Genomic DNA, 576,716 nt, shown 5'->3' on the forward strand with positions numbered 1-576,716 from the left:
AACTCAGAATACAATTTAGGGAATTTACGGCTCATTTGTGCTGCCGGGTCACAATTAATCCTGCAGTGGCATAGATTTCTTTTTGACATGGTGGGGGGGGATAGGGTTGGAAAAAATTCTTGAAGTATAGTAAATCCAGCACCTTTTGGCGACAGAATAAGTTTATGGTACAAATGTGCACGAAGCATGAAATATGGTGCAAAAATGGAATTAATGCACAAAAAGCGCTCGAAAATTTGCACTTTGGGGGCTAAAATGGGCAAATATATTTAGGCGTCAACATTGGGGGGATGATTGTATGGACCATCCCCCCGGCAAAATATTGGGGGGATTTATCCCCCATCCCCGAGGATCAGTACGCCTATCCTGTTACATCACAACTTCTACGTCAAATATGATGAGATCTTTACAAGCAGAAAATTGTGCATATTTGAACGTTTCTATAGTGTTTTCCTAAGCCTTTTTTGAGCATAATTATCACTGTGCCCAGTAAATGTATAAAAAAAACACTAACCTTATCCCTAACCCTAATCTTAACCAAAAATGCCCTAAACTGTACTTTTAACCATTACCGGACTAATCAACCTTCGGACTAATGAGTTGTTCTGGAATTGTATGTAAAAAAATTGATTAGTCAAAATTGAAAATAATTTTAACTGGGTAAAAAATTCACAAATTGACAAAAAGAACGACAACAAATGCCACAAAAAACACCATTATCACACACCAATAAAAACCAGATCTTTCTTTATTTACATAATCTTTTTCAGTAAAAAAAATAGTACAAAAATATATGTATTTTCTTTAATTAGCATACAAAAATAAATTTTGCTGGAGTTTTGAACTGTTTACATGCATTGAACATTTGAATGGACATTGGACAAACTTAGTTGTATTTATGCGGCTTTCAACTGTAACTTCAATTTTAAGCTCACTAACATTTATGATTGAGAAATGGTTGAGTTCAAATCAGTCGCAATTGTGGAAACCGTGGTACACTCTTTAAAAAGTGTGCGATTAGGACTTAAGTTCATCCAATTCTAGCTTAATTTGATCTGATAAGTATGACTCATATCGACTTCTCAGTGCCAGAAGTGGGTAAGTGCAATAGCTGCCCTGTGTGGATGAGTACTATATACTGTGTGTAAATTGCCCAATCTTCACAGGGCAGCTAAAATATTGCACTTGCCCACTTCTTGCACTGAGCAGTGAACATTTTTCAATATTCCCGTTCAATTTAGTATAGGGTGATCTAATTTAAATTTATTCTTTTTCTTTTCTCCCTTTTTTTTCTCAGTTTTGATCCGATCCTTATAAGCTAATTTCTATGTATAGTATAGTAATATCATGTACATTTGCAACTTCTCTACCATCGTCTACTGCATACTGCTATTGGAGTTCACCAAAGTTGGGTTTATCAAAATATTACTATTTGCTGATGCCCATAAAATTATGTTGGCTATCTGCTAAAAAGATAATCACTTTCCAAACCGCATTTTATTCCAAGTTATGCCAACTTTATACCAGGTACTCAGCACTCGGTCAGTCCTGGAAATGTAGACCTTGATTATTTGCATAGTTGATAGGATCAAATTTTGGTACAATAGAACATCCCGTCATGAACACCGCATACGGACGAACCCCACACAACTAAAGACGGCCCTCTATCAGACCTTATATTAAGTATGCCTGGACCAGGAGCTAAAATGAGCTCCTGGTCCTATAGATGGCTTCTGGTCCTATTGTAAAATATTGGACATAAGCCAAAACTTGGCAACCATGGGTAAAAGAAGCCCGAGTGCCTGTTTAATATAGGCCTTGCCCTCTTCAGTCACCGACCTAGGCAAAATGCCTTGCACTTTTTGTAAAGAAATCAGTACCATCGCCTTAGCTTTGTAGTGAGAATAATATAACGAAATGTGTACACGGAAGGCTTATTTATATATAGTTGTCTGCTTTTCATCCGTATGCAGTAAATTATGTCTAAAATCCATACACCCCCTATGTAAGACATGACATTAATCTTCCACACAAGGAGTGTAGATTTCAAATGGAGTTACACATGATGGTAACCCATTTAAAATGCACACTCCTGTGTCTCCTTGGGAGTGTATGAATTTGAACTGCAGCCCAATAGCATGGGCAACTTAAAAATATTAATATTTAGTCCATTTATTTGTATAGCTTTAAGTAAGTGAGGAGTTTCCTTATTATATTTCAGAACCCTAGACTAGAGTGGCAAGTTTTCCGTATCACAGCAAAACATTCACGGAAAAAGAATAGAACACAGAAAACATGGAAAAATGCATTTTTGCTACTAAAAATAAATAGATAAATAAAATACAACTGAAAAATAATTAAAAAAAGTTTAAAAGGGAACTTTTGATTTTTATCATGATGGAGACAAGTTGTTGATTCATACGAATGATATCGTGTACAAAAGTAACTTTTTTTCAGCTGTTTCATGGCTTTGAAAGACAATGGAAAGCTGCAAATTTTCATCACGGAAAAACACGGAATTTGCCGTTTTAGAAAACAGAAAACTTGCCACGTTACCCTAAACTACGCTATGTACATGCATATTCATTGATTCTTCTAACTAAAGATTTAAATACACTAGGATCCACAACATGCTCATCTATCAGGGGCACAGTTATTTAACCCCAATACATGTGTACATTCATTGAATGACCTTTACAATTTTGAGTACAAAACTCATATTCTGCAACTTGAGGTCAAATTTTTGCACTATGATTGTTTATTTGAGGTTATTGGACTATGCCATTGGGATGAGGCTATTGTGGTCCATAGTGATATCTGTATGTCTCTAACAACCATTATGTGATATGGCACGACCATATGAGCAGAATATCGCAGTTGACAGTTTCAAGAAGACTGCCCAATGCTGGTTTGTGTGCTTTGTTAGAGCCAACTGCATGGGGCACACCTTGGTCTGGGGCGGACATCTTAAAAATGAATTTAGAAGAGCAGCAATGACATCACTTGCATTACATTCCAGATGTTAAATCTACATCATATGCAAAATTTGAGGAAATTCGCACGAGTCCGTTTTATTTTAGGGCCATTTGTCTATAACTGGTCTTTACACGTAGCCCTACGGGAATAGTGCCCGTTTAGGGCGCTATAACCTCCATTTTAGGATCAAAAATGTGGTTTAAAAAAAACGGACTTGTGCAAATTTTCAGAGTATGTAGTATGAACATGTAGAAATATAATCAAGTAGTTGCCCTACCTGCTCTTCTCCGAAAAAATAAAAAGTCCTATACCTCAATAATAATGAAACCTAGGTGGGCAATCTGTATTTATATCCTTTGTGAATGAGTGCTGGTAGGAATACAGAAAACCACATTGTCCATCTTTGTCTATTGTGCACATTCCATTGCTTTCAGTTGGTTCCATACAGGTTATACTGGCTGGGTCTCGAAACTGCCAAATGCCATTTTATATTCATTTTGTTGTGTCAGGTCACATTATGTGACCTGATCCTAATTTGTCATTCGCAGACAAAGAAAAATCAAGCCTTTCGTAAATATGTTGCTGATTTTCTCGCTTTTGGTTGGCAAAATTTACACATTTTCTTTTATTTTCAGCCCATATTTGGTGTTTTTACCCTGATTTCATGCTGTTTTTCAGCATTTTTAGTAATTTCCCTCTTTTTTGGTCTGTGACCTCTCACACCCTGTTAAATAGTGTCAACAATTCTGTCACTACCATTCAGGTGCTAGTGGTTCTAAAAGTAATGAAGTAAGCCCTACCCAGCAAACACACAAATGTTTTTAAAACGTTATAAACATGTTAGGCCAAAAAAAAAAAAAAAAAAAGTTTGTCTCAAAGCTTGCGCGCACGTTTGTAAAATCGCATGATTTGACAAGAAAGAAATTTTTTTTTTTTTTCCAGAAAAAATTTTTTTATTCCCGACTTTTTTCTCAAAATACCATGAAAAAAGTCAGGAATAAAAAATTTTAAAAAATCGCATTTTGCATTTGTTTTTAAATTTCTCTTGAGCTTTGAGACAAACCTTTTTTTTTGCCTTATAAACGCATTATGGTTTGGATCAAAACGTTATGGTTTGGATCAAAACGTTTTAATCACATTTAAAAGTCAGGTTATATAAAGGTCATGAAAACGTTTTATATGAAAAAAACATTTAAAAACTGTTGAAAATGACATTGTAAAATATTTTTGGGCAAACATTTTTGAAATATATTTAGTCAACACTTAATAACATTATGTTACAATGTTTTACATTAAGTTTTCAAAAATGTTTTCAGATTATTATTAAAATGTTTTATACCCTTTATATAACACATTTTCTGTAAAACGTTTTGTTTGCTGGGTACGCATATCGATGACAAAACCTAAATAAAAAAATCAAACTAATATAATTGTAAACTTCATAATATAATTATGTATAAATGAGGTAATAGATATTAATTTGACTTTAGTACTGTTATCAAGAAAACATATTTACAGATAAATATTATACATCTATTGTTTACAAATTTCAGAGATGCCAGTTTCCCAAATTTATCCCAAATTTTTATCAATTTCAATTTTTTTTTTTTGATTTGGAGATGTCCTGGACCTAGAGCTATGTGCAACAATCAACTTCTGGTTGATTTCAAAAAAATCGAGGAAAAAAAAATTACCAAAAAATTACAATTTTGTATCTAAAAGGGACCCCAGCTGTGAGTCCCTACACTCCCTGTGGCTCGCAATGGTCTGTATTATTTTTAGAAGTCGCTGGCATCTCTGAAACTTCCGTTTATCGCCATTACAAAAAAAAACACCCTTAGGCTAACTTAAATAAATCTTGTCACAAAGCTCTTCAGTTTCTGAAAACCTAATACAGAATGCATTTTGATTTTTTTTTAAAGTTTTTTTTTTTTTATAATAGAAAAAAAAAATTTAAACATGACTTTATATTAACCTAATGCGCAGGATTTTACTTTTAAAATATAACAAAACAGGAGCTTTGAGACAAACGATTTTTTAATATAGCCGTATCAATGGGCCAACATTGTCAGCAGAAGACCCAAATAGCTTGTATAGCGTTAATTGGGCTATTGCAGTTGAAATCCAAACGCTCCATACATCAGATAACCCCATTTGTAATTCACACTCCCTGTGTGGGAGATTAAGGTCATGTCTTCCATTGGGGGTGTATGGATTTCAACTAGAATAGCACATTACAAAACACTTGTGCTATAATATTTCGGTATAACTATAACGCCAGTTGCGGTGTGTTATAGCAGTCAAGTTAGCTGAATCGATAAGGCGTTCGACTATGGTGTGAGAGGTTGCGAGTTCGAACCCTGGTGGTGCCTAGTACGCTCTCATGGAAAAATTGAGTTAGCTTGAAATTCCCCTGGACAAGGAACTCACTGCTAATTTGTCTCGTTGTAACCCGTACGAAACTCGGGGAGCTGATCCTGGTTGCGAAAAAATTTGTGGAATGTCTAGGGTGTGCGCTCTTGAAGCAGCAAAGTCCCAGATTTGTTGTTTAATGGTTTATGGAATGATGTGGGGCCGTAGTGGTCAGCGACAACCTATAAAGTGTGCTGAGGCTTGTGGATCAACGTCTAGGCGTTGTGCCTGTGCGTAGTGCACTATAAATCACTGCGCTTTTCTTTATGCGCTTAATTTTACCAAAATATTACAGCAGTCAAATTTACATATCCACAAACTCTTTCAGACCATAATGGTCTATCTTTTACACTTACTACATAAACATGGCAAGACTAAATATATATTGAAAATTTATGTTTCTAATTTTTTCTTAGAGAAACTGTACATGTAGCTAAAAAGTTACCATAAGGCGATGAAAAAAGAAACTGCTCTATATACAGGTGGGCAGACCTTTCAAGTATGCGGCCCTGATTTGGTAAAACGATCTAACTTGAAATTAGGACATTTTGAGATAAATCCATATCATGGGTAATGTGAGGGCGCTCTTTCCATTGGTGACATCCTAAAATCACCACCATGCCACCAAATAATGAGATTTTTATATTTTCTAAGACATTGGATTTATTCAAAAAGAAAAATGTCAAGTGTTCAAACTTTAAAGCTCTTTTTCTTGAAACAGCGATTTTAATTTCAAGTTGGATCATTTTACCAAATCAGGGCCGAATGGTCGCTGGATGATACTTTTTGGGGGGGTTAGCAAATTACTCAAACAATCACCAAAATCTGTATATAATTTTATTTTTTTTGGCATATTTTTTTCTTGTTTTGCAGTTGATTTTGTCAGCATCTACTTTTTGCCAAAAACAGCTGATTTTACATGCATACACAATTTCCGTCAAACTCGGTTCACTTTTGGACAAAAAACAGCTGATTTTACATACAGCAAATTTAAACATACAAATCTCCTAACCGGAAAGTATGTGTACCACACCCAAACAACAGGGGTTCATTTTTTTATCACCTATAATACACAATGTATTATTACTAAATAAACTGTACACTTGTGATTCCCCTTTGCTAAATAATTCAGTAAATCAGAAGAATACATATGCACTACAGAGAATACATAATAACACAGGGCTGTCAACTCTTACACATTCAGCGCAGGTCTCATACACTTGGCTGCTTTATCACGCCACTACGGTACCACTACCACCCCACCACGCTAGATTTTTGAGCACATTGGCGAAAAACATTAGGGGTCAAAACTTAACAGTTTTAGTCAGCAAATACTAGTTCCATCCTGGTACACCCCAGCTACGTTCTGTTGACAGCCCTGTAATAGTAACCATAACCACTAATCGCAAAGAGAATGCTTCAAAAAAAGAAATCAACTGCAAGCACTTTTCAACACTACCAACATGTTAAAAATCAACTGATAACATTTTTGTAACATTTATACATGTTAAACATGTATATTTTGTAAGTGAGAGGATAGTATCTAATTATTAACTTTTTTTCTTTCTTTTATCAAAACTATCCTTTCACCTGTGAATACAACAGTCAAAGTTTAAGAAAAATTAACACTTCAGCATGCCATTGTTACAAAAGTTAACACTTTGTGCAACATCAAATGTATAGATTAACACACTAAAGTGTTAAAAAAGTGTTATCCATTTATATACGCGCATTGTTCTTTTCAATAGCGTTAATAAAACAGATTGAAAAAAAAAATAAAATGAAATGACATTTTATAATACACTATCTACATTCAATTAAAAGGGCATTTCGTGATCCACAGCCTCATCCCCCCACTCATAAAAAGTTAAGATTTTTATATCACTGGAAACCTCTACATAATGTTTAGGCACAAAAATATCTTGCAGATTAATTTGTTTAGTAAAGATATCATGAAATTTGAATTTCAACACATTTTCTATGGAGCAGTGTAATACACATAATCATGCATAACTCGCAAACGCAAAATCAGAATCAAATGAAATTTTGGGAATATGCTTTTTCGTGGATATCTACTGAAAAATGTCATAAAAAGAGGATGCTAGGATCACGAAATACTCCTTTAAGTCATAAATCATAATGACTTGAATTTACAGGTAATTTTGATATAGTGATTTACTTGAAGCTGAAAGCCACATCATGTTTTGATTGGTAGCCCGCTTACTAGTCTTTTATTTTCTTATTACAAGTAGAGCGGGCATCCACCAATGCTGTATCGATTCTCGGAACCCAAGTGCATTAAAACATCAAAATCACCTGTTAATTCCAGTTAAGGCCTAAAAAAAGTGTTTGATTGGCGTAACAAAAAAAAAAAAATTAGGGCAATTTTTTTTTTACACACATTTTAAGTGGTAAATTGCATATGATAAAGACCTTCGAACTTTTTTGTTCCTTTTTTTTAAATTTATATTTATTTATTTTTTTGCAAAAAAAAACAAACAAAAAGTCTAGGGTCGGACCTATCTTTAGGGTCGGTCGGGTTACGCCAATCAAACAATATTTTTTATGGCTAAGTGGCACTATACCAGCAATTCCTAAACTCATAAAATACAAAAAATCATCCTAAAATCAGTCCTTTGTTGTTATTCTATTTTTGCACTACGGATAGGTGTGCCAACATACCCTGCATGTGGTAAGATCAAAAGTGACCTAATATTATTTTGTACAATATGCCTTTAAAATTTGCAATGCATTGTGGGACAGTTTTTATAGTTTGGGGATATCTTGCACTTTGACCTATCAGAAAAATTCTTTATTGTTGTACAAAATTTAAAGTAATGAAAAAATAAATAAAAATTTCATCAATTATATAAAATATTTTTAATGATAACATCAATAAATGAATGAATAACAATTACAGTAATTTAAGATCAGAGTTAAAAATATCCCGAAAAATGCAAACAAATTTGTAATGCCAATGTCGCTTATTGTGTTGAAATTGGTTTTCTCTCTGTCCCGTATGGACACTTACAGTTAGCAACACATGTTTGAAGGCACCTCACATCATTCATTACGTTTTGTTACCTGGAGAGATTTGATCATGTCTCACCTCCTTTTTCAACCAAATCGATGGTAATAACTCTTGTAGTGAGGGATCAACATTAACCACAAACTGCCTCAGGCAAAACTCAATTCCTGGGAACTAAATACATGTACCACACAAGGTCATTTTTATGTAACTCATTGACCCATTTGTGTTATATACTGCCTCTAGCTATGACATCCTTGTGATCTAGTCAACTCATTGACAGATACGAACCTCAGGAGGGAATTCAATTTTTGATCAATTCTCTCCAGGTAGTGAAACGTAATATTCAGTGCTGGTTTTTCTTTTTGAAAGAGAATTTGATAGAACATCATTCATTTTCAAAGCTATTTAGATACAAATTTGTTGTGGCTTTAAAACAGAAATGGTGCAAAACAAAGTATTCTAATCGTTAAGTGGTATGTGCATGGTAAAAGTTTAAGAATGACACCAAACCATACTCAAGTTATATGTGTATATACATGTAACTGCAGCTGCCAATGATATTTCAATTATGCTGCTTTTAATGTTCCAAGTCTAAACTTAATACAAACATGGAATATTGGCAATATACAAATTTTAAAGGCAACCCAAATATGATTTAGAACTATAATTTAATAAAATTTGTCCAATTTATCAATATAATATGTTAAAATAAAGAAAAAAAAGACACTAGATCTAGACTTCATATGCCAAACCCGCAAACTTAATGTGGCAACAAACATTGGTTCGGGTATGTATTCTTACTTGTAAGCATTGGTTAGTCCATGCTAAAAAAAATAAAAATCAGTTCTTATTCTGGGAGTTCATCCACTCACTCCAATGGAATTAGAATGAAAAACTATTATTTGATAAAATATGACACATTAACATTTAGATCTATTTTTACTGGCGATATATTTGCTGTCGCCGCTCCATTATTCAGTGGCGTAGTCATGGCTGTTGGGTCATGTAAGGCCGTCGGTGAGACGGAAGGCGTTAGTGAAAAAAAAATTGGGTTAACAATAGACTATTTTTTACCTAGGGTGACAGAAAAAAGGGGAGAATTGTAAAAAAATTATGAAAAATTGTGAATTATACATAAAAATTGTGTGTGTTTTTTGTTGGTACCGCCTATTATCCTTCTTTTTTTTTTGCTCTTCACTTTTTCAAACCAAAAATTTGGGTCAACAAATCAAAACTTCCGTCGGCAAAAAAATATTTCCGTCTGTACATTTACAAGTTGTGCCCCTCCGGTTCCAAAATCCTGGCTACGCCATTGCCGTTATTTCTTGAGCTAGTACACCATCATGTTACCAAATTGATTATTGTTCCCTGTTGTTGAGCCTTCATAATTCAGCTGTAAGTTCGCCAAATCCAAAACCTGTAAAATAAGCAAGGAATAAGAATGTTACCACCGAAGTTAAAGATCCGTAACCCGATCGACAACATCATCCCTGTTAATGAGTTTTTGGTATCACACAACAGATCGTATTTTTCTCATTACTATCCTGAAATTTGACGCTCCAAGTCAATGTATTTCCGGAAAAATCAGAGAAATCATGAAAAAAAAAGCTTCCTGGTGGCTACCGCTTTTGGATTTCTGGGCAGGCTTATCGCAGATAATTATAGTCTCCTCAACAGCTAGTTTGGTTGTGACGAAAATTTGAGGTATGTTTTAATTTTGTGTTGAGATCATGACTTTAAACAATCAATTATGAAGTTTACCAACATATATGAACTTTCATGTTAGTAATAAACTGACTAAGAATGTGAATAAAAGATAGGCATTGTAGTTTTTATGTGACCATTCCAGCATGCACATAAGAATATTGCCAGCAGATCGACTCTTGGAACAGTGTATGATGTGGAGCATTTTCTATAGACACTATATCCCAATGGCACTTATGGTACTTGTTGAATCCAAGATTTGAAGAAATGCAGAAAAATACAGCACTAAATTTTTAGAATCAATAAAATATTATCTATAGCTAAATCCTAATCCTTCAGTAAGTTCTAACTGGCAATAAAAGTCAAATTTTACTATTTGGCCAATTTATGGAAATAAGGGCCAAAAACATATGTTTTTAGAGCATTGTTTTGTATGCTGTGACAATCAAGTCCAAAGACTTATACAAAGACTAATTTCAAGTTATGCATATATGCATTCTAGATTTTGGAAACCACAATTTCTAAACTTTTATGAGTCTATCCTCAAGATTTTGAATGTTTAGACTTGTTCCAAGTCTATAATTTTGTAACTACAATTGCTAGAAAACATGCAAAATTGCATGTTTTTGGTCCTTTTCCCCTCAAATTGCCACATTTTAGAATTAACTAAAAGGATTAGGATTTAGCTATATTTCATTTGGCAAAACTGGACAATATTTTTTTAATCCAAAAAAAATTATTGCTGTATTTTTCTGGAATGGGGATTAGTCTTAAGCTTACTTACCCCATTAGGCATTTGCATTTGTTGAGGAAACATGCCTACTTCCTGTGTGTGTTAATAAGAGTGAAAGAGAGAAGCAATGACAATGAATTAGTATACAACGGTGATCTCAAAACCATGACTATGCCCCGATTATGCCCCAGGCATAGCCGAGGGGCATAGTCATGGTTTGAGATCACCTTGGGCCTATAATTTTAACCATGCCCCTAATAAAAAGCAGTCAATATTTGTTTTATATACCAAATCTTAGGATTCTTGTCATCTGTTTGGTTAAAAGCATCGATTTGGGGAAGCGAAATTAATAGTTTCAATGCGAACGGCACAGATTACAATCTGCGATTTCCACATAATTCTAGCGGGCGAATATATTAACATGTGCGTAATATCATTTTACGCTGGGAATAAAGCACACGCAGAACTACGTCCAGAGAATAGTTACTTTTGCGGGCATAGTCCTAAATTATGCCCACGATTTTAACCAATCAGATAGCAGGAATCTTTAGATGAGGTATATAACACAGAATGCTACCACTTAAAGCTTTAACCCGGTGGTCCAAGTTAAAGCCATATTATAACATTTCTTTAAAAATAGATTAGTATTTATTTTCCATAAAATGTTAGCTTTTACGGTCAGATATGTCCGCTTTTAATTTTGAGCCGAACAAGCGAGGTAAAGCATAGAAAATTGGAATTTACTACTAGCGCCTATGCATGTTATTCCCGCAGTTATAATACGGTACAATCCTCTGGGTGGGTGTGTATGTGTATCCCGCACGCCGTGTACGTACTGTGCATACGTGTTCGACTATTATTTGCATCGTAATAATAAAACGCCGGTTCCATCGTTTTATTCAAAATCTTGGATTTTGACAAAACTACAGCACTAAAGTCTTGATTTTTGCAGAGTATTAAAAAAATTTTGAGGGTGTTCTCCTCAGCAAATGTTATAATATGGCTTTAACATTGAGTATGTGTATGCATAAAATATAGGGTAAATAAATCCAAGTGAGGTAAATCATCCACAGTAAAGTGCTCAACCAAGAAGGGAGCTGGAATACATTTAAACAGTCCTGTATTCACTATTTATAAATAGCAATATATAAATTCTTGATAGAGAGAAATGGAGGTTGCCATTTTGGCTGGGCGCCAGTATGTCTGGAGAGTTGACCTCTAGCACAGTAGGTGGTCTTCCTGTACTTTTCAATGGTAAGTCGGTTGACTTCAGCAACTAGTCGCTCAAAATTTGGGGTGTTTTACCAATAAAAACCATTATAAAATGAATGGCGCTCGGTAAATTTTAAAACGCTTTCGGTAAATTTTCTCTAAAACCAGTTTCTCATAACATATGTAAGTTACAGAATCCCACAATCTTCAGATTTTTGGCCCATATCATTTTTGTGAAAATTCATGAATACCGACATCTTGTTTTCCTATTCATTTGTATGGAGTGAATGCTTATCTAGATACTCTTTGGTGATACGATGTTGTGTAATGGCTGCGCCCATGTACCCCATGGTGATATATAAATAGCTATTTATAAATAGTGAATACAGGACTGTTAAAGGGCAATTCCAAGCAACATCATTCCGCAACGTGAAGTTTGCACATTAATTCTTTTTAATGCAGCAGCCAATTTGGTAGGTGAAGAGTATAATGGAAACTATTTTGGGTAAGTGAAAGATTAAGGTGGGAGAAACTTTTCCAAACGACCCTGATTTGCATATGCAAACTTCACGTTGCGGAATGATGCTTGGAATTGCCCTAAAATAGACTTGGTGATTTATTAAAGCATTATTTACAATATTGTTTCATGCAAGCCAGCCGAAGCAGACCTACACTCGTCAGAATATGCTAATCACTGGAAACTGATTATGATGCCCCGATTTCTAGCGCGGAGTGCTCACGCCGCGAAGTGGTGGCGGCGACGGCTAGCGCATTCACCGAGCGTATAGCGCGCAGAGCTAGTACTAGATATTTATACAGTTTAATTGGCATAAATTTACAGTCAAAAATGGTTACGTAACATAATATAAGCAATTCAAGTTCATGAAGGCAGTCAATACTTGATATATTGATCAGTTGTAGTTGATCAAGAGATGCTTCTTCCTGTGTCTACAAGTGTTTATTAGTTCATTCCTTTGTTCAGTGAGGAGAGATGAGGCTTAAATATGATGAAGTATTTTTCCTCTGGACAAAGTCTGCATAGTTTGTTGGTAGTTGAATAGGCCTTAGCCCGACTAATTAATTTCCATTCAGTTGAATATTTGACTGTAAATTTATGCCAATTAAACTGTATAAATATCTAGTACTAGCTCTGCGCGCTTTACGCTCGGTGAACGCGCTCGCCGCCGCCACTTCGCGGCGTGAGCACTCCGCGCTAGAAATCGGGGCATCATAATCAGTTTCCAGTGATTATAGCATATTCTGACGAGTGTAGGTCGGCTTCGGCTGGCTTGCATGAAACAATATTGTAAATAATGCTTTAATAAATCACCAAGTCTATTTTAAATGTAAAATATAGGGTATATATCCAGTAATCTATGAACACATCCTTTTATTTATAACATTCGGCCAAAGCCAGTCAAAGCCCAATAGTACTCAGAGGCTACAAAATTCAAGGGATGCCAACCGGACATGATGGCACAGGGATATGGGAAGAGGTTCGATTTTAGATACAGGAGGAAAACCGGAGCACCCGGAAGAAAAACCTGCGAGGACGAGCATGGATCGGCAACCAAACACACATATGGCACCGCAGGGATTTGAACCCCAGTCGCAGTGGTGAGAAGTGAGTGAGAAGACCACTACTATACTAACCCATCCTCCATCTGTATAGTAAAATCCCTTTTTCACAATTTCCCCAGGTTTGGGGGATTTTGTAAGCAATAATGTGCTATTTTTGCTCATGTCTGGGACTTGTGCATTCATCACAGGAAATTTCAGTAAGCTGCCTGCCAAAGTCATTTTAAATCATGTTCTTGAAATGCTAAATTCTTAAAAGTGTTCTCGAAATTGTGGAAATAGGGGCAAAGATGCCAACATTAACATCCAGAAAATAGGAAGGATTCAAACAAAAAATAAGGTTTTCAAAATTACATGCAACTTCAATGGCACATAACTTGCCACAAATAGGGAGGTTGCCAAATTTGGGTGTCAAAATGGACAAAAATGTTTCCAAAAATAGGGAACCTTCGTCTAAAATAGGGAGGATTGGCATCTCTGTAGGGGTAGTTTTTCAACCCAAATTCCCATTAAACTATATCTGTTTTAGTACAAAATAGGGGTAAAAATTGCTCTAAATGTTCTTGAAATTTCGCCCAATTGGCAGTCATTTTGAATTTTCAGAATAATCATGTGTTACGCCATCGAATATGGACTTGGACCAGCGGGTAGCTTAGACAGATCATTACAAATTTGAGCGCAAGTCAACAGTTTGCATTTTGATAAATAGGTATCTGAATCTTTAGCTTTAAGGCTCGTTTTGAGAAAGCTTTAATAGAATCGGGGGCTTGCGCAAATGGGGTGGGGGGCAGGGAAAAGTTTTGAACAGTCTGGGGAATTGACACTGTGCACCCCCAACACACATATACTTTTGAAAACCTGCGCACGCCACTGGATAGAATATCAGCATGTTTTGCAAAATTTGAGCAAAAGAAAAACATAGTTTGTTTTGTATTTGAATGCGCTATGATGTATGAGTTATTCCAGTTGAAATCCATACACCCCTGTAGAAGACATGAGCTTAATCTCCTACAAAGGGAGTGTACATTTCAAATGGAGTCACCCAATCCAGATAACCCCATTTGACATTCACACTCTCTGTGTGGAAGACTAAGGTCATGTCTTCCATATATAAGGTGTATGGATTTCAACTGGAAAAATCTTTGCCCCCTCTTTTTGCCATCCCAAAAAATCTTTGTTCCCCCTTTTGATGTACCAATAAAAAACCTTTACCCCCTTAATGGCCATCCAAAAACCTTTGCAACCCCTAAAATTCACCACCCCTGGGGGACACATAATTATTGCACCACCCCTTAGGCATGAGGACAACAGAGGCAGACAGTAATTGCAAGATTACGCCCATATAGGAAAGGAACGGAAAATTATATAGAACCAAATGGAATTTTAAATGGAATAGCCCATTATACCTACCGTCGTTCGGTCTGGGTTTTTCCCACGGCTGGGCAGTCTTCGGGAGATGAAAAAGCAGCATAGACATATCAGGAAGAGACTAAGTACAGCAACCAGGCCTGCCACTGCGATTGCTGCTATTACCCCTGTAGAAAGGGTCCCATCTGAAAAGAAGCAAGCAAAATCCATAATTATGTGATGCAATCAAGCTGGTGTTGATCAAAATCAAGATTTAGTTTTCAATTGAATATATGAATACAAAACCCACCCAAGTCCATACGTTGGCTAAATTGAGTTAAGCATGGGAAATTGTTGCTGTACATAGGCCAGTCATATGCATGAAAGAACAACTCAAATTCATCCTCTGTGTCTATTGAGCATGTGAAAAATAGCATGTATGAAAGAACCACCCAATTCCATGATTTGAGTCTTGTAACACATTGATTGAAATCCAGTATGTATAAAAGTCCACTTGTAACACATTCATTGTTAGAGAGTGACTTTTGAAAAAAAAAATGGGTTTAATAAAGGAAAGTGTGTGGTTTATATTACATAGCACAATGCTTATAAACATTATACATACCGTGTGTGCTTATTTTGTATTATCTTACTAGTGGTAATCTCATTCTAACATTGTTGTCTTTGTATATGATTCCAAAAACCACCCAAGTCCAAGATTTAAAATGAACCCCACGAAGTCCCTGAAATGCTAATCGTCATACCTAATACAGGTTAATCCACTCATTTGCATGTAAAACTTACCATATTGACCAGGTAAATCTAACTGAAGGAATTAAAATGATACACAGGTTTTTCTCTCAAAATCACTTCCCATGGACTTGGGTGGGTTTTGTATTCATGTATTCAATTTCATTACATGAGCCATTCTCAGAGCTTTATTTTGCTATAAATAAAACCCCATCATAATTAGACTTACAGTTGCTCATAACAATAAAATACAAAGGAAGTTGAATACTACAGGTAAAAAGTATTTCTTGGTCAAGCTGGAACATGCGTGTTGCATCCATGTAGCGCACTAAGCGTGTAATGAAATAAGGCGCGTGTATGCATTCTTCTGTACCACGCCATCTGCGTGTGTGTTTATCATGAGCCACTAGCGTTCATAATGTTCGAGATTGGCCAAGAATTACTCAATTTACCTGTAGTACTGGCTATATCTGAAAATCAATATTCCCGACATCCGACTCATTTTGCTTGATCAAATCCCATATACTCTATTGGTTAATGGTCAAAATGAAACTTCAAGGTAATACCCTCGTATTTGGCAAAACATACACGCTATAATAGATGTATCATAGATGTGACACAATCTGGTCCATCAAGGCCAAAGGCAGCAAATTTTAAATTTTAAATAAAGGCAAAAATATGTAGTAAGAAAACAAAAAATACATAAGAAAATAGATACCACAAAACTTCAGAACATAATTAGACCCAAGTATGCTAGACCTTGGGGTCCGTATGCACAAAAGAGTTAGACCGGGTCTAAAGTCAGAGCTGGTTTAAGTGGAATTTAGTCTCAGGAGAAAGGACATTTTCCTTTACATTTGCTTGAGTTATTTTGTATTATTTTTGAACTTTGCATTAAAATCCTAGAATTTGCTAGCTGCTATTGGGAGGAAATAATAGAAAAGGACCATTCCTGATGGAACTAAATTCCACTTAGACCAGGTCTAACTGTAGACCTGGTCTATAACTCGTTTGTGCATACGGTCCTTTGTGTTTTCAGTTTATAATGGCCTAAATGTTTGCATAAGGTAATAATTATAATAACTCAATTTTCAAAAATGCCTCCTTTGACCAGATCGTGTCACATATTATATACCTCAATCACTGATATCTACTTAACCCTAACAGGACTGTATACTACAAAATACTACTTGATATATGCGCTGTTCGTGCATGCATCCCACGTGGCGTGATGATGCAATCGCCTAAGTGATATATAGGCACGGTTTCGCTGGCCAGCGGCCCAAGACCCGTGGCAAAGTGTCGCCGACCCAGTGCCTGGCATGCGAGGGGTCTCGGGTTCGAATCCCAACCAGAGCAAACAACTTCTTTCTTTGTTTTCTCTCTTTATTCTTTCCCTTCCCGTCGCCAAAAAGCCTTTAGGCGGTTAGGGTTAGGTTAACACTATCGAAACTCAATATAGGCTTCCTTAACCCTAACAGGACTGTATACTACAAAATACTACTTGATATATGTGCTGTTCGTGCATGCATCCCACATGGCGTGATGATGCAATCGCCCTAAGTGATATATAGGCACGGTTTCGCTGGCCAGCGAAGGTTCTAATCCCAACCAGAGCAAACAACTTCTTTCTTTGTTTTCTCTCTGTATTCCTTCCTTCTTTCCCTTCCCGTCGCCAAAAAGCCTTCAGGCGGTTAGGGTTAGGTTACCACTATCGAAACTCAATATAGGCTTCCTTAACCCTAACAGGACTGTATACTACAAAATACTACTTGATATATGCGCTGTTCGTGCGTGCATCCTATGTGGCGTGATGATGCAATCGCTCTAAGTGATATATAGGCACGGTTTCGCTGGCCAGTGAAGCCCAAGACCAGTGGCAGTGCCTGGCATGCGAGGGGTCTCGGGTTCAAATCCCACCCAGAGCAAACAACTTCTTTCTTTGTTTTCTCTCTTTATTCCTTCCTTCTTTCCCTTCCCGTCGCCAAAAAGCCTTAAAACGGTTAGGGTTAATTACTTTCTTTATTTTCCTCTACACTTTATATATTGTGAAGATTCAGGGTGCTAATTATTTTCATCAAAATTAAGTTAGTTATACATTTTTATTTGTATTATGATTTAGCCCATCATATATTCTTATTTTTATTGCCCCACTTTTCTAAAAAAAAGTTGTGATTTTGTTGTGACATGTTTATGTATAAAAAATTAATTTGTTTTACAAAAATATTGCCAAAGGGTCTATAGAGTAGAGTAGTGGTTTATAGAGCAGTGTAATACACATAATCATGCATATCCCACAAACGCAAAATCAGAATCAACTGAAATTGTGCGAATAAGTTTTTTTCTTGGCTATCTACTGAAAAATGTCATAAAAAGAGGATGCTACAATCACAAAATATTAATCGCAAGTATAATTATACAAGTATTTGCTGCTTAAAAATATGCTAAACTTATAAATAAATAATTAGCACCCTCAATGTTAATGTTTAAAATTCTTCATGGACCCAATGGGATATTCTATTTAAAATCCACACTACCCCTGTGGAAGATTTATCTTAAGTCTTCCACAGAGGGCATATGAGTTTTGAATAAAGTAGAAAATTGGGTAACTTCCATTTGAAATACTCACTCCAGTTGTAGAAGATATACAGGGTGTCCCAGAAAAAATTACCGGGCGAACAAATTTGAACGTAAGTCGAGAAATAGACATCAGAATCCAAAAATCTAAACATCAGCTTGTAGCCCATCTTATTCTGCATATCATACGTCAATTTCGCTGGAATCGGTTGACTGATCGCGAAGAAATGAGCGATTACATAACGCATGTGTCAATTCACTTCATTCCAAGTTTGAAAGAAAGATCATTCAACATAATGCACACTAGTTGTTAACTGTCAATGGGCTTCATATTTTCTTCTGTGAAATCCTCGTTCTTTTTAAACAATCTGTTTCTTGCAAAACATTTAATTAGGTTTTAAAATTTGAAAACCTGCACGATATTGAAAATGAAAGCTTGCATGTAAGATGATGCTCGGTACTTGTAAATATATAGTTTTCGTTAATGTTGCATAAAGAATTATTGCATAAAGAATTCCAGCTGGCTTAAAATTTCTCACACACATTAATGTTTTTGGAATATTTCCAAGAAATTGTAATGCAAAGTTTAAATCTTATAAAACTTTAACAGTAATGATGTTGCATGGTATCAAAAATCACACGTAAAGCTGTAAGCACTTGACCATTGTTATTCTTGTCTCAAATGTTCTTTGGAAAGTTAAAATATAACATATTTGCACAACATGAAGAATTGAAGTTGGAGAGCTTCCAATTGCAGAAATCAAAGTTTTACGGACAAACTTTTATTCATCTTCAGTGAAAGCATGAATGACATAACACCGTCCGATTATAAAATAGATAATATGGACTAAATTTAATGAGATATGCACAGTTTAGGCAGCGGTGAGCGAGTATGAAAAAAGCGTCTGTTGATCAAACTTGGAATGAACTGAATTGATGCACACTTTATGTAATCGTTCATTTCTTCAAGAACCAGTCAACCGAATCAAATAAAATTTTCAGTATGTGATGCACAACAAAATAAGCTATGCGCTACATTTTGAATTTTTTGATTCTGATGTCTATTTCTCGACTTACGTTCAATTTTATTTGCTCGGTAATTTTTTCTGGGACACCCTGTAGGTAAAGCAATAATACGGGGGAGTATGGGTTTCAAAATGATTAACCCTGACCAACTACAATTGAAAAACATACTCCCCCTGTGGAGGATATTTCCAAAATCTTCCACAGGGGTAGTGAGGATATCAAGTAGAATAGCCCAACTTACCATCTCTATCTGGATTGTCATACACGTCACAAGTCTGACCAGAGTAACCGACAGCACATCTGAAAGATTAACATAATCATTAATCAGTCATTAAAGCCATATTATAACATTTGCTGAGGGGAGCGCCCTCAAAAAAAATTCTGGTTTTTACATGATTGTAATGTACTTTAGTCAATAAAGATACTCTGCAAAAATCAAGACTTTAGGTGCTGTAGTTTTGTCTAAATCCGAGATTTTGAATAAAACGCTGGAACCGGCATTTTATTATTACAATGGAAATATTATAGTCAAACACATATGCACCGTACGTACATGGCGTGCGGGATACACATACACACACACCCAGAAGATCGTACCATATTACAACCGCGGGAGTAACATGCATGGACGCTAGTAGTAAATTCTAATTTTCTATGCTTTACCTCACTTGTTCGGCTCAAAATTAAAAGGGGGCATATCTGACAGTAAAAGCTAACATTTTATGGAAAATAAATACTAATCTATTTTTACAGAAATGTTATAATATGGCTTTAATCCTTGCACCTGGTTTACTTTCAATGACACATGGATGTAATAAAGCCATAAGTACTGTAAAAGTCAATATTTTTTGCCTTGCCCCTATAATATACATATCTTATTTGTCATCAATGCTCTATCATTTTTGAGAAAAATGCAAAAATAGGCACAAAATTGGGCAGGGGTGTAGTACCCCCTTAAGTCATGACTTAAAATCCATGTCCGTAACCAAGATGTTGTGTTTTATAGCTAATCTGAACCAGAGACAATGTCTGATTTTGGAAGAAATTCCAGACGTTAAATTGTGAAACTGTTCAAATTTCGGTTTAACAAACAAAAGCGAGACAAAATGTTAATTTAATTTTTTATTTCTTGCGTGGTCTGCGCTCAAGTGTGTTGTGCGCTAAGAGTACATGAGCATAAACACAGAAGTGATAAACAATCAAGCTGACTAGATGATCAACGGTCTTGACAACAAGATGGTTGACATATTGGCCGTCAGCGTGTAGTAGGAGAGGAGACCTCTTGCCTTCTACTCTACATGATCGCTGATTAACAGTGTGTAGTTGGACCACAAACTACTACAAAATTCCGTTAACCCTATTTTAAACATCTCAAAAAAAGTAACTGACCCCCCTTAAATATTGACCATTATTCAAAAACTGGTAATTGTATTACAAATCTCTAAAATGCGTTGGCAGCAGAATTTATTTCTGCACATTTTGACACCTCATTTGAAACAATTGACTAAATATTGACGTCACAGCGTACATTTAAATCAATGTAGCCCAAGATTTGAAAGTTGCAGTAAATTCTATTGATTTTGCATTCAGTGTAATGGAAGGAAATCTGTGTAATGATATCTGAGTGTTTTTGTATTGTAATAATTTGTATGTAAGTGCAACTTTCAAATCTGGACATCACTACATAAAATTGACGGGTGTTTTGTTTTCTGAGCTACCGTATCAAATGAGCTGTTAAAATGCGCAGAAATAAATTCTGCTTCCAACGCATTTTAGAGATTTGCAATACAATAGCCCCTTTTTGAATAATGGGCATTATTTAAGGGGGGTTAGTTACTTTTTTTGAGATGTTTATTACCCATCGATTTAGTGCCATATGGCACGAAATGGCTTAATATGTGTGTAAAAAAATATTTACACAAATAATGTCTTATCTTTTGAACAGTTTTGATAATTTATCACTTCTCTATCAACAAAAACCCTTTTTCCCTAACTACCATTTACACATCATAAAATGGTTTAAAATGTTGGAAACTTCCAAATTTTAACCATTTTTAGGCCAAATTTTGCCCTTTAAACTTTTTAAATATAGTCCGACAAATTAACTCGGATTTCTTTTTATTATTATGTAGAAACATGGCAGTGTATTTAAAACTGCATGAAAATGCCACATTGATGTACTCATACACTTCAAAAATGTAAATCAAAATATATTTTTCATCATATTTGGCTATGAGCTAATTAATTATTCATGAGCTAATTTGCATGAAATTTACAAAATTGATTATTGAACTTGTTTTTCTAAAAGTCCAAGCTTGCCAATGGTATGTCATATGCACTTATTGTTTTTTACCCAACCGATAACACTGCAACGCAGTAGTTAGTATGATACCTCCACACCACTCAAATATACCACTTTTGTGGGGGTAATAGAATAGGGTAAAAGGGAGTCTCCGGCAATCCTAACATTATGCCTTATATGTTAGAAAAATAATTATCAACCACGAATCATATGATTTCATTTAAAATAAACTCATAATGACCATAAAAACTAATCAAAACAGTTGACTCTCAACACGCGATATTCAAAATTCCCGTGTAGAAATTGTCTAAGTGCAATGACGTAATACTTAGTTGTGCTCAATTGTCGTCAGCCTTCATTGTATTACTGGGACGTCATTGCGCTCGACAATTGCGGCACTCGAAAATTTTTAATATCACGTGTTGAGAGACTGATGTTTTTATTCGTTTTTATGGTCACTATGAGTTTATTTTAAATGAAACCATGTGATTTGTGCTTGATAATTATTTTTCTCACATATAAGGTACAATGTTGTGATTGCCAGAGACCACCTTGAAACAAAATGCAGGCCTACAAGGGGTATCAAAAAGTTTTAGAAATCGCCCAGAAGTGAAAGAGCTATATCAATGAAATTTTGTCAGTGCAATCACTGGTCCTTATGTACACTATGGTGCAAAAATGGTCTCATAAGAATGTTTACTTTTTTTGCAGGCGCTAGATGTCAGTACCTGCCTATGTAAACGCACAACCAGCAAAATGGAGAAAATTGAGGCATGTAGCATGATTAAGTTCCATTTTAAGGGTTACAGTGCCCAAAAAATCTGTGATGAAATAAAAAGTCATTTTCCAAACAGCAACAGTGACAATATCACAATCAACACCGAAGATAACTTTCATTTCATCATCGATTTTCTAGGCACTGCAACCCTTCAAATGCAGGATCTTAATAACGCTGCTTGCCTCAATTTTCTCAATCTTGCAGTTTATGCGCAGTAACTGGGGCAGCAGGTTATTAGCATCTAGCGTCGCCTGTAAAAAAAGTAAACATACTTATGAGACCATTTTTGCACTATAGTGTACATAAGGACCAGTGATTGCACTGACAAAATTTCATTGATATAGCTCTTTCGCTTCTGGGCGATTTCTAAAACTTCTTGATACCCCCTTGTATACTTACAAGCAGGAATATCCATAGGTTGATGAAGCAACACAGACACCGCCATTGAGACAATAACCAAGAGGACACCCATCATAATCATAGCCATCACCTGTTAGAAATGGTTAAAAAATCATTATTACGATATAGATGAGTTGACTTCTACGTCAATGCCTGACAGTATGCGCACGCATCATCACAATTTCCATTGTTCATATTTTGTTCAGGGCTCGTGTTTTTAGAACTCCCATCACATCACAATAAAGCTTTTGAACAGTGTAGTGGTTCAGGGTAGACTAATTCCAATCAGCCATCTACACTTCGCATGTACTGTGTATGCTTCGTAGTGACGACTGATTATCTTACAGCCAATATCATGACGGACTTCTGAAAACTATTCAATGCGACTTCAGTTGTGCGCCAGTGGCGCGATTGACTAGCGGCGCTTGCATCATGCGTCAGCTGTACCAAGGCCGCTGTGACAAGATCGCGCTCTGAACTTCTAAAATTACAAACTCGGTCAAAAGGTCAATTTGGACACAACTGCAAGATGCTCTATGCCACAGGAATCCTGTTGCAAAATCCGTCACTTTTTTTCCACGTAGTTTTCTCAGTCGTCAATCCAGACGGTTGACGACTGAGGGCAGCAGTCTAGGTTCAGGGACCGTGTATGAAGGGACTAGAAACGGCTTCCACCCATTGTACCATGCGAGTTGCTGGTTTACAAATTATCCTCAGTTGAGCAAGCATAAATAATATGTTGATCGATAGACCCTGGTACGAATCCAAGCACAGTTACAATACAGCGTGTGGCTTGTCTTGTACATTGCGAAATGAGCCTACACGTTTGCCTATAATGATATACTCTAACAACATAATTCATAAGAACATTATTTTCAGAATTAGTTCAGTATTCAAATCAGTAGGAACAGACAGCGTACGGTGTACACATTCAAGAAAAATGTAAATTTGTTTGTTCTAGCATTCTGTATCTCCACAAAATTATCACATTTTATTTCCAAAATCCTATGTAAATGATTCTCAACGCTACACAGAAATTATGTTCAACAAAGGATAGACATTTTACACAATTTGACATAACTTTAGAAAATAGTGGAATATTTTGATGTGTTTTTGATATATTGTAGCGCAACATGAGTAAATAATAAGAAATCAAATATCGCGCCCTCGGCGCAACTCGCATGGTATCGAAGGTCGCAAAAGATAATCAATATCAATAACAATGGCTTGACAATAGATATCAATAATCCGTTTCGAATCCCTTCATACACGGTCCCTGACTGGTTGCATGGGGTTCACTCAAGCATATCGATATACCAGTCCCTTGCTATTGTTGTTAAACATTGAGGTCAACTGATCTATAGTACTTTAAACATGTTAAGGGCTCTGTAACCCACCTTTGCAGAGTATTTTTAGCTCTTGATCAGAGCCCTCGCAGTACCTTAGAAGATCCAGAGATCCCCAAGTAAAATAAACCCAAGCAAGTGACTAGTATTAGTAAAGAAAATGTATATAGGCCAATCCATTCTGTAAAAAATTAATACCACTCCCATGCATCACCCAGCAGTACATGTATTTGTACAGAGCTTGCCGAAGGCAAGCTTCACTATAGGCAAGTCACCAACAAGTAAAGTAGGACCACTTATAGATCACTGTCTACCTGAGATATTGGTCTACGTACCCCACACACCAACCCCGAAAGTCCAGTGACCGACGCCACCTACAGCCGGTCTTTACTATAGTGTCAGAGGGCATATGGCATGGTTTTTTCATTTTTTCTTTCAATTGGATGGAAAATAGGTTGGCTTTGGAGCAAAGCTAAGTATTTTTTGTGGGACTTGAGAGCACCTCAGACACACCAAAATGCATTCTGAATACGAGGAATGTTCTTCTGATGTCATATAATTTTGATTTTTTTTTAAATTTGCCATATAGTACAAATTTTATGGCAAATTATTAAAAAATGACATTTTTGACATTTTAAACTTCATAAATTCTAATAGTAGTGTATGCAAGTGTATGGGAAACTTCATGTATATCTTCAATACAAAATGTCAAAATTTTCATATGATGGTCTTCTTATTTACTTTGAGGATTGACAATGACAATGTTTAATAAGTTGCCATAAAATTTGTATAATATCGGGAATTTCAAAAAATCATAAATACAATTGGGTGTGTCTGATGTGTACCCTTGTTCAACAAAGAATACTGTGCAAAGGTAGGTAACAGAGCTGTCAGAGCAGACCGACTTAATCAACATATATATCTCGGCCAGTGACATACAATGTACCTGTAAGAGAATGGCGCCCTCTTCTACGTTTTGTTCGTCTCCCCGAAATCCTTCCACAAAGTCATCCAAATGAATTACTTTTAGGCAATATATTTAGATCCAAATTATTAGGCCAAAAAAATAAAGGTTTGTCTCAAAGCTCATAAGTGGTTCGAAAACAAAATTAATGCGAAATGCAATTTTTTTTTTTTATTCCCGACTTGGTATGTTTATGGTATTTTGAGAAAAAATCTGATTTTCGCCGAATTTTTTCAGAAAAAAAAAAAAAAAATTTGAAATAAAAAAAATGTCTGCATTTTTTTTTTTTCAAATCGCGCAATTTTACAAATGCGCGCACAAGCTTTGAGAGCTTTTTTTTGGGCCCTTTTACATCATGTGCACGTTGATATTAATTGAAACGGCTGCCACGTGCATCGTTTTGATATGGATGCACACACATATACTATTAGTTACCCCCTGTTTGTTAACAAAATATGGGAAACTATCTACGGTCTGGTGCCGTATTCCATGAAGCGAAGGCTGAATGGAATACTGACACTAGACCAAGATATTTTTCCGTATTTCGTGAGAACAAACAGGGGTAATAATTTTATCCTTTAGAGAACATGAAATTTATTATCTTCCGACTTGTTCGTAAACTTTGCTGAAGGAATAATCTTACTAAAAAGTAGGCCAGTTTCTTCCTTGCTTTTTTAACAGTGCAGCCATGCCGCGCATGAAGTATGTGCGCGAGTCTTATATTGCGCGAGTCATATGTAACGCAAACGCGCTAGTATTATGACTATGCAGGTAATATGGGAAATAATATCTGCCTGTATATTAATGAGTACGCAGGTAATACAGTTTTTTATCCAAGTGGTGTTTGACCAATGAGATTGCAGAATTCTTATCAACTAAAGGATAAAAATGACATTGTCACTGTTAGCTTTCTACAGTACATCCCATTTCTAATTGTGCAATTTTTTTTGTCTTTTTTGGGGGGACCCTCATTCCTTAACCTACCTTCAAAATAGATGGAACTTGGTGCAAGTTTCAAAGTCGATGATGCCACAAAGTAGTCACCACTAATCTGACTGTAGAATCTCTGCGACACTTGCTGTGGGGACACTGCTGTATTCGCAACTGCTACCTGAAAGTTGACTCCGATACTTCCGTCATAAAATGACAGCACTGTAACAATTCCTAAACCAGCAAACACATCTTGAAGCTGTTAAAAGGATTCAAACAAAGAAAAATGAATGACCTTCACTATGAACCACAATAGCTGGCCCCCAAAAAGTTGTTTGTTTGTCCATGTCCGACCGACCGTGTACCCTGGTCCCGACCGTGTCTTCTTTTTTTTTTTTTTTTTTGAATTTTTTTTGAATTTTTTTTTTTTTTTTTTTTGGCATCGATGGGACATCGTATAAAACAGTGGTTAGTACAAATTTAAAGAAAGAAAAAGTAAAGAAAACGAACAGTATAACATGCAGAACCATCTCAAGAGTTAAACCAGTGAAGTGCTGTGTGTTTTGACTTATTTACCAGTCTTCAAATTGTCAGTTTCAAGTGCAATATCTGTAAAAAAAAAAAATAAAAACTCCGACCTACCGACCCAACTATTTCATAAGCCTCTATGGACAAACAAACAATTTTTTTTTGGCCTAGCCTCATCCCAATGGCATAGTCCAAATAACCTCAATTACATAATCATAGTGCAGAGTTTGAGTTTTTGTACCCAAAAATCTTCAAGGGGTCATTCAATGAATGTACAAATGTATTGGGGTTTAAGAACTGTGCCCCTGATAGATGAGCATGTTGCGGATCCTAGTGTTTAAAGTTTCTTCAACATCAGGCAAAGTTTTGTTCCATATGTAACAACTTCACACTTACAATTTTGACCAACTACAGACTGTTCACCCCTACCCCATGCCCCTACCATAAAATATAATAGACGGGGCGCTAAATCATTCTTTTACTCAATCTCTGAAGCTACAAAAATAATGTTCCTATTTTAAAGGGCATATATATTGCTTGGACAACATCATATCATTGGCAAGCTAATATTATGATGACAATAAAAATGACTCCTATTTTTGAGAAAATAAGTCATTTAAAATTGATATTTCACAAAAACCAACTGTAAGCGGTGAGTTCCTTCTGAAAGATTTGACCTAGAAACTACAGTGATGTCATGATACGACTATTGCCAGCTTTGAGAGAATGGACTGTCAACACTCTCAATGCACAGAGCGTATACTGTTTTTGTTATCAGAAAAAAACTCTGAGCATTTTACCAACACAATTTCTCTTTTTCCAGGAGAAATGCGAATAAAAAACTTGCAACGAGTGTGAATGTAGTAATTATTCTCTTCGAATATGGAGTTAAACTTGTTTTTTGCAATAGATATATGTCCTTTAAGAATTAAAAGTAACTTTTGGGTAAATACCGTATCTCCAGTATTTAAAATTACAAGTTTACAACTTTATAAAGGTTTGCTCATGCATAGCTTAACACTATATTTTGGCACATCGCATTACACGCATAATGCAAATACATGTACATTGTACAACCATGCACTTTGAATCAAAGTTTGCCGAATGCATAATAATCCGGGGTACAATATTGTAAATAATTATACCATCTTTTATGACTGGATTTGATTTCAATGAGCTTTTATGAGCACTACCTGCCAATCTAACATTGCCTCTGATAGGTCCATTACATGATACCTTCACTTTAATCACCAATCAGAATGAAGCTTTGCAAATAATTCACCCCATTTCTTTTGCGTGGTGAAATTATTCTAACAATGTTGCCGATTGGTGAAATTGACAATTAAAACTTCTTTTTGGCCAATCAGCAGGTAATTCTCATGGGGTTAATTACAGTTCGCAGTCACTATGTACTATATTATTATAATAGGTTTGGCGCAATTTAAATCAACCGATTTAAATCACAATTTTAATCAAATGATTTTTTTTAATTTAGTGATTTTTTTTTCAGTTTTTACCATTTTTGATAAATTTAAGTTAATTTCTTTCTATAATTGACTGTTTTACTTCATTAATAATGCTTCTACACCTTCTGGATATAATTAAATACCTCTATGATGTCATTTTATCTATTGCTAAAAATATCATTATCCAAGGTGCAGAATTCAACAGGTTTTTTTCCCCATGATTTTACCAAATTTTTTCTTTGAAATTTTCACATCCGAAAACGTGTTTTGATTTTTTGTAAATACTTGATAGGATTGTACGTTTGTGAAGGTTGTCATTCATCCAGGTTTTATAAATATCAAATTGAACATGAAACTTATCGACTGGACTCACATTTATTTGAGAGGCTACAGTATCGCACCTTATCGATCATCAGACGGCCTGAAGATGCACCTTGGATAAGGTGCGATACTGTAGCCTCTCAAATAAATGCGAGTCTAGTTGATCAGTTTTATGTTCAATTTAATATTGATAGGTTTGTGCATATGTGACATGATCAAGGGGAATGAGTCACATGTCGACCCTGGTCGAAAATGAGTTGTACATATGTTTCTAAAGAGGACATTTAGAGCTTTCTGAAACTGAAAACCCCATGTTGATACGACTTTTCTTTGCAAAGTTACATCAATTAATCAATCGCTGAAAACAATATAAAACAAAAGAATTTTAACACTTTCTTTACCAATAACTCAAAATCAATATCAGCAACGACTCATTTCCCTTGATCGTGTCACATATGTCTAATATTCCACTGGTCACTTTTGACTTTATCATGGGTTGTAGCAGTTCTTTGAATAAAAAAAGTTGATGTATATTTTTAAAAAAATCCAATTTAAAGGAGTATTTCGTGATCCTAGCATCCTCTATTTATGTCATTTTTCATTAGATATCCACGAAAAAAACCTATTCCCAAAATTTCAGTTGATTCTGATTTTGCGTTCGCGAGTTATGCATGATTATGTGTATTACACTGCTCCATAGACAATGCGTTGTAATTTCGCGATATTTTTCGTTCTGGTGCACCAGAACGAAATTCAAATTTCACGATATCTTTGCTAAACGAATTAATCTGCAAGAAATATTTTGTACATAAACATTATGTAGCCAGAGGTTTCCAGTGATATAAAAATCTCAACTTTTTTTTTGAGAAAAGTGGGGGATGAGGCTGTGGATCACGAAATGCCCTTTTAAACCAAATAAAATCGATTTTTTTTTAAAAAAAAAAAACTCACCAACCCTGATACTTACTACATCTTGTATAATGGTTCTCCATTGCACAAAGGCTGCAGATGTTGGGTCAAGCAGTTCAGGAGTGAATACGACTGCTACTCCTTGGAATTCAACAATGGCAAATCGACCTCTATATAGTCCTGAAAATCCTGAAAATCCTGGAGCTGCATAGATGATAATAATAATAATGGTCAGTGGCGTAACTAGGGGAGGCGGGGGGCAACAAATTAGGGTTAGGGTTAGTTTAGGGTTAGGATTATGGTTAGGATTAGGGTTAGGACTATGATTAGGATTAGACTTAGGGTTAGGATTAGGGTTAGGATTAGAATTAGATTACACGAAAATAATTACATGATGGATCGACCAAACATTTTAAAACCGATATTCAACTTCTAGTAACCAAAATTAATTAGTGGTAGGCCTTGTTTGTCCAAAATTTCACACACTACGCATGGAATTGTTTCAAGAATTAGGGGAGGGGGCATTATTTACCCTTAGCCCTGGGCGCCAGAACCCCTAGCTACGCCACTGCCTGCGTCTAAGATATTCTCGGGTGAGGGGTAGGGGCACCAATTTTGTTTCTTGCCCCGGGCACTACCAACCCTAGTTACGCCACTGTGGATGGTTCTTAGTACATGTAGGTGCACAATCTTCAAAAGAACTCAAGGCGCACAAACAATAAAGACAAACAAGTTACATCTATGAATCCGGAAAAGCATGAAGAAAAAAAATGAGTTTTAAGTTGCTTTTTAAACGAAGTAAGTGAATGTGTGTTACAGACGCTGTTAGGAAGCGAATTCCAAACAGCCGGAGCAGCAAAATGAAAGGAGCATTCCGCAGCCAATTTAAGGTTAACACGGGGAGATTTCAATAATCTTTCAGTAGAAGATCAAAGTGAATGAGCTGGTTTGTACGTGCAGAGCAAGCAGACAGTAGTCGGTAACGTATCTTCAAAGTGCCGAAAAGCAAGAACAACTAACTTATACTGAATCTGAAATTCTAAAGGCAGCTAGTGAAACTCATATATGACGGGTGTGATATGCTCATACTTCCTTTTCTTCATGATTAAACGGGCCGCACAATTTTGTATTCTTTGAAGTCTGTTAAGTTGGTCAGTGGTGATGCCAGTCAAGGATGAGTTACAGAAGTCAAGGTGTGATGTTATTTAGGGATTCAATGTTTCACCGTTGTTTATCACTTTATTGAATTTATTTTTAAGTATCAAAATAAACATGTTGGTGCCATTTCAAAACCAGTCGTTAGTGTAATCAATTTCCTCATGTTTGCCGGTGGTACAGAACAACAAATTGCGTAACTTAATCAATTGCGCCTGCTTTGGTCTCTCCGCGCGCTTATGTAAACAGCGTAACACGCTACGAGTTTCGCGCGACAACGCAAATGTGTGCACCCATTCAGTATCAAAATATCTTGCACGGTATTACTGTGCAGTATTGAAAATTTGTGGTATAGCTAAAAGCTTCATATTATATAATAATTATTGGTTCCCAGTGCTGCACAGTGGCTGGGTGACCATGTTATGGCTATGTAATTACCAGTTGCTCGGGCGTAATATAAGTTGGAAGATGAGTTAGTAAAATAGTAATATTGCATAGTAACTCCTTATAAAAATTTAAAAGACGTACGCCTAGTTTTGAGAAGCTGAAGAGTATAAGGTAAAATCTGAATGCGAAGCTGAAGATATACGATAGAGCTAATTGTGTTAAATCGTGTGCAGCTTTTTGGGTCCCTATACATGCTCTGTGTGTTGCTGTGTGAGTGGGCCGAACGTGGCTTAGGCAATTAGTGGAAGATGTCTGCATAGCTTTAGTTTTCTTATTGTGGTTTGCATAGGAGCCATAGGCCTACTATGGTAATTTAAACAACCATATAACAGCTGCAAGATGCCTTGGATGCCTTTTATCTATGCAGCTGATATACCCATAATTCCTTTGCAAATGAACCAGTATTGATGTGTATTTTGATATTACGACCAATTCAAAAGTGACGATCAGCGTGTTATTTGCAGCCCGTAGTCTTGGTTTCTAGGCTAAGGAACAACAACAAAACGAGAACACCTACCGTTACAAGCACCACCAGCTCCCGGATTTATGCATTCGCAGTAGTAACCTCCGAAGGTATTTCTGCAAGTAAGTAGTGGGCTCAGGCAAATATTCGCATTAGGAAGGAGGCATTCACAACATCTAACAGATAATAAAAGTGATTAAAAAGGAGATAATTAAAGAGTAATCAGTGACTATAAGAGCTTCATACTGAAAATAAAGTAATAAAGTATAGGAACGGCCTTGCAATGGGCTATTACAGTTAAAATCCATACACCCCCTATGAAAGACAAGACCTTAATCATCCACGCAGGGAATACAAATTTCAAATGGGGTCGCCCATTCAGGCACTCCACTGCAAATAACCTGTGCACTTGACGCAGATGAGTTAACCCCTCGCTATTATTTAAACTGGCCTCAAAAAGAAACTTATAATTTTTCACAAGGTCATATCTTAAAATCCTCTCCATAAAAATGAACAAAAATTGCACACAGGATTACTTCAATACTCTACTCTAAAAACATGTCAGTAACCAAGCAGTTGTCTAACTGACACAACAGCAAAATGCACTGACATGGAACAGCTTCTGGGACCACATTCACAGGCGAATAGGTGGAACCCAACAAAGAAATCTGTTGGGCTGTGAAGTAGAGTATTGAAGTAATCCTGTGTGCAATTTGTGTTCATTTTTATGGAGAGGATTTTAAGATATGACCTTGGGAAAAATTATAAGTTTCTTTTTGAGGCCAGTTTAGCTATTAGAAAGTGATCTTTGCCTGAGGCACTGGGTGGTCACATGTTGACTATCTCCATATAATTGGAGTGACTAAATGGGCTATTCCAGTTGAAATCCATACACCCCATTTGACACGCATGGCCAAAGGGTGCAGATTTCAAATGCGGTCACTCATTTTTGAAATTCATACTCCCTCTGTGGAAAATTAATGTCCTGTCTTCCATAGGAGGTGTATGGATTTCAACTGAATAGCCCATTTTGTCATGAGAAGTGGACCAAAATGACATTGGTAGTATCTGTGACATGATCTGGTCCATGGGCACCAAAGGAGGCATTTTTGAAAATTGAGTTACTATAATTAGGCCAAAAAAAATAATGGTTTGTCTCAAAGCTCACGAGTGGTTTGAAAACAAATGCGAAATGCGATTTTTTTTTTTATTCCCGACTTTTTTCATGGTATTTTGAGAAAAAAATCTGATTTTTGCCGAATTTTTCAAGAAAAACTATAAAAAAATAAAATTTTGAAATAAAAAAAATTCCGCATTTCTTTTTTTCCAAATCTCACGAATTTACAAATGCGCGCGCGAGCTTTGAGACAAACCTTTTTTTTTTGGCCTTATTACCTTACACAAACATTAGGCTTTCATTTTCTGAAAACACCAAAAGTCTAGCATACTTGGTTCTGAAATTATGAAGTTATGTTGTCTATTTGCTTATTTTATTGTTTTTTACTCCATATTTATCTTTATCTCAATTTCAAGTTTGCCGCCTTTGGCCCCCGGAAATGGACCAGATCGTGTCACATTTATAGTTTGATCAGCTCGGCGGGAATTGTTAGGCTTTTACCACTATGCAGAAAAGTAGACCCACGTTAAGAGTGATATAGTTTGTCTATCTGATCCATTTTGTGTGTGTTAAATAAAGTAGATGAGTACCTGGGGATGAGTATAGGACTTTGAATTAATAAAATGGGATACTTCTGGCAAGATGTCACAAGACAACTCTCAAAATAAAATATATTGATATCAATCCGCGATGCTATAAGGCCCGCCGATTACGAGCTGATCAAACTATAGCCTATATCATATTTTACACAGGGAATGTATGGATTTCAAATGGAATATCCCAATGTCAAATTATTATCATCGATTTGGTTGAAATAGGCATCGGTGATGAAATATGTGACCGTACACGGCGAATGAGCCGTAAATTCCTCCCCCGTCAATTTTGTTTTATTTCATGTTTAGAAAATATACATCATAAGCTTTAAAATGGTATATTGACTTCAAACGATCCAGAAGTGGGGTTATGGTTTGTTGAACTTTGCTCCTTCAACAAAATGGTAGTTTTTTTCGTTTCTACATGTGTCTCTTTTCCCACATTGTTGGCAATAAATATCAAACAGTCATAATTGGCGGTCATTTCAAATCATTCCCAAGTCAACGAGGTTCAAGAAAGTTCTCTCATCGTTAATTGTTGGTTATACATACCTTTACAAAATACAATGCCTGGTAACCCACCACTTGAACAGGATTTAGCCAAAGCAAACAAAGACCAGCGCTAATTAAAATTCTATAGCCATCTATAAGCTAGAAGCTTATTACCCTCTTCAACAATAGGATTTTTGATTGGTGTTTGACTATCAAAATGAGATAGATGTCGCGCCAGCTAGAGGGACTGATGAATACGACCTTCATACACATTTTACACTGTAACTCTGAATACAATTTAGGGAATTTACGGCTCATTTGTGCTGTACGGTCACATATTATGAATATGAATGTTCTTTTTAACAAGGGGGGTTGGATGGCATTGGAAAAAATTTTCTTCAAAATAGTGAAGTGGTGACATGATGGAGGTTATCCGTGTTCTATAAGCTGCATATCCTATCAGCGACTACTATACCTTGTTTAAGTACCTGCATGTGCAACCATAACTGTTTCAAAATAGCCTGCCAAAGTCATGCAGGTAACTCCGAGGTCATGCATTGAATTGGTTTGAATGAGGAATACTACGGGAATCAGCGCCTTTCATTAGAAGTCACACATGAGTACAGTGGATAACCTCTATAAGGTTATGGTACAAAAAATGGTAAAGAAATATAAATGTTCTTTTTAACAAAGGGGAGGGTGGTGTTGGAAAAAAATTCTTAAAGTATAGTGAATTGGTGACAGAATAAGGTTATGGTACAAAAAATGGTGAAATATATGTGCAACAGTGGAACAAATTTGTGCGAAGCGAAGAGCGCAACATTTTGCACTTAGTTTAAAATGGTCAAATATGAGATTAATTTAGTCAGAAACCCACATATAGGCATCAATATTGGTGGATCATCCCACTTACCAAAATATGGAGTAGGTTATCCCCAGATTTATGAAAAAAAATCTGTGACAGAAAACTTTGCGAAGTGAAAACGCCCATTTTATTTAAGGCGGATGTAACGTAATGGGCTCTTCTTGAAATCTATACACCCCCAATGTTAGACATGACCTAAATCCACCACAGAGGGTCTAGATTTCAAATGGAGTCACCCATTCAGGTAATATAACCCATTTGAAATTCACACTCTCTGTGTGGAAGATTAAGGTCGATGGATTTCAACCGGAATACCTCAATATGAATACTTTATTAGAGCAGTAAACCATGTTAATATCTTACCATCCTGACACAAGGAACCAGTGAACTGCTCTGGGCATGAACACTCATCAGTATTAACACATATCCCACCGTTCTCGCATGGTCTGTCACATTGAGCTGTAAAGGAACATTATAATGACATGAATTATGTAAAAGATTTTTAAAAAAACCCATGACCGGGTATGGCTTGATATGCATCAACATTATTTAAGGTTGGTCTTAACCCAGGAATTATGGAAACTTTCGGGCTTCATAAAGTCGCTGGTCTAAAGTATATAAAAGTATATATATATTTAGAATGACAATGACTTGATAAATTCATCTGTGAGGTCAAACTACGTCCTGTTGTCAGTTAACCCCCTGAGCACTACCCGCCGATCTAACATTGCCTCTGATTGGTCAATTACATGATATCTTCACTTTAATCACCAATCAGAATGGAGCTTTGCAAATAATTCACCCCAATTTTTTTGCGTGGTGAAATTATTCTAACAACGTTGCTGATTGGTCCAATTGATAATGAAAACTTCTTTTTGTTCAATCGGCAGGTAGTTCTCATGGGGTTAGCTTCGTCATAACATGCCGAATCATATCTGTAAAGATAACATGGAGCTTATTGTTGTTGCTTGAAATCAAAAGTTTGTATCACATAATTTATCATAAATCTTACCAGAAACTGAAAAACAAGTATAAATCAGGGATTATGAATTTGTACCTTACCCTAACAGACCACCGTATCTTGCTTTTATTTCTTTCTTTCCCTCTCTCCCTCCTTTCTTTCCTTTTCTATTTTCTTTCTTCTGTCGTTTCATTTCCTCCTATCTTTCTTATTTTCTTTCTTATTTTTTTTTCTTTCTTTCTTTATTACTTTCTTGTTTCTTTCTTTCTTTATTACGTTCTTGTTTCCTTCTTCCTTTCTTGTTAAGTTAGGCGGGCAGCCTAACTTATTTCTTTCTTGCCATTTCTTTCTTCTTTCTTCTTTCTTTCTTTCTTTCTTCTCACAATTTGCTACTACTTCCACATCCTTGATCGGATTTCGACCAAACTCAGTCACAAGCAGTATTGTGTAGCTGGCTACAAAAGTTATGGGTTGTTTAACGTCGGAGGTCATCCAAGGGGTCACAGGGGTCAAAAAGGTCATGTTAACCGAAAATACTCCAATTGAGCTGAAATTTATATGCAATGATCCTTATGACATTCTAAACATGCTTAAAATATTTTAATATTCATTAAATGTCATTAAGGGTCATAAAGGGGTCAAAGGTCAAGTTTTTGAAAATGCTCCAATTGAGCTGGAATTTAAATGCAATGATCCTTATGACATTCTTAACATGTTAAAAATATTTAAAAATTCATTTAAGATCATTAAGGGGCAACAAAGGGGTCAAAGGTCAAATTTTCAAAATGCTTCAATTGAGCTGAAATTTAAATGCAATGATCCTTATGACATTTTTTACATGTTTTAAATATTTCAAAATTCATTTCTGGTCATTAGGGGTTATACAGAGGTCAAAGGTCAAGTTTTCAAAATGCCAGCTTTCCACGATGAATGTACATTAAAACGGCAATTTATGAAACAGTCTTATTAAAATTAATACTATCCAGCACCCAGCACAGTATTGCTTGATCAAATCGTCACAATCATCCGCCTAACTTACCTCGTGCCCTTGCAAAGGCACAGTTGCTCTAGTTTCTTTTTCTTTCTTTCTTACTTTCTTGTTTCTTTCTTCCTTTCTGGTTTCTTTTTCTTTCTTTCGTCCTCTCCTTTCCTCCTATCTTTCTTTCTTACTTTCTTCCTTCCCCTCTCTCAGAAACACAACAAAACATGTCACTTACCATCATCACTGATGATCGTGACAACGCCAAGCTCGAACAGAAAGTTCTTCCACAACTGAACTTGCCAAAAATACATTGAACCGTTCAGTTATTTCATAGTTCCCGTCATCAGTAATGGTGATATCCACCACCACTTCGCATTCGTCAATTCCGAAGGACACAGTGAGTGATCCGATACCTGTGTAGTCGTCACCGGAGAGGGCAGTATCATCTTGTGTTTCAAGCTCTGAAAAGTGGAAGGTCATTTTGGTTTGTGATTGATAGAAAATACTGTAAAAGTGACAATTTTCGCAGTACATTAATTTTCGCGCTCAATGCAGCCACCGCGAAAATAAAAACTCACAAATATGTTCTTTTTATGTATAGGTGTATGTAAGAAAACTCAAAATAGTGAATTTAAAAAAAAGTGAAATGGTAAAAAATCGACAAAGAGTGAAAATTTACACACACAAAAATAACCACTTTTACAGTAACCAATTTGCAGGTTTGACACCTCGGTTTCATTATCATTGAGGTATAGGACTTTTTATTTTTTCGGAGGAGAGCAGGTAGGGCAACTACTTGATTATATTTCTACCTGTTCAAACTACATACTCTGAAAATTGTAGACAATTCGCACGAGTCCGTTTTTTTTAAATCACATTTTTGTTCCTAAAATGGGGGTTATAGCGCCCTCAACAGGCACTCTCTCCATAGGGCTACATGTAAAGACCAGTTATAGACAAATGGCCCTAAAATAAAACGGACTCGTGCGAATTTCCTCAAATTTTGCATATGATGAAGATTTAACATCTGGAATGTAATGCAAGTGATGTCATTGCTGCTCTTCTAAATTCATTTTTAAAATGTTCGCCCCAGACCAAGGTGTAGAGGAAGCAGCTCGTCTCTCTTCCATATCGCATTTTTTTCGCATTCTTTCATTATGCTGATACTTATACAACGCCTTTCACGTGTATCAAAGCACTTTACATTTATTCTGCTGTCGTTAGAATATACCAGCTGCCATACAACGACCGACGCATGTTAAAAAAAATATTTTAAAAAGCGCAGTGATTTATAGTGCGCTACGCACAGGCAAAACGCCTAGACGTTGATCCACAAGCCTCAGCACACTTTACAGGTCGCTGACCACTACGGCCCACATCATTCCACAAACCATTAAATGGTTCATACCTTTTGGTGGTGCTCAATGGACAATATTCCTAACAGCTCCCCATAACCAGGAACCTTTTAAAGGCCATTAAGCCTATTCACGTGGTGTCAAATGCAGACGACAAGTTTTAAATTATTTTAATTCAAAAATTTTAGAATTGTAAATTTTGATGACCATTTTTGGAATCAGCATGCAAAATGCATTAAAATGAGTACAAACAAGCTCAAGTGATAGCTCTCAATATTTTGAGAAAATATTTCAAAACTGGTAATCTTCACAAACATATTTTCAAACCTTGGGACTTTTTATATTGAAGGCTATGGCTAGCGCGCAGAGCATTAAAGGATAAGTATAGAGGTAATCGATGTGATGTCACATGTCACCATCTTGTATAATGACACGACTTTTTGGTGTAGATGCTTCATAAAATATTCCCCAATATGCAAATAAGGGTTACCTTATTTGCATATTGGGAAATACTGAATGAAGCAACTACTTTGGGGGGAGGCACCTTCAGCATTGGATCCTACACGTACAACTGCAAAATACAGCACCAAACGCACAATATCAATTGCATAATGGGCTGCACTCGGCACATACTGGCCGATGCATATACACACGCAATTCGAATTGTACCCAAAATATTGCAAAAGAAACAACCTCTTTACCCTGTAACATGTTAAATATTGCCAATTTGGGTTTTAGCCTTTTGGATGCAACACCTTAATGCTGTGCATGCTAGCCATAGGCTTCAACATAAGAAGTCACAAGTTTGGAGATTTTTTTCTCAAAATATCAAGAGCTATATCAAGAACCACTGAACCAATACTATGCTTGTTTGTACTCATTTTAATGCATTTTTCATGCTGATTCCAAATATGATCATGAAAATTCACATTTCTGACATTTTTGACAAAATTGAAACTTGTCGTCTGCAGTCGACACACACGCGTGAAGAGAGTTAATTATCAGAACGCAAAATTGGTTAAAGAAAGGAAGCTTCTTCAATCAATATAATTGCTTGGACTGTTCGTTAATTGACTTTGTTTATTTGGATGTGTATTTATGTTCAGAATTGCTATTTTTCAATGAACGTAGGGCAAATTGTACCGTATCCTGCACCAAAACATTGATATTATTTTAAAGCTGTTTTCTAACCAATTACAAATATCACATCATCACAAAAAGTAACATTTTCAAATGGTTCATGTTTTGTGGAATGGTCAACATAATACTTGATGTTCCTTACATTTATGACCTGTAATTATACAACATGATTAGTCTCAGATAAGCTGTCGCTTACATCCGAAAAAATTACAGTATTCGTAGGGAAATCAGCCTTACCTATGGAAGTGGGCTTGCCTTTGAAGCCCTTCCGTATCACCGTAATTGTAACCACTCTTTCATTTTCAACGACTGTGTACGCAGACTCGGCAAAACAGTATGTAACTATAATGAAGAAGAAAACTAAATGTGTAAATTTATATTATTGCAATAAAATGAAGAACGTTTTTGTTGTTAAATATTCTTAAATAATTAAAATTATTAAATAAATAATTATGTAAATAAATAAATAAACAAATTGCAAAAATAGCAAACAAGTAAATACAAGGTGTCCCATAAAAAGGTTACATATAGAAAATGAACCGCATTTTGTGATGGTACAACAAAACAATGTCGTTTTTTCAGATATTACTTATAATTAATCCTTCTTGTAACTGTTTGCTAAGTTTCAATTCCGTATCTTAAAAGCAACTTAACATATGAGCGCAAGATGACAGGGATGTCAAGAGTGGCCAACCATCAAAATATCGCACAACGAAAGTTTAACACAGGCACTTTATTCTATGTCTTTGTTACTTTTCATGTTTCTCTTATTTTTCATTGTTGAACTTATTAAACAAAAGAAAAATATTTAAAAAAAATAATATTGCACACTGAAAATAAATCAGTTTTAGAGCTTCTTGGTGATAACAAATAAAGGAAGATGTCATTGGAAGAACACATTTTTGGTAAGCAGTTCTGCACGCTGTATCTCCTATCATCAACATGGTGAAATGAATAACAATCTTTTGCATTTAGGCCTTTGTTGACTTGAAATCGCTGCTGTTGTTTTTTACATTTCTAACTGAACTCTTGAAATAAAACCAAACAAGTTTTATTCTTTGTTTATCAGAATAAAATACTGCATCTGCAATAATATGGCTGGGCCTACTCAAGTGCCCCGCCAAATGCACGGTGGCTGTGACGGTGGTATAATGAACATTGTGTTGCATTATGGTCAGGAATGCCTGGAATGCGGGCTAAGAACGTAGGTTGTGAACTTGACATTCACAGGAGTACTAGTAGAGGGTACATAGATTATGTCATGAAAAGGATATTTATATTTATTAACGTTAACTTAGATTATTTTCAAAAATCTACATGTAACCTTTTTTGGGACACCCTGTATATAGTTCAAAAGGTCTCCTTCTTATGTTACAAAAACAAGGAAAAGACTTGAATATCTCAAAGATATACCACCAACAATCTTAAAGCCATATTAGAACATTTGTTGAGGAGGACACCCTCAATATTTTTCAAAATTCTGTTTTTTACAAGATTATATTGTACTTTATCAAACTAACATCCCCTGCAGAAATCAAGACTTTACGTGGTGTACTTTTGTCAAAATCTGAGATTTGGAATAAAATGCAGGAACTGTTATTTAATTAATACAAAGGACGTATTAGTCAAAACGTATACGTGATGCTCATAACACAGTTCGTTCATGTACAGGGTTTACTTTAACGCACAAAACACGCATATTTACGCATTCACGCACTTTGCAGACCCCTTCAAATCTAAAAGTTCAAAGTCCAACGCGTACAAAATCTTGAAAACATACACTTTCAAATGTTACAAGATTTGAATAAAAACACCCAATATTGTTAAAAACGTTTTCCAAAAATATCTCTTGGCCAAAGTTTTGGACCCCTTCAGCAGAAAAATATCACAATTGAAAGGGTCCAACAAATTTGAAAATACCCCTTCAGCAAAATGCATAAGGAAAATTGTGTTCATGGACGATCATACACACATCAAAGGCCCTTGCTGTGGCATGACCAACAGAATGACACACATTGGGGACATCTGCACTGGTAGTAAATTACAATTTTCTTTGCTTTAATTCAGTTCTGCTCAAAATTAAAAGGGGGCAATTTTATATATGACAGTAAAACATTTTATGGAAAAGAAATATCCAGAGGAGGCTTAAAGGCATTCCTACAATGCACTATGATTGGGAAATTTGATCAATATAACCTAATTTTAAAGGCAAAGTCCCCATTGCCACACACACAAAATGGTCATTTTAAAACTGCAGCCAACGAGCTAATAGTTGAGACTTAGGACTGATATTTGATTTTCTTACAGGAAACATTCATATTGTCCCACTGCATTAATTTTATTCCTAAGTCTCGATGTTATGAATGTTAAATAATAGGATTAAAACACCAGATATTTGCACACAATTCCAATGCAAGGCATGATCAACTGTACCATATGTGTACAAAAGCCAGACATACAAGGTCAGAAACCCCATTGGGTTGTGGGAATGTCTTTAAACATCCTCTGAGAAATATCAATCTATTTTTATGGAAATGTTACAATAGGCTATCCCACTTGAAATCCACACTACCCCGTGGAAATTTTGGAAATATACTCCACAGAGGGAGTAGGTTTTTCATATATAATTGGTTAGGATTAATCATTTTGAAACCTACACTCCCCCTGTATAATATTATGGCTTTATCTTTTGTCTATTCTATTTGAAACTCATACTCCTTCTGTGGAAGAGTTTAGCTAAATCTTTCACAGGGGTAGTGTGGATTTTAAATGGAATAGCCCAAAATGGTTTTAACTTAACGGCCAATGGGATGAGAGGACCACTTTTTTACAAAATGTAGCCATTTAATTAAAAACCACATATATTTCATAGCTCTGGTGGTTCTTATAGGCCAATAATGGGTTATTCCATTTGAAATTCATACTACCTCTGTGGAAGAATTTGGAAATATGTTGTTCCACAGAGGGAGTATGAATTTCAAATAGAATTAGCACATTAGATAGCACCATTTGAAACTCACCCTCCCTCTGTGGAAGATTAAGTACCACCGCTTATATCAAGCATTGAAATCTTCTATCGTTGGCAGAGTGCAACACTATCGTAAGTGCAGTAGAATGCAATAGCTGCCATTTGCAACATTTCAATAAATGTGTTTACTTTTAACCAATAACACTAGAAAAAACACCCAACTACATGTAAAGGGTTAGCTTAGTGTCCATCAGGAAAGTATACAGAACATTAACACTTTACAATAAGCATGGTGAGAGGATTTTGCTGGGTGTTTTACAAAAGGCAGCTATTACATTCTACTGCACTTACGATAGTGTTGCACTCTGCCGACGCTATATAAAACCTGTACCACTGACCTTGTACGTTGATAAGCTTTATTTACCAGTATTATCTGAGCCCATACTACCAGGGCCGTAACACTCTTCACTTTACGGCAGTTTAATTGACACGTCAGCAGTTTGAGTGACAGTTGCTAGGCATTTTCAGTACATATATAGTAACGTTTTGAGCTACTTAGCCTAAAATTTACGTATATATGCACTACAAACGTTTATGCGTACTGCTTCAATAGTGAAACAGACTTATACCCCATATTTAATTGACAATCCCGTATTTGATTGACAGTTGCTGGGCATTTTCAGCACACCAAATTTATCCAAGATGGCGGATGTCGATCGAGTGCTATTTTACGTACCCTTTCCAGCAAAATTACAGCTGATTTAGCCAAGTCAACATGTTATAATATTTTCCTAGCATATTGAGTTAGACACCTCAGCTACTTGTTTTTTCACAATATAGTAGTAATGGAAAGAAACGGCCAAGTGTTCGTCATTCATTCGTCGGTAAAAATTTTTACAGAACGAAAATAAACATGCATCAACTCTTCCACAGGTCAATCTCTTACACAGCGCATGCCATCACATGTATGATCGCGCATTGAGTGTGTGACTGACTTCATTACACAAAAAAGTGGATTATCCTATAGTATATTAGTACTCAAGCATAGTATGTATGATCGCACATTGAGTACATGACTGACTTCATTTGCGCAAACATGTGGCTTATCCCTATAGTATATTAGTACTCGAGAATCCTTGATACTACCCTCTGAGCCGGTTTGTAAGTAAAACTCACCGTCATCATTCTCAAGCAACACAAGAGCCGTGGCAGGAAACCCTATCTGAGGATCACCAACACTGTTTAAGAACCTGATTTCAAAGCTCTCTGTTTGTTCTACGATCTTGTCAGCATGAATAGCGACTTCAAAAGTGGCTTCGGTATCTCCAGTACTAAAGACAATATTATGTATATTGACGTCAACGAATGCTACATCTTCTTCGGCACTCAGCCCTTCGTCGTCATTCAGTCCTACTGTTGTAACCTCTGTTGACAAAACCAGTAAGGCAGTATTAAATTTCTGGGTTCTCATCCCCTCCCGCCTCAATTTCTAGGATCAGACAGATTTGCATTCAAAACATTTAACCCCATGAGACCTACCTGCCTATTGGTCAAAAAAGAAGTTTTCATTATCAATTGGACCAATCGGCAACAAAAAAATTGGGGTGAATTATTTGCAAAGCTTCATTCTGATTGGTGATTAAAGTGAAGATATCATGTAATTGACCAATCAGAGGCAATGTTAGATTGGCAGGTAGTGCTCAGGGGGTTAAGTCTTCTGGAATGCTATACCTAATTTTACATTGAAAAAGAAGAAGACAAAAACACATCCCTCCCTCATGACAATCCTTCGGATGAGAACCAAAAACAAACTTTTATGTGCCTAAGGATGGTGGGTAAATCTAAAGCCAAGAATTTTCTGCTTTACAAATGCTAAATTCCGCTTTTCTCCGCTTTGTAATTTTAGCACATTTCGGACATAATAAACTTTCACAAGAATCTTGTGACGATCATTGCGATTTGCAAAGTTGGGATGGGTGATTGGGTATCATGGCTGCAATGGGAGGTAGGACAGGCGTTGTACGGTAAATCTGTGACGGATTTTACTTTATTTTGATGAATTTTGAAGACCCATGTCATTTTTTTTCATTTTCTAGGTCATTTTGCTGATATTTTTATTTTTTCTCAGAAATGCGTTTTCGCTTTACCTCAATTCGCGATTTTTCATGGAATTTCCTGCAACGCGAAAAATTCTTAACTTTAGGTAAATCACTCAGGAAACATGAAACATATGAAAGTTCAAAATGTTGGATTATAGCAAGGGTAAAAAAGCGCAGCGATTTATAGTGTGCTACGCACAGGCATAACGCCTAGACGTTGATCCACAAGCCTCAGCACACTTAACAGGTTGTCGCTGACCACTACGGCTCATAACATCATTCCATAAACCATTTAACAATACAGGGACTTTGCAGCTTCAAGAGCGCACACCCTAGAGTATAGGGATTCCATAAATGACCATCGCAACCAGGATCAGCTCCCCGAGTTTCGTACAGGTTACAACGAGACAACTAGCAGCAAGTTCCTTGTCCAGGGGAATTACAAACGAACTCAATTTTTCCACGAGAGCATACTAGCCACCACCAGGGTTCGAACCCGCAACCTATCGCACCATAGTCGAATGCCTTATCGATTGAGCTAGCTTGACTGCTATGATGTGTTTGTATGTGTGTGTGTTGGGGTGGGGAGAGTGCGATAAAAGGGAATAAAACATTTTAATAACATTCAGTTTCTTTTTTGATTAAAGAGTTTAACTTCAACACTACACTATTTTTCGCTCACCTGGAACGTTTTCACTAGTTCGACTAGCGTCTTCAGCAGATGGTGATGCTGTGATGTTATCTTGTCTATGATCGGGATAACCTTCACTGATGACGTCATATGATTGACAGAATGACGTCATAGGATGTTACGATGTAGCGGCGCCCCCCCTGGGCATCAGTAGGTTGTCCCAAATTGGGTCTATTTCGAGTCCTTTGTCACGATTCAGTCTCGGTTTCTGAGTTCTTATGTGTATAGCTTCCAGAACTCTGCGGGAATATTCTTTTTGTTCCCGTTCAAGCACTTTCACATTTTCCCAGTCAATCTGGTGTCCTTTTGATCTGACCTCTGATTTGGAACTGCCGGCAGTGGATTTGTGTTCACTAATCCTTTTCTCTAACTTCCTGGCAGATTCACCGATGTAACTTGCATCACAATCAGCGCAGGTGATTTCATACACAATTCCAGATTGCTTAATGGGTTCTGTCTTGTCTTTAGGGGCTACTAAAGCACTCCTGAGTGTATTCTGTGGTTTGAAATTGGTAGACACTCCCGCAGTCCTAAACGCTCTACATAACTTCTCAGAAAGGCCTTCTATGTAAGGCAGAGTGACAAAACCTTTGTTGGCCGTCTCCGAGTCCGGGTTCTGAGAAGCGCGGTCTTTCTCCTTGGGCTGGCCACGGAAGAAAGTCCAGTCTTTATAACCACAGTTCCTTAGGGCGTTTTTAACATGAGCGATTTCCTCCTCCTTATCTGTTTGATCTGTCACAACAGTTTCCGCGCGATGAAGCAGGGTTCAAGTATTGCCCTGTATGTGTGGGTTTTCTGTACACCTTCACTTTGAGAGTTCCGTCTTGTTGGCGACAAATTAAGGTGTCGAGGAATGGAAGTTTACCGTCTTCTTCTTCCTCCCGCGTAAACTTTATATTTGGATCAATGTTATTAATGTGATCAGTGAATTCTTCGATGTGCGTAGACTTTATCACCACGAAGGTATCATCCACATATCTTTTCCAAATACGCGGCGGGTGGGGGGCAGATGTTAATGCCTGACTTTCGAATGCATGACTATGACGTCATTCTGTCAATCATATGACGTCATCAGTGAAGGTTATCCCGATCGTTGACAAGATACCATCACAGCATCACCATCTGCTGAAGACGCTAGTCAAACTAGTGAAAACGTTCCAGGTGAGCGAAAAATAGTTTAGTGTTGAAGTTAAACTCTTTAATCATTTTATCTAACACTACGTATGAATATCCACTCGTATAGTTTCTTTTTTGAAAGATTGCTTTAAAACATTCTAACAGTAACATCTTAAACTGCCCTTAATGTTTTTGATAAGGCCTAAAAAAAATTACAGAACCCGACCGACCCTAAAAATAGGCTCGACCCTAGACTTTTTTTTCTTATTTTTGCAAAAAATTTTTCAATTAAAAAAAAAAATTTTTAAAAAAAGGAGAAAAAAAAAAGTTCCAAAGCATTTATCATACGCGATTTATATACAGCTTAAAATGTGTGTGAAAAAAAGGGGAAAAAATTGCCGCCCGACCTACCCTATTTTTTTAAATGTTACGCCAATCAAACAAATTTTTAACATATCATGCATCTATTTTTGGCTTCAAAATTAATGTAGTAAATGTAACAGACTACTACAGCCTATTCGCAACCAGTCCCTGTACATGTGTTTTGATTGCTGTGAATTCTCACATATTCATGAGGGCCGTTTGTTCGATCGTGTGTGTCTAACGATCACGGCAGCATTGCGTGTATACGCGATAGAGCTTTGCTTGTCTTTGTGTTTACGCGAAAGACCATAAAAATATGCGGTACGGCGTAGCAGTTTCGCCTGTCGCATTTCATGGAACTATCGGCCCTCATTATCGGGTGATGTTGAGACTTTGACTGTTTTGAGTTTGTATGTTATCTCTTTCGTTCATGGTAAATGTATTGTTAGTAAGCAAGACAGTCATGATTCATGAAGAAAAACAACTAAGTGACATCTTTACAATACTTACGAATTTCTTCGTGTTTTCCAACGTAGGCTTCCCTTATGATAGTTATGAAGGCAGGGCCATTATCTTCAAGCAGAGTATAAACCTCATCTCCAAAAGATATCAAAGCTGCAAAGAATTCATACTCTGTTTTAGATAAGCATTAATTAGGCCTACAACTACATGGCACATCTATGTTATGTGTCCTTTGTTTTAACATTTGGGGCCCTTGGGCCCATACTATTCAACATATGTGTACATTCATATCAAAAGGATGCACTTGTCGGCTGCTACATGTGTCCTGAGACGATTCGTCTCAGATGTGTCTCATTTCACATAATAACTGGGAATAAATGCCAGACTCATTTCAAGTGGAGGTCACTTCAAATCATCCCCAAGTCACATGGCTTGTTAATACAGAGAACATTCCTTATAAACCATGTCATTTGGGGATGATTTGAAGTGACTTCCACTTGAGATGAGTCAGGTATGTGAAATGAGGCACATGTAGTAGCCGACAAGTGCATCGTTTTGATATGGATGTACACAATGGCGCTCATTGTACCCATGTCAATGTATAATGCTGAAGTGATTAGTCTGCCAACTCCAGACTGGTCAAATCTGCTTTGTTTGCTGAGAAATGGCTGACTCTTCATTTTAACATTTTGACTGCTAAGTGCCAGAAGTGGGTAAGTGCAAATGCTGCCATGGGGACATGGGGCCGATAATCTATGGGACTCATGTACCCATACATTAAAATGAACAATGCCAAGTTGTGCCAACCCTAAAACCTCACAAATAGGGACAAAAAATCTGAAAATAGGGACATTCATGAATTTCCTATACATTTCTAAATAATTAAATTTAATACTTAATATATAATATAATATAATATAATATAATATGATATAATAATATAATATAATATAATATAATATAATATAATATAATATAATATAATATAATATAATATAATATAATATTTTAATACATTACATTATTACATTACATTACATTACATTATTAACCTTTCAACATTAGTCTTATGAAATCTATTGTTTAGACTTCAGTAGACATGAATAACGACATATCATTGGTTAATACCCAAATCATATAATTCTGTATTATTCAGTTTTCATAAAATTTGTCACTCGGCAACGGCCTCATGTGACATGACCTCAAAATAGTGATATTTTTTGTATTGCATGAACAAACAAGGGATAACTATACTAATACAAGTGAATCATTACATCATTCCACCTAGAGTCCGAAGTTTAAAACGGGGAAAAAATACAACACAGAAAATTACATTTTTGTATGTGACAAAATTGTAAAAGGATAAGAGAAATAAATGTTAAAAACAATCATGAGTTGTGTGTGTCAATTTTTATGATCAAAATACTGTTTAATAATACCAAAATAAAGGTATATTTCCAAGGCTTGAACCCCCTATATCCCTCCAAACATCGTAACAGTCGGCCTATTATCGTGAGAATATTCCAATCAGAGCATATTGATCGCGATATTGAACACTTTTTGTGACATTAATATCATTGTTTATACATTTTAAGCTTTATTCATGAAACACAGATTTATAAATTTTACAACACGGATTACAACACGGAAAATTGATTTTAGAAAACGGTAAACTTCGGACTCTAACTCCGCCCCTTCCCATTATTATTCAAATTCTCTGATACCAACTTACAATCATCGTCCTTAATATTAACACTGGCACATCTTATAACACCCAACTCTCCTTGTGTAGGACTACTGAGACTGAACTGAAACCACTCGTCATCCTCCACGACGTTGCCATTTGCCACATCATCCAGTATGCCGAGAGTAACTGGTTGAGACTCATCACCAGCGTCGAATGAAACCAATGTGTTTGTCTCTGCTGTGTAGTCTCTACCACTAACTGCACAGATATCACTGGTACTCAGCACTGTAAGAACATAATATAAAAAATATATCTTAATTATTTAGGCCCTTATATCAGGCATAAGAATGGCTTTTTTGAAAACTGCCTGAAAAAGCTTGTGAATTTGGCCTTAAAAGGCCCAAAACAGGCTGAAAAAAAATAATAATAAAAATGCGCAAATTTGGACTACAAAACAGGCATGAGAATTTTCAGGCTTTTGCCTGAAAAGTCTCATGCCTGTTATATTCTTTATTGATATATATAATACCAGGGATATGATTCAAAGTTTGTGAAATATCAAGATAATAGTAAAAAATCCAGAAAAACAGTGTGAAATCAGGCAAAAATACCCTAAAACAGGCTCAAAATCAATAAAATTGTCTAAATTTTGGCCACAAAAAATCCGGAAACTCTGGCAAAATCCAGACAAATCACACCCCTCTTACAGGGGCGGATTTAGGGGCGCGGCAGCGCGCCCTCTATTTTTTGACTAGCAAAGGGCGCCGGTAACTTAAAAATACAAAAATTGTAAGAAATTAAAAAAAAAGGAACAAATTTGGCCATGAACAGCAAACAATGGACCAAAACCGTTGAGTTTTCGAGGGGGTAACCCCCTTTAACACATTTTTTTCGTCGTCGACCAAAAGGCGCCCCCTTTATCAAAAATTCCTGGATCCAACCCTGTCTTAGTATGCTAATTAACACTATTGTAGCTTCTCGGTCGGAATGCAGCCTCGGACCCACAGGCACGGATCCACAGTTAGGTCTGATTGAGTATCATCTGTGATATAAATCACACCCCTCTTAGTATGCTAACACTATTGTAGCTTCTCGGTCGGAATGCAGCCTCGGACCCACAGGCACGGATCCACAGTTAGGTCTGATTGAGTATCATCTCTGTCCATTTCCGTCAAATTTGTATTTTGTTATTTATTACCAAAATGATGATCCACTTTCATCATTATCAAGGGTAAAAATAAGAAATTGTGAAGCAGGGGCTCTTTTTTACACAAAATGGCCCCTGGTGCACTTCATTCAACATGGAACCAGAGGCCTAATCAACAAGGGGCCAATATCTGTTCTGGATATAAGTTCATCATGCATAATGGGGCTATGGAATTGAATTTTTGGGTATAGTGACCAGGGGCCAGTTTCTTTTTTATATTTGCAAAGGCTGTCCGGTTGCCAACTTTATTTTATATGAACTTCTAATAAATTAACAATCCATATACAGAAACCTTATATTTTTTGACATAATGAGAAAATATAGATACAGCAAAATAAAATATAACATACATATGACACTTTGAGAAACGATACACGAGGGATCATATGAACACAACTTTCCTCAAATACCACTCTTACACCCCTTATGCACATGTAACCAAAGTATCTCACACTCGCACACTTCCTACACTCATGCACTCACATACATCCGCACACATTCACAGGCCTGGGAATGTATATAACAGGGAGGTATTACATGTTAACTGGGTGGGCAAATGCCAGTTTCTGAAGAAAATTGTCCGCTGGTCAGCTTAAATTTAGATGGGACCAGGGGCCATTTCAGGGTTTTGGGGGGCTAAACGGCTTCCGTCTCCCACTTATTTTCACCCTTGATCATTATACTGGCTATCTTAGCCATTTAATGTGGAGCTCTAGAGGCATTTAAGGGAACTGGAATGAGCGTTTCGACAGCATTTTTTGTGGGACATGAGAGCACATCAGACCTATCGAATTGCATTCTGAATGTCTTTCTGATATCAAGTAATTTTCATTTTATGAAATTCACGATATAATACAAATTTTATGACAAATTATTAAAATTTGATATTTTTCACATTTTGGAGATATAACAGTCCTCAAAGTAAATTTTATAAATTTAATGATATAGTCTTAAAGTGTATGTAGCTGGGAGGAAAAGCCGACGATTAATTGAAAATTTTGACCTTTCATATTGAAGATATGGATTTTTTTTCCCAAAAAGACCTAATTTTTTTTTTTTGGTGTTTTGGGAAAAAATCCATATCTTCAATACTGAAAGGTCAAAATTTTCAATTGATCGTCGGCTTTTCATCCCACCTACATAATACACTTTAGGTAGAAATCATCAGATTTATAAAGTTTACTTCGAGTACTGTTAAATATCAAAAATATCAATTTTTAATGATTTGCCATAAAGTGTGTATTACATTGCGAATTTCAAAAAATCAAAATTATTTGATATCAGAAGGCCATTATTCGTATTTAGAATGCAATTCGATATGTCTGATGTGCTCTAATGTCCCACAATAAATACTGTCCAAACGTTCATACCCCTTCCCTTAATGTAGTGATTACAACATTAATTCACATTGCTCTGTTGTCCTACAAACCCTTATTTCCACTGAATCAAGTGCAAGTTTGGTGACAACTCTCTAGTCCGAAGGTTCCCTTGCCTGAAGGTTAGTCCGAAGACGTAATTTACCATTCGCTAGTCCGAATTATGAAAAAGGTTCGCTAGTCCGAATAATAAATAAGGTTCTCTAGTCCGAATATAGAATAAGGTTTGCTAACCCTAACCCTAACCCAACCCTAACACTAACAATAACCCTAACCCTTATTCTATATTCGGACTAGAGAATCTTCGGCTTAGCGAACTTAATTTAGTTTTCGGACTAGCGACCCTTCAGACTAGTAAACCTTTGGACTAGCGACCCTTCAGACTTGAGAGAAGTCACAGCAAGTTTGACATGTGTAAACACAACAAATATGCCAAAAATTCAGGATTGAAAAAAATTCAACAATTTTATTTTAAAAGATCGTACATTATGGCTTTAAAAACAAGTCTTTGTTGAATACTTACGAACAGTTCCAGCTCGGCCAGTATATCCAAAACGAATTATGTTGATGGTGAGAGTCAGAGCCGATTCTATGACATGATAAGTTGCCTTCTCTATCGAATAATATGCTGTAAAAATATGATGAAGTACATTGTAGTAGAAAATTCACCCTATAAATTTTCAGAAAAATTCATCTACTTAAACGTGGTGGTAGTGAACTTGCTTTCATAGAATAAAGACACAGCTTATTTTGCTCTGAGCCTGTTGTCTTGTTTGCAACTGAGTTATATTTGAACTTGCCTTTAGTTTTTGACTTGAATTATTTTGGGGTTTTTTAACTACAGCATGTAGTTTTCGCTGTTTGATTTAATATTTTGTTGTCTCAGTTGCTGACGAAGAGCAGTATGCTCGAAACATCAGGTTTTTTTTAATCTGTTTGGTTTTGTTTGTCAGCTATGTGATTTTCATCACTACCAGTGTAGTTTATATCACATTCTTATTCAATGGGTGCGTCTTGTAAAGAATTCATGTAATTTGATTGGTTTTCTGGTGTATAATATATCACAATAGTTGATAGTGATATTAGTCAGGGCGCTACGCCACGCAACGGCGGCACGCTTGTTGCTCCTCAATGATCGTAGCGATAATGCATTCGCGTAATACACGGCGAGAACTAAGAACGCGATTTGGCGGCTTAGATGTTCGTTATGGTTTCGTTCATTTAAAACAACGGGGATGTCCTCACAAAAGTAACTTTATTTTTTTCTGAAAAAAGGCAGTTTTTCTCGCAAAAATTACATTAAAAGTGAATAAGAATGAGAATAAAAGATAGCAGTTTGTCTTTTGCCTATCCAAGATCGTGTCATGATGGATGGGCTGGCCAATATTTTTATCGTAGTGGATACCGGTTGCGCCGGCATCCACGACGATAAATATTGGCCAGCCCATCCATTATGACACGATATTGGATAGGCAATTAAAAGACAAAATCCTATCACTTATTCTCTAATAGTACACAAGGCAGCATTTCAAGATGCGACAGTATATGACGCAGATGATAGGAGTGAGAACCCCTGGGTTGGATATTACTTCCCTTACTGTATTTGACCAGTGGCGGCGCTATGCCTCCCCCAAAAAATATTTTTCTTGCCCCAGTTTCCCCCACTTTTGAGGCAAAAACCCCAAAATTACGTAAATTACCACTTTTTGGGGCAATTTTGCACAAAATTAGTTGATTTTGCCCCCCCTTCAAATTGATTCCCCCCCCCACCAATAAAAAATTCCTGGTGCCGCCACTGTATTTGATGTGATTTGAATAACGGTATCCACACACATACAGTCCTATACTCACCATCATCGTCAAAAATCCTAACAGTTGCTTTATAGAGAACTCCAAGTGCTTCACCCGTATCAGGACTACTGAGTGTCACAGTCAAAACCTCTTGTGTCTCCACAGAATCATCTGGCAGGATAGTCAGGGGCACGTTCACCATCTCCACTCCAGCGCCAAAGGCCACAGTCATAGTGGCGAGAGCTGTGTAATCATCACCCGCTGTGGTGGTGCCATCTTGAGTTGAGATTACTGAAGGTAATTGCAAAGTTCTGATGTGTTAATAAAAGTTGTCCTCCACCCCCATCAATAATGGATACTGTTCTACTGAAGAGTTTAACTTCAACACTACACTATTTTTCGCTCACCTGGAACGTTTTCACTAGTTTGACTAGCGTCTTCAGCAGATGGTGATGCTGTGATGTTATCTTGTCTACGATCGGGATAACCTTCACTGATGACGTCATATGATTGACAGAATGACGTCATAGGATGTTACGATGTAACGGCACCCCGGCATCAGTAGGTTGTCCCAAATTGGGTCTATTTCGAGTCCTTTGTCACAATTCAGTCTCGGTTTCTGAGTTCTTATGTGTATAGCTTCCAGAACTCGGCGGGATCGTAGACAAGATAACATCACAGCATCACCATCTGCTGAAGACACTAGTGGAACTAGTGAAAACGTTCCAGGTGAGCGAAAAATAGTGTAGTGTTGAAGTTAAACTCTTTAATCATTTTATCTACCACTACGTATGAATATCCACTTGTACTGATATTACACTAATATTGCTCTGACTGGGTTTGGAGTAAGGCACAACATCTTTTTGATCCTATAGGGCTATCGGTGCCCGAAAAGGTACCAATGGCATTTTTTATTGTACCCTGAACATTTGTACAGTGCATTTGTTGTTTGATTTCAATGAAAAACAATAACACTATGCAACTATTTATTTTATGCTTGATACAATTTATTACATCTCCAGGGACTGTTGTTAAGACTCATCGGCACCTACCCAGGTATAGTTCTATAGGACCAAATTTGATGTGTTGCCCAAGTGGGATCTGAAGTGGGAAGGAGTTAGATTGCAATTTATATAAAAATACTATTAAATACTAATCATTTTAAGCTACATCCAACTTTCAGTTCAATACATGAAATCTGGGATCTGTCATTGAAAAAACAAAACATTAAAAAAAAAAACATGCCTTAATTCAATTTTTAAAAACTTCCTAAAACATCTTATCTGGTTGAAGCATGCGAGGCAAGGCTAAAGCCACGATTTCTCTGTGATACGGAAAAACAGAAAAATTCACGGAATTCGGGGTTTGCTCACGGAAATTTGAAAATGCCACAAAATAGTGAAAAACTGTGTAAAATGTCTAACTTTTGTGTTGATTTGCAAAAGAAAACAAAGAAAAGTGATAATTTAGCAGTAATCAACCATTAAACAATCCATTCTAGCATTTATTCTAGGCCTACGATGCAAGGATCTGGCCGATACAGCTATCGGAAGTACACACAAGACAATTGATGATGCTTAATTTTAATGGGGATGTTGAGGGGAGACTACAGTAAAAGGGTACATATAATAAGACAAATTAGACTTTTAAAAACATGCTTGTATTCACTTTTCAGTGCTTTATAATGTAAAACGGAAAATCACGGAATCGTCCAATTTGTAACACAGAATTTGAATTTTGTAACACGGAAAAATCGTGGGCGTGGCTTTAGGCAAGGCACCATAATTGCACCTGTACACCTCAGCGCTTTGGGGATTCGAACCCACAACCTTGAGCTTTACCTCGCAATTATGATTCAAATTGATAACAGGAACATTGGGCTATTACAGTTGAAATCCATACACCCCCTATGGAATACATGACCTTAATCTTCCACACAGGGAGTGTAAATTTCAAATGGGGTTGACTGAATCGGTGACTCTATCTGAAATATACACCATGTGTGGGAGATTAAGCTCATGTCTTCTATAAGGGGTGTATGGTTTATAACTGGAAAAGCCCGTTAAAAAAATTGTTTTGCTATCTTTACCCACGCTTCCTGCCAGTGTAACGTCGCCAAACCGCCGTATAGGGATATTGATACTTGTTGCGTCCTCCCATGCGGTATATTCTGCACAGTCAAAGTTGTACCAGGTAGCTACATAAAGATATAAAGAAACAAGTGAAAACACAGAGACTGCCTATTGAGGAGAGCAAGAGCAATCGCTCTCTAGTGCTCTCCTTAAATCAGATACAGGAGAGTGATTGTTAGCTCTCCTTAGTTGACCATTTTCTCCTTACATTCTATTGTAAATGCTTTAAACAGGTCACCTTGAAGGCTCCAGAAGAGCTATTTAATGCCGGGATGGTCAACAACCCTGAAAGTTACTGACCCTATAACAAACTTTATCGGCCCTCCATTTGTTAGTAGCCAAATGGACAGGTACTTTTGCAAATTTAAGTTTTCCCATCCAATGCATGATATTATTATATAATACGAAGCTTTTAGCTATACCACAAATTTTTAATACTCTACGGTAACACCGTGCAAGATAATTTTGATACTGAACGGGCGCGCACATTTTGCTTATCGCTCGCAACTTTTAGCGCGTTACGCGGCATACCTCGCGTGCTTGGAGAGACCAAAGCAGGCGTAATAGATTGAGTTACGCAGTTTGTTGTTTTGCACTGCCGGCAAACATGATGAAAATGATTCACTAAACAACTGGATTCCAAATGGCACCAGCATGTTTAGTTTGATACTTTGGTACTCAAAACGCATAGAAAAAGCTTTATATTATATAATAATAATAATATTGGATGGCTTTATTTCGGGTTGTATGAGAATATACTGCACTTGCATGAATGATATTCAACTCGCCGTACCGGCTCATTGAATATCATTCATGGCGCGTGCAGGATGTTCTCATACACCCCTCAATGCCATCCAATATTATATAAATACCCACCACTTGTGCTAACCCTATTAATATAAAGATCCGGTGATTACTATTTGTTTGTAGCCAAATGGACAGGTACTTTTGCAAGTTTAAATTGTCCCATCCAATACATGACGATACCCGCCACTTGTGCTAACCCTATTAATGTAAAGATCCGGTGATTACTATATCCGACAATCTAAGAGCTCAAAATTTGTAATAAATTTTATGCAACATGATCATTACTGGTTTTATTTACTTGTTGTCAATATTCTCCTAGCAATGAAAATGAAAAGGTAGTTTTATTATAGTGATAAAGTATAGTTGTAACTAAAAAATGCAATTCATAACACTTGTTATTTTGCTTCATTTTGAGATCAAATAAAACCAGGCCTGTCCCCCCCATGCAAGTCCATTTTTTTTTCAAAATTAGGCCCCCCCCCCCCAAAAAAAAAAATCCTGGTTACGGGCCTGAACAAAACTATAATATAAAATTATGACTTACGATCACGAATAATAACGGTAGAGACACTTGGAGAGTACAGTATTCCAGTAGTATCATCGTCAACGTCTATAGCAAAATCGAAATCTTCAGAGTGTTCGATAATGTTATCATAATGAATCGTAAATTGTTTCATCGATGTAACCTCTAATGCATTGAATGTAACTGTAGTACTGGCAGGGGGATCGAAGTCGTCGGCGTCTGTTGCTCGACCATCGGTTATAGGGGTGATGGCTGTGAATAATAGAAATAAAGATCGTTTAATATTGTTGTGATTTCCACCTACCGATATTCGAATATACCTGATTACTACATGTATAGGGTGGTGCGTTCAAAGATGGCCTGCCATATTTTATATTGTAGATTGTAAATAATAATAAACAATAATAACCATCAAAACACAATAATTTCATTAAGATTTTATTAACCTGCTTATAAACTTATCACAATTCACTAAAATTGCTGGAAAATCTGGAAAACTTCGCCAATTTTCAAGATTCAACTTGCACTGTGGAGGCTGCCATGTTAAAAATCTTGATTTTTTTTTCTGGCGTTTAAGTTTTCCAATGTCGCTTCGCCCAAATGTTCTTTACCCATAATGTTGAACGATATCTAGCTTTTAGCCACATCAGCTTCAGATGATTGTTTACCTCTTTTTTGCAGGCCAATGTTTACATAAAATCCCATCCCTTTAAATCCTCCAACATGCAGTAGTTACTTCAGGTATCACAATTCACTAAAATCACTGTAAAATCTGAAAAACTTCACCAATTTTCATGATTCAACTTGCACTGTGGAGGCTATCATCTTGTCTATGCACAAAGTAATTGCCCCTAGTCTGCTGCCTTCACGTATTATGCTAGAATATAAACATGATGGGAGCCAGGCCATGTTTAAACGCACCACCCTATATTTATAATGAGCCATCATATTAGAGTGCACACCTGCAAATAGGAATCTCCTATACCATTTCGAGGAAAAATCAGTGTTTCGAAAAGTGATTAATTAGAGGTTAACGATTGCGCATCAGTTGTTTTGAGGGTATTGAGAAATATCTAAACATTGTGCTTTGGAACCGAGGAATATCCCGAGGTCCAAAGCACAGTGTTTAGCTATTTCACAATACCTGAAAAATAAATGCTGCAAAGTCATTAACCTCATTTATAACTGTTACTTTTCACTTTTTCAATTAAATTTTCACATTTTCTTCTTTTAAATTTGAAAACGGAACACAATTTTAGCTGTATCTTTCGTTTTCATAGGCAAAATCGAATAGCCTATGAAGGAAATACCGCTAGCGACTTATCACACTAGCACGCAATGTCCATATACGGCGGTTGTTTCATCCATTCAAGGGCCAAAAGTACATGCAGGAAGCACCTCATATTTGTATGGCCCTTGAAAATGGATAAAGCCTTGAAGGTGTAGACTTTATTTGAAGCGGTTGCTTCATCCATGTTCAAGGGCAAAAAGTACATGTAGGAAACACTTCATATTTCCTTCTGACAATGGATAAAGCCTTGTAAGTGTAGACTTTATATTGAATGGTTTGCTTCATCCATATTCAAGGACAAAGAGTACATACAAGGTTTTTCCCGCCCAGTGGGTAATATAAGGCAAAAAAAATTGTTTGTTTGTTCTCCACAGCTTTGAAAGAGGACGTCGTGCGGGCGGGCGGGCTGATTTTTTTTCTTTCGGATTTGGCGTATTCGTGGACCTTGCTAGAGCTAAATGCTACAATCATTCATGGTGACTTAAAGAAACCAACATTTTGTTTCTTTAATATGCAGTTAAAGTAATAATTTGTGTTCATGTCATAGTCTTTTAATGATTTCAAATCCAATGTATTTTGAAGTCACTAAAAATAATAGACTATGACGTGAACATAACTTTGCAATTGAAGACACAAAATGGTTTTGGGGGGCTTTTTTTATTTTCAACCATGAAAGATCTTAGCATTTAGCTCTAGCTAGGTCCAGAGATACTCCAAATCTGAAAAAAAAAATTGAATTTTACTTATTTTTATAAAAAATATTGGTCAGGCCTTAATCTGAGGAGCGGGCGGTGGAGGACAAACAAACAACTTTTTTTTGGCCTAAAGGGTAGTTCAGGAGATATCAATCTGACTTACTAATTGTGTCTACACGTCCAAGAAAACCGTCTCGGTGGAAGACAACGTCAAGAACTTTGCCTTCGGGAATACAATACTGCCTCTCTTCAATCCAGAAGTAAGCTGTTCAAAAATTAAATTAAAAAAAAAACTTTGTTTAAAGCCTTAATGTACGATTTCCATCAAATTTAATTTTTTTTATTCTTCATTCAAAATGTTGCAATAATATTAGTAATAACTACCAGGAAGGGTTGCTGTCCATTTTAAGTGATAACAAGGTAAAGTGAAAGAAACCCCAATGGTTATTTTGGCCATTTGACATGCAGTTCTATGGGAGGACATATTATCATAATTTTTAAATTATGATAATATGTCGAACTTTGCTCTGTTGACCTACAAAGACAACAAATTTGGCCGATTACATTTAGGTGTAAGTTGGGACATGTGTAAACATTACAAATATGCAAAAAAATCAGGTTTGAAAAAAATTAACCAATTTCATAAGATCGTATATTATGGCTTTAATGTCAAAAGAAGCATTCCGATCATTAGTGCTCTGCCATAGGCTTCAACAAAGAGTCAAGTTTTTTGATATTTTCTAAAACTATCAAGAGCTATCTTAAGACCCGGCGAACCAATACTAGGCCTGTTTGTACTCATGTTAATGCATTTTGCATAGATTCCAAATATGGTCATGAACATTTATAATTCTGAATTCACCGGCAGCCTGTAAAGTGTGCTGATTCTTATTTCTTTTTGGTATTTTGGGGAAAAATCTTCAATCTGAAGGTCATAATTTTCAATTGATCGTCGGCTTTCATCCCAGCTACATACACTTTAAGTACATACAGGCCTTGCCGTTTAGATTTGAAAGGCGAGTGGTTAATCATTCGCTAGCATGATTCTAGGCAAGTGGTCGAATTTTTCCAAATATCACTTATTTAGGTAATAATCAAGTAGAGCTTCTGTCTTAAAATGCTATTTATGTTGAAATGCGCGCGAAGCTTTCTACGCTTGGAGGGGTACAGAATAGATTAAATACTGAAATGGCTGATTCAATGGCTGATTTTGGGAGATTCGCATCGATTGATATTTATTGTCTATGGCAAGTGGAAAATCACTCACTAAAAATCGAGTTTGGGTGAGCCATGGCGAGCGAGAGCGATCGCTCGCCTCAAACGGCAAGGCCTGACATATCATTAGATTTAGAAAGTTTACTTTGAGGACTGTTAAATATCAAAAATTTTAAAAATATCAAATTTTAATAATTCATCATAAAATTTATATAATATCGCAAATTTTAAAAAAAAAATCAAAATTATTTGATATGACACTCCTCGTATTCAGAATTCAATTCGATATGTCTATTGTGCTCTCATGTCCCACAAAAATACTGTAGAAACGTTCATACCAGAGCCCTTAAGAAATATAATGAAAATGTTGTATACAAAACCTAAATCCCTCCGCAGCCGCTTTGCTCATGTTTTCAAAAAACATCTATCCATTGTAACATTATAAACACAGCCAAATTAAAAAGTCTCCAGTAGTTCCATCCCCATTTAATCAGAGTCTGATAAGTTTATGGCAAAATAATTTATATAATAATTTTCTATACACTTTCCTTGAAGGTTGATACCAAATTTGATATCAAAAGTTTAATCATCGTGAGCATAGGAGCCGTTGTTTGGAAATTCGTGCAATTTCAAAAATGACAAATTACGAATTGACCACGCAATATAGTCAATGCATGGTATCAGCTTATTATGTGGCCTAAAGCATCCCGTACAGGAATCGTTGTACACTTGCCTGCGCGCAATTGAAAGAGCGGGGTATTTGATTTGCATTTTGACATGCATGGGTAAACCTTTAACCTGCCGGCCTATTCAGGCGACGTAATTCTTGGCACACATGCTTGACTTTTACGTGATACAATTCCCTATGTCATTTTTAAAATTGCACGAATTTCCAAACAAAAGTTCCTATGCTCACGATGATAAAACTTTCGATATCAAATTTGGTATCAACCTTCGAAGGAAAGTCTATAGAAAATTATTATATGAATTATTTTGCCACAAACTCATCAGACTCTGACTAAATGAGGATGGAACTAATGGAGACTTTTTAATTTGGCTGTGTTTATATTACACCATTTCTGATTGGCTGTATTAACATGAACCAGTTAGGTCCGGGAACTATTCCTGTAAACGTTTGAGTTCGATGAAATTTGATATACAATCACAACTCATGGTCATTACGTAGTCGATTAGCGTATACAGATTTGTGTCCGTCCATATCAAAACAATGCACTTGTCGGCTGCTACATGTGTTTCATTTCACATAATAGCTAGAAATAAATACCAGACTCATCTCAAGTGGAGGTCACTTCAAATCACAAGAAGTCACAAGAATACAGCGAACATTTGAAAGCATTGTTTCAAGTTGTGTTTGATGACCAGGGGCGTAGCAAGCGGGTGGACAGGGTGGACAAAGTCTATGGGCCCCAAGGGGTCAGGGGCCCCGAGCAAAAGTGAAAATGACTTCGGACTATATGGCTTAGGAATATGTCTGATAAAGGAGCTGTTATAAGGGCCACACACTGCTCTTTGTCCATGGGCCCCCGAGGCTCTTCGTACACCCCTAGTTGATGACGTATGTGGTTGATATGGCCAGGGGTAAAAATTTAACTAATTAAAAGGGGCTTGTGATGTTATCATTGCGAGACGGATGGAGAACGAGCCGAATCAAACTGGTGGCAGAGGAGACTAAACAAAATCTTGATTTAACCCCATGAGAACTACCTGCCGATTGGCCAAAAAGAAGTTTTCATTATCAATTGGACCAATCAGCAACATTGTTAGAATCATTTCACCACACAAAAATATTGGGGTGAATTATTTGCAAAGCTCCATTGATTCTGATTGGTGATTAAAGTGAAGATATTATGTAACTAACCAATCAGTGGCAATATTAGATCAGCAGTAAATAAAAGTAATGAAGAGACTGACCTGTGCGATCAAATATAAATACAGTAGCTGGGTCTGGATCTATTACCACACCACACGTCAAAGTGGCCCCAGTCAGGGTTAGACTTAATGTAAAGTCCTCAATATCTTCTATATCAGCATCCGCCTTAATTGTAATAGGATCGAAGTCCATGGAAGTAGCTAACGCGGCAAAGGTTAAGGTCGGGTCGACTGGTAAATCGTAATCAGCAGGATCAGTTGCGGGGGCTAAGTTAGCTGTAACACCATCTGTAGCAGTTAAGGCTAGCAAAACAGAAAATAAAGATTATTAATACAAACATGATAAATGCGCTTAACAGTAGGCCTATATGCGTCCACCCAACACAGGAATTACAAACAAACAAACAAAACAAATTCACTCATTTTTCGAGCTAAAACCATTTTTTTTGCACAAACCCCCATGCACCACCACACACACACCTGTCTGTGTTTGCCTCCAAACGTGGATATTGTGTTTTGCTATCTAACCGAGGACGTGTGTATGATGTTTTCATCGCCTAACCGTGGACTAAAATGGCGGATTTTTTTTGTGTATAATACAAAGCGGAATTTTAGCCATCACCCTCGCGGACACGTGTGGTCCTCGGTTTCAGGCAAATAGCGTTTAAAGCATCTAGCATGCATTTGAGGTCTTTTGCAGCAGTTTGAGACCGAGGACAGTCCTCGGTTGGAAGTAGGTCCACAGTTTAGGGTGAAAAATCTTGTGTGTGTCCTCGTTTGTCGGCCAACACGTACGCACCCCACTTTGCAACATATACACACTAACTTACAAACAAATTCCCTCATTTTTTGAGCTAAAACAATTCTTGGGCAAACAAACCCCCATTCACCACCACACACACACCGCTGTGCGACACATACACACTAACTTACGAAAATAAATTTCAATCAAATGCACTAATTTTCGAGCTAAAACAATTCTTGTATAAACAAACACATCCCCATGCACCACCACCACCCCTGTACCACACACACCACTAACTCACCCCACACTCACCCCTACCCTTCTACATGGCACCACATAAACACACACTTCGTGCTAAAGCTTAAGAACCATTAAACCAATACTAGGCTTGTTTGTACTCATTTTAATGCATTTTTCATGCTGATTCCAAATATTGTTACGAAAATGTACAATTTCAAAATTTTTAAATTTTTGAACAAAATTGAAACTTGTCGTCTGCAGTCGACACCCGCGTGGAGAGAATTACTTACTGAGAGTATCTGCTGCATTGATATATCCCTTCCTATGGGCAGTAACAACCAAATCAATCCCCTCATGAGCTATGTAGTGGGCTTCTAACCAGAAGATGGCTGTAAAGAAATAAAGAAAATCATTTTAATACAATGCACAATATCCCTCAACCATGTCACATACTTCAAGTACTTGGGTTCCAAGATGGACTCTAGTGTTGGAGACCTAAAAAGAAGAAAAGCACTCGCCTGGGCAGCTTTCTGGAAACTGGAACGCCTTTGGAGTAGGCATGGTCACGATAATGTTATTATCGTCTATCGCGATAAATTTTCAGGCCACAATATTTTGATGGTAAAATATATCTTCAATTTAAAACCGAAAAGCAGGCAGATGACACAGAATATACCAAAAGTGACCAACCATAGCACCAATGACAATACCACTAGCAATAGCACCACCAGATACAGATTAACAATATTTTCATGTTTTTCCGAAACAGAAACTTGGTCAAATAAAATGTTTTTTAAACTTCCCTCATTATCGCCATTATCGATCCTAGGATTTGGCACAAAATTGAACAGACTAACTCGGCGGCGTGCCTGGAACCCAAGATGCTGGCCCACGACGATGCAACTATGCCAAGAAATATATATACTACTGCTATGCAAAAATAAAAAATGTGTCTGCCGATAAAAAGTCATGTGCAGTTACCCGTTCATCGGCCCGACTCCTGCATTTCACGCAACCAGCTGTAACACTTAACAACAATACCCTAACAAATCAGTGTCCTTGAGTGTGTTGATGAATATATGATCGATATACATTCTTTGCCGGATTATATTGACTAATCCACAAATTGCTGAAGCTAATTAAACTCAAATAAGTAACCACAGCCAAATTAAAAAGTCTCCACTAGTTCCATCCCCATTTAATCAGAGTCTAATGAGCAAAATACATTTTCCTTCGAAGGTTGATACCAAATTTGATATCAAAAGTTTAATCATTGTGAGCCTTTTTATAGGCCTACAGGTTAAAGATTTACCCATGCATGTCAAAAGGCAAATCAAATACAGGGTTGCCAAAAGATTTCAGCCCGAATCGCGGGATCAAATAATCGAAAAGTCGCCCAATTTTTCTCTTTACCATTGGTTTCTATGGGGCAGGAAACTATCGAAAGTCGCGGGAGCCAAAGTTGAAAAGTCGCCCAATTTTTTTCTTAAGCATTGGTTTCTATGGGACAGGAAATTGTCAAAAGTCGTAGGAAAAATCTTCAAAAGTCGCCCAATTGGGCTACCAAATCGCAGGTTTGGCAACCCTGATCAAATACCCAGCTCTTTCAATTGTGCAAAGGCAAGTGTACAATGATTCCTGTACGGGTTGCTTCAGGCCACATAATAAGCTGATACCATGCATTGCATTGGCTTTTGCGTGGTCAATTCATAATTTGTCATTTTAAAAATTGCACAAATTTCCAAACAACGGCTCCTATGCTCACAATGATTAAACTTTTGATATCAAATTTGGTATAACAGTTTCAGACAATGAATGACGAGAGCAATTAAGATATTGTCACGGAGGTATAAGTGTGTTAGTGTTACCTGACGGGATGTCCTCTTTTGGTCTATTTATACACTAGCGCGCACGACTCTTAATCCCAGGGTCATGGGTTCGAGTCCTGGCAGGACCGGAAGTGGCTCGAGGAGGCACAGGATACTTCCGTGAGCGGTTTGTGACAAAAATGGAGGCAGCGGTGGTCCCTGGTGTTTCTTAACACCAGGCGGATCCATCCATCGGAAAGGGTTAGGCGTTCATATAGTGGCTGGCAGTGAGTCCAAGAAGTAAGGCACAGGGACACACATTATGTAGACTACTCTGTAGTCTACTTGCCCATTGTGCATACTCTGGATATTGTATTTAACCTTAAAACTCTGATTTAATTGATGTGTGCACAATTGATAGATTTTCACGACTGATCTTTTCATTCACCGTACTCCCTCTGTTTGTTAGCTTCCCAAGTGGACTACTGACTTTGGATTGCGGTTAGTATTTTTAACACGGGACTCTATGGAGAGTTAGGCCAATTTCTGGCCTAACTAAAATTGTCATGATGTAATGCATCTTTAAATGAATCTGGCTTGTGATTGGTCGCCCAGATCTCGTTATTGTTTAAATCCTCCCGACACGTACCATTACCATTAACTATACATGGTACACAACTACCTATGGAATGCGGCGCTTTTGTGCTGGCGTGAAGGTTGGTGGATGAACGTATGCATCTAGTGCGTATTGTACCACCATACTTAGTCTTGTGGTTAGATTTTATGATAAACAAGTATGATTGACAGTGTGTTTAAGAGAACGAAGTCCCAGGGTAAAGTTCTGCTTAAAAGTGAAAGTCTATAGTCGATTAAAATGGCATAGTCTACGCCTTACGAGGAGGGGGAGAATTGTCACGGAGGTATAAGTGCGCTAGTGTTATAGACCTGATGGGGAAGTCCGCTTTTGGTCTATTTATACACTAGCGCGCTCGCCTCTTAATCCCAGGGTTGTGGGTTTGAGTCCTGGCAGGACCGGAAGTGGCTCGAGGAGGCACAGGATACTTCCGTGAGCGGTTTGTGACAATATCACTCTTTAACAACTCACGTATGGCGCGTCTGCGTGGTTTACTTCGCTCGGGCAGCTTCAGCCAATAATTCTTACCAGGGTTATATAGTTAGACCAAGTTAAGTGCCAGCTAATTTTACTATCCAATTAGTAATTTTTTTTTGTTTTTTACTCTTTTTATGATGAATAAATCATTTAATTGTGGGAAAAAAAAGAATTTTTTTTTTTTTTAGTGCCGGTCAGCGCCGGTCCGTGCCATCTACCCCTGACCAGCGCCGACCGGCATGGCTATAACCCTGATTCTTACCGGTCTCGTCCACAATAAACACGGTTGATACGCTTGGATCGCAGATGACTCCTCCCCCTACTGTGACTGAGTCTAGAGTTACAGTAAAGAACTCCAAGTCTTCAGGGACCGTATCCTTTGTGATGTCAAAATCAACATCAACGCATTTATCCCCAGGAGTGAAGACAACATCAAAGGCAACTGGGTCTGTCTTCTCATAGTCATCACCAGCAGCGTTGCCTTCATCCGCTGTGTCCATACCAGCATCATCTAAGGCTATAACTGAAAACACAAAACATATTAATTAAAAAAATGTCTACATGATTGTGCAGCTAGACCTGTATCAAAAAGTTCCCAAAAACGATAAAGCGATAACAGTTAGGCCTACTACTAAAGAAGAATTATGCGGTTCCAAATTCAGGTGCCCCCCCCCCACACACAAAGATGTAAAAATAACAAAGGTATATTTGCAGTATGCAAATAAGCTCATTAAAAGCCATAAATATGCAAATAACATGGCACAAAACTATACAGCACACCATGCCACCATATAAGATAAAATAAGCAAATCACCTCATTAATATTCATAAATATGCAAATAACATGACACAAAACTAAACAGCAACTCAGGCCATCTTATCATACCAAGTTTGAAGTTGGTCAGTTCTTGTGTTTAAGCTGCAGAGTGGATTAATGAAAATGTAGGCAAATATGCAAATACATGTAAGGTCTATAATATTCATAAATATGCAAATAACATGACACAAAACTATACAGCACATCAGACCGCCATATCTTATCACCATTCCCAGTACGAAGTTAATCGGTTATTGTGTTTGAGCTGCACAGTGGATTAATGAATTTGCTTCCACCGGACAACCAGGCAGCCAAACAGACAGCCATCCAAACAGACAGACGACCATTTGGATGATAACATAAGCCCCACATATGTGTGGGGCCAAAAATAAAAACCAGCAAGTGTGTCACTCTATTCAGCACATAATGGTATATATTTTTGATAAAATTAAATATTTTTAAAAAATAGAGAAAACATTCCCTAGATTTTGATGTGCTCTAAAACATAGTGCAAAAGGTTTACCTTTTGCTTTCATAATTTTTGAGTTATCTTGTCACAAAAATTGAGCAATGTTGTCAAAAGTGAACTCTGAGAAATCGATGTTTCAGTAAAAAATTATGCACAAAACATTCTTATATTTTAAAATGGTAAGACTTTCACTCTTGCGAAATCTGTATCTGGTACAAGGTCTTAATTTGCATCCTTTTGCACCGACGATCCAAAATGCCTGCTTTTAGTGCGCTAAAATTCAAAATAATTAAAAATCTGAGTGGCATTACGACTGCAAATCTTTGTTTTGTTTGCTGGTGTTAACAACATACCAAATGTGACTTAAATGTGTTGGACATACACACATTTTTGCGCCGCATCATGTGATGCAAATCGCTCGCGTAATCACAATATTTCGCATTAGCGCATTCCTGACTAATATTTCTCACCAATTTACTTCAACTGTCTTGAGCCATGTGACTTTTTCGAGTTGGAAAGAGTGAAATACCAATTTTTAAATCAAGAAAAAAATATGAGAAAATATTAAAAAGTTGTATTTTATCAGTTTAAAGTGAAAGAATACATCTTGGTGTTCATAAATATTAAGAAATCTCAAACTCAGGCGTGGACGAATATGTCTTCCCTTATTCTGCTCTTAAACAAAAAACATCTGGGGCGTTGAATTTCACTGGGATAATGAAAAAAATATGTGACGTGTCATGTCAAAAGGAGACACTTTTGGGCAGGTTATGAATTTTGAGTTTTTTACATATCTTAAATATAGAGATATTTTGCTCCACAACGCCGTTTTCTCCAATGAAATTGGACATTCCTAAGCGAAGATATTGAGTTCGGAAGTTACGGTATTATAAAATTGGAAATTGAGATATCGGCCTTTAAAAATATCATTGACAATGTTGAGAGTATGAATTAACTTGAAAAATGTCTCAAAAACTACAAGATGCCAGTTATATTCCGGTCTGAAACTATCAGACAATATTTTCAGCATTAATAACATCACAAATTTGCAACAAACCCAAATTGTGAAAAAATCACCCACCGACAGATTTTTGGTTATTTCTCCATTTACGATCCTGCCCAAAAGTGTCTCCTTTTGACATGACACGTCACATATGAGCTTTCTTCTGATACCAAAATTTCAATTTTGTTGAAGAACAATGCGGGATGAGATTGGCAAAAGAATAAAATAATTAATCTTTTTGATTGAATACCCCATTGGAAAATATAAAGGAGTTCCCCTATGGGCTCTATTCAACAAAGAAACACTTACCGACAGTACCCGCATCCCAAATGCATCCATCTCGACACACTCGTATTGTCACGGACCCAGCACGTTCTCCAACAATGTAAGTTTGATCTTGCATGTAATACCAATCTGTTTGGGCAAAAATAAAAATGTGATTATTATTTTCATTATTTCGTTCTGTTGGTATACTAGTTGACTCCAATGCTAAAACCAAATGTGATTGGACACTACGAATGAGCCGTAAACTCAGCAAATTGTATTCTGTGTTACAGTGTAAAATGTGTGTGATGGTCGTATTCATAGGTATCTCAATTCAATGCGACAAGTATCTTATCAAACACTGTTTAAACCAATCAATAATCCTATTGCTGAAGAGGATAATTATAAGCTTCTACCTAGGCCTATTTCTATAGAAATAGATCTTGTCTTTGTTTGCTTTGGCTAAATCCTGGTCAAGTGGTGGATATAACAAAGCATTGTATTTTGTCTATGTATAACCAACAATTAACAATGAGAGGACATTCCTGAATCTCGTTGACTTGGGGATGATTTGAAATGACCGCCAATTATGACTGTTTGATATTTATTACCAGAAATGTGGAAAAAGAGGCACAAGTAGAACTGAAAAAATGAACAATTTTGTTGAAGGAACAGAGTTCAACAAACCATAACCCAGCTTCTGGACATCATTTGAAGTCAAATGATATACCATTTTAAAGCTTATGATATATATTTTCTAAACACGAAATAAAACAAATGTTACTGAAAAATCTTGACACTATGCCTTTCAAATGTACCCAATCAATTTTAGAAGTGTTCAAATGAAATTATTCAATGAATATTAAGACCTAATAAGGAAGCCCAACTATGTTCATAGCTTAGGTATACCAATGTATAGGTCAAAAGGAAGAACGTCCACAGAAGCTCTGACCTGGGTATACCATACATGTATACCCATGATTTTGATACAGTTTTCAGAACAAACCCTTGTTCAAGATGCTTTTTCAAAGACAAAGGGGTTAATCCCCAAATGTCACTGGTATCAATTTAAGACAACAACAAAAAGAGTCACTTGGGTATAAAATTGTAAAAAAATGGTCATCGGATAAAAAATTTCAAAAAAATGGAGCAAAATTCTATTATTTTTATTCAAATGTGAATTTATAATACAAATTTCAGAATTCGGACTAGCCAATGGTAAATTATGTGTTCGGACTTGCGAACCTTTGGACTTCGGAGCCTTCGGACTCGGGAACCTGCATACTTGATACTAGAGAGTTGTCGTCATGTTTGGTGCAATAGGGCGTAATACCACAGGCCTACAGAGCTCTACAGACATGAATCTAATTATTGGGCTTGTCCAGTTGAAATCCACACCCCTGATACAACATTAATCTCCCACACAGGGGGTGTAGATTTCAAATGGAGTCACCCACTTAGGTAACCCCATTTGAAATTCTAGCGTGGACGATTAAGGTTTTATCTTCCATCTTCCACATGTTTCAACTGGAATAGCCATTGTCAACATTTGATGGAAAATTTGATTTTACAAAATATTTACGGACAGAAATAAAAATCCATCGATGGAAAGCCCTTAGGGACGCATCATTAGACTTCAAGGGAGGAGGAGGAAGTTTTTGGAAAAAAAAACTTTTCCCACTACATGAGCATTCCCCACTATCACTAAAACAACAAAAAATTTCCCATCAATACTAAAACTCCTGGGCAACATCTAGTGCAAAAGAAATCTTGCCGCCTGTGGTGGGTAAAAAATAAAACTTCCTCCCCACCCCCTTGAAGTCTAATGGGGCTTCCCTTATCCTACACTGACAGACTTGTAAAAAGGTCACAAAATTTGGTCGTTAATCGTTAAACTGTATTTATTCCATCAACCACCCATGCCTCTATAAGCGCCCACTCAGTGACTTAACTACACATGATCCTTCATCATTATGTACCGGATCCAAATACATAAACACAGAACCATCTACACATCTACACATAATTATAACTTCTATATTTTGGGCCATTTTTTTACATATGCAATTATGTAAACAATATAAAAATAAGTACCCACCCAAAATGTTGTTTTAAGCCCACTGGGCGGTTAATGATACTAATACGGTACATATAGACCTCCCACAGCATAAGTCACCTTTGCAGACTATCTGTCTATAAGCACTAAATGGCAGCCACCAGTGCTGGCTTCAAATTGTTTAATACGAATTAATAAATGTGATATTACTGACTGATAAACCTACCTGACTGGTCTTCAATGTATAGTCACCTTTGCAGACTTCCTGTCTATAAGCACTAAATGGCAGCCCCCAGTGCTGGCTTCAAATTGTTAAATACAAATTAATAAATTTGATATGACTGATAAACCTACCTGATTGGTCTTCAATGTATAGTCACCTTTGCATACTTCCTGTCTATAAGCACTAAATGGCAGCCACCAGTGCTGGCTTCAAATTGTTTAATACAAATTAATAAATGTGATATTACTGACTGATAAACCTACCTGATTGGTCTTCAATGTATAGTCACCTTTGCAGACTTCCTGTCTATAAGCACTAAATGGCAGCCACCAGTGCTGGCTTCAAATTGTTTAATACGAATTAATAAATTTGATATGACTGACTGATAAACCTACCTGATTGGTCTTCAATGTATAGTCACCTTTGCAGACTTCCTGTCTATAAGCACTAAATGGCAGCCACCAGTGCTGGCTTCAAATTGTTTAATACAAATTAATAAATGTGATATTACTGACTGATAAACCTACCTGATTGGTCTTCAATGTATAGTCACCTTTGCAGACTTCCTGTCTATAAGCACTAAATGGCAGCCACCAGTGCTGTCTTCAAATTGTTTAATACAAATTAATAAATTTGATATGACTGACTGATAAACCTACCTGATTGGTCTTCAATGTATAGTCACCTTTGCAGACTTCCTGTCTATAAGCACTAAATGGCAGCCACCAGTGCTGGCTTCAAATTGTTTAATACGAATTAATAAATGTGATATGACTGACTGATAAACCTACCTGACTGGTCTTCAATGTATAGTCACCTTTGCAGATTTCCTGTCTATAAGCACTAAATGGCAGCCACCAGTGCTGGCTTCAAATTGTTAAATACGAATTAATAAATTTGATATGACTGATAAACCTACCTGATTGGTCTTCAATTTATAGTCACCTTTGCAGACTTTCCGTCTATAAGCGCTAAATGGCAGCCACCAGTGCTGGCTTCAAATTGTTTAATACAAATTACTAAATTTGATATGACTGATAAACCTACCTCACTGGTCTTCATTGTATAGTCACCTTTGCAGACTTCCTGTCTATAAGCACTAAATGGCAGCCACCAGTGCTGGCTTCATATTGTTTAATACGAATTAATAAATGTGATATTACTGACTGATGAACCTACCTGACTGGTCTTCAATGTATAGTCACCTTTGCAGACTTCCTGTCTATAAGCACTAAATGGCAGCCACCAGTGCTGGCTTCAAATTGTTTAATACGAATTAATAAATTTGATATGACTGATAAACCTACCTGACTGGTCTTCAATGTATAGTCACCTTTGCAGACTTCCTGTCTATAAGCGCTAAATGGCAGCCACCAGTGCTGGCTTCAAATTGTTTAATACGAATTAATAAATGTGATATTACTGACTGATAAACTTACCTGACTGGTCTTCAATGTATAGTCACCTTTGCAGACTTCCCGTCTATAAGCACTAAATGGCAGCCACCAGTGCTGGCTTCAAATTGTTAAATACGAATTAATAAATTTGATATGACTGATAAACCTACCTGATTGGTCTTCAATGTATAGTCACCTTTGCAGACTTCCTGTCTATAAGCACTAAATGGCAGCCACCAGTGCTGGCTTCAAATTGTTTAATACGAATTAATAAATGTGATATGACTGACTGATAAACCTACCTGATTGATCTTCAATGTATATCGTGGTCGACTTGCGTTCGTCTAGCAATGTATAGTCTCCTGATGGATTATCAAGTGTCACAACGATAGTTTCAGTATCTTCTAGCACTTCATCGTTCTCAATAGTGTACACAATGTCTTTGAAGTCCAAATCGGTACCAGCAGTAAATGTTAACGGGTTAGCGGCAGGGTTATCCGGAGTATAGTCTGTACCACTACCAGTAGCAGTACTACCGGTATACAGTAAGTCTGTAGGTAAAAAGTACATGTATTATAATAGGAGTATTTATATCACTCATATCACTTAAATAGTATTTAAGTAATAGAATTTATGTATGATTGATATAAAACAAATATTAACTGTCTTAAATTTGTGTAATGGTCAAAATATAATCACTTTCGGTGAAAGATGTATTGTTCCATTCCACTGCCGTTCGCTCGTGGAATGGAACAATCCATCTTTCACCTCGTGATTATATTTCAACCATCACACTCATAGACAGTTAATATTTGTATACTCTTAATGAAAACAAGAATAAAATTTTATATAACTCGTACATAAATTCTATTACTAAATACAATAGATTCATCAACATAACACCATGTTTTGCCGTGATATACTTCACATTTTGGGGTCCATCCCATAACTAAATCGGCAAGTCTAAGAGTCAGCGCTTACGGCTTGGCGCAGGCACACTACTGACAAAGCACATGATGGTAAAAACTATCACATGGAGAGGGTGATAGTAAAAATGATTGATGGTAATCAACCAATGAACTGTCTAGAATTTATGTAAGAGTGATATAATATAAAGTGGTGTTTTAAAAAGGAGGGTCATTGGGTATAACAAAAAAAAGGGGTCATTGGGTATAAGTTTTGAAAGAGGGTCATTGGGTATGCAATAATGAAAAAAGTGGTTGTGAGCTAAACAATTTAAGCAAAATTATAATATTTGTTCTAAATTTACCAAATTTATAATACAAAAGAGCTGAAATACAAGAATTTTTTTATGGCAGTTTGATTATAAATTCTAGGGGAAAGAAAGAGGGTCATTCTTATTATTATTATTATTATTTAACACATTTGTAAAGCACATAAATGTAAAAAAACATCTCAATGCGCTAACAAGCAAAATGACAAAAGCAACAAACAAAGAGTACTCATTACATTGCAAAACAAATAATGTGGGAAAAACATGACAAAGTTATACAAGGAAAGCATTTCTGTACATGTGGGTTTTCAGCTGCGATTTGAATTGAGCAAGAGTAGGTGATTTGCGGATCTGTTCCGGAAGTGACTTCCACAGTATTGGGGTGGCAACAGCAAAAGCCCGTTCACCATAGGTCATTGTTCGGGAACGGACAATTTGGAGATGATCATTTGGACGCACATTACCTGCCCTAAGGCCACAAGGTGGAATATAAAGGGTGATCAATTCAGACAAGTATGGAGGAGCAATACTGTGGAACGCCTTGTATGTGAGGAGGATTTTGAAGTGGATTTTTTCCTCAATTGGGAGCCAGTGAAGTTGGTCGTGAAGAATGGGGGTTATCCCGCTTTTGGTAAGCCAAAGCCAGAAAAGGGGATCATCAGATATAGTCAAATTAAAAAAAAGGGGCCTAATGCCAGGGGATATACTAATTCTAAATTTGAGTGCCCTCAGGGTACCAATGGCTCTTCTAAATACCCTGAAAATTTGCATCTATATCATTTTTTATTTAAATAAACAATAATAGCACTGTTCATTATTATGCTTCAATAATTTTTTGTGGGCATGCTTCCCAGAATTCGGAGATTGTGGTTTTTGGGAGCTGACTGTGCCTGGTAAAAGGTGGTCTTTGGAAGCTGCAAAGGGGGTATTTGGAAGCTGCAAAGGGGGTATTTGGAAGCTGCAAAGGGGGTCCTTCGGAGCTACAAATAGTCAAAATCAGGTGTGTTTTTTCGCTTTCTGGTTGAAAATCATCACCTGGTAGAAATGTGAGAAATGAGCAATTTGGGGGTATTTTAGAGCTAAGATTATCAAATTCAGAGGTCTTTCTGTTTTGGTCAAATTCAGGGTCTTTTGGAGCTATCAAAACAGGGGTCTTTCCAGGGGAGCATGCAAGTATGGTCATTTGTGGTGAGTGCCCTTCCCCTCATGACCTACTCACCAACTGTAAGGTCAGCGGTGTCCCAAATATAGCCATCTCGTCGCACCCTTATAGTAATGCTTGTATCTTTTTCACGTACAAAGTACTGAACTTCCTCTATACACAACCATGCTGAAATAAACAACAACATATTATACAGATGTAATTATATTATCTATATGAATAAAATTTTCACAAGATTCTATCAAGGCACATATAGTGAGAGGTGTGCCGAGTCATATTACGTCCCTGCCCCCGATTTTGAGTACATCCGCAATATGCTAACCTAACCATAACTCTAAACCTTAAAAGCCCATTCAGTGGTTTGCTCATTCGGACGATCGTAAATATCATCAAAATTCAGATTTTGGTATCTTTGTCATTGTCATAGATGTGCTAACATAGCCTACGAGTGGTTCAGCCGAAAGCTGTGTATTTAAGACAAAATAAGAAATTGTACACGAATCTGTAAGTTAGATACTGACAGTATCTAAATTATCTACATGCATTTGAATGGGGCTTCAACTTCGTCAGTACTGCTGATTTCTTTGTTTTTTGCCAAATTCGTCATTTCAAAAATACCAAATGACAATTTGAATGACTTATTCTTCACGTTTAAGCAATTTAAGCATTTAATGCAGCTACGACCTACGTTTGGTTGCATTAGGATTTAAACTGTTCATGTGAAACCAAATTTTAACTTTAAAGTCTTTAATATTGGTATTTTACATGTTGAGCTCAATGACCTTTGACCTCAGTATATGACCTCGAACACCACCAATAGATGAGGGTTCCCATAGTGCAGCTATGACTCAAGTTTAATGGTTGCAATATGAGTTTAACTATTCATATGACATCAAATTTTAATTTCCTCTTTGACCTCAAATGACTTTTGACCTCTGTATATTACCTTGAACACACCCAAAAAATAGTAGCCAGTGTTTCTGACCATGGCCCACCTATCCTGAAAATCTGTAGTCAATCCGCCTATCCATTCATAAAGCACGCGCGTACATCTACAGACATTGCAAAAAGTATACCTTGTGGTGGAGGCATAACAAAATGGGGCTTTGGATGAGTACATACCAGTTTCATCAACAATGCAGACAGTTGCCACTGACGGCTCATGAATAAATCCTCCTACTGGCGAACCTAGTGTAATGGTGAAATATTCCTGTGATTCTCGAAGTTTATCCTCATTGATAGTAAACGATCTCTCGACGGTATGCTCACCAGGGTCGAAGGACACCGTCAAAGGACCAGCACTTGTGTAATCATTCGCTGCACCTACAGTTGTTGTGATGTCGGCGAGGGCAAAATCTTACAAGGAGAAATATAAAAGAATCAATGCCTGTCAGAGATATTACATATTATTAACAAACATCAGCTTTGTAGCATTGAAGCGAACAAGCAAGCAAGCAAGCAAGCAAGCAAACATTTTTTATGTGGGGGAGCAAAGTGAAGCAGGAGACAATTTTATGTGGGCAAAATCCAAAATGGGAAAGGATTGCCATGTGCATCGACACCATATATATGTCCGCTTTTATTGGGGAAAACGGCATTGTGGAGCAAAATATCTCTATATTTAAGATATGTCAAAATATCAAAATTGATAACCTGCCCAAAAGTGTCTCCTTTTGACATGACACATCACAAATGATCAATATTGTTGGTTTTATGATCATATGCATCACCTCTTCCACAAGTCTGAGACATACCACCAGTCCCACACGCTTGATTGCACATTGAGTATCCTTGGCAACAGTACCTCTCTCATCCATAATTGACCGTCGAAAGTTCTTCCCAGTTAGGCAATAGAAACAATTTAGTTTGATCTTTCGATCGACCATCGATGCTTGGTCGATCCTTATTATTTATGAAATCAATTAATTTAATATTGTTAATTGTGACAAAATAGGTTAAATACCACTAATTATGTATTACACATGTTTCAATGGGAAAATGCCTAATTTCGGGTGGAATTTTCTCATATTCAGAACTCTCACAGTTCAATGCCACCAATATCAGGTGAAACTATATGATTTAGATGCCAAATGATCAAAAATTCAACATAGGTTGACCTGAGACTTTTCTTGTTTTAACGCACTGAACCGTAAACACCTTAAAATGACAGTGCGCCTCGAAGCTGAAAGTTACAATATGATAAGGCGACTATTTACTAAAAACCGAAGCCGTGCGTATGAATTTTGGTACTATTACATCAAAAATGTCATATAATGAGAGAAAATTTACCATTTTGAAGCATCAAACTCTAAAAAGTACTTTTTTGGCTATATAACTTGATCAATTTCAGCGATTTTAATGCAGTCTTTTCGAATGCCATGAAAACAAATAGTTCCTCATCGTATTTCAATGTATCGCCCAGGCCTATTAGTGGTATTTAACCAATAGTAATTTTTGCCTGTAGGGATATTGACCAATATAAATTTAGCGTTAATTCTGATTAATTAGTTGATAGTTCATTATTACCAAGCATCAAAGCAGCATCTACGGTCGATCCAAAGACCGAACATATTTGTTTCTGGTGCCTTATTTATATGCCTGTTACACATTGGAACTTTGCACTGTACATGATGCTGAAGAGGTACTTAGCGATTGAGGGAAAATAATTTAATGCTTCAGGCTTTATCGGAATGACCCAGTTTGAAAAGGTCCAAGGCTACTACCAATTGACTAATTGTCTCACCCATAATGTACACTCAAATGCTTTCATCTGAGTTTAATGAACATACCTAATTACTGTAAGCTAAAGCCCAAAATTTTCTGCTTTACAATTGTCAAATTCTGCATTTCTCTGCGTTGTAAATTTTGTGGTAATAAAATTTTCATAAAACAAACCTCAAGCCTATGAATTGGACTAGGTATGGCCGTTATTGGAGATTCTTAGATCAATATATAGGGCCTGTGCCGGTGGAATGATAGTTTGATACATTATTTCTCTTTATTATGTTGAATTTTGAAACTAATTTTATTATTTAGTTCTTTTTTTTTATTAATTTCATTTTTTAAGCATTTTTTCAGTTAATTTTTTCTCTTTTTAGCAAAACTGCTTTTTCCACATTTTTTCCCGAATTCTGTGATTTTCCGGGAAATTCGCAACGCGGAGGACTAACTGGCTATACTGTGAGCCTTTATAAAGTTCGTAAACGGTAAAGTGATGCACCAGAGAAGGTCTCTTACACATCCCATAATGCATTTCTTCCATTTCAATTTTCTGTACTGATTTACTATCTAGTGTAAAATGGATTAAAAGTGACAAAAAGTATCTCAGTGAACAGATCACAGCCAGGGGTCCATTTCACTAAACTTTACGAAGCTTCGCAAGTCTCAAAATCGTTTGTAACTTACGACGAGTCTTAAGTTCCATTTCACTCAACTTACCTTTGTACGGTACCTTTTTAAGAAGTGTTACAAGTTTAGTGAAATGGTCCCCAGATCTTGCAAGTAATGTCTATTTCTTGACTATCGTCCCAAGTTTGGCCATACTATTTTCAACATGAAAACAAGGGAACATGAAATAAGTAATAGGCCGACATATAACGAGTCATGTCTCAAGACTCAACTTTTCAAAAATGAAATGCCTCGACTCATTTTCAAATTTCCCCATAGTCTAGAGATTGTACAGTGACTCGAGTCATTTGATTCGACTCAACTCGAGCTATTGCTAGAAATGACTTGACTCTACCATGAAATGACTTGACTTGTTATACACTAATAGGAGTGTCATTTGATGTAATAAGATGATGCGTCATGATGTAAAGGATTCTAGGAAGTGTGGCGGTTACTTACCGACAGTTGCCGCTGTTGAATCCGACAAGTATCCCCCTCGTTTAAATCGCACCATTACGGTTCCAGCCCTCTCACCAAAAATGTACTTGGTTTGTTCGATGTAAAAATAGGCTGCATAAGATGAGAGTATGAAACATAAAATTAGTATAAAAATTGCTATCTACACATGGTTTCAGAGAAGAACGGCAGTCCCTTGCTCAGATTGATCTGAGCGCCCTGTTAAGGTTAGCGAGAGTTTTCATAAACTTGATTTCAGAGGCGTAAGTTCATAACAGAAACAGCCATGCAGAAAATGAACAAGCGTGCAGGGACGTAGGCCTACTTATATACAATAGAATATCGATCCACGGTCAAGACATGAAAAGGCTATGAAACTTGGCTAATAGCTCGTGCCCGGAGCTCGGATGCCGGGGGGGTGGCACAAGCCGTTTTGCAATTTTCTCAAGGATTTTATAAATTTTAAAATTGATTGGGGGCACTTCGTCAAGCTATGTGTTGATTTTGAATTTATAGCCTTGATATCTTTGATAAAATCAATGCTGCTATTCCCCTGATTTATACAATGAAAGGGTAGGCAACCGGGTAAGCAACAACAACAATATCAAAAAGCAATTATTTGTAAATCGAATTTGGGATGAAAATCAACAAGACAGACTTAGCAGGCCTACAAATTTCAGAAATATATAAAGTGAAAAACCGGGGAGAAAAACAATCAATCACGATTCACTGCACTCAGCGAATCAATCAAATAAAACTAAAAAGAAAGGAGCAATAAAGAATAAAGAAAAAGTGAAAAAGAAAAAGAAAGAGAGAGAAAGAAAATGAACGAAAAAGAAAGAAAGAAAGAAAGAAAAAAAGAAAGAAAAAAATGAAAAAAAAAGAAATGAAAAAAGAAAGGGAGAAAGAAAAGAGGAAAGAAAGGAAGTAAAAATGAGAAAAGAGAAAAAAAAAAAATTCAGCCACACGGAGACTCGAACCCACAAAAATAGTTCATATAAGATTCCCAGTCCAACGCTCTATCCACTCGGCCATAGATCAGCTTACGCAATTGACTGTTCTCAAAGCGGATGATATAACTATAATTGGATGCAATTACATGATGATTACAATCGCGTCCGCATTATGGCTCTTAGAATAAACACGCATGTCGGCGCTGAAATTTTGAACGAACTGATGGAGGAAAACCTCGTTTTTTGCAAAACTAGCTTCAATTTGGAGTGAAAATCAAATGGAATAGCAATTGGCAGAATGTTGAGAAATAATGTAGGTATTCAGATGTCTAAATTAACGTCTCGTAATCAAGATATCGATAATTTCACAAACCAGCTTTTCTCAAGCAAATTCTCCAAAATTTTCCCCCAAAAAGCGGGCTTTTAAAATTTAATCGGTACTGTATTTGGTTCTTCCCCATGGCAACATTATTTCTTTGATCGATTTGTAATACAATACGAAAAAGAAGAAAACAATCGCTCGGTGTGGATTTATACGGAGCGCACATTTGAAAAAACCCTCATGGAGCGTGTTTTTGATCTTGTGAACATGGTGGGTAAAAATGCTTTAAACGAAGGATTTTCAAATTTATTCTAATAATTTGTATATAACACACACAAAATGTTAAGCTACATCCAATGCACCAACATTTCACTCGCTGCGATATTTGATTACTGAGAAAACTCTGTTTTAGAGAACAACTTTATACGTCTTTTATACGTTTTTTATACGTCTCTTTGTGTAACCTTAATGAGCAACATACTATGCGGAACTTTGTGATCACTTCAAGGGCTCCGATCTGCGCCGACCAACTAATTTTATGCACAATCGGCCAATCAGATTATCGGTCTGTTGCGATGATTGTCAGACGATTGATTCCGCCAATCAGAACCCCAGTTCCGTATTTACGCTCTGCACGCACTCAAAATGTAAACAAGTGCTGTTCTTCTCTGACAAAAACTGGAGTTGTTTTACAGCTAGCAACAGATCAGAAAACGAATAATAATTATTTTTATAATGTCCCTATACAAAGATTATATAATTGATGTTATGGTATCGTTTACATATATTTAAAGGTCATTCCAAAGGTAATGACCCTTTTAAGGTATCAAGTTCAAAGGTCATGACCGGCAATGATATTTCAGTGAACAATACTCACTTGTCTCATCTAAGATGTACACTGTCGCTGTACCCGGACCCGGGTCCTTCAATACACCGCCTGTCATAGCGGTTATTTTAATGGCAAACTTCTCTGTGTCTTCAATCAAGTCATCAGTATCGATATTGAAATCCTTGCATTGGTAGGTCTCCATTGGTTGAAAGGAGTAGAGAGCGGCTGGTTCGTCAAAGTCCGCGCCTTCTTCTGCACTCAAATTTGGAATCATCGCTACCGCTGGGTCACTGTTCACATCATAAACAGTGATTGCTATTTATAAACAACCAATCAACATACAAAGAAAGATAGAATAAGAAATTGGAAGCATTTATAACATTTAATTTCAAATTTATTAGTATTAATTATACGGTTTAAGGCCAATTCAGTGATTTGCTCATCCAGAAGATCGTAAAAATCATCAAAATTTAGATTTTGGCACATTTGTTAGTAGCATAGATGTGCTAACATAGCCTGCTAGTGGGTAAGCTGAAAGCTGTGTATTAAAGAAAAAATGAGACATTTTATGTGATTGGTAACTTCTATACTTATTTTATGTGATTGGTAACTTCTATACTTCTATAGGTAGGTGGTCAGAAATTGAACCTCACAAACCATTTCAATGGCAGAGTGCAACACTATCGTAAGTGCAGTATAATGTAATAGCTGCCTTTTGTAAAACACCTTTTTAGCACAATCCCCTCATCATGCTCATTGTAAAGTGTTAATTTCTGTATACTTTCCTGATGGCCACTAAGCTAGCCCCAAGATATAGCCTTTACATGTAGTTGGGTGTTTTTTCGAGTGTTATTTGTTTAAAGTAAGTACATTTATTTAAAATATTGCAAATGGCAGCTATTGCGTTCTACTGCAATTACGATAGTGTTGCACTCTGCCGACGATTTATAATCATTTACTAGTATTTTGAGTATTTTTGAGTTCAACTGAATGTGTTCATCTTGATTAATAACATATTTTTATCTATCAAAAATCGACTATGGATAGTCTAACTAACCACCACCAGGGTTCGAACCCTCAACCTCTCACACCACAGTCAAAAGCCTTATCGATTGAGCTAACTTACCATCTGCTTGCCTGAATAGAGCTAAATTAGTTGAATGGATAATGAGCCTTAGCAGAAAATCTTTCAGATCAATTGCCATTAGGCAAAAAAAAAAGGTTTGTCTTAAAGCTCACGCGCGCATTTGTAAATTCATAAGATTTGGAAAAAAAAAAAGAAATGCGAATTTTTTTTATTTCAAAATTTTTTTTTTTTTTAGTTTTTCTGGAAAAATTCGGCGAAAATCAAGATTTTTTTCTCAAAAAACCATGAATTAAAAAAAACAAAACATGAATTTAAATCGCGATTTAAATCACTGATTTAAATCAAACAACAACCCTTCAGACTAAAAAAAAACCCTGTCAGACAAATTACACTTTGCAGCAAATACCTTTTGGGTTTATGAATGTCCATCTTGGGACAAATAATTCTTCTGAAAAAAGCTCTAACTTGTTTGATTGTTTCTGATCATTAACCCCATGAGAACTACCTGCCTATTGGTCAAAAAGGAGTTTTCATTATCAATTGGACCAATCAGCAACATTGTTAGAATAATTTCACCACACATAAAAATTGGGGTGAATTTTTTGCAAAACTCCATTCTGATTGGTGATTAAAGGGCAAGTCTATAGCAAAAACAAGTTTATCTCTATTTGAAGAGAATAATTATTACATTACAAGTTGACACTTGTTGCAAATGTTTTGTGTGTATTTCTCCTGAAAAAGCGTACATGTTCTCCCCCGTTAGACTGATGGCGTAGGTAAATGAAGCAGACACTTTATCGTGCTCTCATCATACAATCACAATCACTTTGACAAGTTTGCCGTTAGTAACAATGAGTTGTACTATCACTTACCATAACAATGCTGCATAACAATATGCACGCTATTATTCTCTTTCGGGAACAAAGCCCACACGGTAATTGTTACTATGCGTTTGCTTTGTAATATTTCATCCAACTGAAACTATAGCATTGCAATATACAGGGAAATCAGATACATAGAGTTTGTGGACTAACACGGTTTATATGCTAGTCTTAGATGAAATTCTAAGCTCAAATTATGTATTTATTTTTTAGGCCTAATATTTCTCATGATATTGATATACATATGAATTGTAATATCACAATTGTCTAATAATATATAAAAAAAGAAGCGGCTGATTTTATCCATATGTTTAAAAACCATGAAATTTGTAATACTTAATTTGGAATTTTTTTCTGTGAACAACAACAGTATCGTTCTATCCATTGAGAGCGTTTATAGTCCCTTTTCTCACAGCGGGCACATCTCATTTCATGACGTCACCAGTTTTCTAGGCCAAATCTGTCTTGTTCGAAGGAACTCACCGCTTAAGTTGGTTTTTGCGGAATATCAATTTTAAACGTCTTATTTTCTCAAAAAAGGAGTCATTTTCATTGTCCTCATAATATTAGCTTGCCAATGATATGATGTTGTTTTTGCTATAGACATGCCCTTTAACATGAAGATATCATGTAATTGACCAATCAGAGGTAATGTTAGATCGGCAGGTAGCGCTCGTTGATTTCTTACTTGCGGAAACCGTGCCGGTGTCTGAGAGATATCCTCCTTGTCACACATACAGAGAGTGTCCCACAGCGTTCACCAACAACATACACAGATTGCTGTAGAGCAAACCAAGCTGAAAGAAAACAAACAAGAAATGTCTTTAAAACAGACTGCTTGTGTAATCAAAGTTCGGGTCGAGGTTTCACTCAATATTCTATAATATAATACAATTTCATTGAAATAATATCAATGGGAATAACAAACATAGTTTTTAATTTGTATCTTTAGTCCCTTAGGGGCAGGCAAAAATACAACTTATTTAGCCAATTTAAACATCTGGTTATCTGCAGAAATGTTTTTTAACATACACACACAAAAATGTATTGAAATAAACACCTCAGCTACATGTAGTTGGTAATTCATTCTACTAATGTAATGGAAAAAAAGTGCAAATGTTTGTCATATTCGGCATACTGATTGGGGCATATTAATGAGGAAAACATCAAACTCTAACACAAGATATAAGACACGCTTGATCAGGGCTGTCAACTTTTTGGAATTGCTAGGCATGAGACACGGTCGTACAGGGGCGGAATTAATTTTTGCCGCCTACAATGTTCATTTTGACCCATGATTATTTGAGCCACAGCACTTGAGAATCTTAAAAAGTGGGGGGAGGCAACAAATTACTTTTACTACACGTGAGATTTTACTCATGATCATTTGACAGCTTTTTACGCAGGTCTTTGCGTGAGATTCACTACCTAAGCATGAGATTATACTACATTGGCGTGAGACCGTGAGAAAATGACCAAATGCATGAGACTCACGGCCAATGCGTGAGAGTTGACAGCCCTGGCTTGATTGTGCAAGGAGTATGTGTGTCATTGGCACTGTTTCTTTATCGCGACATCGTCAGCAACATTCATCGCAAAAAATCATAATGACAATAATGAGGGCAGCTAATTTAACAACTTTTCTTTAATAAATGTGAAAAAAGTTCTTTTATGAGCCGTTTTATATCAAGTTTTGCCAAAAATATGTGTATTGGTATCCAGTTCAGAAGCCTCATTCAATTTACACATATGCCCGTAATCTGTAGTTTAAAAGCTGTAACTGCTGCTGACCTGTGATGTTAAGACAGTCAAATTTAATTTAGCTGACCATTCACCTTTCAATAATGTGGCAAATTTCATACTTTTGAAGACACATTTTTGTCATACCAATACCGTGTTCAAAATAATAACAAAAAATTATTGTGATAAACAATATTAACGTTAGGCCTCAACCAAAAATTGTTTGATTGGCGTAACCCGACTGACCCTAAAATTAGGCCCAAGTTTTAAAAAAAAGTTTGCACAAAAGTATTAATTAATTAATATTAATTATTAATTAATTAATGTATTTCTTGTTTATTTTTTTATTATTTAAAAAAAAGAATTATCAAACGCAATTTACAGCTTTAAAAGTAAAAAAAAATCCCAATTTACCTACCCTAATTTGACTCTAAATGTTGACTGTATCCACCAAGTTTTCATGCCCAAACAACAGTTTTTAGTAATTTGACCTCAGATGACCCCTGGGTGACCTTGAATGACCCCAAAATGACCATCCAAAATTTGACTCTAAATGTTGACTGTGGTACCCACCAAGTTTCATGCCCATACGCCAGTTTTTAGTAATTTGACCTCAGATGACCCCTGGGTGACCTTGGATGACCCCAAAATGACCGTCCATAAATTTGACTCTAAATGTTGACTGTACCCACCAAGTTTCATGCCCATACGACAGTTTTTAGTAATTTGACCTCGGACGACCCTGGGTGACCAGCTCCCCTTCCCCTTTACAAGGCCACTATGCCGAACCTTTTGAAAAAATTCTCTTTGTTAAAATTTTTGTCATCTTAATTTTTCTTATCTCTTCTTACCTGTTTGGTCGATGATGTATATGGTTGCCACATTTGGTTTACCTACAACGCTGCAGGCGTAACTGGGATTATCGATTGTAATGGTTATCGTCTCCAAGTCTTCACAGAGCTCATCTGTCTTGATTGTGATGGGAATATCCACATAATAGTCGCCTGCATCAAATTCGGCCTCGGTTACGCCATTATCATCATAATCATCATCATCAGTGGCAGTCCCTGCAGCTACTGTTACGTCTGAGGAGAAAAGTAATTAGCGAGTCAGAGTTCATCTTTGAAGGTAAATGTGCATGTAAACCGGCAAAAAAATGGACAAAAAACTACAGGTAAATTAAGTAATTTGTGACCAAGCTATCTGCCTGTGTGTTTATCGCGGAGACAATAGCGTTCACAGTGTTCGAGCATGGCCAAGAATTACCTAACCCTAACACTCAAAAATACCACAAAAACCATGATGAAAAATTAAGCGTGAATCCCAGGGTCTGCAATTACGCAATCACCCTGAGTGTTATATGCTCACAGAATTGCTGCCCGGGCAGCGATAACCCGCGTAGCTACCGGTCTGTGATTGTGTGGTTGGCATGCAGGGGGTCGAAGGTTCGAATCCTGGGGGTGCCAAGTGACTTCTTTGTTCATCTTCTCTCCTTTTTCGTATCTTCTTGAACTTCGGAAATCAAAAAGCAGGGTAAATGTACCTGCAGACGAAACTTGTATTATACTAGCCACTTGAACATTGAAAAGTAACACAGAAAGCTCATGAACAGTATAACGCAACTTACTGCATCACTCTCAAGCATTGTCTATTCCATTTAAATCCACACTACCCCTGTGGAAGATTTTGGAAATATCTTCCACAGGGGGAGTATGTATATCAAATAGAATGACACATTAGACAGCTCCATTTGAATTTCATACACCCTCTGACAAAGATTTAATCTGAATCCTCCACAGGAGGCAGGTGAGTTAAAATAGAGGTGCCAAATGTGTCATTGCATATGCACCCAAAATGACATCGATGAATCAAGACCTGCAAATCACACTAGATCACACGGCTTTAGAAAGAGTGCATCAAACTAAATTCCTTGGTGTACTAATAGACGAATGTCTCACTTGGAAATGTCATATAGATTATGCGTATCTAGAACAATTTCAAGAAATGTCGGTGTCATGAATAAATTGAAACATTTTGTTCCAAGTCGTATTTTATTTACACTTTATTGTAATGTTAATATTGCCTTATTTGAATTATGGAGTACTTTTATGGGGAAATACATGTAAAACTTACTTAAATAAAATTGTAAAAATTCAAAAATGGGCTATTAGAACGGTGGCAAACGTTCACTATAGAGACCACACAATGCCATTGTTTGCTAATTATAACATATTAAAAGTTGAAGATATGTACACACTGGAATTAGGTACATTCATGTACAGGCACTCTATAAATGAGCTGCCCTGTTCATTTGATAATTATTTTACCAAACGTTCTGACATACATAACTACAAGACACGATATGTAAATGACCTAAATCTAACCAAAAATAAGAAAGTCTTTTCTGATCATGCTATACGTACAAGAGGTCCCATTCTTTGGAATTCTTTAGATAAAAATCTGAAAGCTTCAAAATCTGTTAAACATTTCCGTAATCAATTCAAAACAAAACTGATCTCTAAATATAATTAATCTTTTTTGTGAGCACCCCCCCTTCTCCCCTTCCCTTGTCTTTTGGTTATGTTATGTAATGTTGATTTATTTTGTTAATTTCATTTGATTTCAGGGAAAGGCTAACTTTCAGACCTTTTTGGTCTTCCAGCCTTTTCCTCCATATGTACCGTGTTTTTATATATTTTTTGTAATGTCTTTGATTTTTATGGAAATAAAATATGAATGAATGAATCATACTACCCCTGTGGAAAATATTTACATAATCTTCCAGGGGGGGAGGGGGGGAGTGTGGCTTCTAAATGGATTAGGATATTGCTGTAAGTCTTCTGGCTCCTTATGACTGGGTATGCTCAAATTTCTCGGCCATATACTGCGTCTTGAAGATGGCGAGCCTGTGAAAGAATATGCGCTTTATATTCCACCACATGGGAAGAGGAAACCGGGACAGCCACGCACACTGTACTTACAGTATGTCCAGCACCTCCTGGGAGATACTGAAGGGATGCTGCAGCCAAACAAAATTGTTTCGCTTGCCCAAGATCGCATTAGTTGGAGAAAGCTTGTAGTCGCCTGCTCCGCAGCCGACTGATGATGATGATGATGCTTAAAGGGGCAAACAACTTCTGGTAAGGGTCACTTATCCGATAAAAGTTCAAAAAATAAAAAAGGTTCCCTAGGCTGACAGTTTTGACTAGGATTGTGGTTACAAAAGCTGTACAATAATTGAATATACCTGAGTGGAAGAAGGGCCCAACTCCATCAAAACTGTTTTTGAGATATTAAAGGAGTATTTCGTGATCCTAGCATCCTCTTTTTATGACAATTTTCAGTAGATATCCACGAAAAAAGCTTATTCCCAAAATTTCACTTGATTCTGATTTTGCGTTTGCGAGTTACGCATGATTATGTGCATTACACTGCTCCATAAACAATGTGTGGTAATTTCGTTCTGGTGCACCAGAACGAAATTCAAATGTCATGATATCTTTGCTAAACGAATTAATCTGCAAGATATTTTTTGTACATAAACATTATGTAACCAGAGGTTTCCAGTGATATAAAAATCTCAACTTTTTTTTTGAGAAAAGTGGGGGATGATGCTGTGGATCACGAAATGCCCTTTTAAGAAAAAAAAAAAACTTAATATTTTGAAAAGTTTTATAGACAGAATGTTTTCATCTTCAATGGACCTTTAATACATGAATATACAGTACTACATATGGTCGAATCCAACCAAAAGTGTCCACGGGCCAAAAATAAAAGTCCGAAATAAAAATGTCTCCACAATTTTTTCCTTTTGCCCATTGATTGATGACATATTGGCCTTATAGGAACCAAAAGTGCCATTACTAATCTTGAAAAATAAATCCAGGACGTGTGATAGTAAATGTGATATCAAAACCCAATGTTACCTACTTAATACCACTAGGATGCTTTCACTATCGCAATACTAATCAACCTAAAACAAATGGAATATTCCCATTAACGCTTTTTTTTTTTTTTTTAGACCACAGGGTGTCAGGAAAATTCTAGCTCAACCAGAAAATATTTGTTTTTATTTTTATAACGCGATCAATATGATCTTTGTCAGTTTATGCTAGTTTATTTTTGAAAATGAAGTTTAGGTCAGTTTCTGTATTTTATTTATCAAATGAGTATGAATCAATTTACACATTGTATAATAACGAGTAGGATATATGTTTTCAAGAATATTAGGAATTATACGCATACACCTAACGCTTTATACGATGAAAAGGTGAAGAAACCCGGGTATTCGTAGGTAACATGAGCGATTTAACAATATCTATATTGAGTTTAGAGGTTTAAATTTGGCTATTATGGTAATGAATTAATAAAATGGAAGTTTTTAGATCTGTTTCAGATGGTACGTCCAAATGAATAAATGCTATTACCTTAGATCAAAAATTTTTGATGCTTTTAGCAAGATTTTGACCACTTCATTTTGATATACAAGTAGTTAATCAGCAATTTTACATAATAAATAATTGTTGAATGAATCCGTATATGGGTAATAAGTGTCCTGGGGTACCGCTTAAAGTTTTTGACAATTTATTTCCATTGGCAGGGACACTTCATTACACATGTCATGTATCATGGTGTATTCGTAAGTAACATTTCAGTATTTGTAGGTAAGAATTAGACTTTTGGTGGATATCGCAATCAAAACTTCATTTTATAAAGCACTTTGAATGTAATATTTTCTTTATGTGCGTTTATTGATACTTAGGACCCTATCATGTATTAATAATGTCGGTTCACAGTGGTTGAAAGAGGATTTAAGTAAGAAACAAAGGCACTAAAGTGACTTTAATTTGATTAATTGCACACAAATCGCTTAAAACCGTTATTGCAGACTTGTGAAGTCCATCTTGGAGTCAGTTACGTCTTGTGGTCTTTCTTTTGAGGGCAACTACAATTAGGTTTATACAGGGTCCATCATTGTGTTGTCTAGATCATGAGACAATGAGAACAGTCGTTTTTTCCATGGTATTCGTAGGTAACCTTAGCGAAAACGTCAAAAGTTACCTTCGAATAAATGAATTTGGACACAAATTACTCAGAAACCAGAAGGTCGGTAAACATTTAAAATGAAGCACACATGACAGTTGACAAATCCAAGTATTTATCCCTTCTAATCTTCTTTGAATCTGATTTTTCTTTCAAATGAGCAGACCGTCGTCTATTTCAGTACATATTTTTCAACAATTAAGCCGTATTCGGTTTTGCATGGTGGGCATGTATGTGAATTCGCAACTTTCATTGACATATGATTTGATAGCAAACATACAGGCCTTCATTATGTACCAATATGGGCATTGGCATGAATGGCGGTGTTTCACAATACTGTCATGATGTCAATTGTATTCAGTAGGTAATATTCGGTTACCGAAATTTACCTACGAATACTTGCTTTTATTGTTGACATCTCAGAAACATTTAAACGCAGGCTATTGAAACTTGGTAGAAATAAAGAGTGTATTACCCTGCACCTATTCCTTAACTATTGTTTACTATTCTCTCACTTTGTGGAAATGACACAGCTTTTAACATGTATTCGGAGGTAATGCATATTTTTTACCAAACCTACCTTTGTGCCATTTAGAATTTCTGGCAGCTAAACACAATAATAAAGATGTCCGAATACAATGCATTTCAGTATTGGACATATCAAAGCTTGTATCAATTATGCATTTATTAGTGATTTCCATTTTTAAAGATATATCTAGTGCTATGAAAAATTGTATTCGTAGGTAATGTAAAAAAATACCACTCAAAAAATGATCACAAAAAATTCATAATTATGTACAAATATGTGAAAAATTGAACAGGCAATCTTTGAATATACACCTTTCAGGAAATCAATTTAGATTCAATCCAATGACTTCTTTTCATAACTGATTTAGATGTTTTTAAAAATACCTTAAGAAATATTTTGAAAAAATGGGTAAAAATAGCATGTTTTGGGGTCTCTGTGTCTACATTTTTCACAGAAGGGGTCTTATTATATATGGCGCTGAAGCGTATGATCAAGGCTTAATAAACACAATATAAAAACGAATGTCAATTGATTAATACTTTTAAGTTATGGCCCTGAACATGCCGTGTACACTTTTCGTTGGATTCGACCATATATCTGAAATCATATATGATGTTTCCATGGCAGCGGTACAGGTCTTTATACGACCTGGAGTTGGGCCCTTCTTCCACTAATATACTGCAAGTGCCAGTTCCGTAAACAGTTGTGTTATAAATAGCTAGAGAAATGTGGAAATTATCCAATAATTGCACAAGTAGAAGCATGTAATATGTTAGCAAGGAAGTTTATTGTAGTGAAAAGCAGATTTCATGGATGAACAAAATTCCTCTTTAACCCAATATTTGAAGAGCTTTGTTTCAAAACCCCTTACATCCACTTTTGGCTGAAATTGAGTTATTGGCATGATATTATAGTGTGGGTAAAAATACACATTTTGGTGGTTGTTTGAAATTCATACTACCTTCCCTTCCGGAGGTATAGTATATTTCCCGTTACATCCACAAAAGGTGCGATATAAAATAAATAATAAAATAAATAGGAAGGCTTGAAAATTGTACCAAACCTATTCTTTTAGTTTCTATTCATCAACGCTTTATCTAAACCCAAATTGAATCAAATCGAACAAGTAATACTTGCATAATTAAAAAAAGCTGTTTTTCTCAAAAAGTCAAAAGTGGATGTAAGGGGTTTTGCAACAAAGTTTTCATTTGTGGAAGAAGGGCCCAACTCCATGGAGTTGGGCCTTTCTTCCATGAAAACCATGGTTAAGTGTACGTGGAAGACTATTTAGAAAGTGGATTTTGGCCCATCTTCCACACACAAGGAAGAACAGTTTGCTGGCAATAAAATGATGTGTCTAACTCCTTTTTGTAAAAGAGTTGGGCCCTTCTTCCACTTAGGTATTCAATTGTAAGCCAAGTAATTCCAGTTGAAATGCACACTACCCCTGTGGAAGATTTTGGAAATATCTTCCACAGGGGGAGTATGTTTTTCCAATGTAATTGGCCAGAGTTAATCATTTTGAAACCCATACTCCCCTTGTATTATGCTTTACCTATATCTTCCACAACTGGAGTGAGTACCGTATTCATTCCAATAAGCGCCCAGGGCGCTTAACAAAGTCATTTTGGGTGGGCGCTTATTTTTTACCTTGTTTACCTAATTTTTTCGTAAGGGGCGTTTATTAGAGACAAATTTACTTATGTTATAAAAGGGTCCTGAGACGTTCTACTAGCTTTTCTGATGCAGAAAATGTATTGCAAGTTAAAGCAGGACTTGTGGTCCTGCAGCTATTTCACTGTATCGACATCTATCTATCACTTCAACATTAAAGGTCCGTAACCCGATCGACAGCATCATCCCCGATTTTTTCATTGTTGATGAGGTTTTGGTATCACATAATAGATACTATTTTTCTCATTACTATCCTGAAATTTGACGCCCAAGTCGATGTATTTCGGAGAAATCATGAATCACAGCGGTTTTTACAGGTATACCAGTTTGTAAACAATGGTAAATACTTTGGAATTCTGGGAGGAATTATGAACGAAATATCAGTCACCGCAAGACGGTGCGCCACGTATATAGTTATGAAAACGGCAACGGTTAGCGTGGTGTGCTAAATAGCTCAATTGACTAGCGCGTTTGTTTTTTACCCGAGAGGTACCCGGTTCAAAACCCGGTCTCGGAAGGGTTTTTTCCTCTCCATTTTACCCAAACTTTTTTTATATTCATTTGAAATGTACATATTGCAAGTGGAAATATATTTTGTTTCCTTTTTTTCTGAAACGGTACGAAAAAAAAACATTTTCTGTTCAATACGGGCCGGGCATTGTACAGCATGTCAGCATTCGTCATTGCCTGCCCAGAATGCAATTCACGTATACCAAGGTATTGGATTGCAAATTTGGCTATTTATTCACATTTACGCTGAAAATGCTCTCGTTTTTCACAAAGCAGCATAAAGGAGGCGATATTTGATATTATTATGTAATTTTAAAGACAATCCATATCCAAAACCAATAGGGTTACCCCCCTTTAATGGTACCCTTTAGCAAATTGAAAATACCCTGGGTGGGCGCTTATTGGGGCATGGGCGCTTATTGGAACAAATACAGTATTTCAAATGGAAGTTACCCAATTGTGAATTTTATTCAAAATTGACACTCCCTCTGTGACAGACTTTAGCTAAATCTTCCACAAGGGTAGTGTAGAATTTAAATGGCATAGCCCAATTTCAAGAGACTTACCAACAGTAATGGGATCATCATTTTCGTTATTGAAGTAGCCCGATCTTCGAATTCTGCAAATTATTGTGCCATCTCTTTCTCCGACAAAGTATTGGAATTCCTCGATCCAAAACACAGCTGTTCAAAGTTGAAAGGAAAAATAAAATAATACAGAATAAAGAAAATTTATAACTCAAAATAAAACTTTTAAAGATATTTATATCTAGAAAGAAAAAAAGTCAATGAGCATTTTTGCTCAAATTTGACCTCAAACATGGATTTGTCAAGTCCCTATCATTCTAACTATGTACACTTTTATATACTTTACACCAACCAGGGTTGTAGCTAGACGGGACCCAGCTATGGCTGCCATTGAGGTGTGGGAATGCGTGAAATTAGATACGTCTATATCTGCCTATTGTTTCCATTTGTAAATTCATTGTTTAATTGTGCTAGTGTGTGATGCGTAATTCTTCTTTACCCTGTACATTATTTGTGAGTAAACAAATTTTGTGCTGTATTTTACCGTTGCAGAAACAATCCCATAAATAAATCGTTTGTAGGCCTAAAACTCGGTAAATTACTGAGATGAAGGGAAATCAAATACATTATTCCACAGAATTTCTGAAGAACAAATTTCCTGTATATTTCCGGTAATTTTGCACCCTAAAAAATCTGTAACGTATACGGGATGTATTTGCTTATTACAAAGTGTGTTTATTGCAGGAGCAGTACTGCACTTTGGCATATGAATACTGTGCACTCACAAATAGTTTAGAAACTCCTCACTACCGTATTTCGTCAAATAAACGCCCCCGGGGGCGTTACATTTTCCCAAGGGGGGAGGGGCGTTTATTCAAGGTCAATTTTAGAACGATAATTCCCGTTAAAATCATTAGGTAAACTAAAAACACACGCTAAAATGACAAACTATGAACTAGAAACACTGACTTCTGGCTCACTTCCGGGTTTCTGATCTAGATTTTCGCCAATTATTGACGCTATTATGGACCATGTGCGCAACTTGGTTAGCTTACTACACAAGATAGCATGGAAATATCTGCATTTTTGAAACATCTTGGTTGAAAAAAGTGGTGGGGGCGTTTATTTGAGGGGGGTGACTATTTGACGAAATACGGTATATAGGCCCCCAGGGAGACCAGTACATTTGTATTCATTGATGGAATTTCCAGAATAGATAAAGAATATATCGTCGGTCGCAACACATAGTGGCGTACGTGCAGGACAAACGCAAAATACATTTCCGAGAAAAACGCATTTGAAGGATATGCTACTAATAACATACATGTAGTCAGTACTCCTCCAATATTATCTCTCGGTGGACCGATTACGTTTGAAATTGAAGTTAAAGGATTAAACTATTAAACTGGAACTTAAATAGTTAAAAAGGAATGCTTTTACATGATAAATCTAGCTCTAAACTTATACACCACTATGTGAAACGGAAGATTTGGGGGTTTCAGCAGGTTTTTGAAGCGTAAGTCGCACGTACGCCACTATGTGAAACGGAAGATTTGGGGTTTTCGGCTGGTTTCTGAAGCGTACGCCACATTATTGACGGATGATGTGCCTAAATGTCATCAAATCTGATTTTCGCCGTTTCACATAATGGCGTATGATGATCGTACGTCAGTTTGTGAAACGGAAGATATTGGATTCTTACGGGATTGTTAACATAAGTCAATTAATTAATTAAGGTTATTTATTAATTAAGTATAGTTGAGCTTTCTAATTTGGTATACTTGAAGAACTTGATATATAAAACCGTGGGGCCAAATTTCATAAAATTGACCAAAATCACTGTACGCCACTATGTGTTGCGACCGACGATATAAAAACATTTGGTGATGTATGAGAACTCTTTTAAGGGGGTACTACACCCCTGTGGTAAATTTGTGACTACTAGCAGTTACCCGTCTTTCGCGATCAGGGTCTTTCGCGGTTGGTAAATTTTGTTATATTTTGTGTACATGTAAATGTTTTATTTAATTATCATTTCAATATAAATCAATGGCTTGAAATTGCAATTAGATCATGATCGAAGCAAGTCTTCTTGCCACCATATCATATCCACCGTGAGAAGTCTTGCCCCTGTGACGGGATGCTGGCCGCTCTGCTATTTAAGATTTTTATGCATTTGTTTCACAGTACTTTTTAGCCCATTTTGGAACAATTTGTTGTACCTTTTAGCTCATTTTTTATCATTTTCATCCAAGTTTGTCCCCCACTTTGAAATGTATCTTGCTGCCCGCCTCCTGCAAAAGTCCTGGCTACATCACTGAGCAGATGAACACAATTTTATTCACATCCCTCTTGGCCCCTGTGGCCTGCTGGCTGATCTGATATTTAAGATTTCTATGCATTTGTTGTACTTTTTATTTGTTAGCCCATTTGTCGTACTCTTTAGTCCATTTGTGACACCCCCCCCATGAAATTTGCCTTGCCCCCCCCCCCCCTCTCTCTCTCTCTCTCTCTGAAAAAGTCCTGGCTACACCACTGTGCAGCTGAAACAATTTTATTCATATTTCCTTACACTCTATTTCATATAAAGTTATGATTTTTTTTGGCAACCCTGATTAATTTGTCCTTCAAAAGTTTCACTTACAAACTAATTCAATAAACAAACACTCTACTGTTGACTATAGGTTCTCCATAAAAACACAGAATACATGCTAATGTTGATAAATTAGTTGAATGAACAATAGATGTTAATTGAGTTTCTACTGTGTCATGTAATAGTTGAGACTACAGGCATAATATCCTCACACCGATGACAGGATAGATTAGTGTCAACATTAGTGTATTGTGTTGGCATGAAAAGTTTTAGCATGCAGGTGCTCTGGTAGTGGCTTTGAAACTAATTAACATAATTTGACACCCTTAACGTAAACAAAAACAAAATTGGACGTTTTATTGGGGTGCGGACAACTTTACTCTACGCAATGCAAAAATCCGTTTTCCGAAATAATGTAAAACGTAGAAGTTTTCAGCCTTACCAAGTCGCCAAACTCAGTAATTTATTATAGATTTTTGCATTTTTGCAAAATAATAACACACTGGTAACAAAAGTTATGTATATTATTGGGGCAAGGAATCTAATTACTACACTGAAATTTCAGTGACTCAAGACAAGCGGTTCATAAGAAATGAGGTACATCCTAGCGGTACCTTATTTTGTATCATAAATAATGAACCGCTTGTCTTGAGTCACTGAAATTTCAGTGTAGTAATTGAATTCCTTGCCCCTTAATATACATAACTTTTGTTACCACTGTGTTATTAGTTTTTGAGAAAAAATGCAAAATAGACATAAATTTATCGAGGGGTGTAGTACCCCCTAAGTGATGTGCTCAAACACGCTTTGGGTGGTGCAATAATTATGTGTACCCTCGGGTAGTGAATTATAGGGAGGGGGGCAATGATTTTTGCGGAGGCCAAAAAGCATTTTTTTTTCAGGATGAAAGGGGGGACAAGCGATTTTTGGCAAGCGGGGGGAGGCGATTTTTGGCACAAATGTTTTACGTACCGTTTCTATATATTACATATTACGCCTTAAACGTTCAAAGATGCAAAATATCCTGCTCGCTGCGTTTGCATTATATGATAAGACAATTTAAGGTTTTAAATTTGGATTCCCAAAAATCTTGCATGTCAAGGGGGGGGGGCAAAGATTGTTGGCACAACCAAAGGTTGGCAAAGGTTTTTTGGCACATCAAAAGGGGGGAAAGCATTTTTTGGCAGGTTGAAAGGGGGACAAGCAATTTTGGCAGATCAGAAGGGGCAAGCAATTTTTGGCACAAATGTTTCAGGCACCGTTTCTATATTATGCCGAAGTTAAGGGGGTACTACACCCCTGGCCAATTTTGTGCCTATTTTTGCATTTTTCTCAAAAATTATAACATATTGGTGACAAGTATTAAGATATGTATATTATAGGGGCAAGGACTACAACTTCTGTACTGAAAATTCAGCAACTCAAAGTAAGTAGTTATTGATTTATTGATTAAATATTGGTTTTCCCTCATTTTGGACTGTAACTCCACAACTGTTGTCTGTGCTGAAATAAAATTTCCAGTGCAATAGTTGTAGTCCTTGCCCCTATAATATACATATCTTACTTTTCCCCAATACGCTATGATTTTTGAGAATAATGCAAAATTAGGCACAAAATTGGGCAGGGTGTAGTACCCCCTTAAAATGGTGAAGGAAACGTTAGGAACATGTAAAAATATGCAAAATATCCCGCTGTCTGCACTCACATCGTATGATAAGACAAATTAAGGTTTTAAATTTGGGATTCCCAAAAATCTTGCATGTCTAGGGGGGCCAAAGATTTTTGGCACAACAAAAGGTTAGCAAAGGTTTTTTGACACATCTAAAGGGACCAAAGATATTTTTTGCACTGCCAAAGGGGGGGGGGAAGCAATTTTTGGCATACCATTTTGAGAATTAACCACCCCTGGTGTACACATAATTATTGCACTACCCCTTCTATTGTAACATACTTACATGTTTCGTCGATGATATAAACGATCGCTACATTTGGTCTTCCAATAGCGGCTTGGTCAGTAGGCGTTGCACTAGCGGCAGTTAGGGTGATGGTAAAATATTCCAACTCCTCGATTTCGTCATCACAATCAATTGTGATTGTAATTTCTTCCCAGTAGTCATCTACGCCAAAGTTGACAGTCGCATCTAGAAAATAAAGTCATACTTCATTTTAGTGTCAAAATGTTTTCCTTGTTTTTGTGTTAGCTTACAACATCAAATTACAGGTACCATACTGCATATTTTATATGTAGTATGTTAGCATCTTTCCAGCCAAATCCTCTGGACACTACCGGTCCTCTAACAGCATTTCTGATTGGTTGATAACTTGAAATGCTCATTTCAATTGCCAGTTATGACTAGGCTTTAAACTATTTATGGTCAAACTTGCATTTGCAGATGATCTCATTAATACCCTCCTTGATTGGTTCAAAATTGGACACAATATTCATTTTGGCCAATCGGCAGGTAGTTCTCATTAACCAGTGCCTACTGTAGCATACCCTATCTAGTTACACTGGCAATAACCAAATACCTATGCCTAGAAACTCCATGACAGGGTTGCCTAACTTGGGATTTGGTGGCCCAATCGGGTGACTTTTGAAGATTTTCCCCACAACTTTTGACATTTTCTTGTCTCATAAAAACCAATGGTTAAGAAAATAAGACTTTTCAATGTTGGCTCCTGCAACAGTAGTTTCCAATCTGTGAAACTTGGGTAACCTGGCAAAGGATAATTTTTTTATTCTACGAACTGTAATAGACGACAACAATTTCAAAAATACATACAATAACGATTTTTTTTTTTTTTACTTATATCATAAGATAAACTACATAACGGATGCCTGACCGGAGATAACTCCTTAATTGCGAACCACCCGATACCATGCTTTCCAGTTCCATGATGGAAGAAATTGACCACCCTATGTGCATCATATTTGCATCATCATCTTCATCATCCATCATTATTGTCACCATTATCATCATCTTCATTAGCCCCCCCCCCCCAAAAAAAAAAATTGTTTGGTTGCACTTCCAAGACAAAACTTAGGAGGGTCAATAGGTTGATCCTTTTGAGTCTTCCTCCCTTTTTGAATAGTCTAGTATTGACAAATGATTGATCATTTTACGGTAAAAAATTGTGCATTTTTGGAATGAATTTAAATGGAAAAACTTCTTGTTTAATACTCAAATATTCATATGCATAATAAATAAAATTAGTGAATCATCATCATCATCGTCATCATCATCGTCATCATCATAACATCAACATCAATAACAACATGACAAGTCATGACTCACCTGTGTATGAGTAATCAGTGCCACCACCCATTGCTGTACCCTTCTCATCATCATCATGATCATATCAACAACAACAACAACAACAACAACAACAACGACAACAACAACAACAACAACAAAAACAACAACAACAACAACAACAACAACAACAACAACAACAACAAGCTGTGGTACAACTCACCGGTGAATGAGTAATCAGTGCCGCCACCCGTTGCTGTTCCAGCGGTGACCGCTACATCTAACATGAAAAAAAATACAAATGAGCTGTAATAAACACAACACAATTAAGGAAAAATGATTTAATCTGTAGACAAAGAAAACTTGGGCCTTTTGGTAACGTTTTTTTAATCTGTTGTGATTCAAATCATGGTACTGCCACATATCATGTATAATGTAGGCCTTCCTTATAACCCCATGAGAACTACCTGCCGATTGGCCAAAATGGAGTTTTCATTTATCAACTGGACCAATCACCAACATTGTTAGAATAATTTCACCATGCAAAAAATTGGGGTGACTTATTTGCAAAGCTCCATTCTGATTGGTGATGAAAGTGAAGATATCATGTAATTGACCAATCAGAGGCCATGTTAGATCAGCAGGTAGTGCTCAGGACTCTTTCTTTTAATGTTTTAATCACCTTGGTATTATGCACAGCATGAAGAGCAAAGGACAGTGTCTGATTTGAGTGCCGACACGTTGGAAAATGTTGCCAATCAATTATTCATGAAGTTGTGCGATCGACACCTATTGTACAATAGGCATGCAACTTTATCATTAGGTGTTTTATTAATTTAATGATGACGGAAGTGGAAAATAAAAGTGGAATTAAATGCCATGTTCCGGCAAAAAACACAAACAGACAAGAAAAGTGAAACACCAGGGGGTACTGTATACGCCAATATTTTCGCGGGAATATATTTTCACGGTTTCATGTATCATTGACAATTTCACGGGTTGTTAAATTCGCGGTTGTGGATATCTCCTCAATAGAATAACATAGTAAAATGCTTAATTATCATGTTTTAAGAGGGTTTTATTTTCACGGATGCCTCTTGATCAGCGAAATCCGCGAAAATTAAACCACCGCGAAAATTTCAGCGTATACAGTACTCAAAGATTTTTGGTAGTATACAAAATGTAAGTGCTGCCCAGATTCCAAACATGTGGGCTCAGACGTCGACCGGAGTTTATTATTTAGTGCCCTGCCTTTCAAACATTTCTCACATAAGTACGGTACTTAACAATAGAGCTCAAATTTAATGTTAATTTCAGGTATTGGAAGGAAAATTTAGCCATAATTCTTTGGTAACTTCATATGTGGCCAGCTCCAACAAAACCCGGAACAAGTCGCCAGGCATGTTTTTGAGCTATACATGTAGCTAGGCCTTTAAAGATGACATTCCCAAAATCAAATTTTGGAATTCTTTATTTCATGGTATTTGACCTTGGGACTGAATGGACTTTCAAATCTTTGAAAGTACTTATTAAAAAGAGGCTTATTTAATCAATAATTGACAGTTGAACTTTGATAATCCCTATTCAATCCTAAGACTAATTAACCAATTTCTAAGAATAGCTGTTCGCAAAAATATCAAGGTATCATTTACAAAATTATCCATATCTTGAAAAGTATTGATGCTATATAATTGTGGTATCATTTTGAAGCTTATTGTTCCGTGCTTACATTTTATATTCAAATCATGAAATGTCACAACTGCGACTTGTTCCTGGTTTTTGTCAGAACAGGTCACATATGGACTTCCATTGGGGGTCTCCAGAATGAAAAAAAAGAGCTTGATGGATGGACGCCAGAACAGAAAAGAGCGTGGAAACAGGGACTTGAGGGGACTTACCCTTAGTAGTGCATGGTATACCCCTCTACCAGTAATACCTACCCACACTTCCTGCAACATCAGCATAACCATCCCTTCTGATCAGTACTTTCAAGGATGCGGTTTCTTCTGGGACCACATACCAAGCCTCTTCAATGTAATACCAGGCTGATAATACAAAGAAATACATTCAATGAAAATATAAAACAAACTAAAGCATTATCATCAACAAAAAAGGTGTATCTATCAATAAGCCAAATCGGTATGGAAATTTACAATGCATTGTGGGACAGTTTTTGCAGGTTTGGAACTTTTCGCCCTCTGACCTGTCTGGAAAATTAGTTTTTGTGCAAACAAAATATTATTAAAAATGTTCTGTATAGAAATACTATTAATGATAACATTACTAGTACTACAATTATAATAAATGAATGAATAATAATTACAGCAATTCCCCGATATGTCACAGGTCAAAATGTCACAAAACTGCTCTCAAAAACCACAAGTTACAATGCCGATTGGGCTTAGTGCATAATAAAAGAGAGAAACCTGGTTGTTTGCTGCTAAACCTGTCCTTTTTGCCGCTAAACCTGGTTAATCAAAAAACCTTAGCTGTTTGTTACTTTTAATTTGAAAACAGTTAGAAAACAAACCAAAAAAAAGCTAGATGTTTTTCACCAAGGAACTGAAATTTGCATAGTTAAAAATGGTACCATATGATTTATGTTATGTAAACAGGAAAGGAAAGCACTCTGTGTTTGGACTTACAAGTCTGTTTTTCTTTCCTTCTCAGGGAATGAAAGTAAATTGCAGGATGGAGCCAGGCCCATACGCAGGGGGTTGCAGCTGCAGCTCCCCAAATTTGCAAAAGTATACAAAAAGTCCCAAAATTTCAGAATTTGCGAGTGTAGCGAGCCAAAAAATCAGGTTTTTTAATGCTTTTTTGGTCAAAATAGGTCCAAATTATGGGAAGAAAGTCCACTTTTCACAAAATTGCACCCCCTTGGAAAAAAAGTCCACTTTTTCAAGATCAGCACAGGCCTTCATTTTTGAAAATTACAGGAGCTCCGTTAATCACTCTCCTGAGTTTACTAAGGTGCTCAACAAGGAGCTCAATCTTTTAATATCTGTATTGAAATATAGGGATTCAAGTAGTGAGGAGCTCAGTAAATCATGCTCCTGAAATGTTGTTAAGGAGAGCTGTAGGAGCTCTTGAGCTCTCTCAAAAATGAAGGTCTGTCAGCACCCCCCCCCCCTCCCAAATCCTACGTACGGCCTGGATGGAGCAAATCATGTTTAGAGGATCAAAATGCATGTTTTCTAAAAAATGTTGTTTTTAAACTTCTAGTTGTGTTTTGGGGTCATTTATAGTGGGGGTTTTGGTGTTTGTGTTCTCTATTTGAATTATGACCACCATGCCCAAACATTAGAAATATGATAAAAGAAAATATACATGGATAAATAAGGGGTGCATAATAAACTGAGCTCAAAAAGAAACTTATAATTTTTCACAAGGTCATATCTTGAAATCCTGTCCATCAAATTGAACCAAAATTACAGACAGGTTTACTTCAATACTCTACTCTTAACACATGTGAGTAACCAATCAGTTATCCAACTGACACAACAGCAAAATGCACTGACATGGAACAGCTTCCTGGACCACATTCACAGCCCAGCCCTGTTTCATGAAAAAAGTGTATGAAAAGCAGAAAGCCGCACCGTTTTATCATCTGTGCAAGGATCTTGTGTGCATTCTCACAGATTTTTTTTGGTTCATTTTGATTGACAGTATTTTAAGATATGACCTTGTGATTCACAAGTTGTAAAAAAATATACCTTTCTTTTTGAGCTCAGTTTACATTAAAACTGGTAAAGTGGTACCGGTAGCTATAATTTTTCAGATAAAATCTTACATTCTTATTTAGTGGTACCGTACCGGTACACCCATTCCTAATAGGCTATACATGTACATGGTGTCCCTGAAAGAACTGTATTGTCGGAAACTTAATCGTTTGGGTATTTTAACGCAGCAACTAAACATAACTAAATAACTGGTAATGTTGCGGAATACATCAGCTATCACATACTTTTGGAATTTTGACAATTGACCATGTGACCGTTCATAAAATATAAGAGTTTTACTATAAAACTCCCCCCACTTTCACTGCACATCATCAGCGCACTGAAGCGTCTATAGATATTCGACTCTGTGGAATGGGCTGCAAATGTTTTGTAAAATTCTTTTATTTCAAATATGGAGCAGTCAATTGTCAAAATTAAAAAAGTACATGATATATTCCTCAACCACATCGGATATTTAGTTATGTTTGATGCGTTAAAATAGACAAAAAAATTCAGTTTCCGGCAATACAGTTCATTCTGGGACACCCTGTATGTACAAACCTGCATGTTTTAGGAGGTAACATTTGATACAAAACCATGCTAAATTCCTGTTTAGGGGTGTTTGTTGCTTAAAGGTCCAAATCTGGTTTATTAGGGTATGTTTTGGAAATATCCAGTAATGCATGTGTATGCTATGACCTCCCACCCCCCTCCCTAAACGACAGTCACCTTGCCCCCTTCTGGAAAATTTATGGCTATAAAGCCACTACATATCCCATGTATAAAATCACACAAACCTGACTCATCTAGTATAAATACTGTTGCACAGCCTCTGCCATCATCAGATGGAGTTCCAAGTGCCACACCTCCAAATCCATTATTAGTAGCAGCGGTAATACATATTTCAAATGTTTCTACATCTTCACGTTCAGCATCTGGGTTTATTACCAAAGTAACGTCCGCCCAGTCCTCTCCTTGGTCGAAGGTCACCGTTTGCGTATTGATTGCATCAAAATCATCATCGGACGTCGCTGTAATAGCAGTTGTTGAAACCGCTTTAAAAAAGAACATAGGAATATACTATATCATATACTTGAAACTTCTAGGAACACCTACTCCCTATTCCAGAAAAATACAGCACTAATTTTTTGGGATTAATAAAATATTATCAAGTTCTGCCAAATGAATCATAGCTCAATCCTAATCCTTTAGTTAGTCCTAACTGGCAATAAAAGAAAAAATTCACTATTTCACTAATTTCTTGAAAAAAGAGCCAAAGTATGCATTTTCGGCATATTTTCTGACAATCGAGTCACAAAAATCAAAGACTTGGAACAAGTCTAAGCATTCAAAATATTAAGTATATGGCGAAATTTTCAATTTTTTGTGTTTATTTAATTAAATGATTGGTTATCAGAATAAAACAAGTCTTTTCCAAAAATTAGACTGCATAAACTGAAATTAGTCTTGGTACAAGTCTTTCGGCTTGATTGTCACAGCATACGAAAAACACCCTAAAAACACATGTTTTTGGCCCTTATTTCCAAAAATTGACCAAATATTAAAATTTTACTTTTATTGCCAGTTAGGACTAACTAAAGGATTAGGATTTAGCTATGTTTTATTTGGCAAAACAGGATAATATTTTTTTAATCCCAAAAAATTAGTGGTGTATTTTTCTGGAATAGGGAGTAATGAAAGTTAGTATCCAATAGAGCAAAGCGAGTGGAGTGTTTAGCAGCTGGGGGTCCAAGTACTTGTGTACAAGGTCGCGCATTACATACACCAATGAACATCAAAAGAGCTCTCCAAGAGCTCATGTGTGTATGTACTGCTCGTGAACATATAGTGTCCTACACAGCCAGTTTGGCTAAGCGTATAATAAAACTGGCTGCGAAGGAGACTACTCCTCATATCATGCACATCATCAGTCTGCTGCATTGGAAATCAATTTCGCTTTGAACGCTGAAAAGGGCTGTACGAGCCAGCATTTTACCAAAACAATTTGTCTTTTTTCAGGAGAAATACGAATAAAAAAATTGCACCGAGTGTCAACTTGTAATGTAATTCTCTTTGAATGGAGTTAAACTTGTTTTTTGCAATAGATATGCCCTTTAATAAGCTTCGATCTGTGCACTTACATGTATGAACGATGATCCATCCGTTCAATGCATTCACTTTAATTGTGGACAAAGTCTACTGAAAGTATTAAATAATGAATAATGAAAAATGAAAAATGGCCACATGTGATTTGAAAAAATGATGGACGCTAATCTAAAAAACTTTCTACATTTGTATATTGTTGAGCAGGCAAATCTGATTCTTTTTCCGATTCTTCTGATTCTTTCGTCAAACCATCTTTTAAAATGCTACTAGTGCCAGACGCTTGCACCAATCTCAACTAAACTTGGCCACAAGAAGCACTAACCCAAGCTCCTTCTAAGTTGTACACAGTTAGGGGTGAAAGGTCATGCAGGGGTCATTAGAGGTCATTGTGTAAAAACCTTTAAAATGCTACTAGTGCAAGGCACTTGACCCAATTTCGACCAAACCTGGCCATAAAAACCGCTAACTCAAGTTTGATATAAGTTGTACACAGATAAGGGTCAAAGGTCATATATAGCGGATATTAGGGGTGATTTAGTGAAAATCTTAAAAATGCTGCTTATAACCACTAAACTTGGTTAGAAGAATCACTGGCCCAAGCTTTATATATCTCTTCAAGGTCAACCCAAGGTCAAAGGTCAAATGAGGTCACATGTTAAAATTAGCCTGATTTGGCTTTGAACATCTTTGAGTAAAATTTGATAGAACAGTTGTGACCTACATTATAGGCAAGTTACAACTTAAATTTTGTTTCCAAGAAAAGTAACGAGACCTGATTGCGTTCGCCTGCGACCGCGAGGATGCACAGCCAGCAGTGACAAATGAATCTGTGAGAACCGGAAGTGATCCCTTAATTACCTTTGACCCCGCAAAAATATTACATAGTGCTTAGGATGTCATAAGGAATATTCCTGGTGAATTTCAGCTTAATCGGAACTTATACATGGATTTTATTTTTTTTTAAATTTATGATTGACCTTTTGACCCCCTTAATGACCTTTGACCTCAATGAAAAAAAAAAAAAAACCTTATGTACACCGACAAAATGCATTGTTCCAATTTTAATTAAAAAATTCTATTATGTTTAGTTGTTGAGATAAAAATTCTTAAAGTTATTTAGCTAAAAACAGGAAGAGACCCCTTAATGACCTTTGACCCCCAAAATAAAAATACCATACATACATTAGGTAACACTGATTCATGTATGATGATTATATTACTCTGGTCTGTTTACATTTTGAGATAAAAATTTTTAAACTTTTTTGATAATTTTGGTTTTTGACCGGAAGTTACCCCTTAATGACCTTTGACCCCAAAACTGTAGGCATCCTAAAGACCCTAGCTAGAAGCAATGCATGTGTGCTAATGGCGACTCTCTGCTATGTAATTTGTAAAGACAGTGATTTTTGAATATTTTTTACAAATTTGTCAGACTTTTACCGGAAGTGACCCCTTAATGACCTTTGATCCCAATTCTGTGAGGAACTTTTAGACACTGGCTATAGATGATGCATGTGTGTAAGTGACGTCACGGTGCTATGTAATATGTGGGAGGAGTAGCATTTTTAGTGAAAATCCAAGTTTTGGCCATTGACCGGAAGTGGATGACATTTGACCGGAAGTTGATCATGTGACATCTGTGGCACCACCAAACGGTTCTACTGACCAAGTATGGTCAACATGCCTGAAAGCATGTGGCTACAATGGCTGATTATGATGTTGACAGAAGAAAGAACGAGATCTGATTATGTTAGCCTGCGACCATGAGGATGCACAGCCAGCAGTGACAAATGAGTTATGGCTCGAATCTGTGAGAACCGGAAGTGATCCCTTAATTACCTTTGACCCATAAAAAATATTACATAGTGCTTAGGATGTCATAAGGAATATTCCTGGTGAATTTTCAGCTTTATCGGAACTTATACATGGATTATGATTTTTTTAAGAGCCAGTCTCCCTTATTATGTACCCAAATCAGGGGGGTTGTGAAAAAAAAAAAAATAGAATTTTCTCTAAAAAATAATTTTGGTACATATTAGCACCAACAACTCACATGTAAAATATGGCGTGCACAGCGCCCTCGTTCAGCTTGAAAAAATTCTTGAAATTTCAGCCTCTCTGAGCCTTACTTGTTTATGGTAAACTTTGGAGGTGCATAACATCGTGCGCCATCATCATCCCAACCTGCATTTTGTATTTTTTTAAAGTACCAAATGGTTACATTACAAAAACCAAGAAAAAAATTGGGATCTTGATGGCGCACAAAATCAACAAATCCAATGATTTGATGAAAAGCGCCCTCGTGCAAACTTCAAAGCATCATAACGGGCTGCGCCATCAAGATCCCAAGTCCGAACAAGTTTGAAATTAAAGACCTCCATGGCAAGTTTCATTTTTCAGCAAAAATTTTTTGGGATTTCGTTGGCGCACAGAGTTAACAGAGGTCAAAGGTCAAAATTTCCTATTTTCGCACATTTTTACACGCCTGTATTATTGCGCGCCAACGCCACCTGACTCTCCGAATAGGATTTCATCAAAGAAGAGGTAATTCTCTGCAAGAACTGAAAAAATTAGCTTGGGATCTCTTGATCTTCATATTTTTCTGATTTTTTGAAAATGGACTGAGCCTCATTTTGGAAGTCAATTTGACCTCTTTTTCCCACTCGCTGCACAATGTGGGCTTTTTACTGCATCACAAAAAGATGCGCCAACAAGATCCCAATTTTATTTTTCATCGTCTAGCTTCTTTGGCGACCAGTAGACAAAAAAACAAGCAACAGCTAATTGGGATCATGTGGCGCACTAATATAAAAAGAGGTCAAAGGTCACGCTTTGTGCCAAAGTGATGCATATTTGCCTATGTGCAGCACGAAAGTGGAACTTTGACCATAATAAAATGTAAGCCAACAAGATCCCATCTTACTTTTTGGATGATTGGATAAAGGGCCTCATGTATAACTGATAACAAATAAAAAAAAAAATTGGGATCATGTGGGCGCACTAATTCAATAGAGGTCAAAGTTCATACTTTGTGCCGAATTGGCATTACATTGCCTATGTGCAGCACAAAAGTAGAACTTTGACCCGCAATAAAAATGTGCGCCAACAAGATCCTATCTTACTTTTTGGATGATTGGATAAAGGGGCTTATGTATAACTGATAACAAGTAAAAAAAAAGTGGGATCATGTGGGCACACTAATTCATTAGAGGTCAAAGTTCATACTTCATACAAAATTAAATTAACGATTTTTAGCCTAAAGTTGCCGAATTCAGCAACCTTTCACTCAAATTTGGCAAAATATGACTAAGTATTTTGACAAAGTTTTTTTTTACTCTCACCAACTACCATGATGGAATCAGCATCATCTGAAATGCACTCACACAAGTTTCTATGAGACATGTCTGGTGATCCCCCTTGAAAAAAAAATTTGGCACAAAGTATGAACTTTGACTTCTACTGAATTAGTGCGCCCACATGATCCCACTTTTTTTTTACTTGTTATTAGTTATACATAAGCCCCTTTATCCAATCATCCAAAAAGTAAGATGGGATCTTGTTGGCGCACATTTATATTATGGGTCAAAGTTCCACTTTTGTGCTGCACATAGGCAAAATAATGCCAATTCGGCACAAAATATGAACTTTGACCTCTATTGAATTAGTGCGCCCACATGATCCCACTTTTTTTTTACTTGTTATCAGTTATACATAAGCCCCTTTATCCAATCATCCAAAAAGTAAGATGGGATCTTGTTGGCGCACATTTTTATTGCGGGTCAAAGTTCCACTTTCGTGCTGCACACAGGCAAATATGCATCACTTTGGCACAAAGCTTGACCTTTGACCTCTTTTATATTAGTGCGCCCACATGATCCCAATTAGCTGTTGCTTGTGTTTTATCTACTGGTCGCCAAAGAAGCTAGACGATGACTAATAAAATTGGGATCTTGTTGGCGCATCTTTTTGTGATGCAGTAAAAAGCCCACATTGTGCAGCGAGTGGGAAAAAGAGGTCAAATTGACCTCCAAAAGTCCATTTTCAAAAAATCAGAAAAATATGAAGATCAGGAGATCCCAAGCTAATTTTTTCAGTTCTTGCAGAGAATTACTTCTTCTTTGATGAAATGCTATTCGGAGAGTCAGGTGACGTTGGCGCGCAATAGTACAGGCGTGCACATATGTGCGAAAAGAGGATATTTTGACCTTTGACCTCTGTTAACTCGGTGCGCCAACGAAATCCCACAAATTTTTTGCTGAAAAATGAAACTTGCCATGGAGGTCTTTAATTTCAAACTTGTTCGGACTTGGGATCTTGATGGCGCAGCCCGTTATGATGCTTTGAAGTTTGCACGAGGGCGCTTTTCATCAAATCATTGGATTTGCAGATTTTGTGCGCCATCAAGATCCCAATTTTTTTTCTTGGTTTTTGTAATGTAACCATTTGGTACTTTAAAAAAATGCAAAATGCAGGTTGGGATGATGATGGCGCACAATGTTATGCACCTCCAAAGTTTACCATTTGCAAGTAAGGCTCAGAGAGGCTGAAATTTCAAGATTTTTTTTAAGCTGAACGAGGGCGCTGTGCACGCTCATATTTTACATGTGAGTTGTTGGTGCTAATATGTACCAAAATGATTTTTTAGAGAAAATTCTATTTTTTTTTGTATCACAGATGGGTACATAATAAGGGAGATTGGCTCTTAAATTTATGATTGACCTTTTGACCCCTTTAATGACCTTTGACCTCAATGAAAATAAAACCTTATATACAACGACAAAATGCATTGTTCCACTTTTAATTAAAAAATTCTACTATGTTTAGTTGTTGAGATAAAAATTCTTGAAGTTATTTAGCTAAAACAGGAAGTTACCCCTTAATGACCTTTGACCCCCAAAATAAAAAATACCATGCATACACCATGTAACACTAATTCATGTATGATGGGTATATTACTCTGGTTTGTTTACATTTTGAGATAAAAAAAATTTAAACTTTTTTGATAATTTTGGTTTTTTACCGGAAGTAACCCCTTAATGACCTTTGACCCCAAAACTGTAGGCATCCTAAAGACCCTAGATAATAGCGATGCATGTGTGCTAATGGCGACTCTCTGCTATGTAATTTGTAAAGACAGTGATTTTTTGAATATTTTTACAAATTTTTCAGACTTTTACCGAAGTGACCCCTTAATGACCTTTGATTCCAATTTTGTGGTATAACTTTTAGACACTGGCTATAGATGATGCATGTGTGTAAGTGACGTCCACGGTGCTATGTAATATGTGGGAGGAGTAGCATTTTAGTGAAAATCCAAGTTTTGGCCATTGACCGGAAGTGGATGACATTTGACCGGAAGTTGATCATGTGACATCTGTGGCACCACCAAACGGTTATACTGACCAAGTATGGTCAACATGCCTGAAAGCATGTGGCTACGATGGCTGATCATAGTGTTGACAGAAGAAGAAAGAAGAAGAACGCGGTAAAAAGAATGCACATCGCCGATGGCGGATGTGCAACGAGATCTGATTATGTTAAGCCTGCGATCATGAGGATGCACAGCCAGCAGTGACAAATGAGTTATGACCCCCAATCTGTGTGAACCAGAAGTGATCCCTTAATTACCTTTGACCCCGCAAAAATATTACATAGTGCTTAGGATGTCATAAGGACTATTCCTGGTGAATTTTCAGCTTAATCGGAACTTATTCATGGATTTTGATTTTTTTTAAATTTATGATTGACTTTTTGACCCTTTAATGACCTTTGACCTCAATGAAAAAAAAAAACTATATGTACACCGACAAAATGCATTGTTCCAATTATAATTAACAAATTCTACTATGTTTGTTTGTCAAGATAAAAATTCTTGAAGTTATTTAGCTAAAAACAGGAAGTGACCCCTTAATGACCTTTGACCCCCAAAATAAAAAATACCATGCATACATCAGGTAACACTAATTCATGTATGATAATTATATTACTCTGGTCTGTTTACATTTTGAGATAAAAAAATTTAAAACATTTTTGATAATTTTGGTTTTTGACCGGAAGTAACCCCTTAATGACCTTTGACCCCAAAACTGTAGGCATCCTAAAGACCCTAGCTAGTAGCGATGCATGTGTGCTAATGGCGACTCTCTGCTATGTAATTTGTAAAGACAGTGATTTTTTGAATATTGTTTACAAATTTGTCAGACTTTTACCGGAAGTGACCCCTTAATGACCTTTGATTCCAATTTTGTGGTATAACTTTTAGACACTGGCTATAGATGATGCATGTGTGTAAGTGACGTTACGGTGCTATGTAATATGTGGGAGGAGTAGCATTTTTAGTGAAAATCCAAGTTTTGGCCATTGACCGGAAGTGGATGACATTTGACCGGAAGTTGATCATGTGACATCTGTGGCACCACCAAACGGTTCTACTGACCAAGTTTGGTCAACATGCCTGAAAGCATGTGGCTACGCTGGCTGATTATGATGTTGAGATCATAATGTTGACAGAAGAAGAAAGAAAGAAGAACGAGATCTGATTGCGTTCGCCTGCGACCGCGAGCATGCACAGCCAGCAGTGACAAATGAGTTATGACCCGAATCTGTGAGAACCGGAAGTGATCCCTTAATTACCTTTGACCCATAAAAATATTACATAGTGCTTAGGATGTCATAAGGAGTATTCCTGGTGAATTTCAGCTTAATCGGAACTTATACATGGATTTTGATTTTTTTTTTTAATTTATGATTGACCTTTTGACCCCTTAATGACCTTTGATCTCAATGAAAAAAAACCTTCTGTACACCGACAAAATGCATTGTTCCAATTTTAATTAAAAAATTCTACTATGTTTAGTTGTCGAGATAAAAATTCTTGAAGTTATTTAGCTAAAAACAGGAAGTGACCCCTTAATGACCTTTGACCCCCAAAATAAAAATACCATGCATACATCAGGTAACACTGATTCATGTATGATGGATATATTACTCTGGTCTGTTTATATTTTGAGATAAATTTTTTTAAAACATTTTTGATAATTTTGGTTTTTGACCGGAAGTAACCCCTTAATGACCTTTGACCCCAAAACTGTAGACATCCTAAAGACCCTGGCTAGTAACGATGCATGTGTGCTAATGGCGACTCTCTGCTATGTAATTTGTAAAGACAGTGATTTTTTAAATATTTTTTACAAATTTTTCAGACTTTTACCGGAAGTGACCCCTTAATGACCTTTGATCCCAATTCTGTGTATAACTTTTAGACATTGGCCAAAGATGATGCATGTGTGCAAGTGACGTCACAGTGCTATATACTATGTGATAGGAGAAGCATTTTTAGTGAAAATCACGTTTTTGGCCACTGACCGGAAGTGGATGACCTTTGACCAGAAATGATCATGTAACATTTGTGGCACCACTCAATGGTCCTAGTGACCAACTATGATCAACATGGCTGAAAGCATGTGGCTACGATGGCTGATTTAGATGATGTTGACAGAAAGAAAGAAAGAAGAAGAAGAACGCGGAAAAAAGAATGCACAGCGCAGATGGCGGCTGTGCAAAGAAAGAAGAAAGAACGCGGTAAAAACAATGCACAGCGCCGATGGCGGCTGTGCAACGAGATCTGATTGCGTTCGCCTGCGACCGCGAAGATGCACAGCCAGCAGTGACAAATGAGTTATGACCCGAATCTGTGAGAACCGGGCGACCCTTAATTACCTTTGACCCTCAAAAATATTACATAGTGCTTAGGATGTCATAAGGACTATTCCTGGTGAATTTTCAGCTTAATCGGAACTTATTCATGGATTTTGATTTTTTTTAAATTTATGATTGACTTTTTGACCCCCTTAATGACCTTTGACCTCAATGAAAAAAAAACTAAATGTACACCGACAAAATGCATTGTTCCAATTTTAATTTAAAAATTCTACTATATTTTGTTGTCTAGATAAAAATTCTTGAAGTTATTTAGCTAAAAACAGGAAGTGACCCCTTAATGACCTTTGACCCCCAAAATAAAAATACCATGCATACATCAGGTAACACTAATTCATGTATGATGATTATATTACTCTGGTCTGTTTACATTTTGAGATACAAAATTTTAAAACATTTTTGATAATTTTGGTTTATGACCGGAAGTAACCCCTTAATGACCTTTGACCCCAAAACTGTAGGCATCCTAAAGACCCTAGCTAGTAGCGATGCATGTGTGCTAATGGCGACTCTCTGCTATGTAATTTGTAAAGACAGTGATTTTTTGAATATTTTTTACAAATTTGTCAGACTTTTACCGGAAGTGACCCCTTAATGACCTTTGATTCCAATTTTGTGGTATAACTTTTAGACACTGGCTATAGATGATGCATGTGTGTAAGTGACGTCACGGTGCTATGTAATATGTGGGAGGAGTAGCATTTTAGTGAAAATCCAAGTTTTGGCCATTGACCGGAAGTGGATGACATTTGACCGGAAGTTGATCATGTGACATCTGTGGCACCACCAAGCGTTCTACTGACCAAGTATGGTCAACATGCCTGAAAGCATGTGGCTACGCTGGCTGATTATGATGTTGAGATCATAATGTTGACAGAAGAAGAAAGAAAGAAGAAGAACGCGGTAAAAACAATGCACAGCGCCGATGGCGGCTGTGCAAGAACGCGGTAAAAACAATGCACAGCGCCGATGGCGGCTGTGCAAATATTAATTGTGAAATACACAACTAAAAGTAGAATCTTTAACCACAGAAGATAGCTAACAGTGGATTTCACATAGATTTTTTTGGGGGGGCTATCAACTGTATAAGTGGACCAGGCAAGTAGCCTTGATTCAAGCCGTAGTGCATTTTAGGATTTATATTCATTTGACTTCTACTGTAATACCACATGTTTAGAGATATCAAGCAAGTGTCAAATCCTGCTTCTTTCTAGTTTGCACAAACAACTTTCGGACAACAGCAAGAACTCCCTGAAGGCATGTCACTATTAAACAGCCAACAGGGGAGGGAGGATTAATTAGTAAAGATTATTTTTACATACAAGGGACTAGGCTCTAGGGTATCATAGGCCTACAGCATGAGACAGGGAAGTGAGAGTTCTGTGGTATACCAGTGGCTAGAATAGTACTTTGGTATAGGCCTATATATTAGTATACTAGTTCTTTTAGCATGTTTTAGGGGAGGGAGGACATGTTAGAACCGGGGCTTGGTCATAGAGTGACAAGGGCCATAGATGAAAAAAGAATAAGATATCATATCACAGAGACATCAGGTCCGAAAGGGCTTGAGCAAGTCTACAGGCAAGAGGCGTTGAGAACTGTTATAGGAGTGCAATTTCGCTTGTTCATGGGTGGGAGGGCAGTATGGGTAGTGGGGGGGTGTTTACTCAAATGTTAAACTTTGCCCAGGTCAAAGGTCAGGTCCAATTTGAAGTTGCTCCGATGGGACTGTAACTTTGGGAAAACCATCCCTGGCACTTGGGGAGTATGAAACTGCAAAGGTCTTCTGAGGTCAAAGGTCAGGTCAAATTTAAAGTTGCTGCAATTGGTCTGTAACTTGAGGAAAATGATCCCTCACACTTGGGGAGTATAAAACTGCACAGGTCATCGGAGGTCAAAGGTCAGGTCAAATGTAAAGTTGCTCCAATAGGCCTGTACATGTAACTTGAGGATAACAATCCTTAGCACTTGGGGAGTATGATGCAGCAAAGGTCAATTGAGGTCAAAGGTCAGGTCAAATTTAAAGTTGTTCCGATTGCCCTGTAACTCGGGAAATATAATCCCTGACACTTCAGGAGTATAATGAGGTGACGTCCACTTGAGATGAGTCTGGTATTTATTCCTAACTATTATGTAAAATGAGACACATGTAGCAGCCGACAAGTGCATCGTTTTGATATGGATGTACACAAATTTGAATTCACCTGGCATAGGCCTACCTACATACATGTACCGTACATGAATCTGATATAAATATTCTGTTGGTCCGTGTCACGTCACTTCCGGTTGATAATGTGACTCACGGTCGAATGAAAACAAGTCCTTGAATTGCCTGATTCGATTTTTGTTGATGATATCTGTCATTGGTGTTATGTAAATTTCGATCGCAAAATCAGTGGAATCAAACTACCGTTTCTAAGTCTTCAGAGTGGAAGAAACTTACTTGATTACCGTTTATATACTGACAAACTTAAAATTAAATTCCATGGTCGAGTGTTGTTTTTTCCTAAATTGAATGTCACTCCAACAGCATCGCTATGTAGCCTCCTTCACAGCCGGTTTCTGTTGTTCATAACAAACCGTGAGCCACATGCAGTTTGGGCCCGAGACTAGAGATAGGCCGGATGTTGGACCAGAGGGATGACAGTAAATTTCGATGATCCCTCCTGTACTTTTCTATGTCGATTTAACACACGATTCCCGCTGTTGTTTTGGTTCCACTTTAGCACCCCCTGGTACACGCATGGAAGTCGCCATTTGAGGTTTTAGCACCCACTTTAGCACCCGCCTACCATGACTACGCCTTCAGCATCGCGTGCAGTAGCACGCGCTCCCAACTGTCAATCATTAGGGTCAATCATCTCGAGCTTGACAACGATATCTGAATAGACTATCGCCAAGTCTTACGTATATGCGTGGATTGCGCGCAATTTTGGTTAATTTTCGTGATTGAAACAGAATTTTTCTTGTATAAATCTTGGCCTGGATAGCGGGATTGTTGGTTGATTTAATGCATTTTTTTTTTTTTTTTTCCATTTTTATTCCCTGTACTTGGGACTGGTGGGTGGAGAAAAGTTACAGAAAACCACCAGCCCCTTCTTCATGTCAGCCATACAATATTATAAACAAATATGCAATTATTCCTTTAAGCCCAAATTAAAGTTTGATATGCAGTTACACTTGTAATTATTGACACCCTTTTGCATTTGATAAATTAAGTCAAGTTCATGGATGCGCTAAAAATATAATTAAAAGTATTAAAAAAGCTGTTCAACATTTGAAAAAAATGCACTGCCCGATGCACTGTAGCAGGCTTGAAAAAGTCTAATGCAGCAAGCTGCGATTTTACGGGTATTTTCATGATTTGAACACGGAGTACGGACGCAATATAGCCGGTAGAAATCGCGGTAGTGTTCCAGGCCTACACGGTGGCTAGACTGCTGCCCTCGGTCGTCAACCGTCTGGATTGACGACTGAGAAAACTACGTGGAAAAAAAGTGACGGATTTTGCAACAGGATTCCTGTGGCATAGAGCATGCTCAGTTGTGTCCAAATTGACCTTTTGACCGAGTTTGTTGTCTTTAGAAGTTCAGAGCGCGATCTTGTCACAGCGGCGCGGTACAGCGACGCGGTACACGGGCGCCGCTAGTCAGTCGCACTACGGCGCACAACCAAAGTCGCATTGAAAGTCCGTCATGACATTGGCTGTAAGATAATCAGTCGTCACTACGAAGCATACACAGTATATGCGAAGTGTAGACGGCTGATTGGAATTAGTCTACACGATGGCAGGGTAATGGCAGCTTCCATACTTTTATTACTTTTATAATGAGCTGTCATATCCCAATTTGTTTTATCTCTCATGTCTCTCGTTGGACCGACAGAATTATAAATAACTAGATTTCGCGGTTCTTGGGTTGGGCGGTTCTCGTGATAGGCCTATCTCAAATTACCTAACACCGTTACCCATAATACTTGTCCTGACCTTTCAAACTACTACGATATACGTCTCTCACAACTTAATCAACTCTGTTTTGTAGCTGTGGCGCTTTACTTCGGTTGGGGAGATTCGGGTTAGTTGAAACATTTTTCACAAAATCGTCTTTTTAACGCAAACCGATTACTTTCAAGAAACACTAACCATATCAGTATAAACATATACATACATGCTACAAATACAGCCTTAAAACTTTATTGGACCTGCTTACGATTATTCATATAATCCAATTTGAAAATTGAAAAAAAGTGTTTCAACTAACCCCACCCCTGGGGTAAGTTGAAACATAGGGTGGGGTTAGTTGATACACGGCTTGTAAAAATTTCAAAATAATTATTATTGTGTTGTTAGGGTTATACTTCCCTTGAAGGCACCCTTTAACATACAATCAGTGTGAAAAAATGAATAAATAAATATGTGGGAGTGTGGGTCAATACTTTGGACACAAGGTGACACTCGTCACAAATATGAGAAGCCTAAAATATTATAAAATGTACTTTCTGTGTGCACTTTTTGCTTGTATTATTGCTTTTTAACCATATTAAAGCAATATTGAAGAAATGGTAAACATGTTACAAATTTTTAAAAAGTCAAATTTTTGACCATATTTCTCTATGCGATTTTCACGTGTCAACTAACCCCACCTCAAAAGTTTCAACTACATTTTGTAACCCCGATGCCTATTTTTACATTTCAAAGTTCATTACACAAAATAAGAAATGCAATAAAACCTTAATTTAACATTATTCTTGGACTTACAACTAGCGCTTATGATACTCAAAAAATAATCCCCTGAATCTTCAAACAACATGGAGATAACGCATATTTTCTGAGGGGTATAAAAATTAGTCAGTAAGTCAAAAAACAGATATTCCTTTCCCAAGCCAACAATGGTGGGGCATCAGTGCTGTTGCTAATTTGGTGGATGACCCTTACTAATACCTATTACTAGGTGCCAGTATTTTACCAAATTAATTTTTGTGTCAGAAAAAAATACAATGTTTCAACTTACCCCGCGTTCCAACTAACCCCAATCTCCCCTACTGTGCTAGCGAGCTCACATCTATTATTATGGGATGGTCGTGAGTAATATAAACATTGAAAGCACATTCCCGTTCATGATCATACAATAAATTGACGGCTAAATTTATGTATGTTATAAATGGGTCCTGAGAATGTTCTAGTAGCTTTTCTGATGTAGAAATCTAGTCCTCCAGCTATTTCACTGTATCGACGTCTATCTGTCAATTCAACATTGATGGTACCCGCCTTTAGAAAATTGAAAATACCCTGGGTGGGCGCTTATTGGGGCATGGGCGCTTATTGGAATGAATACGGTAAATCATATTTCCTTTGCAGAAAGGCAAAATATAGCACAATATGCGATCTGAGACTTGGAAGCTTAGGAGAACCAAATTTGGTTCTCCTAGTTGTAATCCAGCGAGAACCTTTAGGAGAACCGGTTCTCGGGTTCTCCTCGAATTTGAATCCCTGTGCTGTTGCTAATTTGGTGGATGACCCTTACTAATACCTATTACTAGGTGCCAGTATTTTACCAAATTAATTTTTTGTGTCAGAAAAAAATACAATGTTTCAACTTACCCCGCATTCCAACTAACCCCAATCTCCCCTACCCATAATCTGAAAACCCATTGTTCGCCTCTTTCAAGCCCTGTCCTGCTACCACATTGGAGGACCCAAAAATACCCAGAGATTCTAGTAGTATCTGGATGTAGGCCGTCAATTAAATCGGGAGAAATGTGAACGCAAACGGGTTATATAGGCCTTACCATAACTGATGATTTTATGTTAATCATGTCTTGACGATGAGATGCACCTGTCACGCTGTTGTGCTTTCCGATGCGCGATGCGGTACTCTGCGCACACCCCTGTTAATACTCCGCGATAGCAAACCGCGAGCACGCACCACGCGAACGCGATAGCGCGCGGACAGAGGGACGGACGGACGGACGGAATGATGCAAATTTGCCATCAAACTGCATCATTTTATATATCAAATTAAAGCCCTTGAGTAAACAAAGCCAAAACTGAAAACCTTTTTTTTCATAGCACTCTCTGTAGCAAAGTTACATCTTGTCAAAGATTGACTTTCATCAAAAAGATTCAGCTAGCAAAATTCCCCAAAACGGCATTTCGGGGGTGTTTCTAGATCTTAGTCTCATTATGATAGCAATTTTTTTTAATGGAACTGCAATCAAAATCCCTCTAAAATTCCATGTGCGATTGTCTTATCAATATCACCATAAAAAATCATATATTTGGGTCAAGTGAAGTATAGATGAGTTGACCTAGATGATGTCACATGTTTACATTCAGACCGCCCTCTGTTGTTGTTTTTTACCGTTGGTTCAACGTCCCAGGCAAAATAACACAGGAGTGTCTATGACAGACCACATAAATCTCTTTAAAACTCAAATTTTAAAAACCTTTGAAGTTTTGTGTGATATTATGTATTAGGCCTGGCATTTTCGGGTAATTTTGTACCGGTACCGCCAAGCAATTTTCGGCGGGTAACCGGCACCAAATTGCAAAAAAAAAAAAGGTCTAGATCCAGGGACACTACAAAACCGAAAAAATAAAAAACTTAAAAAAAAAAAAAAATTTTTTTTTTTTTTTTTTTTTTTTTTTTGAATTTCGGTACCCGGGAGGGTATTTCCTACCCGGTAATGTAATCTCGGCGGGTACCCGTTTACCCGACCGAAAATGCCAGCCTTATTATGTATATAGCTTGATGCATAAACAAGATTGATACCATTTTTAGTATTATTTGGTTTGAAACCAAAGTTAATGAATAAAAATCATCTTCTCCCATGTAAACTATAGGTGACCCCGGCCATCCGGGTACTTATTTTACATGACGCTACAGTGCCTACACTTACGCTTTTCAACCCACAATAGGACCGTGGAGCAGTGCGACTAGTTGAAGACTTGTAACAGAGGCTGATTCAGTTTGTTGACATTTTGTTTTGACCTCGAATCAAGCATATTTCGGGCCGATTTCGGTAAAATAAGGGTTAAATACTTGGCGAAAATTGCATTTTATGTGAAGCTGAACACATGAACATGTAGCTAGGAGAGCAAGGTCTTAGCCAGCCATGCGTCCACCCGTCTTTAAGACGGCCTAATCTAATTTTAGACGGGTGGATTTAATGGATTTTACAGATGTGATAGCTCTAAAACAGATGATTTTAAGGTTATATGAACTTGAGACTAATTCAGAGTGACATGTAAAGGCCAAATCAGGACATATTTGACCATAGTGATCCTTCCATGGGTATAGACAAGTTGTTTTATATTTGAGGGTCAAATTTTGGTGTCTGCTTGGACGGGTGGTTTCTGATTTCTGGCTAAGACTCTGTAGGAGAGTCTTTATTTTTGTTGTTGGCTGGAGGCCCCATGTCGAGAAGTTATAGAAATGGTAGTATTTTGGCCGATTTGAAAAGGGACAAACCACAGAAAACTACAAATTTGACTTCTGAATCGGATTTGTTGTCAACGGAGGTCAACGGCTTGTGACGTCACTCCGGGGTCACCTATAGTGTCGGTCGGACATCCGGGCTATCTCTAGTCTCGGGCCCAAACTGCATGTGGCTCACGGTTTGTTGTGAACAACAGAAACCGGCTGTGAAGGAGGCTACATAGCGATGTTGCTGGAGTGACCCTCAATTTCGGAGAAAACGACACTCGACCATTGAATTTAATTTTAAGTCTGTCAGTATATAAACGGTAAATCAAGTAAGTTTCTTCCACTCTGAAGACTTAGAAACGGTTGTTTGATTCCACTGACTATTTGCGATCGAAATTTACATAACACCAATGACAGAAATCATCAACAAAAATCGAATGTTTTCACTCGACCGTGAGTCGCATCATCAACCGGAAGTGACGTGGCACGGACCGACAGAATAGTGTGTTTTGCCTGACAGTTTTGATCACACACCAACAGAGGGCATATCAAATGTAAACACATGTCACCTCATCTATAGAAAACATATTTATGTAGGTTTCCTTCTTCGGCCAGTTGTTTTAAATTTATATGTAAATATGCATTGACATTGTCGGCGAAATTCGCTGACTAGCAAATGTGCTAAGGTTTGCCTGGCATGCTGGGAAATAAGCTTACCTTTAGACGTATATATTTCTTTTGCAACTAGTAAATCCTGGATATATTGACCTGTTTGTATATTTTTGAAGCCATATTATGAGTTTAATGGCAAAATGTTCAATAAATTTCCACAAACGCAATACCTTCACTGACACTTTACAATGTTTAAGCTTTTCGCGTGTAGGGGCTGTCATTATACAGCTCATTATATTAATAGTTCCCGTTTTGCAGTGGGAGCACCGGGAATCAGTGGTAGCTGGATCCCTGGCTGGATCCTTATCCATGCAGCGCAATACTCTGACAGGTCATGCACAACTGCAGTAGGCCTACAACTGTTGTACAGTGCAATGATCAGTCATGTCAGTACCACATAATGGTGTTGCCATTATAGAAAATTCGATTTGTTGTCAGGTAAAACGCAGGTTATTGTTTCCACTACACTCAGGGGCGTAAATCCATTTTTGAAAGTGGGGGGGACACAATGAAAATAATTCCTCATTGATACTTCTGCGCGACAGCGCCGCACGCCGGGCCCCTGCAACGTAGGGGGCTAAGGGGGGTGTCTGAGGGGGGCATGCCCCCTCAGAAGTAAGAACCTTTTGCAAAATGAAGACCTAATTGAAGCCATTTGGTCATTTTGGCACTATTATTGTGTAAAATTTTAGCTTGAAACAGCTGAAAATTGTGAAATGACGGCCTAACTTGTGGACAAGTCTTCACTAAAACAGAAGCGAAAGCGACCACTTGTTTATGTATACGCAGAGGGGTGTGTTCCGCCCTCAGATGTTGGAAAATTTTGCAAAATGAAGGTCCAATTGAAGTCATTTGGTGCATAATTTTTACACTGTTATCATAAAAACAAAAACTGGCAAAAAGGGACCGAACTCAATTTGCAAAATTTTACTTGAGATTTGAGATTCGGAATTATTACTAAAGCATGCATGGATTGATGTTGAAGTCAGCATCCCGGGTCAGCATTAAAGGCCCATTCAGTGATTTGCTCATCCGGACGATCGTAAAAATCATCAAAATTCAGATTTTGGTACCTTTGTAATTGGCATAGATGTGCTAACATAGCCTGCTAGTGGTTCGGTCGAAAGCCGTGTATTTTAGACAAAATAAAGCATTTAGATGATTCTGGACTTTTGATACTGACAGTACAAAAGTCCGACTCGAGATCGAAAGAAGCTCACTCTACACCATGTACACCGTACCAACACGCGTTGCGTATTGTTTCTACTACTTATTATATCAGTAGCTACTATTTTAAACAAAATACACAATTTTAACTGTTTTTCATATTTGAATTGACCGTTAGTTTGCCTCGGTGACCTTTAATTGCTTATTTTGTTTTCTACTACAAAAATTAAGCGTCTGTTTTAAATCAATTTAGACTCTACTCCCCCGTGTTAGAAACACTGGACTAGGAAGTTTTTCCAGTCGATTGGTGGTGCACTGTACGAAAATCTCGATTTTCTCGAGTCGATCTGAGTTGAATAAGAAAACCTTTCTAAAACTTCTGTTTTTGACTAATTTGTCGATGTATTCAGGGAAAAGTGGTTTAATGAAATACTGTAGACTTATTCTTTATTTCTAAGCAACTCTGCCAAATTTCCATTTTTTTAATGTTCCTGTGAAATCACTGAAAGGGCCTTTAAGTCTGTCTTAAAACTGACGGCTTTGGTGATAAAATGTGATGGGCCCTGCATATCGACGGGCCCGCAGTACAGGCTTTTGGGCCGAGGACCCGCCTTCAAGCAATGCCCAAAATAATCACAGGCCTATAATATATTATATTTACGATCAACCCGGCTGTGCGGAATTTTAGGTATGGGCAGTGATGGGCCTACTCAATTCCGTGCAATTTAACATTTTTTCTTCTCTTTTTCTCCCTTTTCTCTTCTCTTTTTCTCCCTTTCTCTTTTTTCTCCCTTTCTCTTCTCTTTTTCTCCCTTTTCTCTTCTCTCCTTTCCCTTTTTTTTTTTTTGGGGGTGGGGACCAAAATGTGAGGGGGACATTTGATATTGTGTCCCTGGTCCCCCCCCCACTTTGAAAAGTGAGGGGGACGTGTCCCCCTGTCCCCCACCCGATTTACGCCCTTGACTACACTAACTCGAAAAGCAATACACTAATTAGCGGGGCCTTGCTGTTTGCTGTGGATATATTTTACTGCATTTTATAAGTAAAGATTTTGAAATCAAAAGTCAAAATTGTGATATATTCAACTTTTTGAGAAATGAATTATATAAAGGAACCCGTGTAAGGTGCTGTGCAATAATTATGAGCTCCCGGGGGGTAAAATTTCCGAACGGCTCGCCAAAATCGCTTCCCCCCTCTCTCTCGGCCCACAAATATCGCTTGCCCCCCCCCCCCTCGGCCCGCCAAAAATTCTTTGCCCCCCCCCCCCCTTGAACATGCCAAATTTTTGGGATCCCCAATTCCACTCTTTAAATGGTCTAGATGTATGTTGCGAGCGCAGCGAGCAGAAAAAATTGCATATTTAAGCGTTTCCGTACCGTTTTCCTAAGCCATTTTAGAGCGTTTTATTAAAAAGGCGCCCCGTGAATGCGTGCCAAAAATCGCTTGCCCACCCCTCGGCTTGCCAAAAATTGCTTGCCCCCCCCTTTCGGCTCGCCAAAAATTTCTTCACCCCTCCCCAATTTTACCCTCCCCCAGGGCTCATAATTATTGCACAGCCCCTAAGATCCATGTACTGTATCTATAATACAATGTACAATATCGACTTTCTTTATCTGCGTCAATAATAGAATATCGATTTAATCGAATTGAATACATAGTCTCCATTTTGAGTTTGTACTACACCACTGAGCGATCAAGCGATCGATTTCTAGCCTACCCGCTGCTTAGGAGCTGTGCAATAATTATGAGCCCCCCGGGCTCCGAACGGCTCGCCAAAAATCAGGCGTTTGACCCCCTCCCCCCCGGCTTGCCTAATGAGATCTTCAGTGTCCCAAGCTTGCAGCCTCCCAATTTGCAAAAATCGTCGAAATACATGTTGCAAGCGCAGCGAAAAGGAAAATTAGCATATTTAAGCGTTTCAGTACTGTTTCCATAAGCCTTTTTAGAGTGTTTTATTAATTAAAAATGTGCCCCGTGAATGTGAGCCAAAAATCGTACCCCCCCCCTCTCGGGTTGCCAAAAATTGCACCCCTCCCCTTTACCCTCCCACTAAGGCTCATAATCATAGCAACGTGTGCACACTGAGTATTTTGGCGGAAAGTTTTTACCCATAATTGAATTTCATTTTTATGAGTGTATAGGGCCCCCCGGGTATAGGGCCTACTAACTTTTAACCATTATTAGGCCTATGATATTTTCTAAAATGGCAAGAAACGGGCCGGTCATGAAAAAAAATCAAAAATTTGCCAGCGTAATGAGCAAATTAATCAGGTTTTTGATGCTTTTAGATGAGGTCTAAATTTTGGGAAGAAGGTCCATTTTTCACAAAATCGCACCCACTGGATTAAAAAAAATCCGCCCCCCCCCAGTCCTGCTGTATAACTTACTGACAGAAACTTCGCCGTCACCATGCTGTTGAAAACCACCACGTCTGAGGCGTATCTTAAAATCATTTCCAGTTACAGTAGTTTGTTGTTCTCCCCAAATATACTGAGGTGCTTCGATGTATACCCATGCTAAATAAATTCATAAAGAGTATAATAAAAAGACATAATTAGTATTGTGAAGAAACCCATAACATGGTGATTCACAAAAAATAAAATTGGTATTTTTCAACGGGACACCCCCTCATTTTGTTCATTTTGGTAATAAAATTATACCTGCAAAATATGAAAAAAATTCAAAAAGTTTAGGGGGTGCTACCGGTCAATGAACTTTTGTACACAAAGTCAATGGGATTTTTTGTCAAAAATTTCAAACGCTTATTTCAGGGCCTAAAAAGTCTACCAGGCTTGCAAAACTTAAGTAAATGTTCAATGATATACCTAACTTTGTGAAAACATGGGTTTTTACCAAATTAAAGTTCATAGTTGACTGTAATAATAAAAAATGTTTCAAAAGTGACAGAGGGAGTGTAGCTCAAGAAAAGAATACCCTGGGATATCCCCTGGAATCCCACAGGGCACCCCAAATTTATACCTTATTGAACTGAACTGTTGATAAAAAAAAAAGATTAAAATTCTTCACATATTAGTTTACCCCAATGGTGATACCAGCTTTTGAAATCTTATGTAATAGTAACTATCAAAATCCATACATCTGTATCAGGGGTGGTCATTATGGCCATACCTGATGAAGATTTGTATTGTTTGAATTGAATGACCACAGGAAGGATTAGATTCACCATGGTTGAAAAGAAATGTATATAAATTGGGGTCACAACATTGGATAGTGGCCAGTTCAAAACTACACCTTGTGCAAGGTACTTGTGACAAGAGCTAGAGTGGCTAAGACACATTTACTACTGGATTACACATTAAACATAACACTACACTTACATAAAATTACAAACCTACACACATTCAACACTTGAATAACATAATTTACAGTTACAAACAAAACAAAGCAAAAACAAAGAAACAACAAAAAAAAACATTAAAAAAAAAAAGAAAGAACTAGAGCCCCATAAACACAACTTTATATTAGCCAAGTACCATAATATTTTGGCTGTTCCAGCAACTGCCTTGCCCCAAATGTAACAGTTTTCACAAAAATGCAATTTTCTGGAAAGCGGGTTAACATTTTTACAATTTTCTTTAGCATTTATTTTAAGGACATTACTCACACTATGATCAAATATTTTTGTCACAATCAGGGAAAATTAACATGGCTTTTTTGTGTTGTAAAGAAAATGGCTCATAAATCCCATTGACTTTGTGTACAAAAGTTCATTGACCGGTAGCACCCCCTAAACTTTTTTTTTTTTTTTTTCATATTTTGCAGGTATGATTTTATTATCAAAATGAACAAAATGAGGGGGTGTCCCGTTGAAAAATACCAATTTCATTTTTTGTGAATCACCCTAATTTATTGTATAAATTGGGTGGAATACCTTAGAGAGAATATCGTAAAACAGGGCCACCGGGCCGCAATATTTTCATATGAAAAAGTTTGACTACAAAAACGATTTTCTTATAAATGCATCTACGCAGAGTTTCACTTCGATACACTCGAGTATGATATTTCTAGCACAGCGAGTCTAGTCTCCACGCAGTCTGTGTTATACTACACGGTTGAGTGCATAGCATCATAAGAGCTGTGTGAGATCTAGTGGAAAATAGACATCTGTCACTGTGATTGGTTCTGTTCCTTCAGCCAATCAGAACATTAGTATTTCCCCTATAGACTACCCTGTAGTCCACTTGCCCATTGTGCATACTCTGGATATTGTATTTAAGCTTAAAACTCTGATTTAATTAATGTGTGCACAATTGATAGATTTTCACATCTGATCAGTCACCCTACTCCCTCTGTTTGTTAGCTTCCCAAGTGGAAATTTCGGGGTTCGCTATCAATAAACTGGTAGATTCCAAAATCAGAATTGTTCAGTATTAAAGTGAGCCGTTATAATTATGCAAGATAATGTTGCATTCAATTAGGTTTTTATTGTCACTAATCGTCTGATATTTTTAACTCTTTATGACCATTTTACTATTGAATACTTTAATTTTAATAAACATCAGTATAATTTTGAGGTCAACGAAATGGGTTCATCGTGACTAATAATAACATATTTTTAATAAAATTCGACTATGGCATAGTCTAGTACTTCCCCTAAAAACTTTTTTTTTTTTCATTAGGTCAACAGATAACACAATTCAATGTTATAGCATGGCGAATGTGGTAAATTTAAAAACTACCTATCCAAACAAGTTTTTTGACCAAAATGTTTATACTTTTTGATGACGCTATAACTAGTTATATCTACAACACAGCGCTACCAGTAGGGTTCAATTGGATATAGGTGTAGAACTGGCACTTTTACTTTCACAGTAAGAGAAGGAGAAGCATTAATTTTGGTGAACCACATAATGGGGGCGTAACATGATTTTTGGCATTCGATGAGAGCAAGATAAACAAAATAATGCTGGGGTCATCATGATCTAAATTATTATGGAGACTGACATTGAGTGAGAATATGACCTTGAGTGAGAGCCAAAAGAAGCCTCGAAAATTAAATTTCTAATCATAAATGGCTTCAAATGGCTTTGTTAATTCAAATCGAAAATACGGGCCTTTGGGTGACATATCGAAAGGAAAATAAAGGGTCTTGGGTAGCATGTGCTCATAACAAAATATGAGCGCCCCAGGCTCCCCTGGTCATATTATGCTCATGCAGTGGTTGAAATAACCTGATGAGAGTGGACAGAATTTTTTACTAACAGTTAGTCATTACTACGTAATAATATCATCATCATTTTGAATAGGCCTATAGGCAGTAAAGAACAAAATTTGATATGCGGGAGTAGCGAAATATTCTCAGCATAGCTAGATCAGTGCCACCGATATATAGTCAATAACGGGCGCGGGCCCGAGGGTAAAATTAACGCACCTCAATAGATTATGTGTAGGCCTTATAGGCGGGCGGTGGCGTAGAGTGGGTCATGGGATTATGGAGTCTGGGAAAGCTGTTTTTCGGCAATTTTCAATGCGGTTTCTAATCGATTGGGGGCTATATTAGAGTGGCAAGTTTTCCGTGTCACGGAAAAACGGACAAATTCACGGAATTTCAGAATAAAACGGAAAACACGGAAATTCGCGGAAAACATGTTTTTTCCTTGAGAAAAATAAAAAAGAAGAAAAAAATAATGAGATGTGAGGCTGAAATAATGAAAATGAAGTCCGTCTTCAAAGATATCAGGCTTAAAACAACTAAGAAGATAATGCAAGTAACTTTTTTCACTGTGAATACGGAATTGAAATTACATCACGGAAAATCACGGAATTTAGTATTTAAAACCCCGGTTTAAAACCAGGTACGGAAAATCGCGGAATTCGGTGTTTTAAATCGGGGAAAACTTGCCACTCTAGGCTATATATAATAGTAGGGGCACATGCCCCGTGCCCCAGTGACGCTTCGCCGCACTGCAAGGTCAAATAAGGGTTCAGCTACATATCAAACGGTTCAATTTTAAATTATTATGTTATTTCAAATGAACTAGGTTTATACTTGATCAGCTCGTAATCGGCGGGCCTTATAACATCGCGGATTAATATCAAAATATTTTGTTTTGAGAATTGTCTTGTGGCATCTCGCCAGAAGCATCGTACATTATTAATTCGAGTCCTATACTTTGTCTACTTTTTTATAGTATTACACCCTGGCCAATTTATTACCTATTTTTGCATTTTTCTCAAAATTATAGCACATTGGTGACAAGTAAGATATGTATATATAGGGGCAGGACTACAACTACTGTAATGAAAATTCAGCAACTCAAAGCAAGTAGTTATTGATTTATTGATCAAAAATTGGTTTTCCCTCATTTTTTTTTGTAACTCCACAACTGTTGTCTGTGCTGAAATAAAATTTCCATTGCAGTAGTTGTAGTCCTTGCCCCCATAATATACATATCTTACTTGTCCCCAATGCGCTATACTTTTGAGAAAAATGCAAAAATAGGCACAAATTGGGCAGGGTGTAGTACCCCTTCTTAACACACAAAATATAGACCAGACAAGTCAACTAAATAGCACTCTTAACGTGGGTCTAGTACGATACTTTTCGGCGTAGTAGTAAAAGCTTAAACATTTCCCGCCTATTAGTAGGCCTATTACGAACTGATCAAAAAAAATTGTTTCCATTGGCCGTTTGTTTTTGGACAATTTTACCACATTCGAAAAGTCCAGAAGAAGAAATTCAAGCTAAAAAGTGAATGACAAAATTATTCAAAAGATTTTTTTACGTAGGCCTACATTTTGTTAGCTTTTGTTTTATATAATATGAAATCAATATATTACTCTATATAATTTCCTAAAACTTACAATTTTTGCACAACCTACTATGTATTGACTGGACATAAGTTGTAATTTAAGGCACAGGGCCTAATGTTACCATTAATCCTGACTCAATATATTAAAAAAAATTTTAAAAAAAAATTAAAAATTGCATACGGCATTTTGGTTAGTTTTTATTATCAATTTAATTTTAAAAAGTAGGGCTGTTGTTGAGTAGAATTTTCATTATCGACAATCGTCAAATCTCAAGATCCGACGTCTTACCAAAAGGGGGTGGGGGTCATTGAATGAGACTGGGAACAATTTTGGACCAAAAAGTTTTCAAAAACTCATCAAAAATTGAAGAAAAATAATGAAAAATTTTGACAAATTTTGGTGAGAGATTATCAAAAATTGTCCCAAAAGTTTTGAAAAAGTGGGTCTTTTGGTGACAGAAAAAAACAAAAAAGGGGTCATTGGATGAGAGGGAGTTCAGTAAAACAAAAAGGTGGTCATTGGGTGAGAGGGAGTTGAAAAATCAGAGTCAATGTAGCCGCACATCCCCGTCACCCATTTTTAGCGAGTGCCCCGGGGCTTACCACTACAAAATCAGTGTTCAAGTTTACTAATCCACCATATCATCGTCATCTTGTGCTATATTATTACTTTTTTGTACCCAGAAGTTATTTCATGGTAAATAATGGTGGTCTTTAAGCTTAGGCGACGAAAAAAAGAAATCCTGTTCTACGGGTGGACGGACCTTTCAAGTAGGGTCGGTCGGCCTTTTTTTTGGAAATGACCAAAAAAAATCACCAAAATCTGTAAATAATTTGCAATTTGAGAAAATTAAAACAAACAAAAAATTGTTCCTGAACAAGGAAATTTTGAACAGGAAATTTTTTCCCCAATTTGTTCAAAATCTGGGTCGGTCGGGCCCGTAGAACATGGTTTTCTTTTTTCGTCGCATTATCTCTAATATAACGACTTGTCTTTGTCGACAACTAGTCCATGCTTGTTGACAGCAATATTGTCGACAATTAGTCCATGCTTTTCGACAAAAATATTGTCGACAATATTGTCGACAACAGCCCTAAAAAGGAACTTACGTGTACGGTCAATGATACAAAGTTCGGCCTCGAGAACGTCGTCAGCTAGAGTCCCCACGCACGTGGTTTCATCAATCTCGAATCTATAGCATTCCACTCCTTCCCATGCGATAGCATCTTCGTCACCGGCAATAGTAGTCGTTGCTTCAATTTCGTTCATGGCAAAATTTAAGTTGGCACCAAGAGTAGCATCGTCGCCGGGATCATCTATCCATTCAAAATCTATGGGAAAATTGAGATCATGAAATTCAATCTTCGGTCCTTGCACAACAATGACAAAAGGTTGACATTTGGGCTCCACATGGGTTAAAACAGAAAACTTTTTCCGATGCAGTTGATGAAATGAAATGGTGGTCTCAAAATGTTCAATTTGTTATAACGATTTCAATAAAGAATAGTTTGTAATACCTGAGATGTTTTGTCAGTGAAACGGGTCAATACCTATTGGTTGTTGCTGTGTTTCTTTCGTAACTAAATGTCCCAATTACACAAACTAATCAGAATTATATCTGTTTATTGCTAATACAAGACGAAACTTGTCATCAAAATCGGAGGAAACTTTTTTATTTTGACCCATGTTGCTCAATGTGGAATCCAATGTTGACCTTCGACCTTTTTGCTCACAATCCCGGAACGATGAGTCTTAGATATAATAGGTCAAACTCTATATTTTGAGCACTTAACTTTGAAATTTAACCCATTATGCAGTTACTGTCCATTTTTCCTAATCAGTGCACACACAGCGCTTCAATTGATGATTTACCTCCAGCTCACTCACTGTACTGTAGGTATAGGCAATGGACTAGTTAGTGGGCTGGTGGGAAAACCCTTCACCCAATAATAGCCATAGAAGCTCACATGTGCATTATAATGTTCATCCTTAACATACTACAATTTGAAGTAAAAAATGTCACGGGAAAGCTGTTGTCGAGTTGTTTTCCCGAAGAGAGTCTTCCAAAATTTCATAACAGTCGGACGTGTAATTTCAATGGCAAATTGTGCTCAACAGCTGACTCGCGATAGCTCCAACTTCGAACGAGCACCATTGTGTGATCGGTTTGATCAATTTTCGCCATAGCAGCTGTAAATAAACTTCAATTCGTTCCCTCTATGGTCATCTAAAAATGATTAAAATGCGATTTCGGGAAGATTGTTGTCGAGCGGGCCCTCCAAAATATGGAGCCCGATAGGCAGCTAAAAAATGGAAAAACTTTTTCCAAACCGTGTTAAGTCTAAAATCACATGTTTCTCATTTACTTGTGTGATACGATCACAATAACTGTGACAAGTTTGACATGAGTTGTACCATCAACATGGCTGGATAACAATATGCAGACTTTTGTTCTCATTTCGGAAACAAAGGCCACGCTCAGTATTGTTATATACTGTGCGTTTGCTTTGTAATGGTGCATCCAACTGAAATTATAATACCTATTTCATCACAGTACATTGTAATATTGCACAGGTAAATCAGAAACATATGTTTATGGATTTAACCAGGGCTATGAGACACATCCCTGATTTAACATAGTTGAGCTGTTTTCAATGAGGGTTATCTTGGTTTAATGGGGTTTAAGTCCTGCAAAGGTCGTGGTGAATTCTGCTGAAGACATGACTGCATAATGCTCCGTAAACTTTGATAGACAATATTCAATACTTCTTTAAGGTGGTACTACACCACCTGATAATTTTTGTGACTAATTTTTCATTTTTCTCAAAAAATAACTACACACTGGTAACAAAAGTTATGTATATTATAGGGGTAAGGAATCCACTTACTTCACTGAAATGTCAGTGATTCAAGCCAAACTAGTGGTTCATTATATATGTTAAGAAATGAGGTACCGGGTACATTCTAGCGGTACCTCTTTTCTTATCATAAATAACGTACCGCTTGTTTTGAGTCACTGAAATTCCATTGTAGTAACTGGATTCCTTGCCCCTAATATAACTTTTGTTACCATTGTGTTATTATTTTTTGAGAAAAATGCAAAAAAAGTCCAACATTTATCAAGGGTGTAGTACTGCCTTAAAAGGAATATATTGCTCGGACAACATCATATCATTGGCAAGGTAATATTATGAGGACAATGAAAATGACTCCTTTTTTGAGAAAATAAGTCGTTTAAAATCGATATTCCGCAAATACCAACGGTAAGCCTTCGAAAGAGACAGATTTGACCTAGAAACAACTGTGATGTCCTAAAATGAAGTGTGGCAGCTTTGAGAGAATGGACTGTCAACACTCTCAATGCACAGAACGTATTACTGTTTTTGTTATCAGAAGAAAACTGTATTACAAATTTAACGTTTTTTACACATAATGGGTAAAATCAGACCATTTCTTTATTATATATCATAGGTTTTCTCAGCTAATTTAACACATTTTTCGTTATATTTAATATCCTGTTAAGTTTGAATTCGTCCTTAAAATGTGAAAGTGTCTATTAATTGTAAACTTAAATTTTGTCTTTAGTCAAATAAATTCATATTTTTATCAAAAACATTCATACGATGTTCATTTGATTTCGTCCTGATATCGTCTCACCTGCTGCATGGACAGTACTTGCACAAATATAATTCGTCTTTGTTCATTAATTTTCATGCTTTGATCAAAGCAATTCGTCCTCCATAATGCATTGTAGGCCTTCATTAATTACATCTTAGATTTCAACCACTGGTATTGAGTTCTCACTAGTGTTATTTCGATTCAGAAAATGAATTTAAATTCAATTCAGATTCACTTCTTATCATATAAAATCATTTTGATGAAATTTCAATTCAATTCTTCTTTACTTTAAATCATTTTGATTCAATTCGAATTCAATGCGTTGAAAATAACTGCTAACCAATTTCAATTCCAATTCACAGCATCTGAATTCAATTCCAATTCACAGCATTTGAATTCAATTCATATTCAAATTCAATTCTTATTACCAACACTGATATATTTTACCGGGCCTTGGCTAAAAGCAATTCAGGGAGAAAGTTCATTGTAATTGATAAGCTGACAATACAGGTGAAATGGTAGAATCAAAATACTTGACTGATGTATGCATTTTCGATTCTATTAATTGAAATGAAATGAACAAAGAATACATTTCGATTCAATGCATTGAATTGAAATGAAAGAATAAAAACATTGAATTGAAATGAATTTAATTGAATTCAAATGAAAAAAATAAACATTTCGAATCACTTCACTGAATTGATATAAAAATGGCCTAAATCAAATTCAATTCAATTCAACCTTACTGATATAAATCCAAACAGACGTGTCTAAATTTATTCTGACCAAATAACAGTTATCACAATAATATGGGAGCGAGACAAAGAGGGCCATACAACAACGTTTGAAATATATAATGATATAAAATGAGAAAAAAAAATTAAAAAGAGAGAGAAAACAAGAAAGAAAATATAAAGAAATAACGAAAGAAAGAAAACAAAATAAAGAAAATAAAGAAATATGAAACATGTAAAAATGGAAAGATAAACAGAAGGAATGAAAGACAGAAAGAAAAAGAAAATATGCAGGTCTACTTCTATATACATGCTTTATGTATAAGACGAAATTAAATGACCCGAATATGAAAAGATTTGATCAGAGACGAAATATATTTAGACATTAAGTTGATAACCACTACATTGGACGAAATTTAGATACATTTGGACGAAATTAAATTGTATGAATACGTTTGATCAAAATATGAATATCTCCTTAGAGGTTTTGGCGAGAGCATTTTGAAATCCGAGCGTCACAACAGGATGCTCCCTGCTCCCAAAGTAAAAGACACGGTAAAAACCTCAGGAATGCTCAACAACTTGACCCGCCCAGATGCAAGAGAACTCGCTACCAAAAATCAACAATTCCTGCAGTTGTGAATCTTTAAAATTCTTGATTTGTTGTTTGTCAAAATATGTTTTTTTTTTTTATATATATATATATATTTGTGTTTTTTGATGTATGCATTGTTAACCAGATGTCTCAGTTTTCTGACTGTATTTCTGGATTTTTATACCGTAATAAATAAATAAATAAATAAATAAATAAATATTTGACCAAAGACGAAATTGAAGTTTACAAATAGACACTTCAAAATTTTATGGACGAATTCAAATTTAACGGCATTTTAAATATAACGAAAAATGTGCTAAATTAACTGAGAAAACCTATAGTAAATTGTGATATTACAACTATTCATATCAACTTGATGAGAAATATTTGAATTAAAAAATAAAAAATATTTTAGATCAATATTACCGTAAGAGCTTAGAATTCGAGTGTGACATATTATTGATTATGGAAATAAACAATTTCAATGGCCCGGGAGCTAACCTTTTGTTGTCCATACCCAATTTATCGTGATGAAGGTCGTGCATTTTACATGAATGAACATCAAAAGAGCTGTAGGGCTCATGTGTTATGTTCTGCTCGTGAACATATATTGTCCTCTTCATTTACTGTACGTCATCAGCCTACTGCCTTGGAAATCAATTTCGCTTCGAATGGGGGAGGGCCCGTATTCGCTGTCGTAGTGCACGTTACAATATGACCGTTGCTAGGCCAACTGGATCACGCTTTCTTTGTTACGAACCACTGATCGAAATGATCACAACACAAAGCCTATGGCATATCAAAATTCGGAACAGGTGTATGAGCCCAGGCTTGGAGCAGTAACCAATGGTTATACCTATGTACCTCATATATAGATTCCTCTCATCTGATTGGTTAAAAGTGGAGTCATTAAAATAGCTGTGCCCCCTTTTTCTATCAAGATGACGTCATACAACAACTGTGCCCCGGGCACAGTTGATTCTATGCCCGGATAATAATTGGATATACGCAACCCCGAATACACAGATCGCTCGTAGGCCTATACATTGCGCACCCACTATACGGCCGGCGTTGATTACGAGTGTTGAGACTATAGCGGTCACAGTTCGCAATGAATTTGACCTCTCCTTGCTTGACGACGATCTTTCACCGGCCGCCGTAGTGAGTGCAGTGATTGTTTACAAAATGTTACATGTCAAGGATTTATACCTGCCAAATGTCACTTTTTAGACAAATTACTACGACCTGGAGACTCGGCAGTGTGTGATGCTAGCACAGAAACGGTAGGGTTGTTTTAGATTATGACATCGGTAGATATCGGTCCAAATTCTGCACCCTTGCTCTTGCATGCACTGTCATGCTGTGTGCATTTAAGCCTAAAGGCCTATGCAGTTAAAAGCTTGTAGGCATTGTCAGTCAGGAAATCTTTTAACCAATCAAATGAGAAGAATCTATATTATTCGGTATATAAAACAAATATTGACTGCTTAATATTCAGGGCACAGTTTAAAATTATAGGCCCTCGGTGATGTCAAAACCATGACTATGCCTCAGCTTCGCTTCGGGCATAGTCATGGTTTTGACATCACCTCGGGCCTATAATTTTAACTGTGCTCTCATAGCAGTCAATATTTGTATACTAACGTGCACTACGACATATCGACAGCGAATCGGCGAGCCAACATTTTACCAATACAATTTCTCTTTCTTCCTTTATTTCCTTCCTTACTTCTTTCTTTCTTTCTTTCTTTCTTTCTTTCTTTCTTTCTTTCTTTCTTTCTTTCTTTCATTCTTCCATTCTTCCTTTCTTTCATTCTTCTTTCATTCTTCCATTCTTCCTTTCTTTCATTCTTCTTTCATTCACTATTTACTTACTTGCATCAGCGCACGCAGCCGTTACTGCTGCATCTCGTAACATTGTGACGGTCACGGTGGAGCCTTCAAGTACAAAATACTGCTCATCAACAATCCAGTAATCTGTTGAAAAATATTAAAATAATAAATAGTGTATTTTGTTAGATCAAAACACCTAAAACTCATGATTTGATTTGATCATCTTCTCATCCAGAGGATCGTAAAAATCATCAAAATTCAGATTTTGGCACTTTTTATTAGTGTTATATAATAATAGATGTGATAACCCGAGGTGATTCTCAGTTAATTTAGCATATTTTTCGTTATATTTAATATGCCGTTAAGTTTGAATTCGTCCATAAAATTTTGAAGTGTCTATTTGTAAACTTCAATTTCGTCTTTGGTCAAATATATTCATATTTTGATCAAACATATTCATACAATGTTCATTTAATTTCGTCCAAATGTATCTAAATTTCGTCCAATGTAGGGGTTGTCAACTTAATGTCTAAATATATTTCGTCTCTGATCAAATCATTTCATATTCGGGTCATTTAATTTCGTCTTTAACATAAAGCATGTATATAGAAGTAGGCCTGCATATTTTCGTTTTCTTTCTGTCTTTCCCTCTTTCATTCTTTCTGTTTATCTATCCATTTTTACATGTTTCATATTTCTTTATTTTCTTTATTTTGTTTTCTTTCTTTCGTTATTTCTTTATTTTATTTTATTTCTTTTTTTTCTTTTTTTTTTTTTTTTTTCTCTCATTTTATATCATTATATATTTAAAACGTGGTTGTTTATGGTCCTCTTTGTCTCGCTCCCATATTATTGTGATAACTGTTATTTGGTCAGAATAAATTTAGACAGGTCTGTTTGGATTTATATCAGCAAGGTATTGAAATAGGAATTGAATTGAATTTGATTTAGGCCATTTTTATATCAATGAAGTGAAGTGATTCGAAATGTTTATTTTTTCATTTGAATTCAATTAAATTCATTTCAATTCAATGTTTTTATTATTTCATTTCAATTCAATGCATCGAATCGAAATGTATTCTTTGTTCATTTCGAAAATGCATACCTCAGTCAAGTATTTTGATTCTACCATTTCACATGTATTGTCAGCTTATTAGTTACAATGAACTTTCTCCCTGAATTGCTTTTAGCCAAATGCTCGGTAAAATATATCAGTGTTGGTAATAAGAATTGAATTTAAATATAAATTGAATTCAAATGCTCTGAATTGGAATTGAATTCAAATGCTGTGAATTGGAATTGAATTCAGATGCTGTGAATTGGAATTGAAATTGGTTAGCAGTTATTTTCAATGCATTGAATTCGAATTGAATCAAAATGATTTAAAGTAAAGAATTGAATTGAAATGTCATCAAAATGATTTTATATGATAAGAAAGTGAATCTGAATTGAATTTAAATTCATTTTCTGAATCGAAATAACACTAGTGAGAACTCAATACCAGTGGTTGAAATCTAAGATGTAATTAATGAAGGCCTACAATGCATTATGGAGGACGAATTGCTTTGATCAAAGCATGAAAATTAATGAACAAAGACGAATTATATTTGTGCAAGTACTGTCCATGCAGCAGGTGAGACGATTTCAATGCGCTCTAGGACGAAATCAAATGAACATTGTATGAATGTTTTTGATCAAAATATGAATTTATTTGACCAAAGACGAAATTTAAGTTTACAAATAGACACTTTCACATTTTGAGGACGAATTCAAACTTAACGGGATATTAAATATAACGAAAAATGTGTTAAATTAGCTGAGAAAACCTATATCTAATGGGAATTTTAAGGGCTGGGGTATGAACGTTTGGACAGTATTTATTTTGGGACATTAGAGCACATCAGACATATCGAATTGCATTCTGAATACGAAGAATGTCATTCTGCTAATTTTGATTTTTTGAAATTCGCAATTTAATACACATTTTATGGTACTTTAACAGTACTTGAAGTAAACTTTATAAATCTGATGATTTATACTTACGAGGGGGTATCAAAAAGTTTTAGAAATCGCCCAGAAGTGAAAGAGCTATATCAATGAAATTTTGTCAGTGCAATCACTGGTCCTTATGTACACTATGGTGCAAAAATGGTGTCATAAGTATGTTTATTTTTTTTACAGGCGACGCTAGATGTTAATAACCTGCTGCCCAGTTACTGCGCATAAACTGCAATATTGAGAAAATTGAGACAAGCAGCGTTATTAAGATCCTGCATTTGAAGGGTTGCAGTGCCTAGAAAATCGATGATGAAATGAAAGTTATCTTCGGTGATGATTGTGATATTGCCACTGTTGCTTTTTGGAAAATGAATTTTTATTTCATCACAGATTTTTTGGGCACAGTAACCCTTAAAATGGAACTTAATCATGCTATGCCTCAATTTTCTCCATTTTGCTGGTTATGCGGTTACATAGGTACTGACATCTAGCGCCTGTAAAAAAAGTAAACATTCTTATGAGACCATTTTTGTATCATAGTGTACATAAGGACCAGTGATTGCACTGATAAAATTTCATTGATATAGCTCTTTCACTTCTGGGCGATTTCTAAAACTTTTTGATACCCCCTCGTAAAGTGTATGTAGGTGGGGTGAAAAGCCGACGATCAATTGAAAATTTTGACCTTTCGTATTGAAGATATGGATTTTTTGGGAAAAAAATCCATATCTTCAATATGAAAGGTCAACATTTTCAATTGACCGTCGGCTTTTCCTCCTGCTACATACACTTTAAGAATATATCATTAGATTTATATAATTTACTTCGAGGACTGTTATATATCAAAAATTGAAAAATATCAAATTTTTATAATTTGTCATAAAATTTGTATTTAATATATTGTAATTGTCAAAAAATGAAAATTATTTGATATCAGAAAGACATGCTTCGTATTCAGAATGCAATTCGATAGGTCTGAGGTGCTATGACTTATCAATTTCTCTTAGGCAAATTTTTATCACCTTAGCCGGGATCACTAATCACAAACACCCGAAAAGCACCAAAATTTGGTCTATTTGGGCGCTTTTAAGGCACTTTTACACAAATATGCACCCCGATGTAAAACTTATATCGACAAACTGTTTGTTTTTTGTTTTTTCTGGGACACACCCTGACTGGTATCCCGTCTTTACCATGTTTACTTTGTGAATATGCCACAATCGTACATGTCACAATTTAGTACAGTGCCCTCTGTTGAATGCAATTAAATGCTGTTGAATGCTATTACACGCTCAGAAAAAAAGGTGCTACGTAGAACCTTTTTTTGTCCTGTATTTAGAACCCTAAGCAGTAATAAGGTTCTAAAAAGAACCTTAAAAGGTTCTATAAAGAACCTTAAATATTTAAATAGGCCTGGGGACATTCTAATTCATTCATTCAGGGACTCATCACCAAGTTAATAAAAGTAAAACGTAGTGTTAACCCTTTTTGTACTAAAAAATCATTTTCTTGGATAAAAAACTTTTTTTTCTGTTCTACGAAGAACCCTTTGAGGGTTCTTTCTTTAAGATTCCTTAAGGGTTCTTCAAGCTTAAGGTTCTACAAAGAACCCTTTTCTTGGCTACAGAACCTTTTTTGGTTCTACAAAGAACCCCATTAAGGTTACATCCTGTTACATGAATGTTAGTTGCAAGTCATTACTACGGTATTTTCAGTTAGCGATTAAGGTTAGGGATTAGGATAAGGGCTAAGTTTAGGGTTAGGTATTAGGGATTAGGGTTAAGTTAGTGATTAGGGTTGGGGATTAGGGTTAGATTTCAATAGTAATCACCAACCTTTATCAATATAGGGCCTAACACCCGGATATAATAGCATGAAAGCATGGCGAACGTAACCTTAATAGGATATTTTCCCATAAATTTCCGTCAATAACCTTAATATTTACCCCGTAATTTCCCTCATTCAGACCATTGGATAGTTTAAGCTTGTTGGATATCCATATTTCGCGGTTAGTGGGTCTAGTTTGAAAATATCTGGTGCATCCAAAAGACAAACGCGAACACAGAGACGATAGGCTGCGTAGGCCTAGACACGAAACGATTTAGGCTGTAATAATTTTGACTTTGTCTTCTGGGTGGCAAGCAATGTGGTCTTTGCCCGGGTCTTTGTAAAGAACAACTTATAGGTGATCCAAGTATGTTCAGAGGTGTTTAAGGTCAATCTCAGCTGTCTGAGGGGGCAAAGACAAATCATTTTGGTTCCGTGTTATTGTGAGAGTGCGCGAAGCGCGAAACATGTTCCAATTGCCACTATATTAACCCAATTAAGGTTAATTTTTCACTAGGTGGGGTTAAGGGGATGGAATTTCCTCTTCGGGTTGAGTCAGCAAAGCTACTCATTTGGGGGTCAGAAGCGTTTAAAATTTATGTTTTCAATGTTACGTTCATACTTAACAATTCAAAATAAAATGGACGAAATGGTTTATTGTTTTAGGCCCTACAATCAAAGAAATCAATGTTGGCACACTCTGGCACACACCGACATCGCCTGGCTAATAATTAGGCCTACTTTGTCAGCAGAGATACTAAAATCAATACCCGGGATCGATACACGTTAATGTAGCCTACTATGCACGAGTTTGATATGAGACGAAAATCTTTGGATACCGGGGTAGAAAATGATGAATATCTCCCGTAAATGATTTCGTATAGAGAAAACAGATATGGTTCCTTGCACTTGAACATATATTTTGAACAGATATGATAGTCGTTAGCTTGCGTCTTGAGAAAGGAGCTTGCGTCTTGAGTCAAAAACTGACAATTTGATTTATATATGCCGAATTATAGAGCGCAGTGTATGCCAATCGTAGAGGTAGTCTAAAAACATATGACCTATGGCGTACCATGCTCGACTCACACACAGCGAGGTCCGTCACCAGCATAATCGGGGCTATGTAGCCTTAGTCAGATGTCCTTCGTCAGATGCGACTCAAAAACTATTAAACAGGTCGATACAAAATGGCCATACGTGGCGGTGTATTCAACATACTATGGCGATTTCTGCCATGAAGATATCGGGGCGATGACACTGTGTGGCATAATAATTGTAAATTGCCGCCCCTCTCCCTCAATTCAATGTTGATGAAAGCAACATAATTGAGGGGGAATGGGGGAGGGAAGGGGAAAGGGGAAGGTTTGCTTCTCACCAAACATAGCTATAGGCCTACTAATTTCAGCATGAAGAGATCCAACATATTGTCAATGTGTGCCAACTATTAATTTCTTTGATTGTAGATTCTTTTTTCATTCCAGTTCACCATTCATTCGTCAATATTAAAATTATATTAACAACATACAAAAGGCAATTGCTTGAATGAGCTGGCCTTAATTCCATTTTTAAAATATTAACCGCGATACATAAGTATTAGCTGTAGGCGGCAGTGGTTCACTTTTATGTGGTTCTCATACCACTGTTTTAACCTCTGTTTTGATCCGGGGGGTCACTCCCATTGTGGCCTGTACACCATCCGCGATAATGACAACGCGTAAAAAGGGTCGTTTTTCGTGGGTAGGCACGATACGCGCGTATCGCGTTTAGGGTGTCAAAAACATGAAAAATTGGAAGGAAAAAAAAGGGTAGCAAAATTGCAATTTCTAAATACGCAGAAGTGAAATATAGGGTATGAAATTTTATGTTAGGAATGAAATCCCTGTTTAGGGTGTCGTTTAGCGGGTTAAATCCTTGTTTAGGGTGCTTTTCAAAAGTTGATTATCGCGGATGGTGTAAGCCTACAGGCCACAATGGGAGTGACCCCCGGGGTTTTGATATGTTCCGTATGGAGGACGATTGATTGCTGTCTCCCTCTGAGTCCAGTCCCATCCCTCCCTCCTACCACCACCCGTAGTTAGGGCTGCCCGAACCCCAACAGCTATAGTTAGTGCGCTTAAAGATCCCGGGCCCAGGCATTTTATGCAACCAACTTGATTATCCGGGACCAAATCGCCTTAAAATCGGGGTTTATCCCCACCAGAATATCCCTTAAACGTTGATTGAGAAAATAGCACGAACCCGACGTTACAAAATTATTCCGACTTCGGACTGATGTCGGAATTTCATGAGAATTCTAGAATTACGATAGTTCCAAAAATTTGACACACCAGGCCTATATAGTTCATGCCTGACGTACATTAAGTTCCCCTGTTGGGTATTACTGTATCACTGTGTCATGTTTTGCATGTAGGTAGATCCTAAGTAGCTTGCGAATTAGGAAACAGAATCTCGGTCGATCCTTTATGTAATTATTTCGTGTAAGCTAATCCTAGCCCTAAACTAACCCTAACCTTACTTTCGTGTATAATTACATGAAGGAGTCCCGAGGAAGGAGTAAATCTCGGTATATGGTATCCACAATCGTATATCCAGACCCTGACTATCAGGCTGACTATATCACATTTTAGTATAGTGCCCTCTACACTGCAAAAACAAGTGTTTATATTTAAACACCATATTGTGTTTATCAGAGCAACACTTAATAAACACATAATTCATGTTAATGGTCTAACACTAATGTTAATTTTTCTAACACTAATGTTCATAAATTAACACTTGGTGTTATATTACAAACATTAGTGTTTGTAATATAACACCAAGTGTTAATTATGAACATTAGTGTTAGACCATTAACATGAATTATGTGTTTATTAAGTGTTGCTCTGATAAACACAATATGGTGTTTAAATATAAACACTTGTTTTTGCAGTGTATTGAATGCAGTTAAGGTTTTACCGTCGTCAGCCGATTCGACTTGACTATTGCGCCTGTTTTCAAGGCGTGCGTACGCCGCGTCGTGTTCTGCGTTGCGTTGCAGACATCGCAGAGAACGATGTGTGTTGTGCGTGTCAATGCTATTTTTGCGCACCGGCGATAGCTAGGGCCAAAAAATAAAGAAAACAATGTTTGCTGAGCGCAAAAAAAGTGGTCGCTTCTAATAAGTAATATATTAAATACAACATGTACAAACCAAATATTGCCAGCGTGCTTCCAGTAATAACGGACCTGGACCCCCTCCCCAAAGTAGGCCTACGACAGTAGGGTCCAATAGATGGTATGAAGTTATAGGCCTACCAAACAAACACAGAATCAGTTTTTTTTTAAATATTAGGCCTAAACGAGTGTTGGTTAAATTGGTTAATTCGTTTTAATAACATTTTGGCCTAAATGTTGGGTAAGCACTACGGTATATTGGCCTATTAAAGGTTATACGTTTGTAGAACGTTTCATAATGAAACACGCTACAACAAAATTAAAAACATGTGAAAATGTTATTGTAGACATATATTATTTAGGCAACATTGTTCCAACTAAGAATATGTTTTGCAGCAAGTGTTCAATGTTTTTGATTGTTATTTTCATAATGCATGCGATATAGACAACACCATCAAAACTATTCAGTTTAAAACAAGAAATGTCTTTAAAAAAGACGGCGCAGTGAATGAAGAAAAAATGTTGGATTTCACATTCACTGAGAGGACCTTTGGCTTAAAAATGAGCTTTTAGAAACGACACTGTAAAAAGGAGAATGATGTTTGTTTCCTTTATTTTATTTTGTCTTAAAACCCACAATGAGGGCACAAATTAATTTATATGCTGAGTACTTAGTTCATTTCTTGGTATACTTAATAACATATGATGACATTTACTTAAAATGAAGAACATAATTATTCTCAAGTTTGTACTTAACATAAATGAGTTAAAAAGTTGTATGCATTTGAGCCTTTAATAAGGCCTAGGAATGATTATAAACATAATACTGTGGTATGGGGTAATAGCAATTCCTCATTGATAGTGTCTAAGTCTGATGACGAGTCTTCAGGTTCATATTGTGGTTTGGATATACCATTGACTGACATCGGGTATGGCCATTGTTTTCAATTTTGCGATGAATAGTTATATCATTTTATGAACCAATTACAGGTAGGCCTATTTCTGGAAAGCATTAAGAACAGAGATTAAACTGACCAAAATTCGAAATCAATATTCAGGGTGTACTAGACGATATACAGTGTGTAAAAATGAACTTTTTAAGGAACATGTGGTATATTTTTCTTTTCAGGAATATTTTCTCAATCTGAGGACCACAAAATCAAACAGAGCTTGAATTGAAAAAGCCAACCAGAAATATACTTTATTTTGGGTGCGATGTTTGCTTCTATGTATACAGGGTGATCAAAATTTACTTCATTAACATACCTAATTATTTATTCAAAAGGTTTAATTAGTGCTAATTAGCTGCTTAAACTGCTTTCAGTCATAAATACTCATTCCAAACCAGAGAATACAATATCTCTTTGTCACTTTTAGACTACACTTGCAATTCTGATAATTGACTGTTTTACATAGACCCCTATGAGGGGTGTAAGTATTCATTTTGAAAATATCATTATCATTTCATTTGTTCAAGAAAAATGTCACGCCGTCAGTCTTTTGGGAGTCTCAACTTATAACCGCATGGTCCTTTACACTGCGCCATTAGGCCTATCAATTTAATACCCAGACCGAATAGGCTATTTAGTAATAAATAAAGCAACTTGAAACAAAATGATGGAGAAATTATCACTTTCGTAAAAACAAAATAGTATGGTCCACAACAAAGAAGTCCTAAACAAACTGTAGGCCGAAACAACGGCCGAAAATTGCATAAAATAGCTGACATGTACCGCAATATCAAAAACTGCATTTGGTACATTTTACAGGTTCACTTTACCATGCTTACAGCACGGTGTGTCAATTGCGGAAAATCCGTCAAGGTGTCCCGAAGAATAATCATTTACAGTTGAGTCACGGTCACCGGCCATCTCGTTTGCATATCCATATTAAACTACAGCGCCTCTAATGACGTGCATGCACTGTTACTGTGCGACTGAACAACCTTTGTTTATTACTTTAGACAGATCAGCACGCTGTGATTGGATGTACTATGTAAATAAGTAAGTTGTTGTTGTAATGGTAACACACCATACTTTGGTAACACGAAACTTCACCCATCCCATCCACATGTAATGACACGTGATACAGTTTTTGAAAGCTAACTCCCCAGGCTAAATCCATATTCCTCCGCCGGCAAAAATATAGCCCATGATAAAATTAATCATAGTTATAATTATTTTCTTCAAATGTGGTTGTCGGGTTCAGTATACCACAATTAATACAACAATAAAACAATTCCCACCAGATAATTACTTGATATGTAGGCCTATACTTTCTCAATCTAAACCTGAGGTATAATATGGTTTCAGATCTAAACCAAAATCAGTACCACTGACGTCATCTCTGTTATCAAAATTTGTCTATGGCATATGCAAGGTATTCTACCGGGGCAATACACTAGGATAAATTATTACTTGTGCTGTGATAGTTGCCATCTGCGACGTGATTGGAAATTGGAGTCTCAACTTATAACCGCATGGTCCTTTACACTGCGCCATTAGGCCTATCAATTTAATACCCAGACCGAATAGGCTATTTAGTAATAAATAAAGCAACTTGAAACAAAATGATGGAGAAATTATCACTTTCGTAAAAACAAAATAGTATGGTCCACAACAAAGAAGTCCTAAACAAACTGTAGGCCGAAACAACGGCCGAAAATTGCATAAAAATAGCTGACATGTACCGCAATATCAAAAACTGCATTTGGTACATTTTACAGGTTCACTTTACCATGCTTACAGCACGGTGTGTCAATTGCGGGAAAATCCGTCAAGGTGTCCCGAAGAATAATCATTTACAGTTGAGTCACGGTCACCGGCCATCTCGTTTGCATATCCATATTAAACTACAGCGCCTCTAATGACGTGCATGCACTGTTACTGTGCGACTGAACAACCTTTGTTTATTACTTTAGACAGATCAGCACGCTGTGATTGGATGTACTATGTAAATAAGTAAGTTGTTGTTGTAATGGTAACACACCATACTTTGGTATTCAAACACGAAACTTCACCCATCCCATCCACATGTAATGACACGTGATACAGTTTTTGAAAGCTAACTCCCCAGGCTAAATCCATATTCCTCCGCCGGCAAAAATATAGCCCATGATAAAATTAATCATAGTTATAATTATTTTCTTCAAATGTGGTTGTCGGGTTCAGTATACCACAATTAATACAACAATAAAACAATTCCCACCAGATAATTACTTGATATGTAGGCCTATACTTTCTCAATCTAAACCTGAGGTATAATATGGTTTCAGATCTAAACCAAAATCAGTACCACTGACGTCATCTCTGTCTACCAACCAAGTTATCAAAATTTGTCTATGGCATATGCAAGGTATTCTACCGGGGCAATACACTAGGATAAATTATTACTTGTGCTGTGATAGTTGCCATCTGCGACGTGATTGGAAATTATGCACATTTACAAAAACATAGGCCTACGTTTAAACTGCTAAAATACATCACGCATTTTGACTATAAACTCATCTATACCATTTTACTAGAAATGTACTATCTCCAAGGACGCTACGACCAACTCAACGAACTCATGCATATGCAAACGAGCCCAATCCCTATGCTAAATCAGGGGTGTGAGAGTAGAAATTGACAGGACGCATGCTCAGATAATGCTTGTAGCTAATATTCCTCATGCAAGGAGCCCAGGTTGAGTGTGTTGTTGAAAATCATTGCATTAAAAAACACTTCTTTCAATGAAATCGCATATAAAATCAATGGATACACAACCAAAATTCTACAAAAGTCAATCTTTATATTAATAAAGCTATCGATGTGTACGAAAAACTTCAGTGGTACAAAATGCCTTTCACATTCGAAAATTTCAGTATAGTAACACCCAGCCAATTCAGAATTAATGCAGCACTGCTGCAAAAAATGTGTCATAGGGCCTACATTTTATACAAAAATGATATCATAATTGGCCAAACGTTTTTCTACAACTATAGGCAACCCAGCGTTCTACAGCTATAGGCAACCCAGCGTTTAATTTTGCTTTAAATTGAACTGCAACAATTGATGATATGAATCCACCTCGAGATAATTCCGTAGGCCTATAGTTTTTGTGACCAAAAAGTTTTCCTCTCGGTAAATGCACTAAGCATGCTAAGTAGGCCTATGCCTATAATAATTGTAGGCCTATTATAGTCAAACACTTCCGCCCATGGTGTCAAACGCTTCGCTTTAACATGTTTAATAAATCCTCTTTTTGGTCATTCGAGTCAGGTGAACATAAAGCTGAAAATAACTCACTTTGTGTAACTTGATAACTCTTTGGCCCAATATCTTTGCAGAATGGGAGTCTTTCTTACACCCGTTTGTGACCAAAATACACCAAATTAGAATTAGGCTAAGAATTTTTTGATATTCTTAGCCTTAATAGTCGACATCATTATAATTGTTCCTAATTATGGACACTTTTTAGCCTAAGTATCTTAGGTAACTTTTTTTTTACAGTGAAAAATTTCCGGCGTAAACAGACAATTCCTTTTTTTGTGGCCATATGCGTAAATGAACGCTGATCCGGCATCAGATCGCGCTTCATACCAGCGCGTTGGCACGCACCAAAATATCCACGTACGCAATTAACTACGCATGGTGTCGCAGAAAAAAAATGCATTTTTGACCTATTTTGGTCAATTTACGCGAAAACTAGGTCCGGTACCCCCAATTTTTTTTTGCGCGATTTTACAGAGCTTTTTCTTTTCATAACATATATAAAATTAAAAAATTTTGTCTCGACAATTTTTTTATACAACGCAAAAGGTGATATATTTTGGGCAAATTGCTGATTTTGCCATTGAAGTGTACAGAGATTTTTGGAAATGTACACCTCTTTTAAAACGGCTGTAGCTCAAAAGTGAGGTCCGGCACCCCTGTTTTTTTTCCTGATTTATTATCTACACATATTAATGTACAAAATATGTCAATTTAAAAAATTTCGTCGATAGGTTTAGTAACGACGGTAAAACCGCAGTTAAATGCTATTACATTAAGGGAAGGGGTATGAACGTTTGGACAGTATTTATTGTGGGACATTAGAGCACATCAGACATATCGAATTGCATTCTGAATACGAAGAATGGCCTTCTGATATCAAATAATTTTTATTTTTTGAAATTCGCAATGTAATACTCATTTTATGGCAAATCATTAAAAATTTGATATTTTTGATATTTAACAGTATTCGAAGTAAACTTTATAAATCTGATGATTTATACTTAAAGTATATGTAGGTGGGATGAAAAGCCGACGATCAATTGAAAATTTTGACCTTTCGTATTGAAGATATGGATTTTTCCCAAAACACACAAAAACAACGTCTTTTTGGGGAAAAAATCCATATCTTCAATATGAAAGGTCAACATTTTCAATTGATCGTAGGCGTTTCCTCCCAGCTACACAATTAGATTTTTTAAATTTACTTCAAGGACTGTTAGGCCTATATATCAAAAATGTGAAAAATATCAAATTTTAATAATTTGTCATAAAATTTGTATTATATCGTGAATTTCAAAAATGAAAATTATTTGATATCAGAAAGACATTCTTCGTATTCAGAATGCAATTCGATATGTCTGATGTGCTCATGTCCCACAAAAATACTGTCGAACGCTCAAAACGCTCATTCCAGATCCCTACAGCATAAAAGCATGGCGAACGTAACCATAATGGGCAATTTCCCCTTAAATTCCCCTCAATATACTAACAAGCCCATGTCATATACGTTGCACATTTAATGTGGATGGTAAAAATTTATCATTGTATTTTCTATGGCCTAATATACACTCAGAACGCTAATTGTTAGACACTGCACTGCACCACGGTGTTAAAATAAGCAAAATTATAAGCTATACACCTTGCACGTCAAAATAAATTTTCTCGGCAATAATGAAAAGCCATAATAATCATTTTTCACAGGAAATTTCAGAAAAAAGCCCATAATGCTTGATACTGAATATTTTTTGCAAATCCTGCTATTGTTGGACTTAATTGTGAAACTAGTTTTCTACTGTAATATTGTCGATTTTGTCAGGCTTCAACTTAGCCCGAGCCCGAGGTAGGCTACTCACACCTCCGTCACTCAATACGGTTTCCATGATCCACTGGTCTTCTCTGTAACAAGCCTACACTCTTAGAAAAAAAGGTTCCAGAGGGGGTTCTTGAAATGACAAATGGTTCTTGTTGGAACATCACATCTCCAAAGAACCTTTTAAGGTTCTTTATGTTCTTGAAAAGGGTTCTAAATAGCAAAATGTGGGTTCTATATGGCTATTGGGTTCTTCCAAGAACCATAATTTTAAGGACAACGGGTTCCAGACTGCCAACACACACCTATGTTGCAATAATATACCTACACATGATAGGCCTAAATGAGTTTTAAATTAAATGTTTTTGTACTTTATCCTTTTGAACAATACTGTCTATAGAAAGTGAGCTTATTTTCTTTTCCTTAATTTATTTGATATACCTATTTCAATGATACACTGGTGAGAATTTCAATTAATTATTCATGCTGCGTAACGATATGTAGTGTGCAGTAAAGCGGCCATCTAGCAAGTTCACATGTTGACACCATAGAATATATATTCTGCTTTTTTTTAAAGCAGAATATATATTCTATTCTATCATATTCTAAGTTTAAAAACTTTTACCCCATAATTTCCCCCATTCTTCAAGCCATGCCTTTATCGGGGGCTAATTTATCGTTTAAGCTTCTTAGATGTATACATATTTCGCGGTTAGTGGTTCTTTGTTGCCCTCCAAAGAAGGTTCTTTCTAGAACCCATTAAAAAGGTTCCATCAAGAACCTGTAGGGTGCTCCCAGTGGGACAAACTGCAAGAACCATTAATGGTTCTTGAAAGAACCATTAAGGTGCTTAATAGAACCCTGTTTCATGGTTCTTTATAGAACCTCCACAAAAGGGTTCTTAAGTAGAACCTTACATGGTGCTCCCCACGGGACAAGCTTTAGCACCTTTTATGGTTCTAAATGGAACCTTTTTTTCTAAGAGTGTATATGGCGAGGAAGGAACCAATAGGGCCATGATGTGTCGGGCTATAGCTTCAACTTGGACGGTGAGCTTCCCCCCCCCCTTTAGTAAACTTTTTAACTTTTCAAAGTAATATAGTTCGCTATTGAAGGATTTTTAACAACTCTCATGTACATTATCGGGGGCTATTTATCATTTTCAGAATTTCCGTTTCAATTTCACCATTTGCTTTCGAAATAGCCTAGGCCTTCGTGCGCATTGAGTTCAAATTAAGCAGTCTGAAGTAAAAAACAACAACTGTGAAATCAAAACGGAAATTCTGACAAAACTATCATAGATCCGTACGAAGTAGCCTACCTATAGAAGTGAGTGGGAAAATCTTTCTTTAGCGAACTAGTTTGAAACGCTAAAAAGTTAACGCCAAAAAAAAAAGCTCACGGGCGAAATTCAGGCCTGTAAAGATCGAAAATCTTACACTGTAAAAGACATACACAATTAAAAAAATCAAGCCTAATTTTATTTTTTTAAAGTAGGCCCCTATATCAAAGTACTATATGGTTTTATCTGACATTACTGAAAAAATATATTTGTTGTTTTTATTGTTTGTTTGTTTACTGGGGATTTAGCAGTAAGTTTCAATGCATGGTGGCATTAAAATAAAACAATTACCAAAATTGGCCTATTTTCGGAAAAAAGTAATTGAGAAAATTTTGAAAAATTGACCCATCCATATACCAAAATTAGCCTAAAAAAGGGGGGGATTGATATACCAAAAATGCTACATGTTTGCGGCACGTCCCTATGATGGTCATTTGTACTAAGTAGGCCCTACCACCCAATAAATTGACAGCCCGCACGTCTCTGGTTACTTTTTAAAATATTTCCGCCGCCACTGAACAAATTTGTGGTGTTCATCCTCCGAGCTCCCCCGTATGCAGTAGCGTAGCGTAGCCAGCAGGGGGGCAAGGGGAGGGGCAGAGTGCCACCCCTGACAAAAAATGAAAATGAAAGAAAAAAGTACCCATCTGACAAAAAAATGAAGAGAAAATCTGGAGGGCAAGGAGCCCCTTTTCTACAAAAATTCAACCAGATCATGGGTGTAAAATACAAAATTCTTGTACACATTGTCACTATAAAGCCCATTTCATCACAATAATGGGCAAAAATAATGTACAACGCAAAACTTTTCCGCGCTACGCGTGTACATCGTCCCAGTAAAGCCTTTTTTGGAAGCTCCACGACATGTAAGTTTAAAAAACAAAACCGGTTAATATGTAGGCCTATGTATGATGCAATTTTACTTCGGCTGTGCCCTCGAAATTTTATTTTGCCACTTCTGACTAAGAAAGCTGCCTACGCCCCTATCCGTAAACTCCGTATGGTCTGTTTTATAGCTATATATACATTAATATCCTTTAATATTCATTTTGGACCCGGGATTTTGGCCCATTTCGATATTTGAATTGCATTATTTTTGCGCGCATTAGTTCAGTAAAACTCATGCATCAGCTGGACGATATTGCCATTTTGCCGACCTTGGAAATTTTGTGTGATACGATGACAATGACACCGCGCCGCCCGAGTACCGATACACAAAACCAAGGTTAAGGTTAAGCTGAAATATTTGGGCGTACAATGCACAATGCACAGATTTTTAGAATCTATAAACCTGTGGCTACAATACCATCCGAGCAAACACAAAACGTTTTCGACATCATTCACAAAAGGTTGCCAGAAAACGTTAAAAATGTCAGGTTATATAAAGGGTATATAAAATGTTTTCATAACATTCAAAAACATTTGTTGACAACCTACTGCAAATGGGCTATTCCATTTAAAATCCACACTACCCCTGTGGAAGATTTTGGAAATATGTTCCACAGAGGGAGTATGAATTTCAAATGGAATGAACACATTAGCAGCTCCACTGAAAATCAGCCTCCCTCAGTGAAAGATTCAGGTTGAATCTTTCTCAAAGTGTGTATGAAATTCAAATGGAGCTGTTTATGTGTTCATTCCATTTGAAATTCATACTCCCCTGTGGAAGATATTTCCAAAATCTTCCACAGGGGTAGTGTGGATTTTAAATGGAATAGCCCAATATTCTAACATAATGTTATTTAAGTGTTGACAAAATATTTGGCAAAAATGTTTACAAAATAATTTACAATAACATGTAACAACAATATTATTGTAGTGTTTTCATGCAAAACGTTTTAAAACGTTTCCATGACCCGACATTTAATGTTATTAAAAAGTTTTTATCTAAACCAAGACCCAAACTATAACTTGTATAAAACGTTTTGAAAACATTTTTGTGTTTGCTGGGATATTTGACAATTATTTCATACAACACAGCCCGATCATGGGCCAAAATGGGCCAAAATAGTGTAAAATACAAAAATTTTGCGCGCCACGCGAGCACATCAAGTTGTAAGCCCTTTCTATTCTGATTTATGGGCGAAAATGGAATGAACTGCATTGATGCGCGCATTATGTAATCGTTAATTTCTTCGCAACCAGTCAACTGAATCAAATAAAATTTTCGTACGTGATGCACAATCATATAGGCTATACGATACATTTTAAATTGTTAGATTCTGATGTCTATACTTCTCGACTTACGTTCCATTTTATTCCCTCGGTAATTTTTTATGGGACACCCTGTATTGTAGGCCTATCTTAGCCCTGAGACGAAGACAGGTAGTGGATTTTGGTACAGGCGCGTAGCAAGCGGGGGGACAGGGTGGACGAAGTCCATGGGCCCCGAGTGTTCAGGGGCCCCGAGCACAAAAACGAAAATTAAATAAGGGCTGATAATGGAGAGCAGGGCCGGATTTTTATACCATTGGGCCAGGTGGGCCCGGGTCCAGGGCAATTTTGGGCCCCCAAATTTTGGGGGCCCCAAAATTGCCCTATGCATCTTTCTTTTAACTCCAATAGCAGCATGTTTTTTGGTCAAAATAGGGCAAAATTGAAAAAATGTTCGCGCTTCGAGCGCATTCAAATACCAAAATTTATGTTGATCTGGGGCCAAAATAGTCAGAAATTGAATTGAACAAAATATGTTAGTCCCCCTTGGTCCCCCATTAGTTAAACCACAACTTGGCCACTGACTTGAGTGCACATGTATACCTTCCTCGGCACATGAGTTCGGGGCCTCCAAATTTTGGCCTGGCCCAGGGCCCCAATAAGGTAGGCTAAATCCTGCCCTGGTTAAAAGGGCCCGTACTGCTCCTTGTCCATGGGCCCCTGATGCTCTTGCTACGCCCCTGTTTTGGTATCTGATCATGCTGATGGGTCAGTCAGTGACGCACTATTTTGGCCCAAAACGCAATGTTTTTGGCTAACTAACGGAAGACACACGTAAAAATTATTGTTATAATTTTAATTCTAGGATTGTTAGGGGGTATACATCCCCCACGTGTCCCCCACCATACCCACGGCCACGTCCGCCGCCTTTGCGGATTTGACGGTTTTACTGGGCCATTTGCACGCTGAGAGCCAGGAAAAATTTTCAGTCTCAGACTATTTTAGCATTAGCCCAAAATGAAATTACTAAAATCTCGGTATTTGATAAACCATGCAGTTTCGCGCACAAAATTGTACGCATTTTTAGCCTATTTTGGCACAATACTCGTGTTTTGAGAGGGAGATACACAGGGAACTTATTGCTTTATTTTTTCGATCTTTTCGCTAATCCGGGGATCACTTTTGGCCCAGTTTCTCCAGGACAACATTTTCCCAAAAATCAAAATCAAGAAAAAATTTGGTATGTCAATTTACAATCATTTTAGCCTCATCATGGTGTTTCCATGCAGTGGCGTAACTACGGGGAGGAGGGGCAGAGGGGGGGGGGGCAACGTGCCCCCGGGCGCTACCCTTAGGGGGGCGCCAAATTGACCAATTCAGCATCGATTCTGCGCCCCTCCAAGCGATAAAAGTCAAAATTTTCGAGAGCTTCGCGCGTTTCAGCACAAAATCAATTGAAAGAACACTAATTTTTAAGACTAATATTCAACTTCTAGTAACCAAAATTAATTAGTGGTAGGCCTTATTTGTCCAAAATTTCCGAGCGCAATTGTTTCAAGAATTGCCCACGTCTAAGATATTCTGGAGGGAGGGGGGTGTAGGGGCGCAAATTGTGTTACTTGCCCCGGGCGCTACCAACCCTAGTTACGCCACTGTTTCCATGTCTAAAAAGAAGATTCACAGCCCTGATTCACAGGGTTAATTCTGGTCGAGTGAAGCGCTGTGGAGCTCTAGTCAGCCACGTAAAACCCTTCGTCGGAGGCTGGGGTGCATTCAAATGATTGACGATTATGCGGTGGCAAATCGGTCAAAATTCGAAATTTCCAGCAGGGGGGGGGGTGTCAAAATTGCAATTTCGTCCCGGTGACTCGCTCCTAGATAACTTTACTGGGTTAAAAAAAATAATAAATGTGTAACTTGTTTCGATGTTTAAATGAGCCAATATTGGGTTAACATTGAAACAGGCCAAAAGACCGACCACATCGCAAGGTTTGGTCAATTTTGTCTCGGTTTTAATCTAGGGGGACTTTTCCCATAGGCCTACGTAGCAAGTACTAAAAATATGTTAGGCCTACATATTATAATTATTGAAACTATTATAGGCCTACATAGAAAGCAAAATATCATTACCACAGAGTCACAAAAAACGCACTGTCTCTTCCCGTCTACAGATCTAGACTTAATTTGCAAAGAAAGGGATGTGAAGATGATCAACATGGTGAATAAGGCTATATATTTTAAGCGAATTAATAAGGCCATGTTTTCTTTTAAAGACTTCACTATCTAAATGTAAAAGAGTAAACTAAAAGAGTGAGTGTATATTTTTATGCACTCTGAGAGTAAAATCACTCCCTGAGACAAATATTCGTCTCAAATCACTCCAAACGAGTAAAATTTTCACTCCGAAAGGGTGACATCAAAATAGTGACATTTTCGCTTTTCAATGAGCCATCCAATAAGGTTCACTCCATAGCTCCGCTCTTTTGGAGTGAAATTCACTTTTGAGTGATTTTCACTCTTTTTGGAGTGCAAAAAGGTCACCCTTTTGCATTTTTTGAAGTGAATTTCACTATTTTTTTTTCACTCCGACAGAGTGAATTTCACTACAATAGTGACATTTTCACTCTCCAAGGAGACATCCATAAAGGTCCACTCCAAAAAGAGTTGCTCCGCTCTTTTGGAGTGAAATTCACGTTTTTTAGAGTGAACATTTCAATATTTTTGAGCGATTTTCACTCATTTTGGAGTGCACAAAAAATGCACTCTTCTGATTCACTCTTTTACATTTTTCGGAGTGAATTTCACTATTTTTTTCACTCCGAAAGAGTGAATGTCACTACAATAGTGACATTTTCACTCTCCAAGGAGCTATCCATAAAGGTCCACTCCAAAAAGAGTCGCGAAGTCGTCCCTCTCATCATGGCTTCTTAAAGAGTGCGCATTCCACTTTTTCGGAGTGATCATTTCACTATTTTTGAGTGATTTTCACTCTTTTTGGGGTGCTAAAAAATGCCACTCTTTTGGTTCACTCTTTTACATTTTTCGGAGTGATCATTTCACTATTTTTGAGTGATTTTCACTCTTTTTGGGTGCTACTGAAAAAAGTCACTCTTTTGGTTCACTCTTTTACATTTTTCGGAGTGAATTTCACTATTTTTGAGCGATATTCACCCCTTTTGTGCACTAGTCTTTTACATTTATAGAGAGTACATAATTATTCTTAGCTTCATCATGTATATACGGTACTGCGTATTAGAAAATTGTTTGTCAACAATTTCCCTTTTTAACCTATATCCGTCACATCTATCGAGGAAATAAAAAAAAATTACTTACCGGCTCCATTCACGCTGGAAAATATCATCCAAAACGCGGTAACAAATACCACCAAAAAATGGCTCGATTTATATATATTCCGATATAAATCCATCCTGTTTTCGAGTAAAATCCCGAAATCTGGTTAAGATGGGTACAAATAAGCCATGTATATTCCAAGAGAAACGGGCTTATTCTATGAAATCAATAAATACAAAAAATCGTAACTTTGTCCAAAACTGCAAATTTTTATCAAGTTTCCATTACGACACTGCGATGTAATTTTGGGTGTTACTGCGCACTGATGATCAACTCGTCTGTCCGTCCGTGTTATAAGTTTGGTTCACACAAACAGGTAAGATAAGAACTGTATTTCCTTTACGCTTTGTGATTATTTTGTGAAGTTCAAAGCTATTGTTTCCAACCAACTACCGTTTCATAATTTGCGAAACATAGAAGCCCGGGAATCGAGCGTGTGCAGTCACTATAACACCTGACTTTATGTCGAAAAGGGTTATTGTCTCACAAACATTTGGTCAGAAAACTGTACGTGTTCTATGCAGTTGAATGATCTTCGGTCCACCTGTTTTTTTCTTTTTTTCTGAAGTTCTTTTTTTGTTTTGTCTTTTGCCACTTCTTGGCCAAATTGCCGTGTGCTTTTTGACAACTAAAAAAATTAATTAATAGATTGACACTATTTAAGTAACACTTTTAAACACGTTAAACCGTTAATGTGTTAAAATATTAACATTTGTGTTAAAATATTAACAATTATGTGTTAAAATATTAACACTTTGGCACATTAACACTATGATTAAATGATGATGTTAATTTTTAAACGCTTTACCACGTTATTAACACTCTCCAAACCAAGTGTTAGATTAACACTAATTGAGTAACACTTTCTAAACACGTTAAACCGTTAATGTGTTAAAATATTAACATTTGTGTTAAAATATTGTTTGTTAAAATAATAACACTTTCACACTTTGCCACATTAACACTATGATTAAATGATGATGCTAATTTTTAAACGCTTTAACACGTTAACAACACTCTCCAAAAGCAAGTTATTAACATATGTGTTTATATTTCAACACACAATTGAACATAATACATTAACGGTTTAACATGTTTAAAAAGTGTTACTCAAATTAACACTTGTTTTGCAGCTGCAACTGCTGGACGATATTATCTATACTAATAAAATAATGAGCTCTGTCTGTCTGTCTGTCTATCCGGCTATGCGTTTCGCCGCGCTTCGACGCATCGTTCCGATATTTCGGATATAGATAGGTATCGGGCATTCCATGTTTATGGGCTACTTTTAAAGGTCATCGGAGGTCAAGGGTCAAATTTTCAACTTTGTCCGATCGGGCCCAAATTTGGTAGGTGGAATCCTTGCTACGAGGCGAGTATATGCCCGAAATAAAAATCGAGGTCAACCGAGGTCAAAGGTCATTACGGAGGGGTCAAATTTCAAACTTTGTCCGATCGGGCTCAAACTTGGTGGATGGAATCCTTGGTGCGAGGGGAATATATGCCCGAAATAAAATCGAGGTCAACCGAGGTCAAAGGTCATTACGGAGGGGTCAAATTTCAAACTTTGTCCGATCGGGCTCAAACTTGGTGGGTGGAATCCTTGGTGCGAGGGGAATATATGCCCGAAATGAAATTGAGGTCAACCGAGGTCAAAGGTCATTACGGAGGGGTCAAATTTCAAACTTTGTCCGATCGGGCTCAAACTTCGTGGGTGGAATCCTTGGTGCGAGGGGAATATATGCCCGAAATAAAATCGAGGTCAACCGAGGTCAAAGGTCATTACGGAGGGGTCAAATTTCAAACTTTGTCCGATCGGGCTCAAACTTGGTGGGTGGAATCCTTGGTGCGAGGGGAATATATGCCCGAAATGAAATTGAGGTCAACCGAGGTCAAAGGTCATTACGGAGGGGTCAAATTTCAAACTTTGTTCGATCAGGCTCAAACTTGGTGGGTGGAATCCTTGGTGCGAGGGGAATATATGCCCGAAATGAAATTGAGGTCAACCGATGTCAAAGGTCATTATCTATCTATCTCTACTACTAAAATAATAGCCGTTGTGTGTCTGTCCGGCTATGCGTTTCGCCGCGCTTCGACGCATCGGCCCAATATTTCGGATACAGATGGGTACCAGGCATGCGCTGTTGATGGGGAGGTTTTGGAAAGGCCCCCTCAAAGTCAAAGGTCATCTCGGGGGGAAATACCTTAAGTGGATAACAAACAACTGGATAAAAATAATCCAGTAGACGATTCTCAACATGTCTCAAGTTGCCCAAGCAGCGTGGTGCCTTTATGGGTGAATAGGTCATTCATTTATTCATTCCTGGAGTATTGCCAGAGACCACAAGGGACAAGAGTTATTTTACTTTCAAAGAAATAATGTACATGTATCTGCAGTAGCTGCAGGTACCACACAAGGCTCCCTACTGGAAGCAATGGAGTAGAATATGGGGGATTCCCCAATATGTTTGAAATTGCTGATATAAACCTTCAAACAGTATGCCATCATGTTGCTGGTGCTGTCACAGCTTCAGGGCCCTCACATCTATCTATCTATCTATACTAATAAAATAATAAGCGGGCTGTATCTGTCTGTCTGTCTATCTGTCTATCTATCTGTCTGTCCGGCTATGCGTTTCGCCGTGCTTCGACGTATCGCGCTCAAATTTCGCATATAGATAGGTATCGGGAAAAGCATGTTGGCCATGTGGTTTTGAAGGTCATCGGAGGTCAAGGTCAAAGGTCAAAATTTCAAACTTTGTCCGATCGGGCCCAAACTTGGTGGGTGGGATCCTTGATAGGAGGGGAATATAATGCGTGAAATAAAATCGAGGTCAACCAAGGTCAAAGGTCATTACGGATTGTCAAATTTCAAACTTTGTCCGATCGGGCTCAAACTTGGTGGGTCAAAACCTTCGTATGAGGGGAGCATGAAAAACATTATATGGAGGTCATCCGAGGTCAAAGGTCAAAGGTCATGGATTTCAAACTTTGTCCTATCGGGTTCAAACTTGGTGGGTGGAATCCTTGATACAAGGGGAATATATGCGCAAAACAAAATCGAGGTCAAAGGTCATGTAGGGGCTCAATTTAAACTTTGCCCTATTGGGCTTAAACTTGATAGGTGGAATATTTCGTATGACTGAGGGGAGCATGAAAAAAATTGCACCGAGGTCATCCGAGTTCAAAGGTCATCTGGGGTCAAACAGTATCGCTATCATGCCAGTGCTCTCACAGCATCAGGGCTCTCACAGCCGCAGGTGCACTAGTATTTAAAAAAAAATATTAAACTGCAAATTTACCCGCTGTTTTTCTGCACGTAAAATCAGAGAGTAAAGCCACAGTGATATGCAGTAAAATACCATGATCACTCATATCAAAAGCTTTCGATAACTCCATAACAACACAGGTATCTCTGCCTTTATCAATGAGAAAGGCGAACACAGCCATGTAAGGTCGAATGATTTGTTATACCATGGTATATTTTTTAACAGAGTAGCGAAACATGGGAAGGACTAATTGTTTTAAAAAGTATATTGGTTTTACCAGAGAAAATGAAAAGTAAGAAATCATACACTGCAAAAACAGTGTTTAGAAATCGAGTATAGATTGGTGTTTAGATAAATGTCTAGCATTTAAACCGTTATGTTCAGATCATAATCACTTAGTCATATGATTTATATAGTATAAATGTTTAAGATCTATTAAAGTGTTTAAATGCAAAACATTAACTTTCTAAACAAAAATCTGAACTCGATTTCTAAACACTGTTTTTGCAAAATCAGTGTTTAGAAATCGAGTACAGATTGGTGTTTAGAAAGATAAATGTCTAGCATTTAAACCGTTATGTTCAGATCATAAACACTTAGTCATATGATTTATATAGTTTAAATGTTTAAGATCTATTAAAGTGTTTAAATGAAAAACATTAACTTTCTAAACAAAAATCTGAACTCGATTTCTAAACACTGTTTTTTGCCAGTGTATAATCGATTATCAACATGATCAATGCGTTCAAGAACTTTAGAAAGACCAGGGAAAGACAGATGCAAGTTTGAAAATGTCAAACAGTGCTCTGCTGAGGAGAACGTCCTCAACAAAATTTTAAATTCTGTTTTTTTACACGATTGTCATGTATTTTAGTCAATAAAGATAGGCCTACTCTGCACAAATCAAGACTTTAGGTGCTGTAGTTTTGTCAAAATCGGAGATTTTGAATAAAACGATGGAACCGGCGTTTTATTATTACGATGGAAATATTAGTCGAACACGTATGCACAGTACGTACACGGCGTGCGGGGGCACTGCGGGATACCCCGCCGCCGATCGTACCGTATTACAACCGTGGGAGTAACATGCATGGGTTCTAGTAGTAAATTCCAATTTTCTATGCTTTACCTCACTTGTTCGGCTCAAAATTAAAAGGGGATATATCTGACAGTAAGAGCTAACATTTTATAAATACTAATCTATTTTTACAGAAATGTTATAATATGGCTTTAAGCCATCTAGAGCGACCAAATGGAATTTATGGTCACAGCAATTTGGTTACTCGTGTCTTCTTTGCAGTGGTAGCGCTACGGTGGGGGAGGGGGCGGGGGCAAGGGGGCACCCCAAACATTTTTTGTCCCCCCAGTTTGGCCCCACTTTTGAGGCAAAAAACCCCAAATTACGTAAATTTCCACTTTATGCGGCAATTTTGCGCAAAATTTGTCGATTCCCCCCTGAAATTCACTTTGCCCCCCGAAAAAAAATTCTGGTGCCGCCACTGCTTCTTAGTTGTAGATATTTGTACAGATGTTTTCCATTTTAGCGACATTTTTACTTCACCTACGAAAAAGATGTTAAATCAATTTTTTCACAAACATGCCAACTCCATGATGCATGTATAGGCCATAATAGACGTAGGGCCTACATGGCGTCCGACGGGGCGGTGCAGTTTCTCAGTGTTGTTCAGAGACATGTTATACGTGTGCGCTGAACTTAAACTTAAAATGATCACACCATTAATATTATCATTATATGATTGTACAATCGTCATCGTCAAAACACAAACTTGACAAAAAAACTAAATTAAAACATATAGGCCCCTATCTAGTTTTCACGCATGGATTAGGCCTACATAAAAGGAAGGTAAATACATATTTTGTTGAAATAACGGCCCCGGGATAACGGCATGCCACAACAACGGGCATGCCATAATTATTATCTCTTTCATGATAACACAACAAACACGACGGCATCTTTAATGTTTTTACGGAGATTTACTGACATTTCCAAGCGTATAAAAAATCATAAAACGTTTAAACATTGTGTCAAAAAATACTACATTATTTTTGCCAAAAAAAGTTGCTGTGTTAATACGCCAGTCAATCTAAACAAATTTGTGGTGTCACCCACCACTAATTGCAACAGAATTTTTTTCACGTTTATACATTTTAGAGATGTCCCCTGAACATCATATCAAAAATATACTAAAATATACTTGGTGGAAAGGTAGTTTTTTTTGGCGGGAAAAGGTCATACAGGGGTCAAATTTCAAAATTGCTCCAATCTCCAAAACTATACCAAAGTATTCCTTTAGTCTTAAGGATTCAGAAAAAAGTATAGTTTGTCATATCTGTGATGTACCATTCTCAAGTTATAAGCAAAAAGGTCAAAGGTCAAATTTTGGGTTACACAACTTTGAAAAAATGCTCCGATCTCCTTGAAAATGGTCTCAATGTGTTTGTCCTTTAAAAACACTCCAAAATAAGAATAGTTTGCCATATCTTGGATGTTTCGTTACCTAGGTAGCAGGGTGAAAGAGGTTATTGACCATTGAACTCTATTGACCCCAACCTAGTTTTCGATCTTACGCATGTAATTAAACAACCTAAACAGTGCAAATATTCTTTAAATGAACCATGTTTGCAAGACGAACAATTTGAGACCATTTTGATTAAAATCAGACAATTTTTAGTTTTTGGACCTCTGTTGAACCCAACATTTGACCTTTGACCTTTTCGGTTCTAACTCAAGTACTAGTACTGTACATCACAGATATGGCAAACTATTGTTTTTCTGAATCCTTATGACTAGAGGAATAATTTGGTATTGTTTTAAAATGATTGGGTCGATTTTGAAATTTGACCCCTGTATGACCTTTTCCCGCCAAAAACTACCTTTCCACCAAGTATAGTTTGGTATACTTTTTGTATGCTGTTCAGGGGACATCTCTGACATTCATAGCAGTGAAAAAAAAATCTGTTGCAATTAGTGGCGAGTCAAAACCCACTTTGACTGGACTATAAAAGTTAGAAACAAATGTGTGACGAAATGAGAAAAAAACCCTTATAAGGATTCGAAACCTTAATGAATATTTGAAAACTTTATGGAAATTTGAAACCTTCTTAATGATTTGAAACCTTTATGGAAATTTGAAACCTTTATTAAGTTTTGAAACATTTATGAGGATTTGAAACCTTGATGAAGATTTGAAACCTGTGTGAGAAATTGGAAACATTTTTTTAGAATTTGAAACCTTTGTGAAGATTTGAGACCTTTATGACGAATTGAAACCTTTGGGAAGATTTCAAACCTTTATGAAAATTTGAAACCTTTATGGAAATTTGAAACCTTTTTAATAGTTTTAAACCTTTATAAAGTTTTGAAACATTAATGAAGATTTGAAACCTTTATGAAGATTTGAAACCTGTGTGAGAAATTGAAACCTTTTTGAGAATGTGAAACCTTTGTGAAGATTTGAAACCTTTTCATTCAACATTTGAGACCCTTTTCGGTATTTGAGACCTTTTTCAGCATTTGATACCCTTTTGGCAGATTCGGCCGCCCATAAACATGCCATTCCTTTATGCATTCATTCGTTTCATTGTAACACGGCAAAATAATCGACATTATACAACCAACTGCGGTCAGTCCACGATCTTTCACCTGCGGTGGACTAGAAAATCCATGCGGTCTTTCCATTTCCTGCACCACCTTTTATCATTAATGCTCTGCGTGCTAGCCATGCGCTTCAACAGAAAAAGTTAGTTTTGAAATATTTTCTCAAAATATCAAGAGCTATCATAAGAACTACTGGATCAATACTAGGCATGTTTGTACTCATTTTAATGCATTTTTCATACTGATTCCAAATATGGTCATGAAAATTTACATTTCTGAAATTTTTGAATTAAAAAAAAAAATTTGAAACTTGTCGTCTGCAGTCGACACCCGCATGAAGAGAGTTAAGGTTTTGCAGCTAAGTATCAAATTTGTGTGATTGATTATTATTTTTTGGCTAAGGGGGCTATCATTTTCTTCAGAAAGGGGGGGGTCCCAAATATATAGGGGGGGGGGCATCAAATTTTTTTGGTTAGAAAAACCGTATTTGATGACCAAAATGTAGGGAGTCACAAGATGACCGCACAGATAGTGTGTTTACTTTATTCAAAAAGACTGATTTCAATACAATTTTAGCCTGTTTAGGGGTAAGGTATCCGGGGGGTCATAAAAACTTTGTTGCCGAAACAGGGGGTCGCAATTTTATTGACGCATACTTTTGTAAATTTCGGATCCCCCTTCCGAAGAAAATGCTAGTCCCTAATCAATAAAACTAAAAACATGACACAAAAATACATTTTCGGCATATACAGTTATTATTTGCGATTTAATATCAAACTGTATCAAGAAATACATGACGAATTTTTTGATTAAAATTCAAATCTATTAGATTAAATTTCTAATCTTAAAGGAGGATTTCGTGATCCTAGCATCCTCTTTTTATGACATTTTTCAGTAGATATACTCGAGAAAAGCTTATTTCCAAAATTTCAGTTGATTCCGATTTTGCGTTTGCGAGTTATGCATGATTATGTGTATTACACTGCTCCATAGACAATGTGTTGTAATTTCGTTCTGGTGCACCAGAACGAAATTCAAATTTGGCGATATTTTTGCTAAACGAATTAATCTGCAAGAAATATTTGGTACATAAACATTATGTAGCCAGAGGTATCCAGTGGTGTAAAAATCTCAACTTTTTTGAGAAAAGTGGGGGATGAGGCTGTGGATCACGAAATGCCCCTTTAAGTTGGATTAATACACGTATCTTATACATCCAGGGTTTAGGATTAGTATCTACAATACACTTTAAATTTCAGGATTGTATTAGCGGCCAATTAATTTGAGGTTTAAAGTTAATCCTAAAGAATTGAATTTTAAATGTTAAAGATTTGATTTAAAATCTGTTAGATTTAATTTTAAATCTAATACTTGATTGGTCCCTAATCACAATCCTTTATAGTTTATTTTAATCCTTAAAATCAATCCCTTAAGGGACGCACCATTAGATTCTCAGGGTGGGGGTAGGAAGTTTTTCAAAAAAAAAAAAAAACTTCACCCACTACATGAGCAAAAAAAGAAAATTTTCCCCACCAACACTAAAAAAAAAACTTTCCCCACCTAACTGTGTATAATGCATGAAATTAAAAAAAAAAACTTCGGCGGCGAAAAAACAACAACTTCGTGGGTGCGTGATCCCCTATTCCCCTCATCAAGTTGTTCAAGTTGAGGGCGCCGGAGATGGCCGAGTGGTTCAGGGCCTGGAGTGGTTACGGCGTTGCGCTATCGGCCGGGAGATACGATCGACGAGGGTTCGAGCCTTGGGCTTGCCTTAGGTGAAAATTCGCTTCCCTCCCAAAAAGTTCCTATATGGTCGGGAATCCTTCAATTAAGTTCAGTTACATCACAGAATTTAATGTAGAATTTCTTCTCACCCCATACACTGCTTAGCACCGTATACTGTATGTGCGACGTCCGTGATTCAGAAGTCACGTAAAGCCGTTGGTCCCGTGTACAGGAAGAGTCAAACCCTGTGCACGTTAAGTGTCAGAGCTATTCGAAAAGAGAAAGGGACCATCCCCAGTCCTGATATCTGCAATCAATCCTAGGTTCCGGGATTGTGCATAGGTAAACTGCATACCCCTAGGCCTATTCGCCGTACAAGTGATGATGTAACAGGATTAACTTCCCTAGCAATAGGTAAAACCATTTTTGAAAATATCGCACTGCGCTAGTAGGTTCAAGCGGTACCTCTGCATTGAACTATATCATGTTGATCACTCGCACCTGTAGGGAAAATGGGGTAATCCCGGGCACCTTTCGTTAAGGCTACACAGGTAGAAGAAAGTGGGGTAATGCCGGACTGTGGGGAATCCCGGACACATCGATTGCAGCTAAACGGAGAAGGGTGGCACTATTATACTACCTTAGGGTATTAGCTACCTCAAGGTGTACCTCACGTGTACTACTACCAGCGCTTTGGGTCTCGTCTTTCTTTGTGAAAATTACGAAAAAACAGACATTGTCATTTTTACACAGCCGAGAGCTGTGTTTTGTTTCTTACGAAATCGTCTACCTTTCTTCTGTCAACCTTTACATTTGCTCTAGCACTGACATGCTTGTACCGATTTTGACCTAACTTAGTCACAACCATCATTGACCATGCCCCTACATGTCACATGAAAATTGTGGGGTCAAAGGTCACGCAGGGGTCATCAAAAAAGTGATTTCAGCTAAAAATGCATCTTCTCCCACAAATTACGTAGGACAGTGACGCCACTTGCACACATGCATTGTTATTACCCAGTGTCTATGGGGTGTACACAGATTTGGGGTCAAAGGTCATTAAGGGGTCACTTCCGGTATAAATCGAAATATCTTCAAACAATTTTATTAGCTAAGAAAAAAATAGGAGAATGATGGTATATTCACACATGAATTGTGTTTACCCAATGTATATGTGGTATTTTTTTATTTGGGGTCAAAGGTTATTAAGGGGTCACTTCCTGTATAAAACAAAATATCTTCAACAATTTTTATCGGCCAAGAAAAACATAGCACACTGACGGTATATTCACACATGAATTGATGTCACCTAGTGTACACGTGGTATTTTTTTTTCGGCGGGGTCAAAGGTCATTAAGGGGTCACTTTCGATGTCTGACCGAATACTTTCAAAATGCTTCTTTTCTCAAATTACACGGCGCAGGGATATGTGCCTGGTGCATATATACAATATATATTGGCTATAGCCAGTGTCTATGTGGTGTAAAAATAATTCTGGATTCACCAAAATATACCCTGTTTTTTGATATCGAGCACACCATCGTCAAAAACAACCATATTTTTTAAACATCACGAACATAAAATGTTTGCAAACATCGTTACATTAAATAACCCCGGCCTCTTTAGCGAAATTGGGAACAACCATGCGTTGTGTTTACCCAATGTATATGTGGTATTTTTATTTGGGTCAAAGGTCATTAAGGGGTCACTACCGGTATAAAACGAAATACCAACAAATTTTATCAGCCAAGAAAAACAGCACAGTGATAGTATGTTCACAAATGAATTGTGTTTATATATAACTGGTATTTTTATTTGGGGTCAAAGGTCATTAAGGGGTCACTGCCGGTCCGAGACGAGAAACCATCAAAATACCTCTTCTACCACAAATAACATAGCAGAGTGATGCTACATGCACACACGCATTGACATTAGCCAATGTCTATGGAGGGTTAATAAATTTTGGGGTCAAAGGTCATTAAGGGGTGTAAGGGGTCACCCCTCGGCTGTGTTTGTGGTCTTAGACCACAGCTATGTCTAGTTGACTTTTTATCTGAAAAGTGATTTATTAGCTGGGTGACAGTTAATGCGACAAGGGACACAGATGAAGTATGGATGAAAATTATGTTTGATAGGCCTACTTGATTGTTAGCTGGATGTATGAATTTTGGTATCTTAAAAATGGATTAGTAGAACAAGCACTGAAAAATTAAATCGGGACCGTGAGGGGTAATCCCGGACACACATGCGTCTCTATACAGATGGGGTAATGCCAGACACTTGTTATTTCGAAAATATAGACAACAACAACAGCCCCCATAGTTGTATGCTTGAGGTAACAGAAGTACCTAATACATTCTAGGGGATTATCATCCTACTCCACTTTCCCTCTTAGCAGCAATCATGTGTCCGGGATTACCCCGTGTCCGGCATTACCCCATCATTTTTTACCATTTTGTTTTTTAATTATAACTTATTAACTATAGGCCTACAAGATTAAATAAAGTTCATCAGTGAAAATCATATCAATGCAAAGTAGGAGTAATGTTCCAACTAGTAACCAGTTTTTAATAACTCAACATCTATAGTTAGTTATAGGCCTAATTAAAAAACAAAATGGTAAAAAATGATGGGGTAATGCCGGACACGGGGTAATCCCGGACACATGATTGCATTAACTGTCACCCAGCTAATAAACCACTTTTCAGATAAAAAGTCAAAAATGACAATTTCTGTTTTTTCGTAATTTTCACAAAGAAAGACGAGACCCAAAGCGCTGGTAGTAGTACACGTGAGGTACACCTTGACGTAGCTATAGGTAGTATAATAGTGCCACCCTTCTCCGTTTAGCTGAAATCGATATGTGTCCGGGATTCCCCACAGTCCGGCATTACCCCACTTTCCCCTAAGCTTAGTATCTTTGAAAAGAGTGGTACTGTATTCAATCTATATTAAAAGGAAAAAGTCCCTACAAAAGTCAATCAATTACCCGTGAACACTTCTATGTATTGCCAAGTTTTTACAGGTAATTGCTATAATACGCGTGAACGATGATAAAAGATGACAACAGGTTATTGACTAGACTTTACTGCTCTGCCTGCAGCCTGCTGACCATCGGCTTCAACATGATTAAAAATTCCAAGTTGTGAGATATTTTCTATAAATATCAAGAGCTATCTCAAGAACCACTGAACCTATATACTGGGCTTGTTTGTACTCATTTTAATGCACGTTTCATGCTGATTCCAAATATGGTCATGAAAATTTAGAATTCTGAAATGTTTGAATTTTTTAAAAAAATGTGTCGACACCCGCGTGGCGAGATAGTCAACTGATTCATACTCCACTTTGCGCACTCGAACTTTTCGCCGCGATGAAACATTGAGGCGGAAATATATTCGCTGCCGAAGTGACGTAATAATCGGATCAACTACCATAGTAATAGATGCATACAATTTTTGACTATATCGCCCTGCACTACAACGTTCACGCGGTACCTATGCATTGAACCATATCATTCTGATCACTCGCACTGTAAGATAAGTATTTTTGAAAAGAGCGGCGCGGCATTGTACAGGTGATGAGCATGATGAGTGCAACCTGATTGTAGTGCAGGGCGATACGGTCAAATTGTATTCATTTATTGCTATGGTAATTAATCTGATTTATTACGTCACTTCGACAGCGAATAGGCCTAATACCAGTGGCGGTGGGAGCAGACGCAACGTCCCCGAGGACTCCTAAAAATCATGGGTTATTGTTTTCCAAAAAAGGTGGTACGAGGAGGACTCGGTACAAAATTACCATACGGGGACGTGGGTAGCAATTTAGACGGTTTTTTTTTGGTACATCAATGACCCCTTTTTCTAGGCCAATTTTGATAAATGGATGGGTCGGTTTTTTTTCCAAAAATTTCTCTCTTTTTTTAAATAGCCCATTTAGCCAAGGCAAATTGTTTGAAATTTCGTCAAAATTCATTGGGGAAAATTGGTAAAAACCAAGACAATTTGGGTAAAATTAGGCCGAACATTGTGTCTTTTGGTATATCGATGGGTCCAAATTTCTTGAAAAATTGGTATATTGATGGGTCCACTTTCAAATTCAAAACCAAACTCCCCGGGTGGTACTGGTACGAACCTTTTGCAATGTGTTTAAATATACCAGGGAAGAATTGTTATTAAATCACTGAGCTTTGTCAGAGTTGAAATTCACACACCCCCTATAAGGGAACAACCCAAAAGTTCGATGAAGCCCTATAAACGAAAGTCCTTTCGTTAGAAGGTTAACCCCCTCCCCCTCCCCTCTAACGTAAGTGTCAAATATCGAAAATTACAATCCGTATTCATTGGGCACAGCGCCGTCGCTATGGTCGATGGGGTTGTGGAGGGGTGCGACATTGCTAGGATATTGATCACGTTTAAGGGAAGGGGTCGAACGTTTGGACAGTATTTATTGTGGGACATTAGAGCACATCAGACATATCGAATTGCATTCTGAATACGAAGAATGTCATTCTGATATCAAATAATTTGGATTTTTTGAAATTCGCAATGTAATACACATATTATGGCAAATCATTAATGAATCTGATGATTTATACTTAACGTGTATGTATAGGTGGGATGAAAGGCCGACGATCAATTGAAAATTTTGACCTTTCGTATTGAAATATGGATTGTTTTCCCAAAACACCAAAAACAATTATGTCTTTTTGGGAAAAAATCCATATCTTCAATACGAAATGTCAAAATTTTCAATTGATCGTCGGCTTTTCCTCCCAGCTACATACACTTTAAGAATATATCATTACATTTATAAAATTTACTTCGAGGACTGTTATATATCAAAAATTTGAAAAATATCAAATTTTTATAATTGGTCATAACATTTGTATTATATCGTGATTTTCAAAAAATGAAAATTATTTGATATCAGAAAGACATGCTTCGTATTCAGAATGCAATTCGATACGTCTGAGGTGCTATTGAATGTTCCATAAAAATTGCTGTCGAAACGCTCAAAACGCTCATTTCAGATCCTAATTCTATTTTATTTTGAAATCTTTTTCTTCATATTAAAAAATTATAGGACTTGCTGGATTTTTAAATAAAAAAGAATCAAAGTGCGGTACAGCTGCTTTAAAAAATGAACTTTCAAGTTGCAGGTTGCGAGTATTGCAATCTATACTTATTTGAAATCATTTTGAAGCAACCACTGTAAAAAGTCAATATCGCACTTCAGAAAATACTAAAATTTTACAATTATAACTTAAAAAAAGATCAACTTTGACCGATGTTTTAACTACTTCTTTACAAACGTAATCGAACTTTTTGAACCCCTCCCTCCCTAACGAAAGGACTTTCGTTTATAGGCTTCATCGAACTTTTGGGTTGTTCCCTAATAGATTCAGGTAACCCTATTTAAAATTCACATTCCCTGTGTGGAAGATTTAGGTCGTGTTTTCCATATGGGGTATATGGATTTCAACTGGATGGAACCCAGCAAACACACGTTTTACAGAAAAGGTTTAAATGTTGGGCTATATAAAGGGTAGAAAAACGTTTTAATAACATGAATTCATAAAACATTTTTGAAAACGTGATGCAAAAATAGAAAGTTATTTAACTGTTAACAAATATTTTGCAAAAATCTTTTCGATTTTTTTTTACAATAACATTTTCAAAACATATTTATTAACATGAATTCATTAACCCTAACGCTAAACGTGGTTTTTGGCTATATGAACCCCGGGATTCGAACCTTAGACCCCTCGGGTGCCACGCACAAGATCACCGGTAGCTACGGGGGTTTGGCTGGCCCGGCCAGCGATTCCCTGTGTATATATGACTTAGGCTGATTGCGTCATGCCTGACACGTGCAATGGCGGCATGCATGCGCAGTGGTTTTCTTTGACGGTAAGATTTTACCCTGTTAAAGGGCAGGTCTATAGCAAAAACAAGTTTATCTCTATTCGAAGAGAATAATTATTACATTACAAGTTTACACTTGTTGCAATTTTTTTGTGCGTATTTCTCCTGAAAAAGGAGAAACTGTGTGGGTAAAGTTCAGCCTCGTACGTGTTCTTCCCCCGTTTGAAGCGTACGTGTTCTCCCCCGTTTGACTGATGACGTAGGTAAATGAAGCGGACACTTTATCGTGCTCTCATCATACAATCACAATCACTTTGACAAGTTTGACATTAGCAACAATGAATTGTACTATCACTTACCATAACAATGCTGCATAACAATATGCACGCTATTGTTCTCTTTCGGGAACAAAGCTCACACAGTAATTGTTACTATGCGTTTGCTTTGTAATATTTCATCCAACTGAAACTATAGCATTGCAATATACAGGGAAATCAGAAACATTTTGTTTGAGGATAGACTGTCCCACAGTCTCGGTTCGGTCCGGCCTGGATAATATAACGATACATAATTACATAATAGCCTACCAAAATATGCCATAGTCCTTCACCCCCACCCCCCTGATTCTAAATACACAGCCCAAAACCAATTCCTCTCTCTACACAAATTAGCTCAAATTGATGCCACTACACTGATCACACCTCCTATATTGAACGCTAAAATTCAGTGACCGCTCCCCACGCCGAGACTGTTCCGAAGTGTTAGAGATTTTACTTCCAAATATTCGTTCAACGAAGCCCGGTGATTCTGATGTCAATTACGAAAGCCCCGCCCCAGTTTCAATTCAAATATGGTAGCACAAAGCTATGCCGCGGGATGTGACGCAAGATCGGATGGAACACTTGTCATTGCTTGTCAACAACTGAGAGGTATTGAGCTCAAGTGGCACGCGTCTGATAGACCCATGGTACGCGCAATAATAAAAGGCAACCACTCGACTCGGACTTAGGCCTATTGTCCATATTGCGTATATTATCGCGTGCGGTTTGAAAATGTTTGCACATTATTTAGCTAGGGAAGCCTTTTCAAATATCCCCGCGCTGCCAAGCTGCGTTGATTGGTCGGATACAATATCGTTGTTTTAGTCGCTTACACAAACGTTAATGTAGTGAAAACATGTACGTGGTATATAGAAAGATTGCGTGACTCCAAATCCGTAAAAGTGAACTCCCAGCGTTTTGTGGGAACTGGAAGTCAAATTGCTTACAGACTGGGAGGGTCCATGTATTGGGTTGATTTTTAATGCTATGTAATCTACATTACCAGTCGTTCTCCATGGACCCGAGGGAGGGTCTAGTTTGAGGACTAACACGGTTTATATGCTAGTCTCAGATGAAATTCTAAGCTCAAATTATGTATTTATTTTTAGGCCTAATATTTCTCACGATATTGATATACATATGAATTGTCTAATATATAAAAAAGAAGCGGCTGATTTTATCCATATGTTTAAAAACCATGAAATTTGTAATACTAAATTTGGATTTTTTTTCTGTAAACAGCAACAGTATACGTTCTGTCCATTGAGAGCGTTTATAGTCCCTTTTCTCACAGCGGGCACACCTCATTTCATGACGTCACCGGTTTTCTAGGCCAAATCTGTCTCGTTCAAGGAACTCACCGCTTAAGGTTAAACACAATTGATTTCAAGGCTTGATTCCAGAGGGGCGTAAGTTAATAATGGAAACAGCCATGCAGAAAAGAATGGACTCACGCGTACAATAGTGTATCAATCTGAACTAGGGCCACGGACAAACCGCGGCTCGCGAGTCATCCTATATGTTGCAGGGATAGGGGAGGGGCGACCATGATAGGACCATATGGGCTGATGGGGGGGGGGGGGGGTTGTGGGCAGGCGTTTTCGGCAATTTTCCTTTGGATTTTCTAAATTTTCAATTTGTAAAATTATCCTGGATGATATCTGTCGTGAAATAAATCAATGCTTCTATAGGCTATAATAGGCCTAGTATGCCTATTTATACCCTGATTATGCAATATATAGGCCTACAACAATAACTACAACAACAGTAACAAAACCAACAATCAATATCAAATCTAATTTGTAAAAATATATTCATAGGCCGCGCCTATTAGACTAGTAAGCCTATAGCCTAAAAATTCCTGAATTATATAATGAAAAAAACGGGCAAAAACAATTATCAATCGCTGCAGTCAGAAAGAAAGAAACGAACAAGAAAAAAGTGAGAGAAAAATAAAATAAAATAGATGGAATGGACCACATAGGGACTCGAACACGTACCAAAGTTGTCCAGCTCAAAACTATAGTATTATATAGTCGAACGTGAGTCCAGCGCGCTAACCGATTGAGCTACTGAGTGACCTGCAAAATCGATTGTTCTGAACTGACTATTATGGAATAGTGCATAACAGGCTCTTATGATAAACAATCTCATCACCGCTGTAAATGTCGGAGGTATCGATGGCGAAAAACCTCGATTTTTGCAAAAGTATAGCTGAAATTTGGAGTGAAATTCGAATGATAAAGGAATCGACATACTTTTGAGAAATAATGCAGGCAGTTAGAAATCAAAATTAACGTTCCACAATCCAGATATAGATAATGTAACATAACAGTGTTTTGTGGTACAAGATTCTCGAAAATTGTTCCCAAAAACAGGCTAATAAAATTTAATCGGTACTGTATTTGGTTCTTTCCCATGGCAACATTATTTCTTTGGTCGATTTGTAGTACAATACAAAAAAGGAGAAAACAATCACTCGGCTCGGCGTGGTTTTATACGGAGCGAATATTTGAAAAAAACTGCATGGAACGTGTTTTTGATCTTGTGAACATGGTGCGTAAAAATGATTTAAACGAAGGATTTTCAAACGGATTCTAAAAATTTGTATAAACACAAAAATAATATTAAGATACATCCATGCACCAACATTTGACTCACTGGGATATTTGATTGCTGAGAAAACGCGGTTTTAGAGAACAACTTTATACGTCTTTTATACGTTTTTTATACGTTTCTTCGTGTAACCTTAAGTTGGGTTTTGCGGAATATCAATTTTAAACGTCTTATTTTCTCAAAAAAGGAGTCATTTTCATTGTCCTCATAATATTAGCTTGCCAATGATATGATGTTGTCTTTGCTATAGACCTGCCCTTTAAGGGTTAAGCATGCAAAGAAAAATATAGACCTACCGCCTACTAATCGTAACGCTAAACATGGTTTTTGGCTATTAGAAAGGAAAGAGTAACGAAAAAGGAGAGAAGATGAACGAATTGTTTACTTGGCACCCTTGAGATTCGAACCTTAGACCATGTAGACCCCTCGGGTGCCACGCACAAAATCACCGACTTGTAGCTACGGGGGTTTGGCTGGCCCGGATTCCCTGGGTATATGACTTAGGGACCGTTCAGAAATACTTTGGTGGGGGGGGGCTGGGCACTTGAATTTTTGGGGTCAAAACTTTTTGACCCCCCTCCAGAGAACCTAAAACTTTTTGACCCCCTCTTTAGACATATAAAACTTTTTGACCCCCCTTTCCAAGAGGTTAAAAACAGTCTGGGGAGGGGGCTACTCCATTTGTGCAAACTCAGTCACAATTATAGGCCTGAAAGTTCAAGGTGTTTTTCACATGCTGTGACTTGAATGAAGTTTAATTTCAATTTATGCATTCTAATTTTTGTTTCATTCTCAGTAATCAAATTAATAAAAGTAACACAAAAAAGGGAAATTGACAGTGGCGTAGCTAGGGCTTGTGGCACCCAGGGCTAAGGATAAGTGTCGCTCCCGATTCTTGAAATAATTATTGCGCCCGGAGCACAAATAGGGCCTACCGCTAATTAATTGTGGTTATAATGAAAGAATATCGGTCTTAAATTGATCTTTCAAATGACTTTGTCCTGAAATGCGCGCAAAGCGCGCGAAAATTTTGACTTTCATCGCTTAGAGTGGCGCAGAATCGATGCTGAATTGGTCAATTTGGCGCCCCCTAAGAGTGGCGCCCAGGGCACATGCCCCCACCTGCCCCCGTCGCTATCCATTGGAAATTCAGAGCAACATCTGGGCACATACTCAAGATTTTTAATACTTAAGACTTGTTTATCAGGGGCGTAGCCAGCTTTCTTGGTCAGGGGGCAAAATATAAATTTCGGGGCAAAGACAAAAACAAATCCTGGTTGCATCATTTTGACCCGGTATTATCAGTGGGATACATACATAATCACCCTTTTCTTATAGCGATTGTAGAATACATGTAAAGTCTTTGAGATTCCAAGGCTTTAATGGGACACCGGTAATGAGCGCGCGTAACGCGCCAAAAATGTATTTTACACTATTTTGGGCCATAATCGTGGTAAAAAAGGGCTTTATTGGTACATGCGCGCGTAGCGCGCAAAAAGTTTGTATGCTCTTGTTCTTTTGGTATTTTTTGTTTAAAACTTTTTGACCCCCCCTCCTTTAGTAACCAAAACTTTTTGGTCCCCCCCATTTGTGCAACTCAAAACTTTTTGTGTCCCCCACACTTTGCCCAGCCCCCCCCACCAAAGTATTTATGAACGGTCCCTTAGGCTGATTGTGTCATGCCTGACACGTGCAATGTATGAATTGCATACGCAATGGTTTTACCCATTAGGGTTAATAAATGTTTTAAGCACATTTTTGTGTTTGCTGGGAATAGCCCTATAATACACATGTCACACTGACGCCACTCAAAATTTTGACGCCACTCAAAAATGGAACAAGTCAACGAGGTGGAAAAGCATCGGTCGGTATTTGAAGTATAAAAATTGTCATTTCATTAAATCATGAAGTGAATAAAAACTATGCTGAATGTTTTCCTTTATGTTTCGATGAACTATGCAGAATGCTTGTACAATACGTGAAGTGAATGCCCTGTGGATTCTAACCTTGACCAGGGCTTCTTCTTTCAGCTTGTCACGCTAAGGACCTTCACATTAAATTCTTAGTTACTGTTTAAGATTTTTAAAAAGGCACAAGGCAACTTTTAATTATTACACAGAACACGGAAAACACTGACATGATCGACGGGAATTATAGAAATAAACTTTATTTTTTTACCAGGTTTGCCGTCGCAAATAATAAAGGAGACAAGCAGAAAAAGTGATCCCGCCAGGGAATCGAACCCAGAACCTCAGGTTTACGAGACCTGTGCTTATCCACTCGTGGATACGAGACAGGTAGTGTGGTTAATGCACAGGTGTCGTAAACCTGAGGTCCTGGGTTCGATTCCCAGGCGGGATCACCTTTTCTGCATGTCTCTTTTATTATTTGCGACGGCGAACCTGGTAAAAATAAAAGTTTACTTTTTAATTATTAATTACTTAATATTTTCGTTATTTTGAAATGAGTGGTCACAGGACAATATCAACAGTACATTTTGGCACTACGGATTTAATTATATTGCAGTTATGGTTGATTTTATGCATTGATAATAATGCAGGTGTGTGTTCTTTGTTGGTTCAGCATCTGAGTTAGGATGATCAATGTAAGAGAGTAGCAAATTAATGTAATTAAAATGTCATGTCAAATAAAAATTAACATGGTTCCCCAACCTTGAAGCCTTCAAAATTCAAATACTTTCAAGCATGGTTTTCAAGCACTTTCCACAAAACAAAAAGCTGCATATTAATAAAAGTGACAGCTCCTCTCCACTCCCCAAAATTTTGTCAAAATGGTAAAATTCCAATTTTCAAGGACCTTGTGAAAATTTCCAGGACTTTCAAGGCCTTGAAAAGGTGTTTTCAAATTCAAGGACTTTCAAGGACCACAGGAACCCTGAATCAATTAAATATTTTGCAATTCTCAATTTTGGATGTGGGAGGGAGACAGCAAACTCAAAATAAATTGTGAAGGGCCTAACATTGGCAACAGTGCAGTTCCAATATACCAATGGTCAATTTTTTTAGACCAAAAAAAATCTGTCTCAAACACATTTGATAAAAAAGCTAAGTGCAGCTTTTTTCTTGCTTTTTTGCTATGCAATATGTGATATATTTTTTACAGTCAAGGCAATGTTTAAAAACAGAAACATAGTAACATGTATACACAGTTTCGTTTGTCTCTTTTACAATCCTGGCAAAATGTGTACAAAAAAAAAAGATGCATAAAAGACAAATTTGGCTCGCAATACAATACTGAAAATATAAAAAACCCTGAACACCTGAAAAAAAAAAAGAATTTTATGGTCAATGCGTAGCACTAAGCGTTGAGTTCACAAAGCAATGGGAGTGGGTGTCTGAGACATCAAATTTTCATGCATACACATGCATTTGGTAAACAAGTTTACATAATTCCACATTTGATGTGTTCAAAACAGAAGACTACAATGAACTGAACACATTACAATTAATGACCCATTGAAAATGTTGCTTTTGTTGAGAGAGTCATAGATGCCAGTGACCTGAAGCGAGTTTACAGCAAAAGCCTGAAAAATAGTGTGAATTTGGCTAGTATAAAGCTTCAATACTGGCTGAAAATTTGGAGTAACAAAAAGCAAGAAATGGCTGTAGAGTGCCCGGTCACCCATAACTCAAGACTCATTAACTCCAACGTGTCCAATGAGAGAGAAAATACCATGTTGCATTGATTTGTGTGGTGTTCAATCAGAGATGACACTCAGTTTCACTTTTAAAAAACTGATAATAAATAAATAAAAATGTGGGAATTTCGACTAACAAAAAACATGAATTCAGGCTAAAACCTGCGAAGTGGCAACTCTGTTCAATGGAGCTTATGAAATCTGCATCTTTTTCATTCAAAAGGTCATCATCAGTGGTGACACCACGGGTGGTCTCTTCCCCCCCCCCCCGAAGTCTTCCACCCCCCTCCCGTAAAACCCAAAATTTGATCATTTTGCATTTTTGCAGCAATTGTTCACAAATTTGTTGATTCCGTCATCCCCCCAGATAATTCCTGGAGCTGCCACTGGTCATCATAGCAACAAATTTTGGGATATACACAGAAATAAGCTTATCAAACTATAATATGATCAGCTCGTAATAGGCGAGTATTATTCGGTTTTTATTACTGCGTGCAACAATAAAGTTCCAAGTTACGTCTGCGTAAATTCACAAAAGTGAGCTTCGGTCAAGCAACACGCAAACCGGTTGTACTAACCAGGAAAAAATTAAGATACAGTCAGTCTACTCTAAAGTACAAAGTACCGACGCGGACGCACACATTGTGCCGACTTTGAAGGCACACATACCTGCAGCAGAAACGCAGAACTGCGCACTGTTTACGCGCTGAATACGCGCGCGTTGTCACTTTGTACTTCAGAGTGAACAAACTGTAGACGTTCCAGTTGAAATCCACACACCCCCTACGGAAAACATGCCTCTCACAGGGGGTGGATTCACCCATTCAAACCCAATTTGAAATTCACACTCCCTATGTGGAAGATTTAGGTCATGTCTTCCATATTTCAACTGGAATAGCCTAATAATAGACAAGTCATATTGGTTCCACTTAAAATTACAAAGTGAATGGAACAGTCAATGAGTTGGAAAACCATTGGTATTTAACCCCCTGAGCACTACCTGCTAATCTAACATTGCCACTGATTGGTCAATTACATGATATTTTCACTTTAATCACCAATCAGATGGAGCTTTGCAAATAGGCCCTAATTGAATTCATCCCAATATTTTTGTGCGGTGAAATTATTCAAACAATGTTGCTGATTGGGCCAATTGATAATAAAACTTCTTTTTGGCCAATCAGCAGGTAGTTCTTACGGGGTTAAAGCATAAAACTAGCCGTATCATTAATCATGAAGTGAATAACAACTGAAAATATGGAAAGAATGACTAATGACCTCCCAGGGGGTACTCAATTAAGTTTGATTTTGGTAGGGACATGCTGCTGAGAATTAGAAAGTGGACCCATAAATATACCAATTTTTCCAGAAATTTTGACCCATTGATACCATCACCAAATTTTGACCCATACCAAGAGTCAACATTTTTGGCCAAATTTAAAGTAAGGTTTGATTTCAAACTTTAATGATGACCCGCAGGTCAAATTACTAGAATTTACATTAAACACACCTAAACAGAAACAATGCAATTTGAAGGCAGCAGCTTAATCAGCGCCAATATTGCAACATTGAAACAAACAACTATATACAAACATCCATCCCCACCATAACCCAGCCCCCCATAGGCAATGAGGATAAAGTGCCTTGCCCAACGACACAACACATTGACAAAGGTGGGGTTCGAACTCGCAACCTATGGATTATGAGTCGAGCGCCTTATCCACTCGGCCACACACGCTCCTCAATTTCACTGTGATCCCGGCATTTTGTGACTGACATACATGTAATTTTCATTAGTAGATTATTTATTTACCTTGAAACATCAATATTGCCTCGTATGACATTACAAGGGTCATATAAATTCCACAAAGCATTGAACTTTCACATAAAACTGGCTAAAAAAATCTGGAAAATGGTGTCTATTACTGTTGATCCATTCACTGCTTAGGAGAAAATAGTGACCAGACATGCCAATGATCTACACTTTCATTTCGGTCTCATAACTTTTTTATTAAAATCACTTTTAAACATTACTTTTTAAATCATAGAAACAAATAAAAATAATATTTTTGAGTGCTGTGTAAAAAAAAACCAACAACAACAAAATTTTAAGAGTGTAATATTTTTAGAGTGTTGTTTAAAAATAAATACAAGATTGATATACTGAAGAAATGTGGGTAAAAAATGGCCGCCCCCATGGCGTTGTTTGCTTGGTCAAAGGTATTATGTAATTTAATCATAGTTTGCATGTTATTTCCTACAAAAAAATGATTGAATTTTCTGATGTATTTTATTGTTCTTTTACTCCATATTTTTGCCTTTACCTCACTTTAATATTTGCCTTTTGAAACCCATATGGACCAGATCTTGTCATATACACTATATTTTACAACAGCTGAAGTCTGGTACAGGGTGTCCCTGAAAGAACTGTTTCAGTTAGAAACTTTAATTTTAGGGTATTTTAATGCCAGAACCAACCAGAACTCAAAAATAGTTGACCAGGCAAACTTACAAGGGCAACCAAATTAAGTAGGCTTAAAATAACATCAAGTCAATGTTCACCTCTATACCACCAAACTTTGTACAGCTCCCAACTTAATGTGTTTTTCAGATATTTGGAGCGGCCTTTAAGGAGTAAATCAGCTATCATATACCTTTTGAATTTTTTTTAAATTTTGACAATTGACTGCTCCGATCTTAAGATTTTAACGAAACTACCTCATTTTCAATCTGTTCCACAGAGTCAAATATCAACCAATGACAATAGATGCCTCATGCACTCCTGATACAGATCATTGATTGATATTTGAAATCATGGAAAGGTTTAAAAATGAGGTCGTAAAATTATTGCTATTTCAAAAAGTACGACCAATTGTCAAAATTCAAAAAGTATGTGATAGGTGATTTATTCTGGAACCATAGCAGTTATTTAGTTATGTTTGGTTTGGGCATAAAAAATTAAAATATCAAAAAATTAAGTTTTGACAATACAATTCTTTCAGGGACACCCTGTATGTACATTGACTACTCCGCACAAAGTCAAACATAGTTTCCAAAGATCCTGTCTCCTTACACCAGGCATTCTCAGCTAAGGCCTAAAAATTGTTTGATTAGCGTAACATAAGAAAAAAAAGATTTAATTTAATTTTTTTATGTTTATGCCAAAAATAAGAAAATAAGTCTGGGATCGGGCCTATTTTTAGGGTCGGTCGAGTTATGCCAATCAAACAATTTTTTTAGGCCCAAGTTAAAAATGAAGCGAAGCACCACTTTACAACCAAAGGATCACCAAGTATCCATGAGAGAGTGGAGCAACGCGACTACCAATTCTAAAAACTTGGGGTCCATGCCCGGGTCCACCTAAAGCTCTCCTGTTGGGGTGCCAGACGGTCCAGTAGGGCAATGCCGTTGGATGCTCATGGATTTGAGGGGTTTAATTGGTCCAAGTGGGCTATTTTTAGACATTTCTATTCAATTTACAGAGGATAATAGTACAATAAATTCATATTTTATTCTATTTCTAACTACATCTGTCGGCGCTCCACTAGGAATGATGCTATCTATCTAGGTATGTCCTATAGCTTGAAGGCCAATCTAGACCAGTCTAGGCCGGTCTATCTATCTATGTATGTCCCAAAGCTTGGAGGCCGTTGGGGCGACATACTGAAACACAAGATCTCCCAAGCTCTCCGTTCTGATGAGCTGATGAAAGTCTAGGCCAATCTAGACCAGTCTAGGCCGGTCTATCTATCTATGTATGTCCCAAAGCTTGAAGGCCGTTGGGGCGACATACTGAAACACAAGATCTCCAAGCTCTCTGTCTTCAGCTGTTCTGATGAGCCGATAAAAGTCTAGGCCAATCTAGACCAGTCTAGGCCGGTCTATCTATCTATGTATGTCCCAAAGCTTGGAGGCTGTTGGGGCGACATACTGAAACACAAGATCTCCAAAGGCCAATCTAGACCAGTCTAGGCCGGTCTATCTATCTATGCATGTCCCAAAGCTTGGAGGCTGTTGGGGCGACATACTGAAGCACAAGATCTCCAAAGCTCTCTGTCTTCAGCTGTTCTGATGAGCCGATAAAAGTCTAGGCCAATCTAGACCAGTCTAGGCCGGTCTATCTATCTATGTATGTCCCAAAGCTTGGAGGCCGTTGGGGCGACATACTGAAACACAAGATCTCCCAAGCTCTCCGTCTTCAGCTGTTCTGATGAGCTGATGAAAGTCTAGGCCAATCTAGACCAGTCTAGGCCGGTCTATCTATCTATGTATGTCCCAAAGCTTGGAGGCCGTTGGGGCGACATACTGAAACACAATATCTCCAATGCTCTCTGTCTTCAGCTGTTCTGATGAGCCGATAAAAGTCTAGGCCAATCTAGACCAGTCTAGGCCGGTCCAGGATTAGAATGATGCGACGTGACACAAACGGCTCGTGCACCTGCTTTACACTCTGCCCTTATATTTATGGTATTTCTTATAGTCACTGTAGAACTCTGTGTATATCTCTTTCACATTGTGTGGTAGTGTAGCTTGCAACAGGGATACATCCTTCTCATCGCAAACGTCAACTAGATTGTACACGCCAACCACCAAGGCTCTCTGTAAGATAAACAATCAATAGGTTCAGTGGGTGGCATGGGGGGAGGGTGGGAGGAAATGCCCCAGTCAGGACTCTTGCCCCTCCCATGTAAAAACCCAAATTACAAAAATGTCCACTTGCAGCAATTTTGACCTCCCCCTCCTCCCCCAAAAAAATATCACATTGCCCCCTCCCCATTGTATCAGATCTAGTCACATATATGACATGATCAAGGGGAATGAGTCACATGTCGACCCTAGTCGAAAATGAGTTTTACATTTATTTCTACACTATAGCTTTCAGAAACTTGAAACCCCATGTTATACGACTTTTCTTTGCAAAGTTATGTCAATTTATCAATCGCTTAAAACAATATAAAACAAAAGAATTCTAACACTTTCTATGCCAATACCTCAAAAACAATATCGTGTCAGAGAAACAGTATGCAAGATAGGTACTTATTGAATACTACATTATTCAGTATAGGGCCTATTATAGGCCCACTATTTCTACATTTCCACTGAGCAGCATTTTGGCTTTAACTTTTTGCTTTTCACTATTTTGTACATTATGCTGAGTGCATGATTTTTGTAAGTTTGTACCACTCTGAATTTTTACCTTGTATAATTTATTATTATTTGTAGTTCTTTGTTTCCAGTTGTAACTTTAGGTCGAGGGCACTGCACCTCACGCTCTGCGTTTAGCAGTGTCCTCATCCATCATCTTGCCCATGAAAGTTTTTCATTGATATTTACCTTTTTCAATGTATACTGTGTATATTTATATTTATAATTTTCATAATTGTACAATTCATTGTATATTGTAGCTTGATGAATATTGTTGCTTGTTGCTTGATGAATGGATATATAAAATTGATTGATTGATTGATTGATTGAATACTTAAAGGAGTATTTCGTGCTCCTAGCATCCTTATTATGACATTTTTCGCTAGATATCCACAAAAAAGTTTATTCCCAAAATTTGAGTTGATTCCGATCTTGAGTTTGCGAGTTGATCATATGTGTATGTGTATTGCACTGCTCCATAACCCACAGTGTTGAATTACATTCTGGTACACCAGAATGTAATTCATATTTGATGATGATCTTTGCTAAACAAATTAATCTGCAAGGAATTTTTTGTACATAAACATTATGCAGCATGAGAAACCCTTGAACAACTATTATGATATTTAGTCCCACTTTAGGAGCTTGCAGACCTATTGTACTCTGTTGCCAGGGACTTATGAAGGCATTAGAATTTCTATGGTAAATGACATTAACTGGTTTGATATTTAAATAGATGGGTTACGATTTGCTTCGGTGAACTCGCTGATTCTTACTGTTCATGTAAGTGGACGGCCTTCAACTGTACAGGTTGAGTGAACATGAAAAGCCAGCTTCATAGTAACCAAAATGATGTGACAGAAAAAGGCCTTGACTACCGATCTAAATATCATGATTGTTGTTTGAAAAAATTGTATTTTGCCAGAGGTTTCCAGGTGTATATACACTAATCTGATGAGCCAAGTGATGATCAGAATTCATTCCACCATTAAGTCCTGGGGGCCATCCGCACCAAACTGGTGTTGTAATTGCCCAATTCTCGCTATTCACAATAAGGGCGCCGCCAGCGGTTTGCGATGTAATCGTGATGTATCATGGAAAAAGGTCGACATCCAAGTCCGCGCAATACGAATATTACCATGCTATTACATAGGAACATGTGACAATATATTTTTAGTTTGTCAAAATAAAGGTGTTACACGCGAATCAATACTCAATAATACTTAATAATGTGATTTGAAATGTGCACAATTAATTTTTTCTCTATCGATTTGCATGTAATACCGTTATATTGACAAACTAAAAAATATTGTCACATGTTCCTATGTAATAGCATGGTAATATTCAGTATTATGCTGGACTTGATGTCGACCTTTCCCATGATACATCACGATTACATCGCAAACCACTGGCGCGCTTTATTGTGAATAGCGAGAATTAAGTGGAAAAGCGCTCCTTCAAAATCAATCTTATATTGTATTACAGCATCCTTTTATCACACAGGTGATGGTACACAGTTTAAAATTCCCGCAAAGCCTGCATCATTTCACATTTCAGGTGGGATGGCCCACTTCAATGGCTGCCATTGAGGTGTAGGAATGTGCGGAATCAGATTTGTCTATATTTTTTTAGAAAAGTGGGGAATGAGGCTGTGGATCACAAAATGCACCTTTAAGCTTTGAATAAAGTAACCTGCTTAGTGCACATGTTATAATAAAGTCTGCACAAAAAGTAACACAGCTGTTATAAATATGCCTATAGCTTCAGAACTAATAATTATTTTCACAATATTTCAACATAGAAAGAAGGATAATTTATTTACGCGCATTATGATACCCAATGTGTCCAGTTTTATTCAATATTAACAATACAACAGTGTTTTGAAATAAAGATACCCGAATTTAAAAGTTGCAGTTATTTGTATTGATTTGAAGTGAGCGCGAAGATAATGGCGTGCTTTACGTGCTACAGTGGTGCCATAATAACCATTGATCGTTGTAAACTGCAACTTTTAAATTCAGGTATTTTTCTTTTAAAGAACTAAAAAAAGGTAAAAGAAGTATGAAGGTTTATTCATAAAATATTGGGAAAATATTGGCAAAAATGAGCACATTTTGCCAATTTTCTTCATTAACTTCATCAATATATTGGCAAAAACAATAGAATACAAAGAATCTTTCAACAGCAATATCTCAAAAACCGCTTTGTCCGATTTGGCTCAAATTTTAGAATTAAGATTATTTTGCATATCTCTCTGCAACAAGTCTATTTTAATCTCAATCAGAGCAACTTGATTTTGCCTTTCGTACCACCTTAATGTTGAACGACATTTGACAAATGGGGTATCAAAATTTGCGTAAATTAATCATCCTTCTCTCTATGTTGAAATATTGTGAAAACAATTATTAGCTCTGAAGCTATTGGCATATTTATAACAGCTGCATTACTTTTTGTGCAGACTTTATTCCATACTATATTGGACACAGAGACCAAAGTAAACGGCATTAGACCTTGCACCCAAAATAGAAACAAATTAAATGACAAAGTTGTATCATTAAACACCCATTCCAAAACATGCACATCTATTACTGCACAGGTCTTTAACCCCAATACATTTGTACATTCATTGAATGACCTTTGAAAATTTGGGTACAAAAACTCGTACTCTGCAACTTGAGGTCAATTTTTGCACTATGATTGTTTAATTGAGGTATTTGAACTATGCCATTGGGATGAGGCCATTGTGGTCCATAGCGATTGTGCATGGAGACTGGGAGTTAATGAGCCCCTCAATTGAAAAGATAGCTTGTACAAAAATTAAGTATAGGTTACACCAAATAAATGAAAGGAATTTGTTATTAGTAAGCCACAAAAAATGTGGCAATTAGTTTCACACACTCACCTTCACAAAGGGAAGCAGAGTGCCTTTCTGTAGTTCATTTATATACTCTGCAACAAGTACGATCACAAACTTGCCAACTTCTTTCTTGTGCGCGGATAGCTGAGTTAACAATCTGCAGGAGAACAGGTATACAGAACACAATATGGTTACATCAAGATGAAATAACGATTAACTTCAAGAACTATCACAAATATTCCTTCAATGGCGGCACCAATGGGGACGGGGTGAGGGAAAGTAGATTAATGCCCCCCTCGTCCCATCAGAACTCTTTCCCTCTCAGATGCCCCCAGTAAAAATTCAAAATTATGAACATTTTTACTTTGTCCAAAATTTGTTGATTTTGCCCCCCCCCCCCATCACTTTGTTGCCTGATGCATGTTCCCCAGAAAAAAAACATTTCTGGTTTGTGTGATGGCAACTGATAGCTGGTACCAATTTGTAATAAGATGATGACAATGGTCCGGGTAAGGTGGGGGGGGGGGTGCACTGGTCATTGACAAGCGGGTATCATGCACAGCCATGTAGTTTCAAAAAGCACCCTAATAAACAGTATATCCAAGGACTGGAAATACACCCCTAAACAAGTATAACAAACTTGTGGAATTTCCTACCCTAAACAAGTATTAACATTTTTTTTCAACACCAGTGGCGTAGATTTCTTTTTGACATTGGGGGATGGGGTTGGAAAAAAAATTCTTGAAGTATAGTGAATTCAGCACCTTTTGGCGATAAAATAAGTTTATGGCACAAATGCGCAATAAGCGCGCGAAATTTTTTTGCCATTTTGAAGCTAAAATGTTGAAATATGGTGCAAAATTGGGATAAACTCTTGCGAAGCACGAAATTTTTTTTGCACTATTGGGGCTAAAATGGCCAAATATGAGGTTAATTTGGCCAGAAACCCACATACAGGCATCAACATTGGGGGGATGATTGTATGGACCACCCCCCTGGCAAAATATTGGGGGGATTTATCCCCTCGGATCTACGCCTATGTTCAACACCCTCAGCAAGCATTTATGTTAATACTACTTGAAGCCCCATTTTCATTGTTTTAATGCAGTGCACAATCAACAAGCTATTTTAAAATTCCTTAATAAATGTGACATATTTAGGCTGACATATAGGACCAGAGAGCCTGGGATGGAAAATGAAACAGAACAATGACACAACTGTGTAAAGAAAACAAACATACCGACAAACTATGAAGAAAAGAAAAAAGAAAGTAAAAAAAAATTTTTATAGCATTTTTACAGGCCCGATTTATTCTCAATCCTCTGTAAATATTGTTATAGACCTGCAAATCATGTTTCATTTAAAAGAGTATTTTGTGATCCTCAGTGGTGGCGCCAAGAATTTTTTTCAAAATATCCTGCATAGAAAATCTATCATTAATATATTGTCCTTTTTCAAAAAGACAATCATAGATTTTCTATACAGTAAAACCCGAAATTATGAGAACTGTCAAAGTTAGGTATATCAAAATGTATAATGTCTATTGTTGCAGGTTAACAACATTTTATTCAATTACATTTGCCTACCGAGGCCGAACGAATATCCACCCTACTTATCAGTAGCACTTAGCAGTATAGGCTATAAAAGGTGAACTGTGCTTTGTTACAGAACATGCTGTAAGTTCATGATTAATCTTGATTAAAGAGTTTAACTTCAACACTACACTATTTTTCGCTCATCTGGAACGTTTTCACTAGTTTGATTAGCGTCTTCAGCAGATGGTGATGCTGTGATGGTATCTTGTCTACGATCGGGATAACCTGACATGACGTCATATGATCTGACAAATGACGTCATAGGATGTTACGATGTAGCGGCGCCCCCCCTGGGCATCAGTAGGTTGTCCCAAATTGGGTCTATTTCGAGTCCTTTGTCACGATTCAGTCTCGGTTTCTGAGTTCTTATGTGTATAGCTTCCAGAACTCTGCGGGAATATTCTTTTTGTTCCCGTTCAAGCACTTTCACATTTTCCCAGTCAATCTGGTGTCCTTTTGATCTGACTACGTGCTCCCTGACCGCTGATTTGGAACTGCCGGCAGTGACGTCATTCTGTCAATCATATGACGTCATCAGTGAAGGTTATCCCGATCGTAGACAAGATACCATCACAGCATCACCATCTGCTGAAGACGCTAGTCGAACTAGTGAAAACGTTCCAGGTGAGCGAAAAAATAGTGTAGTGTTGAAGTTAAACTCTTTAATCATTTTATCTACCACTACGTATGAATATCCACTCGTATATGATTAATCTTGTTCCAAGGCTGCTCTCTATTATGCTGCAGCCAGCTGATTGTCCTTACCCGCATGTGTTCTCAGAACTTTTTCGGAGTAAAACATTACAGTGAACACAAATTGATAAAAAAAAAACCATATCGTTAGTTATCGTTGGCCCCCGCTTTGGCCCATTGTAATCGCTACAGAATCTATCCCATAGTCAATGACTTGTGCATTAGAGTGGGGCAAAAAACACTTTTTTTCCCTCGGATCGACTTGAAACTCAAGGAGAATTTTACTGGGGTACATACTAGTATTGTGCTGAAATATCAGTAAGATCGAAGCATGTTTCACCCAGGCAGTAGATTTTCAAAAAATCCTTACTTTTTTGGTATTTCTTACTGTATTTACTCTATAGAGAAATCAGTAGAAACAACCAGGGAAAAGTAGGCATTCATATGCCATCCTAACCAATATTAAACACTTTGGGTAGTTTGTTTGGACCCTCTAGAACATCACCAAATAGCAAGCAGTCTCAAATTGGTTACCATTAATTATTTTTGCTAAAAACACATATGTAAGTTGAATATTAATGATATTTGAGTTGCTATATTAATGGGTAGGGGTATCATTCAATATTTAACTACATACATGTCTTTAGCAAGAAATAATGGTAACCAATTGGAGACTGCTTGCTATTTGGTGATGTTCTGGAGGGTCTAAACAAACTACCCAAATTGTTTAATATTGGTTATGATGTCATCTCAATGCCTACTTTTCCCTGGTTGTTTCTACTGATTTCTCTCTATATAGAGTTATACAGTACGAAATAGCAAATAAGTAGGGATTTTGTGAAAATCTACTGCCTGGGCGAAACATACTCCGATCTTACTGATATTTTATCCCAATAGTAGTATGTACCCTAGTAAAATTCTCAGAGAGTTCCAAGTCAATCCGAGAAAAAAAGCGTGATCCAGTTCAGTGGCGTAACTAGTGGGGCCAGGGGGGCTGGTGCTGGAACAAATTGACTATTTTTTACAGTGCTTAAAAGAAAAAGGGCAAAGTTGTAAAAAATGTTAAAATGTTCATTGGATTGATGGATATAGTTTATTTTTTTGGCTCTTCACTTTTTTAAAAAAAAAAAAAAAAATGGGTCTACAATTCTAAACATCCGTCGGTAAAAAATATTTCCGTCGGTACATTTACCCCTCCGGTTCCGAAATCCTGGCTTCGCCTCTGGTTGACATGGTGATAATCGGATTACACGTAACACTTCAAAGTTGTGCAAGTAACTCCAAGGTCATGCATTGAATTGGTTTGAATGAGGAATACTATGGGAACCTTTTGTTAGAAGTCACACATGAGTAACGTGAATAACCTCTATTTTTATATTTCCTATTGTTAGGCCAACTTAGAAAATGTTAAAACATTATGTTGATCATTATTAAGCATGACAGCACAATCAAACATTCTAATATTATTGACACTGAGTTGCATTAAAGTGTCGTTGGTATTAACAATACAATGAAGTTTCTAATTTTGGCTGCTGGGAATGTCAAGTTGATGAGAATAAACCCCGGGACACGCTGGAATGGTCAGTTGCCTGATGAAGTGTGATGGTATCACACATTTGATGTTACCACAACTGGATGACTGAGAACATTCAGTCAGTCTCTTATGTTCAGGCTGGGTGCAAATTTAAAAAAAATGGTTTAGAAAGGGACTTTTTGAAAGATTAAAAAAAAACCCGAACAAAGATACAAAAACAAGGAAAGGGTACTCATTTTTCATTGCTTTTTCAAAATTTAACAAATTTACCTACCGTATTGGTCCGAGTATAGTCCCACCCGTTTTTTATGTGAAAAATTTTTTTTTAAGTTTATTTTTTTCCGGTTTTGGTGTATCCCTGGACCTAGACCTAGATGCTAGGATCATTCATGGTTGACCTAAAAAAAAAAAAAAAAAAAAAAAAAAAAAAAATTCAAGATATTTTGTATTTTAATATGAAAATTGATACTTTGTTTTCATGTCATACTCTATTAATGATTTCAAAATGCATTCAAATTCAATGCATTTTGAAATCATTAATAGAGTATGACATGAATACAAATTATCAATTTTCATATTAAAAATACAAAATATCTTGATTTTTTTTTTTTTTTTTTTTTTTTTTTTTACAATTTCTGAAATTTTTCGAAAAATGGGGGGTGGGATTATACTCGAACGTGGGACTATACTCGGACGAATACGGTAATTAAAACAAAACAACACTGAATTTCACTCATATTTCATGGATATCATGCAACCTGGTATGAAATTGTCCCATTTCAATACACTATATAGCACTATGGCAATAATAATAATGCAGGTCTTGCAGGGAATGTTTTGTTATTCTTTTGTTTTCCAAATGCAATGAGCCACAATAAGCTAGCTGTTCTACTTGAAAACCCCACTCCCACTGTAAAAGATTTTGACATTCCAAGCAAATGACCAATTTCATTAGTTTAAAAATGATTCCAGAAATCCCTAATCAACCTAAAAAAGAACATTTCAACCTACCCAAAACCAACCACCATGTAATGTTCAACCCCTAACCCTCCAATAGTGGGAAATACAAATTGCCATCTTTTAATGTCTTGGGCTAAATTAGTGTAAAATTAAAAATTGGCCCAGTAAACTGCAAATTTTACCTCTATACGCTGGCGAAGTTACGTAATTAATCGGATTAATTACCATAGCAATAGGTGAAAACTATTTTGAACATATCACGCTGCACTACATGTACAAGCAGGTTACACTAATCGCCCGTGTATGTCTGCAATCATAGATTGAAAACAATACTGGTCTTTTCAAAGATACTAATCTTACAGGTGCAAGTAATCAGCATGATATGGTTCAATGAAGAGGTACTGCGTGAACGTATCAGTGCAGCACGGTATATTCAAAAATTGTTTTCACCTATTGCTATGGTAGTTAATCCGATTATTACGTAACTTCGCCAGCGTATTTTGGGCTCAATTAGTGTATGATGCCTACTTGCATGGGATCTCTTTATCTTTACCCCTCAGACAACCCTCGAACATGTAAATTACTTGGGCCCCCAAAAAGGATTTATACAAAGAACACACTGTTATTTAAAGGAACTGTATATGCTGAGAGAGCCATGTTTGAGATCCTATACTAGAGTCCGAAGTTTACCGTTTTCTAAAATAAATTTTCCGTGTTGTAATCTGTGTTGTAAAATTTGTAAATCCATGTTTTATGAATAAAGCTTAAATAAAATATATAAACAATGATTATGAATGATATTAATGTCACAATAAAGTGTTAATATTGCGATCAATATGCTCTGCTGATTGGAATATTCTCATGATAGGCCGACTGTTACGATGGTTGGATGGATAGGGGGTTCATGCCTTGGTAATATACCTTTATTTTGGTGTTATTAAACAGTATTTTTATCATAAAAATTGACACACACAACTCAAGATTGTTTTTAACATTTATTTTAACAATTTTGTCACGTCATACAAAATGTCATTTTCCGTGTTGTACCTCCGATTCTGTGATTTTTTTCTGTTTTCCGTAAAACGGAAAACTTCGGACTCTATCCTATACCTTTACTAGTGTCAGAAATCATGAATCTTACACCGACTCCGCTGTGTCGAAGGCTTTGGCTATATCAGCTATAAAATAAGGATGTCAAATATCACTATAACCACTCCTTGACAAATCTTATTTTGTAATCAATAAAGCTAACCTTACTGACATTCTCTCGGTCGGTTAACCCATTTCTCACGTCTGTCAAAAGGGACACACGAATGTTTGTACAGGGCCTTTCAGTTCAAGTCAATTATCTCATACCAATTTGCCTTGTCTTTGGTAATTATTTAAAGTTCATTTCTCTGATACGAAATCAAACTTTTGGAATTGTTTCAACAAGAGGTATTTATTTTATGGCATGTTTTGTGATTTCCCCCATTGAGTGCAACAGTAAATGTCCCCTTTGTGTCCGAGGGGCCGGGATGGAACAGCCAAACCTCTGCAAAAGCAACGGATGGGAAGAAGCGATCTATCGCAATTGTGACATCATGCCGACCAACAGAATAGCAAACTGTCAACATAAATGGGCAGGTACCTTCTAAATAATTAAATAAATATATTTTATAAATCATTTTTTTCCCCATTGTATTACATTGCTAACTTCTGTCTGAATCACGTTCCACATGCAAGATCTTTCAGTATATTCGACATAGCGATTGAAAAACTGTTAACATAATGGACAGCCACCCTCTGAACTGTGACATATAATTAAATAATTAAATAATTAAATACCGTATTTCGTCAAAAATAAACGCCCCAGGGGCATTACATTTTCCTGGGGGGGCGTTTATTCAAGGTCAATTTTAGAACAATAATTCCTGTTAAAATCATTAGGTAAACTTAAAACTCACGCTAAAATGACGAACTATGAACTAGAAACACTGACTTCTGGTTCACTTCCGGGGTTCCAATCCAGATTTTCACCAATTATTGACGCTATTAGGGGTGGTGCAATAATTATGTGTACCCCGGGTGGTGAATTATAGGGGGGGCAAAGGTTTTTGGCAGACCAAAAGGGGGGGGGGAGCAAGCATTTTTTGGCAGGTCGAAAGGGGGGGTCAAGCGATTTTTGGCAGGTCGAAAGGGGGGGCACGCAATTTTTGGCACAGATATTTTGGGTACCGTTTCTATATTATGCCCTAAAAAGGTGAAGGAAAACGTTAAAATATGCAAAATTTCCTGCTCGCTGCGCTCGCACTATATGATAAGACAATTTAAGGTTTTAAATTCAGGTTCCAAAAAAACTTGCATGTGTAAGGGGGGGCAAAGATTTTTTGCACATCAAAAGGGGGGGGGCAAAGGTTTTTGGCACAGGGGGGCAAAGGGGAGGGCAGCAGTTTTTGGTAGACCAATTTGAGAAATCACCACCCCGGGGTACACATAATTATTGCACCACCCCTTATCGACCATGTGTACAACTTGGTATGCTTACTACACAAGATAGCATGGAAATATCAGCATTTTTGAAACATATTGGTTGAAAAAAGTGGTGGGGGGGGGCATTTATTTGAGGGGGGGACTATTTGACGAAATACGGTAAATATATTTTATAAATCATTCTTTCCATTGTTTTATTCAACATAGTGATTTGTCAATATAAATGGGCAGGTAACACTTCCAAATAATTTAATTTAATTTACACTGATAACTTCTGTCTGAATCATGTTCCACATACTACACCTTACTGTATATTCGACAGTGAACTGTCAACATAAATGGGCAGGTACCTACTATTTAGGGAGTGTTCATAAATACTTTGGTGGGGGTTGGAAAATGTGGGGGGGTCAAAAAGTTTTTGGGTCATAAAAAGGGGGGGGGGTATTTTAGATATTGAGCATTTCTAAATACCCATATTAACAATCAGAAGAAACAATGACTTGTGTTGCGATGTCGTAGCACTTTATTCTGGAATGACATTTTTTATAGAAACTTATCAACTTAAAATAGGATGGCCACAATGCTAGGCTATTGTGTGTGCACTTGCCTGCATACACAAATGTGTGATGGAAATACAATAGCATCTGCAGCAATTGGAAAAATAGAGGGCCTTATAGACAAGAGGGGAGGGGGATCAAAAAAATTTAGACCCTAAAAAAAGGGGTATCAACAAATTTTTAGACCCTAAAAAGGGGGATCAACAAATTTTTTGTGTCCAAGGTGCCAACTTTTCCAACCACCCATTTATGAACACTCCCTAATGATAATTAAATAAATATATTTATAAATCATTTTTTCCATTGTTTAACAATAACATTGATAACTTCTGTCTGAATCACGTTCCACAATCCACATCTTACTGTATATTCGACATAATGAATGGTCTGTTAACATAATGGGCAGGCACCCTCTTAACTGAGACAGACAATTAAATAAATATATGTGACGTGTCATGTCAAAAGGAGACACTTTTGGGCAGGTTATGAATTTTGAGGTTTTTACATATATCTTAAAATTAAATATAAAGATATTTTGCTCCACAACGCCGTTTTCCCCAATGTAATCGGACATTCCTAAGTGAAGATATTGAGTTCGAAAGTTATGGTATTATAAAATTGGAAATTGAGATAGCGGCATTTAAAAATATTATTGACAATGTTGAGAGTAGGAATTAACTTGAAAAATGTCTCAAAAACTACAAGATGCCAGTTATATTCCGGTCTGAAACTATCAGACAATATTTTTAGCATTAATAACATCACAAATTCGCAATAAACCTAAATTGTGAAAAAATTACCCACCGGCAGATTTTTGGCTATTTCTCCATTTATGATCTGCCCAAAAGTGTCTCCTTTTGACATGACACGTCACATATTTGTAGTGTGATGAACCAAAATCAGTCCAAAGTCAGACATATACAATTATCAGTTTCTTATAGGATTGCAAACAGCATTTGCAAAGCTACATTTTACAGAAAAACCCATTGAATTTGGACAACCAGTTCAACAGATATGAGCAGTTGAAGAGTTTCCAAAAACAATAGGAAACAAAATGAAATACCTCCTTTGTTTGGCTATATCTCAAAATCAGTATTTCAAACTTCTGACTGATTTTGCTTGATCACATCACATTTTATAAATCATTTTCCCATTGTTTTACCATAGACCATTTAAAACATCTTCTGTCTGCATCACGTTCCACATGGTAGAAAAACTATAAAGACAATACAAACACTACCACTTTGACTGGCAACAGACCAGATTTCACTCTCTCCACACGGTGTCGACAAATTTCAAATTTTCTTTAAAAATTCAAACATTTTAGAATTGTACATTTTCATGACCATGTTTCGAATCAGCATGAAAAATAAATTACAATGAGTACAAACAAGCCTGGTTTAGTGGTTACATGAGATAGCTTTTGACATTTTTGAGAAAATATCACAAAACTTGACTTTTTGTCATTAAGCGTGTGGCCAGTATGCAAAGGTTTAAAGTAGGCATCAAAAGCAAATACCCATTCAAGCAGAAGATTGAATAAGGTGATTTAGTGTGAAGTACGGGATCCACCTAGTACAGGCCTTGCCAAATTTTGCTGTAAACTTCATGTTCTTTTGTGGTCATTTCCTGTCTATTGTAAAGCCATGGAAACCTAGGGCGTACTCAGGTTTGTTTTTGGTAGGGAGGTGCCACTGATACTCTCAGCTGAAAGTGGACTCATAACTCCATCAATGTTTAAAAACTTGCACCCATTGATAATAAAGTACAATTATTAAATGCTATTAACTATAATTTAATGGAGACCTCGCTCCCCTAGCCCTCAACACCCCCCCTAAAAAACCTTCAGAAATTGTGAGCACACCTATCTTTATTACATCTCTATAGATCTAGGGTATGGAAGTTTTATTTCAGTAGAGTACCGTATTTCGTCAAATAGTCGGCCGCCCCTCAAATAAATGCCCCCACCACTTTTTTCAACCAAGATGTTTCAAAAATGCCGATATTTCCATCCTATCTTGTGTAGTAAGCTTACCAAATTGCCCACATGGTCGATAATAACATCAATAATTGGCGAAAATCTGGATTGGAAACGAAGCGAACCAGAAGTCAGTGTTTCTAGTTCATAGTTCGTCATTTTAGCGTGAGTTTTAAGTTTACATAATGATTTTAACAGGAATTATCGTTCTAAAATTGACCTTGAATAAATGCCCCCCCCCCCCTTGGGAAAATGTCACGCCCCCCGGGGCGTTTATTTGACGAAATATGGTATTTACATTGCAACATAGCCAACATTGCATTGGCAGATTCAAAATTAGAATATTACACAATCTTAAATAAAATTTGAAATGAATGACATCAGTGGCACCACGAAGGATGGGGGCCCCACTTATTGCGGCAATTTTGCACAAACTTGGTTATTTTGCCCCACTTGCAAATCAGTTTGCCCCCCCATGGGAGAGCTATACCTGTACATGTATCTCGCAGTCAGTTTCGAAAAGAGTAGGGTGTCAACCCCTGACTGTTCCCAACCTGTCCCGGTGTTCAAATGGACCCCAATGGAAATAAGCTTCAATAGAGGCTTTCTTGGGTTATCCAGGGTTGTCAAAAACCCAAACAAATCAAATAAAAAAAAAAAGACAGGCATATTTGGTATCATTATCTTTATGGGAATGGTAGCATTATTTCAGTAGAGTATTTCAATACATTGCTACATTGTATAGGCAGATCCAAAATTGTATTGTTACTTAATCTTTACAAATGTGACGCATCACATCAAAGTGGGGAATTTCCGAGTGAAGTCAATTTTGAGTTCAGTATTTCTGCTTTGAAAGCATTTTGCAAGTTTTGAAATGACACCTCATTTGCTAAAATTGATCAAGGCATTCATATTTTGTACGTGAAAAACCATCCCCACTTCTTGTGATTTGTGATTTTCTTTATTTTTTTCTGTCTATTTTAAATCTATATCTTAAAAAGCACTTTCCAGCAAGCCTCCTATTTTGATGTATTTTATCACAAATTTGAATGACATTAAATTTCGAGACAGTTAAGACGACTCTAGCTACATGCGGTTGTCAAATGCAGATGACAAGTTAAATTTTTTTTTTCAATTCAAAAATGTCAGAATTGTACATTTTCATGACCATATTTGGAATGAAAAATGCATTAAAACGAATACAGAAAAGCCCAGTATTGGTTCAGTGGTTCTTTAGGTAGCTCTTGGTATTTTGAGAAAATATCTGTTTATGCTGAAGCCTATGGCTAGCACGCAGAGTATTTTAACATTATGGTCACACTTCATAGCAACAGGTTTGTTTAGTATATTTTTCTCTGTATCTACTCCACTGCACCCGAAGCCCGGGGGTACTACGTACAAATGACCATATATGGTAATGTGCACAAAGATGGGTTACATTTTCGACCATTTGGTATATCAATGACACCTTTTTCATAATTTATTTATTTTATTATAAGGATGAGTCATTTTTCCAAAATTACTGTCAAAGTTTGTTCCTAAAATAACCAAATTTTGCGTAATTGTAACCAAAATTGGCCGAAAATTTTGGGAGACATTGTAAAAACTTTGGCGGCAATTTGCAGTAAATTCACCCAAAATGTTAATTTTTGGCATAGCGATGGATCTTATGCTTTCTCAGCGGCACACCCTTACCCAAACCAAACATGAGTATTCCCCCGACCCGACCCAAAGACACCCACATGCATGATCAATGAATGCCAAAATACAAACAAATTAGTAAATAACAATGATCTGTAAATACAAGATGAATGTACAAAGATAATAGATTCAGATTCTGTTTTGGTTTCCATCATGGGAGAGTTAACTCACACAAATAGTTTTCATAATGGTTTGCAACACATGGATTACAAGGTGCTTGGTTACTCTGATATAAGCAATTGTCCATGTATCTATTTAACATGCATGATTGGGCTGTTCCATTAGAGAATAAATGATAGGAATTTTTATTATGACTATCCTCTACCTATGATAGACGACAGGCAGGTCCAATAGTTTGAGAAGTATATAGATGCCGGCGCAATTCCTTTCGTTTATTCTCATTCTTAGTCAGTTAAATATTATTTTAATAACTGTAAAACTATTTTTTAAAGCAAAAATTAAGTTACCGTTATATAAACTCCCCTTTTTCTAAAATGAACGAAACTTGTTTACAACTTCACATCTTTTGTTGCGCGTACTGCTAGCGCGTGTGAGTATTCCGCATTGCGTCTACGCATAAAAAGCAATACATACGCGCACTTCTATGAGCGTGTTACGCGTTATCAACACTCATGATGACGTGGGGTCATCTACACCCAAAATCATGTGATTGTCCAATCAGATTATGTGTCTACGAACTAGACCACTCCCACTGACTAAGAATTTAAAATCCACACTACCCCTGTGGAAGATTTAGCTAAAGTCTTCCACAGAGGGAGTATAAGTTTTGAATAGAATAGACAATTGGGTAACTTCCATTTCAAATACTCACCCAAGTTGTGAAAGATATAGGTAAAGTCACAATACAGGGGGAGTATGGTTTTCAAAATGATTAACTCTGACCAATTACATTTTAAAATATATACTCCCCCTGTGAAAGATATTATCAAAATCTTCCACAGGGGTAGTGTGGAATTCAACAGGAATAACCCATTGTGTACCATGACAACATGTCAATATATAGCTGTGTTATTCAATGGCTGCACACACTACATTTCTAGCTATTTCTAGTCAGGGGCGTAGCAAGCGGGGGGACAGGGTGGACAAAGTCCACCCGCCCCGAGGGTTCAGGGGCCCCGAGCACAAAAGCGAAAATTAAGGCTGATAATGGAGAGTAGGGTCGGATTTAACATTGAGCCAGATGGGCTCAGGTCCAGGGCCCCAAATTGCCCTATGCATCTTTCTTTTAACCCCAATAACGGCATGTATTTGACTAAAATAGGGCAAAATTGTAATTTTACGCGCAAATGTCCTAGTAACATCCAAACAAAATATGTTAGTCCACCTCTACACAAACCCTAACTTGGCCACTGACTTGAGTGTATTTGGCTTCTTCGGTGCGTGAATTTGGGACCTCCAAATTTTGGTCTAGCCCAGGACCCCATAAGGTAAATCCCGGCCTAAGGGCCCGTACTACTCCTTGTCCATGGGCCCCTGATGCTCTTGCTACGCTCCTGTTTCTAGTGGACTTGAACTTTTTTTAAATCCCTTTAATTTCTTTAATCAGATGATGAATTCATTAACTCTTATGCTGGTTTCATACTTTCTGCCGCTTGCCGCTGAGCGGCGTGACACTTCATCATGCCGCTTGCACTTGTCTGCAAGCGGAGCAGCACCCTTATGCTGGTTTCATACTTTCTGCCGCTTGCCGCTGAGCGGCGTGACGCTTCATCATGCCGCTTGCACTTGTCTGCAAGCGGAGCAGCACACCATGGTTAAATTTGTGAATGGGGCTAGTTCTAGTTCAGTGTGACTAGTATATTTATGACTTTAGGCATTGAGCCAATATTAGGGACCGATCATTATTTACGGCAAGGGGAATGGGCGTTTTGTAAAATATATCGACAAAAAAATTTGTGTTTCCCCCTCGCGCCGCTCAAAATTTGGATTCCCCCCTTGTTTTCCTGAATTTCTCCATTTAAAACTTAACAATCCCCATCCTGGTTCAACAAAAAAATTCATGTTCCCCCCTCAAGACCCAAAAGGAAAGGAAAATGTTTGGATTTGTCCTTATTGGTGAAATAAGGTCAAAGTCATGACTCAAAATGAACCGACTGAACCAGTCTGAACCAACAGAACAAAATATTGGTGGGGCAACTGCCCGCCCTTTTCATGGCTACACCACTGGGAGGTGTAGATTTCAAATAAAGTCACGTCACTCATTCAGGTAACCCATTTGAAATTCACACTCCCTGTGTGATGGGAGATGAGGTTATACATGCTACATGGGGTGCATGGATTTCAACTGGAATAGCTCTCAAGCACAATACAGTGGAAACTTGTCAACACGAACTCTGTTACACAAAAACATAGTGATTTATAAGGATACTTCATGTTAACAAATTTCCACTATATAGACTTAATAATGAGTTTGAAGTCTGAAAACATTAACATGTTGAAATACAAAATTTGCATAAAAACTAGATGGACAGCGGTTCTTGGATGTCAGGTTCGACGCACAGCGTCGACCGTGATGCCTCCACCTAAGGGAGCGATTTGGCACACAAAGGTTGATACAAAGTTTCAAACCTCTAGGGCAGACTGAATTTGACCTCAGATGACCCCCTGGATGACCCAAGAATGACATTTAAAGAATTTGGCTCTAAATGGTGACAATACCCACCAAGTTTCATGCCTATACGACCAATTTTATTAATTTGACCTTAGATGACCCCTGGGTGACCCTGAAATGACCTTCCAAAAATTTGGCTCTAAATGTTGACTATACCCATCAAGATTCATGCCCATACAACAATTTTTAGTAATTTGACCTCAGATGACCCCTTGGTGACCCTGGATGATCCCAAAATGGTCTTCCAAAAAATTGGCTCTAAATGTTGACTGTACCCACCAAGTTTTATCCCGATATGACAGTTTTTGCTAGTTTGACCTCAGATTGACCTTTGACATCAGTATATGACCTTGAACCCCACCCAAAAAAGAGTAGCCACAGTTTTTGACCATGACCCACCTATCCTTAATATCTGAAGTCAATCCGCCCATCCATGCCCGAAATACAGCATCCGGACGGACGGAAGCTCGGACATTGCAAAAACAGTATGGCTCGCGGTGGAGGCATACAAATTACAATAACCAGTAATAAGATAATTGTATAATGTGAATTATACCTTAACCGCGACTTTACACCCGACCACCCTCCCCCCCAAGTATGCGACAACCAGAGATGGTGATTTTACATGTAACGACAGATACAGATACCTTTCAAGGCAATTTTACATGACAACAAGCATTCCCTTTTCAAGGGAATTTTTATTAACTTGGTTTATTGGTTTATATAATATATTTTCAAGGACAACTGCTGTGTCTGTATTGATGTTATGGGTTGAGTAACACTTTTTCACACCATTGAGTTTCACGATGACTTTTGTGTCGTGTTCTTTAGGGTCGGTCATGGTTATGTCAATCAAACAATAGGTGTGTTTAGACGATAGCCTACTTTCGAATGTAACTTACAATTAAGCGAGCCAGCAATTAAATTATGCTACAAGCGAGTGTGTGTCCACATGGGACTTACTTGTAAGCCAACTCAAAAGTAAGAGTGACCTTCACTGGTAAATTATGCCATGATTATGCACAATCAGAATAGGATTGGGTCACCAAGGTCATGCTTACATGCGAGTTTACACTGGCCTGACGTTTGAATGTAGCTCGCTACATGTAAGATATCTTACATGTAAAATCGTCACTTGTAACTTGCATAGCTACATGTGAGTGCGTTTAGATGGGCACTACATGCAAGTTTACATTCGAATGTAGTTACAAGCGACTTTACAAGCGATCGTCTGAACAAGCCTAATTTGTTCAAACGATTTGTTTGTTGTTTTTTATGCTTTCTTGATTTCTTGATGATAATGGATTAAGTCAGTTCTTTCATGGACACATTCATACACCAATGTTAAAGGGGAGCAGTAGTGCGGAAAAATGCCCAGCTTCATTCAATGATACCTATTACATTTGCTGTCAATGACCGCATGGACTTACAGGCCCAATGCAGTGATTTGCTCATCCGTAGGATCGTAAAAATGATCCATGAAACCTTTGTTACTGTCATAGATGTGCGAACAAAGCCTGCTATACTTTGATCAGCTCGTAATCGGCGGGCCTTATAACATTGCCGATTAATATCAATATATTTTATTTTGAGAATTGGCTCGTGACATCTCGCCAGAAGCATCACAAATTATTTATTCAAGTCCTATAATTTGTCTACCTTCTTCAACTCACAAAATATAAAGCAATATAGCACTCTTAACGTGGGTCTACTTTTCGGCGAAGTGGTAAAAGCCTAACAATTCCCACCGATTACGAGCTGATCAAAGTAAAGTGTTTAAAGCCTTAATGTACGATCTTTTTAAATTTTTAGATTTTTCTTTTTTTCTTCCAAAATGATAATATGCAATCATTATGAAAGTTCCCAATACATTTGGACGCGATAAACATCGGGAATTTGCAAAGAAACAACATCATAAATAAACTTCACTTCTTTCACTCGAAACATCTCGCACTATTTGGATTAGGACAGCGAGTGTGGCCTCAGAGTTAGTCTCCTACCCGGCCAGTTTGGTTACGCTCCCTCCACAAGATCATACATTAAGGCTTTAACCGGAAAGCCATGTAGACAAAATAACATTTTTTTACATGAATCTGTAATTTATTTACTTTAAATGGGGGAGTAATGGAAGACAACATGGACCTTTTCCGACTTCATTATTTTTAAGTTTAAGTATATAAAACTATTCATTTTTGGAATGGAGACATGTCGAGGAATCCTGTGGTAATGTCAGATTTAAACAAAAATATTAAATCACAAACGTACCCTTTTTTGCTCCGTTTTTTTATGACAACAATCGGTCCCGAGTAAAAAAATTTCAGTTCTAAATAAAGTTTTTCATAAGGTAGAGATGTGAAATTACAGAAGAGTTTTCAGTTTTTGGAAATTTGCCTCACTTTCAAAATATTTTTAAAAAAATATGTGAAAAACACAATTTTGTCACTCTGATCAGCAAAAATTGCACATATTGGTGTATATTTTTGTCTGAAACAAATATTTTGAAAAAGTGAGAAAAACCTTCCCTTGACTTAAATGTGCTCTAAATGATTACCTAAAGTTTACCTTTTGCTTGCGGCATATTTTGCGAGTTAATTTGCTTGGCACAAAATTTGTACAAAGTTGTTGAAAGTGAACTCTGAGAAATCGACGATTGATTTAGTAAAAAAAATGTGGTGCTTGGTCTTAATTTGCATTAATTTGCACCAATGAATCCAAAATGTCCTGCCAATTTACTTAAGCTGTCTTGAGCCATGTGAAATTTTAGAGTTGGTAGAGTGAAATGATGATTTTTAAGGATTGGTACTACACCCCTGATAAATTTTAGACTAATTTTGCATTTTTCTCAAAAATAACTACATTGGTAACAAAGTTATGTATATTATAGGGCAAGGAACCCAATTACTTCACTGCAATTTCAGTGATTCAAGACAAGTGGTTGACTATATATAATGTTAAGAAATGAGGTACATTATAGCTGTACCTATTTTCTTATCATAAATAACGTACCACTTGTCTTGAGTCACTGAAATTCCAGTGTAGTGACTGGATTCCTTGCCCCTATAATATACATAACTTTTACCAGTGTGTTATTATTTTTTTTTTAATGCAAAAATAATAGTCACAAATTTATCAAGGGGTGTAGTACCACCTTAAATCAAGAAGAAATGATCGATTTTAAGCCCCAGGTAATTCCTTGTAAAATGTAGGATTTAATTTTGATTAAAATTTGTAATACTTATGATATTTTTATTTGTATTGTAGTGTTCTTAAAAGAATGAGAATATATGGAAATATATTGGCGTAAAACAACGAGGCGGCGTCGTTGTTTTTACTTAAAATAATGATGTCGCCCGTGTTATATGAGATGATAGATGCACTCCAGCGGCTAAAAACAATACCTTTATTCTCTAATTTAAAAAAAAGTGCAGTGATTTATAGTGCACTACGTAGGCATAACCCACAAGCCTCAGCACACTTTACAGGAATATGTTGACCGCTTACCCAAGACACACCATATAAATCAATTTCTCCTGCTCCTTCTGCATAGATGGTCAATAAGGCAACTGCTATTAGAGGTCCCGGGTTCAACCATCTCTAAATTCCACCCACACATTGCTCTTTCATCACATCTTTATTTAACCCATGAAGATAAAAGTTGAGCAGTCAAGTTAGCTCAATCGATAAGGCATTCGACTACGGTGCAAGAGGTTGCCGGTTCAAACCCTGGCGGTGGTAAAGTACTTAAAGGAACTTACTGCTAATTGACTTCTTGTAACCTGTTTTGTTGTTATCCTGGCTGCGTTGGTTATTTGTGGAATGTCTATGGTGTGAACTCTTGAAGCAGCAAAGTCCCTGTGTTGTTGTTAAATGGTTTATGGAATGATGTGGGGCTGTAGTGATCAGCAACAACCTGTAAAGTGTGCTGAAGATTGTCGATCAACGTCTATGTGATGTGCCTATGCGTAGTGCACCATAAATCATGGCGCTTTTTTAAAGAAATCAATTCACTTCCATACTCACCTCTCCATGTTTTCGGCACAAGAAAATAGCTCCTGGTCCCCAATACGTCCTGCCCCCTCAGAGCCTTGATGGCATCTCCGCATCACACCACGCAACATATGCTGCAAACTTGCCATGTATGCTGCCATACAGTGCACTACTGCCTGTGGGAAGGCTTCTAGCAGAGACTTGAGTAGTAGGTACATGGTACTGAAGACTGCTGGGAAGTAGTCATCTGGGACTGAGGTAAACTGAACTGCTAAACAAGCTTGCAGAGTTTGCAGAGCTTGTTTGGGTTCAAGAAGTTTCTGTGTTTTTAATATAAAAAAACACATACAATAAAAGATACAAAAAAAATAAATGTTGTCATTTATACAGTGCCTTTCATGTGTATCAAAGCACTTTACATTGATTCCACCGTCATTAAAGTTAGTTCGGCTTATATAAGGCGGAAATTATTCGGCTTTTGTTACTGCGCGCATCAATAAGGTCCCAACTCATGCTCGCGTAAATTCACATAAGCGTGCGCCAGTCACACATTATGCAACGCAAAACTAGCGTAAGCATTGTGCCCAACTGCGTGCATGCCATTCTATATCAATCCCGGGGGGCACTCAACTTAAATTTTGGCAGGGGTGTGCGGCGTGGAGCTGATTTTTGGGCAAAATAGGGGCTTGAAGAACTGAAATTAGGGCCAAATTATAGGCTGCTGAGCTATAAATTTCTAAATTATTTCCAAATTTGAGCTTAAAGACCTACAATTGTCAGTATTTGAGGCTCAAAGAACTGGAGCAGATCCAAATGTGGGACTTAAGGAACTGCCGGAGAGCCTGAAAAAGGGACCCTTGATCGCAGCACATACCCGTACCAACTTAACATGTGAGTGCCCCCCCCACCCATATCAATACACATTGTTATGAGTGTTATTTTTTCCGCCTTATATAAACCAAACAAACTTTATAATATGTCAGCTACCATTAGAATACAATGCTAGGCCTTTTTACAGGTTTTTTAAAAAAAACGGGCTGCATAAGTTCTTAAAAAACCCTTAGCTGCAAAAATTCATTAAAAAATCAACAACAAAAAAAAGCACAGCTTTATGAAATTTCTTACCTTTGAACTTGTCATCACTGAGTTGATTGTTGTCAAGATGTTGAGGGCTAGGACACCGGTCATGGACCAATCTCTCACAGATTCCACCAGAAGACAATGCAGCGATGTTATTGCCTGTACATAATAAAGAGTCACATATATTGAAAATCAACTTTGGGGAGCTAGGGGAACCTGGGGGGGAAATCAACTTTGGGGAGCTAGGGGAACCGGGGACACATATGTAAATGTGGTCAAGAGTTCTCCAGCAGTTCCGAAGACCCACATTTCGTCGTTGGGTAGGAAAAACCTCCTATGTGTTTGTGGCCCCTGAACATGTTTAAAAACTGCCAACCAGTTAAATAAAGGGTTTTGCTTTTAACATGTTCAGGGGCCAATTACACAATGTAGGGATCCTGCTTCAGTACTTTAGCTTCACTTTGAGTTAAACTCCCAAAATTGTAGCCCTTCTTGAAAAAAAAAGAATTTATTAGCTCCATAGCCTATAATTTGGCTGAGTCTAGACCGGGGGGGGGGGGGGGCCCCCTCCCAATGCGCCTAGGCTATACACCATCCGCGATAATCAACTTTTGAAAACGTACACTAAACAAGGATTTAACCCTAGGCTAAAACGGCCTGTTTTCATGCCCTAAACTGGGATTTTATTCCTTGCATCAAATTTCATACCCTAAATTTCATTTCCGCGTATTTGCCATTACAATTTTGCTACCCGGTACCCTTTTTTCCGATTTGTCATGTTTTTGACACCCTAAACATTGACCAATAACACCCTTTGTTTTCCTGTCACCAAACGTCCCCATTTTTCAAACATTTTCAGGAAATTTCGCACTGAATGACCTCATTTCTTCCAATTCTTCAAAAAGTTTCAAATTTGTTCAAATTTTGATGAATTTTTGTTTTTTATATTATGACCCTCCTTTTTGAGACTTTCTCGCTGAAAGACCCCCCTTTTCGGTGTCTAGTCTCTCACTGAAAGCCCCCTAGTTTCGAAATGCTGTCCACACATCCCTGTCACTTCCAAAGTTGAGTGCCCCCTGGAGCAGCAAACATCTATAAAACATGACTTTCATAAAATATCCAGTTCGGTTATTCCAGTTGAAATCCATACACCCCCTATGGAAGACATGACCTTAATCTTCCACACAGGAAGTGTGAATTTCAAATGGGGTTACCTGAACAGGTTGCTCCATACCCAGGTCCATACCTTCAACATGTATGGGAGAATCAGGCGGTGAGTGGCATGATAGAGCCGACAGCTTGTGAAACCGCCTGGCAGTACCAGTATGGCATTTTCCATATACTCGGTTAGTTTTGTGGGGTTCATTATCGAACCCCAACAGTTTTAGCTTGTATTTATATTATTTATTAACATAGGCCTATTTCGTCGGTCGCAACACATAGTGGCATACGTGAAGGACAAAATACGTTTCCGATCAAAACGATTTTGAAGGATATGCTACTAGTAACGGAGTCGACACTCCTCCACTGTTAACTCTCAGTGGCCCGATTCCATTTGTAATTGAAGTTTAAGGTTCAAACTATTAAACTGTACCTTTAACAGTTAATAAGGAATAACTATTATAGGATAATAGCTAGCTCTAAACCTATACGCCACTATGTGAAACGGAAAATTTTGAAAATCACCCTACGCTACTATGTGTTGCGACCGACGCATTTGTTTGTGATATTTCAAGCATTTTAAAATTTCAAAATAATCCTATTCAGTTACACGGTTGAAGATGAAAATTTAGAGAATGCACGGCGACCACCACCTGGGGAGAATATTTCCATGTATGGGAGATTAAGGTCATGTCTTCAGTATGGATTTCAACTGGAATAGCCCAATTTTTCAACATACCTTTGGAATATTTTCTTGAAGAAATTTGTGTTTTTCCTCAGAAAGCTGACAGTCTGGCAACACCTGGCAGGTTAACACACAGGATTGTAAACTAGCAACACTGGCTGGGCTCAACTCTGTCATACTCTGCACAAAAAAAATCAAACAAAATAATCACAAATTAGACTTCAAGGTATACAGTGTGTGTCCCTCTAAAACTTGAATCTTGAGGTTTCCATCAGGGTCTCCACTTTAAAATGTAGCTATTGTGTCCAATCAAGATTCCATCTTTTCCCATGCTCACAGTTACTGAAAAGGTCCAGCATAAAAAAGTGGACCTGATTATTTGAGAGGAAACTGTAAACCCAAACCGACCCACCCAACCTCATAAATCACAAACATATCCCAAATCACAAACTTTATAATCCCCTTCGACAATTAATCCACATCCATGGACATCCAGAGTTTTTCGGAACTAGAGATAGATGCCGTTGGTGGTGTCTGGCCAGATGAAGGGGGCATACCCGGCTACCTGTACATGTATAGACCCGTGACGTCATGCAGACATCACGGGTCTATTAAATCTGTCGATTAAATGCACTTTTTTGGCCCAGATCTATGCTGTTTCATATATTTATCAGCGTTTCCAACCCTTTTGAAACCATTTTAAGGCATTCCATGCGCTACAATGTCAAAATTGTGGCTACATCATAGATATCTCAGGCATCTCAGAGCATTACCTGGTTTTTCCATATGAAAGTAATTTTAAAAGGTGTTCCATCAAAGTTTTCGTTGTGTGCTGCCACCTAGCGGTGGTTCCGAGAACGTTGCGTCAAGATACATGAACCAGTTATTAGAATATGGGTGTTCTTGTTTGTCAGTAAACACATTTTTTGTCACGTCATACAAAAATGTCATTTTCCGTGTTGTACCTCCGATTCTGTGATTTTCTTCCATTTTCCGTAAAATGGAAAACTTCAGACTCTAAGTTAGTCCTTTCTCGTTACCCAAAAGGCTAGAGCAAATATTGTACCGTCGAAAAGGATTGTCAAGATGCAAGTCTTACAAAATGGCATTTCCTGAAAGACGTAAAAGTTTGTAGAAATTGGCCTAGTTGGGCCAGCTTGGCGTAGACCGAGGATGGGGTTAGTGGGAGCCGTAACCCTCTCCTATTATGGGTTGTTGTCGAGTTCCTACAGGAAGGTCATTTAAAACAAACAAACCAATACGCACACACACCCCACCCCTACCCACATTCACACAAATCACACACATATCTAGAGTCTGAAGTTTACCGTTTTCTAAAATCCATTTTCCGTGTTGTAAAATTTGTAAATCTGTGTCATGAATAAAGCTTAATGTATAAACAAAGTGTTCCAATATCGCGATCAATATGCTCTGATTGGAATATTCTCACAATAATAGGCCGACTATTACGATGTTGGGAGGGATATATGGGGTCATGCCTTGGTAATATACCTTTATTTCGGTATTATTAAACGGTATTTTTATCATAAAAATTGACATACATAACTCATGATTGTTTTTAACATTAATTTCTCTTATCTTTTAACAATTTTTGTCACATCATAAGAAAATGCCATTTTCCGTGTTGTACCTCCGATTCCGTGATTTTCTTCCGTTTTCCGTAAAACGGAAAACTTCGGACTCTACACATATCCTACCAATACCTAGAAACTTCTTCACATGATATTTCCACCTGAGACTACAGGTATAATAGTCTCAGATTTCCACTGCCTTTGACAGTTGTTTTTAAATTTTTTTTTTTAGTTTGATACTAGTTTCAGAGGCGTTTAAAATCAATACAAATGTAGCCTACATGATGATTTCTATAGGGTTGAAATTTTCTGTGGTTTTCAATTTTTGAGCTTTTGGTGTCATTATAATATAGGAGCATGTTGAATTCATTTGTGCAAAATTGATTATATGTACCTTAAGGTGGTACTACACCCCTTGATAAATTTGTGAATATTTTGCATTTTTCTCAAAAAGTAACTAATTAACACTGGTAAAAAATTATGTATTATTATAGGGGCAAGGAATCCAATTACTTCACTGAAATTTCAGCGATTTAAGACAGGCAGTTCACTATATATGTTAAGAAATGAGGTACATTCTAGCGGTACCTCTTTTCTTATGATAAATAACATACCGCTTGTCTTGAGTCACTGAAATTCCAGTGTAATAATTGGATTCCTTGCCCCTATAATATATGTGACACGATCTGGTCCATGGGGGCCAAAGGCGGCAAATTCGAAACTGAGATAAAGGTGAAAATATGGAGTAAAAAACAATAAAATACATAAGAAAAGCGACATCAAAAAACTTCATAACTTTAGAACCAAGTATGCTAGACCTCTGACGTTTTCAGTATATGATAGCCTATTGTATAATGTAACAATTACAGTAACTCAATTTTCAAAAATGCCTCCTTTGGCCCCCATGGACAAGATCGTGTCACATATATAACTTTTGTTACCAGTGTGTAGTCAATTTTTAGAAAAATGCAAAATTAGTCATAAAATTTATCAGGGGGTGTAGTGCACCTATTATTAAAGGTCATTATGTATAATGAATGTCGGCTCTTATCTCACGGGTCATTGGGTGCCAGATTCATCATTATAACAAAACAATGATGACCAGATTTTGGAGTATTGTTCCTAAAACCAATGACCGTGACACTAGGAAAAATGAATGAAGTTCACGGTTTTCTGAAGGTCAATTTTTAAAACATAATAGACAGCAAGTGGGCAAAGCAAACCATCGGTGTTTGGAAGATGATTCAGCAGATATCAAGGGGCTGTGCAATAATGATAAGCCTTTAGGGAGGGTGTAAAATTTCCAAACGGCGTACCAAAAAATGCTTGCCCCTTCTTTGGCATACCAATAATTGCTTTCCTCCCCTTCTCAGCCTGCCAAAAAATCTCCCTCCACCCTTTTGCACATGCCAAATTTTTGGGATCCCAATTTCAATTTGCAAACCTATATAGGCCTATTAAAGGTAATTTAGCCATAAATTGGCATATTTAAACTTTTCCGTACTCCTAAGCCTTTTTAGAGAATTCAATTTAAAAGGCGGCCCATGAATGTGTGCCAAAAATTGCTTTCCCTCCCTCTCAGCTTACCAAAAATGGCTTGCCCCGTCCCCTTTGGCTAGCCAAAAACAAAAAATTATTGCTCCCCCCTAATTTTACCTTCCCCCAGGGCCAGGGCTCATAATTATTGCACTGCACCAAAAATCTTTTGTTCCTGTTTATTTATTGTCCCTATTTACACTGTTTTGCAGCACCCTTGGTTACTTTTGTACTGATATTTTTATTGTATTCAAGTCATATTAATCATTCTGTTAAATATTCAACAATATGAAATGAAATTCAGGTCAACTTGCTGCTATGTATCCTATATCAGTTCGGGGGCACTCGTAATTCACGGACGTCTCTGATTTCAGAGACGGGTCAGTGTTTTCACATACGGGGGGTCTGTGATATCACACGCGCCGAGCTTTGTTGACAGCTGGGCACTTTCGATGCAGCACATCGGAACGAAGCTGAGTGTATTAGAATAAGCTTTCCTGTTTAGCAAATATCTACCTGTGCAAAAATTATATCTATCTGTGCAAATTCTGACAAATGGTCCCAGAACACACTTAGATTGCAATGGCCAAAATCAAATGTTTTGAAGTAAAAAAATCCCTATAAATCGCTCTAATTCATGAATTGGATAGTAAAATTGGCAGGCACTCAACTTGGGCTATAGCTACAACCCTGATAAGGCCTACTCACAAAATTATCCCCACTGCGCCGGCACGTTCACCAAAATTACTAATATCGTTTGCGACTGGATTTTGAAACTAGGGAGTATGTGATTTATGAGACGTCTCTGAAATATGATACTGTTATGTGACATGACGCTTCAAAAGTATTTGATATCAGAGACGTCCGTGAATTATGAGTGCCCCCGAACTGATATCAATTGAATTTTTTGTAGAATTCTGGTTTGCGTGCACTACATGTAAAATTTCCAAATTGGTCTGCTGACCTGCTACTAAAAAGACTTTACCTGGACAAATTAATGCGATCGAAGCATGCACACATTTGGAATCACACCACTAAATCAAGTTCCTATTCTTTTATGTGTTAAAAGGTACCCAAGAAATCGTCATTTTCTCATGGTTACAACGTCATCGTTCATTCAAGACACCATTTTTCCAAAAGTTTATGAAAAAACCCTAGAACCAGCATTTTTTTGGTAGTTGAGCGGCTCGATTTTTCGCAGTGGTGCATCAAACATGATGTAAACCATACCAAACTCTACAGCTCAGCGCATCTATGTTGTGGTCCATGGAGCCAAAAAACCTTCATAAAATTTCAGAATTGTAGTATCTTTCATCTTTTTATGCTCAGATGATTAGAAAAACATCCACAAAGCACAACTATCACCAAAAAATTGGCATATCAGCCTTCATTTCAAACTTTTCTTTTCCATTTTAATGTACCTGGTATGGTCAGCGAATTAAACACTGGTTCTTATTTCTCCAGTCAGATAAGGTTGGACCCGATTTAGTGGTGTGATCTCATTTGCCATTTTGATTTTAATGCTGAAATAGCCATAATGAGCGGGCAAAAGCGGGGAATTCTTAGGCCTGGTTAATGTGCAGAGAAGTGATATCAGGCACTTCCCAAAATACATTTCTTCTCTGCGCTGATTTGCAATCCAGGGCAACACAGGTTTAGGTTGAAAAGAAATACCTCAGTTACAAAATCTGCAAGAGCTTTGTTAATGTTAAAGGTAATGTTTGTCACTATCAACCCATAGTTGCACTGAATAGCAAATCAGTACACAGAAGAAATGCATTTTGGGAATTGTAAGATAACTTCTCTGGATAATGCGTTCTTCAGAATTTGGTGTGTCCACATTTGGCAGCGAACATGCTCATCCCTCCCACACATTGTAACCCCACACAAACAAATCACAAAAATATTAATATATTCCAGGCCTGTAACCAGAATTTATTTTGGGAGGGGGCTGATTTTGAAATTAAAAAGTGGACCTTTTTTCAAAATTTAGACCTTTTTGGACCAGGGGACTGATTTTGAAAAAGTGGACTTTTTTTTCAAAATTTGGACCATTTTTGACCAAAAAGGCATAAAAAACCCAAATTTTTTCACTCGCTACACTCACATATGGGTCTTTATGGGTCAAAGAAGGGGACTTTTTTTGGCATTTTGGGATGGTGGTCTGCCCCAGCCCCCCTGGTTACAGGCCTGCTATATTCTTACCAATATCTGTAAAGTTTCCTCTAGAGTCTTAGAGAATAGATCCACATCCATGCATGTCAGGATAGATGATGCTGCTCTTAGAATTTCAGCTGAAAAAAGCAAAGAAGAAAAAATCATGTTGAAAGCAGTGGCGTCGTAGATTTCTTTTTGACATTGGGGGGATGGGGTTGGAAAAAATTTAGTTACCAACTAAGTTTATGGTACAAATTTTGTCATATTGAAGCTAAAATGATGAAATATGGTGCAACAGTGGAATACATTCGCGTGAAGCCCGCAATAATTGGCACTTTTGGGGCTAAAATGGCCAAATATGAAGTAAATTTGGTCAGAAACCCACATACAGGCATCAACATTGGGGGGGTGATTGTATATGGACCATCCCCCTAGCAAAATATTGGGGCCATCCACTTTCCGTTGGGAAAGTGCTGATTTCTTCACACAATATTTCCACATTGGTTAACTTTCTTCACATGGTTATCGACTGCAGACAACAAGTTTCAATTTTTTTTTTAATATTCAAAAATGTCACAATTGTAAATATTCATGACCATATTTGGAATCAGCATGAAAAATGCATTAAAATGAGTACAAACAAGCCTAGTATTGGTTCAGTGGTTCCTAGGGAGCACGGTGGCCGAGCGGAACGGGCTCCGACTCATAATCGGAAGGTTGCGGGTTCGAGCCCCGGCGACGCCATCGTGTTGTGCCCTTGAGTAAGGTACTTTATCTCGATTACTCCTCTCCACCCAGGTGTATAAATGGGTACCGGCATTCTTTAATGCTGGGAAGGTAACAGACTCACTGTGGAGGAGGTGTAGCGATCCCCCTACAGCAACATTAAATGGAGGAGTCTGGCCCAATCGCCAATGAAAGAGAGATGGGCACTCCGTTCACTGTTTATATACAGGTTCGCATCCTTTACCTTACCTTTTTTAGGATAGCTCTTGATTACAGATATTTGCACAGTATTTTTTGTTGGACATGAGCAGGCGGCGAGTGGCATGATAGAGTCGGCAACTTGTGAAACCGCCCGGCCGTATAGCATTTTCCATATACTCGGTTAGTTTTGTGGGGTTCATTATCGAACCCCAACGGTTTTAGCTTGCATTTATATTATTTATTAACATAGGCCTATTTGTTTGTGATATTTCAAGCGTTTTAAAATTTCAAAATAATTGGGACACTTTGACCTCTGACATATATCAGGAAAATTTACGTAATTATTATTAATTTTCTTATTATTGTCATAATTGATCATTAAAAATACTAAATAATTAATTTATAAAATACTGATATTTTAAATATTTGTTTTAATTATTGTTAAACATTTTAGATTATATTTTGTACGTACAAAAACCCAATATTTCTGAATTTTCTGAAAGGAAAGGACAAAGTGTCCCAAAACTGCAAAAACTGTCCTTACAATGCATTGCAAACTTCCAATGCCGATTTGGCTTATTACACGGTTGACGATGGAAATTTACTGACTTTAGAGAATGCACAGCGCATACCACCTGGACATGAGAGCACTTCGGACACATCAACTTGCATTATGAATGCGAGGAATATCCTTCTGTTATCAAACAAATTAATAAAAAAAATCAATTCTTTTTATTTAAACTTTATAGATCTAATGATACGTATAAGCCCCATCTATAATTTCTTTCAAATTTTAAATTTTTATTCTATACTCAAAATGCTGAAATAACAAGGTAAAGTGAAACCCTACTGGTTATTTTGGCCCTATGTATATTGTGATGTGCCCTGAGTAATTTAATTTAATTTAATTATTTAACTTTGTTTACAAGCTGAAAGTATTTCATGAGATGGAAACCCCTTGTATTTTGGAATTCCCCAAATTATTGTAAACAAAGTCAGAGCTATGTTTGGAACTTGGAAAGCCCCAGTTCATTATTGCACCATCAGGAAAACCCCCAGGAAGTGATGTAATGTGAATGTGTATAATTAATCTTGGGAAATCCCAAGATTGCAGCAATGTTGTGAAAATGTGATTGAAGTAATGGTTTATTAATAGATGATGGGTTTTTGCATGAGTACTGATATAAAAAGCTGGAGGTTTTGTTGGGACTTTACAGAATGCCGTGGGAGATTGAGAAACTCCACATGTGTGTGATGGTCTTCGTGCTTCAAAAAAGAAGTGCATTTTAACCAGTTTATATAGCCAATAATTGAGCTAATTTTAATACAGCAACGAAGAAGACAGCGAGCACACAAAAGTGCTCTTCCTCATCAAAGGATTAAAAGTTCTTCTGTCAAATTGCTGGAGTTTGCTGGGTTTGTGAAGGCCACGCATCTGTCAAAAAAACAGCGGAGCTGTGTTAAAGAAACCTGTTCCCTGGAGAAAGAGAGAATGGTGAAAGAAACACCATTTTTGGAGAAAGCAGTGCAAGGAGATATATTTGAGGAGAATGCAGCGCAAGGAGATATATTTGTGGAGATAGCAGCGCAAAGGAGATTGGAGGAAGCATCATCATTTTCGTATGAGGATTTTATACGCAAGGATTTATAAATGCAAGTGTACTATGGACTTCGCTGATTTTCGCAGGACAAGCGAATAAGGATATATTACATCAGTCGTCCAGAACATTGCAAGAACTCTAGGATCACCAACAAGAAGACAGCTGGTTAAGTAGTCATAGAGTAAAACTGTCATTGTGTGATTTTATTGTATATGCGATATTGTTATTATATGTACCAATCATACTCTGTTTTCAATTAAAGACTTAGATTTTGTTAGCTTAAACAAACAGTGTATTTGTGTTGTGCATTCGTGTGAGTTCGGGAAAAAGGTGATTTTGGCCTTGAGTCAAGTACGACTCGTAACAAAAATTAGGGGCTCGTCCGGGAAAATACACTGTAAAAAAGTTGACATTAATATACTGAGTCTTGAAAGTGGAAGTACAGTATGGCAGAGTTTAAAGCAGAAGAGTTTCTTGAAACTATAAATTGGGAGAAGTTTGATGAGTTGAAGAAGCCTGATTTATTAGCATTTGCCAAACATTATAACTTGAAAGTAAAGCAAGCTACAAGAAAGCAAATAATCAAAAATGCATTGATTGATGTTTTGGTCGGGAGGACATTTTGATGAATCCTATTTGGCAGAGAAACTTGACGTAGAAACTGAAATTGGTGGGGACTCAGCATTTAAATTGAAAGAGTTGGAAATTCAATTAGAACTGAGGAAAATGGAAATGGACCAAAATAAAATAGAAATGGACCAAAAAGAAAAACTGGAAATGATCAAGTTAGAGAATGAAAATAAAGAAAAACAAGAACGGCTAGACATTGAAAAACAAAAACTAGCAATGGAAGAAAAAGCACGCTTAAGAAAAGATGGCGCTTGAGCACCACAAATTAGAAATGGAAGAAAAGGAAAAACTAGCAAAAATTCAAATGGAAGCACATTTGAAAGAAAAAGAAATTGAGTTTGAACAAGAGAAGTTGGCTAAGCTAGGTGACAAATACTCATCAAGTTTCTCCTCAAAGTCAAAGTCAGGCTTTGATGTTACAAAGTATGTAAAGCTTGTGCCTAAATTCAAAGAGAAAGAAGTTGACGAGTACTTTCAACATTTTGAAAAGGTAGCTACAAATTTGAAATGGCCTCCAGAGCATTGGACCCTACTGTTACAAAGTAGTTTTGTGGGGAAGGCCAGGAAACTTACTCAGCTCTACCAATAGAGAAGTGTAATGATTATGAAGAAGTCAAACAGGCAGTTCTCAAGGCCTATGAACTGGTGCCTGAAGCATACAGACAAAAGTTCAGAGATTCAAGAAAGCAATCAGATCAAACCCATGTAGAATTTGCTAGAGTAAAAGAACAAATGTTTGACAGGTGGCTTGGTTCAAAAGAAGTCAAAGATGATTTCGGCCAACTTAAGCAATTGGTTCTTATAGAAGAGTTCAAGAAATGTGTCCACGCTGACATTAAAACCCATTTGGATGAAAGCGCTAGCAAAATTAAGACGCTAAATGAGGCGGCGACAATGGCGGACGACTATGGCTTAACTCACAAATTGAATGGGAGTAGATTTGGTCATAACAGAAGTTATTCAAACAGGTTCAGCCATAACCAACCTAGAATAAATCAGGGTGGTACACAAGAAGGGAGAACTCAGTCTAATTCACAGCATAGTGCTGGTGGTAGAGGGACCCCAGGGAGTTCAGGTAACAAAGCAACATTTGGGACTGAATTTAAATCCAAAGTAACTTGTACTCATTGCAAGAGACCAGGGCATACGATGACCCAGTGTTATTTCTTGAAAGGCAGACAAGACGCACAAAAAAACAGCAGCAAACTGCTAGTAATACTGTGGGATGTGCAGTGTCACTTGAGTCAAAGAAAAAGTCAGTCAAATCAAGAAACAAGAATTCCCACAAAAGGAGGTGAGACAGACAAGGTGTGTGAAGAATTTGAACCATTTGTGTTAGAGGGAGTAGTATCACTAGGTGAGAATGGTAGTCCAAAGCCCATTAAGATTGTGCGAGATACGTGTTGTGCACGGTCTATGATTCTGGAAGGAACTTTGCCCTTTAATGAGGATAGTTCAGCAGGTAATGCTTTGATCCAGGGTATTGGGATGGAAATAATTAGTGTATCTCTCCACAAAGTTAACTTGACATCTGACTTGGTTTCTGGTCCGGTAACCATAGGAGTTAGACATGAATTGCCAGTCAAAGGAGTGTCCATGTTGCTAGGAAATGATTTGGCAGGGGGAAGGTGTTTCCTGACCCAATAGTTACAGATAAGCCCTGTTTACAGGATGATAATAGTGAGGAAGAGGAGATATTTCCTGCATGTGCAGTGACACGGGCAATGAGTAAGAGAGCCTCATTAGAAACAATTGAGGACAACCAAATTGATGACTTAGGCTACAATTTGGAAGACACATTTGTGTCACAGTTGAATGAGAAAGAAGATAAACTTCCTTCTCCAGGGATAAGAAGACCCCTCAAAATGACACAGCCTCTGAGCATGAACAAATTGGGGAAACCATGAGAGACCCATTAAGTCATGACAAGCTGATTCTGGAGCAACAAAATGACCCAGAACTCAAAGAGATCAATCAAAGGGCATTGACCCTAGAAGAAGCAGAACAAAATTCTGTCTGTTTTTACAAACAAGATGATGTGCTAATGAGGAAATGGCGCGCCCCTGATGTACCTGCCGATGAAGAGTGGAAGGTAGTGCACCAAATTGTGGTACCAAAAGTCTACCACACTGAAGTTATTAACATAGCACATGATAGTCCCATGGCAGGGCATTTGGGTGTTAAGAAAATTCATGAAAGAATTCTGAGACATTTCTGGTGGCCCACTCTCAGAAAAGATGTTTCTGAATATTGCAAAACATGTCACATATGCCAAGTAGTAGGGAAGCCAAATCAGAAAATACCTCCTGCTCCATTAAAGCCAATTCCAGCCTTTGATGAACCATTTAGTAGGGTTATTATTGATTGTGTAGGCCCCCTACCAAAGACTAAGTCAGGTAATCAATATCTTCTGACAATTATGTGCACGTCAACACGCTTTCCTGAAGCCATACCTTTGAGAAATATTAAAGCAGTGACAATAGTGAAAGCTTTAACCAAGTTCTTCACATTTGTGGGGCTCCCCAAGTCCATACAGTCAGACCAAGGATCAAACTTTACTTCTGGAGTATTTCAGCAGGTCATGTATCAATTAGGTATAGAACAGTATACCTCAAGTGCTTACCATCCAGAATCACAAGGTGCACTAGAAAGGTTCCACCAAACATTGAAAAACATGATCAGGACATACTGTTTGGAATTTCAGAGGGACTGGGATGAGGGAGTACACTTGTTGTTGTTTGCTGCCAGGGAAGCTGTTCAGGAAACTTTAGGATTTAGTCCTTTTGAGTTAGTGTTTGGACACACAGTGCGCGGGCCCTTAAAGTTGTTGAAAGAAAAGTGGCTCAATGAGAAATCAGATATCAATTTATTGGATTATGTCTCCAATTTTAAGCATAGGCTTAACAGAGTAACTGATATCGCCAAGGAAAACTTGAAACAGGGTCAGGCCAAAATGAAGCAATGGTATGATAAACATGCCAAAGAGAGAGTGTTCAAACCAGGTGATAAAGTTCTAGTACTGTTTCCAATTCCAGGACACCCATTACAAGCCAGATATCATGGCCCATGTGAGGTAGAGTCAAAAGTGGGTGAAGTAGATTATATTATCAAGACTCCTGGTAGACGCAAGAGCAGGCAGTTATGCCACATAAATATGCTCAAAGAGTATGTTGAAAGAAGTGACAGTGGCATTTCAAAACCTGTGTGTACAGTAAAACATGCTAATGTAGACAAACATGCCGATGTAGACAAAATCACCAATGTAGACAAGAGTAAAGATGACAATTCTGATGTCACATATGACCAGGATAAAGAGCTAGAGCACAAAGAGTATAATGTAAAATTGAACAATTCTGATGTGCTCACTAATTTGGACTCAAAGTTAGGTCATCTTTCTCAAGATCAACAAAGTCAAATTGCAAATTTGATTCACAAATTTGACAATATATTTCCTGATACGCCAAGTAGAACAAATGCTGCATTTCATGATGTAGATGTTGGTGATACAAAACCAATCAAGCAGCATCCTTACAGAGTCAATCCATTGAAAATGGAACATCTCAAAAATGAGATCAATTATATGCTAGACAATGATATCATAGAACCAAGTAGTAGTGAATGGAGTTCACCGTGTATACTTGTTCCCAAGCCTGATGGTTCATACCGATTGGTCGCAGACATGAGAGCTCCAAATGTTCATTCAAAGACCGACTCGCACCCAATTCCAAGAATTGATGATTGCATAGACAAAATTGGGAATGCAAAATTTGTTAGCAAATTTGATCTTTTGAAAGGGTACTGGCAGGTTCCACTCACAGACCGTGCCAAAGAGATTTCTGCTTTTTGTACACCATTTGGTCTTTACCAATACAAAGTTATGCCATTCGGTTTGAACGCCCCAGCAACATTTCAGAGAATGGTGAACCAAATTGTGGCAGACATAGAGGGATGTGAAGCGTATGTAGATGATTTGATTATTTACAGTCAAACTTGGGAACAACACATGGAACAACTCCATCAATTGTTTGAGAAGCTGTCAGAAGTACAATTGACAGTCAACCTGGTAAAAAGTGAGTTTTGCCATGCCACAGTCACATACTTGGGATACGTTGTAGGTCAAGGTCAGGTGAAACCTATCAAAGCCAAAGTTGAAGCAATTGAGCAATACCCCACACCTGTAAACAAGAAGGCACTCATGAGATTTCTAGGAATGGTTGGCTATTATAGAAAGTTCTGTCCAAACTTTTCAGAGATAGCAAGTCCTTTGACTGATTTGTTGAAGAAAGATGCAAAATTCATTTGGTCAGAACAGTGTGAAAATGCTTTTCACAAAGTCAAATCAATACTCATGAGTTCACCAGTGCTTACTGCACCTGGTTTTCAGAAGCAGTTCAAGTTGACTGTTGATGCCAGTGACATAGGCTGTGGAGGTGTTGTGATGCAAGAGGGTGAAGATCAAATAGATCACCCCATTTGTTACTTTTCAAGGAAATTCAACAAGCACCAGAGAAATTACTCCACAATTGAGAAGGAGTGTTTAGCATTGCTATTAGCATTGCTACATTTTGATGTGTATTTGGGTACCACAGTATACCCTGTGCTTGTTTTCACAGATCACAATCCCTCACCTTCATCAACAGGATGAAGAACAAAAACCAAAGACTGGTGAGGTGGAGTTTGACCTTGCAAGAGTACAATCTGGACATCAAACATATTAAGGAAAAGACAATGTAATGGCTGATGCCCTGTCCAGAATTGCATAAGAAAACCTGACAAACAAAAATTTCCTTTAAAAGGGAAGTTGTATGTGACAAGTAGTCACTGTGTATGATGAGTTAAATACTCAAAGTTGATAATATGTTGAAGTTGATGTAAAGAAGAAAACATTTAAGAAAGTTTTCATTACATTCGAACTTTCTTCTTTTAAGGGGGAGGGTGTGATGTGCCCTGAGTAATTTAATTTAATTTAATTATTTAACTTTGTTTACAAGCTGAAAGTATTTCATGAGATAGGAAACCCCCTTGTATTTTGGAATTCCCCCAAATTATTGTAAACAAAGTCAGAGCTATGTTTGGAACTTGGAAAGCCCCAGTTCATTAAATTGCACCATCAGGAAAAACCCCCAGGAAGTGATGTAATGTGAATGTGTATAATTAATCTTGGGAAATCCCAAGATTGCAGCAATGTTGTGAAAATGTGATTGAAGTAATGGTTTATTAATAGATGATGGGTTTTTGCATGAGTACTGATATAAAAAAGCTGGAGGTTTTGTTGGGACTTTACAGAATGCCGTGGGAGATTGAGAAACTCCACATGTGTGTGATGGTCTTCGTGCTTCAAAAAAGAAGTGCATTTTAACCAGTTTATATAGCCAATAATTGAGCTAATTTTAATACAGCAACGAAGAAGACAGCGAGCACACAAAAGTGCTCTTCCTCATCAAAGGATTAAAAGTTCTTCTGTCAAATTGCTGGAGTTTGCTGGGTTTGTGAAGGCCACGCATCTGTCAAAAAAACAGCGGAGCTGTGTTAAAGAAACCTGTTCCCTGGAGAAAGAGAGAATGGTGAAAGAAACACCATTTTTGGAGAAAGCAGTGCAAGGAGATATATTTGAGGAGAATGCAGCGCAAGGAGATATATTTGTGGAGATAGCAGCGCAAAGGAGATTGGAGGAAGCATCATCATTTTCGTATGAGGATTTTATACGCAAGGATTTATAAATGCAAGTGTACTATGGACTTCGCTGATTTTCGCAGGACAAGCGAATAAGGATATATTACATCAGTCGTCCAGAACATTGCAAGAACTCTAGGATCACCAACAAGAAGACAGCTGGTTAAGTAGTCATAGAGTAAAACTGTCATTGTGTGATTTTATTGTATATGCGATATTGTTATTATATGTACCAATCATACTCTGTTTTCAATTAAAGACTTAGATTTTGTTAGCTTAAACAAACAGTGTATTTGTGTTGTGCATTCGTGTGAGTTCGGGAAAAAGGTGATTTTGGCCTTGAGTCAAGTACGACTCGTAACAATATATAGTTCTATAGGAGGACATAAAGTTGTAATTTTATGAATTATGACTCTATGTTAAACTTTGTTCTGTTGACCTACAAACACAACAAATTTGGTTGATTCCATTAAGGTGCAAGTTGGAACATTTAAGAATAGCCCAAAAAAAATCAGGCTTGAAAAAAATTAACCAATTTCATATTGTAAGATCTTATATTATGGGTTTGAAGTGTTTATAGCTGGGATAAAGCCATCCAACATATGAAAACCTTTTTTTTGTGTTACCTGGTCCGAAAAAAATTTGGGGGATTTTCTTCAAAAATGAGCATTTTTGCCCAAATGTGACCTCGACTAAATTCATCAAGTCTTTGCCATTCTAAATATGTATACCTTTATATAGTTAAGACCATCAATTTAGCAGTTAATATGAGGCCCAAAAGTTCATGTAATTCCAGGGTTAAGACCACCCTTTATAAATCAACAATTTATTCAATTGTATAATCAGTATTGAGACCAAATTTTCCAGGGCTAAGACCAACCTAATAACCTGTATCTCAATTTTCTGATTCAATTAACAGAAATGGACATGTCATAATAATTACATTACCATTTTGATAATTCAGGCATGATTAAAAAAAAGTTAACAAACAACAAAGGAGTGGCCAGAAATGGTATTATCAAAACAATTGTTGCTCTTTCAGATAAATCAGGTATGAGAAAAAGGTCAAACACTAAAGGAGCAGAGAAGCTTGCATATCCTTCCCAGAACCCTTTGCAGCATGATATATCACCTCATATCACCAATTGATACTCCCCAGGTATGTAGCTACGTCCGGGGGTCACTCCCATTGTGGCCTGTACACCATCCGCGATAATGAAAACGCGTAAAAGGGTAGCTTTTAATTGGGTAAGCACGATACGCTGCGTAACACGTTTAGGGTGTCAAAAACATGAAATATTGGAAAAAGGGTAGCAAAATTGCAATTGCTAATACGCGAAATGAAATTTAGGGTATGAAATTTGATGCAAGGAATAAAATCCCTGTTCAGGGTGTGAAAACACCTGTTTAGGGTATTGTTTTAGCCAAGGGTTAAATCCTTGTTTAGGGTGCTTTTCAAAAGTTGATTATCGCGGATGGTGTACAGGCCACAATGGGAGTGACCCCGAGAGCTACGGTGGGTGGTGGTAGAGCCTGGCATTCAGATTTAGAGCGCACCCCGGGAGCCCACCACTGATAAACAATTTATGCTCTAGCACCCAGCACTCAAGTGTCAAAAATTGCAAAATCACATAGAATTTGGCCAAATTTAGGCAATTTTCAATAAAAATGTCAATTTCACGAAATATTACCCCAAATAACATAACACCCGGCACTAAAAATTTTCTAGCTACAACCATGGTACTCTCATGTACAGGTTACCATTGATTTAATTTGAGAATAGATTGGCTAAACATGGGTCGATAGTCAAGAAATAAACATATTTTGCAAGATCTGAATATGCTCTGTTAGCTTCTGTTAATTAAGGTATATTTCGTCACTACTGACCCACGCAACACTAGATAGGAAATGGGTACAGAAAGTTTTTTAAATGGAAGAAATGCATTATGGGAAGTGTAAGGTATCTTCCCTGATAAAATAAGTAGAACAGAGTTATCAAAACAATTGATCTTTCAGATAATTCAGGTATGAGAAAAGAAGTCAAAATTAGTAAAGGGTGGAATGGTATCCAAACAGCGGCAGCTCTTTGATGGCCCAAATATATTGCACAAAAGTTGCCATAATATTTCTGACCCCAGGTATTACCGTATTGGTCCGAGTATAGTCCCACCCGTTTTTATGTGAAAATTTTTCACAATTGGGGGTGGGATTATACTCAATTTCAAAAAAAAAAAAAAAATATTTTTTTTTTTTTTTTTTTTTTTTTTTTTAAGTTTATTTTTTCGGTTTTTTGGAGTGTCCCTGGACCTAGACCTAGATGCTAGGATCATTCATGGTTGACCTAAAAAAAAAAAAAAAAAAAAAAAATTCAAGATATTTTGTATTTTAATATGAAAATTGATACTTTGTTTTCATGTCATACTCTATTAATGATTTCAAATTGCATTCAAATTCAATGTATTTTGAAATCATTAATAGAGTATGACACGAATACAAATTATCAATTTTCATATTAAAAATACAAAATATCTTGAAATTTTTTTTTTTTATAATTTTTTTTTTTTTTTACCATGAATGATTCTAGCATCTAGGTCTAGGTTCAGGGACACTCCAAAACCGAAAAAAAAAAACTTATAAAAAAAAAAAAAAAAAATAATGGGGGTGGGATTATACTCGAACGTGGGACTATACTCGGACGAATACGGTAAATAATTTCCTACTGTATGTGTGGGGTTGGTGTGTGAGAGAATGCATGTGAACCCACTGTGGGTGTATATATATTTTATGTTGGGTGTTGTGTAGCTGTTTGTATGTGTGGGGTTGGTATGTGAGAGAATGCATGTGAACCCACTGTGGGTGTATATATATTTTATGTTGGGTGTTGTGTAGCTGTTTGTATGTGTGGGGCTGGTGTGATGTGGAGATATGTTTCCTATGTTGGGGTGCACAGGGGGTGTGTATGAATGTTTGTAAACCGCATTCAAACTGTGGAGGTGTATGTGTTTTGCCACATACTTACCAGTGGTGTGCGCAAAGGGGGGGGCAGGGGCCACCCCCACTTTTGTTGGTCATTCGGGGAATCAGTCATTTCCCCGAAATGACTGATTTCGCCTGCACCTTACACTCCTAATCAGACTCCATTCGGGTGTAACTGAACAACCTGGCCCCCCACTTTCAATGTGCTGCGCACGCCACTGATACTTACTGTGGAGTCTGCTAACAACCGTGGAGCTCCACGGTTAGCAATAACCTCCAAAATGGGGTTTTTGAGCCATAGAGTGGGGTATACCACCTGCCATTTTCTGATTTGATCAACCTTCACAGTATGGCGGTTGGTGTCAGATTTGTGTAAAAAAATATCCCCAGTTTGAATGTGGGTGTGTGAATCTCCCCAGTTAGAATACACACACACCCCCACACTTGGCAGCATTTACAAGAGGGGGGGGGGGGTGAGTGGGAAGGGGTGTGGATGGATGTATGGGTAATATGTATGTATATGATATGTTTGAAGAGTAGTGTTTGTATGCAAGATATGGAAGTGCATTGGAATTAAAATTAGACCTATGACATCACAATGTTTCATTTTTGCTCATAACTCCATAACCGTATATCGCAGGTAGGTCAAACTATACTTTTTCTGAATCCTTATGACTAAAGGAACACATTGCTTGTGTTTTTAATCAAGTCCGAGCAATTTTGAACTTGACCTCTGTGTAAATTTAAAAGGTTCAACAACTTTTTCCCACCAAATAAGGGTGTTGTTGAAATGCCTCCATAGCCTATAATGATAAGTGCTATAAGTACTTTATCTTTGCCAAATACAGCAAATTTAACATGATTTGCACAATTGTTACGGGAATTTATTGGACTATAAAGAATAAGTCAACGTAATAACTACTTCACACTTCTTATAAGATGTCTTGCCGTAAAATTAGTATGTTATCTCAATGTTTATGTCAATATTTTTTTTCCAAGTGTTCAATAAAAAAATACATAAAACGTCTACAGATTTCTTATTTCTGTCTTCATCCGATGCAGTCAATCACAGCAATAAACACTCCTCGTTAATAATTCATCAATAATCAATATCCTCAATACAATACAACCCCCTCCCACATTATGCCATTCCCAACCAAGATCAAACACCAATTTATACATTTCACTTTCAAACCAATCTTGTTAAATCCCATGCGTTCCCTTACACCTCACCTACTCCAATACATATCCTTTAAATTTAATATTCTTCCCTTCGTTGCTGATGAAATTCTTTGAACAAATCAAACCCCTTGCATTTCCTCACATCACATCCAAGCTCACATTGGGTGCCCCATTCCTTTTTTAAAGGAATTTTTATTAATTATTCATTTTTAACATGTTTAATCAGTGGTATTAATTTTAAAATATTAAACTTTTTGCTTTACTTTCTTTGCATACTTAATTTGTCAATTTTAACAGTGTGCAATCGGTGTACTGTATTTTTAATATATCTGGTGATATGCTTGATCAATTTTGTAAATATATCCGCTTGTAATTCTGAATTCTTGTATAATTTAATGTACATCTTTGTGTGTACAGAAATATGTCCTTGTATAAAGCAGTCCTGCATAGGTCACTGATCAAACAGTGTTCGAATTAAGGAAAAATAATGGGTTGTCCCACGGACAACCAGGTTACAATTTCTGGTTGTCCGTCTAAGTTTTTGGTTGTCCGTATATTACCAGCTAAAAGATACACATACAAAGGTGAGTTTTGGCTACACATTTATGGTTGTCCGGCGGACAACCGAATCAGTATTTTTGGTTGTCCGGCGACTTTTTTAGTTGTCCCGGGCAACCAAAATTTCGAACGCTGCTTATAAATTCATATGCCCAATATAAGACAAAATGAATAGACTGACAAAGTGGGTGCGCTAGAGCAATTGGGCTATTCCATTTAAAACCCACACTACCCCTGTGGAAGATTTAACTAAAGTCTTCCACAGAGGGAGTATGAGTTTCAATTAGAATAGACATCTGGGTAACTTCCATTTGAAATACATACTCCAGTTGTGTAACTTATAGATAAAGCCATAATACAGGGAGTATAGGTTTCAAAATGATTAACCCTGACCAACTACATTTGAAAAACATACTCCCTCTGTGGAAGATATTTCCAAAATCCTCCGCAGGGGTAGTGTGGATTTCAACTGGAATAGCCCATTGTTGTGTCATTACCCTCTGGGATAAGTAATTCCTTTGTTAAGATATTCCGAAATAAGACAAAATGAAATCGGCCAAGGTGGATGTACTGGAGTAATTGTAGTCATTACCCTCTGGCCAGTAATTCCTTTGTTAAGATGTTCCGCTTAATATCGCCTGTCCAAAACAATTTTAAACAGACTTCTTAAATCAAGTTAAAACTTAATACGCTTAGCTTTAAGGTCATGGTGTAAACAATTCTTTCACAATAGTTTCATAATTAATTTGCGTGTTCCAGGAGATAGTAATTTCATTGTTAATACCCTTCGATATGGAACCAACCCCGGGGAACCAACCAGTCCAAACAAATAGCCTTTTAAGGTGGCTTTAAATCAAAAACTGTCAAAATTTAGGGAATTTTCAAAAAATAGAGAAAAACATAGGAATTGTTACAATTCTTATACGCCTTAAAGTAGGTAGGGGAAAATACTTTTCTTTGTTATGATTAAAGATTTAATTGAATAGACCTGATCGATTTGACACAGAAGCTATTTTCCTGCAAGGGTGTTGTATCCGAGACAGCTACATGTACCTATTAATCACAGGCTCCTGAAGATTTTGAATATGGGGGGGGGGCCAAAATCTTGGGCCTGCTCCGATGCGCTAAAGGGGTGGGTGTGGGAGGGGGTTCCCGCTTCGCGCGGAAGCTTTCAAAATGCATACATTTTTACATGAATTGTACCTTGCATTTTGAATTATACCCTAAAATTATGAATTTTACCTCAGGCTATCAAAATTATTGGAGGGGCCGGTTCCGGAGCCACTGCTAATAATGGTAAAGGTTAAGGATATCACTGAATTTAAGTTCCCATGAATAATAATTCTGTTGACTCATTCCAACAAAAAATAAGTTTCACTTTGTGAGATTTTGATACAACTTTAATTGAAACCAATCATTTGAAATCAATATGTGTACGATTTCTAGCTAAAGTCTTCATTCTATGGTCTTTGAACAGAGGGTGTATGATTTTCAAATAGCATAACACAATTGGGGAACTTCCATTTGAACTACTTACTGTATACGCCAATATTTACGTGCACAGATATTTTCGCGGTTTCAAGTATCACTGACAATTTCACGAGGTGTTAAATTTGTGGTTGTTGGCAACTTATAAAATAAAATACATAAGAAATTTCTTAATTTTTACATTTTTGCGGGTTATTATTTTCGCTGGCACATATTCATCCACGAAATTCGCAAAAATAAAACCACCGCAAAAATGTCAGCGTATACAGTACTCCAGCTGTGGCAGATATAGGTAAAGCCATATACAGGGGAAGTATGAGTTTCAAAATAGTTTACCACTCCAGCTAGCCGATTAAAAGCTATAATGCCCATAGATTACAAGCTGATCAAACTATAAAGAAGATATCCCTCAAGCATTTTTGACTGTTTACAAGCTAGTGTCTAGAATAGTTCCAACTATAAAGGTGTTGCCTTCTTGACAATAGATCTGGATATATTTTTATATATCCAGATTAATGTTAAAACATTGGTTTCAACTTTTCCATGTGTCCTTTGACTCAATTGAAAACATCTGAAATGCTGAGAGGCAAATATGTAAGCCCTGTCTGATTATCCTTATCTTAATATTGCTATCTTCAGTAGAAAGCATGTGGTTAGCACTGCACATGCTGCATTAATTTCAGTCAGCATCATACTTAAACTTGAATTTTTTAACTTTTAATAGTAAAGATATGCTGAGAAAGGCTGAAGATCATGTAAAATGATCTTTTTAACCATTTTTCGCACCCTAAGAGATCACTACTAAATCAGGTCCATGCCTATCTCACTGAAGAAACACACAACCAGTGGTTCCATTCGCTGACCATACCTGGTTGATTTTAATGAAAAAGAAAATGGAATGAAGGCTGATGTGCCCATTTATCTGTAGTTGTGTTCTGTTGATGTTGTTCTCACTATCTAAGCATAAAAAGATGAAAAGTATTCTGAAATTTTAGAAAGGTTTGTTTGGTTTAGTTGACTAAATGATTTTGAAATAATTTATAGAAGTGCTGTGCTGTAGAGTTTGGTATGGTATACATCATGTTCAATGCACCCACTGCGAAAAATCAAGCAGTTCATCTACCAAAAAAATGCTAGTTCTAGGGTAGAATACCGTATTGTCTCCAATAAACGCCCCCTTCTAATAAACTCCCCCCTCGTATTTTCGACCAAAATGCTTAAAAATGAGGATATATTCATGCTGTCTTGAGTAGATAAGCTTACCGATCGCAATCAGAGAGCCAAAAATATCATTGCGACCCGTTATATGCTTACCTAAGGATTTTGACAATGTTTTATCATTGACAATTTGCCAAATTTGCCTTGAATAAATGCCCCCCCCTTTTCGGGGCATTTATTAGAGACAATACGGTAAACTTTTGGTAAAATGGTGTTTTGAATGCACAATGACATTTCAATCATGAGAAAATGATGAATGTACCATTTAACACATAAAAGAATAAGAACTTGTTTGGTGGTGTAATATACCTGTATGGAATTTTGTACAATAGAGTATATGACAGATCCTGACAGGAAAGAGGTATTAAACCTACATTTTAATTCAATTGTATGTGAATGGACAGACATACAGGCTCTACATCCCTTATTAATGTGATAATAGTAAATAGAGGTGACCTACTTTTAAAGTTCGCCAAACTTTGTACATTTAACGGTAGTTTCACACTTTTTACCTTCTATTCACACTGCTGACACAGCATCTTTCCATATCTGTTTTAAAGTCTAATTATAACATTTGCTGAGGAGAACACCCTCAAATTTGTTTTTTTTTTAAATTCTGGTTTTTACTCGATTATAATGTACTTTAGTCAATAAAGATACTCTGCAAAAATCAAGACTTTAGGTGCTGTAGTTTTGTCAAAATCCGAGTTTTTGAATAAAACGATGTAACCAGCGTTTTATTATTACGATGGAAATATTAGTCGAACACGTTAGCACAGTACGTACACGGCGTGCAGGATACACATACACACACCCCGAGGATCGTGCCAGTATTACAACCCATGGGAGTAACATGCATGGGCGCTAGTAGTAAATTCCAATTATCTATGCTTTACCTCACTTGTTCGGCTCAAAATTAAAAGGGGACATATCTGACAGTAAAAGCTAACATTTTATAGAAAATAAATACTAATCTATTTTTACAGAAATGTTATAATATGGCTTTATTCAGTTGACTGTGTGGGACATCCCCATTTCATGTGATATAAATAAACAGTAAACAGACATGATAGATATGACCTACTTTTAATTCAGTTGACTGTGTGGGGTCAAACACACATACATTTCCTTCTTCATGTGACAATGAAATGTTTTCAATTTGAATAGAAGAAAAGAAGACAATTGAATCTATGGTACTACTAGTAATATTAACGCTCTCCATGTGAGTGTCGACTGCAGACGACACATTTCAAATTTGTTTTTAAAAAAATCAAAAATTTCAGAATTGTAAACCTTCATTACTATATTCGAAATCGGTATGAAAACCACATTAAAATGAGTACAAACAAGCCTAGTATTGGTTCAGTGGTTCTTAAGATAGCGCTTGATATTTTAAGAAAATATCTCAAAACTTGTGACTTTTTATGTTGAAGCCTATTGCTAGCAGGCAGAACATTAATAAGAAAAGAGACCATTCAATTATGATCAACTTTGTTGTCTGAATTCATTTATCATTGTCATTTATTTTATTACTTACAGGCCCATTAACCAGCATTTTCTATGCAAATAATACCACACAAATAATTATTTTTATTTGCATCTCTGCAATGTAGGTCGCTCATGCAAAGGCATCATATACACGCGTCTCGAAAAATTTCAGACTATGCTAAATGTTTGTACAATCTCGGGAGTGAAGTATACATGTAGGTCCAGGGATGTAAGTAAGTCTGAAGAAAAAATCCTGAAAAAAAACCCGCGTAAATTCGGGCTAAAAAGGCCCAAAACAGGCTGAAATAAAAGAAATTGCGTAAATCTGGACTACAAAAAAAACTGAATTCTATAAAAATACAGAAAACTTACATCCGAGTAGCTCCTTTCCGTAGCCCTTAAAACAACTTTTTTAGACAGTGTACATGATTTTAGTTTGTTTGTGCTTTGGTTCAATCTTTGATTTTAATTAATAATAGCATAGATTTAGTAACTCAATTGGCAGTATTGCATTTTACTTGGTCAGCATTCTTTTGTGTTATCATAAGTGTTGAACAGTTCTAACAATAGCACTGAAGAGTAGTAATTTTCAAAATCGATTTGCATACGGGCAATCAGAGATGCTCTTCTAATTTTGTCTCAAGTGAATATGTGATATGATCTGGTCCATTGAGGCCAAAGGAGGCATTTTTGAAAATTGGGTTACTATATTATTAACTATTATTAGGACTACATACTAATATATACTATTATTAACAATCATTGACATATTGAAACACTAAAGGTCTAACATACTTGGTTCTAAAAATTCAGAAATTTGTGATGTCTATTTTCTTATCAGGGTGACCACTATCAAACAGGATAGGGAGATAGGGACAAGACTTATCATAGGCCTGGTCCACACGAGTGTGTTTTTTCCTGTCGATTACGATCGTGTCATAATCGTTTTATAATAATAGTACCGTGTGTCCGCTCAATGTCGTCGGCATACTACAATTGTGTCATCATTCGCGAATGATGAAAATTTCCATCATTGGACCGGTTTCTAGCATGATCGTGTCGTAATTAATGATGAAAATTACTCGTGTGTACGCATTTTGTCGTTGTATCTATGTTTACTCAATGGGCTTCGTAATTTATACTGTAGCGTGAATTTATTACGACACGATGACGAGATGCTGACCGTGTGGATGGTCTCATCATTCATGTATCATAATCGTGTCATAATCGGGTAATTACGACACGATGACTAAGTCTTCAGATTGCTCAATGCTGTACGTGCTGTTGCCCACTGGTTTTTTTTTCAAAAGTAATGCATCACAATAGGAAAAAACCTGTTCTACAGGCCCCAATGACCCTGAAGTGGTGTAGCCGGGATTTTGGTGTGAGGGGAAAAGCCAAATTTCAGTCCCCATTTAGGCGGAAAAGACAATTTTTACCACCATTTGTCAATTTTTTATCCCATTTTTGGCAATTTTAAGGACATTTTGCTCTTTACCGTCCCCATTTTATCCCTGAACATTTTCTATGGGGACGCACTCTGCCTCCCTGCCCACGCCACTGCACTGGGGGATTTGTTTTTAGCTGACATGGCAATTAAAATCAGCCTGAAATTTTTTGAGAAAGTTTGCAAAATAACTTCTCATTTTTCAAGCTTTCTTGATTTTTAAGGGTCATTTAGCCTGTTCTTAAAAAAAAATCCTGACCAACAACTTGGCAAACCAGTTGGTCCATAAGAGATGTTTTTGTTTGTTTGTTGCTTATGCCATCAAGTGTAATATATTCAGATTTAGGTGATCCAACCATAATGTTTTGTTAGTCACTTCAAATTTATTAGTCTGCCTATTTTCAAAGGTCACCTTCTGGTTGGGTTCACTAAATACTATGGCTAACTCTGTGGCATATCCAGGACTTGTTCAGAGGTGGGGAAGGGCAAAGCAAGGAAAGGCAACTTTCAAGGCGAGGGAATTTGGCGAAAATGGTCAAAGTACAAAAAAATCATAAAAATCTAAGTTAAATATCAGGGCCAGCATCTCATGAGATATGGGGGGGGGGGAAGACTTCTTACAACAGGGGGGAAACTCCCCTCCAAAATTTTGATAGGGGTGGTCCATATAAGGCTCATATACATTCACCACTCCCTATGTTGATGCCCTGTGTGAATGTGGGTTTATGACCAAATTATCCTCATACTTGGCCATTTTAACCTAAGAAGTACCAAAGTTTGTGCACATTTGTTCCATAAACTGATTTTGTTGCCAAAAGGTGCTGGAATCACTAGACTTAAATAATTCCCCCACCCCCACCCCAATATCTAAAAGAAATCAACGCCACTGGTCAGGAGGGTTGAGTAGGTACAGAGCCCATGCTCACATCTGCAGGCATTTGTGGCATTATCAAGGGAATGAGTCACATGTCGAAAAAAGATTTTTACATATGTTTCTAAAACAGACATTTAGAGCTTTCAGACCCTGAAAACCCCATGTTGATACAACTTTTCTTTGCAAAGTTACGTCATTTTATCAATCGCTGAAAACAATATCTACTAAAATTAGCCTGATGATACCATTTCGAAATTGTGAAAAACACACAAAAAAACCCAACAGTATGGCACTTTTGCAAAGTGCACGTATGAATTCTATTATAATAAGATTGATAATAAAATTTTAAAAAATTTAATTTAAAAACACAAAAAACAAAAGTATGGCACTTTTGCAAAGGGCAAGTATGAATTCTACTATAGAGTGAAAAAAACTTTTTTAAATAACCTTTAGAAAACGTAAAATCAGGCTTGAAAGCATTCAATCAATTCAATCAACTATGCTGTACAGGACAGACTGTTGTTGGCATTCTACATGGGAATTTGGCCAATTATCACATGGTCCATGCATGTTCAATGGCCCCTACTTCACCCCAGGCTTTACTTCCTACCTTCTAAAGCACTTTTTAGTATTTTCAGGACTTAAAGCCATATTATAACATTTTCAAACAAAATAGATTAGCATTTATTTGCCATAAAATGTTAGCTTTTACTGTCAGATATATCCCCTTTTATTTTTGAGCCGAACAACTACGACAAAGCAAAGAAAATTGGAATTTACTACCAGCGCACATGTCGCCAATACGTACCACTCCTTCGGTCATGTTGTGGTATGACCCTTTGTTGTGTATATCACCGTCCCGCACGCCATGTACGTACTGTATGTTATGAACATCGTGTATCTTCTCAGGTTCAGCTAATAATTCCATTGTAATAATATTCAAAATCTCGGATTTTGACAAAACTACAGCATCTAGAGTCTTGATTTTTGCAGGGTATATTGGTTTAATAAAGTACAATTTAATCGTGTAAAAAAAGGAATTTTAGACATTCAGTGAGGGCGTTCTCCTCAGCAAATGTTATAATATGGCTTTAATGTCAGTATTTTCCATACAAAATCAGTATTCATCACACATATTATTAATTTTCTTTTGTATTTCAGAATTCTTCCGTATTTTTCTAGTAAGTCTTTATTACAATCAGTACCAGGGGCGGATTTAGGGGGGCAGCCCTATTTTTTGACTAGCAAAGGCGCGGTAACTTAAAAATACAAAAATTGTAAGAAATTAAAAAAAGGAACAAATTCGCCATGAACAGCAAACAATGGGCCAAAACTGTTGAGTTTTCGAGGGGGTAACCCCCTTTAACACATTTTTTTTGTCGTCGACCAAAAGGCACCCCCTTTATCAAAAATTCCTGGATCCGACCCTGAGTACAATATACATGATTCAACAAACCTTCCTATACCTTTGTACAGCAGTCAACCATTGTTAATCCGTGATGAATCCACACTAGCTTGTACAGTAGCGTATACGGAACGCAAGTAAGAATATGCGTTACGTGTGAGGACGTAAATTTGTCATGCCTGGAACCTCTAAATTCTGTGGCACATACACACTTACAAGTTGAATTCTGTATTTTTTGGAGGTAGCGGCCTAAACATTTCTGTACCACTTTATTCTGTAGTTTTATTGCTGAAATCACTGATCTTTTTGTAAGGCTGTAATACAATACTAATTTGCAAACCTCTCTAGCCAGCATTAACCATAGCCTTACCCATTTCCACTTATTTCACTCCCCCACCCATCCCCCTAGTCTTAACCCTGGGAGGACTACCTGCTGATTGGCCAAAATGAATATTGTGTCCAATTTTGAACCAATCAAGGAGGGTATTAATCAGATATTCTGCAAATGCAAGTGTGACCATAGCTTAAAGCCTAGTCATAATTGGCAATTGAAATGAGCATTTCATACCACTTTGTCCAATTTTTTTTCTCTCATTTCTTCACAAAATGCAAAAAATGCAACAAAAAATGCAATGGGTGTAAGAGCAGAAACCTAGTTAATCTTTGCAGCCTGGTCAAATTTGGAACGACAAAGTTATTCAAATAGACAAGCATGCTTCAATTTCTGACATAATAAGAAGACAAGGAGTAAATCAAGTCGACATAATCCCTGACAAAGCATAGCCAGGGTTATAGCCATGCCAGACAGGGGTAACTGGCACGGACTGGCACCGACCAGCACAATTTTTTTTTTTTTTTCTCTTTTTCCCCACAAATTATTTATTCATCATAAAAAGAGTAAAAAAACAAAAAAACATTTCGGGGTATACCCCCTATCCTATTCTCCGATCCCTCATGTTCACTAAACAGATTGTGCCCCAAACAAGCGCTCTAATTGGATAGTGAAATTTGCCGGCACTAAACTTGGGCAGCTATAACCCTGAGCATAGCGGGTCCATCCAGGTATGGCGTGATCATGCAGTAGGGTGCATTGGTTTTGTCAAGTCATACTTGTTACTTCACACAATTCATACCGTACTTCAGAAGGCAGGGAGCTGGTTTTCCTGCATTACTCAGGCATAGCGGGTGCATCCAGGTACGGCGTGATCATGCAGTAGGGTGCACTGGTTTTGTAAAGTCATGTGTGTTACTTCACACAGTTCAAACGGCACTTCAGAAGGCAGGGGGCTGGTTTTCCTGCATTTCTAAGGCATAGCGGGTCCATCCAGGTATGGCGTGATCATGCAGTAGGGTGCATTGGTTTTGTCAAGTCATACATGTTACTTCACACAATTCAAACGGTACTTCAGAAGGCAGGGGGCTGGTTTTCCTGCAATACTAAGGCATAGCGGGTCCATTCAGGTATGGCGTGATCATGCAGTATGGGGCACTGGTTTTGTCAAGTCATATATGTCACTACACACAATTCAAATGGCACTTCAAATGGCAGGGGCTGGTTTTCATGACATTACTAAAGCCTGAATTTTTCATCCACTAAAGGGAAGTGAAAACCAAAAATTCAGACAATGGAAGAGGTCAAATGAATGTGGGCAGTGCTGTATAGCTGTACACCTTTGCTTCTTAGCCATTAAGGTATAGGATATTTTAAGGGTTCAGAACCAGTAAGCCTTAACTCACTATGACCAGCACCAAGGGTGAAAGTAAGTGGGAGACGGGAGCCGTTTGACCAAGGGACACTTTTCTCACAAAACTGGGACCCCTACCAACTAGTGCTTATTTAACCCATCCAGCATATCTTTATTTTTATTGGCCCCTTGGTAAATGGAAGTGGCCCTTGGTTTCTTCAAATCTTGCTGAACCAGGGGCCACTTTTTTTTTGTCGAAGTGGCCCCTGGTTCAAGCTCTCTTATTTTCACCCTTGACCAGCACTCACGAAATGAGCATAAAGTTGGCTCCTTGATTTGGTCAAAATTCAACAACGAACTTTATAACACCTACCTTTACATTGACCATCTTCTTCCATTGACATCGCCATGGAAACACGAGTCCACATCTTCCCCATTATTCCTCCATCTATCTTTCCTCTGTGATTCTCTACAAAATCACACACAGTCCTCACATAATCAAGACAGGCAGACAAGATGGCCGCCTGTCCCACCTGTTGACCCTCTTTCCTCTTTGCCTTGGGGTCACTGGGTTCAACGCCCTTCATCCTTCCAATGTGTGTTAGAGCTAAATGTAGAATAGGTTCCAACACCCCATCCCATAAGCTAGCATCATCCGTTTCTTCTACACTCTCAACTGTCCTCTTCTTTTTAGACTTTTTCGTTGCTAGCGCTGGAGACGAATCATCCTCTTCCATGGCAACTACGGATGCATCTTGATCCGAAACGGTCTGCACTCCATCCTCCCTGCCTGCTTTTTGACACATCACCACGGCAACTGCAGACTTTGCCAGACAACCGACCAAAAGCACATCAACCTCTTCTGCAGCGTCTACTTCAACGCTAGTGAGCAGCTCCTGTAACCATGAACACAGCTTCTTGACAGCCTCGTTGTAAGTTCTGTTCTTGTTGTCTTGCGTTTGGGGTGATGCAGTCCTTTGGATGATGGTAGCAACTGTTGTCAGTAATGGAATGGCTCCATGTAAGTGATTCAACCTTGCAGATGGTCTTGATGATTTCAATTTAGCTATCAATGCAGATATCTTGCCCTCTATCTGTAAAGAATATATATATATGTGATGCGATCAAGCAAAATCAGTCGGAATTCGGAAATATTGATTTTGAGATATAGCCAAAGAAACAATACATTTCTTTTGTTTTCTGTTGTTTTGGAAACTCCTTAATTGCTCATATCTTTGGAACTGGTTGTTCAATTTCAATGGGGGTTTCTGCAAAATGCAGTTTTGTAAATGCTTTGTTCTATCCTATAAAAAAATAAGAAAATTTAATATTTCCGACTTCCGACTGACTTTGCTTGTTCGCATCACATAATTCATCAGCATCACATACTGTCGTATCCCAAAAGGCTGCCTTGTGTGATTTTCATTATCATTGTTGTATTACATTGTTATTTTATATCTTCAGCATGCTTCTTTCTTTAATTAATGGACATGAGATTGTAATAGTCTTGTGATAATACATCAAAATTAATATATAAAATAAATTTAGTAGGCCCGTTATCGATTGTCGAAAGTATCGATAGTCGGAAAATTCATGGACTTCCGACATGTTGGTACACTCAGTGGTAGTATCGATACTCAAACAATATGGCACACATGCTTTAGATTATCCCAAATTACTGTGACCATTCAAAAGGCATTGTAAACAAGTACCGGTATATAGAGTGCAAAGTCACTTTGCACAGTCGTTTTGTTATGTCAGGGGCCTATTCTGTTGTAATAATGAACATTGAAGAAACGTAAATTGCATCTTGAAAATGTGTCAATATATCGATACTGTATCGATATGTCGAATAATTTGCTTCAGATAATAGACTTCAAAAAACTGTATCAATAACAGGCCTAAAATTTAGAGAGTATCTCTACACAATTAGATGACAATAATAAAAAAATCACACAAGCCAGCCTTTTGACATAGAGCGCAGATATTGCCAATTCGAGTGTAATGCTAACATTGCTGGGGTTAGGTCCCACATAACTTGTGAATTAGCAACAACAAAAATAGGTGGATGTGCATAGTTATTATTCCGAAAATAACCTAACAGACAAGTGGCGAGCCAGTGCCTTTCACCACCTACGCTAATGACACCTCTGGTTATATAAACTATTATTGCAACCACTGATCCAGAAAGCAGACAACTCCCTGGCCAGACTATTCATGGCAACAAAAACAAGACACCTATTCAAGTCTTGTCACAGGTCACTTCAAATTTCTGTATTGATTTGGAACAAACAATTTATTTAATTTAGGTCAAGGTATTTTAAGTTAGCATCAAACCAAACAATCAAAACACACAGATGACTTAGGACAGAAATCAAGTGCCTCTGGCTGGTTGCAAATCTAGGGAGATAAAAAATACAATACAACCAATCAAAAATAACAATTTTTTATCGAAAAATAGGTGTAAATACCCATATTTATATTGGACCTTTTTTATTTTATTGTTCTGGTATGTACACCCTCTCTAATGATCACAGAACCATCCAGAAGTGTTTCTTGCCTTAGAAGTATTTCTTGCCTTAAAAGTGTTTCTTGCCTCAGAAGTGTTTCTTGCCTTAGAAATGTTTCTTGCCTTAAAAATGTTTCTTGCCTTAGGAGTGTTTCTTGCCTTAGAAATGTTTCTTGCCTTAAAAATGTTTCTTGCCTTAAAAATGTTTCTTGCCTTAGAAATTTTTCTTGCCTTAAAAGTGTTTCTTGCCTTAAAAATGTTTCTTACCTCAGAAATACTTCTTGCCTTAAAAATGTTTCTTGCCTCAGAAATGTTTCTTGTCGTAGAAGTGTTTTTGCCTTAAAATGTTTCTTGCCTTAGAAATGTTTCTTGTCTTAGAAGTGTTTTTGCCTTAGAAATGTTTCTTGCCTTAGAAATGTTTCTTGCCTCAGAAGTGTTTCTTGCCTTAGAAATGTTTCTTGCCTTAAAAATGTTCCTTGCCTTAGAAATGTTTCTTGCCTCAGAAGTGTTTCTTGCCTTAGAAATGTTTGCCTTAAAATGTTTCTTGCCTTAGAAATGTTTCTTGCCTCAGAAGTGTTTCTTGCCTTAGAAATGTTTCTTGCCTTAGAAATGTTTCTTGCTTCAGAAGTGTTTCTTGCCTTAGAAATGTTTCTTGCCTCAGAAGTGTTTCTTGCCTCAGAAGTGTTTCTTGCCTTAGAAATGTTTCTTGCCTTAGAAGTGTTTCTTGTCTTAGAAGTGTTTCTTGCCTTAGAAATGTTTCTTGTCTTAGAAGTGTTTTTGCCTTAGAATGTTTCTTGCCTTAGAAATGTTTCTTGCCTCAGAAGTGTTTCTTGCCTTAGAAATGTTTCTTGCCTTAAAAATGTTTCTTGTCTTAGAAGTGTTTTTGCCTTAGAAATGTTTCTTGCCTTAGAAATGTTTCTTGCCTCAGAAGTGTTTCTTGCCTTAGAAATGTTTGCCTTAAAAATGTTTCTTGCCTTAGAAATGTTTCTTGCCTCAGAAGTTATGTTTCTTGCCTTAAAATGTTTCTTGCCTTAGAAATGTTTCTTGCTTCAGAAGTGTTTCTTGCCTTAGAAATGTTTCTTGCCTCAGAAGTGTTTCTTGCCTCAGAAGTGTTTCTTGCCTTAGAAATGTTTCTTGCCTCAGAAGTGTTTCTTGCCTTAGAAATGTTTCTTGCCTTAAAAATGTTTCTTGTCTTAGAAGTGTTTTTGCCTTAGAAATGTTTCTTGCCTTAGAAATGTTTCTTGCCTCAGAAGTGTTTCTTGCCTTAGAAATGTTTGCCTTAAAAATGTTTCTTGCCTTAGAAATGTTTCTTGCCTCAAGTGTTTCTTGCCTTAAATATGTTTCTTGCCTTAGAAATGTTTCTTGCTGCAGAAATACTTCTTGCCTTAAAATGTTTCTTGCCTCAGAAATGTTTCTTGTCTTAGAAGTGTTTTGCCTTAAAATGTTTCTTGCCTTAGAAATGTTTCTTGCCTTAGAAATGTTTCTTGCCTTAGAAATGTTTCTTGTCTTAGAAGTGTTTTTGCCTTAGAAATGTTTCTTGCCTTAGCAATGTTTCTTGCCTCAGAAGTGTTTCTTGCCTTAGAAATGTTTCTTGCCTTAAAAATGTTCCTTGCCTTAGAAATGTTTCTTGCCTCAGAAGTGTTTCTTGCCTTAGAAATGTTTGCCTTAAAAATGTTTCTTGCCTTAGAAATGTTTCTTGCCTCAGAAGTGTTTCTTGCCTTAAAAATGTATTTTGCCTTAGAAATGTTTCTTGCTTCAGAAGTGTTTCTTGCCTTAGAAATGTTTCTTGCCTCAGAAGTGTTTCTTGCCTTAGAAGTGTTTCTTGCCTTAGAAGTGTTTCTTGCCTTAGAAGTGTTTCTTGCCTTAGAAATGTTTCTTGTCTTAGAAGTGTTTTTGCCTTAGAAATGTTTCTTGCCTTAGAAATGTTTCTTGCCTCAGAAGTGTTTCTTGCCTTAGAAATGTTTCTTGCCTGAAAAATGTTTCTTGTCTTAGAAGTGTTTTTTGCCTTAGAAATGTTTCTTGCCTTAGAAATGTTTCTTGCCTCAGAAGTGTTTCTTGCCTTAGAAATGTTTGCCTTAAAAATGTTTCTTGCCTTAGAAATGTTTCTTGCCTCAGAAGTGTTTCTTGCCTTAAAAATGTTTCTTGCCTTAGAAATGTTTCTTGCTTCAGAAATACTTCTTGCCTTAAAAATGTTTCTTGCCTCAGAAATGTTTCTTGTCTTAGAAGTGTTTTTGCCTTAGAAATGTTTCTTGCCTTAGAAATGTTTCTTGCCTCAGAAGTGTTTCTTGTCTTAGAAATGTTTCTTGCCTTAAAAATGTTCCTTGCCTTAGAAATGGTTCTTGCCTCAGAAGTGTTTCTTGCCTTAGAAATGTTTGCCTTCAAAATGTTTCTTGCCTTAGAAATGTTTCTTGCCTCAGAAGTGTTTCTTGCCTTAAAAATGTTTCTTGCCTTAGAAATGTTTCTTGCTTCAGAAGTGTTTCTTGCCTTAGAAATGTTTCTTGCCTCAGAAGTGTTTCTTGCCTCAGAAGTGTTTCTTGCCTTAGAAATGTTTCTTGCCTTAGAAGTGTTTCTTGCCTTAGAAGTGTTTCTTGCCTTAGAAATGTTTCTTGCCTTAGAAATGTTTCTTGTCTTAGAAGTGTTTCTTGCTTTACAAGTGTTTCTTGCCTTACAAGTGTTTCTTGCCTTAGTAAGGCTATAGAGCATCTCACCTTCCACTTCTTTCTTCAAAAGTGGCCTCAAAAAGGAAGCAGAAGGGGACAAGAAACATGTTTCTTTTTCAGCCAAACAGTACACAATAGCAAATCAAGCAATATGCATTATGCAATTACATCGAACTTTACAATGTTATTCAAGACTGACATGGCAGCACCAATCCCATTGCACCCTGACTAAATGAGTTTACAGACTAAAGATTACACCGCAATACCCTCCACTGATTTCCCAGTACTTATAGGCTAAGTAACAGATACAATGGCTCACAATAAACACTCAACATGCAAGCATATATTTTCAAAGGGTCCCTTATCAACAAAAAGACAGCAGTTTGCTTGGAGAGGGTAATGACTAAAGCAACTTTAAAGAGGAAGCCCTGCCAGAGCAGTTCTTCTGGGGTGAACCAAACCTGCATTGTCATCAAATTAATCAATGACAAAGTTATCTCTGAATTTGGCATGTGCTAATGTTTTAATGCTATTGCATCCATTAGCTTCCGTCAAATTCAGACAGGTTTGGTTCACCCCAGAAGAACTGCTCTGGCAGGGCATCCTCTTTAAAAAACAAAAACCCAAAAATGCACATAATCAGCAAACTCCTATTTCGAAGCACTTTTAGCTAGATGTTTTGAACTTTAAACTCCGCCTTGTAGTTGACAAACTGAAACTGAGATGGCAACTTATTGTAGTCGTGGATGGCATTGAAATAATCCCGTTATCACCTGCAACAGGGAAGTTGTGTGACATGCACATAATTCAATTAGCATAACAATTCCATGTCAGAACCAATAATGTTTTTTTGACTGCATAATGTTCCTTTTAAAAGACAAGTCAGGGAAAAAAATAACCGGAGGCACCAAAGGCAATTGCCTTGGGTGCCCCATGCCTTTTCTTTTTACCTTGGTGCCCTAGCAGGCATTAGCAGAATTACCTGGCTGCCCTCGTAAATGCCAAAATGAACTTTTTCCCCTGGAAGCATAGTTTGAGCACCCGGGGGGGGACCACTCACATAAATGGTCTGTACGCATGTGTGACCAAAAAAGAAAGTAAAAAGGATACGATTAAGCATCATTAATTTGATCTTGTGCGCTAGTTTGTAATGTTTGAGTGTTTCCATGTTCCAGTGTATGATGCGTAGGCCTCTTCCCTTGTTTGCATGATTATATTAGGCCGGCGGGTAAGCATCATTAATTGATCTCGTACACTGGTATGTAATGTGTTGTTTGTACTGTTTACCCCGCATGACTGCTCATATCCATAAGTACCAGACTTGAGTCCTGTTTATCAGGGACAGTCTGTGTAGCTCAGTGGTTAGAGCGCTCGCCCGACAAGCGAGAGGTCTGGGGTTCGAGTCCCCGCACAGGCAGGTATGTCCGGAGTTTTTACTCTGGTATATCTGGCTATGCATGTAATGTTTCCATTTGTAAATTCATGTTTAATTGTGCTAGTGTGCGATGCGTAATTCTTCTTTCCCCTGTAAAAAGGGGTGTTTTTTTAGGCAAGACAAGTTACGCGAGTGACTCAGTTAGGGTCTAAAAAACACTGATTTTCAAGAATAAGGGTAGTTTTCTGAAACTGAACAACTTGTTTAGGGTAACTTTTCAGATTTTTGTTAATTATGAGTCCAAAAAGGGTTTATTGTTTCATTTTTACTAGCCAAAAAACTCATTTAGGGGACAAATTTTATGTTAAATTACCTTATTAAGGGCCTAAATATGCTGGTAGGGTAAAACTCATTTAGGGCGTGTTTAAAAAAATTTGGTTATGCATGCGTACACTTTTAACCCTTGAGTGGCCCCCAGGGTTTGCGAACGTAGCTATGTGGCAGTTACGTTATTTATGGTGTTATCAGATGTGTCGTGTCATTCCAGTTGAAATGCATACACCCCAGGAAGACATGGCTTTAATCTTCCGCACAGGGGGTGTAGATTTGAAATGGAGCAGATGAAGGTCATATGAGATGTGTGGATTTCAACTGGAATTTGCTGTCGTAGTGCACGTTAGAATATGACTGTTGTTAGGTCAACTGGCTCACGCTTTCTTTGTTACGAACCACTGATCGAAATGATCACTACACAAAGCCTATGACATATCAAAATTCGGAACAGGTGTATGAGCCCAGTCTTGAACCAGTAACCAATGGTTACTAACATACACTACTGCAGCGAATAGACCAATGCCAATAACCAGGGTTGCCAAACCTGTGATTTGGTAGCCCAATGGGGCGACTTTTGAAGATTTCTCCCGCGACTTTTGACAATTTCCTGTCCCATAGAAATTAATGGTTAAGAAAAAAATTGGTGACTTTTCAACATTGGCTCCCACCACTTTCGATAGTTTCCTGCACCATAGAAACCAATGGTAAAGAGAAAAATTGGGTGACTTTTCGATTATTTGCCCTGCGATTCGGGCTGAAATCTTTTGGTAACCCTGCCAATAACACACACTGTTGTACAGCAGCTTACCAATTTGATCACATCCATCAAGATGTTCTCCTCCTGGCTCGCTCTATGGGCAGCTTTCTGCATCCACTGCCTCATCAACATCTGAGTAACATCATCAAGCACCAGGAACCGACCACTCAGAGAGTCCGCTTGGTTGGTTTCCTGCACAAACTCCCATGCATGCATGTGTTTGTTGATGATATAAGCCAACATGGAACTGACCTCAAAGCACTTCAGGATTCCTGTTGATTTCATGGCCTGAAATAAAAAAATAAAGATAAACACATCATAAAAATGTTTCATCTATAAGAGTGTTTTACGCGTTATTGATATTCGTGGTCACGTAGGTTCATCTACGGCCTGATAGACGACACCAATCAATTTATGCATCTACGAACTAGACCACTCCTACCGACTAAAAATATGAGTTGTTAATCATTATGTTGATTCACAAGCGGTTTAGTGCTACATAAGTTTTGTTGGGGGGGAAGGTTTTTAAATGCTCTTCGTGCTGGCCATAGGCTTTAACATACTTTCTCATAATATCAAGAATTATCTCAAGAACCACTGAATCAATACTGGGCTTGTTTGTAATCATTTAAATGCATTTTTCATGCAAATTCTACATATAGTCATGAAAATGTCCAATTCATGATTTTAAAAAAACATGGACCTTGTTGTCTGCAGTTGGCATTTGTGTAGAAAGGATCAGGGCACTGGACCTTTACTAATGACCAATTGTGCAAATGCCTGCTGTGAAAAATTAATGAGCCCTTAAGGGCTGGGGTATGAACGTTTGAACAGTATTTATTTTGGGACATTAGAGCAAATCAGACATATCGAATTGCATTCTGAATATGAAGAATGTCATTCTGATATCAAATAATTTTGATTTTTGAAATTAGCAATTTAATACACATTTTATGGCAAATCATTAAAAATTGATATTTTTGATATTTAACAGTACTTGAAGTAAACTTTATAAATCTGATGATTTATACTTAAAGTGTATGTAGGTGGGATGAAAAGCCGACGATCAATTGAAAATTTTGACCTTTTCAGTATTGAAGATATGGATTTTTTCCCAAAACACCAAAAAAATTAGGTCTTTTGGGAAAAAAAAAATCCATATCTTCAATATGAAAGGTCAAAATTTTCAATTGACCGTCGGCTTTTTCCTCCCTGCTACATACACTTTAAGAATATATCATTAGATTTATATAATTTACTTCGAGGACTGTTATATATCAAAATTTGAAAAATATCAAATTTTTATAATTTGTCATAAAATTTGTATTATATTGTGATTTAAAAAAAAAGAAAATTATTTGATATCAGAAAGACATGATTCGTATTCAGAATGCAATCGATAGGTCTGAGGTGCTCTCATGTCCCACAAAAATACTGTCAACACGCTAATAAACGCTCATTTTGGATCCCTTAAGGCGACGAAAAAAAGAAACCCTGTTCTACAGGTGGACGGACCTTTCAAGTAGGGTCGGTTGGTTGGCATTTTTTTGGGGGGGGGGGAAATGACCCAAAAAATCACCAAAATCTGTAAATAATTTGCAATTTGAGAAAATACAAAAAAAAAATGTTGTTCCTTTTCTGAAAATTGGGTCGGCATTCATTTGTACGCCAACAGGAAATTTTTTTCCCAATTTGTTCAAAATCTGGGTTGGTCGGGCCCGTAGAACAGGGTTTTCTTTTTTCTTCGCCTAACTTGACAATAACACTAAATACAGGTCACAACTAAATCTGTGTGAAAAATATGATACAAATACTACCAGTGTCATTTTGGTCCACTTCTTGTGACATAATGGGCTATTCCAGTTGAAATCCATACACCCCCTATGGAAGACATGACATTAATCTTCCACACAGGGGGTGTGAATTTCAAATGGGGTTACCTGAATGAGTGACTGCATTTGAAATATACATCCCCTGTGTGGGAGATAAAGGTCCTGTCTTCCACAGGGGATTTCAGCTGGGATAATTATAGGCTAATGAACAAGTACTACTTGTTGGGAGAGAAATTAGGGTTTGGGGCTCGTGCATTAGATGCATCAACATTAGACTATGCCATAGTCGAATTTTATTAAAAATATGTTATTATTAGTCATGATGAACCCATTTCGTTGAACTTAAAATTATACTGATGTTTATTAAAATAGTAAAATGGTCATAAAGGGTTAAAAATATCAGACGATTAGTGACAATAAAAGTAATTGAATGCAACATTATCTTGCATAATTATAACGGCTCACTTTAATACTGAACAATTCTGATTTTGGAATCTACCAGTTTATTGATAGCGAACCCGAAATTTTGACTATGAACTTTGAATTGTAAGCAGAACTTTACCCCTGGACTTTGCTCTCTAAAACACACTGTCAAGCATACTTGTTTATCAGTCCATTAACCACAAGTACGCCGCTAGATGTTTGATGAGAGATTAACTTTCAGCGTCAACACAAAAGCGCCAAGCAAATACCACAGACAGTTGTTTACGGTGTAGTTAATGGTAATGGCGCGGGCCCAGACGATTTAAACCATAGCGAGGTATGGGCGACCAATCACAAGGCAGATCCATTTAAAGATGCATTACATCATGGCCAATTTTAGTTAGGCCAGAAATTGGCCTAACTCTCCATAGAGTCCCGTGTTAAAAATCTTAACCGCAAGGCAATGTCAGTAGTCCACTTGGGAAGCTAACAAACAGAGGGAGTAGGGTGACTGATCAGATGTGAAAATCTATCAATTGTGCACACATTAATTAAATCAGAGTTTTAAGCTTAAATACAATATCCAGAGTATCCACAATGGGCAAGTGGACTACGGGGTAGTCTACATCAACATCAGCGCAAGTGTATTATTTTGTCTAATTTCTCAAGCAACAAGTAATACGCATTCATTAAGGGCTGGGGTATGAGCGTTTGGACAGTATTTATTGTGGGACATTAGAGCACATCAGACATATCGAATTGCATTCTGAATACGAAGAATGTCATTCTGATATCAAATAATTTTGATTTTTGAAATTAGCAATTTAATACACATTTTATGGCAAATCATTAAAATTGATATTTTTGATATTTAACAGTACTTGAAGTAAACTTTATAAATCTGATCATTTATACTTTAAAGTGTATGTAGGTGGGATGAAAAGCCGACGATCAATTGAAAATTTTGACCTTTCGTATTGAAGATATGGATTTTTTTTCCCAAAACACCAAAAAAAATAAGGTCTTTTTGGGAAAAAAATCCATATCTTCAATATGACAGGTCAAAATTTTCAATTGACCGTCGGCTTTTCCTCCTGCTACATACACTTTAAGAATATGTCATTAGATTTATATAATTTACTTCGAGGACTGTTATATATCAAAAATTTGAAAAATATCAAATTTTTATAATTTGTCATAAAATTTGTATTATATTGTGATTTTCAAAAAATGAAAATTATTTGATATCAGAAAGACATGCTTCGTATTCAGAATGCAATTCGATAGGTCTGAGGTGCTCTCATGTCCCACAAAAAATACTGTCGAAACGCAATAAACGCTCATTTTAGATCCCTTAACCTATTTCATATCAAAATGATCACTAAAAATGTTGGAAAATAGAACCAGAGAAGATGCATCCAGTCCGAAAAATGAATCAAGCGACACGAACACATGCGAAAGAACTGTGCGTAGTATGCGGAGTGCACATTGTACAATCAATGCACTCCTCATACTTTTCTAACCGCTTTTCTGATTGACTGCTTTGATAAAGGAGTGTATGAACCCAATACAATCCTTAAAAAGACAGACGTTTTATATAATATCAGAAAATCCATAATTAATCAATCTTGTACTACAGTTTTATTCCAGAAAAATACAGCACTATTTTTTGGGGATCAGAAAAATATTTTCCTCTTTTGCCAAATGAAACAAAGCTAAATCCTAATCCTTAACTTAATTCTATCTGGCAATAAAAGTCAATTTTAATATTTGGCCAATTTTTGGAATAAGGGCCTGAGACATGCATTTTTAGGGTGTTTTTCGTATGCTGTGACAATCAAGCTCAAGTCATACTTTTACAATTTTCATGTTATAAAGTCTACTTTTTGGAAAACCCATTTTCTTGTATCTTTTACAATCGATTATCAGAATTAACAAAAATATTAAATTTATGAGCAAATTCATAGCCTAGACTACAAATTTTGAATGCTTAGACTTGTGCTAAGTCTTTGAATTTTGTGACTGAAATTGTCAGAAATCATGCAAAATTGTATGTTTTTGGCCAATTTCCCCTGAAATTGCAAAACTATTCAAATTTTACTTTCATTGCCAGTTAGAACTAATAAAAGATTTAGATATGGTTCATTTGGCAAAATTGGATTTTTTTTATCCAAAAAAAAAATTAGTGCTGTATTTTTCTGGAATAGAGGATGCAATTTGAAACCTGCAGAAAAAGAAGTATCATCCTTTTTTTTTAAACACAGCCTTCTTTACACACAAGGCTTTTTCATCTTTCTGGGGGGAGCAGTGACATGACCTACCTTTAAAATGTTCATTTCCAGATTTCTACAAAAGCAGAGTGCTTCTATCAACTGAGGCTGGCATGCGATATCACCTGTGGCTAACCATCCCGTTACCATGGCGTCAATGACCACCAATCCCAGCATGCATCTGTCTTGGTTGGTGGGCAACATGTGAGTGAGTGGAAGTTGATCAAGAACCTGTCAGGAAAATATAATTTTGAATTAAAAAAAAAATTAGATCTTGAGAATTATTGCAGGAGATGCTAAGACCAAGCAGGTGGTGGCTGACATGATCGAGCCGGCAACTTGTGAAACCGCCCGGCCGTATGGCATTTTCAATATACTTGGTTAGTTTGTGGGGTTCATTATCAAACCCAACGGTTTTAGCTTGTATTAATATTACTTATTAACATAGGCCTATTTGTTTGTGATATTTCAAGCGTTTTAAAATTTCAAAATAATCCCATTCAATTACACGGTTGACAATGAAAATTTACTGAATTTAGAGAATGCAATGCGGCCACCACCTGAGACCAAGTGCTTATATAGACTGCACCCAGGGATTCATTTCATTCACTCAACTTTACAAAGCTTCGTAAGTATCTAAATCAATCATAACTTACAACACATCGTAAAATCCATTTCATTAAAATGACTTATGATCGGTACCCTTCGTAAGTAATAGGGATTTACGACAGGGACCCTTCAACATCACGGTAGTCGCGCTAGTCAAAGGTTTGCTGCAAATGAGTATAGTATTAGGAACACTAATCTTCTCAGGTTCTAAGAAGGGCATGTCAACAAAATACATACAATTTTAAAATATACAGTATACACAATATAGAATTGCATAAAAAAACGACAAACTATGCATATATCAGGACTGGATTTCAAAATAATACTAAAATAAATCTGATTCCTGTTATGTTTGAAAAACTACATTTCAATGACAAACATTTTTTTTCTGAAGTAGCAACAAAAATATTTTTATAATCTGTATTGACATATAGAGTCGGAGCAATAGTTGGATTATGACAATCAAGCAATTGATAAAAGTCCATGACAATCATTTATTTTCTGAGAAAGCAACAAAAAGTTAGAGCCTGTGTTTTTGTAGATTCTGTCAAGGCTATAGCAATCATACAATTAACATAAGTCCTTGTCATGTCAACATTTTTTTTTCTGAAAAAGCAACAAAACATTTTGAATCTTTGTGTTTGTAGAATCAGTCAGGGATACGACAAATAATAGACCAAACTTGATGAAATATTCTTGTTCTGAAAAAGCAACAAAAAAGTTTGAATCTATGCTTTTGTAGGGTCAGTCATGCTATGCCAATTAAACAATAATGTTTAATGCCTTAGTGAACAACTTACATTCAGAATATTCAGAATGTTCTTCACCGCACCTTTCACTTTTTTCGAACTCCCTTGAGCACTTGTGTTGTCCTTGAGTAGGGTGCTGAAATCAAGCAAACAAAACAACACATGAAAAATAAAACAACATCTGATTGTTATTGATTGCTTTGACTGTGTTTTGCAAATTGACCGCACTAAAACTCATTATTTATGTTTTGATGAATCCAATTAGTATGTGAAAATATTGGTTCCAAAATATGATAATGATAAGGTAAAATAATTTTCTTATGCACAAAACCAAAATATTTCACTCACTTGATGGTTTTGCACATCATGGTCAATAGGCATCATCAGAATGATGTTGGATGATTCTTACTTCCGGTAGGACGTCATTCTGATGATGCCTATCGATAGGTGAAACCGTCAAGTGAGTAAAATATTTTGGTTTTGAATATAAGAAATTTTTTACTGTATATCTACAAACTTGATCAATCTATTTAGTGATAATAATTATAACATTGGATGCATATGCCCAATATTTATTGATCACAGTATCAGTTTTAAAATACTGGACTTGACTATGTCTCATCCAAAATTCTAAATCAGATTTTTCTTCCCCAACCACATAACATCCGCTAAAATCTCCACTCAAAAGCCTTCCAAAGACCAACGGGCAAGAAAGACTGCTGGGTTTACTCATACTTCCCCAACACAACCAAAGATTGGAACCAGCTTCCTCAAACCATAGTCGACATTACAGAAACCAAAGTATTCAAGAAAGAAGTCCTAAAACACCACCAAAACACAGCTCGAAACAACTAGCATCTGACGTTCTGCGCACAATACCCTTCTCGCCTGGCTTTGTAGAAAGTGTTGAGAAGTATTTAACCAGAACCAGAACCAGAAGTCAACCAAAGTGGCACCACACAATGTCTAAGAGTTGGCAATTCCTTCGTAATTAAGGTGCCCCACACACAAAGGTGTGTAAATAGCAAAGGTTTGTAAATACAAATAATATGCAATATGCAAATAAGCTCATTAATATTCAGAAATATGCAAATAACATGACACAAATCTATACAGCACATCATATCTAATCACTGTACCAAGTTTCAAGTTGATCAGTTATTGCGTTGGAACTGCACAGTGGATTAATGAATTTGCAGTAAAAACATTAGAAAATGAGCAATATATCAAAAGCATTCGTAACTTAGTAACCAAGTATGTCAGGTATGTGGGGATTTCAGTAAGCTTAGATACTGAGCAATATGGTAACAACTGAATTTTTTAAATTTCCAACTTTAATCAGATTATGTTGTGTACATGTCTTGATAAAGGATACCAATATTTTAATTAAAAATTAAATAAAACAAAATAACTTTCTTTGCCTGTGAGAACTCGACTATTTTATATTTTTAATTTTATCATTTAAGTGAGCAACAAAACTCAATTGTAAGACCTTGCGTGTGAACTTAGTGTGCTCCATTGACCACTCAAATGACATATGGGCAATTCCAAGCGTTGCGGAATGATGCAAACTGCCTTCGTACAAATTTCTTTTTGATGCAGCAGCCAAATATGTATTAACAGCATAAGGTGAATAGCATAATGTTGAAGTATTTTTGGTAAGTGAATGATTAAGGTAGGAGAAACTTTTCCAAACCACTCTAATTTCCTAATTTGCATATTGCAAAGTTCGCGTTGCGGAATGATGTGCACGGGGGCAGTATTTTTTGCACTAAAACATTTTTGACAAACTCTGTGAGTTTAGTAATCTGAGATATTAAACTTGCCACTTAATGTAAAGCTTAGGATGTAAACTGACAATTGTCAGTATCGATTAAAAAAAAATTTGGGCATCGTCTCTTTATGCCAAATTTGCGAGACTAGGTCACGTTATGGAATGATGCAAGGAGCGCTATGGAATGATGCTGTGTGTAAAATCCCATAGAAAATGAAAAGCATTCCATGTTTGAAAATAAAAATAAATATATCAATAAATTTGAGTAAATTGTGTTTTTATATACTTAGCTACTTATGTTAGCTGACAAATATCAATATTTATCCAAAAATATTTATCACCGATTTTTTTTAATCCGATAACTTGTGTTGCATGGTCACATTTTGAAACTAAAATTATGTCAACATTCTGCTAGTCTAAAATTCTTGGAAGTGAAATTGAGCACTGGATGTTAGCCATAGGATGTAACATAACAACTATCACCATCTATCAAGAAATAATCATCACTGTTTTTATTTTCCGTAAATTTAAAGAAAAAATCCTTGCAATCCATGAATCCTTATGGCGTTGCGGAATGATGCAGGGGGTTTTGTGGAGAAATGTCACTTACAATGGTTCAGGCAATGCTGAAATATCAATTACTGTAAAGATAGTTCTGTGCAATGCATTTCCGAAAGTTTGAACCCAAAATTTTGAATATTTTTTTCAAACGAGCACATTATGAATTATGCATCATTCCGCAACGTTGCGGAATGATGCAACTTTAATTGGTCGTTACAGCCGCAAATTAAACTTTTTGAAACTTATTTTTGTTTCATTGGATAGGGATGAATAAATTTGCTTTGCATTCTGGTTTCAATGAAAATCAACCTTATTTTAAAATTGCAGTGGTAATAAATGATACTTTTGCGTTGCGGAATGATGCTTTTAATCGTAAAATTGGTACTCAAACAATGCTGACGAAGCTACATGTTATAAAATTTGAAAATTCCTGGTGTTTATATTTTGAGCTACTTATAAACTTTATATTCACATGCATAATTTGTTTCCAAAATTTTACAGTACAGAGCAGTTGCTGTGTTTTTAGTTTTGCTGCTTTTACCAGTCAAGAATGTGCAAATTTATGCGGATTAGGATGTTTTTCTAACAATGGACACCATTTCCTCCTAAAAATGTACGTTTTCAGAAAATATAGCTTTTTAGCTTCAATATGAGACCAAAATCACATACTTGACTTGATTTTTAAATTTTGACAATTTGGGCGAGGTTGCTTGGAATTGACCATATATGACCATTCAGGTGACCACACAATTTTGTCTCTGTTCATCACAAATTAACTGACAAATTAAATTAAATGCCTCAATGAACTAAAACTGAATTTATACTTGATCGCCGTGTGATTACGATGAAACGTTTTTGGAAAGCGATGGGCAATTGCCGAATTTTGCGATGCATCGCTCATCACTTTTGCATTTATACTTTTTATGGCGATAGCGATTGCAGACGACAATTAAAATATTCTAAATGCCACAAAATACATTTTGAAAACAACAGTTGCTGTCAATAATTATTGCTTTGAATTAATTCATCACCAAAAGTTAATAATCGAGAAAGGTAAATTAATTAGCAAAATAATAGATCCAGTTGGTTGTATATGATTGGTTGATGCATTCACGTGTCAAGCGACAAGCGAAATCGCTTCCAACTTGCAAAAGCGATGTCATTTTTGCCTCAGCGATTTGAATCGATTGATCAGCTCGACGCTCTGGAAATTTAAGTAAACACTGAGCATGCGTGAGAATCGCTTTTCTGATATTAAATTTAAATTTAGCTAGAAAGAAAGAAGGAAGGAAGGAAGGAAGGAAGGAAGGAAGGAAGGAAGGAAGGAAGGAAGGAAGGAAGGAAGGAAGGAAGGAAGAAAGAAAGAAAGAAAGAAAGAAAGAAAGAAAGAAAGAAAGAAAGAAAAAAGAAAGAAGAAAGAAAGAAAGAAAAGAAAAAAGAAAGAAAGAAAGAAAGAAAGAAAGAAAGAAAGAAAGAAAGAAAGAAAGAAAGAAAGAAAGAAAGAAAGAAAGAAGACAAAAGAACCCTCAGTGGTGTTAATTGACTTTACCTGGTTTTATTATTAGGGTTTTAAATGAAGGACACTCTTGTTTTCAATGAGCACCCAGAGTATGAAGTTACTTGTTTTGTGTAACAGAGCATGAAATTAAGTGAATACAGTTATAATAAGGAATAATTCAGCCCGATTGTTCATTTCCCTCTTAAAGGTTTGTCCAGTTGACCATGCAAACTTGTTGGGAAGTTATAACACAATACATCTAAATGCGCTGCAAGGAATTTAAATCCTGATGATCCCATCATGCAGTGGGACTTTGCATGATATTTTGCAGAATGTAAAACCTGAAGGCCACCTTAATCAAGTTGCATTGTGGGACATGGTGCAGTCAATCCCACATCTAGCTGCTAATCTGCCCTCACAAAATTAATACCACTGGATTAAATGGACATTAAAATGGTAAAATTCTAGACATTTGGGCAGGCGTTTAAGAACAACTTCTTTGTACTTTTTAATATTAATACACTGGTCTTAGAGGAAATGAGTCAAGGAAGCTGTTAATTGCATTGATATTTCCATTTGTCATGCGGCTCTAGAGTTATGGTAAATACATGAAAACGCATGTTGTGGTCGTTCCCCCTCCTGCAAAAAATCTTTTACATGGGTCGAAAATGACATTCATTAACATATTAAGCCTTTCGACCTCCTTTATTGAACCCACACAATTCCTCTGTGCATCAGCTTTATTTGTCTCAATTTGTGTAAACACCACTAGATCATGTTCCCCTCTGCCCCCCCCCCTAATGCCCCACCTTATTAAGTGTCTTACATAAAGGACACAGTGGAGCCACATGCTATTTGAGACCTTTCTCACACAATGAGAGGAAACTTGCAAATCTATATTAAGCTGAATTGATACTCGATCGCTTTTGCAGAAAAGCAATTCTCACGCATGCTCAGTATTATCTTACATTTCCAGAGCGTCGAGCTGATCAATCGATTCAAATCGCTGAGGCAAAAACGATGTCGCTTTTGCGAGTTGAAGAAATCTCAACTTCCCAGCGATATCGCTTGACACATGAATGTATCAACCAATCATTTCTAATCAACTGGATCTATTATTTTGCTAATTAATTTATCTTTCTCGATTATTAACTTTTGGTGATGAATTAATTCAAAACAATAATTATTGACATAAATGGATGTTCTAAAAATGTATTTTGTGACATTTCGTACATTTTAATTGCGGTCTGCAATCACTATCGCCGTGATCAGCAAAAATGCAAAAGCAACGAGCTGAATTTATAGTCGATCGCCGAGCGATTGCGATGAAACGCTTTTGAAAAGTGATGGGCAATCGCCAAAGTTTGCGATGCATCAGAGGAATTGTATGGGTTCAATAAAGGAGGTTGAAAGGCTTAATATGTTAATATCCTCTGGATCATAAGCTTTAAAATGATATATAACTTGCCAGGATTGCTTTCTTACTCAGAGTTCAAAAGTGAATATTTCACAGGAGAATTCTTATGTTTTCTATTGTTTTGAAAAGCACTTGACATAAAAACTGACCGATCAATAAATGTGACCAGATCTGGTCCAATCAGGCTAAAGTAGGCAATAATGAAACTGGAAAACAGGCAAAAATGAGGAAAAAAACAAAAAAACAAAAAGAAAGTGGATATATAAAAGGTTCACAACTTTACAGCCAAGTATTCAAGGGATCTGGGGATTCAAAATCAGTAAGTATCGGTATAGTGACTCAAGTTTCAAAATTGCTGACTTTAGCCTGAGTGGATCACATTGGGTCACAAATGATCGCAAAACCCACTGTAATTGCAATTTGGAGCTTCAGAGACTCAAAACATTTCACAGCTTAAAATTGAAAAGAAAATACTGTTGTGGCCTGATATTGGCAAAAGCAGCCAAATTTTAGGCAAGTAGAGGCATGCTTTTGAGTAGCGGTAAGCGATGGTAAAGTAGCCCAATTGTGCACCCAAGGCGTGGCACTGGCATCACAGTAGGAATGTCCCTTCCAAATATTTTTTTATCAAACTATATTATGGTGACTTTGGTGTCAATAATGATAGCTCAGCCCCATTGTCTATTCCATGACTATTCTTATATCTCTGATTGACTCAATACTTGATAAACCCCTGTATTTGAACCAATTAAAAAAGAGGGCAATAACATGGTCATATAGCGCTCATGGATTAAGGCGCAAGTCTGTCTCTTGCAAAGCCCGCTGTCCTGTGTGTGATTCCTGACCTGGTTTCTTTTCAATTATAAAAGCATACTGGGACTGTAAAAATGTTGCGCCAAGTAATACTTGCCTAAATTCACTGCCAACTGCTTCCAAGACTTCCCAATTTGTATCCTGAATATCCGTCACCTCTGTGAGCATGCTCAGTAACTTGCCATACTTCATTATTATACCTGACGATGACCTCTGACCCTTTGATGATTTCTTTGGACTGAAATGGAAAATTTGTTCTTTTATGAGTTGTTTCCGTATTCATAGCAATAATAGTAAATACAGAATGTGTCAAAATGACCTGAACCCAACTTTACTACCGTATTCATTCCAAAAAGGGCCCATACCACAATAAGCGCCCACCCATGGTATTTTCAATTTGCTAAAGGGTACCATTAATGTTGAAGTGACAGATAGACGTTGATACAATGAAATAGCTTGAGGATTTGAAGTCCTGAGTAAACTAAACTTGCAATACATTTACTGCATCAGAAAAGCTACTAGAACATCTTTGGACCTTATTATAACGTAAATTTGTCTCTAATAACCGGCCTTTACGAAAAAATTAGGTAAACCAGGTTTAAAAAAAGCGCCCACCCAAAAGGACTTTGTAAAATTGGAATGAATACGGTATTTATAAGCCGACGTCAAAAGTCGGCTTGTGCTGTCTCTTCTCAATTCTTTCTTTCTTCTTTCTTCTTTCTTTCTTTCTTCTGGCAACCGCAATCAACTGCATGTAGCTCCGCAAGGGATTGACAGATTTCAACCAAAGTTGATCCAAATGACCATTGGGCTAGGCCAAACCTTCCATTTGACTTTGACCTCGCTGTGACCTTTGACCTAGCTATAATGGTCAAAATGTGATTTCACAAAAATGCTACTCCTTCCACAAATTTCATGCGATGAGGACATGGTTATATCATGTGACTCGACTTTAGTCGGTGTCTACAATGTATAGGGTGTGCTCAGATAAGGGGTCAAAGGTCATTAAGGGGTCATTTCTGGTCAAAGTCTAACAAATATTCAAAAATTCACTGTCTTTACAAAATACATAGCAGAGAGTCGCCATTAGCACACATGCATTGCTACTAGCCAGGGTCTTTAGGATGCCTACAGTTTCGGGGTCAAAGGTCATTAAGGGGTTACTTCCGGTCAAAAACCAAAATTATCAAAATGTTCAAAACATTTTTATCTCAAAATGTAAACAGACCAGAATAATATAACCAACATACATGAATTAGTGTTCCCTGATGTATGCATGGTATTTTTATTTTGGGGGTCAAAGGTCATTAAGGGGTCACTTCCTGTTTTTAGCTGAATAACTTCAAGAATTTTTATCTCAAGAACTGAACAGGTTAGAATTTTTTAATTAAAATTGGAACAATGCATTTTGTCGGTGTACATAAGGGTTTTTTTTCATTGAGGTCAAAGGTCATTAAGGGGGTCAAAAGGTCAATCAAAAATTTTCAAAAAATCAAAATCCATGTATAAGTTCCGATTAAGCTGAAATTCACCAGGAATATTTCTTATGACATCCTAAGCACAATGCAAGAGCAGTTGACCCCATCCGTAACCCAGGGGTCAAGTTATAGGGTCAAATTATGGCTTGTATTCAGCGTCTGTTGACTCTAGTTATTTATGGCATCTTGTATCACCTTGAATAACAAGAGCACATAGGTGCTGCAGCCTCGCCTGAATTGAACATACACTCTGGGCCATCTGATCAAATAAAAATTATGTAAATGACCCTGGGTGACCTCTGACCTTATTGTCCTTGACATCCAATTTGACCCTTCCCATCTTTTTGACCAACCTTAGTATGATCTATTACTTCTATTACTGCGCTAAGTCAGATTTTCAGAATTGTCACATTTCGACCTCATTTAACCCAAAGATGACCTTGACCTCAACATCCGTCAGGTCACTGTATGTCCTCAGCCAATAATCATTGCTACCCAGTTTGAGTTCATTCACAGCGATAATTTTGAAATGGTACCAAATTTACAAAACTTTAAATGGTTGAAAATGCTCAAACATTTTTTTTTCCTCAATTTTTTTCCCGAAAAAATTTGGGCAAAAAAACCCTATTTCTCTAAAAATAAGCATATTTGCCCAATTTGACCTCACAGATAAATTAATCAAGTCTTTGCCATTCAAAATATGTATACTTTTATATACTTTAGGCCAACAATTTAGCAGTTATGAGGCCCAAAGGTTTCCATAATTCCAGGGTTAAGTCCACCCTTTAACTCCATCTTAGTCTTACCTGAAGAACCCCGCCGAGTTTGATATGCATCGAAAAGCCGCACTCAACAACTCAGTCTGTAGCTCCTTAGACTCCATACACACATCGCTACTCAGGAATGCTCGGGCTATACTGGACATAGTCAAGTTGCCATCTTGTTGTGGTGTGTCACTGCTGAAAGACTGCACAAGGAGTCTAGCTACCTGGTTGCTATGTTGCGTGGTTATATGTGGCAGCCATATTGAGAATGTTTGGGTTAGCACATGTAGGAATGCAATAGGGTAGTTTTCATGGGAGATACTTGCAACCTGGAAATCAATATAAAAATAAGTAAGATTAGTACTGAATATCCAAATGGATTAGGTCTAAAACTTGAAAAACAAGTTTGACCGGGATACACTAACTGTGTTATGTACTAGGCATCTCCAAGTCTGCATTAATCTCTTTGGTCTTTTCAAATGTTTTTTGTTTAATACACCATTTCAAATCAAGATCGGAAAAGTTCGGAAAACCATGCTATTTATTCAGTAAGCTAGGGGGTCAAATTGTAACAAATTGGCAGACAAATGCCATAAATTACTGTACCCATTTGCGCAAAAAATACACCTAATTAAGCCAATGTGAATATGGGGTCATCGGTTTAAATATTTTCCTAGCATTTGAGCTAACACTTCAGCTACTTGGTTTTCACAATAAGATAGCTAATACAAAGCAATGATCAAACATACATTTTTCGTCAGTTTTTTTTTTTTTACAGAACGACGATATATGCATCACCTCTTCCACAAGTCAGTCTCTTGCACAAGACATACCATCACACGCTTGATTGCACATTAAGTATCCTTGGCAAAAGTACCTCTCTCATCCATAATTGGCCATCAAAAGTTCATCGTAGTTATGTTGCCCCTTAAACATTGGAACTTCGGACTGTACATGATGCTGAAAAGGTAATGCTTTGGGTTTCATCGGAATGAATCGGGTTGAAAAGGTCTATGCTCTGCATGTTAGCCATAGACTTCAAGTTTTGAGATATTTACTCAAAATATCAAGAGCTATCTTAAGAACCACTGAACCAATACTAGGCTTGTTTGTACTCATTTTAATGCATTTTTCATGCTGATTCCAAATACGGTCATGAAAATATACAATTATGAAATTTGTGATGTTTTTTTTAAATTTGAAACTTGTCGTCTGCAGCGGACTCATTTGGCAATTTTGAGCCTTTTAAAAATATTAAAATATTTGTTCACTACCACATGCATTATAAAGGGGTAAAGTACAATGGTACTGGAACCCACAGGTGAATAGACAGTATTCATGGAAACCTGTTAAATGAGCCATAGAAGGGTCCCTGGGAAGGGTCATCTTTGCAAACAATGTCTCCAATGAATGCAGGTTGTATAATATAATGTGGTGAGTTAATTTTAGCTTTCAACTTAACAATAAGCCATGCTCAACTGCCCATGTCACAACCAGCTGCATTCACGAAATGCCAAGTGCTGCTAATGGGCTATTCCAGTTGAAATCCATACACCCCTATGAAAGACATGACCTTAACCCTAACCCAACCGCGAGTCTCACTAAAGCTCACTATTAAAACCAATGCGCATACATGCATACCACATGATGCGATAAGGCAATCAGTGTATGTCATATACCCAGAGAATCGCTGGCCCGACCAGCATACACCCCGATCCCCATCCCCAACCCTGTGGCTACAGGTCGGTGATCTTCTCGTAGCATGCGCTGGGTCCCAAGGTTCAGAGTCTGGGGTACCAAGTGACTTCTTTGTTCATCTTCTCTCCTTTTCATTTCTTCTTTCCTTCCGATAGCAAAAAAACCATGGGTTAGGGTTATCTCCCACGCAGGGAGTGTAGATTACAAATGGTGTCACCCATTCAGGTAACACAATTTTAAATTCACACCCCCCTGTGTGGAAGATTAAGGTCATGTATTCCATAGGGGGTGTATGGATTTCAACTGGAATAGCCTATTCTGATCTACCCGCCCAAGTAAAAAGTTACTTTGGCTGTTCCATTTGAAATCTGCCATACCCCTGTAGAAGATTTAAAACAAGTCTTTCACAGAGGGAGTATGTTTTTCCAATGGAATTGGCAAGGAGTTCATTTATTTTGAAACCCACACTCCCCTGTATCATGGCTAATAACTAGATCTTCCACAACTGGAGTGAATATAATTCTTTTTGAACCCCATATCCCTTCTGTAGAAAACTTTAGCTAAATCTTCCACATGGGGAGTGTGGATCTCAAATGGCATAGCCCATTATACTGTTATACAAGCAGTATAAGTCACATGATCTTATCCAAGCAGACCAAGGTCAAAAATAATAAACTTGATGTGGGTCTCCGGAACTGGAAAAGAAATTAATGGGAGTCTGTGGAATGGACAAAAGAGCTTGAAAAAGGGGGTATTTTGGGTGCCACTTCCTGGTAGTGCAAGGGGGTACTTTCTCCAATAGCTGTAAACATTTTTTGACTGATTTGCTACCAAAAATTCAAATGCACTACACTACACCCAAGTATATCCACTGCTCAGTGCCAGAAGTGGGTAAAATATAGTGCAATAGCTGCCCTGTGAACATTTGACAATTTACACACAGTATATTGTACTCATCTACACATGGCAGCTATAATGCACTTACCCACTTCTGGCATTGCGCAGTAGATATATGACATGATCCGACCCAATCAGACCAAAGTCTGAAATTGTGAAAATTTAATTATTTATCATTATTGATTTGCGCAGCAGGTAAGCTTACTATGATTCCTAGCACACTTCGTCAGCAGAGCGCAACACTATCGTAAATGTGCAGTACAATGCAATAGCTGCCATTTGCAACATTTCAATAAATGTACTTACTTTTAACCAACAACACTAGAAACTAGATGGACCGCGGTTCTCGGATGTCATGGTTTTCGACGCTGGCGTCGACCGTGATGCCTCCACCAAAGGGAGCGATGTGGCACTCAAAAGTTGATACAAAGCAGTTTGTATCAATTTGACCTCAGATGATCTCTGGGTGACCCTGGATGACCCCAAAATTACCTTCCAAATATTTGGCTCTAAATGTTGACTGTACCCACCAAGTTTCATGCACGTATGACAGTTTTTACTAATTTGACCTCAGATGACCCCAATATGACCTCCCAAAAATTTGGCTCTAAATGTTTACTGTACCCACCAAGTTTCATGCCCATCTGCTAGTTTTTACTAATTTGACCTCAGATGACCCCTGGATGACCTCAAAATGACCTTCAAAAATTTCGCTCTAAATGTTGACTGTACCCACCAAGTTTCATGCCCATACGACAGTTTTTACTAATTTGACCTCAGATGACCCCTGGGTGACCCCAAAATGACCTTCCAAAAATTTGGCTCTAAATGTTGATTGTATGTACCAAGTATCATGGCCATACAACAGTTTTTGCTCATTTGACCTCAGATGACCCCTGGGTAACCTCAGGTGACCTTGACCCACTAACCAATACAAACTTGTTCTGCCTGGGGTCAAGATGCACCCATCCACCAAGTTTGAGGAACGTGCGACTCCTAGTCTCTGAGAAAAGAGGTAAATAAGGAAAATGGGCCCCCTGACCTCAAATGACCTTTAACCTCAGTATATGACCTTGAACCTCAGCCAAAAAAAAGTAGCCAGAGTTTTTGACCATGACCCACCTATCCTGAAAATCTGAAGTCAATCCGCCCATGCATGCCCGAGATATAGCTTCCGGACGGAAGCACGGAAGCTTCGGAAGCACGGAAGGACGGAAGCACGGACATTGCAAAAACAGTATGCCTCGCGGTGGAGGCATAAAAACACCCAACTACATGTAAAGGTGATATCTTGGGGTTAGCTTAGTGGCCGTCAGGAAAGTATACAGAACATCAACACTTTACAATGAGCATGTTGAGGGGATTGTGCTGCAAACAATAGGTGTTTTACAAAAGGCAGCTATTACTTTCTACTTCACTTACGATAGTGTTGACCTCTGCCGACGACTTGGTCTTACAAAGTCATGATGTTTGATGTTTTTGCATTGTTTTTGCATCCTATTTTTGTATCTACCATTTGAAGTCCCCAGAACATTTTTCTCTTATATGACACTATTAAGGTTAGCAACTATTTTAAACTGTTGCGATTTGGTAGTTTACAGCATCTTCCGAATGATAGTGAGCTTTGGCAAAAATTGCATTTATCATTTCATAGCGAGTGTGTAGAAGAATTGAAATATCACAGATATACTTTTGTAGGTCCTGTGGTTATTGAGTTATGTTGTAAAGAGGGCTGAAACAACAACACTTTTGTAAAACGTACACAACTCATTCACAACTCATTCACAACAATAAATAAAGCAAGTTTTCAAAGCATATGATTTGTAGAATGAACTTTTGCAAAACATCAAAGTGTTATTTTTCAATAATATATTGATTTAGATAATGAAAATCAATTTTTTTGGTTGCTTTGACCAATAATACCTCATCTACCCTCAAGTAGATCCAAATTAGAGATCCAAGCATTTGTTTCTGAAAAGGGCACTGACAAAGCCCCATTTTTTAGTTCCGGAGACCCTGATTTAATGTCCCCAAACTCTGGTCTTGGGCGGCCTGGTGAACTTGACATAACCTGGAAGACAGTTCCACTTGTTGAATGCAATGAATAGAAATGAATAATATGGTTATAAAATGAATAATTAAAGAGAAAGATTTGACCCCAGGTATACCAACTCGATGTGGGGGAACAATTACAAAAACAACAAGGACAAAGAAAGATAAAATTTAATGCAGTATGCAACCTTGGACACATACTTAAATGGCACCATAATTAAATCTTGAGTCTCTTAAGCTTGTGAGAAATTGTAAACCTATTAAAAATGCAGAATGCTATTTTTTTTATGTGTCAGTACAGGCTTTGGGATAAGCATTTTGTGCAGGAAGTATCCGATGTCTGTTGCCAATGTTGGAATATAGTAGACAAATAAAGTCACTGCTACAAAATAATTCTTCTCAGTGTTAAAAACTTCAAAACTTGTTGAAAACCTGAAATCAAATAGGAATTTGAGTTTTATTTTCACCTTTTTGTAAAAAAAAAAAGACAAAACAATGAATTTCTTGATTTTCAAAGAGGACTACGTGGCATGCGCACAATTTTACTAACGTGCATGGCAGCTTTGAGACTCGGGCTTTAATTAAGGTGGTCTTACATGTGTACAAGTAAAAATCCAGAGGGCAGCATTCATATAACACCAACACTGTAGACATTAATTCAGGGCATTGATACTGCTAAAAACCCTGTGGGTCTGGATTTTAGATTAGGTGGGTATGTGTGATATGACATTGGGACTCTGAAAACTTACCCAGAAAACAAAAACAAGACCCAAAATTCTACTAATTTTCTGATTTTGAAATATTTGGAGAAAATTTAGAAAAAGCACCAAACCAGCTTTTTTTTTCTTTTTACATTGCCTGAAATTCCATTTGAAATCCATGCACCCCAACCTTAATCTCCCACACAGGAGTTTGAATATCAAATGGTGTTGCATGAATGGGTGGCTCCATTTAAAATCTACACCCCCTATGAGTGAGATTACAGACATATCTTTCATATGGGGTGTATGGGTTGTAACTGGAATAGCCCAAAGCTATCTGCCACACATCTTAGTACCCGCCTTTCCACTAATACGCTCCCCTCGTGAAAAAACCCCCAAATATTCAAATTAGACTACAGAATTCCTAAGATATCGAAATATTTCAATGTTGCACACAGCAACAAAATACAGAAGAAACTGAACACATCTTTCATATCTCAATACGCAAATTTGACGAAAACAAGACCCAAAATTCTACTAATTTTTTGACTTTGAAATATTTGTAGAAAATTTATAAAAAGCACCAAACCTTATGAACAAGTATGGTGACTCATTTTGCTTGATCTCATTTTAAGACCTCACAAGAGTGCTTGGAGTTACTAGAGATTTACATCCATGTAACAACCTGCCTATTGAATGTGTGTCTTCTGCGAAATTTCTTGGTGTCTGGCTGTCTGACAATAGTATGGTCGTTGGACATTTTGACCCGGAAAAAATTGGTACAAAGCTGATTTTTGCACTGAAGAAGCAGAAGGTATCATAGAATATCATATCCAAAATCCTCCAAAATCCACTTTGGGGAATTCTTTTTATCAAGATGGCCGCCAAAATGGCTGCCACAACATATAATTAGCTGTATCCCAGCTTCTGAAGCAGATATGATGATGATTTTAGTGTCTTTGAATAGGTTTAAGAGGTCAGGGAATTCAAATTTGCACAAGTCTAACACACTGATGTCTTCATTCACACTGTAATCCAAGATGGCCGCCAAAATGGCCGCCACCACATATGAATAGATATATCTCCGCTTCTGAAGCAGGTATGATGATGATTCTAGTGTCTTTGAATAGGTTTAAGAGGTCAGAGAATTCAAATTTGTACAAATCTAACACACTTATGTCTTCATTTTCACTGGAATCCAAGATGGCCGCCAAAATGGAACCGCATATGATTAGATATATCTCCGTTTCTGAAGTTCGCTGCGGATGATGATGATGTTAGTGTCCTGGAATATATTTCAGAGGGTAAAGAATTCAAATTTGTACTAATCTAAAACACTGATATCCTCATTCACACAGTAATCCAAGATGGCCGCCAACATGGCCACCACCACATGATATAGGCTTAATTATGTATATTTTGGCTTCTGAAGCAGATATGACAATGATATTAGAGTATTTTTTAAATACAGGTTTTAGGTGACGAGAATTCAATTTCGTATTTATCTAAAACCCTTTTGGGAATAAAATAGATGGTCATTGATGCATTTTCAGCATAAGTGACTGCTCTTCAGGATAGGTGAATTCATCAAGTGTCATATGGGGAAGAATTATAATCCATATGGGTATATCATTACCATACATGTAGTCAGTTCTTTGGCATTTACTTATTGGACTTGGACTTATTGCTTTCCTCCCACGGATCCTGGGAACCTTGGAGCTAGCAGCCGTTTCACCATGGAAGTCCATATGCCTCTGTTTGTGACCATACTCCTTGCATTGTAGATTGATGTAATCCCAAGTTCTTGGCAGCTGCTTTTTATGTTGTCAAGCCAGCGCTTTGGGGGTCTACCTCTAGGCCTGTGTCCAGGTATTCTACCTTCAAGGGCATGTTTAGGGTATCTGTCCTTTGGCATCCGTACAATGTGTCCAAAGTAGAACAGTTGTTTGGCTTTGATTTTGTGTAGTATTGTGACCTGGCTGCTTGTTGCCTCTCTTATTGATGTGTTCCGTAGACTTCTGGAGACTCCCATTATCCACCTTAAACAAGACATCTCGAACACCAACAATCTCTTCTCGTCTCTTTTCTTGAGCGTCCAAGCTTCTGCCCCATATGTTGCTATTGACAAGATTAGCACCTGGTAGAGTTCCATTTTGTGTTGATACTAATTTCTTTTGACTTCCATATTGTGGTTAACTTCCGCATGCTTCCCATTGCCAGTCCAATCCTCCGTTTGATGTCTTCCGCGTACTGGTTGAATTCTCTGTGATAACTCCTCCCAGGTAGGTGAAGGTTTGGACTTGCTTCAGTTGGTCACTTTCTATGAAGATGGTTATTGGGTGGCTGACTTTGTTGATGATCTGAACTTCAGTTTTCCCCTTGTTTATAGTGAGGCCAAATTTCTTGCTTTGAGTGTGTGTACTAGAGTTACAAGTGATTGAAGATCTTCCTCTGAATCTGCCATTAAAACAATGTCATCGGCAAACCGCAGGTTGTTGAGGGTTTTGCCTTGGATTTTGATGCCAGTGTCCAGGTCCTGGATTGCTAGACTGATGACTAATTCCAGTAGTATGTTGAATAACTGTAGCGATAGGATGCAACCTTGCCTTACTCCTGTGGCAATCCTGAACCACTCTGTGATATCTTTGTCCACCCTCACTGCACTTTTCGAGGTGCCATACAAAGCCTGTAAGAGTCGAACTATCTTGTCCGGGTAACCTAGGTGCTTCATTGCTGCCCATAGTCCATCTTGCCACATGGTGTCAAAGGCCTTCTGGTAATCTATGTAGCAGAGATACAGCGCCTTGTCTATTTCAGTGTATTTTTCTGTTATTTGTCTTAGTGTAAAAAGCGGGTCAACAGTGCTACGGCCTGGTCTAAACCCTGCTTGTGATTCGGAGAGTATCTCCTCGGTTTGCTTTTTCATCCGGCTGTGAATTATGCTGCAGAAGACTTTCCCTGCACGAGACTTAGTAGGCTTATGCCTCTATAGTTGGCACAGTCTAACTTGTCCTTCTTTTTGAAAATGGGGTCAATGATTGCTTTGCTCCAGTCCTCTGGTACACATTCGGAGTCCATATCCTTCGGCATAATTTATGAATCATGTCTATTCCTGTATCACCAGCAGCTTTTAATTCCTCTGCTGTGATACCATCATGTCCAGCTGCTTTCCCTTCCTTAAGGTGTTTCAAGGCTAGTTCCACTTCCTCTCTGAGTATTCCTGGTTCAGGATCACTGGATTGAGTACTGGATAATGTCTGTAGTATGGTTGAGTCAGTTGGACCTGGCATGTTATATAAGTCCAAATAATTTTCTCTCCATCTATCCTTGATTTTTTCCTCATCAGTGAGAATATTTCCTGCTTTATCTTTTACACTTTTCATCCGGAGAGTTTGTTTCCCTGTTAGGGTTTTGATTGTTTGGTAGACCTGTCTAGTTTTAGAGGCTTGGTGGCAATGATCTACCTCCTTGCACAGATTGTTGATCCAGATGTCCTTACACTGTTTTGACTGTCTTTTGATCTCTCTGTTCAGGAAGTTGTATCTACTGTTTTTTGAGTTGTCTGTAAGCTTTTGTTGTTTAATCTCTCTTCTTTCGTCACATAATTTGAGTACTAGTCTTCTGCTGAAATCCAAGGCTTTTGTGGCTTTGGTTTCTTGAGGCCAAGCACGTTTTCAGATGTTTCCTTGAAGCTTTGTTTTATTGAGTCCCATAGGTCTTCCACCTCAAGGTCTGTGTCTGGTACATCTAGAAGTGGTTCAAATCTGCCCCTATTTGGATCTCAAATGAACTTCTGGTTGTAGAATCCTGTATGTACGCATAGATGTCCTCCTCCTTTCAAACATTTTTTCTTTATAAAAAAAAAGTGAAGGGTAACCTAAGCTACGTTGATTCATATTCTCGATCGACGGCGCAAACAGCGTGGGATTCAGGTTGGGGAAGGATGTGTGGCCACAGCCGGATAGCGTGAGGGAATAATTGAGATATTTTGGGATGAATAGACACCCCTTTCTGCAAGTACATGTATAATCTCCTCAGCGTTTGGGCAATTTCCTCCTCTGCAATCTTCACCAGCTGTGACACATTTAAGTCCATTTTTGCAGCAGGAACCTCCTTTATTTCCACAAGAATTCCTGGAGGATTTTACATTTGAGTCGTACAAACTTAAGCAAGCTTTGTGGTGGTGACTCCACTTCTGCAACATTTGGACATGGAAAGACAAGTTTGTTGAAGAAGAACAAAAAAAAAAAAAAAATTGCAGCCGCTATCATCCTGAGGCGGCAGTAGAACAAATTGGTACAGCTTGTTGTCTTATATGGTGGCAGAGAAAAAGATCCTTTAAAAGGTTTACGGTTCGCTAAATTCATGGCAATGGTATCACCAAATAAAGCATCACTTGATCCACAGAAGCTTCCACCTACTGAAAGAGCAGCATATTTCCAGTCTGCGATTTCTTTTGCCGGTCATACTACGGAGAAAGCTCTCAAACAATGACTTGGATCCAAAGCAATGGGGTTGGAAACGCTCTGACACTGTACTAGCACTGGAAGATGCAGCACCACAAAGCTTGCTTAAGTTTGTACGATGTAAATGTAAACTACCCTCCAGGAATCCTTGTGGAAATAATGGATGTTCCTGTCGCAAAATTGAAGTGTCACAGCTTTTGGAGATTGCAGAGGAGAAAATTTCCGAAATGCTAAGGCGATTATACTTGCAGATGAGTCCAAAAGACAGCTACTTTGCTTCAGAAGCTGATATATAATAAACAAATGTAGATATTTATATAGTGCTTTATGCTGTAAACAACCTCAAAGAGCTTGACATATATTCCACTGTCATTAGAATATGTCGAAACCAGGTTGCAGCCTACAAATGGCGCAGGGTTCATCAGCATGATCAGTACAACGACTGTGACTACCCCTAACAGCTTCCATTGCACCTGGGTGGGGTGAGGGATATCTTGGAATACAGTGTGCGTGAAGACTTGGTGCTTTAGAAAAACACAAAATTGAATTCTGTGTCACCTGACACCTATTCAAAGACTCTAAAATCATTGTCATATCTGCTTCAGAAGCCAAAATATACGGGATTATACCATGTGGTGGTGGCCATTTTGACGGCCATCTTGGATTTCTGTGTGCATGAAGACATCAGTGTTTTAGAATAGTACAAATTTGAATTCTTTGACCTATGAAATATATTCAAGGACACTAAAATCATCATCATATCTGCTTCAGAAGCGGAGATATATCTAATCATATGTGTGCGTACCATTTTGGTGGCCATGTTGGATACAGTGTGAATGAAGACATCAGTGTGTTAGACTTGTGCAAAATTTGAATTCCCTGATTCTTAAACCTATTCAAAGACACTAAAGGTATCATCATCATATCTGCCAAAATCTGAATACAGCTTTGGGGAATTATATGTTCAAGATGGCAGCCAAAATGGCTGCCATCTTGACATAAAAGAATTAGCCCCAAAGTGGATTTGGTGGACTTTGGATATGATATTCTATGTACCTTCTGAATAGGTTTAAGAGGTCAGCTTTGAATTCAAATTTGCACAAGTCTAACACACTGATTTCTTCATTCACAATGTAATCCAAGATGGCCACCAAAATGGCCGCCGTCACATATGAATAGATATATCTCCGCTTCTGAAGCAGGTATGATGATGATTCTAGTGTCTTTGAATAGGTTTAAGAGGTCAGAGAATTCAAATTTGTACAAATCTAACACACTTATGTCTTCATTTTCACTGGAATCCAAGATGGCCGCCAAAATGGAACCGCATATGATTAGATATATCTCCGTTTCTGAAGTTCGCTGCGGATGATGATGATGTTAGTGTCCTGGAATATATTTCAGAGGGTAAAGAATTCAAATTTGTACTAATCTAAAACACTGATATCCTCATTCACACAGTAATCCAAGATGGCCGCCAACATGGCCACCACCACATGATATAGGCTTAATTATGTATATTTTGGCTTCTGAAGCAGATATGACAATGATATTAGAGTATTTTTAAATACAGGTTTTAGGTGACGAGAATTCAATTTCGTATTTATCTAAAACCCTTTTGGGAATAAAATAGATGGTCATTGATGCATTTTCAGCATAAGTGACTGCTCTTCAGGATAGGTGAATTCATCAAGTGTCATATGGGGAAGAATTATAATCCATATGGGTATATCATTACCATACATGTAGTCAGTTCTTTGGCATTTACTTATTGGACTTGGACTTATTGCTTTCCTCCCACGGATCCTGGGAACCTTGGAGCTAGCAGCCGTTTCACCATGGAAGTCCATATGCCTCTGTTTGTGACCATACTCCTTGCATTGTAGATTGATGTAATCCCAAGTTCTTGGCAGCTGCTTTTTATGTTGTCAAGCCAGCGCTTTGGGGGTCTACCTCTAGGCCTGTGTCCAGGTATTCTACCTTCAAGGGCATGTTTAGGGTATCTGTCCTTTGGCATCCGTACAATGTGTCCAAAGTAGAACAGTTGTTTGGCTTTGATTTTGTGTAGTATTGTGACCTGGCTGCTTGTTGCCTCTCTTATTGATGTGTTCCGTGACTTCTGGAGACTCCCATTATCCACCTTAACCAAGTCATCTCGAACACCAACAATCTCTTCTCGTCTCTTTACTTGAGCTACCAAGCTTCTGCCCCATATGTTGCTATTGACAAGATTAGCACCTGGTAGAGTTCCATTTTGTGTTGATACTAATTTCTTTTGACTTCCATATTGTGGTTAACTTCCGCATGCTTCCCATTGCCAGTCCAATCCTCCGTTTGATGTCTTCCGCGTACTGGTTGAATTCTCTGTGATAACTCCTCCCAGGTAGGTGAAGGTTTGGACTTGCTTCAGTTGGTCACTTTCTATGAAGATGGTTATTGGGTGGCTGACTTTGTTGATGATCTGAACTTCAGTTTTCCCTTGTTTATAGTGAGGCCAAATTTCTTGCTTTGAGTGTGTACTAGAGTTACAAGTGATTGAAGATCTTCCTCTGAATCTGCCATTAAAACAATGTCATCGGCAAACCGCAGGTTGTTGAGGGTTTTGCCTTGGATTTTGATGCCAGTGTCCAGGTCCTGGATTGCTAGACTGATGACTAATTCCAGTAGTATGTTGAATAACTGTAGCGATAGGATGCAACCTTGCCTTACTCCTGTGGCAATCCTGAACCACTCTGTGATATCTTTGTCCACCCTCACTGCACTTTTCGAGGTGCCATACAAAGCCTGTAAGAGTCGAACTATCTTGTCCGGGTAACCTAGGTGCTTCATTGCTGCCCATAGTCCATCTTGCCACATGGTGTCAAAGGCCTTCTGGTAATCTATGTAGCAGAGATACAGCGCCTTGTCTATTTCAGTGTATTTTTCTGTTATTTGTCTTAGTGTAAAAAGCGGGTCAACAGTGCTACGGCCTGGTCTAAACCCTGCTTGTGATTCGAGAGTATCTCCTCGGTTTGCTTTTTTCATCCGGCTGTGAATTATGCTGCAGAAGACTTTCCCTGCGAGACTTAGTAGGCTTATGCCTCTATAGTTGGCACAGTCTAACTTGTCCTTCTTTTTGAAAATGGGGTCAATGATTGCTTTGCCCCAGTCCTCTGGTACACATTCGGATTTCCATATCCTTCGGCATAATTTATGAATCATGTCTATTCCTGTATCACCAGCAGCTTTTAATTCCTCTGCTGTGATACCATCATGTCCAGCTGCTTTCCCTTCCTTAAGGTGTTTCAAGGCTAGTTCCACTTCCTCTCTGAGTATTCCTGGTTCAGGATCACTGGATTGAGTACTGGATAATGTCTGTAGTATGGTTGAGTCAGTTGGACCTGGCATGTTATATAAGTCCAAATAATTTTCTCTCCATCTATCCTTGATTTTTTCCTCATCAGTGAGAATATTTCCTGCTTTATCTTTTACACTTTTCATCCGGAGAGTTTGTTTCCCTGTTAGGGTTTTGATTGTTTGGTAGACCTGTCTAGTTTTAGAGGCTTGGTGGCAATGATCTACCTCCTTGCACAGATTGTTGATCCAGATGTCCTTACACTGTTTTGACTGTCTTTTGATCTCTCTGTTCAGGAAGTTGTATCTACTGTTTTTGAGTTGTCTGTAAGCTTTTGTTGTTTAATCTCTCTTCTTTCGTCACATAATTTGAGTACTAGTCTTCTGCTGAAATCCAAGGCTTTTGTGGCTTTGGTTTCTTGAGGCCAAGTACGTTTTCAGATGTTTCCTTGAAGCTTTGTTTTATTGAGTCCCATAGGTCTTCCACCTCAAGGTCTGTGTCTGGTACATCTAGAAGTGGTTCAAATCTGCCCCCTATTTGGATCTCAAATGAACTTCTGGTTGTAGAATCCTGTATGTACGCATAGATGTCCTCCTCCTTTCGAAACATTTTTTTCTTTATAAAAAAAAAAGTGAAGGGTAACCTAAGCTACGTTGATTCATATTCTCGATCGACGGCGCAAACAGCGTGGGATTCAGGTTGGGGAAGGATGTGTGGCCACAGCCGGATAGCGTGAGGGAATAATTGAGATATTTTGGGATGAATAGACACCCCTTTCTGCAAGTACATGTATAATCTCCTCAGCGTTTGGGCAATTTCCTCCTCTGCAATCTTCACCAGCTGTGACACATTTAAGTCCATTTTTGCAGCAGGAACCTCCTTTATTTCCACAAGAATTCCTGGAGGATTTTACATTTGAGTCGTACAAACTTAAGCAAGCTTTGTGGTGGTGACTCCACTTCTGCAACATTTGGACATGGAAAGACAAGTTTGTTGAAGAAGAACAAAACAACCGAAAAAATTGCAGCCGCTATCATCCTGAGGCGGCAGTAGAACAAATTGGTACAGCTTGTTGTCTTATATGGTGGCAGAGAAAAAGATCCTTTAAAAGGTTTACGGTTCGCTAAATTCATGGCAATGGTATCACCAAATAAAGCATCACTTGATCCACAGAAGCTTCCACCTACTGAAAGAGCAGCATATTTCCAGTCTGCGATTTCTTTTGCCGGTCATACTACGGAGAAAGCTCTCAAACAATGACTTGGATCCAAAGCAATGGGGTTGGAAACGCTCTGACACTGTACTAGCACTGGAAGATGCAGCACCACAAAGCTTGCTTAAGTTTGTACGATGTAAATGTAAACTACCCTCCAGGAATCCTTGTGGAAATAATGGATGTTCCTGTCGCAAAATTGAAGTGTCACAGCTTTTGGAGATTGCAGAGGAGAAAATTTCCGAAATGCTAAGGCGATTATACTTGCAGATGAGTCCAAAAGACAGCTACTTTGCTTCAGAAGCTGATATATAATAAACAAATGTAGATATTTATATAGTGCTTTATGCTGTAAACAACCTCAAAGAGCTTGACATATATTCCACTGTCATTAGAATATGTCGAAACCAGGTTGCAGCCTACAAATGGCGCAGGGTTCATCAGCATGATCAGTACAACGACTGTGACTACCCCTAACAGCTTCCATTGCACCTGGGTGGGGTGAGGGATATCTTGGAATACAGTGTGCGTGAAGACTTGGTGCTTTAGAAAAACACAAAATTGAATTCTGTGTCACCTGACACCTATTCAAAGACTCTAAAATCATTGTCATATCTGCTTCAGAAGCCAAAATATACGGGATTATACCATGTGGTGGTGGCCATTTTGACGGCCATCTTGGATTTCTGTGTGCATGAAGACATCAGTGTTTTAGAATAGTACAAATTTGAATTCTTTGACCTATGAAATATATTCAAGGACACTAAAATCATCATCATATCTGCTTCAGAAGCGGAGATATATCTAATCATATGTGACGGCGGCCATTTTGGTGGCCATGTTGGATTACAGTGTGAATGAAGACATCAGTGTGTTAGACTTGTGCAAATTTGAATTCCCTGACCTCTTAAACCTATTCAAAGACACTAAAATCATCATCATATCTGCTTCAGAAGCTGAGATACAGCTAATTATATGTTGTGGCAGCCATTTTGGCGGCCATCTTGGATAAAAAGAATTCCCCAAAGTGGATTTTGGTGGACTTTGGATATGATATTCTATGATACCTTCTGCTTCTTCGGTGCAAAAATCAGCTTTGTACCAATTTTTTCCGGGTTGCACCTGTTTTTCATCTTCAACGACCATACTACAAGCTTTCATGGAATCTTCACATTGATCACATATGCAAAAAACTCGCAAAATCAGTGGTTTCATTCATATATCTTTCCAATCAGCCCCCTTCAACATCCATCACTCTTTGTACTTGGTCTTGGTTCGCCCCATTCTGGAGTATGGTTGTACTACTTGGCATCCTCTGAACATAACCCTTACCAACTGTCTTGAGTCTACTCAAAGATTCGCCTGTTGTGTCATTCTTCAGTCTTGGAACCTCTACCATGAGGACCTTCTCTTGGATTCCGACCTGCCTCTTCTTAGTAAGCGTTGTGATGTTGCTTCTCTGTGTCACTTATTTAAAATCTTTGCCAATCTTTGTTCTTCTCCAAACCCTTTCCAGCCTCATCCCAGACCCGGTCTACGAAACCTCAATTCTGGCGCTGTTCAAATTCCTTTCCGCCGGCTTTCATTGTCCCAGAGATCATTTTATCCGTTTGCCTCCTCCATCTGGAATTATCTCCCTGAGGCTATTGTCAATGCTTCTTCCCTCCAGGCCTTCAAATTGGCCATTCAGTCCCACCTCCTCTAACCAGTTCACATAATTTATTTTTTGTTTCATTTTATTCTGTATTGATATGTATTTTCTAGTAATGTTTTGATTTTAATGTAATAATGTAAGGGCAATCCTTCAATTTATACAGCATATAAAGCCCTGGTGCGACCGCACCTTGAATACAGCTGTTGTATTTGGAACCCTACACAAAAGAACACATACAGACGATGGAATCAATCCAACGCAAAGCAAGATTCGCTTGTCGGGATTATGGAAGAACAGAGGGAGTACTGTGACTGAAAAGATCAGATGTGAAATTTATCAATTGTACACAAATTAATACAAATCAGAGTTTTATGCTAAATGTACTAGCCATGCAGCATATGCACAATGGGCAAGTGGACTACAGAGAAGTCTTGGAGAAAGTAGGCATGATATGACTTGAACAACCTACCAAGAAGTGGCAGACCCAGGGTCACAAGCGGCAACCAAGACGCATCTATCATCAACAATGCCAAGAACAACAGAAGTTTTACAGGTGATTTTAACTCTTTTATCATCATCAGTGGACATTTTTTGATTGATCCACATTGGTAATTTATGTTTTCCCCTTTTCTCTTTTTTTATACAGCATGAAACATTAGGAAGAGGCTTCATAGGAGACATGAGTAACAACCAGGGCGGATCTGTCTTGAGACAATACTAAACAGGCTGTACTCCAATGATTTGAGAGCCTGCCAGCTGAGAAGGAAACCATGTCTGCTCCCGCGTCATCGACAGGGCAGGATAGCTCTCACAAAGCATCATGAAAGGTGGAACAGACATTAATGGCAGAATGTTTTGTTTACAGACGAATCATGAGTCGCCCTATATTATATTGGATCAATCGGCATTGATGACTACAGCGAAGACGAAATGAAAATATTGGAGATGATGGAAATGTAGAAGTGGAAGCGTTTGGAGGAGGGAGGAGGTCTCATGATCTGGGCAGGTACAAATGTATCAGCAGTAACAGGAAGACAGATCTTGTGGTGATTAGACATAGCCTGAACACAAATCGGTATATCACTGATATTTTCCGACCTTAAATATGCTGGCGCAGATGGTGAGGATGTTTATTTTGATGGATGTTTCTCACAGGCTAGTGCAACTGACCAGTTTCTTGAAGACGATGGTATCAATTGTCTTATCTAGCCTTAGGCAAAAAAAAAAATTGCTTGTTTGTCCTCCACCGCTTTGAAAGAGGACGTGCGGCGGGCGGATTTTTTTTTTTTTATTTTTTTTTGGATTTGGCGTATTCCTGGACCTAGTAGCTAGAGCTAAATGCTACAATCATTCCTGGTCACTTAAAAAACCAACATTTTGTTTCTTTAATATGCAGTTAAAGTTATAATTTGTGTTCATGTCATAGTCTTTTAATGATTTCAAATCCAATGTATTTTGAAGTCACTAAAAATAACAGACTATGACATGAACACAAGTTATAACTTTGCATATTGAAGACACAAAATGTTTTTGGGGGGCTTTTTTTTTTAATTTTCAACCATGAGAGATATTAGTATTTAGTTCTAGCTAGGTCCAGAGATACTCCAAATCTGAAAAAAAAAAATGAATTTTACTTATTTTTGTAAAAAAAAAATTGAAAAAAAAAGTAAATATTGGTCAGGCCTTAATCTGAGGAGCGGGCGGTGGAGCACAAACAAACAACTTTTTTTTTGGCCTTATCTAGCCTTACAAAAGTCCAAACCTGAAACCCTTGGAGCATATGTAGTGGAGCGTGAATCAACAGCAAGTGGAGGAGGTGCTTGGCAGCTATTGATTCAGCAGCTACAATTAAAGACAGAGATAAAAAGAATTTATCGCGTCTGACGTTATCTGTCAATCAAATTCGAGCACGGTTTGTTTACAAGTGTCGTGATAATGACTTGCTGAACGCGGATTTATAACCGGGCGCCTTATTGCTATTTTGCACCTTTCGACATGCAAACCATCTCAAAAGTTAGGTCATTATAGTAGGAAACTTTCTTTGGTGAAGGCACCATGTCCACAATGTACGGAATTTTTCGCCATTTGCTGCTATTCCTTTTCTCCGATCAGCACCAGATAGATCGGTCTTCCTTTTACGCGCTGATTAACCTGTGTAAACCAATCAATGATTGTAATTGACAGTGACATCAGACGCGATAAATTGTTTTTATCTCTGTCTTTAATTATAGACACCTAATATGCGTCCCGACATTTCGAAACACTACTGTCCAAAATAGTCCGCAAATAATACCGAATATGATGGAATATAAACTATGGCCATAAACTGTCGTAAACAGGTATATTAAGTCTGGATTGACTGACTGCATGCGCGTATTTTTGAGGGGGCTTTGGGGGCGCCAGCCCCCGGGGTAAAAGCAGGGGGCGGCCAAAACGAAGGGGCGGTGGAAGAAGAAGGGGCGGCAAAAATGGCACTTTGGCCCAAATTTGACCTCACAGATGAACTTATCAAATCTTTGCCATTCTAAATATGTATACTTTTATATACTTTAGACCAACAATTTAGAAGTTATGAGGCCCGAAAGTTTCCATAATTCCAGGGTTCAGACCAACCTTAAATAAAGAAGTTCTGCCCAATTTGAACCAGTAGGTTTAAAATCCAAAAAAAGTGAAGAAACACCTAAAATAAACCCAGTTTTCCCTTCAAATTGGACCTGTGGGCAGAATTGGCCTCACCGTCTGGATATCATGTCGGGGCATTTTGCAGGATGGGCAAGTGTAGCTGACAATCAGGCATTACTCGGATCGGAGCCAACACAATACATCTCAAATCACTACTCTTTCACCTCTTGTTTTTATTCACTCTCTCTTATCAAATATTCTGTGGAAATTTAATGTGTTAAATTGTTGCAAGCCATCTTTAGCATCTTTTGGGAAACAGTCAGTATTGGGTGAGGAAACCCTCTGTTTAAAACAACAGCGCTGGAATTACAAATGTTAACGGGTCAACCTGACCCGTCCACATTGTAGACAATAACATGGACACTACCACTGAACAATCAGCGGAGCAGTCACGTATGGCCAAACCGAATAATACACAGCAAGAACAGTTCAACACTACAGTTATGGCATCCCTAGAGAAAATGCTAGCTTGCCAAGATCAATTGAAATCGGATCTAGAGACATTTAAGAATGGCATCACTATAATCAAATTAAGTAATTCTTGGCCAAACTGGAACACTGTGAACGCTAGTGGCTCCGCGATAAACACACACGAATATAGCGTGGTACAGAAGAAAATATACACTGCATATACGCTTAGTACACTACATGGACGCAACGCGCATTTTCCAGTTTGGCCAAGAATTACTTAATTTGATTATAGATCAGTTGAGTCCCAAGGAGAGGAAATAAATGAACTACAGGAAAATACGGACAAAATGGCCATGCAACTTATCAACAATGCATGGCAGAACATTACAAGTACCATATTGGTAGGCTATGGGAGGAGGTGAATAAGTCAGAGAGGTTCCAAGGAGGAACAATTTGCGAGTGGCTGGTTATCCTGAACGTCAAGGGGGAAATGTGAAAGAAATTGTCAAAGACATTTTGATTATCAAGTTTGAGTTTGACGATATTGAAAGGTCCGCCATTACAGCGAATTGCTCAAGAAACCTCGCCATATTCTAATTCGGCTTCTCCGGTATTTTTATAATTCACATAATGTACGTTAATTATTGTAAATTAATGCTAATTTACCGGTTGATTAACCGCAATTTTTAATTTGCCGGTAAATTAACAACACTGACATATTTATCTCTGTGTATCCTTTGTTTGTCAGGCCTCCGCCCTTGTCTTGTCTTGTTGTTATATCTGTGTGTTTTATTTTTGTAAGGTGTTGCCACACTTTTCCAGGCATTTCCTCCATCTTGTGTTTTTGATCATTTTGGTGTTTTAGCATTCTTTGTAATTTTGATGGAAATAAATTGAATTGAATTGAAATTGAATTGAATCAATCAGGGTTCGGTTTTTGCCGGCAAAAACCTGTATTTGCCAGCAAAGTGGCGAAAACTCATATAGTCACTCAAATATTAAAAAGTAACACAGAAAGCTCAAACAGTAACACCAAACTTTTAATGAATCATTCAATAATTTTTTGTCTCATCAAGTCCTTAAAACGAAAAAGTTTTCAATTTGATGTTTGCCACATTTCGGTTAAATGCACTTGAGCAATGGAAACGCATGCTTTTAATATTACTTATAATTACAAAATCTGGGCTTGTTACACTCAGGAAATAATTTTGTGTAACTTCATAATTTGTTTTGAGATTAAATAACTGAACTATATAAATCACTTTTTTAGTTTTTGCCAGCAAAAACTGGCAAAAACTGTTTTTGCCAAGCGGTTTTAACCGCGGTTAAAACCGTGTTTTTTTCCACCTGCGGCAAAAACCTGCGAACCCTGGTCAATCAATTGAGAAAAATTAAACAATAGTAGAAATCCATACACCCCCTATGAAAGACATGACTTTAATTTCCCACAGACAGGTATAAATTTCAAATGGAATCACCCATTCCGGTAACCCCATTTAAAATTCACACTCCCTGTGTGGAAGATAACAGTAATATCTTCAACAGGGGGTGTATGACTTTCTACTGTAATAGCCTCATTAGTCTCACCTGACCATCCCAAGTAGCTCCTAAGACATCAGAATCAACCTCCACATCTATACTCCCCAGTACATCCTCACTGTATGCCTTCATCACTCCGTCATCTTTGGTGCCGTCATTTGATGAGTGCAGTAGAACTGCTCTCAACTGCTGAGTCCTGAGTAGATGCTGAAAGTTAACAAGCGATAAGTATTAGATAAAGGATGAGAAACAGACCATTATCAGAAATAATCGGTGTCTTGTTGAGGTATGGTAAGCATGTTAGTCGCTCGGAAGGCGAGACCCCGAAGCGACTAACATGCGAACCATACCTCAACAAGACACCGATTAGTTTCTGATAATGGTCTGTTTTGAACCGTTTATCTTACATACACGGCGAGCAAATAAACAATAACCTTAACACTGTAAAAACGTTCATATAATATTTCTTTCCTTATATTTACGTGTAATTGTAACTTTTGTTAACATTTAATCATTTTAATATAAAATAAAAACACCGGTATAACTGGTCTTCATGAAAGTCTACACATTATTGATGGAGAGTTTTTTTAGTCGTCCTTTTCTTTAAAATATGAGGTCGTTCACTTAAGGGATCCAAAATGAGCGTTTATTATGTTTCGACAGTATTTTTTGTGGGACATGAGAGCACCTCAGACCTATCGAATTGCATTCTGAATACTGAAGCATGTCTTTCTGATATCAAATAATTTTCATTTTTGAAAATCACAATATAATACAAATTTTATGACAAATTATAAAAAATGATATTTTTCAAATATTTGATATATAACAGTCCTCGAAGTAAATTATATAAATCTAATGATATATTCTTAAAGTGTATGTAGCACGGAGGAAAAGCCGACGGTCAGTTGAAAATTTTGACCTTTCATATTGAAGATATGGATTTTTTTTCCAAAAGACCTAATTTTTTTGGGTGTTTTTAAAGAAAAATCCATATCTTCAATACTAAAGGTCAACATTTTCAATTGATCGTCGGCTTTTCATCCCACCTACATACACTTTAAGTATAAATCATCAGATTTATAAAGTTTACTTCAAGTATTGTTAAATATCAAAAATATCAATTTTTAATGATTTGCCATAAAATGTGTATTAAATTGCAAATTTCAAAAAATCAAAAAGCAAGCAATAACATAATTATTATTGCTGGCCTAAATGTTATTTAGTTAATGCCTATATATATGCCTATATGTTATTTTTGTTACATATTACGGACTATGAATCGGACCCTAATTCAAAAGTCTTTGATACAGTACAGGGTACTCCAGTTTGAATCGTTTGATTCAAAGGGTACTCCAGTTCGAATCGTTTGTTTCAAAGGGTACTCCAGTTCGAATCGTTTGTTTCAATTTAAGCGATGAAGTCATGCATACGTAAGTTAAATTACGTAAGAATAATATGGAGGTTAAGTTTTCCGTGCGCAGTGGTTCTCAATTTAAACTAGCGACATCGCATACTAGATGATAACCGGGAACCAATTCCCTTTGCCCAAACTGTGTCTGAATAAGTTTGAATAGCTTTCCGTGTAACGCTGGCTACGGAAAACTTAAGCTCCATAGTATCTTGAAACCTGGGAGGGGCGCAGTTTGTTAAACACCAGCGTTTTGTTCGGATGTTTGGCATTATGGCTGCTTACGACAAGTTTGGACCAATACCGAAGTTCGATTTGATTTGAAGTGGATTTGATTAGGGCCAGTCAGGCAGCAGAAGCGCTTTTAAACGAAGAGGATATTGAGGACGAAGGGAGTATTGAGGACGAAGACTTAATTAGAGCCAGTCAGGAGGTAGAAGCGCTTCTAGAGAAAGATGTTGGAGCTGAAGATCATGATGGATGGTTTGTCATCAAAACCGATGGTGAAATGGAAAACCTGTTACACAAATCGGTACCTTCTGCAACCAGATCAAAGGCAAATTGGGCCCACACGCAATTCCAGCAATGGTTGGCATGGAGAAACCAAACAGCGGCTAAAGAAGGGTTAAGTTTCAGTTGATATGACCAAAGATGAGATAAACTACGCCATCTGCAGGTTCATATGCGAGGCCAGAAAGAAAGATGGCACCGAGTATCCAGGCCATACCACTTACCAAATGGTAAGGAGTCTCCAGAAGTATTTGGAACTCAATAAAAGATTCTATAAGCTCCTCCAAGATCTTGAGTTTAAAGAGCTTCAGCTTACGCTTCACGCGGAAATGCGTAGGAAAGCCAAAGAAGGAGTAAATCAACCCAGAAAGCAGGCGAAACCTGTGACCGTACACGACAAGGAAAAATTATGGTCCTTGGGGAAGTTAGGATCGGATAATCCTTTACAGCTACTACATACACTTGTATATCTTGTTGGCATCAATTTTGTTGTCCGAGGAAGATCCGAGTTATGAGCTCTGACTTACAGTCAAATTATGCCTGACACTGATGAGGACGGTCAGGATGTACTCCGCTACAAGCAGTCTGTGTCAAGCAAAACTCATCAAGGTGGCCTGAAACACAAGATCCTGAAGCTGAAGAATGTTGTTGCTTACCCAAACCTTGAAAACCCTGAACGATGCATCTTGAATCTGTACAAGAAGTATATCTCCAAATGGTAAGTGTTTTTCACATCTAATGGTCTTGGGAAACATATCAGTTATTCAAAAGTAAGGAGTGAAAGTAACAGTGAAAGAAAGTGAAAAAAGAGTGAAATAACGTGAAAAAGAAGTATAAGAAAGTGTAAAAGAAAGCAAAAGAAAGAATGAAAGAAAGTGTAAGGGAAAGTGATAGATAACGAGTGAAAGAATGACAGAAAGAGTGAACGAAACAGTGAAAGAAAGATCGAGTGAAAGAAAATGAGACGCAGAAACAAAAGACAAAAATAGAGAGCAAAGAAGCAACAATGAACACGTAAGGATAACTCTGTATAGGGATTACAGCGTAAGTGTAAGAAAAGTAAAATTGTTTTCAAATTGCCTATAAAAGTGAAGGATAAATCATTCAAATTTTCATTAAATAAAAAATTTGGCAAAAGCAAAAACAAAGAAAACAGCAGCATTGTTGAAGCCCATACATGTAGCTAATTTCTCTATTTAAGGGAAGGGGTATGAACGTTTGGACAGTATTTATTGTGGGACATTAGAGCACATCAGACATATCGAATTGTATTCTGAATACGAAGAATGTCATTCTGATATCAAATAATTTTGATTTTTAGAAATTCGCAATGTAATACACATTTTACGGCAAATCATTAAAAATTGATATTTTTGATATTTACCAGTACTCGAAGTAAACATTATAAATCTGATGATTTATACTTAACATGTAGGCAGGTGGGATGAAAAGCTGACGATCAATTAAAAATTTTGACCGTTCGTATTGAAGATATGGATTTTTTTTCCCAAAACACCAAAAAAATAGGTCTTTTTTGGGGAAAATCCATATCTTCAATATGAAGGTCAAAATTTTCAAATGATCGTCGGCTTTTCCTCCCAGCTACATACACTTTAAGAATATATCATTACATTTATAAAATTTACTTCGAGGACTGTTATATATCAAAAATTTGAATTTTATAATTTGTCATAAAATTTGTATTAGCCTATATCGTGATTTTCAAAAAATGAAAATTATTTGATATCAGAAAGACATGCTTCATATTCAAAATGCAATTCGATACGTCTGAGGTGCTCTCATGTTCCATAAAAATGGCATTAAAGTTAAAAATTACTATATTTTGTTTAAAATGCGAAAATTGTGACTTCCTCGCTTCCAGTGGGCGCCAAAAGAATGCTGAATTAGATCAATTTGGCGCCCTTAAAGGTGGGGCCCAGGGCATGTGTCCCCCTCCCCCGTCGCTACGTATGTCACTGCATTACATTTTATTGTATAAGTGGGGCCTACATAATATCTTATTAATCAAGAAGTAGGCCTGCATTTTATTAGGCTGTCATGTTAAGCTCGATTTATACTACATCGCTAAGCGACCAGCGACTGGTTTTTAGCACTACTCTGGTCAATATCAATCGTTTGTCGCTCATCGTTTAGTGCAAAATGATATTGGTGTTTCTAGATTTCCATTGTATTCCTTTTGTTCAGAGTTTGCTGTCCCAGACCGTTATCTTGAGCTATTGTCTTGATAACGGTCTCTGGGCAGGTAGCTACCTCCATTACTCTAGATAATGGTCGGGGCGAAGAACGTTGAACAAAAGAAATACAATGGATAATCTATGAATAGAAAAGGGCTAGACGTGTATGGCTAGATAAGAGATCTTTACACACTCGCAATTAGATGCACATTGCCTGTGGAACGTCACAACCCAAACTGGAGCAACGTTGGAATAACGGGATGCCGAACCGACAAAATTTAAACGACAACTTTTGAATCTGCATCTTTTTCATTCAAGGGGTTACCATAGCAACATATTTTGGGAGTATTACGACATATTAGGCATTAAAATTTGCAGAAAACAAACAAAAATGAACTCAAAACAAACAAAAATGAACTCATAACAAAGGGGGGTATTACTTTTTGTGATGTGTTTATCTTACCACAAGATGTCGTAGTCTGTGATGATCACTTCCTAAAACCTTCACATATCCACCAATTATATCCATCACTTCCTCCCCTGACTTCAGGTTCAGAAAATCCCCAATGCATGGGGCATGTCCTAAAATATCCACAGCAGACTGGGTTGCCTGATTCTCTTCTTCAGTGTTATCGCTTCCATATTTGGAAAGCTTAGAGCCATATTTGGTATGCTGCAACAGAATGAGCTGGATTTCCCCCATGGTGTATGTCAGCAGAAATGTTGCAAATAGTATACGCTCATTTACCTGTGGTGGACAATGAAAGAAATGTTTACAAGAATTAGAGAGGAAAATACCGTAAATTCAGGCAAATAAGCTGTTATATGGTTGCCAGAGTCAAGATTCATCAACTCAAATTTCTCGGCCATATACTGTGTCTTGAAGATGACGAGCCTGTGAAAGAATATGCCCTTTATATTCCACCACATGGGAAGAGGAAACCGGGACGGCCACGGACACTGTACCTACAGTATGTACAGCACCTCCTGGGAGATACTGAAGGGATGCTGCAGCCAAACAAAATTGTTTCGCTTGCCCAAGATCGCAACAGTTGGAGAAAGCTTGTAGTCGCCTGCTCCGCAGCCGACTGATGATGATGATGATGTAATACTAAGTACCCCCCGTGCAAATCTCCAACATTTGTCAAAATCAAGAAAGAGATAATACTCAAAGACAGCATACTTCACCTCCTTTGCATATATTGTACATGGAGGGCAAAATAGTGTACCTCCATCATGTGCCTGGTAAAAGGTAAAGGAGTCACACCTGCATTTTTTACAGGACGAAGTACCCATCTCTCTTTCATTAGCGATTAGGCCCGACTATGATGTGATATGTTGCTGTGGGGGGATCGCCAAACCACCACCACGTACAGCGAGTCTGTTACCTTCCCAGAATTTAAGAATGCTGTTACCCATTTATTATACACCTGGATGGAGAGGAGTAATCGGGAAAAAGTGCATTACTTAAGAGCAAAACACAATGGCATTGCTGGGGCTCGAACAAGCAACCTTCTGATGAGTCAGAGCCTGTTCTGCTCGACCACAATGGTTCCTTGATCACTGTCCCTGGTAAACTTAAATTTAAAATATGTGTTTGTTTAAATTCTGCATCGAACGCATAAATGCTTTATATTCCACCACATGGGAAGAGGAAACCGGGACGGCCACGGACACTGTACTTACAGTATGTACAGCACCTCCTGGGAGATACTGTGTTGCCCGTCCACCCTACTAAGTATTTGATAGGGTTACGGTTATTAAACATACCTCTTCCGTGGCATTTTGGCATAATGTATGCAATGCCTGTAAAACTTCCTTTTGTGTTTCCTCCATCAGTGCTTCTGTCCTATCCATCATCACCTTGGTAGCACTAAGGTCAATCACTCGTGCAGAGGTCAAGAAGAGGTGAAAGGTCCCAGCTGCTTGTTCCAAGCCTGTCTCAATGTTTTTGCTAAAACTTGCTGCCGACCTGCGTTTTTTCTTCTTCGGTGGTTCCAGATTAGTCGCATCTGATATGCGAGTGATGTAAGAGTTCACAAGGTCATCTTTGAAAAGCTTCCAGAGGTCAAGGGTCAAACCAGGGGGTAGTTCTTGGATGCATTGGGAAAAGCTGCAATTCAATCATGTATAAAACAAGTTTTGGGCTCATATTGAAATACCCTACCACGCTTTCACACAGAAAGAAGGCAGGATTCCCCTCGCTAAGCGTGCGCCTCAGGAAAGCTCAGTCATAAAACGGATGGATTATATGCATCAGTGATACACCCTGCCTTTTGAAGTGGTCTGGTGACAAGGATTATAATAAAAGTTTATCAAAGACTGGCAATTTTATTGATTGTTGAACTAATTGAACTAATCGGCTCATCGCACAACCCAGGAAAGTGCCCTCCTAATTTAAGTGGCTAATTGCAGTGTTATAATCACACAGGATTTTAACAAAAGAAGGCTATCAGGAAAGCTGCAGGATGGCGCACACCTTCCTGTGTAAGGGAATTTCAATATCAGCCCTTAACCAAATATAAACTGAAAAAAATCACACATATCTAAACTTCTTTTAACCTTGAGAAATGGCTTTCATATTTCTTTCCCACAAAATTAAATTAGATGTGAAAAGGGCCATGTTTACAACATAATAAAACTATCCATTTGGGGAGGCTGAACTGAACTTAAATTTTGCATACTAATGCAAGCTACAAATAACCACATTTTAAATAATACTCGCCTGCCAGAAAATGGATCAATATTTAAGCGAATTGTAATAAACTATTTCCCTATTTCCTTTTATTATCAATGTATTTTTGGGACGGTGGCCTATATATACTGCAACAAAATCCTCTTTTGTGGAACGAAATTGTAAAATTGTTACTTTATTAAACTAGTTCTGTGCAAAATTGCAGTTGTATTTGAAATGTGTATGTCAATACACAACGCACACCAGAGCACGGCTTTCCAAAATTTTTTGCCCGTAACCCAAATTTCATAAGAAAAATTTGGCATGAACCATAGCATAATACAAATGCTTTTCTGAAACTTAATGCTCCGCGTGCTAGCCATGCGCTTCAATGGAAAAAATTCAAGTTTTGAAATTTTTATCAAAATATCAAGAGCTATCTTAAGAACTACTGAACCAATACTAGGCTTGTTTGTACTCATTTTGGTCATGAATATGGTCAAATATGGTCATGAAAATTCACATATCTGAAATTTTTGAATTTTGTGAATTTTTTTTAAACATGTCGTCTGCAGTCGACACCCGCGTGAACAGAGTTAATAGTGCCATGAAAAGAATAATGATAGGTGCAACAAAGAAGGACAGGATGACAAATACAGATTTGAAACAGAAATCAGGAGTGCAGGATATCATCACAATGACCATCAAATCAAAGAAATGGGGTGGGCAGGACACCTGACCAGGACATGAAGTCTGATGGCTGATGGACATACAGAGCAACAGTTTGAAGAGAAAGACAAAACAGGAGATGGAGGGATGAGTTAACAGCACATAATGGTATTGCTTGGCAGAGAATAGTTCAAGCTAGAATGGATTGGATACCGTAAAGATGTGCCTAATGGCGCATATGGGCTTCATGACATATAAATTGAATTTTAGGCACAAAGTAAAAGTGCCCTTCCTAAAAAATCCCACCAGGAAATAAGGACACAGACCCTTAATTCTTGTTAGGATTTTCAGGAGGAGCTCCTATTTGTATGTGAAATTTACCCTAAGGCAAAGGAGCCCATGTGTGCCATTAGGTGAATCTTGAATTGTATTACAGCACAGCCATCAGTTGATCTACAATGCTACTCTCTTTACAGCTATAGTCTGTCCAAGTACAAAGTAAATAGACCTCGGAAACTGGAGGTATGCGAATAAATATTTCAGTGCAATGCTTCTTTGGCGCGCCAACTGCTGCGCAATTTGTGCACCACACTCTTTATGCGTCGCGTCGCGCTCGCGTGTGACGCAAAGCATCGACCCCCGATGCCACAGATTTGGTTTGTACTTCTAAGTGGACAGACTGTACTGAGGGTCTGCTTTTTTTCTTAATTCACTTCTGGGGGCCATACTTGGCCACATAAAAATAGCTTGGACTGTACCATCCGTGCTTGTGTTCTTTGATACAAAAATATTGTGTTCTAGCTAGACTAATGAAGAAACAAACGCTTACCGGTGTACAAAACCAGAATTGAAATAAACCAAGTTGTCTCCTGTATTGTCTGTTGAAGGTTCTTCTTGATTGAAGGATGCTAATAAGCACTCCAAGAGTTTGTCAAACTGAAAATGCAAAACAGACAAAATGTTATGTAATTGATAGGCAATAGTAAAAATTTCATATGAATGAACACAGCTGCTAACAGTTGTACTCAATCCGACCGCATTCGTATGTTTTGTATTTCAAAATACAACACCACCTTGGATACAATAATGAAAACATTAACCAATTACAAGTACGTTTGCAGGCACTCACTTTGGCGTTACGCACATGCAGGCGTTCATTACATAGTTAGGGTTTAGATTTTAGGGTTAGGTTTAGGATAGGGTATTTATGTTTAGGCTTAGGGTTAGGGTTACGTTTAGGATTAGAATCTATCTTTTGTAAGAATTTCAGTCTCTTCCACACTATTGCAAGTGGTCTCCACACAAGGTGTGCATGATTAAGTTAGAGAATAAAAGATGGGATTTTGTCTTTTGCCTATCCATTATTCTGTCATAATGGATGGGCTTTCCAATATTTTGAGTAGTGGATTCTTATTCAGTTTAAGTATAATTTTTTGTAAGGAAAACTGCTTTTTTCCAGAAAATAATGAAGTTTCTTTGTGAGGACATCCCCATTATTTTAAATGAACGAAACCGTTATGAACATCAAGCACCTGAATTGTGTTCTTAGTTCGCGCAGGTGTATTATGTGAATGCATCATCGTGCAATCAATGAGGATCAGCAAGCGTGCCGCCGTTACATCTTATATAGGTATCTACTGTCGTGTCATTATGTATAGCTGAAAACTAATCAAATTGTATGTATTCAAATTAAAAGACTCTCCTGTGAACTATTATCAGGGTTCCCGCACATTGAAGCCTTTAAAATTCAAGGACTTTTCAAGGACTTTCAAGGTCCAAAAGCATGATTTTCAAGGACTTACCACAACACAAAAATCATGATGCAGCTCTCCATGCAGCACTATTATCGAAAGTGACAGCTCCTCTCCGCTCCCCAAATTTTGTCACAATTACACTTCAGGTAAAATTCCAATTTTCAAGGACTTTCAAGGAGCTTGTGCAAATTTCCAGGACTTTCAAAGTCTTGAAAAGTTGTTTCCAAATTCAAGGACTCTTAACCCACCTGTCTCAATTTGACATACGTCTGCATCAGTGAACCCAGAAATGCTGTCCTACTCTCCTCAAAATTGTCAGCCCTGTGCAAACTGCTGGGATGTGTCATAAGGCTGACATTCCATATTGGTGTGAGTTCTTCTTCAATTAGCATATGATTCAGATCCAGGAATGTGTGAAGACAGTTGAACAAACTAGCAGATGGCCTGTATTGCAAAAGTTCAGTAAAACAAGTCATTGTAATTCACCTTTTTTGATCACATTTGGTAATCAGTTGAAAAATGGGTCTAGTCTAGACATCACAAAACACAGACAGGGCTGTAATATGCTTTTAAAAAAAAGGTTAACTTGCCCTCAAGGTGCCAACACCAGGGTCGATCAGTTGATTTAAGTTTTCTTCGTCTTTTTTAATTTCTGCAAAATACGACATGATGCGTAATGCTGCAACTTATTGTTTGTTTTACCATGTTTACTATACTAGCTGCCCAGTGTGTCTGTAATTGAAGTAAACTTTGACTTCAGCGCATGGCTCAGTGTTGTAGGTGTATGACACTTTCTTTATTCATTTTGGTGGTGTTATTTTTCATTCAATGCCTTATACTCAGATCATCATTTGCAGAAATTTGTTGTGATTACCAATATCTTTTCAAAAAAATAAAATAGAGCATGTTTTCAATGTAGTCGCAGGGTTGCTGTGAAACACAAACGCAAAAATCAAGTCGGAATTTGTTTATAAAAAATCAAGTCGAAACAAATATTTTGAAATTATAAACCAAAATATCAAAATCTAAAATTTTAAAAAAAGCACCCTGTTTTTTCAGATTTTTGGGTTGGTTGATAAGGGCAAGTCAACTTAATTTTTTAAGCCATATGCTTAATTGCTATCTAAATGCTAAGCTAACTCCATCAGTCATCTGCACTGCGCAAGTACTGTGTTATGCTTCGTAGTGATGACTGAGTAACTTTAGCATGACAGACTTTATGACAATATTCTCTCGCAACTTAGGTTGTGCACCATAGCGCGACTGACTAGCAGCATCTGTGTGCCGCACTGTTGTACCACCCCCTTGTACCGCGCCGTTGTGACAAGATTGCGCTCTGAAGTTCTAGAAACAACACTTGGTCAAAAGGTCAATTTGGACACAACTGCGCATGCTCTATGACATAAGAATTCTGTTGCAAAGTCTGTCACTTTTTCCACATAGTTTTCTCAGTTGTTAATCCAGACGGTTGACGAATGAGGGCAGCAGTCTATCTAAATACAACACCAGCAAAAACATATCAAGCAAGAGGCATATCACACAATATATAGTTACTAATTAGCTATAAAGATAAGATATATGTTTTTAGTCCACAGTCACATTTAATGGGAGAGGACATTCATATCACTCGACACAAAGAGTACAGCATGGAAGTTCAGAGTGTGTAAATATCCTCTGGTTAAAAAAATATTATTATTTGAGTAAATTACTAAATATACAGAGTTTTTGATTTGGTTAAGAAGTGTGAATTATGTGGATTTTGTGATTTCAGTGCCTCTCTGTGGCTTGTTAATTTACTCACTTGTCTGCAGAGGTAAGAAGTAGCTGCAGCAGCTGAAGAAACCACTGGAATTTAGGCTGACCTTCTGAGTTGTCAACTGAAACCTGCCAAGTAAAACAGTATTAAATTTGAATCTGTGACATCATCGCTGGGCGGGAAAAACCTCTGATGTACTTGTGGCCCTTGAACAAGTTTAAAACAAAACTGCCAATAGGTTATATGGGAGGCTTTATATATATGTTCAGCGGCCAATGACACTTAAGGAGGCTTTTCCTGCCCAGCGGCGACATTTTAACATTGACCACATCCCCAAGATAGGGCGACAATTTTATAAAATTGTTCCTGTACAAATGAAAATTTCGAACATTTCAGGAAAAAACATTTTCTTGGATATTTCAAAAAATTGCAAAATATTTACAGATTTTGGTGTTATTTTGGCCATTTGAAAAAAGGCGATACTGACCAACCCTACATGAATGATCCTTCTCCCCGTAGAACATGTTTTGTTTTTGTCGCATGAGCATTTATTAAATTACAGAGAATATTAAAACTAAATCTAGTTCTCTATACTGTTCTCCCCTGCTATTGACATGAAAAGCTTTAACCGTACCAAGACCATTCAAATTAAACAGTCAATTAGGCAATCCATCAATTGCCAACCATCCATCTAGATAGGGTTATCCCTCCACCAATCATTGCAGAATATCTGCCGATTTTAGGTCATCGGAAATCATCCATCGGTTGAATGTGTAATATTTGATCAACTTCAATGATATATTACAAAAATTCTTATAAGTGGACCAAATTTCAAACACAAATTTGTGTGGGAGATTGTAAAGTCTGCACAAAAAGTAACTCAGCTGTTATAAATACGCCTATAGATTCAGAACTAATAATTGTTTTCACAATATTTCAACATAGAGAAGGATGATTTATTTACGCATTTTGATACCCCATTTGTCAAATGTCGTTCAATATTAACAACACAGTAGTGCTTTTACAAAAAAATACCCGAATTTAAAAGTTGCAGTTTCCAGCGATCAATGGTTATAATGCCAGCACTGTAAACACGTAAAACCCGCCATTATATCTTCGCGCTAACTTCAAATCAATACAAATAACTGCAACTTTTAAATTGGGGTATTTTTCTTTCAGAACACTGCTGTATTGTCAATATTGAACAAAATTAGACAAATGGGGTATCAAAATGTGCATAAATAAATCATCTATAGGTGTATTTATAACAGCTGAGTTACTTTTTGTGCAGACTTTAGATTTCAAATAGGGTCACCAATTTAGGTACTAGGTAACCCCCTTTGAAATTCACACTCCCTGTGAGGAAGATTAATGTCATGTCTTCCATAAGGGGTGTATGGATTTCAACTGGTATAGACCATTGTGTCATCAACCTACCACATAAATGTCATTGGTGTACACATCTTTCAGGATTAGCTCCAATGCCGGCAAAGCTTGTTCCCAATCACATGATGGCGGTGGACTTGATGCAATCCCAGAATCCTTAGCAGCAGGAGATATTCCCATAATGCCACACAGCTTCTTGAGCATTGCAAACTTGGCATCTGCAGTTGGTCTAAAAAGAGTAGAAAAATGTATTTTTTAAACCTGGAACAGTTTCCCATAACAATTTAGATAAAAAACAGGAAATACTTGAAAGTTGACAAATATGTTCCTGTGTGTCTTTTCACCCAAACTTAATTCAATTTAGGAAAATCACATCAACACAAACAATTTGATTAATTTTAACATAATATAATTGCCCATAAAGTTGATAAGAATTATAATTCCGGTCAATATGATAACTGAATCACAGCAAAATCATATTTGCAATACAAAAACTTCAAAAAAAAGTAAGTTCCCCTTTTACATTTGACCTTATTTTGACCAAACATAGTTATGCGATTGAAATGGATATTGGCATACATCATCATATGTATCATTCCAACACTGACTTAGAATTTGAACCTAACAAGTGCATCCATGCATGCCTGGGCTCATATTGAATGAGGCATCACATATTTTAAAAGCCTCCCAAATAGTGCAATGGGAGTATTATTGAGTTTAATAGTTCTGCGTGAAAGATTCAGATGTCTCCCATAGATGTTGTATGGATTTCAAATCCAATATCCCATTTACAACTAGTAATTGCCAACTGGCAAGTACAATATTCAAGCACTATAACAACTGTCACTCTGAGCATTTGTTTCTATGCTTGATCAGGGTTGGTAGCCCAATTAGGCGATTTTTGAAGATTTTACTGTGACTTTTGACAATTTCCTATACCATAAAAAACAATAAAAAAAAAAAAAAAAAATTGGGGAATCTTCAACATTGGCTCTCAGATTTCCAGTAGTTTCCTGTACCATAGAAAACAATTGTTAAGAGAAATTCTTTCTTGATTATTTGACCTGCGATTTGGGCTGATATATTTTGGCAAGCATGTGCTTGATTTTAATTTATAGACTTACTTATATGCAGCAATGAATGTCCTATACAAGACAGGCAAACCAGCAAGTACAGGGTTTATTCTTGAATCCTGGAAAGAAATAAGATACAAAAATGAACTGTTTATAATTTATACTTCACTACACCATAACTACACTACTCCCCGATCCTGCAAAAATCATACAGCACTATTTTTGTTTGTATTAAGAAAATATTATCATGTTTTTAGCATGCTGGTTCCCAATGTCCTAAGGAGATGATACACTTCAATAAAGAGATGATATTTTCTGTAAGAAAATATCATTCTGGAACCTACACAAAGTGACAAAAAAAGCGCAGTGATTTATAGTGCACTACGCACAGGCACAACGCCTAGACGTTGATCCATTAGTTCCTTGTCCAGGGGAATTTCAAGCTAACTCAATTTTTACATGAGAGCGTACTAGGCACCGCCAGGGTTCGTACCCGCAACCTTTCGCACCAGAGTCGAACGCCTTATCAATTGAGCTAACTTGACTGCCCAAGGTTCCTTCATCTGTAAAATGTAATTACTACATGCACATTCACTACATTGGGGCCACATAAGGCCACATATATTTTCAATAAAATGCTCTTGAGATCTCTAGCCTGCTAAAGATGATGCTGCTCGCAACCAATAGAACAGGTTCTCATGGTAACCTCATCCTTCCACCAAATCAATGTTCTTCTGCCAAAGCAAACAGCCTCTCTACAGATAGAAAGAGAGCAGTAACTTTTAGGACAGGCATCCACAGATAGCGACGTCCACGACACTTGCTGCGTGCCACAGGGTCCCGAGTGGCACGCAACACTCTTAATTAAAAAAGAAAAAAATCATAAAAATATAAATTTTAAGTTTTTGATAATTTTGAAGAGTATTTAGGCCTGTCTGTAATATTATGTCTGTTGAAATAGTTAAAAACATGAACAAAAACATGCCAGGACACCCTTCCTATACACTTTCAATGGCCAAAGCTTTATCCATGGCCTCAACCAAGGGCCCCAAAGCGGGACCCTGGACCCTATCCATAAGATGTTACGCTCTATTTGGTTAGTGGCGCTTAAGGTTATTTCATTTTTTAATGTGGCACTTCACAGAATCTATTTGAGCATGCCTGTTTTAGGACCTTTCTTTTGAAATTCATTCTCTCTCAGAAATCACACAACCTAACATACCTTTTCTTTGCAGTGTTGAGCTTCTTTCTGAAGAAATTCTATAAAATTGTCTATGTCAGTGAATTGGCCTTCCTTAAGCTTATCTCTGCCTTCTAATGAGTCTCTGTTGATGGTGAGATACAGTCTGTACACTTCACTCATATCTCTGTGAAACAAACAAAAAATAATTTGCAGATATGTGTAAACATCTACATGTATGAGTATTTGACTGTTGGTATGCATGTGTTGTGTGTTTCATGTGTGTGTGTGCTTGTGTTCGCCAAGCCATTCAAAGCGAGGACAAGATATAGTTTCCCACATTCAAAGTGAGGACATTTTGGCATAGTGAGGACAAATCCCAGTCCTCGCTTTGGAAATAGGTGCACTGGATGACACTCTTTCTGTAGGGGGTATAGGGGAGGTATGGATGATTTCCTCTCTTTGATGTGCTAGGTCTATTTAGAGATAGATGAATAAATGTCCTCCTTTGAAGGTGTGAAACTCACTTTTGTGACAACAGGACTTTTCAGATAACTTACTTGTTAAATATCCCCATCAGTATCAAGTCTTCGATCTGACCTTTGAGCTTTGACTTGTCTCCAACTTCCTCACACGTGTACAGAGCCAAGGCAGGTATCAATAATCTCTCATATGCAGCAGTAAAGGCCTTTGAAAAAGAAGAAAAAGAATAGGTTAGGAAAATATGTGTACGCTTTGATGAACTGATTGTAGCCAGGCACATACATATGAAACAAATATTTTTGGAGTGCGGCCCTAGCAGAATCATGTGTTGTGTAAAAATATTTGTGGAGTGCGGCCCTAGCAGAATCATGTGTTGAGTTCATTTTATCACTTATGTACGTACAATAAGTCCCACCACATACCCCTATTTGCCAGCGAAGTGTTTCGTGTAATCCGATTATCATTATGTCAACTGGATCACGCTCTTGAGTTCTGCACCACAATCAAAATGATCGCAACACAAAGTCTATGGCATGTACTACCAATTCCAAAAGGTGCGTGATCCAGTTACCAGGGAGTTATGTAACCACTTCGCTGGCGAATAGCTACCTCAGTGCAGGCAATTTATTTGCGGACCCTGTGTATTGTTATTAAAACAAGGACGTCTGCATTAACATTTAATCGACATACCAAAGACCAAAATGGCAGATTTTGTGTGTGTATAGTTGTGTATGATACAGAGTATGAAAATATGCCTAGCCGCAGTGAGTATTTTTAACACACAGTAGGGGCCACATCGCTAAAATACATTTGCTCATTTGCAGGTAGGCCCACAGTTTAAATATGAAAAGTCTTGTGCGTGTCCTCGTTTGCATATAAACACCCTCACACCCCACACATGTAACATACTCATTAGTTCCATTAACCCTCATCCTAACCACCCCCTCTGGTCACAGCAGCTGAAGGGAGTATCCCAATATGCATGATGGGATACTCCCTTCAGCTGCTGTGCCCTCTGGTCCTTAAAAATGCATTTTAGGAGCTAATTTGTTTTTGATATTTAAAGAAAGAAATACAATAGACTTTAAAGGGGCATTTTGTGATCCACATCCTCATCCCCAACTTTTCTCAAAAAAAGTTGATTTTTATACCACTGAAAACCTCTGGCTACATATGTACAAAATAGTTCTTGTAGATTAATTTGTTCAGCAAAAATATAGTCAAACTTGTATTACGGTCTGGTCAATTACTACACAGTGGCCTATGGAGCAGTGTAATACACATAACCATGCATAACTCGCAAACGCAAAAACGCAAAAACGGAATCAACTGATATTTGGGAATAAGCTTCTTTTGTGGATATCTACTGAAAATGTCAAAAAAGAGGATGCTTGGATCTCAAAATACTCCATTTTAAAATATACTGTCAATAATAACTCAAATCCCATACTTTACCTTTCTATGTGCTTGTAGTTGCCTCTGCCTGTGACTCAAAGTAAATTTCTTCAACAGCATTTTCAAACACGGCACAGCAGTATCTTGAAGAGAATTGCTTGTTTCCAAGCACTTTGTTACGAGATGTAAAAGTGCGCACAGAAGGTCAATCTGAAACATTAGACGGATAGAACTCAATCTCATCATGTGGTTATACAGTCGAATCTCAAAAGGTTGCCTTGTGTGATTTTTATTATCATTGTTGTATTTCATATTGTTATTTTATATTTCAGTATGTTTTATTTCTTTTATTAATAGACATGATATTGTAATATTGTGATATCTCAAAATTAATATATAAAGTTAATATTACAGTGTATCTCTCATCACAATTATAATTAAAGACTGAATTAATAAGAGCATTTCATAAGCGCAGTGCGATTGGTTGCTGACCTACGCAATACATCATTTTTGATCTGGTTCACAGGACGTCATACTCAACGAGTCTTTTTAATGCTGTCTTCAATTATAGACTACAATTTAAAAAAAGTTACACAAGGCAGCCTTTTGAGATAGGACAGTATGTGATGCAGACGACAAATTGTACAAATTTACGATGAATTATATTTTGATGCATTGGTGAAACTGAACACTCTTTGAAAACAGATTTTATGAACATAGGAGGACTAGTTGTACATCATCAGAGATCTCCAACCATATTCACATCAAGTCTTCTGGACATTTTGTGGACTTGGACAAAGTTCATATACTCGACAGGGACAGCAGGTGGTTCCAACGTGTAGTCAAAGAAGCAGTTCACATCAAAGCTAACCAACCATCTCTCAACAAAGATAGGGGCCAGTTTAAACTTTCAGGAGTTTATGAGTCTGTTATCAGGTCAAAGGTCAAAAAGATCGCGACTTGATACAGTCACTCACTCGCTGATGAAAGATGGAGTAGCATCTGAAAACTCTGAGGGAGGAATTAATTCTTTGCATTTAGATCAAGATTTTAAATCAAAATCACATCATGTTTTCTATGTCACATTGAGGCACATCACCTTAAAGCTATTTCAGGTAGCTAAAATGTATAACCTCAATTTTAAATTGGTCATGGATTCCAGAATTTATTTCCAGCCTTAATCACTTTATACTCACCATAACGTCATGTTTTCCGGTAAGTGATCGACCCAAAGATGCGGACTGTAAGATGATGTGGCAGCAAGCAGTTGCCATGGAAACATATTCACTATCAACTCGCAGAGCATCACATAGGACCTACAAAACAAGTAAACAAAGCAGAACAATTAAACATCTTGTATTGTGCAGACAAAATACAAATTATACAAGCACCTTGGAATAAGGGGGAATGCTATGAGAAAAACTTGTTTGATTTCCCTAGATGACAGAGAAGATCTCTTACCCTTCCCAGAATCCTTTGTTTTCATGTTGAGAATAGACTAGTTCTTAGCTAAACATGAGTCGACAGTCAAGAACAGGGCCCCAAAAAATGTTGACTCTTTCTGGGACCTTAAATTGTAATGGCAAATATTTTCTGTCAAATATAAAGCGCGCTTTATCATCACGAGCGCCAGAGCTAAGTCCCCATCGGTTGGGGTCCAGGGCCCGCCTTAGGGCCCTGGAAGCCAAAGGTATTTTGATGCTCTCTGGTGCGATCTGGGCCTAGTTTTGGACCATTTTTGGAAATGTTTAGGACTTTAAATTTCAAAACACATTAACACATATAGCATATTATTTCCTGCTATTGATAAAAATTGTGTGAAAATATGTAATGTTGCACCTTTAAATGGGTACCTTTTGTATTATTACAGTATGATATGAGTATAGTATTAGTATCAAAGAATACGAAGATGCTACACCTTAATCACCCATCTTCTTGTCACATTACAATGAAAATAATAAATCATACTACAACAAAACTATTTATCATTTGCATCTGATTTCTTCATGAGTTTCTGCATAATTCGGCAGCCATGCCAGCCATACCAATGCATACAGGCCCGGTCCCATCGTTGAATATTGTTGAATACGGCCAGTTTGAAAGTTGTTATTTGATGGAATCAAGTTCAGTAATATCCAGAAAATGATAGATAAATAAATGAAATCATTCACTCACCTTGGTATGTGATCAATCATTCGATCCGTGACAATATAATATGACACTGACAGCCAAGGGTAGCGCTAGGTCCAAAAGCTCGGGGGTCCCAAGGGACCCCCGAGCTAACAGAAAATGCAAAAATGGGGGTCCCTAAAGAAATATCGGGGTCCCAACTATTCATAATTGTCTAGCCAATTCAATCTATTTGTGTAATACCATACTATTTTGGGGGGGCAGGGGTTTATTAAATATTATTGTATTTTTTGTTTTTTCTTTCATTCTTTTTCTTTCTTTACTTTCTTTTCTTTTCTTTCTTTTTTTTTTTTCTTTTTTTTCTTTCTTTTTTTTTTCTTTCTTTTTTTCTTTCTTTTTGTTCTTTCTTTTTTTTCTTTCTTTTCTTTTTTCTTTCTTTTCTTCTTTTCTTTTTTTTCTTTCTTTTCTTCTTTCTTTCTTTTCTTTTCTTCTTTTTTTTTTTTTTTTTTTCCTTTTATTTTTTTATTTCAATCAAATTAGTATAATTACCTAATATTTACCGCCCGCCACTGGCTGCCCAATAATACTTTTTATACTGCCCTCTATTTTCTGTAGTTACCAGTAAACATACAATGGCTGCCAGAGATCTCGCCAGTATTTTAGCGATATCACAGCTGTTTTGCTGTCAAAATTTTCACTCATAAAGCAGTATTACTGTGCATAATATTAATTATTGAAGTAAATAAGGCCATAATTTGGTATTTCAGGGGTTCAGTTGCTTCGAAAATGATGTGCATAATGCAAGTTGAGGAAACTTTTGAGCCTAGTTTTATGAAACCTGGATATAGAAAACAACATGTGGGAATTTTTGTTGCGTACGACCGGACGCAATAACTCACTGCTTTTGCAATATTTATGCGTGAGATTCGGTTTTGGTGGGTCCGGGGCCTAGCGCGACCCTTGCTGACAGCATGCCTTCCGGCTGTGTTTACGTTTGCTTCGCTTCACGAGTCAGCATTGCCTCGCTCAGAAAATAGCTTGACAATAAAACCCTTTTTTTTTCAAAAAGGACTTAAAAGTTGATACTAAGGCAGAAACAAAATGAGAAATATTTCTTGATGCTGGGAATACCATTTTCATACGAAACTCGTACCAAACAATAATTAAATTAAGCAAGATAATTATGCCTCCAAATAGCGTGTTGGGTGTCTGTCATTTAATACTGGTCTCTTCCGCATGCATCGTATTGTGTCAATCCGGTACTTGGAGCACGCGTGGGCTAAGTAGGCTCACAAAGACTGTACAAACGACTAGCGTTGCCCTTGCAGAATTTCAATGAGCACCGAGTCGCTGACGACGGCCACGACGCACTGAGTTTATTTTATGGATGACTGAAATTGAACATGGAGATAGGGAAAGGGAAGGGGAAAATGGACAAAGAGGCATATAATAAGGTGGAAAACAATAAATAATAAATCTTGAAGTTGAGTTTGAGAGTTTGAAACTTACAATTTTTGCGATTTTTTTTTTTTTTTTTTTTTCTTTTTTATATTTTTTTTTATTGGCTTAAAAATTTTTCTGCAGCTGTTAATTTCTTTCTGGGACCGCCGGTCCCGCGGTCCCGTGGATTTTGTGGGCCTGGTCAAGAAATAAATATATTTTGTAAGATCTGGATATGCTTTGTTCATTGAGGTACTTTTTGTAAAAGGTACTTCTCATATTAATACTCCAGAATTCTTGGGTGTACCAGTAAAAGTATTTACTTCCCTATAGTCTATATCTACATGTACCTTCAGTCACCGGCACTAGCTTTGAAGTTCAGCGTGTGCTGCGTTTGCGTTACTTGGTGCATGTACATACTTTTACCCGCGCGACCAAAGTGGCGCATATGTACATGCAAGGAACAACGCAAAGCTAAACTAAGCAAGTACCGGAGACTGGAGGTGGATATACATGTATGGATTATAGCATACTTGGTTGCAAAGCTATGAGCTTTTACAATGTCATTTTTACTATGTATTCTTTCTCTGAATTCATGCTATATCTCTATTTTACAATATAGCCACCTTTAGCCTAATTGGATCAGATAGTGGATCACATTTAGGCCTATATTTACATGTAGGCCAAAAAAATTGTTTGATTGGCATAACACAAAAAAATTACGGTAGATAGGTATTATTCTTTTTTATACTTTTTAAGCTGTAAATTGCATTTGATAAAGGCATTGGAACTTTTTTCTTCTATTTTTTAAATTTAACTAAATTAAATTTTTCTTTTATTATCAATATTTTATTTTTATTTTTGCACCAAAAAAAAGTCAGGGCAGGTCTACTTTTAGGGTAGGTCGGGTTACGCCAATCAAACAATTTTTTAGGCCTTATCATAACTCACAGGGTATAGGGCGTCTCTTATTGACATGGACGCTGATGATTCAATAGTTTTCTTCATCTGTTTGTTGTTCAGGATGTCATGTAGATACTGCCACAGTGTGCAAACTGTTTCATCTTCTATGTCAAACCTGAAGAAGAAAACAGATATGTTGAGAGTAACTAAATTGTTAATTACATGACTAAATTAATCAATGGCTCAGCAGCAAGAGTGAAATTAAGCAGGCTATGGGACTTGTTTCTGGCGCATGAGTTGCCTCCTGTATCCGCAGAACCGGGACTTGACCGCCATCTTGATACAGGCATAGAGCAAAAATCGGGGGTATTCGGTTTCCCTCGGAATGTGCTTGAGGCATTCGTTGTCATGCAAGCGCAACATGGATGATGGGCGCATTTGAGAGATGCACTTGATGCGACCTGCGCGCCAGCACCAAGACGCTTCAGATGAGATGCAGAATTGTTTTCGTGTGTCCGTGCGCACGGTCAGCAAGGACCAGAATACCCTCAAATTTCTCCCCATAGCTGATTGTACGTGGCGGTATATGGGGAGTCCCGGTTCTCCTTGTCTAATTCTAGGGTCCTGGTAGAAAAAGTCCTATTTTGCTCAGCAGTAAAACTAGAAAAGCATCAACCATACACAATTCACCATTGGGCTATTCCAGTTGAAATCCATAGACCCCCCCCCCCTATGAAGACCTTTATCCTACACAGGTGGTGTAGATTTCAAATGGAGAAACACATTGTGGTAACCTCATTTGAAATACACTCATCTTCCACAGAGGGTGTATGGCTTTCAACTGCAATACTCCATTTGGGTCTTTTTTTTTGGTATGGATGGGTAATTTTTTTAGAATTATCTAAATTGGTCTGTAAAATAGCCCAATTTTCCTCACTGTAGCCAAAGTTTTTTTAATTTGACAAAAAGTTTTGGGGAAAAGTAAAAACTTGTAACTTTGAAAATTTATAAAAACAGGGAAAATCTGTTCCAACTGACCAGCAGGGAACCAAAGGATGGACCCAAAAGGATACAATAGTGTCACACTAGCAATGGATAAAATTAAAAACAGGGAAAATATGACACAACATCCAATGGGGGAGTAACACAAAATATATAAACAGAGTTAAAAACCTGACGTTTCAAAAGACAAAACTTTTTCTTTTTCAAGGGAGTAATGGCCTATCATATGTTTTTTGTGCCTTTCCCTAGTTTTTTTTTCCCATTTGGCTCTCCATACTTTGCCTGCTGTTATGGTTTTTCACACCTGTCATAACCCGCTCTAGGCTTTACTGTTATTTAGATTTCTTTTATTTCCTACTGCTTAATCAATGTTTTAGTCAATGCAGCTTTTTATCTTCTTCTTTTTATGATCAGAGCTGGTCTCCACTATACTGAGAGCCGGTCTCATTTTTTACTCCTTGAAAAAGAAAAGTTTTGTCTTTTCGAAACATCAGGTTTTTAACTCTGTTTATATATTTTGTGTTACTCCCCCATTGGATGTTGTGTCATATTTTCCCTGTTTTTAATTTGAAAATTTAGACTTTCAGTGTAGTAAAGGGTCCAAATTTATTAGCAAATTGGTATAAGGATAAATCCACTTAAATTCTCAGCAGCACATCCCTACCCAAACCAAACTTGAGTACTCCCACCCCGATTCAAGACTTGCTATAAATTTGAATTTGCTGATCAACCTTGAATTCTTAGCTTCCAGTCCAACTCTGTCTGAAAACACTTTGATACAAAATACAGGCTTCATCATCACTTAGATGCTGTCCAAAAGAAGCAACAGTTGTGTGAGTGGAAGCTCTTCATGACCTTTGACATCTATTCTCACAATCATGGGCATTTTAATTTAAGTGAGCGTCCTTGTGACATGTTTCAGTGCCGTAGTCATTACTAGACTCAAAAGACAAATTCTGCTCAAGTACAAACTCAAGGAACTCAAATTCAGTCTTCAATAGTCATAAATGACTATCATAATAATCACTGAAAACTGAGTTCCACAGGCTCAGAAATCTGACGCGAATCTGCTAATCAATTCACGCAAAGTTTCTCATAAAACATCAACCATATGGATTCGCATAATGCATTGGCAGTGTACAGAAAGAAAAAAATATGTACCCAGTTTGAGTCCCGGTTTGACTATTTATACTTCATTATAAGCAACTAAACCCCCAAAATGGCAGATTATGGTATAATTTACTTAAATCATTAATAATTTGTACTGATTTGAGAGGGCATTTAAACAGCAAAAACAGCCATCAGTTGCGTGCCGATGTTTCGTTTGCCAGAGCCGCTATCTTGGTTGACTAAATCAGACTGTATGAGGGCTGTATTTTTTTCAATCATTGTGCAGCGGGAGCGGGATGTAGATTTGCGTGAATCAGGGATTCTCGCAAAATTCTCTTGCGAGAATCCAATCTGTCACAGATTTCTAGGCCTGGTTCCACAGTATATACCAAATTAGTTTACTGTTAACCTTAGTATGATGAGCATGTACTACCGTGATGTTGCAAAGTCAAAGCTAACTACGCCTACAGCGCAAAGTGCATTCATAAATTTCCACTGGGCTACAGCAGATGATCACCTTCAGCAGACATTCGGAGACAAGTGCATTTCAACAGAGTAAATACGCAATGTACACTTAAAATATGCTCCCGTCAAAAGTTGACTTGAAAATATTATAAACTTAATTTTTATTACTTCCGTGGTCCGGTACGCAGCTGGTGAATTGCGATTTGCGATCGCGTAGAAGTGACAATGTCGCCAACTACGCGCCGCGCCAACAACCAATAGCTTGGCGCACAGCTTGGACCACGGAAGTAATAAAAAATTAACTTTAGTACCACACTCACTTTGTTTGATTTGCTAATGCATTGCAGACCCAGTCCAGTAACACTTGTTGTTTGTTTGGAAGAAAACACTGTGATGAACACCAGGCAAATCTAGCTAGCTTCAGCTTGTCATTCCAGGGGGTGTCTGCATCCTTCAAACTACGATGGATACCTAGATGTCGAAATACAACCAATAGTCACCAAAGAAATATTTATTATTTTGAACAAAATGTATTTTTAGCATGCAAAATATCTACTCGTAAGCTACGCTGCTGTAAAGAGGCATTATTGAGTAATAGAACTTTCAGAGCTCTACACAATTAGTACCGGTACACTAAATCATGAAATAGAACACAATTTGTAGCTTCCAAATGTCCTTGTCATGCTTGTAAAATAAAATAACTAGCTTGAGTGGCGCTATTCATGAACTTAAGTTTAGAATTTGCATACGATAGTTACGAATTCGATATTCTGTCGGGCAGCGTTGCAAATGGTAATTCGAACACCGATTTCAAATGCAATGGTCTCTACACCCATCAAATGAGTGTCATCAGCCCTCAGATCAGCCCTCAGACACACACATACAGGCATAGAGTTGTGCAGTAGCATATTTTGTTGACATTTTTTTTAATGTTTACATCAATGACAGAAGTACTCCCATAATTGACAACTCAAATACAAAGGATATCAGTTTGCAATCATAATGTTATGCAATCAAGTTTACAACACATCAGTCTTACAATGAGCAGAAAGTCACTGAGTCACGCCATTCAAGTACCAATATTGATTACCTCAAGTGGCCTACTGCAGTAAGCAGATATGACCCTGTGTGATTTCCATCATATTTTGCAATATTAACAAAACCATTTTGGTATGAAATTGAGCAAATAAATGCATTGTCATGTCAATTTGGAGTTATTAAATAAGGGTAACTAAATCTGATATGAGGTAAGTTTTATCTGTTTGGAATCTGTATTGACTATTCTGAAGGAATTACTGCAATGTAAACAAACCAACTCATGGCCCATATGGAATGCATTCATGCAATGCCGTGAAAACAACTTATCGCATATTTTTATTTGCAGAGAGTCAAACCTGGCACAATAGTAGTGCCGTACTATTACGCTGACTTTCCTATCTAGGCGAGGATGACAATTTTGCGTAATTCATGTAACATGAATCTAGGGATTAAAAAGCTGTCAAGTAGAACCATGTGCTTCTTTTGTTTGTCCAATTTGCCATCAAGATTTTGCATGGAAACAGTTCAGACCCAGTACACGATCATGTCAGAAATTAATATTTTATTCTGGGTCTGATTATTCGGACTAGCACAATAGTGTGATAGCTTGTGATACACTCCAGAATTCAGTGAATGCAAATGTTATTTTCACTCCAGTGCTATTGTCAGCCGGTTCATGCCCGGATATCCGACCGACAGAATAGGTCTATTACGATGACGATGTAACAACAGCACTTTCGTAATATTCACATTTATAATATGCTTTTAATTTTATAACACTCTTCATGCTCTTGCAATTTGGCAACAATCAAATAGCTTTGACTACATTGCCGACAATATTCAAATAGCTTTGACTACATTTGCCGACATCGACAAACACGTTTTTTGACGACAATAACTTGATTGAATAAGTCCATTTTCGCCGACAAAATTGTGTATTGGGGTGTCACACCTCCCCATACCCACAAGCGGCTAGGGGACGACAGGTAACCTTGTCAATCAAACACTCACGCTATTGTTCCCTCTCCGTGCATGTGACCGTTATCCACTCAATGACATCGATCGGAAGTCGGGGTCACAATACATTGATGATAGGCATCGATCGCAAACCATTATGTCATGCCCACAAGCAGCACGTGTCGGCTGCCGGGCCGACTATGCCAAAATAGTTGGAGGGGAAAAAAGAAAGAAAAAGAAACAAGAAAGAAACAAGAGAAAATAAAATAATAAACAAATAAATAAATAAATATATAAATAAATTGACAATAAAAAATAAAGTTAACTAATTAATAATTAAAAAGAAAATAAACATTAGAATTAATAGAATTATGTATATAATATGGCTCTATAGGCCTATGCCCTAAAATCGAAATTGAAATTGAAATAAAACACACACAAAATAAAATTACATAAAATAAAATTAAATTAAATTAAATTAAATAAAATACAAAAATTTAATAGAAAATTAACTAGGTGAAAAAAAATGCAATTCAATATTCAGATTCATTTAGGCCTATTTGGTTTCATCTCCAACATAATAATAATAACAATAATAATAATAATAATGATGATATGAAATCCCTGCATTTATTTAGAGATTAAGATTTTGAAATTATTAAATAAAAAATAAATAAATCATAAAAAAATTAAACAAAGGCCTGAATTAAAGGAATTAAAGTTAATTGAGTAAAGCATTTAAATATAACTGATTAAACACATGCATGTTTTTTAAAGAGAATACTGAACCTTTAACGAAGCCAAAATTTACTATACACTACACTAAAATACTATACACTAGTCATAAAGGCTAGGCCTTTCACACAAATTGAATCGAAAAGTATGTGTTTAAAGGAAGAAGTCCATGAAATCAAGAAGAAAAGAACCATATATATTTTTGAAGAAACAGACAGAAAGAAAAGGTGAAAAGAAAAAGAAAATCTATATATAAAAAAAAATGACTTGTTTTATAAATTATATAGATTTTCTACAAATAAAACAGTCACTCTTGACGTTATCCCAACATCAACAGTGATGTTGATGCTTTCTGGAAATATTTCACTGCTGAAGTCTGAGAAATAAAGCAGAGGTAAAAGAAAATCTAAATTAAAATAAAGAAAAGATAATTTATACAGAAGCTAGGAAAGACTAGTGGAATAGCAAATGAAAGAGGAAAGAAACGTTTGAGAAAGAAAATAAATCGGGCGAATTAGGCCCTAGTTCAAAGAAATGAATAAAGAAAAAAAATAACAACAGAAAAACATGAAAGAACACTGAAATACATCAAATTAAGTAAATGAAAAAGGAAATAAAGGGACAAACTGAGATAAAGTAAATATTTCGAATGAATAGAAAAATATGAAGAAAAAATGCAAATGCTTATAAGAAATGAATAAATAGAAAAAAATTAGAATAAGAACGAAAATAACTAGGCCTACATAATTTTGAAGAAAAGGAAAAAAAATCTCCTGATGAGAAGAATAAAGAAAATGAAAGGGAGGGAGAAAGAAGAAAATAAAGTGTGGGCCTAACAAAGGAAAGCAATAATGATGAGAAATAAAACAAAGAAAAATCCACATGATCAGAATATTTTGTATTATTAATATTAATTTATTATTATTATTATATTAGACACAGTGCGCTACTACAATGCCAGCGTTGGTCCAAAAAATTAGCTTCTACCCGGCCTGTGCCTGCTGCATCACAGGGCGCCGCGGGTACTCCATAATATCAATTGGATCAATCGATCAATTAGATGTCGATTGACATGATAGCGGTCAACGGATTAAGCTGAATTTATACTCGATCGCTTTTGCAGAAAAGCGATTTTCACGCATGCTCAATGTTTACTTACATTTCCAGAGCGTCAAGCCGATCAATCGATTCAAATCGCGGAGGCAAAAACGATGTCGCTTTTGCAAGTTGAAGAAATCTCAACTTCCCAGCGATATCGCTTGACACGTGAATGCGTCAACCAATCATATACAACCAACTGGATCTATTATTTTGCTAATTAATTTACCTTTCTCGATTTTTAACTTTTGGTGATAAATTAATTCAAAGCAATAATTATTGACAGCAACTCATGTTTTAAAAATGTATTTTGTGGCATTTAGAATATTTTAATTGTCGTCTGCAATCGCTATCGCCGTGATAAGTATAAATGCAAAAGCAACGGGCGATGCATCGCAAAATTCGGCGATTGCAAATCGCTTTTTCAAAAGCGATTAATCGCATCGCTCGGCGATCGAGTATAAATTCAGCTTTACTGCGTGACAACAATAGCTGACCGGAAGGTTACCTGTCGTCCCCTAGCCGCTTGTCCATACCCCCCCCCCCTCTAGCGGCGGCCCTGGATATGCCTAGGAGCCTTGCCTTCAGACCTTTGTTACGGATAAGGCCAGTGGAAATCGTAGACTAGTGACAGAGGTGTGAGTACCTCGGGCTATAGTATACTACAGTGAGGTAAGCTTAAATTTGGGTTCAACGACTTCACTTCTCCTACCGTACCTGCCAACATAATATGCCCAGCCATATTGGTATGATTACAGATATATCATACAAACACTTTAAAACACCATGACATCAAAATCAAGCCAGAAAGCAGAGTGAAATCGTAAAATTGTTGATAAATTTTCACATGTGTTTTTCTGATAAAAACCGCCCGTATGACAATGTGCGCCCTCAATTACGTATAAAAATTAAAAAAATGCAAACTTTATAATTTCTCATCAGCCGCTCAAAATTGGTCAAGCTAAATTTAATCACTCCAATATAGGTAGCCTATATTCCTCTGATTCAGGCCCGTAACCAGGATTTATTGGGGGGGCTGACTTTGAAAAATTGGACCTTTTACAAAATTTGGACTGGGGTGGCGGATTTGGAAAAAGTGGACCTTTTAGGTCAAAATTGGGGGGGATTTTGGAGAATTTGGGGATTGGGGGGCCTGCTCTGGCCATAAAAAACAAAAAATCATGATAATTGACCTCAGTCCGGGACCTCAGTAGCGAGGGGCCAAAGAGAGAGGTGCAAACTTATTGGGGGGAGGAAGGGGGAACTGACAAAAATTGCCCAAAATTGGCTGAAGTACAAAAAAGGCATAGGCTTACAAATCTGAAATACCAGGCCGGTCAGCTTTGAGCGGGAGGGGGGATAAGAGGGGGCCAAAACTACAAAAATAATTGTGTGCCGCTCAAATGGGTAGGCCTAGATGCAGTGGCGTAACTACGGGGTGGGGGGGGGGGGCAACATGCCCGGGTGCCGCCCGGGGGCCACCGTTAGGGGGCACCAAATTGACCAATTCAGCATCGATTCTGCGCCAGAGTCCACGGCGAAAAAGCAAAATTTACGCGCGCTTCGCCCGCATTTCAGTACAGAATCAATTGAAAGAACATTTTAAGACCGATATTCAACTTCTTGTAACCAAAATTAATTATAGTGTAGGCTATAGGCCTTATTTTTCCAAATTTTCACGCGCAATGGTTTCAAGAATGCAGCCATTAGGCCTATGTATCCTTAACCCCTAACTACGCCACTGCCCGCCCGGCCGCGTCTATATTCTCGGGAGGGGCGCCAATTTTGTTTTTGCTCCGGGCGCTACCAACCCTAGTTACGCCACTGGGTAGGTGCAATAATTTTGTAGGCCTAGGCCCCTACCCACCGTGGTCAATTAAGGCAAAAAGGGGGGAAAAAGATTTTTGGTAGATCGAAAGGGGGCAACCCGGGGGGGGGCACTTCAATATGAAATGGATATAGGTGTAGGGTTGGCACTTCGCACAAAGGGGCATTCGGTGAGAGCAAAATGTAAAAAATATGGGGTCAATGGGTGAGAGCATGATTTTTGGCATTCGGTGAGAGCAAAAGTGTAAATCTTTGGGTGAGAGCCGAAACAGCGTCACAAAAACCTCGAAAATCGAATTTCTAGTTCTAATTCAAATTTCATTGTTTTTTCAAAATAAGTAACAAAATCAGTGATAAAAGAAAATTGCTGTTCAAATTGAACTTGTAAGGGTCTTTGGGTGACAGATCAAATGGAAAAATAGGGGTCTTCGGGTGACAGAGCATGTGTTCGTAAAAAATATGGGGTCTTTGGGTGACAGCGATGCTGATAAAGGGGGTCTTAACAGCTAGCCCTACATACGCGTCACCTCCAAAGTTGGAGTACCCCCCGAAGTGTGGGGCAAGCGATTTTCTTTGGCACGGGGATGAGGCAAAGTTTCTATAAGCTTCTATAGGCCTATTTACGCAAACATTTTAATACTGACGCCCAAAAAATGTTAGGAAAACGTTAGGAACATGCTCTATACAAAATTTCCTGCTCGCTGTGCTCATTAGGCCTATGATAAGGCAATGTAAAGGGGATGTGCAGTAATCATGTGTACCGAATTCACTTGGTCAGCCATACCTTCGCTTGCCCCACCCCCGGCCCCTTGGGCCGTGACAAAAAAAAAGCACTCCCGTGCCCCAAAACCTTTACCACCCTTTTGACATGCCAAAAAATATTTGCCCCCCCCCCACACCCCCCACACGATGTACGTGCACGAGAGATGTCCTTAACCCTACTGCAAATAGAAAAGTGTTTGTAAACGATAAACGTTTTAACCCAGTTTGGTTTGGGTCACGTCAAGACATTTTAATAATAGTTAAAATGTCGGATCATAAAGATCATGAAACATTTTTAAAACGTATAAAAGCATTACAATAATGTTGTCAAAATGTTCATATTGTATATAGGCCTATTTTGGCAAACATAACATTTTTGCAAAATATTTTGGCAACATTTAACAACATTGTATTAGAATGTTTTGCATCAAGTTTTAGGCGGCCTACATTAAGCATTTTTTTAAAACCTAACATCCCGGAATTTAGCTGCTGCAAATTGGGGGGGGAGCTGACGGCGTACCGGGAGTGTTGGAACTGCACTCAAATAGGGGTCTTTTGGAGCTGCGAACAGTCAAAATCAAGGATCTTCCTGGTGGAAAATGGCCTGATAAAAACCAGTGTCGGGGAAAAATCAAGTACCTAAAGGCGCGGGGGAGGGGTGGGGACAGGAACCGTGGGAGGCCTTTTATCCTGAGGCAGGCCCCTCTCTGCATGTCTAGGTAGGTCTTTTGAAAGTCCATAAACGGATAATGTGCAATTAATTACCCCTTGCCAAAATTATGTCAATGTTCGTGAAACCGTTCTTGAGGACTCAGATCAGAAACTCTGCTTTCTATTGGACGTCTTAGGGGCTTGGTAAATGATAATCATTAATTTCCAAAAGGTGTGCCAAAATTTGCTTGCCCCCCCCTTGGCCTGCTAAAAAATCATTGCCCCCTCCCTTACGCATGACAAATTTTGAGGGACCCAATTTGCACCAGCTTTTTGAAAATGGATATATACCACCAGTAGTATAGGGTAATCGGTAGGATGTATTGACCTTTTAGTGACCTATGACGTCACACCGGAAGTGACGTCATAAGGGGTTCAACCACTGAAGTGACCTAAGACGTAACAAGGGGTTCAACCACTTATGACGTCACACCGGAAATAAGTTGGAAAATGACGTAAGTGATGAAGTGATGTAACGAAGTTTCAATACGTTGTGCAAGTCTGAACGTGTCTGGATGACGTAAGAAGCGTCATGGGGTGATGTAAACAAGTCTGAATCCGTTGTGCAAGTCTGAACGTGTCTGGATGACGTAATAAGCGTCATGGTGTGATGTAAACAAGTCTGAATCCGTTGTGCAAGTCTGAACGTGTCTGGATGACGTAATAAACGTCCTTGAGGGTGGCAAACAAGTCTGAACGTGTTTGGACAAGTAAAAAATGAGTATTGCACAACTATCCCAAGACAAATTTGAAAAAAACAGAATGGGGTTGTGGAGCGAATAATATTTAAAATGACATAGATATACCATCCTATATGTAATTAGATTAGAAGTAGATGTTAAAAAATATAATAATGAAGTGAAAAAAAGGAATCTTATCAAAGTAACTGACGGTTATGCGTATGCCGATTTCAAGAAAGAATATCAACAAAACTAGATGATCCTGGTGTGATTCGAACACACAACCTTCTGATCTGGAGTCAGACGCGCTACCATTGCGCCACAGAACCGAGCTAGCGATAGAAAGTGATATTGCTCTATTTATTCATGAAGGGACATGAAAGTGACACAAAGATAGTTTCAGAAGAAGTTATCAAACTTACCAGCCAACGCCCTGTCCATGAGGAAACAAATTCTAAAAATAGTTCCAAATGTTATATAGGTTTCATATGTCCAATGGCAATTCAAATATATGAAGGTATGTCCAAATATATCCATTGTTTGGTCTAGATGGTCAATCAGATGACTTTAAAACGATGTTATAGGGTAAAAAATAGGTGCAAATGTCCGAAAATGGTCAATGAAGACGCCATATAGTTATTATGTAGTCATCTAGAATTACACAAGCTGATGAAATATCTGATATGTAAGTGGAGTCTTTTAGAGTTACACAAGCTGTATGATGAAACATGTCATATAACTTGTAATTTTAAGCCTATAACATTAGCATATCAATAATATAACATATATAACTTGTAATTTTTAGCCTATAACATTAGCATATCAATAATATACCATATATAACTTGTAATTTTTAGCCTATATCATTAGCATATCAATAATATCTGATATATAACTGAAAATTTAGACCCATATCAAAATGTATATAAGCTGAGCTTATGCTGTTTGAAAATTCACTTCAAAACTCTGAAAAGAAGACGTATACACTCCACTGAATAAGTTCAATCCGGCTAACAACTTTAATAGAAGAAATCTTCACTTGGCTGATTCTGAAACCATCATCCTTGCTCATCCACCATAGCATAGGTATATGCACACCACGAGCCTATAAGCCGAACTTGTGTGAAACTTTGAGAGTAAGTGTTACATTTTACTTTTTATCTCATTGTACGTCTCAAGTCTGTGTGTTTATGAAATGATCATCTAGTTGTAATATTTATTTATCGATACATGTAGTATGGCTTTATATTGGTCATTGCATCACACAAACTATCTATAAGTACAATTATTAAATTGTATATAATCCGAGCATACCCCATGTAGCTAAGTGGGAAAGCGTTTGACTGTAAATCAAAAGATCCCTGGCTCGAGTCCAGGCGTGGGGATTGTTTTGATTATTTTTTGCAAATTATATTTTTATTTTGTTATTTTTTTTATTTTTTAATTGAAGTATTGATGTGTTTCAGAGATGTTATTTCTTAGTACATCAAACTTTGAATGGTATTTTTTTATTTTTTTTATTTATTTATGTCTATATATCCATTTATTTGACAGACCCTCCTATCATTGCAATTCCGTTTGTGTTAACCCTTTTGGACGCTCCTGAACCGATTCTACATCCTAGTTACACACCCCTTTCTGCGTTAACTCGTTTGGACAAAAGCCTGTCAAGAACCAACTCTCTAGATTATTTTGTTAAGGTAAGAACATACTTGTAGTTATTTTAACACTGTGTCGTCACGGTAGTGATTGCCTTGGACACTGCACTTTTATATCATATAACCAAATTTTGCAAGAGAAACAAGAAATGTCTTTTAAAAAGTTTTATAGAGAAAAGAATGATTATGTTTTTCTGCTAAGGTTTTTTTTGTGTGTCAAAATGAAGTAGGTCTGAATCCCTTTTTTTTTATTCTCATTCATTATTTGCAGACACGATGATCGATACAAACATGCTGAACCTACTTCCAACAATATTCATATTAGATTTATGTAAAAACTTAAATCTGGGGGAACGGGTAAATCTGGCGTTGGCAAGCAGCAGATGCGATGAGGTGTTACGATCCCACAACAGTCTGTGGCAGTACGAAGATAAACCCATTAGAGGTCATTCGTACAATAAAAAAGTTGTAAATAAAATAAAAAAAATAAAAAAATACCATTCAAAGTTTGATGTACTAAGAAATAACATCTCTGAAACACATCAATACTTCAATTAAAAAATAAAAAAATAAAAAAATAAAAATATAATTTGAAAAAAATAATCAAAACAATCCCCACGCCTGGACTCGAACCAGGGATCTTTTGATTTACAGTCAAACGCTTTCCCACTTAGCTACATGGGGTATGCTCGGATTATATACAATTTAATAATTGTACTTATAGATAGTTTGTGTGATGCAATGACCAATATAAAGCCATACTACATGTATCGATAAATAAATATTACAACTAGATGATCATTTCATAAACACACAGACTTGAGACGTACAATGAGATAAAAAGTAAAATGTAACACTTACTCTCAAAGTTTCACACAAGTTCGGCTTATAGGCTCGTGGTGTGCATATACCTATGCTATGGTGGATGAGCAAGGATGATGGTTTCAGAATCAGCCAAGTGAAGATTTCTTCTATTAAAGTTGTTAGCCGGATTGAACTTATTCAGTGGAGTGTATACGTCTTCTTTTCAGAGTTTTGCGAAGTGAATTTTCAAACAGCATAAGCTCAGCTTATATACATTTTGATATGGGTCTAAATTTTCAGTTATATATCAGATATTATTGATATGCTAATGATATAGGCTAAAAATTACAAGTTATATATGGTATATTATTGATATGCTAATGTTATAGGCTAAAAATTACAAGTTATATATGTTATATTATTGATATGCTAATGTTATAGGCTTAAAATTACAAGTTATATGACATGTTTCATCATACAGCTTGTGTAACTCTAAAAGACTCCACTTACATATCAGATATTTCATCAGCTTGTGTAATTCTAGATGACTACATAATAACTATGGCGTCTTCATTGACCATTTTCGGACATTTGCACCTATTTTTTACCCTATAACATCGTTTTAAAGTCATCTGATTGACCATCTAGACCAAACAATGGATATATTTGGACATACCTTCATATATTTGAATTGCCATTGGACATATGAAACCTATATAACATTTGGAACTATTTTTAGAATTTGTTTCCTCATGGACAGGGCGTTGGCTGGTAAGTTTGATAACTTCTTCTGAAACTATCTTTGTGTCACTTTCATGTCCCTTCATGAATAAATAGAGCAATATCACTTTCTATCGCTAGCTCGGTTCTGTGGCGCAATGGTAGCGCCGCCTGACTCCAGATCAGAAGGTTGTGTGTTGAATCACACCAGGATCATCTAGTTTTGTTGATATTCTTTCTTGAAATCGGCATACGCATAACCGTCAGTTACTTTGATAAGATTCCTTTTTTTCACTTCATTATTATATTTTTTAACATCTACTTCTAATCTAATTACATAGGGATGGTATATCTATGTCATTTTAAATATTATTCGCTCCACAACCCCATTCTGTTTTTTTCAAATTTGTCTTGGGATAGTTGTGCAATACTCATTTTTTACTTGTCCAAACACGTTCAGACTTGTTTGCCACCCTCAAGGACGTTTATTACGTCATCCAGACACGTTCAGACTTGCACAACGGATTCAGACTTGTTTACATCACACCATGACGCTTATTACGTCATCCAGACACGTTCAGACTTGCACAACGGATTCAGACTTGTTTACATCACCCCATGACGCTTCTTACGTCATCCAGACACGTTCAGACTTGCACAACGTATTGAAACTTGGTTACATCACTTCATCACTTACGTCATTTTCCAACTTACTTCCGGTGTGACGTCATAAGTGGTTGAACCCCTTGTTACGTCTTAGGTCACTTCAGTGGTTGAACCCCTTATGACGTCACTTCCGGTGTGACGTCATAGGTCACTAAAAGGTCAATACATCCTACCGATTACCCTATACTACTACCACCTTATGGGGGGGGGGGCATCAAATTGACCCATTCAGCGCCCCCTCCAAGCGACAAAATTCAAAATTTTCGGACGCTTCGCATAGTGGCGTAGATTTCTTTTTGACATCGGGGAGATGGGGTTGGAAAAAATATAGCGATCCAGCACCTTTTGGCGACAGAATTTGGGGACTAAAATGGTCAAATATGAGATTAATTTGGTCAGAAACCACAGGCTTGGGGGATGAATGGACCCCCCCCCCCAGCAAAACCAAAATGAGTGGTATTGTGCAAATTTTCATGCGCTCCCCACACAATTTTTCAAAAAGGGGGTGCCATTATCATGTATCCTTGGCCCCGGGCACCACAACCCTAGCTCATAATAAAAGCATTTTGAAAAAGTCTTGTGGTGACAGAATTTCTTCAGGTTCGTGAGTTCTTGGTAGATGCGTGTGCAAAGGGGGTGTTAGTACACTTATCACATGGAAATGGTCATGATCCCGCTCATGATTTAGCGGGAACAGCCCACTATAGTCCACCCGAATGGGCCATTGGTTCGATAATGGTTTGAGTTAGGGCACTAGTTTTGGGGTTAAGGTTAGGATTGGTGCTTAGGTTAATTTTAGGTTTGGGGTTAGGATTGGGGATTATTGAGTTTTCGGACTGATGAACCTTCGACTATGACAGTTGTGCATGCTTAATCAATTTATCAGGTAAAAACACGGGAAAATTATACGTAAATAAAAAAAGCTGAAATAAATTTTGGTAAGTTGGTAAAAATTGCTGTCCAAAATGGATTTCAAATTTTTTAACCACCCTGATATATGGTCCCTCATAGTATACAGATGAATAAATGGCTAACTTTTTCCAAAACTGATCTGCAATGTCTAAGGAATGTTTTTCATAAGACCAATTACAAAAAAAAAATATGATTCTATTTATAGGTCATCAGTTCATATGGTTCAATATCACACAGATCCTTTCAGACGGTAGACTATGCCATAGTCGAATTTTGATAAATAAAAATATGTTGTTATTAATTATTATAAACCCATAACGTTGAACTCAAAATTATACTGATGTTTATTAGAATTAAAGTGTTCAATAGTAAAATTGTCATAAAGAGTTTATATGATTAGTGACAGTAAAGTTAAGTATACGTAGACCTATGTTATTGAATACAACATATAATTATAATTATAATGGCTCACTTCAATACTGAACAATTCTGATTTTGGAATATAAAAGTTTATTGATCATGAAAGCCCAAGTAAACTTGGTAAGCAGAGGGAGTACATTATACCCACTCAGGTAACCCCATTTGAAATTCACTCTCTCTGTGTGGGAGATTAAAGTCATGTCTTCCTGGGGTGTATGTATTTCAACTGGAATAGCCCAATATGTTGCTTTAAGAGTGAAGAGATTTTGTGAAAACAGAACTCTCCCCATAGATCCCATGGTATGTTCCATGGGGAGAGTTCTGTTTTCACAAAATCTCTTCACTCTTAAAGCAACATATTAAGGGGGTACTACACCCCTGGCCAATTTTGTGCCTATTTTTGCATTTTTCTCAAAAATTATAGCGCATTGGTGACAGGTAAGATATGTATATTATAGGGGCAAAGACTATAACTACTGCACTGAAAATTCAGCAACTCAAGGCAAGTAGTTATTGATTTATTGATCAAATATTGGGTTTGCCTCATTTTTGACTGTAACTCCACAACTGTTGTCTGTGCTGAAATAAAATTTCCAGTGCAGTAGTTGTAGTCCTTGCCCCTATAATATACATATCTTACTTGTCACCAATGCACTATAATTTTTGAGAAAAATGCAAAAATAGGCATTAAAATTGGGCAGGTGTAGTACCCCTTAACTTCAATAAATTTTACACTTTGGTCTGATCAATCGGTGAATGTAACTTGTAATGATTATATTCATAACAATGAAAAATAAATGCAATTACACACATTAAATTATTGTTAATTGGTTTAATTATATAAAGTGAACTTCTGCGTATTCCATGGAATAAGAAAAAGATAGATATCAATACATAATATTATGTGACAAGATAGGTAAGAGTAGATAATGATCTTAATCTTCCCAGAATCCTTTGCAACATAAAACACCCCCTCATTTCAACAAATGAGGCTCCCATTACTTCGTACATGTTTCCTTTGTATTCATTTTGAGAATAGACTGGCTGAACATGGGTCGCTAGTCAAGAATTAAACATATTTAGCTCTGGGTGTGCTTTGTTCATGTTCACTGAGCTATATTTCGTCACTATCGACCCATGTGGCACAACATAGTAAATCAGTACAGAAAATTGATATGGATGAAATGCATTATGGGAAGTGTAAGATATATATTCTCTGGGATAGGCCAAAGGTAGCAATGGGCTGTTCCAGTTGATATCCATACACCCTATGGAAGACATGACCTTAATTTTCCACACAGGGGGTGTTGTGAATTTCAATGGGTGACTCCATAATAGCCCCCTGTGTTGGAGATTAAGTTCATGTCTTCCATAGGGGGTGTACCGATTTCAACTGGTACCCAGTAAACACAAAATGCAAAAGGTTAGAAAGGGTTGCCAGAACACATTTAAATGTCAGGTTATATGAAGGGTATAAAACATTTTCATAACATTCAAAAACAATTTTTGAAAACTTAGTGCAAAATATTCTAACATAATGTTATTTTAGTGTAGATAAATTATTTTGCAAAAAATGTTTGCAAAAAATATTTTTCAATAAAATGTTGACAACATTTTGAACTTTTTGGTGATAGTGTGTTTTCATATAAAATGTTTTGAAACATTTAATATTATTAAAATGTTTTTACCAAAACCAAAATATAACATAACATTTAACCATTTTGAAAACCATTTTGTGTTTGCTGGGTGTCACTAAAGACCAATTGTGAAATCAAAATACATAGTTACTAATGTGTTTTCATATAAAATGTTTTGAAACATTTAATGTTATTAAAATGCTTTTACCAAAACCAAAACCCAAAATATAACCTGTTTAAACCATTTTAAAAACCATTTTGTGTTTGCTGGGTATAGACCAATTGTGAAATTGAAATACAGGCAGAAATCGGGAGCTCAAAACAATGAAATACATTTACATTACTTTACTTTGGATCTTATCTCATTATAAACATATTTAGCACATGATTCTTTTGATTCATGTTTGATGATTGTAAAAAGAATAACTCTTCATATCAGTCAGCCTGCTAAACCTCAAATTGCACAATTCATTGTATTCACTAAACTGAAAAGCTAGATAAATATATAAGTGACCAGTGGCAGCACTGGCATGTACATGTAATATGTCCAATCAACAGCCCTCGAATTAAGGATCTGAAGGGGCACGGCAACTTTTTTAGGGCAAGTTGATCATTGCCTTGGATTTTCACTGAAAAGGCAAGGCAGCATGGCAGTTTGTAATATTTCAAGAGGGCATCATGGCAACTGTTGAAAATTTAAGAAAGGCACCAAGGCAATTTCTCAAAAGTGAAAAAAACACACACAAACAGTCTGATAGATGATTTTATAATGATTTTATCATTTATAAGGGGCAGGGCTGGGGCACCGACAGCAACTTCATTAGAGGGCACGGCAAGTGACTGCCTTGGGTAAAGGACATATTTTGAGGGCATTACGGCAGTGGGGATGGGCACCCACAGCAAAATGCCATGGGTGCCGTGGGTTAATTCGAGGGCTGCCAATCAATAACATAGCCAGTGCAATTAGCCATGATGAATAAATCACTGTGACATCATGTCCATGATTCCAATCACATCAGCAGGACTCAAATTTCAGGGAGGCCATCAAGGCCAATGCCTGTCCTTTTTCAGTTTTGGCCTTGGTTCCCCCAGATCTTTGTCAGCTTCCACGCATTCTTCATCACTTGTTGGCCTTGGTGCCCTTCTTTGTCTTTGCCCAGTGGCCTTGAAAATGGGTGCCCCAATAAGATAAAATTCTGAGGCCTGCACATCGGTATATATGAAATCATTTACAGGAAGGAGCATTATACACAAAGGGGACAACATGCATGTGTCCTATTATATATAGAGGGTTGACAGTTTGCATTCAAGTTGTGTTGTTTGCAGAGTTGGAAACAAATTTACATGGTTAAAACTTGCCAGTTGAGTGGTGAAAAGTTTAAATACAAAGTTTATTATTAAAATTTACATCTGTTTGGCTACACTAATTCCAGTTGAAATCCATACACCCCTAATGAAGACATAACCCTATTGACCTCCCACACACAGGGCGTAGATTCCAAATGGAGTCGCCTATTCAGGTAACACCATTTAAAATTCAAGCTCCCTGTGTAGCAGATTAAGCCAAGGTCATATCTTCCAATATGGATTTCAACTGGAATAGCTCACTGCCTGTCCAACCCAAGGTTTCTAGTGTTAGGACATCCCTCAAATCACACCCCAGCAGATGGAATAAAATAGCTCTAAATCCAAAAACTGACTCAAAGGATATCATATTCCAAGAGCCTCTTCTAGTCCTGCTAGCAGTGTTCGAAATATGCCTCAAAAAGTTACAGGCCAGCCGGGCTTGACCATAAAAAGTTACTGGCCAGCCGGGCCAGCAACTAGATGCCAGTCAGAAAAGTTACTGGCCAGGCCAAAAAGTTACAGGCCAATGGCCGGCTGACTGGCCCTATTTCGAACGCTGCCTGCTAGGGATATCAAATTCACCTCTTCTAGTCTCCAAAGGAGGTATCAAATTTTCTGATTCCATGCCCATTATAAAAAATAGAAAAACGTTTATCTTTTCTGTTGTTCAGGTCTCTATTACATTTTAATGCCCCTAACCTGAATTTAGTGCACACATGTTTGCTGGCAAACGAGGACACACACAAGATTTTTCACCCTAAACTGCGGACTTACTTCCAACTGAGGACAGTCCTCAATCTCAAACTGCTGCCAAAGACCTTAAATGCATGCTAAATGCATTATATCGCTATTTGCCTTAAACCGAGGACCACACATGTAAAAACTACCGTCAGTAGTTGATGGTCAAAATTCTAGTTTTAGTCCAGGGTTAGGTGATGAAAACACAATACACATGTCCTCGGCTAGATAGCAATACACAATGTCCTCGGTTGGCGAAAAACACACACAGGTGTGGCCTATGTTAGTTATTACTATATTAGTCACCTGTCAACCATATGTAAATCATGATATAGATCAATGATCAGTTAGAATACCAATTTACTTGTTCATCAGATGGTGATAACACTCGGTTATGGACTATTCCAGTTGAAATCCATACATCCCCTATGAAAGACATGACCTTAATCTCCCACACAGGGAGTGTGTATTTCAAATGGGGTAACCTGAATGGGTGACTCCATCTGAACTCTACACTCCCTGTGCTGACGATTAAGGTCGTGTCTTTTATGGAGGGTGTATGGATTTCAGCTGGAATATCCCTGTGCTATGCAATACATCCTGGGGAATTTGTAAAGGATGTTTATGACAATTGACCTTTTCGATAAATCCCATAATTCCTTGCATTAGACCTGAGATGTTGTCATTTGACGTCACGCCGATGAGCACATCATTAAGCTAACATCGTTACTGCGTATCGCAAGTCAGAATGATGTCAAGTGACGACATCTTGGGTTTAACCAAAGGAATAACCAAAAAAGGTCAACTGCATGATACAACACATGACAGTCACATGTTACAACACTGCATTCCTGAAGATATAATATTGTCTCTTTATTCATCAACTGATAATTATGATCATGTTTGATTAAAGTGCACTGCTGATGGGGTACTGGTCATCAGAACTTATATTATAATCATGCTATAGTCCCATATTTACCACATGCCAGAGCACTGTTCAGCAATACTAAGCATTCCTGGAAATATACTTCCTGTCTTTTTCAATTTGTTCAACAACTGTTGTGATCAGCGCACTGTTGTTGGGACACTATAATTAAAGACAGAGATAAAAACAATTTATCGCGTCTGATGTCACTGTCCAATTACGATCCTTGATTGGTTTACACAGGTTAATCAGCGCGTAAAAAAGGAAGACCGATCTATCTGGTGCTGATCGGAGAAAAGGAATAGCAGCAAATGGCGAAAAAATACGTGCTTTTACAAGGCAAAAAGCAGCTTTTCTAGGCATTGTGGACATGGTGCCTTCACCAAAGAAAGTTTCCTACTATAAAGACCTAACTTTTGAGATGGTTTGCATGTCGAAAGGTGCAAAATTAACAATACGGCGCCCGGTTATAAATCCGTGTTCAGCAAGTCATCATCACGACACTTGTAAACAAACCGTGCTCGAGTTTGATTGACAGGTGACGTCAGACGCGATAAATTGTCTTTATCTTTGTCTTTCATTATATCACAACTTGCAATCATGCTATAGTCACATGTCTATCACATGACAGCCACATGTCAGCACTGTTCAGCAATACATTCCTGGAGACATTTCCTATTTTATTCAATTTGTTCATCAATCTGTTGATCATGTTTGATTATTGTCAGTGCACTGATGTTGGGACACTGGTCATCACAACTTGCAGTCATGCTAGTCACATGTCTATCACATGACAGAGCACATGATAATCACATGATGGAGCACTGTTCAGGATTTGGCATTCCTGGCGGCATCATTCCTGGCGGCATTCCAGGGATCATCCCTGGTATTCTTGGGCTACCATCTTCATCAAATTGAAAACCAGGTCCCTGAAAGAAAAGAATATAAAAAATATGTTACAATTTTACAGTTTGCTGCTGTTGTTCTTTTGTTTCAGCATGGTTTTTTTTCAAACAAAACATTTTTATGACATTTATTATAACTATAATTAAAATAACCTTAATTCTAAAACGAAAGGTTCTGATTGAATTTGATTTATTCAGGTTTGGCAAACCTGGAAAACCCAAGAAATCCTCTAGTGAATCTTACTTCCATCCATTTGGACACCAGGACAGGTTGGGACCAGGGTCTTAGCTAAGATTTAACAAGTGCCCATCATTTTCACCTTAACTGCCTGTCTAAAATTTGACCCTGAAAACATAAACCAGACCTCTGCACCTTCTGTGGGTTCTGTCAATTTAATTAGAGAATAAATGATAGATTTTGTCTTTTGCCTATCAATATCGTGTCATAATGGATGGGCTGGCCAATATTTTGAGTAGTGGATGCCGGCGCAGCCGTATCCACTACGATAAAAATATTGGCCAGCCCATCCATTATGACACGATATTGATAGGCAAAAGACAAAATCCTATCTTTTATTCTCATTCTTATTCAGTTTTAATGTAATTTTTGCGAGAAAAACTGCCTTTTTTCAGAAAAAAATAAAGTTACTTTTGTGAGGACATCCCTGTTGTTTTAAATGAACGAAACCATCACGAACATCTAAGCTACCGAATTGCGTGCTCTTAGTTCTCGCACATGTATTACGCTTGAACGCATTATCGCTACGATCATTGAGGAGCAACAAGCGTGCAAGCCGTTGCGTGGCGGCGCGCCTGACTAATATCACTATCAACTATTGTGAGATATTATACACCAGAAAACCAATCAAATTACGTGAATTCTTTACAAGACGCACCCATTGAATAAGAAATAGCTATCACTATAGCCTTGATTTACTAGTCTGGTCTTGTTTTGAGTTCACAGAACTTATTTGAGCATTATTTTTAGAATGTAGCACCTGTCAAAGACATTGATTTTAACCGTCTTTGGAGCAAACTTCCTGTTGAAAATGATGGGTGGATGGGTGGCCAGCTAAGACCCTGGTTGGGAGAGTCAGGGGTCAACACCCTACACTCAAAACTGACTGACTATAATAATACAGGTATGGCTCTTCTTGTCCGATGGACGGAATTCGCTCACAGTTCATTTACCCAACTCTAAATGCACCATGACGATAGCGGAAGTCTGAATTTAATCTACAAATGTTGCCAATTAATTTTCCAAGTCAATACCCAAGTTTGATACCCGCTGGGCACAAACCCGGGACCTAGCAAGAATTCTAACCACTAAGCCATGCTCCCCCCTAATGGTACAGATGGTATTCTGTATGTATGCCTTTGGTTCAAAAATCTTGCTTTTGAGGTCTGATAAAAGCCACAGTCACTTACCATATCCCCTACTATATCTGGTGGTGGCTGTCCTAAGCTTTCCATCTGAAAAAAAATAGAGTTTCAATTTATTGTACATTATTTGGATGGAAATGTTAGTCGAACATGTATGTGATGTTCACAACACAGTACGCGCATATCAAATGAACCCATGCTTGAAGGAGTGGCTTGCATTGGCGACATATTCGCTGATAGTATATAGTGAGTTTCTTTACATTGCCTCATCTGTTTGGGCCAAATTTCTTATGGAAATGTTACAATATGGCTTTATGGCAAGATGGAGATGGTTGTGTACCTTTTTTGAGATTATTAGTGTCATTTTTATTATGTTAAATTAGGGGTTCATTCATATATTTTCATGACTAAACGGTTGTTTATGCCCGAGGGGCCGCTTATGCCCGAGGGCATAAACAACCGCTTAGTCATGAAAATATATGAATGAACCCTGCTCATACATACCAGAACATTTTGTGATTCTTATTTCATCAAAATAATAACAAAAATTACAAGTAACATTATTAAAAATCATGATTTTCCTTCATTTTTCCTACCCGGCAATCGCACATCCGGGACACCGGGCATAAACGCTGTTTATGCCCGGCTCTCGACCAATCACGCGCACCGTTATATAGCGTGTATGTATGAACTGTATTTTTATCTTGTATATTGATGTATTGATGATGCCGGTGTGAGGTGCACCGACAGTCCCCCTGGGGATTTTGTCGGTGGGCCTCTCACTGGTGTTACTCTTGCCATTCTAATGTTGTTTGCTTGCAGCTGGTCTGCTGTTTTATGCATATTATTGTTTGTATAATTCTTAAGTTAAAATCATTTATTGTAAATTAAGTTTGGTAGTTTTTAAATCTGTAAAGCGCATTGAGGAATTTGAGATTCACAATGCGCTATATAAATGCTGTTTTTATTATTATTATTATTATTAATACCTAGCGATTTCAATTCTCAGTTGGTTAGAGCATTGGGCTAGTATTACAAAGGTCTACAGTTTGAATCAGTCAGATATACTGGGCTTTTTTCCTTCAACGTTTATGTGCACTGGCTGCTTTGGGTAATGATTAAAATTTATTCATAAGTTGTTTTTGTCCATCATAGTGATACGAAAATATGACACCGTGAAAGAAACTAAAAAATAATGTGATTTTCCAGTGCCCTACCTGTTGTATTAAATCCATAACTCGCATAGTTCTTTGTTGCTTAACATCAGTGCTATCTGAATCCGTCTCTGCCTCATACTCAGTACATAGTCTCTGCATCACTTCGAGTTGTTTGCTATACCTATCGTGGTCACTCTGTGGAATACTATCTTTCTTTTCCGTTAACCATTCTGGATACTAAAATAAAAACAATAAATAAAGAAAATGCTTTTAAATAAAATTTAGTGAGAATCATAATCCGGGTTTAAAAAAAAAATTCCAATGCACTTAGATGGATCAGCCAGGAGCACTGGTTCATACATACACACTATCTAACAGCTTGCATGATTAGTCAAGAGCCAGTCATAAATAATTTTAATGTGTGACCACTGACCTTAAGGTCAAAAGGTCATTCAAAAAATGCCAGGCATGTTTTTCGGAATGCTTGAACTCTCCTTTTCACATTGATATACCACTTTGCTTTTGCTAATAAATGGGAGGGAATGCAAATTTGCATCTTCATGGCCAACACCAAGATAAGAGTAATCGGTAAGATAGGTAATCTTTTGTACAGGAAAATCAGATATTAGTGTCAGTTGTGGTGAAGACATGCAAACAATTTTTAGCCTAAACTAAAACCCACAACTACTTACCTTTCCAACTACTTCTTTTAATGATGGATAAAGTACTTCTTTTGCAAGTAAATTTTGCATAATACTTTGCATCATGGGTAGTAATTCTGCATCACCGTCGCCGCCGCCCATGTTCATACCTTCAAATGCCCTCATGAAATCGCCCGTCATACCACTGTCTTGCTGAAATGAAAAACATGGATCCAATTTAGGAACAAGGCAATGTGAAGAGCAAATTAATATACGACGAGAAGGCCGATAACATTTTCTTAACAATTGGATATGGCTCCACTGGATCACCTTAGGGACCGGAACAACCCATATAAGGCCAACAAAATTTTTTTTTTAATTCCCGACTTGCTATTTTTATGGTATTTTGAAAAAAAAAATCTGATTTTTGCCGAATTTTTTCGGAAAAAACTTAAAATTTTTTTTTTTGAAATAAAAAAAATTTCCGCATTTCTTTTTCTTCAAATTACGCGATTTTACAAGTACGAGCTTTGAGACAAACCTTTTTTTGGCCTAATCAATGAAGAATGATTAAGTGTAACTGAATGTTCCACAATGAACACAAATTAGTTGAAAGACCTGTCATTTCGTTCACAGGACTTCATCAATGTTTTGTTTCATTCCCTCACCATGATCTCATGCAAATATGCTCATCTATCAAACCACGGTTCTTTAACCCCAATACCCTTGTACGCTAATCAAATGACCTTTGAATGCATTGGGTACAAAACTCATACTTCACAACTTGAGGTCAAATGTTGTGCTTTAATTCTGTAGTGGAGGTTAGCGAACTACACCAGTGAGGATGAGGCCACATCTAGTGCCTTACCTGTAATTCTTGTGCATTTTGCGATAACCTATTGAGTGTTTCACCGAGAGTTCTAGCCATGTCATCTTCGTTACTTGGCGATGCTTCGGTATTACTGGATGGTGCCGTGCTGCCAGAGGGCGCTGCACTTGATGGAGTTGATGATGAAGTAGAGGCACTAGATTGGGGCATTGCTGATTGGAAAAGACAAAAACAACTTATATTATACAAAGTTTAATTGTCTTGGGAACATAATTATGAAGACATATCCAAAAATGTTTAAAAAAAACCCTAAAAAAACATTAGTGATTGATAGTGCGCTATGCTGAACACACAAGACCCTAACAGATTTTTGCTGACTGCTGTGGCCCTAACCATTCCAGCAGTAACTTCACTGTTCAGGAGAATATCAAGCTAACACAATTTTCCACAAAGCAAACTAATTAAGGTGGTACTACACCCCTTGATAAATTTGTGACTATTTTTGCATTTTTCTCAAAAATTGATAACACACTGGTAACAAAAGTTATGTATATTATAGGGGCAAGGAATCCGGTTACTACACTGGAATTTCAGTGACTCAAGACAAGCGGTATGTTATTTATGATAAGAAAAGAGGTACCGCTAGAATGTACCTCATTTCTTAACATATGAACCACTTGCTTGTCCTGAATCACTGAAATTTCAGTGAAGTAATTGGATTCCTTGCCCCTATAATATACATAACTTTTGTTACCAGTGTTTAGTTATTTTATGAGAAAAATGCAAAATTAGTCACAAAATTTATCAGGGCGTGTAATACCACCTTAATGATACTGTCGGAGTTCAAACTCGTACCCTCATGCTCCAGTCAAGTGGATACTAGTGCGGCTTGCACTTGCCGACCGATCACGTAAAATCACGCCTCCGTCACGTGATGCTATGCAGATTGATCGGCAAATGAGGTGCTGATGTGATGATGACATGATTCAATTAGCCAATCAGAACCCAACTTCATGTTTAAAAACACCATAAAACTGCAACAAATTGAGGAATGTGATAGACCTTTGCTTTCTTCCTTGTTTTCTTCATCCCCTCCACTTTCCCTCTTTTCACCCCTCCCTTCTTCACTCACTCCATTTACCTTGGCTTTTAAATGAGCCTATATTAATATTTTTCTTGCCCCCCCCATTTTATCCCCCCCCCTACTTTTGGGGCAAGGCAAACCCCAACGTAATTACGTAAATTTCCACTAATTGCGCCAATTTTGCGCTAAATTTGTTGATTTTGCCCCCTGAAATTCACTTTCCCCCCTCCCCCAATGCCCCCCTCCCCCCACCAAAAAAATTCCTGGTGCTGCCACTGAACACCTTACCTCCAGGCGGTATTGTTGTCTGTAGTAATTTGCTAAGCTCGTCATTAAACTGTGGGTCCTGTGAGAATTCTTTGCCCAGCTCTGACATCAGGTCACCCAGGGCATTCTGGAAATCAGCTGCAGCCCCCATACCGGCTTCATTGTTGAAGAATTCATTGAATAATGCTTCTTGACCTGGTGGTAAAACATCCTTTATGAAAGAGAGAAAGAGAGAGAAGAATATGTGTAAGCTCTTCTGAATGCAAACTATGTGTACAATATCAAAAGGATGCACTTGTTGGTTGCTACATGTCCCATAGCTAGTAATTGCTTTAGAGATACACAATTTCTGAAGTTCTCTGTCCTCAGCTGTCCGTATGAGCTGGTCAACGTTATATAAATAATAAACACTAGTGACGGTCTACAACATCTTAGGTGCATATTTCTTGATGCTTCAACTAAATTGGATTTCTTAGTGTATCCCTATGTACCGATACAGGACTTTGGGTCTACATATATAATATGTGTTGCTAACTTGCTATGGCCTTGTTTTGCAAATCTGGTCTACTAAAAACGTTAATAGCCTTTCACAACACCTACAATTATAATGTAGCATCTGTACATCAAAGGCATTAATTTTGCCCATCCCAGGAGCAAACTGCCAGACTAAAATGATGTGCAGACGGATAGCTAGCTAAGACACTGTCTGAGATGTTACAGAGCAAATTTCATAGAGTTTGCTGATTGATGGACAGCTGTCACAAAGTCATTCAAAATTGCACACAATTCTTTTGCAACAGAACACTTTAACTTTTAACAAACTTGTTTGAGTACAAATAAAGTCTGCTATCTTAAAAAGGAGTAACATCCCTTTATTCCTTTGATATGGTACTCACTTCATTACTGGCCGCTTTCTTTTGCTCATCTTTTTCGACTTTTCTTCCTCAGATTTTGGCGGCTGAGTTTTGGAAGGTGTAGGCGCTGGCTTGTCAAAATCCTCTAGTGCACCTGTGTAGTATGAAAAGAAAAATTCCCAATCATAAAATCATGAAAATGATCACCAAATCTTGCAATGGATTCACACTCACAGATACCTTTTACATCAAACTCTGTAAATGGCCAATTCCACCGTTACGGACGTTACAGATACATGCAACTTGCAACTTTTAAGTGAATAGCATACATGTTTGCTGTTAGGATAACACTTTATTTCTTAGTATGCTACTAGTATACACTCTAATGTTCAATATAATGAAGCAATTTTGTTTTGGCTTTCTTAGTTAATTAGCTACAGAAATTAGAAACGAGCGTTACGGACATTACGCGAAAGTGCCTGCCTTTTTGACAGATGGTACATATCCTTAAATCTCCATTCAGTTCTGTGTTTTTTTTTTTCTTTTAACTATATTGAGCAAGCCCTGACTCCATTCTATGTAAACATGAAAAGCAAGTTTGAAATTAATACTCCTGTATCGTTGATTTAGTGTTACGGACGGTACATTTTATCTCAAATGTAACGTCCGTAACATTTTACATAATGAAAAAAAGGTGCTTCCTCAGATTTTTTTCTTTATCTTGAAGTAGGTCTGACATCAATCTATGGAGGCATGATTAGCAAGTTTGAAATAAATGCTCCTGTTTTGAGCAATAATGTTCCAAAATTTTGTTACGGACGTTACAAAAGGCACTTTTGGCATGGAATTGGCCAAATGCAAATATGCCTACTAGCCCCGGGGGGGCCACTGTAATGGTGAAGGGGGCTATCAGGCGCGTCCGTAAATTCACGTAAAAAGGGTATTTTTTCAGACTAGTGTACGTTACGTGCGTAACGTGAATAGGGTATCAAATTCATGTAAAATTGGTGTAAAAGGGTATGTTTTTGGAGCTCTTACGCACTTAGGGTAGTTTTGCCAAGTTTGGGATTTTGTGCTTTCTCCTTCATTCATGAAAAGTGAAAGGAAAGTGTCTTCTTCCTACACCCCAAAAGCAGTTAAAAGCCATCTTTCAGCTGTCAGAGATGACAGATCCCTATACTGGCCCAGCTAGCATACTAAACACGAGGTCCCCGGACGAGGTCACAACTTGTTTAGAATATACAACCAATCAGCATGCTTTTTCTTAACTGTGGAGTCAATAAATTATGAGGAAAAATATAAGAGTATTTTCGATTGGCCGAACCTCTTTAAACTCATCAATATTCATAGTCTTGGTGGCTTCCAGCCCAGAAAATTTGGTTGATCGGAACATGGTCTAAAGGAGCAACAAAGCAACCACGAACTTCTAGGTTTGTAAACAAGCTGTGTCAAAGAACTTTTGAAGTGTGAAATTTTACCGGGGTATTTACAAACACAACGATTGAATAATTTGGAACTATTTTGGCTTTCTTAAAATATAAATCAATGAGTTTCAGGATTTTGGTTGGGTTTACCACTAAATCCAGTATGATAATTAATGCTCTAGCATGTTTTAAATCGAGACGAAATTAGGAAATAAACCAAGCTAAACTGGCCGTGTTTGCCGTCTTCTTCCATCCAACTTCAATGTGTGGTTTGCAATCGCCATGATCGTAATTTACGTTGGACTTGCAGTTCAAAATTCTCCTGGATATGTGGAGAAATGGGTACATCCCAATCCCAAAGAATAAATTCTACAATATAATATTTCAATAAAAAGTGTTGGACCTGTGATCCAAAAAGGGGAAATTATTGGCCCAAAAATCTTGAAAATATTGGACATACTGCACTGATTGGACTGAACTTTGAGGTAAGCTTTAGCACTACGTAAACTTGTATGGCTTAAAATTCAGACGGCTTGCCACAAATTGCCAGCCCTGTCATGCCACTCGCCGCCTGGGTTCTGTGCGTTTACTTGTTTACGGGTAATAATTGCATCAATTACTTGTTTAGGGTTGGGGAAAAGACAACTACTTGTTTAGGGTAGCAAATCGTGCAACTTATACTTGTTTAGGGGGGAAAATTTCAGTCTCGGAAATACTTGTTTAGAGTGCTTTTTGAGAGTCCTCGGACGCTACCTGATACCCCCTCTTGACACTATAGTGCCCCGGCTACTAGCATGTCCACTTATCTTTAAATCACCATGAGGGTATGCCGCGGCGGAGACCCCCTTTTTCAGCACCTACCACCATTCCCTACATGTAGATCCCCAGGTTTCATTGATCTCTACTCTTAGTCTCTTATGCCTCATAATTTTTATAGCCATTACCTGGACCCCCAAAATTCACCGATCGCTGCTCTCATGCCTCCAATTGGCACCTAGTCCTGCCAGCAAGACTTCAGTCTTTATCATAAACATAAGGACATCTACGGACCTGAAGTCTTGCAGCGGTACATATGGATGCACTGTACGTTTAAGAAATCCAAACTTCAAGCATCAAGAAATATACCTTGTATTTGTCAGTTTTACCTCAGAGATGCTGTAGACCCTCTCTACACAGTGTAGAAACATCAAGTCGAATGCTGCTCAATATGATAAATCCAAATCATGAAAATCAAGACATTTTGCAGAGCAATATTTTGACCACTTTTGCACTAAGTAAATTACTCCCAGAAAGATTGCAGGTTTTGCCAACTCAAGGAATTTTGAACCCACCCAAAAGATGAGATCAATGTAGATTAATTATCTCAACTTTGTGAGTATAGACTAGTACAGTGGGATTAAAATCATCCACGCACGCCCAAACCCTGGTACGTACAATGGGATTAAAATCATCAGTGCATGCCCAAACTGTCCTTGAGAGAGTTCCTCAGCTACATCCTTAGAGCCCAAAATTAGCCCACATATTGTGATGTTTCTTATTTGTGGAATAGATAGCAATAGAGTGAACTGTAACTCTAGGTATGACGAGTTATAGGCACCTTGAATGCATGTTTTCTGTGCTACTTTTGCACATCCAAATGCTGGTTTCATACTTTCCTGCCACTTTGCCGCTCTGAAGATGATTTTACTTCACTGCGCAGCCGCACCAGAAACGCTGCGGTGACCAGCGGCAAGCAGCAAGGCAATAGCCAGAGGGGTGTCTAGGTGTCATTTGGACGCCCTGTTTTCAATTTCAGCACAGACAACAGTTTTGGAGTTACAGTCAAAATGAGGAAAACCAATATTTGATCAATAAATCAATAACTACTTGCCTTGAGTTGCTGAATTTTCAGTGCAGTAGTTTTAGTCCTTGCCCTATATAATATACATGTCTTACTTGTCATTCATACATGTACACTCCTATATCAAAGGCAAAGCAGCCAATCAGAAAAGCTGTTAGAAAAGTACGAAACATGCATTGATTGTGTATATTGTGCACTCTGCGTACTTACGCGCAGTGTTTTGCTGCGTTCACGTCAGCGTAGGATTGATTCATTTTTCGGGTGGGTTGATGCATTTATATTTGCATGATTTGGTTCTGTTTTCCAACATTTTTAGTGATAATTTGTTATATAAAAAAAGTAAAAATCACATGTTTTTTCTTCTCGTGTATGAAATAGATTAATAAACTTGTATTACTTATTGCTCGAGAAATTAGACAAAATAATGCACTTGCGCTGATGTTGATGCGTCTAATGCACTCCCCCTTCTTCGGGGCTCGTGCATTAGACGCATCAAGTCAACATCAGCATGCGTGCATTATTTTGTCTAATTTCTCTCCCAATAAGACTTTTGAGAAAACTATCACAATGTGGTATCACAGGAAACATACACACATGGCTTGATAAATTTCTAACCCAAAGAAAGCAAAGAGTAGTTAGTGAAATAGTCCCAAACAAAAATGTTTGGTAGACTCATAACCGGTGCGATCTTACCTTTCCGATGTTGATTAAGATACTTCTTGCATCGATCAAAAAAAAAAAAAAAAACCAATAGTCATTTTGTCCCACATAAATGAATAAATAACAAAAACCCCGATCCCCGGTGGACTCACCCAAAAGGTGACGTCACACCATATGATCGTCCCTTATCCGACTTGGGATCCCCTACCGGACCAAACTTGTAGGGGTGGCGGGGTCGGGATAATCAACATCGGAAAGGTAAGATCGCACCGGTTATGAGTCTACCAAACATTTTTGTTTGGGACTAGACTCAGTACACGTCGATCTTACCGTTCCGATGTTGATTAAGATACTTCTTGCATCAACATCTGAAAGATCGATCTAGCAAGTAACCGACGGATGGAGGTACAAGATTGGTCAGCATCTGATCAGGGATCGGGAGCGGGTAACGATGGTTTTCGCGAGGTCAGAAAATAATTTACCCCAACGGTCGGGAAACAAAAAAGACCACGCGATCACAGACATAAACCTCCTTACTTAATAAGTTTGGTGGTTAAGAATAGCGACACTGGTTCTTACCATGCTGAGTATTCTGTATAGTCTGAAAACCTGGTACCCGTACACCACCGTATTATGATCGCCCGAACAATGTCCCGGTAAACCTCCCGCCCGTCTCTGATTACTAACGTAAACGGAAGTATCGTAGAGAAGGGCGAAGGTGGCTTCCGGGACACCGCCTGCTAGATCTCCTCAAGGGACAACCGAACGGTATACCCAAGATGATGAGATAGCTCGTGTCGAGTGGGTCGTGGGGCGCGAAACCTTCGCGATCCCCGGACCCCACCAACACCTGGACCAGCCATTGCGACAGCGGCTGGACCGAAAACTCTGTAAGGGTGATGAATGCGGTCGTGAGTCCCTCGCAAGGCTTGTGTTCGGAAGAAATAGTGCTGCAGCGCCTTATCGGACACCCCAGCCTATCTTTGGCTTCAGCCGAACCTTGCCCAACCCTGGGGATTGGAGAGGGACGAATGTCGGTATGCACCGCGCCTTCTCAGAGTCACGAGAACAGAGCGCCCGAAACAGTGTCGCTCCAGTGTTTGTGAACACGGAAGCTAACCTCGAGACCGTGTGCAACTCAGCACCGCCGTCCCGGAGCCAACGCCACACCGGAAAGCCATCTCGAGAGTTACGTATTTAAGCGTCGCTTTTGGCGGAAGGTCAAAGGGTGACCCTTAAAGTAATCTAAGACTGTGTTGGGATCCCTTAGGAGGATCACTTTCCTTTTGGTAGACACTGCTGAACATACCGTCGAGGCGTAGACTAATAAGGTAACCATCGGCTATGATAGTCGACCGTCTCAAACCTCGGTGAATGGAGAGGACAGCTGACTTATAGCTGGCCCCAGTGGCCCGCTGAAGTCTTGCTTGGAACTTTTCTGTCAGAAACTCCGAACTAGCAGCACATAGGCTCTAGCGGAGAGCTATTTGTCTCATTGCACCAAGCGTAGTATGGAGCCAGACTCTGGCTATACGTACGGAGGGTAGACTTCCGTCTAGCCCCGGCGATGAGAAAACAGCTTCTGATGAACAGTATCCCTCCGCTGCGTGTTCCCTGGTAAGGGCCATGCAGCTAACTGCAGGTGCTCTAGTGATAGACTGGGTACCTCCGCTCCGGGCATCCGGAGCAGATCTGGTACCTCGGGGAGTGCCAGCGGCCTTGCCGCTAGCAGAATGACAATGCAGTCTTCCCACCCGATCTTGGCCACCACCCTCATGAGTAGTGAGATCGGAGGGACTGCATAAGCTGTCATCCCTCCCCAGTCTATGGACAGAGCGTCCACTGTGAATGCTTGGGGGTTCTGCGACCCTTGAGCAGTACACCGGCAGTGGATGATTGCGATGAGATGCGAACAGATCTTTCGAGGGTGGTACATCCCTTGAAGATCGCCTGAGCGACTCTCGGAGCAAGGGACCATTCTGCTGGTCCCGACACCCTTCCTCGTGACAGATTGTGCGCGAGGATGCTGGTGACGCCCGCGATGTGTATCGCTCTCATCGTAATCTGCCTGAACTTGCACCACCCTATCAGGTGTCGTGCATGCAGGCTCAATCGTGGTGGCCCGGAGTCCCTTGTCTGTTGGGGTAGGCTACCACGGTTGTGTTATCCGTCAGGACAACGGTATGTGATTCCACGATCACCTCCTCGTAAGCGAGGGAGGTTGATGTGAAACTCTGTCTCTATGGCCCCCATAGGCCCGAGACGGAGTCTCCGTGGATGTGGACCCCCAGCCCCGCTTTGGCGCTATGGTCGTCACTATGTGACATACCGGGGGTGCAGGAAACCTGACACCCTGGGTCAAATTGGGCTGATGGGTCCACCACCAGAGTTCCTCTCGCGCGATCTCCGACAATGGAACCGCGAGGGATATTGGGTGACGACTGGGCCTGCAAGCAGGCTAGAAGGTGTAGTTGGGTAAGCCTAACGTAGAAACGGCAGTACAGTACGAGGTCTACCATACTGGCCATTAGGCCTACCACCTTCATCCATGCCACAGCGGGTTTTGCCCGAGACTCGCCAAGAGTCAGGCACACGCACCATGTTCGCTCACCCGCTCGGGTGAGAGCACCGCGAACCCCTCCGTGAGGGTGATCTGGGCCCCTACAAATAGTGGTGTCTGCGTCGGGACCACGCTGGACTTTTTGAGCTGATCAAAAATCCAGGGTCCCGCACCCTCGGACTATCAACCCCATGAGACCCGTAGTCTTCAGTGGAGTGCGTCCGTATATGAGCCAAACGTCCAGGTAGCAACTGATGTTGACACCCCTGTGCTTCAGGTACGCTGCCACCGCTCTGACCAAGAGTGTTAAACACCCTGGGAGAGATGGACAGGCGGATGGCGGTATCAAAACTGGTAATTTTGATCCTGTACCTAGAAGCGCAGATGCCTCCGATCTTGAGAGGCGATTGGCATATGCAGATAGGCGTCCGAGAGATCTAGCGATGCTGTTCCCATACCCCTGATGGGGCAGGTTAGCACCGAGGCGAGAGTCCCCATTCTGAACCTCTTGGGCCTGAAGAACGTGTTCAACAGCCTGCGGTTCCGGATGGGGCTCCCGTCGCCGGTCTTCCTTGGAGTGGACACCCTATGGGCTAGGCCCATGGAGCTCTCGTTGAGGCTAGCTGTTAGCACCGCTAATAGGCTCACCTCGCGGAAGAGCTCAGATGTTGTCTGAGCGTGATACGCTTGACGACATCTGGGTCCCTCTCGGATCCCCTCAGGTAGGTCCCGTGGTCCTCCCGCGTTACATCGCAGAGGAAGCGTGCAAGCACGCCGGCGTCATAGCTCTACTGAGCTCGACAGCCCTACGATATCTACCCGTGAGGTTTGCCGGGAATGAGAGTGCAGGCGCCCCTGTGAGGAAGCAGCAGCTGAGCATCCTACTGAAAGGATCCCTGGTCCTCCTCCATGGACTCCCCTTAGGGGGTGTCCGGAGGAAGATCAGTGCTGTTGCTCCCCTCGCGGGGCAGCGGGGAAGGAGACTGTAGTGATGTCACTACGGACTCAGCTTCCGACTCTTTCCCTCGCCCACAGTATCCGTATCATGCTCCGATGATGACGGTAACTGAGGACGGGCATCTGAAAGCGGGTAAGAAGGCATAACCACTGTGTGGCTCGCCGACTACCTGCCAGCAGAAGAGGGAGTACTCCCGCAAGACCCTGAGGTATCCGCCATGGCACCACTGGGTCCGCATGCTCTCGCAGCCGTCGTCCTAGCGCTAGCAGCACGGGCCTACCCTGATCAAGATCTGGGTTAGCCCCATGCCGGCTGGCCTGGTCAACAGCTGATGTTGGTACTGCGTGGCCATCGCTAGCGACACTTGCCACGGTGCTAGGCCGTGGAAGCAACACCCTGCGGCCGGTCCCACGGGGCAGACCCAGCCGGCAGCTGACCCTGAAAGGATCCGCCACCAGGGTAACCCCATGGTACTGCAGTACCAGCACCGCCTCCCCTTGTTGCCACAGAGACTGTGGCGACTAAAGCGAGTGCTGCGGTACCGGTCGCGGTATCAGCGTGGGTACCCGTGAGGGTTCCCAACTGTGGACCGCTGTACCCTCGCCACACTGCGCTCCCTGCTTGCGGGACCAAGCTGTGTGCTGGCGTGGTACCGGCGCGGGACTAGCGCAGGGGCCCGCGAAGGCTCCCGGCTGTGTACCACTGTACCCATGCCTCACTGCGTTCCCCCGCAAGGGATCAAGCCCGTGTGTATGGGTACCCTTACCGGCTGTCCCTTGGCTAGAGGGAGCTTGCCTAGTACCACGGGTAGCTGAGCGCAGATACCCCGATCAATCACCTCGCCACCTGAATAGGCAGCGTCAATCAATGGAGCTATGCCCTGTTGATTTAACAGTGATCGATCAAGAGAGGGTAATTGACCCATTGACGGTAATGGATCACCCACGCTCCGCTGGCTCTCGAGGACATAAGTGGGTTGTTGATCAGCTAGGCTGTTCAAGCTACTTACTGTACCCTCTAGAGCATCGCACAAGGTCGCTGTGCGTGGCGGACCACCCCCGGCGGCTATGGGCGGGTGCATAGCGGCTACCACTGAAGTCAAGCCGTAGCTCGCCTTTGTAGCTGCCACGAATGCACCTGGGTCGCTGTCCCGTGAGAGACTGCGAGCCCAACCCCTGAATAATCGCCAGCCAGTCCCTGTGGACAGCCAGCAGCTATTCTAGGGCCCAGGGTATCACTCGGCGGTCCCGCCATGGAACGCTGCAGTGACAACCCCAGTTGGTTCTGCTAAGACTACACCCACAGCGTTAGCATGTATCGCTCTGCTGAACCCATGCATGCTAGGGTTCAACCCAGGCAAGCCCGGGGTACCCTTGCATGCTGCCCGTCGCTGGCTACTACTGTGGCTGTTTGAGCCTGTAGATATGCCTGCAACAGACGGGTGTCCTCCTGCTAAAACCCCGTGAGGATTTTCGCTAGAGGACTGGTATCCTCCTGCTACAAACCCGCTAGGGTTTTCGCTGGTGGTTACCGCTCTGCTGCCTGCTACTTTGCTCCGGCGTATAGTCAGTGCTTTCGCTGGCTGCTGAGCCTTTGGACGCGCTTAGCAGTCCCGAAGGAACCGCCTGCTTGTCCGGGACCGGAGCCCCTTAAGCAGACCTGCCATGACCCAAAGGGGCTGTCACAGCAGAATCTACCGTGTCGACTGGTATCCTCCTGCTGCAAAACCCGCTAGGGTTTTCGCTGGTGGTTACCGCTCTGCTGCCTGCTACTTTGCTCCGACGTATAGTCAGTGCTTTCGCTGGCTGCTGAGCCTTTGGACGCGCTTAGCAGTCCCGAAGGAACCGCCTGCTTGTCCGGGGACCGGAGCCCCCTTAAGCAGACCTGCCATGACCCATAGGGGCTGTCACAGCAGAATCCACCGTGACGACCTTACCAGTGCCCTTGGTAGATTTCTTCTTCGTCTTATGGCGATGACGGAGCCTATCCAAATCGTCAAGCTGGAACTCGGAGAGTCCTAAGCAAAAGAAAGACATCTAGAAGATCGTGAGCACTCCCTGTGGGTGAAACAGAGCGGGTGTGGGTCCCGCTCCGTCACCAGGGAAGGGCAAGCCCGACAGGGCCGAGGCGAAGCGAGGAGAAAAGGGAGGGGGGGCACTACCCCCCCCCCAACACGCGACTCAAGCCCAGTAAGCAAACCTGAGCACGGAGGCTGGTCGCTAACGTTAGTGGTAAAGTAAGGACTGGCTAACTTTATTACTAAAATGTCAGACGGGTCCCTACCAATCCCCACCGTATGAATATCTGATTAACTTCGTCTTTATTGGACGGTAATGAAGACATAACGATAGAGTAATCACCCTAACATAGCAACAATAACCTACCGTACATGAAATACAATGTGTATGTACAAACATCTATTGTAACTTACAGGCTGCAATGGTTGTTTTACGTGGGAAACAAAATGAATGGCGTCAACGAGCGGCCATTTTGAATTGCTCGTGTGTCCCGTATACAAACGGAGGCACGATATGTAGCTAAGTTTTGGATCGTTTTTTGTCATTTTTTCGCCAGAAAATGTCGTCAAAACTATCCTCAGCCGAACAATACCGGTTTGGTTTTACCTAAGGTGTGAAACTACAACCGTATATCTCGCCTTGGTCGAGAAATTGATACACAGTGCTATGAACAATCGATAGGCACGTCTGTGTCAGTCGGAGACCAAGGAGGATAAGGATCATATGGTGTGACGTCACCTTTTGGGTGAGTCCACCGGGGATCGGGGTTTTTGTTATTTATTCATTTATGTGGGACAAAATGACTATTGGTTTTTCCGCATCTCGGGATCGATGCAAGAAGTATCTTAATCAACATCGAAAGCGGTAAGATCGACCGGTGTACTGAGTCGGTGAGAACTCAAACTTGGTGAATGTGCTCTCTGGAGTTCCGCAAGGGACGGTTTTAGGACCGCTTTTATTTCTGATTTATTTGAACGATCTGCCAAATAATCTAACGTCCTCTATTCGTCTCTTTGCGGACGACTGTGTTGTATACAGAAACATTACTTGTAAGGCTGATGCTCAAAAGCTGCAAAATGATATGCTAATGCTGGACAGGTGGCAACATACCTGGCAGATGGCATTCAATGCCGACAAGTGTTTCTTGCTACGCATTACACATTCTCGTAACCCAATACTTACTGATTACACAATTGGTAACAGCAAATTACAACAAGCTCAGAGTCACAACTATCTGGGTGTAGAATTAACGCATGATTTAAAATGTAACACACACATAAATAACATAACCGCCAAAGCCAATAGGCAGCTTGGCTTCATAAAAAGAAATCTACTATCATGTCCGCAAGAGCTTAAAGCCCTTGCTTACACAACGTTAGACAGACCACCTCAGTATGGGACACAAACAATGGGGAGCTTATCAAAAAAGTTGAATCAACCCAAAGAAGAGCGGCAAGATTTGTGAAACGAGATTACAGCCGGTACAGTAGTCCCACCGACATGTTGACATCCCTTGGATGGGATAAGCTGCAACTCAGAAGGAAAGTAAACAGAGTATCACTAATGCACAAGATCGCATATCGTCAGGCAGCCATTCCAGAGCAAACGTACCTGCAGCCGGTTAAACGCCTTACCCGCAACACAAACAACAAAGCATACCAAAGACCGTCAGGGAGGAAGGATTGCTGGGTCTATTCTTTCTTCCCAAACACAATAAGAGACTGGAATTTAATACCACAGAACATTGTCAACATTGAAGAAAATAAGCAATTCAAACAAGAGATCCTGAAACATTATCAACATCAAAAGTCACTAGTCTAAAAAAGTTAAACTTCTAGTTCTACGCATCGCATCGCGCACTAATCCCTCCTCGCCCTGGTTACGATTGTAGCGTTGAGGAGTAATTAAGCAGAAGCAGAAGCAGAAGCAGAATAAGTAATACGCGTTCATTAACCTATAACCAATGCGCTATAATATTTGAGAAAAATGCAAAAATAGGCACAAAATTGGCAGGGGTGTAGGGAAACAGGACGGTTCGCACCCTTTCAATTTCGGACCCGTGCACTTTCGCCCCCTTTCAATTTCGCACCCGTGCACTTTCGCCCCCTTTTTAAACCGCGGGTAATGTGCTGCTGTTGATTGATGATGCACGATTGATCGCTTCAACTCCCGGTTGTACAGTGGGGTGTTGTATGTGTATAGTATTGGTTGACTTTTGAGTGTTGATTGTCTGTGTTTGCAGTACCGGTACTGGGTCCAGCGTGTACAAAAGCAAATAGTATGTTGATGGACTCTCCGGTTCGATTGAATTTAATAGGCCTATATTTACGATATATTAAATGTGCTTCACTAAAGATTGGTATTCATTATGTTTTTGATTTGTTATTTTGTTTTACTTAGGCCTATTTTATTTTATTTCATTTCTATTTTATTTTATTTTAAGCCTATTAAATTATTTTTATTATATTATTATTATTATTATTATTATTATTATTATTATTATTATTATTATCATTATTATTATATTATTGTTATTAGAATTATGTTACCTTATTAGTACTTTATAATAGGCTATATAATTTAGTATTCAATTATTTATGGCTTATAAAGTATAAAATTTATATAGGGCCTAATAGTGATATGGCCAAAAATATGATGGCTTATAATTTATAATTTTATCCCATCTTTATGTTGCCGAATTGATCTTCTTTGACATGACACTAATGGAAAAAAAAAATTTAGCAAATTTCTCAAAGACAAATGCGCATTAAACAAAACAAATGCCTGCAGCAGCTTTGCGATAATGCTGTGCCGACTTTCACCACCTTTCTTCACCGCGAGTATTAGCTGCCACTAGTATGCCGAAGCGCCGGGCGTGACATGGGTTCAATCAATGCAATGGTAGCCTCACGGTGACTAGGCAGTAGCATGCATATATTCGTCCCAGAACACACCCGTGCGGATCGATTGCTTGACAAGTCTCCGGGCCACGCAATGGCGTGATTGTATAAAGTGTGACTCCTTCAACCCATTATGTAATGAATGACTTACGCGAAGCGCGGGTATGGTGTGGGTCCAATCAATGGTAGGGTACCGTAAACAGACACGCAAAAGTGCCATGCCTCTTGACGTACGATCGTAAAATATTATTAATCAGGAAAGTTTTCTGTTCGTTTTAATGAGAAATGTAAATAATGAACTAAATGTTTTAACTTTTATGTCTTTTAATGAATGATGTATTTTGTCTGTGTTCTTAATTAATTTAATATACATATTTCTACAAGTGTTACGTAAATTGTATAAAACAAAGAAATGCAGGCCGCGACAAATTTTATTTTTTAGCTTGCCCGATCGGGCAGGCAATATCCAAAAATTGGTTGCCCGAAATTGCCCGAAATTAACCCATATTCCCGGCAACAATTGTCGACAAAGTCACATACGGTACTCATCATGCAGTGCAGTGCATAGTACCGTAAGTGTGCGAATTTGGCAGTTTCATACGAAATCCAATACTTTTCTCAGTTAAGTTGATAAATAAATGAGTATTCATGAAATGCATAAAAAATGAACATTTCATTCAATTATTTCACTGTTTGTTTCTTACATGTGGAAAATAATGTGTATTTTATGTGAAATTTTGTCAGTAAAGTCACGGCGATTTACGTATTTCACCAACTACTAGTACATCTCAATCTCAATCATATGCAAATACATCGCCAGCTGACGCCATTGACGTCATGATATTTGCAGGAAACAGGTTCTATAATTGGCCAAACTTCCAATACGTCACGTAACGGCATGATGTTCATTAGCATATATACATGTACATGTATGTCTGCAAGTCTGGTGTGGGATACGAGTGCCTAGCGAAATTTGAGTTCCATTTCAAGAAGTTTTCTACTTTGTTTTGACGTTTTTTTACTTCTGTGAACACGCCAAGTTGGACAGAAATACTCCATTTTAAATCATCAAGCTTTAATTGGTTTAACTTTAGACTTGCCCGATCGGGCACAGCTCTTCAGAGTTTTAATTGCCCGACAAAAATGTGATTGCCCCGGCTATCGGACAGAAGCGATTTGTCGCAGCCTGAAGAAATGTAAATACTTTTAATGAATTTTGATATATGGTCATTTTCACAGTAAAGGGTGTAACTTTTGATTTTTAGGGTCAAAATTTCAAACCACTTAAATATGTTTCTGTTTACTGTAATCATGCATAGAAGCAACTTAAATTCCAGTAAAATAGTGTTTCAAGGCTTAAACCTTTTGATTTCTGATAAAAAATTTGACATTTCCAAAACATTTTGGTTAAAATCTAAGAAAAAATGTATTTTACATAAGCTCAGAAAATTATGACATGAAAGCTGGAATACATGTGAAATCCCATTCCAAAGTAAGTCAACAGATATAAGTTAAATTTTATACCATGTTTTGCTATGTTTGTAATTGCAATTTTGAAAATTTTTAACATCAAGGGTCATTTGCAATGGAAATTTCCCAACCTTAAACATATTTTTTAAGTTTTAATTGGGTTCCTAAAATAATTTAAATGTCTAACTTCATGTACAAATACTACTTGATGAAAGGAACCTCCCAGCCAAGTTTCACAGAAATTGGAGTTATTTTTAGAATTGGCAATTCAAGCGATTTGTGTTTCGGAGGCTTCAGTTAACAACACAGGTGATCATAAAAGTAAAATATTTGGCTAACTACTACAAGTTGACATGAAAAATAGGTAAAAAATATCACAATTACCAATTTTCATGCTTTGCTTCTAAGTATTGAATTTCAGTTGTGACAAAAATTAAATTATCACAGCAAGTCATTTTTTTTTTGTTTCGGAGGCTTCATGTTTACAATGGTTAAACATGGCAGAAGTAGTTTTTTTGAAAACAACACTGTTGGGATCATCTAAGCTGTTATTTTCTTGTGTGTATTGAATCAATGATTCTATGCGGCAGATATGGCAGATTTATAACATGATAATTTTTTCACCCATTTGTTATTATGGTGTTATTTGCATGTGAAGCCTCCGAAACGGGCTTTCTTGGATATCAGTATATTTTTTCAAGCATTAACCATAATATCAATTTTTTTTTAAATTTATGACATTCTGCACATATCATGCAACAATTACAATGCAGATATCAATATGGAACATACCAATTTAGATATGCATAGATGATAATTAAGTTTACTGTTGTTTCGGAGGCTTCATTTGTTTCGGAGGCTTCAATTGTTAACGGAAAGTTTGTATTGGGTCCCATTTTCAAACGGTGATATATATCTCCATGATTTAAAAACAAGTGACTTGAGGATCTACTTTGCTACATTTTGATAAATAGATTGGATGAGCTCTTTTATTTATATTTGCCCAAGCTTGCTGAACAGTTTGTTTCGGAGGCTTCAAAAAAGTTAACGGAAAATCGGCTCTTTGAAGTCAAGATTTTATAAAAATTTTAAAAGCTTGCAAATCAACTAATCTTTGTTACCCATTTCAAGTTAAGATATCAACTGTTATGAATCAAGAAGAAGTGAAGAAATAACCAAGAATTATGAACCAAAGCTATACCCACAAAGTTTGTTAACAATTGTTAACGGAAAATGAAGCCTCGAAGCGACAAATATCGAAGTCCGGTTCTCAAAAATACAGGGCTGTTCACAATTAAATCTAATGTGGCAGTGTTTACTGAACATATGACCGTACTTTCAGGATAAGAAAAATTATCCATGAACTAACTGAAGAAAACACAGGGTTTTACAAAATGTTACTGTTTTTACAGTTTTTCAAAATGGCAATATTAGGTACATTTAAGCCTGCTAAAACTGAACGCAGTAACTCCCGAAGATGATTATGCTACCCAAGGTAGCTGCTAACTAGATGACTTATGTGGCCAAAAATCATGGAATTCTGTGGCTTTATTAGAAAACTACGGATCAAAATGTTAAAAATCCAAAGTTACACCCTTTACCGTGAAAATGACCATATTTGATGTATGATTTTTTGATGTTTATGCATTCTTATGTTTTTAAAAAATTCTTACATATATAGGGCTTATGTATAATTCTACAAATTGTTATGTATATTGTTTTTATGACACAGAGCCCCTGTAATAGCAGATTTATCTGAAAGGTAGCCCTGTATAAATATGGTTTTAATAAATAACATAAAGTAAATAAACAAATTTGTGGAAAAAATGCTATCCAATTCTGCATTGTAAATGATTGACATTTATGTGTTCATGATTCATTTTGTTTACTGGCCTGTCAATCACGGACTCATTATGACGATGCTTTATTAACACCACGGCACATCTTATATCTTAATCTGCTAAATATGCCGACAATTTTAAGGCGGGATGTTTGAACTCGAAGATGTCAATAATGTAATATAGCATCTATTTCTTAGATAATAAAGATCGTGTAAAGGAGATGAATTTCTTTCTTTATTTTTCTTTTCTTTTTCCTTTTTTTTCGTTTTTATAGTGCATTTTTTCTTCTTTTTTTTAATCAAGAAAGCTGTTTTGTTTTTGGATGTTGCTGCACATAATAAACAGTTTTAAACAATCAATTTATTTATCAATTAGATTTATTCAGTTCATCTTAATTTCTTTGGATTTCGTTTTTTTTTTTTTTTTCTTTCTTTATTTCCTTTCTTTCTTTTTTCGTTTGCATGATCAGGCTATAGGGGTCCGACGCATAACTGACATCTATCTTAAAGGAGTATTTCGTGATCCTAGTATCATCTTTTTATGACATTTTTTAGTAGACATGGTAGATATGCTTGAAAAAATCTTATTCCCAAAATTTCAGTTGATTCCGATTTTGCATTATGCGAGTTATGCATGACTATGTGTAATACACTGCTCCATAGGCCACTGTTGTAATTTCGTTCTGGTACACCAGAACGTAATTCAAAATTGACGATATTTTTGCTAGACGAATTAAATCTGCAAGAATTATTTTTTGGACATAAACATTATGTAGCCAGAGGTTTCCAGTGGTATAAAAATCTCAATTTTTTTGTTTTTTTTGAGGGGATAATAATAATAATATTAATAATAATAATAACTTTATTTATATACGGTAAAACATGTTCAATACAATCGTCCGTGTGGATATTAAAACATTACTAAAATATAAAATATAAAAGTTTGTTAAAAGATAATTATAATGCAAAAATGTACATAGATTAATACAATATTTCACTAAGAGACAAAAATTTATAATAAATGAATATGATAAAAATAATCTGCATTCATCCTCATATCATTGTTATTCTTCTTATTATTATTATTATCATATTATTATCATTATATTACATTATTAAATAAACTTTGTATAACATTGTTATTATTATTATTATTATTATTATCATATTATTATTATTATCATCATATTATATTATTAAATTAACTTTGTTTATAAATATGTTTTGTGTTACTCCCCCATTGGATGTTGTGTCATACTTTCATTGTTTTTAATTTTAGGCTAATGAAAGTCGATTCAAAGTTTCCCGTTACCCTACTCCGCTCAAAACAAATTGCTGGCCAAATATTTCATTATTTTGAATAAATGTTGATTTCTAACAAACTTTTTAATATACAAATAAATAATTGTGTTTTTAAATATGGTCGCATGTCATAAGTTGGGTACAATTTCCATTACATAGTCAAAAATGACAAAAATTGTATTTTTTGATATGTTGTATATATTGACAACCTCTAACAATTACCACCACTTTTAACCTTAGCACATGCTTAATTTTTGAGATAATGCTTAATTACTAATTGATTAATACACAGGCGTCTATGTAAATCTCAATTTTCAAATGCATTTTTCTCAAATCGGACCTCAATTACAAAAATGACTGTAAAATTTTTATTTTATGCAAGAATGTCATCAGATTTTTTGGATATGTTCTCAATACATTAATGCTTGAAATGAACTATTTAAAATAATTGTACGCATGTTAATTACGTTGTGGAGGTCAATGACCTTTTTATGCGTAATTAGCGAGCTGGTTATTCTATTATTGAGGAAGTGAATATCAAGAAGAGAAATGTACATTAGCATATTGCTAAAAATACTGAAATTCAACTATGGTTTTATTAAAAATGAAAAAAATGGAATATATAACCCTTTAAGGTGGTACTACACCCCTTGATAAATTTGTGAATATTTTTGCATTTTTCTCAAAAAATAATATCACACTGGTAACAAAAGTTATGTATATTATAGGGGTAATGAATCCAGTTACTACACTGGAATTTCAGTGACTCAAAACAAGCGGTACGTTATTTATGATAAGAAAAGAGGTACCGCTAGAATGTACCTCATTTCTTTTAACATATAATGAACCCCTTGTCTTGAATCACTGAAATTTCAGTGAAGTAATTGGATTCCGTGCCCCTATATAATATACATATAACTTTTGTTACCAGTGTGTAGTTACTTATTTGAGAAAAGTGCAAAATTAGTCACAAAATTTATCAGGGGGTGTAGTACCACCTTAAGTAGTCAGTAATTGTTTTAGTTGTACAAATTCAACATTCAGAGCTGTCAATACATCATACCCTCACTAGATTTGCAAAAGTAACCAGTAGTTTTGACATGCTGACATGTGAATTTTCACACAGGCCCTATATTGCACACTCCCGCATCCGCCTGCTCCACATCCGCCTGCTCCTCCACCCCTGGCATTTTTCATTTCAACTGATGTGATTTTTTTACTGAATGATGTATAATTATATGCTTCAGTAGACTGAAAGAGTATAAAATTAGGCTTAAAATGAGGTATCAGTCACTGCTGTAGGATATGGGGTTACGGAAAGCCAATCAAATTTGTATCGCAATTTTCAGAAAAGTGTAATCCCTCCACCCTTTTTGCATACCCAACTTATGACTTGCGACCATATATCATAAATCTCTTTCTGTTGATTTTCAGGGATTTTCTTTGTAGTAGGAGCATGGTATATGGCTAATAATGAATTAATAATGAATACCTACTCAATTCTCTGTCCCGCACTTTTTGATCTGCTCTGATCTCATCCCGTAACAAATATTTTGAAACTTTTTATAATAGTTGTACAATCATCTTCATGTGGTTGTAAACTACATCTGTAAACTACAAACTGTGATTTATCACATGTATACATGGGCAGTTATTGGTTTATGCCTGTAACAGATGCAATAATGAAATGGTGTAAAATAATGAATAATGAATAATGAAATGGTCACCTACACAGTCATGAAAATTTATGTAACGGGAAACTGGGAATTGACTTTCATTAGCCTTATCCATTGCTTGTTGACACTTGTATCCTTTTGGACCCATCCTTTGGTCGTCAGTTGGAACAAATTTTCACTGTTTTTATACATATTATAATTAATAATTAAATATAAATTTATTATTATTATTACTATTTTTATCATTGAATTCTAATTATTTCATTATTTTGGGTAAGCCTGCTGCTAAAATATCTGGCCTGTAATATATACTGAGAAAAAAAAATCGTTCCTCTATTTTGTTATAAAATATCCTTTCTTTCCTTCCTTCCCGGGTTTATAATAAGTGCATGCCCGACGGCCCCAGCACTATAAACATACTACGCCGCACCGCCGGGAGTTCAAGCAATCGATCGTGCATCAATCAACAGCAGCACAATACCAGCGGTATAAAAAGGGGCGAAAGTGCACGGGTGCGAAATAGAAAGGGGGCGAAAGTGCACGGGTCCGAAATTGAAAGGGTGCGAACCGTCCAGCATTGGTGTAGTACCCCTTAAGGGGCGCAACACTAAATCACTACGCATTTTATGTAAGAACGAAATTCGCTAATATAGTCCATAGTGAGTATGAGATTGTAGCGACCATATCTACCGACATGTTCACTTTAAATCACTCAATATCAGCTCATATGAATTCGACAAGTGTCTTCAATGATAACATGCAGAAAAACCCGGACATTTTATCTCAAAAGCAATTCTCTGTGGCGGATGAAGACAACTTCCGATTTTGAAATGTGAGTGGTGAATTTAGTATATTTTTAGGCCATATTTTTTGCACCGCTAAATAGCGAAAAAAGTCAACGGTCATCGATATATGCCGACAAAAGTTTTGGAATCTACAGAAACAGAGCTTTAATTTGATACCAAATTTATTTTGTCAAGTATTGCAGGGACGTCAGGAATGGCGCTTCAAGTAGGCCAAAATCACACGTTATCCTATGGGACGCTTATTTAGTGTTGCGCCTTGTAACGGCCGTCGCTATGAACGCGTTCTTTTTACATTCTTCGCGTAAAATAAGAAATGCGCGTCATGAAATGTGTTCTATTTCAATCATGATGATAAACAAGGATTACGAAAAGTCACCCTGATGAATTATTATTGGGAAAAATGCTTTATTGGCCTCGCAGGCGCCTGCAAAGTCTAGATATTGTATCCAAAAATCTTCAAAAAGGCTCAAAAATGGGTTTTAAAGTTAATAGGCATTGTTAATCTGCATGAAGCCGTTTTGCTGCATATTCAGTAGGCCTATGCAAAAAGACCATAATTGTTACTACTGAAACAGGGGGGTGTTTGTACTTCACACTCATTAACAAGTGCTTTCCAAAACAAAATGGCAAGACAGACAATCTAGAAAAGAAATTAAACTTGGTTCAAAGACGTGCTTAAATTGTTGTCTGTCACTAGGTTTAGTGAGTTTTGTGCAAACTCTCGCATATTGGAGGAAAAGTCGAAATATGCGATTTTCCGCGTTCGCACTGATCTTTAAAACAACATTTCTCTTGAACGAAATGTCGCAGAGACATGAAATTTTCGGTGTTGAGCTACAAATTTTCTCTAATTTAATTAATAAGTGACAAATGTGGATTTTGAAAACTTTTAAATCCTTATAAGAGGCGCAACACTAAATCACTACGCATTTTATGTAAGAACGAAATTAAATTAATATAGTCCATAGTGAGTATGAGATTGTAGCGACCATATCTACCGACATGTTCACTTTAAATCACTCAATATCAGCTCATATGAATTCGACAAGTGTCTTCAATGATAACATGCAGAAAAACCCGGACATTTTATCTCAAAAGCAATTCTCTGTGGCGGATGAAGACAACTTCCGATTTTGAAATGTGAGTGGTGAATTTAGTATATTTTTAGGCCATATTTTTTGCACCGAAAAAAAAAAAAAAAAGTCAACGGTCATCGATATATGCCGACAAAAGTTTTGGAATCTACAGAAACAGAGCTTTAATTTGATACCAAATTTATTTTGTCAAGTATTGCAGGGGCGTCAGGAATGGCGCTCAAGTAGGCCAAAATCACACGTTATCCTATGGGACGCTTATTTAGTGTTGCGCCCCCTGTAACGGCCGTCGCTATGAACGCGTTCTTTTTACATTCTTCGCGTAAAATAAGAAATGCGCATCATGAAATGTGTTCTATTTCAATCATGATGATAAACAAGGATTACGAAAAGTCACCCTGATGAATTATTATTGGGAAAAATGCTTTATTGGCCGAGCAGGCGCCTGAAAAGTCTAGATATTGTATCCAAAAATCTTCAAAAAGGCTCAAAAATGGGTTTTAAAGTTAATAGGCATTGTTAATCTGCATGAAGCCGTTTTGCTGCATATTCAGTAGGCCTATGCAAAAGACCATAATTGTTACTACTGAAACAGGGGGGTGTTTGTACTTCACACTCATTAACAAGTGCTTTCCAAAACAAAATGGCAAGACAGACAATCTAGAAAAGAAATTAAACTTGGTTCAAAGACGTGCTTAAATTGTTGTCTGTCACTAGTTTTAGTGAGTTTTGTGCAAACTCTCGCATATTGGAGGAAAAGTCGAAATATGCGATTTTCCGCTTCGCACTGATCTTTAAAACAACATTTCTCTTGAACGAAATGTCGAGAGACATGAAATTTTCGGTGTTGAGCTACAAATTTTCTCTAATTTAATTAATAAGTGACAAATGTGGATTTTGAAAACTTTTAAATCCTTATAAGGCGGCGCAACACTAAATCACTACGCATTTTATGTAAGAACGAAATTCGGATAATAGAGTCCATAGTGAGTATGAGATTGTAGCGACCATATCTACCGACATGTTCACTTTAAATCACTCAATATCAGCTCATATGAATTCGACAAGTGTCTTCAATGATAACATGCAGAAAAACCCGGACATTTTATCTCAAAAGCAATTCTCTGTGGCGGATGAAGACAACTTCCGATTTTGAAATGTGAGTGGTGAATTTAGTATATTTTTAGGCCATATTTTTTGCACCGCGAAATAGCGAAAAAAGTCAACGGTCATCGATATATGCCGACAAAAGTTTTGGAATCTACAGAAACAGAGCTTTAATTTGATACCAAATTTATTTTGTCAAGTATTGCAGGGACGTCAGGAATGGCGCTCGAAGTAGGCCAAAATCACACGTTATCCTATGGGACGCTTATTTAGTGTTGCGCCCCCTTGTAACGGCCGTCGCTATGAACGCGTTCTTTTTACATTCTTCAAGTAAAATAAGAAATGCGCGTCATGAAATGTGTTCTATTTCAATCATGATGATAAACAAGGATTACGAAAAGTCACCCTGATGAATTATTATTGGGAAAAATGCTTTATTGGCCGAGCAGGCGCCTGCAAAGTCTAGATATTGTATCCAAAAATCTTCAAAAGGCTCAAAATGGGTTTTAAAGTTAATAGGCATTGTTAATCTGCATGAAGCCGTTTTGCTGCATATTCAGTAGGCCTATGCAAAAAGACCATAATTGTTACTACTGAAACAGGGGGGTGTTTGTACTTCACACTCATTAACAAGTGCTTTCCAAAACAAAATGGCAAGAGTAAGACAGACAATCTAGAAAAGAAATTAAACTTGGTTCAAAGACGTGCTTAAATTGTTGTCTGTCACTAGTTTTAGTGAGTTTTGTGCAAACTCTAGCATATTGGAGGAAAAGTCGAAATATGCGATTTTCCAGCGTTCGGCACTGATCTTTAAAACAACATTTCTCTTGAACGAAATGTCGCAGAGACATGAAATTTTCGGTGTTGAGCTACAAATTTTCTAATTTAATTAATAAGTGACAAATGTGGATTTTGAAAACTTTTAAATCCTTATAAGGGGCGCAACACTAAATCACTACGCATTTTATGTAAGAACGAAATTCGCTAATATAGTCCATAGTGAGTATGAGATTGTAGCGACCATATCTACCGACATGTTCACTTTAAATCACTCAATATCAGCTCATATGAATTCGACAAGTGTCTTCAATGATAACATGCAGAAAAACCCGGACATTTTATCTCAAAAGCAATTCTCTGTGGCGGATGAAGACAACTTCCGATTTTGAAATGTGAGTGGTGAATTTAGTATATTTTTAGGCCATATTTTTTGCACCGCCAAATAGCGAAAAAAGTCAACGGTCATCGATATATGCCGACAAAAGTTTTGGAATCTACAGAAACAGAGCTTTAATTTGATACCAAATTTATTTTGTCAAGTATTGCAGGGACGCCAGGAATGGCGCTTCAAGTAGGCCAAAATCACACGTTATCCTATGGGACGCTTATTTAGTGTTGCGCCCTTGTAACGGCCGTCGCTATGAACGCGTTCTTTTTACATTCTTCGCGTAAAATAAGAAATGCGCGTCATGAAATGTGTTCTATTTCAATCATGATGATAAACAAGGATTACGAAAAGTCACCCTGATGAATTATTATTGGGAAAAATGCTTTATTGGCCGAGCAGGCGCCTGCAAAGTCTAGATATTGTATCCAAAAATCTTCAAAAAGGCTCAAAAATGGGTTTTAAAGTTAATAGGCATTGTTAATCTGCATGAAGCCGTTTTGCTGCATATTCAGTAGGCCTATGCAAAAAGACCATAATTGTTACTACTGAAACAGGGGGGGGGGGTGTTTGTACTTCACACTCATTAACAAGTGCTTTCCAAAACAAAATGGCAAGACAGACAATCTAGAAAAGAAATTAAACTTGGTTCAAAGTGGTGCTTAAATGGTTGTCTGTCACTAGTTTTAGTGAGTTTTGTGCAAACTCTAGCATATTGGAGGAAAAGTCGAAATATGCGATTTTCCGCGTTTCGGCACTGATCTTTAAAACAACATTTCTCTTGAACGAAATGTCGCAGAGACATGAAATTTTCGGTGTTGAGCTACAAATTTTCTCTAATTTAATTAATAAGTGACAAATGTGGATTTTGAAAACTTTTAAATCCTTATAAGAGGCAACACTAAATCACTACGCATTTTATGTAAGAACGAAATTCGCTAATATAGTCCATAGTGAGTATGAGATTGTAGCGACCATATCTACCGACATGTTCACTTTGAATCACTCAATATCAGCTCATATGAATTCGACAAGTGTCTTCAATGATAACATGCAGAAAAACCCGGACATTTTATCTCAAAAGCAGTTTTCTGTGGCGGATGAAGACAACTTCCGATTTTGAAATGTGAGTGGTGAATTTAGTATATTTTTAGGCCATATTTTTTTCACTGTTATATAGCGAAAAAAGTCAACGGTCATCGATATATGCCGACAAAAGTTTTGGAATCTACAGAAACAGAGCTTTAATTTGATACCAAATTTATTTTGTCAAGTATTGCAGGGACGCCAGGAATGGCGCTCGAAGTAGGCCAAAATCACACGTTATCCTATGGGACGCTTATTTAGTGTTGCGCCCCCCTTGTAACGGCCGTCGCTATGAACGCGTTCTTTTTACATTCTTCGCGTAAAATAAGAAATGCGCGTCATGAAATGTGTTCTATTTCAATCATGATGATAAACAAGGATTACGAAAAGTCACCCTGATGAATTATTATTGGGAAAAATGCTTTATTGGCCGAGCAGGCGCCTGCAAAGTCTAGATATTGTATCCAAAAATCTTCAAAAAGGCTCAAAAATGGGTTTTAAAGTTAATAGGCATTGTTAATCTGCATGAAGCCGTTTTGCTGCATATTCAGTAAACAAAAAAAAAAAGACCATAATTGTTACTACGGCAACGGGAGGGGGGGTGTTTGTACTTCACACTCATTAACAAGTGCTTTCCAAAACAAAATGGCAAGACAGACAATCTAGAAAAGAAATTAAACTTGGTTCAAAGACGTGCTTAAATTGTTGTCTGTCACTAGTTTTAGTGAGTTTTGTGCAAACTCTCATATTGGAGGAAAAGTCGAAATATGCGATTTTCCGCGTTCGGCACTGATCTTTAAAACAACATTTCTCTTGAACGAAATGTCGCAGAGACATGAAATTTTCGGTGTTGAGCTACAAATTTTCTCTAATTTAATTAATAAGTGACAAATGTGGATTTTGAAAACTTTTAAATCCTAATAAGGTAGCGCAACACTAAATCACTACGCATTTTATGTAAGAACGAAATTGCTAATATAGTCCATAGTGAGTATGAGATTGTAGCGACCATATCTACCGACATGTTCACTTTAAATCACTCAATATCAGCTCATATGAATTGACAAGTGTCTTCAATGATAACATGCAGAAAAACCCGGACATTTTATCTCAAAAGCAATTCGCTGTGGCGGATGAAGACAACTTCCGATTTTGAAATGTGAGTGGTGAATTTAGTATATTTTAGGCCATATTTTTTGCACCGCTAAATAGCGAAAAAAGTCAACGGTCATCGATATATGCCGACAAAAGTTTTGGAATCTACAGAAACAGAGCTTTAATTTGATACCAAATTTATTTTGTCAAGTATTGCAGGGACGTCAGGAATGGCGCTCGAAGTAGGCCAAAATCACACGTTATCCTATGGGACGCTTATTTAGTGTTGCGCCCCCTTGTAACGGCCGTCGCTATGAACGCGTTCTTTTTACATTCTTCGCGTAAAATAAGAAATGCGCGTCATGAAATGTGTTCTATTTCAATCATGATGATAAACAAGGATTACGAAAAGTCACCCTGATGAATTATTATTGGGAAAAATGCTTTATTGGTCGAGCAGGTGCCTGCAAAGTCTAGATATTGTATCCAAAAATCTTCAAAAAGGCTCAAAAATGGGTTTTAAAGTTAATAGGCATTGTTAATCTGCATGAAGCCGTTTTGCTGCATATTCAGTAGGCCTATGCAAAAGACCATAATTGTTACTACTGAAACAGGGGGGGTGTTTGTACTTCACACTCATTAACAAGTGCTTTCCAAAACAAAATGGCAAGACAGACAATCTAGAAAAGAAATTAAACTTGGTTCAAAGACGTGCTTAAATTGTTGTCTGTCACTAGTTTTAGTGAGTTTTGTGCAAACTCTCGCATATTGGAGGAAAAGGCGAAATATGCGATTTTCCGCGTTTCGGCACTGATCTTTAAAACAACATTTCTCTTGAACGAAATGTCGCAGAGACATGAAATTTTCGTGTTGAGCTACAAATTTTCTCTAATTTAATTAATAAGTGACAAATGTGGATTTTGAAAACTTTTAAATCCTTATAAGGGGGCGCAACACTAAATCACTACGCATTTTATGTAAGAACGAAATTCGCTAATATAGTCCATAGTGAGTATGAGATTGTAGCGACCATATCTACCGACATGTTCACTTTAAATCACTCAATATCAGCTCATATGAATTCGACAAGTGTCTTCAATGATAACATGCAGAAAAACCCGGACATTTTATCTCAAAAGCAATTCTCTGTGGCGGATGAAGACAACTTCCGATTTTGACATGTGAGTGGTGACTTTAGTATATTTTTAGGCCATATTTTTTGCACCGAAATAGCGAAAAAAAGTCAACGGTCATCGATATATGCCGACAAAAGTTTTGGAATCTACAGAAACAGAGCTTTAATTTGATACCAAATTTATTTTGTCAAGTATTGCAGGGACGCCAGGAATGGCGCTCAAGTAGGCCAAAATCACACGTTATCCTATGGGACGCTTATTTAGTGTTGCGCCCCTTGTAACGGCCGTCGCTATGAACGCGTTCTTTTTACATTCTTCGCGTAAAATAAGAAATGCGGCGTCATGAAATGTGTTCTATTTCAATCATGATGATAAACAAGGATTACGAAAAGTCACCCTGATGAATTATTATTGGGAAAATGCTTTATTGGCGAGCAGGCGCCTGCAAAGTCTAGATATTGTATCCAAAAATCTTCAAAAAGGCTCAAAAATGGGTTTTAAAGTTAATAGGCATTGTTAATCTGCATGAAGCCGTTTTGCTGCATATTCAGTAGGCCTATGCAAAAAGACCATAATTGTTACTACTGAAACAGGGGGGGGGGGGTTTGTACTTCACACTCATTTAAAACAAGTGCTTTCCAAAACAAAATGGCAAGACAGACAATCTAGAAAAGAAATTAAACTTGGTTCAAAGACGTGCTTAAATTGTTGTCTGTCACTAGTTTTAGTGAGTTTTGTGCAAACTCTCGCATATTGGAGGAAAAGTCGAAATATGCGATTTTCCGCGCTTCGGCACTGATCTTTAAAACAACATTTCTCTTGAACGAAATGTCGCAGAGACATGAAATTTTCGGTGTTGAGCTACAAATTTTCTCTAATTTAATTAATAAGTGACAAATGTGGATTTTGAAAACTTTTAAATCCTTATAAGGGGCGCAACACTAAATCACTACGCATTTTATGTAAGAACGAAATTCGCTAATATAGTCCATAGTGAGTATGAGATTGTAGCGACCATATCTACCGACATGTTCACTTTAAATCACTCAATATCAGCTCATATGAATTCGACAAGTGTCTTCAATGATAACATGCAGAAAAACCCGGACATTTTATCTCAAAAGCAATTCTCTGTGGCGGATGAAGACAACTTCCGATTTTGAAATGTGAGTGGTGAATTTAGTATATTTTTAGGCCATATTTTTTGCACCGCGAAATAGCGAAAAAAGTCAACGGTCATCGATATATGCTAGACGTTCGCCTTTCGTATCTCTTTCCTTGTTGGAAAGGTATAACGTTGAGGAGATAGGAACATGTACCGTCATCCGGGACCTACTCTGCCATGTTTGGCTGAGTAACGGTACATGAACACGGTCTTTTGTGCCTATGTAAATTAGTCATTGTGTAAAGCTGTGTTTATACCCATTATACCCATGGGTTGCTCATCATCAGACTGAATCCTTGACCGACAGAGGGTGTCAATACAGGCCTACGTGTCGCTTTTGAAAAACAGCGTCATGCGCATGCTCAGCAGGCAAATAGGACGGTGATTTAGTACACTGATCATGCGTGCGATTCAGATTTCTGCAAAAGCGATTGAGTATAAATGAGTCTTTAGAAATGACTGGCGATTGTGTGTTCTCAAGTGGGTTTTATCATGTTAATTAGTGACCTGACACACATTTGTATTGGTTCGATCAAGCATTGATTTTTTTGTACTGGATCGCTCAAGCATCTCCAACAAATTTTTCAATCGTAAGTGCCTCTGGCCCTAGTGTGGAAGTAAAAACGGATACTATGGCCAGAGTTCTAGGGCTAATATATGCCGACAAAAGTTTTGGAATCTACAGAAACAGAGCTTTAATTTGATACCAAATTTATTTTGTCAAGTATTGCAGGGACGTCAGGAATGGCGCTCGAAGTAGGCCAAAATCACACGTTATCCTATGGGACGCTTATTTAGTGTTGCGCCCCTTAACTGGTGTCCGGGTAGCGGAATTCGACAGCCATTGAAATTTAGTCCAATATTTGACGGTATTTTACTTACTATCTAGGAGATCATCCAACCCAGCAGTATCTACTGATTCTTCTTTCTTCTCTTCGCTATCCTGCGACACATTTTTAACCACCTCTTCTGCTGTCTCTTCCGTTTTATCTGTCATTTTGATAAAGTGTTCAGCACCTCCTCCTCGGAATTGTGTACAAAAAGGTCAACTGCTCTGACCTTTGACCAGCCAAACTCAACCGCTTTTGTGAACTCATTGTAATTTCACATGCGTTTTTGTGTGCGAAGTTCTGTGGATGAGGCTATAAAGTGCTGCAAACGCAAGAATGGCGACAGGGCTGAGCAAAGAAGAGTATTTGAAGCGGTATTTGTCTGGAGGAGGCGATGATACAAAGAAAAAGAAAAAGAAGAAGAAGCAACAGGGCGCTGTGAAATCTTCGAGGTATGATTTCCGATTTGATCATTTAATTATTGTGACAAGGTGGAAATCATTTTAAGCCTGTTGAATTCGGAATACATGACATGTAATGTACAGTCACTGGCACACTGCACTTTAAATACATGAATACTAGTGAACAATTTTTGTGTTCATATTCACAACTAGCTCCTATATTACAATATTACATGTATTATAATCTTCATGATCTTTTCTTTTACAAATTAAGCGTACTGCCTACCGTCCAGCGCGGCATGTATTATTTTTCAGCAGGTCCTATAAATTTTTACAAGTCAAGGTTAGGCCAGTGTTGCCAAAACTTTTCAGCGTCAAGGCGCGGCGCATTGACTCGCCAGGCCGCGGTAAAGGATTCTCAAGTAGCCCAATTTTTAACCTTCCAAAAAAGCGCCTAATACCTGATATTTGGGCGGATTTACCCGAATTTAGAACGCAAAACACCCAATTGGGCGGAAAAGCACTTGACTTTAAAACTTCCGGTACTTACTGGGAAGTTACCGACCGATCGATCAATAAATGGTCACGGGGGTCCCAAAACCCATTGTAATTGCAATTTGGAGCTTAAAAAACTCAAAACCTTTATAAATCGCCGAAAATCGGCTAAATTGAAAGAAAAAATACATCAAATTGCTGCCGCGCCTGAGACTGACAAAAGTAGCCCAATTTTAGGCAAGTAGCGGCATGCTTTTTTGAGTAGCGGCAAGTGATCGCCAAGTAGCCCAATTGTGAATAATTGTGCGCCTAAGGCGCGGCGTTGGCATCACTGGGTTAGGCATGTTCACAAAATTTTCAAGTAGGATATTTCACATTGAAATTATTTTGTTTAAAAAGGTGATTATTTAACTTAAAAAATGAGGGGTCAACCATATCTGTAGGTCAAAAATTAGCGAAGTTTATATGGGCAAATATCTGTTTTTAAAAAACTGCACTTTTCTGTGCCCATCATTGACAATGCCTTACACTGACTTAGGCCTACTGTATGTAAAAAAAGCATGTAATGCATCATTTTTTACCACGATGATCCATTTTACACAAAGGCGATTTTATTTTATGAAATCTAACTTTCACTGCATGCTGACTTCTGTATCAAGGATAAAGTACCAGCACTTTTTAGACTACGTCGTCAAGTTTCTGGTGTCCAAATTTCATATTTTTGTATTTCCCTATGGGGATTACACAGTTAAGCCATTGACTGTGAGCTACTGTGGACACAACTTTTTGGATTGAATGTCGCCCTCTATAATAAGCAATGTGGACATGTCTAACAAGGTCAGGACGGTTAAAGGGGCATTTCGTGATCCACAGCCTCATCCCCCACTTTTCCCAAAAAAAGTTGAGATTTTTACACCACTGGATACCTCTGGCTACATAATGTTTATGTACCAAATATTTCTTCCAGATTAATTCGTTTAGCAAAAATATCGCCAAATTTGAATTTCGTTCTGGTGCACCAGAACGAAAAATTGTCTATGGAGCAGTGTAATACACATAATCATGCATAACTCACAAACGCAAAATCGGAATCAACTGAAATTTTGGAAATAAGCTTTTTTCGTGGATATATCTACTGAAAAATGTCATAAAAAGAGGATGCTAGGATCACGAAATCCTCCTTTAATCATAATGTTTATGATCTTATAATATGAAATTGGTTAATTTTTTTCAAACCTGAATTTTTTGCATATTTGTAATGTTTACACATGTCCCAACTGGCACCTAGATATGGAATCGGCCAAATTTATTGTCTTGCTCTTAGGTCAACAGAGCAAAGTTCGACATATTATCATAATTTAAAAATTATTATGATAAATATGTCCTCCCATAGTTGGGGTTTCGTTCACTTTACCTTGTTATTTCAACCTAAAATGGACAGCAACCCTTCTCGTCAGTTATTACTAATATTATTTCAACATTTTGAATAAAGAATATCAAAATCAAAATTTGACGGAAATCGTACATTAATTAAGGCTTTAACCACATCGCGTATTCTGTCGGTCGGACATCCGGGCATGAACCGGCTGACAATATATATGACAATAGCACTGGAGTGAAAATAACATTTGCATTCACTGAACTCTGTATCACAAGCTATGATCACACTATCGTGCCAGGTTCAACTCTCTGCAAATATAAAAATGTGCGATAAGTTGTTTTCACGCCAATTGATGCATGAATGGATGTGACGTGGCCCCGACCAAGAGAATATACATACGATTAATCGATTATACGCGCGAAGTTAAGCGTGTGCATTGGACTTTGTGCAAAATAATATGCGATGGACGGCTAGCAGTACGCTTAATTTGTAATTTAAGGAAATCTGAATAACAGAATAAATGCACACACTTGACTATATGAGTAGTACTAGTACATGTACGTTGACGTTGGCGTTGCAGTTGCACGCATGCATGCATGTGACCATGATGTATAATGAAGGACATTGATATACTCCAAGCAGACCTGAACATCGACTGGTCACAGAGATGGCAGATGAGTTTTAACCCTAAAAAATGCTCCCTCCTCCGACATAATACGTGACCCGCTCTGACAAAACCAGGAACAAGACACATTTTTTGACATTTCATGATTTGAATAAAAATGTAAGCACTATAAGCTTTAAAATGATATCAAAGTTATAGCATCAAAACTTTTCAAGATATGGATAATTTTGTAAAAATTGCCAAATTGCTATTGTCCTATGGACACAATATGTAGGTATGCCAGGTGAATTCAAATTTGCCAACAAACTGCATCATTTTATATATCAAATTAAAGCCCTTGAGTAAAGAAAGCCAACACTGAAAACCTTTTTTGTCATAGCACTTTCCGTAGCAAAGTTACATCTTGTCAAAGATTGACTTTCATCAAAAAGATTCTGCTAGCAAAATTCCCCAAAACAGCATTACGGGGGTGTTTCTAGATCATAGTCTCATGACGATAGCACCTTTTTTTAATGGAACTGCTATCAAAATCTCTCTGAAATTCCATGTGCGAGTCTCTCATCACCAAAAAAAATCATATATTTGGGTCAAGTGAAGTATAGACAACATATTTATGAAGGTTTCCTTCTTAAAAAGCTTCTTTTTAATTTCAATGTAAATTTGTATTGCCGGTTTAGGCCATTTTGACTGACTAACAAATGTGTTAACTGAGGTTTCCCTGTGATACCTACAATATGTACAAAAAAATGTAGACCAAACACAACTATTGCCGGAGCTGGATCTTTACCATCCAAATCTTTTATTTCCTTTCATTTACACAGTTGATCAAGTGTCAACTGTGTTCTTCATACTTATTACTTAATTTAATATCACCAGACAGCTATATCATCTCAGATTCTTACATGTCCGTAGATATTAATTCAGATGTATCAGAGAGCTACAACTTCTGACACCTGTCCCATTCTCCAAACAGCTTAATTTGGCTAGGACCTAACAATTACTCATTTAAGGAGGCTGTGTACTCTCAGACATGCATGTAGTAAAAGTGCAATAACTTCGTAATTATTCGTGCAAGACATATAAAAGTATACATTTTTATGAAGGCAAGACATCAATAAATCTTAATATAAATTATACAGATTTGGGGTAAAAACAACAATTATGAAGAAAATCACAAAAAGTGAGTTTTTGGCAATATTTGTTAGGTACATCATAACAAAAAACACTCTTTCCAAAATATTTTATTTTGTTTTTAGCTCAATCTTGAGGCTCCATTCCAAAAACGTTTTTTAAATTTTTTGATATTGGCCTTATTTTTTGAGATATTGACCATATAAGGCATCAAATTGAACTTTTAAAATTCACAAACGCCTATTTGCACAAAATGATGCCAAAAATCGGAAATAGACCAAAATATAAAAAAAAGAGAAAACTGTTTCTTGAGTCGATCATGCTTTTTACGATGATCATATTTGCTTACCTATAGATGCTGTATTTATTGAGTTATTGTGTACCTAAATCGTCATTTTACCGAGAAAATGAACATTAAAATAATGGCCGTTGAAGTTTAAAGTGGTCACATTTTGCACTTTCATCGAATCTCGCAGGAGAATGCGGCAGTTTTTATTTTTCTACCTTACATTACATAAACATCGGGTAAATCCACGGCCCCTTGAGAAGTTTGAGCGAAATCCATTCATAACTTGATATTTAAATCGGGAAAGAACTTGGAAAAAACCACATTTTATCAGCTAAAACGGAGCCATTTGACCACTAGGTTTTTGTGCTTCCGTGGTGTTTCCATAAGATGCGCCGCGCATGCAGATAAGCGTTGTGTATGCGTAGCGTATTTGTGCGTTAACAAATTGCGTGATACGCAACGCGATGCGTTGTTGCGCGCGTGTACCCTGCTGGTACAATAAAGATTTTCTTTCCTTTTCAATTTCAAACACGAGTGGAATAGTGAAATAAAATCCTTAAAATATTGCAGTTGGAGTTTACAAATCTGGATTTTCATTCCTTGTATTCATAAAAAACATAACAAAGTACAAACATATCAAAAAAGCCCAATTTTGTGTCTAGAGTACACAGCTGCCTTAAGCAATGGATATCCAATTCATTAATTATTGCATCATGACGATCATGTACATCAATTACGGTACTCATATCCGAATTGGGACAACCCAATTCAATATCCAAACAGCCTAATTTGGAACGGACATTTAAATATCACTCATTTCCCGGAATTTGGACAACCCAATTCAATTTCCAAACAGCCTAATTTGGAACAGGCATTGACCTATCCAGTTAACCTTTTGTCATGAAGTGGGATGACCCAAATCAATTTGCAAACAGCCTAATTTGGAATGGGTATCAAATATTAAGTATGAGAAAACATTCCCAATGACTTGCCCAAATGCAGCAATGTATCTCCATTTTGATTCATATATTGGACAAAATGGTAAAAAGCAAAATAAACAATGCCCTTTTTCAACAAAACCCAGGGCTTATTACGCCAACAACAATTTTGGTTTTAATTGAAGTTTGCTCAATCAAAACCCGATAAGTACTTTCAAGGATTTGAAATTCCACTTCGTCCCACAGTCAAATACATGTACCATGAAATTGAGAATTCCAAAATTTTATGGGAATGTCATCTTTGAAGGCCTGTAACTCAAAAACATGTCTGGCGACTTGTTCCGGGTTTTGTTGGAGCTGGTCACATATAATTGTACATTCCAACATTGGATGGGGTACATGTTGAAAGGGGGGCCATTTCCAATTAAATTAATTAAATTCTTCATGATTTACATTCTAGGAATATGGTGATCCATGATGATGATATTGACGTCAAGAAGCTAATCCCAGATTTTAAGGATGGTGATCGTCATGCAGTGGATAAGCTAAACGTGGACGAGGCGCCATTGGTTGCCGATGTCATCGATGAGAGGCCAGTGGAGGAGATTCAATTGGAACAATTCAGGACAAGTAACAAGTGGAAGCTACTCCATAAAGACAAAGGTAAAGTTAGAGTTAGGCGACTATCACTTTTTTCCTAGTCGACTAGTCGGCAGCAAATAGTCACGACTACGACTATAGTCGCGACTATCTGTGGTCAGAATTGGACCAAAAAAATCGGGTGAAAGTTTGGTGAAAATTTACAATAACAAGTCAACAAGACCAATTTAATGATGATTTATGGACTTTATGATTGCTTGTTTGTATAGTGTTATTATTGGTAAGACAATGACACGTTTTTTTCACATTTTCACAGTTAATATGTAAGTATTTGGTTTGTTTTAGTGCTGATATCTGGCGCTTTTAACATGATTTTGTAACATTTAAATATAGTTGCGTTTGACGAGTTTTGGTTTTCAATAGTCGTAGTCGCGACTACCAGTAATAGTCGCGACTAACGACTATTGGCGACTTAGTCGCCCAACTCTAGGTAAAGTATTCAACTAACAATGCACAGTGGTGCAGTGACCTAATCAAGGGGGCAGTGTGATCATCTATAAAACAGGATTTGCCGTTTGAGGAGAGCTAGAGCGATTGCTCCCCATCACTCACCTCAAATCAGTGTTGCCAGTCTTCAGGAAATTTTACTCGGATGATCCTGTACAATTGATCTAGGTAATGCACATTTTTCAGGAATTTTTTTTGCCATTTCAGGATTTTTTGACAACACTGACTGGCATCTCTGTCAAATAAAGCTGAGGAGAGCTTTTTATTGCTCCCCTACCTTTGGTGTAACAATAATAACACATATATACATGTACAGTACAGTAAAAATGCTCTCCTAGTGCGCTCCTGTAGAACTCACTCTCGCGATTAACCCCCCCCCCCCCTGCAAATTTCAAACAGCAAAGCCTGCTACAGGGCTTTGTTGATGACAGCACATCAAAAAGACCAACCTCAGCCAGACGGACGTAGTGACACACATGCATTGGTGACATAGGCCCTGGAAGTACATGTAAATAGTGAAATTCTATGTTTTTGCCTCATAATGTTTTGCTCAAAATTAAAAGAGGACCTGACAGTGAAAACGAATTTATGTATTTTGTGAAAAAGAAATACAAATCTCTTCGTACTGTAGTAGGGAATTGTTTCATTATTAGTGAAGTTAAGAACTGTCAAGCTCAGTTATTACATTTTCTTTCACCTCAGTTATTACATTTTCTTGAATAACTTTTAAAAAGAATATCCTGCCCACCCTAATAATACTATCCAAAAATCTAACCCTAATTTCTAACCTATGTCCTAACCCTAAATCCTAACCCTGAATCCTAAAACACAGGGTCCAATTTTAATGGATGTTTTCTTTGATTTAAACAGATGATGACAAAGGTTCGTCAGCAGCATCGAGTAGAGGACGGCACGATTCCGATTCGGATTTGTCACCAGCAAGGAACCGACAAAGTCGTCACGATTCTGACTCGGACCAGTCACCTCCACAAAGAAATCAAACTAATAGTAAACCAAAGAAAAGTAGAGTATCGCCAAAACTCAACAAATCTAGACACGACTCGGACTCGGACATGTCACCTCCACGAGGTAGAAAATCCCGTCACGATAGTGACTCGGATATGTCACCCCCTAGAAGTCGGGGAAATGGTGGTAAGTCACCGACTAGAAGAACTCGTCATGATAGCGACTCTGATGTGTCGCCTCCAAGGAGGACTAAAATTAATACAAATTCATCTAAAAGAACTCGTCATGACAGCGACTCTGATGTGTCACCCCCTAGAAGAAATCAACATCAGGGTAGTGACTCTGATGTGTCACCCCCTAGAAGAAATCAACGTCATGGTAATCAACGTCATGGTAGTGACTCGGATGTGTCCCCTCCGAGGAGAAAAGCTTCCAAGAGTAAGACAGACTCGGATTTAAATCCACCACGAAAATCAAAACAAAGGAGACGTGATTCTGATTCAGATTTGTCTCCTCCGAGAAAAACTGGTCGACGAGGATCAGACTCAGATCTCTCTCCGCCGAGGCGGAGTAGAGGCTCCAAAGGGTCAGATGGAGGAAGAGAAAGAAAAGTTGAAAGGTCAAGAGGTCGACAAGATTCTGATGGTGACTTGTCACCTCCAAGACGAGATAAGTCGGGGAAATCAAGGCTGGATAAAATGGCTTCTGGTAAGTAAAATTTATGTTACTACTTCATGTTTATGCACAGAAGTTTTGTATATAATTCTTTGCATAATTATAGCCAGTTGCAACACAAAGGGGCATATGTAGGGCCTCAGATTCGTAACATTTGTTACGAGCAGTGTTCGAAATAAGCACTTATCCTCTTGTTCTCTTGTCCAAAAATCACTGGGGACAACCATATTGAGCTATGTACTTATCCCCTGGACAACCACTTGATTTTACCTCAAAAAGTATGACACATTTTGGGGACAACCAAAATGTATTGAGGACAAGCAGAATTTATGCTTTAGTTATCCTCCGGATAACCTCCATATTTTCCTTATTTCGGACACTGGTTACGAGAATCAATTTCTTTCATTATATTGAATCATGCAGTAAATGAAGCGACTTGGATGGTTTTTGATTCTTGCAAACTGGCACGAAATCAAGGCCCTGATGCCCCAATCAACTTAGATTTTACCAATCACCTGATTCCCCATCCCCAGTCCAAACAAAAATACCACTACTTTGGGGGAAAGATTTCACTTGCCCCCCCCATGGTGGCGTGCATTGACGATATTATAATTTTTTAATAATTGATTGCATTCGGGTACATCACAGAAACTATATTACAAATACAATGTTTACACAGATTATTTGTAGGATCGCTCAGAAGCCTGATACTGATAATCTGCAATGGGCTATTCCATTTAAAAGCCACACTACCCCTGTTAAAGATGTTAGAAATATAATCTACAGAGAGAGAGTATGAATTTCAAGTGGAATGAACACATTAGGCAGCTCCATTTGAATTTCATACACCCTCTAAAAACGATTCAACATAAATCTTCAGCAGACGGAGGGCGAGTTTCAAATGGAGTTCATTAGTATGCTGATTCCATTTCAAATTCATACTCCCCCAGTGGAAGATATTTCCCAAATCTTCCACAGGGGGAGTGTGGACTTAAAATAGACTGACCCAATCTTGATATTTTGTCTATCCCAGGTGCTAAGGCTGGTCTACAGGATGCTAGAACTATGCGGAACGAAAACAACGCAACACGGAAAAGAAACACTGAGATGTTCTCTCATATGACCGATGAGATGTCAGGGAAGAATGCAGGTATATGTCTACTCCCCATTCCAGATAAATATAGCACTAACTTTTTGGGATTTAAAAAAATATGATCATGTTCTCCAAAATAAAACATAGCTAAATCCTAATCCTTTAGTTAGTCCTAACTGGCAATAAAAGTAAAATTTTAATATTTTGCCAATTTCTTGAAAAAAGAGCCCAAAACATACATTTTGGGCATGTTTTCTGACAATCGACTCACAAAAATCAAAGACTTGTAACAAGTCTAAGCATTCAAAATCTAGAGTAGATGCCGCAATTTTGCTCTTAATTCCCACTTTTTTGTGTTGCTATAATTAAATACTTGGTTATAAAAATGAAATATGTCTTTTCCAAAAACTAGAATGCATAAACTGAAATTAGTCTTAGTACCAGTCTTTAGGCTTGATTGTCACAGCATACGAAAAACACCCTAAAAACGTGTGTTTTTGGCCCTTAATTCCACAAATTTGCTAAATATTAAATTTTTTCTTTTACTGCCAGTTAGGACTAACTAAAGGATTAGGATTTAGCTTTGTTTCATTTGGCAAAACAGGATAATATTTTTTATCCCAAAAAATTAGTGCTGTATTTTTCTGGAATAGGGAGTAATGCAGGCATCAAAGGGAGTCTTGAAAATACCCCCCCTTAACCTTGGTTCATTCTTCACTCATGTGCAACAAGCGTACAAACTTGCACAAAAAAATCTACTTTTTGCCCAAAACAGCTGATGTTATATGTATACTGATGTAGCAATTTCTGTCAAACTGAATCCACTTTGGGCCAAAAAAATGCCTGATTTTACATCAAATTTTAAAGATATTTCAAGAAATTCCAAAAGAGCAAATCTGGGTCGGTCAGACCAGTAGAACAGGGTTTTTTGTTTTGTCCTCAAAACCTCACTATTGTTTATATGTATAGGGTTAAAACCAGGCCTTCATTTTTGAAAATTGCAGGAGCTCTATTAATCACTCTCCTGAGTTTACTAAGGTGCTCAATCTTTTTATATATGTATAAAAACATACAGGGGTTTCAGTAGTGAGGAGCTTAGTAAATCATACTCCTAAAATGGTGTTAAGGAGAGCTGTAGGAGCTCTGATGCAATTGAGCTCCTCAAAAATGAAGGTCTGTAAAACAGTCAATATGGATAAAATTTCTCCTCATTAAATGTTTAAACTTGAGAGCTTGATATTTCCCTACATCCAGGTTCATCTGGAAATTCAGGTCTGAGGCCATATCCAGAAATTCAGATTTAGGGCAATATTTTTACACCTTTCTGGATCTTTTGTTATTCACAGAAACTGTTTTCAGGGATAGGTCAAGTGGACGCAGGAGAGACTTGAAGATGGAGAAGATTAAACAAAGGGAAGAACAGCAGAAGAAAGCAGAGGAAGATGAGAAGTTTATGGAATGGGGAAAAGGGTAAGAATTTGTTAAAAAGTTTTGTGATAACAAATTTGTGATAGTATACTGTCCAATACCCCTGGTGGAGTCAAGTGGATCTGCTGTTCTTAGTCTCTGATTTGGTAGGTCATTCCACTCTCTTACTGTTCTGGGTAGAAAGGCAAATTTGCTGACGTCTTTGTCGGCATCAATAAGATGATATGCGGAGTTCAGCTTAGTAGGATTGTAAAGATCATAAACTGGTTAATTTTGCTAGCCGAATCCAATAAAATATTACTCTCGGAACTGAGCTTTCAACATTTTAGCTGATGACTTGATCACAGATGAACTGGTCCACTGCTTTTCCCGCGAGACGTAGTTGCTAATGACGCATCCTCATTACCCGGAAGTGATGTTGATTTAAGCAAAAATCATGTGATTGTCCAATCAGATTATGTGTCTACGAACTAGGCCACTCCCACTGACTAAAAATGGTTTGTATAAGGTGTATCTTGGGCCACAGTGTTCAGCAAAATGTTGTAAAGTGTGCTGAGGCTTATTATTATTATTATTATTGTTATTTTTGTTATTAAAACAGACTTGTGCAGAAAAAGCAGATGGAGACAACTGCCAAGGACCATATCCATGAAATGGCCAAGCCAATGGCACGTTACCGGGACGATGAGGATTTAGATGCCATGTTGAAGGAGAAGGACAGAGAAGGTGACCCAATGTTGGCGTTCATGAAGAAGAAACAAGCTAAGCAAAATGCAAAACTTGGAATCAAAGGTAAGATATTAAGAAATTCTCAGTTCTTGCTTTCTTTTCTCTTCAACAAATTTTAGCAGCATCTTAGGATAAGGGAACAAACCAAAAGTTCTATGACGTCTATATCGCTTATTATGGGGGAGACAGTCAAAAAGTCAGATTACATTTGAATACATGAATACAAAACCCACCCAAGTCCATGGGAAGTGATTTTGAGAGAAAAACCTGTGTATCATTTTAATTCCTTAAGTTAGATTTACCTGGTCAATATGGTAAGTTTTACGTGCAAATGAGTGGATTAAACTGTATAAAGTATGACGATTAGCATTTCAGGGACTTTGTAGGGTTCATTTTAAATTTTGGACTCGGGTGGTTTTTTGAATCATATTCAAAGACAACAACGTTGGAATGAGATTACCACTAGTAAGATAATACAATATAAAGCACACAGGTATATATAATATTGATAAGCATTCTGCCATGTAATATAAACCACACACGTTCCTTTATTAAACCCATTTTTTTTCAAAAGTCACTCTCCAGCAATGAATGTGTTACAAGTGGACTTTTATACACACTGGATTTCAATCAATGTGTTACAAGACTCAAATCACGGAATTGGGTGATTCTTTCATACATGCTATTTCTCACATGCTCAATAGACACAGATGATGAATTTGAGTTGTTCTTTCAAACATATGACAGACCTATGTATAGCAACAATTTCCCATGCTTAACTCAATTTGGCCAACGTATGGACTTGGGTGGGTTTTGTATTCATATATTCATTTGTTCAGATATCGGTCAAATTTGATCTTTCGGGTTTGAATTTTCAACATTTCACACTTATGTTAGAGGGAGGGAGGGGGTCAGCCTCCTAACAAAACAATTTTTGTTTATATGAAGTCATCAAACTTATGGTTTAATCCCTAAATGCCTCCATCTCTAGATAAATAAATTTCAGTTTTTATATTTAGGCCTTTTTACCAGATCTCGGGGATTCAAAGTGCTGTAATTTCGCTACCATGGTGAATCATCACAATCACATCACAACCACATCGCATCAACTAAGCATTGTGTAGCCGAAGTTGGGCGTAAACCTATCCGCACGTGGATTTGTAACATCCACCAATTATCTGTGCATCTCCCTAAATTCCATTGGCTGAATGAAGTTTTTGATGTTAGATGTTAGGATTAAGGTTAGGTTATAGGTCGCTGGAATAGTGTGATGTCATAATACAGCCTGTATGCCTACTTTGGTTCAAGGACATGTTCCCAGTCATGCATGGTTCCTATTGACTGTTGAACAGAAGAAGTTTACACCCACCTAAATTGCATTATCTCAAAAACTGCACAATTTTAGGAGCTAAAAACTCATCCAGTTATAGTGATTAGCTAAATAAATCATAATATTCTGCAATCATGTCTTAAAAATATGAAGTTTTGTCAGAATTTATCATGTTCTTTTTACCAATTGGTTGGTTTCCAAAAATCCAATTGGTCATGCGGAGTGAACATGGTAAACAGGGGACTGTCCTTGAGAGGTGCTTGAACCAAATCACTTCAAATTGTATGCATGGCTGTCTTTATCCAAGGTGATGTTTTAATGACTATTCCAGCGAATAGGGTTAGGTTGTAGGGTTACGACTAATGTTAGGGTTAGGAGTAGAGTTAGGTTGTTGGGTTAGAAGGGTGAACAGGATGATATAACATCATTATAGGCCATTTTAGGCAGTTAAAAAAGCACACTAAAATGAAATTGCATACATTTTTTAACACAATTTATATATAATGCTACCAAGAGTAGGCACAAATATAATTAAGTATAGTTGGCTTTTGCTACGAAAAAGGTGATAAATCCAAGCCCAATTACTGATAATTACCCCTTTGGTCAATTACACTTCCTCTTCCAGCTGGACAAGCCCACCCCAATGATAACCACAGCAGACAATCCAAAAGATAGGAAATTGTTATGTAATAATGTTATTATGATACCTGTTGGCACACTTTTTGATAGTTCTATAATGGGAAATCAGCAGGAGCTAATTGGAGGGATTAGTGGTTTTGATTTTTATTCCTTTTTCGTAGAGCAACCAGAGTATACTTCTTTTAAAAGAGGACACTATAGCCAAAATCATAAATGTACTAGTGGTTATGAAACAAGAGAATAGCTGTCATGTGTTACATTTATAGGTTAATAAACACGTATCACTTGTTGGGGTGAAATTGTACAAAATAATGCACACATACTGAGATGCTGATGCGTCTAATGCATTATTAGACATATCAACATCTCGGTAGAAGTGCAGTATTTTGTACAATTTCTCTTTACAGGGAGTTTGAATTTCAAGTGCGGTTACCTGAATGGGTGACTCCATTTCAAATCTACACTGCCTGTGTGGGAGACTATTCATTCATTCATTCATTCGTTTATTTCCATTTATAAAAATATACAAATACATCAAAAATATATCAATTACAATAAAGTACAAAAGAAACACAATATGGCGGAGAAGGCAGGAAGGCCAATAAGGCCTGAGAATTGCCTTCCCCTTACGAAAAAAACAAAACAAAGGTTATGAAATCAACAAATATAAATAAAAATGACTAACAGACATGACAAAATACAGTGCTCGAGAATGGCCTAATTATACTTAGAGATAAGAGTTTGTTTAAGCTGTTTACGGAAATGTTTTATGGACTTTGAGTTTTTAATTTTTTTATCTAGGGAGTTCCAAAGTATGGGCCCGCTCGTTCGAATGGAATGGTCGGAAAAAACTCTTTTATTTTTTGTTAACTGGAGATCATTATTTCGTCTTGTCGGGTAGTCATGGATGTCAGAACGTTTTGTAAAATACTCATTAAATGAATTAGGTAGCTCATGTATGGAATTCTTGTACATAAATACACCGAGTTCAAGAGAATACATATCTTCTATATTTAAAATGTTGTATTTGGCAAATAAAGGTCGGGTATGACTTCTATAATGACTGTTAGAAATTGTTCTTATTGCCCATTTTTGGAGTTTGGTCAGTTTATCTAAGTAAAGTTTACATGTATTCCCCCAGATTAGAATTCCATAATTGAGGTACGGCAAAATAAAAGTACAATAAGGTCATGTCTTCCATAGAGGGTGTGTGGATTTCAAAGTAGGAAAAGGCATACCACTTTATTATTGTGGAAATTTAAGATTTGAAATTTTGATCGCAAACTTTGTAAAGTTAAAAGATAATTTTTGAACTTTTTCATGTCTTCATTTATATCCAGAAAAGTGGACCATTTCCCCATCTAGTGATAATATATATGAAGATTTTTCTCTTTATTTTTAAATCCAGAAAAACCAAAGTACAAGGGACCAACGCCCCCACCGAATCGTTTCAACATCATGCCTGGCTACCGATGGGATGGCGTGGATAGATCCAATGGATTTGAGAAGAAATTCTTCATCCGTAATGCGAACAAGAAAGCTATGGATGAAGTTGCTTATAAATGGAGCATTGAAGACATGTAATATGCGACTCGCCCTTAGATCATGGTGGCTGACAACACATTTCTCATGTGACTTGGGTCCAGTGTTAGAATATGCCTCAAAAAGTTACTGGCCAGCCGGGCCAAAAAGTTCAAGAGCTTTTAAAACTGGTATCTCATTAATACAAACCAAGTATGCTAAATACATTGGCACTAAATCAAAGATGCTACTTCGCAGGTTTTAGCCTGAATTCAGGTTTTTTGTGAGCCCAAAGTCCTGCATTTTTATTTATTTTCAGCCCATTTGGGGGCTTTTTGGTCTGCATTCACATGCTTTTTCAGGTTTTTCTCGCCAGTTTCAGGTTTTTTGAGTGAAACTAAGTGGCATCTCTGCTAAATATAATTCACATAGTAGATTGGAATTGGAATGAAATTTATTTACCGTACTTCGTAAGTGATTTAATAAATAATGTCAGATTGGCAATGCATGAATGAATCATGTGTTTGAAATAATTAAAAACTAATACTTTGAGTTACCGGCCAGCTAGGCCTGCAACTAGACTGCTAGTCAGGAAAGTTACCGGCCCAGCCAAAGAGTTACAGGCCAAATACCGGCGCTATTTCGAACGGTGCCCTGGTCGAAGAAATTACCATTTAGCTATTCAATCCACACAAGCTTATTACTGCATTATGACAGTAAACAGGTTTTACATTGTGTTCACAATTCCCACATGTATAAACATTTTCAAATAGCAGTTTTCAGAAGAATAACTGTTTGCTTATGATCAGTGTTCGAATTAAAGAAAAATAAATGGTTGTCCCACGGACAACCAGGTTACAATTTCTGGTTGTCCGTCTAAGTTTTTGGTTGTCCGTATGTACAAAGGTCCATTTTAGCTACAGATTTATGGTTGTCCGGTGGACAACCGAATCAGTAATTTTGGTTGTCCGGTGACTTTTTAGTTGTCCCGGCAACCGGACAACAAAATTTCGAACCCTGCTTATGATGACCCAGTTTATGATAATATTCTGGGTCATCATGCAACTGTTGGGTGCAGCCCTTACACATAGTTGCGCTTTGTGTAATGTGTGTCACTGGTGAATGCTTATGTGAATTTATGCGAGCATAAGGATGCTCTCTTACATTTTATTGCACTTGGGTTCACGTGGCCTGGTTTTCCGAAGGTTTCCGATGTTGATTTGAAAAGATCATTGAAGGAATAGAAATTGTGATTTTGACATTATACCTATTGCCATTCAAATGGATTTCAATGCATAGAATAAATTTATTCATCTAAAAGAACTCTTTTGATTTCTTACAAAGTTTTGGTTATCAAGCATAAGAATTTTCAGTTTTAAAACTGAATTCGGGGTTTTTTAGTCAAAATGTCTGCAACTTTATTTAATTGCAGCCTGTTTTTGGTACTTTTTGCCCAATTTCACATGCATTTGCCTTTTTTATTTATAGAAAAGTGCAGTCTCATGCCTGGGTTATGTTTTAGAATACCTACTATTTACATTGGCATAGCCAGGGGAAGTGGGTGGGTGGAAATTTCCCCACAGAAATTTTCAGGAATAAAATGGGGACAGCAAAGAGTAAAATGTCATTATAATAACTAAAACTGGAGCAAAATATTAACAAGTGGGGACCAAATTTTGGCTTTGCCCCCCCACCCCCACACACTAAAAGGCTGGCAATGCTGCCAATTCATACAGTGTATGCATTGTTCTATAAATGGCCCTATTGAAAACTGAGGTTATTCTAAAAGAAATTGCTGCTGCTTTATTGGCAATGATACTGTTTGTGTAACAGGATGTGATATGAAAATTAGTCATGAAAATAAAATGTTGTAAGGGACCGGTCACTATTTACGCCAAGGGGATTGGGGGATTAAAACAAAATTCACCCTTCACTTCCTTTCAAAAAATCTGCATTCCCCTTATTTTAAAAACATTTCTCCACTTAAAATTTCACATTCCCCCCTCTTTCTTGACAAATATATTTGGATTTCCCCCCTTCTTGCTCACAAAAAATGTTGCATTCCCCCTAAAATCCCTCATTCCCTCTGGTGTATACAGTAAGCCAAAGAATTAAGGTACCAGTTATGTTCACCCCTGTATATCCTAAATAAAGACAAATATGTCAAAATTAAAACAAGCAGTAAATACCTGTACTCTTTACCTCTGATTTAAGACCTTATTTGTTGAAATTGGTTGAGAATTAAAGACACGGTGATCTTAAAACCTAATGAAGAAACGAAATCAAAAGTTGCACTTTTGTGTTCTAATCAATGAAAGCACGGTGCTAGTTTTAACGTGCTAATCAATGGAAGCGCAGCGCTAGTTCTCTTGTTCACGAACACTTGTGTACAAATAAATAGGGCATTTAATGCAGCAAACTGCAACTTTTAAATTGTTATCTTCCTTGGGTTTTGGGATCGCCGTGTCTTTATTTCTTGAACAATTTCAACGAATGAGGTCTTAAATTCGAGCTAAAGGATGCAGCTATTGGCTGCTGGTTCCAATTATGACATATTTGTCTTTATTTAGGATATACAGGAGGTGAATATAACTGGTACCTTAATTGTTTGGCTTACTGTATAATGACTGCTCCCTAATTGTGCTTGCAATATGTAGTTATTTTGTGTTAACAAATTATGACTTGAAAATTAAAATATCACTAAATATTATTGGTTGTTATTTGTGTTTGAACCGTGTGGCTGATGTCAATTCATAATCTCATTAATAAACGCGATGTGTGCGATCCAATCATATTTTATTGTTTGTGAAAACGCGAACGCAAATAGAGGTCATTAATATCTCACAATTACACGCAAAATGCGTAATTGTTCCAATGTCGCACACAATTGACCGGCGTTTGCGTGTTCTTGTGCGTCTAACAAACTGCGCTTGCGCTGGCTGCCGTATTTGGATTGCGCGCTACCATATTTGCACAGATTGTGATATGCACTTTTGTTATTGGTCGTCCTGTTTTAGCCTGATCAATTTTTGGAAAGGGAAGATGTAAAAATCATCTATTTTATAAACTTTTGAGCAAAATTTTGTGTTATTTTGTAAGGTGAAGAGATTAAAGTGACGGTTATGAATGAGGTTAATAACTTTGCATCGGTAATATATATTCCTCGGTTCCAAAGGCAAAATGTTTAGATTTTTCACAATGCCCACCAAATAACCGATGCACAGTTATTAACCTCTAAATGGATTGCTAGAGGAGATACGATAAGTCCAATTGCTACAACAGATCCTTTAGGCAACGAAAAAACAACCCTGTTCTGCAGGCGGATGGACCTTCAAGTAGGGTCGGCCGGGCATTTAAAAAAAATATTTTTTGGGTTTTGCAAAAAACTCTAGAAATCACCAGTATTTTTTTTTGCAATTTGTCCCCTTGTTTTGAATGAATTTTTTCAGTCAAACTAAATCTGCTTTTGCCCCCAAACAGCTGTTTTTACATGCATACAACTTAATATTCATCAATCTCACTTTTGGTCCCCAAAACGGTCGACTTTATATACATACAGCAAATTTTTAAGGAAATCTCAAAATTGGAAAATCTGGGTCGGTTGGGCCCTTAGAACAGGGTTTTTTTTTCGCCGCCTTAAGGGCTGGGGTATGAACGTTTGGACAGTATTTATTGTGGGACATTAGAGCACATCAGACATATCAAATTGCATTCTGAATACTGAAGAATGTCATTCTGATATCAAATAATTTTGATTTTTGAAATTCGCAATTTAATACACATTTTATGGCAAATCATTAAAATTGATATTTTTGATATTTAACAGTACTTGAAGTAAACTTTATAAATCTGATGATTTATACTTAAAGTGTATGTAGGTGGGAGGAAAAGCCGACGATCAATTGAAAATTTTGACCTTTCGTATTGAAGATATGGATTTTTTTCCCCAAAACACCAAAAAAATTATGTCTTTTTGGGGAAAAAAAGCCATATCTTCAATATGAAAGGTCAAAATTTTGAATTGACCGTCGGCTTTTCCTCCATGCTATACACTTTAAGAATATGTCATTAGATTTATATAATTTACTTGAGGACTGTTATATATCAAAAATTTGAAAAATATCAAATTTTTATAATTTGTCATAAAATTTGTATTATATTGTGATTTTCAAAAATGAAAATTATTTGATATCAGAAAGACATGCTTCAGTATTCAGAATGCAATTCGATAGGTCTGAGGTGCTCTCATGTCCCACAAAAATACTGTCGAAACGCAATAAACGCTCATTTTAGATCCCTTAAGTCAAAGGCTATACTTCCAAGGCATTTGCAGGATTAGATTTTTGCATAATGAACATGTTACAACTCTCTAGTCCGAAGGTTCTCTAGTCCGAATGTTCTCTAGTCCGAATGTTCGCTAGTCCAAACACGTAATTTACCATTACCATATTTACCTGATAAAGGTTTGCTAGTCCGAATATCGGGTTCTCTTGTCCGAGGATGTGCTAGTCCGAATAATAAATAAGGTTCTCTAATCTGAATATAGAATAAGGCTCACTAACCCTAACCCTAACACTAACCCTTATTCTATATTCGGACTAGAGAACCTTCCGGTTAGCGAACTTAATTTGGTTTTCGGACTAGCGACCCCCGGGGGCACTCCAACTTTGGAGGTGACGCGTATGTAGGGCTGTTAAGACCCCCCTTTTTCAGCATCGCTGTCACCCAAAGGCCCCATATTTTTTTACGAACACATGCTCTGTCACCCGAAGACCCCATATTTTTCCATTTGATCTGTCACCCAAAGACCCTTACAAGTTCAATTTGAACAGCAACTTTCATTTATCACTGATTTTGTTACTTATTTTGCGGCGCTGTTTCGGCTCTCGCCCAAAGATTCCATTTGAAAAAAAGGTCATGTTCTCACCCAATGACCCCATATTTTTTACATTTTGCTCTCACCGAATGCCAAAAATCATACTCTCACCCAATGACCCCATATGTTTTAAGTTTTGCTCTCACCGAATGCCCCTTAGTGCGAAAGTGCCAGCCCTACACCTATATCCATTTCATATTGAAGTGCCCCCAGGGGTAGCGACCCTTAGGACTAGAGAACCTTCGGACTAGTGACCCTTCGGACTAGAGAGAAGTCACGATCAAAGATATCAATTAGTTCATCCATGTTCTATATTTACTACTGTCTACAGAGCACTGATACCAGCAGTGTCAATATCATTATCAGCAGCTGATAGCTAGCTAGCTACTTCATCAATGCCCCTCATCAATACCCCTTATCTTCTGCTGATAGTTCAGATAAATCTACTGCTGATTTCAAGGAGTTCATCAATGCCTCTCATCTACTGCTGATATCATGTGATTCATCAATGCCCCTATATCTACTGCTGATATCAGGTAGTTCATCAATGCCCTATATCTTCTGTTGGTAAAAAACCTACTAATTGTTGTGAATTCCAATCGTAAAAGCCTATCCCACAATTTGGTATCAGATAGTTCATCAATGCACCATCAATGCACTATGTCCTTTATCTACTGCTGATATTCTTCAATGCCCTATATCTACTGCTGATATCAGGTAGTTCATCAATGCCCTATATTTACTACTGCTTGTCAGGTAGTTCATCAATGCACTAAATCTACTACCGTACTGCTTTTATCAGGTCATCAATATCAATGCCTATATATATACTGCTGATATCAGATAGTTCATCAATGCCCTACATCTACTGCTGATGTCAGTTAGTTCAATGCCATATCTACTGATATCAGGCAGTTCATCAATGCCCTATATCTACTGCTGATGCCAGGTAGGCCTAGTTCATCACTGTCCCACATCTACTGCTGATATTAAATATTTCATTAATGCCCTACATCTACTGCTGATGTCAGTTAGGTCAATGCCATATCTACTGATATCAGGCAGTTCATCAATGCCCTATATCTACTGCTGATGCCAGGTTTGCCTAGTTCATCACTGTCCCACATCTACTGCTGATATCAGATATTTCATCAATGCCCTATCTGCTGCTGATCAGGTAGTTCAATGTCCTATATTTACTCCTTATTAGGTAGTTCATCAATGCCCTATATCTATTGTTGATATCAGGTAGTTCATCAATGCCCTATATCTACTGCTGGTATCAAGTAGTTCATCAATGTCCTATATTTACTGTTGATATCAGGTAGTTCAATATCGTATAGGCTATCTACTGCTGATATCAGGTAGTTCACCAATGCCATATATCTACTGCTGATATCAGGTAGTTCATCAATGCCCTATATCAACTGCTGATATCAGGTAGTTCACCAATGCCCTATATCTACTGCTGATATCAGGTAGTTCATCAATGCCCTATATCTACTGCTGATATCAGGTAGTTCATCAATGCCCTATATCTACTGCTGATATCAGGTAGTTCATCAATGCCCTATATCTACTGCTGATATCAGGTAGTTCATCAATGCCCTATATCTACTGCTGATATCAGGTAGTTCATCAATGCCCTATATCTACTGCTGATATCAGGTAGTTCATCAATGCCCTATATCTACTGCTGATATCAGGTAGTTCACCAATACCCTATATCTACTGCTGATATCAGGTAGTTCATCAATGCCTTATCTACTGCTGATATCAGGTAGTTCATCAATGCCCTATATCTACTGTTGCAGGTAGCTCAATGCTCTATATCTACTCCTGATATCAGGTAGTTCATATCCTATAGGCTATCTACTGCTGATATCAGGTTGTGTATCAATACCCTATATTTACTACTGCTTTATCAATATCAATGCCTATATCTACTGCTGATATCAATATCCTATATCTACTGCTGATAATCAGGTAGTTCTTCAATGCATTATATCCATTGCTGATATCAGGTAGTTCATCATTGCCCTATATCTACTGCTGATATCAGGTAGTTCTTCAATGCATTATATCCATTGCTGATATCAGGTACCGGTAGTTCATCAGTGCCATATATCTACTGCTGATATCAGGTAGTTCTTCAATGCATTATATCCATTGCTGATATCAGGTACCGGTAGTTCATCAGTGCCCTATATCTACTGCTGATATCAGGTAGTTCAATGTCCTATATCTGCTGCTGATATCAGGTACGGTAGTTCACAATGCCGTATATCTACTGCTGATATCAGGTACTGTAAAAGTGGTTATTTTCGCGAGGGTTTTATTTTCGCGAATTTCGCGAACGGATGTGATAGCGCGAAAATAACAACACGCGAAAATATACATTTTATATGGAGTGACATTATATTTGACAACAATCCGCGAAAATAACTGTACGCGAAAATAACCACTTTTACAGTAGTTCATCAGGTAGTTCATCAATGCCATATATCTAAAGCTGATATCAGGTAGTCAAATGTCCTAGTAGAAAATTAACGCCGAAAATTCGTGTAATAAAATATTCAATTACGACATTTTAATTATTCTTCGCTTCTTTCTTTGCTTCAGTCAAATGTCCTATATCTACTGCTGATATCAGGTAGTTCATCAATGCCCTATATCTACTGCTGATATCAGGTAGTTCACCAATACCCTATATCTACTGCTGATATCAGGTAGTTCATCAATGCCTTATCTACTGCTGATATCAGGTAGTTCATCAATGCCCTATATCTACTGTTGCAGGTAGCTCAATGCTCTATATCTACTCCTGATATCAGGTAGTTCATATCCTATAGGCTATCTACTGCTGATATCAGGTTGTGCATCAATACCCTATATTTACTACTGCTATATCAATGCCTATAGGCCTATCTACTGCTGATATCAATATCCTATATCTACTGCTGATAATCAGGTAGTTCTTCAATGCATTATATCCATTGCTGATATCAGGTAGTTCATCATTGCCCTATATCTACTGCTGATATCAGGTAGTTCTTCAATGCATTATATCCATTGCTGATATCAGGTACTGGTAGTTTATCAGTGCCATATATCTACTGCTGATATCATGTAGTTCTTCAATGCATTATATCCATTGCTGATATCAGGTACCGGTAGTTCATCAGTGCCCTATATCTACTGCTGATATCAGGTAGTTCAATGTCCTATATCTGCTGCTGATATCAGGTACGGTAGTTCACAATGCCGTATATCTACTGCTGATATCAGGTACTGTAAAAGTGGTTATTTTCGCGAGGGTTTTATTTTCGCGAATTTCTCGAACGGATGTGATAGCGCGAAAATAACAACACGCGAAAATATACATTTTATATGGAGTGACATTATATTTGACAACAATCCGCGAAAATAACTGTACGCGAAAATAACCACTTTTACAGTAGTTCATCAGGTAGTTCATCAATGCCATATATCTAAAGCTGATATCAGGTAGTCCAATGTCCTATATCTACTGCTGATATCAGGTAGTTCATCAATGCCCTATATCTATTGTTGATATCAGGTAGTTCATCAATGCCCTATATCTAAAGCTGATATCAGGTAGTTCATCAATGCCCTATATCTACTGTTGATATCAGGTAGTTCAATATCGTATAGGCCATCTACTGCTGATATCAGGTAGTTCATCAATGCCCTATATCAACTGCTGATATCAGGTAGTTCACCAATGCTCTATATCTACTGCTGATATCAGGTAGTTCATCAATGCCCTATATCTACTGCTGATATCAGGTAGTTCATCAATGCCCTATATCTACTGCTGATATCAGGTAGTTCATCAATGCCCTATATCTACTGCTGATATCAGGTAGTTCATCAATGCCCTATATCTACTGCTGATATCAGGTAGTTCATCAATGCCCTATATCTACTGCTGATATCAGGTACCGGTAGTTCACCAATACCCTATATCTACTGCTGATATCAGGTAGTTCATCAATGCCTTATCTACTGCTGATATCAGGTAGTTCATCAATGCCCTATATCTACTGTTGCAGGTAGCTCAATGATATCAGGTACTGTAAAAGGGGTTATTTTCGTGAGGGTTTTATTTTCGCGAATTTCGCGAACGGATGTGATAGCGCGAAAATAACAACACGCGAAAATATACATTTTATATGGAGTGACATTATATTTGACAACAATCCGCGAAAATAACTGTACGCGAAAATAACCACTTTTACAGTAGTTCATCAGGTAGTTCATCAATGCCATATATCTAAAGCTGATATCAGGTAGTCCAATGTCCTATATCTACTGCTGATATCAGGTAGTTCATCAATGCCCTATATCTAAAGCTGATATCAGGTAGTTCAATGTCCTATATCTACTGCTGATATCAGGTAGTTCATCAATGCCCTATATCTAAAGCTGATATCAGGTAGTTCAATGTCCTATATCTACTGCTGATATCAGGTAGTTCATCAATGCCGTATACATATCTACTGCTGATATCAGGTAGTTCTTCAATACCCTATCATGCCTATATCTACTGCTGATATCAGGTAGTTCATCAATGTCCTATATCTACTGCTGATGTCAGGTAGTTTATCAATGTCCTATATCTACTGCTGATATCAGACAGTTCATCAATGTCCTATATCTACTGCTGATATCAGACAGTTCATCAATGTCCTATATCTACTGCTGATATCAGGTAGCTCACATCATACTGATATCGTAGTCAATCAATTGTCCTATACCCAGCAAACACAAAAACGTTTTTAAAACGTTTTAAATAAGGTATGTTTTGGTTTAGGTAAAAACGTTTTAATAACATTAAAATGTCGGGTTATATAAAGGTCCGGTCATGAAATCGTTTTAAAACGTTTTGTATGAAAACACACTACAACAATATTTTTTAAATGTTTTCGAAATGTCATTGTAAACTATTTTTGCAAACATTTTTGGCCAAATATTTTGTCAACACTTAAATAACATTATGTTAAAATATTTGCACCCAGCAAACACAGAAATGTTCTTAAAATGTTTTTTACAAAACGTTTTAATAACATTTAAATGTCGGGTTATAGAAAGGTCGTGAAAACATTTTATAAACGTTATTGTAAATATTTTAGGCAAACATTTTTTGCAAAATATTTTTTCAACCCCAAAATGACATTCTGTTTAGAATGATTTATACCAAGTTTTCAAAAATGTTTTTGGAATGTCATTAAAACGTTTTTATACCCTTTATAGGGCCTATAACCCGACATTTAAACGTTTTCTGACAACCTTTTATAACCTTTTGCGAATGATGTCGAAAACGTTTTGTGTTTGCTGGGTATCTACTGCAGATATCAGGTAGTTCATCATTGCCCGTTATCTAGGCCTACTGCTGATATCAGGCAGTTGATGATCGGTTCGTTAATGCCGGAGCCCTATATCTAAGGCTAGTGAAAGTCGATTCCGAGTTTATCGTCCCCCGCCCGCGTCACTTTTTGGAAACCAAAAACACCCGCGTCAAATTTTCAAAAATGCCAAAATAATTCATTATTTTCAAAGTATCAGTGTTTTCACCAGTTTTAGCAATTGGAAACATATATTTTTGTTTGTAAAACATATAAATTCATAACTTGGAAGCAAAACCAGGCTCTTTTCTAACTTTTCTAGTCCCTACCCATATAAAAACATGTTTATAAATAACATGTATGAGTGTGGCTTTAAATCAACACGCATTTTAGGTCAATAATGAAATCTGATGAAATAATGAAAATGAAAATGAAAAAGTCACCTCACCAACCTGGGAAAAAAAAGGGACGATAAACTCGGAATTAACTTTCATTAGCCTAATGCTGATATCAATTAGCCTATGTTCACGTCATCAATACCCTCATCTCACACTGCTGATATTCATCAATACCATAATTAGGTAGGCCTATCACCAATGCTTCTCATTTATTGCTGATATCAGAAAGTTCATCATTGCCCGCATCTACTAGTAGGCCTACTGCTGATATCAGATAGTTCAATTCCCATCATCTATTAAATGCTGATCAGCATATCAGATAGTTTATTTTACTGTGAAAGGATTCTCTCCTTTGTATAAAGATAATAGCAAACCTCCTCTTTTTGCCCTGTTTCATTGTTGCCTCCTCTTTGTTACATTTTGGAGGCCGAGGCATGTGATTTCAATAGCTTTGTAAGTTTGTACCCAGAGCCCAACCCAGAGAAGGTAAGTCTTCCGTGACCAGGCTGTCTTCTGTAGCCCCAGTGTAGCCCTAATACCAATCAATCAATCAATCAATCAATCAATTTATTGGAATCACTTTTGTAACAGTGGCACATGCACTCATATGTGCAGTGCATCCAACATAAAAATACAATTACACATGCAGATCAATAAAAAACAACAAAAACAAACATACTTAAGATTGAATAGTATGCTTATGCACAAACGTAAAAAGGATAATACACTTAAACAAAATTTACAAGCTAAATTTAACACTAGTACATCTAGTACACTTAACACGCCCACCCCACAAATATTCTACGTTTGTATACTTAACACGCTTACTCATGCATAACTTTCAAAAAGATATGCCAGCATGCATACGCAACCCCCCCCCCCATGCATCCCTCAATTCTCACTTTACAACATGATTATTATAACATGTGCACAAAATATGGAGTGCATAATTGACTCATGTCTTAAGTTAATACAAATTTTACACAAATATATTATAATATATACAATTGAATAGCAAGATGGTTACATTTGAAGATTCTTAAGTGTGCTGTTTCTTTTGGCCCATGCTTTTTTGAGATAACACTTGCTATACGTATCAAAAATTTGACCTACTGCATTATCATATTGATAGATATCACTTAAAGCAAAATATAATTTAGTAAGATTTCCATTTGAAATGAAGCATTCCCATGCAGATTGGCAATTAATATCAATTAAAGATCTCTCTAGTTTATCAAATTCATCAATACGAATATCATTATATGCATTACATGAAAACAGAAAGTGAATAATATCCTCTTCAAAACCAGAGTTGCATAAGCGGCAGACACCATCGTTTGTCTTTGCCCATGAGCGAGTGTTATTATCGATTTGAAGGGTGTTTTTTTGACCTTTAAACTTGAGCTTTGCACCCTGAAAGTCGGTTTTTCCAGTAAGATATGGCTCAAGATATTTTTCTTGCTTAAGCAACGAATAGTTTTGAAGAGATGATTTATTTTTCACAGAATTATCCCAGTCATTATATTCAATATCCTTATTTATTGATTTGAAAGTCTGAAGCCAATTATGATTACTTTCGGAACTAAAGTTGTTAAATAAGTGATCTAGACCGCATTTTGTAAGTCTGTCTTCAATACATGGCAACCATTTCCACCGTAAATTATGATTATTCCGATATACATTAAACATAACTTTAAAGAAAAGTTTTGGCCAACGATTTGGGTTCATGTTAATGAGTCTGTGAAAATACCCAACACGTTGAACATCTTGAATGGATGAAAGTGCATCCCAGCCTAAATCACCATATATGGATCCTTTTGCTGTACTAATGGGGATTTTGAGAATATATCTCGCCATTTGGTATTGAAGATTTTCTAATTTATTAACATCAGTTTGACCTCCACAAACCCAAGTAGTACATTGCATAATTAATTGTAGGGAGACCAATTGTGCGCCAAAGAAGGTCTCCGTAGTATACCCGATTAAAGTCATCTTGACTATCAATAATAGATTTAATATAGGCTATAATTCTATGACCTTTACGAATAACTTCTTTTATATGAAGGTGATCAGATATGTTGTAATTAATATGGGTGCCAAGATATTTGTAACTGTTTGTTTCTTTAATACAACCGTTACCAAGATTCCAAACATTAAGTTAGGATTAGCACGTTTACCTATTGTGAGTACATTTGATTTATCGAGATTAAAAGATAAACGCCACATGCTAGCAAATGATGAGGCAATATCAAGCATCTTCTGTAGGTCGTGAGCATTTTCCGCAATCAATACCGCATCATCTGCCCAAAGGAGGCTGTTAATTTTAATGTTACATATATCAACACCAAAGTTGGACTTTTTTAGCATCTTTGATAGATTATTTATGAAAATATTAAATAAAACTGGGGAGAGAACACATCCCTGTTTTAGGCCGTCATCTACAGCAAAAAAGTTAGTTTCAATATCACCAAATTTTACTAAACACTTAACATTATTATACAAATTCTTTAAGATACGCCATATTTTACCTCTTATACCAGAGTTCCATGCAGCTACAAGAAGCCCATCTCTCCAAACAGTGTCAAATGCCTTCTTGAAGTCAAGAAAGGCAAAGAAAGTCTTTTTACCTTCAGACAATCTTGTGGCTGAAATACTTTTTAAAGAAAATATATGATCTTGACATTGATGATCTTTTCTAAATCCACCTTGAGTTTCAGTAAGAAGATTAGTTTTATTTTATTTTTTATAGGCCTACCTCTTTGGCCCTCTATGATTTTTTTATAACCAACGTCCCCAGATTTTGCATGGGCGTAAACTTTTTAGACTCGATCAAGTCTTCTCCTCCCAGTTTATTTTCATCGAAGGATCAAGCACACGCTGAGATTTGAAAAGGACTACGTTTGTTCAGTAAATATGTAACAATTATTCGTATTGTTTCCGAGGGTAAACTCAATATTTTGTTACGTAGTTATAAAGCAAAGTAAAATAACGTTCATTTTGTGATTCAAGGACTCATACTTTTAATATATTTTTCTTGTTTAACATATCATTTTAGATGCATAACATGACAACAAAATTAAAGTTAATTAATTTTTGTAATATAGAAGTAAATAAATGGGAGAAATTTAACAATTTAGTGTATAGATGTGTGTTTGAACTGAGCTATGAATAGCAAAGTAACCATCAACTACACTATAAAATTATTTATAATTGATTATTTCACCATGGAATAAAGAATAGAGCACGAAGTGCGATGGAATTGCAACTCCGATCGTCGATGTGAGGTCAGCGATCGTCACGCTTGCAACATGTGGACGTAGATGGCAGCAGCATTTTTCTTTAATTAGCATATTCGTGACGTCATGTTAACGTAAGTCTCCACAGCACTACGCATATTTTTTTAGGTCGCTTTTAGTACTATCGTGGTGGCAGCAGCATTTTTCTTCACTTTTCTCAGACGATGGTGGACTACATTATTCAATGTGGCAACAGCCAAAAGCGTAAACAAAACAGACAATATGACGGCAACACTGCCTGCACGATGGACGCAATTATTTTTCCCGGAGCCAAGATCCGTTTTTAGCTCTATTGGCCGGGTGGCCCCATTACAGAAAAAAAAAGCACAAAATATATTTCCCAGTGCAATATATACATTTTCACATGAAAATAAATAATTTTAAATTCAAAGAAAAAAGAAGAAGAAAAAAATTTCATTCATCGCCGGGGAGGGGAATCGATCTCGGGACCTTATGCGTGGGAGGCGAGCTTCATAACCACTCGACCACGTATACTCATTGATACACGTAGGGGAAATTTTCAGTATATATCGTAACATATCGTGCGTTATTCATAAAAAAAAATAAAAAAAACAGTACTTACAATGAGGTTCACTGGCGAACCTCAACGGATTTAGACTGATAAAATAGTGCTTAATAACATACGTACAGTTTTGGAATAATTTGAGACATTTTTGTGTTTACGTGTAAAACCAATGACAACGTCAAAATTGAGCCAATCTTGGCCGGCCCCCCCTGACTTTTCTAAAATGGCGGCGCCCAGGGTTTAATGACAAATTCTTCAATTTATCAATATTTCATGAAAATTTACCAAACAAACGGATACAGTAATGACAGTTAATATTTAAAGTACATGTATAAATGGTCACAGTTATAAAAGAAAGAATATAAGAAACATAAACAAATGAATTGTAGCAATATTCAATATTAATGGCAGCGGCCGTGACTTATCAATGGCGCTGATGGGTAATACACGGGGGAAGCCGACGGTGTCGCCACCTTTTTGCATTGCGCTGGTATACAAGTTGCAACGGCCTGATTTCACTGGCACACTTGCTGAACAGTTCGTAGTGTTTTATCTATCTTTTTTTCTCGGGTTTTATTCAGTGTGGTTTTTCTTGTAACGGGTCACTCCTCAAGGCTCAAGGTTTGTGCATCTGACGACAAGTGACAAACACAGTAACTCAGCGACCTATTTCAGTTCACACAAAGTCACAATGGCTAAATCAACCAGGGATTTTGGGCCTCTTGTTGGGGCAATCGATCAAGGAACAAGCAGCACTCGGTTTCTGGTAAGCTTAGGGCCCGGGCTTGCCTTAGGGGTGGTGCAATAATTATGTGTACCCCCGGGGTGAATTATAGGGGGGGCAAAGATTTTTGGCAGGCCAAAAGGGGGGGCAAGCATTTTTGGCAGGTCGAAAGGGGGGTCAAGCGATTTTTGGCAGGTCGAAGGGGGGGCAAGCAATTTTTGGCACACAGATATTTTGGGCACTTTTATATTACGCCCTAAAAGGCGTGAGGAAAACGCGTTCATGAACACGTTCAAATATGCAAAATTTCCTGCTTTCGGCTTTCGCATTATATGTTAAGACAATTTAAGGTTTTAAATTCGGGTTCCCCAAAATCTTGTATGTGTAAGGGGGGCCAAAGATTTTTAGCACGTCAAAGGGGGGGCAAAGGTTTTTGGCACGTCGAAGGGGGGCAAAGGTTTTTGGCACGGCCAAAGGGAGACAAGCGATTTTTGGCAGAACATTTTGAGAATTCACCCCCCCGGGGGTACACATAATTATTGCACCACCCTTACAAATATGATTCTTATGATTGCAATAAAACTAGGGCATTTCGTGATCCACAGCACAGCATCATCACCCCACTTTTCTAAAAAAAAGTTGAGATTTTAATAATTATGGAAACCTCTGCTCTGGCTACATAATATTTATGTACACAAATTTCTTGCAGATTAATTCGTTTTTAGCAACTTAGAAAAGATATCGTAAAATTTGAATTTTGTTCTGGTATTCTGTCGGTCCATGCCACGTCACTTCCGGTTGATGATGCGACTCAAATTTGAGTGAAAACAAGTCCTTGGTTCGATTTTTTGTTGATGATTTGATGATTTCTGTCATTGGTGTTGTGTATATTTCGATCGCAAATAGTCAGTGGAATCAAACAAGTTTTTAAGTTTTCAGAGTGGAAGTTACTGACTTGATTTATCGTTTTATATCGACAAACCGACAATTAAATTCCATGGTCGAGTGTTGGTTTTTCCGAAATTGACGATACAGCCGGTTTGCATCGTTGATTTACAACCGTGAGGCATGTGAAGCTTGGGCCCAACACTAGAAGCTGGACCGACAGAATACCAGAACGAAATTACAACACATTATGATTATGATCAGAGGAGTCTTTAAAAGGCATTCCTACACACATAGAAACGTTCCCAATTATATTTACTTTGATCAGACTCTGCATCTATCAGCAATGACATCATGCTTACTGACCAATGAGAGACGCGATCGCGAAGCAACCAATTAATTATTCGTGAGCCCACTCAATGTCCTGCATGGGATCGCCTGCACAGTGCAAAACCCCACACCGGTCGCGCCGTGAATATAAGCACAACACACACAGTATACTGTACACAGTAATGCCCTACACGAGTCGTGCGGTATTTTACATGCATCGGAAAATGAAATTTTGGCGAATAAATGTCAAACGTACCATATGCAAAAGTCCTTTCACCGGAAAATTCGGCGACGCACCCTATTGATTCATTCACAAATCTGACCTTTAAAGTTGTAAAAACCTGTACAAAAGTTCCTGTCGCCCAAAAATTTTTTTAAGATGATCCAAGTGTGAAATTCCACCACTAGTTTCCGACTATTTTTCGCCATTAGTATTACAAATGTTGCGCCGTAACATGGTCAGAAATGATGAATTTTGATGCCAAAACTTCATTGATTTTCACGATTTTTCTTCGGTATGGAATCCATTTTGTATGTTAATATCAGGTCATGGCACATGATCAGTTTACTTCGGGTAAAGTCGGACAAATTCCTCAATATTCGAGGCATCTTTTATGAATGAATATTTCCAACTCGGCCGCTCGGCCGGAGACCGAAGCCAGCTTCAATAGGTGATGTCATCTAATGAGGTCTCGACACATGCGCATTTGCTTTATGCCCCAGCGATAGTGGAATTAGCATACATTATGCAGGATTGGCTGTACAGGTATGTTTCTACGTGATACAATGCACTATGATTGGGAACTTTGATCAATATAACCTAATTTTAAAGGCAAAGTCCCCATTGCCACACACACCAAATGGTAATTTTAAAACTGCAGCCAACAAGCTAATAGTTGAGACTTAGAACTTTGACTTTCTTACAGGAAACATTCATATTGTCCCACTGCATTAATTTTATTCATAAGTCTCAATGTTTTGAATGTTAAATAAAAGGATGAAAACACCAGATATTTGCACACAATCCCAATGCAAGGTATGGTGCACTGTCCACATGTGTACAAAAGCCAGACATACCAAGGTCAGAAACCCCATTGGGTTATGGGAATGCCTTTAAACATCCTCTGGATTATGATTGTCTATAGAATCTAGGATCACGAAATACTCCTTTAACTTAGTCGCTTAACGTGGCTGTGTACTCTAGACATTGTTTCTTTCGCGAAATTGAGTTTTTTTGAAATGTATTTACTTTATGTTTTTTATAAATACAAGGAAAGAAAATCCAGATTTGTTAACTCCAACTGCTCTATTTTATGGATTTTATTTCACTATTTCACTCGTTCCGCAATTTTGAAAGAAAATCTTTGTTGTACCATTGGGGTACACGTGCGCAACAACGCATCGCGTTTTGAAGTCGCGCATTTTGTTAACTCCCAGATACGCTACACATACGCAACGCTTATCTGCATGCGCGGCGCATCATATGGAAGCACCACGAAAGCACTGATTTCACAAAAACCTAGCGGTCAAATAGCTCCGTTTTAGCTGATAAAATGTGAATTTTTTCAAGTTCTTTCCCCCGAATTAAACATCAAGATATGAAAAGATTTCGCCCAAACTTCTCAAGGGACTGTGGATTTACCCGATGTTCACGTATAAATGTAAGGTAGAAAAACGAGAAATGCCGCATTCTACATGTACTGTGAGCTTCGATCAAAGTGCAAAATGTGACCACTTTAAACTTCAACTGCCTTTATTTCAATGTTCATTTTCTCGGTAAAATGACGATTTAGCATAGGTAATTAAGCAATTATGCTCTTCATAAAAAGCATGATCGACTTAAGAAACGGTTTTCTCATTTTTTTATATTTTGGTCTATTTCCGATTTTAGGCATAATTTTGTGCAAATAGGCGTTTGTGAATTTTAAAAAGTTCATTTTGATGCCTTATATGGTAAATATCTCAAAAAATAAGGCCAATATCAAAAAACTCAAAAAAAACGTTTTAGGAATGGTGCCTCAAGACTAAGAAAAAAACAAAACAAACATTTTGGGAAAGAGTGTTTTTTTGTTTTGATGTACCGAACAAAATTTGCCAAAAATTCACTTTTTTGTGATTTTCTTCATAATTGTTGTTTTTACACCAAATCTGTATTTATATTGAGATTCATGTCTTGCCTTTATAAAAATGTATACTTTTATTATGTCTTGCGTGAATAATTGCACTTTTACTACATGCATGTCTAAGAGTACTAGTGTTGGTATCGACAAGGCGTTGTCGACAAAATTGTCGACAAGAGTACTTTTGCCCCGACTTTTGCCGATTGGCGACAAGAGCTTTGCATGTATCGACAAAAAATATCAGAAATTTTGCGATCTTAATTGAAAAATTGATTGGCAGAAACTTTGCTAATTTCCTTCTTTTTTACCAGCAATCCAAAAGATCTCATGCGACAAGAAAGTTATGAATCTTTTTTATCTAAATATCAAAGGATAGTTCATAATATAGCATCCAAAATGATCAAATCCAGCAAAATTGTGACCCCTTTCCATGCTTTCCCATTTTCGTCAATGTTGATTTGGCTTCCTGAAGCCATCTTGGTTTATTTTTAGAACGGCCGCCATGTGACGTCAGGGGGGCTTGGCTGAATAACGATCGTTGATTGGCCAAATGTCAAGGTCGTTCTTAGCGTGCCGTGTGCACACTTATTTATTTTGTGTGTTTATTTGGTTGAGTATTTGTTTATTTATATGTTTTTTTACGTGAAAAATAATATGCTTTATTTTCTTAGTTCCTCTCACCCCACATGCAAATAATAATAAGCAACTATTAGTGATGTGGTCGGCACCGTTTTTCATTGTCGACATGTCGATATAATTCGTATACCGACGTCGACAGTGTGTCGACATAATTTTTTTTTTTTTTTTTTAATTTCAAAAAAAATATTTTTGGCGAGAAAATCAAGTTATAGGCCCAAACTGACTTGTTATTCAAGGTTGAAACCAGAAAATACTGCTACTCAAAAAAAAAAAATGCCAATTTTTTTACAAAGTTGAAAAAAGTTGTACATTTTAATTACTTTTGTTTCTATTGAACAGCTAGCAATGCATACTAATTCAATGTGTCCCTGACTGTTCAATAGAAGCAAAGGTAATCAAAATGTACAAATTTATCCAACTTTGTAAAAAAAAATTGGCATTTTTTTTTTTAGTAGCAGTATTTCTCTGGTTTCAACCTTGAATAACAAGTCAGTTTGGGCCTATAACTTGCTTTTCTGGCCAAAAATATTTTTTTGAAAACTAAAAAAAAAAAAAAAAATTTTTTTTGTCGACATGATTTTTTGATGTCGACATGTCGGCATACGATGCGTGCCGCGTCGACATTATGTCGACATAAGGCATGTCGACCACATCACTAGCAACTATACCATGACTATAGCGTTTGCCAGTATGTATTGTTTTCATAGTCCCTGCAGCGTGTTGACTGATGTGCACTCTGTAGTAGGTTGCCGAATTTTGAACCTTGATCGTCGCAATTTGCCATGGGGCGATTTTTTGGGACAGTAATTAGGCCTGATTGTCGACAATTGTCGATGTCGGCTTTTTAATTGTTATCGATTGTCGACGACTGATGAAAATGCTTGCCGATACCAGTGCTAAAGAGTACACAGCCTCCTTAAGTGGCATCACTGTGTTATGTTATTTGTAGAAGAAGCATTTTAGTGTCAAAAATCACATTTTTGGCCGTAAACTGGAAGTAGTTACCCCTTAATGACCTTTGACCCCAAATCTGTGAACACCCCAAAGGCACAGCGTAATATCAATGCTTGTGCAAGTGGCGTTACTGTGCCATGTTGCTTGCAGAAGAAGAAGCGGGTTGAAAGAAAGAAAGAAATCGTTGAAATACAATACAGTACCACTAATACTTTTGACTTTGACTTTGAAGAATACTGTGCAACACTTCCAAACAAGAAGTCAAGCGTGAAGGGATGTTAGGGTGCGTAGGTTGCTTATGCTTGTTGTAGTAGTTGCTTTCTTCTTAGGTGATCTGTAACTTCGGTCTTAAATGTTGAGGTGATTGGGATGTTAACTACCGTATTTCGTCAAATAACATTAATTTTAGCGTTACATTTTCCCAAGGGGGGGGGGGGGCGTTTATTCAAGGTCAATTTTAGAACGATAATTCCCGTTAAAATCATTAGGTAAACTAAAAACACACGCTAAAATGACGAACTATGAACTAGAAACACTGACTTCTGGCTCACTTCTGGGATTTTCGTCAATTATTGACGCTATTATGGACCAAGTGCGCAACTTGGTAAGCTTACTACACAAGATAGCATGGAAATATCGGCATTTTTGAAACATCTTTGTTGAAAAAAGTGGTGGGGGCATTTATTTGAGGGGGGGGCGACTATTTGACGAAATACGGTATATGTTTGACAGGCAGTAGGGGAGATTGGGGTTAGTTGGAACACTGGGTAAGTTGAAACATTGTATTTTTTTCTGACACAAAAAATTAATTTGGTAAAATACTGGCACCTAGTAATAGGTATTAGTAAGGGTCATCCACCAAATTAGCAACAGCACTGATGCCCCACCAGTGTTGGCTTGGGAAAGGAATATCTGTTTTTGACTTGCTGACTAATTTTATACCCCTCAGAAAAGATGCATTATCTCCATGTTGTTTGAGGATTCAGGGGATTATTTTTGAGTATCATAAGCACTAGTAGTAAGTCCCAGAATAATGTTAAATAAAAGTTTTATTGTATTTCTTATTTTGTGTAATGAACTTTGAAATGTAAAAATAGGCATCGGGGTTAGTTGAAACTTTTGAGGTGGGGTTAGTTGAAACGTGAAAATCGCATATAGAAAAATATGGTTACAAATTTGACTTTTTAAAAATTTGTAACATGTTTACTATTTCTTCAATATTGCTTTAATATGGTTAATAAGCAATAATACAAGCAACAAGTGCACATAGAAAGTACATTTTATAATATTTTAGGCTTCTCATATTTTTGTCCATGGTGACACTCGTCACCTTGTGTCCAAAGTATTGACCAGCGCTCCCACATATTTATTTATTCATTTTTTCACACTGATTGTATGTTAAAGGGTGCCTTCAAGGGAAGTATAACCCTAACAACACAATAATAATTATTTTGAAATTTTTACAAGCCATGTTTCAACTAACCCCACCCTATGTTTCAACTTACCCCAGGGGTGGGGTTAGTTGAAACACTTTTTTCAAATTTTCAAATTGGATTATATGAATAATCATAAGCAGGTCCAATAAAATTTAAGGCTGTATTTGTAGCATGTATGTATATGTTTATACTGATATGGTTAGTGTTTCTTGAAAGTAATCGGTTTTCGTTAAAAAGACGATTTTGTGAAAAATGTTTCAACTAACCCCAATCTCCCCTACATTCCACTCTTGTATTGTTCTTGGGAAGTACGAGTCTTTGTAGCAGTTTTTCTTTGCTCTTGGTCTTAGATATGCTAGACTGTTGTTATGACGAGTGGGGCAGACGACTGGTGTGAGAAACGTTTGCGACAGTTTGGCAACCTGGCCCGAGTTGACTTTGTGAAGCATAGTCAGCCTTGTTGCCTGCCAACGCATTTGGAGAGAATCCCATTGTAGTAGTGATTTTATCATTTCTGTGACACTGCTTGAGTGCTTGTTCTGCCGAAATCTCTGCAAGCGAATCAAGCGTAATCTCTGCAAGCGAATACAAGCTGGCCTAGCTTGCAAAGGCCGGCTTGTAAAAAAAGGATGTGTCAAATGCTCCCAGGAGATCATCCTGCATCAAATACATAAAGCTGGAACCCTACAAAATCTCAAGTTTCAGTTTAGTTTCAGGTCAGTTTATTTTACTAGGCAGATAAATGATACCTAATATAATTAAATGATTTCAATTCAGGGTGTCCCCCCAAAAAATACAACTCTCATTGCGCCCTCTTTTTCTCCAATTTCTGAAAAGTTGATCAAATATATTTTTGTATGCAAAGAAACCTTAATTTGTTAGCTTTAATAAACCAAAACAGTTATTTCAATTGGCTCTCAACTTTTGAAGGTGTCCTTTTTAAGAAATGTACCCATTTTTCACTCTGTCCATGGATGAGGTTGTGATGGGTTATGCTGTGGAGTGGCCTGCAAGGTCACCAGACCTCGCACAACTTGATTTCTTCCTTTTGGGCAAAATACAAAGTGATGTCTATGAGCTAGGACCACCAGCTGGCCTCCCAAGATCTTCGCAACCGTATTACTGCTGCCCGTAACTAGTATCCGGCGCACAAGGATGGTACGCAAAACAATTAATGCAATGAGGACCAGGGCTGTAGGCTTGAATTTGTCAAGGAGGCAACCTCACTTCACTACCAAAGGCAAACCAAACAGCACTATTCGGGGCTACTTTTTATCCCCAAAAGAGACATTTTTGTTATGTTTTTTAAAAACAGAAAGCAAGAAACAAGAAAGTAAGAAACATTTACAAAAAGGCATAAATAACAATGAAAACATTAAGTTATTGCAAGTATAGCAAAAGAAGTCCCATCATTACACACATCCATTTTGCCCACAAATCAATGACACAAAATCCATAGCCCATGAGTCCACAGGTAATGCCCATACCCTAAATAAAGCTGTTATTTTATAAAGTTATCATTCTTTGAAGTAGCCAAACCTCCTCCGTGGACAAAGTGAAAAATGGATACATTTCTTTAAAAGAGCATATATCTTCAAAAATTGTGAGCTGATTGAAATTTATTTTCTGTTTATTAAAGCTAATGATTAAAGGTTTCTTTACATACCCAAATATATTTTATCAACTTTTCAGAAATAGGAGAAAAATCGGGCGCAATGAGGGTTCTGTTTTTTTTGGGACACCCTGTACATACATGTATAGGCATAGTGGGCAAACCATACTGAGCAAGTGCTCGACTTAAATGGTCACCCAATCTGAAACATCATGACTGTATAATTTATAGTCCACCCTAGACTAAAATGTTTATGAGGAAACATGAAAAAATCAAGCAGAGGTCATCCAAGGTCAAAGATCAAATGTTAAATTTTGCCTGATTGGGCTTATTTAAAACTGGGTACACATCATCCTTGATAATTTGTCTATTTTGTTGCAGGTGTTTGCCAGTAAGACATCAGAACTACTGAGTTATCACCAGGTAGAATTGAAGCAATCATTCCCAAAAGAAGGGTAAGAAACTAAATGTTATTTATACAGGGATGTAAATCTTCTGGACATTTCATGCAAGATATTTTTGTTTGTCCGGATTTGTAAAAAATCTATACAAATGTAAACAATTTGTAAATCAATGCATTAAAAAAAAAATCACAATTTGTTCAAGGGAATGCTGCCCCCCCCCCTTTAACACCCACCAGGAGCTGTACCCCAGAACACCTCACTTTGGCTTGGCTCAAACAATAATTTTCAGGAAATGAATGATTAACCCATTTACATCCCTGTTATAGAGTCAGAACTCTTGCCCTGCAGTAAAACCCGAAATTGTGTGAAATTTTCCACTTTTTGCAGCAATTTTGCGCAAAATTTGTCAATATTACCCTGCCTGAAATTCACTTTGCCCCCATGCCCCCCACCCCCCCCCCAAAAAAAAATCCTGTCGCCGTCCCTGGCTGTGTGTGGCACTACTGAGTATACATGCTTTAAATATAATACTGAATTTGTTTTAAAAATTTTAAATATGTAAAACTTTCCTATTTATAAGTTTTTCTTCAATCTTTTTGATGGTTATGGGTACCAACATTTTTAAGGTGTGAACGAGTTAGAAGACTCCTAAATCTTACTAGAAGCCTCAGTCAGTATGTGCCCTTATAGTGAACAGCAAGTTATTTGTATTGCCAAGTTCACAAATAAATTGGGGCATAGTGAACTTTTAACTAGTTTCAACATGACCTAGATAACAAAGATTTGTGAGAGTCATGTCTGGTAAATATGGGAAGAAAGCCCCTGACTGAGTCAACTTGGTGTAGAGTAAAATCACTATAAGTGGAAGTGCCTTTGTTTGTTGGTAGTAAATTGACATTTCCACCTTCATAAGGGGTTGATGTAGTTGTCAATACAAAAAGCACTGGTTATTAACATGACCTCCATATCTTCACAGACTACATGTACTGTAATTTAAAGGATGCCCGTTTCAGAAAAGATCCCGATTTCAGAAAAGATATGGTAGAAGTGAAAAATCTTCAAAAATCGCCCATTTAATGTATGTGCATGTAATTTACAAGCAAATAATATATTTATAACTTTAAAAAAAAAAAAAAGATTTTGATTAGGTCCTACTCAGCTGTCCATGTCCAACTTACATTGTAGTTTCGTTAGCACAGATATCAATTGTTATCATACTGACATTTTTTTAACGGAACACGACTCTACACTATAAAGTTAGACAATGAATAGCCCTGAAACACATAGCGGAAGATTGTGATGGTCCCCATTTATCCGCACAGCATGCTTGGAGATTGGGTGCCAACATGATACGGCTAACCTGCAGTAATTGAATTTGTGTGGTGGTGCTTGCTATCGGGGAAATGTACACAACAATTCCCACCGTAGCGAGATAGACACCCATTATGATAAAGGATGCGACGGTGGGATGTTTTCTTACCTTTAGATCATTAGTATAGTGACCATCACACAGGAAAGCAACGTAGCTGCCTATCTGCATGTACCGTATTCATTCCAATTAAAGGGTAGGCGCTTATTTATTACATGGTTTACCTAATTTGTTCCTAACAGGCCTTTATTAGAGACAAATGGATGTGCATTATAAAAGGGTCCTGAGATGTTCTAGTAGCTTTTCTGATGCAGAAAATGTATCGCAAGTTTACACAGGACTTCTAACCCCCCCAGCTATTTCACTGTATCAACATCTATCCATCACTTCAACATTAATGGTACCTTTTTGGCTTAACAAATTGAAAATACCCTGGGTGGGCGCTTATTGGGTGGGGCATGGGCGCTTATTGGAAACAATACGGTAGGTCTACTTCACTAAATTTCCTTAATTCTATTTTTTTTATAGAAAGAGAAAGGAAAAGAAACTTTTTAAATGGCAGAAATTTTAAGTGATATAATACTGCACCTACTACTTGTAGGGCATAATATAAAAATATAATGGGATTTCAAGTATAGTGCATATTTGATGACTTGATTTGTGAATCATAAAAGTTCATACAGGTTTGTTGTAGGTGAGTCAATTATATGCAGGAAATAACCTGACAGGCCGTCCCCTTCAAAGCTTCCCAGGGTTGCTGGTTTCTATGGGATAGGAAACTACCAACATTCTTCAGGAGACATATGTTGAAACGTCATCCATGTTTACTTTATTAAACTATTGTATTTTGCGGGACAGCTAACAGTCAAATTATTTGAAATTTGCACAATTTTTCTCGTAACTTCACTGGTTTCAGAAAAAGTCTAGATAGAAAATAAAGGGTTTATCCTTAGTGTAAGGGGTGGTGCAATAATTATGTGTACCCGGGGTGGTGAATTTTAAAATGGTCTGCCAAAAATCGCTTGTCCCCCTTTGGCCATGCCAAAAAATTTTTGCCCTCCCTTTCGACGTGCCAAAAAAACCTTTGCCCCCCTTTTAACGTGCCAAAAAATCTTTGCCCCCCCCTTACACATGCAAGATTTTGGGGAACCCGAATTTAAAACCTTAAATTGTCTTATCATATAATGCAAGCGCAGCGAGCAGGAAATTTTGTATATTTGAACGTGTTCCTAACATTTTCCTACGCCTTTTTAGGGCGTATAGAAACGGTACCCAAAAATCTGTGCCAAAAATTGCTTCCCCCCCCCCCCCCTTTCGACCTGCCAAAAATTGCTTGACCCCCCTTTGACCTGCCAAAAATGCTTGCACCCCCCTTTGGCCTGCCAAAAATCTTTCCCCCCTTATTCACCACCCGGGGTACACATAATTCAACACCCCTTTAGAGCACGAAATACTAATAGAATTAGGGTTAGGGTTAGAGTAGGATTAGGGTTAGGGTTAGGATTAGAGTTGGGATTTGTTTGGTATCTCTTACACGAAGGATACACCAAATTAAGTCACCCAATTTTATTCATATAACATTAGTTCCTTTGAGCAGAGAAAGATGAGAATTTTGAATTTAAAGTTATGGGGGGGGGGGAGGGATATCTTTAAAAGTTGCCCCAATTGGGCTACCTAATTTAGGGTGTGGTAATCCTATAGTATTTCTCTATCCTGGATGTATGCTTATAATAAAGTGTTTACATGTATACAGTACATCGTATTTGACCCTGTAAATAAGGAAAATAATGTTGGCACACTTTCAATGTGTTGAATACATATCATTTGCACCTACCCCGGTTAAAATGTTGAGCAAGCCATGTTGCCATAGACCTGTCAGGCTTGTTGTATCAGCAATGATGGGGGATGGAACAAAGCTCATCAGTCAGAGAAGTTAAACCTCCAAATATTTTTGTTCTAACACTCCAGAATACATGAAGTTTGGGTTGGGAGGTAAGGTTTGAGAAGGATATGGTAGGATAACAGGAAATATTTGTGTCCCGTTTTATGAGGTATTTATAGAATGCATACTGGACCTATTTATTATCTTTGATAGTTATATTTACATTGACCTGTATAATTATATTTACATTGCAAAATAGTGGTCAGTGGTCAACTTTGGTCAAGGCAGTTTTGCATGAACAAACTGGCACTCTCTAAAATGGAATTGAAGTAGGCAGGAAAATAACTGTCAAATGGTGGGGGTACATTTGCAGCCATTTAGTTTAGACTTGGGTGCATTTTCAGCTGTTTTGGTCTATTGATGGCCCTCAATTTCATGAAATTTTGGTTTTGAAAAGGTGTTTTGTCCAAATTTAATTGAAGAAGTTGACATTTCATGTTTTTTAAACAAAATTTGCAAAGTTTTTTTTCATGAAATTTGGCTTAAAGTCAGGTAGTTTTTCGGAGTCCCAGCCGCACATCCCCACCCACACCAAAACCTGCGGTTGTCAAAACATTTTTTTTATTTGCGATAACCTTAACTCCTAGAAAACTTTTAGTCCATTTTCAGAAGGAAAAAATGTCTTGACCCAACTTTTATTGTAAGCGAAATAATAAAACACTATAAATTAACAGGAATTCAAAATGTGACAGCATTTTGAGTGTCCTCAAAGTACAAAATAAATTAATTGCATTATAGATAGCATAAATGTGTAAGTATTCAAGTTACGATAACTAAAATCATATAATATAGCCACCTGATGAATGTTCTTGAAAATGAGCCAAAATAAAAGGTTTATAGTTGAAATGATCAGCAATGAGTCAATTTTAACTTTTATATAATTATGATCTACAGAGGTCAGGTCATCTGCAAGGTAAATAAGTAAAGATTGTTAGCTTTTCATCAAACTTGGTGAAAATTATCAATAAAGTATTTTTTTAAACTTTTACAAGATCATTTATGTCACAATCATCAGAATAAGTCATTCAAATTTTTGGATTTTCATGAAACTTGGTGAAAATGATCAGCGATGAAAATCAAAATTTTCCAAAGTCATCAGTGGTCATGTGGTCAATAGCTAAAAGATTGATGGATTTTCACTAACTTGGTGAAAATGATCAGCAATGAAAATCAAAATTGTCCAAGGTCATCAGTGGTCATTTGGTCAATAGCTAAAGATTGATGGATTTTCACTAACTTGGTGAAAATGATCAGCAATGAAAATCAAAATTGTCCACTGGTCCAAGGTCATCAGTGGTCATTTGGTCAATAGCTAAAAGATTGATGGATTTTCACTAACTTGGTGAAAATGATCAGCAATGAAAATCAAAATTGTCCAAGGTCATCAGTGGTCATTTGGTCAATAGCTAAAGAATGGATTTTCATGAAAATTCAATTGGTGGAAATACTGATGCATTTAAATATTTTTTCTCCTTCTTAGATGGTGCGAAGAAGACCCCAAGGAGATCTTGGCCACATGCTATGAGTGTATTGATAAAACAGTGCAGAACCTGAAGGATATGAACATAGACCCATCTAACATTAAATCTATAGGGATCACAAACCAACGTGAGACTACCGTAGTCTGGAACAAGGAAACGGGGGAACCACTTCATCCTGCTGTGGGTAAGTTGTTCAAATGATTATCTGTAGAAATCTATAGGGATCACAAACCAATGTGAGACTACCGTAGTCTGGAACAAGGAAACGGGGAACCACTTCATCCTGCTGTGGGTAAGTTGTTCAAATGATTATCTGTAGAAATCTATAGGGATCACAAACCAACGTGAGACTACCATAGTCTGGAACAAGGAAACAGGGGAACCACTACATCATGCTGTGGGTAAGTTGTTCAAATGATTATCTGTAGAAATCTATAGGGATCACAAACCAACGTGAGACTACCATAGTCTGGAACAAGGAAACAGGGGAACCACTACATCATGCTGTGGGTAAGTTGTTCAAATGATTATCTGTAGAAATCTATAGGGATCACAAACCAACGTGAGACTACCATAGTCTGGAACAAGGAAACAGGGGAACCACTACATCATGCTGTGGGTAAGTTGTTCAAATGATTATCTGTAGAAATCTATAGGGATCACAAACCAACGTGAGACTACCGTAGTCTGGAACAAGGAAACAGGGGAACCACTACATCATGCTGTGGGTAAGTTGTTCAAATGATTATCTGTAGAAATCTATAGGGATCACAAACCAACGTGAGACTACCATAGTCTGGAACAAGGAAACAGGGGAACCACTACATCATGCTGTGGGTAAGTTGTTCAAATGATTATCTGTAGAAATCTATAGGGATCACAAACCAACGTGAGACTACCGTAGTCTGGAACAAGGAAACAGGGGAACCACTACATCCTGCTGTGGGTAAGTTATTCAAATGATTATCTGTAGAAATCTGAAAGTGAAATGTTTTCAGAATTTCCCAAATCTTGCAAAAGTTATGAAAACTTCACATTGAAAATGGTAATTAAAAATTTTAACCTTAAAATTTAGTTGCATTTTGAGGTGTGAGATGAGCCCAGTATGTTGGGAAATACCACTTTGGGGTAAAGCTGCACTGCTACCCCATGTAGTTGACACAATGTGCGATAGCAAATTTGGCTCATCTGCCTGGAATATCAAATAAGCATATTTTTCTTGTCTTGCTGGGATGTGCAATGAGCTTCCAAAGAAATTAAAAATGTATTTCAGAATAGCATCCGTTGTTGTCATGCAATATAAATTGTTCTTTATTATTTAGTATGGCTGGACACAAGGACTGGTGCTACTGTGGATAAATTAGTGAACAAGACACCTGGCAAGAACAAAGACCATCTGCAGGTGAGCTTAATTGCAGAAAGGTTATCAGTGACTTTTTTTTCAAATAATTTCAAAATCAGCACCAATATGAATGAATAAACAAATAAATTACAGCGTTTTATATAACACCTTTTCCCAGATCTCAAAGGGATCAAAGCGCTGTAATTTCGCCGCATGGTGAATCATCACAATCAGATCGCATAAAACTATGCTGGATGCAGCCAAACCTGGCGCAAACCTATCCACACTTCGATTGTAATATCCACCAATTATCTGTGCAGCTCCCCAAATTCCATTGGGTGAAGGAAGTTAATAACCAAACAACTAATCACCAATTTTTGAAAGCAGGAGGAAACCGGAGATCCCAGAGAAAACCTGCGAGAGCGAGCATGGAATCGGGGTAAAAAAAGTGCACATGAGTCCTTGGGCCACGCTGGGCTTGAACCCGGGACCTCAGTGGTGCAAGGTGAGGGAACAACCGCTGCGCCATCTCGCTCTCCCTAATTATGTGACACAAACTGACCCACTCGGACCAAAGTAGGAAATTTTGAAAATTGAGTTATCACCATCACCGTCTTGTTCAGTACCTATGCTTACTTGTATTTTCTCGGCTTATACATGTACATGTATAAGGCTAAAAAACCTCATTCAGTGCTGTCAAGCTAAGATGGACAATGCAAATGATTTTAAGGAAGATTTAGGGTGTTGAATTAGGGTTTAGGGTGCAGTGGATATTCTATAATCATTCCACATTAATCTCTATATTTCAGCCATTATGTGGCCTGCCATTGTCAACTTACTTCAGTGCTGTCAAGTTAAGATGGCTGATGGACAATGTGAAGGAAGTCAAGGAGGTTTAGGGTCTAGAATTAGGGCTTAGGGTGCTGTGGATATTCTATAATCATTCCACACTAATCTCTATATTTCAGCCATTATGTGGCCTGCCATTGTCAACTTACTTCAGCGCTGTCAAGCTAAGATGGCTCATGGACAATGTGAAGGAAGTCAAGGAGGTTTAGGGTCTAAAATTAGGGCTTAGGGTGCTGTGGATATTCTATAATCATTCCACACTCTATATTTCAGCCGTTATGTGGCCTGCCGTTGTCAACTTACTTCAGTGCTGTCAAGTTAAGATGGCTGATGGACAATGTGAAGGAAGTCAAGGAGGTTTAGGGTGTAGAATTAGGGCTTAGGGTGCTGTGGATATTCTATAATCATTCCACACTAATCTCTATATTTCAGCCATTATGTGGCCTGCCGTTGTCAACTTACTTCAGCGCTGTCAAGTTAAGATGGCTGATGGACAATGTGAAGGAAGTCAGGGAGGTTTAGGGTGTAGAATTAGGGTTAAGAGTGCTGTGGATATTCTATAATCATTCCACACTAATCTCTATATTTCAGCCATTATGTGGCCTGCCGTTGTCAACTTACTTCAGCGCTGTCAAGTTAAGATGGCTCATGGACAATGTGAAGGAAGTCAAGGAGGGTTAGGGTCTAGAATTAGGGTTTAGAGTGCAGTGATGTTCTATAATTATTCCATACTAATCTCTACATTTCAGCCATTATGTGGCCTGCCGTTGTCAACCTACTTCAGCGCTGTCAAGTTAAGATGGCTCATGGACAATGTGAAGGAAGTCAAGGAGGGTTAGGGTGTAGAATTAGGGCTTAGGGTGCTGTGGATATTCTATAATCATTCCACACTAATCTCTACATTTCAGCCATTATGTGGCCTGCCGTTGTCAACCTACTTCATCGCTGTCAAGTTAAGATGGCTCATGGACAATGTGAAGGGAGTCAATGAGGGTTAGGATGTAGAATTAGGGCTTAGGGTGCAGTGGATATTCTATAATCATTCCACACTAATCTCTATATTTCAGCCGTTATGTGGCCTGCCGTTGTCAACTTACTTCAGTGCTGTCAAGTTAAGATGGCTCATGGACAATGTGAAGGGAGTCAATGAGGGTTAGGATGTAGAATTAGGGCTTAGGGTGCAGTGGATATTCTATAATCATTCCACACTAATCTCTATATTTCAGCCGTTATGTGGCCTGCCATTGTCAACCTATTTCAGTGCTGTCAAGTTAAGATGGCTCATGGACAATGTGAAGGAAGTCAAGGAGGGTTAGGGTCTAGAATTAGGGTTTAGGGTGCTGTGGATATTCTATAATCATTCCACACTAATCTCTATATTTCAGCCATTATGTGGCCTGCCGTTGTCAACTTACTTCAGCGCTGTCAAGCTAAGCTGGCTCATGGACAATGTGAAGGAAGTCAATGAGGGTTAGGGTCTGTTTTATAATCATTCCACACTAATCTCTACATTTCAGCCGTTATGTGGCCTGCCGTTGTCAACTTACTTCAGCGCTGTCAAGTTAAGGTGGCTCATGGACAATGTGAAGGAAGTCAAGGAGGCCGTGGACAAGAAGAAATGTGCGTTTGGGACCGTTGACTCATGGCTGATGTGGGTGAGTTGGTGATCATAATTTAAAATTGTAAACATTGTAAAGCAAAATTGTAACATTTGCTGAGGAAGACACCATCATTTATTCATTCTGACGTTTACACAATTGTAATGAACTTTAATGAACTAAAGTTTGTTCGGTTTATATAAGGCGGAAAAAATAAGTCTCATAACACCGTGTATTGATATAGAATTCCATGCACGCAGTTGGACGCAATGCTTACGCTAGTTGTGCGTTGCGTAATGCGTAACTGGCGCACGCTTATGTGAATTTACGCGAACATGAGTTGGGACTTTATTGACACGTGCAGTAACAAAAGCCGAATAATTTCCGCCTTATATAAGTCGAACAAACTTTAACATGCCCTGTAAAAATTAAAGATGCTGTATTTGCGACAAAATCTGACTGACATTGTGAACAAAATCAAAGGAGTTGGTTCATACATTCATTTTATGGCCTAGATATAAAAGTACAATTTTTATGGGGGAAAATATGGCCTAGATATAATAGTACAATTTTAATGGGGAAAATTAAAATGGGGAAAATTTTAACTTAAAATTAAATAATGTTGCCAAATAAAACCTGAATCCTGCATCCTTGAACTTTTCCTTCTTCCCAATTCAGAATTTCACTGGTGGGACTAAAGGTGGTCTACATATCACCGACTTCACCAATGCCAGCCGTACCATGCTGATGAATATACAGAGTCTAAAATGGGACGACAAGTTATGTAGGTAAGTTGAGTACAAGCCAAAGCATGGTGAGTTAAGTGTCACCTGTACACCCTTGATTATCCAGGTCTTTCAAGAGCACTTGTGAGTTATGTTCCGGCAGGACTTTGTCCTTAAACTGCTGGAGAACAGTGCGGTAAGATTGGGTGCTGTTTTTCTGGTAGGGCTAGTTTAGTTCCAAGGTCCCCTGCCATGAACATCAAGCTTCAACTTCATTTTCTTGAGTATTCTAAGGGGTCAAGGACGGTAGTGATTCTCTTCATATTGGAGTAGCCTATCTCAATGGCTCCGAATTTTCATCATGGGCTAAAGAGCAAAAGAGGAAGATTTACTTCTCAATGGTCATTAGGCTGGTGTTGAACATGTCATCATTGGTCAACCTTCCAACACTGGCCAACATGTTCCAGATCAAGGGCGAACTACTGAATAAGCTGAAACAGGGCTGATAACCCATAAAGCTGTTGGTACTGGACCAAAATAATTCCCAGCAAACGGTGAGCAAACTCTATGATTACAAAAACTACAAGCAAATCTTCAAAAAATACTGAGGGTAGATGAGCAGCAGTCTACTGTTGACTCCAGCGGGAACTCGGCACACCATCCTTGAATCTTTCACACATTATTGCTGGGTAATGAGTGAATATAATGAGTAAATATGTGACATGATCAATGGAACTGAGTCGTATATTGATTTTGAGATATTGGCCAAGAAAGTGGAGTTCTTTTGTGTGGAATTGTTTTCAGGGATTGATAATTTGACGTAACTTTGCATGGGATTTTCAGTTTCTCAATGCTCTAAATGTCCTCTTTAGATTCATTCCCTTGATCATGTCACATATTATGAGCTTGTGAAGAAAATGGGGTTGATGAGGCTGTCGATTGGGTAACACCCCTTTACGTATACAAAATTTAAAGAAAATTATAGTGGACAACATGCTCTTTTCATGCTGGTCAATAAAGCTTTGTGCCCACAGGTAATCACAAAACCAGGCAAGATTTGTGGTTCAAGAACCACCTTATTTTATTTAGCCTAAATAATTTCAAAACATTTTCTGTTTTTCAGCTTCTTTGACATTCCCAAGCATGTTTTGCCTGAAATACGTAGCTCAGCAGAGGTTTACGGTAACATGAACAAAGGAGTCTTAGCTGGCGTACCTATTGCTGGGGTGAGTACTGGTATTCTTGAGTTATTGCAATTGGATTTCTTTGTTTGTCTATCTATTTTTTCTGACAGCTGTAGAACATGAGTTGTTTTAGTATCATTTTCTTCTACCTCTAGGAAAAACCAAGAAAAGTTGATTATTTCAGTGGTAGGAACATTCACTGCCCATGTTTTTTTGCTATCGGAAGTTAAAGAAGAAAAGAAAAAGGAGAGAAGATGAACAAAGAAATCAATAAACAGTTTGGATTTTTGTTTGATTTGATTTCACTGCCCATATTTTTTTGCTATCGGAAGTTAATGAAGAAAAGGAAAAGGAGAGAAGATGAACAAAGAAGTCAAAAAACAGTTTGGATTTTCGTTTGACAAAACTAAGTGATTTTTTACTCACTAAAATATTTCGTTCTACACACTGGAGGACTTCATCAGGTATGACTGATATGGTCATCTGAATTACTTTCCCAGGAAACAAGTTTTGAGTGGTTTCACAAAATAATACATTATATACATGTATGCTCCGAGAAGGCATTGAGACAAACAGCATGCATATGAAAATAGTGCAACGTTTATATAATAGAGCGAGATGAAAGTAGACATTATTGAAGTGAATATTGACACTTGCCAAACTTCCATTATGCTTTCACCTTCTCAAGTAAACTTTATCGAGTAAGTTATTAGTATTTGGGTATCTGGCCTTACCAATATTTTCTGATGTTTTTTATTAGGTATGAGTTGATAATATATAAGTTTAAATTACAATCATTCTAAATTACAAATTTTCTCTATCCCCTGGTTTTAAAAGGAGTTTGTTATTTTAAGATATCAGTGATTAGAAATATTTCTTGTGAAGCATGTACTAACTATTTATTATTTTGTTCTTTTCGAATTTCTATTGCATTAGATTTTAGGAGATCAACAAGCTGCCTTGGTTGGTCAAACTTGCTTTAAGACAGGAATGGCCAAGAATACGTAAGTCAGGGTGGTTGGAAAACTTGTGGTACAGTATAATTCAAGAGTACAGAAGTTAGATGTAAAACAAGTTATAAAACTGACTCCTTATATTCCTCAAAGGACTCTCAGATCAAGTAATGACACCACGCGTCTCCTGGCTGATAGATCCATCAGTGTCGCCGGTGATCGCTCGTTTCCTGTAGCTGGTGTTAAGCGCTGGAACTCATTACCAACAGAAATCAGACTTTCGCCATCGGTCACTCTTTTCAAACAGAGACTAAAAACTTATTTATTCTGAACTGTTTTATTCTGAACTGGTTTTCTTATGTATTTGTTTTTTACTGTAAGCGCAACGATGCTTTCTTTGCGAATTGCGCCTAAGAACTTTGTAGTAGTAGTAGTAGTAGTATAAATTGTTGTAATATTATACTTGCTAGCTTCATATATATAGTGTCACCCAAAGATGAAAATAAGAGCTTTTCTACCAGGACTCTAGTTTGAGGAAAAAGTGAATCATGGTTCACCTGAATTTAGTTGTGACCAGGAATCACTTGTACAAAATAGGATTACAGTAACAGGGCTCACTTTTGTTTTAATAACACTGAGAATTTAAGCCCAAATGGTATAATAATGATATCCCAATGGCATAGTAATAGCCTCCATTCAACAATAACAAGGCAATGTTGTACAAGGAAACTCCGTCTTCAATAAAAACACTGGACGGAAGCGAATTGGAGATAGTACAAGACTTCAAGTATCTAGGTGCATGGACTGCCAGTAGTGAGAAGGACTTCAACATCAGAAAGGCACTTGCTTGGAAAGCATGCAACAGCATGGACAAGATCTGGAAAAGTAATCTACCAAGAGATCTAAAGATCAAGTTGTTTACCACCACTGTAGAATCGGTACTAACATATGGCGCTGAAACATGGACAATAACAACCAAAATGAGAAAAGCTATGGATGGCTGCTATACCCGTCTCTTGCGGAAGGCACTAGATATCTCATGGCAAACTTACACCACCAACAAAGAACTATATGGGAATCTGTCACCAATCTCTGAGATGCTCAGGATTAGAAGGTTAAAGTTTGCAGGGCACTGTGCAAGAAGCGAAGAGGAAGCAGCTTCAAGTGTGCTTATGTGGCAGCCCAAGCATGGAAAGCGAACAAGAGGTGCACCCAAGAAGGATTATATCAAGATGTTGGCAGATGATACAGGTTTAACAGGCCCAGACATCAAGAATTGTATGCTTGACAGAGCAGTTTGGAGAGCCATTATGGGAGTCCGACTACAAGAGTCGACATAAGCAACAATAACAGCTCAAATTCTGACCTCAAATTGCAGAGAAACCCTATTTGATTCACTATTTCCTAGTTCAGGACAAATTTTCCCATAGTTAATTTTTTTTTTCATTTTCCTTTGTATTTCTTAGATATGGAACTGGATGTTTCTTATTATATAACACTGGTGAAGAAGCAATTTTCTCCAAGAATGGTTTGTTGACAACAGTTGCTTATAAATTAGGAAAAGATGCACCCACTGTGTACGCATTAGAGGTAGGTACATGTGCTTGCTTTAAATTGAAAGAGTGTTTTAAGTGCCTTTTTAAAACTTTCATCAGTTTTATAATATTTTGAACTACAATCTAGGTAACTGGACTTACGTTTTTGGAAAATTTTCACGTTCGATCCTGAACGCATCATCGGCCCAATTGATCTTCTGGCGGTAAAAGTTCAGTGACCTGTGAAGCGGATGTTATTGTATCACAGGTCACCTTTGAATTCAACCTGAGAGGTATCTTCCTGATCGTTGAACTGTTCAAGTCCAATTGCCTAGATTGTAGTTCAAAATATTATACTGTTTACTACCTGGAGGAATGATAATCTTCACAAAAGTCTTCAACAGTTTTGGCGGATTTTTATGCTCAGGAAGTGAATTCCATAAATGCGGTACTGCAACTGCAAAAGATGATCAGCAACCCCATTTATGTTTTGATTTTGGTTCATAGAGAAGTGATTTTGATTTTGAGCGCAAACTGTGTGATGGATTGTAAGTTTTCAATAGTACAGTTCAGGGACAGACTTAGGTTTCAGTTTTCTACAGGCCCCCGGGCCAGTGAAATGGCAGATCTAGTGGACCTGCAATAAATTTACTGGCCCAGCTTTTTCAATATATTCTACTGCAAAAAAAAAACCCTAATTTTTTTCTTGGTGTTTTAGGGGAAAAATCTATATCAATTTTAATCATATGCCATAAAAATGTGTATTATAATACGAAATTGGCGCCCCTACCCCCCACCCAAGGATATCTTAGACGCGGGCAGTGGCGTAGCACAGGGGCTAAGGATACATAGTGCTCCCCCCTTCTTGAAACAATTGTGTGCGGAGCGCGTGCAAATTTGGACAATAAGGTCTATACACTAATTAATTTTGGTTACTAGATGTTGAATATCGGTCTTAAAATGTTCTTTCAATTGATTTTGTCCTGAAATGCATCTGAAGCGCGCGAAAATTTTGACTTTCATCGCTTGGAGGGGCACAGAATCGATGCTGAATTGGTCAATTTGGCGCCTCCTAATTAAGGGTGGCGCCCGGGGTAGTTACGCCACTGGTCCTGCCTTTTTTAGTTCCAAATATGCGGTATTTGTGGTATCGCTATCATCATCAGATAAAGCACGAAAGAGCTTAGAAGTAGTAGGCTACGTAGGCCTACTATCGGCGTAAAAAGCGGTATATTTCCAACTTGCTAGCAATGCAATAATAAGAATATAAATATACGAAAAATCATTGAATAAAGATATAAATTACAGGTGACAGGCAGAGCAGAAACTGTGTAAATAATGTCCATGACTGATTATATCTTGTCTCATAATGTGTTGGCTCAAAATCTAGTGGCCCGCCGGCCAGTGTTGTTGGAAGTTTACTGGCCCAACGCAAAATCCACTGGCCCCGGGCCACCGGGCCACTGCTTAAATCCGTCCCTGGTACAGTTATATAAAGACTATAATCAAATTAAGTATTTCTTGGCCAAACTGGAACATGCACATTGTGTCCATGTAGTGTTTTTCATTTTTTCATTTCATTTAGTTCGGCTGCGAAGCAGGCGACTACAAAGTTTCTCCAAGTACTACGATCTGAAGCCAAAGTGGCAATGGCATCTGGCAGTAGAAAGTTGTCAAAATCCCCCAACAGTTTTTGCACATAAGACAAGTAGGATGTTCTTTGCCTTCCAGGTCTTCTTTTACCATGTAATGGGGTGTAGAGAGCATATCTTCTGCATGGTTCATCTTCCTGCATCCTCAGGATATGTCCCAGGAATCGTAGTTGTCGTGATCTGACAGAGTTGATAAGAGGCACAGTGTTGGTGATGGTATAGACCCTTTCATTACTAACATGGTCAGTGCGCTTGATGTTCAGCATTATCCTGTAACATGATGTACCAAAAGCGTTGATCTTATTTTCCATGTCAGTAGATATCACCCAGGACTCGCAGCCATAGAGCAATACTGTAACACAAGTGGTGTGAAACAGCTTGACTTTTGTTGCAACAGTGATTGTTGGACTTCTCCACAGGTGCTCCAGTTTCCAAAATGCATACCAAGCAAGCGCCTTCCGTCGGGAGAGGTCACTGGTGCTAGAGCCCATCATGGAACCAAGATATTTGAAATCAGTGACATACTTGATGGGTTCTCCGTATACTTGGAGTGGTGGATGAGGATTGCAGTTGATGGTCATGTACTCAGTTTTGGGAACACTGATGACAAGACCCAGGCTTTCTGCTGCCGCCGCTGTTCTGGTCAGCTGTGCCTGTGCCCGCGGGATGGAAGATTCAAGTAAGGCAATATCGTCAGCGAAATCCAAGTCGTTCAACACCTTGGCAGGATAACGCCTGGAGCGACGCGGGTGTGTTTCAACACCACTGTCAGTCCCCTCGGTAGCCATCGTCATCAAATAGTCGATGAGAACAATGAATAGGAATGGGGCTAGAACATCCCCTGCAATACTCCAGTAGTCACTAGGAAGGGATCCGAGATGTTGCCATCTACCAATACGGCACTTTGCGAATTTGTATACAGTACACGTATTGCCTTTAAGATGCTCTCTGGGATACCATAGTGCCGCAAAACAGAAAACATCATCTTCCTGTTGATTGAATCAAAGGCTTTCTTGAAGTCAATGAATGTTATAGTTAGTGGAAGTTGGTAACTATGGAAAGCCTCCATGATAATACGGAGGATATGCGTTGGCTGTGCACAGCTTCTGCCTGGTCTAAACCCGGCCTGGTTACTTCTTATTACAGGATCAACATGGTCCCTAATTCTATTCAGTAGGATCCTATTATACACCTTAGTGTACTAAGCATGTACGCAGTGTAAGGCGCGTGTATACTTTCTTCTGTACCGCGCTATATTTGTGTGTGTTTCGCGGAGCCACTAGCATTCAAAGTGTTCCAGTTTGGCCAAGAAATACTTAAATTTGATAATAGTAATCAGGTACATTTTAAGACAATAAGCATTAATTTGAAGACAATTCTATGGGTGACAGGAAGCCAATGTAATTCTTTCAAGACAGGGGTGATGTGGCAAAATGTCTTTGTTAATGTGATGACCGGTGTAACTGTATTTTGAAGACACTGGAGCTAGTTTAGTTGATCATGTGACAAGCCATAAAGAAGAGAGTTGCAGTTATCCAAGCGAGAAGTTATAAATGAATGTACTATTTGTTCAGTTGCGCGATAACTAAGATATCGCCGGATTCTAACAATGTTACCAATGTGAAAAGATGCAGAATGAATGACATTCAAGAAATCATGTATCTAAGTATGTTAAGAATTTGATTAGGAAAAAAAAAAACCAGTTCTCATACTTTTTGTCTGTTTCTCAAATAATTTGGCAAAAGAGTCATAGTAAATTTGATTAATGATGGTTTTTGTGTTGATAAAGCTCATTTTTGTTTGTTATCCATTTGGGACAATTAAACTGTTTGTTGGAAAACAGGCTTTACCCAAAGACCAAGAAAGGAGAGACGGGAAAAATATCACATTTTGCCACACATCAGCCCTCCGCTAGGATCAGGCATTTATTTGCCAATTGCAAAAATCCTTTACATGTAAATAATATTAAAGACAACAACAATTCATCGTATATATAAAAAGCAAAATGGCTAAGGCTTCAGCAAGCGTTAAGCATACAAAAGATGCAAAATTGGGAAAATAGAAATATATGGAATACCGGTAAATAAAAGCAACGGAACTGTGTGATGCTACGCAGGCCAATAGCCTTCCAGATGAGGTACCTAAAAAGGGGCACATAATATGATTTGAATAGGGTGAATTACGCTATATATTGTAAGGGAAGCTGCTTACAAGCAAAAAATGTTGAGCAAAAGCTGATAGGGTGAGTTACGCTACATATTGTAAGGGAAACTGCTTACAAGCAAGGACCTTTAAAAGCAAAACGCTGAAGCCTTAGAAGCATATTTAAATTCAAGATTTGTTCTTTTCCTTTGCTGGAGCCCGCGAGATGTTCCCGAGCATCCTTGTAGCTTTGTAGGAAAATAACCTATATATAGATATAGATATAAAGATAATCATTATTGATTAATTACTATACTTAACAAGCAAGGGCGCCTTATAAGGCTATAATTTGAGTAATTTTTATATGGAATGTTGAAAATGATCCGCCATCACCCTCTAACACAATAGTATGCATATCATATATATCAAACATTGTATATGCTCATTCCTTTTCTGCCTTTCCTTGGTTGGCACTTGCGAGATATTCAAAAGCGTTCTTGTAGGAGAGATGCCTACGACTTATGCATTTCTAAATAATATTTGTAATTACTCAATTGATTGGCAACATTTGTATCGAAAACAATTGATTTTTATGAAAGCATGAATGTTTTCTTCATGCTGCAATATTTCTTTTACTCCATAAACACAATATATCATTTAAAGACAAAATTTTTATTGATATTTTTGGCTTTACAACCAATTCATATTTTTCCTCAACCGCTTATGGGAGTGGCGGGTGGGAAAATTAAATTTCGATCCTAGTCGGATGAGAGCTGAATGCGTTGTGATATTTGAAAAGAAGACAAAGCCAATCTCTCCAAAAAAGGCTTCCTCTCATTGGCTAACGAAAAAACTAGGAGGAATCTGCCATGCGAATGGGCCGCCTAGCCTGAATCCTTCCAGGCCCAGAATTGCGGCGTCTTTATATTACCCACAATCCTTCACGTTGCCTTATTCAGGGCCTGAATTGCAATAACATGAAAAATTTTGGTGCACTTTTTTCCTGGAGCCAGAATTCTGGCTCCACGAGCATGTGCAGTAGGAAACTTTTTCTCATAGTCTCCAACACCGCCAGTTTTGTTCCGCTCAAACCATTGCAGCTGAGGCCCGGGTTGAGGAGACTATGTCATGAATAAGTAATGAGTTTGCGCATAGCTTGCATATTGTCGAAATCTGGACAATCATAACTGCAGCCAGCGTGTATAGACAGCATTAATTGATTTTTGCGGGGATTTTTGGAAAAGCAACAGTTTAAGTTTTAAGTTTAATATTTTGTTTTCAATTTACTTTCATTGCCACAAATCATTATCATTCTTATTAATATTCTTCTTATTACCATTATTAGTAGACCTTTTTCCAAGGGGGGGTTGTGAAAAGTGGACTTTCTTCCTAAAATTTGGACCCCGGATTTGGACCTTCTTATTTAGACCAAAAGTTAAAAACTTGAATTTTGGCTTGTTACGCTCACAAATTGTGATATTTGGGGACTTTCTTTTTATACTTTTGCAAAATTAATTTTTTACTTTTTGGTTAAAAAGAAAACCAATCACAAAATGCTCTTCTCTCGACTTTCACTTTAACTGATTCCCCAAAACCCAGAAAAAAATCACGCTGTAGTCCTACTACTTTCAACCAGGGTCCAGGGATGTTGTTTCATATCAGTCTCTAAATATTTCAACAAAACGGATTGCAGAATTTTGCCCTATAGCTCCCTATGCCTTCATTAAGATTTCTCAAAAGCAACCGCAAAAAAATCGGGTTTATATAAAGGGCATTCAACGTTTTAATAAATAAATTCAACTTTGAACTTTAAAAAAAAATACAAATATTTTGACATTTGAAAATGTTTTTCTTTTTTGGCCGAGTTTTTCATGTAAACACGCCTTCATGGCCTTATGTTCTTAGGGGAGTGTTCATGACTTCTTTGGTGGGGGTGTAAAATGTGGGGATCAAAAATATTGGGTTCTAAAAGGGAATAAAACCAGTCCTTAATAGCGGAGGCCGGGGTAACAAAATTGAGGGTAAAAGTCCGGGGTAAGATGTACCAGAAGGCATGCACATTTTAATTCTTTTAATGAAAAATTGTGTTTCATTTTATAAATTCTAACATAAAAAATTTACAAGTTTGTGTTTTTTACTGGAAAACATATCACCGAATACATCAAATATTGATTAGTCCTGAAAACACACAGATACCGGCACATGTTATATTTCTTTTCATTTTATTTTTCTAACACATGACTGATACAAAAAGGATAACAACTTGATATGGTCAATAATGTTTAAACAAACATCAATTTATTTTAATTGAAAAATACACTAAGAAAAGTTGCATTAATAAAAAATCAATAAAAAATTGGAGGAAATAAAACTGCTTTTAACATGAAGTACCTGATATCCAGATTACTCAGTTTACTTATTTTTGAAAGTTGCCACGTCCCCAACTTTTGTCCAATCTGCAACCCTAATAAACTATGACCAAAGAGGCCTAGCCAATTCTGAACACCTTTTCATGAAATTGTACATCACTCATCACTGTCAGGGCCTAGATTTCAACGAGCATCACAGAATCGATTCTCGTAATGATTCTTGTAAGATTTTGTATCATACAGTAAGTGCAGTGACTAGGATGGATTTTGATTCTTGCAAACCAAGGCGAAATCTAGGTTTCGACTGTGCTGATTTATACAGAGCCCTCAAGTGACATGGAAGAAAAAACGGGGTCTGAGATAGCCTTGAGATAGTAACTCGGGGTCCAAGATAGTAATTGAGGCCCGACTTAGTAACTCGGGGTCTAAGATAGTAACTCGGGGCCCAACTTAGTAACTCGTGCCCAAGATAGTAACTCGTGCCCCGAAATAGTAACTCGGGGTCCCCAAACTACTAGTCAGGGCCCCAATTTACTATCTCGGACCCGAAGTTACTCTTGGACCCGAAAGTTACTATCTTGGACCCAAGTTACTAAGCCGGACCTCGATTTTTTTCTTCCATGTCACTTTGGGGCTCCGTAGTCAGTGCAGTTGAAATTGCTGCTTTTGGAAGTAAGGCATTTTGTGATTGTGATCCACAGCATCATACCCCCCACTTTTCTCAAAAAAGATTTTTATACCACTGGAAACCTCTGGCAACAATATGTTTATGTACAAAGAATTTCTTGCAGATTAATTTGTTCAGCAGAAATATCATGAAATTTGAATTATGTTCTGGTACACCAGAACAAAATTACAACAAATAATCATGCATACCTCGCAAATGCAAAATCGGAATCAACTGCAATTTTGGGAATAACCTTTTTTGGGGGATATCTACCTAAAAATGATATAAAAAGAGGATGCTAGGATCACTAAAATTGAAAATTAACATTATCTAATTATTGTCCACTGTTTAATACATACAGGTACATGTATAACCTACACCACATCCCTCTCTTCTAGGTTATTTATTATTTATTTATTACTATAATTCATAGTCTGTAAAATGGGTACATACATGTACAAAAGTCATACATGTAGCTTAACAGGGTAAGGGACAGTTATTGGCAAGTTAAAAATGGGCGAGTAAGAGCGAGAGAAAATGGCAAGTCAGATAAGTTTAATATCCCCTGGTCCCTGCAGAGGTTAAAGATTGATCCCTGCTGAGAATACGGGAAGTCTCGCCATTGAGTTAAGATTTTTTGGCAGACGAGTTACGACAAGTTCCATCGATGAGTTAAAATTTACGGCAAGTCCCATCAGCAAGTTATGGCAAGTCTTATCAGCAAGTTAAGATTACAATTTGATTTAGGGTAAAATGGATTTTTTTCTCATCATCATGAACCTCAACTATAGAAAAATATTAAATTTGTGTACATCGTGGAACATTCAACTACGCTTGTTACTCCGCAACTAATCATGCTAACTACACGCGCATACAATGCTACTTCACGCGTCCATATTAGCGAGGCTATCTGCGTACAACTGCTTACTACGCACAGCCACGCAAAGAGTATGTTCCACGATGTACACAAATTTGATAATTTTTCTATAGTGAAAGCCATTTTCCATTCATCATTACGGCATTCCTGTAACTCTCTTACAGGACTTGATAGCGTTGCTGTAGCTCGCCGATTTGATCGTGTTGTCGTAAATCGCCATTTGGACTTGATGGCTTTGCCGTAACTCGCTGGTGGGACTTTGATGGCTTTGTCGTAATTCATCTTTAGCTTACTTTGTGGGGGTAATTGAAAAAAACACACCCTAATCTCTGGGGGTAACTTGCCTTTTCTTTAACTCGCCTTTTTTTAACTCGCTTTTTTTTAACTCGCCTAGTTACCACTGTGTCCAGTATTTGTTGACTTAATTGTAGTCCACATTATCATAATTATATATTATGAGTTCCACTGTGTGGTAAAACATGTTCCAAATTAACAGTGATGGCTAGTGGCTACCAGCCAGCTAGTCCACTAAACCTAATTGATAGGTAGGCATAGGCCGTAACAGCCATATGTTGACAATGTCTTTTTCTGTCGATAGTTTTCCCCTCAAAGTTAAATTCGCTTGATTTTTAGTTGAAGTGCCGTTGAAGCTATGGAGCATTTACCTGTCTCTTGCTTAAGCTTGTTGCTGCAGGTGGTTCCTTCCAATAAGTTCATATTTCATCTGTAAAGAAAAATAACCAAAATATCAATTAAAATATTTAGATTTTAATATTGAACAACCTACAGATCCCCAAAAGTGACATAGAAAGAAAAAAAAATATCTTTGGGCCTGAATTAGTAGCACGGGCCTGACCAGGGTTGTCACCAGGACCCAAATAGTACTGGTTAGCATAGCGAGCCAGAGCTCTCGCGCCTCGCACTATCTTTTTAGTTGAACGCTAGGATCGGGAATAGGCTTTGAGGTACCACCCCCTAAAAAATTTTCTTCCTCTTTTTATGATGAAATATCATCATCCACTTCCGGAAATATTAAAAAAACAATTGAAAAAAAAACTTAAAAAACCCCAATTTAGTGAGTGCCAGACGGCCCAGTCCAGCGTGGTGACAACCCTGGGCCTGACTATTAATAAGGGCCCATGCTACTAAGTCAGATACTATCTTGGGGCTTGAAGTTACTATCTTGGGGCCTGAGTTTACTAAGCCAGGCCTTATGGCCTAATCCTTTCATCAACCAATATAGCAGTTACTCATGGACTGTCTTTTGGAACTTGAAGGAGAGCATTCCAGAGCAATAAATAGCTCTTCATGAGCCTTCAAGGAGAGCCGTTTCACATGTCAAACATCACTCTCCTATATCAGATTTAAGGGGGTACTACACCCCTGGCCAATTTGGTGCCTAATTTTGCATTTTTCTCAAAAATTATAGCACATTTGATACAAGTAAGATATGTATATTATATGGGCAAGGAGTACAACTACGGTACTGCACTGAAAATTCAGCAACTCAAGGCAAGTAGTTATTGATTTAGGGATTCAATCATGTTTCACCGTTGTTCATCACCGTTTAACATATGCGGACGCGTCGTCTGCGTGGTTTATTTCGCGAGGGCAGCTTTAGCTGCCCGAGCCAAGTAAACTCACAGACGCTACCGGACGCGAGTTGTTAAACGGTGATGAACAACGGTGAAACATGATTGAATCCTTTCAACAACGAAAAGAAGCTAAATATCGTATAATTCACGATTATTTTACGAGGAATGTCAGTTCATCATTGCCACTCAGCCTTACAAAAACTTCGATGATTTCTCTTTTGATATCAGCAATAAAACTACAGAATAAAACGGCAATGTTTAGCCGCTACCTGAAAAATACTGAATTCAACTTGTAAGCTGGCATACGCACAAAGGTTCCAGGCATGACGAATTTTACGCGCTCTCGCGTAACGCGTAGTCTCGCTTGCGTTCGAGTATACGCTACAGTAAAAGTGTGGGTTCATCACGGTTTAACAACGGTTGGCTCCTGTACAAAGGTATAGGAAGAGTTGTTGAATTATTGATCAAATACTGGTTTTCCCTCATTTTTGACTGTAACTCCACAACTGTTGTTTGTGCTGAAATAAAATTTCCAGTGCAGTAGTTGTAGTCCTTGCCCCTATAATATACATATCTTACTTGTCACAAATGCACTATAATTTTTGAGAAAAATGCAAAATATGCACAGAATTGGGCAGGGGTGTAGTACCCCCTTAAGGAGAGCAGTAGAGAGCAATGCTCTCACTCTCCTCAAAAGGCAGTCCCTGGTTAATCATAGTACATGTACATACCAGCTTTTTGTTGTACCAGTACTGTTGAGTTCATCACTATACATTCTGATTAAAAGCCACCACCTCCTGAAAACAGTTGCTGCAACGTAACTGTACAGTTCACATCAAGTTGACATCACTGGTATCACCTAGTTGGGAAGATTCAAGAAACAAAATATTAAAATGGAGAAACGTTTTACAAGAACAAGCATGTTTCACTGTGCCTCCAGGTTTCTGAAATTGGGCTGCTCCATGCTGCAAGCCCCAGAGTTACATATATGGGAGGCCTAAGTACGGTACCAATTCAAAATATATTTATGGAAATTGTTTTACCATTTATTTGCACACAAAAGTAAACTGCGGATTTACTGCACACCTTTTAGATAAAAATTTGATCATTGCATCTGTGTGTGACTTGTATGGCATGCGAGTTGTGTTGGAGATCAATGGTGGTGCATCCGTAGTGCACACGTATTGCAATTTGGCATTTTGCCCATTCATGCCTAAAGGCTAAACTATGATCAGCTCATCATCATGTGTGAGATGGGAGTCAGGACTAACTATAAAAAAAAGCCCAAAATTTTCCGCTTTACAAATGTCAAATTCCGCTTTTTTCCGCCTTGTAAAAAAAAAAAAAAAAAATTTTCACAAAAAAAGCCTTACGCCTTAACATTGGAGATTGTCAATTTCGCACAAATAGCATTTGATTTAAGCATTGCTGGCGACCACCGGCATGGCAGTGCGTGCATGCCATTCTGTATACACATATATCAATACCATGTTGTTTCTTGTTACAAGTCTTATTTGTTCCACCTTATAAAAAACCGAACAAACTTAAGGTGCCCTCAAAGATCATGTTGTCCGCCTCGGGTTGTCTGCATCCCAATTTAAATGCATGAATGTCACTCTCCTCAAAAGGCAGTCCCTGGTTACTCATTGTACATACCAGCTTTTTGTTGCACCAGTAGTACTGTTGAGTTCATCACTATACATTCTCAGACATTAAAAGCCACCATCTCCTGAAAGCAGTTGCTGCAACTGTACAGTTCACATCAAGTTGACATCAGTATCACCTAGTTGAGGAAATTAAAGAAATAATATCTTAAAATGGAGAAAAGTTTTACAAGAGGGGCCTCTAGACTTCTCGCGTAAATTCACATAATCATGCGCCAGTCCTGCATTACACAACGCACAACTAGCGTAAAGCATTCATACACTCCTATCAAAGCAGCCAATCAGAAAAGTATGAAACATGCATTGATTGTGTATATTGTGCATTCTGCGTAGTCTACGGCAGTGTTTCATGCGTGTTCGTGTCACATAGGATTGATTCATTTTTCGGGCGGGTTTATATTTGGTTCTAATTTCCAACATTTTGAGTGATAATTTGTTACATAAAAAAAGTTAAAATTATGTGTTTTTTTCTTGTCGTTTATGACATGCGCTTATTTTGGGGGGCTTTGGGGGCGCCAGCCCCCCAGGGTAAAATCAGGGGGCAGCGAAATTGAAGGGGCTGCAAAAACAGGGGTGGCAAAAACAAAAACAAAGGGGGTGGCAAAAAGAATTACCGTAATAAATAAAAAAAGGCAGAAAAATTTGATAAAGCATACAAATTTTTGAAAAAATGTTGCTATACATCAAAGTGTGTTGCTTTTAGGGTGCTAGCACCTGAAATCTTTTTTTTTTTTTTTTTTTGCTCTTCACTTTTTCAAACAACCGGAAAAAAAATGGGTCAACCTTTTTCGGGCTGTTGAGGAAGGCAGCAAAATTTAATTTTCTTCAGCCCCGGGGTTAGCGGCCACGTAGGCCCTACGCCACTGTATGAAATAGATTAATAAACACATATTACTTAGGCCCTATTGCTCGAGAATTAGGCAAAATAATGCACTTGCGCTGATGTCGATTAAATCTAATTTTGTCTTCCCCTTTGGGGCTCATGCATTAGACGCACCAGCATCAGCGCATATGCATTATTTTTCGAGCAGTAAGTAATACGCATTCATAATTACCTATAATTATTGAACCCCAGGCCTTGCCGTTTGACTTTTTTTGGTGAGCGATCGTTCGCCACCGCTCGCCACCCCAAAAAATTTCTAGTGAGCGATTTTCCACTCGCCATGGACACTAAATATTACTCGCTGCGCATCTCACAAAATCAGCCAGCGAATTAAGTGTTAAAGCGATTTAGAAAGGTACAAATATTAGTGCCTTTCGCGTGCATTTGAACGTGAATTTTAAAACCGAAACTCTTATTTGAATATACCCCAATAAGTGTATTGTGAAAATTCAACCATTCGCGTACCATCATTCGCGTACCATCAACCACTCGGCTTTAAAATCTAGACAGCAATGCCTGGCGCTCAACTGCGTGCATGCCATATCAAATCAATTGTCATTGATACAGGTTGTTTATGATTATGACTGATGTTTTTTCGTGGCCTGATCCCGGGCCTGGCCTAGCCTACAATATAAGAGTGAATCAGTCATGAGTCACGACACTGCTCTTGTTTACGGTGTAAAAGATGGCCTTATAAACCATGCACACTACACGTGAAAATAATTGAAATAACTTCAGCTTTTATACTTACATTGTTTACCACCAGTGCCACTGCACCGCACCGTGAACGCCGAGGCTGTGCATAGTCAGTGCATCCATGTCACTGTGGTCTGAGCGGGGTCTGTAGCGACGATCTTTCCTTCTCAAAATCAAGTTAAATATTGCGATCTGACGGTGTGCAATGGACTCAATATGTTACAAAACCACAAAAGTTTCACCATGATGACTAAAAATCGTGCAAAGTTGATTATTTTGGTTTAAAAATGGGAAAATTGTAAAAACTACTAATGGCGGACGCAACAGAAAATTTTTTTTAAACATCAGCTACCAAATTTGCTGGCAAAGAGGTTTATTCCCTGCATCGGTACTCAGCTGTTTGTTTTCAAGCTCGCTTTATGTGTAGCGAACAAAAGCTACCCAAATCAGCCAAATGTCGGGCTTTAATCAGGGCTCCGTTTGTCTTTATATTCCCATGGTAGCATCATGAACGAAGAATGGGGCACAATAGTAGCTGAAAGCAATGACGTAATCAAAATCTACTAAATATTCATATTTTAGCATTTTTCACTGCACCAATATTGGATTGCTGAACGATTCAGTCCTCACCATCAGCACAACCCGATGACCGTGCGTAGATGTTGAAAGGACTGGAGGATTTAGTCTATGGGCCGCCACCCGTTGCCAAACACGCCGATCGATGACCGCATGACAATGACCCGATTGACCTCCTAGTTCATGACCTTAAAAGTCATTTTAATGGGCGCGACCATTCTTGGCATGGGTAAACTGGTTTCTTCAAGACGAGCATTCAGAAACATTATTACCCAAAGACCAAGAAAGGAGAGACGGAAAAATATCACATTTTGCCACACATCAGCCCTCCGCTAGGATCAGGCATTTATTTGCCAATTGCAAAAATCCTTTACATGTAAATAATATTAAAGACAACAACAATTCATCGTATATATAAAAAGCAAAATGGCTAAGGCTTCAGCAAGCGTTAAGCATACAAAAGATGCAAAATTGGGAAAATAGAAATATATGGAATACCGGTAAATAAAAGCAACGGAACTGTGTGATGCTACGCAGGCCAATAGCCTTCCAGATGAGGTACCTAAAAGGGCACATAATATGATTTGAATAGGGTGAATTACGCTATATATTGTAAGGGAAGCTGCTTACAAGCAAAAAATGTTGAGCAAAAGCTGATAGGGTGAGTTACGCTACATATTGTAAGGGAAACTGCTTACAAGCAAGGACCTTTAAAAGCAAAATGCTGAAGGCTTAGAAGCATATTTAAATTCAAGATTTGTTCTTTTCCTTTGCTGGAGCCCGCGAGATGTTCCCGAGCATCCTTGTAGCTTTGTAGGAAAATAACCTATATATAGATATAGATATAAAGATAATCATTATTGATTAATTACTATACTTAACAAGCAAGGGCGCCTTATAAGGCTATAATTTGAGTAATTTTTTGTATGGAATGTTGAAAATGATCCGCCATCACCCTCCAAACGAGTTTCTAGTCTGAAACGCTAGAAACTCGCAAACCCCCCCCCCCCCCGTTTTTTATAATTTAGCACAAATCCCCTTGTTTTTAAATATCTGAATTCTCTGACCCTGGAGGGTACGCGAAGATGTGCGGATCATTGTTAAAGACTACCAAGGCATTGGCAATTTGTTGCCTCATAACCAAAAGGCCCCTTGGTGTCGGATGGGTGCAATCGTAATCGTAAATTGGCCCATCATCATCAGCATTGTTGAGAGATCAGGGTGCAACACATCGTTATATCTAACGATGTGTGCGTTCCCTTCCAGCATTTCTCTACATACTTTATGAGCATGCTGGTTCAGATTCTTGGTGCTTGAACCCCTGCCCCCTGTGTTTCTCTAGAGAATAAGCCAGCCAAACAATATATCAGACCAAACGATTCTCGTGAATGGAAGTAGCTGTCTGATTGTCATTAACATTTCTGTAATACTACTCCTTAATTGCCCTAAATTTGCTTTGAATATGTCATTCGTCCCGATATGTAAGATAATTGTGGTTGGGAATTGGTATTGGCCTAGTAGCCATCTTAATCTACTTATGATGAATGAAATTTGCCCCCCAGGCTTGCCATCCCAATAGCATTCCCCACCACCATGCAATTGGGTGTTCTTATTTCCGCACGCCTAATGATGCTGTCCCCTAGTATCCAAGTGCGCATGGATCGTTCTGTTATGCATGGAAGAGAAAGAGAGAATGAGTGAAACTGAAAATTTATGAGGCTTAAAGCCTCAACCTTACGTTACATATATGTAGAGAGAAGTTCCCACAATTCATGGCGAAGTTACCTGTAATAAAATGAAAATAGAATCTTAAAGTTAATACACATGTTCTATTGTATGTATACTATCCATTGAAAGAAGTTCTCGTCACATCGTCCAGGTGAAGTACGTGACAAAATTTTTGCTTAATAATTAATATATCGCCAACTGGTATTATTTTAATCCATCCTTTCATCTGGTTAACCTGTGTTGAGAGTTTCATCACTTTTTCCAGGTGAAGTACCTAAAATGAATTGATAATTATTAATACATTTTTTTCAGCATGCATTGATTGGGCCTACTTATCATTTTCTGATACCCATTAAATAGTCTTTCCGATCAAATAAAAACCTGTGCGGAATCTATCAACAATTGCGGCCTAATATAGGATTGATAAGTGGATGACTTCCATCTGCCCATTTCTTTGATTTCCTCTTCTGAAGCCCCACCTAATGCAGCAGAAGTGGCTGCCCCAATTCTAAAGCTATGTGAGCTGAAGTGGCTAGGGGATAATCCTACAAGCTTAATGCCTTTTTTTCAACATGCACCCGAATTGATATGATGTTAACGGATCACCCGAAAAATGAATGAAAAGAGGGCCTTGTCGGATAGGCCTTGCCCTGAGGAATTCCTCTACAGCTTTTACTGGACATAACTGGCAACTTGATGAACTTTCAATTTTCAAACTAACCGATAACCCTCTTTGGTCAGTTTTCGAAAATCTAATTCTAACCTCTAGAACTTTTCGTGCTGTTTGTGAAATGGAAATATCCTCTACTGCTAAAATTCTTGACATGTCGCCTGATTTTTTAAGACTTGTGAATTCCCTACTAAAAAAAACAAAAAAAATGCTAAAAGAAAAGCTGCTTTAAATAACAAGACTTCAGATTGTGAATTACAAACAGATGGTAATTTCTCCAACAAATTGCGCAATATCGCTGGTGTTATAGGCAGCCTTGTATCACATTGAGGATTTTGTCGCTTGCACCCTTCCTTCATCTTTTTTATTACAAAACTATCTGTTGGGTCTAGCCACCCATTGACTTTGTGAACAAAAGCTAATGCCGACATTCTTGAATTTATCATTGCTGGTGACTTTCTTTCTACTACAAGATATGCAATGAATGCCATTAAGTGACTCTGGGGCACTGGCCAACCTTGACCCAATTGAAATTGATCTCTAAATTTTAAAAATGAGTTGACACTTGCTCTGTATGAATCCCATGTTGAAGTTGTCATTGATGCCCTCAGCAATTGCTGGCTTACACGCTCTAAATCTTCCAAAGAAATGTTGGCACCTGAATACCTTCTGCCTCTGCCTCTGGCGCCATCCTCCGGAAACGCTCCATCTGAAAGCGTGAGAGCGCATCAGCAATGTCATTTCGTTTGCTTGGAATATGTTTTGCTAAAAAGGCAACATTTGACTTTAAACATTGTAATGTAAAAAAAAGCGAACCAAAGTCATTATTTTTGGGCACTTTGACGTTTGTTTGTTAATAATCGCCACTACTGATTGATTGTCTGATCTCACCATTATTCGCTTTCCTACTAGCAGATCCCCCACAAAACTATCGCCACTACTACTGGAAACAATTCCAACCACGCAATAGAATGCTTTTCAACCTGATCTGGCCATTTACTTTGAAACCATTTGCCTCTGAAATAGCCTCCACACCCAATACTTGCGCTGGCATCTGTAAAAAGTTGCAAATCTTCCTCCCCTGACCATATTTGGTCAGGGATTATGGTCATGCCATTGAATCGTTCCAGAAATAAGACCCACATTTTCAAATCCTCTTTTGCCCCTTGATTTAATTCTATTCTACGCCTCGATTTCTGTTCCCCGCATGTCAAATCTATTAATCTCCGTAGAAACGCCCTTCCAGGGGATACTGCCTTACAAACAAATGAAAGGGATCCTATTACGGATTGTAAATCCTTCAACGAGATTTTCGTTGATTTTAAGGCGCTACTGATTTTCACCTGAATGCTTTTTAACTTGTCTTGAGGAATCGCAATGATCTGCTTTATTGAGTCAATCTCCAGTCCTAAATATGTAATTTTTGTTGCTGGGCCTACTGATTTATCTGGCGCCAACGGAACTCCTAAATTTTCGCAAACAGTTCTCAAAACATTTTACGAGCTGACCGCATGACTTATATCGCACTCCGTCATGCGGCCCAGTAAGAAAGAAGTCATCCATATAGTGTGTAACTCTATCAGTACCGCTGCTTTTTTCACCGCCCATTCAATGAAAGTTGAGAATTTTTTTTTTTTTTTTTTTAAACATGACGCCCACATTGTCAGAGCTTTATCAACGTAATACTGATCTAACACCTTCATGCCCAATAATTGAAAATCATCCGGTGGATTGGTAAAAGCCTAAATGCTGATTGAATATCTGCTTTGGCCATTAATGCCCCCTTCCTACTCCTGCTACTAATTTAACTGCAACATCAAAACTTGCGTATTTTACCTTACAGATTTTTTGATCAATTCCATCATTTATGGACCCCCCCTCCGGAAACGAAAGATGTTGAATAAGTCTGAATTTTCCTGGTTCTGATTTCGGTACTAAACCAATTGGTGAAACTATTAAATTTTCCATCGGGCAAACAGTGAATGGACCTGCAATTACGCTTTGCTTGTATTTCTTTGTTAAGTTTTTCAATTGCCCTATCAGGAAATTGCCTCACTGATGGTAAATTCTGAGCCTCCCTTGCTACCCTCTCCCTAAAAATGCAATTTAAATCCATCTGAAAATCCTTCTTTAAGTATTTTTGCTGATGACACATCAGGATATTGGTCTAATAAAGGAACAAGAGATTTTAATTTAATTGGGGATGGATACTTGCAACATGTGCAATTGGTATCTGGACCTGTGATAGCATTGCTGTAATTATTATTACACAATTTACTTGCTCCATTTTTGCATCGTGTTGCTGAATGATTTTGGTCCCCGCAACGTGTGCATTTGTGGATATATATGCAGTTTCTTCTGATACATCCTTGCTTGTTGAAATCAAAGCACACATTGCCCCCTTTTTGTGTGGGTGCGGTTGGACTTATGCTGCAAAGTTTCTTCCAACGTATTGCTGGCTAAACCCGCCTTGACTTGTCCCCTGGCACGAAAATTCAAAATTACCGCCCGATAATTTGTATATGAATTCACTGCTGAAGAATTAACAGTCTGGTTAGAAAACCTACTACCCGTATACGGATTGAATGTGGGTACCCCGCACGGCAACATACACAGCCCATAATTCTGCATCTAAAACTGCCCAAGAACTTTGCGGGTGACTTTGCTGCCTCATTCTATACTGTTGATCATAGCTACGCCACCCCCACCCACCAAATCTGGAAGCCGCAGTTCTAATTGTCTGCATATACTTCAATAACTCCTGAGCACGATGAGGGTGTGCTTCTAAAAATACAGAAGTAAAAATGAGGAATGCGTTTGTCCACGCATAAATTGAAGTAATATATTTCTTTGGCTTTGCATTTTTCCATACAATCCTCCCCCCTTCACTGATTGATAAAGATAGGTCATGATCTTCCTCCACTCGCTTATTTGGGTTACTTTTTTCCAAAAGTATTGCCAGATCTACGTACTCCCCATTAATTATTTTTGTTTTCATTGTCTGTGGAATCCCCATGCACCCAATGGACTACATACTGATGTTAAAGGATTGACCCCATATCGAAGCTGGTCACTCAATGATACATTCATATCGACATTTATAGCATTACCATCATTGACTATTGTATTAGTAGCAACATTAGCATTATGAGACATGGCATGTGAATTGATATTTGTACTTGACATTGGTACCGGCATTGGTATAAACGCAGATGGTACTGTTGGAGCATTATTAGCGTTAACCTGCTGCCCCACCTGGCTATTTAAAGCACCATACGCATTACCAGCAATGATTGCATTAGGCCTACTACTACTAGCGTGATTAGCATTATTTATGACATTTGGATTGGCACTTTCGCGCTTGATAAAGCTACTGCTGAAGTAGCAATACTAGAATTAGCCATAACATTTTGCATTGGTTGATTAATTGTACCATAAGCGCTACCATTATTGAGTAAAGTGGCGTTATTGATTGGCCCCTCTTGAACATTCTGCCTTGCTTGATTGATTGTACCAAAAGCATTGCTACTATTGACATTATTGATTTTGCCTATTATTAATCAATGGCCTATTGTCCGTATTCACGGTATTGACATGGCCTATTACTGGCAATGACTGATCAAAATTACCTGCTAATAATTGGTCCGCCATTAGTCTTGGCTGTTCTACAACGGGCATTGGCATGGGTCGTTGTACCGGTACTTGCTGCGCATCTACAGGCACCATCGCTGGTCGTTCTTGTAATGGAATTGGTTCTGGTTGTTGTCCGGCGCCCTGCTGTATATCTACCACATTTTCCTGTCCATTATCCTGAATCAATTGATTGATTGCTCTCGCCTGGGCCCTAGTTTGCCTTTCTCCTGTCGGAGCTTGCACTCTACCTGTCTGTACTTCTCTATTAGCTCCCCCACGACCACCTCTAGATCCTCTACCTCTCTGATTTCTAGATCCTCTGCCTCTCTGATTTCTCTTTCCCATGGCGACGCTGACCACGATGTGTGCTAACTTTCAATGTAAACAATTCAGTTCCCACGTACTCACAGCCGGTCGTGCAATGCGAAAGTTCGATGAACCCAATGTTTATCAGACACTCGCTGATACCATAAAATCTCACGTCACACAATCACTGACGATAATTTGATGAAAAGTTGGATTTCAATTGACGATAATTTTTTGACGTCAATATTTGTAAAAATTCTCAGTCTATAAATATAAATCCTCACGACACAGTCTTGACGATGATTTGTTGAAAAGTTAAAATTCGATTGACGATGATTTTTATGCCGTCAATCATGCAATATTTGGGAAAATCTCATCAATTGTCCGTCCTTGCTGCTAACAAATCTGGTTTAAAATCACGCTGAATTATTATTTTAATTCAGTGTAGCTTGTTGAATAGCCTTGATGAAGCTTACAAGGCTCTGGATACAAATAGATTTTTGCGATAGCAAAAATTAAATTTCCGATCCTAGTCGGATGAGAGCTGAATGCGTTGTGATATTTGAAAAGAAGACAAAGCCAATCTCTCCAAAAAAAGGCTTCCTCTCATTGGCTAACGAAAAAACTAGGAGGAATCTGCCATGCGAATGGGCCGCCACCCGTTGCCAAACACGCCGATCGATGACCGCATGACAATGACCCGATTGACCTCCTAGTTCATGACCTTAAAAGTCATTTTAATGGGCGCGACCATTCTTGGCATGGGTAAACTGGTTTCTTCAAGACGAGCATTCAGAAACATTATTATATTGAAATGTAATGGTGATATGCATCTACCTGACTTAATTACTTTATGACACATTTTTTGTTATTTTTTTCTAGGGATCAGTTGCAATAACTGGAGCAGCAGTGAGATGGTTGAGAGATAATTTGGGTATGATCAAAGATGCAAAAGACATAGGTATGTATGTTGTAGAGAAAACAGACAGTGATTCTCAGTTTTCATATCGAACCACTCTTTGTAATTTGTACAAATGGGAGTATTAAAAGCAAAAAGCTGCAAATTCTTGAGGGCTTAGAGCCAGAGTACGAGGGGGTATCAAAAAGTTTTAGAAATCGCCCAGAAGTGAAAGAGCTATATCAATGAAATTTTGTTAACTGTGCAATCACTGGTCCTTATGTACATTATGGTCCAAAAATGGTCTCTTAGGTATGTTTACTTTTTTTACAGGTGGCATTAGATGCCAATAACCTGCTGCCCCAGTTACTGCGCATAAACTGCAAGATTGAGAAAATTGAGGCAAGCAGCATTATTAAGATCCTGCTTTTGAAGGGTTCCAGTGCCTAGAAAATTGATGCTGAAATGAAAGTTATCTTCGGTGGTGATTGTGATATGTCACTGTCGCTTTTTGGAAATTTTGGAATTTTTATTTCATCACAGATTTTTTGGGCACTGTAACCCTTAAAGGAACTTAATCATGCTGCATGCCTCAATTTTCTCCATTTTGCTGGTTATGTAGTTACATAGGCAGGTAGTGACATCTAGCTCCTGTAAAAAAAGTAAACATACTTATGAGACCATTTTTGCACCATAGTGTACATAAGGACCAGTGATTGCACTGACAAAATTTCATTGATATAGCTATTTCACTTCTGGGCGATTTCTAAAACTTTTTGATACCCCCTCGATGTCCACTTTGATTCATCAATGTGTCCATGTCCTATGTTTAAAAATGCTATCAAGAAGAATTGGAGAATTATTGTTCATACTTATTAAAGTGATTTCTGCGTTTCTAACTGGTTGAGAGCCGGGCATGCCCAATGGCCCGGAAGTGCCATTGCAGGGTAGGAAAAATAAAGGAAAATAATGTTTTTTAATAATGTTACTTGTTATTTTTTGTTATTATTATGATGAAATAAGAATCACAAAATGTTCTGGTAAGTATGAACAGGGTTCATTCGTATATTTGTAAGTTTAAATGGCCCGAGGGCTTAAATGAGCTCATGAAAATATATTTTTGCCAGGAAATTTGATTTTTCAGAAAGAATTATGATGAAAATTTTGATGAATGCATTCACAAAATTATAATATTGAAAATGTATTTAACTTCTTGTCCTTTGCAGAGCCTCTAGCTGCTACTGTGGAGAATACTGGAGGTGTTTATTTTGTACCGGCTTTCTCAGGTCTTTATGCACCATACTGGCAGACTGATGCTAGGGGGTAAGGACAGTGTGTGTGTGTGTGGGGGGGGGGTGCATGTTCACCTGCAATGAAGGAGACTCAAGACTTTTCACTATTAAATCGTGGACCTAGCTGCAAATGAGCAGTGTCCTCAGTTTGCGGAGATCTCCAATAGGTCGCAATTGTACAATGTCAAATGCATTTTAGAGATGCGTCCACTATTATGCAGTAAATGTATGGACCATACCGCGGAAACATGGCATGTTGCCTCAGGGGATCGACGCTAAGTCAGGTACCGTGTGAGCAAACTCAAAAATAGCGCAAACATCGCGAGCATACACAAAAGAAACTTCGCGCGTAAGATAAGCGATGTCGCCAGGTCTGTACGCTGTACCGGCGCACAGTGGGCCAGGGCGGAATCAAAGTGTGCCAAAATTCAAAATAGGTGAAAGTGGAATTTCTAATTTTTTTCAGTCGTTTAAGAAAGAAAACATTCTGAAGTATATTGTTTGGCCCATAATTTATGTTTCGATGGATTCCATAAGTGTCGTTCAGTCATGAATTTGATCCAAAAGTGTAATATTTTCTCTTAAAATGGTACAAGTGTGAATTTTGAAAACAACTAACATAACGTTAGTAAATGAGAGACTGATGTCCTGCCATTGTGCATATGTCATACCTAATAGTATTCAAGCCAGATAATTAAAGTCAAAATATAAATAATTGTATTAATCAGGAGTAATGTCAAGTTAGCTCAATCGATAAGGCGTTCGACTATGGTGCGAGAGGTTGCGGGTTCGAACCCTGGTGGTGCCTATTACGCTCGTGAAAAAAAATTGAGTTAGCTTGAAATTCCCTGGACAAGGAACTAACTGCTAATTGTCTCGTTGTAACCCGTACGAAACTCGGGGAGCTGACCCTGGTTGCGATGGTTATTTGTGGAATGTCTAAGGTGTGCGCTCTTGAAGCAGCAAAGTCCCTGATTTGTAAATGATTTATGGAATGATGTGGGCCGTAGTGGTCAGCGACAACCTGTAAAGTGTGCTGAGGCTTGTGGATCAACGTCTAGGCGTTGTGCCTGTGCGTAGCGCACTATAAATCACTGGATTCCTGTCGACTCCTGTACAAAGAATAATTTTTTCATTTGCAGACAAGTCTTAGAACTATGTTGATGGCAATTTTGTTTGCAAATATTTGCCAGCCTGCATTCCAGGGTCCATCCAATGTACCCTATTTTCTCACTTTTCAGCTGATTTTGATGGATAGCGTACGGGTTTATCGTGTCATGTGCATAGCGCCCTCATATTGCGTACATACCCTGGGGAATTTGCGGTTTACACTACAACTATGCCCTAAGATCATTGATCAAGATAATTGAAGCAAAATAATATCATCATTATCAAGAACATTATTTATGCTGCTTAGATCCATCATACCATGTATATATGTATGCTTTACGCATTAACCATAGAATTGAACTTCCAGATAGCATTTAAATAGGCCTATACATTCAATGTGAAAACTCATATCATAAAACAATTTGATGAAAGTAGCTCGATATCACAGTTTCATGAAAAACCCTGAGCTTTGTGCTGTTATTAAGGACATGTGATAAAGTTGTGGTGGTTTCTTTTTTAAATAATGAATATCAGGGGATTAGAGTAGGCCTATTCTAACCTCATTAGCCTTTTGATTAAAACGTACATTGATATATTACATGCACATTTGTATTCTGCTTTGAACATTAATATAAATTATAGAATTTATGAAAGAAATTCAAGACACAAAAACCCCATGGTCTGCCAATTTTAAACGTTTAAACATCTAGATTTGGTATAACGTCTACTTAAAAAAAATCTAAATCACATTTCAGTATTGGGCATATATAGCGAACGACAAAATTACATGCCCTAACTGTATCATTTGTTTATAATGCAGAATTACAAATTGAATCATATTAGCCTACATCATTTTAGTGTCGTTTGTGGTGGTGTTGAGGGTTAATAAGTTGTAATATCCGGGTGGGGGTCTCCATTGACGTACCGTATGTGCTTGCCTTTTGGGGTGCCTTTTCGCCAATTTTGGTAAAGGGATGGATGGGTTTTTACCACAGACGAAAGCGCCCAGTATCATTGTGTATTTTGAGAAACATATTGGTAAAAGCACCCAATTTGTGGGCACTGAAATTGGTTTGGTTGCATTTTCAAGGAAATTGGTATATTGATGGGTTGCAAATTAGGACCAAAATTACGTTTAAAGACAATGGCGACGTTTTGAAGTCCAGCAGGAAGAATGGCATACAAATTTTGGAAGAGAAATCAACCCTCCAACATTCATTTAGTTTGGCTGGTTGTTTGTTTCCTTATATTAAACAATTAAAATGTCAGCATTTTATTGATGTTATACGTACTGGAAAATGCCGTCAGTGAATTTTGCAGCCCGTGTAACCTTTGAATATGCTATTTGATAATACTTTTCCAATCGGACATTTGAATTACTGTTGTAAGAGTAATTAGCCAATCACGGCTCGGTATTTTAATGACGGCATATGCCTTGGAAAATGGCTCTATTGGATTCCGGAGTCCTTAAAAACCCTGATTTGGAAGTTTTTATAATAATTCTTACACAGCCATTTGAATAACTGTGGGAGGAATAATTGACCAATCACATTTCAGCATATTAATGACGTCATACGCTTCCCAAAATGTCATCATTGAATTTGGCACCCCTTGGAACCCCTATTTTGCTTTTTCAATTAAAATGTTAACATATATCATTTGAAATACTGTTGTAAAAATAATCGACCAATCACCGTTCAGCATTTTGATGACGTCATACATTTTAAAAATGCCTCCATTGAATTCTGCAGCCTCAAAAACCCCTAATATATTCATTTTACCGTGTTTGTAAACGTTTGATTGTCCGTTTATAATTTTGGCATACTTTGAGGCGATTCTGGCCCACTGTGCGGCGTCAGCTGAATTCGAGTACGCTTAGAGGGCATAGGCATGGAAAATATCTGTGTATTAATAATCTAAGGTATGGACCTTGCCATTTTGGTCCTTGTTTTGGCAATTATGTATCAATTCAGACATCCTCAGTTTGATAGCAATGCACAATGTCATTGGTTGCTGGCAGGTGTCGGTATTGATGGGTTTGTGTGTATTTGTAACCACCATGAAATGAGGATGCGCCATGAGATATCTGTTGGATAATGAAAGCGCCAAAGTGGGTCACTTTCCATATATGTTACCGGTGGTTTTATATATCCATTTACGCATCTGCCTGTCAATACCACATTCCCTTTCAGCAAATCTTCAGAGTTTTATGAATTTATTTTTTGATATCTTTGATATTACAGTGTTATATGTGGGATGACCCAGTATACTACCAAGGCACATATAGCAAGAGCTGTGTTGGAGGCTACATGCTGGCAAACCAGAGAAGTAAGTCATTTTAATACAAAAACTACTGTTTTACTGTGTACAGGTTCTCTGTACTTTTGTTTTGAGAATAGACTAGCTTAACATGGGTTGATAGTTAGGAATCTATAATAAATTACTGAGTTTGGCGACTTGGTAAGGCTAAAAACTTCTACGCTTTTACATTATTTCGAAAACGGATTTTTATGCTATGAGAGTAAAGTTGTCCGCACCCCAATAAAACGTCCAATTTTGTTTTTGTTTACGTTAAGGTTAAACAAAGTGTTGAAGGGCTTTACCTCCAGAAAAAGTATATTATTACCTTATACGTAAGAAAATATGTCTACTTATCATGTGAAATAATAAAATTCGGAAAAAAATGTGTGAAAATGTGTTTTAGCCTATTTTTTAGCTCTTGTCAAGCACTATTATTCGATTTGTTTACAAGCGCCAAGCAACTGTCGTCTAGGAGAGTGATTGACATCTTTATTATTAGAGAAGAATGGAATCTGTATAGTGCATGAATATTCATGTAGTATTTATACAACCTGTATCCCAGCCATTTTGCTTAGCTATCATAATCGTTCATATAAGACGCCCATATGATCCATGGTGTTAAACTGATATTCAACAACTTTATATCTCTCGATCTTTGCGATCCGAAATATTGAATTTCAACTTTAGGCACATCTCTAGCAAGATAATTAAATACCTGTCACAAATATAGGTCTTGAAATGTTACTTGCAACGTTAAAAATGTGAATAGAGAACAAATCGGGTTCAAACATGCTTCAAAAATATGAAAGTAATTGTCAACGCCTACTACCAGAATAGCCGGAAGAGGGCAGACTTCATAAGGGAGTGTTCATAATATATTTTAGTGGGGACAAAGAATTTGAAACTTATTTCGGAAATTTCCTGGGTTTTGGTTTTGTTTTTTATTTTATCTTCCTGTTCGGGTGTTTCGGTTGGCACATTTTCGGGCATTTTCATGCACTTCACAGGAGTTTTTTCGTGGCTTCTCTGTAGCTGTCGTGTGTCTTTTTCCCCACGTACAGGGTATAAATAATAAATGAATAATAATATATGAAAAAAAAGAATCTGGAACTTCAACGTCAAAAACAAAACAAAAACAAGACAAACTGTACCCTGCTAAAAATATCAACCCCTATCCTCTCTGAGAATAAAAATAATAAGACTCCAACCTCACCTGCAAAAAAAACATTTTCGGGGATAATTTGGGATAAGTTCGGGCCTATTTTATTGCGACAATTTTCCAAATCTATAAGGTGAAATCTGGTGTCGTGGGGATGTGCGGCAGATTTGGGGTGCATTTTCAGCCATTTAGTTTAGACTCTGTTGCATTTTTAGCCATGATTTTATTGACCCTCAGTGTCTTGAAAATTAGGTTTAAGAATGGTATTTTTCAATGATTTTCTCGAAAAAGTAAAAATTTATGCGAAAACTTTCAGTCCAAAAGTTGATACAATTTTGGGTCTGTTTTATTCAAATTTGGTTTAAAATCGCATCGTAGTTTTTCGGAGTCACAGCCTCACATCCTTACCCAAACCAACTTGAGAAGGTTCCCCGGGGTGTGTGCAAATTTGCAATTTATAGGCCTACACTCATCATTTAAGCCTAAAATCAAAGTGTTAATACCATTAACACTACCATGGCCCGCTTTTGTCGTGATGACTGGCTTCCAAAATGTAGGCCTATTTTAAATTATAAATCTGGTCCCGCTAGAGGTGTGTTTTTATCTTTGTTGGTTTCTCCCTCGGGTTCGTGGATGTGCCACCGTTTTGGAGTAGGCCTACCTTTTCAACGACTATGATGGGTGGGTTTACAGCGAAGACCAACTTTTGGGCGCATTTTGGCAAAAGTGCCCTTAAAAAGCGTCAAATTAGGCCAAATGTGGGTGACTGCAGTCCCATGGGTACAAATGTTTTGAAGAGACCCGCCGAGGTGTTATAAAAAAAAAAATGGTCGGGCCTGCTAAAAACCTCCCGAATCAAGCATGGGTAGGCATACCAAAATGCCTTGAGACCCCCCAACCCAGCGCCGGGACCTCCATGACATGATATTCTCCATGAGTCCACCAGAAAATATAAAAATATAACATTTTGATAGGCCTACTAGACCTAGGCCTATATTTGTCTGTAAACCTTTCTCGTAGTTGTAGGCTACCGCGTAGGTCTACCGTGATGACAGTAGCGTAGCTGCCGGGGGGGGGGCAATTGCAAAAAGTGCCTATTTGGGCCCCCCCCCCCTAGTGCAAGGAAAAAAAGAGGGAAAGAGGGGGGGGGAAAGAGAGGGTGAGAGGAGGGCAGAGAGATGGGGAATCCAAACGATATGCAATAGGCCTACAGCTCAATAGGCCTACCATATACTGATTATTATCAATAAGCCTGGCAAAATTGTCTATTTGGGCCCCGCCCCAGTGGGAAATTTGGTGGATTTGGGCCCTCAAAAATCCCAGCTACGCCGCTGCGTGATGATGTTGCAAAGTTGAGGAAGTTCATTCATAAATTGCCAATTTCCACTCGGCAAACCCGGGACAACAACAGGCCAGCACGCAGCGCCAGCAGTAGCTATTCCCGAGCTAATCAGAGACATGTGCGTTTCTCTTTCAATGTACGCTTCAAATAATTATGCTCTCGGCGTCGAAAGTAGGATAATGGAAAATATTTATAATGAACACTCCCTTATTTAGCCACGCCTCAGTTCCTTTCTCGGGTTGCCTGGTATATCAGCAAAATCCTACACCTATCGCCTTCCCTTGGTAAAATCCCTGATAAAAACTCGTGATATTGAAATTGAATTTCCATAGCGCCAGAACTTCCGTCATTCTAGCATCATGGATGGATATGCAGTGGCGCCCGCTAGGGGGGGGCAGTATTTCCACCAATATTTTTTCTTTCCCACCCAGTTTTTAGGCAAAATCCCCACAATTATGTAATTTTCCACTTTTTATGGCAATTTAGTGCAAAATGATGATTTCAAGTGCCCGTCTCAAATTCACTTCCCCCATGCCCCGCGAAAAAAAATTCTGGTTCCGCCACTACGGGTATGGCCATAGCTAGGGGCTTTCCCACCCACCCCAGTTGCCCTTGGTTATGCTGGACGATGAGAAATTTAGAGCTTGTTCAATTCCACCAATTTTAGACATTTTAAAGGTATATACAGTGTATATAGGATCACAGTCAAATAAAATATCGTAGGCCTAATAATTTTACCAATGGCATTTATTGAGCTGCTCCTATGGTTTAATATTGATATTATATAATTGAGCTCCTTGTCAAGCTCCTGAGTACAGTGACTAACTGAGCTCCCGCTATTTTCAGAAATGAAGGCCTGGCCTTAAATGAATAGGCCCTAATTAGGATTGAGGCAGCCTTTTGTTTCATTTTACAGAACTTTTTTAATCCCCAAAATTAGTGGGTTTTTTTTAATGGGGAGTAGGCTTTTAAAACGAAATTCAAATTTGGCAATATTTTCCATTGCTTAACGAATTGATCTGCGTGAAAATGCCTAAACATGTGGCCAGAGCGGGATGAGTGGTATAAAAATCTTAACTTGTCAGTGAGAAAGGACGTAGGCCTATGGGGTTGTATGAGGTTGTGGATCACGAAATGCCCCTTTAATGTGTGCTAGGTAAAGTCATTCTTCCTCCCTTTCGACATGCCAAAATTTATTCCCTCCCCCGGCCCCGGCTTGCCAAAAAATTGCTTTCTCGAAGGCTGTGCAATCAGTAGGCCTACCGGTATTAGCCTACTAATTATAAGCCAAAATTTCCAAGCGACTCGCTAAAAATCGCTTGCCTCCCGCCTCGGCCAGCCAAAAATCGCTTGTCCGCACCCCCTGGACTGCCAAATTTTGTGGCCCCTCCCCTTGGCCTGCCAAAACTGTGCCCCACCCCTTTGCATAGGCCTAGGCCTATATGCCAATTTTTGGGATCCCCAATTTCCATACCCATACCTTAAACCTGTTGCAAGCGCCAAGCATGAAAATGTGCACATTTTTTTCGCCTTAACTACCCCCCACATTTTCCCTCCCATGCACCAGGTTCATTGGCGCTAGATTTTAAGCTAGAAAATACCTAAATATTTTAAAATCCAAACTCGCAACACCACTTTATCGGGCAAATAGAGCCCGTCAGATATCACGTAAACAGCGTGTTTAAAAAAAAATGAGAGTGTCACTTTTGTCCAAAAAATTTCGAATTTTGGCCTTGAGCAGCGACAATCAGAGGTAAGAAAAACACAGTATGACGCAGCTTGAAATAAAGAATCACTATATCAATTTTGAAGTTTGTACTTCAAAGCACGAGCCGAAACGAGGTGAAATGGTTCTAAAAAAAAATTGATTTCGCTGTATCTTTTTATCGCGAAACTAGACAATTTGACAGCAGCGAGTCGGAAAAATAGCAAATATCTCAATTTTCTGCTATCGAAATAAAAATTTAAATAGCACCTGCATATAGAAGAGGGTTTATAGAAATAATGTAGGTCAGAATTTTGTCTATGAAATCGTACGGAATTGTTATTACTGGTTACAAAACGACATACAAGTGGAGGCCATTTTACTTCAAATTCGCAAACATGTAAGCTTACTAAAACAAATCGAGACAAGCAATATCAAGAATGAATATGCACATTCTTTTATTGACTTGTTTGTAATGTCGTCGTAGTTCCCAACAAAATCGCCACTTCCACTGAGAAATTATGGCCGTGTTCCCAAAAATCTTGATGCTCCGGATATTGAAAAAAAATTGAAATGTTTGAAAAGTACATTTCTTTTTGAGCCAAGTGGAAAATTCAAGCATAATAATAACCAGTACACTTTCAGCTTTTAGACGTAGTTTATGCTTTCTCTCTCGATATTTATTTCCAGAAATAGATAATTTTAAAGGGGGCTACATGCAGTCTCATTCTGGATCGATCATTACAAAGTTTAGTATAACCTTAAGGGTGTCAAATTATGTTAATTAGTTTCAAAGCCACTACCAGAGCACCTGCATGCTAAAACTTTTCACGCCAACACAATACACTAATGTTGACATATCCTGCGGTGTGAGGATATTATGCCTGTAGTCTCAACTATTACATGACACAGTAGAAGTATGCCTGTAGTCTCAACTATTACATGACACAGTAGAAACTCAATTAACATCTATTGTTTATTCAACTAATTTATCAACATTAGCATGTATTCTGTGTTTTTATGGAGAACCTATAGTCAACAGTAGAGTGTTTGTTTATTGAATTAGTTTGTAAGTGAAACTTTTGAAGGACAAATTAATCAGGGTTGCCAAACCTGTTGGTAACCCAAATTGGTAACCCAAATGGGTGACTTTTGAACAATTTCACTGAGACTTCCCATATGAACAGATCATGGTTAAGAAAAACACAGCTGCACAGTGGTAAGAGTACGACAAATTTATCCAAAATGGGCTAACAAATAAAAAAGTACAAAAAATGCATAGAAATCTAAAATATCAGATCACCCAGCAGGCCACAGGGGGCCAAGAGGGATATGAATAAAATTGTGTTCATCTGCTCAGTGATGTAGCCAGGACTTTTGCAGGAGGCGGGGGCAGCAAGGTACATTTCAAGGTGGGGGACAAACTTGGATGAAAATGATAAAAAATGAGCTAAAAGGTACAACAAATTTGTCCAAAAGTACCGTAGAAACAAATGCATAAAAATCTTAAATATCAGAGCCGCCAGCACCCCACAGGGGCAAGACTTCTCACAGTGGATATGATATGGTGGCAAGAAGACTTGCTTCGATCATGATCTAATTGCAATTTCAAGCCATTGATTTATATGGAAAATATACTAAATATTATACTTCTAAGTTCTAAATGATAATCTCCTCTCATACCTTTAATCACATTAAATAAAACATTTACATGTACACAAAATATACAAAATTTACCAACCGCGAAAGATTCTGACCGCGAAAGACGGGTGACCGCTAGTTAAACATAATTTGCAAGATCTGGATGTGCTCTATTCATTGAGGTTCATTCCACCATTTTCGACCCATATGGAGATGAAGATTAGAGAAGGCTGGAAAAGGTGCTGTGGCTTTATTTTGGGTACTTTATTAATGCTCTCAAGAAAAGAGCCAATTTAAGAAAATTTGCATAAAAATACTACTTGAGCAAGTATAAGGAGGCTATAGCCAAAACAAATAATGCCTTGTACCTTGGTTATGAAATGAAAGTGCAGAGTCTACTAGTGCCTTACTGATTGTTATTTATTTATACTTTCTTTAAGCAGGGTAATCCCATCAATGAAAACACTGATCTTCCTGGGGGCCCTGCAAGAGCCGTACATTTACAAATTGAAATACAACTTAAATAGTACATGAGGAAAAATATAGGTCTACATACTTGAACATGAAATGATTATGATTACATTATGAACTTATGCTGATGAATTAAATTGGGCTGTCTTGAGTGTCAATGGTGAATTTAGTGTGGCATATTACTACCATTGCTCTCAAAACAGGTAAAATAGCTACATGCTCACATATATTTTCCTATTTTTATTCTATTCAGCTTTTAGATGCAATGAACCAGGATTCAGGGATTCCTTTGACTCAACTGCAAGTAGATGGAGGGATGACTGCTAACAATCTTCTTATGCAACTACAGGCTGATATTCTTAATCTTAAAGTTGGTAAGGATGGATTGAGTTATTGATTTATTGAGTTTGTGAATGAGTAGGTCAGGTGGGTATTATTGAGTGAGTGGTGGGTGTTGGGGTGGGTTGGTGAGTGAGTGGGTGTGTGAGTAGGTGGATGTGTGGGTAGGTGGATGGGTGGGTCATTGGGTGGGTAGGTTAGTGAGTTGGTGGGTGAATTTGAGGGTTCATGGGAAGGTGGATATTTGAATTGGGTGAGTGGAAATGCAAGTTCCAATTGAGAGTGAGCATGGTGGACGACGAGACTTACAGGACTGGAAAGAGGAGAAGAGGAAGACAAAAATGATGACAGAGAGATGACATCACCACCTTTATAAGTACAACAGCTTGGGCATCAGCGGCTAGGAACAGAAGGAGATGGAAAATGCTGGAGGAGGGCTTCACACAGCAGTGGGTGAAACAGCCTGATGAGTGAGTGATGAGCTAGCAAAATGAATGGATGAATTGGTGGATGTGTATATAGACTATAGTTGTTCATGTACATTATGGTTGAGTTGAGTAAGAAAGTTTCCCTCTTAAGGATTTGATCATTTATTGAGATTGTTATTCAAGGCTTGGGTCAAAAATGTGGGGCAAAAATGTTGATAAATGGTCAAATTACTACTTTGCACTCATGAAAGTGCTGCGCCAATTGCATGTCATATGTATTAGTGGTAACATGTGTGCTCAGCATCTGATTAGGTAAATCTTTAGATTATAATCATATTTTAATAAGTTGGTTGAATGCCTTTTCATCATACCACTCTTATTTATTTTATTTTTCATATCATTTTTTTAGTTCGTCCATCAATGCCCGAGACAACAGCTTTGGGTGCTGCCATGGCAGCAGGCCATGCTGTGGGTGTGTGGAGTCTGAAACCAGAAGATCTTACTGCCATTACTACTGATGAATACACTCCTGCCATCAAGGAAGAAGGTATGTCAAGCTGCTTTGATGTAGCGCATTAGTCAGGGGCATGGGAGTAGGTTGTGGGTGTGTGGAGTCTGAAACCAGAAGATCTTACTGCCATTACTACTGATGAATACACTCCTACCATCAAGGAAGAAGGTATGTCAAGCTGCTTTGATGTAGCGCATTAGTCAGGGGCGTGGGAGTAGGTTGTGGGTGTGTGGAGTCTGAAACCAGAAGATCTTACTGCCATTACTACTGATGAATACACTCCTGCCATCAAGGAAGAAGGTATGTCAAGCTGCTTTGATGTAGCGCATTAGTCAGAGGCAGGGGAGTAGGTTGTGGGTGTGTGGAGTCTGAAACCAGAAGATCTTACTGCCATTACTACTGATGAATACACTCCTGCCATCAAGGAAGAAGGTATGTCAAGCTGCTTTGATGTAGCGCATTAGTCAGGGGCAGTGGAGTAGGTTGTGGGTGTGTGGAGTCTAAAATCAGAAGATCTTACTGCCATTACTACTGATGAATACACTCCTGCCATCAAGGAAGAAGGTATGTCAAGCTGCTTTGATGTAGCGCATTAGTCAGGGGCAGGGGAGTAGGTTGTGGGTGTGTGGAGTCTGAAACCAGAAGATCTTACTGCCATTACTACTGATGAATACACTCCTGCTATCAAGGAAGAAGGTATGTCAAGCTGCTTTGATGTAGCGCATTAGTCAGGGGCAGGGGAGTAGGTTGTGGGTGTGTGGAGTCTGAAACCAGAAGATCTTACTGCCATTACTACTGATGAATACACTCCTGCCATCAAGGAAGAAGGTATGTCAAGCTGCTTTGATGTAGCGCATTAGTCAGGGGCAGGGGGAGTAGGTTGTGGGTGTCTGGAGTCTGAAACCAGAAGATCTTACTGCCATTACTACTGATGAATACACTCCTGCCATCAAGGAAGAAGGTATGTCAAGCTGCTTTGATGTAGCGCATTAGTCAGGGGCAGGGGAGTAGGTTGTGGATGTGTGGAGTATGAAACCAGAAGATCTTACTGCCATTACTACTGATGAATACACTCCTGCCATCAAGGAAGAAGGTATGTCAAGCTGCTTTGATGTAGCGCATTAGTCAGGGGCAGGGGAGTAGGTTGTGGGTGTGTGGAGTCTGAAACCAGAAGATCTTACTGCCATTACTACTGATGAATACATTCCTGCCATCAAGGAAGAAGGTATGTCAGCTGCTTTGATGTAGCGCATTAGTCAGGGGCAGGGGAGTAGGTTGTGGGTGTGTGGAGTCTGAAACCAGAAGATCTTACTGCCATTACTACTGATGAATACACTCCTGCCATCAAGGAAGAAGGTATGTCAAGCTGCTTTGATGTAGCGCATTAGTCAGGGGCAGGGCAGTGGAGTAGGTTGTGGGTGTGTGGAGTCTGAAACCAGAAGATCTTACTGCCATTACTACTGATGAATACACTCCTGCCATCAAGGAAGAAGGTATGTCAAGCTGCTTTGATGTAGCGCATTAGTCAGGGGCATGGGAGTAGGTTGTGGGTGTGTGGAGTCTGAAACCAGAAGATCTTACTGCCATTACTACTGATGAATACACTCCTACCATCAAGGAAGAAGGTATGTCAAGCTGCTTTGATGTAGCACATTAGTCAGGGGCATGGGAGTAGGTTGTGGGTGTGTGGAGTCTGAAACCAGAAGATCTTACTGCCATTTCTACTGATGAATACACTCCTGCTATCAAGCAAGAAGGTATGTCAAGCTGCTTTGATGTAGCACATTAGTCAGGGGCAGTAGTAATGGCAGTAAACCAGAAGATCTTACTGCCATTACTACTGATGAATACACTCCTGCCATCAAGGAAGAAGGTATGTCAAGCTGCTTTGATGTAGCGCATTAGTCAGGGGCAGGGGAGTAGGTTGTGGGTGTGTGAGTCTGAAACCAGAAGATCTTACTGCCATTACTACTGATGAATACACTCCTGCCATCAAGGAAGAAGGTATGTGAAGCTGCTTTGATGTAGCGCATTAGTCAGGGGCAGGGGAGTAGGTTGTGGGTGTGTGGAGTCTGAAACCTGAAGATATTACTGCCATCTACTGATGAATACACTCCTGCCATCAAGGAAGACGGTATGTGAAGCTGCTTTGATGTAGCGCATTAGTCAGGGGCAGGGAGTAGGTTGTGGGTGTGTGGAGTCTGAAACCTGAAGATATTACTGCCATCTACTGATGAATACACTCCTGCTATCAAGGAAGAAGGTATGTCAAGCTGCTTTGATGTAGCGCATTAGTCAGGGGCGTGGGAGTAGGTTGTGGGTGTCTGGAGTCTGAAACCAGAAGATCATACTGCCATTACTACTGATGAATACACTCCTGCCATCAAGGAAGAAGGTATGTCAACCTGCTTTGATGTAGCGCATTAGTCAGGGGCAGTGGAGTAGGTTGTGGGTGTGTGGAGTCTGAAACCAGATGATCTTACTGTCATTACTACTGATGAATACACTCCTGCTATCAAGGAAGAAGGTATGTCAAGCTGCTTTGATGTAGCGCATTAGTCAGGGGCATGGGAGTAGGTTGTGGGTGTGTGGAGTCTGAAACCAGAAGATCTTACTGCCATTACTACTGATGAATACACTCCTGCCATCAAGGAAGAAGGTATGTCAAGCTGCTTTGATGTAGCGCATTAGTCAGGGGCAGTGGAGTAGGTTGTGGGTGTGTGGAGTCTGAAACCAGATGATCTTACTGTCATTACTACTGATGAATACACTCCTGCTATCAAGGAAGAAGGTATGTCAAGCTGCTTTGATGTAGCGCATTAGTCAGGGGCATGGGAGTAGGTTGTGGGTGTGTGGAGTCTGAAACCAGAAGATCTTACTGCCATTACTACTGATGAATACACTCCTGCTATCAAGGAAGAAGGTATGTCAAGCTGCTTTGATGTAGCGCATTAGTCAGGGGCAGGGGAGTAGGTTGTGGGTGTGTGGAGTCTGAAACCAGAAGATCTTACTGCCATTACTACTGATGAATACACTCCTGCTATCAAGGAAGAAGGTATGTCAAGCTGCTTTGATGTAGCGCATTAGTCAGGGGCATGGGAGTAGGTTGTGGGTGTGTGGAGTCTGAAACCAGAAGATCTTACTGCCATTACTACTGATGAATACACTCCTGCTATCAAGGAAGAAGGTATGTCAAGCTCCTTTGATGTAGCGCATTATAGTCAGGGGCAGGGGAGTAGGTTGTGGGTGTGTGAGTCTGAAACCAGAAGATCTTACTGCCATTACTACTGATGAATACACTCCTGCTATCAAGGACGAAGGTATGTCAGGCTGCTTTGATGTAGCGCATTAGTCAGGGGCGTGGGAGTAGGTTGTGGGTGTCTGGAGTCTGAAACCAGAAGATCATACTGCCATTACTACTGATGAATACACTCCTGCCATCAAGGAAGAAGGTATGTCAAGCTGCTTTGATGTAGCGCATTAGTCAGGGGCAGTGGAGTAGGTTGTGGGTGTGTGGAGTCTGAAACCAGAAGATCTTACTGCCATTACTACTGATGAATACACTCCTGCTATCAAGGAAGAAGGTATGTCAAGCTGCTTTGATGTAGCGCATTAGTCAGGGGCAGGGGAGTAGGTTGTGGGTGTGTGGAGTCTGAAACCAGAAGATCTTACTGCCATTACTACTGATGAATACACTCCTACCATCAAGGAAGAAGGTATGTCAAGCTGCTTTGATGTAGCGCATTAGTCAGGGGCAGGGGAGTAGGTTGTGGGTGTGTGGAGTCTGAAACCTGAAGATCTTACTGCCATTCCTACTGATGAATACACTCCTACCATCAAGGAAGAAGGTATGTCAAGCTGCTTTGATGTAGCGCATTAGTCAGGGGCAGGGGAGTAGGTTGTGGGTGTGTGGAGTCTGAAACCTGAAGATCTTACTGCCATTCCTACTGATGAATACACTCCTGGCATCAAGGAAGAAGGTATGTGAAGCTGCTTTGATGTAGCGCATTAGTCAGGGGCGTGGGAGTAGGTTGTGGGTGTCTGGAGTCTGAAACCAGAAGATCATACTGCCATTACTACTGATGAATACACTCCTGCCATCAAGGAAGAAGGTATGTCAACCTGCTTTGATGTAGCACATTAGTCAGGGGCAGGGGAGTAGGTTGTGGGTGTGTGGAGTCTGAAACCTGAAGATCTTACTGCCATTACTACTGATGAATACACTCCTGCCATCAAGGAAGAAGGTATGTCAAGCTGCTTTGATGTAGCGCATTAGTCAGGGGCATGGGAGTAGGTTGTCGGTGTGTGGAGTCTGAAATCAGAAGATCTTACTGCCATTACTACTGATGAATACACTCCTGCCATCAAGGAAGAAGGTATGTCAAGCTGCTTTGATGTAGCGCATTAGTCAGGGGCAGGGGAGTAGGTTGTGGGTGTGTGGAGTCTGAAACCAGAAGATCTTACTGCCATTACTACTGATGAATACACTCCTGCCATCAAGGAAGAAGGTATGTCAAGCTGCTTTGATGTAGCGCATTAGTCAGGGGCAGGGGAGTAGGTTGTGGGTGTGTGGAGTCTGACATCAGAAGATCTTACTGCCATTACTACTGATGAATACACTCCTGCCATCAAGGAAGAAGGTATGTCAAGCTGCTTTGATGTAGCGCATTAGTCAGGGCAGGTCAGTGGAGTAGGTTGTGGGTGTGTGGAGTCTGAAACCAGAAGATCTTACTGCCATTACTACTGATGAATACACTCCTGCCATCAAGGAAGAAGGTATGTCAAGCTGCTTTGATGTAGCGCATTAGTCAGGGGCATGGGAGTAGGTTGTGGGTGTGTGGAGTCTGAAACCAGAAGATCTTACTGCCATTACTACTGATGAATACACTCCTACCATCAAGGAAGAAGGTATGTCAAGCTGCTTTGATGTAGCACATTAGTCAGGGGCATGGGAGTAGGTTGTGGGTGTGTGGAGTCTGAAACCAGAAGATCTTACTGCCATTTCTACTGATGAATACACTCCTGCTATCAAGCAAGAAGGTATGTCAAGCTGCTTTGATGTAGCACATTAGTCAGGGGCAGGGGAGTAGGTTGTGGGTGTGTGGAGTCTGAAACCAGAAGATCTTACTGCCATTACTACTGATGAATACACTCCTGCCATCAAGGAAGAAGGTATGTCAAGCTGCTTTGATGTAGCGCATTAGTCAGGGGCAGGGGAGTAGGTTGTGGGTGTGTGGAGTCTGAAACCAGAAGATCTTACTGCCATTACTACTGATGAATACACTCCTGCCATCAAGGAAGAAGGTATGTGAAGCTGCTTTGATGTAGCGCATTAGTCAGGGGCAGGGGAGTAGGTTGTGGGTGTGTGGAGTCTGAAACCTGAAGATATTACTGCCATCTACTGATGAATACACTCCTGCCATCAAGGAAGACGGTATGTGAAGCTGCTTTGATGTAGCGCATTAGTCAGGGGCAGGGGAGTAGGTTGTGGGTGTGTGGAGTCTGAAACCTGAAGATATTACTGCCATCTACTGATGAATACACTCCTGCTATCAAGGAAGAAGGTATGTCAAGCTGCTTTGATGTAGCGCATTAGTCAGGGGCGTGGGAGTAGGTTGTGGGTGTCTGGAGTCTGAAACCAGAAGATCATACTGCCATTACTACTGATGAATACACTCCTGCCATCAAGGAAGAAGGTATGTCAACCTGCTTTGATGTAGCGCATTAGTCAGGGGCAGTGGAGTAGGTTGTGGGTGTGTGGAGTCTGAAACCAGATGATCTTACTGTCATTACTACTGATGAATACACTCCTGCTATCAAGGAAGAAGGTATGTCAAGCTGCTTTGATGTAGCGCATTAGTCAGGGGCATGGGAGTAGGTTGTGGGTGTGTGGAGTCTGAAACCAGAAGATCTTACTGCCATTACTACTGATGAATACACTCCTGCCATCAAGGAAGAAGGTATGTCAAGCTGCTTTGATGTAGCGCATTAGTCAGGGGCAGTGGAGTAGGTTGTGGGTGTGTGGAGTCTGAAACCAGATGATCTTACTGTCATTACTACTGATGAATACACTCCTGCTATCAAGGAAGAAGGTATGTCAAGCTGCTTTGATGTAGCGCATTAGTCAGGGGCATGGGAGTAGGTTGTGGGTGTGTGGAGTCTGAAACCAGAAGATCTTACTGCCATTACTACTGATGAATACACTCTGCTATCAAGGAAGAAGGTATGTCAAGCTGCTTTGATGTAGCGCATTAGTCAGGGGCAGGGGAGTAGGTTGTGGGTGTGTGGAGTCTGAAACCAGAAGATCTTACTGCCATTACTACTGATGAATACACTCCTGCTATCAAGGAAGAAGGTATGTCAAGCTGCTTTGATGTAGCGCATTAGTCAGGGGCATGGGAGTAGGTTGTGGGTGTGTGGAGTCTGAAACCAGAAGATCTTACTGCCATTACTACTGATGAATACACTCCTGCTATCAAGGAAGAAGGTATGTCAAGCTCCTTTGATGTAGCGCATTATAGTCAGGGGCAGGGGAGTAGGTTGTGGGTGTGTGGAGTCTGAAACCAGAAGATCTTACTGCCATTACTACTGATGAATACACTCCTGCTATCAAGGACGAAGGTATGTCAGGCTGCTTTGATGTAGCGCATTAGTCAGGGGCGTGGGAGTAGGTTGTGGGTGTCTGGAGTCTGAAACCAGAAGATCATACTGCCATTACTACTGATGAATACACTCCTGCCATCAAGGAAGAAGGTATGTCAAGCTGCTTTGATGTAGCGCATTAGTCAGGGGCAGTGGAGTAGGTTGTGGGTGTGTGGAGTCTGAAACCAGAAGATCTTACTGCCATTACTACTGATGAATACACTCCTGCTATCAAGGAAGAAGGTATGTCAAGCTGCTTTGATGTAGCGCATTAGTCAGGGGCAGGGGAGTAGGTTGTGGGTGTGTGGAGTCTGAAACCAGAAGATCTTACTGCCATTACTACTGATGAATACACTCCTACCATCAAGGAAGAAGGTATGTCAAGCTGCTTTGATGTAGCGCATTAGTCAGGGGCAGGGGAGTAGGTTGTGGGTGTGTGGAGTCTGAAACCAGAAGATCTTACTGCCATTACTACTGATGAATACACTCCTGCCATCAAGGAAGAAGGTATGTCAAGCTGCTTTGATGTAGCGCATTAGTCAGGGGCAGGGGAGTAGGTTGTGGGTGTGTGGAGTCTGACATCAGAAGATCTTACTGCCATTACTACTGATGAATACACTCCTGCCATCAAGGAAGAAGGTATGTCAAGCTGCTTTGATGTAGCGCATTAGTGAGGGGCAGGGGAGTAGGTTGTGGGTGTGTGGAGTCTGAAACCAGAAGATCTTACTGCCATTACTACTGATGAATACACTCCTGCCATCAAGGAAGAAGGTATGTCAAGCTGCTTTGATGTAGCGCATTAGTCAGGGGCAGGGGAGTAGGTTGTCGGTGTGTGGAGTCTGAAACCAGAAGATCTTACTGCCATTACTACTGATGAATACACTCCTGCTATCAAGGAAGAAGGTATGTCAAGCTGCTTTGATGTAGCGCATTAGTCAGGGGCAGGGGAGTAGGTTGTGGGTGTGTGGAGTCTGAAACCAGAAGATCTTACTGCCATTACTACTGATGAATACACTCCTGCTATCAAGGAAGAAGGTATGTCAAGCTGCTTTGATGTAGCGCATTAGTCAGGGGCAGGGGAGTAGGTTGTGGGCATGTGGAGTCTGAAACCAGAAGATCTTACTGCCATTACTACTGATGAATACACTCCTACCATCAAGGAAGAAGGTATGTCAAGCTGCTTTGATGTAGCGCATTAGTGAGGGGCAGGGGAGTAGGTTGTGGGTGTGTGGAGTCTGAAACCAGAAGATCTTACTGCCATTACTACTGATGAATACACTCCTGTCATCAAGGAAGAAGGTATGTCAAGCTGCTTTGATGTAGCACATTAGTCAGGGGCAGGGGAGTAGGTTGTGGGTGTGTGGAGTCTGAAACCAGAAGATCTTACTGCCATTACTACTGATGAATACACTCCTGTCATCAAGGAAGAAGGTATGTCAAGCTGCTTTGATGTAGCACATTAGTCAGGGGCAGGGGAGTAGGTTGTGGGTGTGTGGAGTCTGAAACCAGATGATCTTACTGTCATTACTACTGATGAATACACTCCTGCTATCAAGGAAGAAGGTATGTCAAGCTGCTTTGATGTAGCGCATTAGTCAGGGGCATGGGAGTAGGTTGTGGGTGTGTGGATTCTGAAACCAGAAGATCTTACTGCCATTACTACTGATGAATACACTCCTGCTATCAAGGAAGAAGGTATGTCAAGCTGCTTTGATGTAGCGCATTAGTCAGGGACAGGGGAGTAGGTTGTGGGTGTGTGGAGTCTGAAACCAGAAGATCTTACTGCCATTACTACTGATGAATACACTCCTGCTATCAAGGACGAAGGTATGTCAAGCTGCTTTGATGTAGCGCATTAGTCAGGGGCAGGGGAGTAGGTTGTGGGTGTGTGGAGTCTGAAACCAGAAGATCTTACTGCCATTACTACTGATGAATACACTCCTGCTATCAAGGAAGAAGGTATGTCAAGCTGCTTTGATGTAGCGCATTAGTCAGGGACAGGGGAGTAGGTTGTGGGTGTGTGGAGTCTGAAACCAGAAGATCTTACTGCCATTACTACTGATGAATACACTCCTGCCATCAAGGAAGAAGGTATGTCAAGCTGCTTTGATGTAGCGCATTAGTCAGGGGTATGGGAGTAGGTTGTCGGTGTGTGGAGTCTGAAACCAGAAGATCTTACTGCCATTACTACTGATGAATACACTCCTGCTATCAAGGAAGAAGGTATGTCAAGCTCCTTTGATGTAGCGCATTATAGTCAGGGGCAGGGGAGTAGGTTGTGGGTGTGTGGAGTCTGAAACCAGAAGATCTTACTGCCATTACTACTGATGAATACACTCCTGCTATCAAGGACGAAGGTATGTCAGGCTGCTTTGATGTAGCGCATTAGTCAGGGGCGTGGGAGTAGGTTGTGGGTGTCTGGAGTCTGAAACCAGAAGATCATACTGCCATTACTACTGATGAATACACTCCTGCCATCAAGGAAGAAGGTATGTCAAGCTGCTTTGATGTAGCGCATTAGTCAGGGGCAGTGGAGTAGGTTGTGGGTGTGTGGAGTCTGAAACCAGAAGATCTTACTGCCATTACTACTGATGAATACACTCCTGCTATCAAGGAAGAAGGTATGTCAAGCTGCTTTGATGTAGCGCATTAGTCAGGGGCAGGGGAGTAGGTTGTGGGTGTGTGGAGTCTGAAACCAGAAGATCTTACTGCCATTACTACTGATGAATACACTCCTACCATCAAGGAAGAAGGTATGTCAAGCTGCTTTGATGTAGCGCATTAGTCAGGGGCAGGGGAGTAGGTTGTGGGTGTGTGGAGTCTGAAACCTGAAGATCTTACTGCCATTCCTACTGATGAATACACTCCTGCCATCAAGGAAGAAGGTATGTCAAGCTGCTTTGATGTAGCGCATTAGTCAGGGGCAGGGGAGTAGGTTGTGGGTGTCTGGAGTCTGAAACCAGAAGATCATACTGCCATTACTACTGATGAATACACTCCTGCCATCAAGGAAGAAGGTATGTCAACCTGCTTTGATGTAGCACATTAGTCAGGGGCAGGGGAGTAGGTTGTGGGTGTGTGGAGTCTGAAACCTGAAGATCTTACTGCCATTACTACTGATGAATACACTCCTGCCATCAAGGAAGAAGGTATGTCAAGCTGCTTTGATGTAGCGCATTAGTCAGGGGCATGGGAGTAGGTTGTCGGTGTGTGGAGTCTGAAATCAGAAGATCATACTGCCATTACTACTGATGAATACACTCCTGCCATCAAGGAAGAAGGTATGTCAAGCTGCTTTGATGTAGCGCATTAGTCAGGGGCAGGGCAGTGGAGTAGGTTGTGGGTGTGTGGAGTCTGAAACCAGAAGATCTTACTGCCATTACTACTGATGAATACACTCCTGCTATCAAGGAAGAAGGTATGTCAAGCTGCTTTGATGTAGCGCATTAGTCAGGGGCAGGGGAGTAGGTTGTGGGTGTGTGGAGTCTGAAACCAGAAGATCTTACTGCCATTACTACTGATGAATACACTCCTACCATCAAGGAAGAAGGTATGTCAAGCTGCTTTGATGTAGCGCATTAGTCAGGGGCAGGGGAGTAGGTTGTGGGTGTGTGGAGTCTGAAACCTGAAGATCTTACTGCCATTCCTACTGATGAATACACTCCTACCATCAAGGAAGAAGGTATGTCAAGCTGCTTTGATGTAGCGCATTAGTCAGGGGCAGGGGAGTAGGTTGTGGGTGTCTGGAGTCTGAAACCAGAAGATCATACTGCCATTACTACTGATGAATACACTCCTGCCATCAAGGAAGAAGGTATGTCAACCTGCTTTGATGTAGCACATTAGTCAGGGGCAGGGGAGTAGGTTGTGGGTGTGTGGAGTCTGAAACCTGAAGATCTTACTGCCATTACTACTGATGAATACACTCCTGCCATCAAGGAAGAAGGTATGTCAAGCTGCTTTGATGTAGCGCATTAGTCAGGGGCATGGGAGTAGGTTGTCGGTGTGTGGAGTCTGAAATCAGAAGATCTTACTGCCATTACTACTGATGAATACACTCCTGCCATCAAGGAAGAAGGTATGTCAAGCTGCTTTGATGTAGCGCATTAGTCAGGGGCAGGGGAGTAGGTTGTGGGTGTGTGGAGTCTGAAACCAGAAGATCTTACTGCCATTACTACTGATGAATACACTCCTGCCATCAAGGAAGAAGGTATGTCAAGCTGCTTTGATGTAGCGCATTAGTCAGGGGCAGTGGAGTAGGTTGTGGGTGTGTGGAGTCTGAAACCAGAAGATCTTACTGCCATTACTACTGATGAATACACTCCTGCTATCAAGGAAGAAGGTATGTCAAGCTGCTTTGATGTAGCGCATTAGTCAGGGGCAGGGGAGTAGGTTGTGGGTGTGTGGAGTCTGAAACCAGAAGATCTTACTGCCATTACTACTGATGAATACACTCCTACCATCAAGGAAGAAGGTATGTCAAGCTGCTTTGATGTAGCGCATTAGTCAGGGGCAGGGGAGTAGGTTGTGGGTGTGTGGAGTCTGAAACCTGAAGATCTTACTGCCATTCCTACTGATGAATACACTCCTACCATCAAGGAAGAAGGTATGTCAAGCTGCTTTGATGTAGCGCATTAGTCAGGGGCGTGGGAGTAGGTTGTGGGTGTCTGGAGTCTGAAACCAGAAGATCATACTGCCATTACTACTGATGAATACACTCCTGCCATCAAGGAAGAAGGTATGTCAACCTGCTTTGATGTAGCACATTAGTCAGGGGCAGGGGAGTAGGTTGTGGGTGTGTGGAGTCTGAAACCTGAAGATCTTACTGCCATTACTACTGATGAATACACTCCTGCCATCAAGGAAGAAGGTATGTCAAGCTGCTTTGATGTAGCGCATTAGTCAGGGGCATGGGAGTAGGTTGTCGGTGTGTGGAGTCTGAAATCAGAAGATCTTACTGCCATTACTACTGATGAATACACTCCTGCCATCAAGGAAGAAGGTATGTCAAGCTGCTTTGATGTAGCGCATTAGTCAGGGGCAGGGGAGTAGGTTGTGGGTGTGTGGAGTCTGAAACCAGAAGATCTTACTGCCATTACTACTGATGAATACACTCCTGCCATCAAGGAAGAAGGTATGTCAAGCTGCTTTGATGTAGCGCATTAGTCAGGGGCAGGGGAGTAGGTTGTGGGTGTGTGGAGTCTGACATCAGAAGATCTTACTGCCATTACTACTGATGAATACACTCCTGCCATCAAGGAAGAAGGTATGTCAAGCTGCTTTGATGTAGCGCATTAGTCAGGGGCAGGGGAGTAGGTTGCCGGTGTGTGGAGTCTGAAACCAGAAGATCTTACTGCCATTACTACTGATGAATACACTCCTGCCATCAAGGAAGAAGGTATGTCAAGCTGCTTTGATGTAGCGCATTAGTCAGGGCAGGGGAGTAGGTTGTGGGTGTGTGGAGTCTGACATCAGAAGATCTTACTGCCATTACTACTGATGAATACACTCCTGCTATCAAGGAAGAAGGTATGTCAAGCTGCTTTGATGTAGCGCATTAGTCAGGGGCGTGGGAGTAGGTTGTGGGTGTGTGGAGTCTGACATCAGAAGATCTTACTGCCATTACTACTGATGAATACACTCCTACCATCAAGGAAGAAGGTATGTCAAGCTGCTTTGATGTAGCGGATTAGTCAGGGGCAGGGGAGTAGGTTGTGGGTGTGTGGAGTCTGAAACCAGAAGATCTTACTGCCATTACTACTGATGAATACACTCCTGCCATCAAGGAAGAAGGTATGTCAAGCTGCTTTGATGTAGCGCATTAGTCAGGGGTATGGGAGTAGGTTGTCGGTGTGTGGAGTCTGAAACCAGAAGATCTTACTGCCATTACTACTGATGAATACACTCCTGCTATCAAGGAAGAAGGTATGTCAAGCTGCTTTGATGTAGCGCATTAGTCAGGGGCAGGGGAGTAGGTTGTGGGTGTGTGGAGTCTGAAACCAGAAGATCTTACTGCCATTACTACTGATGAATACACTCCTGCTATCAAGGAAGAAGGTATGTCAAGCTGCTTTGATGTAGCGCATTAGTCAGGGGCAGGGGAGTAGGTTGTGGGCATGTGGAGTCTGAAACCAGAAGATCTTACTGCCATTACTACTGATGAATACACTCCTACCATCAAGGAAGAAGGTATGTCAAGCTGCTTTGATGTAGCGCATTAGTGAGGGGCAGGGGAGTAGGTTGTGGGTGTGTGGAGTCTGAAACCAGAAGATCTTACTGCCATTACTACTGATGAATACACTCCTGTCATCAAGGAAGAAGGTATGTCAAGCTGCTTTGATGTAGCGCATTAGTCAGGGGCAGGGGAGTAGGTTGTGGGCATGTGGAGTCTGAAACCAGAAGATCTTACTGCCATTACTACTGATGAATACACTCCTGCTATCAAGCAAGAAGGTATGTCAAGCTGCTTTGATGTAGCGCATTAGTCAGGGGCAGGGGAGTAGGTTGTGGGTGTGTGGAGTCTGAAACCAGAAGATCTTACTGCCATTACTACTGATGAATACACTCCTGTCATCAAGGAAGAAGGTATGTCAAGCTGCTTTGATGTAGCACATTAGTCAGGGGCAGGGGAGTAGGTTGTGGGTGTGTGGAGTCTGAAACCAGAAGATCTTACTGCCATTACTACTGATGAATACACTCCTGTCATCAAGGAAGAAGGTATGTCAAGCTGCTTTGATGTAGCACATTAGTCAGGGGCAGGGGAGTAGGTTGTGGGTGTGTGGAGTCTGAAACCAGATGATCTTACTGTCATTACTACTGATGAATACACTCCTGCTATCAAGGAAGAAGGTATGTCAAGCTGCTTTGATGTAGCGCATTAGTCAGGGGCATGGGAGTAGGTTGTGGGTGTGTGGAGTCTGAAACCAGAAGATCTTACTGCCATTACTACTGATGAATACACTCCTGCTATCAAGGAAGAAGGTATGTCAAGCTGCTTTGATGTAGCGCATTAGTCAGGGACAGGGGAGTAGGTTGTGGGTGTGTGGAGTCTGAAACCAGAAGATCTTACTGCCATTACTACTGATGAATACACTCCTGCTATCAAGGACGAAGGTATGTCAAGCTGCTTTGATGTAGCGCATTAGTCAGGGGCAGGGGAGTAGGTTGTGGGTGTGTGGAGTCTGAAACCAGAAGATCTTACTGCCATTACTACTGATGAATACACTCCTGCTATCAAGGAAGAAGGTATGTCAAGCTGCTTTGATGTAGCGCATTAGTCAGGGGCCGGAGCGTAGGTTGTGGGTGTGTGGAGTCTGAAACCAGAAGATCTTACTGCCATTACTACTGATGAATACACTCCTGCCATCAAGGAAGAAGGTATGTCAAGCTGCTTTGATGTAGCGCATTAGTCAGGGGTATGGGAGTAGGTTGTCGGTGTGTGGAGTCTGAAACCAGAAGATCTTACTGCCATTACTACTGATGAATACACTCCTGCTATCAAGGAAGAAGGTATGTCAAGCTGCTTTGATGTAGCGCATTAGTCAGGGGCAGGGGAGTAGGTTGTGGGTGTGTGGAGTCTGAAACCAGAAGATCTTACTGCCATTACTACTGATGAATACACTCCTGCCATCAAGGAAGAAGGTATGTCAAGCTCCTTTCATGTAGCGCATTAGTCAGGGGCAGGGGAGTAGGTTGTGGGTGTCTGGAGTCTGAAACCTGAAGATCTTACTGCCATTACTACTGATGAATACACTCCTACCATCAAGGAAGAAGGTATGTCAAGATGCTTTGATGTAGCGCATTAGTCAGGGGCAGGGGAGTAGGTTGTGGGTGTGTGGAGTCTGAAACCAGAAGATCTTACTGCCATTACTACTGATGAATACACTCCTGCCATCAAGGAAGAAGGTATGTCAAGCTGCTTTGATGTAGCGCATTAGTCAGGGGCATGGGAGTAGGTTGTGGGTGTGTGGAGTCTGAAACCAGAAGATCTTACTGCCATTACTACTGATGAATACACTCCTGCTATCAAGGAAGAAGGTATGTCAAGCTGCTTTGATGTAGCGCATTAGTCAGGGGCAGTGGAGTAGGTTGTGGGTGTGTGGAGTCTAAAATCAGAAGATCTTACTGCCATTACTACTGATGAATACACTCCTACCATCAAGGAAGAAGGTATGTCAAGCTGCTTTGATGTAGCGCATTAGTCAGGGGCATGGGAGTAGGTTGTGGGTGTGTGGAGTCTGAAACCAGAAGATCTTACTGCCATTACTACTGATGAATACACTCCTGCTATCAAGGAAGAAGGTATGTCAAGCTGCTTTGATGTAGCGCATTAGTCAGGGGCAGGGGAGTAGGTTGTGGGTGTCTGGAGTCTGAAACCAGAAGATCTTACTGCCATTACTACTGATGAATACTCTCCTGCCATCAAGGAAGAAGGTATGTTCAGACATAATTGGTATTCTGAAAGGAAAATGAAAGGGACACATGAGATGTAGGGCAAGGGTCACCTCTGTGGTGATGTTAAAAGAAAAAAAAGCTGTGGTTGATAAATGAATTGTATATACGTGCTGATGGGTTGAGATGAATTAAAAAATTATGAAAAATTGCATTTAATAGAAATGAAATTATTTTGGGGTGATGCCTGGAGTGAGTAAAATTATGAAAAATTGCATTCAATAGAAATGAAATTCCTAAGTAGAGCAAATGTGAACAGGAAGCTGTTACGTGAAATCAGAGTTAAGCAGCTCAAATTCCTTGGTCATATCCTCAGAAAGGATGGTTTCAAGAACCTAGTATTGACAGGAAGAGTAGAAGGAACAAGGAGCAGAGGCAGGAAGAGAGTGATGTGGTTATCAAATCTGAAAGACTGGCTAAAAGAAAGGGGAGCTGAACATAAAGCGACAGAGCTTCTGGAGATGGCTTATAACAGAGAATTGTGGCATGACATGATCGCCAACGTCTTAGGATATGGCACCTAGAGAGAGAGAGAGAGAAATGAAATTATTTTGGGGTGATGCCTGGAGTGAGTCAGTTTGTGACAGTTTTGAGGATATCCTTTTTTCTTCCTCTTTGCAAAATCCTAAATGTAGAAGGATTAAGGATTTCACTTTCAGCTCAACATGTCTTTTGGTATTAATATTGTGTCAAAAGCAGGGCATATTCTAGTGTCAAAATATTACATAACAAAATTTTAATTGCATAGCAGGTGTCAAAGGCTGTAGCAATCTTGTCGCATTTATTTTGCATTGTTAATTTAAATTTTTTTTTTTTGGATCATACAAATAACGGATTCTAAGTCTAAAGCAATTAACCACCATAATTACTGTTTTTCTCTTTTCTCCATGCAGAAGTAAATGTTCGGTATGACAAGTGGAAGCTAGCAGTTCAGAAATCAATGCATTGGGAGGGTCATGGAGCTGATCCAACACAAGGTGAATAGACTATAGTACATGTGCATGCTTGCATGTTAAGGTCAAGGGGACATGGTGCTCATAGCTTTTAAACTAGATTTTACACATTCCAATGAACAAGTAACAGTTAGACTGACCCGGTGTGTGTATTGACTTGTTGGTACTCAGTAATGCAGCACACTGACCCACGCATTGTCTCTATGGTCAACATTATTTAAAAAACAAACAAAACAAAAACCGCATAATAACATTTAAATTTCTGAAGAAGTTTGAGACAAACGATTAGGTGATTCAATGCACCAATCTAACATGCCAAAATAATCACCTTACCCACTCACCAGTGCTTTTGCTAAAGTTTGTTTGGCTTATAATTGGTGAAACTTATTTGATTCTTGTTACTGCACACATTGATAAAGTCACCACTTTAGCTTGTGTAAATTCAGCAGTAAATTCAGCAGAGTTCAGTGTAAATTCAGCAGAGTGAGTGCCAGTCACGCATTACGCATTATGCGTGCACACCATTATATATCAATACACGATGTTATGAGTCTCATTTTTCGCCAGTTATAAGCTGAACAAACTTTTAATAGATTGGTAAAATTTCAAAAGTACCTAGCTGTTTGACGGGTAAGAATGCTGCCCTGCCAGATTCTAATTCTAAACCTAACCACAAGTCCTAACCCTAAACTGTAGCCCTTAAACACAGGGTGTGGATTATCATCTATAGTTATGCCAAGCATTCCAAATGTGAAGCCTAAGGGCCAGTAACATTTTAGAATTGTAACTGCATGGCTATATAGTATCTAGGAGGTTAAAATACAGTCCTGTTTGATTGTAACAGAAGAACAAAAAGTCCAAAATATGAGGTCTTTAAAACAAAATCTGTTCCTTTGTTGATATTCAAAGAGAAGCAGAGTAGCATGTAAGCTTATGTATAGTATGCTCATGACTTGATCTTGTCTATTATAAAAGTCATAAATAGAGACAGTCGCATGTGACGTCGCTGTAAATCAAACTTTACACTTCTGTGATTTGTTAGGAGCATGTAACTAGGGTGATGCCTTCCCTAGTTGGGTGATGATATTGTTTGCAATTTGCTGCTATAGGGAAAAGGAACAGTGGATGATTTTCGGTTTCTAGGTGTCCTTGGTTATCATATGTGATGCAATCTGAAGCGTGGAGGCCAGATTAGGCATTTTTGAAAATTGAGTTATTACTATAATTATTACCCGCAAACTCAAGGCTATCATATACTGAAAACACTTAAGGTCTAACATACTTGGTTCTAAAGTTATGAGGTTTTGTGGTGTCTGTTTTTCTTCTGTATTTTATTGTTTTTTACTCCATATCTTGATTTCAAATTTGCCGCCTTTTGGCCTCCATGGACCATACCAGATCATGTCACATAATGCTACTTTTGGATGTAGATCCTCTTTTGAATGTCTCTACATACGCGCACATAGACCTGAATATATTAATGAGCATGTACACATTGTACCAGATAGAGAGGGAGAAAGATTCACTCTAATAATAGTGCCCCCTTTTTATAACAGGGAAGTAGCTGCCATAGCCCAATGATTGACAACTAAACTTGTATATAGATTAGGGTAAGTAGAGAGACATTCAAGGCATGGTAGTAGAGAGTATGTTATTCACAAAATCCAAATGAGGTCGACCTTTGACCTTTTGGACCCTACTTGGTGAAAATTATTTTTTATGATTTACAAAATATATTAAAATTCATTTCTAATGCTGTAGAATAAAACATAACTTATCATACTTTTGTTTTATGTTTAATTAAAATTAGCACAATTTATTTCAGAATCCTTAAAGTTTCATGTACTAATTGTAACAAGAACTTGCAGAATATCGCATAATGCAACTGAACAGGGGATGACCTTTTGACCCTAAATCTTTCTTGTTAAGATTATATATTATTACATGAAACTTTTTTTAAGGCTTCTGAAAAACGAATTGTGCTCATTTTAATAAAATAATTGTTTTATTCTACAACATATTAGAAAAACAAGAATTTTAATATAATTATTTTGTAAATCGTAATAAATAATTTTTATGATGTAGGGACAGAAAGGTCAAAAGTCCTCCCCATTTGACGATTATCAATAGAAGTAGAAAGCTAGGTTTCACATAAGTCATGCTTCATACAGATAGATATATCCTTTATTGCACACATCATGCACTTATTAGGCTAGAAAAAAACAAAAAGCAAGTTGTTTCCTTGTAGGTGGCCTGAAAAGTTAAGTCAGGAGCTATAGTTAATAAATAATATCTAGGTCTTTCAAATAAAATTTCATAAAATAATGTGAACTATAATAATCGTGCAGCTACTACCTTTAAAAGTTTGAGATACAGCCTTAAATGTTTCACTATTAGATTTTTCCTGTTATCTTTTGTCATGTTGTATCTTTCTTTGCACCGTCCACATATATTTTTCTAATCTATTTTAGCCTGTCATTACTGACGTTATTGTCATTGCTTTCATTATCATTTTTTTCTCTCTACTGGGTTCTGCTCTGCTTCTCTGTATACAATTTCGTCCATTATAGTTTATGCTTTATTATTTTTGGTGGAGGCAGAATTCCACCATATATGTGATAAGATCAAGCTAAATCAGTCGCAAGTCGGAAATATTGATTTTGAGATATAGCCAAACAAAGGAAATATTTTCTTTTGTTTTCTCTTGTTTTGGAAACTCTTTAATTGCTCATATTTTTTGAACTAGTTGTTCAATTTCAATGGAGTTTTCTGCACAATGCAGCTTTTTAAATGTGTTGTGCTATCCCATAAGAAACTGAAAATTGAATATGACTGACTTCATACTGATTTTGCTTGAGCACACCATATTATGTGTATGTCTCTCATATGCAAATGGTTCTTGCGCAATGAGACCAGCATGCGCAATAGGTTTAGCAGGGAGAACTATACAAATCTGATAAAGAGATATTTTGCAATAGGCCTAGCAGGCAGCCAGTTGGGTCTTATGAATGAGACAGTATATTGTGCAATAAAGTTAATTTTTTATTACTTTGATGATCTGTGCTGTACGACGAGCGTAGACAAGCATAAACACATGTTATTAACATTCACGCTGATTGGCTGATCAACGGTTGACAAGACGATTTACCCGTTGGTTTGTCGGCACATAAAAGTGAAGGAAACCTTGCCACTTTTACGCAAATGCTGATCACCAGCACATACCTGGACCACAGAAGTAATAAAAAATTAACTTTAGGTCTGATGATTTGTCGATATACTGGCAACGCAACCTCGTAATCATTTTTTTAAATCTGCCGATGCCAAATCCAACATTACAGTGGATCACAAACAAAGCACCTGTCTCCTAATAGCCTGTATTGATGGTACAATCAAATGGTTGGCTGCCAGGCCTACTTCTAAATATTTTGCCAATTCTGTAAATTTAATTCTTGATCAACTTAAATTCTGAAAAAATTTACAGCATAAGAACTTGACAATAAGAGCAATAAAGAAACAGTAAAGAAATAGAACTTTTTAGATTTTGAAAAAAAAGTGAAAGCACATTCTTCAGCCCTCTTTTACATCACCATATTCTCATGTTTAATTATGTGAATAGTTTTGTATATCAATGTTTACTTAAGTCATATTTCTCTCCCATTCATATTTTGTCTTTTCTGCTAGGTTAGTTCGTATATATAATAGTCTACCAGCGTCTGTGTTCTTATTAACCAGTATGGGCCTCCTGATTCTAGGCAGACACCTTACATCAGCAACGTGACAGGGAATCGAACCAGCCACCTTGACGTCAGTTCTTAACAATCTATTATAGTACTTGCCATCACAGTTCAGTAATCCATTGTGTGAATGCCTTACCTATGAAGACTTTGACCCCTGGTATATGAGATTACTAGTATATCAAAATATCTAATTTTCAACAGCATAGTTCACCCACTTATGATATATGTCTACCAGTAAGGAACGTGGTCTTGGTTGTATGAGGTTACGACTCCAGGCAATCATGTCAAGACATATCATTTCAGTGCATTGTGATATTTATTAACCTGTTGATGTGCAAATTCTTATAATATCTTGATGTTTTATATCCAGAGAAGATGAAAGGGGCCATTTTATTATGTGACTGCGAGTCAAGAACATCATATGTTCCACGATAGGTACTTCTCTGTTATATTGGGTTATTTCAGTTGAAATCCATACACCCCCTATGGAAGACATCACCTTAATCTCCCACACAGGGGGTGTAGATTTCAAATGGAGTCACCCATTTAGGTAACTCCATTTGAAATTCATATTTCTTGTGGAATATTAAGGGGTGGGGTATGAACGTTTGGACAGTATTTATCGTGGGACATTAGAGCACATCAGACATATCGAATTACATTCTGAATACGAAGAATGTCCTACTGATATCAAATAATTTTGATTTTTTGAAATTCGCAATGTAATACACATTTTATGACAAATGATTAAAAATTGATATTTAACAGTACTCGAAGTAAACTTAATAAATCTGATGATTTATACTTAAAGTGTATGTAGGTGGGATGAAAAGCTGACGATCAATTGAAAATTTTGACCTTTCTTATTGAAGATAGGTCTTTTTTCGGAAAAAAATCCATATCTTCAATATGAAAGGTCAAAATTTTCAATTGATCATCGGCTTTTCCTCCAAGCTACATACACTTTAAGAATATATCATTAGATTTATAAAATTTACTTCGAGGACTGTTATATATCAAAAATGTGAAAAATATCCAATTTTTATAATTTGTCATAAAATTTGTATTATATCGTGAATTTCAAAGAATGAAAATTATTTTATATCAGAAAGACATTCTTCGTATTCAGAATGCAATTCGATATGTCTGATGTGCTCTCATGTCCCACAAAAATACTGTCGAAATGCTCATTCCAGATCCCTTAAGGTAATGTCTTACATATCGGGTGTATGGATTTCAACTGGAAAAATCTGTGATGCCAATGTTCAAAAGCAAGTAAACAGCATAAATCAGCATTCTTGTTGACAATGCACTTGCTTAGGGTGTAAATATGCCAAAGACTAAAAAAATGGTGTACTTTATCATCACTTAATATAGTCCATTGGCTTCCTCAATAGAGCGACAGCTGTGCGTCCTCCAGTTTGGATAGTATTAAATCACATGTGTTGACTCAAAGAACTGGTGCATCAAAATGCGCAATCAAAGGCGGTACATCTGTACACGTGCAAAGAAACTCACCATCTGCTGAAGACGCTAGGGAACCTAGCAAAAATGTTCCAGGTCGACCAGGTGAGGGGGGAAAATAGTGTAGTGTGGAAGTTTAATCATGTTATCTACCACCACATATGAATATCTACTCGTAAGTAAGTAAAAAATAGTGTAGTGCTGAAGATAATCTGTTTAATCACAAACGTACTGCATTTTGGGAGTCCATATTCCTGATGATATTTCTAGCTTGTAATATGGTCCTCATGTAAGCAAGTAAATTACAACTCATTCCTTGTTATCTTGCCAAAAAGAGCAGATCGTCATTGGGCAAGAAAAACCTCTATGTGTCATTGGCCCCTGAACATGTTTAAAGCAAAACCTTTTTTGTAACCTGTTGGCAGTTTTGTGTTAAACATGTTAAGGGGCCACAAGGATATGGGAGGTATTTCCTACCCAACGACGAGATATTCATTAATGTCATTTATAGACTGTTCAGTTTTAAAGTGAGATTGCAAATGCCAATTTTATGCTTACCTACATGCTATGGTCAGGGATGTTGCTACAGTGGGCGGTGTTTTGGAGCCCACCACTCAGCTTCAATTTTAGCACTGGAGCCCACGACCACTCAGAGGCCAAAATTGCTCAATTTTATTAAATAAGTCAAGAATTTGGTCCATTTAAGCAAAAAATTGCCAAATATGCAAGATTTTCATCAAATGCCACCTAGCACTAAACATATCCTAGCTATAACCCTGGCTATGGCATGGCAATTTCTGCATTTGGATAACTTTTACTGTAAGAAATATGTTGGGGGCATTTATTACAGGGCCAGGGCGTTTATTTCAGAAAATATGTTGTATTCATCAATTTTCTCTGTTATGTTTGTTGCCCGTTTAGGTACCACCCATTTACTTTTAACGGATCAAACCAAGATCATAAATAGATCGATGGCAATGGGTGATTCCACACAAGAGCAATGTAATCTCCTGGTTTGCACATTCAATATAAAAAGTGTCTGCATGGCGCTCAAATCCACTTCTGGAAAATGATAGTGTAGTGAGCGCATTTCTTGAAAATGTATGCTTGTACAACGCTCGAGATGGGATGTTGTGTGCGTGTAGGGCGCTCATGATGTGATGACATCTGCCCACACAAGAGGAGAACACATTGGAATGCGCATTATGCGGATCCCGCGTCACGTGTAGAGTCATCACCCAGCTGGGTAATTCCCAAATGGGATGGATACCTAAATGGGCTGTAACATGTGTTCATTCATGCATTAGGCTATTGCAGTTGAAATGCATACATGCCCTATGGAAGACACAACTTAAATCTTCCACACAGGGAGTGTGAATTTCTAATGGGGTTACCTGAATAGGTGACTCCATTTGAAATATAAATATACACTCAATGTGTGGAAGATAAATGTTTTGCATAGGGATTGTATGGATTTCAACTGTAATAGCCCCTTGCTGAGTCCCTTGCTGATAGTATTTGTGTCTTGGTTAGCCAGAGTGTCTTAGTTAGGGATGGTGAAGGATGAATTGGGAAGCCCACTAGTTTAACCTTCAAAACGTTCCTGTTAAGAACAATATTTTTTCTGTTATCAACTTATGATGACCAATTGATGTCATGTTATCTTTTTGGTATTTTACATTCCACTATATATATATATGGGTCAAAAAGCCCCATCTTGGCATGCAGCAACCTTTGCAGTGACAAAATAAAAATAAGGACAGTATAAAGTTTTTAATGCCTTGCATTGGGCTGTTTCAGTTGAAACCCATACACCCCTATGGAAGACATGACCTTAATCTCCACACAGGGAATGTAGATTTCAGTTGGAGCCACTCATATAGGTAACACCATTTGTAATCTACACTCCCTGTGTGAAAGATTTAGGTCACAAATATAAGAACAGTATGAAGTTTTAAGGTCTTACATTGGGCTATTCCAGTTAAATTCCTTACACCCTATAGAAGATATGGCCTTAATCTTCACACAGGGGGTATAGATTTCAAATGGAACCACTCATTCAGGTAACCCTGTGTGGAAGATGAGGTCACAAAATTTTATAAACAGTATTCAAGTTTAAAATACCTAGCATTGGACTATTCCGGTTGAAATCCACACACCCTCTATGGAAGACATGACCTTAATCTCAGTCCCACACAGGGGATGCATATTTCATATGGAGCTGTTCATTTCAGAGTTAATTATGTAATGTGTAGGGGTCACATTGCCACCTTTTAATTGACATACTTGGATGGAATCAATAAAGATTTATAATGTTGAGCCTATGTTTGGACTTAAATCAGCAGTAACAAATTATAATTGTGTATAATTGTGCCAAAAACTAGTAAATTTCATTATGTTAGCATTGAATCCTCTGGTTCAATTTGTTTTTATTGGTACCATCAATAGAGGTTATCCACTTTACTCATGCGTGACTTCTAACAAAAGGCGCTGATTCCCGTAGTATTCCTCATTCAAAGCAATTCAATGCACGACCTCCAGTTACCTGCATAACTTTGGCGGGCTATTTTGAAGCAGTCATCATGGTTTCACATGTAGGTACTTCTTAAACAAGGTATAGCAGTCGCTGAGCCTGATAGGATATGCAACTTATAGAACACGGATAACCTCTATTGTGGTAAATGCGGAATCACTCCTCTCTTTTATTCACGCAATGGGCTATTCCATTTAAAATCCATAATACATCTGTGGAAGATTTTGGAAATACCTTCCATAGAGGGAGTATGTTTATCAAATGTAATTGGTCAGGGTTAATCATTTTGATTCCCATACTCCCCTTGTATTATGGCTTTACCTATATCTTCCACAACTGGAGTGAGTATTTCAAATGGAAGTTACCCAATTGCCTATTCTATTCAAAACATATACTCCCTCTGTTGAAGACTTTACCTAAATCTTCCACTGGGGTAGTGTGGATTTCAAATGGAATGGCCCAATGTATATATGATGTACAACTAGAAATCATTAGAAACAGGTCGGAGATGTTGGGGCTTCGGGAGCGTGTGAGCCCAGGACTGTGGGAACCCAATGCTTCCTGAAAGTATGTTCCTTTTATGACAAAATCATTGTAATGACTTAAAAGAATTATTGTTTTAAACCTATATAATAAATATGTTATTGAAATTTGAATGTTAAAAGAAAGTTTAAAAGAATATGTATTTTGCCTATAATAAAATATTATCAACTGCAAAACAAAGTTCATGTGTATGTGTGCATATAATACTTGTCTGAAAGTTAATGAAACGGCCAATATAGTCAGGGCCGGATTTACCAATGGCCCAAATTTGGAGGCCCCCAATGTTGCCATGTGCATGTTTCCTTTTAGCCCAAAAACACAATGTTTTGGACCAAAATATGCTAAAATAGCACAATTTTACACACGTACTGGCCCTTTGCATAGCAAAAGGCACCTTCATTTTCGGCTAAAATTGTCTGAAATTGAATTTTTTTTCATTTTCATGCGCTAATGTCCAGTCAATGGATCTTTATAGTAGGTCCCCTATTTCATGATTTGTAAACCAAAACTTGGCCACTTGAGTGCACATGCCTTCCTCACGGTGAGTTTGGGGCCTCCAAATTTTGGCCCAGGGCCCCCGATAAATCCGGTCCTGAATATGGCCTAAAAAATCCCAAAACGTGCACGGTTACTCTGCGCGAATGAAACTAGTATTTTTTATGTTCAGGGTTTGCTATCTTCTAAAGATAGCAAGCAATTTTGGTCAGCTTCGTCATTTCTTTATATATAGCTTTGCATTCGGCCTAATGGCGATTTTTCTCTAAGCGCGCAGCCCAGGTCAATGCAGTTTTGCCGTTTTGTGCCGTAATCGCCGTACTGAATCATCATCTACAACGCTTGTTAGGCAATTTCTTGTTAGGCAATTTTTTTTTTTGAATATTATCATTTTTTATGCTTGCTATCTTCTGAAGATAGCAATTTTGGTCAACTTCGTCATTTTAACATTTCTTTATAGCTTTGCATTCGCCTAATGCCGATTTTTTTTTCTAGCGCGCAGTCCCGGTCAATGCAGTTTTTCCGTTTCGCGCCGTACTGAATCATCATCTACAACGCGTGTTAGGCAATGTTTTTTTTTTTTGATATTATTTTTTTAATGTTTTTTGCTTGCTATGTTCTGAAGATAGCAATTTTTGTCAGCTTCGTCATTTTAACATTTCTTTATAGCTTTGCATTCGGCCTCAACAAGGTATCTTATTATTCTAAAGCCGTGTTAGTATATCTCGATCAGGAGCGCACAGTTCTATGGAATTCTGTGTTCAGCAGACAAAAATGAAAACATCATTTTATTTGATGCAATCTTCAATTTATTTCTTTAAAAAATCACGGTTAAATTCGTGTTTTTTACTATCTTCTGTAGCTTAAATTAAATTGATATGATATAATTTTGGTCTCCAATTGTGCTATCTGCTGGAGATCAAGTAAACATTCAAACAGTTAGGCTTGCAGAGTGTTGTAATTCTGTGAGTAAATAGCAAAACCAGCATGAGAAACAAAACAGCAGCATTGACTAAATAAAATGACAATACTGAAAAACTATTACTAAATTAAAAATTGTGTTCGACAGCATTTCAATCAATATATTTCTGCTTCATGCGCTAAAGATAGCTCAAATTTAATGCATTTTTCAAAATCAATTCAATTCATTCATCGGTCGGGAAGTGACTACGGTACGAGCACGTGAAGGTACAATAGAGGCAAGACCTATTGCGCTAAGAAGGTTAAGGATGGTGACGAGGGCGGCGACAGCTAGACGTTTGAATGTGCATACCGACGTGTCACTGCACATGAGCCTACCTGTTGTGTCGAAGCACCCAAGCTATTCCGAGCTTTCCAGCAGCATAAGGTCGAACCAAAGTTATACCGAATAGTAACATTATCCCATTATGGTTCGTTGTACTGGCTTGACCGGTTAACGGGCTGGGGGATAATTTACTATTCACAAGACTTGGCAGTTTGCTATAAGGGAACCGACGACTCGGACTAGTGCGAGCTAGTATAAAACCGATACGCGCCTTACATGGCTGCCACAGGGGCTACGCTGAAACACAAGTCTTCAAGAAGTCACTTCAGATTGACCAACCAGAGTGGGTCGGCTTATACAGCGACCAAAAGTTACCCAGTTCCTGTTCTTTTGAACAGTTTTTTGCAACCAGAGGGACAAGTTTTTTTAAGCAGTGACCCTGCTCCTACGAGAGCGAAAATAACTAACTAACTATGCATTTTGTTATTTCCTATAACGAAATAAATCAACGTTTTTACTGCTGTAATTGTGGTGCTATCTACTAAATATAGAGAAACAAGCAGATGTGAATTAAAAAAATCGGCATTCAGCCTATATCATGCCAAGCTATTTAAAAAAAGGGGGGGAGGTAAAAATAGAGAAACAGGCAGATGCGGAAAGTGATGAGTCTGTAATATCGCTTTAAACTTTCTAATCAGGACTGATGTATTAGAAAGAAAAAATTCGCCGCTACATGATGCGAATTACAAAAATCGACATTCGGCCTATATCAGGGGGAGAAAAGAGGTAAAAATAGAGAAACAGGCAGATGCGGAAAGTGATGAATATGTAATATCGCTTTAAACTTTCGAATCGGGACTGATGTATTAGAAAGAAAAAATTCGCCGCTACATGATGCAGTAAAAATATAGAGCAAACAATGTACAACATTACTTCTATAGTAGAAAGATGCGATGAATCGGGATGAGATTCTAAATACTATCTTCAGTAGATATAGCGAAAAAAATCCTAAAACGCGCACGGTTACTCTGCGCGAATTAAATTAGTATTTTTTAAATGTTTTTTGCTTGCTATCTTCAGAAGATAGCAATTTTGGTCAGCTTCGTCATTTTAACATTTCTTTATAGCTTTGCATTCGGCCTAATGCCGATTTTTCTCTAAGTGCGCAGCCCCGGTCAATTAGAGAATAAACGATGTGAATTTTTTTGTTTTTACTATCCTCTATTGTCAAACTTTCTTACTTTTTTGTATTTTATAAAAAAAAAATATACTATCTTGAGTACATAGTGGAAAAACAAACAAACAAACAAACAAACAAACAAACAAACAAACAATCAAAACACATCAAAAACAAACTTTCCTAACAGATGTTTTCTAAATTTGTGAAATATTTTCTGTTGTTTTATTAGGCCCGCAATGCTATCTTCAGAAGATAGCCATTTGGCGCGCACGTTCCGAGAAAATGATGCAGATCGTAAATGGTGTATGTCATAAGTGGGCTCGCGCGTGTTCACAGAAGATGATGCATGTCGCAACGGGTGATTTGCAAATCGCACCGTAAATGGTATCTTGGGTAGATAAAAAACAAACAGACAGGCAAACAAACATGTAATATAAAAAAATATACCAAATGATCTTTCTGACTCGTCTCATGCTAAGTCTTATGATTTCCTTCTTTTTTGTATTAGGTTATTAGGTTTAAATATGCTATCATCAGTAGATAGGTCTAACAAAATATATTCAACCTTTCTCAGTTTCTAAAATGACAATACTGAAAAACTTTTGTTCACAATCCTAAGTCAGAATATCATTAAATTTATAAATACTCTGCGCGAATTAAATTATTATTTTGTATGTTTCTTGTTTGCTATCTTCTGAAGATAGCAATTTTAGTCAGCTTCGTCATTTAAACATTTTTTATAGCTTTGCATTCGGCCTAATGCCGATTTTTCTCTAAGCGCACAGCCCAGGTCAATGCAGTTTTGCCGTTTCGCGCCGTACTGAATCATCATCTACAACGCGCGTTAGGCAATGTTTTTTTATTAATATTATTATTTTTGATGTTTTTTGCTTGCTATGTTCAGAAGAAAGCAATTTTGGTCAGATTCGTCATTTTAACATTTCTTTATAGCTTTGCATTCGGCCTAATTTTGTCTCTTCAACGAGGTATCTTATTATTTTAAATCCGTGTTAGTGGGTCTGTCTACTGAAAACAAAGAAATTTCCAATAATTATGACGGTAAATAAACAGGTTTAAAAGAAATCGTCACTGCTTGAAATTTAAATTTGATCTTCAGTAGATATAGCACCGGATCGGCCTAATTCTATTGTATAATATAAATAGGCCTACATCTCGATCAGGAGCACACAGTTCTATGGAATTCTGTGTTCATCAGACAAAAATGAAAACATCATTTTATTTGATGCAATCTTCAATTTGACATTTTTACCGCATCCCGTGATTTCTAAACTGTTGAAAACTTAATTTGAGCTTTTACATCGATACATGATTTGCGCGATTAGTCCGCCAGAATAGAGTTTTTTCTGCACATAATTTCATAAAAACCATCTCAGGTTTAATATAGCATCAAAGAAACGTATCTCAGACACACATTGGCAGAAATATTGAAACAAATAAGCTCAATTTCGACGTATTACGGGGACTATTTTACGGGTTGCATTTTTTGATTGCGAAATCTTATAACGTCAGTGGTGTGCCTCCTTATCTCGTTCAGCAGATAAAGACGACAGCCAACTACGCATTCGGCCTAATGCCGATTTTTTTTATAAGCGCGCAGCCCAGGCCGGGGGGCACTCAACTTTGGAAGTGACGGTATGTGCCTGTCAATAGGCCCCCTCTTTTGAAGTCGACTATACCCGATGACCCCCTTTTTTCAAAAGCCATACCCGATGACCCCCTTTTTTTTTAGTTGCGGCTACCCAATGACCCCCTTTTTTTGGTTGCGGCTACCCAATGACCCCCTTTTTAGCATCATCAAAATGCAACAAAAAAATGCCGAAACTGTCAAATTTTGCTCCATTTTTTCAAAATTATGCCGAAATTTTCAAAATTTTGCTCAATTTTTTCAAAATTTTCTACCCGATGACCCTTTTTTTAAATCTTATACTCGATGACCCCCTTTTTTCAAAATATTGTACCCAATGACCCCTTTTTTATTTTGTTTGTACCCAATGACCCCCTTTTTTAATAACGCTTTGTACCCGATAGGCCCCTACTTCGCGACTCCGGTAGGCACATACCCGTCACTTCCAAAGTTGAGTGCCCCCCCGGGAGCCCAGGTCAATGCAGTTTTGCCGTTTCGTGCCGTACTGAATCATCATCTACAACGCGTGTTAGGCAATTGTTTTTTAACATTATTATTTTTTATGTTTTTTGCTTGCTATCTTCTGAAGATAGCAATTTTTGTCAGCTTCGTCATTTTAACATTTCTTTATAGCTTTAAAAAATATCTTGAGTAGAAAGGGGAAAAAACAAACAAACAAAAGACGTCAAAAACAAACTTTTCTAACAGATGTTTTCTAAATTTGTGAAATATTTTCTGTTGTTTTATTAGGCCCGCAATGCTAGAAAATAGCTAATTAATTATGCAAATATGCAAATTAGGGGGCGGCTTCACTATATAATACATTACAACATATTAGAAACACTTTGACCAAGTTTCAGGGCAAAATTATGCAAAATAAAAGTACCCTGAACATTTATGCATTGATTTTTAGCAAAATATTGGCAAAAATTATATGTAAATGAGCTTCTCCAGTCATTTTAGCTCATTAACTTGATTGATTATTGATAAAAACAATAAGATACAAAGAAAATATAAATTGATATATTTTGAAAACCGTATGTCCGATTGACTCCAATCAAAATTGATCAGTGTACTTTGCTCTACTCAATTATTCTGTTTAAAACATGTTTAGAGCACTTTTATAATGCCTCCATAACCACCTTAAGACAACGTTTTCTGAAAACAGAATCGATGTTGCAATTTTTTTTTACCTTTTGAGTTTTTTGGGCTAATTTTTACTGGCCTATTTCATGACCCTTATAATACACCGTAGCTTTTACGCGAAAGGGCGATAAGTCTCGTTTGCTGTTTATGTAGGCAGTATGGCCAGTGAAGGTAAAGTGCATACAGACGCTTTGGGAATGTCAGACGACTCGACCTCCGGACTACTCGACTTCTGACAACTCGACCTCCGTGACAGCTCGACCACGGACAAGTCGACCTTCCTGAGAACTCGAGCTTTATATTCACCGTGCACTTGATGCATTCATCGCCGATGGATGACTTGCTGATCGTGCATTTCCTTTCACATCATGTTGAAAGATTTGCTTGCTCCATGTTTTCCATAATATTTATGATGTGATGATTAGAGCTACTATGGGTTTATTTCCTATGGTTTTATTGTCAATTATTTTAGTGATACTAGTATTATATCCAGACTTTTATTACAATATATCCCGGTACAAAATTCCAACGTAGTCGTATATGGGCCTACAAAAACACTCAATTTTTTGAAGTTGTTTCTTTCTTATCTCTCTCCCGGGTTATTATAAACTGGTATGTTATCTGATGTCATTATTTATTTATTTATTTATTTATTTATTTATTTATTTATTTATTTATTTATTTATTTATTTATTTATTTATTTATTTATATATTATTTATTTATTTATTTATTTATTTATTTATTTATTTATTTATTTATTTATTTATTTATTTATTTATTTATTTATTTATTTATTTATTTATTTATTTATTTATTCCTATGTGTGAAGTCTTGTTTGTTTGTTTTTTGGCTAATGGGGGCTGATGTTCTGTTTGCGCATTTAAGTGAATATTATTATTATGATCATGGAATGTACTTCAATACATGTCACTATTATTGTGGTTTTATTGTTAATTATTTTACTACAGTGATATTAGCCGGGACTATAATTAGAATGGTTAAGAAGTCACAATGAAGAACTTTATTAGTTTCTTTGCTTATTTTTCTCTTTCTTGCTGTTACCCCTTATGTATTATTAAAATGCATTATGTATTTATTATGTCATGTTTTATTATTATTATGTTTGTTTATTTATTATTGCAATTTTATTTATTTCATTTAGTTAATTAGCAATTAATTATTTTTTATTATTATTTACTTAGTTGTTTATCTAACATTTAGTATATTTCAACATTGCGTGAGGAATTATTTATGGTATATTGACGATAGGTTATAATAATAAATTATTATAAAAGATAATAGCTTGAAATAGCTCTGCGTAGGAAAGGGATGGGATATCTAGGAAATATTTTGGTATTGTCAACTTGATAAGGTGATTAGCGCAATGTCACATTGTACAATAGAACAATAGCCGAATGGCTAGGATATTGAATTCTTTGGTATTAATCATTGACTAGGCCTAGTGTGCTATTATTTATCAATGGAATCTTTAAGTATAATCAGATTCTAATCATCGATACCAAGTTGAAAAGTTATAACAGTAAGAAGAATAGTTTGGATTTCAGATTATTTCCAGCTTCAGAGCACAATAAGCAAATTAATATTAATTAAAAAAACTCACAAGCATGATAGCGCATGATAGGCATATCATAAAAAAAGTCAAAAACAGAGGGAAACAGGACAATAATTAATTTATATTTCTGAAATTTAGGCCTTGATATTTATGATTATAATAGTTGTAAATGTAGAAATCTACGTTTCAGATACATTGATTACAGTATGTATTTATTATTATGTTAAATTCCTTCTGTACTTAAAGTTATGTTAAAAATAATTAACTAATTTCTCCAAGACAAATGCGCACAGCGAAACAAACGCGAGCAGCAGCTTGGAGATATTATACTATTTTTGCTCCGGGATTTTTGGGGTACATTCGGCACCCACGTTTTGCACCGCGGGTATTTCAGTGCTGCCGAAAGCGCCGGGTGAGACAGGGGTTGAATCAACGGCACTGCAACCGAGTACGCTGACAGAACGGACCCGGACGTACGATCGATTACTTGAGTCCCCGGGCCCCTCGGCTGCGTGTCTGCATAAACTGGTATGTTCTCATGGGGATTTGGCATTTGGTCTAATACCATTTGGTCTACTACCCATTTCGTCTATATCCATTTAATCTAAACCCATTAGGTCTATATCCAGTACGTCCAATAATCATTTGGTCCTATAACCATTTGGTCCGATTACCATTTGGTCCGATAACCATTTGGTCTAATAACCAATAAGTCTAAAACCATTTAGTCTAACAACCATTTAGTCTAATACCCATTTGGTCTATAGCCAATAAGTCTAATAGCCATTTGGTCTAATAGCCATTTGGTCTACACACCATTTGGTCTAACAAGCCATTTAGTCTACTAGCCAATTGGTCTACTAACCGATTGGTCTAATAGCACGTGTGAGGCTGCATAGGCGCAATAACGCTATTAGTACACATACTGTGAGTGTGAGGTAATAGTCCAGGGTCACCGTGGTCTTAAAGGAGCCTGTTTCATTAACAGTATTAAGAGTTGGATAGGCCTACATGTATTATCTACACATAACCCCATATGCAAATGACAAAAACATGAAAACCTAATTTGTTTTAATGTTGGAATGGCAATACCGGCAAATGCCCTGCGCCCGTGGCACCCCCGTGATGCGTGATGAGCCTATTATCATATTAACCTTAAAAGACCGAGGAAAGAAGGACAAACAGTCCGGTAAAATGTCATTTCACTCGAGTAGGCATATATACAATACCTGCAAGCTACATGTATTAGTCTTCATTTTTTGGATATATCAATAAACAATAACAATTATTCTACTTACCGTCGTTTTATCTTTTCAGTTTCTGTTTCCGTATCCGTAATAGTTTTTGTAAGTCATTGTTATTCTGAAGTGGTAGTCTCCCAGGTATGACCAATCTTTTATTCTAGCCTTTTGTTAGTTACTGAAAATTTGAAGCTCGTGAATTTCAGTTTTCGTTTTGGTAAGTTATATTGATTTTTACATAAAACCTTGAGATGTGCGGTTGGGTGCCAATCTAGACAAAAGAAGAGTCTAAATTTTACGGTCCTAAATTCGCGGTAAATTGTACGGCTTCAATTGACTTGTGTTTGGTGTATATGTACTTACGCCTAGACGTAAGTACCTCGTAAAAAAAGTCTTGCATTGAAATATATACTAACCATGTTGCCAAGTTATAAGCAAAAGTCTTTCATATTGGCGATGAAACGAGCGTCTAAAATATCCCAATGAGGCGCGTACAAGTGGTGATTTGGTAATCATGTTTTATATTGAAATGCAATACAAAAGAATTTGCATTGGAGCAAAGATAATGTATTCTATTCATGGCAAGCTAATCTGATAATTGGTTGGGCCTATATGCATGCAAGACTCGGGTTTATTTTAAATGTTTAGGGTCTTTTTATCTTTTCAGTTTCCGTAACTCTATTGTTCAGATACGAAAACGCAAGGAATTCAGTAAGTTTACTGTAATCTGACTTCATTGTTGACTCTGAAGTACCAATCAGCTTATTTCAATAGAGGTAATTGCCTGTGTCAATAAAGCCCATAAAGGCTGGAGATAAAATAGTATTGAACACCGGTGTCCGACCGCTGTTTTAATGGTCTAGCGCCCTCTCGTGTTTGACAGTGATAAATTGATTCACATTATTATGACAAAATGCAAATCCGAATGATGAAAAGGTCCACTTTTTTCTGTAAAAACGTTGAAAATAAGCCCTTCAATCACAAAAGGTCCGTTTATGAGCCTGTCGCGCCCCATTGCACTTGTGCAGGGCCACAGTGTCGCCCTTCCCTCGTATCAATGTCTATCTCCCTATTTTGCTTCCTCCTGCCCGCCCCCCATGATCAGGCTCCCCACTCCCTCCCCGATCCCTACTCTCTCCTCTCGAGCTTTCTCTTTCTAGCCTTTCCGTCCCCCCCTCTCCTCTCTTTCTTCCTCTCCCCCTCCCACTTTCGCCTTATCCGTCTCAACTTAAGTATCTCCCTCCTCTCCCTCCCTCCCCTCGCGAAATTTATCAGTATGATCCATGACTGAAAATAAGCTCTGCAAAAATAAACATTTAAAATAAACCCGAGTCTTGCATATAGGCGCAACCAATTATCAGATTAGCTTGCCATGAATAGAATACATTTGCTCCAATGCAAATTCTTTTGTATTGCATTTCAATATAAAACATGATTACCAAATCACCACTTGTACGCGCCACATTGGGAGATATTTGACTATTTTAGACGCTCGTTTCATCGCCAATATGAAAGACTCATTGCTTATAACTTGGCAACATGGTCAGTATATATTTCAATGCAAGACTTTTTTACGATCCACTTACGTCTAGGCGTAAGTACATATACACCAAACACAAGTCAATTGAAGCCGTACAATTTACCGCGAATTTAGGACCGTAAAATTTAGACTCTTCTTTTGTCTAGATTGGCACCCAACCGCACATCTCAAGGTTTTATGTAAAAAATCAATATAACTTACCAAAACGAAAACTGAAATTCACGAGCTTCAAATTTTCAGTAACTAACAAAAGGCTAGAATAAAAGATTGGTCATACCTGGGAGACTACCACTTCAGAATAACAATGACTTACAAAAACTATTACGGATACGGAAACAGAAACTGAAAAGATAAAACGACGGTAAGAATGCATACGATTTGATTCATGTAGTACCTTTGTTTACATGTGCTTATCTCATAACACACGCCTCATTACATGTATTTTCAGCCCGTAACCAGTGGTAGACGAAATGGCAATTTTTTTAGACGAATTGGCAAATAGACGAAATGGTATTAGACTAACTGGTTATTAGACCATAAGAGTATTGGACCTAACGGTTATTAGACCAAACGGTTATTAGACCAAATGGGTATTGAAAAAATATTAGACCAAATGGTTATTAGACTATATGGTTAGTAGACATATATTAGACCAAACAATATTAGACTAAATGGACATTAGACTATATGATTATTAGACTAAATGGCAATTAGCCTTTCTGGTAATAGACCAATTGAATATAGACGAAACGGGAATTGGACCAAATGGTATTAGACCAAATGGCAATAGACCGTTCTCATCACTATAATCGCCTGGGGAATTACCGGTACGAGTCTATTACGGGCTGTTTGCCCGTGTCTTGTGCCGTGTCTTTGTGCTTGCGACGTATCCAGATATGTTTGTTTAATGTAGGGCCTATTATTGCAATTTATTTATTTATTTCATTTATTTAATTAGCAATTAATTAATTTTTATTATTATTTACTTACTTGTTTATCTAACATTTGGTATATTTCAACATTGCGTGAGGAATTATATTGACGATAGGTTAAAATAATAAAATTATTATAAAAGATAATAGCTTGAAATAGCTCTACGTAGGAAAGGGATGGGATATCTTGGAAATATTTTGGTATTGTCAACTTGATAAGGTGATTAGCGCAATGTCACATTGTATAATACTAGGAACAATAGCCGAATGGTTAGGATATTGAATTCTTTGGTATTAATCATTAACTAGTGTGCTATTATTTATCAATGGAATCTATAAATATAATCAGATTCTAATCATCGATACCAAGTTGAAGAAAAGTTATAACAAGAATAGTTTGGATTTCAGATTATTTCCAGCTTCAGAGCACAATAAGCAAATTAATATTAATTTTAAAAACTCACAGACACGATAGCGCATGATAGGCATATCATAAAAAATGCAAAACAGGGAAACAGGGCAATAATTAATTTATATTTCAGAAATTTAGGCCTTGATATTTATGATTATAATAGTTGTAAATGTAGAAATCTACGTTTCAGTTACATTGATTACAGTATGTATTAACATTATGTTAAATTCCTTCGGTACTTAATAAAGTTATGATAACATAATTAACTAATTTCTCCAAGCGCACAGCGAAACAAACGCGAGCAGCAGCTTGGAGATATTATACTATTTTTGCTCCGGGATTTTTGGGGTACATTCGGCACCCATGGCGGCACCGCGGGTATTTCAGTGCTGCCGAAAGCGCCGGGTGAGACAGGGGTTGAATCAACGGCACTGCAACCGAGCACGCAGAGGTGACAGAACGGACCCGGACGATCGATTGCTTGAGTCCCCGGACCCCTCGGCTGCGTGACTGCATAACCTGGTATGTTCTCATCACTATATAACCGCCTGGGGAATTACAAGTCTATTACGGGCCGTTTACCCGTGTCTTGTGCTTGCGACGTATCCGGACCATGCAGGGAAGACAGTTGAACTTGACATTTTGTTTCCAAAAAAAAAGGTTAAATCAACTTTGAACAGCTGCTTTCTGTTACTTTTTCTTGTGTAATTTTAAATTATCTTAAGTTTAATCAGCCTACTGAATTCTCTAATTGATTTAGCACGTTGCATTTTACTATGCCATATCATCTGCTTTGGATGATTGTAAAAAGAAATAGACGGCTTTCCTTCCCGGCTTTCCTACTCAAATCATTGTTATAAATATATAGTTCATATCTGTTGTTCGAACTTGTCAACTGCTGTACAGGAATTAATTAACCACATTTTACACTAGCCATTCGATATAATCAGTTTTGGAAACAAACTCTTCAATATTATTATACAGACTTGATATTTAATATGGAATAATTTTTCAAAAAATTCCAAGTCTGGTTTGGTAGAGGTCTGCATAAACGGCACGGGCTAAATATTATTTGGGGTGTGTCGGGAGATGGTGTAAAATAATTGTCTGACAGAAAATGTGCTTTCCATTAGTTTATATTATGGCGCTCATAATGTAGTAAATTAGCCTAAAATGGCGGATTTAAGGAGACTGAATTTGAATTTTGTGGGGGGGAAATTTCTGAATTTGAGCAACATTATTCTGATATTATCAAATTTATTGAAGTTTGAGGCAATTTTATTGAACCTAAACACCAATAAGTGTTCGTCAGAACTGAAATGCACCTGTGATCTACCAGTTTTGAAAGTGGGGGGAGCCTTAAAAATTATGGCTCTATAAAGTGGTATGTACTCAGAAATTTTGAATGGTCCCATGGGGCCAAATGTTATAAACTTACTGTACACAAAGAAACAGTGTGAGTTCATTGGACAACCAATAATCCGCACAGTAGTTTTTGTACCGTAAGTTTATAACATTTGACCCCAGGGGGCCATTCAAACTTTCTGAGTACGTACAGCCTTTAAGAGCCATATTTTTAAGCTCCTCCCCTGTTCAAAAACTTGGTACATTGTAAGTGTATTTCAGCTGTGATGAATACCAATTGCTGACGAAGTTTAAGAAATATCACCTCAAACCCCTATAAATTTGATAATAACAGAACCACGTTGCATAAAGTCCGAAATTGTGTCCCACTCAAAGCTCAAATTCCGCCTCCCTAAATCCGCCATTCTAGGCAAATTCGCTACAGTGTGAGCACCATAATGTAAACATATCGAAAGTACATTTTCTATCAAACAATTATTTTACACCATCTCCCGACACACCCCAATTAATATTTAGCCCGTGCGGTCTATGCAGACTCCGTTCAAACCAGTCTTGGAACTTTGCGAAAAATATTCCATATTAAATGTCAAATCTGTAGTTAGGCTATTCAGAATTCTCGTATTTCCATGATGAGAGTAATGAAAGGTGATTGAAAATGTCCCGTCACCACCCTTATCACTGGCCAAAACTTTTTATTATGTTCATGAAAATGTCAATAGATTATCATGGAAATTTAAAAAAAAATCATTATCAATCTGTTGCAAAATATCTGTAAAGGTGGTAAACATTAATTTGTATCCCTTGTCTGACATTGTTTAAATGACTTCGATTGGGACTTCATTTAGATAGAACCTCATTTTCCAACTCCCCAGGGGAATGGTTAAGTATTCAAATAGAAATAAAGGGAAGTGAGTCTTTTGGTTAAAAGGATGGTTCAACATCATCGGACGTATAACTACAAATGCCAACAACGTAGATACACTTGATTGATAGTAAGTTTAATGATAGATATATCCTAATCCTATGGGATAAATCTTAAAAGGGTCAGGCTAAACAAGTGTTCCCTATAATAGATCAGTAAAATTTGTGTAATAAACTGAAATAAATTTATAAAGAATCTGTCTTGTCATATCTATTTTTATAACAAAATGACCACTTCCTATAGGCCTAACCTATAACTTCCAAATCTGGGTGTTTAATATACCTAGATTTGGAAGACATGTGTTTAGGCCCTACTTCAGTACTTTATTCATGTATGTCGTACACAGGTATCGACACTTAACTGATAATGAATTGTTTCACCCATTTGCAAATTCAAATAAGTTGTTACAGGTATGCTTTGTCACATTCGTTCAAATGATATTTTTCAGAAGTTCCCCAATCAGGGATTTCCCTTCTAGCAAAGGAGTACCAGCGGAGCACCTAACGCACTGTTGTGGATAATGCATGCAACATCATCGAATTCGTTCTTCTCTCTTTGGGTTCACGTGTTTATCCTGCAGGCATGATGTAGCCTATATCATATCTTTATTTCATTAAAAACTGAAAGTTTCAACATGTTTCAACATATGCAACCAAAATACCTAAGTTTTAGATTCTGCCCTCAAAAGAACTCATTTTTAGATTTTCCCTCGAAACGGGTTCCATTTTAAGCATCTGCCACTCAAAGACCAACTTTTTAGGATCTTAAAGGAACCGAATGTTTTAGCATCTGCCCACAAAAGGCCCCCATTTTGTTAACATTTTCCCCGAAAGAAGTGGCATAACCAGTGGGGGGCCAAAATTCGGGAGTTTTTCAACTTTATACACTTTTTCAATCATTGGAAGTCTTTTTCAATCCGAAATTCAACTTTTTCAACTTTTGTGAAATTTTCAAATTTTAAATATTAAAAGTAGGCCTTTTCAACTTTTTTCAAATGTTCTATATCAAGTTTAGAGGGCCGTCGCGCCGCAAAATGCTATTTCAGTAGATAGTGAAAAAAACAAAAAAAAAACAAACACGAAATATCAAAATACTAAAAGTTTTTCCTAATAGGCCTACATTCTGCCAAATGTGTGCATTAATTTTTAGTAGAACAGCGAAATAACATAAAACATCAACAATCCCCGTTCATATCTTAAACGTATTGAAGCGATGTCAAATAAAACACAAATCTCGTACTCCACCCCCCCCATGCCAACGCGCCATGCTATGCATGGGTTCCGTTGCCCACCAACGTGCCTGATGTTGAAGCGATAGAAATTAAGTCTTATACTCCGTTGCCCACCAACGTACCCCAGACTATGCGTGCATGCATGGGTTCCATTGCCCACCAACGTGCATTATGTTAAGGGGGTGCTACACCCCTGGCCAATTTTTTGCCTATTTTTGCATTTCTCTCAAAATTTATAGCACATTGGTGACAAGTAAGATATGTATATTATAGGGGCAAGGACTACAACTACTGTACTAAAAATTCAGCAACTCAAAGCAAGTAGTTATTGATTTATTGATCAAATAGTAGTTTTCCCTCATTTTTGCCTGTAACTCCACAACTGTTGTCTGTGCTGAAATAAAATTTCCAGTGCAGTAGTTGTAGTCCTTGCCCCTATAATATATCTTACTTGTCCCCAATCCGCTATAATTTTTGAGAAAAATGCAAAAATAGGCACAAAATTGGGCAGGGGTGTAGTACCCCCTTAAACGTGTCAAAATTAACACAAGTGCAGTGCTCCGTTGCCCACCAACGTGCTGTTAAACGTGTTGAAGCCTGTGAAATTAACTCAAGTCCCCACATACTCCGTTGCCCACCAAGGTACATATGTTAAGCACATGCTTACCTATGTTAAACATGTGATGAGGCGAATTGAAATTAACACAAGTCTCATACATGATAACAATAAACACGTACATAATACTAAATGTATTAATGAACTTCTGTATTTTATAGACCCGCGCGCCGCGCCGTAAATGTTATGCTCATTTTCAGAGCATAAATTATAATAAATAAATAAATAAATAAATAAATAATATAAGCAAGTCAATATTAATAGCGAAGCTTAAATCAAACCCAATGGAAAATACTGGTACATTGCTAAAATATTATTTCTTGGTACTGAAATCATTTTTATTTCATGTCAAAATTTTTATAGTCCTAAGACAATTTATCCATCCATTCCAATATAAAGAAGTTTTAATTAATTGTGTTTTAATAAATGCTCCGCATGGTGGTAAGAGCTGTATTTAATTCGTACACATGAACAAGAACATTCACATAATTTCATGACTTTTCTGTAGAAATACGCGGTCTGATCATGATTCTGTATCTGAATTTTCTAGTGATATTTACTCTCCACGAAAACTACTAGTTTCCTTTTTATCTGACTCTTTATTAAATTATAGATTCCATTGATCATGTTCATTGATAACAAATACCTGACATTCATTGATTTTATATAATACCATTCTGCTATTGTAGGTAAGTGACAATGCGTTAATCACCTTATCAAGTGGTCAATACAAAAATATTGCCATACCGTATCTCTCTATGCAGAGTTCTTATGATCTTGATAATCATGTCTTGTTATATGGAATATACCGGTACGATATTATTTCACACAAAACATTTAAATGTAGGCCTACTAATTATGTTAGCTACTCAACAAAGTAATAATGATAAATAACAACAACAACTTCGTGCATGCATTTATCACTTTTCATGAATGCACCAAGTGCACGGCGATTCTGGAGGTCGACTTGTCAGGGAGGTCGACTTGTCAGGGAGGTCGAGTTGTCCGTGGTCGAGTAGTCCGTGGTCGAGTAGTCCGGAGGTCGAGTCGTCCTGATACCGTCCGTTTTACGATTTTGTAAGAGGTCACGTCGCAGCCGGAGTAACATCGGAAAAAACATGGCTCGTGCCGCACAGAAATTGGTTGGATTAGGCCAACGTTCAGTGAATTGGGCTGTATCTGCTGGTCCGAAACTTGCTGGAGGTGTGTAAAACTATGTTAAGAACATTCTGTGTTTATTTCACAATCAAATACCATATAGTTTTAGCATATGAAGGAGAACAATTTTCATGTCCGGCGAACGTCGCATGCCATGTAATCAGCATGCATGTTCCAATATGAATACATGAATATGGATATGCATTCATGTGCATTCCATCCATGATTCTGAATCTTTTCAGTGTTTTTGTTTTATGTTATTGCATAGTCTTGCCAGCAAGACTTCAGTCTTTATCATATAAACATAAGGCCAAATAAAAAAATAAACATGTTTCACGTCCCCTCCCGCTTCCTTTTTTGAGGTTTTCTCAAATAAATTTTTATTTTTTTAATTCAGTTATAACTTTTCAAAAAATATGTCTAGGAAGTTGGGATGCTTTCTATAGCCTTGTTAAGATACAAGAAACACTTTAGGAAGGTTTTGTGATCATTAGAGGGGTGTAACTCTCAGAACAACAAATAAAAAGGGCCTCCTCCTTTTTCCAGGCATTATTGTATGTACGGATTGTGCGCTAAAACAGCTCCAAGTATGGGTATTAACACCAATTTTGCGATAAAAAATAGAAAATAAAAAGCCCCTCTTCCTCCTTTTTTTCGAAAACCCGGACGTGAAACATGTTTTATTTTTTACTTAGCCTAATGACATCTACGGACCTGAAGTCTATGGTTACAGTTACTGGAACTAGTTATTGCATGGCATGGCATGTTTATGTAATCAGCATTCATACAGGAATTCATATTATTAAATCATGATTTTTTTTTCATTTTAAATATACTAATTTACATGAATCAGGGACTGTCTTTTGGAATTAGCAGGGGAGCATTAAAAAGGTCTTCTGGGGCCTTCAAGGAGAGCTGTTTAGAGCATTTACAATAGAATGTAAGGCCAAGTAAAAATAAAAACGTGTTTCTCGTCCGGGTTTTTAAAAATTAGGAGAATGAGGGGCTTTTTATTTTTTATTTTTTATTGGAAAACGACGCTAAATACGCTAAATACCTGTATTTGGCACCATGTTTCGGGTATTCGACATACAGATCATATCTGAGAAAAAGGAGGAGGCCCTTTTTATTTTATTGCTTTGAGAGGTAGACCCCTCTACTGATCACAAAACTCTTTTTAAATGATGTATTATGCATTTACAAAACTGTAAAATAAGTTTCAACTTCTGAAACATCTTTTTCTACAAGTTATAACTGACAGTTTACAAAATAAAAAGAAATTTGAAAAATCTTCAAAAAATGAGGAGGGCGCGGACGAGAAACATGTTTGTTTTTTTACTCGGCCTAAGCAGCCCTCGAATTAAGGATCTGAAGGGGCACGGCAACTTTTTTAGGGCAAGTTGATAATTGCCTTGGATTTTCACTGCAAAGGCAAGGCAGCACGGCAATTTGTAATTTCAAAAGGGCATCAAGGCAACTGTTGAAAATTTGAGAGGGGCACCAAGGCAATTTTTCAAAAGCGAATAGATGCATTGCTGTCAGCTGAATTCGACACCAAAGACAAAGTAAAATTCGACTCTCAACTTTACACTAAAACTAACCTGCTTGCTCAAAAAACCTGCTTAAATAATACAAAGCAATCAAAAATCAACAGTTTAATTTACTTAAATTTTGCGATCCCTAGTTCTGAGCTGCAAAACTGACTCGAAACAGCTGTAACTTTGGTAATAATATTGATCAAATTCGCCGGGATAAAAACCATTTCGTGCGAAACATATCTAGAGATGGGCTCGCATGTACAAGATAAGACGATACCGGAAGGGTATCGCCATCGGTTTGCAATGGGAAGTCAATGTTTGCTAATCGAGAGATCAATATTGATTTGCCCAGCGCTCGGATTTTGTTCACGACACAGGAAGCTTTAATAGTTACTAACAGCGTTTCTGATTGGTCGATAGTACGTTGAAGGTATTTCTCTGACCAATCGGGCAAATGAAGTCAGATTTCTAGCAACCAGATAATTATAAATAATAATGTATAAAAGCCGATGTGATTGGCTGAATATGTAAGCTTACGTAGAGGTAATGAATATTAATTGACAACAAACTATGATTGATAGCTGGGTTAATTACGATGCTCAAAATAGCGATCGTGTTCAAGATTTTCGATTTAATTTTCCACAATTTTTTTGGGTTTTAACCAGTATTTGTTAATTATTTTATAATGAAGAGGCAAGGCTAGCCGGCTAGGGCACCCACGGCAACTTCATTTAGGGGCACGACAAGTGACTGCCGTCCGGTAAAGGACATATTTTGAGGGCATTACTGGCAATGGGGTGGGCACCCACGGCAATATGCCGTCGGTGCCATGGGTTAATTCGAGGGCTGAATGTAAGGAGAGAATGGTCAACCAAGGAGAGCTAAAAATCACTCTCCTATATCAGATTTAAGGAGAGCAGTAGAGAGCGATTGCTCTCGCTCTCCTCAAAGTCAAAAGGCAGTCCCTGATGAATATGAATTTAGAGTAGGGGGGTCACACTAAAATTAAGATGTCTTTAAATACTCTTTTTAAAACTTAGCTTATTTGAAAGATCTTGTGCAGAAACTGAGAAAACTTTTTATTTGGTTCAAATCCGATGAACGGTTTTCGAGATATGATTGAAAACGTTATTCCGATAAATGACCAAATTCTTGCGAAAATAGGCAAATATCGGACAAAAGTGATAAATCGCATTTTAAAAATGCTTTATTTCACATATCAATCCAATTCAGACTCTGGTTTCATCAAATATCAACTCTATGTCTTGAGGTTGAACCCCTAAAATAAAATAAAAAGCATGAGATAGATCAAAAGTTTGTGAAAAATACACTCTGAAAATGCAAAAAAGCTTGAAATTAAGCAACGGTTATCTGCCAAAAATTGGTATCATAGAGCAAAATAGCAAGTTTAGGACACCCTCAGATCATAAATATGAATTGCTAATGTCCATATTCATGTTAAATCAACTATAAGCATTGAGGTTGTACCACTAAAATAACAAGAAGCATCAGATATATCAAAATGTTGTGAGAAATGCCCTCCAAAATAGGTGAAATCTCAAAATTGAGCAACCATCGCATATATCTGAAAAAGTGGCTTCACAGAGCAAAATAGCAAGTTTCGGGCACCCTCAGATTGTAAATATGAATTTCTAATGTCCATATTCATGTTAAAACAACTCTGAGACTTGAGGTTGAACCCCCGGTACCCCAGGTCAACATAAAAAGTGGTAACCATGTGTGTTCTAAATTTCGCAGAAAAGGGGTATTTTGTTGACTGAAATCGCGGAAAAAAGGGGGTATTCTGAGCATTGTCTCCGCGAAATTTAAAAAAAAAGGGGTATTTCACAGGTTAGTTCGATCGATGTCTTCAGCCAGTCTTCAGCCTCCATCAAAGTAATGTTCATACTTGCACATTTTGTACTTAATATATTAAAATATTTGGAGTCATTGAAAAGGGGTGTCTGGAAATCTTCTCATTGAAAACCTTGAAAAAGGAGGTATTTTTACCCTGATTTTGTCAGTGATTTGGCAAAAAAGGGGGTAAAATCAATGAAAAATCAGTGAAAAGGGGGGTTTTGAAAAAGGAAGAACACACATGGTGTCCACTTTTTATGTTGACCTGGGGTACCGGGGTTGAACCACTAAAATAAAAAAAAACATTGGGGATATCACAGTATTTTGAAAATTGCAGACCAAAAAAAAAAAAATCTTAATATTTACTTTTATTAAGGGACATTTCCTGTGGGAAAACGCACACGTTTTAGGAAAATGCCTTAAAAACAAAGTTTTTGTTGGCTTGCCATTTAACATTCAAACGTCACAGAAATAAGATATTGGTATCAAAATAAAGATGTGTTACTCATTATGCAGAAATAACAACTTAGAAATAGCTTGCACATTTAAGCACAGTGTAGAAATCTCATTTTCCAAAGTGACCAAATGAGATTTTCACTCTTGGAAGACATTTCCTATGGGAAAATGCACACGTTTTGCTTGGAAAAAAAAGGTAAAATTTGAAATTGATCGTAGAAATAAGATATTGGTTTGGTATCAAAAAAAAGGTGTGTTACTCATTATCCAGAAATAACAACTTAGAAATAGCTTGCACATTTCGCACAATGTAGGAAATCTCATTTTCCAAAGTGACTTTATGAAATTTGCTTGCGGTGTATGATATCAGTAATTCAGTATTGATAGAATCGTATTCTATCTTGTCAAAAGCCACCATGGAATTTTTTTAGTGGCTCAAATTACCAAAACAAACATTTTTTTATCTACACATATTGATTATCAATGTAAAAAACAAGTAAGAGTGCTGGAATGAATAAAATAAATATTTTTTCTTAATCAAAAATGACTAGTATTCATAGATCTGAGTCAATTTGCACTGTGCAAGACCAGATTTAGCTGATGTGTGACCCCCCTATTTAGAGTTCACTTCATTGAATTTGAATTCATCATCATCATGATCGTGCAGGTATGATAGGCAAGCCTTCAACACATTTGCTATCACACACAGGCTCAGCCAAATTGGTCATGTTGGTCCAAAAGTCAATACAAATTTTACATAGAAAATTAAAAAAGAAAAGATTGTTCAAGGAAACCTGCATAAATATGTTCACGATAATGTTATTATCGTGCATCGCGATAAATTTTCATTATCGTGATCGCGATACTACGTTTAGCCACAATATTTTTGATGGTAAAAATGTGTCTTCAAAAATACGAAATCTTCCACACAAGTCAGTAGGTATGAAAGGTGAATTCAAATTTGCCATCAAACTGCATGATTTTATTCTGTCGGTCGGACATCCGTGCTGTGCATGAACCGGCTGACAATAGCACTGTCGCATTCATTGAACTCTGCATCACAAGCTATCACACTATTGTGCCAGGTTCGACTCTCTGCAAATAAAAATATGCGATAAGTTGTTTTCACTCCAATGCATGAATGGATGTGACATGGCCCCGACCGAGAGAATATATCAAATTAAAGCCCTTGAGTAAAGAAAGCCAAAACTGAAAAGCTTTTTGTCACAGTACTTTCCTTAGCAAAGTTAGGCCAAGTAAAATTATTAACATGTATATCGTCCGATAGCGATTTTTGGAGATTGTCAAATATTTTTCTTATTTTTCCTATTTACTTCTTTACTTTATTTCTAAAATTGTTGTGATGAAAAGACATGTCATGCATGTCAAGAAGTTCTTGGTTATCATTTATAAACACATTGCAAACACATTCTTCAAGTTCAAGCTAGGGGTAGGGCTTTAGGGGAAATAACAAAAATATAAGAGGGCCCCAATTTTATGATGTGTTGACAAAAACTTGGCAATTTGCAATTTTACACACAAATGAATGGTAAAAAAATAACACAATAACAAATAATAAGGACCTCTCTCACCCATTTTTGAAAGTCCGGACGATATGTGACGTGTCATGTCAAAAGCAGACACTTTTGGGCAGGATCGTAAATGGAGAAATAGCCAAAAATCTGCGGGGTGATTTTTTGGCTCTTAAGCGTAACTAGGTGAGCCTGAGTCATTGCAGTCAGTGAGGACTGTATTTTTGCTACATATTTTGGCCACTTGCGTTCTTGCTTTTTATGCTAAGGTTTCTTTTGTTTATGATATTTGGCTTTGAAATTACGTTCCAAGGTTTGCTTAGTTATTTAGCAATCGATTGCACTCCTTTAGAAGTGAATTTGGGGTGGAGAAAGTACTTATTTTGAAGTGAGAAAAGTCAAAAGTCGTCATGAGAAACAAGTCATTTCTATCGTTTTGCTTGGTTCCCTGTATGCGCTTGAGATTATTTTGGTCTGAGTAATTTAAGTTGTGAGATCATGGCGGGAATTAACGGATTGCACTATTTTTCTTTGGGAAAGTGACCTTTTATCATGAATTTTTGCGGTGATCTCACATGGATAGAAACGTGATTGGATGATTCCTTTGTCCAGATTGTTTATTGAGTTCTCGGGAGTTTTGTTACCATGGGACAACACTTCAAAATATTTAGAGACCAGCGGCGTAGTAATTTAGTTAAATTAACGCTAAATAACCAGGGTTGCCAAAAAAATTCAGCCCGAATCGCAGGTCAAATAATCGAAAATTCGCCCAATTTTTTTCTTTGTCCTTTGCATTCTATGGGGCAGGAAATTGTCCCGGGGAAAATCTTCAAAAGTCGCCTAATTGGGTTACCAAATCGCGGGTTTGACAACCCTGAAAACAACGTCTCGACAGCGAAGGTCACATCTGGCTATTCATTATCATTGTTTGTCTGACACGCTTTCTGCAGCGTGGGTTGGGAATTCTGAAAATCTGTAAAAATTACAATTTTGCGGAATAAAGGGTGGGTTTCTAAAAAGCGTGGGAGCAATATATAATTATAAAGCGTGTGGGTAACGCTACCAATTGAAAAAAATATAATAAAGTAATTTGATGATCTGTTGAAAAACAATCATATTTTCTTCATAAATCTGGAAAGAAAATGTCAAAAATTTATTTGCTGATGTTTTCAATTCATACGGCGTCACCCGTAGAAGAATCGACGCGCCGTGAGTTTTATGAATGAATATAATTTTCAGTCTCTACATCAGCCGCTTTGGCCGCTTCGCTCACACTAGAAGTGGAGCGATCCGAACCACAGCGGCCGTGTAGAGAGTATAGACTGGCGTTTTCATGTATTCAGGATCTTACAGGTATCTCAGCCCTTTACAATTTGCCCATGTGTTTATGATAAACAATCTAAAGTCGTATCTTTTCGATGCAGTTGCAGTGATGCAGTTTTGCCAACATTTAATATGTCGCAAATGTTTCAGATGAATAAGAAAATCACGAGTGTTTGATAGATGAGGATAAATTCTGCATCAATTCGGATTCTGAAATGGATTGATGGCGCAGATAATGATAAAAATGGACCCGGAAGTGACTGTATGAAGCGGCGCGCACATGTTCAGTCTTCGAATTTGATAAAATACGGTAATGCTGTAAACAATCTAAAGTCGTATCTTTTGAAAGATGTTTCAGATGAATAAGAAAATCATGAGTGTTTGATAGATGAGGATAAATTCTGCATCAATTCGGATCTGAAATGGATTGATGGCGCAGATAGTGCTAAAATGGACCCGGAAGTGACTGTATGAAACAGCGATAGCGCCGATGTTCAGTCTTCCGAATTTGATAAGTAATGCTGTAAGCTTTGGTCACAAACACTGCATAAGGGTGGGGGTTCAATTTTTGATAAAAAGGTGTCTGTCTAAAAAGTGTGGGGGAAATATAAATGGTGGGGGTTTGACCCCCTGACAAACGTTCGAAATTTGTAGTTGCTACAACTCAACTGATCATCACTATTTAATTCACTATCTGTTTGTTTGTCTGTGTCTGCCTCTTTTCTCAGAGACTATTGTAGTAGTAGCTCGTTCACGTAGTGATTCCGTTGTCCCACTGGCCTACAAAACTTAGATTGCATGGCGATCGGAGTGTTTTCGTCAGAGCACCTCAGACTAGCATAGTAGGGGAAGCATGTTCCTCAAACTTGGTGGGTGGATGCATCTTTAGTACACCATGTCACATACAATATTTTCTCAATTCGAATTTTATCCTTTCTGGGTAGGCCTATGACTGATTTTGTTACCGTAAAATTTGTGTCAATTCCCGATATCACATGTTTATGTTAGTACCGTACACTATAAATGCACCAGATTTTGTAGGCTCCAATTGCTGATTACATAAATGAGAACAACTGGTAACCAGCGGCACTGTGCAGTACCGGTCTGTTATTTAATTGCGTTGTGTGTGGGTTACGTATATTTTATGTGTAAAATGTGGTGATCCACCCAAAAAACAAAATCATCATATAGATCCCTGGTACTAGGTGCATCTTGACCCCAGCATAAGTTTGTATTGGTTAGCGGGTCAAGGTCACCTGAGGTCATCCAGGGGTCATCTGAGGTCAAATTTGCAAAAACTGTTGTAGGGGCATGAAACTGGTTACAGTCAACATTTGGAGTCAAATTTTGGGAAGGTCATCCGGGGTCACCCAGGGGTCATCTGAGGTCAAATTACTAAAAACTCGTATGGGCATGAAACTTGGTGGGTACAGTGAACATTTAAAGTCAAATTTTGGGAAGATACTAAAAATTGTCGTATGGGCATGAAACTAGGTGGGTACAGTCAACCTTTGGAGTCAAATTTTGGGAAGGTCATTTTGAGGTCATCCGGGGTCACCTAGGGGTCATCTGAGGTCAAATTACTAAACACTGTCGTATGGGCATGAAACTTTGTGGGTACAGTCAACATTTGGAGTCAAATTTTGGGAAGGTCATTTTGAGGTCATCTGAGGTCAAATTACTAAAAACTGTCGTATGGACATGAAACTTGGTGGGTACAGTCAACATTTGGAATCAAAATTTTGGGAAGGTCATTTTGGGGTCACCCAGGGGTCATCTGAGGTCATATTACTAAAAACTGTTGTATGAACATGAAACTGGATACAGTCAACATTTGGAGCCAAATTTTGTGGGGTCGCATGTTCCTCGAACTTGGTGGGTGCATCTTGACCCCAGGCAGAACAAGTTTGTATTGGTTAGTGGGTCAAGGACACCTGAGGTCATCCAGGGTCATCTGAGGTAAAATTAACTAAAACTGTCATATGGGCATGAAACTTGGTGGGTACAGTCAACATTTGGAGTCAAATTTTTGGAAGGTCATTTCAGGATCAACCGGTGTCACCCAGGGGTCATCTGAGGTAAAATTGCTAAAAATGTCGTATGGGCATTGGTGGGTACGGCCAACATTTGGAGCCTAATTTTGTGGGGTCGTACAGAACAAGTTTGTATTGGTTAGTGGGTCCACGGTCACCAGAGGTCATCCAGGGGTCATCTGAAGTCAAATTAGCAAAACTGTCGTATGGGCATGAAACTTGGTGGGTACTACAGTCAACATTTAGAACAAAATTTTTGGAAGGGTATTTTGGGGTCATCCAGGGGTCATCTGAGGTCAAATTACTAAAAACTGTCGTATGTGCATGAAACTTGGTGCGTACAGTCAACATTTAGAGTCAAATTTTTGGAAGCTCATTTCGGAGTCAGCCAGGGGTCACCTGAGGTCAAATTACTAAAAACTGTCGTATGGGCATGAAACTTGGTGGGTACAGTCAACATTTGAAGTCAAATTTTTTTTTTTCATTTCGGGGTCATCTGAGGTCACCATTTAGAGCCAAATTTTTGGGAGGTCATTTTGGGAGTCGTCTGAGGTCAATTTAGATGAATTCTAATAGTTGCCAAGGCTTTCTATAGTTGTTGAAAACTAAAAATACTAAAAAAAGGGGATTTTAAAATTTTGCAGAACAAATTATTCTTGCTGGTTCAGTAGTAATTTGCACAATAATGAATTATTTTCAGATTTTGCAACTAATAGTAACATGTTCAGTCTTCCGAATTTGATAAAGTACGGTAATGCTGTAAACAATCTAAAATTTTGCAGAACAAATTATTCTTGCTGGTTCAGTAGTAATTTGCACAATAATGAATTATTTTCAGATTTTGCAACTAATAGTAATGCGGCAAAAAATAATAATGCGGCGGAGGAAGATTGACCCCGCGCGCGAGTTTCAAGGACCGTATTGAATATTTGTGGGGAATTTTTTCAAACTGAAGGTTTAAAAAATTGGCCGACCTACCCAACCTTTCCATACAGCTACCAACCTGTTAGCATTCGACTCCAAGAACAATTGCTTTCCCACAAAAAAAGCGTAGAGCCACAGCGCCATTGGTGCTCTTGTTTCACAAGTTGGGTTTGTTGCGAATTCTAATCCAATTCAGCAACCTTCCACTCAAATTATAAGTATTTTGACAATTTTTTTTTTCACTCTTACCGACTACCATAATGGAATCAGCATCATCTGAAATGCACTCACCATGCTCACAAGTTTCTATGAGTCGGGTGATCCCCATTGAAAAAAAAATTGACACAAAGTTTGTGTTTGTGAAAGGTGTCAACTTTGGCTTTTATCGTTTGATATATGAAGGAGACAAATACCATCATCTGGACTGGATATTGCAGAAGATACTTTTCTCTACAAAATAAAGTAATAAAAATGAAAATCTAAATTTATTATATCCACATTGGATTTTGATCCCCCTCCCCCATGTGAAAATTGTGATTTTTTCAAACTTAATGAGGACATAAATATAACCAGTATCGCATCGCATAAATTTTGCTACACAATCTAGCCAAATTGCTATGCAATCACACAAATATACAATGTATATTGCTATTATTATTACCAAAATAAAACTTTGTCACAATTTTGCTGTGCAAAATTCTGACACTAAATTATGCCCTGCATTTGAGTGAAATTTAAAGAAATTCTGAGTAGTGCATGAGCCATCGGTTGAATTCTCGCATTTCACAATATATGCGCCGCCAATATTAATGGTTGCTCTTGCTAGTCCAATTTTTGACCTCCAGCGTCGACATCGCCTTGCTAGCCGCCATTGGATTTTTATGCGAGTGTGATAATAATGCTGAAAACAGCTCCACCAAGGATTCTGTGTAATCAATAGATCAAAAATGGATCTAATACAATTTTGTAAACTGCTGTTTAGTGTGCATTTGCATATAATTATATGGTTACTCCTGCATGTTATTAATTATCCCGGTAATTATACACTAAATTAGGGTTAGGTTAGGGTTAGGGTTAGGATTAGCTTACACGAAATAATTACATGAAGGATCACCCAATTATATTGACATTTAAACACATTATACCGTAATGTTCCTGTGGTACGGCTTATTTATGACAACTGAATGCGAAATTATGTGCAAGTGCTTGGTGATATCTACTTCCGGGTCTGGCTTGTCAACCAATTTCCCGCAATTCAACACGCCGCTATGATGACTGTCGCATTCAAACCGAATGGGGGTGCATATATTGCGAAATGGGAGAATTAACATGGATTGACCCATGTGCTAATTAATTTTTTTATTTACCCCGGTACCAATAATACCATGCACGTACTGTACTCTGGATAAACATAGTATTACATGTAATTACAATTTCAAGCATAGGTGTTTATAATTAATAATTACCATTTGTTTTTAATTTGTTACAGATGCGGTAGTGTGGTCCAAACCTAAATTGTCCAAATTTTGGTATTATGCCAGGGTTGAATTAGTGCCACCCTCACCAGCCGAGTTCCCAGCAGTCCAACAGGGAGTTCAAAATTTACTCAAGTCAGCCAAACAAGGCAAATACATGCAAGTCACAGTTAAGGTAAGGATTATACAAAACAGTCAAACCTGCAAACATCATGTTGAAACCTTCCGAGATCTACCCTTTTTTGCAGTGTTGAGTTTTATTTTGAGATGGCTATTGGTGGCCGCTGTCTGGCTTCATCTACAATGCCGTTATTTTTTAGGATAAAATGTACACTTTACGGATGGCGTTTGGTTGAATGAACCTCCAGTGGCGCAGATTTCTTGACATTGTCGGCCGTTATGGATGCATGAATAAATGCATTGAGTGCTAAATTCGGAATCTTTATAAAGACAATATTTTTCACTTGTTTGTTGACAAAGATTTGACGTCTGATTCTGAGTTTTGACGACATGTTACCAAAGATAAATAAAAAAACAACAAGCCTAGTGCCTAATGTCACCACTTAATATTGACTATGTACATGTATATGCATGATCGTTCCCAATTTTGCAAAAAAAGGGGTTATTTATAAAACCCTTAAAATTGCAAAGAGATATAAAAGCTGTTTTGATTGGTTACTCAGATTGGCAATTAACCAATCAGGCACTGTATAATGCACATGTAACTTTTTGATGTAAGAAAGAAAAGCAGTAGTACCCATGGGGTTCAAACTTGGTCAAAATTGGTGGTCTCCCAAACGCAGACCTATTTGTGTCAATCCTGTTTTATCATGACAATTAATTGTCTTATTTCTGTCTTTTACTCATCATATCTTACTTTATTTTTTTCTTGCTACAGGAAGCATGGGTGAATACCTTAGTGTGTGCCGAGATAGCTTTTTGGTTTTTTATCGGTGAGCAGATAGGAAGACGAAGTATAGTAGGCTACAATGTAGAATCTGATCATCCAGCGCCAAGCTACATCAAGTAACCCCTTGCCTGCTGTCAGATGGCTCTCAAGATGTCAGCAGACTCTTACCATTATAATAGGACCATGTGTGTAATATTATAAAACCTGATCAGTGAAAAATGGACATGTGCAATTTCTTTAGACAAGGGGTCAAGACGAGGGGTGGACAATTTTGTCAAGAATGGAATGAAAATTCTTGCATTATATTATGTTGGATTGCCATTTGGCTACATTTGTACCATGTCAGTCCAAAGCTTCATTGTAATGTATTAATGGTTGATGTCGGACGCATTTTTGATTTCAAGAACTCTAAAACCAACTAGATCAATAGAACTAACTGAATGTGAAAATTGTACCAAAACCATCAGCAATGTAGTTCAAATCTCTTGTTTTTACGACAACTTGTTTCACATCCATTGTACTCAGGTATTCACAATTCTACAGGAATGTAGTAATTCAGTTGTTCAGAGAAGTTGCACATGTCCATGTCATTCACGGTGCAATGAGATCTCCAGCCATCACCAGACTGTTGACGTATTCCTGTTTCTGGAGAAGACAACATCAATTTTGCAGTGTGGATTTTAAAATTGAAATTTGAAAGATTATATTAGTATGAATGATATGAATGAACATTGGTTGTATTTGCAGTGTTATAATGTAAACCATGTTTACAGAGTACCTATTTTACCTTGTTGTGGTCCAATTCCATAAAGCTTGGGATGTATTGTATGGAACCCAAATCCATCGTCAGAAAGGTCTAAATGGGCTATTCCAGTTGAAATCCATACACCCCTGTGGAAAACATGACCTTAATCTCCCAAACAGGTTTAGATTTCAAATGGAGTCACCCATTCAGGTAACCCCATTTGAAATTCATACTCCCTGTGTGGAAGATTAAAGTCACATCTTTCACATGGGGTGTGGATTTTAACTGGAATAGCCCAATACCACTAATTTACAGGTGTGGAGACTTACGATAAATTCGAACCCTTGGTGAAACTGGGTCATTTAAACATAAAAAACAACATTATATTTCCATCAAATTTGCTTGTAAGAGATGCATGAACAAATGTATGGACTGCTGAACACTCCTAAGTCCTCATAAACATGTACAGTAATGTATTACTGAGATTGTTGTTCCTGACTTGCAAAGCACTTGAAATGAATTTTGCAATTGTTGAGTTATGTGCCATGCGTAGAGTGTTAACGGAGACGTGATTAACAATCACACTGATCAACAACCATGACAATAAGTTGGTTGATCCATTTGTCATTGAGCGTGACAAAGGGGCAAGAATTTGCGTCCTCTATGCGCTCGAGAATTCAGAACAATTACGAAATGTACAAATGTATGCATCTTTTCCATTCACCTGAAGAGACTTTAATACAAAAAGTGCTAAAACATGTGGTTTTACAAATATATATACAATGAAAGCCATTTCTCAATAACATTACCTCATTATAAAAAACAATCGTATCCTGATATTGTGCTGCTGAAGTTTGGTAAGCACTTCGTAAGACTGTATAGTGTACAATGTATACATAATTTGATCATCCATACAAATCAGGATGCTATTGATATGTAGTTTTGTTTTGGAGAAGGAAAAATCTCTGTGTCCTTGTAAACAACAAACTCGCATGTAGTAAATTAATGTTACCCATTGTAGTCTACAGATGGAAATAATAAAGTTTACTATGCACTGTGATTTTTATTTTGCAATTACTCTTATTTATGTTTGTGCCTTCAAGATGTTTTCCATAACAGAAGTTCAATTTTTTGGGGTATGCATCAAAACGTAGCAATTGAAATGTATTTTTTTGTCAATGTCCCTAATATTAGGACTGAAATAATGTTTGGATTTTTGGAAGCCAAAATAAGTATACCAATTTCATTCACTTTTTCATTTAGGCTGTGCCATTGCCTATAGTGGATATGACGTCACATTCAGTATTTAAATATTTGGCTCAGGTATTAAAAGGATAGGACATGAAAGATGTTAACCATGCCTGGTGGTGGTTCTTAGTGGAAATGGTGGCATGGTCATGTGCAGTGCATTTCAGCCATTTTGGTTTATTGATGGCCCTCTATTTTGATTTAAGAAAGGGTATCATTTTGTGCCAATTTTTGTTTTTGAGCAAAATTTGCGAAAATTTTCCAAAGATTTTTCATCAAATTTGGTTTAAAGTCAGGTAGTTTTCCGGAATCCCAGCCGCACATCTTCACCCAAACCAAACTTAAGACCACCTCCCACAGGATCGAGGTCATTCAGCCAAGGTGGAAATAGCATGGCATCAGACCATCCTTCTAAAATATAACATCAAAGGTCCATCCTAAGAGCAAACTCCCAGTTGAAGGTGATGGTTGGCTAGCTAAGACACCAGAGTACATCGAGTGGTTAATGTAAGGCCAATTGAGAACCCCTGCACCTATATACCCAAATGTATACATCCATATCAAAAGAATGCACTTGTTGGCTACTACATACTACTACTAAGGTGACGCAACTCGGGTTCAAGAACATGAGGCGTTGTGACTGAAAGAGTTATAAAATACAGTTATTTAACAGATCTCACAAGTCTCTGCCATTCAGTGCAGTTTTGCGCTACTCTGAAGGCGTCCTTGATTGTCAAGTTAATGGTGTTGAGATCCCCTATGAGCTGAGCTAGATATGTGCTGCGAAGTGCTCCACCACGGCGATAGGCTTCTGTGGCCTGATTGTTAGGATGGAGAATGATGGAAAGTGACCGCTACATACACACATGTAACAGCTAGGAATAAATACCACTCATCTCAAGTGGAGGTCACTGCAAATCATCCCCAAGTAACATTGTTTGGGAATACAGAGAACATTCCTAAACCATTATTTGATTAGATGATTAGAAGTAACCTCCACTTGAGATGAGTCTGGTATTCCAAGCTATTATGTAAAACAGACACATGTAGCAGCTGACAAGTGCATCCTTTTGATATGGATGTACACAAATGACAATTTTTGCATTCTATAGCAAAAAATTACTCCTGGCAGCTATTGCAGATACGGTCATCTTGTACTAAACCCCTTGATTAACGATATGTTCGGAATATGGGAGTGTATCATGGGAAACAATCGCACGCTCCGTTACGAAATCATTTAGGCTGTGCCATGGTCTACTGAATATGCTTGTCGCATTCAGTGCTTCTGTAAGGGGTTGTGCAATAATTATGAGCTGAGGGTAAAATTTGCAAACAACATGCCAAAAATTGTTTACCCCCTCTTGGCCTGCCAAAAATCTTCCCTCCCCCCTTTGAACATGCCAAATTTTTGGTCACCCAATTTCCAAACTTTTTATGGTCCAGAAAATATAATGCATGTATATTGCGAGCAGGAAATTTTACATAAGTTGAACGTTTCGTAAGCCTTTTATGCCCCTTTGACCTGCCAAAATTTGCTTGCCCCTTGTGACTTGCCAAAAAATTCTTCCTCCCTCCGCTCATAATTACTGCACATCCCCTATTTACAGATACCGCATGTGCATGACCTGTTCCCTCTGTGATCATTCTAGGTATGTCCTACAATTGACTACCAAAGTGGAAGGAGGGCCCAACTCCACCATTTTACATAATGAGTTCCAAGTACATTTAATCATGGTTTCCATGGAAGAAAAGGCCCAACTCTGCCTTCTACAATATTGGTAATATTATGGAGATGGGCAGTTCCTCTTAGGTATTCAATTGCTGAAGTGCACATGGGCCACAGCTCATCAAGGGTTGGGGTAGCACTAGAACTAAATACTCCAGTGTCCTCAGGGACCCCTGAACTTGCAGAAAATTAAAAAGTAGGGGGTCCGGAGTAGACTTTGGCGAGTCCGAGTTGCACAAATGCAGCATAAAATAGTATGTCTGCAATAGCGCTAGATTGTAAAACTGGGGGTCTGCAGGTACCCCTGAACTTGCAGAAAATTTAAAAACAGGGGGTCCGAACTCTATTTTGGTGGGTCCAGGACCCCAAAAAGCAACCAATAGCGCTACCCCTGGGTAGGGGTATATATGCGCCGGTCAAGGAAACTCAATTAGGTTTAAAAATGATCAGAAGAAAACACACCTGTTTGTAAATACCTGCAAACGAGGACCCGATTCTGCATATGATTTAATCCTATTTATACCAGGGACACACATACCCAATTTCAGTCGACACACCACGGACCAAGAGTTCCGTGGACCTACCCCAACACACTGGACAACTTCCTATCCAACAGTGACCTATCTTCAACCCCACTATATAAATGCCTTTTTACGTTTATACTTGTTATAGCCAGCAACCGTGGACGTCCACAGTTGCAGGTGTTCCCACATTTGTGATGTGTGTATCCTAAGGGACCATTCACAAACACTTGTTAGGGGGCCTGATGCAAAAAGCGGGGCCCTGAAAAATTTTGACCCTCCTAAGGGGAGGCCCTGAAAAAAATGACCACAAATTTGCCTGGGAAAATTGAGTTTATATGCTTTCCTATGGGATTGACCCATAAGGGGGGCCTGAAATTTTTGAGATCTGTAAATTTTTTGCATTAGGCCCCCCTAACAAGTGTTTGTGAACGGTCCCTAATGTAGGTCCATGTTTGCAGGTAATTACAAACACAGCAGAGTATAATCATTCATGACACAAATATATGTAAAACGACAATTTTATTTTATTGACTTTTGGCATTTCATGACAATCATGTAGACTATAGTGTGAAGATCTGAGATGCATCTATTACTACATCAACTGTCTGTAGTATAATAGTTTTATCAGTACTACCAAATATGCAGGCCTATGCTAAACAGGAACAACACAAATGCAACAGAAAGAAAGAAAGTCGGTGTAAGCATGGTTTAATATATGCATAATTCCTGCATATTTGGTAGTGATTAAACTGTCTATAGTACCTCTCTAATCTAAAAAAGTCCTTTGTGTGAGAGATATTTGAGAACAATCCCAATCAACAGTTTAATGGCTTTGAGCAAAAATATCTACATGGTTTCATGTTTAAATCATTTTCAATATTTTGTTGACCCGCAATCACAGAAGGAACAAAAGAAATCTTGGGTCTTATCAAACTGCTCTTGGCTACTTTTACGGGGGTTCCATGGCGAAGTGTTAAATTGTGTTGTGTTACAGACCAACTACAAAAGTCCAAACTACAGAAGATATTCACCCCCCACAATAAGCCAAATCAGCATTAAAATTTGCAATTCACTGTGGGACAGTTTTTTAATTATTTTTTGTAATGGACAATCTTAAGGGCTCTGGTCACCCACCTTTGCACAGTATTTTGGTACATTGTGTCCTTTTTTCAATTCTCACTTTTTTCAGAAAAATAGGCAATTTTGCTCAACTGTAGCTAAAATGTTTGAAATTTGCCAAACATTTTGGGAAAAGTTGTAAAACCTTTGGCAATTTGCATCCAAAAATTCATGTGACGTCATTGCCTGGCAGTATGCGCGCAAATTATGGCAATTTCCATTATTCTTTGCCCAGCAGTGTGCGTACGCATCATAGTTTGCGCAGGGCATGTGTATTTTAAATCGGCCACCACATTTCATATTGTACAAGAAGGCCATTGAACAGTGTAGTGGTTCATTCAAGCATATCGATAGACCAGCCCCTCGCATTTGTTGATAAACAATGATATCAAGTAGTCTATAGCAATGGGTCCAAAATCTTGGAAAAGTTGGTGTATGGATGGGTCCACTTACAAATTCTCAGCAGCACACCCATACCCAAACCAAGCTTGAGTACCCCCCCCCAGGTCGTGTCCACTTGATAGTGATACTACACCAACTAGATGGGTTTAGTTTTCACAGTAAAGGATATAATAGCAGAGATGCCACTTAGTTTCACTCAAAACCTGATCGATGAAACTAGTGAGAAAAGCTGAAAAAGCAAGTGAATGCAGGCCAAAAAGCCCCAAAACATGCTGAAAATAAACACAAATTTGGACTCACAAAATACCTGAATTCAGGCTAAAACCTGAAAAGAGGCATCTCTGTAATAGGAAATGATTTATTTTTATTTAAGTAACCAATAGAGGCCGTCAGCGTGACGTCATATGCCGCCATCTTGTGGGTACAGGCTGTAATGGTCGTTCGATCTCCACACGTGAGCAGCAAAATCATCGCGTTGAGGCGCGATAACAGCTGCGTGGCAAGCTCGCCCTGCTTGCGTAGTGTCCGGCAGCATAAACACACAGATCATTTGTACCCACAAGATGGCGAAAGGCTGACGGCCTCTATTGTAACCTTATAAAGTCCTATATTCTGATCCAAAGCCTCATCCTTACTTTTTCACCATCAAAATTATATGGAGATTTCGGAATCGGTGGAAAAAGCCCATGATATTTTCTCATTCACCCTGTAAAATATTACATGTTCGGTCGAAAACGTTTTGCTTGGATTATTCTAAACCAAAACATGCCCAGTAGGTTAACCCATCTATTTTTCTCATATTGAAATGGATTGACATACCCATAGAACAAAATCCAGGGGGTGGATTTTGATAATATTAAGGGGGGATGATTGTATCATCCCTCAATGTTGACGCCTAAATGTGGGTTTCAGACCAAATTTCAAACTTCATTACTTGGCCATTTTAGCCTAAAAAGAGACAATTTTTGCACTCTTTGCACAAGTTTGTTCCACTTTTTGCACCATATTAGCTTCAATATGGTAACATTTTTCACACCCATTTGTACAATAAACTTATTCTGATGCTAAAAGGGGCTGGATTCACTAAACTTCCAAGAATTTCTTTCCAATCCCACCCCAATGACAAAAAGAAATCTACGCCACTGTACAAACCAGCATGAAATTTCATAGATGGGGAGTGGGGGTCACCGCCAAGGTCATGTGAAAAATACATTTTTGACCATCCACCATGAATGGTCTATGACGTCGGCAGAGCTTGTAATTGAGATATGACATTGAACCTCTTGAAAAACAATAGAAAACAAAGGAAAGCAACAGGGTCATGTAATATATATATCAATGTAAAGCTTATTTTGATGAAAAGTTGCCTGTCCAACATCTCAAAAGCAAGCCTTGAAATAAGCAGGTGCTGGGAGCAAATTTGCCCTCGTAAAGCTACCAAATGCTCCTGGTCTTTGTAAAATTTATATGATTTTCTAAAACAAGTTGCTCCTAGTTCCAGTATTGTACTTGATGCAGCTGTGCTTACATGCTGTATTGTATGTGCAGAAAAGGATTAATTTTTGAAAATTGCTCCTGTTTCTTCAGAAATTGCTCCTTGTTCTTGTAAAAAAAACCACTAAACCATGAGCAATGTTCAAAAGCAAATTGCTCCTGGTTCCAGTCCGCTTATTTCAAGGCTTGCAGTCAAAGGTATTTCTTGAAGTTTTGTGAATCCAGCACCTTTTGGCGACAGTAAATTTATTGTATCACATTTGTGGTGAATTTGTACTCATCCTTCTTTAAAGCAGTTCTGGTCACAAGAACAAATTTCGGTACTTCCTATAGTAAATACAGAGTAAAAGATGCATGTTTTGAGCATTTAGACAGGGTTGCCAAACCTGCTATTTGGCAGCCCAATTGGCTAACTTGTGAAGATTTTCCCCCACGACTTCTGACAATTTTACTGTCACATAGAAGCCGATGGTTAAGAAAAAATTGGGTAACTTTTAAACATTAGCTCCCGCTAATTCCAGTAGCTTCCTGTCCAGTGTACCACAGAAACAATGGTGAAGAGAAAAACCGAGTGACTTTTTGATTATTTGACCTGCAATTCGGGCTGAATTTTTTAACAACCCTACCAGTAGAAACATGGTGGGTGCTGGGTACATGTAGAACAGTTTGTAGAATGGCTGGAATGCCGAATAACAATCCGGAGTGATGCATGGTGCCCACTCACTGCCCAGTATAACACGATGAGAGATAACAAGTATCACCGGAGACCAAGACGTTGCTTTTCTCTCTGCTTCTTCTTATATGTGTCTATATTTCTGTCTTTCCAGTTACTCTTCCGTAGCTTGATGGGACGATTACCTACATATTTACCTGCAGAGAAAAGGCAAACAAAAGAGATTTAAGAAGCTTTCAAATCATGTACATTATATAGTCAATTTGTCATGGTCAATCTTCATTTTTTCCCTGCAGTTTATTTATTAATATTTACAATTGGTGTTTTCAAAGAGATTTTCCCCCGACATCCACACGATGGACTAATTCAAATCCAACAGTCGATATGATGTCAATATTTTTTCGAACCACCAATGAGGGTAATCAGCTTCAAAAGTTCAGGAACAAAAAGCTATTAAAAGGTAACATTTTGTGCTATAGCTCCATAAAAGTCATGTACTGTTTTATTTGTTCTAGCAAACCTTGATTAAGTTTGTTAATGTCAATCTGCTTATTTAGACCAATAAATACCTTTCACTCTGTCCTCAACAGCAGTACATGTAATCAGGCAGAGTTGAAATTGCCACTCCACTTTTGATCAGTGTGATTGACCACTTGCATAAGTTTTAGACCCTCTTCAGAGATTAACACTTGCTTTTACAATGCATACATATGCAGATGCAGCATATCAAAAGGGGATGGGCGATTTTGCGGCTAAGTGCTTTTCAAGATATATATTAAAATAGGCAGAAAAAATAAAGAAAATAATAAGAATTGGAATGCTTTTTCACTGATAAAATATGAATGCCTTGGTCAATTTTAGCAAATGAGGTGTCATTTTAAAGCTTGCAAAATGCTTTCAAAGCAGAAATACTGAACTCAAAATGGACTTCATCTGCAAAGTCCCCTCTTTTGATGTACTGCATCACATATGTACAGGCATTCAGGAATTGAACATGGAACATATATACTTACCATTTAATTCTCTCATTGCATTGGCAAAGTCACCAGGATCCTTGAAGCTTACAAACCCATAGCCTTTGGTTTTATTGGTACGCTTGTCTCGTACAACCTGCAGGGAAATGGATGAAATAATGATTGTCCCACAATATGTTGGCAAATTCTTGGTCAATATTGTGCATATTGCATATATAAAATCTTCTTTGCTATTCAAAAATGTACCAATATCCATGTCTCTAATACCATTTAATCATAATTGCTTTTACAGATGAGCACAATTTTCATTAAAACATGATAAAGGCTGGGACCTGTGTGCACCATGAAAAATGCTAAAGATATCTTATAAAAACATCGTAAAAGAGCATAGGTCCAGTGCCATCACACTTCGTCTGAATAAAAAAAATTAATTCTCACAATCTCATCTGTTGGGAATCCCATGAGTGTCGCTAGATTGTTGCAACTTACTGTGAGCATAATACCGTAAAACCTTGTCTATAAGCATATAGAGTGTTTTTGATGAAAGCAAAAATTAATACGACAGCTGAAAATATGCCAATACAATAGATTATTCTAACAATAATACTTGTTTGTATAAGCTTGTGTCGGTTATTTATTTGCCCAAACTCCATAATGTTGTAATTCTATCGATGGATGATGCCTGGATTTAGCTTTCACCTAAAGCACTAAAATTATATGCTTGCAGACAAGGTTATACGGTAGGATTTCCGGAGAATCAATTTTGATTCTGGCAAACCAAATTGGTTAGGTAGGGACCGTCTTTTGGAATTGGCATAAGAGCATTAAATAGCTCTTCTGGAGCCTTCAAGGAGAGTTGTTTAGAGCATTTACAATAGAATGTAAGGAGAAATAGTAATTTAAGGAGAGCTAAAAATCACTCTCCTTTATCAGATTTAAGGAGAGCAATAGAGAGCAGTTGCTCTCGCTCTCCTCAAAAGGCAATCCCTGATTAGGAGAATCATTGCACCCCTGTCAAGCAACTTACCTTAGCTTTAAGAAATGAAGGGTATTTACAGAAGACCTTAGTGAGTAACTCATCTGTCACTTCATTACCTATATCACCACAGAAGATCCTGAAGTCATCTGCAAGTAATTAAGTCACAAATATGGTATAAGGTGAATTAAAAACAAAACATTCAAAATCAAAATTAATCCACTTTAGCCAAAAAACAGCTGTCTTAAATTACCGCTAAAAAAAATCTCCAAAACGCAAAATCTGTGTCACTCTGCCCTGTGGAACGGTTGCTTTTTGTTGCCTATTCACCAAATATTTTTGAATAAAATGATTCAGGTTTTGTAACTGGATTGAAATACAAAGAAATCTTTTTTATCTCAGAATTTTCTAGTGCAACTTCATTGTTCATCACAGACAGCTCGTACTGTAAAAGAATGCACCAGTCATATTTGTCATCTCTTACTGCAAAAGGTTATTTTCTTAATAGCTACAGCCTACATGTACAATGTAAGCCCATATGGAATTTTTTTTTTTTTCTCATTAAACTGCCTGCATTGTTTTCTGACGTTGGTCCATATTTTTGTTCTTTTTCAATTCTCAAGTTGAACTTCTAATTTTAAAGCTCCAGCATTTCATTATGATGATGAAAATGTTGTTGTATCATAATTCATTGTGTAGCTTATGCATGCATTTGTAGTATTCTACCCTTCAGCCTTTCTAATAAAAAGCACTTTGTGGTTAGTTGTTTGGTTATCAAAAACTTACTTCACCTAATTGAATTTGGTTAGCTGCACAGATAATTGGTGGATGTTACAATCTACATGTAAGTGCAGATAAGTGTACGATGGGCTGGTTGCAACCAGCCTAGTTGATGCGATCTGATTGCGATGATTTATCATGGCAGCGAATTTACAGCACTTTGAATCCTCCGAGATCTGGAAAAAGGCGCTATATAAATCCAAAATTGATTTATTTACTATAAATTTATAAACCACCCCACAACACCCCTCGTCAATTCATGAAAATCATCCGGAGGAGAACCCCACCCAGAAATCAATTTTATACAGCCTAATTAGATTACTCCCCATAAATTCACCCAGGTCCAACTTACTTGGATCCCATTCAGTGAGACTATCATCCTCCCATGTTGTTTCCGCTGCGATCCGCACAAACTTTTTCTTCTTTTCTTTCTTCTTCTCCGCCGCTGTCATTTGTGACGACCCAGGCTGTTCCATCATCAGATCTCCCTGTGGTGGTATGGTTTGTGCTACAACAGGGTTCTGTTGCACCATCATGTAGGGCGTCATGGCTGGGTTGGAGGCCATAGGTGGCATGCTTACTTGGCGAGGCATAATGTGAGTTGGCATCACTGGGGTTGGCATGGCTGGTGGTGCAGGCGGTGCTTGTTGTATGCTTGGACCACTTAGCATAGGAGCTGTATGGTAAGATTTACAGAAGAAAAGTCAAAGCTAGAAAACTAAGATAAAATTGGTGTAGATTTTGCATTGTCTTGCTAAAGCAGGGACCTATACAGCCCTTAGAAGGTTAAAAATGATGTACATGTACATGTAACTCGAAATTGTGACTTTTTGAGATATTAAAATCCATATCTTGGGTAATGTAAGGGCACTCTATTTGTGGCATTCTTAAAATCACATTGTGCATTGTTTTTAAGTTAGCAGAAACAATATCAACACTTTTTGTCACTTTAGATAATTTTGCTTCATTAAGACCCTTAAATGCATAACACATAAAAACAATCTATATCTCAAGATAGATAATTTTACCATCAAAATGAGTCTTGTTTTATGTTAATATAAATTTGATATGAAAACAATCTTACTTCCTAAAAACATGGCACAGTCAAGAATATAATAATCTTGTTTTCAGTAAAACAAAGATACCCTTCAGTGAATAAATTCATCAGGTTTGTAAAACATATCAATTAGCAATTTTCACTTGACAAAACCAGTAAGTTTTTACTTACTCTAATATTTCGTCCTACACATCGGAGGACTTCATCAGATGTGACCATCTGATCCACTCTCCCGGGAAACTGACTGGAAAATTGCTAATTGACAAAGATACCCAATTGTGTTTTTCATCTGAACTCCACACTCCACATGTGGAGGATTTGGCTTTTAAAGTTTTCCACAGATTGGGTAACTTCGATTTAACATACACAGGGAGGGTATCTGTTTCAAAATAAATTAACCCTAGCCAAATCCATTTGAAAAACAAATTCCCTCTGTGGATGACTTTTGCTATGGGGCTGTGCAATAATTATGAGCCCACTCCAGCGGGTATAATTTCAAAAAGGTGTGGCAAAAATTGCTTTCTCCCTCTCAGCCTGCCAAAAAAATGTTTTCCCTTTGTACCAAATTTTTTGGTTCCCAATTTGCAAAAGTTTTTAAATGGTTTAGATAGATAGATACATAATGCGAGAGTAGTGAGCAGGAAATTTCTTAAGCCATTTTAGAATGTTATTTAAAAGATGCCACATAAATGTGTGCCAAAATTGCTTGCCCCTTCTTTCGACCTGCCAAAAATTGCATGCCCCCCCTTTGGCTTACCATTACCAAAAATCCTTGTCCCCCAATTTTACTCTCCCATTATGCACCCCCTAAATCTTCTACAGTGGGAGTGTGTATTTCAAATGGCATATCCCATTACAGCATACCTTGTGTTGTGGCTGCTGGTGTCTTACTGGCCGTGTCACTTTCCTTTGTCTCTTCCTCGGTTTCCTCTTTCTTTTTGGTGCTAAACTTCACAGGTTTTGCTGAATAGACAGTCGGTGGAGCCGATATAACCGTTGGCGCCATCTGTGGTCTCATCATCATGGGTGGTCTGTGCATAGGGCCAGGAAGGCCTGGATGCATCATACCAGGGGGTGGGGGATGGAAGCCGCCGCCTCCTCGGGGCATGAAGTGTGGCATGGGTCTGACTTGATGTGGTACAAAGGCTGGTCTGGAACCAAAGCTGCTTGGTAGCTGAGGACCAACTGAAATTCAAAATCATGCAATCTATATTGTCACGTATGATCAGAGGTTAATGATTGTGCAGCAGTTATTTTGATGGTATTGTGAAAGATCTACACCAGGCCTTCTTAACTGGTGGCCCTTGGAGTCAGTCGAAGTGGCGTATGGTAATTTTAATAATCACATAAAGTTTTCACATACATCTTGAACAAAAAAGGGGTGCGCCTTAAAAATCTGAGCCTTAAAAAACTCTAAAATCCAGGGTTTTTCAGGGGGCGCTGCCCTGGACCCCTAACAGAGCTTCTTCCCTGGACCCAAAGGATATCACAAGGTACTCACACCTCCGTCACTATGATTTCCACTGATTTCTCTGCTTAGATGGGACGAACAAAGGAAGGGCCATGATGCTTTGGGCTACATGTATAAGGTGGGCCCCTGTACCCCACCTGCACGTGCTACCTCTCAAGGTCCTCCCTTTATGTTGGCACTTCATGATCACTAAATTTGTCCATTTGGCACTTCAAATAAACTACTTGAGAAGGCCTGATCTAAACATTTTGCTTTGGAATCAAGGAATATTCTGAGGGGTGCAGCCCGGAAGGATATTTAGCCCCCCCCCCCACTCCTAAAATAAATCCTGCCTACTGGTCTGCCATCCATACTGTTCTATGATCAAATAAATTTTTGTTCTAATATCAAAACTGCAAGAGTAATTAACACAAAACATGGAATCAGATTTTGTTGTTGATAGGTCTTCATTGCTCCATTTAACTTACTCGAGAACTCTAGCTTCGAATTTGCACACAATGCGTTGGTATCGTTTTTCAGTCGGACAGCGGTGCAATTTTTTGCACAGGAGGTTATTTATTCTGTTAATGTTGAAATTTGGATGAAAGTTATTTCGATGAGTCAACTGTATCTTTTGAGCAAGATTTGGACAGTCTAAAATTTTGCTGAAGTGTAATTTTAGCAACATTTTTGATGCAATCGCCTGTTGTGATTGGTTGTGTTTACTTCTGGACTTCCATTACATTACATGGTGTCATGCTTCAGCAAATCTGACTAGATTTTGAATGCAATGGTCTGTAGCCTAGAATCATAGAATGTGAAGCTATCGGTGAGCAAATTCTTGGCTAGACTTCTCGAGCAACATGTACGAGGGGGTATCAAAAAGTTTTAGAAATCGCCCAGAAGTGAAAGAGCTATATCAATGAAATTTTGTCAGTGCAATCACTGGTCCTTATGTACACTATGGTGCAAAAATGGTCTCATAAGTATGTTTACTTTTTTTTACAGGCGACGCTAGATGCTAATAACCTGCTGCCCCAGTTACTGCGCATAAACTGCAAGATTGAGAAAATTGAGGCAAGCAGCGTTATTAAGATCCTGCATTTGAAGGGTTGCAGTGCTAGAAAATCGATGATGAAATGAAAGTTATCTTCGGTGGTGATTGTGATATTATCACTGTTGCTTTTTGGAAAATGAATTTTTATTTCATCACAGATTTTTTGGGCACTGTGACCCTTAAAATGGAACTTAATTATGCTACATGCCTCAATTTTCTCCATTTTGCTGGTTATGCGGTTACATAGACAGGTACTGACATCTAGCGCCTGTAAAAAATGTAAACATTCTTATGAGACCATTTTTGCATCATAATGTACATAAGGACCAGTGATTGCACTGACAAAATTTCATTGATATAGCTCTTTCACTTCTGGGCGATTTCTAAAACTTTTTGATACCCCCTCGTAACTTGATGTACAGAACGTCAAATGAATAAATCAGACCACTTACTATAATTAATCTCTTGTAATTGGTCAATACTTATTCTAACACTTCACACTTCAACCCACCTTCTGGACGTACAGAGGTCAACATCTGAGGTTTCGGTACAAACCCTCGAATCGTTGCTGTAATGGATGGCCTATTACCATGGTTACTGTGATCGGTTGCCGTTCTCGTCATACCAGGGACGCTGACTGTAGCCGCTGGGGGTCCACTTGTTGATATACCGGGGTATTGACCATGCCCAGGGTGTCCACTTGGTGCAGACATGCCTGGGATACCGGGGTGATGACCACGGCCCGGAGGAAAACCATGGGGTAGGGCATCTCCGGGCCCACCAGAGATCTCCTGCTCAAACCTGGATAGGCAATCAAATAGATTTAACAAATTTATTACAGCACTACATCTCTCGTTGTTATAAAATATGCTACCAAAGTTATGGTCCAATCATAAAGCAAAGCAACTGGTTACTCATCATCAGACTGAATCATTGTCGCTAACTACACAAGTTATGTGTGCAATTTTCGAGAACGTTGACCGACAGAGGGTGTCAATATAGGCCTACGTGTCGCTTTTGAAAAACAGCGAATAATGCGCATGCTCAGCAGGCAAATACGACGGCGATTTAGTACACTGACCATGCGTGCGATTCAGGTTTCTCCAAAAGCGATCGAGTATAAATACATCTTTAGAAATGACCGGCGATTGTGTGTTCTCAAGTGGGTTTTATCATGTTAATTAGTGACCTCGATCAAGCATTGAAATGCTGTCATTTTTTGTACTGGATCTTTCAAGCATCTCCAACAAATTTTTCAATGTAAGTGCCTCTGGCCCTAGTAGAAGTAAAAACGGATACTATGGCCAGAGTTCTAGGGCTAATTACCTAGCTGGGGGGTTTACACCCCCCAGCTAGGTATTGTAATCGGTCGGGTTCTTCCGCTGGCAACAAACCACTGTAATCTTCTCGTTTTCTTCCGCTGGCAACAAAGTTAGTACGAGGAACCCATACCGTAGTAGCTCTGCACAATAGGTAGATAGATAGGGCAGCACCAATACGAAAATGTCATACCGATAAATGATGTGTCTGTTTTGCCCCTTAGTTAGTACGAGGAACCCATACCATAGTAGCTCTGCACAATAGGTAGATAGATAGGGCAGCACCAATACGAAAATGTCATACCGATAAATGATGTGTCTGTTTCCTGTGAGTGAGGCTGAAGGTATGGATACACAGAGTTTGTTTATGTATTGAAACTGTGACAGAATATGAGAAGCAGTAAAGGCATATTTATATAGGGGCTTTGTAATAGGAATGTGATGTTTGATATGAACCAGGTGTTCTAGGGCTAATTACCTAGCTGGGGGGTTTACACCCCCCAGCTAGGTATTGTAATCGGTCGGGTTCTTCCGCTGGCAACAAACCACTGTAATCTTCTCGTTTTCTTCCGCTGGCAACAAAGTTAGTACGAGGAACCCATACCGTAGTAGCTCTGCACAATAGGTAGATAGATAGGGCAGCACCAATAATGAAAATGTCATACCGATAAATGATGTGTCTGTTTTGCCCCTTAGTTAGTACGAGGAACCCATACCATAGTAGCTCTGCACAATAGGTAGATAGATAGGGCAGCACCAATACTGAAAAATGTCATACCGATAAATGATGTGTCTGTTTCCTGTGAGTGAGGCTGAAGGTATGGATACACAGAGTTTGTTTATGTATTGAAACTGTGACAGAATATGAGAAGCAGTAAAGGCATATTTATATAGGGGCTTTGTAATAGGAATGTGATGTTTGATATGAACCAGGTGTGTTAAAGGCTCTACTTCACAGTAATTGTAGTGGAAATTTCTGGATTTAACATTGTGTTTACTATTTGAAGCCCGTGATTGGAAGTATTGCTTGCTTTGTATGTTTGGAAACAGTTGATTAATGTGGCAGGTTTAAAATGTTCTTGTAGTGTTTTCTTGTCTCTTTCTTTGTAATGAAGGTGTTTTTGGGCTGATTAGTAATTACAATGTTAGTACCAGTATAATTATATGAAACTATTGTTTTATACGTACATGTATATCTTAGAGTAGGCTATGTAGCTTATTTTGTTTGATTGAAAACATGTGACATTTAGTTTTATATTTGCTTCCCATGCAGTTCCTGATTTGTGTGGTTTAAAAGCATTAACAATTAGTGTTCGTGTATTTTACCAAACATGGTTATAACACAAAAAAATCTTTCAAATGGACTAGGGTTAAACGGGGGCTTGCATGAAGGTGGGACATGAATTAATTTGGCCTATTTTGTTTGTTTGTTTAATATGAGGTTGGTGGAAATAGTATGAAAGCCAATAGTATGAGAGCCTTTAAAACTGTAGTAATTGGAATATCTACTGGGTAATTCGGTGCAGCAGCACTGTGGTATCACCTTACATTTGATGTAGTAATAAGTAGTAGTATATATGTCTGTTGGAAAAGTGCAGGAGTACTTCCCTGATGATACATTTAGGTAATTCGGTGCCGAGCACTGTGGTATCACCTTACATTTGATGTAGTATATGTCACATATAATTATATAGGTAGGGGCTGCCGGCTGGTTTATAGTGTTTGTTGGTTGGAGTATAAATTGTGCTGGACTTTTTGAAACCATGACCTGAATATGGCAAGGACAATTAAAATATCACTTTAATAATAGTTAGTGACATCTGCAGTGGTATTGAAGTGTGTAAAGTAGTGGTCTTGCTATTTTCATTGTAGTTTAAAATGTAGTATCATTTTGTATAAGGCCAAATAAAATAAAAAACATGTTTATGTCCGGGTTTTTGAATTTTTTTATTTGGCCTAATGTATAGGAGGGGAACTTTACCTCCTTTTTATAAATGTAGTAGCCCTAGTATGAATCAAGGTGAAATTGGATAGCACCTGTTTTGTGGAAAGTCTTGTTGTGAGCATTTTAAATGGTGAACACCAGGTTGTGAAGATTTTCTCTTCAGAAGGTTACCGCCAGAGCAGAAATAAAGTCTTGCTGCTGTGAGCAATCCAGGAAAACTACCAAGGTCTTAGACATCTATGTGAGGACTGTGAATTTGGATACTTGTATAGACTTTGACCTAGAATTTGTTGGAGTTGGTCATTTTGTTGTGGATTCCTGGTTTTATATATCAGTTTATAATTTAAGATTTTAAAGTGGATTGCGCTTTGAAGGTAAGTAATACACTTGTATACATTGTACAATACATTGTATGTAGCAGTCACCTGTCTTTCGTGGTCACTGTCTTTTGTAATATCGTGGCACAATATCCAAATGATATCGACGAACTCTCTCCAATGATGAGCAGGGTTGATACCGGGGTTGATACCGGGTTGATAATTATTTATTATTGGTAAGTGAAGTCCCTTATTAAGTTAGTTGAATAAATGTAGGTTGAAGACATGGTTAGCCTTACCCGGGGGTTACTCCCATTGTGGCCTTTCCGCGATAATAGAAACGCGTAAAAGGGTAGTTTTTCGTGGGTAGGTATGATACGCGCGTACCGTGTTTAGGGTGTCTAAAACATGTCAAATTGGAAAAAAGGGTGGCAAACTTGCAATTGCTAATATACGGTAATGACATTTACTAGGGTATGAAATTTGATGGAATTTGAAGGAATGAAACCCCTGTTTATGGTTGTGAAAACAAGCGTGTGTTACCTGTTTGTATAGGGTATTGATTTTAGGCAAGGGTTAAATCCTTGTTTACTGGGCGATGCAGGGGGTGTCTGATGTGCCCCCCTCAGAAGTTAGGAACTTTTGGAAAATGAAGACCCAATTGAAGGCATTTGGTTGACCATTTTGTCACTATTATTGTGTAAAATTTCAATTTGAAAAAGCCAAAAATTTGCGAAAAGACAAGCCAAATTGAAGCCATTTGTGGATATGTTGACTTTTATTGTGCATTGTATTATAATTATGTACCCATAAAGCTGCGCACGCAGTGGTTGTCTGAGGGGGCTCAGAAGTGAGAAAATTTTGTAAAGTAAAGACCTAATTGAAGGCATTTGGTGGAGCCATTTTCTTTACTGTTATTGTATGAATTATTGTTTTAAACATCAAGTGGTGGGTCAAATAAGCACCAGTGAAATTGCCCAAAGTAGGTATACTGACAAGTAATTGAAAATGCAGATGCTATACAACGGGGGTCACTCCCATTGTGGCCTGTACACCATCCGCGATAATGAAAACGCGTAAAAGGGTCGTTTTTTTAAGTGGGTAGGCACGATCTGCTGCGTATCGCGTTTAGGGTGTCAAAAACATGAAAAATTGGAAAAAAAAAGGGGAGAAAAATTGCAATTTCTAAATACTCGGAAATGAAATTTAGGGTATGAAATTTGATGTTAGGAATGAAATCCCTGTTTAGGGTGTCGTTTTAGCCAAGGGTTAAATCCTTGTTTAGGGTGCTTTTCAAAAGTTGATTATCGCGGATGGTGTACAGGCCACAATGGGAGTGGCCCCCGGGTATACAACCGACCAACATAAGCATGATATAAGGTGGCATGTCCTTTTTGTCACCCCAAACTACAAATATTTGCAGGGAAATGTTCTCACTGAAAAGTCATGTCATGGAATTGTATGTCTCGGGGTATGTCTATGGCCAGTGAAAATATTTGTGTGTATAGTAACTTGATACGGATAAACAAAATACTACTGCAGTTGAACATAGAAGTATATAGGTCCTGCATGAATTGTTTTAGTTTCACTCCCCTGACCTTTATAACCCACTTAGCCATATTTTCTGCCAACTCACTCCCCTGACCATGACCCACTTAATTTCTGCCAACCCCCCCCCCGAGCTAGGTACTGTTTTTCTATCCGTTCTTTCTTTCTTCTTTCTGTCAATAAATTAAATGCTTCTTCTGCCACAAGCAACATCCTACAATCTTACAATTGCATATATGGACATCTGTAACGGGTATGGGGCTCAAACTTGGTGACAACAAATCTCATGACCAGGGTCTGCTCATGACCAGGGGAACATTTTGCAGGGGTCAGGTCAAAGGTCATGCAGAGGTCAAATTTTAGACATGCTTTTCCTAGACAACTGTAAGGGGTACAGGGCTCAAACTTGGTGACAACAAACTTAAGGATCAAGGGAACATTTTAGAACACTTTACAGGGTTCAGGTCAAAGGTTAACCGGGGTCAAATCTTATAATTTCTTTTTCTGGATATTTGTAAGGGTATGTGATCAAACTCAGTGAAAACAAATCTCAATCATGACCAGGGGAACATTTTGCAGGGGTCAGGTCAAAGGTCATGCAGAGGTCAAATTTTCGAAATGCATTTTCTGGACATCTGTAAGGTACGGGTTCAAACTCCGTGACAACAAACTTACTGACTAGGGAACACTGTGCATGGGTCAGGTCAAAGGTTATCTGGGGTCATCTCTTGGAATTTCATTTTCTGGACATATGTAAGGAGTACGGGACTCAAACTCGGTGACAACAAAGGGGAACATTCTTGGACCATTTTGCAGGGGTCAGATACCTCCAAAACACCAACATGCCCCAGCTAGGTTTGTGGTCTAAGACCACCATTTGCCTCTAGTTGTGATTGTATTGTAATTTTATTATCATAATCATATAAGCTTACTTAATTTTCAACACTTTCCCGACCAATCTAATACTTAAGTTTTGGCAAGCTAATACTAAATCACATACAGAGTTACTTTACTCAGCAATCCGTGCTATTTACCTGTTCATTTCCTCCTCCATAGCTTTTAGTTTGTCGTCACCAAACGACCCCATTGCGTTACTGTGAGCTGCCATCTTTGAAAATGCTAAAAATAAATAGCACAGTCCAATGATACGCGAGTGCGAAAGCCTTTACTTTAGGGTAGTACTACGGCGGCGTTGTATCTGTGTAAGCGTCGGCAATTAGTTGCGGTATGGAGAGCCCGTGGTTCAATCAAAGAATGCTGGACGGTTCGCACCCTTTCAATTTCGGACCCGTGCACTTTCGCCCCCTTTCTATTTCGCACCCGTGCACTTTCGCCCCCTTTTTATACCGCGGGTATTGTGCTGCTGTCAATGCTGTTGATTGATGCACGATCGATTGCTTGAACTCCCGGCAATGCGGGGTAGTATGTTTATAGTATACTGGGCCGTCGGGCATGCACTTATTAAGTCATGATAAACCCGGGAAGGAAGGAAAGAAAGGATATTTTAAAACAAAGAGGAACGATTTTTTTCTCAGAATATATTACAGGCCAGATATTTTAGCAGCAGGCTTACCCAAAATAATGAAATAATTAGAATTCAATGATAAAAATAGTAATAATAATAAATTTATATTTAATTATTAATTATAATATGTATAAAAACAGGGAAATTTTTTCAACTGACGACCAAAGGATGGATCCAAAAGGATCATACAAGTGTCAACAAGCAATGGATAAAATTAAAAACAATGAAAGTATGACACAAAATCCAATGGGGGAGTAACACAAAACATATAAACAAAGTTAATTTAATAATATAATATTATGATAATAAAAATATGATAATAATAATGATAATAATAATAATAATAATAATAATAATAATATTAACAATGATAATAATATAAACAAAGTTAATTTAAAAATATAATATGATGATAATAATAATAATATGATAATAATAAGAATAATAAGAATAATAACAATGATAATAACCCAGCAAACACAAAAACTTTTTTTAAACGTTTTAAATAAGTTATATTTTGGGTTTTGGTTCAGGTAAAACGTTTTAATAACATTAAAATGTCGGGTTATATAAAGGTCATGAAATCGTTTTAAACGTTTTGTATGAAAACACACTACAACAATATTTTTAAAATGTTTTCGAAATGTCATTGTAAACTATTTTTGCAAACATTTTTGGCCAACTATTTTGTCAACACTTAGGCCTAAATAACATTATATTAAAATATTTGCACCAGGCAAACACAGAAATGTTCTTAAAATGTTATTTACAAAACGTTTTAATAACATTTAAATGTCGGGTTATATAAAGGTCACAAAAACATTTTAAAAACGTTATTGTAAATATTTTGGGCAAACATTTGTTAATTTTTCAACCCCAAAATAACATTCTGTTTAGAATGATTTGCACCAAGTTTTCAAAAACGTTTTTGGAATGTTATTAAAACGTTTTTATACCATTTATATAACCTGACATTTAAATGTTTTCTGTAAAACATTTGTGTTTGCTGTGCAGTAAATTACGAACAAATGTTTTTTATATAACCCGACATCTAAAGGTTTTCTGACAACCTTGTATAACCTTTTGCGAATGATGTCGAAAACGTTTTGTGTTTGCTGGGAAGGGGCTCTGCAATAATTATCCCCCCCCCCGGGGTGTTAAGAAAGAAAGAAGAAAGAAAAACAAAGAAAGAAAGAAGAAGAAAGAAAGAGAAAGAAAGAAAGATAAAAAAAGAACAAAAGAAAAAGAAAAAATAATAAATACAAAGAAATTAAGACGAACTGAACAAATCTAATTGATAGAAATAAATTATTATGTGCAGCAACATCCAAAAACAAGACATGTTTCAAAAGACAAAGCAGCTTTCTTGATAAAAAGAACAGAAAAAAAGGCACTATAAAAAAGAAAGAAAGAAAGAAAGTCATCCCCTTTGCACGATCTTCTTTATTAATATCTAAGAAATAGATGCTATTACATTATTGACATCTTCGAGTTCAAACATCCTGCCTTAAAATAATATTGTCGGTATAAACATCTTTATTTATTCCCTGGTATAAAGTATAAAGCGGATTAAGATACGGCGTAAGATATGCCGTGCCGTGGTGTTAATGAAGCATCGTCATAATGAGTCCGTGATTGACAGGCCGGTAAACAAAATGAATCATGAACATATAAATGTCAATCATTTACAATGCAGAATTGGTAGCATTTTTTCCACAAATTTGTTTATTTACTTATGTTATTTATTAAAACCATATTTATACAGGGTTACCCTTCAGATAAATCTGCTAAATCTGCCCTGTGTCATGAAAACAATATACATAACAAATTGTAGAATTATACATAGGCCCTATATAATGTAAGAATTTTTAAAAACATAAACATCAAAAATCATACATCAAATATATCAAAATTCATTACAAGTATTTAAATTTCTTTGTTTTATACAATTTATGTAACACTTGTAGAAATATATATATATTAAATTAATTAAGAACACAGACGAAATACATCATTCATTAAAAGACATAAAAGTTAAAACATTTGGTTCATTATTTACATTTCTCATTAAAACGAACAGAAAACTTTCCTGATTAATAATATTTTGTATTTGGCAAAGAATAAGGATGCAATTGTAATATTTCTCAATGTGCAATCGTAGCATATTGTTCGTAAATAAATATCTTTGTATGCATGTATTTCTTGACGAGTTTATACCGGCACGCGGCCGCGGGGCCCGGGGGCTTGTCAAGCAATCGATCGTACGTCACTAGGCATATGGCACTCTTGCGAGTCTGTTTACGGTACCATTGATTGAACCCACACCATACCCGGCGCTTTCCCGTAAGCCATTCATTACATAATGGGTTGAAGAAGTCACACCTTATGTCAAGCAATCGATCCGGTACGGGTATGTTCTGGGACGAATATATGCGTGCTACTGCCTAGTCACCGTAGGCTACCATTGCATTGATTGAACCCATGTTACGCCCGGCCCGGCGCTTTCGCGTACTAGTGGCAGCTAATACTCGCGGTGAAGAAAGGTGGCGAAAGTCAGCACAGCATTATCACAAAGCTGCTGCCAGGCATTTGTTTTGCTTGTGCGCATTTGTCTTTAAGAAATTTGCTAAATATTTTTTTCCCATTAGTTTCATGTCAAAGAAGATCAATTCGGCAACATAAAGATGGGATAAAATTATAAATTTTATAGGCCCTATATAAATTTTATAGGCCATAAATAATTTAACACTAAATTATATAGCTATTAATAAAGTACTAATAAGGTAACATAATTCTAATAATAATAATAATAATAATATAATAATATGATAATAATAATAATAATGATAATAATAATAATTATATAAAAATAATAAATAGGCCTAAAATAAAATAAAATAGAAATGAAATAAAATAGGCCTAAGTAACATAAAATAACAAATCAAAAACATAATGAATACCAATCTTCAGTCGAAGCACATTTAATATATTGTAATAATATAGGCCTATTAAATTCAATCGAACCGGAGAGTCCATCAACATCCCGGGTAAACATACTATTTGCTTTTGTACACGCTGGACTCAGTACCGGTACTGCAAACACAGACAATCAACACTAAACAGTCAACCAATACTATACACATACAACACCCCACTGTACCGCCGGGAGTTGAAGCGATCGATCATCAATCAACAGCAGCACATTACCCGCGGACGCGGTTTAAAAAGGGGGCGAAAGTGCACGGGTGCGAAATTGAAAGGGGGCGAAAGTGCACGGGTCCGAAATTGAAAGGGTGCGAACCGTCCTGTTTCCACACAAAAATGTTTTGTCACCAGAAATAGTGAATCAGACAGAATGTTGTGAAATAAAATCTCGACAATTTAGCAGTACACTTGACTATTTGGGAAATTTGATAAAATGGCAGTGATTCTTCCATTAGACAAGCAGCATATACCATTACCAACATCACAAGACACTGGTGGACACGGGAAAAGACTGACGAAACCTGCTTTGGTAAGCTTAAAATTATAACAAACATGATGCTGACTGACTGATCAATATTATTTTTTCCATATTTCCTTTTACAAATTAAGCATACTGCCAGCCGTCCAGCTCATATTATTTTCCACAAGATCCTATGCACAGGCTTGACGTCACGTGCATATACGCGATGGTTAGAGGCATAAAAGGAACCCTCCTGGCCTGAATAATTATAGGTATGCCAGGCAGGGTTGCCAAAACTTTTCCAAGTCGCGGGTATTAGCCGTGAAATCAGGGGCTATTTTAACGTGCCTCACTGTCACGTACGTGAGGAGATAAAATATTCGTGCAGTGACAATTAACCATCCGTGTAGATATGCTTTAATAGTAGACAATGGTAGAGCCTTTCTTACGGTCACATTCAGGTAAAAATGTTTTTTTTTTGAAACACACTCTACTTCATCAACACTTTTATCTCATTGCACGAACGTGACGGTGAGACACGTTAAAAGAGCCCCTGCGTGAAATGTCGCCCAAATAGCCAAAAAAAATTGCCCAAAATTTTAAAGTCGATTTAGGGGGGTTCTACACCCCCGTTTTATTTTGAAATTTTGAAAAATGCTGTTCAAAATAAATTCTAAAAAAACAACAAAAACTGAAAAAACTGTTAAAAAAATAAATAAAAAAGGCAGAAGAAAAATTTAAAGTTGATTTAAAGGGGTTCTACACCCCCTTTATTTTGGAATTTTTGGGAAAAGCTGAAATAAATTATAAAAAGCTAACAAAAAATGAAAAAAGTTAAAAAAATAAATTAAAAGACGGCTCAGGTGGGTTCTACACCCCTTTCTATTTTTTTTAATGCTGAAATAAATTATAAAAAAACTTACAAAAAATGATTTTTTGTTATAGGCCTAGGCCTACTGTAAGGAAAATTTATTTGTGAATTTTTGTGGAAATATTGAAATAAATTATAAACTCACAAAATTGAAAAAAAAATGTTTAAACTGCAAATTGAAATAATGAAAAACTAAGAAACATTTTCAAAAATTTAAGAAAAAAATAAACTGCAAGGAAAATAAAATGTTGACTTTTGAGAATCTTTTAATTTTTGGGAAATGCTGAAACAAATTATAAACAAACAAACAAAAATTATTTAAAAAAATGCTAGGAAAAGGAAAACAAACACATTTATTTTATAGACATGCCATTCATTGCAATTTAGGGCCGGGATAGGCCTACAAAAAATATCCCTTCAGCTGAGTGATAACAACACAAATTCAAAATGGCTGGTACTTTTGATCATCATGCCGTTTCAAAAGAAAATGTGTGTTTACACATTTTTATTTTAAAAGAACCGCCAACGAAAAAACCCAAAAAACTTATGTTGAAGTAGAAACTTGGCACCCTGCTGACACTAAGAAGCTACTTAAGTCGCCTTAAACTGGTCACTTGTGAGTCTTTAGATGGGAATATTCTAAGGATAATCCGCCAGCTCAAGTGGTCTTTAGCAACAACATGTGATGCGATTAACCAGCCCCCTCCTTGCTCGAGAAACACTAGCCACGAATTTGCTCACGGATGCCCTCGCATTGCGTGTTAGAGAATATGCTTGAACAACCCCCTCCCTGTGCGTCCCATTGTCATGGGAAGCACACTGACCACAGAGTGTTTTGTAACTTTTGCTTATTGAATTAGTTGTTTGGTGCTTTTGTTGAATGACCATTGAAAGAATTGGCAATCATGATCAAAAAATAAGTTTTGAAGTCGGCTTTGTCACAAATCGCCCAACATTTAATACATTTCATGGGTGAGATTTTCAAAGTAGCCCAAGTGTTGCGTAAATCGCTGGAGCACTTTCTTTGTCGCGGGACGGAAGTTGAAAATCACCCAATTGGGTGCCCAAATCGCGGGTTTGGCAACCCTGATGCCAGGCAAACCTTAGTTAACACATTTGCTAGTCAGCTAAATTCGCCTAGACCGGGGACCAAACACAAATTCACAATATATATTTACATAGAAATTTCAATTTTTCAGTGAGAGCAAAATGTAAAAAAATATGGGGTCATTGATGGGTGAGAGCATAATTTTTGGCATTCGGTGAGAGCAAAATGTAAAAAATATGGGGTCATTAGGTGAGAACATGACCTTTTTTAAATGGAATCTTTGGGTGAGAGCCAAACAGCACCAAAGAAAACTCGAGCATCGAATTACTCTAAATGGCTTGAAATTAATTTCTTTGCTTTTTCAAAATAAGTAACAAAATCAGTGATAAATGAAAATTAATATTGCTGTTCAAATTGAACTTGTAGGCCCCTAATGGGCTTTGGGGGACAGATGAAATGGAAAAATAGGGGTTCTTCGGTGACAGAGCATGTGTTAGTAAAAATATGGGGTCTTGGGGTGACAGCGACGCTAAAAGGGGGTCTTAACAGCCCCACATACGCGTCACTTCCAAAGTGGGAGTGACCCCCCAGGTCAGCGAGTCCAGAGCTAGATACGAATTACGATGATTTACGCATTTGTATTTGTTTGTGTGTGAAACGTAGTGAAAACAGCCCACCATTCAAATTCTCATCCTTTCAAAACTCCAAATACAATAGGAAATGATTGTTGAAGAGTTTAAATTTAAAGTAAGGCTGGCATTTTCGGGCGGGGTAGCGGGTACCCGCCCGAGATTACATTACCCGGGTAGGAAATACCCTACCCGTGTACCCGAAATTCAAAAAATAAAATACACAATTGTTTTTTTTTTAAATTGTTTTTTTTTTTTAAGTTTTTTTATTTTTTAAGTTTTTTATTTTTTCGGTTTTAGTAGTGTCCCTGGACCTAGACCTAAATGCTAGGATCATTCATGGTTGACCTAAAAAAAAAAAAAAGATATTTTGTATTTTAATATGAAAATTGATCATTTTGTATTCATGTCATAGTCTATTAATGATTTCAAAATGCATTGAATTTGAATTTTTTTTTTTTTGCAATTTTTTTTTTCTGCAATTTGGTACCCGTTACCCACCGAAAAATGCGCTGGTACCCGAGTACAAATTACCCGAAAAATGCCAGGCCTAATTTAAAGACGAATTTATCCAGTTACATGTATGTAAAATTTATCCAAAAAAACAAAACATTTCAGCATGTTTCTTAACGTTGTGTAGTCATTGAAGTTCAGGAGATCACACCGTACTAACTTGTTCGCCTGGACGTCAATTTTTTATCTGCTTGAAACTCACATAATCTCATTTTGGATTTATTCATGAGACTTAACATCATTTTGTGGGAAATTTTGTGAACTTTAATTTGCACCCATACCAAACAATACAGGTTTTGTTTCCAGGAAAATCAGTAATTTTTCAGTTTTTGAGGTCTATTTTGTAGGCAAGATTTTCATGGTTTTTGACGTAAAAACATTTGTTGAAATGGAGCAGAAGGAGGTCATTTAAACAAATATTACAACCATATAATATACTGAGAAATTTTAGAGTATTCTGATGTTTGTGGAAATTGTGGTCATGATTCTTATTTCGTCTCAAAACATTACTTACATTCCAGGACCCCTATTGGTTAGAGGATGTCAACTTTTTAAGTTATCAGCCGCCGCCAGTAAATGGAGATGTAGCCTCTCTGGAGGAGTGGAATGAAAGACTCAGCTTTCTGGAAGAAGATTTGCATTGGTTACTGAAGCAACCTCATCATTTGTTTTGGAGTCAGGTAAATTGAACTTGTTTGTGCATCCTGAAATATGTGAAATGTTTTATAACATCATATACATGTAAGATTAGAATCATACAGTGGATGAAATGATATGCTTGAGGCCATCTGAAAAAGTTGTTTAAAATCAGGGTTGTTGATTTTTTTGATTTAAAAACCCAAAAATCAGATTTTTTTTATTTCAATCAGATTTTTTTGATTTAAATCGATTAAAAATTTTTTTATTTCAAGAACTGCTATACCCCATGATAGGGTCAAAATAGTACCAGTGGGAATGCTAGTCATATGCACAATCCTACCAGGTATTTACAAAAAATCAAAACATGTTTTACATGTGAAAATTTCAAAGAAAATTTTTAGTAAAATCATGGGGAACAAACCTGTTGAATCACCTTGAAGATGATTTTTTAGCAATAGATAAAGTGTCATCATAGAGGTATTATAATTGTATCTAACATTTTTTAGAAGCATTAAGAATGAAGTAAAACAGTCAATTTAAGGGCGTACTACACCCATATATTGGTTTGAATAATATAAAAAAAATATTTTTTCATTTATAGCTAGGCGATATATGCACGGATCATGTGAAATTAAAAAAATTATGAAAAAATATCGTTTTTCCCCTATTTGTCTTAAAAGTTGATTGGTTGATAAGGACGCTTATTCATCCCTTTTAAGGGATTTTTATTTAGCGAGAGTACGTAGTCAATCTTCATAGGGATGGGCGATACCAGCTTTTGGTACCCATTGTCGAACTAGAGCAGTCAGGGGGTTTGGGTCGAATTTGTAGAAAAAAAAACAAAATGAAAAAAAAAAAATGGTCATGGAGCGCGCTTATGCTGACGCAGGGGTTGTCTGAGGGAGGGTGTTCCCCCCTCAGAAATAAAAAAAAAAACGTGTGCAAAATGAAGATCTAATTGAAGCGATTTGGTGGACAATTTTGGCACATGCCAAGGCCTATATACTAGTGTAAAATTTTAGTTTACGGCCGAAAATTTGTGAGAGCCCTTCGTGGACAAGTTTCAATTCCCTATTATCGTAGAGCCTATAAATTGTTTTAAACATAAATCGCTAAAGCAGAAGCGAAAATGGCCACTTGTATATCGATTACGAGGGGAGGGTAAAATGAAGACTAAATTGAAGTGATTTGGTGGACCATTTTGGTACTAGTGTGTAAAATTTTAGTTTGAAAAAGCCGCAAATTTGTAAAATGATGGTCCATGAAATCTTCCTTGGACAAGTTTCCCTGTAAGCCTATACCGCAAATTGGGCTTAAATTTGCAAATGTTGGAAGAAGAGCGAAAATGATCATATGTTTATCCACTACGCATGGGGGGGAGTCTGAGGGGATGTTCCCCCTGAGAAGTTTGAAAAATTTGCAAAATGAAGGTCGAATTGAAGCCATTCGGTGCATTGTTTTTACACTACTATTTGAATCAATTGCTTTAAACAGAAAAAGGGCCCAAATCAATTTGCAAAACTTGAGATTGGCAATTACTAAAGCATGCATAAATCGATGAAGTCGTTATGGAGTCCGTCTTAATTTTTGACTTTGGTGGCAAAATGTGAGGGGCCCTGCATATCGGCGGACCCGCAGTAATTTTCACGTGCTTTTAGGACGAGGACCCGCCTTCAAGCAATGCCTAGTCGCGGGCCTCTATAGGACCTACTTCCAATCGTCCTGACTGTGCGGTTATTTACACATGGGCCTACTCAATTACGTGCAATTTAGTTTCTCTCCTCCTTTCCTCCATTTTCTTCTCTTTTCTCCTTTCTTCCCTTCTCTTCTCTTTATTTATTTATTTGGGGGGGGGGGGGGGCGTCCGCCCCCTGTATCCGCGCCTTAATTGGGTCCATGTGTAGGCCTATGTTGGGGATTTGGGGGAGGGGGGTACTGAGGCCTACCACATTTAATAACGAACTTACTTACTCTTTGTGGGATTTCGAATCGCAACACAGGTAATAATAAAACCAGTAGCAAACTTCACTTTACCAACAAGATACAACAACTTTACAACTTTCTTTTTAATTAATAAAACAAAGCTTATTTTTGACTCAGAGTTTAAATTTAAGATGCTAGCCGAAGTCAATAACTTTGCACATTCTTGGGGTTCCTTTGTTTCCACTCATGTTAAAAGAAGACATAAAACCTGATGATCAGCTGACTCTTTCTGTTGACAATTTAAGTTTAAAACATTATTAACACAATTTTTGTGTTGAAATTAATTGTAAACATTAAACAAAACCAATACATTGGCTATAGTTTCAAATCTTTCATAACATATAACCGTGGTGTTTGTAAAATATTTTGTAAAAGATTTGCAATTAGGCCTACTTTGATTGGATTCGAACATTGCAACTTTACAATGCTCAAGAACACGAAAACTTGGTGTGTGAAACATTGTTAAAAATTGTATGAAATGAGGATTCCTAGCGTAAACTAGTTTCTATACACTTTTAAATGTGAATGATAGGAGGTCTGTAGGCTAAAGGGGGCCCCGAAAATTTTTTGTGATGAATTTTTTTTGCTTCAGCCCCCTCCCCAGCAAGTGTTTGTGAACGGTCGACGGTCCCTATAGGCCTACCACACACAATTTATTCGCTACCTGAAGTCACTAATAGAGAATGAAAGATTTTTTATTTAATATTTGTTTTCAATTTTCGAATAATTATTTTTGTTTTCAATAGGCCTACGTTCCATAAAAATAAAAGTATTGTATCGAAATTGACCGATACCAAAATGGTATCGAATCGCCCACCGCTAGAAAAACCAAATTATGGCGTCTGTACAAAAATGTATGCGGAAGTCTTTCGGCAAGCGAATACAGTGAGTTTCATGGATTTATACTGGATTTATAATGGATTTTCTTAAAGTGGAATGATTTCAGCATGCGGTACAGGTAAGTGACTGAAACTGTTAATACACGTGAACTAGTAGGGTGTCCCATTTAGCTGTTATCATTGTGAACATACCGATTCACATTACAAATGCATTATAAATCATGTTTTGTAAGCTTCCGTATTTCCTCAGAAAACTGAGCAAAAATTCACCTAATACTGAAAACCAAGGCATTTACTGTTCTTTAATTTCAACCTTATCAAACCTGAAACAAATATGCTGCCTTGCGAACACAAATTTTGCATATCATTGTCAACTAAAAGGGGGAAATAAGTTTAATTTCATTGATAACATGAAATTGATGCATATTAATGTTTTCAAAGCTGTGCATAATTAATTAATTTCCCCCAAAAAATAATTTTTATACTTTTAGCGTCTGTCACAAATGCTTAACAAGTGTGAGTGATTGGATTAACGGTATCAATTCTGAAATTCTAAAGAAACTCGATTTTGTGAATCGAGGTCTATGTACCTCTTCCGAGCTTCTACCTTTAAAAGCATGTAAGCTACATTGATACCGATGCCACCAATAGAACGAGAAGATTTGCCCCTTCATTTTGCATACCACTTTGACCAATTTATTTTTCTCATTTCTCCACAAAATGCAGAAAACCCGCAAAAAAATCCAATGGGTGTAGTACCCCCTTAAGCAAGAAATAAACTTATATTACATTTATCAAAAATGGTAAAAAATGGAAAAAGTTGATTTAAATCAGCGTGATTTAAATCAAACAACCCTGTTTAAAATCACAGAAAATATACCAAGGCAGATAGCAAAAAATGAGCAACTATCGGATCAATGTGATGAGGAGTTGTACAGTAATAGGTGGGCGAGATGGCCGAATGGTTAAGGCGTTGCACTGCCGGCCGGGAGATACGATCGACGAGGGTTCGAGCCTTGGGCTTGCCTTAGGTGAAAATTCTCTTCCCTCCCAAAAAGTTCCTATATGGTCAGGAATCCTTCAATTCAGTTCAGAAATTTAATTTCAGAATTTAATTGAAGAATTTTTTCTCGCCCCCATACACTGCTTATCACGTGCAGATATAGGTAGTGTATGTGCTTCGTCCGTGATTCGGAAGTCACGTAAAGCCGTTGGTCCCGTGTACAGGAAGAGTCAAACCCTGTGTACGTTAAGTGTCAGAGCTATTCGAAAAGAGAAGGGGGGCCATCCCCGGTTCTGGTATCTGCAATCAATCCTAGGTTCTACGTAAAGCCCGTGCGTTGATACTCAACCATTTGAGGTAAGCACGTATATGGAAGGAAGGAAGTTTGTATAAAGACTACTGAGCTAAAGACATAACATAATTGTATAAAATTTTTCTATACCTTTTTCAGGTGGTATTTGATGAAACCCTTCAACAAAGCTTGGATTCATACCTCCATAAGGCACCCAGGTATGTACATTAGGCTGTGGAAAAGTAAATTGGAGGACTTTGGCACTGGGATCAAAGTTTTGTTAAAAAGTTGCCAATCTGAAAAAAAAACCCAAAAGTTAACATCTGTCACATCCTTCCTATTCACGCTTGATTAAATTTGCTGATAATTAGGTGACGAAAAAAGTCCTGAGCAGACTCGTAGAACCTACATGTATTAGCTGTTCTGGGTCGGTCGGTCAGGCTTTTTTTCCCCTCTCTCCAGAGATGCCAACCCTCCCTATTTAATAGGGAGGCTCCCTATTTTGTGAACATTTGGCAAACTCCCTCTTTCTGGCAAGTTTTTTGCAAATAACCTTAATAATCACCAAAATCTGTAAATATTTTAAAATATTTTGAAATACAAAAAAAATAAAAAATTCCCCAATTTCGTAAAATTTGGGTCGTAGAACAGGTTTTTTCATTGTCCAATACTATAATTTATAATGGTGATTCTATCAGTGTAAATACTCCAAACATCTACAAGTTTTTACATTTGCATGCATATCAAACTGCAATTTTTGCAGAGAAATAGAGGCCGTCAGCCTTTCGCCATCTTGTGGGTACAAATGATCTGTATGTTCATGCGTCGGAAACTACGCGCAGGGCGCAGCTTGCCACGCAGCTGTTATCGCGCATCAACGCGGTGATTTTGCTGCTCACGCATGGAGATCGAACGACCATCACAGCGTGTACCCACAAGATGGCGGCATACGGCGTCACGCTGACGGCCTCTATTGATGTCTTTATTGTTTATGGATCAATTTTTGGTCCTCATTTGCTTGGAAATAATGTGATTTTCATTTTGACAATGTGTCCCACACAGTGATGGACTACACATGTACAAATATGATGCATGTATGTAAAATATAGGCCCATATGATATATTATTTGTTATGTGTTTATATCTTTATCACAGACCTTATGACCCAGATGTTGAGTTACCAGATCACCTATCTGAGAAGCATAGATGTATTCATAGACTCATCTTTATGGTGTTTCTGCGAATGGCCACATACAAAGAATCAAAAGTAAGAAATTAAGGGGCCATTCTGACGGTTAGAATAGTAATTATTCAAATAGTTGGAGGCTGTTGGGGGCTGTGCAATAATTACAAACCCTGGCGGGAGGGTAAATTGGGGGTGACAAGCCAAAAGGGAGGGACAAGCTATTCTTGGCAGGTCAAAAGGGAATGGGGGATTTATGGCACACATTTATGGCACACCTTTCAAAATTAAATGCTCTAAAAAGGCTCAAGTAGGAAAACAGTACAGAACATTATGCAAAATTTCCTGCTCGCTACATGTACGCTCGCATTAAATATCTAGCAATTTGGGTTAAAAAAGGAATATGTAAAGGGTGGACCAAAGATTTTTTATTAGGCTGAGATGGGGTTAAGTAATTTTTGGCAGGCTGTCGAGGGGAGTAGCAAATTTTGGCACACCGTTCAAAAATTTTGACTTGTTGTTCAGATGGATTGGCAAACTCCATCCTGTTAAAAATAGACAGTTAGCAGTTACAAATTGAAAAACAACATACTTACAGTGGGGTAATTTTTCGCACCTCAATGGTTTTAGAATAACATAATTTTATTTGATAGCACAATGACCACATAACAATAAGAATTATTTGTGAAGACATCATGATTATGTGTTAATCCAATGGCGACGTCAAAAATGGCGATATCGCATCCGCCACCACCTGCTTTTAAGCATTGCTCTGGCTGTGGCATGTTGCATAACCTTTGAACCTTTACCCCATTGTTACGGTGTAATTATTGGCTATCTTGATTATCTTTTGGTGTTTTTCAATAATGCTCGTACCTTCTATTCTAACAAATCTCTTGTCTTTTGGATTTTTCTGGCATCTATGTTTAAAGTTGCCTCCTCCAACTTCTCTTTGACTTCCTTGTTATGCTGAAATTGTCCATGTTTCCAATCAAAGGTAGAACAACACCAGCGCTGGGCCCTGGTACTTGTATCCTCTTCCATTGATGAATATATATTGAAATGATTAAAAAACCAAGGGGTAAATTTGGAAAGTGAAATGAATCGTGTGACATGCTGATATAAAATGTGAAAGGAAATAATAACATTACCTACTTATTCACCATTTATTTCAGGAGCACTCTATTACACCGCATGTCTTTGGAGAAATCCTGTACGACAATTTCTTATTTGACATCGTCAAGATCATGGAGCTCTGTGTTCTTTATGGCGGAGGGAACGACAAACTATTAAGCAAAATGGTTGAGAATATCTTCACTCAGCAACCCAAGTATAACGAGGATCTACGGGAGACTGTTCCTACCATCTTGGAGGTAAATTTAGGGTAATATCGTCATTGGGTGATGCGATCAAGCAAAATGAGTCTGATGTCGATAAAAATCAAAATCAGTTTTCAATTTCCTTAAATGAGCCATTCTCAGAGCTTTATTTTGCTGAAAATCACATCATAATTAGACTTACAGTTCCAGAGATATGGTTATTTTAGTGTTGCTCAGAACAATAGAATACAAAAGAAGTTGAATACTATTATTGGCTATAGCTCAGAATCAATATTCCCGACATCCGACTCATTTTGCTTGATCACATCACCTATGTGTTTGAGACCCCAGAACATGTTTAAAACAAAACTGCCAACTAGTTACATAGGAGGTTTTGCTTTAAGCATGTTCAGGGGCCAATGACACATAGGAGGTTTTTCCTGTCCAACGACAATGTTGTTGTCTTCATCACATACTGTTGTATCGCAAAAGGCTGCCTTGTGTGATTTTTTATTATTGTAATCTAATTGTGAGGAGGGGGATGTGCTATAAAATAGAATCTAAGACCGAATTAAAGACTAGTTTGCGTCTGACGTCAAGGCAAAGGCGCGGCGTGATTGGTTGCTGACCTGCGCAGTATGGCATTTTCGGTCTGGTTGACAGGTTAGGATGTCATAAGTAATTAGTCTTTTTAATTCGGTCTCTCAATCTCATGTCTAGTCCTAAAAGAAAGAAGCATGTTGAAATTTTACAATGACAATATGAAAGAAGAGGATAATAAAAATCACACCAGGCAGCCTTTTAACTCTTTATTTATTTCATCTGTTCAGGTTCTGGATAGAATAGAAGAAAAATGTGGCAAAACCCAGGAAGGAGCAGACTCACTGAAGAAGCTGGGTAGTAATCTGGATGGGTAAGGCGAAGTACCGTGTGTAAAGCCCATATGCTAGCAAACAAAGCATGCAATTAAAAATGTGCTAGTGATGATCAAGTGCCTGGATAAATAGTCCATGTGGCATCCTGGAGACAGTAGCGCCTGTGCGTGATGTACGCACAATCAAAGGCAGTGCATGTACATGTAGGACATATTCACTTTGCGCCACGTCGCAAGTTATGGATGCACCGCCTTTGAATATTATCATGTTTTGCCTATAAATGAAACATATAGCTCAATCCTAATTCTTTATTTAGTTGAACTATCTGGCAATAAAAGTCAAATTTTAATATAAGGTTAAAAAAATTGTTTGCTTGTCTATAGATCACTTTCAGAAGTTGAGTCGGTGGGTCGGGAAAAGTTTTTTTCTTATATCTTTTTTTTAAGTACCAAAAGTATAATGTGAAATACTTGTTTGTATATAAAACACTCACCGACCACAGAATTTCCAGCAAAGACAAATTCAAAGTAAACCATACTTTATTTGACATATTATGTACATGCCTGGCATACCACATCTCTAAGTTCAACAGTTATTTACTTGTGTAGACGCTGAGGATGATAATACGAAATATCAGAACCCTCAGCTAGGTGCGACTTGACAGGGAGAAATATGCAGGAAATGGTAGACTCAGTACACCGGTCGATCTTACCGCTTCCGATGTTGATTAAGATACTTCTTGCATCGATCCGAGATGCGGAAAAACCAATAGTCATTTTGTCCCACATAAATGAATAAATAACAAAAACCCCGATCCCCGAGTGGACTCACCCATTTGGTGACGTCACACACGATAATCACCCTTATCCTCCTTGGTTTCTAGATGAGATAGACGTGTGGATTTTTCTTTACCAACGCTAAGTATCACTACGAACCAAACGACGAAATATTAAGTTTGTTTGTTACACTGAGGTAAAAACCAACCAGTATAGTCGCTAGGGAGATAGTTTTGACGACATTTTTTGGCAAGAAAAGTGACAAAAACGATCCAAAAACTTAGCTTGTATGTGTGTTTCCGCTCATATACGGGACACGTTTTCAAAATGGCCGCCCTTAGGACGCCATTTTATTTTTTTGTTCTCACGTAAAACAACTATAACAGACTAGTAAGTTACAATAGATGTTTGTACAGTACTGTGTATACATGTATGGTGAGTGATTATCGCTATGTTTATGGTGTGCTCTATCGTTATATCTTTCAGCATGCTGCGTCTGATGACGCCGAGTTACTGCTAAGAGTTCGTGGGTTTCGAAGGACCAGCCTGACAAATCTTCCCCAAAAGGTTTTCAGTTTTTCATCCCTTTGTATATATATTTTATATCATACCACTACATCAGCGTCAGCCACTGTGCGTGTGGGTCTGTTTATTGGGCTTGAGCTTGTGTTCGGGGGTAGTGCTGTACGCCTCCCGATTACTACAATGTCTAGGCCTTGTCAATCATGCCCTTCCTTGTACCAGAGTGGGACCCGCATCCACTCTGCTACTCCCACAGGGATTGCTCTAAATCAAATAAGTGTGCTTCCTTTTGCATAGGCTTATCGGACATCCACTTCGAGGATTTAGAAAGTAGCGCTGCTTAGGTCTTCGACACAGACAGAAGACGAAGACTAAGAAACAGAAGCCTACAGGTAAGATTGATATGGTAGGTACTAGCGAGGCAGGCAAGGGCCACGCTAAGGTAACCTCTGGGGCTCCGGTCCCGGGCAAGCAGGCGGACCCTCCGGGGACCTGCTAGCGAGCCCGAAGGCCTAGCAGCCAGCGAAAGCACTGACTTTACGACTAAGCTAGTAGCAGGCAGCAGGGCGGTACTTGCCCTAACAGGCGAGTACCAGTCTACCAGTGAGATCTCTAGCGAGCTTCTTGCAGGTGGACACCCGTCTATTGCTGGCGAACGAGCGGTCTAGCACCCGCGAAGTAGCCGGCGACGGACAGTATGCCAAGGGTACCCGGGCTTGCCTGGGTTGAATCTAGCATACAGCGTGCAGCGGACTTGCCTCGGCCGGTTCAGCACGCAGCGTGCCAGTGGAACCCCGGCTTGCCCGGTTGATCCACGACACGCAGCACGCCTTTCGCCCCGCAAGGGTCGAATGAAAACGTGCATGGGTTTAGCAGAGACAATACCGGGCTAACGCTTCAGGTGTAGTCTTAGCAGAACCAACTGGGGTTGTCACACGGCAGCGTTCCATGGTGGGACCGCCGAAAGTGATTCCCTGGGCCTTGGAATGGCTGCCGGCTGTCCTCCGGGACTGGCTAGCGGCTATACCGGGTTGGGCTCGCAGTCTCTCACGGGACAGCGACCCAAGTGCAAACAGTGGCAGCTACCGAGGGCGAGCTACGGCTTGACTTCAGTGGTAGCCACTATGCAGCGCCCATAGCTGCCGTGAGTGGTCCGCCACACACAGCGACCTTGGGCAAGGCTCAAGAGGCTAGGGTAGGTAGTTTGAACAGCCTGGCTGATCAACAACCCACTTATGTCCTCGAGAGCCAGCAGAGCGTGGGTGATCCATTACAGTCAATGGGTCAATTACCCTCTTATGATCGATCACTATCTATTCAGCGGAGCATGGCTCCATTGATTGATACTGCCTATTCAGGTTGCGAGGTGACTGATCGAGGGTATACACGCCAGCTACCCGTGATACTAGGCAAGCTCCTTTTAGCCAAGGGACAGCCAGTATAGCGGGTACCCATACACACGGCTTGATCCTCTAGCGGGGAACGCTGTGAGGCATGGGTACAGTGGTACGCAGCCGGAGCCCTACCGGGCACCTACGCTACAACCACGCAGGTACCGCAGGACTCGTCCTGGTTACCACAGTCTCTGTGGCAACAGGGGGGAGGCGGTACTGGTACTGGCGTTCCATGGGGTGTCCCTGGTGGCGGATCCTTTCAGGGTCGGCTACCAACAGGGTATGCCCCGTGGTATCCGCCGCAGGGTGAGTTTTTCCACGGTGTTCCACCGTGGCAAGTGCCGCCTAGCGTTGGGCAAGCAGTACCACCAGTTGTTACCCAACCCGGCGGCGAGTGGCTAACCCTGATACAGCTCAGGGTAGGCCGCACACTGCTATGGCTAGGGCGACAGCAGCGAGAGCGTCACGGATCCCGGGTGCTATAGCTAGCATCTCGGGTCTAGCGGAGTACTCCCTCTTCTGCTGGTGTTCAGTTGGCTAGCCACACGGTGGCGACACCTCCTGTCCACCTTCAGATGCCCGTCGTCAGACCTCTTCCTCATCAGAGAGTGAGTCAGAGTCTGAAGGCGAGGGAAAGGAGTCGGAAGATGAAACCAGTAGCGACTCACAGTCTGTTGAGACTGTGCAGCTAGCTTCAGGTATCCTTCCCCGCTTCCCCGTGAGGAACTCGCTAGCAATGGTCTGCCTGCGGACACCGCTGAGGTGATGAGCCGTGTGGCCCAAGGTTTGGGCCTGGCTTTCTCTCAGGAGGAGTCCGTTCAGGAGGACCAGGGCATCTTTTCAGTAGGATGCCCAGCGAGCGCGTCCACACAAGGGTCGCCCGCACTTGCATTCCCCGGCGGACCTCAAGGGTAGGTTTCAGTAGGGCTGTCAGGCTCGCTGGAGCTTCGACGCCGCGTGCTTGCACGCTTCCACTGCGTGTTTCGCAGGAGGACTACTGAAACCTACCTCAGGGTCCCTGACATGGATCCAGAGCGTTGCCAGCGCCTGCCGCTAGCGGCCAAGGCGCACGGGTCGTTCTCCCCCAGTGGGAGGAGGAGCTAAAGCTCATCGATAAGCGAGCACGCCGCTTATCAGAGTCTCTAGCGCCGCTACCACGCTTGCCGAGCACCTCGGTAGGAAGGTAGCGAACGACCACGGGCAACGTCGAACTCTTCCGCGAGGTTAATCTGTTAGCGGTGCTAACAGCTAACCTCAACGAGAGTTCTATGGGCCTAGCCCATAGGATGTCATCTCGCCGCCGGAGAATGCCTGTCTGTCCCTCCAGTCAACTTACGGCTCCGACTTTGCTGATGCAATGAAGAAGTCAGACTCGGTGGGACAGGGGCTACTTTTTGACAGGCCTTTGCGCTACGGTTGAGGACCGGGCAAAGAAGGCCACCAATGAGAGCACTCTGAAGAAGTCGGAGGCTGCCCTGACCAAGGGAAGGGCAGTAAGGCGAAGAAGAAGCACAGGAAGAAGAAGTCTTCTACGCGTTCTTCAGCGCTTGTTTCGGCAATGGCAGGGCGCCCACCGAGATCTACACCCGAGCCCGAGGCTACTCCAGCACCTCCCAAAAAGACTGGGAAGCGCAAGAGTAGTGCTGGACCAGTATGGCAAGCCCCCAAGAAGAGCCGTTCTTCTAAGGGTGGCAAACCAGATCGGTCCTGAGGGCACGGCGGTCGACAGTCCATGCCGGCAGGTTTGGACTTCCACAGGGGTTCCCCTGTGGGCGGCCGCTGTGCATTACGCCCAGAGATGGCATGCCATCTCACCGGGCGCCTGGGTATTGTCAGTGGTCAGTGGGGGTTACAGGCTGGAATTTACCAGCCACCCTCGTGGCGCCTGCACGATTCAGAGGTCCACGGTAGTGCCGCCAGACGGCCCCCAGCGTCGGGCACTACTGTCAGCGGTCACTCAGCTTCTCACGAAGCAAGCGAGTGTCCCGGTCTAGCCCCCGTTCCCCAAGCGGTTTTGGAGCACATTTTTTCTGGCTCCAAAGAAGACCGGCGACTGAGGTTCATTCTGAACCTCAAGCCGCTGAACGAGTTCATCAGGCCCAGAGGTTCAGAATGGAGACTCTCGCTTCGGTGCTAGCCTGCCCCATCAAGGGTATGTGGGCGGCATCGCTAGATCTCTCGGACGCATATCTGCATGTTCCGATCGCACCTCAAGATCAGAGGTTTCTACGCTTCAAGGTACAGGGTCAAACTTACCAGTTTCGATGCCTGCCATTCGGCTTGTCCACCTCCCCAGAGTGTTTACACTCCTGGTCAGGGCGGTGGCAGCGCACCTGAAGCGCAGGGGAGTCAACATGTGTTGCTACCTGGACGATTGGTTCATTTACGGACGCACCCCACTGGAGACACAGTGTCTCGTGGAGTTAGTAGTCCGTGCGGTGCGGGACCTGGGATTTCTGATCAACGCCAAGAAATCCAATTTGGTCCCGACGCAGACACCACTATTCTTAGGGGCCCAGATCAACCTCAAGGAGGGGACCGCGGCGCCCTCACCCGAGAGGGTGACGAACATGGCGAGGTGTGCCCGACTCTTGGCCGAGTCAGAGGGAGCACCCGCTGTGGCATGGATGAAGGTTTTGGGCCTTATGGCCAGTATGGTAGACCTCGCACTGCACTGCCGCTTTCACATGAGGCCTATACAACTACACCTTCTAGCCTTTTACAGGCCCAGTCGTCACCCAATATCCCTCGCGGTTCCGATGTCGGAGATCGCGCGAGAGGAACTCTGGTGGTGGACCCATCAGCCCAATTTGACTCAAGGTGTCAGGTTCCTGCACCAGCGGTAAAATCCACGTGGTGACGACCGGCCAGCGTCAAAACTGGGCTGGGGGCCACATCCACGGGACTCAGTCTCGGCCCTATGGTCGGCCACGGAGACGGAGTTCCATATCAACCTTCTCGAACTTTGGGCAGTGGAGAGAACTCTCCAGCATTTCGAGAAGGTGATCGTGGATCTCATATCGTTGTCCAACGGACAACACAACCGTGGTAGCCTACCTCAACAGACAAGGGGGGGCACAAGGTCACCACGGTTGTGCCTGCACGCACTACGCCTGATAGGGTGGTGCAAGGCCAGGCAGATTACGTTGAGAGCGATGCACATAGCGGGAGGCACCAACATCCTCGCGGACGATCTGTCACGAGGAAAGGTGTCGGGACCTACAGAATGGCCCCTTGCGCCGCAGCTCGCCCAGACGATCTTCGAGGTGATGTACCACCCTCGATAGATTTGTTCGCATCTCATCGCAATCATCAGCTGCCGGTGTACTGCTCGAGGGTCGCAGACCCACAGGCATTCGCCGTGGGCGCTCTGTCCGTGAGACTGGGGAGGAATGACTGCTTACGCTTTCCCCGATCTCGCTACTCGCAAGGGTGGTGACCAAGATCGGGAGGAGGATTGCAACGCTATTCTGATAGCACCGTTCTGGCGAAACACCTGTGGTTTCGACCGATGGTGGATCTACTAGCGGCACAGCCGCGAGTACTCCCCGAAAGTTACCAAATCTACTCCGGATGCCCGGAGGAGAGGTACCAAGTCTACCACTAGAGCACCTGCAGTTAGCTGCATGGCCCTTATCAGGAACGTGCGGCGGAGGGAGGCTTTTCATCAGAAGCTGCTTCTCTCATCGCCGGGGTAGACGAGTCTACCCTCCGTGCGTATAGTCAGCGTTTGGCTCCCTACTACGCATGGTGCGATGAGAGAATACATCTCCCACTAGAGCCTCTGTGCCTCTAGTGGCAGATTTTCTGACAGAAAAGTTCAGGTCAGGACTTCAGCAGGCAACGATAGCCAACTATAAGTCAGCCATTCTCTCGATTCATCGAGGATTCAAGACGGGTCGACTATCAATTCAGATGGGTCCCTAAGTCTTCTTCTCGACGGTATGTTCAACGGCGCCCGCCGAAAGGAAGGTGGTCCCTCCATGGGACCTCAACACAGTCTTGGAGTATATTAAGGGTCCCCTTTTGAGCCCCTGTCAAAAGCGACCCTTAAATACGCACTCTTAAGGCGGCCTTTCTTCTGGCGTTGGCTTCGGGACGGCGCTGCTCAGAGTTGCACGCAGTCTCGAAGTCAGCCTCCGTATTACTAACAACGGGCGACGCTGTTTCTTCGCCTCGATTTCCTTGCAAAAATGAGCGAAGTACATTCCGACACTCGCCCCTCTTCCTCCCCAGTATTGGGCAGGGTTCGTCAATAGCCGAGACAGGTTGTGGTGCCCGGTGAGGGCGCTTACAGCACTACCTTGGCCGAACACAAACCTTAAGAGGGGCTCATGACCGCTTATTTATCACTCACGCCAGAACCGCACGGTCCAGCCGCTAAACAGACTCTGGCACGGTGGCTGGTCCAGGTGTTGGTGGGACTCGGGCGGCAAAAGACGCTTCGCCCCAAGGCCCACTCAACCAGATCTATCTCATCTTCGTGGGCCTACCATAGGGGGGTCCCCATAGAAGAGATTTGTCAGGCTGTGTCTTGGAAGAACCCGTCGTCCTTTTCCACGGTTTACTACAAAAACGTAAACCAACGACCAGGCGATAAGTTCTCCAGGGCTATTCTGCGGAGATAATATGGTGGTTGGGTATCAGGTGTTTTGCGGGACAATCAGAATTCCAACATGGTAAGAACCAGTGTTTCTATTCTTAACCACTGAACTTTCAGTTCAGGGGTTTTTGTCTGTTCACGTAGTCTTTCTGTTTCCGGCCGTGAGGGGAAATAGTTTGACCTCGCGATTACCATGCTACCCACTCTCCCGATCCTTATCAGATGCTGGCCAATCTTGTACCTCCATCCGTCGGTTACTTGCTAGATCGATCTTTCAGATGTTGATGCAAGAAGTATCTTAATCAACATCGAAGCGGTAAGATCGACCGGTGTACTGAGTCTAGTCCCAAACAAAAATGTTTGGTAGACTCATAACCGGTGCGATCTTACCTTTCCGATGTTGATTATCCCGACCCGGCCGCCCCTACAAGTTTGGCGAGTAGGGGCTGCCCAAGTCGGATAAGGGTGATTATCGTGTGTGCGTCACCAAATGGGTGAGTCCACTTTCGGGGATCGGGGGTTTTGTTATTTATTCATTTATGTGGGACAAAATGACTATTGGTTTTTCCGCATCTCGGGATCGATGCAAGAAGTATCTTAATCAACATCGGAAAGGTAAGATCGCACCGGTTATGAGTCTACCAAACATTTTTGTTTGGGACTATTTTACATCATTTCTTTTATATCTTCAGTTTTTCAGACAAAAAGTTCATGACATTTTGTAAAAATTGTAAAAACACACCCTGCCAAGACGGTCGATTGGATGAGGACAAGCAAGCAACTTTTTTTGGGGGCCTATGGGTTAAAAAAACTAAGTTGAGAAACGAGACAAAAGTACTAACTGTGAATTTTGTCCTTGTGCAGACATGTAGAAACCATGACCGCTAAGGAGCTTCAGGATGTCATCTTTTATATCATGGACACAGCACAGAGTCTGAATGCATTCCTGGAGATATACCCACCAGCAGCCAAGGCATTCCATCAAAAACACTTTGTTACCAGGTTGGTACTTTTGTTTGTTATTGGTTTGTTTGTTTACATCTGAACACAGCACAGAGTCTGAATGTATTCCTTGAAATGTATCTACCTCCAACTGAAGGATACCATTATAAGCAATTTGTTGCCAGATTTGTGTGTTTGTTTGTGTGTTTGTTTGTGTGTTAGTTATCATCTTTGACACAATTCTAGAGTCAGTGTATTCCTGGAGATATATCTACTGTAGCATTCTATCAGAAAGCAGCATTCTACCAGAAAACATTTGGGGTTTCCTGTTGGGAGGCTAGGAAATGGATTGGGCTATATCCACTTGAAATCCATACACTACCTAATGGAAAATATAACCTTTAATAATCTCCTGCACATGTACAGGAGATTTCAAATGTAGTCAGTCGGTCACCCATTCAGTTAACCCCATTTGAAATTCACTCTCCTTGTGTAAAAGATTAAAGGTGGTGTATTCCATAGGGGGTGTATGGATTTCAATCGGAATAGCCCATTGCTGTTTGAGACAAAGATTTTGGAAGATTAACATTAACTAATTTGAAGAAAACTTACTAGTTTTTCTTGTTGACAGTTTCATCAGTGAGCCACTGACTTTATCAAAGCTTGGTGTTTGAAGACTGCTAGCAAGACTAACATCGCTACCAGAAGTGACTTAACTTCCCACCAGTCATCAGCTGTTGGATCATCACAACAACAAGAAGCTTTGATGAAGTCAGTGGCTCACTGATGAAACTGTCAGCAAGAAAAACTAGTAAATTAGTTTTGACAATTATGAAAAACTCTGTTAACTCCTTGAATCATGATGAACATTAAGTGAAAGTTCTCTATTACATTTTCTTTTCAGAGTTGCCAGTTTTTATGAAGTCTTGATGCCAGAACTAGAAATGGCAGTAAAAAAACTGAATTGGGAAAGTCAAAGGTAAGTGCCATGTAACTGTAATGAACTGTAGAAGACAACATACATAATTTGCATCTTGTGTCTCATAGATCAAACCTAATCTTTGATATTTAATTAGTGTGTGTTCCACAAGTGGATGATATTGTCAACTATGCATGACTCAAAAAAATTCAAACAGTTACACTATGTAATGACGTTACTAAGCAGTCGGCTGCTAAGGCCCAAAAAAAATTTGTTTGCTTACCCTCCAGTGTGATTTTTGGAGTGGGTCGGTCAGTCAGAATTTTTTTTTAATGACTCACTACTGTAATAGGCCTGTGGGCAATGAACATTGGTCATGTGGAAAGATACATCAATACTTCACTTTAATACACAATTAAGATACACCATAGAAATGAACAACTGCATACTTAAAGGCATAAGACGCCAAGTTTATTGGGAACATTGATGCAGGAACGGACAGTTAAAAATGAGTTTACAGTAATGGTTTTCTTCTTATGAAAAATGTTGTTGGCCAAATTTAGCTTTGAAATAAAATTTAGACACAGAAAAAGTAATAAAAAAACAATTTTGGCCAATTTTGGGTTGGTCAGTGGAGGGCAAGCAAACAAATTTTTTAAAGATAAATTTTGGTTTGGATGATGTCATTATAATTATACTATTCTGTCTCTTTTACAGTTTGCGCAATACAGTGAAGAAGCACCTACATCTTGCTAAGCTTGGCCTGGCTCAGACCTGCATCACTATCATATCTACATGCTGTATTAAACCAATACTAGAAAGCAGGTAAAATTAAATAGAAATTGGCATGTCGTCGTTGGGCAGGAAAAACCTCCTATTTGTGTGTGACCCCTGTTTAAAACAAAATGGTTACATAGAAGGTTTTGCTTTATACATGTTAAGGGACCAATGACACATGTTTTTTCTGCCCAATGACGATGTGTGAGTTAAAGATAGATGTGTAGATGATAAAAGAATTGAATTGTGATGCAATTATACTCCTTTATACATACATGTATATTATTGGGCTGTTCCATTTAAAATCCACACTACCCCTGTGGAAGATTTTGGAAATATCTGGGAGTATGAATTTCAAATGGAATGAGCACATTAAGCAGCTCCATTTGAATTTCATACACCCTCTGAGAAAGATTCGACCTGAATTCAACCTGAAGGAGGGTGAGTTTCTAATGGAGCTGCTAATGTGTTCATTCCATTTGAAATTCATACTCCCCAAGTGTAAGATGTTTATAAAATCTTCCACAGGGGTAGTGTGGATTTTAAATGGAATAGCCCATTACGACGACCTAATTGGGATTGTAAACACCAGTTATTTATTATGTTCATCGTTTCAGTTCCACGGATGATTCCAGACACCTGGATCACATAGATGACTACTTGGAGCTAATCGCATCCCTGTTATCAGAGAAACATTTCCTGACAGTCTTTGCAATGCAGTGTAATATTGAAGACGATATCGATCTGATCATCCAGAGTACGGACCAAATGTATCCTTTCATTTATATTGATAGGTGAAATTAATAATAATTGTTGTAGAAATTGATGAAAATGAAATGAGATTGGGGCTCACAGGACATGAATTATACACCCCTTAATACATAGTAGAGAGGCCACATCAGTTTATCTGCTCTAAGTAAGATTTGCGTGCAACATTTTTAGACAAGGGTGCCAGCTGGGTTAGAATTAACCATTAGAGTCTCATTTTTCTGTTAAATCTGGCCGGCATTTCTGAAAAGTGATGTGGGCTGAGATATTTGGGTTGAAAAAGGCAGCTTTTATGATTGTCTTTACGAAAAATGCCTATCATATATCGAAACAGCTATGACTTTGAAAGTAAATAAAGTATGAACTTCATATTTGCTGTGGAAAATACATGTCACATGTATTTTTAATATTCGTTAACAAAAAACATCACTTTTCGGAAATGTCAGCCAGGTTAAACAGGTAGAGGAGACTGTATGATTAATTATAACCTGGCTGGCTCCTTCGACTAAAACTGTTGCATGGGACCCTATATGTAGCCACCAATTGGCCTCTCTACTATCATGTTTTTTATCATTTTCTAATATTCAAAATGTTTGGGTGGCGGTCCTGATGCTAATCAGACTCTGAAAAGAGTCAAGAAACACGCTTTGTGAAATAGCGGGATCGCTAAAATGACCCATAAATGTACCACTTAGATGATTAAAAACAATACTTTTTTCTAAAAACAGGCATTTGTGACCTCAAAACTTGATTCACAGTCATTCTCTGAAAAAGACCATTTGTCACATATGTGTACACTTTGAAAACTTGAGTTGGCCCCTGAGCTATTTTTTATTGTGTAACATTCCTTAATGATGTCTTCAGTGATGAGACAAGAACCCAATTCATTCTAGATGGCATCAGAGCTGTGAGGAAGAGTAAGCGAAAACAAAAGATGGAGAATTCCCAGGGTGCATCATCAGGGAGCATGGTAACAGGGAATGCTGGGAATGTTGTGGATCATGGGGCCATGGTAGCAGCACCAGAAGACTACCAAACTGATGCATTCCTGGACGAATATGTAAGAAAGTTTTACAAAAAAGTTTGAAGAATAAATGAAATATTTTACTATTAGTTTGATACTCCCACTATATTTTGGGCTACTTTCCCAAAAACGTTATCGGAATTTTTTTGTCAAAAATTGGTCTCCTTGGTACTTCCTTGATCTTTGCCCTCCTTCCAATTTACCGTGACTGTTTTCCTTCCTTACTCACTTCATTCATTCATTCATTCCTTTTTTCTTCCTTCCTTTGATTCTTTCTTTCCCTTTCCTTCCTTCCTTCCTTCCTTCCTTCCTTCCTTCCTTCCTCCTCCCTCCTCCCTCCCTCCCTCCCTTCTTTCTTCCCTCCCTCCCTTCCTTCCTTCCTTCCTTCCTTCCTTCATTCCTTCATTCCTTTATTCCTTCCTCCATTTCTTCCTTTTCTTGATAGCCCAACTTAATGATTCAGAGTGTGACATTGTGTGGTTATCTCAGACCTTGTGAAATCTAGTAATTTGTATCCATTTTCTTTTTTCTCCTCATACAGGGTAGTGCTAGTGTGGCAACTAATGCACCATCCGGTATACAAATAGATTCATTTATATCAAGTGTTAAAGACCTATTCCCTGAGTTTGGAGATGGCTTTATTGAGGTATGTACTGTGGCAAGTACTGAATTTCATATTAAGAAAATAATATGTCACTCTTGGTTAAATTGTTATAAAATCAATGAAATTACTTTGTACAAATCAATTTTTTTAATGTTGTGGTTTTGAATATACATTTCCATTTATTAAAATCCACTATACAGAAATTAAAAAACTTTTACTCGGTTATGTGAAAATGTGTGTTTGGGGTTTGAGTTGCAGGGGTATTTCGTGAATTTGCCATCATCTTTTTAGGTTATCCAAAAATAATGTTTTATCAAATTTCAGGTAATTCGAACTTTGAATTTTTGAGTTACACATATTTACATGTATTACAGCACCCCATAAGCTACTGTGTTGAAATGTGTGTCTATCGACAGCTCGAATATACACATTTTTTGGACTATATCTTTGTCAAAGGACCAAATTTGCAGGAAAGATCATCCACCCATGGAGTCCTAGGTTTCTGATGTATAAAAAACTTTTTGGAGTAAGGTAGAGAGATGAGGCTGTGGATCATGATGTTCCCCTTTAATTATTTTTGCTTCTCTTCACCCAGGTGTAAATGGGTACCTTCTGGCTATAATTGAAGACTGAATTAAAAAGACTAGTTTGCATCTGTCGTCAGGCATGGTGTGATTGGTTGCTTACTTGCGCAGTACAGCATTTTTGGGCTGGTAGACAGGTAGATGTACGCAAACTAGTCTTTTTAATTTGGTCTTCAATTATACATGTAGAAGGTAAACAGACTTATTGTGATACCAAACTACTACTGCATGATTTTCATTACAGGCATGTCTAGAGGAGTACAACTTTGATAGCAGTAAAGTTATCAATGACATCCTGGAAGACAAACTCCCACCAGGTCTACAAGAATTGGACAGGAATTTAGAAAGGTAATCGGAAAATATTACTAGTATACAAATATATACTGCCATGATAGGTTCTGGTTAAAACTATGGGCCCGAGGTGAGATCAATTAATACTATTTTCCTGAGGGGCGCAGCCCCCCCCAAAAAATAGTATTAATTGATCTCAACGAAAGACCATAGTTTTAACAGAACTTTCAATAAAGGCAGTATATGTATATTTGTTTTATATACTTCATTAATATGTTCTTTGTTCATTGATTGGTTAAAAGAAAATTATTTGACGTTTTGACTCTCCAGCTTCTATCCTGAGTGAACAGCACAACCAATTTAACATGTTTAAGCACAACCTATATTTTGCCCTTCAAGAAAATCGAATAGGCTAAAATCGGGCTAACCAATTACAGCAGCGAAATCACGCTATAGCAGTTTCGCGTCGTGAACTGTTCCGTCGCATCAAATGCTCGCACGCGGAAGGCATGGTCAAAAGTGCTATTTACGGCTTGGAGGTACTATTTACGGCTCATCCGGGACATTGCAAATACTATTTACGGCTTAGAGATACTATTTACGGATAGGAGTACTGATGGTAGAACTATTTTTGGTCATGTGATCCACTTTTAACCAATCAATGAACAAGAATATATTAATGAAGTATATAATGCTGTTTAACCCTGTGGGCACTATAATTTTTTATTATATGGCCACTGATTGGTTAATTACATGATGTAATCATATCTCAGTAACCAATCCAAATAGAGCTTTTAGATTTTTTTACCAATTTTAAGTTTAATCCCCCTTCAGCCCTACTGACTATTCTTACCACATCTCTGATTGGCTCAATATATCCTGCTTTGTAACCAATCAAAATAGGCCAATAATTTGGTTGGCAGTGGTAATGAGGTTAAAAGTCGCATAGAAATGGTAGGAGGAATTTGATATGTTTGAAAGGATAAAAAAATAATAATAATACATGTAGAATAGGATAACCATTAATAAATGCTGAAATACTTGTTTAACCAGTTGGTCCAGGCGGATGCATGCTTGGGTCCTGATGGGACCAGGCTCAAGCCTCATGTATGAAATGGGTTAATAAATGTGTATCACTTGTTGCTCGAACAATTGTACAAAATAATGCACTTGTACTGAGATGTTGATGCGTCTAATGCGCAAGCTCTGGCGCATCAACATCTCAATAGGCCTGCATTATTTTGTACAATTTCACTCCCAACAAGATACTCTTTTTATTAACCTATAAATGTTTTCTATTTTTTACGTTCATCATTTTCCATTCCCCCTTCACGTACATCATCAATCGTATCAATGTGATATAAAACTAATTTGGTATCAGATTTGCAAGGTACCATATTATTAAAAGCTTACACATTATTCAGTTTGAAACTAATTAAGATATTCATTGTTATGAAAGTTGCATCATTTGAATAGTGTAGTGTAGACAGTCAAAGATCATGCTATCAATTATCATATGTGATCGTTCACAGCGAATGAGCCGTAAATTCTTCCCCCGGTCAATTTTGTTTTATTTCGTGTTTAAAAATAAACATCATAAACTTAAAATGGTATATCATTTGACTTCAAACGATATCCAGAAGCGGGGTTATGGTTTGTTAAACTTTGCTCCTTCAACAAAATTATAGCTTTTTACGTTTTTACATGTGTCTCTTTTTCCACATTTTTGGCAATAAATATCAAACAGTGATAATTGGCGGTCATTTCAAATCATTCCCAAGTCAACGAGGTTTAAGAAAGTTCTCGCATTGTTAATTGTTGGTTATGCATACCTGTACAAAATACAATGCCTGGTAACCCACCACTTGAACAGGATTTAGCAAAAGCAAACAAAGACCAGAGCTATTAAAAGTTCTATAGCCATCTAAGGTAGAAGCTTATTATCCACTTCAACAATAGGATTATTGATTAGTTTTTGACTATCAAAATGAGACAGATGTCCGGCCAGCTTAAGTTACCGATGAATACGACCTTCATACACATTTTACACCGAATACAATTTAGGGAATTTACGGCTCATTTGTGCTGCCGGGTCACATATTTCCAGTGTACTGGCTTTTACATTAAGCCTGACTCTTACTGCATTTAATAACTTGTTTGAAATGATTTTTTTCTATATTTATTCATTATAATTTTACAGGAGTGCAACACCTCCTCCAGAAGAACCAGACCCAGTAGTGGAGACTGTGCTGACTAAGCGAGCCAATATCTATGAGAATGATGAGTTTGATGTGTTCACCAGAGATGACGTAGATACGTCAAGGATTCACAAAGGCAAAAAGTAAGATAACATGCAATGCCGTAATTGGGCAACATGCCTAACCCTAACCCAGCAGACCCCATGCTGACTAAGCACGGTTGTTTGATGGCATGTAAAACTGAGTAATTTTTAAGAAAAGTTGAACAATGATGGCACTATTTATCTAAAATCTTGTTCGCATATATACAAGGGGTTAACACTTGTAAAATGGTATTAGAACATCAGCAAACAGACTAACAAATGGCAAAAAATGTTTTATCATGCAATGTAAGGTAGAATTCATATTATTTGGATAATTTGAATTTAAAATATATGTAAATAGCACCCCTAATTTGCACAGAAATGCACAGTTTATAGAATTAAAATTACCACAAAAAGCAGAAAAAGATGAATAATTTGATATGGAAATGAATATCTATGTTAAAAATTGTTACAAAATATAATATGTGTAATACAGTTTATTTAGTGTGATAGCTGTTGGTATTATTCAGGTCTAGAATTGAACATTATAATGTTTTGTTAGAAATATTAATAAATGATCACATCAAACAACTGTGTTGAAGAAAGCCAACATCTGTGGGAATGATGAGTTCAATATGTTTTTACCAGAACTGATATAGGCACAGCAAGGATTCACAAAAATTAATATGAAAGGCAATACCCCAAGTTTTATTGATAGCTCTGTCAACAGCTCCAGTTGAGTTGTCAGTTTTGCCAGTTTCTCTTTGCTTTCTGTTGTAACTTCCTATGCATTAAGCAACTGGCGGAACTGCTGCACCCATTGCATATGCATGTGTACGATAACAAGCTCACACTACACTCACTGAAAAAGCAGCGATCCTTTTCTTGTAGTAAATAGTAGATTCAAGTAATAATACTGTAAACACTTGATAGTTAGCATATGTGTTTACTAACAAGCGCTTTTGAAAACATGAAATTGTACCATAGTCTGGCGCTTTACCAACTTAGTTAATGGGGTTGAGACACAAATTTGCAGGTTCACTTGTTCGTATACACTTTTGTGGATGGAGCTCTTCATGTTTGCTTGTTTTAAAAGCACTAGATAATAAGCACATATGCTAACTTAACTATCAAGCTTTTACGGTATTGGCACTATTTTGACCCATTTCACAGAGTGGAAACAGACACAGCATACAGTGTCCTTGCAGACAAATCTGATGTCCAAGCTGTCAAAGCCATGTATGACGAGTACAGCTACCAGTATGAAGATGAATATGATGATACATATGATCAGAATGATGTAGGAGCAGGGGATGCTGACTCAGCAGATGAACTCATGAGTAAAAGGTGAGTCACAGTGTCAGAACTTATGTACTAAGTACCAAAGCCATGTATTATGAGTATTAGTTACCAATATGAAGATGAGTATGATGATACATATGATCAGAATGACGTAGCAGCAGGAGATGCTGACTCAGCTGATGAACTCATGAGTAAAAGGTGAGTCACAGTGTCAGAACTTATACGTACTAAGTACCAAAGCCATGTATTATGCGTATTAGTTATCAATATGAAGATGAGTATGATGATACATATGATCAGAATGATGTAGGAGCAGGGGATGCTGACTCAGCTGACGAACTCATGAGTAAAAGGTGAGTCACAGTGTCAGAACTTATGTACTAAGTACCAAAGCCATGTATTATGAGTATTAGTTACCAATATGATGATGAGTACGATGATACATATGATCAGAATGACGTAGGAGCAGGGGATGCTGACTCAGCTGATGAACTCATGAGTAAAAGGTGAGTCACAGTGTCAGAACTTATGTACTAAGTACCAAAGCCATGTATTATGAGTATAGTTACCAATATGAAGATGAGTATGATGATACATATGATCAGAATGATGTAGGAGCAGGGGATGCTGACTCAGCTGATGAACTCATGAGTAAAAGGTGAGTCACCGTGTCAGAACTTATATGTACTAAGTACCAAAGCCATGTATTATAAGTATTAGTTATCAATATGATGATGAGTATGATGATATATATGATCAGAATGATGTAGGAGCAGGGGATGCTGACTCAGCTGACGAACTCATGAGTAAAAGGTGAGTCACAGTGTCATGAATATAAAGATGAGTATGATGATACATATGATCAGAATGATGTAGGAGCAGGGGATGCTGACTCAGCAGATGAACTCATGAGTAAAAGGTGAGTCACAGTGTCATGAATATAAAGATGAGTATGATGATACATATGATCAGAATGATGTAGGAGCAGGGGATGCTGACTCAGCTGATGAACTCATGAGTAAAAGGTGAGTCACAGTGTCATGAATATAAAGATGAGTATGATGATATATATGATCAGAATGATTTAGGAGCAGGGATGCTGACTCAGCTGACGAACTCATGAGTAAAAGGTGAGTCACAGTGTCATGAATATAAAGATGAGTATGATGATACATATGATCAGAATGATGTAGGAGCAGGGGATGCTGACTCAGCTGATGAACTCATGAGTAAAAGGTGAGTCACAGTGTCATGAATATAAAGATGAGTATGATGATACATATGATCAGAATGATGTAGGAGCAGGAGATGCTGACTCAGCTGATGAACTTATGAGTAAAAGGTGAGTCACAGTGTCAGAACTTATGTACTAAGTACCAAAGCCATGTATGATGAGTACAGTTACCAATATGAAGATGAGTATGATGATACATATGATCAGAATGATGTTGGAGCAGGGGATGCTGACTCAGCTGATGAACTCATGAGTAAAAGGTAGTTCGCAACACAAACTTAAATAACGGGCAAAACAGACACATCATTTATCGGTATGACATTTTCGTATTAGTGCTGCCCTATCTAAGTTTGCACTGAAGTGCCATCTCAGTTTTGGTGCGCCGATGTGGATCATGTGTAATTTTTATTTATTCTGGATAAATAATGGGGTATTAATTACAATTACAAGCATAAGAGTTTAGACAAGAAGTACAAGAAGCTGTGTAATTAATATTATGACAAACATGCAACTATTTAAGCTACAGGAGCCTTTTATTTTTTTTAGTGCAACGTTGCACTAGCTTTTTGTATACACTTCATCCCATACCGTTGTGCAGAGCTACTACGGTATGGGTTCCTCGTACTAAGTAAAAGGTGAGTCACAGTGTCATGAATATAAAGATAAGTATGATGATACCTATGATCAGAATGATGTGGGGGCAGGGGATGCTGACTCAGCAGATGAACTGATGAGTAAAAGGTGAGTCACAGTGTCAGAACTTATGTACTAAATTGGCCTCCTTGAGTGACACACAAACAAGGCCAAGTCGGTATTCTTTGATTCTACCTTAATGACAGTCAAAACAAAAAATGATTGTCTCTTTTATTCAAATACTGGCTAATTTAAATACTGGCTACAGCCATCTTTAAAAAGTAAGTTGCCCCAGTAGTGAGAGAAAGCCGGTATTTGCAAGCCCATTGTGTGCACATACCAATGGAGCAGTTATTTGGTAGTATGAAATCATAAGCATTTAGATAATAGTGTTTTAATTAGTTTTACTAAACCATTTTACATATATTTTGTTACAGCTTGTTTGGTAGACCTTTTACAACTCCTAGGGTACTGGAAAAAGGTGGGACTGACTCACAAGAAGGAGAGCAGGAGGAGGAAGAAGAATCAGAAGAAGTAAGTTGTTCCCCAACCCTCTTACTATTTTATGTCATCTTGTAATGATATCGTCGGCTGTATTCCATAGTGGCGTATAGTGATTTTTGGTCATTTTTTTGAAAACTGGCACAAATGTATTTAAAGATGTTCTTGTCTCATCAGTCATAATTAGCTAATTAATTAGTAATTAATTAATTAAATGCGGCGTATAGTTACAAAGTGACATTTTTAGTATTCCATAGTGGCGTATCAACCATACGCCACTTTGTATACACAATTTATAATTAAGAAATATCGGCAAAAATGAAAAACATTGTATGTCATAGTGGCGTACACGTATCGGACCTATACGCCACTATGGAATACAAACAACGAAAAGTAACGCCAAAGGGATTACACGGCGACCGAGGTGGCGTAAGGTTAACGTTAGGTTAGGGTATTGCGTTTTGTTTGTTTTCCATAGTGACGTATAGTGTTGTGCTTCTTATTTTCAGTTTGCCAGCAATAGTATGTATTTATTTCTTTTGAAAAATATATAACAATAAAATCTATTTAGTTTACTACAGAAATTTCACATCATTTACAAAATATAATGAATGTCTGATTTACACAACTCGATTTTAAATTGGCATTTCTTCAAACTTGATTTTCTCGAAAAGTTATTTATTCGCGGCGCCCCACTATACACCACTATGGAATACAGACGACGATATGTTCATTGTTGTGAAGGTTTTGCATAAATTTGCTCAAAATTTGAGATCATTTCCCAAAGAGGAAGACAATTCTGCTGAGCAGCTATGTACATAACAAGCAGTTGGTTTTGATGTATCTGTGCATGGGCACTGTCTTAGTATCAACTTTTAGTGGTATACCAGACAAAACTTTATTTCCAAGGTTGGCAAAATTAGAAGAGGCAAAGGCTTGGCCCTTCTACACGCTTGTTGACTAATAGGTCAGCCGTCTTGTTGATTGTTGATCAGCCAATCAGTGTAATTGTTTATCACTTCTGCGCTAATGCATGTATACGTGCGACACACGGCACATAACTCTGAATAAATATTAGAAAATTTCTAAAAAGTAAGATTATGTAACCTGAATGGGTCCAGCAGGCTGTGCTTGGACCTGGAAAAAATCCCATCCAAGAAATAGAATTATCATCATAGATCGCCATTGTGCGAAACCCAGCTCCATCGGCTCACTTTTCATTCATAAATTACATACAATTACAATAATCGCTGCAACATGATACACAGTACACCTCATCGCTATTTCATGCACATATATTTGATCAGCGATACGAGGGGAACTGTGGAAGAGGTTGACTTGCGATTTTTTTTTCGGATCGTGCAAATATTATGTTACAATAAAAATGTCAACAAAACAGGGTCAATTCCTGGTGACATCGCTGAAAACACGTTTTTTGCGGTAGTTGTATATTTCAACCGAGCAAATATAACAAAATAACCAAATAATTAGATGATTAAAGTAGTGCATGTTATTAGGTAGTAATTGTAGTTCTTTATGAGAAAGTCGGCCGATCGCGGCAAGTCGTCCTTTACCCAGTAATTTGACTCGACTGTGGTAAGTTTTGGGTGCAATTCAGCATACTTTAATATTTATCGTTTATGCCAGTACTGAAAATACATTTCCGGTGTTTCTGAAGTTTCGTACATAAGTACAATTTGGACCTACAAAAATCAATTTGGGACCCGCAAATTTCAACTAAATGGGATCTGAATGGGTCCAGCATAAAAAAGTGGACCCGGTTATTTGAGAGCAAACTGTGAACCCTGATGCCCAAATATTTTCTGCTTAGTGATTACTGATAAATACCAAATTTATATAAACATTGCAGGAAGACAAAGACATGTTTGAGAGACCACCACAGCACAATCAAGCACACCGACACCAACAGGGCCGCAAGCAACAAGTCAACCAGCAAGCCAAGCAAAAAGCCAGACAGGACGCAATCAAAGGTCAACAAAAGGGTAAAGGTCAAAGTCAGGACACTCAAAAAGAGAGGAGATATAAAGATAAGAATAAATCAAGTAGAGCTAATCACAACAGGAAAGCTATGGCAGATAAGAAGAGAAGTAGGGCAATGGGACCACTAGGGTAAAGGTTATCAAGAGGTCATCAAGGGGTCAACTTAAATGCATAGTGATTACAACCAAAAACTGTTACAATACATATCAAAATTATACTCTTCAAGAAAGCAAGCATGGAAAACATATACTGAAAATAATGATGTTATATATATTTTTTTCCCATCTTGGCAAGCCAGTGACAATAGCACATTGAGGCAGCTGTTTTGTGTACACACTTATGCAACGGCTTTTTAATATGTGTGTGTGTATAGACAAATCCGACAAGCTATATTCCTACACCTCACTGGCGGTCATAGCTGGGAGCCATCCATCCATTTTACACGATGCCAGTATCATAGGCGTGCAGCGTTTACCGCTCCCGTGATGCAGCGCAAGTGCTACACGCTCCGATGCGCTCGCGATAGTGGGCGTCTTGGATCGCAATCCAAACGAACTAAGCTAGTTTGGGGCGTATGGCCCCCAGCTATGGCCGACTTAATCCTGACCATCACTTAGCTCGTCGGATTCATCTATAACAGTGCTTGAGCGAAATCTTGTGATTTGAAGTCACACTCAATGAAATGCGCACTGATATCACTGACTCGCCGAGATGAAAAAATACAACAGTCATAATATTGCCATAAGTGTTTGCATGCATCTTCTGTATTCCGAGCTAATTTAATCTTTCTATATTGTATTTTATGGTCATCATATTTAACAAAAACAAAAGTATAGTGGAAGAATTTGTTCATATTTCCTTCTCTAATGTATCAAGGTGCAGGGTTGGGTTGATCCATCTTGAAAAACTTCATGGAATTAGCCTATCACAAAGATCTTCTGTGGAAGGATTATATAGCCTTATTCCATTTGCTGCTTAATTCCTCATTGGAGTCTTTACTCTAGTCTAACTCATGAATATCTTACTCCAAGGACACACCTAAAGTCTTACCAATGGCACAGCCAGCACCATTCCAAGGTGGCGGCATTGGGCTAATACATCACCTTTGGAAGACATGACCTTAATCTCCCACACAGGGGGCGTAGATTTTAAATGGAGTGACCCATTCAGGTTACTCCATTTGAAATTCACACTACCTGTGTAGGAGATTAAAGCTTTGTCTACCATAGGAGAGTGTATGGATTTCAACTGGATTAGCCCAAGAAAAAGGCATATAAAATCCTAATATTTGAGTGCTTTAATTGAATTAATCAAGGAGATACCCAAAGAGTACCAGCTCAAAATTGTCCTGTGTGTAACACTATACTTTGATCAGTTCGGCGGGCCTTATAACATTGTGGATTAATATCAAAATGTTATTCCAAGAATTGTCTTGTGACACCTCGCCAGAAGCATCACAAATTATTAATTCAAGTCCTATATTTTGTCTACTTTCTTTAACACACAAAATATACGTAGACCAGAAAGGTCAACTAATAGCACTCTTAACATGGGTCTACTTTTCGGCGTAGTGGTAAAAGCCTTAAATATTCCACCTATTACGGGCTTAGGATGCATTTTTGGCACATGTTACATGCTGAATTCAAACTACAAAGCACTTTGAATCTAAGTTTACATGGTGCATAGGGATATTATCCGGAGCTACACTATTTGCCCTTCCTGTGAGACTTGCAAACTTGGCAGAGTCAAGACTGGTTCTACTTCATTGGAATAAAGTATTCTGTAATTGAATTGACTTGCATCTTTGCAGATATTTGGGGGAAAATTTGCAATTTATTTTTCAGAATATAAGATACTTGTCTTTTACATTCTTCATGGGACAATATATGACACGATCTGGTCCATGGGGGCCAAAGGAGGCATTTTTGAAAATTGAGTTACTGTAATTATTACATTATACATACAATACGCTATCATTTACTGAAAACACCAAAGGTCTAGCATACTTGGTTCTTAAATTATGAAATTTTTTGATGTCTGTTTTCTTATGTATTTTATTGTTTTTTACTCCATATTTTTTTCCTTTATCTCAGTTTCAAATTTGCCGCCTTTGAGCCCATGGACCAGATCGTGTCACAATAAGTTTTGGGGCAGATACCATTAATCCAATAATCCTGAAATTATAAGACTTTATAAACTCTATCATCTTATTGTATAATTATTATACAAATAAAATGTTCTTGATATTTGGTAAGTAAATTCTGTTGGAGTATATAATTCTGTGTTGTGTAATTTACACTATTTATGAATATTAATGATATTATAATTGAGTCAAGTGCCAGCAATCCGTTATTATAATACACCAGTACATATATCGACTTCAAGTTGAACTTTGTTAGTCAAGTAATGGTCTTATTTCTATTATATATATGCATGCCCTGTAAATTATTGAAACTGGAGATAGTTTTGGTTTCCTTTGCTTACTTAGGGACCGTTCACAAACACTTGTAAGGGGGGGGGCATGATGCAAAAAAATGTTATCGCGAACATTTTTCGGGGCTCCCCCTTTACAGACCTCGAAAATTTCAGGGCCCCCTTTTTGACATGAAACTTATGGGTCAACCCCATAGAAAAGCATATAAACTCAATTTTTCCAGGAAAATTTGTGGTCATTTTTTTCAGGGCCCCCCTTTTTGCATCAGGCCCCCCTTACAAGTGTTTGTGAACGGTCCCTTACAAGGATAAATATCTAAATTGAGACTCAGAAACAGAAAGGATGGGGTTTTACCATTAGTACATGTATCCTTTTTAAATCGTCAAATTAATTATGTTGTTCAGGAAGTACAGTGATTTCCCAAAGATGTATCCTTTATAAATCATCAAATTTACTTAAGGGATCTAAAATGAGCGTTTATTATGCGTTTCTACAGTATTTTTGTGGGACATGAGAGCACCTCAGACCTATCGAATTGCATTCTGAATACTGAAGCATGTCTTTCTGATATCAAATAATTTTCATTTTTGAAAATCACAATATAATACAAATTTTATGACAAATTATAAAAATTTGATATTTTTCAAATTTTTGATATATAACAGTCCTCGAAGTAAATTATATAAATCTAATGACATATTCTTAAAGTGTATGTAGCAGGGAGGAAAAGCCGACGGTCAAGATAAAAATATTGGACCTGCCTGTCGTCTATCATAGGTAGAGGATAGGCAAAATAAAAATTCCTATCGTTTATTCTCATTCTTAGTCAGTTAAATATTATTTTAATAACTGTAAACATTTTTTTTAAAGCAAAAACTAAGTTACCGTCATAAAAACTCCCCTCATTATAAAATGAACGAAACTTGTTTACAACTTTAAGTATTCTGTTGCGCGTACTGCTATCGCGTTCGCGTATTCCGCACTAGTCTACGCATCCAGCGTGATACATACGCGCATCTCTACACGCGTGTTACGGATTATCAAGGCGCATGATGGCGTGGGGTCGTCTACGGCCTGATAGACGGCACCCAAAATCATGCGATTGTCCAATCAGAAATGTGTCTACGAACTAGACCACTCCCACTGACTAAGAATGTCCCACAATAAATACTGTCCAAACGTTCATACCCCAGCCCTTAAGTAAATTACCAGGAAATGTGCTGGGGATAGAGCCTTTTCAGTGACTGCTCCAAAGTTTTGGAATGGCTTACCATCTACGATCAAGAATGCCATCAGCCTGGACTCATTTAAGTCATTGATCAAAACTCACTTATTTCCTTAATTTATTGCTGCCATTGCTTTCTGTATTTTTGTTTAAATTTTGGGGTTTTTCTTTTCTCTTGCGCCTTGAATCCCTAGGCAAAGGCGCATAATACTTGTTGTTATGCTATGTTGTTTAGGAAGTACAGTAATTTCCCACAGATTCATTTTGTCCATGGATGATTAACTGGTGCACATACATGTATACACACTGACAATGATAGTTACAGTGGCATAGCCAGAGGAGCAGAGTGTCCCCACAGAAATTTTTTAGGGACAAAATGGGGACGGTAAAAAGCAAAATGTCATTATAATGACCAAAAATGGGACAAAACATTTACAAATGGGGATGAAAATCTGGCTTTGCCCCCTAAATGGGGACAAAAATCTGGCCTTGCCCACTAAATGGGGACAAAAATTTGGTTTTGCCCCTCACAGCAAAATCCTGGCTACGCCCCTGGTTAGCTGGTCATTATATGTGTGCCACTTAAACTCTATACATTGCGTTTCTGAGTTTCAAGTTGGATATTAAGTAAGCAAAGGAACCCAAACTATATAGCTCTGTTACAAATCTTCCAGAGACACCTTACATTAATACTGTAAAGATTGGCTTAATGGTGCATACAGGCTCCCTTGACATAACTGGAATTTTAAGCACAAATTCAAAGTGTAAAAATCACACCACCAAATAAGGTCACAGACTTGTAATTCTTGTGGGATTTTCAGATGAGGGAGCTATTTATTCATACATCAAATTTACCTTAAGGTGGTACTACACCCCTTGATACATTTGTGACTATTTTTCCATTTTTCTCCAAAAATAATAACACACTGGTAACAAAAGTTATGTATATTATAGGGCAAGGAATCCAGTTATGTTATTTATGATAAGAAAAGAGGTACCGCTAGAATGTACCTCATTTCTTAACATATATAATAGGGATAACCATCAAAATTTCATGTTGACCCTATTGCTACAAAAGATTGTTTTCTGAGTAGAACTAATCAACAGAAGTATTTTGGTGGTTAAATGGTCAAAATCGGTCAAAAACTTTTCGAATTATGAATTATCAAAGTTTCCCATTCTGACCGGTCATTGGAGCGAAATAAAATGACAAGGTCCAAAAATAGCAGTTGGGAGCAAAATTGGCATAAGCATATATTTACCTTTATATATTTCTTTATTTTAACATATTTGCAAACATGAAACAAGCATATTGTGAAAGTATCAAAGGGTTTCTTATGAAATGGCACTTAACTAGTCACTGGCATAACTTATTTTTTCAAACCAAGGCATTGAAATCATGCATTTAGAGGACATTTGCCAAAAATCATCCAAGATAGCCGATATGGCACAAAATCAAAATTGCACTAAGTAGGTGAACTTTTTTTTCACAACCAAGAATTTCAATGTTATTAGGTTTAATATGACCAATTAGTAGGTGTATGTAAACAAAATCTTAAGTTTTGAAGGTCATTGACTCATTCACAACAATAGAGATTATCCTCATCATGCTCATGTGTATTCCTGTAGTATTCCTCATTCAAACCAAAGTAGCACTCAATACATTATGAGTATCTTTGTTCAAACCAATTCAATGCTTGACCTCGGAGTTACCTGCATGACTATCGCGGGCTATTTTGAAACAGTTATGGTTGCACATTCAGGTACTTCTTTTGAAAGTCCTAAACAAGGTATAGCCAGCAGCAAGTTGTAGATGTTATAGGCCTAAATATAAGAAAACGTTTAGGGTTAAGATCAGGTGAACAATACATCGAATGAGCACGAAACTTCACATTTATGTTCAGAAAGGTGTCTTCTTAACATGATTTGAAAGGAATATAAAAATTCCAAAGGGAAGCTGGTGATTTAATTTGTAACCCGAGATCTACTTGTTCAATTTTTTAACCTTTTTACAGAGGGTATAATAGAGGTATTACTGGCAACTCTGCCAAATTACAGCTCAGTAGGCCACGTTTTTCACCTGATCTTACTGATTTGAATATTTTGTGCCATTCTTGAGCAGTGCTAAACTCAGCCACTGGCAATTAAGCGCACTGTGGCGATGGACCAATTTTGACTCGCACTTACAGAAAAACAAAATAAGTTATGTTGCTGTAATTTGCAAGATAGTTACAAAATATAATTGGCAGTAACTTCCCCAAATTTTACAGAAAAATATTGAAAAATAAAAGAATGAGATCAATTTAAAAATGTATGTGCAAGCAGTGCACAGTTGAGCTCCCTGCATGTCTATGGGAGTGTTCTAATCAAGTTGATGGTTCATTGGTCATCCCTATATATAATGAACCACTTGTCTTGAATCACTGAAATTTCAGTGAAGTAATTGAATTCCTTTTGTTACCAGTGTGTGGTTATTTTTTGAGAAAAATGCAAAATTAGTCATAATTTATCAGGGGGTGTAGTACCACCTTAAGGCAAAGGAGATCATGTGCACCATTAGGTGAATCTTTACTGTATACAATACTATATGGATGGACACATTTTACACATACTAATATTTCTAATAATATTGTCTTCTTTATTGATTGTAAAATCTGATAACTATGCAAACTAATAAATCATTAGAAATGAAATGGACTGTCTCTGGAAACTTGTATTATTATGTTATGCTCACATTAAAATAATAGTGAAATTGAGAGATGGCAAAAACAAGGAACAGAAACCTATGGGAAAAACCAAGAAAATGGACATCTGTGACCGTACACGACAAATGAGCCGTAAATTCCTCCCCCGGTCAATTTTGTTTTATTTTGTGTTTAGAAAATATATATCATTCGACTTCCAACGATATCCAGAAGCGGGGTTATGGTTTGTTGAACTTAGCTCCTTCAACAAAATGGTACCTTTTTTGTTTCTACATGTGTCTCTTTTTCCACATTGCTGGTAATAAATATCAAACAGTTGTAATTGGCGGTCATTTCAAATCATCCCCAAGTCAACGAGGTTCAGGAATGTCCTCTCATTGTTAATTGTTGGTTATACATACATACACAAAATACAATGATTTTATGTTTATGTAACCCACCACTTGAACAGGATTTAGTTACAGCAAACAAAGATCAGACTAGCTTTTAAGAATTCTATAGACATCTAAGGTAGAAGCTTATTATCCTCTTCAACTTGAGGTACCGATGAATACGACCTTCATGCACATTTTACACTGAACTCAATACAATTTAGGACATTTACGGCTCATTCGTGCTGTACGGTCACATTTATAAAAAGTTTGTAACCAAGTATCTGAGCAGTGTTTTTACTTCCGAGTCACATGTAATTACTTGGAGAGGGGTCTGACTCTGAAGGCAGACCTACCAACTGTCCCTCATTTTGAGGGACTATCCCACATTTGGGGTTTTCCAAAGTGAAAAAGAGGGACAGTCTGTACTCCTGCTCCTGCTTTCTGAAAATGTAAGTGATGGCAAATTTAAATGTAAGAACAGCAGAAAATGATGCAAATTTCACTTTAATTGCTAAAGCATTCTCTATTGTGATAAATTTAGACCTGCAAAACCTTCCCTGAATATTGAAAGTATTGCACATCTATGATCTTTTTACTTATAACTCAAGAACTATACACCAAACTAAACTTTTTCCAATATTGATCATGATCTACATAAAAAAGAAACAAAAAAAAAAGCGCAGTGATTTATAGTGCGCTACGCACAGGCACAACGCCTAGACGTTGATCCACAAGCCTCAGCACATTTTACAGGTTGTCGCTGACCACTAAGGCCCCACATCATGTATTTGGGGATGTTAACTATGTAATGCATGATACAACCTAGATGGTGCAAAATAGTCTTGATTTGAATTTTGAATTTGAGACCATTTTGGTTAAAAATTTTATGTTCCCCATGGAACAAAAAATGTCGCTTTTGCAAAAAAAAGGAAAGAAAGTGCAGTGATTTATTTTGCGTATTACTCGAGAATCTACGTTGTAAGTAGGCTAAACTTACCTTTTCTAAATCGTTTTGACCAGATGAATACTTTGGTGTGATTTTTAACCCCTGGGTATGAATCCTTTTGGAGCAAGGTGCATTTTTGTCACCAAATTTATTCTGGAATTTCAAGATCTTCAGCATTTCGATTCCAAGCCTTAATCACAAAGGTGTCACATTAATATGGACCAGTTCAACATCAATTTGATTCGGACACAGTTCAGACCTGTTGTAGGCTATTAGTATTATTCTGCCTAAAAAGCATTTAAAGTGAATTGTTACGAGGAGTAAGAGGGTGCTTGACCATTTGAAGCCCATGTGTTCCATATAATTGGCTTATCCAGCCTTTATTGACAGCAATAAGCGTGGCCCATTATTACTACCCACTCTATTCGCTGTCGAAGTTATGTAATAATCGGATTAATTACCACAGATGAATACAATTTTTATAGATCGCCCTGCACTACAAGCAGGTTGCGCTCATCACCTGTGTATGTCTACAATCATAGTGTGAATGCAATGCCGCTCTTTTCAAAGATACTAATCTTACATTAATGAATCTGACCTTATCAACACCATTTCTAGGCCCCCCTATCCTTGATAAACACGCGCCTTCAAAAACTCGATCTGTAAAAGTTCGTCCAAATACTTCGCACAACGTCCACAGCAGATAAATAATTATTTCTTCCCAGCACAAATAGGCCTAACGTGGAGTTGTAATAACGCCACCTAGTGCCGCTTTACCAAATATACTGAACTAATAATAGGCCTATAGTTCGTTGCTGAGCGACGGGCGATTGGTATTTCACCAATACGGTAGCTCGCTTTTCTCCGAACGCAAGAAAAGGAGTCCTATCTGATTGGCTAGAAACCGATCGCTCAGCGATTAGTACAAAATACTTATTCAATTACATTTAAATCAATATTCTACTATCACTAGTGGAAATTGTAAAATGAGAATTCTTTCAAAGCGATGAGAATTGGACAAAACTATGAGAATTGAAATTTTCTCATCCAAATGAATGAGAAATACTAATTCACCTGTCAACAACCTGTCACAGATGGTCGTTTGACACTGAAATTAATGTAAACGTCAATTTTCTCATAAGGAATTATTATGATTACTTTGTTTTGATGCAAAACACCTACATTGCGTTAATTATGTCCAAATAGGTGAATGTAAAATCTAAAGAAGCCATAACCAGTATCTTGAGACTTTGCTAATTTTAATTTATAAAATCACGGATTTCATTATAGATCATAATTTTTAAAAACAAATTTAAATCGATAAACTGCGCCGTCGTAGGTGTCATCCGAGATTTTAAAAAGGGATAAAGAACAAAATTTTAAAGGAAAAAAAATCGGCGACAATTGGACTCGAACTCTAGACCTCGTGATCGCAAGGCATTAACGAAACCACTACACTGCAGTAGGGCCGTTGTCAGTCGTGCAGAGTTATTTATAATAAGAATAACAGGTTGATAGCCGAACGGTCGACACAAACAGTGTTAAAAGAAATTAATGTAATTTTCTTTATTTAAATTGTGTCCACCGTGAGAAAAGTGCACGAATCAAAATTTCAAGTTTATTTTCTTAACCCTAAATACATTGCCAACACATATATTCGTAGTAAACCGATATAATTATGTCTATTTGAGACGTTTCAGTTCAGTTTTGTATTACGCCACGGGCCATACGTACATTGAATAACTTAATATACATTACAAATCGATTAAATGTTCATAGAGTTCCTCGTGTTGCAGCGTTAGAGGATCTGACTTGTAAACTATAGGCTTTATTATTGAGGGTCATGGGTTCGAATCTTCTGTAGTGCTATTTTTTTTAAATTATTGTTACTTTTCCTCTTCTCTTCTATAAGATATGTTTAAAAACCTTTTTTATCTCAACTTATTTATTCAATTTATACAACTGCATTATTGGTATATATTTATACCAAAGATCTATGAGTGGATTGGAAGGTGAGCGGGTCTTTTGGTGAATCTCAATTCTTTCTTTCTTTCTTTCTTTCTTTTTGTTTCTTTTTTTCTTCGCATTGCCAATTTACACTTCTTCTGTATTGCATAATTATTAAAATGTATTTATATGAAATATTAAATGAATAAATCTTGATTGATTGATTTTCTATTTCCATGTATCAATGCTTGGGTTTGAACATGTTCAATTTTTTTTAAATTTTTTTTATATATGTTATTATAGAAATGCAAAGGCCTAATAACTGCATATGCATATTTCGCAACCTCGGTTCAATAAAACCGTCCATATGAAGTTCGCCATAGGATATTTCATTTGTATAATTTCCAGCCTATTTTGAATCCCCTCCCCCCCCACCAACCAATGTTGGAGCCAAGATATACATGATATAGAACATTTTAAAAAATGCGGTGTTTGGTATACAACATTCAATAAGGGGGCAGGGGGGGTCATTGAACCGTGGATGTGTCACAGCAAATTTGCACTTGATTGTAGCTATATACACTACAGAACGTCAGGATGACGGTTGAAACTTAAATTTCCTCATTTAAAACAATGTGACATGTGGTTGCCCGGGGTGGTTGACACGCTAATTAGTTTTTCTCATTCATTTGGATGAGAAAATCTCAATTCTCATACTTTTGTCCAATTCTCATCGTTTTGAAAGAATTCTCATTGCAATTTTTCTACTAGTGTATTGACACAGAACAACATTTGCCAGCAACTGAGGAAGAGGTTTCAGAGATTATCTTCAAATCTCCCCCTACTTCGTGTGACCTCGATGCTTCTGCTGCCATATCGTGCAGTGGCACCAAGTTTACAAACTGTTCTCTCAAAGAAGGAACCTTTCCTGACAATTAAAAGTCGCTCATGTACGCCCGCTGATCAAGAAACAGAACCTGGACCAGAATGTCTTCAAATATTACAGGCCTGTATCTAATCTGACTTTCCTTGGAAAGACTATTAAACGTGTCGCATTAGCTAGGCTATCATCATTTCTTCACATTCATAATCTGAATGAAAAGTATCAATCAGCCTACCGCGCCTTCCATAGTACAGAAACTGCTTTGTTACGAGTGCAAAATGATTTTCTACGTGCAATGGACAAGACCAAAATTACGCTGCTTGTGCTCCTTGACCTTTTTACAGCATTTGATACTGTGGACCACAGAATACTTCTGTTGCGCATGAAAGAGAGACTTGATAGTACCGCACTCAACTGGTTTCAAAGTTAGGCCTACTTGTCTAACAGGAGCCAGTTAGTTTTTGTATTAATGATCAGACTTCGGACACTGCTGCATTGGATTACGGCCTACCGCAAGGTTCATGTGTTGGACCAGCATTATTTCCAATCTACACTCAGGCTGCCCTTAGGTGATGTTATATAGGCAAACATGAAACATAAGGTACCCAGTGGGCACAACTGACGTTGAAATCACGTTGAAATCAGGTTGAAATTTCGACGTCGAAATCAATTTCGACGTTGAAATCAGGTTGAAATCACGTTGTATTTGCAAATGGACCTCAACCTGATGGACTTCAACCTGATTTCAACCGATTTCAACCTAGAGGTTAGTTGAAATCAGGTTGAAATTTCAACGTTGTATCAACGTTGAAATTTCAACCCGATTTCAACTAACGTCTAGGTTGAAATCAGGTTGAAATCAGGTTAGGTTGAAACTTCGACGTTGTATCAACGTTGATTCAACGTCGAAATCCTAACCTGTGCCCACTGGGGTAGACTATCATTTCTATGCTGACGATAGCCAATCATATCTGTCTGTTGAGCCTACTCTAGCATGTCTAGAAGCTGTTGATGCAGGCCTTGCCAAACCTGAGAACTGCATTGGTGATGTTCGCGGGTACCGGGTGGAAAGGAAGTAATTGCTTGAAGTTGAATGACTCTAAAATTTATTATCATTGGCTCAAGACAAAAATTGGAGAAAGTCAACACATTCTGCACATTAGGGTCGGATCTTATTATATTGAACCATCCACTGACATCAGAAATCTGGGTGTTATGTTTGACACTTCATCAACTATGGCAAGGTATCTGGGTGTTATGTTTGACACTTCATTAACTATGGCGAATCAGATCACGTCCATGGCCAAAGCTGCTTGTTTATTCACTGCGCAACATTACCCTGTATATTAGAAGTGTACGCAAATATTTGACCAGAGACGCAGCAGAAACTGCCTATAGCCTATGATGTATTCACTATACGACGTTCTATGTCGGGAATCATTATTATTTATTTAAATGATTTGTTTTACTAAGTTTTATCTTGATTAGGCCTACGCCGGGCACCAACAGTATACGGACGAGTCTCATTGAACTTTGAGCTGTGCTAAATATAGTAGGCATAACTTGTCAAAATGGAGGAGCCATCAAAGTTGAAAACTTTGCTCCAACAAAATGAAAATGTATTCAAATATTTGCCGGGCTCAGTGGTGTATCTGGTGATTGGTTTCTTCTTTGTCAAGATATGTCAACTTATTTGTGAAAGATGGCGCGCGGAAAAGGCACTTGCTTCATTTCCGTGTGTCGATAGGCACTGGCTACTTGGCCACCTAAATCTGGTAAGACTGCATGGGATCGGTAAACTTACAAGTACTACTCGGGCCATGTTATATATTTTTTCTGGGATTATACCATCGAAAATCTCACTTCATCATATCTGAACTGACAATCCATTACATATAAACTAACTCTTGTCAGGCATGTCAGGGGGTGACACTAAATTCACGGTTTTTGTATTAGCAACGCAAACCTGTGCCAAATTTTGTTGGCTCTTAAAGGGGCATTTCGTGATCCACAGCCTCATCCCCCACTTTTCCCAAAAAAGTTGAGATTTTTACACCACTGGATACCTCTGGCTACATAATGTTTATGTACCAAATATTTCTTGCAGATTAATTCGTTTAGCAAAAATATCGCCAAATTTGAATTTCGTTCTGGTGCACCAGAACGAAATTACAACACATTGTCTATGGAGCAGTGTAATACACATAATCATGCATAACTCGCAAACGCAAAATCGGAATCAACTGAAATTTTGGAAATGAGCTTCTTTCGTGGATATCTACTGAAAAATGTTATAAAAAGAGGATGCTAGGATCACGAAATCCTCCTTTAACAAAGTCAGGCAAGGACTGGTATATATCAGTTATGATTATTCACATGAACTTTTCCTCGGCCCATGTGAGCTCATGTGATTGAGGCACAGTGTCATCGCCCCGATATCTTCATGGCAGAAAATGCCATGGTAGGTTGAATCCACAGCCACGTATGGCCATTGTGTTTCCAACAGTTTAATAGTTTTTAAACGCATGGGCTGAAAGATCCGACTATTTATTAAGGCTAATGGCATTAGCTTGTGACTGACCTCTGTACGTTCAGCGAGCATACATACGCCATTTTAGACTGCCTTTTAGATAGTCTCCTACACAGCCAGTTTGTGTCAGTCGGTCTGACACTTGTCGATCCTGTATGTTCGTGATAGCCAATATACAGTCTGGCCCGAGACTACCTCCACGAGGGTCTACGCTGCGCTATTTAAAATCTGAATTTTTGGTCACTTTTTCAGCTCAAGACGCACGCTAGTTTCTCAAGTCGCTAGCTAACGACGATGATGTCTGTTGAACATATATGTTCAAGTGCAAGGAACCAGATCTGGTTTCTTTATACGAAATCATTTACGGGAGATATTCATCATTTTGTACCCCGGTATCCAAAGATTTATCGTCTGAATATCAATCGTGCATAGCACATTTACGTGTATCGATCCCGTGTATTTATTTCAGTGTCTCTGGCTGTACTAATGTAATTATTAACCGGGCGATGTCGGTGTGTGAGGTCACCACATAAAGATGTAAGTTTAGGGAATCGAACATGCTGACACCTGCTGAAGAGATTACAAACGCCCTCTAGCATGGACAGACCGGACGGAAGTGGGTCAACTACTATGATCCAATCAGACGGCAGTGATTTGTTTTTCCAAAAAAGTCTTCTAATAATTATGATAAATTCTTTTTGCTATAGCAATGTCGAAATTAGGACTTTGCTGTCAAACATACGAAGGAAATGCATGACAGGTATAAGATATGAATACAAGTGAGTATTTGAAGTCACAAAAACATGTGATACCTCACGTGACCTTGCATTATATGGCACCGTATTTGTCTGCGTGTTGGTATTCATGTACTCCTCATTGTCCTGTGAAAAAATATCAATCTTCACTGATCAGATGTAATGGTATTTGGCTCTCGTCATGAATTATTGATTTTATAAGTAGGTAAAGAAAATCACACAATAGTGACTACGGTTTGAATAAAGCACAAATAAACCAAAAATGTTTGACTGAGGTCACACTGAGGTTACAGTGACGTGTCTGGGATTGAAAAGCACGTGGGCCAGTCTGAAGTAAATTTTAAGATTGGCGGCTGGTTTGCATGTAGTTAATTGTCATGTGTATACTCGATTGTTGATCTTGTTGACATGCGGAGAGCTAAATGTAATCTACATAATTATGAAGACCTTGTTTCCAAACTATGTTAAGTCCACAAACACATGTGTCTGATTTACCTGTGCGATATTACAATGGATTGTGATGCTATAGGTATACTAATTTCAGTTACAAAGCAAGCAGTGGATGGATGAATAGTAACAATACTGTGTGAGGCCTTTGTTTCCCAAATGAGACCAATAGTCTGCATTTTGTTTCGCAGCATTGTTGTGGTAAATAATGGCTTGTTGATGGTACAACTCATTGTTGCTAGTGCCAAACTTGTCAATGTAATTGTGATTGTATCACACAAGTAAATGAGAAACGTTGGGTTGTGGACTTAACATGGTTTGGAAACAAACTCTTCAAAGTTTGACAATTAAATTAAGACTATTCAGTCAATATCCCAGAAAGTTTTCCACCACTGGGAATCGAACCCGGCACCTCATGTACCAGACGCGAGAGCTCTAATCTCTGAAACACTCTCTTCCCTTTATTTTGTGTACATTCCAGTCAGACAATCGTGGAGAACTTCAAAAACGAATGTTACGCATGACAGCAAGATTGAAAGGACCTTTTCAGTTCTGGATTGGTCCGTTTTCAGGTGCATTGGCTGTGGTTGATCCAGATTCAATTAAAACCGTCTTATCAACATCAGGTTTGTAAGGTCCATGGACCATATTTTAATATAATATATACGCTAAGATCGTTTGATTTTAGCAGAATGTCAAAAACCAGTTTTACTATAAACACTGGGTATCACTCAACACAAATAACCACACTGGTATAGTCCCCCGGAAAGACCCTTCTTTTTGGATGCCAGTAAGATTAAAGGAAGTCTCCGGCAATCACAACATTATTCCTTGTATGTTAGAAAAATAATTATCAAGCACGAATCACATGGTTTTATTTAAAACAAAACTCATAGTGACCATAAAAACGAATAGAAACATCCGTTTCTCAACACGCGATATTCAAAATTCCCGGGCGCCGAGTGCAATGACGTCCCAGTAATACAATGAAGGCTGACGACAATTGAACACAAATAACCATTACGTCATTGCACTTAGACAATTTCGGCGCGGGAATTTTGAATATCGCGTGTTGAGAGCCGACTGTTTTTATTCGTTTTTATGGTCAATATGAGTTTGTTTTAAATAAAACAATGTGATTCGTGCTTGATAATTATTTTTCTAACATATAAGGCATATTGTTATGATTGCCGGAGTCCCCCTTTAATAGTTGTGAACATGAGCTTCAGGTGTATACATTTGTAATGGCTGTGTTACTTTTTTGAGGTCTAGTTCCTGGCTTCAAAGCACGGATAGACACGGGAGAATGACGATATAGCACATAACGCCTTTTAGTCGAGATACTAAGTAATTCGATTTGATATGTTGGGTGTGCGTGTTGGGGTGCGTTTACGTAGGCAAACGAGGACACACACAAGGATACATACATGTCAAATGAGGACACCCGGTGACCGTGGAGGTCCTCGGTGTTTTAAATATATCCAAGACATCGCAAATAACGTAAAAATGCATTTAAAATGGGTCCACCTATGGGTGGTATAGGATGGTCCACGGTTGGATAGTACGTTGTCTGGTGTGTGTGAGTGAGGTCCACGGTATGGCGATTAAGAACGGATGTGTGAGTCCTCGGTTAGTATGTTTTAAATCAAGTGAAAAATTAGGTCCTCGTTTTCCTGCCTACGCGTGTTGGGGTGAACGTGTGGGGTGGGTGGAGAGATTGGGTGTTTGATATACTATACTGCCCACAATTTATAAGTTCCCCCTTATACTTTTTAAAATAAGTCAAAAAATATTTTACAAAATGTAAAAAGATATGTATAGCTCTACTTGTTTTACACATATAGTCCACTTTATAGCGTCACACGTCATTGCGTTTATTGCGTCTTTATTTCTGTCACAGAACCGAAAGATGAATTTCTGTACGGAGCAGTACGTCCCTGGATTGGTGACGGATTGCTACTCAGTAAAGGCAAGAAATGGGCCCGTAATAGACGCCTACTAACACCAGCATTCCACTTTGAAATACTCAAATCTTATATGGGTATCTTTAAGGAATCTACAAACCAACTTATTGTAAGTAAACGCATGAATCATTCGAGGACGCAGAGGTCATTTTTACGGGCGCATCTCTCTCTCCCAGTGTACTTAAAAATAAATACAAAATGCCCATAAATTTCCAAAACTCCGAAAGAGAATCTCCGTGATACAGAAAGTGGCGCTCTAGTGTTCTGCGTACGCATTAGTATCTAAGTAAACTCAACCCAGAAAGTATCGAAACGATTATGGTCAGATATATCGGGAACTGAAATATATAGCAACAACTTATTTAATGTATATAAAGCGCAGCTTTCTCCTGCACATTTTGATACCTCTTTTGTTGCTCTACGATATCATTTGGTCGAGTTATGGGCGCTTGAGTGGCTTCAAGTCGGATTTTGAAAGTTTCACTTAGCTCCTATTCAAGCCAAATGCGTTGTACTGTTCAGAGCATGCGACGACGAATCCAGGCAGTGATAGACAGTGATGGTGGGCACACCAAGTATTGAGATGTCAGCAGAAAGAGTTCATGAGATAAGTCATAGATAAGTAAAGGGTAGCAAGTATTGAAGTTGGAAGTCGAAGGAGTAAAATAAAGTAAAGTTCATGGTTAAGTAAACAGAGCACATCGGTGTCTTTTGTCTTGATTTTGTGTGGGGGTGTGTGTGGGGGGGGGGGAGTGTGTGGGGTGTACCGACGAACGCATTTGGCTTGAATAGGAGCTAAGTGCAACTTAGCCACAGTATCATCCCGTAGTACCAGATTCAATATAACACCTGTAAAATGTTTATCAAAAGTTCTCAACAACGTCAAAAACTTATCTTGAAATACTTGTTTATAACCAAATGTTTTGATGGGATTTTTTTTTCAATGCAGGATAAAATTCAAACGCTATGTGACGGACAGGAGAAATCCGTGGAGATATTTGAGCACGTCAGCCTCTTGACTTTGGATAGTCTTCTCAAATGCATTTTCAGTATAGAAAGCAACTGTCAGCTCAGGTATATCATATAGACATTATCATCATGAGAGTGTGAAAAGTCGTATGTGTAATATATCGCTGCCTTTTATCATTTAAAATTTGTAGCACTGTTAAACCCATATGCACAAAACAAGTCAGACCTGGATTAACCCCCGGGATTAACCATGGAGATTAGAATTACCAAGGGATCCGTTTACTCTTTTTATTTCCTCCTTTACTCCTAGCAACAGCCAAAAGTTTAACTGCTGTCATCTAATGTTAAGGGGGTACTACACCCATGTGGTAAATTTGTGACTATTTTTGCATTTTTCTCAAAAAATAATTACACACTGGTAACAAAAGTTATGTATATTATTGGGGCAAGGAATCCAATTACTACACTGAAATTTCAGTGACTCAAGACAAGCGGTTCAGTATATATGATAGGAAATGAGGTACATCCTAGCGGTACCTTATTTCTGGTCATAAATAACAAACCGCTTGTCTTGGGTCACTGAAATTCCAGTGTAGTAATTGGATTCCTTGCCGCTATAATATACATAACTTTTGTTACCACTGTGTTATTTGTTTCTGAGAAAAATGCAAAAATAGACACAAATTTATCGAGGGGTGTAGTACCCCCTTAAGCTACATGGATTTGCCCTTAACAGGATCTACAATAATATAATAAAGTATGTAAATACCAAAAAGTTCCTTCTCCGTAAGACTTGTTTTGTGCATACCAACCTCAAAGTTTCAGGTCTGGGTGTAGTGGTACTTGAGATGCTTCCAGGAGCAACTTCAATCACTTGATTGATGCACAATTCAAAACCCAATACGTGTAACTCGTTTAGATAAATATATTTGTTGGATTCCATTGGAAAATCAAAATTCAAAATTTAACACGAGGCAGCCATTTGGCCTACGACTTTCTTGCTCTTGAACTCATGACGATATATTGTTTGTAATGTTTTTATGTTAATTCATCTTACTTGGGTGAATAATTTAGTGTTTGACACTGTTATCACATTATGCCCAGAGCACGGTGTACGAACGGCCAGACGTTTTCCTGACCGGAACTTGCTGCGAGATTAAAACAAAACTTATCATACATTACATCTTACCAAAATTCGAATACAGTACCGTAACGGAGAGAGCGGAACATTGTTAATGACTCTTACCTACGTGGGATCGAATCCGAGACTTCATGACCCAGAGTCAAATACCTTAACTACTGTGTCCCGCTGTTCTGTTATCATAACTACACTCTAGATAAATGTACTCAATATTGAGTAAAAGGGGAGCAAGCAGCTCAACGACTTGAGTCAATTTTTACTCACCGTTTTACCAAATTTTACTCAATATTGAAAAAATCATTCAAAAGTTACTAAATTTTTGCGCTATTCACTTTTTTCATATTGATTTATCTTTTTAAGAGTGTATAGGGTCTTTTAAAGTTAACTTCAAGTTTCACTTCTATTTTATAATAAAACTCATGAACAAATTAATGAAAATATTTGTATCTTATGTTATTTTTCTTAATTTGTTTTTCTATTTTACAAGCTTATCGATCAAGTTGAGACAAAGATCTTCACATAGGCTATAGTTTGTGATAATACGAAAACAAATTTCAAACCCTATACGTACGGCAATATCAGTAAGAATAATTATATTTTCGAAAATGATGGAAAACATAGATTATTTGTGATACCGTACATCAATGTGATCATTTTACTTCAGGCTATTTTTTTTCTTCGCATGAAGCAACCAAATTATATAAACATGCAAATACTAGCTCTCTTAGCATCAAACACCAAACAAATAATTACTTTATATAGCTTATCTATGGCAATCTTGAATATATGGGCACTTTATTCTCAGGAGTGATAACGGGAAAGGCAATCTCGCATTCTAACCGTAAGGCCAAGGATAAGAAGTTTCAGATGTAGCATAGGCAAAACAGTAGTTTGTCACAGAAGGCCACTCGCATAATAACTTTAAAATTCAAAATTAGTCACAAAAAATAAAAGAAAAAGAAAGAAAAGTGGCCCAAAATGCAAGAAGAGGAAAAACAAAACAACAAAACAAAACAACAACCGTGCATTTCGCATAGTGTTTTGTTTTTAGAAAATTGAAAAATTTTAAAAGCAAAGAGCACAGAGGGTACCTGCTTCCAGTAATAACCGCGATATTGTAAGGCCCACCAATTATGAATTGATCAAACAATAGGTTAAGAATTTTAATTATAGTACTGATAACATTACATTGTTGTATTGCCTGTTCAAAATTTGGTTCATTCCTGTATACTTACTTTAACTCAAAAAAAAAATGCGACGAATCGACACCGAAGAGCGTGGAAACTTTCATAGTAAAGACTTGCATGTGATATGAGTCGAATTTTAGAATAGCCCCGCAGGGCTAGTAAGGTCAAATGGGCTATTCCAGAGTGCGAGAGAGTGAAGTTTTCCATACGGGTATATGGATATCATATAGAATAGGGCAATGGCGAAACCTTATTTCAATCTCTATCCATACTGGACTAAGACCAACAATTTTGTAGGCAGTTTAAAAAATAATAATTTTGAATAAATGTATAAATACTGTTTTTTTGTATGTTTATTGAGTTGGTGTTTTTTCTCATCTCTTGTCATCTGAGATTTTTGTAATGTACGTCGTATAGTCATTGCTAATCATACCGTTGTAGATACAATTATGTGTAACACATTAAGGATGAGATAATTAATCGAAAGCTTTGTGATTTGTACGTAACTGTAAGACATGTGGCCTGCTAACTTTATTGGAACTTTATAATGTATTTAATTGTATCTCACATGAATTCCATACCACCATTTTGACTAAGTTGCTGTTTGCAGTTCATTTGTTGTTTTCCTATATGTGTGAATACTGTTTTTTTTATGAATACTAATTATCATAATAACAATATAGCCTTTTTCCGTTTATTAATTCCAGTTCAGGCAACATACGTCACCCATACTTAAAAGGCGTGTTAGAACTAAGTCACACCTCGGTAAAACGCATCAATTTCTTACCCTACCACATCGCACCAATCTTCTATCTTAGCCCCACTGGATTCCGTTGGAGGCAAGCTTGTAGAGATGTTCATAATTATTCCAGAGATGTCATACATAAACGTAAACTGATGATACAACGCGGAGATAAGGACGCGACAGACAAGAAATATGTTGACTTCTTAGATATACTTCTTCGGGCAAAGGTATTACTTACCTCATTAAACTATTTCTTAAGTTTTAAGAATCGCTTGTTTTTCACCCAATAGGCAGGATCGTACTTTGTGGCGCGATATTATAACAGTCTATATTATTTGTCACTTATGAATCGCCCATTCGCTTGCGATTTGAATTGCGATTGATTTTACTCGCTAGATTCAATAAATGATATGACGACTTTGTTATTTGTATTCAATAACTTATCATTGATTTTAATCCTTCATACATGGTAAAGTGTGAAATTGCAGAATTCTAATGCAACCTCAAGTTATAAATTAAAAGGTTACAACAATGTTGTAAAAAACACATTTTGCTGTGTTGTGTGATCCATAATGTGTTTTAATTTAACCCCAAGAGTTGTATTACTTTTAAATACACCGTAATTATTGTATTGTAAAGTTTGCAACTTTCCCCAACTAATAATTATTGTAGATGGTATATAATTAATAACATTTAACAAGAAATAACGTGTCGCAGCAATTATACAGTATATAGTCCAGCTGCAAACTACTGTTTTATTAGGTTAGATGCCTTTACCACATTTAGCCTTTTTGGGGTATGGCGGACACAATAGGATGGCGCTGCACGAAGTGGGTAAAGTCTTTTGAATTTGGCGGGTTTTACCCATATTGAATACTCCCCTCCTATTGTATGCGCCATGCTTCGAAATGGCTAATTGGACCAGTTCTGAATTTGAATCCCTGTATGATCAACTTCGATCTTGGAAATCTCGAATTGTCCAAGGTGACACATTTTACACTCCTCGGAATCTCGTTTCCCATCATCCCACTCTAGTATCATCCAGAGAACAATAATATTAAACAAAGTCAAAGAAGAAGACTTTAAACCATGTTAACTGGCAAAATCAACTACGCTTGCACTGCCACGGGATTAACGATACTTAACGTTGTATTGGAATTAAATGATGGTCCTTGAAACGGCTTTGGCAAAAAGGCGCTGAAATGTCAAAATCGGGATGATTGTGATATGAAGCACTTTTTCTTTTTGTCTGAACGTTATAACGCATTCGCTTTGTACATCTAAATGCAAATTGTATTAATGCCAAAAACAATGGGATAATTGTCGTGTCATTTTCTAGTCCCGATTGATATAGCAGAGCATTTGTATCTATTACAGTAATTAAAGCACTATATTTATATACTCCTTCATTTGATTGATTTTTAGGATGATACTGGCGAAGGCCTTACTGAGAAAGAGATCCAGGAGGAAGTTGATACGTTTATGTTTGAGGGCCATGACACCACAGCGAGTGGTATATCCTGGATTCTTTATAACTTGGCAAAGCACCCCGAGTATCAACAAAAATGTCAAGAAGAAATTGACGCGATGATTGAGTCAAAAGAAACGAAAGATATTGAATGGTAAGTTGTTGGTTTTTTTTTATAGTCAGTACGCTTCGACTGTATTTATAAATATGTTTTTATAAATACGCACGTGGCACCTCCACGCTTCCATAACAGCCCCGGGATAACAGCTTGTAGTTAATAAGTCTTGAAGTGACCTTCTACATAGCGGTTGGCCTTCCTATACATTTGAATGCAAAGGCGGAACAACATGAGACTACTGTGCAGCAAAATTGTCTATTTTGTTCAGCTTTGTGATTATATTGTAAACGTTTCAGTCATTGAATATTTTAATGCATGAGAATTTGGTCACGCTAGGTATGTCGTGCTCATGGTTCACGTGCGTACTTATAAATGCGTATATTTATAAATAAAGTCGTACCGTGCGCAAAAACTCCAAAATGGGAGATTCTGCTGCAGACGTTGGGTTTGGTCTTTATAACGTTTGTTATGAAAAAAACCCCAGTACAACAACATTTTAAAAACGTTGTCAAAAAAAATATTTGAAAATATTTTTGCAAACTTTTTTTCAAATAATTTGTCAACTCTTGAATAACATTATGTTAGAAAGTTTTTGAAGTGTTTTGGAACGTTATATGACCCGACTTGAAAAACTTTTCTATAAAACATTTTGTGTTTGCAGCGTAAATCATGTAATCATCATAAAAACTTGAAACTTTTTATTTCCAATTATATAAACGCTAGGGATGACTTAAACAAATTGCCGTATCTCACCATGTGTATCAAAGAAAGTCTGCGCTTCACGTCCCCTGTGCCAATTGTTAGCCGGATAACTACACGAGATATCGTGTTCGCAGATGGCCGCAGCGTTCCGGCAGGTAGGTATTCTGCATGTTCTTCTTGTTCAGTCCAGTGCCAAATTATGGAACATGAGTATTGCATGATAATACCGTACCCTTTTACGGTTGTGTGATGTGATCAATTCAATACTATGTAATGTTGAATTATAGACTTGGACAATACCAACAGTTATCACACTAATATACATTTGCTTGCTAACATGTTGTTAGCTATTTTTAAAATGAATTTTCGTTTCTCAAATTATTCATCCTTTTCAGCTTCTTTCTGCCAATTTTATTCTATAAACTGTACATTTGTGTACAAATTGAGGTCGCTATTTACATACATTTTAAATTTAAATTTGCCAATAATTACATGAGTTATTCCGTATATTTCATGATAAAAATATTTCGGGAAATTTTCTTACCATTGGTCATTCTTTTTCTGATAACACCATTATACAAGTGTGTACTCGTTGTAACGATGCAAACAAGATTCAACATTAATAGCGCCATCATTGTTCGCCTTTACTTAAAAATGACTTCAGTCTACATGCCATCCAAACACCCGATTCTATGACAATAACTACACTGAGTTAATCTCATTATCTCCACATGTCAATACATGTGGTACAGTTTGGCGGGACCAGGAAATCCGCAAGGCTAGTCAATGTATGCACATGTATCCAGTTCATGTGTTTATCCTTTACTGTGGGAGATTACTTTCTGGTTTGTTTAAATTAAAATGGATACGGTTAATCTTCTATACCTTAATTCAGATCCAAAAGGGATAATCTCTATAGTAATTAATGTTTACTACTTCACTTAGCTTTGTAACAATATTTCTAACCGTTCGGGTTTCCTCTTGCCATGAGTTGGAACATACAATGCATACTCTTTTACTGGCTCATCATTAAGCAAGCGGAGTATATGCCCTACAAATTTCAGTTGATATGTTCTGGCTTTGTAATAACATTTCTAACATTTCGTCTGACTTTACGTATGTATTTCTTATCGAAAAAATAACGAAGATTAAAATGTAACAAAAGTTGAATATGACTTATGTTGTGAAACAACGCATTGAAATGATTTAATTTGTTTGTTTAGGCACACGTGTGCAGATTTGTATTCGGTGGATGCACCTTAACCCGCACGTGTGGAAAGACCCCGAGACCTTTGACCCGGAAAGATTTGCACCTGAGAATATCAATGATATTTCACCATTTGCCTTTGTGCCGTTTTCAGCAGGACCAAGGTATGTAATAATCTCATACATTACGCTACTTAGCCCTTGAACAAATCAAGCATATTTACCAACATAGGTGGTAAAAACTCATTCAACCAAACTATGGCTAAAAGATTCTTTCAGCATGACATCCTGTAACCAACTGTCAACATTTGACCACCAATTACATTAAGCGCATGATAGTTCCTCAAAAGCTGCGTTTAGATTAGCAACTATTTTACACTGTTACGATTTTGTAGTTCACACCATCTTGCGAATGGTAGTGAGCTTTAGCAAAAATTATATTGATTATTTCCTAGCAAGCGTGTAGAAGAATTCAAATGAGCTTTGGCAAAAATTATATTGATCATTTCCCAGCGAGCGTGTAGAAAAATTCAAATATCACTGATATATATATACTTTTATAGGTCCTGTGGTTCTAGAGTTATGCTGTAAAGAGGGCTGAAAAAAACCCCAACACCTTTGTAAAACGTACATAACTCATTTAACAACAATAAATCCAGCGAATTTGTAAATCTTAATCGCAAAATCAAAAGCAATATGCACATGCTTTATGTTTATTTCGGCAAGGGATGCAGCGGACTGTGGGACAAACAGGAAAGAGAGGCGGAAAGAGAGGCGGAAAGGGTGATGAAAGGGACAAAAGTCACAAAACCTTGCTCCTGAGGAAGAAATAACTTTATTTGCATTCCTTGAATTTTCTGCAGCTGGACTCAAAATCGTTATAAGCGACAGCTTGCAAAATTACGTCTTAATTTCCACTTGATTCGATGTTTTGTTTGAAATATCAATCACCTTTGTATCATTTCAGAAATTGTATCGGACAAAACTTTGCTATGAATGAAATGAAGATCGTCACAGCCATGATCTTACGTAACCTAAGCTTTTCTGTGGAGCCTGATTTCACTGCAGTGTCCATTAATTCACTCGTTCTACGCGCAGAAAACGGAATCCATCTTAAGGTCAAGCCACGTCATAAGTCATAAACTGAAATACGTTTTGGTGTGTTTTACAGGATATTCACAAGCTCTATTTCTGTCACTACTTAAAAAGTCTGAAATGACATTTGCATAAAAACCACTTCTTATGATGAACGTCTTGGTTGATTTTATCGCTTAAAATGAAATGTATAGGTGAGGTGACGCAGTTATCGATAAATTTAAGGTTACAGCATAAACCTTCACTGTTTAATAGCTTTGTGACTCTCTATCAATTTGATGCGAGTAGTTTTAAAAACCAATGACTACTGAAACCACCACGATGCGCACGGATTTTACAATGGCATGAGACGTTAAGAGGATGTTAAGAGGAATAAAACTATTGTCGTGGGCCTATGACATGTTTCACTGTAATGTCCGACTAACCTAAAGAAATTTAGCTATGGCGCAAAGTGAAAAAAGTTCTGGCAATATATCTCCTGTTTAGATATTTCATATAATATGTACAATATTGGTACAGAATTTCGCACACCTTTTTTCGATTTCATTCTCTTGTAATCTAATTAATACAACAATAAACGGAATTTATATAGCGCCTTAGCATAAGTATGAAGAAAGCGCTTTATCTATAAGGACAACTTACACTACATCTTAGGCTACAATAAAATGTACAATTTTCAGATTAGATTTAAAAGCGGCCAGACTAGGTGAAGTACGAAGTTTTACAGCAATTGGTTCCAGAGAGCTGGCACATTAATTGCAGAAGGCATTATCCACATATGTTGTGTGAGTTCTATTACACTCAAGCAGACTGCCATCAGCATGTGAATACAAGCTGTATGAAAATGATTGGTACCCATTAGTTTGCATTGATAATGGATGAATCTGACAGATAAAAATCCAACACGTGTTCCACATAATTATTTCATAGATTGTGTAGCAAGTCATAAACTATATATTCTGGACATTTCAAAAGTATCCAATGTTAGATTTGGAAGATGCAGGCTGTTCAATAAACATCAAAGTTGATGGGTACCAATCATTTTGATACATCCTGTATAGCCTATATGTGGCGAGCAGGTTTATTTGTGACCCGGCAGCACAAATGAGCCGTAAATTCCCTAAATTGTATTCTGAGTTACGGTGTAAAATGTGTACGAAGGTCGTATTCATCGGTAACTTAAGCTGGCCTGACATCTGTCTCATTTTGATAGTCAAAAACTAATCAATAATCCTAAGTGGATAATAAGCTTCTACCTTAGATGGCTATAGAACTTTTAATAGCGCTGGTCTTTGTTTGCTTTTGCTAAATCCTGTTCAAGTGGTTGGTTACCAGGCATTGTATTTTGTACAGGTATGCATAACCAACAATTAACAATGAGAGAACTTTCTTAAACCTCGTTGACTTGGGGATGATTTGAAATGACCGCCAATTATGACTGTTTGATATTTATTGCCAGTAATGTGGAAAAAGAGACACATGTAAAAACGTAAAAAGCTATAATTTTGTTGAAGGAGCACAGTTTAACAAACCATAACCCCGCTTTTGAATATCGTTTGAAGTCAAATGATATGCCATTTTAAGTTTATGATGTTTATTTTTAAACACGAAATAAACAAAATTGACTGGGAAGGAATTTACGGCTCATTCGCCGTGAACGGTCACATTTTGCAAAGTAACAGTAACATTTTTTGTTGTCAATGCAATTCATGAAGCATATACACGGCTTCATCATGCTGCTTGCAGATTCTCGTTGTGGTTGTGGCAGCCGATACCCAGCACTAGATGGTCAGTCAACAAGGTGTTTTGCAGCATGTTGCTTCTCTAGTAGCTATAATGAAAGACAAAGATAAAAAGACTAGTTTGCGTCTGACGTCACTGTCAATCAATTTCTCTACGATCCTTGATTGGCTAATAGCGCGTATAAGGAAGGTCGCTTCATCTGGATGATGCCGATCGTCTCATATTTTGATTTTTGAGGTAAACTTTTTTTTTGGGGGGCGACGATCATAGTTTGTGTAAACTGGTTAAGTTCAACGCCCCTCCACAAAAAGTTGCTTCGGTGTGAGTTCGGTCGCAGTCGCCCACTTATAAAACAAAGACTTCCTGTGACTTTCAGATCCATGTGCGGGAGACGGGCACAGGGTGTTACAGCTATAGACGAATCTCATTTCACGCATTCCTACACCTCATTCATGGCAGCCATAACTGGGTCCCCGTCGGCTACAATGCACCCAAAATGTGAAATGATTCGGCCTTGGTGGGAGTTTTAAACTGCTTTCCATCACCCGTTTTACACTAGCGGTGAAAACACACGTAGACAAGGTCCTCTGGTTCAAAACTAAATTTTTCAAGATGGTGCTGGCCACCATCTTGGATTTCTGGGTGAAAATGATGCCGTAATGTCAAACTAATGTCAGAATCGGAATCCTTGTACTCGACATATCCGAAAAAGTGTTTTTGTGCATGAATATAGGTGCTCTGGTTAAAAACTTAAATTTTCAAAATGGTGGCGGCGGCCATTTTGGATTTTGGCCTCTAGCGAAAAATGCCGGGATTTTCGCGACGGACATGGTGGCTTTTTTTTCTATATGGTCCATAGAAGTCGAATCAATCTTCAAACCTTACTAGCCAGAGAGTGGTCACCGAATTGAAGATTTTAAGTTAACAGGTTTACAATTTTTAATTTATATATTGAGTATACAATATATTTTTTTTTATAATGATAATAATGTCCCTATTTGGGTTCAAGTGTATTTTCATTATTTTAATTGTGGTTCAGATTGCTGCGCATATCTGTTTTATTCAAATTTTTGATGTAATTAGGAGTTTATTTTACCACGTTGTGATATATTGTTGTTCTATGCCATGCTGTGTATTTTTGATGTATTTTTATTTTCTTTGTACAGCGCATTGGTCTATGGGAAATGCGCTTTATAAGTTCTTTGAAATAATAAAATAATAAATAATAATATTCTGTAGTAAATCGATCAAATGACAATGATTGTTCAGGTATTATATGCTTGATAGAATTCAACTGTCTGACCAACTAGTATTCTCCTCCGCCGTCCGTGTGATTCCAGTCACTCCACGTACCGTGTTGCGAAGGTAAAGGAGACTAAAGCTGTATTGACAAACACACATGCGTTAAAAATGATGTAGCTTAGGTCGAACAATAGCGTGACGTAGTTCCCGACATTACCCCTATGAACAGGCACCATCCTGACTATAGACGAATCCAAGTAGCCAAGTCATGGTCAGGATTTGGTCGGACTAGCTGGTGCTTTGAGCGTCCAATTGTGCAAGTAAAAGCCGCCTAACACCTAGAGAAGATGCAAGGACGAGGAGGGTTAATAGAATAATAGCTAATAATATATATAATGGAGATAATTCCGCCGCATTCTATTCATAGACCCTACATAGTGCTTTTGTTCGCAAGTACATCAATGCATAGATACCGCGTGCAGTTAATCCGATTATTATGTCACTTCAACAGCGAATAGACCATGCTGTGTGTTTTGTCGAAGGAACTGTATTGTGTTATTCTTTTGTCTGCCTGTGTTTTCGCGGAAGGTGTAAAACGGGTGATGGAATGCAGTTTAAAATTTCCGCCAAGGCCGAATCATTTCACATTTTGAGTGCATTGTAGCCGACGGCTACCCAACTAAAGGCTGCTAGTCAGGTGTAGGAATGCGTGAATTTAGATTCGTCTATAGAGGCCCTGCATTTTTTTATCGATTGGCTCCAAACAAAGGATTTGAACCGGTGTCCTTCACCGTAGTTATGGCGGAGTGCAGTCCATTGAATCAAATATTGTCATCAACCTATTTGATCGTAGTGCAGGGTTATGTGTGTGAGACGAACTGTCACGGTATATTGCAATCATGCTTTTGTTGAATGCATTTGAGTAGTCCGCCATATTTACGGGATGATACGTCACATGCAAGGCCTCTATAGTGACTTGTCAAAATGGAGGAGTCCGTAAAGTTTAAAACTTTTCTCTCACAAAATGAGAATGTATTCAGATATTTACCGGGCTCAATGGTGTATCTAATCATTGGTTTCTTCTTTGTCAAGATATGTCAACTTATTTGTGAAAGATGGCGCGCGGAAAAGGCACTTTCTTCATTTCCGTGTGCCGATAGGCACTGGTTACTTGGCCACCTAAATCTGGTAAGACTGCATGGGATTAGACTGCGGAACTCAGTCCTCAATGATAGTCAGTCATTTATCTTTTGGTCGTTATAATGACTATCATTTGAGGACTGAGTTATTATAATATATTTTCCGAGGAGCAATTTCAGACAATAGCTGGGGATTAGTGGGGCAGAGGTTATCTATTGAATCCTTTCATGACCACTGAAGCATTGTCAAGTCTACCAAGGACACTCGGCACAAATTGAAAGACCATGTCAACTCTCGACAAAAGAACGCATGCATGTCAAAGGTCATACGACACCAATTTGGTGTTTGTTATGCTCCTCGAAATTAGTACCTTACGGTCTATGTCTGGCATGGGATCGGTAAACTCAAAATTAACTATAATTAAACTAATTCCCTCAAAATTTAGATTTCGAAAGGTCATATTTTTCTCATAACATCGCAGTGAAAATTACAGGCCTGAGACATGTTTCCTATCATGACATGTCTAATATTTTGAAAGATTAAAAAAAAAGCTAAAAAAATGTGATTGTAACTTTAAGTCCGAGTTATGTAAGTAAAGGATTAAGGGAGGTGTAATGAGCGAACCGTGGTTTGGATTCCAGAGGGAGAGGGTGTCTGTAAGAGGCACAGCCATCAGAAAATGAATAACTGAGATCGCGGGCCAAATAAACTTACTGCAGAAATTGTCCATGTCTTTAAAAAAATAGGCACAGGTGGGAATCGAACCCGGCACCTTCCGGTTCTGAATCAACGGATAGTATCACTAAGCAAACTTTCTATCTGCCCTAAAACCTGTGATATTAATTCTTGATAATGCTTAACGGAAAAAATCAATATTAATGTACGATGTCATTCAAAATCAAATAGAAATCCCACAACTAAAGTAGCAATCGATAAATCTGCTCACTCAATCATCAAATAATCAATCGAAAAATAAATAAATAAATAAATAAATAAATAAATAAATAAATAAATAAATAAATAAATAAATAAATAAATAAATAAATAAATAAATAAATAAATGTGTCCTTTCTCTCGAGCCCCAAAACGTCATTAAATAAATAAATAAAATGAATAAATAAATAAATAAATAAATAAATAAATAAATAAATAAATAATACAAAAAGAAATTATAAATACGTTTTTCTAGCACCTAACGTTGGAAAAATAAAGCAGCATAAGAAAAGTAACAGACGCACGGTTTCGAACAAGCGACGCCAAGAACAGCAACTTAGAAACCTCAACGCCTTAGACCGCTAGGCCATAGAATCACACAGTTTCTTCGAAGTCAAAGAAATGTATTAACCTTTAAGGTTACGCAATATTGTCACATGACACGGGCACATGTCTGCGGGTAAAGATACTGCATGATAGAAAGGCGCATAAATAATCTAAGGGTCTATCCCTGAAGTTAATAGTCATTGACATGTAACCAATTCTTTGTATACCAGTGATATACCAGCTACAGTCAACATATAAAAAGAAGTATATTGTTAGGCGTAGACTCAATCATCAATGCGGGAAGTATAAAACCATAGTCGCCACTCGTGCACTTGTTTGAGTCCACGGGCATTCCAAAAACAGCCTTCAACCCTGAAATCAGAGGTCGGTTTTGGGTTGTTACATGCAAATACAAACTAAATATGTCATGAAAAAACCCACCAAGAGGACTACGAGACTTAGTCAGAGCCAATCTACATTCTGTTATTTACAAAAGCCGACGATCAAAGTGAAATTATAAAAGGAGCAAGACCAGATATCAACGTTAAATCACGGTAAGCCTAAAATCGCATCGAAAACGCCAAAATGCAGTCACAAAATTTATAATATTACTAAATCACCAAAACAAATTGTAGGTATGCTGAAAAGAGTTGTATTAGCAATAACAAAGTATGTGCAAAAAGATTTGTCGTTGGCATGTCGCTTTTTTGAAATATCACCAAAAATATCAAATTTTGGAAAAACGCCCCAAAATTTAAAACAAACAAGAACCTTCCAAAATAAATATATAATAACACTCGGTGGCCAAGTCACTACCTGTCGCTGTGATTTGGGGTAACTCGTTGCTTCCCTTCTCCAGGTACCTGTACTTCAAGGTCGCTCATACCCCACGCCTTAAGATTGAGCTATGTTTTATCTCGCAATGTTTTTTTAATTAAAAATTGATCGATCTGTAGTATCTGCAATCAGGAGCAGGCCTAGTGATCGTACCAGTTTTGTTTAATTTTTAAAAATTTGTTTTGTTGGGGTTGTTCAACTCAAGAAAGCCTCTTGTGAAGCTTGTGGTGTGCATTGGGGTCCAATTAAACACCGGGTCAGTTAGGAGTTAACACCCTACTCTTCTAAAAAAACTATGAGCAAAATAACAGGTATGACTTTTCTGTATGGCTTAACAGATGGCTTAACGTCCCCTCCGAAGGACAAAATTCGCTCATGGTTCATAAATTTATCTCTATTATGCACATGCGGAGAGCGGAATTTAATCTAAAGATGTTAATAATTAAATTCAGACCATTCAGTCAATATCCCAGCAAGTTTTCCACCACTGGACATCAAACCCGGCACCTCATGCACCAGAAGCGAGAACTCTAATCTCTGATCCACTCTACTTTGCGTACATTTCAGTCAGACAATCGTGCAGAAATTCAAAAACGAATGATACGCATGACAGCAAGATTGAAAGGACCGTTTCAGTTCTGGATTGGTCCGTTTTCAGGTGCATTGGCTGTGGTTGATCCAGATTCAATGAAAACCGTCTTGTCAACATCAGGTTTGTAAAGTCCATGGACCATATTCATATTTTTAATATATGTGACCGTACACGGCGA

General features: G+C 37.9%; 12 protein-coding genes, 1 long non-coding RNA gene and 3 other non-coding genes across 17 annotated transcripts in view; 7 read left to right on the top strand and 9 right to left on the bottom strand.

Moving 5' to 3' along the window:
* Positions 1-8,280: 8,280 nt before the first annotated feature.
* Positions 8,281-32,863, bottom strand: LOC140169480 (uncharacterized). The gene is made up of 9 exons (XM_072192741.1): positions 32,859-32,863; positions 31,409-31,530; positions 29,348-29,493; positions 26,120-26,324; positions 22,826-22,916; positions 19,588-19,646; positions 15,057-15,199; positions 10,908-10,949; positions 8,281-9,836 (listed from the first exon to the last, which is right to left on the bottom strand). Exons 1-9 carry the CDS (start codon positions 32,861-32,863, stop codon positions 9,750-9,752), a joined length of 900 nt encoding a protein of 299 aa, XP_072048842.1. The 3' UTR covers positions 8,281-9,749.
* A 25,150-nt stretch (positions 32,864-58,013) lies between these two features.
* Positions 58,014-82,382, bottom strand: LOC140169073 (FRAS1-related extracellular matrix protein 2-like). The gene is made up of 11 exons (XM_072192349.1): positions 82,305-82,382; positions 79,697-79,963; positions 77,548-77,658; positions 74,824-75,057; positions 73,759-73,869; positions 71,608-71,856; positions 67,675-67,779; positions 65,339-65,599; positions 62,448-62,546; positions 61,215-61,475; positions 58,014-58,332 (listed from the first exon to the last, which is right to left on the bottom strand). The coding sequence occupies exons 2-11, from the start codon at positions 79,920-79,922 to the stop codon at positions 58,217-58,219; spliced, it is 1,773 nt and encodes a 590-aa protein (XP_072048450.1). The 5' UTR covers positions 79,923-79,963; positions 82,305-82,382; the 3' UTR covers positions 58,014-58,216.
* Positions 82,383-175,706: 93,324 nt separating this feature from the next.
* LOC140170276 (uncharacterized) lies at positions 175,707-279,621 on the bottom strand. Its single transcript, XM_072193644.1, has 14 exons — positions 279,341-279,621; positions 274,810-274,968; positions 254,157-254,443; positions 251,970-252,110; positions 245,861-245,945; positions 244,503-244,682; positions 239,978-240,214; positions 232,666-233,386; positions 209,189-209,277; positions 203,910-204,035; positions 202,055-202,168; positions 200,963-201,249; positions 182,866-182,977; positions 175,707-179,417 (listed from the first exon to the last, which is right to left on the bottom strand). Exons 1-14 carry the CDS (start codon positions 279,578-279,580, stop codon positions 179,262-179,264), a joined length of 2,934 nt encoding a protein of 977 aa, XP_072049745.1. The 5' UTR covers positions 279,581-279,621; the 3' UTR covers positions 175,707-179,261.
* Positions 279,622-302,969, bottom strand: LOC140169481 (unhealthy ribosome biogenesis protein 2 homolog). The gene is made up of 15 exons (XM_072192743.1): positions 302,843-302,969; positions 298,618-298,768; positions 295,769-295,895; positions 292,444-292,563; positions 291,308-291,457; positions 289,930-290,057; positions 289,412-289,556; positions 288,241-288,308; positions 287,168-287,345; positions 285,776-285,858; positions 284,223-284,418; positions 283,050-283,156; positions 280,648-280,990; positions 280,252-280,307; positions 279,622-279,625 (listed from the first exon to the last, which is right to left on the bottom strand). Exons 1-15 carry the CDS (start codon positions 302,865-302,867, stop codon positions 279,622-279,624), a joined length of 1,881 nt encoding a protein of 626 aa, XP_072048844.1. The 5' UTR covers positions 302,868-302,969.
* A 3,393-nt stretch (positions 302,970-306,362) lies between these two features.
* On the bottom strand, positions 306,363-306,434 carry Trnaw-cca (transfer RNA tryptophan (anticodon CCA)). Its single transcript has one exon. It is a non-coding gene; the product is annotated as a tRNA-Trp (tRNA).
* A 984-nt stretch (positions 306,435-307,418) lies between these two features.
* On the top strand, positions 307,419-307,490 carry Trnay-gua (transfer RNA tyrosine (anticodon GUA)). Its single transcript has one exon. It is a non-coding gene; the product is annotated as a tRNA-Tyr (tRNA).
* Positions 307,491-308,375: 885 nt separating this feature from the next.
* On the bottom strand, positions 308,376-308,447 carry Trnay-gua (transfer RNA tyrosine (anticodon GUA)). Its single transcript has one exon. It is a non-coding gene; the product is annotated as a tRNA-Tyr (tRNA).
* A 3,655-nt stretch (positions 308,448-312,102) lies between these two features.
* On the bottom strand, positions 312,103-351,422 carry LOC140170279 (peroxisomal biogenesis factor 19-like). Of its 2 annotated transcripts, XR_011861517.1 has the most exons (9): positions 351,237-351,422; positions 323,095-323,206; positions 322,220-322,409; positions 320,887-321,059; positions 320,070-320,231; positions 319,438-319,614; positions 318,266-318,310; positions 314,830-316,861; positions 312,103-314,658 (listed from the first exon to the last, which is right to left on the bottom strand). XR_011861517.1 is itself a non-coding variant. In XM_072193647.1 (8 exons), exons 3-8 carry the CDS (start codon positions 322,347-322,349, stop codon positions 316,742-316,744), a joined length of 807 nt encoding a protein of 268 aa, XP_072049748.1. In that variant the 5' UTR covers positions 322,350-322,409; positions 323,095-323,206; positions 351,237-351,422; the 3' UTR covers positions 312,103-316,741. The 2 variants fall into 2 exon arrangements, 1 of the variants encoding a protein (XP_072049748.1); XM_072193647.1 differs by having other exon boundaries at positions 312,103-316,861.
* Positions 351,423-351,468: 46 nt separating this feature from the next.
* Positions 351,469-366,888, top strand: LOC140170278 (uncharacterized). Its single transcript, XM_072193646.1, has 7 exons — positions 351,469-351,636; positions 356,905-357,107; positions 358,422-359,225; positions 360,226-360,342; positions 361,632-361,755; positions 362,315-362,505; positions 365,820-366,888. Exons 1-7 carry the CDS (start codon positions 351,521-351,523, stop codon positions 365,993-365,995), a joined length of 1,731 nt encoding a protein of 576 aa, XP_072049747.1. The 5' UTR covers positions 351,469-351,520; the 3' UTR covers positions 365,996-366,888.
* Positions 366,889-380,929: 14,041 nt separating this feature from the next.
* On the top strand, positions 380,930-455,546 carry LOC140170280 (glycerol kinase-like). The gene is made up of 16 exons (XM_072193648.1): positions 380,930-381,163; positions 389,479-389,552; positions 394,293-394,477; positions 395,616-395,695; positions 398,002-398,139; positions 398,761-398,870; positions 399,931-400,033; positions 400,928-400,995; positions 402,411-402,534; positions 422,820-422,898; positions 424,062-424,158; positions 427,481-427,565; positions 434,110-434,230; positions 435,033-435,170; positions 451,121-451,204; positions 454,867-455,546. Exons 1-16 carry the CDS (start codon positions 381,089-381,091, stop codon positions 454,956-454,958), a joined length of 1,653 nt encoding a protein of 550 aa, XP_072049749.1. The 5' UTR covers positions 380,930-381,088; the 3' UTR covers positions 454,959-455,546.
* Positions 410,524-415,706, bottom strand: LOC140170277 (uncharacterized). Its single transcript, XR_011861516.1, has 4 exons — positions 415,080-415,706; positions 413,438-413,564; positions 412,513-412,640; positions 410,524-410,910 (listed from the first exon to the last, which is right to left on the bottom strand). It is a non-coding gene; the product is annotated as an uncharacterized lncRNA (long non-coding RNA).
* Positions 455,547-476,069: 20,523 nt separating the features above from the next.
* Positions 476,070-490,014, top strand: LOC140170281 (ATP synthase subunit g, mitochondrial-like). Its single transcript, XM_072193649.1, has 3 exons — positions 476,070-476,206; positions 487,314-487,474; positions 488,198-490,014. The coding sequence occupies exons 1-3, from the start codon at positions 476,122-476,124 to the stop codon at positions 488,327-488,329; spliced, it is 378 nt and encodes a 125-aa protein (XP_072049750.1). The 5' UTR covers positions 476,070-476,121; the 3' UTR covers positions 488,330-490,014.
* A 4,825-nt stretch (positions 490,015-494,839) lies between these two features.
* LOC140170283 (uncharacterized) lies at positions 494,840-508,701 on the bottom strand. Its single transcript, XM_072193650.1, has 7 exons — positions 508,598-508,701; positions 502,946-503,235; positions 500,792-501,112; positions 499,223-499,546; positions 498,142-498,239; positions 497,154-497,250; positions 494,840-496,337 (listed from the first exon to the last, which is right to left on the bottom strand). The coding sequence occupies exons 1-7, from the start codon at positions 508,669-508,671 to the stop codon at positions 496,225-496,227; spliced, it is 1,317 nt and encodes a 438-aa protein (XP_072049751.1). The 5' UTR covers positions 508,672-508,701; the 3' UTR covers positions 494,840-496,224.
* Positions 508,702-512,411: 3,710 nt separating this feature from the next.
* LOC140169482 (activating signal cointegrator 1 complex subunit 2-like) lies at positions 512,412-547,293 on the top strand. Its single transcript, XM_072192744.1, has 20 exons — positions 512,412-512,602; positions 516,116-516,274; positions 520,510-520,568; positions 521,506-521,617; positions 522,709-522,906; positions 523,683-523,765; positions 531,887-532,024; positions 532,869-532,943; positions 533,601-533,708; positions 534,278-534,430; positions 535,293-535,488; positions 535,994-536,098; positions 536,885-536,988; positions 539,132-539,272; positions 540,386-540,559; positions 540,775-540,867; positions 541,080-541,172; positions 541,868-542,008; positions 542,819-542,915; positions 544,753-547,293. The coding sequence occupies exons 1-20, from the start codon at positions 512,507-512,509 to the stop codon at positions 545,014-545,016; spliced, it is 2,589 nt and encodes an 862-aa protein (XP_072048845.1). The 5' UTR covers positions 512,412-512,506; the 3' UTR covers positions 545,017-547,293.
* A 12,055-nt stretch (positions 547,294-559,348) lies between these two features.
* Positions 559,349-569,806, top strand: LOC140169483 (cytochrome P450 4F2-like). Its single transcript, XM_072192745.1, has 9 exons — positions 559,349-559,387; positions 559,611-559,755; positions 561,030-561,202; positions 562,043-562,167; positions 565,098-565,362; positions 566,561-566,757; positions 567,445-567,578; positions 568,647-568,794; positions 569,597-569,806. The coding sequence occupies exons 1-9, from the start codon at positions 559,349-559,351 to the stop codon at positions 569,769-569,771; spliced, it is 1,401 nt and encodes a 466-aa protein (XP_072048846.1). The 3' UTR covers positions 569,772-569,806.
* A 6,729-nt stretch (positions 569,807-576,535) lies between these two features.
* The window catches only part of LOC140169484 (cytochrome P450 4F2-like), a 14,158-nt gene continuing 13,977 nt past the window's right edge, over positions 576,536-576,716 (top strand). Inside the window, 1 exon segment of the mRNA XM_072192746.1 lies at positions 576,536-576,658. Coding sequence (XP_072048847.1) covers positions 576,544-576,658 — 115 coding nt within the window. The 5' untranslated portion in view covers positions 576,536-576,543.

Source organism: Amphiura filiformis, chromosome 14 (assembly GCF_039555335.1).
Source record: "Amphiura filiformis chromosome 14, Afil_fr2py, whole genome shotgun sequence".
Lineage (NCBI taxonomy): Eukaryota > Metazoa > Echinodermata > Ophiuroidea > Amphilepidida > Amphiuridae > Amphiura > Amphiura filiformis.

What these genes read in the sequence shown, in the direction of transcription:
- LOC140169073 (XM_072192349.1), bottom strand. Translation starts at nt 79,922, where the DNA reads ATGATTCCAAATTTGAGTGCAGAAGAAGGCGCGGACTTTGACGAACCA. An exon ending in TTCAACAGCGGCAACTGTCG is followed by an intron (nt 75,058 to 77,547) that starts GTAAGTAACCGC and finishes TCTCCTTGTAAG; the next exon opens with ATTTTGCCCTCGCCGACATC. An exon ending in GTTTATTGTGGACGAGACCG is followed by an intron (nt 62,547 to 65,338) that starts GTAAGAATCAGG and finishes ATTTCTTTACAG; the next exon opens with CCATCTTCTGGTTAGAAGCC.
- LOC140169482 (XM_072192744.1), top strand. Translation starts at nt 512,507, where the DNA reads ATGGCAGTGATTCTTCCATTAGACAAGCAGCATATACCATTACCAACA. An exon ending in CCACATACAAAGAATCAAAA is followed by an intron (nt 521,618 to 522,708) that starts GTAAGAAATTAA and finishes CATTTATTTCAG; the next exon opens with GAGCACTCTATTACACCGCA. An exon ending in GATGAACTCATGAGTAAAAG is followed by an intron (nt 540,560 to 540,774) that starts GTGAGTCACAGT and finishes TATGCGTATTAG; the next exon opens with TTATCAATATGAAGATGAGT.
- LOC140170283 (XM_072193650.1), bottom strand. Translation starts at nt 508,671, where the DNA reads ATGGCAGCTCACAGTAACGCAATGGGGTCGTTTGGTGACGACAAACTA. An exon ending in CTTCATTTCTTAAAGCTAAG is followed by an intron (nt 497,251 to 498,141) that starts GTAAGTTGCTTG and finishes ATTTCCCTGCAG; the next exon opens with GTTGTACGAGACAAGCGTAC. An exon ending in TGCAATGAGAGAATTAAATG is followed by an intron (nt 496,338 to 497,153) that starts GTAAGTATATAT and finishes TTTTCTCTGCAG; the next exon opens with GTAAATATGTAGGTAATCGT.
- LOC140170279 (XM_072193647.1), bottom strand. Translation starts at nt 322,349, where the DNA reads ATGGGGGCTGCAGCTGATTTCCAGAATGCCCTGGGTGACCTGATGTCA. An exon ending in TAAAAGAAGTAGTTGGAAAG is followed by an intron (nt 319,615 to 320,069) that starts GTAAGTAGTTGT and finishes TTTTTATTTTAG; the next exon opens with TATCCAGAATGGTTAACGGA. An exon ending in TTATGGATTTAATACAACAG is followed by an intron (nt 318,311 to 319,437) that starts GTAGGGCACTGG and finishes ATTTTTTTTCAG; the next exon opens with ATGGAAAGCTTAGGACAGCC.
- LOC140170278 (XM_072193646.1), top strand. Translation starts at nt 351,521, where the DNA reads ATGGCGACAGGGCTGAGCAAAGAAGAGTATTTGAAGCGGTATTTGTCT. An exon ending in GGCGCTGTGAAATCTTCGAG is followed by an intron (nt 351,637 to 356,904) that starts GTATGATTTCCG and finishes TTTACATTCTAG; the next exon opens with GAATATGGTGATCCATGATG. An exon ending in GCTGGATAAAATGGCTTCTG is followed by an intron (nt 359,226 to 360,225) that starts GTAAGTAAAATT and finishes TGTCTATCCCAG; the next exon opens with GTGCTAAGGCTGGTCTACAG.
- LOC140169483 (XM_072192745.1), top strand. Translation starts at nt 559,349, where the DNA reads ATGGTACAACTCATTGTTGCTAGTGCCAAACTTGTCAAT. An exon ending in CTAGTGCCAAACTTGTCAAT is followed by an intron (nt 559,388 to 559,610) that starts GTAATTGTGATT and finishes TGTACATTCCAG; the next exon opens with TCAGACAATCGTGGAGAACT. An exon ending in AACCGTCTTATCAACATCAG is followed by an intron (nt 559,756 to 561,029) that starts GTTTGTAAGGTC and finishes TTTCTGTCACAG; the next exon opens with AACCGAAAGATGAATTTCTG.
- LOC140170280 (XM_072193648.1), top strand. Translation starts at nt 381,089, where the DNA reads ATGGCTAAATCAACCAGGGATTTTGGGCCTCTTGTTGGGGCAATCGAT. An exon ending in CAAGCAGCACTCGGTTTCTG is followed by an intron (nt 381,164 to 389,478) that starts GTAAGCTTAGGG and finishes ATTTTGTTGCAG; the next exon opens with GTGTTTGCCAGTAAGACATC. An exon ending in TTGACTCATGGCTGATGTGG is followed by an intron (nt 398,140 to 398,760) that starts GTGAGTTGGTGA and finishes TTCCCAATTCAG; the next exon opens with AATTTCACTGGTGGGACTAA.
- LOC140170276 (XM_072193644.1), bottom strand. Translation starts at nt 279,580, where the DNA reads ATGGGGGAAATCCAGCTCATTCTGTTGCAGCATACCAAATATGGCTCT. An exon ending in ACATTCTGAATATTCTGAAT is followed by an intron (nt 244,683 to 245,860) that starts GTAAGTTGTTCA and finishes TTTTCCTGACAG; the next exon opens with GTTCTTGATCAACTTCCACT. An exon ending in AGGAAACTTTACAGATATTG is followed by an intron (nt 204,036 to 209,188) that starts GTAAGAATATAG and finishes TTTTTTGTGCAG; the next exon opens with AGTATGACAGAGTTGAGCCC.
- LOC140169480 (XM_072192741.1), bottom strand. An exon ending in AAGTTCCATCTATTTTGAAG is followed by an intron (nt 22,917 to 26,119) that starts GTAGGTTAAGGA and finishes CATTTCTAACAG; the next exon opens with GTGATGGCTATGATTATGAT. An exon ending in TGACAATCCAGATAGAGATG is followed by an intron (nt 15,200 to 19,587) that starts GTAAGTTGGGCT and finishes GCTTCTTTTCAG; the next exon opens with ATGGGACCCTTTCTACAGGG.
- LOC140169481 (XM_072192743.1), bottom strand. Translation starts at nt 302,867, where the DNA reads ATGGCTGGGCATATTATGTTGGCAG. An exon ending in TGGGCATATTATGTTGGCAG is followed by an intron (nt 298,769 to 302,842) that starts GTACGGTAGGAG and finishes TTCGACATCTAG; the next exon opens with GTATCCATCGTAGTTTGAAG. An exon ending in GCCAAAATGCCACGGAAGAG is followed by an intron (nt 280,308 to 280,647) that starts GTATGTTTAATA and finishes CTCTCCATCCAG; the next exon opens with GTGTATAATAAATGGGTAAC.
- LOC140170281 (XM_072193649.1), top strand. Translation starts at nt 476,122, where the DNA reads ATGGCTCGTGCCGCACAGAAATTGGTTGGATTAGGCCAACGTTCAGTG. An exon ending in TGGTCCGAAACTTGCTGGAG is followed by an intron (nt 476,207 to 487,313) that starts GTGTGTAAAACT and finishes AATTTGTTACAG; the next exon opens with ATGCGGTAGTGTGGTCCAAA. An exon ending in ACATGCAAGTCACAGTTAAG is followed by an intron (nt 487,475 to 488,197) that starts GTAAGGATTATA and finishes TTCTTGCTACAG; the next exon opens with GAAGCATGGGTGAATACCTT.